Raw genomic sequence first — 561,681 nt, 5'->3', positions numbered from 1 at the left:
ATTGCTCCAAAATGCACCCTGATGCTCTGGATTCTTCTGACTGACCCAACAAGAGGTGGTTCAGCCACAGGGAAGTGTGTTTGATTTACTCCTAAATGTATATACTTCCTCACGGTAATACGGTTGTTCACTAGTAAACGCCTACTCAATGCCAAGCTGATACGAACTGGTTCTGACGCTAACTTGCAAGCAGACGCACGTATTTCCTGTACAAGTGTGCTTCTGGCCATCCTCTTACATCCTGCCGTCCCAGTGCCATTTTAGACAGCTCCCCTTTGCCTGTTCAGAAGTGTCCCCATTTGTACAATAATTGTGTGGTCAGCCGGCACATGCAGGACATGTATCCTGGTGTCCCCTCGTATGACATTTCATGCAGCCCTTCGATATCTAACCAGTTGCACCTGAGCCCACGATGTGGGGTGCACTGTGTTCTGCAAAAAGACATGCACAAGTCCTGACCCTCAGCCCTGTGACTGCAACCTTATTTGGAAACAGAGGTGTTGCAAATGGAATTAGTTACAATGAGGTCCTACTGGAGTAAGGAATGGGGTGGGCCCTTAATCCAACATGACCGTTTGGGGACAGTCCTGTCCCCCAAGAAAGGCAAGCTCCAGTCCCAGCCCCTGGTCCTGTGGGTGTGAGCCCAGCTGTAACCAGGACCTCTGAAGATGCTACTATTAGTCGAGGTGAGTCCAGGCTGAATGAGGGTGGCCCTAATCTGATATGGCTGAAGTCCTCATGAGCAAAGGAAATTGGACATAGAGAGGAAGCCACAGGGATCAGGCATGAGCTGGAAGCCGACAGAACCTGGGAGAGAAAGGAGAAGACACCACCACGTGCATCAACATGGGATGGAAAAGCCAAGGAGCCCCAAAGATTGCCAGCCAGAAGACGCCAACCCAGGAGGAAGCAAGCCTGCTAGCCTCTGAAACCGTGAGCCAGTAAGTTCCTGTTATTAAACCAAGCTATTGTGTGGCGTTTGTTTTAGCAGCTGAGAAACTAATACAACCACTGTCCTTATAAGATGAGATACAGAGACACAGCAAGAGAGACCGAGGGGAGAAGGCTGGGGTGATGCGGCCACAAGCCAAGAGCACCAGGGCTTGCCAGCCCTCACGCGTGTGTCAGAGGCAGGGAAGCATTCTTCCCAGAGCCCTCAGAGTGGCCAGGCCCTTCCGACCGCTTGATTCAGCCTCCAGAACCCCAAGACAAAGCTCTTCTGTGGCTTCAAGCCCCTGTTGGGGTACTTTGCTATGGGAGCCCCATCCTGGGGCCTGGAGGAAAACCCTGCCCCCATTAGACCGCCTCACCCGTGGGTGGGGTAGGGGCACAGAGGATGTGGGCTTTCTTCTCTGCCACCTCCTGAGGCCATATTTTTTACTAGCCCAAACACTAAGTATTCCTAATGGAGAAAGACAAATTAAAAGTAAAAATTAAACATCAAAATTTAAATACAAAGGTTAAAGTAAAAATAAAAGTGAAAAAGAAGTTAAAATAATTAGATCTCAGATCAAGGACATAAAAAGAAATAAAATTAAAAATATGAACAGAAATTAAGAATGAGAATTCTAAAGTAAACTAGGAATAAATATAAATTCTAAAGGACATAAAAGTATCATAATTTTTAAAAGAAATACAATAAAGACCAAGTAAGGAAATAAAGACAAGATAGAGGCAGAAATTAAAGAATAAAAGACAAATAGAAATGGGAAAAATGAAATAAAATGACTGAAATGAGACACAACATGCAAAGCACCTCACAACAGTGAAATGATGCTAAGATGTTTCTCCATGAAACAGAATGTGTCTTTAATAAAATTGGAAAACAAAATGTGGGGGGGAAGTGGGAGGGAGAGTAAGGAGCCCACTGGGAGCAGCCGAGGGTCCTTGGGAAGATTCCCACGGAGGAGCTCTGAAGTTGGGTCCTGGATGGCCGGGAGTGAGGAGGCCAGAGAGCTCAGAGCCTCCTTGCCCTGTGGCCTGGCCCACGTCCCCAGCAACCCTGCACCTCGCTGTGGTGACAATCAGGACCTAGAGCTGTGGCGAGAGCCTCCCCACCAATGACGTCACAGAGCTGGGGTTCAGTGGCTGCACACACGCTCGGCCTCCGACTTCGCTCCGGAAGATCAGGAATCCACAGCGCACTGAAGCTGTGCAGTGCCCCGTGGGAGCACAGCTGCCTCCCCAGGAGCACCCTGCAACAAGAAAGTGGTCCTAGAGTTGAAGGTGGCTCCTGAGCATTCGGAACATCTGTGATGTGACCATACTTCTTCACAAATGCAACTGATACTAAGAATGGATTTTAAAGTAACCCAGAAGTTGAAATATTTAACTCATGTTGAAATAAAGGGCTTTGGAATAAAGCTAGGGAGTGAGAGAGTTCTGGTCAATAAAGAGATGATTCCATCAAGGATGAGGACACAGCTCAAGAGAAGGCAGCCTCAGGGACCCGCACAATAACGCACCACTTGGAAAGACATCAACGGCCCGTGAGGAGTGTGTGTGCTTAGGAGTTGGAGAAAAAGGATAAGCAGCCCATGGTGGTGTTCAATCCAGCAAACAAGCTCCTGGTGTCCCCGGGACCCGCTGTCCAGGCTTCACTTTGGTGGAGCACCGGCTCTAGGGATCCGAGAATCCTTGGTCAGGCTGTACCTGTAGAGTGAGAACTCGGCCTGCAGGTACCTGTGTCCGTGCTGCACCTGTGGTATGGGCACTAGTTCTAGGGGGACTCTTTGTACGTGATACACACGTGCTAGGAGCACCAGTTCTAAGGATAATTCAGTCCTTTGTTCTTCTACAGGGTGGTAGGAGGACTATTTCCAGGGGACTCTAGGGCCCCGTGTCCAGGGGACACACCTGGTATTGACACTGGTTCTGACTGTACTCTAGGGCCCCGTGTCCAGGGGACACACCTGGTATCGACACTGGTTCTGACTGTACTCTAGGGCCCCGTGTCCAGGGGACACACCTGGTATCGACACTGGTTCTGACTGTACTCTAGGGACCCCGTGTCCAGGGGACACACCTGGTATCGACACTAGTTCTAACTGTACTCTAGGACCCCGTGTCCAGGGGACACACCTGGAACGGGCACTGGTTTCACGCTCTGCTATATTCACTTCTGTATTGTTTGAACATAATTCAATTGTCCAACTTCAGTCTGTTTCAGTAAAGATTTCTCCATTCTGAAAAGATAAAGAGAGTAAAAGGTAAGGGTAGAAGTCACACTTCAAGGGGTTCTGGGGGAACACGGGGTAAATGAGGGAGCTGGAAAGTCTGGGCGACCCACTCCAGAGGGAAGACAGGGCTGAGGGAAAGTCGGATGTTAGCGAGAGGGGCAGTAAGATACGCGTGGAAAAAAAATACATGCCCACAAACTCATCACCGATGCTGGATAAACTAACTTTACCAGTAAATGTGTGGTATCTAGAGCTGTGTAAAAATAACAGAAAATGTAGTCATCTAAAACCACCCACATTTATTATACCTCAGAGTCTCCAGGGGTCAGGGATTCGGGAGCCGGGCTGGGTGCTCCCTGCTGATGGCCTCCCGAGGCTGCAGTGAAGATGGCACCAGGGCTGCACCATCTGGAGCTTCTGAGCGTGCATGGAGACCTCAGCCCCTCACTGTGTGGGCAGGGGGCTCAGTCCCCGCACACGGCCCCTCCACAGAGCTGCACATGCGACAGCCGGCTTCCCCCAGAGTGCGCGAGCCAGGCAGAGCCACCGAGATGGAGGTGGCTGCGGCCCTCGAGGTTGCCCACCGTCCCTTCCACTTTATTCCGTTCATTGAGGACGAGTCCCCAGGTCCGGCCCAGCCCCAAGGAGAGGGACTCCGGCTCTGTCTCCGGAAGAGAGGAGCATCAAAGCACTTATGGGCATATTTTTAAAGCACTACAGAATATTGCCACTTAAATAAGCCTGGATTCACAGTGAAGCATAGTTTAAATACAGTGAAACCTTTTCCTGCAAGAAGCATTTCACAAGGCAGCCCCTGGGCATGAAGCCATTTCAGTGTTAAGAAATCCTGGTGTTGTCGTTTATCTCCACTATTGTCGGACACACCAGATGTCCTTGCATGGAGCGTTCCACCTTCGGTTGCGATACCCAAGCAGACACGTGCGGTGCCTTGCAGCTGCCAGCATCTTCTGAACACCTTCTGACGTTTGGGGAATCCCCCCCTTCAAGGCCTCTTAAAGCGGAAGCCAGAGCGTTGCTTCTTGCTCCCCTGGCAGCTGGGCCACAGCTGTGCAACTTCTCTGCCTCTGGAGGAGAGCAGAATGGCCAAGGCCGAGGGTCCCCTTTTCTGGCCAGACCCCCCATCTCAGGGCCCAGGGCTCTGCTTTATCCTCAGAGAGCGTCTCTCCGTGGGGGGGGGCTCCCAGGGCTCCAGCACGGTCACTGCAGACTTTTCACCACCTATTGCCTTATTTAAAACAAAAACGGAAGCAAATTTAGTGGTAAACAATAACCGTTTTCTTATGCCCACAGATCCCATGAGTCGGGGACTGGAGAGGGCGTGGTGGGGCAGCTGGTGATGTCCGGTGCTCAGCTGGGGGCTCGGCAGCCAGGGGCCGAGTCAATGAGGCTCACTCGCTGACACCGTGGGGCACTGTCGCCCGGCCAGCCCTGGGGCTTCCTCATCTCGTGGTGACTGGGTTCCAAGAAGGAGCGTTGCAGGAGGACACGGCGAGGTGAGCAGCTTTTGTGACCTAGCTTTGGAAGTCACATAGCATCACCTGGCCACAGACACGAGCCTTCTGGACTAAACGAGGGAGACCACAGAGCCCCACCTGGAAGGAAGCATGGAGCGAGACGAGCGCGTGGGACGGGGCGTGTTGTGGGCCTCTCTGAAAAGCACAATCGGCCACACAGTGTGGACATCTTCTCTTCCCAATATGCAGAATTACCTGCACCTCCGAGTAGACAAAAGACACCCCCAGGCCATCCTCAAACCGTGGCCGGAGCAGCACGAGGTGGCTGTGTTGTTCAGAACTGGGGCGAAGTCTCGGGTTAATAACAATACCTGCAACAACATGGATGAACCTTGAAGACATTGTGTTGGGTGAAATAAGCCAGACACAAAAGGACAAACGCTGTATGATCTCACTGATAGGAAACAGAATAAGCAAATTCATAGAGACAGAAACTAGAATACAGGTCACCAGGGGCCTGGGCAAGGGTAGGGAATGGGGAGTTAATGCTTAATTGTTACAGAGTTTCTGTTTGGGGTGACGGAAAAGTTTTGGTACTGGATGGTGGGGATGATAGCACAACATTGTGAACATAATTAACAGCACTGAATTATGTGTCTGAATGTGGTTAGAAGAGGAAATGTTAGGTTGCATATATGGTACTAGAATAAAATTTTTTAAAAAATTCACAGAATTGCACAACACACACAGTGAACCCAAAGTTAAGCAGTGGACTATAGTTAACAGAACAATTATAAAAATGTGCTTTCATCAATTATAACAAATGTTCCATACAAATGCAAGGTGCTAATAATAGGGTGCTATATGGGAACCCTGTATTTTATGCAGGAATGCTCTATAAGCCCACAACTTCTCTAATAAAAAAAGAAAAAGAAAAAAATATCATTCCCATAGTCTATCACCATGATTCGTTCAGAAGCTCACGGGGGACCCAGCAGCTGGACTGTTGGTGAATCTGCCTGGGGGAGCAGAGCAAGCCGAGCAGGCCTCTCCATCTTTGAGTAAGATTATAGCTGGGCCTCCACTGCCAAAAATGCAAAACAGGGACAGGAACACCTACCTTTAACTGAGATAACACAGGCAAAGAGCTTAGAGCCAAGCTTGTCACATACAGGGTGCTCAGTAAACGTCTATCATTATTATTGATTATTGCCATTGTCATCATCACTTTAATGTCCTGAATGTCCCATCTGTGAGGTGACAGGCCTCTGACAGTTGGTGCCATGGGTGGGATGTGGGGGGTGACTCTGCTCCATCCCCACCTGGTGCCTCGAGACCCTGCCCAGTCTACACTCCCCTTCTCAGTGTGACAGGGCAAGTCCTCGCGAGCCTTCTCCGTCCCTGCCCGTGTCCCCGGAGGGGCAGCCTCACGCTCACGCAGGAGGGACAGGCGAGGCTGGGACCTGGACCGCGGTGAGGCTCCAGACCCCATGGTGGGGACCCGTGGGAGGTCCTGCACAGCGAGGGGACACATGCAGCCTCGCAGGACAGAAGTGCTCGGGCACCCAGAGCCACCGCAGTGCCCACTCTGTGACAAGGGCAATGCCGGACAGTCCCCGGGGCTGCCAGGTCACGGCTCAGCCCCAAGGCTCCCTGACGTCCAGACTCAGAAACCCTCGGCTCTGTGTCGAGTCGAGGTCCTGGGTGGTGGGAATGGAAGGGAGGTGGCAGAGCGAACTAGATCTGAGGAGCTCAGAGGGAAGGAGAGGAGCTTTGCAGAGCAAGTTAAGACATGAGGACAAGGAGGAGGGCGTCTGCACGTCAGCCCGAGAAGCTCTGCTGACCCGCTCCCCAGGAAACTGAAGCATTTATTAAAAACAACCACCCAAAGCTTCTGGAAATAGTCCTAAGGCCAAAGAGCAAACAAAGAAACATCTATTCAAGAAAGTCTGCAAAGAGTCAGTAGAAAAGGCAAGTCTTTCATTTGAACCAAGACCCCTCCCTCCGTCTCCCCACTCAGTGCAGCCAGGTGAGACCCCACTCCAGCGCACGGGGCACCCTCTGCGCCCAGCTCTCAGCCACAACTTTCTTCCCGGGAGGAGCAGGACATCAGTGTTTCTCATCCTGCCCCCAGCTACCTGCTACGGAGGTTAATTCTGGGCTAGTGCAGGTGAGAGGTGGGGGCCCCCTTCTTCCACTCTGCCCTACTTGTGGAACCGAGGCTCCACCTTGGGTGTGGTGGGCGGTGACTCCTGGGGCTCTAGCAGCCTTTCCCCGGGTTCGTGAGGTGCTGGGTCCACAAGGAGAGGTAACCACGAGGACCTCAGGTTGCCACCCCCCCACATTGAATACTCAGCTCCTAGAGCAGGGGTGTCACTCAGAGAGAAGCTTGCCGTGGTCCCCAGCCCAGTTGCAGGGCCTTGCTCCGAGATTTTACCTGAAGGGAGAAGCAGGTCATAAAGCAGATGGCTCCCAATCCCTTCCCAAAGGAACGTACTTCATTTACACGGAGTGTGGAGAAGTTTGAACCCAAGGGCGCTCTCAAGGACAGTGGAGGTTTTGGTGAAAGGCAATGGAGGGGAGATCCAGGGATGTAATGAAGACACAGCCTAGGCCCCAGGCTGGCTAATTTGCAGAAGATAACCGGAGAATAAGACCACTGGAGAAGCCCTCCAGGGCCCAGAACAAATGTCAAACACTGACCGCAGAAACTCACCTTCAAAGGGGCCACAGTTTGATTAGATTTATTTGTAGAGACATGTACGGCCCAGAGCAACAGAGTAATCTGTCCGCAACTGATGAGGTTTAACAGCTGGGTGTGGTCAGGGATGGAGGAGAAGAGCACCCTGTCAAAACCACTGACCTCTGAGGGTGACTGGGGTGCACCCAAAGCTGCACCTCCCCAAGGAACAACATCAGAGACTTAGCACTGTGGTATGTCTAAAATAATCCAGCCAGTCACTAAGTGAATAAACAAGCAGCTAGTAATCACAGGCCGGGAGCGGGAGGGCCAGCACCTAGAGTCGCTACAATATATTATCTAAACTGCCCAGTTTCCAACACCAAAAAAAAAAAAAAAAAACATATGGGGCAAGCAAAGAAACAAGAAAGTATGACTCATAGACTGGGAAAAGAGCAGGCAACATAAACTGCCTGTGAGAGTGATGAGATGTTGGATTTATCAGAAAAAGACTTCAAAATAACCATTATAAATATGTTCACAGAACTAAAGGAAAGTATGTTTAAAGAAGTAAAGGAGAATTGATGACAGTGCTGTATTATGTATGGGTAAAGAGATAGAAATTATGTAAAAGAACCAAATGGAAATTCTGGAGTTGAAAAGTACAGTAAGTGAAATAAATTCACTAAAGAGAATGCAACAGGTTTCAACTGGCAGAAGAAAGAAGTAGCAAACTTGAAGACGAGACAGAGCAAAACAGATTATGCAAGCTGACGGACAGAAAAAGAAGAATGAAGAGAATTGAACACAGCCTCAGAGAAATAAGGGACATCATTAAATGCACCAAAATATGTGTAATGGGAGTACCAGAAGAGGAGGGAGAGAAAACAGCAGAAAAAGTATTCAAAGAAATAATGGCAGAAAATTTCTAAAATTTACTGAGAAACAATTACCTACATACTCAGGAAATTCAGTGAACTCCAAGTAGGATGAACACAAAGTGATACACAAACAGATTTATCACAGTAGAAACACTGAAATCCAAAGACAAAGGGAAAATCTTGAAAACAGCAAGGGAAACACATATCACTTACAAGGGAACCCCAATATGATCAACAGCTGAGAAACAATGGAAGCCCAAAGGCAGGGGGATAACATTCAAATTGCTGAAAGAAAAAACTGCCAGCCAAGAATCCTGTACTCAGCAAACTAGCTTTCAAAAATGAAGGCAAAATAAAGACTTCCCAGATAAATAAAAACTGAGAGAATTTGTTGTTAGAGACCCACCTTACAAGAAAAACTAAAGGAAGTTCTTAGGCTGAAAGTAAGTGACCCCGGGTAGTAATGCAAGTCCACACAAGCAAACTGTGCTGTAAAGGCAATTATGCAATTAATTGCAAAAGACACTATGAACGAGTATTTTTCTCCTTTTTTTCTCTTACATGCTTTAAAATGCAATTGTATAAAATATGTATGGAATGTACTGCTGGGCCTGTAATATATAGAAGTGTAATATATGTAAATCATATTTTCAAATAACAGCACAAAGCAGGCAGGTGGGGCAAAGTTGTACTGGGTTAAGGAAACGATAAGGTAAAGTAATTATTATAAAAATGCATTTTTGGGTTTATAACATTAAAGATGAAATATGCATAACAATAACACCACAAAAATGGAAAAAGGGAAGAGATCCACACAGGAATAATGTTTCTATGTATCAAAGGAATTAAGCTAATATAAATCTGAAGCTGATTCTGATGTCATGATGTATGTAGTAAACTCTAGAGCTACCACTAAATCATATAGGGAAAAAATCATTAAAGAAATTAAATGTTACAGAAGAACATTTTCACTAAATGCAGAAGAAAGCAGTAAAGGAGGAATAGAGGAACAAAAATGAGGCATGTAGAAAACAATAAGTAAGATAGCAGACATAAATCCAATTCTATCAATAATAACATTAAATGGGGATGGATTAAACAATCTAATCAAATGGCAGGGTTCCTCAGCCTGGATTCAAAAAACAAAATCCAACTCTGTACTGACCACAAGAAACAAACTTTAGTTTAAAGGATATAAACAGATTGAAAGTAAAATGCTGAAAAAGATACATCATGCAAATAGCAACCACAGGAAAGCTGGAGTAGCTGTACTAACACCAGGTAAAATATACTTTAAAACAAACAAACAAACAAATGTTACTAAAGATAAAGAGGGGCAGTTTATAATGATTAAAAGATCAAACCACCAGGAAGACATAACAATTATAAACTTATACGCACTTAATAACAGAGCACCAAAATACATTAAAGCAAAATACATGTGCATGACATTCTCATTTAATGCTTATTCAATAATAAAACTGCTTCTTTTATCTTTCAGCTTTGCAGAGAGGTTTTCCGGGTTGGGAACAGATTTTATAAAATATTTCTCCAAAGAAATGGCTAGAATCAAAATGTCAGATGACAGCAAGCGTTGATGAGGATGCGGAGGAACTGGAACCCCCATGCACTGCTGGCGGGAATGTAAAGTGGTGCAGCAGCTTTGGGAAACAATCTGGCATTTCGTCAAATGATTTAATACAGAGAAACCATGTGACTCAGCAATTCCACCCCAGGTATATACCCGAGAGAAATGTAAATATATGTCCACTGTAAAAACTTGTACGAGATTGTCTGCAGCAGCCTAATTCACAATAGCCAAAAAGTGGAGACAACCCAATGTCTATCTACGGATGAACAGATAAAGAAACATGTTGTAGACATGATATGGAATATTATTGAGTTGTATAAAGGAATGAAATTCTGATATATGCCTCGACATGGATCAACTTGAAAACATTAAATGAAACAACTAGTCACCAAAGATGACACACTGTATGATTCCATTTATATGAAACATCAAGAGCATGCAGGGAAGTCTATCGAGGCAGGAGGTAGATTAGGGGCTGCTGAGGTCTAGGGGCCTGAGGTTTGGGGGGGTGGGAGCTAAGGGTACAGGTTTCTTTTTATGTGATGAAAATGTTCTAAAACTGCTGGTGGTAATGGTTGCACATATATGTGAATGTTCTAAAAACCACTTTATTGAACACTTTAAATTTTACCATATGTGACTCACATCTCAATAAAGCTGTGTTGTGTTTTGTTAAAGATGAGAAGGTAAACTCCTCAGCACACAGTGGGGCTGTGGGAACAAAGAGGCCAGTACAGTGCATGAGTTGGGTACATGGGGCATGTGCCTGCAGCCAGTGTGTGTGTGTGTGTGTGTGTGTGTGTGTGTGTGTGTGTGTGTGTGTGTGTGTGTGTGTGTGTGTGTGTGTGTGTGTGTGTGTGTGTGTGTGTGTGTGTGTGTGTGTGTGTGTGTGTGTGTACACCATGACCCCCTCCACTGCATCACACCGCCAAGGCTAACACAACCTTCCAGGGTGCTTCCTCACACTGTGACTTGTGACATCCAGGGTGACATCCCCAGAACATCCGACCTTGATTTTTTTCATCTGCACCTTCTAAGAACTTTTTGGAGCTGCACAGTAAACAAGAAAAAAGTTAGTTTTCTGCTAGTTCAACCAGAATAACATATATCTACAGTATATTATCTACACGATTTTGCCACATGGTTCTCAAACTTCAGCTAGCATCAGAGTCACCTGAAGGGCTTGTAAAACAAGTTTCTGATTACGGAGGTCTGGGGTAAGGCCAAAGAATGTGCATTTCTAACAAGTTCCCACTTTGAGAATCACTGTTCCAACACATGCTCGGGTCACAGATCAAGTCTGTCCGGTTATAAAATCACTAGCGGTGGAGAGGTTTTATTCAGGCAGGGGCCCCCAGTGGAACCCCGTTAACTATGTGGAAGTTTTCAGGCAGGCCACCCTACTGCCCCAGCGGTGCCAGGCTGGCTCGTGTTCTCCTGGCCTAAAAGCCAACCACACACACCCGATGCCAATCGCGACTGGTAGACTGCAGGCAACTGCTCACTGCGCCACACTGTCAGCACCAGCTGCCTGTGCCGAGCTTCCAGCCAGAAAGTGGGAGACTGCGGTCGCGGTTACTGCTTTTGGGGGGAGTGGCGGCCGGTAGCTGAGCCTTCAGCTTTCAGGGCTGCTTAAAGGGTACCGGCGGCGGGGGCTCTTTCCCGGAGGCGAGGGCGAGGCGGAGGACTTGGCCAGGTCCTCGGCGGGAGGCGTACAAGGTGTGGAGGGCGGCGATAAGGACAAAACACTCTTCATCCAGTAGGAGTATGCGCCAAAGAGAGAGCCTTTATTTAGGGGTGATTACAGGTTATATAGGCTGGTAAGAAGGGCAGGGCTGGAAAGGAGGTGAAGTAGCCTTAAATGGCAATACTGAAGGGAGAGGGGATTGGTTCTGAGAGGACGCAGGAGCCGTTGCAGCGGGCGGGAGTTGTTCCGGCCACGGTGCATGCGCGCTGGCGGTGGCAGGAGTTGCCTTGGCACAGGGGAGTGTGCGGGCAAGATAAGGAAGTGGGGAAAGGGCGGTTGGGAGAAAGGCGGTTTCCTCCGGCAAGCCTCCCCTGCCAGTGGCATTTTGGGTGAGGAAAAGGGAGCTGCCTTGACCTCGCTCCCCAGGCTCGGGGGGGCTGCAGAGGGCACTAACGCCCGTACCCACTACCCTCCCCAGGGGGTGATATCAGGTCCCCTGGCCCAGGCCTGGTAAGCCGAGGTACAAGCTCAGTCACCCGCAGGAGACCAAAGAGATGTCAACCCTCTCCATACAGGGGTGGGGCCACCGGCAAAAGCTCGGCTCACACAGACTCCGATGGAAAGACGTTTACCCACAGAGAAGAGACAGCAAGGACAGCTTCCCTGGTGGGCACCAGACCCCTGGGCCAGCGGGTCCCAATCCACGGGTGGACACCAGGGGCTGCTCGGATGCAGCTTGTGCACCATGGAGGGAACAGCTCCAGCGCCGGAGCTGAGCCCGAGACCGTAAAATGCACATGCCTTAGCCACACTGGCTCCAGCGAATGTCCACATCTGCTGGGACAACGGGGGACAGGGGGTGGCGGCGCACCCCCACCTGCCAGGGGACGTGTTTTATCTGTAGGCGCCCATTGTCACCACCTGTTCTGGGAGCCAGGGGGACAGTCCCAGCACCAGGCTCACCTGTGGGTCCCAGGGAGAGGAGCTCGGCTCTGCTGGGACGTCCCCAACCACACTCCTCCACTGACCGGTAATTTCGCATTCCCAATGTACATGCATTATTCTCCCCCTTACAGGTCAAAAATTAGCCCACGGATTGAGAACATCTTCTTGACCAACAGGGGGATGTGAAATGAAAAGAAATAAAGTTTCAATGGCTGAGAGATTCCAAAGGAGTAGAGAGGTCACTCTGGTGGGCATTCTTATGCCCTATATAGATAACCCTTTTTAGGTTTTAATGCATTGGAAAAGCTAGAAGTAAATACCTGAAACTATCAAACTGCAACCCAGTAGCCTTGACTCTTGAAGACGATTGTTTAGCAATGTAGATTACAGGTGGTGATGGTGTGATTGTGAAAGCCTTGTGGATCACACTCCTTTGTGTGTATGGCTGGATGAGTAGAAAAAGGGGGACAAAAAACTAAATTGGGTGTTTTTACTCTTATTTTTTTACTCTTATTTTCACTTTTTTCTGGTACAAGGAAAATGTTCAAAAAATAGATTGTGGTGATGAATGCACAACTAGATGATGCAATTGTGAACAACTGACTGTACACTTTGGATGATTGGATGGTATGTGAATATGTCTCAATAAAATCGAATTAAAAAAAAATTAACCCACGAGCAGACAACACAGAAGAGTTGGGGATGGGGGAGTGGGATCCAAAACAAACCCCAAACCCCAGCAGACAAGGCCGGGCTGGGGTGCACCGGCCTCGGCGCAGAGGGTGTCAGCGGGGCGCAGGAGCCCGGAGGACGCGCCCAGGGGACCCGCGCGCCGGGGCCACCAGCCTGACCCCCAGGCCCGGCCCCACGCCCCCACAGCGACCCTCTTTCTCCGGAGCCCAAGGGTCCCCCACGTTGGCAGCCCCCACCCCGGCCCGCACCTCCACGCCATCCCCGGGGTCCCCCCACGGCCACCCCCTGCCCACACCACAAGCCCACCCCGGGGTGCCCCAGGCCGCCCCTGCCACATCCTCGCACCCCGAAGCCCCCAGCCCCGCGGTGCCCCAAGGCACCTCCCCGCCGCGCCCCCCACCCCATCCCCGCGGTCTCCCCGGCGGCCCCCTGCCCCGCCCCCCACGCCCCCCGACCCCGGCCCTCGTCTCCCCGCCGCCCCGGGACGCGGACGTGCGGCCCCGAGCGTGTGCCCGGCGCCCGCGCGCCTCGAAACCGAAAGCGGAACCCTCCGCTCGAGGCCTCCCGCTGCGGGTGCAGCGGCGGCCTCGGCGCGCGGGGAGCTGGCCCGCGGGGGTACACGGGGGCGCCCTGGCGGGGAGCACGGGGGGCGTCACTGGGGGCGACCCGGGGACAGCCGTGCTCACGCCCCCGCGGTCCCGGGCCGCGCGCAGAGCCTTGTAGGCGGCGCGGCGGGAGAAAGGCTCGCCGGCACCAGGATGGCCGAGTGGTTAAGGCGTTGGACTTAAGATCCAATGGACATGTGTCCGCGTGGGTTCGAACCCCACTCCTGGTAGATTCCCTCTTTTGCCTCAAATATTTTTCCCTGTGGCTCTCGCCCAGCCGCCCGAGCCCTGGGCTCGAGATCCCCGTCTCGTGGCCGCGGGAGGCGCGACCCCACCCCGCTGGCGCCGCTGCTCGCCGGGGGCCGGGGCGGGGTCGCGCCGGGGGGCGGGGCCTCGTGGGCTGGGGGCGGGGCTCGCCGGGGCGCGGGAGGGCTGGTGACGTGGCAGCGCTGTCGCAAGGGCCTCTGGGGAAAAGCTGCCCCACCTGGCTCCCTCCTTCCCGCCCCCTCTCTCCCGGGCCGCGTCGCTGCGCGCGCCCCTCCTGCAGCCCCGGGGGGCGGAGACCCCGGGCGCCCTGCTCTGGCCTGGGCTCTGGGGGCCGTTTGTTCGCTTGCAATTTTGCATCCTAACAGCTGTGCTCTAGATTTTTTTTTTTTCCTATTTGCAATAGTTTTTTTTTTCAATTGTGTCAAAATGTATGTGTAACATAAAATTTGCCAACAGACATTCTGAAATGGGGACACCCGTGGCGTTACTTACGTTCGCAGTGTGTGCAACCATCGCCCCAGACAGAAGCTCTGTACCTAATATGCGAGGTGGAACACTTCATGTTTGAAAATGAAATCCATTAAAAACCTAGAGGAAAAAAAGTTGTAAGTACAGATGTTCCACCCCAGCTCTTGGAAGGCTTGGGCGGACGCAGCCCAAAGGCCAAGGAACCCACCAGCACAGAGCGAGACGCGGGTTTATCAGGACTCAGGAATGGGAGGGTCCTCGGTGGTGGCAGTGGGGGGAAAATGGAGTTAGCGCTCCGCAAGGGAGGGGCAGGAAGGGCAGCTTATAAAGGTTTAGGGCAAAGACATTCCACAGGGTATAAGGACAGAGTTTCAGCAGAGCCTCGTGACACAGGGGTCTGAAGATTTGTTGTCAATGGTGATCAGGGGAGGGGAGTTTCAATGCTTTGTTTACGATCCCGTCTGTATGTACTTTCTTCCCTGAGGAATTCTGATGACCTTCAGCTTCTGTCCAGGTCACGCAGGCTGCTGCGTGCTGTGGGGCCTCATTCCCCATTAGGGAGGGGGCCCGCGCCCTGGGTCCCCACAATCCACCCCCACAGCAGCCTTCATGGACCATAGCACAGACATTGCACCCATATTCCACAACAGTATAAGACACAACAGAACACTAGGAGCCCCCCACACGGAGATAACAACCCTACAAAGATATTCCGTCATAGCCAAGAGAAGGGAATTAAACCGTTTATACAGGGGTCCACTGGTGATTGATCAATATTATGTATGTGCTCTTGCATATGATCTAAAATGTGAAGCATTGTGTGAATTATCAGGAATACACATGCAGCCCTGCACGTTAATTAAGGCACAAGTGCTGCCCTGAGCTGTACTGAGGATATCTGAGGCCATTCTATTTTGTAAAACTACTTTCCTAAGCTGTGTGGTTTCTTCAGGTAGTACGTATATAGCTTGTTTGAAATCATTAAGTGCTTGGGCACTGTGATTGGCTAAAGCTGCTGCATGGTTTTCAGTAACTATTGACACTCCATCTGGTGCAAGAATGGCTAAAGGATAATACCACCAGGGAATGTGTTTCATTCTGTATCTAGCTTTAACCATTTCCCAATTACTAGGAGTGCTGGGGTGAAGAGTCATATAAGGGAGTGATACAGCCATCCCCACATACAACATCCTGTCTAGTAACAGGGTAAATAGGGCCAACCATATTGCCAACAGGTCCACAGCTATCCCTTAGGGTAAGGATATGCACCATGCTGCTTGTAGATATTTTGCCAGAGGGAAGAGACTATTGTTTTGTAGTTTAACAGAAAGATTACACAATTTGAGGGTCAGCCACCCCACATCATGAATCTCATTGAGCCATCCCATACAGACAGGGGCAACATGATCTACTGTTACAGCTTCTGCCGTCAGCCGCCCTAAACAATCGTAGACAGCAGAACCCACTACAGGTTGGGGCTTGTTCACCTGTTCCCATACAAGGGAGGAGATGTAAGCCCCAGTCTCATTGTAGGATGGTAGCTGGATCTCAGTCTTAAATGAGAAGATTCTTTTCCAGGTTTTCTGCTGTGCTGAATTCTCACAGTCCAGGGAAGGCCGGGAGCTCCCGAAGACGGCAAGTCCGTGCAAACCCAACATTGGGTTCGATTGTGGGTGTGAGTTACCGCTGCAGCCCACTGCACAAGGTGTTTGCTAGGGTTCTGTGGGCAAAAAGAAAGATGTCATGGGGGACAATACGGGGTAATTCCTGCTGATCTAGAAAGATACAAGCTAGAGTTCCATTGGTCGATAACAAGACGCCAGGCAGAGGAACATTATGGGGATGTTTTAAATACCAGACATTCCCCCCTTGCAAATCTTGAGAGGCCTCTACTGCTACATCAGCTGTTAATTTGGGCATAAGAAGGGTCCACACAGTCTGCATAAAGTTCCCGTGGGAATAGAGGCCCCAGATTGGTGATAAAGATTTTAACAGGCATTTTGTTTATAAACTGAGGTCTTATTAAAATATTTTGGGTAAGTCCTATTCCTCAGTGTTCTGGTTTGCTAATGCTGCCAGAATGCAAAACACCAGAAATGGATTGGCTTTTATAAAGGGGTTTATTTGGTTACAAAGTTACAGTCTTAAGGCCATAAAGCATCCAAGGTAACGCATCAACAATCGGGTAACTTCACTGGAGGATGGCCAATGGTGTCCAGAAACCTCTGTTAGCTGGGAAGGCACATGGGTGGCATCTGCTTGCTCCCAGTTCGCGTTTCAAAATGGCATTCTCCAAAATATCTGCATCAGCTTCCAATGGTTGTCTTCCAAATGTCTGTCTCAGCTGCATCTGTGAGCTCCTTATGTCTGAGCTTATATAAGGCTCTAGTAAACTAATCAAGGCCCATGCTGAATGGTCGTGGCCATACCTCCATAGAAATACTGAACCAACAGGTTCCAACCTAATCCACACTAATACATCTGCCCCCACAAGATTGCATTAAAGAATATGGCTTTTTTTTTTTTTTAAATCTTCATTTTATTGAGATATATTCACATACTACACAGTCATACAAAACAGATCGTACATTTGATTCTTCACAGTACCATTACATAGTTGTACATTCATCACCTAAATCAATCCCTGACACCTTCATTAGCACACACACAAAAATAACAAGAATAATAATTAAAGTGAAAAAGAGCAATTAAAGTAAAAAAGAACACTGGGTACCTTTGTCTGTTTGTCTGTTTGTTTCCTTCCCCTATTTTTCTACTCATCCATCCATAAACTAGACAAAGTGGAGTGCGGTCCTTATGGCTTTCCCAATCCCATTGTCATCCCTCATAAGCTACATTTTTATACAACTGTCTTCGAGATTCATGGGTTCTGGGTTGTAGTTTGATAGTTTCAGGTATCTACCACCAGCTACCCCAATTCTTTAGAACCTAAAAAGGGTTGTCTAAATTGTGCGTAAGAGTGCCCACCACAGTGACCTCTCGGCTCCTTTTGGAATCTCTCTGCCACTGAAGCTTATTTCATTTCCTTTCACATCCCCCTTTTGGTCAAGAAGATGTTCTCCATCCCACCATGCTGGGTCTACATTCCTCCACGGGAGTCATATCCACGTTGCCAGGGAGATTCACTCCCTTGGGTGTCTGATCCCACGTAGGGGGGAGGGCAGTGATTTCACCTTTCAAGTCATTCGAATTTTTTTTTTTTTTTTTAACGTTCATAGCAGCTTTAATAATATCCAAAAATTGAAAAGAACTTAAGTATCCATCAGTTGTTGACTGGATAAACAAATGGTGGAATATAATAGACAATTCTCAACAATACAGAAGAAGAATCTATTGATCAATGAAATACTTGGATGAATCTCAAAAGCATCTGATAAAGTAAATGAAACCAAGCACCCCAGACTGCATGTTATTAGAGAACATTCATATAAAATTCTAGAAAATCCAAAACTATAGTGACAGAAAACTCACCAGTGGTTTTCAGGGCCTGGAATGGGGAGGGGAAGACATTCACTGCAAAGGGGCACCAGGAAACATTTTAAGGTAATGGAAATATTTTGAACTATTGTGGTGGTAGTGGCGGTGGCTACACAACTGTATATATTTGTGAAACCTCATTGAATTATATATTTAAAACTATCTAATGTATGTAAATCATACTTCAATTAAATGGGTTTTAAACCATATAAATACATACATATAATCTGTTTGAAGATCAGCTTAAAACTTATTTTAAATACATTACATATTTAAATATTACATATTTACATATTTTCTGGGGGACATAACATACGCAGACCAGCACATTCCACCCCCTGGACCTCAGAAAAACATATTCTTTCCAAATACAAAACATATTCATCCCATCACAATATCACAAAAACTTAAATCATTTCAGTAACAATAGGTAAGTATAAGATCCCATCAAAATCAGTTACAGATGTGGTCTGTCCAAAAGCAAAATTCCCCTCTGGCTGTGGACCTATGAAACTTAGAACAAGTTATCTGCTTCCAATATACAAAGAAGGGACAATCATAGGATAAATATTCCCATTGCCATAAGGAGAAACAGTAAGGAAAGCAGGGTTTAAGGGACCAAAACAGTTCCTAAAACTCACAGGACAAACTCCATTAGATTTCAAAGTCTGATCGTCATTTAGAGAATGGCGTTTTATCCTTGGGGCTTGAGAGAGTGGGAGTCCAACCCTTTCCAAGGGTCTTCATGTTGTAAACAGTCCAGCTCTCAGTACAGACAACACGTCTCCTGGTTCACACACTAGTACCATCCACACTGTTCTTAACTCAGCCCACTGACTGCTTTGCATAGCAACAGTTCCCACCATATAGTGTCAGTACTGGGTTGCACCGCCACAGCTGTCCATGTGGGAGGCTGCCCACTAGCAGACCCATCAGTGTACCAAGCAGACTTGAGAATGGTACCCATGCCTTCTATAGTGGGCATTTCAACAGCTACTCCAGGTGCAGAGACTTTAGCTGTTGAATCTTCTATATAGGACACTGGTCTGAGAATTTTGTGTGTCTCTTCACTCAGAGGACTGGTATTGAACATGCTGCACTGTAGGAGGTAGGCTTTCCATTTAATTAGTGTGCTCAGTTGGGCACTGCCAGAGCATGGCTTGGAAGCTGTGTCAGTTATCCTCCCCTGAATAACAATGGCCATTTTCAAGGTGACTGGGCATCTTTGTGTCAGTCCCTCCCCTTGCAATAAGGCATTAAATGCAATGCACAATTGCTATTCTGGGGGACTGTATCTCAGTTCTACCCCTTTCCATAATTGTGACCAAAGCCAAGGGGCATTTTTTTAGAATGTTGCCTCTGCCCAGACCCCACCCAAACCCAGTATCAGTGCTGGCTGCAACCAGTTCACAGGACAGATCTGGATCTACCTTCCCCCAGTGCTTGTGCCTGTGCTATTGCCCTTTTTTGCCTTTTCAAAAGCAGCCTATTGGAAAGTGTCCCATTCCCAGGGATGGCCTTTCCTAATCAAAACATACAAAGATTTTAACATTTGGCCTAAGTGAGGAACAAAATGTCTCCAATACCCCAACAACCCCAAGAAAGCCATTAGTTTTGGTGTTTGCGACATGAGGAAACATTGCACCTTATCAATTACAGCAGGAATAGTTTTTGTCTTACCCAACCATACAACACCCAAGAATTTGACAGAGCAGCCTTGGCCTTGCAGTTTGTCATGATTGACTGCCCATCCCCAACTTTCAAGGTGAGATAGCAAAGAGCCTGAGGCTTCTTTTAATTCTGAAAGAGAGTTACTGGTTAGCATGACATCATAATGTAGTGAAACGTAATCCCATACTTGTAAGACTTTTACACCAGCCAAATCATTTGCCACAAGACTGAGGGAGATGATAAGTCTACGTACATGGCGTTGGTGAAAGTCCATTGTTGGCCTCCCCAGGATAAGGTGAATGCAGGCTGGCTTGATTTTTCTAGGAAGATACTAAAGAAAGCATTAGCAAGGTCCAATACATAATAATATATAATAAGCCAGCAATGTTTCAGACTGTGGCGTACAATGGTGGTGTCACCTTATTTCACTTCTGATAATCTACTGTCATGCACCGTGTCCCACCAGGCTTTCATACTGGCTGTATAGGACTACCGAAAGGGATATGGGTGGATATTGTTATCCCCACCCACTCCAGCTATTTGATAGTGGCTGAGGTTTCTTGGTGCCCTCCAAGAAGCTTATATTGCTTTTTAGCCGTGACCCTCTGAGGCAGGGGTACTTATACAGAGGGTTATTTTCCCTGCCCCTTTAAGAGTGCTTTGATCACTCTACACTGGAGGTGGAATTCCCCTATAGTGGTCTGTAACGTGGCATCCTGTAGAAGATCAATTCCTAAAATGTAGTCAGTATAGCGGAAATATATACTGTATACACACGGTGGGGGGATCTCCCAATTTGTACAGTTAGACTGTGCCACTTTGTCTGGATCACGTGCCCCCATAGCCATCCATAGCCAGTACTGGCCTGTGGAATCAGGCTAAGTTTCCACAGATGAAGGAACAATCTGCTCCTTGTATACTAGCGCTGACACTTGCTGCTGGTTAATAAGGGACCAGTAAATTGTTACTTCTACATGTGGTCTCTCACCCCAGGGGTCCCCAGCTGTTGTTTGCCCCCGGGGATCATGATCTTGACCTCCCCCATATGGGAGAGGGAAAGGGGCTTGCCAAGCCCCTTCCAGGGGAGCACAGGGCTCCTGGGCTTGGGATTTGAACAGTGGTTTCTTTCCTGACTTCCTCTCCTCCTCAGAGGTTTGGGAGTTCACTTCAGTGAATCTTTGATCCTTAGGCAGTTTTACAAGAACTGCATTAGGCTGCCCATCTATAGTTTTTATTTCTGTGCCTGCAGTGCTTGAGGGGCACCTGATGTGGGCCGTCATGTTCACGGGCAGCCTCTCCCATTGCCCTTACTCCCAACCCCTTTTTCCACAACCTCTCAGACTCTCCCACATTGGCAATAGCCTGAGCAGCAAGGGAAATGGGCTGTCCTACTAGTGGACTTAGGATAGACATGAGAGGCCCATAGTAACGGTTGGGGGCAGTATGCAATATATGTCTTTCATTCCTGTAGTAAAAGTCCCAGTGTCAGGACCTATGAAAGCCAAGACATAAATGGTATGCTCCATTCTTAGCCCCCTTAAAATGCCTTGTAGCTCCTCCATAGTTTGACAATGGGGGTTATTGTGTGGTATATCCCCTTCATTAGGCCATCAAGCCTTACACCCATTTACCAGCCATACCAATAAGGAGGTGGTTTTTGCATTGGCTGAGGTAGCATACAAGTGTTGTTGAAGTGAAGGGTGGATTATAACAGACACCAATTTACTCATCTGCACTCCAGATAGCACTATCCCTTCTGCTCCAGTGTCCCATAACCTCAGAAGCCAATTGTGGAGGGACTCCCTAGTTTTTTAGTCTATACTGCAGCCTTAAATTGTCCAATTCAGCAACAGTATAATCTCTCATAATAACATGTGATTTCTGTTCAGGAGGTTGGAATTGCTGAACCCCAGGGATTTGGTCTTGTGATGCCTTCTGTGCCAGTTTGAGTGTATTGTGTCCCCCAAATGCCATTATCTTTATAGTCTTGTGTGGGGCAGAAGTTTTGGTGATTTGCTTGGAGTGTGCCCCACCCAGCTGTGGGAAATAATTTTGATGAGATGTTCCCATGGAGGCTTGGCCCCACCCATTCGGGGGTGGGCCTTGATCGGTGGAGCTATATAAATGAGCTGACTCAAAGAGGAAAGAGAGTGCAGCTGGGAGTGATGTTTTGAAGAGAAGCAAGCTTGCTAGAAAGGAACGTCCTGGGAGAAAGCCGTTTTGAGGCCGGAGCTTTGGAGCAGATGCCAGCTGCCTTCCTAGCTAACAGAGGTTTTCCGGAGGCCATTGCCCATCCTCCGGTGAGGGTACCCGAGTGCTGATGTGTTACCTTGGATGCTTTGTGGCCTTAAGACTGTAATTGTAAATAAACCCCCATTTTATAAAAGCCTATCCATCTCTGGTGTTTTGCATTCTGCAGCATTAGCAAACTAAAACAGATTTTGGTACCAGAGAAGTGGGGTGCTTTTGCTGCTGAGTTTGCAAATACCAAACATGTTGGAACGGCTTTTTAAATGGATAAGGGGGAATTTCTGGAAGAGTTGTGAGGAGCTTGATAGAAAAGGCCAAAACTGCTTTAAAGAGACTGTTTGTGGAAATATGGACTCTAAAGATACTTCTGATGAGGACTTGAACAGAAATGATGAATGTGTTGTAAACTGGAAGAAAGGCGATCCTTGTTTTAAAGTGGCAGAGAATTTGGCAAAATTGAGTCCTGGTGTCAGATGGAAGGAAGAATCTGGAAGCAACAACTTGGAATACTTAGCTGAGGAGATCTCCAGACTACGTGTGGAGGACATATCCTGGCTTCTCCTTGCAGCTTATAGTAAAATGCGAGCAGAGAGAGATAAACTTAGAACTGAACTCTTGGGTTCAAAGAAACCAGAAGTTGATGGCTTGGAAAATTACGGGCTTCCAGTGGGTAGAATCCCAGAAGCTACAGCCCAACCTGAGGACAAGCCAAGATTGGATAAGGAGTTAAGCAGAAAGGATTTGTGGAAACTCCTATTGTCTGATGGCTTTGACCCCTGCATGCTTCATGCAAAGCCAACAGAATTTTTGCGAGATCTTTATAGACAGAGCCATTGCCGGTCTGGACTGGAGGAGACAGACAAGGAAAAAATTAAAGGAAAAATCTCTTCAAAGACAGAGCCATGGAGGTTGAGGTCTGGAGTCAAGAGGTTTGGGGCTGGGAGAGCGGAGCAGCCCACATGCATGGAAAGGGTGAGTTTGCCCTGGAGGTCGAGGGCGGGCTTTCCGCCTCGATGCTCTGGAAGAGTTTTGCCACCTCAGGTCCCAAAGAGGTTGGAGCACATTCCCAGGGAATTGGGGAGAGCCTGGCTGCCACCACACTGTTCTGAAGGGGTTGAGCGTGTGACCCAGAGATGGAAGGGAATCCGGGAGCTGCCCCGATGTTTGAGGAGGGTGGGGCCGAGAAGGTGGTCTCCCCAATGTGTGGAAATGTTGGAGCACTCACCTAAGTGTTTGGAGAGGAATGGGCTGCTGAAAAGGCCTTTGGGAAGGGTTAGGCTCCCACTCTCTCAAGCCCCAAGGATGCAACATTGTTCTGTAAATGACTCTCGGACTTTGAAATCTAATGGACTTTGTCCTGTGGGTTTTAGGAACTGTTTTGCTCCTGTTAACCCTGTTTTCCTTACTGTTTCTCCTTATGGCAATGGAAATGTTTATCCTATGAATGTCTCTCCTTTGTATATTGGAAGCACATAACTTGTTCTAGGTTCACAGATCCACAGCTAAAGGAAAATTATGCCTTAGAACTGACCAAGCCTAAACTGATTTTGATGGGATTTTGTACTTAACTTTTGTTACTGAAATGATTTAAGTTTTTGTGAAATGAATGTATTTTGTATTTGGAAAGATGATGCCATTTTGGGTTCCAGGGGGTGGAATGTGCCAGTTTGAGTGTATTGTGTCCCCCAAATGCCATTATCTTTATAGTCTTGTGTGGGGCAGAAGTTTTGGTGATTTGCTTGGAGTGTGCCCCACCCAGCTGTGGGAAATAATTTTGATGAGATGTTCCCATGGAGGCTTGGCCCCACCCATTCGGGGTGGGCCTTGATCGGTGGAGCTATATAAATGAGCTGACTCAAAGAGGAAAGAGAGTGCAGCTGGGAGTGATGTTTTGAAGAGAAGCAAGCTTGCTAGAAAGGAACGTCCTGGGAGAAAGCCGTTTTGAGGCCGGAGCTTTGGAGCAGATGCCAGCTGCCTTCCTAGCTAACAGAGGTTTTCCGGAGGCCATTGCCCATCCTCCGGTGAGGGTACCCGAGTGCTGATGTGTTACCTTGGATGCTTTGTGGCCTTAAGACTGTAATTGTAAATAAACCCCCGTTTTATAAAAGCCTATCCATCTCTGGTGTTTTGCATTCTGCAGCATTAGCAAACTAAAACACCTTCCATTTCTGTTGTATAATGGGGTGCACCTGTCAGGGCTCATCTTCCTCCTCTATCTCCCATTATTCCTACCCTTCCTCTTCCAAGGAGGAGTCAATGGGGTCCCATGCTTTGGGGTCTGATCCTGGAGTAGCTAGAATCCTCCAGACTCAAGCCCAAGGCAAGTTATGGCCTTTGACTTGAACATATCTGCATGCCAGGGTCTCTAACTGATCATCAGGGCAGGCGATCAGTCAGAGAGTACTTCACTTCTGGCTGGGCAAGGAACATATCTCTTTCTAATTTTACTTTCTCTTCTAAACAGTGCACAGTAGCTTTCACCACTGGTTCTGCCTTGGTAGCCATCCATAAGTCTCCTAAAAGGGGCCATGCTATGACTGCTGCTATTTGGCGGTCACTTTTCTTCTTACTCAAACTTAGTTGTCCTCTTATCTAACAGTTAGCAGCCCCACCGGAGTTTTCAAGGCCTCTCCATCTTCATGCAGTGGTCCCCACTTGTCCAGGAGGGCAGCCACACCTCCCTACATGGATGACACAGGCCAATTTGGGATCCCCCCCCACCACCACCATGGAGCCTCCCTTCCCAGGACTCATGCCCACTACAGCCAGTGGCTCTTTGGTCTCCTGTCTGGCTCGCCAATTGTTCCAACCCATCTGTTGAAGGGCTTGGATTGATGTAGCCCTTAGACCAAAGAACATGCCAGGCACAGAGTGAGACACGGATTGATCAGGACTTATGAACAGGAGAAGATCCTTCCTGGTGGTGTCTGGCAAGCATTCTGCAAACTGCAGCTTATAACAGTTTAGGACAAAGACATTCCATAAGGTATAAGAACAGATTTTCAGCAAAGTCTCGTGACACAGGGGTCTGGGAGTTTGTTATCAACAGTCATCAGGGGAGGGGAGTTTCAATGCTTTATTTATGATAGCATCTGTACATCCTTTCTTCCCTGAGGAGGTGTGATGACCTTCAACTTCTGTCCCAGTCATGCAGGCTGCTCCATGCTGCGGGGTCTCGTTCCCCAATAGGGAGGGGGAGCCTCGGCCATGGGTCCCCACAACAGAGCAAAGAAGTTTGTTTTTCTTGCACTAACTGAGGTGCTGGGTAGATGTCCAACACCACCATTAAAGTCAGGAACTGACATTGCGCCAGTACCCCTGTCTAATGCTCAGGCCTGCTCTGGTGTTACCAAGTGTCCCAGCAGAGTCCTTCATGATGGGTGGGGGTGGGGCAGATGGGAAAGCCCCTGGACATGTGCCAGGACCAGAAGGGACCTGACAACAGTGCAAGGCTTGTATCAATCAGTGGAAACCCCCTGGGCTGTCTGTAAATGACCAGTAGAGGGGCTTATGGAATTTGACAGAAAATACTGTTTAGGGGAAATTGTTTAATTCAGTCATTGGTGGTTAGACTGAGCTCAGCCTTCTCTTCCTGCTCAGAAGCCTGCAAGGGGGAAGCTGCAGATCTGAAGCCTTTGCAGCCTGAACGTAGGGCTCATGCTGTTAGGTGCAAATATGGGGCGACACTAGCTGGCATGTGCCAGGAATCGGTGGAGATCTGTGTTGTTTTTTTGTTTTGTTTTGTTTTTTTAAATTTTATTTTGAAAGAAATTCAAAGTTATAGGAACAGTTGCAAAAACAATACAAACCCCATACACGGAAGTCCAGCATTCCCTGACCCCCCTCCCCCAATACCCCAATCCACCAACTTTAACATCATGTCACACCACCATTTCTTTCTTTCCCTCCCTCCCTCCCTCCATCCCTATCATCCATCATCTATTGCTCTGTCCTCTGAGCATATGAGAGCAAGCTGCACACATCCTTGAACAAACACTGTAATTCACATATACAATTCCCATGAACAAGAACATTCTTTTATGTGATCCCATTAAGTGCAGCTAAGAAGTTCAAGAAATTCAACATTGATACAAAGCTTACATTCTATATTTCCTTTTTTTTTTTTTTTCTTATGTCTCAACTGTGTCCCTTTGAGCCTCCTGTCCTCCATCCTCAGATCCGATCCAGGATCATCCTTGACATTCAATTGTCATCTATTTAGACTGTCTTTTTTTTTTTTTCAATTGTGGAAACATATATATGGCCTAAAACTTCCCATTCCACCCCCTCCCTAGCATTCCATTAGTGGGATTAATCACTTTTAAAATGTTGTAATATGTTGTAATGTTATCACCTTCCCACCTTCCATTACCAGAAATTTTCCTTCACCTCAAACAGCAACCCTACACCCATTTCTTAACTCCCCATTGCCCCTTCCCCCACTTCTCATAACCCATACTCTACTTTTCATCTCTATGGTCATATTCTCTGATAATTTCTTTGTGTTTACTGTGGGGCTTAAATTTAACCTCTTAAATCCATAACAATCTTGTTTTTCTTTGATACCAACTTAACTTCAATAGGACACGTAAACTGTGTTCCTATACTCCTCCATTCCCCCACCTTTATATAGTCCTTGTCAAAAATTACATATTTTACATTGAGTCCAAAAACACTGATTTGTCATTAGACTTTGTGTATTTTATATCCTGTAGGAAGTAAATAGTGGAGTTACAAATCAAAAATTATTGACTTCTATTTGTATTTCATTGTGGTCAGAGAATGTGCTTTGAATATATTCAATTTTTTTTTTTTTTAATTTATTGAGGCTTGTTTTATGTCCCAGCATATGGTCTGTTCTGGAAAGATCCATGATCACTAGAGAAAAATGAGTGTCCTGGTGATTTGGGATGTAAGGTTCTATACATGTCTGTTTAAATTCTCTATATCTCTCTCTCCTTTCTTTGTTTCTCTGTCAGTAGGGCTCCCTCGAGTATCTCAAGCAGGGCAGGTCTTTTATTAACAAAGTCTCTCGGCATTTGTTTGCCTGTGAAAAATTTAAGCTCTCCCTCAAATTTGAAGGAGAGTTTTGCCGGATAAAGTATTCTTGGTTGGAAATTTTTCTCTCAGAATTTTAAGTACATCATGCCACTGCCTTCTCATCTCCATGGTAGCCACTGAGTAGTCACTACTTAGTCTTATGTTGTTTCCTTTGTATGTGGTGAATTGCTTTTCTCTTGCTGCTTTCAGAACTTGCTCCTTCTTTTCAGTATTTGACAGTCTGATCAGAATACGTCTTGGAGTGGGTTTATGTGGATTTATTCTATTTGGAGTTTGCTGGGCATTTATGCTTTGTGTATTTATATTGTGTAGAAGGTTTGGGAAGTTTTCCCCAACAATTTCTTTGAATACTCTTTCTAGACCTTTACCCTTCTCTTCCCCTTCTGGGACACCAATGAGTCTTAAATTTGGACGTTTTATTGTATCTATTGTATCCCTGAGATCCATTTCAATTTTCTGATTTTTGTCTCCATTCTTTCTTTTGTTCTTTCATTTTCTGTTCTGTGGTCGTCTAGGACACTAAGTCGTTGTTTAACTTCCTCTAATCTTGTATTATGAGTACCCAGAGTCTTTTTAATTTGGCCAACAGTTTCTTTTATTTCCATAAGATCTTCTATTTTTTTATTTACTCTTGCAGTATCTTCTTTATGCTCTTCTAGGGTCTTCTTCATGTCCTTTATATCCTGTGCCATGCTCTCATTCTTTGATTGTAGTCCTTTGATTAATTGCGCCAAGTACTGTGTCTTTTCTGATATTTTGATTTGGGTGTTTGGGATTGGGTTCTCCATATCGTCTGGTTTTATCATATGCTTTAAGATTTTCTGTTGTTTTTGGCCTCTTGGCATTTGCTTTGCTTGATAGGGTTCTTTCAAGTTGTAAAAAATACAACTTGTGGGGCATGGGTCTGGGTGGTTAGGGAGGCAGGGCAGCTTTAATAATCAAACCTCCTAGGTGTTCCCGGAGATTCAAGGCTGTTGAAAGAGTCTAAGACTTCATTTCAGTTTTGCCACGGATTTTCTCGGCCACTGACCCACAAGTTGCCAGCATTGACGCAGCGTCCCTGGGTTTTCCAGGTGGGCCCCCCTTCTCAGCTGTGATCTTCCAGGACCTCTGCTGAGGGAAGGCTGTGCTACGTCACTAGTGTGTGTCATCCCTCAAGGGAAGCCCCGGGCCACAGGCCGTGCAGGGGCGCTCCCAGCCTGAAGCAAAGATGGCTGAATGGGGCATCTCAACCCACCCCTTTTCACACAGCTCCGCCTTCCCAGCTCTGTGGCTCTGGGCTGTGGGTATGGCCCCAGGCAGGAGTGTTTCCAGCCCACTGGGGAGCCAGCTGCAAGCAGCGTGGTTTCTTTCTCCTTTTTGCTCTCCCCTCTGTCCCCTGGCCCTGAGGGAATCAGCAGCTGTCTACCCTCCATGCCAGACACTGAGAGGTTGGCCCAGCCCGGTCCTGCCGTGCTTCACTGTGTGGTTCTCACTGTCGTAACTGCAGGTCGCTCCTGGTTTTTTGTTTGTTTGTTTCGTTTTTCAAAAGAACTAAGTCCATCTCCAAATGCCAACCCCCGGTTTCCCCATACCACAGCGTGGCCGCAGGGCTTTCAGCTGGCTTACTCACCCGTTTCAGAATGCAGGCTCCTGGTTTCACCAAGTGCACGGTCCCTGTGGATTTAGCAGACCTTGTCTGGCTGGTGCATCGCTGGAACTGGTGTTCTGGGTCACTTTCTGGCTTTTATCTAGTATTTTCCACGGAGGTGTTTTTTGCCCTTTCTCACCTAGCCGCCATCTTAGGTTTCCCAGATCTGTGTTTTTACTTCATCCTTTAGAACATTATTTAGATCAAGTTCTCATCAACAGTGACTGGCCACTGTGCTCTAGTAAGCACCAGTAGAACACTGGTGGAACACCAGCTACTGCTGTCCTTGAGGTGGTGGAAATTCAGAGCACCAGAAGGCTGAGACCCAAGAACATCTGGGAACGGAGAACCCACGGCAGGAACCCCGGGGTCATGCATCCCAGGCTTTCCAGTGATCAGTAGGGATGGCCTCCCAAGACACAATCTCAGCTTGCCCCTTCAGATGGAATCTTGAGTGAGATTGTCTAAGTGAATTTTAATTTAATGAGGTGAACTTGAAGCATGTTGATGTGATTTATATATACCTGCCAACAGTAGGGGGACTCAGGCAAAGGAACCCAGGCTTTGGGGTCAGACTTCTTAGACGTGTCAGCCTTCCCAGGGCCCTACCCCTCTTTCCAGATCTGCAAGTAGGAAAGCCTATCTTCACATCCAGGAGTCTTCTCACAAAAGTAGACATTTCACCATCAGTTCTCTTCTCCTTTCTGGAGCCACCTTTGTACTAGGAAGTTCAGTCAAACCAGGCCCCAGTGCACATAAAAACGAGCTTACCCGGCCAGGTAGAACCACTTTGGATTTTTCAGAACACATTTACCTTCTCAATCTACTTTGATGGTACACAGATTGTACACCCACCTTTTTTAGGTGGCCCACTCAAAAATTACATTTATAAACCTAGAAGAATATCAGTAGTTCTTAAAAACTTAAATCTTGTCCTAAAATGTAGTGGAATCTTTACTTTTTCTTAGTACATCTGTTACCATTGGGACTCTGTGTTTTTAAAAATCCTTGAAATCTGGAAGTTACGTTGCAGCTGAATTTGAATCACGAGTGTACATCCAAGTAAACTTATAACGATGTCCTAATTATCATTTTTAAACAATAAGTACGTGAAGTCATTACTTTGAATTATAAATTAAGAGTATGGAATTATATACATCTCTTTACCAGTTTGACCGTGTTGTAAATTATTCAGTTATTTAATTTTTGCTGAACTCTGTAGGACAAGCCGTTGCCAGAGCATTTAAACAGTGACACCTACTGGTTAATTGGAGGCAAAATTATTTGTTTAATTCTGCCTGGTTTATTCTGACTGTAAAATTCGGACAAATTGTGGCAGCCCAGTAACTATGTTTAGGAGCAGATTGAGTCTGTGTGGACTCAGCTTTTGAGCTTCTTTTTTTCTCTTTCAGTTAGCGCTAAATCTGCCATTGAACACAATGTCAGAACACAGACGCGACTCAGGTATGAGTTGTTGTTTTGATCCTTTGTTTTAGGGCCTTTTTCTCACTACAAGATCCATCATCTTTGTTTGTTTCAATACCTTTTCTTCCAGACTCTAGCTGACTGTGAAGTTGAAGGGGGATAAAGATCTGGCCCAGCCATCAGCCTCGAGACGCAGAAGTCAGGCCCAATTTGAAAACTGCCAACGAGAACTTTCCCTCATCTTCAGCCGCAGCCTTAATTATAACCTTTGTGTTTTGTTTTGCTTTCAGATACAATTACACCAATCCGTGAACAAGCTGGATGTGCACTGTGTGCCTCGCAGGTGTACAAGTTGCTCAAATGAAATACAGGGCAATACCCCAAGTTTTAGTGTCTGTTCAGCTTGCCTGCATCTCGTCATCTCCACTGCCCGGCCCAGGGCCACTGCAAACCAGCCTGGCTTCAGGGCCATTTCCATCTGATGGTCAGAGAGGAATCCCAAGCCCAGGAGCCGCACTTGCGAGTGTCGTTACTGTGTCGTCTGAAAGAAACATGGTGGAGGTAGAGCTGGGCTTAGCTTAGTGTTTAGTTAAAACCAAACCCGGTGCCCAGAGGCCCGAGGTAGAAAGGGGTCACCCCAGCGTGAGCCATGAAGGTGACCCAGCCAGGGCCACCCCAGTTGGGGGGCCAGTGCGGGGTCCCCACGAGGGGAAATGGGGACCGGCAGCAGATGCAGGCACTCAGGAGTTACCTGTGGAAAACACGAACCACCTCAGAATCCACTGAGTGGATGCCCCAGAACTTTCCATTGCCGTGTACGTTAGTCCTCCCCTCCTCCCCTTTCCTCCTCCCCCTCCCCCTCCTGCTTTCCCCTCCCCCTTCTTCTTTTCCTCCCCCCCCCCCTTCCTTCTTTGTCAGTCTTCAGCTGGGGGGGCCTGATCTGAGTAGCTGTTGACTCCTATCTGGGGAGGCTGTGCTGTATACTCATGCAATTCAAGTCTGGAAATTACCTGTGGCTCAGGTTACATTTGCAGCCATTTCGCTCACTGCCGTAGTGGGACCCGCAGCTCTGAACAAGGTGGCGGTAACTTGCGTTGGAAAGGCGGGTCATGGGGAAGACCACCGAGTAAGGTCTCAAGCGCACAGTCTCCCGACGTATAAACACAGGAGCGTGTGAGCTTGAGCGGGACAGGATGCGGGTTCCGTGAGGCAGCACTGAACTCGGGCTAAGACTCTGCAGTGTGACGTCGGCCAGCCCAAGGCACGAGGCCAGCCCTTGCCAGCAGGGCGCCTTTGGGCTCGCCATCCCACTTCTCTGAGTCTTCCTCTTCTCTGTGGTAAAAGGGGGTGATGGTAATAGCACCCCCTCAACACTGGGTGCTGCGAGTTGGCTGTGATGTCAGTGCAGGGCTGGGAAAGGCCCTGGCGTGGGGTAGACTCGGTCCCTCACATGGGGTAGACTCAGCCCCTGGCATGGGGTAGACTCGTCCCCTGGCATGGGGTAGACTCGGTCCCTCACATGGGGTAGACTCGTCCCCTGGCATGGGGTAGACTCGTCCCCTGGCATGGGGTAGACTCGGTCCCTCACATGGGGTAGACTCGGCCCCTGGCATGGGGTAGACTCAGTCCCTCACATGGGGTAGACTCGGCCCCTGCCATGGGGTAGACTCGGTCCCCATCGCAGTGGTGTAGACTCGTCCCCCTGGCATGGGGTAGACCTCGGTCCCTCCACATGGGGTAGACTCGGCCCTGGGCATGGGGTAGACTCGGTCCCTCGCATGGGGTAGACTCATCCCCTGGCATGGGGTAGACTCGTCCCCTGGCATGGGGTAGACTCGGTCCCTCACATGGGGTAGACTCGGCCCCTGGCATGGGGTAGACTCGGTCCCTCACATGGGGTAGACTCGGCCCCTGGCATGGGGTAGACTCGGTCCCTCGCATGGGGTAGACTCGTCCCCTGGCATGGGGTAGACTCGTCCCCTGGCATGGGGTAGACTCGGTCCCTCACATGGGGTAGACTCGGCCCCTGGCATGGGGTAGACTCGGTCCCTCGCATGGGGTAGACTCATCCCCTGGCATGGGGTAGACTCGTCCCCTGGCATGGGGTAGACTCGGTCCCTCACATGGGGTAGACTCGGCCCCTGGCATGGGGTAGACTTGGTCCCTCGCATGGGGTAGACTCGATCCCTCACGTGGGGTAGACTCAGCCCCTGGCATGGGGTAGACTCGGTCCCTCACGTGGGGTAGACTCGGCCTCTGGCATGGGGTAGACTCGGTCCCTCACATGGGGTAGACTCAGCCCCTGGCATGGGGTAGACTCGGTCCCTCACATGGGGTAGACTCATCCCCTGGCATGGGGTAGACTCGTCCCCTGGCATGGGGTAGACTCGGTCCCTCACATGGGGTAGACTCGGCCCCTGGCATGGGGTAGACTCAGTCCCTCACATGGGGTAGACTCGGCCCCTGCCATGGGGTAGACTCGGTCCCTCGCATGGGGTAGACTTCTTTCATGGGATAGACTCGGCTCCTGGCATGGGGTAGACTCAGCCCCTGTCATGGGGTAGACTCGCCCCTGTTAGGCTTGCGTGACTCTCACAAAGGGCACAGGAAGGCAGGTTGTGAGCCCAGTTTTGCTGCAAAGGAGAAAGCTCTTCAGGGAATGGATTCTGCCGCTGGATATGTGTTGCATTTGCTATGGCAACTGCAGTGGAGTAAAATGAGATCATTAGCAAGGGACAGAATTTCTAAAGTTCAGAAATCAGGAGGAACATAGCTTGCGTTCTTCTGCTTTGTTCATTCTTACTTTTTTCATTTAGCAGCCTTTAAATGCCTAATTTTTCATTTCAACAACCACTTCTTAAACAAAAATCTGGGTAATTCCTTGAATAAATTTTAGGTTGAAAATAACACAGAGTTCTCCACCCTCACTCTTGAAATGCGCAATAAGTGAAGTTATTGTTTCCCCTGGGTGCTTCACCCACTGGCTCCATCACAAACAGCTCAAAGGAGGATGTTGTTCACATTTTTTAAACACTAGCAATTCTGACCCACCCAGTTCAGCTTCAGCTTCGATTTTAAATGCAATCGGACATTATTTTTTTATTCCACTTAAGAAAAATAATAAACAACTATCAGTTGGAAGATGTGCACAGTAACGGTCAATGTCCTGCTTTTTAGGGCAGTGTGGTTCCTCACGAGGCGTAGCCTGGCAGTGCTGTCCGCTGTCACGCCGAGGGTGCCTTCCCGTCCCAGCCCTGCAGAGAGCCACGGGAAGAGGTACATGTGGCCAAAAGGAACTTGTAAGGTGGCCCCATGAGCTGAGATGACCTCAGGGGTTAGTCGATTTCCTCGGACTGTCCGTCAGACCCCAGGCAAAGGACGCACTTGGGGAACGGTGGGTGCAGCCGTGGGAGGTGCCCATCCCCCTGGGCCTCTCTGGGCTGCTCCTCGTCCTCATGCAGAAGTCGGCCCACAGGACACACAGTGACCACCGCCTGCCTGCGGCCATGTTTCCAAAAGGTCCAGGAAAGCCTCGTGGGGGAATCCCGGTTCCCAGAGCTGGGCACCCCTGGCTCCCGGTGGGCATGCAGCCCACGTGTTCTCTGCAGTTCTCTGTTGGCTGCTGAGATCGGGGAAGAAGTGAGGAGACCATCCTCACCCTCGTAGGCCTTCCGGTTCATGGGGGTGCAGGTACGAAACAACTCATCCTACCACTAGACGTTCCCAGTCCTTGTGGTTCTCTCCTTTACCTGAGGATGCAATGAGGCTATGTTCTGGTTTGCTAAAGCTGCCATTATGCAAAGTACCAGAAATGGATTGGCTTTTTTTATAAAGGGGGTTTATTAGGTTACAGATTTACAGTTCTAAGGCCATAAAAGTGTCCAAAACAAGGCATTAACAAGAGGACACCATCACTGAAGAAAGGCTGATGGCGTCTGGAACACCTCTGTCATCTGGGAAGGCATGTGGCTGGTGTCTGCTGGTCCTCTGCTCCTGCGTTGCATTTCAAAATGGCTTTCTCCAAAATGTCTCTGGGCTTCTGTCTCTCTTAGCTTCTCTCAGCTCTCTGCTTGGTTCTCCTGGGACATTTCTCTTTAAGCATCTGGCAGTCCTCTCTTAGCTTCTCCTGGACAAACTCTGGGCTCCATCTCTTAGCTTAGCATCTCCAAACGTCCTCCTGTCTGCATCTCCCAGCATCTCCATGCATCTAGGTCTGTGTCGGTTCTTAGCTTCTCTCCAAAATGTCTCTCTTGGCTTCTCTGACCTCTTTCTGTCCATGAGCTCTCTTTAAAGGACTCTAGTGATCTAATTAAGACACAACCTGAATGGGTGGGGTCCACACCTCCATGGGAATAATCTAATCAAAAGGTCCCACCCACAGTTGGGTGGGTCACATCTCCATGGAAACATTCAATCAAAAGTTTCCACCCTAATCAAAAGACTAAGAAATCTGCCCCCACAAGATTGCATTAAAGAACATGGCTTTTCTAGGGGGCATAATAGATTCAAACCAGAATGGGGGGAGCAAAGGCCTTTCACAGAGCTGACAAAATGTGGATGGGGTGGCTGGTAGCCATTTGCTTGCCACCGGGAGAGCATCTGCCAGTGTGCAGCCCACAAAAAGGTCCGAGGTGAGAGAAGGGGGGTGGGGATGGGAAGAAAGGGAGAGCGAGTAGGAAGGAAGGAGGGAAGAAGGGTAGAAGGGAGGAATGGGGCCATAAGGAAAGGGAGAGGAAGGGAAGTAAGGAAGAAAGAAAGAGGGTCCCTCAAACCTCACTTGAATCGCTGGATCCAGTCATTTTTTAAATCAGCTCCATGCTTGGATTTCCAAATTAATGGTTCAATAGATTCTTTTTTTGTGTGTGGGCAGACACTAGTTTGAATTGGCTTCTTGTGATTTACAGCTAAAAAGTCCTGGTTAACTTAGATTTTAAGTATCGGTATATAGTTGAGCATCTTCTTGAATATTGAAGGAGTAAAAAAGATTTGTGACGTTTCAAAGGGAACAGGCAGTGGTTCTGGGAGTTTTAATCACAGCCTTGTTGGAGGGGCTGACTCAGAAGAAGCTTCCAGATCAGGCAGGAGTGGCTCGTGGCCACCCCTTGGGAGGTCAGCGGGTCTCCAGACCAGAGGCCCTCCACAGTGGGGTCCCCGCCTCGGGGGGTGGGGGTGGGGTGCATTTGGAAGAGTGTGGGGCACTGTGGCTTGTCAGAATGATTGCGAGTGGCTGCTGACATCGGGGAGGGGGAGGGTGCCGGCCCCCACACAATGAAGAATTGTCGTCCATCCTGCAAGACTGTGGAGTGTCCCGCAGGGTGTTCCTGGGGCTAAAAGCCCGTTTATCTGATCTCACAGCTTAACTCTATTTTTCATATTAAACAGAAAGTTTCGCAAGGTTTCAAAATGCACTGACTCTTCCAAGTACACCAGTGTCACGTAAATCAGGGGAAATTATACTTGGTTTCCTTCCGAATTTCATCAGGAGTTAATTACCTCCTTAGAAACCCGGCCCTCACAGCAAATCAACATTGTGTGCCTCCTAACAGAATGTTCTAAGCAGAACACAACATAATTTTTCATTTTATTCCTATCACCACATCTGCTAATGTTGACTCTTACCCCTTATATAAAATGGTGCAGGTTTCCCCACTCTAAAGTTAATTACTAAGTGTTTTGTACTTTTGCCCCCTAGTTCTAGCATCCATTGATGTTTTTTATCTGAAACAATTATTATAATGATTTTTGCCATTTGGTGATTTTCCAATGCCCACCCTTCCTTCTGAATTTATTAGCTGACATTCTGCTGCACTGGGGCTTTCCCGTCTCTCTCATATATTTGTTTATGTATTTATATTAGTAGGGGCTCATGGATTCCTAATTTTATATATTAATTATAATCCATTGTTATCATTACCTAAAATTTGGTCATTCATATTTTCCCAGATTGGCCAGTGGGGAGCTGCTTCACACTGGCTCCTATGACCTTTTGATGGATCCCATCATTCTCTAAATACTTCTTTTCTTTCTGATACAAGATGTTCTTGTCTCAGCTAGGATACTTCCCAGCATCCACTGTTGAATCATTTATCTCTCTCAGGAGCCATGGTTCCTCTAGGAGGAGAATGGTATCTAGAAACCAAGACCTGGGCACCAGATGTGTTCGCTGCCTTGGGGGTGCTATTGCTTCCAGTCCCCCTCAGCAGACAGAGCTGTGAAATATATGTATGCATGTATACACACACATGGAAATACCGAGACACTGATAGCAATGTCTATGTCTATCTCCATAGCAATGGCTGTACCCACGTATACTTCTATACCTATACTTATCTCTGCATATGCCTATGCTTATGTCTACACCTACACCTTCATCTACACCTACACCTTCATCTACACCTACACCAACACCTTCATCTACATTTACACTGACACCTTCATCTACATCTACACCTTCATCTATACCTACACCTACACCTTCACCTTCATCTACACCTACACCTTCATCTACACCTTCACTGACACCTTCATCTACACCTACACCTTCATCTACACCTACACCAACACCTTCATCTACGTTTACACTGACACCTTCATCTGCATCTACACCTTCATCTACACCTACACTGACACCTTCATCTACACCTACACTGACTTCATCTATACCTACACGGACACCTTCATCTACACCAACACCTTCACCTTCATCTACACCTACACCAACACCTTCACCTTCATCTACACCTACATCTTCATCTACACCTACACTGACAACTTCATCTACACCTATACCTTCATCTACGCCTACACTGACACCTTCATCTACAACTACAACTTCATCTACACCTACACTGACACTTTACATCTACATCTACATCTTCATCTGCATCTACTTCTGTGTCTCTAGATGCCTCCAATTCCACTATGAATCCACAGGGTTAATTATAATTTCCCCCTCTTGTGCCTCCCTTCTCCTCAACATATTCATTTATTTGCACAATGCCCCAGTATGTTACCAGCTCCCCCATCACATGGCCACCCCCTCTTCTCATTCTCCCCACAAATGCCACCCACGGGCCCTGGTCTGCCTGCTCTGAGCAGGTTAGCCTAGCATCCATCCCCAGGTCCAGCCATGCCTGCCTCCCTGCATGATGTGCCAGACACATCCCTTTTAATCGTCTTCCTTTAAGCTGATCTTCAGGTGGCTGAGATCATTTTAAACCTTGATTCTGTCATCCATGCACCAGCTGTCCCTCCTAATTTTGGACTACCCAAGAGTTTCATAAAGTTAAAGTCAAGATGTTCATAAAATTTTGAACACAGCAGTGGTGAGTCCTTCCAGTTATTAGAAATATTCTTTCCAGGTGGACTTGATATGTTAATCCACACTGTTTGTATTTCATTGCTCAACCAGCTCCAAATTTACTTTTTATGGATATCCAGTTTGCATTTATTTGTTGTGACCACAAAAATATCATAAGATGCATTTTCTAATACTGCACTAAAATTAAAATGCATTCCATCTATGTATAGTAACCTTATCAAAAATACAATGGCCTCAGTGTGACCTAACGTGTACTGATGAACCCACACTGCCTTCTACAGCTCACTGCTTTCTTACCAGAGGGGTTGGGTACCTTGCGCAAGGTACAGCTAGGAAGTGAAAACCTGGAATTTTGCCCTGACTGTTCCATTGCTAAAGCTTTCCTCTTTCCACAGTGCCTCTGTCAGTTTGCAAGAGGATGGGGAGAAGATGTCTTCTTTCTGTTCTTACATTATGCTCCTTGTGCTGGTTACTTTCATGCATCAACTTGACTAGTTGGTCAAACACTGGCCTTTTTTTTTTTTAAGTTTAAAGTTGTGAGTTTACTGCACATGTCACAAAATGAACCTGACCTCTGGGTCCAGCCTCCTGCTGTACAATCATTGTTTTGTGTTTCAAGCTGGTTCCAAAACCATGTTAAACAGAACTAGTATTTCTTTAAATACTTGTGATTTTTGACAAAACCAAACATTACTGTACAGTTTTCACAAAATAAATCAGCAATAAAAACAGTGGAAAGAATAGCAAGGATAGCAGCAATACTTAAAAACAAGGCATTACAGGGAGAACCTAAGACGGTGGCTAGGAGAGACAGGGCAAAAAAACACCTCCATGAAAAATACTAGATAAAAGCCAGAAAGTGACCCAGAACACCAGTTCCAGCTATGCACCAGCTGGACAAGGTCTGCTAAAACCACAGGGACCGTGCACTTGGTAAAACCGGGAGTCTGCATTCTGAAACGAGTGTGTGAGCCACTGAATATCCAGCAGCCATGCTGCAGTGTGGGAAACCAAGGGTTGGCATTTGGAGGCGGACTAGTTCTTTTTCAAAAAAACCCAAAAGTGGCTGCAGATTAGGCAGCAAGAACCACACAGTGAAGCGCAGTAGGCACGGGCTGTGCGAACGCCTCAGTATCTGGCATGGAAGATAGTGTTTCGCACACCTGCTGCTAATTGTCTCAGAGCGAGGAAGGCAGAGGTGAGCCAAAAGGGGAAAAAACCATGTCTCTTGCAGCCGTCTTCCTGGTGGACTGGGACCGCTCCTTCCTGGGGCTGGAGCCATACCCCAGAGCTGTGCCAAAAAGCCCAGTGTGACAGGAAGTGTTTCCAACAACATGCACACACGCCACAATATCAGGCATGGACAATAGCCTTTCGTGCACCCACAGCTAACTGTCCCAGAGCTGGGAAGGCAGAGCTGTGTGAAAAGGGGGAAATTAACACACCTCATTCAGCCATCCTTACAGCAGGCTGGGAACACTCCTGCATGGCCTGGTGGCCCAGGGCTTCCCTTGAGGGATGACGCGCACTTGTGACGCAGCATAACCTTCCCTCAGCAGAGGCCCTGGGAGGGCATGGCTTGGAAGAGGGACCCACTCGGAAATCCCAGGGACCCTATGCCATTACCAAGGACTTATGGGTCAGAGGCAGAGACAATCTGTGGCGAGACTGAAATGAAGGTTTAGACTCTTGCGACAGCCTTAAATCTCCAGGAACACCTGGGAGATGTGATTATTAAAGCTGCCCTCCCTCCCTAAGCACTCAGACACATGCCCCACATTCAGGGTGGACAGCACCAACAACACACTCAAACTCGGTGCACCAATTGGACCCCACAAGAATCAGACCTCCACACACCACAAAGACAAAGTTGGGGAGAACTGACTTTAGGGGAATAGGTGACTCTCGGACGCCATCTGCTGGTTAGTTAGAGAAAGTCTACGCCACCAAGCTGTAGATCTGACAAATTAGAGATTCATCCTTGAATAATCCTACATATCCTAAAAGAACCCTATCAAGTAAAGCAAATGCCAAGAGGCCAAAAACAACAGAAAAATTTAAAGCATATGAAAAAACCAGATGATATGGATAACCCAAACCCAAACACCCAAATCAAAAGATCAGAGGAGACACAGTACTTGGAGCAATTAATCAAAGAATTAAAGACAAACAACAAGACTGTGGCAAGGATATAAAGGACATCAAGAAGAGCATGGCACAGGATATAAAGGACATGAAGAAGACCCTGGAAGAGCATAAAGAAGAAATTGCAAGAGTAAATTAAAAAAAAATAGATGATCTTATGGAAATAAAAGAAACTGTTGGCCAAATTAAAAAGATTCTGGACACTCCGTACAAGACTAGAGGAAGCTGAACAATGAATCAGTGACCTTGAGGTCCACAGAACGGAAAAAGAAAGAACAAAAGAAAGAATGGGGAAAAAATTGAAAAAATCGAAATGGACCTCAGGGATATGACAGATAAAATGAAACATCCAAATATAAGACTCATTGGTGTCCCAGAAGGGGAAGAGAAGGGTAAAGGTCTAGAAAGTGTATTCAAAGAAATTGTTGGGGGAAAACTTCCCAAACCTTCTACACAATATAAATACACAAAGCATAAATGCCCAGCAAACCCCAAATAGAATAAATCCAAATAAACCCACTCCAAGACATATTCTGATCAGACTGTCAAATACTGAAGAGAAGGAGCAAGTTCTGAAAGCAGCAAGAGAAAAGCAATTCACCACATACAAAGAAACAACATAAGACTAAGTAGTGACTACTCAGTGGCCACCATGGAGGCGAGAAGGCAGTGGCATGACATATTTAAATTCTGAGATAGAAACATTTCCAACCAAGAATTCTTTATCCAGCAAAGCTCTCCTTCAAATTTGAGGAAGAACTTAAATTTGTTTCAAACAAATGCTGAGAGACTTTGCTAATAAAAGACCTGCTGTACTTGAGATATTCAAGGGAGCCCTACTGACAGAGAAACAAAGAAAGGCGAGAGAGACATGGAGAAAGGTTCAGTAGTAGAGAGATTCAATATTGGTTCATTAAAGGACATTAAGAGAGAGAGGGGAAAAATATATCTGACAAACATAAACCAAAGGATAGGATGGCTGATTCAAGAAATGACTTCACAGTAACAACTCTGAATGTAAATGGATTAAACTCCCCAATTAAAAGACATGGATTGGCAGAATGGATCAAAAAATACGCACCATCGATATGTTGCATACAGGAGACTCATCTTAGACACAAGGACACAAAGAAATTGAAAGTGAATGGGTGGAAAAAATATTTCATGCAAGCTACAGCCAAAAGAAAGCAGGAGGAGCAATATTAATCTCAGATAAAATAGACTTTAAATGCAAGGATGTTAGGAGAGACAAAGAAGGCCACTACATACTAATAAAAGGGACAATTGAACAAGAAGAAATAACAATCCTAAATGTTTATGCACCCAATCATGGTGCTACAAAATACATGAGACAAACACTGGCAAAACTAAAGGAAGCAATGGATGTTTCCACAATAATTGTGGGAGACTTCAAGACATCACTCTCTTCTGTAGATAGATCAACCAGACAGAAGACCAATAAGGAAACTGAAAACCAAAACAATCTGATGAATTTAACAGACATATACAAAACATCACATCCCAAATCACCAGGATACACATTCTTCTCTAGTGATCACAGAACTTTCTCCAGAATAGACCATATGCTGGGACATAAAACAAGCCTCAATAAATTTAAAAAAAAAATGAAATTATTCAAAGCACATTCTCTGACCACAATGGAATACAATTAGAAGTCAATAACTATCAGAGACTTAGAAAATTCACAAATGCCTGGATGTTAAACACACACTCCTAAAATAAATGATTTATAATGTAGAATGTAGGGGAAATAGCGATAGAGAGCAATTAATGAAGGGAGAATGATAACCCAATAAGAACAGATAAGCTATCATGGGTAAATTTAATGTTCTGGGAATGCCCAGGAATGACTATGGTATGTTAATTTCTGATGGGTATGGTAGGAACAAGTTCACAGAAATGTTGCTACATTAGGTTATTTTCTTGGGGTAGAGTAGGAACATGTTGGAAGTAAAGTAGTTATTTTAGGTTAGTTGTCTTTTTCTTACTCCCTTGTTATGGTTTTCTGAAATGTTTTTTTATTGTATATCTTTAAAAAAAATTTTTTTATTATAGTTAATTTAAAAAAAAGAGTTAATTAAGAGTTAATGGCAATCAATGCAATATATGATACTGGAGTGGATCTAAGAATGGAGGAGAAAAGCTCAAAGGGGGCATAAGGAAAAATTGGAATATAGAATTTAAGCTTTATATCCATATCAATTTTCTTGAATTAACTGCAGTTCAGTTAATGACATAAGTGAATATTCTTGTTCATAGGAAATGTACATGGAAGTATTATGAGTTCAAGGAGTATGATATATGCAACCTGCTCTGAAATGTTCAGAAGATGATAAATGGGTAGATAGATAATAGATAGAAAGATAATAGATACAGTTGAAAGAAAGAGGGGGAGGGAGGAAAAGAGGAAGGAAGGAAGGAAGGAAGGAAGGAAAGAGAAAGAAGGTACTGCAAAGGTGGTAAAATGTAAAATTGGTAGATACAGGTATCTAGGGGTGGGGGGATTGGAATTCTCTATATGGGGTTTGTATTGTATTTGCAACTGTCCTATATGTTTGAAATTATTTCAAAATAAAAATTAAAAAACAACCAAAAAAAACCCACAAGGCATTACAAAATAAATTTAAAACTATAATATAAAGTGGTTGAGAAACAAAAATAAAGTGTTTCTCTGGAGGTATTTCAAAGATGGCTTAGCATCCATAATCAGCTGACTTTGAGGGAGATTAGACTCGTACTGGGGTCCCCATCCAATCAGTCAGAGGCCCTGAGAGCAAGGAGCCGAGGGTTCCAGAGAAAAGAAGAAATTCTGCCTCCAGCTCACAGCATCAACTCCTCTCTGTTTCCCGCCTGCCGGTCTCTTTTAGGGATTTCCCACACAAGACGGCAAGTTTACTCTTACAGAACGTCCAGCCTGCTGAGCTGCCCTGCTGAGCTCACACTTGCCAGCCCCTACAGTCAGCAGAGCTAATTCCTTAAAAGGGATCTCTTAATAAACACACACACACACACACACACACACACACACACACACACACACACACACACACACACACACTCTACTGGTCCTGTTTCTCTGGAGAACCCTAACCCTTTAACGAGCTCTCGTTAGGGTGCAAGTTTCGGCCATAGCCTGGTCAAGGGCAGGACAGGGCGGGGAGCATCTGTGGCCCCAGGGGGCCGGGCAGCCCTTCTGGCAGGGAGCCCCTCCCTATAGATCAAAGCCTGAGTTAGAGAAGCCAGCCTGGCTCTCTCTGATAAAGAGCAAAGCGTTTCTAAAACCCAATTGTGCAATCAAATGATTTGTGCATGTGAAACAGCTACCCGATCTTATTTCATCTCTGGCAGTATCAGTGTTTCAAATATGACTTTCAAGGCAGCTTTGTGGTGTAAGGAGAGTTAAGGAATTTTCGTTGTTTCTTCTTTTTTTACCCCTTTAATCTAAAGCCCACAGAGGCTTAGAAATGCCACAAGGCACCAGGAGCCTGTCCACGCACTTGGTAAGGCAGCTGTGCAAGGCTGAGGAAGTCCAGGGAAAACAGACGGGGATCCCCAAGGACCAGGGGCTGCGGGTGCATGTCGCCGCGGGGCTGGGCGGACACTGCGTGCGAAGATCCCACCTCGGGGCTGCCCCGCTGGAGGAGCGCTCCCAGGAGGAGGGAACACTGCACAGAGGGAGGTTGAAGCTGTGCGGGAGCTCAGTGCCCGCGGAGGCATCTGCAATTCAAGAGGAACGGGAGCACATCGAGGCAAACTGCACAGATGAGGCACGCCTACGGGAGCCCCCTGAGTGGGCAGCACCCTGAAGCCTACCAGCCTGGACTCCGCGTGTCCAGGGGACTAAGACAGGCTGTCCCTCAGGGGCCGCCCCGGGGCTCCGTCTCTGGGCACCAGGGCCTTGGAAGGAACCCTGAGGTATCTCGGATTTAGTCCCCACAGCACATTGTCCTTCAAAAGTCTCCACTGAGAGTAAGATTTCCATCTGCTGGCGCCGTCCATGCGTCCGGATATCTTCCCCTGGTTTCGTGGACCTTTCCGACCAGGTGGCTGGGCTGCCTCGCCGTCTGTTCTCCAGGCGTCCGGGGCCTTGTGGCCACCACCAGGTGGTCAGCACTGATGGTCAGCACCTGGGCAGCTGGGAGTGGCCACCTGGACAGCCTCCCGGACACGCCCCTCCAGACCTGCCGCGCCTCTTCTCTTCCCGGCCTCCATCGTGTCCCGGGAATGTGCAGACAGCGGGGGCACTTCTGCCTCCACAGTGGACCAGGAGGATGGGGCGCTGGCCTCGGGTGGCAAAGAACGGAGTGGGGGCCTCCCCCGAGCTCTGCAGGCGAAGTCCCTCCCAGCTGCAGGGCTGACCCCTCCTTTCACCAAGACCCAAACCAGTGGCTATTTGGGGAGGGGTCTTTCGTCTGCAGCCCCTGCTAGTCCCATCTGACCTTAGCATAAATGCTAGTATTGGTGCAAGAAATGTGAGAAAGACATCCCCGACCATCCTCACCCATGAGTGTGTCTTTTTGCCCCTCTCCACGCGCTCTGAAGCACTTCATCTAGTTCGAGGGAGTTGTTAGATTCTCCACTCGTCTACCTGAACAGAGACCCAGAAAAACAATGCTTGTGTGTTTCTTCTTTATGGCAACTAAGGAAAATACAGCCAGGAACAGCAGCCTCTCAATTTTCCTAAATTTCTTTTGGACACTAAAGGAGCAAGAGTGTCCCAGCCTGAAGGCCCACTTGTGAGTCCCTCTTTTCTGGACACGCCCATTCTCTGCTTCTCCACGGACCCCCTGGTTTATGAACTCACACTCAGGAGAGACTTAAAATGGGAGTCATGGCCCGTGGGTGACAGCGGAGGCAAAGCCCTTCTCATGAAGACAGAGATGGGGGAGAGAGAAGGGGTCTCTGTTGATGATCAGCAAGCGGAATCACTTCCGGTGGTTGGGAAGTGGGATCTGAATCACACTGACCAGCGGTCACTTGAGTCCAGCCACCAGGAGCCCCGGGCGGCCTCGGAAGGGCAGCCGCGGGCAGCAGGGACGGCAGGGGTGAGGCTCGGGCCTTGGCCTTCCGGGCTGCAGCCAAGGCTGTGGCTGGCACAGAAGCCGAGGCCGCTGCGTTTTGTTTGCGTTGATGGCCGTGCCCAGCTGTTGCATCGATTTGACTTTTAAATCCTTCAAAGAAAATTCAGGTCTGTGTGCAGGCCGGGCCCGGGCTAGAGGAAAGAGAAAGCCGGGACAGCCCTTCGTGGAGGGTGAAAGCTGCGTGGCCGGCGCCTGGCCCTGCCTTCCCGGCGTCTGGGAAAGGAGGGGTGTGCGAATGAGCCCCAGCTGAGGGGGCTCGCTGGCCGGACCCCCAGAAGCCCCAGGGAGCTGAGCCGCGGGGAGGGAGGGCGCCAGGCCCGGGGCCGAGACCCCCTGCCGTATGCTGCGGGGTCCTGGACACGTGGAACCCCCCGCCCTGGGCATGTCTCCCGTAATTATTTCCTTTTTGCCAAAACTTGGGATTTGGTAAAATTCTCTAATCACATAAAGACAATTTCTTCCTTTTATCTGTTTCTTGGTGCCTTGCTTTATTGATTGCTAAACATATTTCCCCGTCTTAGTTACTTCAGGTTGAAGTAAATCACATCCAGCTCCAAGCCACACCTTTCAGAGATAAATCACTGTAATTGTTTATTCTCTTGCAGAGGAACAGGGCGTGTAAAAGGCAACTAAGCTGCTCCTTTAGCCCTGGAGTGACACTTTGGAAACTATCGCTGAGAATCTAACTTTGCCTCCGGCTTCCAGATCCCCTAATAAAGTGAGATAAATGGAGGTTTATGCAAAATGTTTGAAAATTTATTTTTCAAAGACCGACCAACCATTGCTATATATTTATAAGATTTATTGCTGAATCCTACAGTCAGGCCTCGGAGTATTTATTCAACAGCCTGAGAAACGAACTGAGAACTAGAGGTTTGGAATTGAGAGTGGGGTTTCAGAGGGAGGGCTGGGGAAATGTTTGTTAGGTGGCTTTTATTTATTTTTAGAAAGCACTTTTTTTCCTCTCTCTAGCAATTTTCTTAGGTAACTTAAAATGCAATCATAATCACAAATTCTAATCCTTTTGCCTTCCTGGTGGCAGAATACGGAGTTTGCTCACAATTATTTCTTATTCCAGTCTGAGATAGAAAGAGGTTTCTGCATTTTTTTTTTTTTTTGCTCAGGTGGCTGGGTGGAAATCGGCCTCCAGAGCGCCTGGAGCTGGCTCTGAAGGGTCGCGGGCCTAAGGCGGTGGCTGTGCACACCCAGGGCACACCCAGTGCCCGGCTTGTGCAGCCTCGCACCCCGCGGTGGCCGAGCAATGTCTAAAAAAGTGTTTGCTTTGCTGCTACACAGATCTCGGGGCTCACTGCTGGGGAGACCCTCCCGGCTCAGGGAAAGCCTCACCCGCCAGAGGTGGCTCAATCTTTAACCCTCTCTGCTCCTTCCCTTTTAATTTAAAACCCTTTCAAAATGCAAGCCCCTCCATGCTGCGAAGGAAATCGTGGTGCACCACAGGAGGGCACAACCTCATTCTCACGTCAGAAAATTTCTCAGATGATAGGAGCTAATCACAAGCAGAATTCAAAGAATTCAGTTTGCTGAATTCCAGTACATTCACGGCTATCCTTCCAAAGCTAATTTATAGAATGAACTGATATATAACATTTATGAGATTTTACTGAATTTACATTAATAATAACATTAAAATTACATTACTTTCACAAAATGTTCAGTTTTTCAAAACTTCAGCCTTTTAAGTGGTAATGCTTCAGTTCATACTTTAAAAAAAAACATACTGGATTGTTTTAGCTAATGCTGATTCCTTTGGATTCTTTTGTAATTAGATTTTCTTTTATTTTAAAATTCTGATTATTTTAGATGACTTTGAATTCAAAATTAAACTTTAAAGCTGACAGAGATGTGAAAATATTCCTGTTAAAGCTAATGAATATAAGTTAGTAAAACTGATGAGTCTGCCCAGGTGGCCACTGGGCAAACGTGGTTGTGCAAGCCGCACAACTCCAGGGGGCGCCCTCACAAAGCACGTTCGGGCCCAGCCCCTGTCTTGGGACCAGGACCCATTTGTTTGTAGGGCTTTGGAAGACACTACTGGGGCCTAAGCTGTTCCCCAGCTTGGGGAGAAAGGGCCTCTGTCAGTCCACTGGAGTCCTCGTAAGGAGAGGAGGGCTGGACGACGAGCGGCCCGTGGTGGAGGGCCGCCACCTCCGAAAGCCTCAGACTTGGAGAAAGCCCTGCCCTGCCCACACCCTGACGTTGGCTGTGGCCTCCAAAACGGAGAGCCGATCATTTCCGGTTGTTTAAGCCACCCATGGGGTGGTGCTCGGCACAGCGGCCCCGGCAGCTAAGACGGCCCCTGGACGTGAGCAACCCAGAGGCCCTGCTCCTGGCCTGGGTCCCAGCCACAGCCACAGGGCATGTCGGGGCTCCACTGGCCACTCCAGCCTTCCCCGGCTGGGCTGGAGCAGAACTCCGGTCCTGGGAGTCCCACCTGAGGGAGCAGGCCCGCGGCACAGCTTCAAGGGCCCGTTAGAATCGTCAGGGGAGACCTTAAAGTCCCAATGGCCGGGCTGTCCCCCAAGCCAACCAACTGACTCTCTCCCTGGGGTCCAGGTGTGGGCATTTATGAAACCTCCCTAGGTGACTGCAGAATGCAGCCGAGTTTGGAAACCGCTGCTCATGGGGTAGGCGGGATGGAAGGTGCTTCATGCTGGGCTCCTGGAGAGGGTCACCTGGGTGGAGGCAGGCGGGGGCAGGCCCAGGGCTGGCCGCGGAGGCCCAGAGGGAAGGGAACAGACATAGAAGTCACGAGCCAGGCCGGCCACGCAGACTGCCCCTGCCCTGGAGCTCTGGGGGTCAGCGTTGCAGCAGACAAGCTCTACCCCCCAGAAGACAGGGTGGGGGTAGGGGGCTGCACTGTGGGGCCACAGACAGGCAGCCCCACCAGCTCCCCCCGGAGCTCTTGGGAGGACACTCCCTACTTAATCAGGATGGTAATTTAAATTGGTCTCTCTCTCTCTCCCTCCCTCTATCTATCTATCTATCTCTATCTTTCCATAGAGACTTCTTAAGTAAAATATGCTGAACATATAATCATCACAGTGTGTTTTGCTGTCTTGGATGCCTTGATCTAGAAGTCTACATGAAAGTCTCCTGTCAAGGTTGGGTTGTCACAGAGAAAGCTGGGCTGACATCTGGGGCCTCACAAGGTGCTGTTTATCCTGACAAACTCACCACAGCCCACAGCCCCTCTCAGCTCTCCTTTTGCTCCATTCTAGAGTTTATTTGACCTGGATAAGCAACTCACATGGACTAAACCTCAGGAGTCTGATGTACATAAACCGGAAGATGTGTTTATTAGTTCACAGCATCCTAACATAACTGAATTTTCTCTGTGACTACTGATGTGGGGGACACCTATGTGATGAGCCAGACTGTAAAAATGCCATGTGGCAGGCGCACAGTCAAAACTAGATGAATCTACTGCACCGCACTTGTATGCCTGAGGGCCCCGAGCTCTGGGTGGTGTGGCGTCGCCCCCCAGCCGTGGCACAGCGCCTGCCCCGTGACAGCCCCCGCCTCCCTGCGTGGTGGGGTCCTGTGACGCGTCTCGCCTGTGGTGGCCCCTCTCCTTTGCTTTACTGATCAACTGCAACACACCATGAGCCCGAATCATCTGGCTCCATCACAGTGACTTCACTGGAGCCTCCAGCCCAGCAGGGAGAGGTTTTGTGTTTGACTCTCAGAGGGCAATTAAAAATTATGTTTATTATTTTCTTCTGATTTGAAAATGCATTTTAACTGGAAAATAGAGAAAAACATAAAGTATGAAAACTACCCGTGTTCCCACCACCTTACTGGGACATGATCCCATTTCTTTTACTCACAAGGTTTGTGTGTTTCCATTTCCCGTCAACGTTTACCAGGAACGTGGCTTCTGCCCACTGAGGCTTCTAGGATTGCCGTGCTTTTGTAAACAGCTTTGTGGAGATATAATTTCCACTGCATAAAATGGATCCATCTTCAGCGTACAACTCAATAACTGTCGGTAAGTTTAGAGAGTTTTGCAGCTGACGTCACAACCTGAGTTGAGAACATTTCCGTCAATCCGGAAGGATCCGAGCCCGTTTGCAGCCACCCCCTGTTCCTGCCTGCAGCTGCCGGGGGCTGTTCTGACTGAGGCTCGTGAATGCATTTCAGAGCAACAGGCCGTCTTTCGTGGCCGGCTGCATTCACTTAGCACAACATTTTTGAGGCTCACCCCTGGGGCGGCGCGTATCAGTTCTTCCTTTATAATTGCAGTGTGGGATTCCATTGTATGGCCAGACCACATTTGTTTATCCATCTGTCAGCTGATACACATTTGGTTTTTTCCATCTTTTGGCTCTTAAGAATAATGCTGCAGTGATCTTCTGTGTGCAAGGCTTGCTCTTTGTGTGGAAAGGTTTCCATTTCTCTTGAGTAAATACCTAGACGTGAGATTGCTGTTAAATGGTAAATGTGGGTTTAACTTTTTAAGAAATTGCCAAATTCTTTTCTAAAGTGGTTGCACCATTTGGCATTCCAATGTATGAGGAATGTCAGCGTATGAGGATTCCAATGTCTCTATATCCTTGTTGATACTTGTTGTTGGCTGTCATTTGTATTATAGCCCTTCTGGTGGGTGGGAAATAGCATTTCATTTTGGTCTAACTTTGCATTTCTAATGACTAACGACGCTGGACATCTTTCCTTGTGCTGATATCTTGTATTCGTGTATCTTCTTTAGTGAAATGTCCATCAAATCTTTTGTCCAATTTTAATTAGGTTGTTTGTCTCCTTATTTTTAAATTGAATGAATTCTTTATATATTTTAGATACTGGTCTGTTATCAGATATACAATTTGCAAAAGTTTCTCCCATGCTGTGATATGCCTTTCATTTTCTTAATGGTGTCTTTTGAAGACCAAAAGGGTTTAATTTTGATAGTCTACTTTATCATTTTTTTCTCTTACGGATTGTGCCTCTCCATCTCAGTCTATGATCTATTTGGACTATACTTTTGCGTACGGTATGAGGTAAGGATCTAAAATGTATTTTTTGTGTGTGGTTATGCAATTGTTCCAGCACCATTTGTTGAAAAGGCAATTCACATCGAATTGCCTTGGCCCCTTTGTAAAAAATCAATTGACCATGAATGAAAGCAGTTACTTCTGCAACCTCAGTTCTGTGGCAAGGATCTGTAGGTCTATTCTGATGTCATTACTTTACAGTCTTGATTAGTATGTAGCTCTATATTAAGTTTGGGAATTGTGAATTTTGTTCATCTTTATAGAGATCCTGCTACTCTGCTTTTTTTTTTTTAATTCAGTTTTATTGAGCTATATTCACATATCATGCAATCATCTGTGGTATACAATCAGCTGTTCACAGTACCATCATATAGTTGTGCATTCATCACACCAATCTATTTTTTGAACATTTTCCTTATACCAGTAAAAGTAAAAATAAGAATAAAAAATAAAAGTAAAAAAGAACATCCAAATCATTCCCCCCACCCTATTTTTCATTTAGTTTTTGTCCCCATTTTTCTACTCATCCATCCATACACAATCTGAGACATTGTTACATTGTTATACAATGTAATGAAGCTAGAAGCTTCATTGTTATACAATCGTCTTCAAGAGTCAGGGCTACTGGGTTGCAGTTTGATAGTTTCCGGTATTTACTTCTAGCTATTCCAATGCATTAAGTCCTAAAAAGGGTTATCTATATAGTATGTAAGAATGTCCACCAGAGTGACCTCTCGGCTCCATTTGGAATCTCTCAGCCACTGAAACTTTATTTTGTTTCATTTCGCATCCCCCTCTTGGTCAAGAAGACGTTCTCAATCCCACGATGTTGGGACGAGATTCATCCCTGGGAGACATATCCTGCGTTGCCAGGGAGATTTGCACCCCTGGGAGTCAGGTCCCACATAGTGGGGAGGGAAGTGAGATCACCCGCTGAGTTGGCTTGGCTAGGGAACTAGGCCACATCTGAGCAACAAAGAGATACTCAGGGGGAGACTCTCAGGCAGAATTTTAAGCAGGTTTAGCATCTCCTTTGCAGTAACGAATTCCATAAGGGCACTGCTACTCTGCTTTAAAAAAAATTTTTTTAGAGAAGTTGTAGGTTTACAGAAAAGTCATGCATAGAATAGGGTTCCCATATTCCACCCTATTACTAAGAACTTGCATTGGTGTGGCACATTTGTTATAATTCATGAAAACATTTTTATAATTGTACTATTAACTATAGTCCCTTGTTTACAATAGGAGTCACTGTTTGTGTTATAACCCTTCTCATTTTGGTAATTCAGTAGTCATGCCCCCTCCTTTTATGTCTGATTTTTGTTTTTTGTGCCCTTTCCATTTTTTTCCTTTGTAGTCTAAATTAAGTTTTGACAATTTGATTAATCTTTTCAAAGAATCAACTTATGATTTTGTTGAGTCTGTCAATTTTTTTTTCTAATCTCTATTTCATTTATCTCCATTCTGATCTTTGTTATTTCCTTCCTTCTGCTTGCTTTGGGTTTAGTTTGCTCTTCTTTTCCTACATCCTCTAGTTGTCTCAGATTTGAGATTTTCTTCTTTTTTAATGTAAGCATTTAGAGCCATAAATTTCCCTCTCAGCACTGCCTTTGCTGCATTTCATAAGTTTTGGCATGTGGTGCTTTCATTTTCATTTGCCTCAAGATATTTATTAATTTCCCTTGTGGTTTCTTCTTTGACCCATTTTTTGTTTAAGAGTACATTGTTTAATTTCTGTGTATTTGTGAGTTTTTCATTTCTCCCTGTATTATTGACTTCTAGCTTCATTCCATTGTGGTCAGAAAAGTTATATTGCATGATTTCAGTATATTTGAGTTTTTTGAGGCTTGTTTCGTGACCTAAGATATGGTCTGTCCAGGAGAATGATTCACATGCGCTTGAGAAGACACGTGCTCTGCTGCTGTGGGGTGAAGTCTCCACGTGTGGCTGGTTTAGGGTTCATTTCAGTTCTTTTGGTCTTCAACTCTGGTATTTCTGTGTGGTTCCTTTTCAAAATTTTATCTCTTTATTGAGATTCTCATATTGCTTATTTATTATTTCCCTGATAACCTTTAATTCTTTCCCTGTGTTTTCCCTTTTCTCCTTGAACATATTGAGGATCTTCTCTTTTTTTTAAATTTTTTGTCCAGTATGTCAAAGTCTGGTCTTCTTCATTGATGGTTTTTGGATTTTATCTTGTGCCTTTGAATGGGTCATCATTTCCTGTTTTTTCATTTGTTTTTTTGTTTGTCCTGTAGTCTTTTGTTGCACATTGTACATTTTTGCATTTAAAAATGTTAATTCTGGAATCTGGTCCCTGAGCTGTCTGTTTCTTATGTTTGTACCCAGCCAGAGATCTGACCAAGGTTCCCTTGAGTGCCAGGAGCTAACAAAACCAAACAAACCAAAGCAAAGAGCATCTTTCACAGTCTTTGCAAATTGGCTCTGCATTGGCCAGTGCTGTCCTCCAGAGAGCTGCTTCTGCCTGCAGGGAAGGTTCTGGAAGGGTGAGTCAGAGCTGCATCTCCTAGGCCAGTCTTTCAGGCCACCACGCAGTGGATTCACACTGATGCAGAGGCACCCCAGAACGTGCACAGGGGTTATTCTGCTCTCTCCAGGACAGGCGCAAGCCCCCCATGGGAGTGCAGGAGGGTAGCAAGCAGAGGGGAGATCAGCGAGGGTGACACAAGCTGCTTCTACCATATTTTAAATCTGTGTTTTCTTGATTCAGCCTCTTCTAGTTACTGCAACCCCGTAAATGTTTGGGGGAATTCTGAGGAAGATGGCTCTGCCAGTTTTGTTAGCTGTTCCAAGATGCTATTGGGGAAAGCACACTGGGGCATCTCATGCCGCCATCTTGGTTGACTGGAAGGAGCTGCTCTGTGCTTTGCATTATCGTAACTACATGGTGTGGCTTTCTTTCTCCTCTGTGGTTGGCAGCTGCCCCATCTGGCGGTCTTCAGTGTACCCAATGCTAGAACTCCCTACCCCTGTTCCTTTTCTCTTTAATAGCCGAATCTCAGTTATCTGGTTTGGTCTGGAAACCAGAGAACAAGGTCTGACATTGATGCAGTGCCTCCTGCTTCCCCTACCACGCAGAGGCCAGCAGCACAAGGAGAAAACACAGGAGTAAGAACCCCTGGTGTAGTTTCCCATGGAGAGGCCTCTCCTCCCCACTCCAGGTTGACGTTTGAAGGTCACCACAAAGAGCAAATTGTCCTGCTCTGTTCCCCAGCCAGACCTCACCCAGGGTGCTGAGTGCATACCTCGAATTCTTGTAAACAGAGCCTGCCCTCCCTCTGGGAACCCAACGCTTTCCTCAGGTGAGGCCGTGTGTTTCCAGCACAGTTGTCTTGAGCCCTGGCTCTGGGCGATTGGAAGACTGCACCCCTCGATGACTGTGACGGTCTCAGGAGAAAGTGTGTGATACAAGCCAGGCCACCCCAATGCAGGGGGTCATTTCCTGGGACTTCCAAGGGCCTTGGAGTTGTGAGGGGGCAGGACTCCTGCCATCCTGAGGGAAAAGCCTACTGGACATGGCCTTTCCTGGAGGAAAAGAGGCTGGGAGGTGAGGCAGACATGGACCCCGGTTCTGAGTCCCAGTGGCAGCCATGCCTTCCGGGAGCTCCCTCTGGAGGCTCTAATTCTGTGAGCTGAGAAGGTCTCCTGTTGTGAAAGATGGCATCGACGGGGTTTCTGCCCCACGCACCCCAAACAGGCTTAACTGAGTCACGTAGTACAGGAGACAGGCCCCGAGAGGCTCGGCCGGGAGCGTGTGTGATCAGAACCGAGTCCAGGGGAGAAACGGAAGGGTGCCGGGGGTGAGGAAGGAAGGATGTGTGTGCACATGTCCCAGGGGAAGGAGGGTGCTGAAGGTTTGAAGAAAGAGCTTCAAATATTGGAGAGATTGGCAGCTTAAAGCGGATTAGATTTGTTCCATTAGGCTCCAGGGAGATAAATTAGGACTCATGATAGGAAGGTCCTGGGAGGCAGAGTTCAACTCGAAGTATTAAAATTGTAAACAATTTAATCCATCTGAATGTGGAAAGAACTGCCTTGAGGAGATGTTTGCTGGCTCTGCAGGTGTTTTAAGGAGCGTATGGAGAACTGCAGAGCTGATTCACGCCGCTCCGTGCTGGAGCGCAGCCATTCGAACAGTGTCTTCACTTCTTTCCCCATATGGCAATGCTGCAAGTTACACCATTGTTTGCTCAGTGTTTTCTCTGCATCAACTCCCCTTTCTGTCTAAATAAGTTTATTTAAAAACAAAACTCTAAATATCTACTATAAATGGAAAACCAGAATCAATTGCTAAAAATAAACAAAATAAAACAAAACAATGTTGCTAAGTTCTGACTTGATGCTGCATGGAGAAGGCTCTTGGCCTGTGATGTGCCCTCTCCTTGCTAAAAGGAAAATTAGTAGTTGAAGATACGGTAACACCAAACTAGTCATTTTTCTTTCTCCAGTCAGAACGATTGAAAGAGAATTGAAGGGGAAATTATCTTCTCACTAAGCCCCTCAGGGTTTTTACTGCCATGCCTACGTGCCATCAAAACTCATCACACATTCAGAAACCCTAGGCATGGGTGGGCCTTGCACGGGGCTTCCCAACTCATCACACTGGGGTAAACTGAGGCAGCTGCTCACCAGGGAGCTTCCTGTAGGGCAGACACCATCCCAGCTCCGGCCAAAGGGATCCATATATGGGCTTATTAGTATCCAGCCTTACCAGCATCCATTAAGAGAGCTTTCTGAGTCTGCAATTTTACACTATTTACTCTTCTAGTTTCTGGAACCCAAACACTCAGCTTGAAGTACTTACTTTCTGTGTGTAGGTTGGTGTGCTCACAGGCTGGCTGAGAACCGTCTGGCACCTTCTGGAGAATTCTCTTGTGGGCTATTTGGAATCTTCTTTCATGCACATGACAAAGGAGTAGCCTGAAATACTATCTTCATTGCTAAGTTACACTGGGAAAACATACCCCTTCCTCCCTGACTGCCAGATGAAACCCAAGACAGCTTCTTTCCCCAGAATTAAGCTCCCCTTTTCTCTTCCAGACACATTGGAAAATTTGACTCAGTAAAAAAGTTCTTAATTTTTTTTTTTTAATTTTAAAGAAGCCTTCTTCATAATCCTAATCTACAAGTATAAATGCACTTTAGTTTTGAGAACAATCCTTTCATGCTAAACCCAACAGACAATCAAGTAACAAGACATTTTGGCTTTAGAGCTGCAGCTTTCAGCTGGGGCGGCCTTATTTGGAAGAATCTGGAATATTGCTCAAGTTTCCCGGCTCTTTAACTGGAGACATCTGAAACCAGTTTACAGACTCCATGGTTCATTAAAGGATTTTGGTCCGCCCCCGCTCTTCTGGGCCCCATCTTTATCCTAAAGTTTTCCCCTCAAACAGACTTCCGGATTTTCCTGGATGGGCAGATTATTTCTGAGTTTCTGTGTGTGTGGTGCCAATGTGTGGTTTTCTCTTCCTCCTTTTTTATTAATAAAATTCTAATTGTGGTGATTGACTGTTGTTGGGGTGGGTCTTTGGAGTTCCTTTCCTGGATAGGAGGACATTTTTGGCTGCAGACTGAGTGTCCCCAAATAACTCCTGTTTAGAGGATGCCTTGTGGGTTGCAATTTTAAGGAGCTCTGGTGAGTGGGGCTGGGCTCTCTCTAGAGGCACAGGCAGAACGGAAGTGTTTCTATCCCTGCTGTCTGCACAAGGGCTCCCGTTGCAGCCAGCTCTCCACTCAAGCCTGGAGGGAGCACGTCAGGGGAGGACGCCCAGGGGTGGCAATAAGAGGGACACCGTTACCTAGTACTCCTCAGTCCCCGGGGGCCTTGGGGAGATGCAGGTTCTGGTTCAGCCAGCCTGGCCCCGCACTGCCCTTAGAACCCCTGGTGCACAGGATTCCCAGACGTGCCGGAAGGAAGACTCACCTGGGGTGGCTGTGCTGGGGCAGAGCAACAAGTCTTCCCTGAGGAATGCCAGTTCCCAGGCCACGTTGGGCCCAGGACTCTGAGCAAAGCCCAGCTGGTCCTGGCTGTCAGGGCCCTGCCCGCACACCCTGCACCCCGACCTGCCATGCTACCAGACTCGGTGGGCAGCCACCCTTTGGGGACCGCAGGGGTACCCCTGCCTGAGTCCCCTGGGGCTGCCGTCACAAACTGGCACACCCCAGGGGCCTCAGCAACAGGGGCTTCTCCTTTCCCGGCTCTGGAGGCCAGAGATCTGAAATCGAGGAGCCGGCGGGCTGGGGGCTCTAGGGATTAGGGGGTTCCTTCCTACCTCTTCAGCCCCAGGCCGCCTTGGCTTGCAGCTGCGCCCTCCACCCCTGCCTCGTCTTCTCGTGTCCGTCTCCTCTCTTCTCACAAGATCACGGGTCATGTCGGCGAAGGGTCCGCCCTGCTCCGCTGTGACGTCACCTTGACCTGAAGACATCTGCAGGGACCCAAATAAGGTCCATTTGCAGGTACCAGTGTCAGGAACTTAGTGTGTCTTTCCAGGGGACACGATTTAACCTGTGACACTTATCTAGTCTGATGTTATTCAACAAACCTGGCCGGTGATATTAATATTTCTGTGTTACAGAAAAAAAGAATGAGCCTGGGGGGAGCCAAGTAACTGCCCCAAGTGACCCCATGAACAAGTTTCCAAAGCAGATCTTAAGCAACAGGGGAGAAGGGACTACTGTGTTTATCTTTGTATCCAAAAAACAAAAAGTCGAATGAACGCCAGCAGTTGTGTAACACAAAGGGGGAAAAATAAAGAAAGAAAAAGAAGAGAAAACAGAACCCCACAGCCAGCTCCATGGCTTGGCTGTGACCACAGAGCTGACAACTGGAGCACAGAACCCGCTGGAGTTGTCCCCTTTGCCCTTTCCGAAAAGCAACACGGCAGAGGGTCCAAACGTCAGTTCAGACATGTTCCACTGGACCAAATCAAGCCTGGTTTTTGCTTTGATCTCCCAGATTCACTCGGGCCCCAGTGTTAGCCGTCCAGAGAAGCAGAGCTCCCAGAACCTGCAGTCCCACCACCCCTCACAAACAGGGAGGCAACAATTGGGCATTGCATGTGATTTGCTTTGCTAAAGCTGCCAGAATGCAATAACCAGAAATGGGTTGGCTTTTATAATGAGGATTTATTAGCTTACAATTCACTGTTCTTAGGCAGTGAAAATGTCCACCTCAAGGCATCAAATGATGATACCTGGACACTGAAGAAAGGCCGCCAGCACCTGGGCTCCTCTGCCACATGGGAAGGCACATGGCCGGCGTCCGCTGGTCCTTCACTCCCGGATTTTGTTGCTTCCAGCTTCTGGCTTCAGGGGCTCCCTCCCTCAGCCTCTCTTGTGCTCTTCTCTGGAAGCTTCTCTCAATTTCACCCCTTAGCTTCTGTATGTGCTTTATCCTTTCATAAAGGACTCCAGTGAGGGGACTAAGACCCACCCTGAATGGGCAGGGCCACGTCTCAACTGAAATAACCTAACCCAAAGGTCCCTCCACAGCAGGTTTGCACCCACAGGGATGGATGGAAAGAGCACTGCCTTTCCTGGGTACGTAACAGCTTTAAGCCAGCACAGCATGGCAGTGGTTTCAAGTTGTTTGTCAAAACTTAAAACATTCAACATTTATTTCAAAATGGGTTTATTTTAGTAAGTTTAGCTGAAACCTACTAAGATCCAGCAGTAAAAGGAAATGAAGTATTATTGACCGGAAATATTCTTATCAAGAAGAAGGAGGGGCTGGATGATTTGGAAAGCCCTACATGGGAAGTGTAATGCAAAAGACAGTGGGGTGGTACAAAGTTCATTTTTTCGTATCAAGTCCAACTGAGCACAAAGTGTAGGGCGTGTAAATGTTAGGAATCATGAAGAAGCCAAGCATGGCTTTTGCTCAATTCATTGCAAATTTCCCGAGGGAAGGGCCTCCCGTCTGCTCATCTCTGTGTCCCCAAGAATGCCTCAGTGCGGGGCCTTCCACCCAACAGGAGGACACATTTAATGAAGTTTTTTAAAGTTGCTTCTCTCTTCACAGAGTCAGGGAGAATTCCAAGTTAATATTGGGAAGTTAAATAAAGTGGGTAAAGTTTTACTGTAAGCCGGGCACTGTTCTCTGAGCAGCCAGGAAGAAGGCAGGTCCAATTGCCTCCATTTGCAAGATAAAGGAACAGAGAGAGGGAGTAGCTGACCAGTTGGGGGGTGTGGGCATGGGGTCCCCCTAGGCTCCTCACTTCCAGTCATCTCCAGCCGTCTGCTGGATGGCGGCAAACGCCCCGCTGAGCCGCCAGAGCTCAGCCTTCAGGCGAGAAGGCATTACCATTGGCCAGTCGCTGTATTTGCTCCCAGGAGAATTCCAGAAATGCAGTGGAGTGGCCAAGGGCTCAGTCTCTGGTATTATGTTAGACCTGAGTTAAAACCTGGCTTTGGCCTAATGTGGCTGCTTAAGTTTCTATATGTTACTTAATGTGCTGATTTGTATGTATTATGTCCCCCAAAAGCCATTATCTTTGATGCTGTCTTGTGTGGGCAGGAAACGTATTAGTGTTGATTGGGTTGGAGAGTTTTGATTGGATGTTTCCATGGAGACGTGATTACTCAATTGAGGGCAAGATCTTTCACTGGATAGTTTCCATGGAGGTGTGGCCCTGTCCATTCAGCATGGACCTTGATTAGTTTCCTAGAGCACTATATAAGCTCAGACAGAAGGAGCCAGCTTGCTATAGCCAAGAGGGACACTTTGAAGAACACACAGTTGTTGAGAGAGGAACTTCAGCTTACAGAGACATTTTGGAGATGGCCTTTGAAAGCAGACTTTTGCTACAGAGAAGCTAAGAGAGAACAAATGCCCCAAAAGCAACTGAGAGTGACATTTTGGAGAGAAACTGCAGCCTAGAGAAGAACATCCTGGGAGAAAGCCATTTTGAAATCAGAACTTGGAGCAGATGCCAGCCACGTGCCTTCCCAGCTAACAGAGGTTTTCTGGACTCCATTGGCCATCCTCCAGTGAAGGTACTGGATTGTTGATGACTTACCTTGGACACTTTATGGCCTTAAGACTGTAACTTTGTAACCAAATAAACCCCCTTTTGTAAAAGCCGATCCATTTCCGGTGTTTTGCTTAACAGCAGCATTAGCAAACTGGAATGCTTAACTTCTCCAAGACTCAGCTTCCCTGTCCATAAAATAAGGCTATTCCCACATCATATTACAGATTTGAAGCATTTGGCACAATGCTCGGTGCATGAAACTGCCCGGTAGATGGTATCTAGAAAGCGACTATCTTCAAGCAATATTCTGTCGAATGGATATGTGCAGTTTGTTTATCTCTTTACTGTTGGTCCACATTGGGGTTGCTTCTAGCTTTTGTCTGTTACAAATAAAGCTGCTATGAACATTCATGTACAAGTCTTTGTACAGACTTATGCTTTAATTTCTCTTAGGTAAATACCCAGAGTGGAACGGTTGGATCACATGGTAGGTGTGTGTTCAACTTCTCAAGAAACTGCCAAACGCTTTTTCTGAGGGGCCGCACCATTTTACATCAGTGCAGTGCAGGGGAGTTCCAGCTCCCCCACATCCTCACCAGCACTTGAAATGGTCAGTTTTCTCATAAAACTTTCAGCCGTCTGGTGGATGAGGGGTAGAAAGACATTGTCCTTTTATTTTACATTTCTCTAGTGACTAAAGATGCTGAACATCTTTTCATGTGCTTCTTTGCCATCCGTATATCTTCTTTGGTGAAGTGTCTTCAAATTCTTAGTCCTTTTTAAAACTGGTTTGCCTATTTATTGAATTGTAAGAATTTTTTATATATTTTAGATAGAAGCCCTTTGTCAGATAAATATTTTGCATTATTTTCTCCCAATCTGTGGCTTTCTTTCCATTTTTTGCAGTATCTTTTGAAGAGCAAAATGTTTTAATGTTGATGAAGTCCAGCTTATGGAATTTATGGTTCGTGCTTTCTGTGTCTTACTTAAAGAACTGAATGGAATAAACTATTGACACACACCAACAAGGATGGGTCTCAAAATGATACTTATTGACCTAAAAGAAAATTTAGGGAAGTATCTTCAGGATCTTATGTTAGGCAATGGTTTCTTAGACTTTCCACCCAAAGCAATAAAAGACATACTTTTATTCAGAAAATTAAGCATAAAAGGAATAAAAGAAAGAGATGGGACTTCATGCATAAAAGGGCTTCGTCATGAAAGTAAAAGACAATCTACAGAATGGGAGAAAATATTTGGAAACCACGTATCTGATTAAAGTTTAATATCCAGAATGTATAAAGAAAGCCTACAACTCAACAACAAAAGACTAACAACTCAATTAAAAAATGGGCCAAAGATTTGAATAGACACTTCTCCAAAGAATAGCCAGAGCCACATGAAAAGATGCCCAACATCATTAATCATCAGGGAAATGCAAATCAAAGCCACAATGAGATACCATTTCACACCCACTAAAATGGCTATTAAGAAATGGAAAATGAGTGTTGGAGAGGATGTGGCAAAATAGAAACACTCATTCATTGTTGACGGTGATGTAAATTGGTGCAGCCACTGTGGAAAATAGTTTGGCAGTTCTTCAGAAAGTTAAGTATATAATTACCATAAGACCCAGCAATCCTGCTTATAAGTATATACCCCCCAGAATTGAAGGCAGGACCTCAAACAGATATCTGCACATCAATATTCATTGCAGTAGTATTTACAACTGCCAAAAGATGGAAGCAACTCAAGTGTCCATCAACCAATGAATGGATAAACAAAATATGGTCTATTCACACAATGGAATATTATTCAGCTGTGACAAGGAACGAAGTTCTGATACATGTGACAACATGGATCAACCTTGAAGACATCAAGGTGAATGAAGTAAGCCAGAAATAAGAGGACAAATATTGCATGATCTCACTGAGTGAAATAATCAGAGTAAGCACATTTGTAGTCAGAAACTATAAACACACAGGGTCAGTTATCAGGAGCTGGGGTGGGGTTAGGGAATGGGGAGTTAATGCTTAATTGATATTGAGTTTCTGTTTGGGGTGATGTAACAGATTTGGTAATGGACGGTGGTGATGGGAGCACAACATTGTGAATGAAATTAACACCGCTGAATTACAGATTTGAAAGTGGTTAAAAGAGGAAGGTTTTGGTTATATATATGTTACTAGAATGAAATACTTTAAAAAACGATGCTGAGTGAAAGAAACCAGACTAAAAGGAGTACGTGCTGTACAAGTCCATTTAGATAAAATTCCAGAAGAGGTGGCCTGCTCTGTGGTGAGGAAGCAAACAGGCTGCCCGAGGCAAGGGGCTGGGGTGAGGGGTTGTAAAGGTCACGAGGAAACTTCTGAGGGTGACGGGTTATCCTGATCAGAGTGGTGGTTTCACAGGTATAGATGTATGTCAGAGCTCCTCAAATTATGCAATTATATGTGTGCCGTTTATTGCATGTCATTTCACCTCAATAAAGTTGCCAAAATATGTATTTTCTGAAAAAACATGTCAAATATTTGTAGTTCCATGCACATGTTATTGCAGAAGATTTGCCTTCTACATGTAGTCTATTCACAGCTTCTTAGCTGAGCAGTCCTTTGCTTGACACGGACACAGCTCTCTGATTTTGATCCCAATCTGCTCGTACAATTCTGAGCCCATAAAAGGAAGCACAAACACAGGACTGAAGTTTGACAAAACCATTTGCTCGCAACCATTTTCAACAAGACTCTTTTGCCTTCTTGTTTCAGACACATACTCTCCCCATTGAAAGAGATTTATCTAGGAAACGATAATGTTCTCTGAAATGTTTCAAGCAGACGCTGTCTGTGACATTTCTGCAGCCCCTCTGCATGCAGCCCCTCTGTATGTTTAAGTTTGGAGATGTACCTTTTGAAAGCTTTATGTACCTGTAATCCAGCCAGCAGTGATGCCATGCCTTAGGACTCAGTGCTTCACATTCCCCAGTTTAAACCGTAGACATGATGACTTTTACACTAGTACTTAAAAAAATCTATAACCCCTCTCTGGTAAAAGAAATGAACATGAATCACTATTCTGTGCCACATAGTAGATAGATGATGATTCGAGACAAGAAGACATTGGTGCAATTTGGTATTTTTCTCTTTAATTCTTGATGATTACCAATATCAGGTTCTGCCCTGTTTCTAAAATAGAAAGCCCCCTCTTTTACTAATTCATTCGATCATGTATGCCACCACCTCATGCCACACAGGATTTCCAGGTCCAGCAGAGCTCCCACTTGCTCTCCAAATCTCAGTGGCTCTGGTTATCCCTGGGGAAAGCCATAGTTTCAACATAGTTTATTCTGCAGTTTACCCAAAAGACATTTACTATCCATCAAACTGTGAATGAAATGCCCACAGTCACTGTCCTGGAACTCACCGCCTAGTTGGGGAGATGGGCAGTCGTAGGAGTGGTGAGTGTTGATAAAGGAAGCCCTGGACGTTTGCTGGGGACATTTCATTTTCTCAGGGCTTTGGGAGTCAAAACCAGCAAGTTAAGAAAAAGACTGTGTCTTCCTTCCAAGTCCTGCTCCAGGCACCCAAAGGAAAGTCTCCACCTAGGGAGTATCCCAATGGAGAAGCAGACGCAAATGCCCACGCTTCATTTCTCCTTCCTTTTTAGGAAAGGAGAAATGTCCTTCTTAGCAATAGGCATATTTCCAGTTTGCGCTGATGGGGCAAGACGGGGTATTTATAAACACTGTCTTCACCTGCTCGGGGGCTGCAGCAGGCCTCCCCGTTTTATGGGTTATCCCCTTGTTTGAAAGGTAGTGGGTGCTGAGCCAGTCTGCAGCGGGTTCCATGAGAACCTTGAAGAGAGCCTCTTGGTCTTAGATTTCCGGAGATACCTGGGAGCTCTTGGAGGAAAGATCCTGCTGACTCAGGCTCTGTTTACGAGCCAGCAGAACAGAAACATATTTGCACCAAAAGCCGCTTGGTAGATCTACAGGTGCGGTCCAGAGAGCAAGTAAATGAACCCCTTGGGTTCTTCTGAAGGGTCATGGGTCCCACCTCAGGCCTGTGGCAACAGCAGCTTAAACAACAGAAAAGGGGTCACGTGAGTAAAATCCAAACGTGAGAGAAGGGCTTTGCCAAAGCAACCAGGGCCACTCCAGACTGAAGACAAATCACTGTGGACTGCTGACAGCATCAGTGTCAGCCCCAGGGTCCAAGCCTGCTTCACAGGCCCCTCTTCCTCCCCATGTGTCTAACCTGGTTCCCAGGAGAGGCGGCAGGGCGGGGGCACTGCCGCTGGGTTTCTGCAGCCCACCATGGCCAGCTCTGTGAGGCCGGGCAGCTTGCTCTGACTGATTGGGCAGCCCTCCAGAGTGAGCAAGTGGGCGCTCCTTGTGCTTCTGGGAGCCCCGAGCTGAAGGCTGCGTTGAGCCCCCACGGCACCTGCGCAATGGCCGCGGGACGCCAGCCACTGTCCGTGACTCATTTTTCTTGTTTGAAGTGGACTCAAGTAGAAGGCTGCCCCTCGGTGTCACTCGGGGTGCTGGTGAGAGCAGAGGCCTCAGGGCTGCCTGCAGGAGCTGATGGTGGCCTGGAGGTGGGGGGCAGGGGTAGGAGTCTGGCGGGGGGGAAGGGGGGTTGTCATCTGCATTCTAGATGAGTCCGGGAATGTCAAGGTTAGGGCAGCAGTGCCCTGAAACACAGGCTCACAGCCCCTGCTGAAAACACAGTGTGTGTCACTCTTTCCCCCTCAATCGCAGAGCCATCTGGTTGACCGCAGCGCTATGACGCGTAGTTTAACAGGCAGAAGGAAAGTTTCTTACACGCCAGGTGCTGTTCCAAACACTTCGTGTCTTAATCCACAGAATTCTCCAGCAACCCTGTGAGGAATGCGTCACTGTCACTCGCCTTTCACAGCTGGAGAAACCGAGGCACAGAGGAGTCACGGAGCTTGCCTAGGGCAGCACAGTCAGCAGAGCCAGCTGGAGGCAGGCCGGCTCACGGGCACTGTCTGTTCTGCAGAAACCCAAGTAGCTCCCAGTCAACACTCCTGGTGAAAAACATGTTCTTCATCTCAGTCCGTTCCTGTGGGTGTGGACCCACGGTAAACAGGACTTTTGGATGAGGATATTTCAGCCAAGGCATGGCCCAGTGACTCAGGATGGGTCTTAATCCTGTTACTAGAGGCCTTATAGGGAGGGAAAGAAAATCAAGGGAACAACCAGAAACTGCAAGACAACAGGACCAGAAGAGAAAGGAGAAGGTGCTGCATGTGCATCACCATGTGATGGAAAAGCCAAGGAGCCCCAAAGATTGCATCAGCCAGAAGAAACCGACCCCGGGAGAAAGGAACCTTCTAGCCCCTGAAACCCTGAGCCAATAAATTCCTTGTTAAACCAACTCATTGTATGGTATTTGTTTTAGCAGGCAGGACACGAAAAGAGCTGACATGAGGATTTTATGGAAAAACCCAGGCCTTGGGGTTAAACACTTTACCAAGCTCTGGGGCAACTGCTCATCAGTTGGGCTTGGGTAACCTTGCCAAGTTCCAGTTTCTTTATCTGCAAAGTATATATCACACCTGTTTGTAAGGTTTGGGAATTAAAGATGAAATCAGTCTTATAATAAAATCAAAAAATTAAGAAGTTTATTGATGCTGTGTCAGGTGCTGTTTGTTGAATGAAATATAAAGCATAATTACCATTTATTGAGCATTACGTTTCAGGAGCTGACTGCGCTCAGGCATTGTGCCCATCCCCTCTTTCTAGCGCCTCTGGGAACTGCTCTTCCACAGATGAGCAAACCAAGGTAGGTTAAATGTGTTCCCAAGCCACTGCGGCTGACGGCAGAGCCCAGGGTAGGACCACAGGGTGCCTGGAGGTGCCCAATCCACCGTTGCCCCTTCTGTTTAGATGTGCGTCTGTGACATTAATTATTTTAAATGTTCATGAAGTGAATCTAAATGATTTTTGCATGTAAGTTCTGATGGTTTACAAGAAATGTTACTCAGGAGGAGATAATTAATTCTTTCTTTACAGTGACCTTATATGCTGATTAAAAATCAGGATCCATGATCCTAGTGTGGGACAAAATGGCCCACATCCAGCGCCGGGTCCCCCCCGTCGCCCTTGCCATCTATGGCTCCCGCTTGCTCAAGCCCAACCCCAGTGAAGAAACGCAGCTTTGAGTCATGTCCCGAGGGCAGTGTTTCTTCCCAGCTCTGGAATTCTTCAGTGTGTGAATCCAGCCCCTTGTTCTCTGCCTCTGCTTAGCGAAAAGGAGGTCGAAAGATTTCTATTTTCTCCTGTGTTGCATGAACAGAGTGAACGTCTCCACCCCTGCTCCAGCCTGCAGCTGAAAATCCTGTTTAAAGAGAGCAAAACTTAGTGTTTAGGGGAACTGTTAAACTAAGTGGGACCCAGTGTCCTTGTTAGGGAAAAATCTATGAATTTCTAAAAATCAGTAGGAGTTTTAGAACTTTAAAATGTGTTGTTTATAAAATTCTTGGAGAAAGTATGAGGTAGTATTGAAGTTTTCTGAACAAACTGTCATGTAATTACAAACTGGAAACAAAAGTGCTCTGACAGAAGCGCCTCTTTCCCAAGGAAACCAGAAGAGCGGATGTGACCGCAGAATCCCTCCCTGGGATCAGGGGTCAAGTGCACGGAGGTGGCAGGAGACGCTGCGTGCCCTTCCAGCCGGCGGACACAGTTCACCCGTCACGGGAGAAGGAACGCGGCCACCTGTTTCAGTTTCCCGGCGGCTCAGGCCAACACCCGTCAGCGGTCGGCTTAAACACTGGGAGTTTATATGGTCACAGTTTGGAGACTAAAACAAAGTCCAAATCAAGGCGTCACTGCGGCCGTGCTTTCCCCCCAAGACTGTGGCGTTCTGGGGCTGCTGCTGGAGATCTTTGGTCCTTAGTTTGTCACTTGGCAAAGCGTGTGGTGGCGTCTCCTGGTCTCTCCCTTCTTTTTTGGTTTCACTGAATTTCACCTTCTTGCTTCTGTGACTTTTTCTTCCTCTGAACTTCATTCCACTTACACAGGACTCCAGTAATAGGACTAAGACCCATCCCGATGGGGCTGGGCCACACCTTAACCAAAGTAACCCTACCTACAATGGGCTCACCCCACAGGAAGGGGCTAAATTTAAGAACATGTTTTTGGGGGTACGTACAGCTCCCAACCACCCTATCACTTAAAGCTAGAATTTAAAGCAGTTAGCTTGAGAATCGTGGCTCCACTGATGCTGTGACCCTCATATTAATATTCGACAAAACACAAGCTTATCTTCATGACCTTTTCCTTAGCCAAGGGAAGGTGAGTGAGACCCCAGACACGGAGGGCCTGGCCCAGCCCAAGGAGCCATTAATGGGGCAGCTCTTGTAGAACCTTCCACAGGATCATCTTGGTAACAAATAGCATTTAGAGATGATTAAGCAAGAATTGCTATCACCAAATTTGTAGCAAAACATATATCAGATATTTTGTGTCTTAACCTTCGTTCTGACCTCATCTTATTTTTCCCACTGATCATTTTTCTTCTGTCCAGCTTTCCCCATCCACTTGGTTGGCATTTTATTTAATCTTTATATAAATAGCCTTGAATCCCACAGAGAAATTGGCAGGTCACTAAATAATTAAATATTTATTAAGGAGACTGGAAGAATGATGACAAGAAATGTCTACTTTTTTCTTTCTCTCCTTTTTTCTTTTTTAATAAACAAAGATTGGTTGGCAGTCAGAGACTTTTATCCAGTCCTCCTGGTAAGCCCTGCTAGGCGAGAGGTCTACACTTAAGATGACAATCCTTTGCCCTCCCCTTCTGTCTCAAGATTTGCATTATAAGTTGGGCTTTTGGGGTTTACGAAGCACTGGCACCCTTAAATAATATTCATATTACTGCCTTTTTGGTTGACAGATTTGGGCTTATTGTTGCAAACCTGAGGGATTTTTGAAAAGTCAAACCTAAACTACTGTTACTTTAAAAACAATGATCTCAGTTTCCATAATTGATTTCAAAGGGCAACCATGTGGAACAGTATTCTTTTGCAAAAAGTAGGAAAATTAAAATTCATATATACATATTGTGCTGGTTTGAATGTATTATGCCCCCCAGAAAAAGCCGTATTCTTTGATGCAATCTTGTGGGGCAGACATATTAGTGGGGATTAAATTGGAACATTTGGATTAGGTTGTTTGCATGGAAATGTACCCCACCCAATTGTAGGTGATAACCCTGAGGAGATAATTTCCATGGAGGTGTGGCCCCACCCGTTCAGGGTGGGCCTTGATCAGTGGAGCCATATAAATGAGCTGACAAACAGAAGGAACTCAGTGCAGCTGTGAGTGACATTTTGAAGAGGAGCTACAGCCAAGAGGGACACTTTGAAGAATGCACAGGAACTGAGAGAGGAGCTTCAGCTTACAGAGACACTTTGGAGACGGCCTTGGGAAGCAGACTTTTGCTCCTGAGAAGCTAAGAGAGGACAAATGCCTCAAGAGCAACTAAGAGTGATATTTTGGAGAGAAGCTGAAGTCTAGAGAGGAACGTCCTGGGAGAAAGCCATTCTGAAACCAGAACTTTGGAGCAGACAGCAGCCACGTGCCTTCCCAGCTAACAGAGGTTTTCCGGACGCCATTGGCCATCCTCCGGTGAAGGTACCTGATTACTGATGTGTTACCTTGGACACTTTATGGCCTTAAGACTGTAACTGTGTAGCCAAATAAACCCCCTTTTTATAAAAGCCAATCCATCTCTGGTGTTTTGCATTCTGCAGCATTAGCAAACTAGGACACCTACGAACAAGACTGTGGTCCTTTCAATTCAGAGGTTTTCTCTGTGGGCAGCTCCTGCTTCAGATGGTCGTGGACTGAGCTCGCTGTCCGTCCTCACACCCTGGGAGCTCCTGGGGAAGCGGCCTCAGTTCCACACAAGGACAGCAGGTGCGGGTGGAATTACAGACACCAGCACCACCTCGGCTGGCAGCTTCTCCGCAGATGCTGGTTGAGGACGTTTATCGGAGAAGGGGGCGTCTGGCATGGTGACTTGAGTTCCTCCTCCTGCAGACAGTTCAAGGTCTGTGGGGACAGTAACTACAGAGAAAAGCCATCGTCCAATTTTCATAAAACAAAACAGTTGGGTTTGTGAAAATAAACAAGATCCAAAATTGCCTGCATGAGACCCGTCGGCTGCCCTGGTGTTTCACCCTCTCACTCTGGCTGAATCCTCAGGGTTTTCCAGGTTCCACAGAGGGAAAGGCCCATAACCAACGCGCAGCCCTTTCCAGCCGTCTCACCGGCTTGTCCCCCGGCCTGGTCCTGCCCTCCAGGCCCTCGGATCACAGGGTGGACAACTGGACCGTCAGTACAGGCAAGCACATGAACGGGTGTGGCACCTACCTGGACACTGAGAGAACTTTCCAGAAGGAACACCTGGTTGACAAAGGGGCCAGTTTGCTCATGTCATCAGCTGGTCAGGCTCGGGCTCACGTCCTGTCCTGGGGCCACCCGTCCGCCACGCAGAGAGCCGATGCCTGGAGGGAGGGCCCCCGGAAAAGGGGCCGGGAGACAGTCTCAGTGACAGTCAGCTGGGCGGCTCAGGGCTCGCCGTCCAATGGGGCAGCAGGAACACCAACTCGCCCCATGGAGCCTACCTGGAGGAGGGGTGCAGGGGAGCAGGGGGCTCACCAGCCCAGAGCCTCAGTGCCAGAGGAGCGGACCCTGTGGATGTGCCCCCCAGGAGTGTCCCGGAGCCTGCACCTGCCCCCTGCAAAGTGGCAACAGAGCCAGGCTGGGGGACTCTCACCAGGCTGTGATGGAGGGCACACACCAGGTCCAGTGCCAAGCCGGAGAGTTGGCGGTCCAGACGGGGGCCCCACCCCTGTCAGGCTAAGGCTGAAGGTGTGTTCCTTATTTGGGTTAGGGGATAGTAGGGAATTGAGGGGATACTCCTGCATCCCATGTTATTTCTCACCTCCCAGACTTCCCTCTTCCTTATTTGTTCTTTATTGTGATAAACCTGGTGAATTTCTGTATTGGATGAGGCACCTGCAGCTCCAGGTGACAGGACACCTACACAAGAAGTGTCCAGCAAAAAGGGAGGGATAGCAAGGGCACTTCCTGCCCATGAACCAGAAAACCAGGGACCCTGATGTGTGTCAGGGTTCCCCAGAGAAACAGAACCATCGGATCTATGCATAGGTGCAGGTACGTATGGATGCATTGCACGTGTGCATAAAGAGATTTATTTTAAGGAACTGGGTCAGGTGATTCCAGGGGCTGGCGAGTCTGAGTCCGTGGGGCAGGCCGGGCTGGGAGCTGGTGGAGGTGATTGCACTCTCGAGTCCAAAATCCTGGGGGAGACTAGCAGGCTGGAAACTCAGAGAGGAGTGGAGGGTGGTCTGGTCTTGAGGCAGAATTCTTTCTTCTGGAAACCTCAGTTCTTGCACTTAAGATTTCCACCCGACTGGCTGAGCCCCCTACACCCCATGGCGGAAGGTAAATTCCTTTACTTAAGGCCAGCTGTTTGAGGATTCTAATCCCATCTTTAAATACCCCATGTCACAACTAGGCCAGTGTCTGAACAAACAATTAAACACCATGAGGTAGTCCAGTTGACACATAAAACTAACCGTCATAACTGGCCTCCTTGAAACTCTATTCCGCCCCCCCCCCTCCTTTTTGGCCCCCTGTGTGTTGATTTCACTTCCTCCTTCTGCAGATGGTCAACTCTGGCTGGTGGTAGGAGCAAGAGAAGGATGTGGGGGGCGCTGAGGATCAGCCTCAAATATATGTAACTCCCGTTGACTAATTCTAAAGGGGAAAAGGGGGACATCCCCACCCCATATCACTGTGACTGGGGCTGGCCTGGATCCCCCCCTTGCAAGCATCACTGCGGCCAGGGTGGGCTCCCTGTGAGGGGCTGTGCCTGCGTGAGCACCCCAAGGCTGGGTGGAGAACTGGTATCGACAGTCCCACGAAACCCCTGGTGGGAGCAGGAGGGGGGCAGTTCCCCAAAGGCGGGGGTGCTGCTCCTTCAAAAGAGGGAAGGGGTGCTGGGTAGAGGGGGCAGCACGAATCCGCTGCAGCTCTGTCACCTGCTCAGCTCTCCTCAGTGTCCCTGCTCTGTGCCCTGGCCTCTGCCCTCCTGTGGGGTTTTGTCCCTCTCCTGGCTGGACTAATGGACCCGTGTGAGTTCATCATCAACTATGGACGTGTCCAGATCTCTCAACAGCCGAGCTCTTGGGGGACAGACATGGGGCCTCGCTCCCCTTTGCACACCCAGCCCCTCAGTGCCCACGGGCATCCCATGGACGCTTGTCAAATAAAAGAACGAACGACGACGAGCACAAAGTTCCTCTCCTGGGTTAAAACGGCAGCTCTCCTCCAGCCCCATCGCCCTAGGCCAGGCCTCGCGCCCCCAGAGCTGCTGAAATTGCCGGGCATTCTCCGGAGGGTCCCCTAATGCCAGTGACCTCAGGAGGCCCGTGTCCGAAGACAGTGCTGGGATTCAAGAGATCGGGCTGAAGGCAGGAGTGTTGAAACTGTGGTGGGTCCGGTGGGGATGTCTTTCTCGTGGGGGCAATTTCTAGACCCCTCGAGCCATCCACGGTGGCCTGTTTGAGCCTCGGCTTCCAGGCTCAAGGTGTGGCCCCAACCTCCCGATCTAAACCCACAGGTTGCTTGTTAAAACCGTAGCTTTGTGGACCCCCAGACCTACTCAATCAGAATTTCTGGGGTCTGGCGGGCAATGTGAATTTTATATATGCTCCCCGGTGACTCTTATGCTCACTAAATTGTGATAAACTCTGCCTCTGTGCAAATTATTCTTTAGAAATTCCATGCATCATTGTTATTTTTGTTTTCTTAACTGTATCACAATGTATTTCATTTATGTGTATTTTCAACTTGCCAATATATACTAGGTGTTTGGCTGAGGAATTCAAGAACTATGTCCAGCTAATACTCTAGTATCTATTGTAGACGAGGAACAGATCTCGACTTCCTTGATATGAATAAGATAAGCAAAGGTAGAACCTTTTCCTTTCTCTTAAATGCTTCTATTTAGGATTTTATTCATCATAACACGGAGGGGAAAGTTGAGGGAGCACTTTGCCTTTCTGTGCATTATGTATTTCTCCACATTTCTATTGTTTAAAGCCAAACCACATTAATAGATGCATGCATGAAGCTTGGCAAAGGAAGTGTTCTTTTTGGTTTATATATTGGGATGCAGTTTCCTGTACAAGAGCAATACCCACATAGAGTCATGTGTATGTAATATAGAGAGACACACATATGTGTTTATCTTTATATATGAATGTAGACATACACTGCTTATGTGTATTTGTCTATTTCAAGAATGTTGTCCCACTGACACCAGTCCCAACCTCGGTGGTTTTTACTGCTCTGTGGTGCCTGCTGGGCCACGCAGACTTTGGGCCGACAGTGGCCCAGAGAGGTCTCAGAGAAGAAACTTTTCTTCCCCGAATGCCTGCAGCTGTGACTGGGGGGTCAGCCTGGGCTGCTCAGGTGGAGGGTCAGCTGCAGGTGCACCAAGGCGGGGCTGTCCTCCTGGCGGCCCGTCCCCCCATCCCACAGTGGGATCCTGGAGCTGGGGAGGAGGTGCCCACCGTCTGCTCTGGAAATGCACCCTCTGCAGTCAAAATATTATAATAAATGTGGCTTCCCCACTTGACAAAGGCTGTGCAGAGCAGGCCCAGTTTGGCCCTTTGGGTCACTCCAGCAACAGGAAGTTCTGTAACCTCTTCCATCCCGCCTTCTCCCTCAGAAAGCGTCTGTCTCTAACTGAGGGGTTGAAGGCTGGAAGCAGTGAGGGCCCAGGAGCCCAGGAGCCAGGTGAGGGGATAAGCCGCTGGGGGTGGGGTGTGTGCGGTCGGCCTGTTTCCCTCATGCCCCTTCCCTTATGGATTTGGGGACGTGTGGCCAAGCATCCTCTCAGAGCTTAAAAACCAAGAAACTATAGGCACCAGGACTTCTATGTTTGCAAAATTTTTGAGTTAAATAAATTAATGGCTGTGTAGCTGTTTTCCACTGTTTTAATGAATGAAATCCTGAAACTCTCCAGTGTGCTGTTATCTACCACAGAGGAGGAGATCTGAGTTTGTGTCCACTCACGCAAGGCTGCCACGCAGGCCCTGTGCCAGTTTGCATGTATTATGTCCCCCTTTATGAAAGGTGATCCATCTCTGGTGTTTTGCATTCCAGCAGCATAAGCAAACCACAACAGATTTTGGTACCAGAGAAGTGGGGTGCTGCTGAGTTTGCAAATACCAAACATGTTGGAACAGCTTTTTAAATGGATAAGGGGAAGATTCTGGAAGAATTGTGAGAAGCTTGATAGAAACAGCCTAGACTGCTTTGAAGAGACTGTTGGTAGAAATATGGACTCTAAAGATACTTCTGATAAGGCCTTGAGCAGAAATGATGAAATGTGTCATTGTAAACTGGAAGAAACGTGATCCTTTTTTAAAAGTGGCAGAGAATTTGGCAAAATTGTGTCCTGGTGTCAGATGGAAGGCAGAATTTGAAAGCGATGAGCTGGAATACTTAGCTGAGGAGATGTCCAGACTACGTGTGAAGGATATAGCCTGGCTTCTACTTACAGCTTATAGTAAAATGTAAGCAGAGAGAGAGAAACTTAGAACTGGACTCTTGGGTACAAAGAAATCAGAAACTGATGGTTTGGAAGATTCTGGGCCTCCAGAAAGTGAGACCCCAGAGGCTACAGCCCCATGTGAGGATTTAACCAAACATGAACCCAATCGCCATTTCAGTACAAGCCAGGATTGGAGATGGAGTTATCCAGAAAGGATTTGTGGAAAGTCCTATTGTCTGATGGTTTTGACCCCTGTAAACTTCATGCCAAGCCTACAGAAGTTTTGCAAAATCTATACAGATGGAACCATTGCTTGTCTGGACTGGAGGAGATGGAAAACAACCAAACTGAAGGAAAAATTTATTCAAAGACAAGCCATGGAGTTTGAGGTCTGGAGTCAAGAGGTCTTGGGCTGGGAGAGCGGAGTGGCCCACACATGTGGAAAGGGTGAGTTTGCCCTGGAGGTCAAAGGTGGGCCTTAGTCTCAATGCTCAGGAAGAGTGTTGCCACCCCAGGCCCCAGAGAGGGTGGAGCGCATTCCCCGGGGATTGGGGAGAGCCTGGCCACCACCCCATTGTTCAGAGAGGGGAGAGCCTTTGCCCTGGAGAGGCACCCGGATGTTTGAGGAGGGTAGGGCCGAGAAGGTGGTCTCCCCAATGTGTGGCTATGTTGGAGCACTCACCCCAGTGTTTGGAGAGAAAAGGGCTGCCACATAAGGCCCTTGGGAAGGGTTGGACTCCTGCTCTCTCAAGCCTGAAGGATACAATAACATTCTATAGATGACTCTCAGACTTTGAAATCTAATGGAGTTTGCCTGTGGGTTTTAGGAACTGTTATGGTCCTGTTAACCCTGTTTTCCTTACTGTTTCTCCTTATGGCAATAGGAATGTTTATCCTACGACTGTCCCTCCTTTCTATACTGGAAGCAGATAGCTTGCTCTAAGTTTCACAGGTCCACAGATGGAGGGGAATTATGCCTTAGGACAAACTATGCCTGTAACTGATTCTGATGGGATCTTGTACTTACGTATTGTTACTGAAGTGATTTAAGTTTTTGTAATATTGTGATGGGATGAATGCATTTTGTATATGGAAAGATCATGTCATTTTGGGGTCCAGGAGGTGGATTGTGCCAGTTTGGATGTATTACGTCCCCCTTTATGAAAGCCAATCCATTTCTGGTATTTTGCATAACGGCAGCATTAGCAAACTGGAACAGGTCCCAAAGCTCTGCGGGTTGCAGGACATCCCGTCCGAGGAGCCTCGCTGTCTGCCGTGGGGCCGGGCCAGGAGGCAGAGCTCAGCTCTGTGCGTGGGGCGTCCCCATGGACCCTGCAGATTCCTGTTGACGTGCCTTGCCTCACCCATGAGATTCTAAGTTCTTTAAGGGAGGATCCTTATTGACTCATAAGGCCAGGTGACCTGGCAGGTCCAGATTGGTCCTTGTTAAATGAATTAATGAATGAAAGTGAATAACTGTAACCATTTCAGCCTAATCCTGTGCATTCTATTTGGCTTCTATGAACAAAATCCTCAAAACCCTGGACGCCAAGCTGGAGACGTAGGAAGGCAGGCTCTCTTGGAGGACCTGCTACCCCTTCTCTAGCTGGGCAGCCCCCATCTCACTGGGGACTAGGGGACATTTCACCTTATATCAAAATGCTATAAAACTCTTTCTGAAAACTAAGGCCCCTGAATTTCTAGTTATACTATTGCTCTGCCCATCTTCCTTTCTTTTAATTTCCAATTGTTCCTTCTCATTGTGTATTGTTCAAAGGTCTGGACAAAACATTACTTTCCACTCAGCTCTGTACATTTTGGGGACTGAAGGTACATTCATTGCTTTGTCCTTACTGCCTGGTAAATTGTTAACTCTCAAACATTAAATCAGTCATAAGCCAGAGTTTGCTCATCCATCTTCCCTTGCTCTTTATACTCACTGGGAACTTAGGTTGTTGGTTGTTTTTTTGTTTGTTTTCTGTTTGTTTTTTTTTTTTCTTTTTCCCTTTTTCTTTTTTTCCTTCTCAAGTGGGCTGGTTGTGTAAGACAATACCCAGAGGATACCGGGAATGAAATATGTAATTTAACAAAATGCACACCGTGCATTTCTACCTGGGTAAACTCTGGCCAACCCCTCAAGCTTGGAACAGCTCTGTCTTAGAAGCCTGTTCGTGGGTGCCTATTAGAAAACGGAAAACAAGGTCAGCGCAAGCATTACCCGAACATGTGACTGAATATACAACGAAATGTCAAGTCTTGGCCTAACAGTAAAAAGGACACCAAGAGTATTGGGTAAAATAAATACACTCTTGGAACTAGGGCCAAGTCAGCAAGGCTCACGCACAGGGACGGGCTGAGAAGGGAGCAGATAGGGATCCATTCCTCAAGCGAAATCAAACCTCCCTAAGTAGGTGCCCCAGCTAGATGGGGGCCTGACTCCACTTCCCGGGATCGGAATGCGGGGCGGCGCGTGGCGGGGCCTCCGTCCCAGCCCCGCTCGGGCACGCACGGGTCACTCCAGGGCCGGCGCCGGCCGTCTGGGCGCGGTCAGGTGACCCGGGCGCCACGTTCCCCGAGCGGATCCCGCGGGGCCGGCGCGGCCGCGCAAAGTTGCTGGGTCGGCGGCTGCAGAGCGGGGGCTTAGGGGGAGACCAGGGGGCGGGGTTCCTGAGCTGCCAGCATTTCTCTCTCAGGGTGCACCCGGTGCCCGGACACCAGTTCCTGCTCGGGGCGGCGCGCGGCCCTGCGCCCACCCTCCCTCGGACACCCCACGTCCACCTTCACCGAAGGGCCCCGCGTCTACCCTTCCGGGACACCCCGGGCCCACCCTCCCCGGGGGTCCCCGCGCCCACCCTGCCAGGACGCCCAACGCCCACCTTCCCCAGGGACCCTCGCGCCCACCCTTCTTGGGTCCCCGCGCCCACCCTCCCAGGGGCCCGCGCCCTCTCCAACAAAGGGCGGTCCGGCGGCAGCAGGAGGCGGAGCCGCCGGGCCCGCGCGCTCTCGCTCCCCGAGTGCGGAGCCGCCTTCCCGGGAGGAGGCGCGGAGGAGCCCGGGGCTCCAGGGGCCGAGCGAGGAGAAGCGGAGGGTGGTCCCCTCCTTCCGGCCACTTGTGCGGCCCGAGGGCTCTGCGGGGGCGGCTACCGGGAGGACGCGAGCGCTGCGTTTCGGCGGAGCCCGGGCAGGAAGCCCGCTCGAGTCGGCGCGCTCCTGGCGCGCGGTGTCAACTTTCTCCTCCGGCGCCGCCCGCGCCCGGCCGGCCGAGCAGGTAGGCGCCTGGGCTCGCGGCCTCGGGGGGCTGGGGCCGGGCGGGGGCGGCCGCCGGGAGGGAAGGCCCGAGCCCCGCGCGGGAGGCTGCGACGCCGCCGACTTTGGGAGCACTTCCCCGGGGCGGGAGGGCCGGCCGGGACTCCTCGGACTCCTCCGCCGCGGGGCCGGGCCGCCTCCTCGCCCCGGTCCCGCCCCGCCGAGTCCCCGGGCGCCCCTGGCGAGCCCGTCCCGCCCCACGACCGGGCCCCGCGGCGGGAGGCTGCAGGAGGGCGGCGGGGGCGTGCCGGCGGGCTGAGGCGGCCCCCAGGGTGGGTCCCCCGGGCCCGGCGCGGCCACCCACTCCTGGCGGCGACTCTGGCCGGGCCGGGGGACCCGGCGCACCCGCCCGGGCCGGGCCCAGGCTCCGCTGCCCGCGGCCACCCGCCAGCCCCGGTGCAGGACGCGCTGCCGGGACAGTGGCAGGAGCCCCGGGTCAGGACCCGGCCCGCGGGGCTTCGGGCCGAGGGGCTGCAGGGGCGAGGCCGGTGCGGTAGCCCATTGGCCCCGGCGGGGTGTCCGCCCGCAGTCAGCGCGCTTGTCCCGGGCACCGCGCGGCGGTCGGGACTGTCCCCGCGGGCTGCCCACCGGGCGCCGCGGCTCTCACGCTCTCGGGCAGGGCCGCCACCGCCGCCTCCTGCGCGTCCTGCCCGCCGCCTCCGGCGCCCCCGGGTCGCGCTCCCGGTGCACGCGAACGGGTCGTTTTTGCCCAAGGCCGGAACTCGCGTTCTCACCAGAAGTGCCCATTCTGGACACGGGCACATGCGCGCATTCGTCTTTTAGATTCTTTGTAATTCCCAAATTATTTTACTGCACTTGCGAACGTTAAGTCTTCCCCCGAGGCCCGTCCCCCCCCCCCCCCGCCCCGTCCCGGGTTGGTTGCCCGCCCTCTTGGCTTGTGGTCCACGAGGACGGAAGGTTCTGAAGGAAGAGCCGGTGACGGTGCAGCCGCCGACGGTTTCAGGGAGAAACAGCGGCCAGACTTCACAGAACTTCTGAGGACGGGAGGGAAGCTGAGGCCGCCCTGACGAGCAGTTGCAGAGGGAGAGTCCTCAGGGTTTCGCAGCGATGCCCCAGTCCCAGGCTGCCACCTGTCCCGGCGAGGTCAGCGGCCCCTCTCCACACAGGTAGCCACGTGGGTCCTGTGGTGGGTGGGTGCTGGGTGCAGCTTTGTCCCTCCAACCCCATAGCCAAGCCAGATGGCTGCGGAGTTAGCCCTGCAGAAGGAGGTGACTGCGCCGTCCGTCTGTCTCTCACGCTGGCGTCCCCTGGCCATCAGTGGCAACAAGTGGCAGTCCCGTTCCCTGACCTTTGGCCGGCCTCCTCCTCCCGAGCCGTCCTTGTCCTGGCATCCCCTTGGCTGCATGTGAGGGGCTTTATTAATCAAGAGGAGAAAATGTGAGACGTGATCTTCAGGAAGGAGAGTGGGGAAATGAAACATTATAATGAAGAAATATTGCTGGCAGTGTTCAATGAAATAAAGTCCTGGGTAAACCGTTTACTTTCCTCTTTTATGGAGGGGAAGAGTCTTCGGGAAGCACTGAAGTGGAAATCCTTGGCTAGCAGCAAACATACAAGAGAGAGTTAGCAACATCTCTCAAACAGAACGGTTGCTTTCCAGGAAAGAGAATTTTTGTAGGGCAAACCTGATTTTCCATAATAAAATTTTATATGCATTCTTCTGAAAGAGTTTTTGGTCCTTGAATATATTAAAATATACTTAAGAATTTAGCAAATCTTTTACAGTTATGTATCCGAAGAAAGGAACTTAATCACGTAATAATCCACAAGGTCTTAACAGCTGTGGAGTAATGTTAAAAAAAGAATTATTATACTCTCATAAAGTCCAGCAGACTGAGGCTTCCGTGCACATAACCCCCTGCCAGAGAGGAAGTGGTTCCTAAAGCTTTAGCAGTGTGTCATGGTTTTCATCTGCTTCAAATGCTAACACCTAAAGCTTTTTCCTAAGGTAATTTTGAGCTTTTTATTAATAGAACAGACCCTTTTCCTGACATGATCAGGGAAATAACACAATGATTATTAAAATAATAATGCCATTAGAAGTGAATTAAAGAATTGACTTGTCAGTCCAGGCTGGCACTAAGCCCTAGTTCTGAGATCTGTTGTAATGTGCAGACTATGCCCTTTATCTGCAAATTCATATTTGGATTTGTTGACTGTTATATTCCCAATTAAATGATTAATTTATTTGGCATTTGGGGTACTCCTAAGGGCAGCCAGCAGGATTGAGCCAGATTGCTGAACTTAAAATCAAATTCTGATTCAGTCTGGGGTGCTGGACAGTGTGATCCGGCTACGCGGTGCTCCAGCTGTTGACAGCTGAGAGGAAAAGATAGCACTGCAAGGTGGAAACCCTACTCTTTACGTTCTAAACCTGCTTTGACGAATTGCTAGAGGTTAAAATTACTTTATTTGAGTGGTACCTGTACTCAGCAGAATTCATATGCTGTACCTTTCAGAATAAATCTATCAGTGGATCTTACAGATAACCATTCAGATTTATATCTCTAATCCAGACCCTATTCCTGCACAACCAGCTGCCTTTCTGTAATCCCCATTTACCCATCTTAGAGGCACCTCAAACCCAGCCAGTGCCCTCTTTGAACCTCACTTGAAAATATTATCACACTTTATTGCTAAATATTTCATCGTGTCTCCTGTGATCAAAGATACTCTCCTGGATAACCACCCCCCATTAACCAGTATTAAAGAAATCTAACATTGATCCAATAATGTTGTCTAATTCTGGTTTTTAAAAAATTATCCCCAAAGTGAGCTGTTTTTTTTTTTTTTTTTTTTTTTTTTTTTTTTTTTTTTTTTTTTTTTATCTAAATTGAATAAAGGATCACACTTGGTGTCATGTCCATTTAGTATCCTTTTCTGCCCAGAGTTCCATCCTCCTGGGCGTTTTTGTTTTCCATTGACCGCCCACCCCCTGCTCCTGTCGAGCTCTACCTTGAACAGGTCGGCGGGGTCTCGCTAGAGGGTGAGGTGTGGTTTCCGTTGTATCACGTTAGCCCGTTAACGTTGGTGTGTGAAGTTCGATCACTTGGTTGAGGTTGGAATTTTCCCCCAATTATTTTATAAAAAATGTTCAAACATAAAGAAGAGTTGGAAGAGTTTCATCCAACGCCCCGTACTCTTCTTCAATCACCTTTTTGCTGTATTCTCGACAGTCTCCGCTGCTCCCCACCTATCACTCTGGCCGGCCTCCAAGCCAGGGCGATCCTTTAAAAGGCGGATCTGATCACATCCTGCTCCTGCTCAAAGCCATCCAGTGGCTCTGGACGCCCTGGCCCGGGGCCTGCAACCTCCCCTGCTCCAAGTTCAAGTTCACAGACGCGTCTCCTCCGCACAAGCATGCCTTCGCCCAGTTCCCTGACCACTCGTGCTTCTGTCTGCCACTCCACCTGGGAGGCTCTTACCCTTTTCTTTCTCTGCCTGCCTTTCTGGCTAATTCAATTCTTGTCATCCTTGAAGACTGGGTCAAATGTCGCTCCGTGACCGAAGCCATCTCCCTTTCCCCAGGGCAGGTCAGGGCCTCTGCTGTGGGCTCCTGTTCCTGTGTCCCCCTTGGCAGCACCCGCGCCATGCCGCACGGCTATGGGTACACTAAACTGTGGGCGACCGAGCTCCCCCAGGTCCGACCACCACCTTACACGTGGGGGGCCCTGAGTAAAGATCCACAGGTATATATATATAGTCTCACCCACGCTTTCCCTTCTCTTTTTAGGTGTTGATGTCAAGTTGGACCATCACAGAAAGTTGGAAATTGTAAAAGGAGGACTTGGTAAAGTCTTTGGATTACACTGAGACTCAGCAAACATGGCCAAGTTTGGAGAACACGAAGCCAGGCCTGAGGATGGGCAGAGCGAGTTCAGTGACATCATTAAGTCCAGATCTGGTAGGTAATGGAAGCATAATGAAACTCTGGATTGTTGCACCTAAACTGCTTAGAAGTAGTGGCCTGGTTTTCTGTCATTCTTGCGAGGCAGATCATTCTTTTTGAGAACCTTAATTCTGACAGATGGATGTTAAATCCTAAAAAGTAATATTAAATTCTGAGATATCCTATCTTAATTTCTCAACCCAGTTTGGTGTCACTGTGTGTTGACTCATCGCTTGGGGAAGCTGCTACTTGTAGCTGAGCCGCTGCTCATTACGACTACCCGTTCAACACAAAAATACTCCCGAGCTTTTTTTTTTCCTTTGCCTTTCCCCTGAAATTGAGGGGATTCTGTGCTTAAAGTAGGAGGCCCTGGTTTTTGTCAGGATGGATCTCGGATCGTCTTCATCTTTGGCCCCTTGGCCACAGGCCTGGGACTTCCTGCCCTGTCTCCCCTTTGTGAAACTTCTCGTGTACCTTTTCAGGATACAGCTTTTACCCAGATAACCCAATAAGCTAGACCAACACATGCATGATTTTCACATGAACGTTTTGATTGGGGACCTCAGGATTCCACCATCTCCCCCAATCTTTATATATGAGTGGGTGCTTTTCAAGGCTGGCTGTACAAACGACCCATCTGGAGAGGTTGTGAAAATTCCGGATGCCTTGGCTGCCCTCCAGATCTAGCGAATAAAAGTTTCTGTGTCTTTAAAAAGCTTCAAATATGCTTCTGAGACAAAGCCAGGAGTAGGAGCTGCTGGTTTCACCCAGTACTGGCTTGGACGGTACTCACTGAAGGTCTGGGCCCTTCTGGAAGGCTCCACTTCCTCACTAGGACTTGCCCCTCCTGCCACACTCCTGTAGGCTCAGGGGGAGACGCTTCTGGCAGGCAGGGCCGTTCTGAGCCCGGAGAGTCGCACAGAGCCCCATTCTGCCTGCGAACACTGTACTTAAGTAACTGCCAGAGCTACTTTGAGGTATAAAATTACATCCAGCGTCACTTTAACAACCCCAAAAAGGAAACCAAGCCTGTTTTTTTTGCTGTGTGAACTGTCTTTGTTTTATGTTGAGAGCTTATTTCTTATTTATTAGAATCTGCAGAAATATGCATGGAAAATAGACCAATAAACTCTAAATTTTAAACTGTCTTAAGATGCATATTTCTGTCTGAGACACTGATGTTGGCTGGTAAAGATGTTGGGAGTTTCAGATTTGGCTCTAAATATGTAGCAATTTTTGTGACGATTGAAGGATCTCTTGGGGGTACAGCTTAAGGTCCTATTTTAAAGTGTGGGATGGTTTTTTCCTTTAAATAAGGTTTAAAGGACGTTTATTCCTCTGCCTTTGAGGATGGTTTATTCCTCTAAAATTCTCTTACTTTTAAATGTTTTAGAAGTATAAAGAACTACACAGATAAAAGGGATTATTAGTATCTTCTTACGAATACAAAATATATATCTAGAAATACGTAAATATAACAAAGAAGCAAAAGGAACAGAGACAGTTTAATGTATCTGTGCTTGCCACTTTCCACAAATTGTGAGGAGGTATATTCTTAATAGTTTTCTGAGTCACCCTCCATCACAGTCAGACCTTTAAAATTTATAACTAGGACTTCAACCATGTCCATAAAAAAGCAATTATATAATTTAAAAAATACTGGGTATATATTATGAGCACATATAACTTATAAATTATTCTTTAAATTTTAAATTATAATTTAAAAAGAATGACAACTCTCATACACTGCTGGGGGACAGTATTGCAAAACTTACCGTACTGTTAAACATATGCATGCCAGTTGGCCCAATAATTTTATTTCTAGAATTTTTTTTCCTAGGGAATACACAAAGATGTCCATACAGGCAGTTAGCCACAGCATTATTTATAATGGAAAAATTGGAGACATCATAGAAATACAATTTTGGGGATTTGTTAAAAGTCATTATTTCCCAAAGTGCTTTGAAGGGTTCACAAGATTTAGGATTGTTAATGAGTCATTCAAGAAAGGATATTATGACCAATAACTTTAGGAAATAGTGGTTTAAATCTACTGTTTCCTTCCTGAAGGGCAAATGAACAGATCATATAGGAACCCAGCAGAGCTAATTAAATTGGGATATATCCATAAAGCAGAAGGTTACACATTCATAAAAGTGATATGGAGTGCATACGTATGATCATGGAAATAGGTTCTTGATAAATTGCTAAGTAAAAAATATGTGTAATACGAGGCCATTTATATGAAAAACCTTTTATAGAACAGCTTCAGCAGGTAAGCACTGGATGTCCATAGTGGACATCTTGTGTGCCGAGGGTGATTATTTACTCTTTTTGCCCATTCCTGGTTTATGAATTTCTTCGATGAACCTGTATTACTTAGTCCTTATGATTTTAAAGACCGTCGAATTGCTTAGGATGTTTTCATGCCCAGGCCATGACGGTTACATTTTTTTGTGAGTGTGTGTCATCCACTTCAAAGCACGCTGAAAACTTAGCTTTGCTGCATATCTGAGATTTGAATCACGTTCTTCTGTCTGGATTGTGTTGCAAAAGACGCTAGATAAATTTTGGATTTGAATGGTCCTGTTAGTCCCGAGCTGGCTTTCTGGAAGGCGCTTTTCTGATTCTTTTAAGGTAAATGGTTAGTGTACGGTGGTCATGTCACCCAGTACTCCAAAGTTTACATGTTGAAGAAGGGTCCTTAGTTCAGTTAGGTCAGATAAATCATCTATGTAATATGCACTTTTAAAGATGCTCCTTGGATGTCTTCTATGCTGAATTTATTGCTTTCTCATTTTTTGAAGAGGAATGTTTTCCTGAAAGAGAATTTTGATTCTAATATGCTTTTCTAGGTTTCTTTGTTTTGGGGGACTTGGTATGGGGGGTAGTGTAGGGTTTGAGGTGGAAAGAAACTAATGTTGAGAGTATTTTGATAAATTTAATTCTCCTGGTTTATGACGGTTCATTTTGCCTCCCTCCTTCTCAAACCCCTGAGCTTGGACAATCTGAAAGCCTAGATAATAAAAACATTGTGCATTTTGTGTTAAATTGTTAGGATTGTTTATATTGCCCTCGTCCAGCATTAACTTGCTTCATGCTCTGTGTGAGGTTTTTTTACTGTGCGCCACGTCCGCCATCCAGCAGAAATGGGAGGTTCCTAAGGACAGGTGATGTGACGGTTCCTGAGGAGGAAAGCCACACAGTTATTTCTGGGTGCGATACATTTGCTTTGGATTTGGGTGAATTTTAGAAAAAGGCTAGAAAGAATGTGACTTTTACTGATGAAGGCAGGGCTTGGATAAAAGTAGACTTTTCTTTCTTTGACTTAAAGACCCAGAGGCTGAGTTTGTCATCAGGGACCTCCTCATGGAGAGCCTTAGTTAGTAAGCCTCAGAGAGCTCAGGGAGTTAGGACATATTTTGAGAGAAGGCCACAAATAAGAATTCTTTTCTTTTTTTAAAGCATATTTTTAATTGAGCACGTGATGTGTAAACTTCTGCTTGAACAGAAATAATAAAATGGTTTGGGATGTGTGTACAATCCAGTTACACCCTCTCTCTTGTTTCATTCTGTCTGTAACTAGCGCAGTCGGCAGCTGGCGATGTCCTTCCCAGGCTGCCTGTGGCCCCTAAAGAGGGGAGACCTTGGGTCTGATGTGAGCGGAGGCTTTGGCAGTTTGGGAGTTGAGTCCTGGGCTCGCTAGGGGAAAGGACCACTGGTGGAGTGAGTTAGTTTGTAGGTTCCACGTTCCTGTGCGATTTTCTGAGCTCTTTAAAAACCGTGGGCTGGGAGCCTGACTGGAACTCCTTTCTCGCTTCACCTCTTCTCTTCTCGACCAGGCCAGCCTTGGAAGCTGCGTGTCTCAGGCTGCCTGGCTGCCATGACAAACAGCACCCAAAGGGCTGGCGCAGCAGCAGGAGCTGATGGGCTCCCATGTTTGAGGCCTGCAGAAGCCCGGAGTCTGGAACTGAGCCAGGCTGGCTTTCTCCGGAGTCTGCAGTGGCTGGCGCTGGCTGCCGAGTCCGGGGCTCCTTGGCTTGTGTCTGCCTCCATCATGTGGCGAGTTCTCACTGTCTCCTGCTGACTTCCAACTTCTTCCTGTGTCACCTTCCAGCTTCTCCTCTTCCATAGGCCTCTGGCAAAATGAGTTCGGGCCAACCCCAGCCACCTGGCCACACCTGGACTAAAGTACCATCTAGAGGTCCTGCTGACAATGGGTTCACGTCCACCAGGATGCAGGTCAAGATTAGGAACATGTGTCTGTTGGGGTACATGAGCCAGTCGACCTCCTGTGTGACCCAGCTCAGCCTCTTGCTCCCCCCAGGGTTGGAACTCCCTGGTGATGATGATGATGGGGATGATGATGATAACTGTAGCACCTTCTATTCTTTGACCAGAGACTGTGAGCAGATATGGGCCCAGGAGTTTAACCCCTGTCGGCGTCTTACAGGTGATAATTCTGAGCCTCACAGAGGTCATTGACCGCACTGGCCGTCTGTCTTTTTCTACAAAGGCCAGTCCCAGCTGCCCCAGGACCTTTGCACGGCCTTCTTGCCTGGCATCATTTAGATCTGGGCTGAAATGTCCTCCTTGGGGAGATCCTCCCTGCTGACTCTAGGAAGTGGCCTCCCCACCCTCTTGATCTCCGCCCCCCGTTTTCAAGCTCCCTGCGTTCTGATCACTAGCTGTTACTTTTTGTGGATTATGTGTCTGTTAATGTCCTGTTGGTGAGAATTTAACCCACCAATCCCAGGGCTGTGCACGGTGCCTCCCTCCTGCTCCTGAGAGAGAAACCTGCATTCAGTGGAGCGGGCGACGGAGCTGGAGGGCGTCACGCTGGGGTTTGTGCCCAGCTGGCCTGACGGGAGCCTGGTGTCTCGACCCCCGTGGTGCCCCGTCTCCTTGTTTGTGGGCGTCTCGCCCCCCGTGGTGCCCCGTCTCCCGGTTTGTGGGCGTCTCGCCCCCCGTGGTGCCCCGTCTCCCGGTTTGTGGGCGTCTCGCCCCCCGTGGTGCCCCGTCTCCCGGTTTGTGGGCGTCTCGCCCCCCGTGGTGCCCCGTCTCCTGGTTTGTGGGCGTCTCGCCCCCCGTGGTACCCCATCTCCCGGGTTGTGGGCATGTTGCCCCCCGTGGTGCCCCGTCTCCCGGGTTTTGGGGGTCTCGCCCCCCGTGGTGCCCCGTCTCCCGGTTTGTGGGCGTCTCGCCCCCCGTGGTGCCCCGTCTCCTGGTTTGTGGGCGTCTCGCCCCCCGTGGTACCCCATCTCCCGGGTTGTGGGCATGTTGCCCCCTGTGGTGCCCCGTCTCCCGGGTTTTGGGGGTCTTGCCCCCATGTGGTGCCCTGTCTCCTGGTTTGTGGGCATCTCAGCCCCTGCGGTGTCCCGTCTCCTGGCTTGTGGGCAGTGTGCTCTGCTGCTGCTTGGTTCCTCTCCATTTTCCTGGTCTGACCCTGTCAGGTTCTGCCCTGGTTGGTTTTATTACTGTCGCTCCTCCTCCCCCTTCCCTGTCCCTAAGGTTGGGGCCCAGCCTGGAGCTGCACCTCCTCTGGCCCCTGGTCAGGGTGGGGGCCCAGCCCGCCCCCCAGCCTGGCCGTCCTCCTCTGGCTCTGCTCTCCGACCGTCTCCGTCGAGAGCTGGCAGGGGGGTGAAGGCTGGGGCGGTTCCCCGGGAGAAGTCGATAAGCCCCTCCTGACATGGTGTCCCTGTTCCCTCTGCCCCTCGCAGCTGCCCAGGACCCTTAGCTGAGAAAAGGTGGTGGCTTTCAGTGCACGAGATTTGGCAGTTTCCGCCCTGGTCGGATGCCCGGATGGGTGTCTGTGGCGATGAAGGCGTAGGTGGAGGTGGCGGGGGAGAAGGGAGGCAGGTGGAGCCAAAGCGAAACGAGTTGTTCATTGCAGACTGTCGCAGCTGGTTACCTTTATAGCCAGCCCCCTAAAGACATGCGGGTTTGGAGTAAAGCAAACCTGCTTAAGGTGATTTAGTTTGATGAAAATCATGAGGACGGCTGTCTTATTTGTCTTTAGAGACTTTTCTTTAAGGAAGAAACTTTAGGAAGTTTACTATTTGTAAATTTCTTTGGGAGAGAAACTTTAGGAAAGTTGTGTTTAGGGAGGCATTGCTTCCTTTTAAAGAAAGATTCATCAGGGGACTTTCCTGAAGGGCCGGAGGGGCTGTGAGGAGCGTCACTTGGCGCTGGAGGAGCTCTCTGAGGGGCCGGGTTGCTCCGGGAGCCCTGGGGATTCGTGGTGATGGGCGGTGGCCCGGATGGAGACCCACCTCGGGCCGAGCAGAGCCGCTGTTCTCCAAAGGAGCACAGAAATATTCTCGGTTTTGTTACCTCGTGACACCAAAGAGGACTCACAGAAACGTTTCTGAATCAGTGTGGCTCTCATGGCTTTCCTCGAGGGTTGTGGACGTTTAAAGATCGGTTCATGACCAGAAGAGGGTTCTAAGCAAAGGAGGAAATACCTCAATTATATAGACAGAATGGGAAACTAGATTTTATTAAGACGTCTTTGAACCCTGGAGTTTGCACCGGAAGCCGATATGATTATCTGGGAACGAGGGACCGTGTGAGGTCGTTGGAGCTGCTGTAAATGGCAGTTAAAATGTAATTTAGGCCATCCGTGGATACTAGCTGGCTTGGATGGGTTGGCTGGAGAGCTTTCCCTTTCAGCGACGTGTGGAGGCCTGGACGTTCACTGTGTCATCGTTTTCAGTTTTTAATGGCTTAAATGCTTAGCAAAGTGAATTCCGTACTTGAGATGTGAGTCACTTGACTGTGTCTCGAGGTGATGACTCGTGGAACGAGCACTTTCACTTTTGCTCCCTTGCCCTGGGTTCCGGGTGCCAGCCCAGGAGACGGGGCTCCCTCCGCCCGCTCCACCACGGCCCGTCCTCCCGCCCCGGGCACCAAGGGGCTGGACAGGGGGGTGGTTGGCATTTGCCCGTCTGGCAGCTCCGGTGAGTGCTGGGGTGGAGCAACTTCATGTGGGTTTGGAGAGCTCGGTTTCTTAGAAAAAACAGAAAGCCAGCCCTGCCTGTCGCAGCTCAGTGGTGTGTGAAGCACAAGGGCCCATCTCACAGGGGAGTGTCTTCAGACACACTCCTTCTGGGGGTGGTCAGCGGCCTGGCTGTTATTATTTGTGCCCGGTTCAATCATTTTAGCATTCAATTATGTAACAGAAGGAATTTTTTCAAAGAGCGAAAAATAATGCATGATGACATTACTGATGTAGAGGAGAAATCTGATACAAAGTGTGACTTTGTATCTTTAAAGTGGTACAACTCTGAAACACGAGTTTAGGGTAGTTTACAAAGTGTTCTTTGTTTAGATCTTCTCTAATTCCATTTTTTAATATTTGCCAGTTTATTCACTCTCATTTTCTGGTTGAGGCTTCAGTAAGGGAAGGGGTCTTTGGGGGAAACAGCCCTGTGAGGCAGAGGCTGGGGTGCTCTGTGGCCCCCGAGGTGGTGTGAGAAGTCGGTTTAGCAGAGCCCCACGCCCGGGTGTGGACTCTGAAGCCGGCCCTGGGCTCGCCACCTGGGCATTGCACACCTGGGCTGTGTGTGGCGCTGGACCCCCGCCGCGTTGCCTGGGAGAAGCCCGTGGGCTACTCTTTCTAGGGTGTTGATTTCCAGGCCAGGAAGGCAGGTTTCAGGGCAGAATGGAGGGCCATCGCCAAATGTCTGGGTTCGTGGCACTCGAAAGGCTTTCCTTTAAACAGCTTAAGAAGGTGGGGGCCCTTCTCCCTCTGCCCTCTGTTCTGACGAGCTTGGGTCATGCTGGGCAAAGGTGAAGCCAAGGAGAGTGGGTCAGGGGAAGGTGAGGTTTGTCGGGGTGTCTCCCTGGGGCCCGGTGAGCCAGAAGCGCACGGCAGGGCCCTGAAACGTTTCCTCCTCGAGTGGCCTGGCCTCCACCTCTGCATCCTGGGCTTCTGCCTGCTGGAGCCCACTCGCCCTGCTCGCGCCCAGGAAACGGGCAGGCAGAGCCCCCAGCCAAGACATCACAAAACATACTCCACTGTCCAAGATGCAACTTCCAAGGTAGCTCGTGTGCTGGACTCGTGGTGGGGAAACCCACGACTGTCCTCTCTGCTTGTTTTCTCCTGGAAGGTTAGAGAAGAGCGTCTTGTGCGTATTTGTCTCCCTGTTTGTGTGATTCCAAATATGTGGCATCTGGCGCTTAAATTGACACGTGAGCTTGTGTTAGCGACCAGCTCCACAGCAGGTGCCCCGCAGACTCCTACTCATAAGGTAAATCCCATTTTAGTAGTGTTTGTTTTAGAAGTGTTTTAACTGACATGTGCTTTTCCGCGTTGTCTGTTGTCCGTTAGGGAAGTGTGGGCCTCTGGGGGCAGCTCTCCGTGCGGGCCCGGGGGGGCCTCCAGGGGGCAGAGCTTGTTCTGGGGGACTTGGCACCAAGGCTGGTGGGTACTGTTCTGCTCAGAGAGGGGAGCTTGTGGCAGGAGTCGGGAGGTCTAGCCCCTGTCCTCGCGGCCCTGCTCCCACCCCGTGAGCTCCAGCCGGGTGGACGGTCCTTTTCCTGCCGCTGGCCGCCTGGTTCTGACAGCGCCGTCCTTCAAGCAGCAGCAGGGTCCAGGAGGCTCTGGGCTCTGACCACCAGCAGCCCCTCTCCCTGTTGCTTGGGCTGGAGCAGCACCCCTGCGCTCCTTCATCAGCTGCAGCTTGTTGGCACCACAGGATGTGCCCGGGCGGCTGCTGGTGGCTGCCCACATCTGACTGGTTCAGTTCTGGTTGCCAGCTGCAGGCCCAGCCGGGCTGCCCTGTCCTTCAGGTGCTCGCAGGCTCCTAGGGAGGAAAGGCCCAGACCTCGGCCCTGCACAGACCGGTGCAGAGTCCCTGGGGCTGTGGGCAGGGGGCTGAGGGAGAGGGGGAAGCTGAGGCCCAGGGGCAGCCGATGGACGGGGAGGACGGGCATCCTGGGTGGAAGATGGGAGTGAGGCGCCAAGCGGCTGGGGTGGTGGGGTGATGGGAGAGGAGGCAGGTGTGGGGGACCAGGCCTGGCGAGCCCTCTGAGGCAGGTGAAGGGGTGCACCTCTCCCTTGGGGACCCTCTACGGGGTTTTCGGGGGTTGAGGCCATCTCAGAGCTTTTCTTCAGAATGGTACCTCGCTGGTGGCAGGAAAGGCGGACTGGAAGGGACAGAGTCTGGGGCAGGGAGCCGGGAAGGGAAGTGGAAGTAGTGAACTCCAGGCTTCGGGCCAAGTGGCACAGGCAGAGGGGGTGGCTGGAGGGATCTCATGGACGGCTGGCACGGGCGCCAACGTCTAGAGAGCCTCCGTGTGACGTTCCCCTGCACGGGGTTTGCTTTATGTTTTCAGTCAGGTGTACAGGTTTTCAAATCGTGGTGGAATTGAAGTTGGCAACATTTTCAGTTATTAGCTCTTCCTCCAAAATTAATTTTCTCTTAAAGTCAGTTCTGCTCCTTATGTAAGTTGACTACTGCTGCTTTCTCATAGTGCCTCATAGTCAGGTTATTTAGGTAGCTTTGAATTAAGTTAAATTTCAGTAACATTTGTTTTTTTTTTTTAAATATTTGTATCATGAAAGAAAGGTCATGCTTCAGGAAAAAATGGATTAATTAAAATGTGGAAAAGAGAAAGTTTGTTCATGTTTACTCAGGGCAATATAAAAAGTCTTTAAAAAATAGCAAAGAAAGGTATTATTCTCAGCTAAATATGAAGATAATGGCCTTGGACAGCTAACAGAAAGTCTATATGTGAAAGAGCCTTTTAAACTATTTTAGAGGAACTTTAATTGAAGGGTAGAATGTTTAATGTGATGCTGTAAAAATAATATCACCCTGTATTTCTAATTTCAGCTTCAATAGATAGAATAGAGTGAATGCAAATTTAAAAATAAATTAAGAGCAGATGTTGAGAAACACTGCTCATTTAGAGAATAATTAGGTGGTAGAAAGGTCATTGGAGTTCTGTCAACAAAGCTGGGATGCTCAGAAATCATAATTATTTGGAGAACAGATGCTTTTCCTAACGTGACCCTCTGCTGGGGAGATTTGGGAATAGAAGAGAGAAGAGTCCATATTACCACACTGTTTTCTTTTCAGTTCCATCTTCCAAATCCTTATATTCAGTAGGCTAACTTTAAATTCTGATTACATAAGCCAGTATTTCAGAAATGGTGGCCTGTTTGTCCATCTGTCTTATCTCACCATCCATCTATCCAACCATCCATCCTTCCTACCATCCATCCAACCATCCATCCAACCATCCATCCATCCTTCCATCCATCCATCCATCCAACCATCCATCCAACCATCCATCCATCCTTCCATCCATCCATCCAACCATCCATCCAACCATCCATCCTTCCATCCATCCATCCATCAATCCATCCTTCCATCCAAGTGTACATCCATCCATCCATCCATCCATCCATCCTTCCATCCATCCATCCATCCATCCATCCATCCATCCTTCCATCCATCCATCCATCCATCCATCCATCCTTCCATCCATCCTTCCTTCCTTCCATCCATCCATCCATCCATCCATTCTTCCTTCCTTCCATCCATCCAACCATCCATCCATCCATCCTTCCATCTTTCTAAGCCAGCCATCCACCTAGCTATTCTCTGTCATCACTTATCTTATCTGTCATATGTTATTGTATCGTATCGTATCATATCATATCATATATCATATCATATCATATCATATCATATCATATCATATCATATAGATATATAATATCTTATATCATCTATCTAATCATCTATATCTATCATCTGTCATCATCTATCTATAATCTATCTGTCCATCTAATCATCTATATCCATCTATCTCATCATCATCTATCCTATATCTCTGTCTAACCACATCCGTCTATCTGTCTGTCTATCTCTCTATCTGAGCTAGCTCTGTAGGGAGCACTTTGAATGGCATTTTGGCACTTGGATGGGCGCAGGGTGAATAGACCAGGTCCAGGTGTCCTGTGGCTCTCCCTTGGAGTGGGCAGCGGGTGGTCCAGCAGTTACACGGTTGTGAACAGTGGGACAGGGCAGCGGTTGGGGAGGGAAGCCTGGGGCTTGGCAGAATGGACATTGAAGTGGAGACCTGGAGGACGGGTCCACACCAGGGAAAGCGGGGAAAGGGCTGTTAAGCCCGGGGGAATACCTGGCCCATGCAAGTTTGGAGGTGAAAGCTGGGAGTCCTTTAGCCTGGTCACTGTGGGTTGCAGGAGGGGATGAGAGTTTGGCTGCAACCAGTTAATGAAGAGTCTGTCCAGCTGTTGTGGGGAGCTTGGCCTGTACCTCAAGGGTGAGGGTGAGCTCCTGCAAGGTTTTAGCCAAGGGCTGACCCCGTCCACCTTGCTGTGTAGCTCCTGCTGCAGCGTCGGGAAGGGAGGCAGGTTGGGAGCGGTGGGTAGGGTCAGGCTGGAGGCTGGGGGCTGCCCGATGCATTGTGGTCAAGGGCGAGAGATCAGGGGGCAGTTGGGATGGAGGAGAGGGGAGGGCTTGGGAGTTTGGGGCAGGAGATCTGGCCATCCTCTAATGCGTGGACTTGCTGGATTCGGGAAGCCTGGTGCTTCAACACATGTCAGGTGGTGCCTTTGGGTTCAGGTTTTGGAGGGAGGGAGGTGGGTAAGGGCATCAGGAGTGAATTTCTAGATTGAATTTGAGGGGAGGGATACAAGAGGCATGTCTATGCAGGAAATCCAAGCCAAGAGACCTCAGGAATGGGGCTGGGGTTGGGGTCACATCCTTAGACTTTGGAAACGGGGGCCTTGACTAATTTCCTCGGTGATTTGGGGAGCTCTTTTTTTTCCTTCAATAATTGTGTGGCCCATTTTATTTCTCTTCTTTTTTTTTTTGCAAATCTAGACATCTTTATTTTGCCCTCACACTTGGTTTACAGTTTGCCTGGACATAGAAGTCTAGGTTAGAAACATTTTCCTTCCGAATTTTCAAGACGTTGCTTCGCTGTTCTGTCTCCTCCAGCAGTGCTTTTACAGAATTCCAAGCAATTCTAACGTCTAGTCCTTTCTGTGTGTCCTGGGATTTTTCCCTCCCTGGAAGCTGCCAGGATTCTCTCTAAAGTTCCCAGGGAGGTGCCTCGATGGGGGTCCCCTGCCGTCCCCACTGCTGTGCACCCACTGGCCCTCAGCCTGGAAACGCCTGTCCCGGGAAACTCTTCCCTTGGTCATCTCTCCGCTGAGGATCCCCCCACCGTGGTCTCTTTCTGGAATTCCTATTTTAGGACATCAGGCACTCTAGACTGGCCCTGGGGCTTTCTTACCTGTTACCTCCTGTTTCCATCTTTATCTTTTCACTCTGCTTTCTGAGAGATTCCTCTCAACTTTAACTCCCAAATCTTCTATTGAGTTTTTTTTTTTAATTTCTGCTGTCATAGTGTTTAATTTCTGATAATTCTTTCTTGTTCTATGAATGTTGCTTATTAGAGAAAAGAAACACTCTGTTCCTACTTCACTGGTGCAATATCAATGATAAAAATTGAAGTGTTATTCTACCTGCATAATCTGTTTCCTACAGATTGTCTTTTTGCTGGCTTTTGGCTTCCGTCTTCTGGGTTAGAAGCTCTGCTAGGAGTTGCTCACGATGAGACAAAAGAGCTGCTTGGAAGCATCGGGGTTGCGGGTGTGGGGCTTATTATGTGGGCTTGACTCCAGGCTGCTCCGAGTGGGCTGTCAGTTGGGAAACCGCCATGTAGTATCTGTGGTCTTTCCTCTTGGGCTGATTGGTTTCCCAGGGAAGAGACTTCCAGGCTGCTGCAGGGAGCCTGCGGGCCTGGCTGTCCTCAAGGTGGGCACCAGCAGGGCGTAGGAGCAGGGTGGGCAGCATTCAGCATGCGGGAGCTGCTCCCCCACCCGAGGCCGCCGTCCTCCAGCCCGAGCCCCTCGGCGCAGGGCAGATGTGTTCAGGCGGCTGGCGTCTGTCCACGGAGCAGCTCCAGTAGTGAGTTACACAGGCGACCAGGTAGGTGAAGGTGGCCACGCTGACTGCGACTGCCCCCTGCTCCCTCCCCAGAGGACAGGTGGGCCCGCTGGCCTTCCTCAGCTGAGGCCGCAGTGCCAGGCAGTGGCCCCGGGCTCCTGTCCTGTGCCCCAGCCCTCCTGGGTCACCCTGTGGACTTTGGGGGCTGGGGAGCCGGCACAAACGCCATGCCGAGACTCTCCTACTGCTTTCTCTGTAGATGATAAAGCCTTTCGTCTCTGACCCAGATGTCTTGTGTCATAAAAGTAGGGTGAAATCTCAGGCCCATCGTGGCTCTTGGCATTTGGGAACACGGACATGGCTTTCTGCAGCTGGCTCCGTTTCCTCTGAAGTCGGCCCGCTTTCTGAGCCCGCTCCGGCTGCAGAGCGGCGCGGACGCCGGCAGGCTCCGGCCTTTTCTCCAGGTAAGGGCCTGGGTCCGCGCCACCCGCGCCCTCGCCCTGCTCCCGGCCCCGGCTCCTTGCGGGGTGCCAGCGCATCCACGCGCGTGCGCGGATCTGGGGCGGGGCCGGGTCCTGGAGGCGGCTCCGGACGGTCACGGCTTCCCGGCGCTCTGTGGCCAGGCGCGGCCCGGGCCCCGCCCCCAGGCTCTCCCTTCATATTTTATGAGATTTGACTGACCCTGGAATGAGTGTCTGGGGAAGGGGGTATTGGAAAGGTGGTCGATTAAAGCAGTGGAGGAAGAGGAATTCAGAGGTGGTCTTTGATTTGTAGTATTTGTAGTATTTTCAGGTACGTGCCCCCTTAGGAGGTAATTCTAATGGTCTCCCGGAGTCTCAGGGAGCAGGTTCGTAGCTGTGGTTCCAGCGAACCCCGCCGACTTGTGTGTGTATATGTGTGTGTGTGTGGGGGGGATCCCCAAGAACTCCTTGTGCCATGTGCACACTTTTTCTCCTATGTGCCTCTGTGCATTTTCTGGGAAAAGCGTCCACACAATTTCTCACCTTCTTGAAGGAGGCCACTGAGCAGCGCAGAGGTTAGGAATTACAGGAGGACAGCTGGCCAGTGAGGGTTGTGCCTTCCGTGGGGCCTCTGTCTTTTCTAGTGGGAATCACATTGGCCGTCCGATTCTCTGCATGAGTTTAGGTCCCACCCTCTTGCTGCACCTTAATTTCTGGGCCTTATTTTGCCTCCATCTCCGAGCTATTCAGACAAAAGCCCTGCTTGCCAGAATTAGCAAGTTGAGGTGCGTAGACACAAAATTTGAAGGGCAAATTTTCTTCTGATAATGTTTGACCCAGTTTTGCATATAATGAATTTGTATTTGTTGATGAATCTTCCCCTTTTGTTGCTAAAAGTGGCAAATAATCAGACATACATCACTAATTAACGGCCTGGTACAGATTTACGGATTTCTTGTTTTAATTAACGGAAGTTATGCTGCATTTGCCCAGGTGGAATGCTTTATTTCTTCTAACCTCAAAGCTAATTTCTTTATCAAAAATGGTGAGATGTCTGTCGCTTCCAACAGGCCAGGCAGACCGTGCTGTAATTGTGGGGGGAGTGGAGCTGTCCCCTGGCCCTTTCGCTCCCCTCCTCTCCTCCGGCCGAGGGTCAGGGGGTGTCCTCCCGGCTACTTCTGTACCCCTGCCACGCTCCCTGTACCAGGGTGAATCGAGTCCCTAAATCAAGTCTACCCGAACCTCAGGACGGGCCGTGCTTGGAAACGGCATCTGCAGGTGGAATCGGTCCAGATGAGGGCTGCGGGACTGGGGTGGTTCCGAATCCGGTGACTGGTGTCCCTGTGAGGAGAGGGGTGCACGGGCGGGGAGAAGACGGTCATGCGCAGAGGCCGGCGGGCTGGAGGGACGCTGCCCACCAGGAGCCCAGGATGGCCGGCCACCACTGCAGCTGGACGGGGCAAGGAAGGGCCTGCCCCAGAGCCCCCCGAGGCAGCTGCCTGCCGACACCCCGGACAGGCTGTCGGCTTCCAGCGCGGCGCTGGCAGCCCCCGGGTGTGGCCATCGGTGTGGCTGTTCCAGGAACTAAGACATCGCCGCCCCCCACGCTCCCTTCTCGAGTCGTAGAATCACCCCCCAAACCCCACTGTGGGGACCTGTGGCTCTCCCCATCCCTGCCCCTCGTTTCTCAGTGGTTTCGTGCTGGCTTCTCTCTCGTTCTCAAAGTTCCCCTTGTTTAGTGATGTCGACGTAGGCACAAGCCCTCCTTCCAGCACGCCACCCTCCTTGACCCTGTTTGCTGGTGGGGGATCGTACCCTGCCCGGGACCACCAGTCACCCGCGACTATGGCTCCTCCATCATCGGAACTTTCGGGGAGGCCCCTTCAGCCCCCACGTCTGGGTCCCTGCCTCACTGCCCCTGCGGCATAGCTCCAGCGCCCTGACTCCATTGGGGTTGCACTCCTGCCCGCCCCCACCTCACGGCCTCTCTCCCCTACTTAGATCCGGCCCGGCCCCAGCCCTCCGTTCCTGCTGCCTCCCACTTGGGGCAGGCCCAGCCCTGGGGGTGAGACCCCCGCCCTCCAAGGGCCGCCCCACTCAGGGGAGCGCTGCAGGGGCAGCTGGGGCCAGTTCCTGCCGCTGAGCAATGCACGGGCACGAGTGGGGCCGCACTGTTGTCAGCCAGCCCCAGGCCCGGGACGATGTCGTCTTACCGATCCCTGAAATGTCCCACCTGACAGCAGTGACCTTGGCTGGTAGGTTCCAAGAACAGGGAGGCAAATCCAGGAGGAGCCCACAGGCTGCAACACCTGTTTCCCCAACTGCACCTGCCAAGGCCACCTCCAGCTGCATTCACGTCCCACCCTCTCCTCAGTCCACCTGCCCGTGTACCTGTCCCCACCCTTTCTGTCACCCCACCCACCTGTGCACACACCCACGCTCTCCTCTTACTCAAGGACTTCTCTTCCTCTCGTGCATCCCCACTGTCTCCCTCTCTGTGGACCCATGCTGTCCGCACATGAACGTGCTGTCATTTTTCCTGTCGTAACAAACCCTCGCCTTGAATGCACCCCTCTCTATGCCTGCCACCGCATCTTTCTGTGCCCTCCTCCAGGACAGCCCCTCAAAAGAGGTCCATGTGCCCATGATTGGGGGACCCTTCCTCTCCTGCTGTGTCCTGGTGCCACTCTGAGCAGACGCAGCCCCTCCTGTCCCTGAAGCTGCCCTCAGAGCGTCCCCTGCACCTGCCTCGCTGCCAGACCCAGTGGCTGATTCCCTGGCTTGACTCCCGGACCTCCTGGCAGCATCGCCCCGCTGGTCCCTCCTGCCTCCCTGGCCTGAAATGCTCTGTCCGCCTGGCCTCACCGTCCCCCCGCTGGTCCTCTCACCCCCTGGCTGCTCCTCCCGACCCTGGCAGGCTCAGGCCACAGCCCTAGACCTGTCCTCATCAGCTCTCCCTCCCTCCGCCATCTCCCCAGCCGCCCCCCACCCCCCGCTCGCTGATCCTCACCTCCTCTCTCTGCACCCCCATTGTGCTGGTTTGGATGTATTATGTCTCCCAAAATGTCATGTTCTTTGATGCAATCCTGTGGGGATGGGGGCAGATGAATTAGTGTTGTTTGGGTTGGAATCCCTTGATTGAGTGTTTCCATGGAGATGCAACTCAATCAACTGTGAGTGAAACACTTGATTGGATGATTTCCATGGAGATATGGACCCGCCCATTCAGAGTGGTCTTGATTTAACTACTGGAGCCCTATAGAAGAGCTCGCAGGCAGAAGGACCTCAGAGCAGCTGAGAGGGACATTTTGGAGATGACTGCTGAAAGCAGACTTTTGCTGATGCTTTGCTCCAGAGAAGCTAAGAGAGGACAAAATGCCCTAAGAGCAACATTTTGAAGAATGCACAGGAGCTGAGAAAGTTGCTGGGACACAACCTGGGATCAGCAGATGCCAGCCACGTGCCTTCCCAGCTGACAGAGGTTTTCCAGATGCCATTGGCCTTCCTTCAGTCAAGGTGTACTCATGTTGACGCCTTAATTTGGACATTTTCACAGCCTTCAGATTGTGAATTTGTAACCAAACAACCCCCCTTTATAAAAGCCAATCCATTTCTGGTGTTTTACATAACAGCAGGACTGGCAAACTGGAACACCCCTCCACTGCATCCCTGTTTTCTGCTGCCCACTTGACACCTCCCGGTGGATGTGCAGACACCCCATCCCAGCTGCTCCCCACACTGTCCTGCTGCGGCCGATAAGGCAATCTCTTCCTTCCTGTTGCTAAAATCTCCGGTCACCCTTGAGGCGTGTCTTTCCTCTTACGCCATCTGGCCCACCGGCAAATCCCATTGGCTCTGTGTTCAGAATACGACTGAGCAGAACCTGGGCATATTCTCCGTCCCCACCTGACCCCTGGTCTAGGGGTCGTTACCCTGGCCGAGGTTTCTTCAGTTGCCGCCTCCTGGCCCCTCCTTCCTGGCCCTTCCTCCCCATCCCTCCTCCCGGCCCTCCTCCATCTCCCCTCCTCCTGGCCCTCCTCCATCTCCCCTCCTCCCCGTCTCTCCTCCATCTCCCCTCCTCCTGGCCCTCCTACATCTCCCCTCCTCCCCGTCTCTCCTCCATCTCCCTTCCTCCCTGTCCCTCCTTCTGTCCCTCCTCCATCTCCCTTCCTCCCCATCCCTCCTCCCGGCCCTCCTCCATCTCCCCTCCTCCTGGCCCTCCTCCATCTCCCCTCCTCCTCGTCTCTCCTCCATCTCCCTTCCTCCCTGTCCCTCCTCCCGGCCCTCCTCCATCTCTCCTCCTCCCGGCCCTCCTCCATCTCCCTTCCTGTGTATACTGAGCACCAGGCGGGTGTCTGTTATGTATAGTGAGCACCTCCTCAGGTTCCCCTCCTCATGGTCTCCCTCCTACCCTCTGTGCTCCAGTAAGGTTGGGTTGGTGTCAACCCTGCAGTAGCATGATCCTTTTGAAAACATAAGGTGATCATGGCACCCTAGATTTACTACTCCCCAGTGACCCCTGTTTTACTTACAACAGAAGCAAAGACCTTACAGTGACCCACAGGGCTGTGGGTAGCCCCACCTGGCTCCATCTTCCATTAGCCAGTGGTACTCACTGTACACAGCAGGCACCACCCAATGCTCACTCTACACATCCAGTGCCTTCCCAGTGCTCACTGTATACAGCAGGCACCACCCAATGCTCACTCTACACATCCGGTGCCTTCCCAGTGCTCACTGTATACAGCAGGCACCACCCAATGCTCTCTCTACACATCCGGTGCCTTCCCGATGCTCACTGTACACAGCAGGCACCCTCCCAATGCTCTCTCTACACATCCGGTGCCTTCCCGATGCTCACTGTATACAGCAGGCACCACCCAATGCTCACTCTACACATCCGGTGCCTTCCCGATGCTCACTGTATACAGCAGGCACCACCCAATGCTCACTGTACACACCTGGTGCCTTCCCAATGCTCAGTGTATACAGCTGGCACCCACCCAATGCTCACGCTACACATCTGGTGCCTTCCCAATGCTCACTGTATACAGCAGGCACCCTCCCAATGCTCACTGTACACAGCTGGTGCCTCCTGACAGTCTACACAGCAGATGCCCTTCTAGTGCTCACTGTACGTAGCTGGCATCCTTGCAGTGTTCAGTACACACAACAGGTGCTTCCTATGGCTCAGTGCATACAACAGGTGCCCTTCCAGTGCTCAGAGTGCATAGCGGGCAACTTCTCAATGCTCACTATGCATACAGACACCCTCCTGGTGCTCAGTGTACACAGCAGGCACCATCCCCCCCCAGTGCTCAGTGTAGTCAGTGTACACAGCAGGCACCTCCCACCCATGCTCAGTGTACACAGCAGGTGCCCTCCCAATGCTCAGTGTACACAGCAGGCACCCCCTGGTCCCCCTGCCTGGATGCCCTTCACCGAGGGACCCACCTGGCCGCCCCCCCCCCCCCCCCACGGACCTTGGTCCACAGCATCCTCCTGGTCCCTCTGCTGGGGCCACAGCCCTCCCAGCCCTCCCTCCACCCACTCCACTGTGGGTGTCTCAGCACCTGGGCTCTGTCCTCCTTGTTTCAAGGCCAGTGGTCTGTCTCCATAGGAATGTCCACTCCACGAGGGCAAGCTCTTTAGTATCTGGACAGTCCCCGGCACTCAGTGCTCAATAAATACAGGTTGAATGTGTAAAGAGCTTGCCTTCAACAAGTGTGGCAGCCAGGGATGGATCTTGGTTTAACCTGTATTGTGCCGGGTGATTGTTCGCTGCAGGTTGGGCTGTGAAGGGTTTCCCACAGCTGGCTGACTGCCCACTCATGTGAAAGGTTTCCCACAGCTGGCTGACTGCTCATGTGAAGGGTTTCCCACAGCTTGCTGACCGCTCATGTGAAGGGTTTCCCACAGCTTGCTGACCGCTCATGTGAAGGGTTTCCCACCACTGGCTGACTGCTCATGTGAAGGGTTTCCCACAGCTGGCTGACCACTCATGTGAAACGTTTCCCACAGCTGGCTGACCACTCATATGAAGGGTTTCCCACTGCTGGCTGACTGCCCACTCAGAGGATGTCTTCTCTGGTCAGACATGGAGTGGGAAGGATGGGGCTGATGTGAGGTGGAGATATCTCACTGTAAGGCAGCCCTTTCCCTTCCCTTGTCCAAGACTCTCCCTGATCTGAAATTACAGTAGTCTTTTTTTGGGGGGACATGAAAATACTGATTTAATGAAATGACGGTGATAATTTTTCCAGAGGTAAACTCTGGGGAAGAAAGCTTTCTTCAGATTATGATCCCAAAAGGCCCAGATATATAGGTACTTTGCTTTGTTAGTGATTCTGATTTTCTCACCTCTCAGAAGGCTTTCCAAAAACAATCTTAAATGGAAGCCCGTTTTTGGACTGTAATGCATAGCTGTTCTCTTTAAAGACAAGCTAAACAGCAGCTGTGGCTTTCTATAAAGTACACATACAGTTGGGAGTGGTGGGGAGCCCACCCCAGGCCTCTAGAAGTCCTTCATGGTTTTTGGAACACTATTTACAGTCACTGCTTTGGCCGATACATTCTAGAAAACTTTGGTGCCCTATTAAAAAAGAGCGAGCTTATCTTCGCATCCAGAGGAGAGCTGGGTTCTAGTTTGCTCTGCAATAACCAGCTCTGTGACCTTGACTACATCGCTCATCTCTGCGCCATTAATTGATTTGTTAGGTAAGGCCGGTGGACTGAACGTCACCTTGAGAGCTTCCAAGTTTCAGAGAAGCACGTTGCCTGTGTTTAATTGTGAAAATTGTGACGTCTGGGGGTGTGTTCTGTCACCTTCTTCCTCCTTACTGCAGTCTCGTTTTTGCCTGCACTGACCTCGTGCACTTCCCCGACATCTTATCCATATGGATTCTTGCAAATGTTCTCACTGTTGGGGTCACAGGAAGAATCACATTTGGGATGAGCATTTTTTTCTACAAATTGGGTAAGGTATTGAGCTATTATTTTAAATATTCAAGAAGTAGAAAAAGAACAGTCGTGCAGGATTTAAGCCTGCGATAACAGCCTGCTGGGAGACGTGGTGGGAATGGATGGGGGTGTGGCCGAGGGCCGGGCGCCTCTGGCTGCGTGAACTTGGGCCGAGCTGCTCTCCCTCCGCGGCCTGACCGACAGAGCCCCCACTTCCTCGTGTGTCAGGAGGCAATGCCCCCACATATGCAAACACTTGGGCACGTGGAAGCCCTGGGCGATGTGAGCTGCAACTACCACACGTGGACTTTCTATAATGTGCGTGTCTGCCCTGCCGGTCTTTTCAGATAAGCTTCTAGTCATATCATACAAGCAGAATTTATGTTTCTATTTCTTGACTATGTCAACATTTTGCTGATTATTTTTTTATTAGAGAAGTTGTGGGTTTAGAGAACAATCATGCATTAGAATACAGGATTCCCATATGCCACCCTATTATTTATTAACACCTTGCATTGGTGTGGAACATTTGTTGCACTTGATGAAAGTCCATTTTTATAATTGTGCCATTAACTATAGTTGATGGTTTAACTCAGGGTTCACTGATTGTGCTATGCAGTTCCATGGATTTTTATTTTTTAATTTTTATTCTAGTACCGTACATTCAACTTAACATTTCGCCTTTCAGCCACTTCCAGATATATATTTCAGTGTCCTTGTTTAATTTCAATAAGATTTCTAGGATAAACTGATCATTTCCGGGTCATTTTATAAGCCTTTGAATGTTATAGTCAACTCATGTTGAGCTCTTTTCCTTCTCTCTTTTTTCTTTGTCTGTTTAGCCATATATTTGATGTATTTTTTCTGGTAGAATTTTGGAAAAAAAATGACTCTCTTCCACCTACGCATGTATATATTTTTCCTTGCTACAGTGTGTTACTAAATTCTTTTGTCTGGGCTCTCCACAGCTGACAATGGGGATGCCTTAGGTAGACCCTATAGTTTATAACTAGTTTATTTAGATGATTTGCAAATGTGTCTGCTGGAGAGAAGCTGAACCTCGCAGCTCTGTGGCCCAGGCTCGCTTCTCTCCGTTTTGGTGGGAGAGGGGTGTGGGGGGGGGGGTATGGGGCACTGCCAGAGCTCCCTGAGGTCGTGCAGGACCCTGGCCCCTTTTTTCTGCTCTTCTGACCCCTTTCCTGGGAGGTGGGTCCAGTGCCAGGGAGAGAGGACGAGGGGCAGAAGACGAGTAATGTCCCGCGGCTGCAGGCAGGACTTCTCCCCACAGCTGCGCTTTTGTCCCCTGTGAGGACGCGGTGTGTGCTGAGGGTCCAGAGCATGGCCCACCCGTGGGGAACGGACACCATTGTCACCAAGACCAGAAGGGGGATGATGACAAGTGCAGCTTTCTAACAGGCCTGGGCCCGAGCATGGTGGTGTCTGCGCCTGCCCCTTGGCACCCGAGCATGGCCAGGGTCTGCCCCATCCCCTCGGTTCCCGTGAGCTGTCCCCTCGGTGCCCGAGCGTGGCGGGGTCTGCCCTGTCCCCTTAGCACCTGAGCATGGTGGAGGAGCTGCCCTGGTCCCTGCTGACTGTCCCCTTGGCCTTTGCCCCTGGGCCCCTCTGTGCTGAGGTCACCTGGCCGAGCACTGGGCCATCCTCCCCGTTCCACCTGCAGACAGACGTGCGGTGCTGCAGGAGGGGCGCAGGGGCTCTGGGGCACAGGTCTCCACCACCCCACAAGCTCCAAGCCCATGGGAGGCCTGAGCTGGAAGAGGCCCATGGGGGTGCTGTGCGAGGACCCCCCATTGAATCAGTTGTTGGAGTCGACGCCTTCCTGAGAGTCTGCCTTGTCACCGCTCACGTTTTGGATGGACACGCCGTGTTGGGGCCGCCTGGCTGTGACCCGCAGTGTCATCTTCACAGGGCTAAGGGTGGCCACGGGCGCCGCCAGCCAGGCCAAAGACCGTTGACGTGTGTGGCCTCACGTTTTCACCAGCTCAGGAAAAGGGGGCTTTCGGGGGTCCTTGTGGCCCAGGCAGCCGGGTGGGGACTGAGAACTGGGCACCCTCTGAAGTCTGGGGAGCAAATGGCTGTGCGGGGCCTCCAGTGTGCTTGGGGCTCGCTCTCCTGGCCAGGGCTGAGGGCTGGGGAGGGGTGCCGCGGGCTTGGCTCTCCCGGCCCCTCGTGCTGCCCCGTCCCTCCTGTGTCCCCTGTGCCCCTCCCATGTCCCCCCATGCCACACACCCTCCGCTGCATGGACCCTCCCCGGCACCCCTGTGGGCCAGGCGGGGACGGGGGGGTAGTGGGGGGACGGCTCAGGGGTGCCGGGAAGGGCAGGGCACGGGGCGTGGGTCCCCTCCAGAAAGGGTTCAAGGCCGCGGCGGCCCCTCTGGGTGAGTGGGGGTCCCGGGCCAAGAGGAAGGCGTGCCCCGGGCCGTGCACGGCTGGCTTCACCCTGTGGGGGCCTCTGCGCGGCAACTTGGGGTGTGCCTCCTGATGCTCACAGAGGGGCCAGCCTGAAGGCACCCAGGGGTCACCTCTGCCCTTGCCTGGGGACAGCACACTGGCTCTGCCAGCTGCCCACATTCCTTGGGTCATGGCTGGGACCCTGCTGCCACCCCGGGGGTCAGCACCGGGCCCCCGTGCACCCCCTCCTCTGACATGGAAGGGGTGGGGGTGGCACAAAGCTGGGTAGGCTGCCTTGGTTCTTCGGGCTCATGTGGGGTGAGCTCTTCCCGACCCCACAGTGCCCTCCGCAGGGTTTGTGTCCGGCGGTGCCACTTGCGTTGGGAAGTACAGTTACGGAAAGATCGCCCGGCAGGCCGGCAGGGCTGGGCGAGTGTGTGAGCTCAGCCCCCCCGGCTGGCACATCCAGATGCCTTCATCTAGAGTTAAACCTGAGCCTTAAACTGCTGCATCCTGCATGTGGGGTCGGGGTGGCCGAAGGCAGGGCGTTCACAGGGAGTGGCTTGATACACATTGACCTCTTAAAATTGCACCCCATTGGCTATGCAGTTAAAGCTAGCACCGTGGGAATGCACTGATCACCTGCTAAATCCAGAGCACGGGAGGAAATTAATTTGGGGCTGGGAAAGTATTTCCTGAAAGTGTGGAGGGGGTTAGGGAGTGCATCGCCTTTTCAAATGCATTATTTCATTTCCTGCCCAGAGGCCCCCCAGGATGGGGACACTCCTGAGTTACTAGGTCTTATCGAGAATTTTTGTATTATTTAAAAGGGTTTACACTGTGTTATTCTGAATGCTTACAGTAAGTCACATAAAAAGTAGGATTCTTAAAACATCAACCGAAAAACAGAGAGTTGATCAGTAAGAGAAGAACGAGAGGAGTTAAGACACAGATTCTGCGGGCTCTGTGTGTCCTGTGGTTGCCACTCGGACGCCCATTTGTCTCTGAGCGTCCTGCAGGCCAAGCGGAGAGGAAAATGGCTAGTTAGGATGTTGGCACTGGCCACCCAGTTCCAAAGAGACATTTGCTAATGTGAAGCACAATTTTGTTTTGTTTTCTTTCTTTCTGGTCCTGAGGGCCCAGAAAACCTTTTCCCCAGAAATCCTAGCTGACGAGCTGTCTCGTCGGCGATCAGGAGTGGCCAGGTGAACACAGCCCTCGCTCCCCACCCCTCACCCGGGACATGCTCTGCTGGGAGCCGGCTGCAGATCCAGACAGTCGTTTTTAGTGTAGGGACGGGAGGACACGCTCTGGTGATTTGCCTTAACCCAGGAGCAAATTTAAATGGTCTGTTTGGGTTTTGGGTAAATGATCAAACTGTTATGGTATGAGAGAGCTCTCAGATGTACCTGCCTTTTCATCAATTTGCTTTTTTAAACTGGACCTCAAACTTCCCACCAAGGAGCCCTTTGATTTCGGGTCCTGTCTCGGGGTGCTTTCCTGAAGTCCTTGGTGGATTTCTGCTTCTGGATTTGATCCTCCCCCCTCTCTTCTGGAAGACGCTTCTGGATGGGACTCACTTCTTTTGACAAACCTCAAGCCCTCCGGCTTGGCCATTTTTTGACCTATGATCTTTTTTCTGAGTTTCAGTTTTGGCTAAGGCCCTGTGCTTTTGGGATATTTTCTTGCTCTGCAGCGTATCCTGAAGACGTCGGCTCCTCTTCCCGATCTGTGTGCTGCATGTGCTGAAGGGCTCTGGACTGAACCGCACCTGGTTCTGGAAGGAAAAACCTTCTTCAGTATTTTCCTTCTGTCTTACTCCTTTAGGCTTATTTGGAGGACAGCAAGAAGCGAGATCTTGCTTAGTTTAATTCCTTTATAAAATCTCTTGAAAAGATAGAAAAAAAAAACCAAATTGTTTATCCATTATTTGAGTTAAAGTATGTTTTTAATACTGTTCAGTTAGGCTTGTCCCTCGTTCCTCTCACATTTTTCTAAATGGAGCCACGTGCATTTCGTCGTCTCCGGGCCCGGCCAGGGGAGTGAGTGTGCTTCTGGCATCTTCCTTGGGCCTGCGGAGCCTCCGTGCTTCTGTGTTGCCATGTGGCACTTCTGACCCCGAGGGATTTGTTGATTAAATGCGTTGAAGCTCCTTGTTTTCGAGGGATTTGCGTGGTGCCAGGACTCTTGCTGGTTGTTTGGTGGCCGGCACCCTGTGCATCCTGCCTTTTCTCCATCGGGTCTGTCAGTGAGGGAGCCCTAGAGGCTTTCCGGTACGAGCTCAGGTAAGATCTATTTACAATGTTTTGTGTCTCTGTCTTCAGATTTTGGTCAAGTTATTTAGGGAAAAATTTAAAAGTGCCAATTCTGGGCAGAAGCGAGATGGTGAGGGCCCCGAGGAGGTTCTGTGGGGACGGCGTGGGTCGAGGTGCAGGTCAAGGTGCTGGCTGCCCCAGAGGCCAGTGTGCTAGGGGGACGTGGTGTCCCCGCCCCTGCCCCTCCCTGGTGCCAGCGTTTGCTCTTGGCTTTCTGCGGCTGCTGATGGGGCCAGGGTGGCCATCTCTGGCCCAGGCCATCTGCTTGGCTGTGTGGATGCTCATCGGCTCCTCCCCGACCCCTGCTCCGACACACACCTGGGCCCTTCCAGGTGGGACAGGTACGGGGAGGCGGTGATGGGAGCCCAGGACCACGCCTCCCGGGCCGGTGACTGCTGCCCAGATGTGAGGGCCTCGGGCCCTTCCTCAGCCACTGTGCGCCGTCCCCATCCAGGCTGACAGTGGACTGGCCCCGGCCCCCTTTGACCGGGAGCGGTGGACTGAGGCAGCCTCCAGGACCTGGAAGGTGCTGGCCCGACTCCCGAGAGTCGATCCGGCTTGATGCCAGCTTCTCTTCCTGTCCTTGGCACTGAGGGGGGTTGGAAGGACTCAGCGGAGTTCCGGCGCTGGGCTGCCGGGCCACAGGCGTTTGCAGCCATCTGACGCCGTGTCTCCAGCTCGTCGTGTTCAAAACCTTTGTGCCGAGTTTTGCATTTGCTCAGCATTAACCCGCACCACCGTGTGAAATCATTTGGAGCCTGCGAAGTGGCACAGGAATAATTCGAGCAGCTCAGGGGTTGTGCATGCTCGTCCTGCTGGCTCTGCTTCCCTGGCACTTGTTTTTCACCGTCGGGACCTGAAGTGGCACAGGCAGTGAGGGCAGAGCCGGAATTAGACATGGGCAGCGGCCACCCTCCTCACCCCACCCTGTGGGATCCCAACCCCCAGCAAAGGGATCGTTGAAGCAAAGAAGCCCAAAGTGATTTATGCCAAGAAAATCAGATAGATCTCTTTGTAAACCTGGACCATGGTTTCTGTTGGTGAAACGTGGCCTTTGTGTGGGACGTGGCTTTCTTGGTTCTTCTATGGAGTGTAGTCACCTGGACGTTTGTGTGGGGAGTGTCCGATTTAGTCATTTTGGGAGGTAAATCCTGTTTAAATGTGGGCAGTGGCACTATCTTGGTTTGCCCAGGCACGTAAGGGCTAACACCCACTCGTAAGGAAAAGGGATGCTTTCAATTGTGAATTACCTTGGTAGTTCTTACATGTGGTGATTGGATTGCATATGCTTGCCACCGTAGGCTACTAAATTGTCATGACCAAAAGGTAAACTGAGGATTAAACTCTATCAGTATTATCTATAAATATTCTAACATCGTTCGTCTCCATCCTTCTTACCAAGACTGATTATTATAACTGACAAAATTATCACTTGAGTGAGAGAAGAACACCTCCCTGTCTCCCAAATTACTGGTGTAATGGGAAAGAGCAAGGAGATAAATTTTGGGATAATCTGTTTGGAATATTAGAGAGTATCAAATACTCCTGGGTCAGAATCCAGAGAGCACAACATTAGGATTTATTTTGCTTTAAAGTTTGAAGTCACTTAGTAGTAACTGCCTTTATTTTTTGCTTCAGTTTTCTCAGAAACAGTAAGGTTTAAAGAAAACAGATGAAAGATCATCTTATTATGTATATAATTATATATATATAGTATATATTTTGCTTTCTTTTTCTCCATTACTTGGTAACTTTTTGCAATACATTAAAAATATATCACAATGTGGTAAAATGTTTTTTTTTTGACCTTTTATGATTTTTAGTGACTTTATCAAACTGGCTCTAGGTGAGTTTCTATACCAACTAATTAGGGTAAAACTTTGCAGTTTTGTGCTTATACTGGAAAACCTTGCATTTATCAACTTGAGAAGTTTGCACCCTTTTATGCAGCCACAGACATTTTCACTAGATTTTGGGGGGGAATCTTGGCATCAGGTTGCGACATTCTTTTTGGTCTCAAAGAAGGTCTTGACAAATTCTTTCTGCATTTCAGCATGTTGCTGTCTGAAACATATGTGTTTCCTTTCTTTTAAGATGTTTTCAAAACATGTTGGCCTGGTAGACAGCTGAGCATTTTATTGTAGGACCCTCCCCCTTGGGTATTTTTTCTTTCATTATTAAAGCTCTAGAGACATCTATAGGTGTTTTCCTTTAGTGAACTAGATGATCTTTGGATTTCTGAGAGTTTATTTTTGCACATTTTCAGCAATAACATTTATTTGAATTACTAATAAATTTAAAATGCAATTCAGGATTTTCAGTACATTCATGTAATTCTTCATTGTGGTCCAAAAATAGCAGCTATAACTTGGCCGTATTGAATTACTAAGTGTACAGTAAAATTCCACATTTGAAGATTAAGAAAAGAAATGTAATTTAATGCTGCAACTGAAACTGATGTATCTACATCACTATGTATAGAGTCCCTGTCTAGCAGGTTGTACATATTGGAGTCAGGGTTGGAATTGGACCTCACTGTGTAGAGAATGATTCAGTGGCGGTTGCAGCTGGTGTTGATAGTTCTGGGCAGTGGGGCATCCACTGGGCGATCTCCCCCAGCTCTCCTGTGGGGTGTGGGCCTGGAGGAGCTGGCCTCATCTTCACCCCGACAGACTGTGAGCCCTGCACCTGGCTCCTGGAGTGTTTCGGAGTCTTTCTCAGGGTAAATGTGGGGAGAGCAGGTCCTGTGCGTCCATTGGGAGTGGGCCTCTTACCACAAAATTCCAGCACAGACACAGGTCACCCCACTTGGGAGCCCAGGCTTGTACAGCGTTGAGTGTTTGCCTCATTTGAAAATGGGAAGGGCCTCCAGGAGCCACCATCTGAAAGCTACACCAAATAAGCAACGGAAAAAGGAACTTGGGGAAAACTGAGGAAAATGATATATAGTGTAGTAAACATCCTCAAGAGGTAGGAAAATCATTGCATCTTTGAAACAAGAACAGAATGACACTTTAAAAAGAGGAATGCTATTAAATTTAAATGCTGTTAAAAGATGCATTTAAAAAAAGAAGGATCTTGTAAATTAAAAGTATGATAGCAGAAACGAAAATCTCAATGGAGGATAGAAAAGTAGATTTAAGAGAGGCAAATCCTTAATTACTGTAAGAAAAAGTCTGTAAATAATTCCTGACTTGTAATTAAGAAATATCAGTATGAAGCTTGTTATTTAGAGTTGTATAAATTAATGTCAAAGAAATGACTGTCAGCCGGAAGGGGCAGCCTCTTAGCAGCCTGGTCGGGCCGGCTGCATTTGCTATGGTCCTATTTGATTTAAAACAAAATAAACAAAAACCCAACTCTGTGCATTTCCCACATTAACAAAAATGAAGAAATACATGATGAGAGATTTACTTTGGACATCATTTTATTGAAAAATTTTACCAGCAGTCTAGAAGATGCTGCACGGTGTTACCTTTTGGCGATCCCCTGCTCCCTGTGGACACCATGGCCCTCTGAGATTTTCTGAGCAACGACTTCTTGCTGCTGTTAGCTACCCCGATGTTTTCTGTAGCTCTGCCTCAACCTTAACTCTAACCATAACCCTTCCCCTTCCAAGCTCTGTTGTTACTGAAGTGACGAAGGTAGTGAGGGTTGGCTGAGTGCAGTATCTCAGGCTGAGGAAGGGGTTACTCTGTTACTCCTGGTGGGGATGTGCACATCACCGAGCTGCTCCGGATACAGGATGGGGTGAATCTCCAATTGGTACATTGCAACTAGAGAACACCTGGTAAAATAGGAGTTGCTACATTTGGCAGCCCTGCCTCTCTCTAGCATCCTTGTTTTAGTTTCCTGGTTGCTAAAACAAACACCATGCAGTGGATTGGCTTAAACTGCAGGAATTTATTGGCTCATGGTTTTTGAGGCCAGGAGAAGTCTAAAATCGAGGTGGAAGTGAGGTGATGCTTTCTCCCAGAAGACCGTGGTGTTCCGGGGCTGGCTGCCAGCGATCCGTGGACCTTGGCTTTCCCATCCTATGGCAGCATCTTCTTTCTCTTCTGGGTTCCGTTGACTTCCAGCTTCTGGCTGCTCCCTGCGGCTTCTGCCTCTGTCTTACTTTTCCTCTGCCCATAGAGGACCCGAGAAATCTGGATTAAAGCCCAACCTGATCCCGGGGGACCACGCCTTAACTGAAGTCACATTTAAAGAGATCTGGTTTCCAAGGGGTCCACACAACCAGAATGCAGGCCAGGCCAACCTGGGGTGCACACTTCAGGCCACCACACTCTTCCCTTTGCAAACTCCAGGGACTCTGTGGCTTGAAGATGAGTCTTCCCAGAAAAAAGTGGGAGAGGTTTCCTCATATCAAGAATATTCTTAGGAAGATGGTAGAGTAGGAGAGGCAGAGCAAGCTTCTGTCTCATGGAATAACTAGAGGAAAGGCAGACGATGACTGGAACAGCGGTTCCAGGGAATGGACAGCCAGAGATGCACCTCTACAGTGTATAGTGTGGGCTTGGTTGAAAGAGCAGAGAAATTACGTCTGAAAGGATGGGGTGAGGTTATTTGAACTGGCTGGCTGGGCAGGGGATGGAGGAGCGCTCCACTCCGACACACCCAGCTCAGCAGTTAGGTGGGGAGCTAAACCTTCTCGGCCCCACGGCCGTGAGCTCCAGCAGAGCTGTGTTGAGAGCACACAGAAAACTTGGTACATTTATTCTTCCTCCATGGCAGCCCGCGGTGCGCACGGGTGAGAGGTGGAGATAAATGAGGGTACCGCATGGAAATACTGGGTGACCCTTCCCCACCCCAGAGGCTCGTGGGAAGAACAAAGTGGGAGAACTTACACTCCCTGACTTTGAAGCCTAATATAAAGCCACAGTAATCAAAACAGCATGGTGCTGGCACAAAGATAGACATACCAATCAATGGAATTGAATCAAGAGTTAAGAGTAGACCCCCAGGCCTGTGGTCTGCTGATCTATGACAAGGCCCTGAAATCCACTGAACTGGGACTTAACAGTCTTTTCAACAAATGGGGCTGGGAGAGCTGGATAGTCATATCCAAAACAATGAAAGAGGACCCCTACCTCACACCCTATACAAAAATTAACTCAAAGTTGATCAAAGAGCTAAATATAAGAACCAGTACCATAAAACTCCTGGAAGATAATTAGGGAAACATCTTCAAGTAGGAGGTAGCTTCTTGGATCTTACATCCATAGCACAAGCAATGAAAGAAAAACTAGATAAATGGGAACTCCTCAAAATCAGAAGCTTCTGTGTCTCAAAGGACTTGGTCAAAAAGGTGAAGATGCAGCCAACTCAATGGGAGAAGATATTTGGGAACCATATATGTGATAAAAGACAGATATCCAGCATATATAAAGAAATCCTACAGCTCAACAACAATAGTACAAACAGCCCGATTATAAAATGGGCAAAAGTTATGAAAAGACATTTTTCCAGAGGAAATACAAATGGCTAAAAAACACATGAAAAAATGTTCATCTTCACTAGCTGTTAGGAAAATGCAAGTCAAAACCACAATGAGATGCCATCTTACACCATAAGAAGGCTGCCATTAAACAAAGAGGGGAGTACAAATTCTGGAGAGGATGTGGAGAAATAGGAACTCTTTTCCAGTGTTGGTGGGAATGTATAATGGTGCAGCCACCATGGAAGACAGTTTGGCAGTTTCTCAGAAAACTAGATATCGAGTTACCCTATGTTCTGGCAATTCCACGTCTCGGTATATACCCAGAAGATGTGAAAGCAGTGACACAAGCAGACATGTGCACACTGATGTTCATAGTGGCATTCTTCACAGTTGTTAAGAGGTGAAAACAATCCAACTGTCCCTCTACAAACGAATGGAAAAACAAAATGTGGTATATGCATACGAGGGAATACTACACAGCTGGAAGAGGGAATGAGATCCTGAAATCTGACAACATGGATGAACCCTGAGGACATAATGTTGAGTGAAAAGAGTCAGACATTACATGTTATCACTAATATAAACTCTCTGAACAATGTGAAATCAGTGTCTTAAAATGTAGACCATAGGGGACCTAGAGATAGACAGCAGCTAGAGAAGGGGGACTGATTACCTAATATGTGCAGACCTATTTATGAGGGTGAGCTTAAGGGAATGGCAATGGATTGGGGTGATGGTTTGTTAATGGAATTAGAAGTATCAATGCCGTGTTGAAGGTGAGCATGATTGAAAGGGATTGTGTAAAGGCATGCATCCCACAGATTAGCATTACGAATATAAATAAGTGCTTGCAGGATCTACTTCTCAGGTATGACACTGGCACAGCAAGTTAACAACAGAGTGGTATATGGGAAAAACTCCCTATTGCATACTATGGACTATATTTAATAGGAATACCTTACTAGTACCACACTAATACTAGGGAGAAATAATTACAGGGGTGATAAGAGCTTTGGGCGTTTTGGGTTATGATAATTGTTTAAAATTGAGAGTGATTATGATTGTACAACTAAGTGAAAATGGTGTGATACATTGATGTTTATCTTTTGACAGAATATATGCTCTGTGAAATTAGGAATCCCCTACTTAATAAGTCAGGCCCTCTGTCTTGAGGCTTGCTCTTGTGAAATTTATGGCTGCAAAGGGGAGGCTGAGCCCACCTGTAATTATACCTGAGAGTCACCTCCTGAGAACCTCTGTTGTTGCTCAGATGTGGCCTTTCTCTCTCTAAGCCCAACTTTGCAAATAAATTCATTATGTTGAACGTGACTCCCAGGGGGAGTGAATCTCCCTGGCAATGTGAGACATGACTCCCAGGAATGAGCCTGGCCTGGCATCGAGGGATTGAAAATGCTTTCTTGACCGAAAGGAGGAAAAGAAAGGTAACAAGATAAGGTTGCATTGGCTAAGCAGTTTCAAATAGAGTCGAGAGGCTATCCTGGATGTTACTCTTATGCAGGCTTCAGCTAGATATTCCAAATGGCCACAGTATGCCAAGCCCTAACCAACAGTAGTCCTGAAAATACTAAAGAATATTAGCTCCCTATTGGAGATTCTATAAAAGTTTCACTCACTAAGTTTATTTCTCAGAGGCTTAAATCCTCCAGAGTGTTCCTTTTCCAGATAAGTCCCAAAACCCAGAGGCAACAGCTTCTTCCAAAACATCAACCAGATGCAGCCCCCTTCACCATAACGTTGCCACCCCTTTCCAATATGGTTGTATTATGTTCCCCCAAACACATATTCTTTAATTAAATCTTGTGGGGGCAGATGTAGTTACTCTTGAATTTGTTGGAACCTTTGGATTAGGTTGTTTCCATGGAAATGCACCCCACCCAACTGTGGGTGATAACTCTGATTGGATAATTTCCATGGAGGTGTGGCCCCACCCATTCAGCGTGGGCCTTGATTAGTTTATTGAGCCCTATAAAGGCTCAGACAGAAGGGGCTCAGTGCTGCTGCAGCTTAGAGAGACATTGTGGGATGGCCATTGAAAGCAGACTTTTGCTGACACTTAGCTCCGGAGAAGCTAAGAGAGGAAAAAATGCCCCAAGAGCAACATTTTGAAGAACACACAGGAACTGAGAAAAGAGCTGGCTTAGCTCACAGATGCTTGAAGTTGTGGACCCCTGACAGTGGCTGACGCTTAGATATTTTGGAGACTGCCATTTTGAAACACAACCTGGGAGCAAACAGATGCCAGCCATGTGCCATCCCAGCTGACAGGGGTTTTGTGGATGCCACAGGCCTTTCTCCATGAAGGTATAGTTATGCTTATGTCTTGGTTTGGACACTTTTATGGCTGTAGAAATGTAAATCTGTAACCAAATAAAACCCCTTTATAAAAGCCAATCCGTTTCTGGTATTTTACATAACGGCAGCGTTAGCAAACTGGAACAGGTGGTCACTGCCCTGACACCCCTGAAGATTGAGAAAATGAACAAATGAGAGAGAGGGGTAGCAACTGACAAGATAGGATTTAACAAGGGATTATGAATACTGAATCTTTATATAAATATTTCTATTTTCTAGTCTTGAGGGTATTAGAACAGCTAGAAGGAAATAACTGAAATGGTGGGACCGTAACCCATAACTTCTCTGAAATTTGTTCTATAGCTACTTGTTAAATCATCCTTTGAAAGTTATCACTTTTCTGTATATTTGTTATATTTCACAATAAAAAATGTTAAAAAATATTCTTAGGCACGTCAGGGATACTTAAGAGTTGAACTGTTTAGTAGTTGTTAAACTTGTTAATGTCCCTTGAAAATTTATTCATTTTTAGTTCTGTTTTGTATTGAAACCGATGAAATAAAAATTTTTATTTATTGTAAAATAACTTCTTAATTTAATAACTACAGCCATTTATGTTGAATCATCTTTCTCTTAGAAATTTTTTATTCCTTTTCCCAGTAAATGAAAAAATGTTCCATCCATTGAAGTGTATATATATTGTGATAATCATACAGATTAGGGTTTCTATTTTTTATCCTCATTTTTTTTTCTACTGACCTTTTTGGCAATTTGGTAAATCCAGACAGAGGTTTTTAAATGCACAACATAAAATACATGGCATTGCAAAGGAAACCAATTATATTGAAATACAGTTATCAGAATACTTAAAAAGCCTGTGGTGGGAATAGTGTTTCCTTGTTATCAGCGCATTGAATGACCAGCTCTAACTTGTCTGGTAATTGCGGTACAGTGTGTCATTCTGTAACTTCTGACAGGGCCGGGGCCAGAGGATGCTTCCAGCTGGGATGAGGTGTGGAAAAGCTGTGGGTTTTGTTGGTGAGCAGGTCAAAGGTTGGGTAAACCAGGTGTTTTCTAACCTCCTTTCACAATGGATGGAAGGAAGTGCAAGGATCTGTTGAAGCTAACGGAAGTAAGTCAGTTTTCCCCATCCAGGCTCATCCACCCCCTGCACTGAAACAACCCTGATGAAGGTGATGGTTTAAAATGCTTCTGTGGAGCTGGGCAGGGACTGTGCTCCACGGGCATCTGAGCTGAGATGATGAAGTTAAGTGGACGCAGCCCAGTGGGGAGGCCGTTACCCCAGGTCCTGAGCTGTCCACGGCAGCCGTGCGCACAGTCCTGGGCCCCCCGGGCTTGCGGATGAGTGGAAGAAACGGATGTCACGTCCCAGAGCACACAGATACGCCTCCCCTAGGAGCTGAGGGCCTGCCAAGCTGCGGCCCTGGCTGGGATGGGCACGGAGGTCAGAGAAGGCCGCTTAGGGCATCACCTGGAGAGGGTGGGGGTGTTGGCTGGGGCAGGGTCTGTGTGCTGCTGAGGTGGCCCACATGGCCCAGGGAAATGTGCAAGCAGGGCTAGTGGGGAGCAGCAGGTAGTGGATGAATGGGCAGGTGGGCAGGGGGCTGGGTGGTGAGGTGGGTGGAGAGCTGGGTGGGCAGGGGGCCGGGTGGGCAGGGGGCCGGGTGGTGAGGTGGAGGGCTGGGTGGGCAGGGGGCCGGGTGGTGAGGCGGGTGGAGGGCTGGATGGGCAGGGGGCCAGGTGGGCAGGGGGCCGGGTGGTGAGGCGGGTGGAGGGCTGGGTGGGCAGGGGGCCGGGTGGTGAGGCGGGTGGAGGGCTGGATGGGCAGGGGGCCAGGTGGGCAGGGGGCCGGGTGGTGAGGCGGGTGGAGGGCTGGGTGGGTAGGGGGCCGGGTGGTGAGGTGGGTGGAGGGCTGGGTGGGCAGGGGGCCAGGTGGGCAGGGGGCCGGGTGGTGAGGCGGGTGGAGGGCTGGGTGGGCAGGGGGCCAGGTGGTGAGGTGGGTGGAGGGCTGGGTGGGTAGGGGGCTGGGTGGTGAGGCGGGTGGAGGGCTGGGTGGGCAGGGTCTGGGTGGTGAGGTGGGTGGAGGGCTGGGTGGGCAGGGGGCCAGGTGGGCAGGGGGCCGGATGGTGAGGCGGGTGGAGGGCTGGGTGGGCAGGGGGCCAGGTGGGCAGGGGGCCGGGTGGTGAGGTGGGTAGAGGGCTGGGTGGGCAGGGGGCTGGGTGGTGAGGTGGGTGGAGGGCTGGATGGGTGGGGGCCAGGTGGGCAGGGGGCCGTGTGGTGAGGCGGGTGGAGGGCTGGGTGGGCAGGGGGCCGGGTGGTGAGGTGGGTGGAGGGCTGGGTGGGCAGGGGGCCGGGTGGTGAGGCGGGTGGAGGGCTGGGTGGGCAGGGGGCCGGGTGGTGAGGCGGGTGGAGGCTGCCATCTGCACTTCATCAGTCATCCTGTCAACCCTGGTTGAAGAGGCTTCATTTACCTTTCAGTTTGATGACATTTATTGTTGAGTGTATTTGTGGGTGAATCCCGTAAAGCTTTAGGGTCCAGTTTGGAGTTCATAGGTGGAAAGATAATTTGTAAAATTTATGGGAATAAGCTTTCTTGTAAGAGCTAGGAATAAAAAAAAAAAAAAACCCACCACTTTTTTAGTTGTTGAATTCCTGACATTTTTCCTCACCTGCCTTTCCCTTTGGCTGGAAGTGCAGAGGCCGGCGGGCGGGAGGGGTTGCCGGCTCTCACCTCGGGAGCTGGGGGCCCAGGGCCCAGCCGGGCTGGGAGGGAGGCCGGGCCCAGCCGGCAGGAATGTCGCCCTTCTGGTCGGGGCAGTCGGGAGGGACGCGCCGTCCCAGGTTCCCCCACTCTCAGTCCGACCCGTCAAGGCGCTTTCACTTTCCGGCCCGGCAGGTACAGGGCCCCCGTGGCTGCGGAAACGCGCCGGCCCTTGGACCGGGAGCCTGAGCGAGAGTGGGGACATGCTGAGCCCGGGAGGGACGGGCGCAGCCGCGGACGGGGCCGGCCAGGAGCCCCGGGCAGGTAAAGGAGGCGGCCTCGGGTGTCGGGGTGCGGACGCTCGTGTCCATCTGCACCGAGAAGGGGACCCGGCTGGACTCGGGGGGCCGGGAAAGAGTGTGAGCAGCAGATTCGAGTACTGTGTCTCCGGGGTGACCTTGCGCTTTTGTTTTAAACATTTCTCTTAATAATATTGTGAAATATGTTAGCTATGTGAAGAATCCTACAAGGTGGGCCATTAAAAACATTTTGGCAGGGGGAGGGGGGTGGGGAAGGAGGAGTGGTTGCTTGGCAGGTATAGGGATTTTGCAGCTTTTGGAGATTTTTAAATAAAAGGAGAGACCATAAGAAAAATGGGTAGACAGCCCATGAACTGGGAGAAATAATTCATGCCACATTAAAAGCAAAAAAAAACCAAACTGTCATTTTGGACGCACGATTTGCTGTGCTTCTGGGCTCAGTGACTCCCAGGCAGGGTCCCTGGGCGCCCCGTGGAGACCCCAGCCCACCTGTTGAGTGGGGGGCTGGGCCCCCTGCGCCCTGAGCACGATCCTGGCCCCCGTCTGCGATGGAGAAGGGCTGCCCCGCAGTGTCTGGGCCTGTTTTGGGGAGCGGTAGCCCAGGCCTCCCGCACCTCCCACATGAGGGGTGGGTTCGGTGGGGGACCCCGCGTTCCCTGACTTTGCCCTGCTCTCCTGCACTGCCCCGCCTTGTCCTTTATTCCACGTGGGGGGCCCCATGAGGGGGCGGCTGGGATGCCAGGGAGAGGACCACGGCCCTCCTGCTGCCCGCCGAGCGGCACAGTGGGGTGGCTGATGAGGCAGGAGGTGGCCTGCGGTGCATCCGGGGTGCTGGGGGCCTTTGGTGGCTCCAGAAGGGTGGATGCCTGCAGCTCTGCCCCCCTCAAGGGGCCGGGGTGCTTCCCACAGAGGGGGCCGCGGGGGGGTGGGGAGGGTGGGGGTCCCCACGGGTGACGCGCTGCTAGGAGAAGGGCCTTCCCTCCCGGCCCACGGCCGCACTGTCAGCTCTGGGGCAGCCTCTCAACCGGCTCCTCCACTGCCCGGAACCCCCTCCCCAGCCGTCCCCGTCCCTCTCCGTCTCCTGGGGCTCCCCACCGGATACCCATCCTGACGCCCGGGTCAGCTGGCCTCTCCTGTCCCCACGGCCTGGCCACCGAGTGGACATGTGGTCACTGCCTTGGTCGTGGGTCACCGAAGGGGCCTCTGGAGGGGCAGGACCAGCGGCGTTGTGGTCACCCCAGGGCTGGCCGGAGGGACACCTGCATGAATGAATGAAGGGTTGAGTGAGTGAATGGAAGGGCAGCCGCTCCTGCTAGACCTGCCCTTCCTGTCTGCGCCTTGACGTTGGCACTTCCTGCAGGTGCCGCAGCTCCCACGAGTTTCGTTCCAGGCCTTGGGAGTGGCCTCCGGGTGTAACAAGGTGGGAGCTGTCATGAACTTGACAAGTCCAGGGGTCCTTTCAGTTGAGTATGTTTAGGGTTGAGAGACATTTTCCTCTCAATAGTTACCAAAAAACAAGAGAAATTCACAAATTTAAAGAAAATTGAATGAAAAGTGTCATCGTCAAGTTACTCTTTATAGGAGTTTTATAAGATTACTTATTACACTGTATTTTTGTTTGCACTGCTCAGTTTCCTGACACATCCTGATAATTCTGATAATTATCCTTATCTGTTCTCTTGAGCACCTTATTGTTATAATTAATGTTATTATTTTAATCTAAGCCCTTTAATGTACTTAAATCAGGATATTCTCAGGCTGATATTATTTTCTCTTATGCATCCCGGGGTTCATGTTGCAGACATTCTCTGTCTGTGGCCTCAACTTGCTTAATTTTCCCCCTCGGCCCCTGTTGGTTCTTGTAGCTCACAAAGTGGCTTCATTTCGGCACCATCTCTCATCATTCTTGTTTTTCTTCTGCATGTCACACCTAGCATGAGGTATTTTCTATAGTATGGAACCTGTTATTTTTATATTTTGGATGGAATTAAACCGCAAATGGATTTTGTTAATAAGTAACGAGAGGTGGGGGAGCTCTGGGAGCGGACAGGCCAGAAGGGAGAATGAGAGGGGCTCGGGACTTGCTCAGGCGGCTGGGGTCTCCCCCGCTTGATCTTCTCCAAACGAGAACCTGCTGCCTTTACCTGTTGACCCCGAGGGTCTGCAGACTGGGCCTGGCCATCAGGGGACCAGCCCGAGGCCGCTGGCCCTGCCTTCTGTTCCCAGCCTTGGTTGTCTTCTTGGGCGAAAGGGGTAAAAATACACTTACAGGCTCTGCTGAAGGTGATTTTCTGGCCGTCTTTGTTGAGAGGAGAGCTGTTTACCTGTTTGTTTCATTCTCTCACTCACTCATTCAGCTGTTTATTCACTCAGTATTTATTGCCCAGCTACTATGTGCCAGGCACTGGGCATTGAACATGTTTTATTTTGACCATTTAAATTGCTTTCGGGTACATATTTTTCGGCGCGGACCATGTGGGAGAAGTTACGTGTCTGTAGAGAAATGCTCTGGGACATGTCTGGTAATTTCTCGCGGAGCGTCCCCAGGCGGGACGTGGTGGCTGCCCTGCGGGCTTCAGGGCTGTGGGGGAGGGAGAGGCGCCCGGGCGGCCTCGGGGGCCCCGGAACCCGGCACCTGCTGCTGTCGCCCGTGAAGGCCCGAGCCCGGGCACCGGCTGTCGTTTCCTTCCCTGCCCCTCTCCGGGCGCCGTGCGCAGTTCCCAGCAACCTCCTGCTCTGCAGGGCTGCAGTCAGGCCCTCCGGCGGGCAGGGCCGGCCCCTTTGCCTTGTCGCCGGACGACCCACCTCCCAGCGGCCCCAGAGCCCCGGCGGGGTTTGTGCCCGAGTGGGGGCAGGCTGGGCAGGACGGCCACCCACAGGCGCGGCTCCCTGGCCGATGTCGCTGCAGGGAACGGGCACTTTCTCTGAGTCTCTCGCTCCTCGGCCGTGACGCGGGAGGAGAGGAAGTGTCGCGTAGCATCCACGACTTTCAGCAAAACAGCTGCCACCTCTGGCCCGGGTGGCGCCGCCGACTGCCAGGGAGCTGCTGTAGAGACACGGACGTGGCGGAGGGAAGGGCGGGCCGGGCTGGACCCGGGAGCTGGAGCTGGCTCTGAGCTCAGGGACACGCAGCAGTGAACCTGTGCTCGCTCGGTGCCCGGGGCCTCCCCTGCCTCCTTGTTCCAAACGTGTAGGAGCGTTGCAGCACCCAGTGGGCACTGGTGTGAGAGCACTCGGAAGCCCACAGGCTCCTGACCGTGGCTCAGTGTCACTGGCCAGTCTGCACCCTGGTGCTCAAGGGGAGACATCCGTCCTTCTGGCGACCTCTGGGGGTTTGCCGGGTCTCCTGAATTGGCTGCACAAGGAAGTTAGGTTGTTTCAAAATCGAGTTTGTTTTCTTTATAGCTTTGCAGGTAGGCAGTTATCACACAGGGAGTGGTCTGAGGGGAGAAGGCTTTGTGTGCGGCGGCCTTCGGGGTCCTGGGGTCCCAGCCTCCATGGGGCTCGCCGTCGGGGCTGCTGGGCGGGAGGGATCAGCCCTGCTTGGACCTCGTTTCAGGGCCCCGTTCCTATCCCTCTTCCTTGTGGCTTCATCACACACACTAATCACAGGTGCTGGAGGTGGGCTGTCTCCTGTTGGGCTCACTCCCACCTCGTTTAGGTGAGCTTTTGTGAGCACAGAGGGTCCCGGACTCGCCTCAAGGGGCCGGTGGTGCCCCAGTCAGCTGTGGCTCTCACCGCACCCCTGTCTGCCCCCCAGGGCCCAGGCTGAGTCTGTGGCTCCGACGCTTGAGTGGTGGCCTGACCTCTTCTCAGTCCCCCCGGCTACTCTGTGGACACTGACTGAGGGTCATCTCGGAAATCCTGGGCAGCTGGGGCCTTCCTGTCCCTCCCTGGACCCTCACTCCGAGCTGAGCTGTCACCAGATGTGGCGCCGCCTCATTCCGCATGGGCAGATGTGGTGGGGGTGTCTGGGTGGGAGCTCCATTCTCCAGGCCCTGTGGCCTCAGCTGCTGGCCAGGGACTCGCATGTGTCTATCTGCTCCCACAACTTCTCCTGAGGGGCTGGTGCACCCCAGATTTGCCCAGGGCCTCGGTGCTCCCAGGGAGGAGATGGGGTCCCATGACCAGTGCCGAGGTGCACTGGGTGCCCTGGGGAGCCAGTGGGGTGAGGGCAGGGGCAGGGTTGGCTGTGGAGGGGCTGGCAGGATGGGGGGTGCTGACTGGGGGTCTTGTGCTCAGAGGCTTGGCCAATGGGCAGGTTGAGGCTGTCCCTGCAGATGATTGAGGGGCAGGTGGCCCCAGATGCTCAGGCGACCCCGGGTCCTCCCTGCTGAGGTCACACGCTCCCGGTGAAGCAGAACGTGGGGGGCTGAAGCACTGCCCCATCTTTCCTTTCCAATAACGTGTACTGATCCGGCTTTCTCCTTTGGGCATTTGTTTTGTTCTGTTCATGTCGTTTGATGTCTTGTCCTACCACGGTCCCCAAAGAACCCTGGGGGCCACTGTCCTTCCTTCCCCAAGATGGGAGGAGGTGTCAGCAGCTGCTCTGCCCCCATGCTGCCCCAGGATGGAGGCTCCACCCCCTGCCAGCCCCCAGGACAGAGGTCCTGCCCCTAGTGTGCCCCCAGACAGAGGCTCCGCCCCCAGCCCCCATGGAGGCCCTGCCCCCAGGACAGAGGCCCCGCCCCCAGGACAGAGGCCCCACCCCCAGCCCCCATGGAGGCCCCCCAGGACAGAGGCCCCACCCCTAGTGTGCCCCAGGACAGAGGTCCCGCCCCCAGCCCCCCCATGGAGGCCCCGCCCCAGGCAGGTGGTTCCTGGCCCAGACAGCAGTGGCCCCGCTGCACCTGGGTAGACCCTTCCTGCATGGAAGGCTGGGACGTTGGGTGGAGGGACGGGGGCTTCTCCCCTCACTTGGTCCCCACCCCCCGTGGCCTGCCCGGGGGACTGTGAGGAAGCCGTGGTCTCCTCCCTAGGGCAACGCCCAGGGGTTGTCCCCATGCATCATCCCAAGCAGGGGTCTCTGCCTGTTTGCATTAGAAAGTAAAGCTAATCATATTAAAAAAAACCCTTCTCTCCTTGGAGCTGGTGCCGCACCCCCCGGGGTTCAGCCTGGGGCCTGGCTTGCCAGGACGTCGGTGGACCCCTCTCTGGCGGGATGAGTGCCCTTACGCTGTCCCTCGCTTGCCTTCGTGCACTAATATGGAAAGAAGGGCTTTCAGATTTTATTTATATCTTTCTTCATGCGTTGGGAAAACAATCTCTTGAGAAATCACTCAGCCCATTAAATAGCATCCTTGACATTACTTTTTTTGGGTGCTTGTTTTTAAAATAAATTTTCCTTGCTTTTGGTTTTTGTGACTGTTTCAGCCAACTGTAGGGTAATGAGTATTTTCAGATACCTGTTGGTAAGGGCATGGGAAAAAGTCTACTTTTCGTGTTTTAGTAGAAAATACTTTTCGTATTTTAGTGATCTTCAGTGCAGTATGAACCGAGCTAGGATTTTCTAGCTGGAAAAACCTGAATTAACCCCATCCTGACATGTTCTTTGACTCCTGGAGTGGTTGTATGCTAAATGGCATCACTCTGATGAAAATGTAAGAGGGATTTGTGAGATGGTGAGAAGCTTGAGGCGGGGAGGGGCCTTCTCCGTGTCTGTGCTCTTAGGGGTGACGCTGTGCGGACAGACAGACAGTCGGAGCTGGTTCCAAGAGTGAGGATATGGGAAACCCTGTGAGGGAGTTAGCTGAGACTGATTCTCTCACGGGAACTGCCTCAGTTTCCCCGCTGCTCTGATGAGCACTGCACAGGGGTTGGCTGAAACAGGGATTTAGTGGCTCACGGCCTCCGAGCCATGTCTTCAAGACCGGGCTTTCCCCCAGGGTCTGCGGCGTTGTTCCAGTGCCGGCTTGCTGCAGTCCTTAGGGCTCCTTGGCTTGCACCTCTGTCCCCATCACACGACGCCATCCTTGGCCTCCTGGGGCCCCTCTGACCTCTGGCTTCTCTCTGTGAGGCCTCCCGTAACGCGGGGTAAGGCCCATCCCTGATCCCTTTGGCCACCGACGGGTTCCCACCTGAACAGATAACGGCATCCTCAGAGGGTCCCATCCACAGAAGGGTCCACACCCGCGGGAATGCCGATTAAGACTAAGAGCAGGTCTTTGCTGGGTACGTAGACTCTGAAAGCTACTGCAAGAAACTTTCAGGGTTTTGCAGCCGGGGGGTAGCAGGAACTTTAGAAAGACGGTGGTGGACGTGGGCTGAGGCCCCTGGAGGCAGAGGCTGGGTGCCGGGGGGCAGCACAGTGGGCTCCGGCAGTGTTCCGGGCGGTGGAGGATGTGGCTGATGGATGAGGCCTTGGTTTTCACAGGGACAGACCCACAACCCACGGCTGCAGCTCCAACATCCAAAGTTGCTCTGAAAACCAAAAAGTTTTTCTTTCTAAGTCATTTGACAGTAAAACCTGATGGGACCTGTGCTAATTGGGTGGAAAATTGACCTGAGCTGTGATAATGCCTTTAAAATCTTGACTTATCCACCCACTGTTCATAAAGCACACACTTGCTGCGGGGCTATGGCTGTGATGGATGAGGAGACATTGCCCGGGATCTTATTTTTGTTTTTACTGTAGTATCTGGCCTGAGTGCTGGGTTACCTTTCTCAGAGGGGAATGCACATGTCCAGCTTTTCGCTCGCGGGCTGGAGATGGTGTCCCTCAACCGCCCCAGAGGGACCGGAGCATTCTGGGGGATGGGGACCCTCGGGGGATGGTGCGTGATGCATTGGAAAGGACGCGTCTTCCAGTTTTATGAAAAATGTCGCTGGTACGTGGGGTCCTGGACTGAATCGTGGACCAGGAAAGGGGACGTGCACGGGGCACTGGTGGGGTCCCAGTCGGGCCTGTAGACGAGGTGACGGGACGCGTCAGCGTGACTTTTCTGTTTCCGGTAACTGTGCTCTGGCTTTGTATGGTGGTAACATTTGGGGATGCTGGCTGAAGGGAATTCAGGAGCTCTGTGCACTATTTTTACAGCTTTTCCCCTAAGACCAAAATAGTTTCAAGATAGAAAGTCAAAAGAAAATGAGAAGAAAGTGGCCTGTCGTATCTGGGAATGGCCTCCTTGGCGCTGTTTGGAGGAGGGCATGTCTGTCTGTGGGAGAATATGACCTAAAAATGAAAGTCAAGTAAAATTCCAAAGCCAGGTCTCCACCTGTTAAGATTTGCTAAAAATGCCAGAATGTGAAATACCAGAAATGGGTTGGCTTTTACAATGGGGTTTATTAGTTCATAAATTTACAGCTCTAAGGCCAAGAAAATGTCCCAATTAAGGCATCAGTAGGTCGATAACTTCACAGAAGAAAAGGCCGATGGCATCTGGGGGTCCTCTGTCACGTGGGAAGGCACGTGGCCGGAGTCTGCTGGGCCTCTCCGGGATTTAGCTTCTGGTTTCCGTTGCTTTCTCCAGAATGTCTCTGGGCTTCTGTCTTAGCTCCTCTCTCTCAGCTCCACTTTGTCCTGGCTTGTTTCTCCCAGGGCATTTCTCTCTAAGTGTCTGGGGGTCCTCTCTTAGCTCCTCCGGGGCAAACTCGGGGTTTTGTCTCTTAGCTTCTCTCCTGGATCTGATTTCAGCAGCTGTCTCCACAATGTCTCTGAGCGTTTTCTCTCTAAGTGTCTCTGAATGTCTCTGCCTTTTATCCTCTCATAGAGGACTCCAGTAAAGACGATTGAGACCCACCCTGAATGGGCAGGGCCACATCTCAATGGGAACAGTCTAATCAGAGGGTCTCACCCACAGTAGGTCTGCACCCACAGGAATGGATCAGATGGAAGAACACAGGTTTTCTGGGGTACATAATAGATTCAAACCCACACACACCCCTCCCCAATTTTTTCTTTTTTTTTCTTAAGCTGACTTTCCCTCTGTCATAAGAAGAGCCATTTAGCATTTCCTCAGCTGAGAAAAATGTCTGACTCCAGCCGAAGTGCTAACAGAAGGGTCCCCGAAGGCAGCCCGCGGGGTGCTGGGTGGTGGGCGGGCGGCTGGGCAGGGTCAGGTGTGGGCTCCGCAGTCGGGACCCACGGGTGCAGGGAGTGTTCAGAGCCGAGAAAGGATGCAGAGGGCACGCGTCTCCTGTGCCCCCTCCGGCTCGCCTGGGTGCGGTCCCCGCGGAGAGGGGCCGCTCTCCCGGGCCTTCCCCCTCTCCTTCCACCCCTGCAGCCCCAGCTGGTTCGTCCTCTGATTCTCTCTCCACTGCGCCCCCTTCTTTCCTCTTTGATGAGACCCTCCGAGCCTGGCAGCCCGGTGCAGTTGAGCTCTAGCAGAGCTGGTGGCATGTACGGAGTTGGTTCCTGCTGTCAAAACCGGATTGAAGAGGAAAGTGCATGCCCCCAGCAAATGCTTGTGGACAAACGGGCTATCGATTCTGCAAGAACTAGAAATGGGACCAGCGTGAGGCGTAGCAGAAGGGGTCTGTCCGTGTTGAGGAAGCGGCAGGTAACTGTATAAACTGCTTCTGATTTTCTTCACCACCGTGTCTCTGCAGAAGGTCTGACGGAGCCTTGGCAGTTGGGTGTTGTTGATGGTTTGCCTTTTCTGCGCAGGAGCTCATGTGGCCGTCCTACTGGTGGATACAGCCCAGGGTTGCTCTTGAGCTGTGATGACGTTTCCACTCAGCCTAATATGAGAGTTTTAGAAGTTTCCCACAGTGGAAGGTTCTATTTGACATCTTAAAGTTCAGCAATCACTTTCCTACTCAGTGCATGCCAAGAAATAATGAAAACAGTGGATTGCAGAGTACAGCCTTGGGGCATGGAAAATTTCTTGGAAGATGGATGAATCGTATTAATATGTGCTTCAAGGCCTGAGGCCTTATGTTGGAAAATAAAGGAAAAAAAGTTTTTTTAAAAAATAACCTTTGGGCGTTTTATGCTTTATTTTATGTAGATTTTATTCTGCTTAGATTTGTTGTAGGGATTTTAAAAAATTTAAATCCTAAAATAGGATGCTGTAAGAAAGTAGTAATTAGCATTATTGCACGTGAATTTGTTCAGAGAGGTAAAGTCTGAAAACATGATAATCCTGTGGATTGTATTTCCTTGAGTAATTCCTTGCCCTCTCCCAGTGTCCCAGCTCTGAGCAGGAGGGGACATTGTTGCCAGTGTCAGATCCTGACTTCTCCCCCTTGACGGCTTTCCAAGTTCGTGAAATTCTTCACCTTTAACTTCAGTCACATCAGCTCTCAAATGTCTTCATATGGATACTCATGACTCTACTTACCAAAGAATGCTGTAATTGAGCCTGTTTCTGTTTGAGAAGAAGAGTCATATGGAGGGAGAGGTGGAAAGAATGAATTTGTAAATGCCTGAGATGTCATATTTATGTTGAGAATTTCACCTCCCTCTAAGCTGTCTTAAGCATCCCCTTGGGGGAGGGAGGTCGCCCAGCTGCTTTAGCCACGTCTCCCTGGTGATCTAAATCCACGGGCAGCAGCAGTCGGCTCCACCCCTAACTCTGCAGTTTGTTGTCCCTCTAGGACATTGCTGCTGAGCGGAATGTATCCCATTGGGTCCCAGCAGCCCATCCCTGTGGCTCTGCCCTGTGGGGGTTTAGCCTTGTCTGTAGGAAGGGAGACATTTGGGGTTACTGATAACTATTTCACATCTTAGATAATGGTTGGGTTTTGATAGCCCTCAGGGAAATGCAAATCAAAACCACAATGAGATACCACTTCACTCCCACTGGGGTGGCTAGAATTAAAACTACAACAGGGGGATGACAAGTGTGGGTGAGGATGTGGAGGGGGTGGAGCCCATGCATGTTGCTAGAGGGAATGTGAAGTGTGCAGCAGCCGTGGAATTGTGGGGCAGTTCCTGAAAAGATTAAACATAATTTCCTCAAAAGATTACACACAGACCCAGATTAAACATTGACCCAGCAGTTCCACTGCTGTTCTCACGCCCAAATGAAAACACGTGGCCACCTAAAAACTTGCACACGATATTAATTGCCACATTATTCGTAATAACTAGGAGGTGGAAGCAACCCGCCTGTCCACTGACTGATGAAAGGGTGAGTAAAATACGGCCTACACGTGTTCTGGAGCGTTATTTGGCCATAGAGAGGAATGAAGTTCTGATTCACCCTAAAACGTGGATGACCCATGAAAATATGATGCTGCGTGAAGGAACCCAGATACGGAAGGATAGATATTGTCTAATTCCATTCATATGAAACTCCAGAACAGGGAAAGCTCTGGAGACAGTAGATTTTAGTGGATTCCAGGGACCGGGGATGGTGGGGGAGGACGACGTAGGCGTTTTAAAATTGCGTTGATGGTTGCACAACTCTGCAAATTTACTAAAAACTACTGACTGGTACCCTCCAAATGGGTGAATCACGTGCTCTGTGAATTGTGCCTTGACACTGAACAGAGACTCAGGCTTGGGCTCACCGTCCCTCCCCGTACAGTTGTCCCAGGATGCAGGGGTTCGCTGCCCCAGCACACATTTGGAGGTGAGGCCTGGAGGGTGGGTTTTGCGAGTGCCACAGCCACTGGCCGAGGGATACTCGAGACGAGGTGTGGATGAGCTGGGCCTGTGCCCAGTTGTTCTCCATGCCGTCCCTCGGCCGTGGCAGGAGCAGAAATGGCTTTTGGTTTAGCCCAGTGTGTGGTCTGGCCAGGATGCATATTTGGTGGAAAACTTTGGTTATGAGCAGGGCGTCTCTACTTCAAATCAGGAAAGAAAAGGCCTAGAGGAGGGAAAAGCCTGCCTGTGAGCTGATACAGGTAGTGTCTTCCTGGCTCAGGATGGGGTCTTCCCAGCTCTTTTGGGGTGTGTGGGGAACAAGCACCCAGGAGGCAGGGAGACTGCAGGAGGTACATAAAACAGAAGAGGCTGGAAAATGCGAGGCCAAATCGTTCTCTCGTAGCTCGTAATTAGGCTTATTTTTTTCGTAATAGCAATTTCTATGGGACTAAGAAGAAATGCTTCCCTACATAGGCAAATTAAGGTGACTGATAAGTCCAGTTTATTCTTCTCCGTGCAGCGAGTGTAGCAGCGCGTCTGGAGCCGGCCGAGCGGCAGGCAGAGCCTGTTCCCAGGCCGGGGGGTGGGCGGGGGGCGGAGGTGCCCCTTCCCAGCCGGCGCTGTCAGAACAGGAAGCCGAGGTCTGATCTCTCGTAGGACACCAGGAACGCTGGGAAGCAGTGAGCTGGGACTATTCAAAGAAAAAGAAAGAAGAAACAGCGACCTCGGAGTTTTCACCAACTGCGCAGCGTGACTTCCTGTCGGCACCGGGGGAGGCCGGGTTAGGGTTAGTCAGATCCTCTCGTGGGAAAGGAGAGCCCCGAGGCAGCCGACACCCCAGTGTGCCGTCCGCAGCCCCCTGCCGCCCGCGCCTCGGCGCCTCCCTGGGCATGAGCGGCTCGGCCCCCACCACGTTTCGCTGGAAGAAGTGCAGATTTGATCTGCCGGGGCGGGCAGCCCTGCAGGCTGGTGGGCGCTTGCCGGGTGAGTTTGTCCTGGGGGTGAGAAGAGGGTGCTGACCTGCCCCTCCGTGTGCCGAGCCTGTTTGTTAGGGGCCAGAGCCGTCCAGAGGGGCCGCGGGGTCGGGCAGCCCCTCCTGACCCACGGGCGGTGGTGACGTGGGCAGCTTTGGGGCACTCCGGGCTTCGGAGAGAGCCCCCGGGGAGCCGTACACTCGCTGTGAAATTGACCTCTGTGTGTTTTCTAATCGTTCACCCCAAATGGAGAGCAAGCCCCGAATGGTGGTACACCTCACCCTTTGTTGTTTTTGAGTCACTGCAATGGCTCAAAAGGCCTTTTACTTTTTGGCTTATACTTTGGAGCTGTGCTTTTGGGGGGGTGTACGAGCGGGGTTCTTGTTTTCCTGCTGCCTGGGCTGGGAGAGAGGTGGGTGCAGAGCTGCCCCGTGTTGCCCCGGGGGCGGGGGACACAGTCAGGCACCTGCCTCTCTGGAGATCCCGCGTGGGCTGCCGTGGCCTTTCTGGCCTGTCGATTGTGAAGCTTCGTGTCCTGGTGTAGGAGCTTTCCAAGAAATTCAAAGCCAGGTGGATGTCGTCTCTGGAAAACCTCAGGCCGGCGACCGTTTCTACAGAATGCTTTCTTTCCTTTGGGATGAACTTTCCCTCTGTGTTTTCCGTCTTTTGAGAGTGAGGTGGTGGACGCTTGTCAGCACTGTGTCTTGGAGCAAACTGAGAGGAGGATGATCTGAGCAGCCTGACTTTCTTTCCTAAGTTTGGCCAAGTGTGAAAGAGACCACTGAGCTGCAGTTCCCTTCCTTGCTTTTTGGAAGACCCATGTGGTCTTAACAGAAAGTTAAAATAGTGTCCGGGGCTGCTTTCACCCCCTGCACGGGGGTGGCCACCGCAGGCCGTGCCGTCCACGGATTCCTCCCGGAGAAGCCCGGCCCTGCCGGCACGGCCCCTGCACGCCGCGTCTTGTTTTGCCACAGAGGGTCCGAGTTGACTGCAGTGGTTAAATCAGAAGACAGTCAGGAGAAAAATGCCGACACAGCTGTAGATAGGTGCACACGCCTTTCCTCAAGTTGACCGCAGTTTTGAATGCGCGTGAATCCCGCGTGGCTGAGGCTGCTCTGTTCAGATCACCATCTTCCCTGCCCTCCACCAGCCCAAAGGCTTTAGGAAAATAGGAAAGTTTTTTTTAAATTAAAAATAGATCTCAGGGCATATTAATTTAATAAAGATAAGAAAACAGTGTGTACAGGATTTGATTCTACCAGGGCAGGCTCTCTCCTCGTCTGTTGTAGAAGGGAATATTTTTCTTGTATCTGCTGGGTGGTTGTGTTAGAAATGAGGATATGAGAAAGTACATTTTTATGACTGTGTAGTCCGCTGGGACACACAGCTTTTTTTGGTCCTCAGAATAAAGTGGTCTGCATAGTAAATGGAGCCTTGGACAGACCTCAAATAAAGTAGAGAAAAACCATTATGTGTTTTGCATTAAACTTTTAACAGTACAGAGGTTGATGTTTTAAATGACTGCTGTGGAGCTTAAAGAGAATAAGAAAACAAATAATAAAATGGAGTAATTAGCCTTTCGGTGTCATTTTAAAAATCACCCATCCTTGCCCATGTTGGCATCTGGAACGTGGAACTCACATTCAGGGTGCTTGCCTCGCGGCTGCCCTGGAGATGGGACGGGGAGAGACAGTAGGCTGCAATCTGTGGGTGAGGTGTATGTATTTTTATATTAAAATATTTACTCTAAACCTTTTAAAAATATTTCCTTTCTTTTCCTGAATTTTGATGTCTGTGTACGAATTACCAAATGTTAAGAATAATGCACTTGAGGGAGGGAGACCAGTGAGAAGACAAACCCACATGGCCTGAGAATGTGAGAGGAAACGCCGTCTGGGGCCTGCGGCAGCCGGATGACGTGTGCCTGGGACGAGCTGCTCAGGAAGCTGGGGTGGCTCTCCTTGGGCCCCTCCTGCTTCCGCGGGCAATGGGCCGTGTCTTCCTGCCCCTCCCGGCCCCGCAGAGCCCCCAGCGTGGCTTTAACCCACGGTGGCTGGAGCCCCACACCCGGGCACTCCCAGGTGGCTGAGGCCTTGGCTCCTGGAGCTTTGCAGAAGCCGTGTGAGGTGCTGGTGTGAGGCCCAGGGCCGCGTGCTCAGCCCCGGGGACTGGGGCCCGAGGAGGGGGCGGGAGAGCGCTTGTCCCCCGTGCCCCAGCACCGCCGCGTGCCGGGTGCTTGTGGAAGGACGGTGTGGACCGCGCCGAGGGACGGGATCCCAGTTGGAGCCGTCCTCATGAAGCAAGGAGGGCCGAGAGGTCCGGGAACAAGGGTGTCCTCGGGGGCTGGTGTGTGCCTGTGGGAGAGTGTGTGAGAGAGTGTGTTTATGGATGTGTGTGCAGATGTGGTTTGCGAGTGTGGGTGTGTTAGACTGTGTGCATGTGAATGAGTGTGTATGTGCACTGGAGTGTGGGTGCAGTGAGCTGTGTGATAGTGTCCACATGTTAGTGTTAGTGTGAGAGTATGTAAAAGAATGTGCGTGCGAGTGTGGTTTGAGTGCGGGTGTGTTAGACTGTAGAAGTGTGGGCGTGAGTGTGCATGTGAATGGGTGTGTGTGAATGGATGTGTGTTCATATGTGGTGTCCATGTGTTTGTGTGTGAGCAAGTGTGATTTTTAAGTGTGGGTGTGTATGCGAATGGGTGTGTGTATGAATGGATGTGAGTGTGCACTTGCGTGTGAGTGCACACGTGGTATGTGATAGTGTCCCTGTTAGTGCATGTGAGAATGAGTGTGTATATGGATGTGTGAGTGTGGTTTGAGTGTGGGTGTGTGTGTATGTGAGTATGCATGCAGATGGGTGAGTGTCCATTTGTATGTCTGCACATGTGTGTGATGGTGTGCATGTTAGTGTGTGTGAGTGGAAGTGTGTGTGTCAGAATGTTTGTGTGTGTGAGCGTGGCTGTGTGAGGGTTTCAGAGTGAGAGTGTGGGTATGCTCAAGTTTGGGTGTGAGCGTGGGCGTGTAACTTAGTGTGAGTATGTGAATGCTTTTGTGAGTGTGGTTTGTGAACGTGTGGGTGTGAGACTGGCTGTGTGCATGTATATGTGTGTGCATGCGTGTGTGCGTGTGCACTTTGTGAGAGTATGTGTGTGTCTGTGACTTGGGTATGTGCATGTGTAGGTGCATGCAGATGTGTAGTGCATGAGTGTGTACCTGTGTGCCTGTTTGCATGTGTGTGTGTGCCCCTGTGCATGTGCATGTTTTCCTGGGGACGGTCTAGGCGGCTGCAGGAGCTTCCCCTCTGGGATGTCCCCGTGTGGGGTCAGTTTGCAGTGCGGGGTCTGTGCAGGAGGGTCAGGCCCCTGGGCTGTTGACCTCGCGCCAGTGTTTCCTTCTTTCCCGCATTTGGACATGTGCGTTAGGCCCTTCTGGGGAGACGCCGGGGAGATGGTGTGGAGGCGAGGGTACTTCTCCCCCAGGGAAGCTGGGGCTGGGGTGGGGTGCAGGGTAGGAGAGCACGGGGAGGGGTGACCATGCCTCCCAGGCCGTAGGGGCTGCCTGCACAGCCCGCGCAGCCCCTTGGCATCAAGGAACCCAGAATAAGGGGCGAGCGCAGTGAGGGTTCCTGGGACGATTTCCAGGCATGTGCATTTCAGCTGATCTGATCGTTTGCAGAGTGAGTTGGTGGCCAGGGGACCGGGTCCGGTGATCACTAAGTCGTGTAAAGAATAGAGTGACTTGTTTGGGGGGATCAGAAAGGTGGTGTCCAGGTCCTGATTGGCGGTAACCATCCCAGCTTGATGAAAGGATTACCAAGTGCTGTAGAAATCTTTAAAACCCAGCCAGTGGACAATGGGCCTTGCCAGCCACTGAGTCTGGGGGTGAGAAATCATGCACTGTGCCCACCGCAGGACTTCAGATGGGTTTGGGCCAGCTGGGTCCCCGCACCCCTTGGCGTTGCTTGAAACCTCGCCCGTGGGTCTGAGCTGGATCTGCCTCATGTATTCATGTGGGTTTTCTAACCCGGGTTGGCGGGAGCCTCTTCTAGCCCCTTGTACATTAGGGATCGGGCGGGGGCCGTGCAGGAATCAGACGGGATCTGGGCCCAGGGCTCTCCAGTCTCGCCCCAGGATTTTGACCTTGATTTGAATGGTTCGGTGAACTGGCAGCTCAAATAGTTTTTTCCCCCGTGAACCAGAAGTTTCATTGTTTTGCAGAGGAAGATGAGTCAGCTCAGCTCTGCCTTTGTGCCAAGTGAAATTTGAGCCCAGGGCTAACGGATCCCACGTCAAACTCGCTGTTGAAACCCGAACGCTGGGGATCGGGGCGCGAGGTGGCCCTTGGAGCAGTCACGTGCAAGTTAAAGGAGAACGTTCTCATACTAAATTTTTGATCCTAAATCTGATGCTTAGTAATATATTTAAAATACCTTTAAAGATACCTAAAATAGTCAGGCTCCTTCTTAAGAAAATTCAGTGAGGAATGAAAATTATACAAAGTGGAAAATTTTTGTGCTTCCTCTATGGCTGTTGTTAATAGCTTTGCTTGCTCTTCCACTTTTTTTCTGTGAATATAGAAATGCGAAGCTTTATACCTGAGTCTCCACAAGCAGTTTTCCTTTTTTCCTGAAAACTGAAAGCAGCACATAGTACTGGCATCTGATTTTAAAACACTATTTAAGATAAATTCCCCTGTGCACATAGCTTAGCTTGCTGGGGAGAATATGCTTTTACTACTAAGTCACCATCTGCAAGGAGGAGGGAGAGGAAAAGTGGGGTGTCATGGTTTGAACTTGCATTTCCTTTTTGTGACATTGAACTTGTATACATAAGTTTATTGGCTCTTTGGTCAAATTCTCCAGTGAATTGTCTTTCCATTCATTCCCTACTTTCCTCTCTTATTTGGATCTCTGACTTTCAAACTCTTAATGTTTCTGAAGGGAACTCCTACAAAATGGCAGCCTTTAAAATGATTTATTTGAATTTTTGCATTTTAAGATGGCTAAGTTCTAACTTGAAAGATCGTTTTCCTGGCTCCCTGGGACATCCTGAGTTCAAGCCTTTGGGTTTGGAGCTTACATTCCCCACTAGGCCAGCGTGGAAGCCACCATCATCCCAAACTGGGCTGAGACTAGTAATTATTCAGCAGCCCTCACTATTTTATTACATTTTTCATATACTGATAAATTATTTCCTTAGGGATGGTAAATCCCTGGAGTCATTTATGGAATAATCTGTATTCCTTTTAATTTATGGAATGCTGGAGTTTGCAGAAGGAGGCTCTGGAGTTGGACATAAAATTGAACCCCAGCTGTGCTGCCTCTGGGCCTCAGTGACCTCATTTGCAAAATGGAGATAAATGGGTTTGTTGTCTTTAAAGGAGTGTGGCTGGAGAATTCCTTGCACATAACTTGGCAAAATAAAGGAAGGAATCCCACAAATGGTGGCTGTTTATGTCGGTGATGGCTTTCAACTTAATACAGGAAAAAATGCTTCTCCTTAACTGAAGACAACCATAAATGTGGCCCCTTGCATGTCAGACTGAGAATTTACCAGCCGGTCCTCATCTTTCCATCTCGAGCTGTTAGTGATTTTCCACGTCGAAGCCTGGAGACTGGAATTCTGCGCTGTGCTTGTTGGACCCCAGGCCAGTATGGGGCAGGAAATGTGCAGCCGTGGGGCATGGCGGACGCCTGCCGTTTTTATCGCTTGTGCGTGTGGAAGGCAAGCAGAGGGCAATAAAGAGTGCTCCTGTGCGGAAGGCCTGTCTGCGTCTTGGTGCCTGACTTAAAAGGCTTTATTTAGTCTGTGGAGAGGTCGTTCCTCCAGAAGGACGGGTGCTGTCAGTGTCGGGAAGCGGTCACTGCCGGCCGATGTGCTGCCCAGAGGCTGGGCGAGGCTGGGGGCCTCAGCTGGGCGCCGGCCCCTGGCAGAGCCTCTTGGTCAGTGGAGACGCGTGGCTGTCTGAGGAGCAGCGCCCGCACTGACCCTTCTCTCCTGGCCCGGCCGGCCCTCCTGGGAGCCCGCTGCCAGAGCCGCCTTGGACCCCGCTTTTGTGCCCTTGGTGTCTGCCTTGGCTTCTTGCTAACCTCCCCCTTCGTGGCGCTCACAGCTCCCCGAGGGTGCCTCGTGGAAGAAATCTGTTCCCCCGGTAGATGCATCCGCTTTCTCCCTCAGTGACTCCAACCCACTCGTGCGATCCGGCATCTGCCCGTACCCCAGAAGCGGCCAGTGGGTCATAGTTAATATTTATCCTAATGCGGAACGATGGATACTTCAGGAGGAAGAGTCTGGCCGTGGCTCATGGGACATTTGGGAAAGAGAGCAGGGAAACACTGTCTTGAAACGAAAATGACAATTACATTTTATCTTTGCCCGTATGAATTCTCCAGAGTAATTATTACATTCTCCGCTCATGTGCAGTAGAAATCACGGTGCATCACCTAGCGGTGGATTTTCACCTGGGAGGTTGTGGATTTTCTCCACATGGGCTGGTGAGACAGTTTTCCTTTCCTTGCCTGCCCTGCGGAGCCCTTGCATCCATCCCTTCCTCTCATTTCCTCTGCTGTAACAAAGAGGCTCTTAGGATGGGACTGTGCTAAGAATGGCTGAATGAAGTGCGTAGTATTAAAAAAAAAAAAAGGAGTCCTTGAGTTGCATTCTGTGCCTTTGCTGCATTAGGTCTAATGCTGCAAACCTTATCCGAGTAGTAAAATCCGAGTAAAAATAAACGGTGTTGAAATTAAAGCTACCTCTTGATTACTGAAATAAAGAATTGATGTTTTCTTTCCAGAATTTGAAAGTCCCTCTGTAAGTTGAGCTTTCCTAGTGTTCCATGACAAACACTTCTCACCAAATGGGGTTTCCGTAAGAAGGCAAAACTTCCTGTTGCTTTCCCTGTAATCTTCTAAGTTTTCCCATCTGTTCATCTGTGTGTTTCTGTCATACTCAACTCTGCCACACGTGGCTACGAATTAGAAGCAAGGAGCCCACTGCAGGTGGTTCGTGGTTTATTCCACGAACATTTATTGAGCACCTGCAGATTTCTGGGTGCAGTGGCAGTGGAGGGAGGTGCTGGGGTGTCTCAGATCCTGTTGCAAACTTGGTGATCTGCTCCCCGCAGCCCAGGGCCCCTGCGGGGGGCGGCAGACAATAGATGATGATGGACATTTGCCCCTGGAGGGTGCGCAGGCCCTTGCTTAGGGGCTGCCGCCTCGTTTCTCCTGCGTCTTCAGTTTCCGGATCTAGAGTGGTAAATTATAAGCAGCTGCCAGGGATGGACATTGACAGCCGCAGGACCTGCCTGTGCAGCTGGTCGAGAAGAGGACTGAAAAGCCAAGAGCAGGCATGGACGTGTCTGAAAGCCCAGCAGCTGGGTCAGCGGCCATGCAGGCTTGGGGAGGGGACGGCTTTCTGGGTGGTGGCCTCCAGGTGGCTTCTCTAGTCCTCTGCACATTTGTCAGACCCAAGTGGTTGACTGCAAAGCCCCTTTCTTGGCCCAGAGTGGCCAGGCTGGCCCCTTTCCTGGGCACCTGCTCCGCCTTGCTTACAGAGGCACTTGCGCCCTGGGTCCCGAGCGGCTCCCAGCTGTGGGCAGGACACGGCCGCCGGGTTCCCCCCACCCCTAGAATCGACGGCCCACTCCTGTTATGGCCAAGTGCATCTTCCCATGAACTCTTTCCTGACCCCCAGGTATGGCTGGGCACCCCTCTTCTCTGTTCCTAAGGCTTCTCTGCCAGGATCCCATCCGTGGGTCCTAGGTGCGTCCGTCTGTCCATCTGTTGCATTTATGACAGATGTTGGGTCATGCTTTTGAACATGTGGTTCTGATTTTGGCAGGGTGTGGCCTGGAAGCCCACACGCTCCCAGCCCACCAGGAGTTATTTGTACCTGGCCTCCGAGAGCCTCTGCTCTGGACTCTGAAGATGGGACCCAGTCTTACTTGGCTTTGAATCCCCAGATCTGCCCCAGCTCCTGGCACGTTTATTTGCTCCACTAATTTCTGTTCAGTGAATGAGAGAGAGCTCCCATCAGAAATTTCTGGAAAGCAGGTGTGCTTGGGGGTGCAGAGTGATCAAAGCCCCCTGCAGGATGCTGCCCGCTTTGCTTTATTGTGTTGTACATCAACAGAATGTGCAGCTCAAAATGTAACTTGCTCAAGAAAATATATGGGAACATTATTATTTGTTCCTTTTTAAAACAATCTTTTATTTTCTAAAATAAAAGTGTTTTCTAAAACACTCTTGCATTTGCAGAAAAGTTGCAAAGATAGTACAGAGGGGTTCCCATACCCTGAGTTAACCCCAAATTTTACTGCCTTGCATTCTGTTACATTTGTTTTCTAATGCCTTATTATTAACTAGTGTTACTATTAAATTTAGTAACATGAATCAGAAACCCCTTGCCAGTTACTGTTAAAAGTTTGTCGATTTATAAATGAAACAATATTTATATCATGTCCAAGTGTTTCCTTAAGTTAGGGTTTTGAATTTGAATTCTCCTGTGCAGTCATTTTTGCACATAAAACCACAAAGCAAGTTGGGCCTATTCCTGTGCTAATTACATAGTGAAAGAAAATTTTCAGATTTCATCTGCCTTCCTAAAGCTGGAAAGGAGGAAGGCAGTTTTCAATGACTAATATTTGGCTACTATATCTGAAGCATCCATCATAAATGAAAAGAATGACTTATCACCGACATCTCAGATTTTGCTGATGATACTTATCTTAATTATTTATGGTATAGTCAGGAAAAGATGATATTCAAAGTATTTACTGCTGTGGCACAGGCCCCACCAGTCAGACGGGCAGGGACAGGCTGGTCAGTGGGTCATGTTTATAAAGTCTTGTGCTGGGGTTCTCCGGAGAAACAGACCTGCTGGGAGAGAGACATGTGTATACATAAATGTGTGTGTGAATACACGTGCATAGCTCTGAAATATGCACAAATAGTTACGAAATGGGAAATAGGAAATATAAAATAAATAAGAAATACGTGGGGGAGGCCAACAGCTGGAGACTTAGGCAGTTGCTGAAGGTACAACCTTGGGCAGAATCTCTTCTTTTCCAGGAAACCTCGGCTTTTGCTCAGAAGGCTGCCACCTGGTTGGATGACACCCCTCTAACCCCCGCCACATTTTGGAGGCTCCTTTCCTTAAAGCCGACTGATGGCAGATGCCAAGCCCTTCTACAAAATAAACTTCACAGTAGCATCTAGGCTAGTATTTGATCAAACACCCGGACACCCAGCCTAGCCAGATGGACACATACAATTAACCATCTCGCTCTTTGAAAACATGCAGCTCGGAGAGCCACACCAAGATCTCTTCCCATAGCTAAATAGCCACATATATTTAAAATAAGGTTACTTTTTTGGAGCTCAGATTTACTCACAGTTTGTCAGGGATGTGCAGAAAGGTTTGGAAGCAACGCTGCCTCCTTCCCGGGAGCTGCCCCCCTCCCTTCCTGAGGTCCCGGTGGTGGGCTGCGGACAGCCGCCCCTGCAGACTCCCAGGCCGGAGCTGCCCCTGCTGGGAAGGGCTCCAGCATGGGAGGCTGCTGTGATGATGGGCTGTTACATCCTGACGCCTGTTGTTAAGTTAATCTGGGTCCAGGGGTCTCAGAAGACCACAGCCTTTTGTTTCTGGGCACTTCCTTTCGCATCTCCAAATAGTGCTTTGCGCTTGCCCTTCCTCTCCATTCCTCCTCTGCTCTCTAGAGGCAGATGCTTTCATTGCTTAAACAGCCCTTCAGCACTTGCTCTAAGGCGTCCGTTTCCTATTAGCAGGACGGAAGCTCCTGTTTTACCCTCAGGCCCCTGAGAACCGAACAGTCAGTTGGCTCTGAGGTGCAGAGTCTGTCCCGCTGGCATCGCTGGGCTCGGGACTTCCCACGGAATCGGACTGCCTTTGCTTCTCTCCTCTGACTCCACTTGGCTGGTTTGCAAACATTTATTTGTCGAAATTCATTAATTTTAAAAATACTTGTTTAAGGTGAGATCCCTCTGGTTGCCTTGTTGTTAAATCTATTGGGACTGACTTGCGAGCTTCCGGGAACAGCTGGGTTTGTGCCTGCCGGGAGGAGCGGGAGGACCTGGAGGACTGAGAGCCTCTGGAGGCCATGGAGGACCTGCACGGTCCTTGCGTCAAGAGAGGAGAGTGGATGGGTACCCCCTTCCCTTCCCGTCGCCCCGAGCACACCGCATACCCACTGTGAGCTAGGGCCCCATACGCCCGGCTCTCCCCCTGGGTGGCCCTTTCCGGCTCGGAAGTCGGGGCATCCACTTTGTGTTGAGTCTGTGGCGTCTGCTGAAAAATGGGGCCAAGGGGTGCACCCTGTCCCTGGGTCCATGTGAGGCTGGAGGACTGGCACACCTCGGGACACTGCGGGCTCGGTTCCGACCCCGCTGTAAAGCCAAGAGCAGGGGAAGTGAACATCCCAGGAAAGCCAGTTACATGCATTTGTTGTTTCCTGGGGCATACGAAAGCTACCCTTACAGGCCGCTGTAGCCCATTAAGTATGTGATAACATTATGTCTTAAAACAATGTGCACACCTTGATTACAATGTGGCACAGGTATGAAGCGAGCACCTGCTGTTGGAGAAATGGCGCTGATAGACTTGCTCTACACGGGGTTGCCACAAACCTTGCATTTGTAAAAAACAGTGTCTGCGAGGCGTGAGGCAGCGAGACACGCCTGTAAACAGCAAGCTTACAGGAAGCCTTCAGCAGATGTCCCTCACAATAGCTGGGAGGACATTATCCCTTCTGCTGCTATGAAGTCAACTACCTTATCCGATAACACAGAGCTAGAAAGTGAATCAGGCTTGGCTGAACTGGAATTTGATTTTTTCACCCACTCTGTACCTGGTGCTGCACCAGGAAATAACTCGACGATGGAGAGACGTGTATATAAAATCAAGTTGTTCAGCCTTACACTGAACAGCTTCTTGCTTTGGAATTTAAAGCACTAATATTTTGGTACTAGCCCATGGAAATTCTTGTTCCTGATATTTAAAAAGGTTTATTCTAGTAACATATACAACCTAAGATTTCTCCTTTAAGCTCATTTCTTGATTTTAACTAATTATCTTCTTAGCCTGTCAACTTCTGTGTTGTTGCTGAAGCTTTATAGTTCTTCCATTTGAAGTGTACGATTGAATGGTTTTTAGTATATATATTCACAAAGTTGTTCTGAAACATTTTTATCACCCCAAAGCCCTATGCTCTTTAGCTATCACCCCTCAGTCCCCCCATACCTACCCACAGTGTAGGTAGTGATTTTAGGGAAATCACCAAAATCTACTTTCTGTCTCCATATTTTTGCCTTTTCTGGACTTTTTATCTAAGTGAAATCAGACAACGTTTGTCCTTTCATGTCTGGCTCCTTTCACTTCACATCACACTTCAAGGTCTGCCTGCATTGCAGCTGCATCGGAGCGTCGTTCTTTTCCACGGCTCGGTGATGTTCCGCGGCGTGGCGGGCACATTCTGTTTCTGCCTCATCTGCTGATGGGCACTGGGCGGGTTTCTCCATGGGCCTGTTGGGAACGCCGGAGTAGAAGTTCCTTCTCCGTGTTTCCGGTTTGTATCTTCCCGCTTAGACACAGTGCGGCTGAGACCCCTGTACGGGGCTGTAAAACGGGGTCGTGCAGGTGCGCCCAGGTGTGCAGGGGTTGCAGGAGGTAGTGGTGAGGAAGCAGGTTGTAGCACTGGCATCCTCTGGGCCAGGCCATCCTGTGCACTCAGGATGTGAGCTGCGTCCACCCCAGAGGCCAGCGGCACCTGCACCCTGGGCCTGACACCGCAGATGTCCCCAGGGGTGGCCAGAGGTCTCCTGGGGAGACTCGCGCGCCCCTGTGAGACAGCACTCCCAGCAGCCTGGCCCTGCCCTGGCAGAGCTGGGTCAGTATTTGTGGTGGCTGCTTGGGCCCCCCCTCCTCTTCAGGTATTGAGGCCGGTAAACCCCCCGACGTGGCTTTCTGGGCAGGGTCTCATTTTAGGGTCCTGCCACATGTCGCTAATGCTTTCCTGCATTAGTTTCTAATTCCATCAGTTGTTTCTGTGTGGGCCAGCATCTCTGAGTCCCAGTGGTAGCCACCTGAGGTGCTGTCTATTGTTTTATTTCCAATTGCTGTCATTACTAGTCAGGGCGAGCGTTTTCCTATGTTTGTGTTATTACACTTAAAGATTCTTGTAATCCTCCTGGCCTACTCGCCTTTCTCTTTTTGAGCTGCTCGGCCACCCAGTGTTTGAAGGTGAAAAGTCACATGCTCGCCACCTCATCCCGAGTCTGTGAAGTGTCTCAACCTTGAACAGCAACCCCGGCTCACCCCGATCCGATCCGATCCGCGTGGTCCCTGAGGATGTTTTCCCCAGAGCTTGGCCATGTCCTGTCTGAGAGCTCTGAGCTTAAAGGGAAGGGGGCCCTGCTTCATGCAGGGTAAGTCTGTGGGAGGGACAGATCCCCTCTGACAGATGCTGAGGTGCCCTGGAGGCAGTCCTGGGGGTGGCTGTAGTGGAGGGCACTGCCCCCTGTTTCCCCTCCACCCCCAGCACTGCCCCCCATGTCCACCCTGCCCCCAGCACCCACCCCCGGCTCTGCCCTCTGTGTCCCCACCTGCCCCCAACACTGCCCCCCGTGTCCCCCCCCAGCATTGCCCCCGTGTTCCCCACCCCAGCACTGCCACACCCGGAGCTCCCTGCTGTCCCCGGGTGCTGGGCTGGGTCTTCTCCCGCTGCCGAGCTCCACCACCACAGGAAGGTGACATTCGACCTGGAGGCCGCGGGGGACCAGATGGGCACTGAGGAGCCTGACAGGGTCTCTGCAGGCCGGTCGGCACCGCGCCCTCTGGGTGGAGACGTGGGTCCCTTCCTGGAGTCTTTGCCTTATGCTGCGTCCTATTGACTCAGATTCAAGAGAATGAGGATAAAAGCTGAAATAATAGCAGCAATATTAGAAAAGGAAACAAAGGGGAAAGAAATGAGTAGAGCTGTAAGTACTTGCTTTGTTAATTGAAAAAAAAAAAAAGAGAAGGACTCCCTGGGGTTGATTCTTAAAAGGGCAGTGGGAGCTGGAGGAGAGTCTCTCAAGGTCTCCCTGTGGGTGGGTTGGGTTGCCTGGACCAGGGGGCCCAGACCAGGCGGGTGGTGGGGAACTTCCCGGAATTACAGAGAGCCCTGCAGGGGGCGAGTGCTGGGCTCCCCACCCAGCCCGGGCACCCATCTCCCTCCCCTCTCCCCACCTCCCCCTGCACTCCCTGCCCCGCGCCCCCTTCCCCCTCCGCCCACTGGCCCTGCCCTTAGGGACCTCTGCAGCCTGGTTCCTGGGGCACTTGCCCTCCGGGGCCGCGGTGTGTCCGGCCTGAGGCCGAGTGTCGCTCTGAGCAGCTGCCGTGGCCCTCACTGGCCTGAGTCCCGAGTGACCCGGAGTGGCCCAGAGGGAGCGCTGGCAGCCCGGGCCCCAGGTTTTCCGTGGGAAAGTCCTTCCTGTGTTTTTGCCTTTGGTGACTGAGCAGCAGAGCCAGCTGACCCCCCGCTGCTCGCAGGCCCCGGGGTCCTGAGACACCCGTGGATGTGACGCTGGGTCCAGATGTGATTTCAGCGGGGCCCCGCACCCTGAGGCTTGGGGCCAGTTCAAGCGAGGGGGAAAGCGCGAGGGTCTCCTTGGGTGCCAGGCCTGTCGGCGGCAGCGTGAGGACTCCTGCATAGGGCCTTTCCGAGGGGCTCGGGGGGCTGAGCTCCCGGCTTAAACGTGGGGTGCCAGGGGCCCACGGGCGGCCGCTGCCCAGAGGGAGGTTGCTGAGCTGAGCTACATGGTGCAGAATCAGCTTTAGGTGCCCTGACCTGTTCAGAGCTCTGCTTTTTAAAAACTTTGTATCATGTTGGTTTACTATTTGCAATATCATTTGGAATTTCGTTTCTTCATACTTACTCCTTTGCATTTTATGTTTTCAAAAGAACTTTATAGTCACGCATAACTGATGGAGGTGCAGTGGTACTTAGAACTTAAAAATAGAGGCTCAGCCCACGGAGCGGCGTCTCACAGGCTGCAGTGTGGGCCCGTCTCCTCCCTTTGCTTCTCCGGGCGTTTGGGTCTGAAGAGGGGACGAGGCTGCCTTCGGGTCCCCCGTCGCTGCTTTTCTGCCTTGAAGAAGGAACGGCCGCAGCTCTCGCCTGTGTGTGTCTATGCACGTGTGAGTCTGTCTGGTGACATCCCACAGGCTCCAACAGCCATAACTTTTAAATCCCAAGGAGAGGTTGATTTTGGAATTGACTCAGCCAACACCTGCGCCCTAGGCCCGGCAGCGAGAGGCTCGACGGGCGGTTCTTTCTGAGCTCCCACTCGCTCGTTTCCAGGTGGGTCCGCGGCCACCTCTCCCCGCACAGCCCCGGGCCCCGCGTTGCCTGGGAGGCGTCTGATAGTGTGGTGGCAACACAGATGGGGGGCGACACAAACGACCCAGCCCTCCAAATTGAACCTTAAAACGTTATCATTTTACCTGAGGTGACTGATTCCTGTGAATAAGAATTTTTCTTACATGAGTAATGGAAATTTCCTCTTTTTCCTAAGGATACATTAGTTTATTTCTTTAGTGATTCAATAAGTATTTATCATACATTTATGATGTATAAGGAACCAGTAAGGGGGGCAGAGAATAAGACGGCTTCTTCCTTCAGGCGTGGGGGCGTCCAGTTAGGGGAGCAGGTCCTAGGGGTGTGGGGACACCTGTGCCCCCGACTCTCTGTCGTCCACCTGTCGTATCCATCGCATCTCTCTCCCTCTGTCATATATCCATATCCTATCCATATCCATGTCCATGTCCATATCCGTATCTATAGCCATGACCATATCCATGTCTATATCCATAGCCATATCTGTATCCATATCTGTGTCCATGTCTGTGTCCGTATCTGTATCGTATCCACATATCCATATTTGTATCCATATCCACATCTATCATCTATTTATATCGTCTATCTAATCATCTGTTGATCTGCATCTGTCTATAGCATCTATCTATTATTATTGGTCTGTTTATTGATCTATCTATCTAAATTAATAATTCCCAGACACACTGAAATATTCGGTGTTATAAGGAAGGTTCCTAAGGTGGTGTTGGGGTGGGGCGAGGGCTGGGGAGAAACTGTTGCTGAAGCCTTCATGGGAGGGGCAGCATTCGACATGGAGGCTGATGGGTGTCCTGGGCTGGGTGGTGGGTGACGGGGGGCCCAGCACCTGCAGGGGAGCCCCGGGAAAGCAGGCCGTGCACCCTGATGTGCTGCACCCCGTGCCATGTAGAGGGAGTTGGGCGTGAGGGGTGGGCCGTGCTGGGAGGTGGGTGGGTGTGTGGTGTCACCACCAGAAGGTAGACTGGAGACTGCAAACTGCAGGGCGGGTGGTATCGGAGTCGCTGCAGGGTATGGAGACCCTCGGCTGGGTCAGTGGGAAGATGGCACATCTTGACTTTGCTGAGGAATCAAATTGAGCGATGGCCCAGCTCACGTCACGGTTTTCATAGATCATGGTCTGCTGCTGAAGCTGAGCTCACACGTCTTTTGGCTGCGACTGTGACTAGAAGAACCCGTGTATGATGTTCTCCCCTTCTGTTGCATTCAGAGCACTCAGGGCCCAGCTGAGAGCTGCAGAAACCGTTTCTGCTCGCGACCTGTTTCTCTTGTATACTCCTCTGGTGTTGTCCACATTGCTGAAACCGAATGTCGCTCTTCCATGTCGTTTTTTGGGGGCTGCCCCTCGGGTGTTCTGTGCGTGCAGGTGCTGATCTGCACGTCCCCCCCTCCCCGGGCTTAGGTGCCTGAACAGCTGTGGCTCACCGCCCTCGCTCAGTGCTTGCTCCTGCAGAGTGCTGCAGATGAGAGCCTGCATCCGTTTCCCGTTGCTGCTGAAACAAATGTCCACAGACTTGGTGGCTTGAGCAACACACATTCATTATCTCCCTGCTCCATAGGTGAGAACTCCAGAACAGTCTAAGAGGTGAAATCTGGTGTCGGCGACCACGTCCCCCCTGGAGGCTCTAGAGGAGACCCCGCTCCTTGCCTTCTGCTTCCAGTACAGCATGTGCTGGTGCCTGGACCCTCCTGCACCCCAAGCCCAGCGTCTGCAGGCTGGGCCCCTCTCCCGCCGCCCATGTCTCTGACCCTCCTCTCCTGCCCCCCTCCTGCTTTTAAGGACCCGTGAGTGCCCTGGGCCCCGGGACATCCAGGGCGCACTGCCTAACTTAGAGCTGGTTGATGAGCTCCCCCATCCCTTCTGCAACCTTCACTCCCCTGGCCCTGGAGCCCAGCACACCCCCCAGTTCTGTGGTGAGGTGCGGACATCTCGGGGGACCACTGCCCTCCCACCACAGGGGTACTTTTGACTTTCATTTCTTTGAGAAAGAACCTCTGTGCAAAGTATGGAGAATGGTGGGTCATTGGCCAGGCCTTCCTGCTGGACTGAAATTCATTCCACCGCTTTCTTTTGATAGCTGACAGTTGTTTTTGTTAATAATGTTAGAAGAAGCTTTTCTGGTGTGTGTGTGTGTGTGTGTGTGTGATGACATGTATGTGTGTCTGACGATGGGGAAATAGGGAGGAAATGACTCAAGTGCACATCAGCAGGAAGAGTTTAGGACTGAAGTTACGGAAGGGGCTGTGCAGAGTAGATTGCTAACTTTGCTGTGATAAAAACACGTAAACCACTTGTGAGTCTCTGCTTTTTACACTTTATTCTGGAACGATATACTTGAGTTAATGTAATTTAATGGATTTAGCAGGGTGTTGTTAAGGAGAAACATCCAGCACGGTGCTCAAGTGTGTTTGGAAAGAAAACAAGGGAGTCGCCAAACTGAAAGTGGAATGGACATGAAAAAGTTCAGAGGCTGGTTGGCAGGTGTTTCTCTGGTTATCTATGGGTGGTTTGGCCACTGGATAGAATTTATTTTTGATAAATTCAGGCAGTATGGAAGATGGTAGAGCTTCTACGTGCATTGCGTTCTGTTTCTGACCTAAACCCTGGACCATGTAATTATCATCTTAATAGAAAAGTTGATGTGTCAAAACGTAACATTTGTGTTAATTTACTTGGAAACTAGGAAAGTATACCTGTGGGAGATGTCACTTCCAAGAAGTTTCTTTGTACATTTTTAAGAAGGGGTCATAAGGGAGTCAAGGATTTAAGTAAATACTTTCCAAGACAGTAAAGTTTAAGCCACTTAGATCCGTACTTCATTGTTAGTTTTATAGATATAATTTTAATTTTATGGATATGATTTTAATTTATGGATATAATTTTAATTTTATGAATGTAATTTTAATTTATGGAGACGATTTCAATTTTGTGGACATGGTTTTTTTCTGAACCCCCCCAACCCCATCATCATTGTATAGCCAATGCAATTGTCATTCGGAATAGTTTATGGAAAGTATGCATATCTGAAATATTCGGGTTAGTGTTGTAATTAGGGCAGGGTTTTGTCATAGGGGTGGTGACAGCATAATGATCTACAAATTTCCAATTGCCTAAATCTTTGGTTTTGATGGGAATGAATTAGATCAGCTTTTGTTTTTCTAGGAGACACTTCACTTCTTCTAGGAGACAGTTATTTATTGGGGGAGAGAAGTCGGGAGAGTCAAAGCCCTGAAGTTTGTGTTTCTGTCCCTAACGGGTAATCCTTGGTGATCTGAAGCTTGAGGTCCTATAGACTTTTTGTTAACCCATAAAGAGCCATCATTTGGGCTGCTGGGTGACTACGTGGACATTTCACACAGCTGACTGCTGGACATTCACCCTTCAGTGTGTAGGAGAGAGAAGGTGAGGTCTGGCCTAGAACCCACCAGAATGAAGTCAACACAGGTGCTTAATTCTAAATTTTCAAAGAAATGAACTGAATAACCTTAGGGTATATGTGGTTGAAGTTTTTACAGGGTGGACTCCTTTTTTGCTTTAGAAAAGGAGTATGTGTTGTATCTAGAGGAAAGAGAAACTTATCTTTAACATGAAGGACTAGAAATCATAAGCTTAAAATACGTTAGGCTTCACATCAGCCTGAGGCTCAAAGAGGAGACTCCGAAAGACCAGTGTGTTTAGAAGATGGTTTAGAATCTCCTTTGTGGTTTAGAAGATGCTGCTCAACTGTGTCTTGCTTAAGACATTTTGTTTTGTTTGTTTGTTTATATTTTCATTTCCATCTTGAATTTTCATAAAGTGAGACCTTGTAGAACTGTTTTCAGAGAGCGTTCTTAAACTTTTTTTCTGGAGCACAGAGGCATTTAAACAATTGATGGCAGCTTTGGAATTTCTCCCCCACTGAAATCCACATTTGCAAGTCCAAGCTTCATTTTTCTCACCACTTCAGGAGATTTGAGAAGTCACTAAAACCTACCCAAATATTGTTCGTTTGTTTCCATGGTTTTTAAGTTTTGTAGAAATGTCAGAGCATGCTACCCTTTAAAAAATGTTATCTGTATATATTTGAAGATCCAAACATTTTGGAAATGTGTCACATAAAACTTACCTCCTGTCCATGGGGGGATGTCTTCATCATTAGATGATCATGTTTGCTTTTGTGCATCATAATATGCATTTATATTGCCTATAATCAGTACTGCAGATCTGGCATATTCTTTTTAACTATTCTGTCCCCCTTTATTGCCGTAGTTGTACAGACACACTAAAAGTATTTGTAGACTGACTTTTATATTTAACATAGTGGCAGAACCGAGAAGGGAAGGAGCGTCAGGCCGGGCGACCTCTCAGCTGCTGAAGCCCTGCTTTGTTCCCCACCTCAGGGTGGGGGCTGGGAGAGGCAGGAATTTTGAATAGAGGGTGTTGTTGGCTAAGAAACAGGCCCCCACCCAACACTCCACCCACTGTGTCGTTTTATTATGTTGGAATCTCAGCAAAAAATACCACTTGTGTTCTGAATTCCTCTGTTTCAATTAGGTAACTCAATAAGAAAGGCAGCTTCCTACAACTGAAAAGAATAGACGCTGTGTGGAGGCCAAGTTTGCCTTTTAGGGCTGAATGTCTGGACTAGGAGCTGCTCTTTCTTCTCGAGTTAGGAGGACTGGTGTCCACAAGAGGAGGGCCCTCTGTGTTTCTATGCAAAGCACCCACAGGGCTGTTGCCCTCCAAGGCACCGATTTTTAACCCTGCCTATTTGTTTCATGCATACTCCTCTAGCTTTCTGCTCCAATGTTCGTTAGCTGTGAAACCTCAGTTAAATTCATGAATTCATCTGTAAAATGGGGGATATTCACAGTACTAGCTCATGTTTGTTTTGAGGATTACAATAAGGCAATGAAAGAGAAATTATAATGCATGAGCTGGAAAAAATATTAGGAAACCATTTATCTGATATTTGTCTGTTTTGGTTTGCTAAAGCTGCTGGAATGCAATATACTGGAAATGGGTTGGCTTTTACAATGAGGATTTATCAGTTTGCAAATTTACAGTTCTAAGGCCATGAAAATGTTCCAGTTAAGGCATCAACAGGATGATACCTTCTCTGAAGACAGGCTGCCGGCATCCGGGGCTTCTCTGTCACATGGGAAGGCAGGCATGTGGCGAAGTCTGCTGGTCCTTCTCTCTGGGTTCTGTTGCTTCAGCTTCCATGTGTCCTTGCTTCTCCAGGCTTTTTGCTCTAAGCTCTTCCTGGGTGCTTCTCTCTGAGCCCTCTGGCTTTTTGTATGTCCTTTATCCTCTCATAAAGGACTCCTGAAGGATTAAGGCCCACCTTAAATGGGGTGGGTTGCATCTCAAATGGAACAACCTAATCAAAAGGTCCCACCCACAGTAGGTCTGCACCCACAGGAATGGATCAAAAGAATGTGGCCTTTTCTGGGTACAAACAGCTTCAAACCAGCACGGGGTCCAATATCCAGAATATAGAAACAGCTCTTACAACTCAACAATAAAACGACAACCAATTGAACAGCAGGTAAAGGACTTGAACAGACCTTTCTCCACAGAAGATATAACAGTGGCCAGGAAGGACATGAAAAGATTCTCAGCATCTTAGTTAATAAAGAGGTGAAATCACACCACAGTGAGATGCCACGTCACACCCACTTGGATGCCCAGAATCAAAGCAAGGGACAATGATAAGTGCTAGCGAGGATGTGGAGGAATTTGAACCCTCACCAATGGCCGGTTGGATTGTGAGACGGTGCGGTGGCTTTGGAAAACAGTTTGGCAGTTCCTCAGAAAGTTAAGCCTTAAGTCATCATGTGACCCAGCAATTCCACTCCTAGGTCTGTACCCAAGAGAACTGAAAACATCCGTCCACACAACAACTCGTACATGAAAGTTCATAGCAGCATTATTCGTAATAGCCGGGAGTGTGGAAACCACCCAAATATCAGTCAGCTGATGAATGGATAAACAAAACGGGCTCTGTGCATACAGTGGAATGTTATCCGGCCATAAAGAGAAATGAAATACTGGTACATGCGACAACATGGAAGAGCTCTGGAGACTTCACGCTGAGCGGAAGCCCCGATACAAAAGGCCACGTGTTGTGTGATTCCCTTTAGATGCAATGTCTAGAATGGGCAGAAAGAAGGAACATAGATGAGCGCTTGCTTGAGGTTGGGGGAGGGGGATGAGTGGTGGCTGCTCCTGCGTGTGGGTTTTCTTTTTGGGGTGATGACAATGTAGTGATGATGCTTCCCTAACTTTGAATCTACTAAAACCCACTGAATTGTAGTCTTTAAATGGGTGAATTTTTTGGCCTATGACCGATATCTCAATTGACAAAAAGTAAGTTAACCCAGGAACCGTGCCTGCCTTTGGTCAGACTTGGCACATGTCCACTGCTGCTACGACTGGGTCATCATCAGCTTTATTGTTACTGGGGGTAATTGCTTTAGTGGTGTTGTGTGATGTTCAGTTCTTTTCTCCACATTACACAAACTGGTGATGTAGAGCTTGCAGCCTCTTTTTGAAGGTCTGCCTCTGTGACCAGGTCCCGAGGTGGGAGGCCTTTGAATTACAGTGGTCACATGCATTTTTTTTCCATTTGCTTGCACTGCATCATCTTAGTATAAAAACAGAGTGCTTCTTGGCAGGTCATGTGACATTGATAGATGTTTCTTTTTTCTTTTGTTCATTTGACTTATCGGATTGGGTACTCTCAATTCCTAGAGAAGGCAAAGAAACCAAGACTGGTGTAATCCTGAGGATGTTCTCGTGAGTGATGGTGACGTTGCACACAGTGAAACAAGGGTTTTTTCGTTTTTCTGCATAATAGCTACAGATACAGACTTAGAGCAGGGCTCTGGGCTGGCAGGACACAGCCATTACAGACACGTCAGAGATGGACTGCTTCCTTTAGTCGGTTCCCTAGAGTAACATTTGGATGATGTTTGCTAAATGAGGTAGCCATGGTCTAAACATGACAATAGCCCAAGGAGATGGGGTATTTCATGCTTTTAAGGATCCAGTGGTATTTATGGCAGCATGTAAACTTTAATAAATTACAATTTACAAGCATGCAGAACGTTTGATCGCACCTAGGGAAACGTAGGCCCAGTGAACAGGGCATTTTGTGGGCAGGGGACCAAGTTCCTGCGTGACTCAGGTGTGAGTTTCTAACGTGTTGGCCCAGTGAAGCCACACAGGTTGCACTACCTGAGGATACTGCGGGCAGTCCGCTGGGAGCGTCTGTCCCCGCCTGGGTGACAGGCCCCACCTGGTGCAGGGGCCTGGCTGAGGCTGAAGTCAGGAATCGACTCTAAGAAGGTCCCTGGGGCGTGCGATGTGGGACTATATCTGGGAATCTGTGCCCCACACTATCCTTTTTGATGATGGGGACAGAGCCTTTCTGTTGATAATTAGCTGTACGGCCCCGGGACATGCTTTGATTATATTATCTTTAATTCTCAAAATGATCATGGAAGGGGTACCTTTTTCTCCCCCTTGGACTAGGAGGGAACTCGGAGGTTGAATGAGTAGTTCAGGGCACAGAGCTCTCTGGAAGCAGCTCAGGCCAGCGGTCGGGAGCCAGGCTCTGCCTTGTGGGGTCCAGAGCAAACGAGCCAACGAGGTGATACGCACAGGGGTCCCTGTGGGCATTTAGTCATCGCGGCTTTACCCTGCGCAAACACGGTTTGTGGATTGAGGCTCTGGCAGCTCCTCAATCCACGGACACCCCCCTCCCCCGCACCGCCCCACCATTCCAGTCCCCTGTCCCCAGAGAGCCTCTTGGATCAGTCACGGGGTGTCCTGGGCTGTTCCGCCTCGGTCTCGGCAGTGCCCCTTTTACAGAGCTTGTAGGGAACCCCGTCTCCCAGAGCAGAGACGGCCCTGGGTTCCCTCTCTCGGACTTACCCCAGCCAGCTGGGATTGAGGTAGCTGCAACTCAAAGAATCACTGAGACTCTGACTTACGTGAGAAAGGAGCACTTCCCTCCAGGAAGCCAGGGCTGGCTCACCTGCTCAGGGAAATGAATCCAGGGCTGGCTCACCTGCTCAGGGAAACCGGCTGCTCTGTCTTCCTGAGAAGGGTGAGGCCAAGGTAAGATGTTTGTGCCAGCTCTGTCTGTTCATTTTTACCAGGGAAATAACAGCCTCCTGGAATTCTGTCCTACTCCACGTTCTTCCACTCACCTCATTGGCCAGTGCTGGGCTAAGTGGTTATTCCTAGTTGCAAGGGTAGGTAAGTACTGGTCACCTTGCTATGAGGAAGAAACAGTGCTTGTGTTTGCAGCAGAAGGGGAGAAAGGGTGACTGGGCAGGTAGGAAGCCAGCTGCATCGACCATGGTGCGTTGGTGCAGGCATCTCTCTCTTCCGTTTCCCTCATGCATGCGCAGGAGCCCCAGGCCCCCAGGTATCTTGAAGCCCGTGCACCCAGCAGTTTGCTTGACCTAGGACAGTAAAGGTTTGACCTACTGTCCTTGTAAAATCAGGTGCTAAATGTAATCTCTACCCAAAACTACCTCCTCCCTGAGACTCCCTGAGATACTGTTACCTACAAGATAATCTATAATCCTCCCCTCCTCCCTGTTGATTACAGTCAGTCCCTCCCTACCTTGCACGACCCCCGCTCCCTGCCTTTGCTTTCGTACCCGCTGGAATGTAGAGCCCTTATAACCAGCTTATTCAGCCCCCCAAAGTGCGGACTGTTTCCACATTGTGCTCTGAACACGCCGCCATTCAGAGAAGCTCCTGATTTCAGGGCCACGTGACTCCACTTCCATTTTTTCCTTCTAAGTAAGCCCTGACTAAAAAGTTCATGCCTCTGGATATGCCTGGCATCTCCTTTGGTCTCTCGGCAGCAAAGGCCCACTTGGGCTGTGACAGTGATAGATGACTTGGGTGGTCATAGTGAAAACAATCCCGATTCTAGAACTCGGGTCACCTGCAGTTATGTTCTAGAAGAATATGTCCAGCGTATGAGTTTTAAAAGATGAGATTGGCACCCAGTGAAATTTCCCCATGAGTCTGGATGGAGGAATGTTTGTGTTGCGACATACTAAGTCTCTCTTCTTTGAAAACCAGTTTGAGAGGGGAATGAAAAATGTGCGCTGCGTGAGCTTCGTAACTCAGACGAGTTCCTCTGTGACGTGACCCTGCTGTTGTCCTCAGGGAAGAGCTAGAGCTTGGAAGAGAGGTGATAGGTCCGCGTCTGCTGTTTGCTCACGCTCTTGCTAACGTCTAAGAAAGAAGTTGTTTTGCCATCATGAATGCTAGCAGTTGGGGAAGGGAGCAGTTGTCACACCCTCAGAAGACACTGGCCGTCGTGTTACTGCGGTGTGAAAGGAACCGAGAGACGATGCTTCTTTGCCGAGCATGTTGACCGTGGGGTTGGGGTGCCATCGGGGTTCCGGTCTCCCACTTGGGGGATGACTCGACGGTGGAGGGTAGGCCAGTGACGACAACCCAGGTCCAGGAGCAAATGCTGTGGGGTTTTCGTGGTCCGAGAACTGACTAAAGTGATTAGAACTCACTCTTTGTTCTAAAAAGATGAAAGTGGAGAGAAGGTATTATTATTGGCTGTAATACCATTTATTTCAGAAGAATGAACGCCCACATGTTCTTCTAATCCTCAGCTAGGTTAATCTGGACCTTTTGGTGCTTAAAAGTGGTACGATTATGTTAAATAAAAGGAAGTCATTTTATACAGAAGATAATTACCAAGTTTGCTACACCCAGAGGTGGTACAGACAGAATTTAGAAATGAGAATGTACAGGCAAATAAATGTCAGACCCACAGTCGATTATTAAAGACGCAGCTTCTCTGAGGCAGGGTCCTAATGGGGCCTGTGGGGTGGGTGGCCTGAATAGTGGGTCTCTCCCGTTTTGGCTCCTACTCTGGTTTTCTCTCTTATCCTCCTGTCCATCCCCACCTGAAGGCTTCTTAATGGAAAAATGTGTTGGTAGCTCAAGGGGATTTTTTACATTGTTATGGAAATTGAAAATGAGGAAGTATTCCTTTTTTCAAAACAGGACTAAGTATTTAAGTATTTTCCTCATTAACTTGCAGTTTGTACACTTTAAGCCAAGAGGGCTGCTTCCGGGGCTGTTTTCCTCAGCGGTGAGGTCCATGGAAGGAAGCGCGGTGTTCCTTTCCGACACGTTCTTCCTGCTTATTATAAATATTTATCTTGGACAAAAGATTGCATCGTAGTAGATTTGCAACTAAAATTTTTTTTGAAAATTTTTTTTTAATTTTTTTTAACTATTCTTTTATGATCTTGGTTTTAAACTTGTCATGCCTGACATTAAAACACAGCACATAAATAGAGAAAAAATGTCAGTATAAAAAAATTCAAACACTGCTTCTGAAATACTCTAATTTTCTTGCTTAAAAATTATATTTATAGTAGGCTGTGTTTCATTAAAGTGTGTGACGAAAGGACAGGGACTCCTTATTTCTCCCCCAGGGTTCCCTTCTTTTTTGGAAAGTGGGAAAAACACTAGGCCCTTGAGAAAGGCCGGGGAGCTTGGCCTGATCTGTGCTAGCCTTTGGTTTTGTAGTCATCTGCTTTCTGTTCTTCCAGTCCTGATACCTGATCGGTACCCTGGTCGTTCTTCCTTGAAATACTTGAATTTGTTGCAGAGGTGTGCTTTAAGTGATGGTAATGAATAGGCTTGAAGATGAAAGGGGAGTGGTGTTCATAAGCTCGATTATTTCATAACCAGCTAGTTATCTCTCCAGACTGAGCTGGAAAACTCACTGGAAATAAACAAGTAAAAGCAACCTGAGCCTGGCGTGTCTGATGTTTTAGACGTTCCCGAGCTTCACTGTCCTCCAGTTTTTTTGCCTCTCTCTTGTCTCCTGGGATTTGCTTCACTGGGGACCCTTTCCTGTTGCCTGCTGGTTTAGGAATCTCTCCCTCCCCACAGATCCCTCCTGCCTGCGTGGGATTCCAGACATGCAGACGTCACCCTGCTTGTCACCATCTTCTGGCCAGAACACGTTGTTCTTTCCTCACTCTGCCCCTTAACTGTTCTTAGCCTCCAAATTCTCTTCCCCTCCTACCTGTCCACATGTCTATAAAGTGGAGAAATCTGTGCCCTTACACAGTGGATGCTTGCTTTAAAAAAAATTATAAATTATTATATAGTTATTATAAAAAATAAGAAAATACAGCTAAGAAACATTTGAAAATGAGAACTGCTTGGAATCTTCTACATTGGAGATTGACAGTGATAACCTTTTGGCCCTTATCTTTCTAGTTGTAGACTCACAAACAAAATATAAATGAAGCATGATATCATATTTAATAACCTGTTTTTTAAAACCTTAATATATTGAGAAAATCGTTCCATGACTTTATATGTTCTTCTTTAGTATCAGGTTTAATATTTGTGTTTATGAATGAAAATATACTTCTGAAACAATCCCCATTGATGGACATTTTGATTGTTTCCAATTTTTTTTTTTTTTTTTACCATTACAAAGAGTGTCTTGAAGAACATCCTTTTAAATACATGTAAAATTTCTGTATTCAGAGGGAGGATTTCATTCATCTGATACTCAGCAGTGGGTAACTAGAATCCTCTCAACCAATGAGTGACCCAAGGCTGTCAGATTTTTATATTCTGCCAGATTTTTATTTTTCATTTTCATCATTATAGTTTTATTAGGAAGGAAGGATTTCTTGAAATGTGTCCATGTGCTTAATTTTTCTCTAAGAATTAAAATGATGAGATCTTTGCTGAACTTCCTATGTATTTTCCCCCTGCAATTTTATTGAGGTATATTCACATACCTTATAGTCATCCAAAGTGTACAATCATTTGTTCACAATTCTGTTATATGGTTGTGCATTCATTACCACAGTTTTTGAATATTTTCATTATTAAAAATAAGAATAAAAATAAAAGTAAAAAAGAACACCCAAAACATCACCCCCCCATTATTCACTTACCTGTTGACCCATTTTTTACTCTGTTCGTACGCTGGCTAAAGGGAGCGTGAGCCACCATCATGCTGTCACTCCGTGTGAGCTGTATCGTTACACAGTTGTCTTCAAGAGTCAAGGATACTGGGCTGAAGTTCAACAGTTTCAGGTGCTTCCTTCCAGCTATTCTAGTGCACTAAACACTAAAAAGGATATCTATATAATACGTAAGAATAACCTCCAGAACGACCTCTCGACTCTATTTGAAATCTCTCAGTCACTGAAACTTTATTTTGTTTCATTTCTCTTCCCCCTTTTGGTCAAAAAGGCTTTCTCAATCCCATGATGCCAGGTCCAGGCTCATCCCTGGGAGTCATGTCCCTGTCCCACGTTGCCAGGGAAATTTACACCCCTGGGAGTCAGGTCCCACAATGGGGGGAGTCTGCCAGATTTTTATATTCTGTTTAATCAAGGTTGGGAAGTTTTATTTATTTTATCTGTAAAATATTTTGGCCAATTCCATGTCCTTGACTAACAGGGGTTCCCCAGTGGGAGACTATGTCTCGCCTCCTTTATGTCAGTTACAGAGCCGCAGTCGGAGCCCGTTTCTCGCAGGCCCTGAGCTAATGAGCAGGGTCCCTGTGTGCTGGTGGTGCCCCCTGAGCCCGGCCTTCCTGACCTGCCCAGGGCTGTTTTCCTGGATTAGGACACGGAGAGCCCCGAAAGGGACGCACAGAGTGGACTGTGGACCTGGTGGGCTGCCACACTTTCCAGGGGTTCAGGAGCCTGGGGAGGCCCCTTAGGTCCTTGGCTTCTCCTTTCCCCTCCTTCCTTTCAGATGCCCTTTCTCCGCTTTGCAAAAGGAAGGTGCATTTCTCCCCCTCCCCAAATCTTGCCTCCTAGGCATTGCTGGGAGGCACCCAACTAGGGGACAATTTAGAATCCAAAGCAAAGAGCACTCCCTTAGGAGTGATTCAAATGGGCACCGCTTTATTTAATCCAGCTCCCGGGTTTTGTGCACATCTCCCCCTCCTCCTCCTCCTCCCCCACCTCTCTATCCTTCCCAGTCTAGGTCTACCCTTTTCTACTCCTCCTCCTCCTTCTACTCCCCTCCTCCCCCTTCTCCCCCCTCCTCCCCTCCCCTGTCCCCCCTCCTCCCTTCCCACCTCCTCCTCCTCCTCCCTGCCCCTCCCTCCCTCTCCCTCTCCCGCCTTCCTTCCATTCATCCATCATGTATCTTACAAGGAAAATTCAGAAGTGAGGTGTCCCCTTGGAGACACCTATAACATGGTTTTTAAGTAGAAAATTGAAGTCAGATTTCTCTTGTCAGAAAGTAAGTTCGATTTGGCTGATGAGTTTGACAGGTCAAGTTTGCCAATTAGGTAGTAGAGGATCCATTTTCTATTAATTGAATGAGCTAAATTTGCAGCTCAATTGCAATATGCTGGAGATTACATCCTTTATAACTCTTTAAACTTATGATAAATATTAGTTGTCAAGTTAAAATATGCAAGGGAATTCTTTTAGAAGGTTCATTAACAACAGTATTTGAAGGCTCTGATTTTGATACAAACATAAAATAGCACTGTGTTGGAATATTTTAGAGCGTATTGCAGATATTGCACAGGAAGTTTTAAGAAGAGAAAGGAAAGATTAAAAAAGACACAGCAGGAGAGAGGTGGCAGAGAGACAGACCCACGTGGCGTTTGGTGCTGGGAGTTCCCAGCTGGGGGCCCAGGCCCAGCCAGGTGTGTGGGGTGCTGTTAGGAAACAGGTCAGGGGGCAGGTCCTGGAAGTGAAAAGCCCCAGGGCCTGCTCCCCTTGACAGGCCTGGGTAAATTCATTCCAGTCTTGAAGGTTGTGTGGACTTTTGGAAGATCTAATCCTGGTGCACCTGGAGGCAGCGCCGCCCCTTGGCGCCACCTGGGGAGTGTACCTGCTCACCTGGGTTGGAAGGCGAGGAGCCCAGCCTGCTGGGTGGTTGTTGTCTGGGTCTTTGTCTGTCTCCAGGTGTGTGTGCGGATCTTGACACACCGAGAACGGCACTGAAGATGCTCTGAGGAGGGGAGTCACACCATGTTGCCACATCTTTGAACTCACCTGAGCTGTTGACTTCCGCATGTTGTCATTGGTCCTTACAATGTTCATTCACTGATTATTCACTGCTCACTGCTTCTCAGTGTAAATATATCTAAATATTTATGAATATTTAATCCCAATGTGATGACCCAGGTCATGATTATAGAAGACATGCAATTAGAGGTTTTCTCTGCCAGCTCTATCAGAAATAATTGTTTTCCTGTGTGTGAAAATAGGAAAATATTTGGGGATCGGAAGTATTCTTTTCTTCTTAGATCTTGATAGATTAATATTTCAAATATTTTTGTAAATTTGTAGCATTTACACTTTGAAGTTATTGTGACTTAAAACTGCATGTAAGTAAGAAAAGAAATAAAAGGTGTTCAATTTGGAAAGAAAATTTAAATTATCTCTATTTACAGATGACATGATCTTGTATCTAGAAAGTTATAAAGAATCCGCAGAACACTATTAGAACTAATAAGCAAGTTCAGTAAGGCTGAGGATAAAATCAATGTACAAAAATCAGTTGTATTTTTTTTTATATACTTGCAACAGACAACCTGAAAAAAATATTTTAAAAAATTCCATTTACAAATAGCCTCAAAAAGAATAAAATATTTAGGAATTAATTTAATAAAAGAAGTGTACTCTGAAAATTGTCAAGCATTATCGAAGGAAATTAAAGAGGATCTAAATAGATGGAAAGATCTCCCCTGTCCCACAGATCGGAAGACCTAACATGAAAATGGCGGTGCTCCCCACATTGATCCACAGATTTAATGCAATCCCCATCAGAACCCCAGCTGGCTTCTCTGCAGAAATTGGTAAGCTGCCCCAAAATTCATGTGGGAATTCAAGGGACCCCAAATAGCTGAAACAATCTTGAAAAAAAGGAGAATAAATTTGGAGGACTTGCACTTCTTGATTTCACCAAAATTCTCTACAAAGCTACACTAATCAAAATGATGCGGTGATGCGGGTTTTTTTTTGAGGTGATGAAAATGTTCTAAAATTGACAGTGGTGATGGTTGCTTAATTCTGTGAAGATTCTGAAAAGCATTGAATTGTAGACTTTAACTGGTGACTTACATGACGTGAATTATAGCTCATAAAGTTGTTGCCCCAAACCTTCACTTAAAACTGACTTTCTCGTTCTTACAGAGATAGGAGTTGAAGGTGTCTTTGGGAAGTGGTGGTGGAGTGAGAAGGACAGGGAATGAACCCCAGCAGGCAAATGAGAAGGGGGTGGTCAAATGAATTGCCCAGTGTCCCCCACGCACCCTAGGGCTGAGCCACGAGCAGAACCCCACAAGCAGATCCAAGTGGGGGACACAAGGACACTGTCAGGGAAAAAAGACTCTTAAATGGCCTCTATCAAAGTTATCAGCAAACAACTAGAGGAGTTACTGCAAAGAATACTTGAAATATTTATTTAAGGACAGATGGGGAAGAAGGTGGCATTCTAGACACAATAATCAATACCCTCTCCATTTCAGGCTCAAACTCAGCTCGTGTCCTAAAAGGGCATGTTCCATAAAAATTTATGTAGCTATAAGAAGACACAGAAGACTAACCTATTGTGATGGCAAAATCATAATCCAAACTTCAGAAGGTTTCAATCCTGAAAATGCCGACTCCCATAAAAAAGAAAAATAGTATAGTATTAGAAATATATGCGCAATAAATATTATTTTAAGAAAACAGACATTCTTTAAAAAACAACCCATTTAAGCAAACCTACTCGCTGCTAGCATGACTCATCTATGTGTCCAAACCCACAGCCATTCAGGAGCCCTCGGGTTCCAGAAGATCCATGCCCAGCCCCACGTGCGTCTGTGTCCTTTTCAATGTGGCGGGAGTGTGATGGTCCCAACCGGAGCCAACCTGACTTGCCACAGCGGCAGCCCAGGGCATTAGAGCAGAAAGGTGGACTCGAGGGCCCCTGACCCCATGCCTTCCTTCCCCTCGTAAGGAAATGAGCCAGGTGTGTCCCAAGCTCATCCCGGACACACGGGTGGTGCCACGAGTCCTGTCGGTATCTGGTCTCAGTACCCCAATATGGTTGCTTAACTCTGTGAACATTCTAAAAAGCATTGAATTGTAGACTTTAACCGGTGACTTCTCTCAATGCTGCCTTTTGACAACGTAAAACCCCCAAAATGCAGACCCCTGAGGACTTTTCCAACCAGCCACCCCAAAGCACCTGGGCTCGCAGGTGGCTCTTTTGCATCGAAGCCACGCAATATTGCAGCATGAACTTATCCTCCAGGAACTGTTCTCACAATTTGATGCAAACATTAATTCCTGACCAACTTCTAATTTTATGCTTCATTCACCTTTTACCCCTCTCCTTCATGATTTGCACCTCCAGTTTTTTACAACAATGAGCAGCTACAGGAGCTGATGTTTTCCCACGTTCAGTTCCTACAGCTGCTACACTTGACCTGAAGGAATGTCTGTAAGATTTATGGACATTATGTGAAACCCTCTCTCTGGAAATACCCTTTGGAAAAAAATCTTAACATCCTAGATATCAACCATATTATATCTGTTGCAAATGCAAAAGAGCAAGGACTTAATTTATGGGTTTGAAATCATGAACCTTACCTACAAACACTTCGCTTTGGATTTTTGTCCTGTGGGAGTTGTCCAGGGGGAGCTGGATGTGTTGCACAGATGATGCGTCAGTCTTGACAGGCCAGTGGAAAATGATTTCTTTTTCAGTGATTGACAGAAGGTTCAACTTATAGAAGAAAATTGCCGTGAAATTAGATTCCTCATTTCATCTCCATTCTTGTTAAGCATCAATCATGTTCTACAAACTGTCTACAAAAATCTCAAGGATGACTGGCTGTTTCGTAGACACGTTTCTCTAGATGTTTGAAAACTCATGCAAATGAAATGGAAAACATTTTTAAAATGTAAAAACATTCCAGTGCTCTGACCCTCAGACTCTGCCATGACAGGTTCTACTTGCCCAAACAGCAGAAAATTCATTTCCTTTCAAGACTGCAAAAATAGTCAAGTAGTAGTTTTCTTATTTTAACTTTATTTCTCTTTGACTGTTTTCCCTATATTATGAGGAATCTTCCAGAAATCCATAAATCTATATGATAAAGACAATAAAAATATCCAAGAAATACTATTTCTTAAATAAACAGACAAAAAATCCTGGAGGAAAAAATCCGAAGACAAAGAAAAGAATACTTCCAGGCCCCAGTGTTTCCCTGTCTTCACATACCAATTTGTCTGCCACATTTCCAGGTTAGGATTTAAATTGAGACTTACTGGTAGGTTCTTCTAAAAGGGTTTTTACGTGCATTTGAAGTGGTGAAGTAAAAAATATTTCAGACCAGCTTCCTTGAAGCTTTATTGAGCATTTTTGTTGCTGCTTCTTGCTTTGCTTCACTTGCCCATCACAGAAAAAAGTTCAAGGCTGGGCAGAAGGCCCTGGGTCTGTGTGAGCATGTCAGAAGCATTTTAAGAAGAGCAAAATATGTGGAAGAAGAATTTGGAAAATCATCCTGAAGGAGTTTAACACATTTTTCTTCTCCTAATTCAGTCCTCTGCTTGTTCTCTTAATGGAGAAAGGTCACTAATGGGTAAGATTTGCTAAGCTAGCAAAAGCTTCGAGAAACTGTGCAGTGTTCTGAAATCTACTTCTAAAGAAAAGACTTGCGTAAGTTTAGAAACTGAAAGAATATATTCAAAAGGTGGATTTATGGGGTAATCATTCTCATTTAGTAATGTGTAAATCATGTAATTTGAAAATTTGTATTGTGTCCTTTTCCATTTTCATTTTGGAGAAATACCAAACTGCCTTGACAGTGGAAATTTGAAATAGCTTCAGACTGTTTGCTGTTCTGTGTGCACTTCTGGGAAGGCAGAGTGATTTGGCAGTGGCTGCTCTTAGATTTGTGACTGTCCTCCTAGGTGTGGCAAGCTTATTTTCAGAGACCCTGGCAGAGTTGTTAATCTTCACGGTGCTGTGATGGTCAGCTCTCTATTAGTAAGTGTTCCAAAATTTGTTGCATTTTTAATCCCATAATTGAAAAGTCTTGAGCTAATTACTGTCCTTTTACCAAATTCCTGTCTGATAGAAAATAAGAGGAATGTGTGTCTGAAAAAAGGGAAATGTGGACCAAAGGCTGACTGAATGAAATAGGAACCTTTTTTTTTTTCCCTCTTTCACTGTATCAAGAAAATGAATACAGAAGAGTGTTTGTAATTTAGCAATATTTTAGAAACAGTTGGATGTTAGGGAACTTATCTTTTGCAAGCAAATACTTTATTTCATCCCAGCTACTTACACTCATATTCAGACCATGATTTGACTCAAAGATTAAAGACTCCTGTAGAAACATTACCTTATTAATTTTTATAAACATCTCAGTGTGGGAAGAATCTATTTTTAAAATGTGATTTTATTGTATCTGTGATAACATTGACAAATGTTGTTTATCTTTTGAGAAGGTCCCAGGCACTCACGTCTTTGTCCACTGTCTATAGAGGAAACCTGATAGTATAAATATTTTAATATGTGCTTGAAGATAAAAAGGTCAAATATTCTGGAAAGAGGTTAGGAAAGAATAAAATGTTATCATGTTTTTCCTTTAGAATTTCCCTCATTTTTTATGGTAGAAACTTCTTAAATTGTATGACTACTGTATTGTGAAATCAAGAGAATTCAATATTTGTGGCCTTTATCTGAATTTTGGTTAATAGGATTTAAGAATAATAAATATGGCAAAATTCACAAAAATAAATCTGTTTAGAGGAGTTGGTACAAATGACAGGATTTTCCAAGTGCCCGCAGTGCTGGTGTTTGGTGTCTCGTTCCTGTCGGGGGGCAGGGGTCCCGCCCTGCGCCGGCCCAGGGCTGTGGCAGTTTGTGTTGTGGCTGTGTGCCCTCCGCTCGGCCCTCCTGGGCCCGGGGGCCGGGGCTGGCAGGTCAGGGTGTGACCCAGGCTGCTGGGCAGCAGGTGGCCGCTGTGTGGCATCGATCGGTGGTCGAGAGCCCGCAGTGGGGCTGGTTCTGTCCACTCTGCCCTCTGGAAGGAAGGTCACCCTGGCACAGGTCACACCGGGAAGTTCCTTGGAGAGCAGTTTTGCTCTGCATCCTGCTGTTCCTTCCCATCTCAGAGAAGTGTCCAGTTCCCCCTGTGGATCTGCCAAAGGGCATGCTCCCAGAGCGGCTGCTATATTTATATTTCCAGGAATGATTTTTAATTACAAACTGTCCTTCCGGAGGAGGGCAAGGCGCAAAGATTCCTGGAGCTCCGTGAGGGACTTGGTGACTGTCTCCTTCCATTCTGAGAGGTGTCAGGCGGTGTGCGCTTTCACATCAAAGGCCGCCCTTTGGGGTGACGCTGCTGGGGGGCTGCTGTCTGCCGGGGGGCTGCTGGGAGCAGGCTGGGCAGGTGGACCCCAGGGGAAGCACAGACGCACCCCAGCGGCTTCTCATGGGCTTGGCTCTGGCTGGCACAGTCCTCCACTGGCTCCACGCCTGCCAGGACCAGTTTTCTGGTTTGAGTAGAGAACTGGGGGGTGGCTGGGCAGGGTGCACGGGCGAGTTCCCTCCCATCTCCTGTCATTACACTCTGTAGCAATGGAAAGTGAAATGGACATCTGTTATCTGCCTTGTTTATGCTTAAACCGTAATAATATTTATGACAACCACCACAAGCGCTAACCACCAGCTCTTTGCCATGCATTTCTCACTTACACTCGCTGGTGCTGACAACAACCTTTCACACAGGTGTGTTCCCTCCCTGTTTACTGGTGAGCGCTGGGACCACCCAAGCCACCTGAGAAGTAGATTGGGGGGCGCTGGACTTGGCCCTGGCACCCGTGGCTGGGTCTCTAGCTCCAGGCGGCCCCACACCAGCTCACATGCCTGTCTTCACAAGGTTCAGGGCTTCGTTGGCATTTGCTGAGCTTGGAAAATGAATCTGTAATCAAAGTGAAGGTTGTCGATTTTTAAAAACTCCCCTGCTTTCTCTCTCTGCAAAACATGCGGGTTGTCTGCATGGATCCAGCTCGCCCGCACTGTGCCTGTCCATCCTCCCACAGGCAGGGGGATGCACAGCTGACTGTCCCTTCTGCGTGGGAGGAGGGCACTCAGGGATCCCTGGGGTTTTGTTGGAAAACTTGGATTTTTGTTTTGGCCATGTTAACATTTTATCAACCCCGTTACCCCCCAGAGCCCTGCGTGGCCGCGGTGGGAGGGCTGCAGACCCCTCGCCCAGGCGCCGGCCACCAGCTTCCCGCCAGCTCCCCGTCAGCTCCCCGCCAGCTCCCCACCGGCTGTGGCTCAGTGTGCCCAGTTCCAACCCCCGGGGTAGAGATCACCTGGTTACTCCCTTCTAAATGTATGAACTCTCATGCCTTTCTCTCTCCTCTTCCTCCCGCAGATGAGCACAACGATGTCCAGAAGAAAACCTTCACCAAATGGATAAATGCTCGATTTTCAAAGGTAACCGAGACTTTTGAAAGCTTTAGATGGTCCAGATGCCTCTTTCTGACTCTGACAGCTCGGTTTGGAAGTGCCACGAGTTTTCCCATGACAGGTGACCTACCAGAAGTCATATGAGAATGCACATACACCTCATTCTAACTTTATTCTCTGCTAAACAAAATTAAAATGGAAATTCTGGTGTGCCCAGTTCATGGGATGCTCTTCATTTTGACCTGGATTTCCCTGGGTATCTTTGCTAATGGTTTGTTGGGTGGAGTCTGAATCCCAGGTGCATTTTGGAAATGAATATATCATTTGGGAAATTTTCATGTGTTCATTTAGCTAAAGAGACAATGATTTAATTTTGCCTGGTTAAGCAGAGATGTCCAGGGCTTTCCATTCTCGTGGACATAGCAAAGGGTGTTTGGCTGCTCTGTGGGGTCTCTTCATGTGTCCTTCCTCATATTTTCCTGAAAGATCGGCCCTGTCTCAGCATTTCTGAGCACTGGGAACATGGCCAACATTTTGATCAATACCTTCTGAGGGACAGAGGATGCTGAAACAAGCAATGGCGGGGCTATTTTCAGACTTGTTCTGATGTGACTTACTTATTGGCTATTGAAGTTGGTGTGTTGCCCACTAAACCTGGGGTGGGAGGACAGTTTTCAGGTTAATGGACTTTGGGCCACATTATGGTAAGATGAGAAATCAGGGTTTCTCGGAGACACACTGTTCGTTGTGCTGAGCCTGGAATCTGCCCCGTTCTGGAGGCTCAGGCAGCAGGCGTGCTTTCAGGGCCTGCCGTTAGGCAACCTTCAGAGGTTTCCATCTGCAGCCCGATTCCGGCAGCCTCACTCGTGCTCAGCGGGGCAAGACCGTCCCTCCGGACAGCGCTGAGGGCCCCAGGCCACGCTGCAGAAAGACCAGGCTGAGCAGACTTGGTTTTTAGCAGCTTCATTTAGTCCTTGGTGAAGAATTGCCTTAGGACTTTGAAACGTTGTCATCTTGGTAAACCTAAGTGTAGAGAGCCCTTGAGATGGAGCGAGTTCCTATTGTGCCTGAGGACAAGAAAGGGGGGCAGTGGGGGTACAAGGAGGTAGGAGTGGCGGGCAGAGTGGAAGAGAGGTGACCCCTGGGAGGGAGAGTGGGGGTCTGGCCTTGTCAGGATGGCCATATATTTGGCATCTGCACCTCGAGGGTGTGTGGCAGCCCTTCCCGGAGCCTGCCTGGTGTAGAGCCGTGATGCACGCGCCTGGGTAGTGGCAGAGCCGGACCCGAACCCCAGACTGCCCTGGTCTCACCCAGGCCCTGGTTGCCTTGGAGCTTTAAGCCTCCGTGCTGGGAACGCTGTCCCGGGGCCTCTTCCCTTTGAGCGTTCTCAGTGTCTCCTGAACCTGAGTTTTCTCAGGAAGTTTCTTAAGATTTATGCTGAGTCCCTGACCCTCAAATAACAGCAAAACCTGCCATGAAATGGGTGTTTCACTGTGTCCCTTTAGGGTGAGTGGGGCTGTTGTAATGTGAAGTGGGAATTTAAGTCCCATGTAGATTATTTGCCCCAGGATGCTTGTAATTCTTGCCAAGACAAGAGAAAAGTCCAGGCAGTTGTATCACTTTTAGTAACATTCACAGTTGCTTAGGCTGACACAAAAGTGAAAGCTTGTCTTGTTGGCAAAAAAGTGTCCAAATAGCGGTGACCCTGGGGACTTTTCCCTTTGGATGGAAAGCGAGGTCTAGAACGAATTTTGGGTGGTCCCGTACACAGTTAACTGAGAAACTGTGAGTGACTCCATCATGATGGAGAGCCGTGGCAGTGGTACTGAGCTACCTTCAGGTTCTCTCTTTCCTCCTCTCAAGGCAGGCTGCTTCCTGCCTGGAAGTTTCTGGGAGATTTCCATAGACACCAGGCGCCAGTTAACCCTTGCTGAGCTGGAGAAAGGCTCGTGTATGTGCCCCGTGTCACTGCTTGCTGGAATGCTTGGTATTCCAGTGGCTTGAGCGAAAGAGCAATGCACCCTGCTGAAGGAAAGGAACTTTGTTTCATTTCCTTTGCCCTTCTTGTGTCATGGTTGAGTTCAAAATGTAATTTTCCAATGGGTCGGGCACGTCCCTGATAGAGCAACCCACACTGACATCTTCTGCCTTTCAGGAGTTTGTTTCCAAACGGGTACTTTCTGGACACTATCTTTGGTGGCCCTGTCCCCACCCCAATGTCCAGTTGAACACTGGGACCCATGGATTCTAAAATCTATATATATTCAGAATTGTCCACTTTGTTCCATGTTTACTACATCTCCCTTTCCCTGGCCACTATTACCTGTGTTAGGAAAATTGTGGAAGACTGAAACTGGGTAAAGAAAGATTCACGGGTGTCCAGTCTGGCTCAGCCCTCGGGCTAGCTCTGCATTTCATTATCTTTGAGCTACTTCACAACTGTAAGTTATAGAAAACTGGTAAAACACATGATTCTTATCCACGAAATGCACATTAATTGGAATACGACTGATCATGACCCCTGATAGACCAGTTTTTGCACCTATTGTAGATTTATTTCAACTTCCCTTCATTTGTTTGGACCCTGTGGTTCCTTGAATTCACCTTTGAACCTGCTGTAGCACCTACTGTTCCCCTAGTAACTAATAATAAGTTAAAGTGTTTGACCCAAAATTGCATCACAGTTTGACCTTTTTGAGAATTATCCTTTAACCCCTGGGCCACTTTAATAAACTGCCAACCGGTTCCTCCTTTCCCTGCTTCACTCTCTTCAACCCCCCTTCTATTTTCTATAGGGCAGTTGGAGTGATCTTAAAAGGTAAACTTGACAACCTCTTTCCCTTCTGTAAACTCTCCCAGTGGCTGCTGTGATGTAATTTCATGCGTCAGCCTGGCTGGGTTAGGTGTCCAGTTGTTTGGTCCGACAAGTGCTGGCCTGTTTGTTATTGCGAGGGTGTTTCGTAGCTGAGTTTAACTCATCGGTCAGCTGATCGCATCCATGGCTGATGTCATCCACAGACTTCCTCCCGCGGTGAAAGAAGGCTCATCCAAGCAGGTGAGGGCCTGCAAGGGAGGACAGAGGGTTTCAGCAGTCGGAAGGGAGAATTTCCATCTCCACTTCAGCCAGCCAGCTTTTCCTGGGAATTTATCATCACCTTCATCAGGATTCCGGCTGGTACCTGCCCTATGGAATTTGGACTTGCCTATCTCCAAATCCTGTAGGAGATCCTGTTGGTTCTGTTTTTCTGGAGAACCCTGTCCGATCCACGGCCCATTGTTCTTGGCTGATTCCATCTGACTTCCCTCTCGCTCCCGCCCTCTGCCCTGTTGTCCCTGTCCCCGCCCTGTGGGCCTTCCGGGCCCTTACTCACACTCCTCCTGCCGTCTTTTCCTGACCATCCCTTCCCTCCTTTCCTCCCCTTCAATGTCAGTTTCTTGAGGTCCTCTTTTCTGATCCCCCGGCCTAGGGTAGACATGTTCTGTACTCTCCAAGTGCTATCCTTGGAAGTGCTTTTTATAATAGTAATTTGAATAATTGCACCTGAGAATATTTGTCTTTCTCCTCCTGGCTGGGGCACGCCCCAGAGGCAGAGGGGCTGTCTTTTCTGACCCCTGGCCTGGCCTCAGGCATTTAGTGAGTGCTCTGTGTGTCATTTATGGGATTGATAAATGAACAGATGACAGTGACACACACACACTCTTCATATACCTAGTACTGTTTATCCACCAACCAGGCAGAGGTGGTTGAATTGGAAAGAGATAGGAGAGTATGGCATTGAGGGCAAAATCACCTAAATTTTATGATTTTGTGGATATGGATACAGTACTACTCGGCTTTTGCTGCCTTAATTCACAAAAATAAGCAAACAAACCCAGCAATGCAAAGCTTCCCTATTTGCCTGGCTCCTTGGAGTTGTACAGGAAAGACTGGTAAATAACCATTTGGATTTGAAGACAGTGTGCAATTCTCTTGTTCACCGAGCAGGCTCTACACTTGGACCCATCTTTACCATGGGAGGGGAGCAGAACAAGAACTTAGAATTGGCCCAGTTCATTCCTGGGAAAGGGATTTGGTAAAGAGCTTCAAAATATCAAATATTATGAGTTTAAGACCATCTTTTGATTTTTAACTATATATGAAAAATCAGCTAAGACAGCATGCACTATAAACACATATTCTTTTGCTGCAAATTCTTGCTACCATTTCATAGAACACACAACACTTTAGAGCTTGGGTTAAAAGCCACAAGGTGCAGAATAACTTGTGGTGGTTGGATTTTGAAAAGTTAGGAAGAGCTCAGTTTTTGTAGGTCCCTGGGTTTTCATTCTGTGCCCAAAAACACACTTGATCATAAATACCTGCCTCATATTGATAAGCAACACTGGAGTGTGATTGTGAAGCATTACAGGAGATTACCATCACTTAGGAACACTAAATACAAACCCAGCACGCCCTGCTGACTGGTGGTGGCCCCGGCTGTGGACAGGACACAGCTGTTTATGAACAGGGGTGAGAGAAAGCCCTCAGGCCCACTCTCCCAGTGCCCGGGGCGTTGCCTCCGGCAGCTTAGGGGGCTGCTCTCCCGAGAGAGGCAGGAAGCTCATCCCTTCAATGCTTGGAAACTTGTTCTGACCTGAGCCTGCATTTTCCTTGGCTGGCATCAGAGCTGTTCATCTGTGGAGCTGGGAATGCAGAAGCTCTTCTATCATTCAGCGAGGCCACCCCCAAAAGATGGCCGGCCAGCGAGTGTCCAGTAGAGATGGCGCCAGCTGGGCTATGGTTTGGGCACAAGTCTGCTTTTCTAAGACCAAAATGTGCCAAGTTTTCCTGTAAGTGACAACTCCAGACTTGAAATTTAAATGGTCAGAACATAAAAGAGGAAATTGGTGAAGCATTTTGTTAGGGTTTTGACTTGGAGGGATGTTCAAATCTGTTCCTTTTGGAGACAGGGGTCATTGCTTTCAGTGTCCTCTTGTTTCTCTACTTTTTCACGGCGCAAGTTGCTGATCACACTAATAAGCTTGGAAAGGTGAGTGGAGACTTGGGAAGGAGTGGTGCAAAAGCAGTCGGGGGCTTTTGCTCACCTGTAGGTATCCAATCCTCAGGACACGCTTCCCTGCCTGGTGACAGCCTCTCCACTGCAGGCTGGAGCTCTGAGAGCTAGGCATGGTCCACTTTTGATTTATTTCCATAATATGTATAACTTTAGCTCAACTAATTATTTTAGGAACCATAACCCTTCAAATGGTTCCTTAACAAGAAGTTTCAGTTGATAACTAGTCACCAGTACCTCAAAAAATCAAACAATAAAATGTACACCACAGTACATAGTACACCAGCTTCCTGTTATGTTCTGGCTGTACTTAAGTTTTTTCTTTTTTTTTTTTTGTCCATTCAATTTGATTGTTTTTGTTGGAGGAGGGTCATAAACATACTAGCAAAATGAATTTCATCTGGTTACTGTGGTTAAAGTGAAAAATTATTTGTATTTAATATTAATATGTTGTATTTTGCACATATTGAATACTTAATAAATGATTTTGATTGAGCTTATTAGTATTTGTAGTTGTTAAATTTGATAAACAAATGGGGTCTTTGTAATTGATGATGGATTTGGGGATTGATCTGCTGAGATGAAATGGCTTCTGTTCCAGTTTGCTGGAATGCAATATACCAGAAAAGGGTTGGCTTTTAACAATGGAGATTTATTAAGTTACAAGTTACAATTCTAAGGCCATGAAAATGTCCAAATTAAGGCATCAACAAGAGGATGCTTTCTCTGAGGAAAGGCAGCTGGCATCTGGGGTTCCTTTGTCACATGGGAAGGCACATGGTGACATTTGTGGTCCTTCTCTCCTGGGCTCTGGTCTCAGTGGCCCTCCAAAGTGTCTCTGAGCTGAACTTCATTTCCTTCATCCTCTCATAAAGGACTCCAGCAAGGGGATTAAGACCCACCTTGAATGGGCGGGGTCACATCTCCATGGAAACAACCTAATGAAAGGGTCCCACCCACAATAGGTCGGTACCCACAGGGATGGATTAAAAGAACATAGTCTTTTCTGGGTACATGACAACTCCAAACCAGCACAGCTTCTCACCCTTCACCAAGAAAGCGGCAAGCAGAGGCCCTGGCTTGTGCTGTCTCTGCAGCCCATGGGACCCCATTGTCCCAGCTCCAAAGATGTCTCCGCTTGGGGCATGGGGTGAGGGGTCAGGCCCAAGCCCGGGGGGGCCAGTGACCTCTAGAGAGAGGACTTGCAGAAGACGGGGTGGTTGTGGGGCAAGCAGCTCTTGCACAAGATGCTGCACCTGCTCTCCAGGTAGACCCTGCCCTCGGAGCTTCCCCCCACCCCGAGGGAGCCGGACGTGGGGTGGAGCCGGCACTGCGGTTATTATTATTACTTGCATAAGAGCTTTTCAGTGCAGTGCACTCAGTCCCAGATAGTCTTCCCCAAGGTAATTACCTGCAGCTCTTCAGAGCAAAGCAAGGTGCAGGTTAGCCCGGCAGCCGCTGGCACCTCCGTCCGCACTCCGCGCACGTTAGAGCACATCTGAGAACCACCCGCATCCGTGCAGACTCGGCCCGAATGCACGGGCTGGGGTTTTTGTTGTTAATATCTGCTGGGGAAAGAAAAATTCCTGCCAGCTTTAAAAAAAGAAAAGACTAAAGAGGACGATGAAATGCAGTATGTGGCCCTGGTCTGGGTCTAATGCTGGAAGAGAAAGGGCCCAAAAGGACATTTTACTGGAACAATCAGAAAATTCAACTGTGGACTTTACATCAATGCAGTTTCTTGAATTTGTTAATTATACTTGATGTGGATGCATAAGGGAATATCCTTGTTCTTAGGAAATACACATGGAAGTATGAAGTGTTTAAGGAATATAATGTATGTAATCTACTCTAAAATGGTTAGAAGATAGATAGAGGGAGTGGTATAACAAATGTGGAAAAATGTTAGAAGTTGCTAAATCTGGGTTTCTGGGTAAGGGTATGTTGGCATTCTCTGTATTATTTTTGTGTTATTTTTGCAAATTTTCTGTAAGTTTGAAATTATTTCATAATAAAAGTTAAAAAAATTAAGGAGATCTGAACAAAAGAAAATCCTGCCGACAAATAGACCCCCCTGCGCCGATAGAGAAAACACGACTTGTTGTAGGGTGTGCCTCTGGCAGGCCGTCGGGAGAGACCCCACAGTGTGGCCCCGACTTACCCACATTTCTATGGTAAAGGAGAAGACGGGCAGCGACGCCCGCCCTCAGCCCCTGGGTTGTCCCCTGTTCTGAGTTCCCTTCCGAGAGACGTGGGGCTCACCCCCCAAGGTCTGGGCTGACCTGGCACCTGAAACCGGAGTCTGGGTTTATCTAATTCCTGACCAAAGTCCTGGCCTGCCTGTGGTTTAGGACGCACCCCGGTGGAGGGCTGGGGTCAGGCAGTGGTACTCCTTGATTTTAAACAGCAACGTTCCATTTCTTCACCCTTCCTTAGCTCTCTGGAGGCCATCCCCTTGCCCTTGCCCCTCACCCCTGCCCCTGCCCCCTGCCCCAGGGTGCTGCCCTTCTCCAGACACCTCCACTGCTCCCTGGTGTGGTTGGGGTGCCTGGGGCATGGAGTCTGTGCACGGCCTGCAGGGTGGGCGAGGGTCCTGCCTCGGGCTGCCAGGTGGCCGAGTCCCCTGGGGCCCCCTGCCAACCCTAGGCCTTACCTGCAGTGCAGCAGTTACTTACCAACATCCAGATAAATAGCCCGTCACACGTTTGCACGACTGGTTACAAGGAAGATCTAATTTGGTTTTGCTTGGGTTTTATGGTATTTTGTGTTTTGTATGGTGAGTGCTCATTCATTGATTTGATTCCAATGCAAATACTCAGCTAAGGATTGCGGGGTGTCTGATTACCTGAGCCTTCTGTGTCTCGGCGCTCTCTCCCCCTGCTCCGCCCCCCCCTTCCAAGCAAGTTTCTACTCGGCATCTTCTCAGTTCCTAGGGACTTGTGCTCACCACTCTGAATCTTTAAAGGGAGTGGCGGGTGGCATCTCTCCCTCATTCTCTAGGTGACTCTAGTACAGCCATGGCTCACCTTGTCCTGGGTGTGTCATATTTTCCCAGCTGCCGAAACAAATGCCATGCAATGGGCTGTCTTAAAAACAGGAATTGATCGGCTCACCGTTGCACAGGCTAGTGGGTTTGCTTCCTCCCAGTCAGTATCTTCTGGCCAACAGTCTCTGGGACGCCTTCGCTTTTCTGTCATGTGGCGATGTCCATGGCAGTGTCTCCTCCTTTCTCTTTGTTATGGTTTCCTAAAGCTGCTGAAAAGCAATATACCAGAAATGGGCTAGCTTTTAACAATGGGGATTATTTAGTTTACAAATTTATAGCTCTAAGGCCATGAAAATGTCCAAATTAAGGCATCAAGACAAAGATACCTTCTCTGAAGAAAGGCTGCTGGCATCTGGGCTTCCTTTGTCAGACAGCAAGGCACATGGCTGGCATCTCCTGGTCCTTCTCTCCTGGGTTTCGTTGCTTCCAGCTCCTGCTTCAGTGGCTGTCTCAGCTCCTCCGGGGCCTTTCCTCCAAGCTTCTTTGGGTGTTTCTCTCTCTGGGTTCTCTTGGCTTTTTTTCCCTGTCTTTTGTTCTCTTCATAGAGGACTCAAGTAAAAGGATTAAGACCCACCTTGAATGGGCTGGATCACATCGCAGCTGAACCAACAGGTCCCACCCGCAAGAGTTCTGCACCCACAGGGATGCATTAAAAAGCACATGGCCTTTTCCGGGGTATGTAATAGCTTCAAACCAGCACATTCTTCCTGGTTCCATTGACTTCCAACTTCTGGCTGCTCCCTGGAGCTTCTCTCTCTGTGGCCTCCCTCTACGGCCTCCAGTAAGAGGATGAAGAACCAGCCTGAGTCACTGGGCCACGCCTGCCGTAGCTGAGTTCCTGTTTACAGAGGTCCACACCCACAGGAATGGGTTCAGATCGTGAACCTGTTTTTTTGGGTGCACAGGTCCACGCCACCACAAGGTGGTTACCGGTGCTCTTCGGTGTTTCAGTCTTCTCAGCCGGAGCTGGTTCCTTGCATTCCTTCTCCATATGCCTTTGGGTTGAGAACCAGATCTTGAGGTTTCCAGTCTTCATTTCATTAATTAAGCTACAGACTCCAAAGTTGTGATGAACCCAGTCTTATCAATTTGCTTAATTTCAACTAGAGATATCACTCTTAAAAAATCTATTCTTGATTTTACACAATAATAAGAGGCATGTAAAATATTAGATAATAGAAGAAATTCAAAGAAAAATTTTTCAATCACTTTTTAAAATTCAATTTTATTGAGATATATTCACATTACCAGTCATCCAAAGTGTACAATCACTTGTTCACAGTACCATTATATAGTTGTGCATTTATCACCACCATCAATTTTTGGACATTTTCATTACCCCCCCCCCCCAATAAAAATAAGAATAAAAATTTAAGTAAAAAAGAGCAACCAAAACATTCCCTACCCCACATCCCTCTCTATTATTCATTTACTTTTTGTCCCCATTTTTCTACTCATCTGTCCATACACTGGGTAAAGGGAGTGTGAGCCACAAGGTTTTCACAATTACATGGTCACACTGTGTAAATTACATAGTTATATGATCTTTTTCAAGAATCAAGGCTACCAGGTTGCAGTTCAAGGGTTTCAGGTATTTCCTTCTAGCTATTCCAATACACTAAAATTTAAAGAGGGATATCTATATGATACATAAGAATAATCTCCAGAATGACGTCTCAATTCTATTTCAGATCTCTCAGCCACTGAAACATTATTTTGTTTCATTTCTCTTCCCCCTTTGGTCCAGAAGGCTTTCTCGATCGCATGGTGCCAGGTCCAGGCTCATCCCTGGTAGTCACATCCCACTTTGTCAGGGAGATTTACACCCCTGGGGTCATGTCCCATGTAGGGTGGAGGGCAGTAAGTTTATCTGCAGAGTTGGTGTAGAGAGAGAGGCCACATCTGAGCAACAAGAGAGGTTCTCTGGGGGACACTCTTAGTCACAATTATAAGTAGGCTTAGTCTCTTCTGTAGTAACAAAGATTGAGGGCTTGGCCTTCTAAATTGCTAGCCCCCAATACTTGTGAGAATATCAGTAATTCCCCAGGTAGGAAGTTTAGTATTTCCACATTTTTCCCCAGTCCCTCAAGGGGACTTTGCAAATACATTTTTATTCTCTGCCCAGACTACTCTGGGATGTATCAGGGCTTCACACTAACCTGTACAAAGCAACCAGATCTCACTCCCTATGCAATGTTCCATATAATTATGGTGTATAAATAAACTGACCATACAAGTTAAATTATATAGTGAGCTACAGAAAATATAGATTTTGCACTGAATAAACATCTCTTCCTTTGGTCTCACACAGAAGTTGAAGTTTTAAAACACCCTCAATATTTTCCTTTACACTTTAGTCTGATTTGCCTTAGTCCTAACCAAGTCCATTTCGTTCATATCTCTAATTGAAGTCTAATCTCTTTTACAGCTTCTTTAACAGTTGCTGTATGGGGTGATACTGACATTAATAGCTGCTGAACTCTGGCTCTGAGTCTCAGGTGTCACATGATACCTGAATTTCCAGGGACCAGTCAGGTTATACACAAGGAACTCAGCATTTCAGAATTTAGAGACAACCGTTACAACTCATGAATGAATGTGACTGCGGTAAGAGCTTACAATCTCAGAAACTTTACTATAAGCCTTCCCCGATAACCTAGGCTCTCAGATTCAATTCTCAGAGTTTGCACATTATAGTTAGTCCATATTAGTGAGGTGCTATAATGTTCATCTTTTCATTTCTGGTTTATTTTGCTCCACATATGGTCCTCAAGGTCCATTCACCTAGTTGCACACCTCACAACTTCATCCCTTCTTGTAGCCACTCAGTATTCCATTGTGTGTACACACCACAGTTCACCATTCCATTCATCAGTCGATGTTCCCTTAGGTCACCTCCATCCATTGCGAATCGTGAATACTGCCACCATAAACCCCACTCTGCAAATGTCCATTTGTGTCCCTGTCTCAGTTCTTTCAAGTATACACCCAATAATGGGGTTGCAGGACCATATGGCAACCCCATAGTTAGCTTCCTGTGGAACCACCACACTGCCCTCCAGATGGGCTGCACCGTTCTACTTCCCCACCAACAGTGAATAGGTATATCTCGCTCCACTTTTTCTCCAGCACTTGTATCCCTCTGTTTATTTTTTATACAGTTTTGTTCACACACCATACATTTCCTCCTAAGTAAACACTCAGTGGTTCCCAGTATAATCACATAGTTATGTATTTACCACCACAATCTATATTAGGACACTTCCATTTCTTCCACAAAGAAAAAGGAAGAGAAGGGGAAAAAAAAAGAAAAAGAAAAACATGATGAATAAAAAGTAAAAGAAAAAATAATATAAAATAAAATACAATAAAAAGTCAAACAACGCCATCAATGCCAAGAATCTCATACCCCTCCTTTATATCCCCCTCTTGTAGACGTTTAGCTATGGTATATTGTCCTTGTTACAATTAATGGAAGTGTATTACAATGTTACTGTTAACTACAGACTCTAGTTTGCATTGATTGCATTTTTTCCCCTGTACCGTCCCATTTTCAGTACCTTGCAATGTTGACATTCATTTGTTCTCCCTCATGTAAAAACATTCTTATATTTGTACATTTAATCACAATCATTGACCAGTCTAGATTTTACTAAGTTTTACAGCCCCAGTCTTTATCTTCTATCTTTCCTTCTGGTGTCCTGCATGCCCCACCCTTCCTCTTTCAACCGTAATCACAATCATCTTTGTTCAGTGTACTTACAATATTGTGTTACCGTCACACACTATTGTGCTGTCCATTTCTGGATTTGTATGGTCAATCCTGTTGAACATTCTGTACTCGTTCAGCATCAAATGCCTGATCTCTACCCTCTCTCTGTCTCCTGATATCTTCATTTCTACACTCTTCTCCAGACTTCTCTCTCCTGTCTTTTCCTATCTGTCTGCAGCACTCCCTTTAGTATTTCTTGTAGACTAGGTCTCCTGTTAAAAAATTCTGTCAGTATCTGTTTTTCTGTAAATATTTAAAACTCTCCCTCATTTTTGAAGGACAGTTTTGCTGGATATAGGATTCTTGGTCGGCAGTTTTTCTCTTTCAGTATCTTGAATATGTCATACTGCCTTCTCACCTCCATGGTTTCTGCTGAGAGATCCACACTTAGTCTTACCAGTCTTCCCCTGTGTGTGATGGATTGCTTTTCTCTTGCTGCTTTCAGAATTCTCTTTTTTTTTTTTTCTAATTTAACAGTGTAATTTAGGAAAAGAAAGCAATAATAATTTGACTCTTCAGGACCCCTTCACTTTGTCTTTGTCAAATTCTCTTATCTCTCCCCTTCAAAGATGGACTAAGGATAAGGGATGAATGATAAAATACAAGTTTTTCAACTGCTAATTGACAAATTTTCATCAGCCACAGTATATCTCTCAAAAAGATCTTTTTTCATTTGCTTTTCCAAGTTTGGAAACAACCTGCTTTACTGATTCATCTGATTATTGTTTTAACCGAGTGGCTATACTAACACTTTTAATTAGTACGCTGAATTGAAGCCCAAATCAGAGAGATTGTGGATTATTTCCAGTGAGTAATCTATGTCCACTCTCTCCTCACGATGGGGAAGAAGGTCACTAACATCTATTGAAAGCCTATGTCCCAGGCATTCTGCTTAGCATTTTCTTAACTTGCTCAAAGTCATAAGCTTAAAAGTTGCAGACGCAAATCCAGAGCTATCTCGCTCTAGAGCTCTCTCTGCTACATTGTCAGTTGCTGAGTGTAGTTCAAAATTTTAGAAATCTTTTGTCACTCTGTAGCTATAAAAGAATTTCATACAAAATGCTAAAAAAAAAAATTTTTTTTTACTTCCAAATGCTTCAAGTTAAAATGTCTTAACAGAATTTGAGGTCATTTTGCTAGTCATTCCACTACCCATTTCTTACTCTCCTCAGCTCTATTACCTTTCACTTATAGTTACTTGATCATCCTTTGCTGTACAACAGATTATTCAACCTTTCAGCTATCCTTCCACTCTTTTGAATGGGTGTGCTCTCAGATATATATACACTTTGGCTTACAGAACAGAAGGAGGCCAGAGGTATGGATGAGCAAGTATGATTCTGTTATTCGTTATAGGTGAATGATAGAAAGAATGCTACTAATATCCATAGGTAAGTTCCTTAAAGCATGTTAAGAAATTGTTATTAAAAGATTGCTTTATTTTTCCATTGAATCAAGCACTAGCTACCAATTACAGTTAGAATTTTTTTTGCCTTCTGAAAGTTAACATCACCTTTTTGGTAACCAAATAAAAAAATCAAACTAGGTCCCAGTGGTTATGTCCGTATCTAGATTGTTCAGGTGACCAGGAACTCTTATTTGTTTGCTTTAGCTTTCAGCTCTTGGTTGTATCTCCAAATACGAAACAGGTGAGAGGTTCCTGCTGCCCCCACAAAAAAATTAACAGCAGACTCCAGTTTTTTTGGAATAATAACAAGTGAGTATCTTGACCAAATAAACTCTGTAGCCGTCAAAACAGCAGATTGAGCTGTGCTGAGTTTTTCTGCAGGTCTGGCCATGTCAGCCAATCCAGCACACACCAATCCCCATTTCATAATTGGAGCCCTCAAAAAACTGTTTTGGGACCTGCCAGGTGGTTGTACAGAGACCTCAATTTCTCAGGCAGCATCAGCTCCACTTTATCGAGGAAACGGTGGTAGATGGCCCGCAGGCCTCGGACGCCGGCGGCCGACATTGCCGCCGTGGGGTGATCGCGGGTAGCCGGTTGGGAGAACTGCGGTGTCCTCTTCCCTGGCTGACAACGAAGGGCAGCGCGTCACTTTCCCCTGCCACAGCGCCTTGCGTCCTCTTCCCTAGCGTGCCCTTCCCCAGAGACCGCCGAGGGGGCGGAGGCTCCTGACCGCCCGCCCCGGGCCCGCCTCCAGCCCTGGAATCGGAAATTCTCTCTCTTTGTCTTTGACATTAAAAAATCTGATTAGTAAGTGTCTTGGAGTAGCTCTGTTTGGGTCAGTTCTGTTTGGGGTACCCTGAGCTGCTTGGACCTGTAATTTTATGTCTTTTTTAAGAGTTGGGAAATTTTCATTGATGATTTCATCTATTATTCTTTCTGCCCCCTTTCCCTTCTCTTCTCTTTCTGGGACACCTATGACACAGGTGTTTTAATTCTGCCATCCTTCCAGAGATGCAGGATAATGTTTTTGCTGAGTGTGTATGCACTTGCATGTGTGTGTGTCCTGTGCACTTGTGTGTGCATGAATGTGTGTGCTGCCTTTCCACGGGGTTTATCAATTCCTTGAGGGACTGGCTGTTGACTCTCTCTGTGTCCCCTTTCTGTGGTTGTGCCCATCAGTCACCCCTGACCTGATGATGTAGACCAGATTTGTCTGGCACTCTGTGTTAGGAAGTTATTCATATTGGGAGATTACACATAGCAATTCAGATTCTGGCTTCTTTTGAAAACCATGACATCCCTGCAGCCTTGGGCCTGTTTCCTGCAGCCCCCCTGGCTGGGCCAGGCTGACTCGCCCTGGGCCTTGGGGCCTTCTCCTCGGCTGTGCCCTTGGGCCTGCTCCATGTGGCCATGCCATTGGTGCGGGCGTCTGCTCCCCCAGTTCTCCTGTGGACCCCGGGTGCACCCCGTGCAGACCAGCTGTTTGCTTCTGTGCTCTGCAGCCTTGGGGCTAGCTGGACGTGGTGTTAGGGCATGTGGACAGGCACAGTGGGGAGAGGTGGAGAGCGGGGATGGTGTGTGGTCACACGCTGTCATGTTGCCTTGTTCTTTAAGGTTCGCTGCCACCCAAGGCTCATCTGCTTCTCGTTCCACTTTGTGCTTTTAGGAGAACTAAGGCTGCCCTCTCTTGTGAATGGGAAGGGCAGCCAGAACCTGGCATTTCTGCTGAGCCAGCCCAAATGGGACGTTTACCCAATGTTTGTACCACATCGAATTATTGAACCCTATTCTCTCCATCAGAGACGTCTCAACAAACATTTAAAACTCTAAAGGAGAGATGACATGTCAGATGAGCAGGTCTTTATTTTTATGAGAAGATGACTGCCATTTGTGTGCCGGCTCCCGGGGCGGCCCGGAGTTCTGTGCCTGGGATGTGACAGCCACAGGCCACTGACAAGCTGTGTGCACCGAAGGGAGAGCCTCACTGGGAGTCTGTGGGGAGCAGAATCCACCCTGGGGCCCTGCGAGGGCAGTCCTCACCCTCCACCCCGGGGTAGATAGCTCCCATGACGCGCCTCAGTCAGGCCCCCAGAGCCCCGGGGTGGTGGTGCCGGCGCTGGGCACGTCGATTCTGAGCCCGCTTCATGGAACCACGTCCTGGTTCTGCATCTTCACTGGTCAAGTTCCCCGTGCCTCAGTTTCCCCTCCTGTAAAACGGGGGTGACGCAGTGTCTACCGCGAATGCTAAATGAAGAAATAGATAACACATCTAACCAATACACCCGTGTCTCTGAATCTCCGGGGTCACCTCACCGCTGGCTGAGTGCTTGCTGACAGCAAGTCTTGGACGTTGCACGGTTCCTCTGCCAGGTTTTGTACAGCTCGCAAGCTGAGAAGGGTTTTTGTATTTTTAGATGATTGAAACAAAATTAAAGGAAGAATCCTATTTTGTGATACGTGAAAATGAGGTGAAATTCAACTTTGAGTGTCCACAGATAAAGTTTTATTGGAACACAGCCGCTCTTGCTCGGGTAACGCCATCTCCAGCCTCTTTCACGCCTCAAGGGCCGTGTGGAGCAGCTGCCACGGAGACCTCTGCCGGCACAGCTGACCCTTCCCACTCTGGTGCCATGGGAGGCCTTTGCTGAGCCCGGCTGGAGGGCACAGAGCCCGTCCCCCGCGCCCTGGGGCCTTCTTGCACCCTTGGCGTGGGCTGGCCCCTGCCGTCCATCTGAGGGATCTTCTGGGCGTATTGTCAGACTCTGCGGGATTTTAGGCCCTGTCCATGTGGCTGCTGACCGTGGGGGTGTGCTCTGTGGTTCCGAGCCTGGTTTTGGATTTATTCTCCGTTTGCTTTGTTTGCTTTTCTGGTGCGGAGGCTCCAGGCGGGGGCTGCCCTCGTCAGCCCCTTCTCAGTGGGTTTGCTGGACGTGCACCCCATAATGGCACTACTGGTGGGCAAAGCGGATTTCTGTCTGATAGTTGTCATAATTAACCAGAAATTGGGACATGAAGAAAGTGAGCTGTTGTTGTAACTGTTTGTCTTTTAAAGGAATTAGGAGCAGTGGTTCCCCAGGTGTGAGGGCTGACTTCTGGCAGCGGCCGTGTGGCTGTCAGCTCTGTGTTTATGAGGACGTCCCCGGGAGCCTTCCTCGGGCTTGTCGTTCAGGGGACACGTGGATGAACTGGCTGGCAGGGAAAGTGCGGCCTGCTCAGAGTGAGGGAGGCCACCTCCGCCAGGTCCTGCCCGGGCAAGGGGCAGCCGATGGGGGAGCCACGAATTGAGTGCCCACTGGCCTCTCGTCCTCCGTGACTGACGTGGGGCACAAGGCTGCTCTGTGTTGCTGGCTGGCTTTGAAGGGGACACAGCCCTCTCTGTCCTCATGTGGGGAAGCCAGGCATTCAAGACGCTCTGTGAATTGAAACTGCTGAGTGCCCCCGTGGCATCTTTGCTTTATCAGTCCTCCCAGACGCTGCCGACACTTTGTGGCTCTTCTATGGCAGGAGAACATTTAAAGAGGTGTTTGTGATATGAGTGACAACATCCACCACCTAGTGAACAGCTGCCATCTCGTTCTTAACAGATGAACAAATAGACACAGAGAGGTCAAGTTCCCTTGCTGTTTCGGTTTGCTAAAGCACCCAGAAGGCAATATGCCAGAAATGGGCTGTCTTTAACAATGGGGTTTTATTAGTTCACAGACATGCAGTTCTAGGGCCATGAAAATGTCCAGGTTAAGGCACCAACAGGATGACACCTTCTCTGAAGAAAAGCTGCTGGTCACTAAATGTGGTCCAGCCACGCAGCGCAGCATTCTTCAGCTATAGAAAAGAGTGAATTCTGATCCGTGAAGCAACAGGGATGAGCCTTGAAAGTACGATGCTGAGTGACACAAAAGGACAACTATTGTATAATTCCCTTACATGAAATATCTAGAATAGACAAATTCATGGAATCAGAATGTAGATTCGTGGTTTCCGAGGGCTGTGGGGAGGAGGGAAGGGGAGGTCTTGCTTAATGGGTGCAGTTTCTGTTTGTGGGATGAAAAAGTTTTGGAAATGGATGGTGGTTGATGGTGTGATATTGGGAATGTAATCAATACCACTGAACTGTTCATGTAAAAGTGGCTAAGATGCCACATTTTATGTTATGTATGTATGTGACGACAATAAAATAAAAGTAAAAACAAAATCCCGGGCATCCTGATGTCCCTTGGGAAGTCCGTTTCATGCTGACTGTCGCTCCGAGCAGGCAGCCGCCCAGCTGTCGAGATGGAGCTGCCCTGACGTCGGGGGTGTGCATCCATGGGGCTGAGCTGTTGGTAAGTCAGGACGAGACGTCAGGGCTCTGTCAGCCTTGCTAGTCACAATCCTGGCCTTGGGATCCCAGAGCCCAAAGATTCCCGTTGTTAAGAAATTAATGGCCAGACCCCGTAGATGCTGCCCCTGGGAGCCAAACTCGAGGAAAATGACCCATCCTGTTGTGGAGATGACAGGGACATTGTCAGTGTGTGGGGACAGGGCAATGACTGAGAATTGTGCCCTCCTGGCCTTGGCGTCTGGGGCTGCCTGCTCGCGGACTCTGAGGGCGCACCCAGCTCTGCAGCGTCTCTCAGGACCCTGCTCTTTTTCTAGGAAAAAATGCAAACCATACTGTTCAGCTTAAAAAGTGTGTCCTGGCTCCCCATCTTCTCTGGATTTGTGCTTGCTCTTTCTGACCTAGGAGGGCTTAAAGAGCTGCTGATCATCCAGAATGCTTTAATAGGAAATAAATAAAATGACCCATTTATCTGCCAGTTACACTTGGGATTTCTGCTGCTGAAGTCACTCATATCTTGCTTTTTCCCCAGAGTGGGAAACCTCCCATCAGCGACCTGTTCACAGACCTCCAGGACGGCAGGAAGCTGCTGGATCTCCTGGAGGGCCTCACGGGATCCTCGCTGGTAAGGGGGCGTCCTGAGGGCTGGGGTGGGCTCTCCTCAGGGCACAGAAGACCCGGTGCGGTCGCAGTTGATTCGTCTGGGGGAGGGTGGCGGCCGGTTGCTAAATCCTAGGCTCCCAGGATTGCTCCGAGGGTACCGGCGGCGGGGGCTCTTTCCCGGAGGCGAGGGCGAGGCGGGGGACTTGGCCAGGTCCCCGGCGGGAGGCGTGCAAGTATGGAGGGCGGCGAAAAAGGAACAGGCGGGACACGTTTCTTTTAGGATGATGAAAACCAAGAGAGTTTATTAGGGGAGAGTACAAGCTTATATTGGGCCGTTTAGAGGGCGGGGTAGCTGTAGGGGTTAAAGGCTTGGATTGGTTCTGAGAGGGCGCGGAGGTTGATTGAAAAGGGGGCGGGAGTTGCTCCGGTAACGGGGAGTGGGTGGGCAAGGTAAAGGGGGCGGTTTTCTCCGGCAAGCCCTCCCCAATGGTTTTTACTTTGGGGTGAGGAAATGGGGCCTGCATTCGGCTCCACTTTCTCAGGCCCGGGGGGCCGTGGAGGGCGCAACCACCCGTGCCCCACTACCTTTCCTAGGGGCTGATCAGTTCCCCTGGCCCAGGCCCGCCAAGTCAGAACTCGATAACAGTGTCCCGCAACCCAGGGCTACTTCTCCCAGTTGGCTGGGGCTGCCCTAGCAAAGTCTCCAACGCAGGAGACTGGAAACCACCGGAATGTGTCGTCTCACCCGTCCAGAGGCCGAGGCCAAAAACTGGGGTTTCGACAGGGTTGTGCCCCCTTTCCAAGGGAGAAGCCCTCCAGGCCTCTCCCCTGGCTCTTGGCGGGGTCCCCAGGCCGTGTCAAACCCAGCTCTGTGTCCGCCCCACGGCCGTCTCCATGTCTCCCTCTCTCCCTCTGTGCCCAAATCTCCTCTTCTTACAAGGCCCCAGTCCCCACTGGGTCAGGCCCCCCTGCACCTGGGCCTCGTTTAACTAATGACATCCTCAGAGATTGTTTACAAGTCAAGTTCACTCCCATGGGGATGTGTCTTTTGGGGGAACACAAGTTGATCCATAATAGAACTTTTTAAAAAAGTTAATTCTTTGATGGAGCAACATTTGTGCTTTCTTCAGGGCCCTATTTTTTTATCAAAGATGAAATTTCCTTAAATATTTATTGCTCCAAGGCAGCCCACATTGAAGATCACACAGACAAATGGATGAGTAAAACAGGCATTCCCAGTAGAGTATGCACACAGACACATTGAGATGTTCTTTTACAAATATTGAAAAATCATTGTTTAAAATGCTGGCATTTATTTTTATTCAGGTTTTATTCTGTGTTATGTGTAAGGTCCCCTGTGCTCACCCAGAAATAAATGCCTGTGCTAACGCAGAGAGAGCATTTTATGGGTGCACACATCAACACCAGGGGAAATGCATTTAGAAGGCAGAGAGGCACTCCTGAGATCAGTTCCTGCCTTGCCACAGCGTGTGTGTTCACGCCTCCTTCTGCCTTCCAGGTGATGGGTGGGCACCTGCTGGGAAGGCTGCTCCCTCCCGGGGCAGATTCCCTTTCCCGGGTGGCAATCCCTGCCTTGCCTGCCCAGCCCCTGGGGACCCTGCCCTGCCCACGCCCGTGCAGGACGGCTGCACCTCCCTGTGTCCGGGCCAACTGAGGCGCGTGGAGCTTTGCTCCTGCAGCATGGACCCCCAAATTGTCTGCACACTGGAGTCACCAGGGAGATCTCTGAAAACCCCCAAAGCCCAGCACACCCCAGGCCCATCAGGTTCCCTTCTCTGGGGCTCGGGTGGGACGTGGGTGTCTGTACCTTCTGAAGCTCCCTGGGAGATTCCATGTGTGGGAAATCAGGGAACCACAATGAGCAGGTGGTGCTGGTGGGGACTCGCACACTGTGGACACTGTCCTCCGAGCAGCCGTGCGTGCCGAGCCGTTACGGTACGTCACAACCCAGTGCCGATCAGGCGGGGGAAGCGAAAATCTGCCTCGCTTGTTTTGTGCTTGCTTTTCCAGCCAAAGGAGCGTGGTTCCACGAGAGTCCACGCTTTAAATAATGTCAACCACGTGCTGCAGGTCTTACACCAGAACAATGTAAGTTTGGGGTGTGAGTGTTGGGGTTTGGGGACCACTGGTGTTATTCTTTGGGAAGCTGTCCACGCAGGCTGTGCACTGGCATCAGCTGATTTTTGGAAGCACTTTTCCTACAGGAAGTACTGAACGTTTTCTTTCAGTGAAAGAATAAACGTGCTTTTTATTATTTCTTTATCAATCTATTATATAAACAATATGTTTTTGAGATTTAGCTTTTCCTAGTTCTCGAAAATGAAATTTATCTTCTAATTCACTTATATTGTCAGCCAAACGTGCCAAAATGAAAACCTGAGCTTCTGTGGAAAAATTGTCTTAGAAGCTCCTTTTTCACATTAACAGGTGGATTTAGTGAATATCGGAGGCACTGATATTGTAGATGGAAATCACAAACTGACACTGGGATTACTGTGGAGCATCATTTTGCACTGGCAGGTGGGGAAAGTTTTAATCACTTTTTAATAAAAATTGAAAATTTATCATTGCTATAGAAATGTCTGACAAGTTGTGCTATTTTCCTGGCATAGGAAAAAAGGCATCTATTTCTTATATTAAATTAAAAGAGATTGACATGATTTCAGACTTGTAGAAAAGTTGCAAGAATAGTTCAAAGAATTCCCAGGTTCCCTCCACTCAGATTCCCCAAATGTTAACAGTTTTCTCTTTTACTGCATTCTTTTTCTCTCTTTCTTGCTTCATTTACATACCTTACTGTGTATTTTCTAGAAGTGAGGAATTCTCCTAAAAAAGAAGGAATTATCTTAATATAGCCACAATATAATAATAATAACATAATGTAGAACAAATAATATATTTGTTAATATGTAATAGTCTTATATAATGCTAATATTATTATCTAAAATATGTTAATATTTTAATATTAATAGTAAGAGTAGTCTTATATAATGCTAATATTAACTATTATCTAAAATGGTTAGCATTGTATTATATAGTAACTGCATATAATTATCAAAATCAGGAAAATAGCGGGAAACAATACAATTGTATAATCTACAGATCTTGCTGAGATTTTGTCAGTTGCCCCAATAAGTATCCTTTACAGCAAAACAGAGCCCAAGACCCTGCCTTGTGTTTGTTTGTTGTGCCTCTTCAGTGTTCTTTATTCTGGAACAGTCTGAGCCTCTCTCTGCGTGTCGTGATACGGATGCTGCTGGAGAGCGCTGGCTGTGGACTGGGTGGACTATCCCTTAGTGGGTCTGGCTGCCGTCTGCCCTGACTAGACTCGGGGCATTCACCTTGGTGGAGCTGCCCCCGAAGCGAGGCCGGGTCCTTCCCTGGCCGTGGAGCGGGGGGCTCAGCCCGTCCCTCAGCCGAGTCGGTGGCGAGAGATGTGACCTTTGGCTCAAGGCGGTGTCTGCCAGGGTCGCCACCCCAAAGCCACTACCCTTTGCTACTAAAATCTCTTGGGGGGAGATACTTTGAGATAGTGTAAATATCTGAGTCTTTTTCAAACTTTCATCTCTTAGTTTTAGCATCCATAGACAATTCTGACCTTGATTGGTTATTATTTTGATGGTTGGCAAATAGTGATTTTCTAATTTGCCTTTCAATAGTGATTTTCTATTTCATCATTCCCTCTACTTCGGCTTTCTACACTTAAGGAAGAGCTTTCCCTGGTCTCTCGTTTATCTGTGTATCTTACCCACCCACCCATTCATTCATTTGTGTGTATGTCAGTGTAGACTTGTGGATTTTTACTTATTCTGTAGGTTTTAATCTTTTACTAAGATTATTTATTTTGATGTCCAAATTGCCCCAGATTTGGCCAGTGGGAGCCCCTTGCGCTGGCCCCTGTGTCCCTCTGATATGTCTCCATCATTCTTTGAGCACTTCCCCAAAACATACTTACTGCTTTTGAAATGTAATAAAAAATGTGTTAGTTCTAGATTTAAGCTGTTATTGCCACCAAGAAAGGTACTTTATTCTTTGATTTTGATGTCCTTCTTTCCTTCTGTCCTCATTTTTGCAGAAAATAAAAATTGGATTCTCTTCCTGTGAAAAGATCTTTGTAAATATATGGCATTAAAATATTACTTTTTTGTGTACTCATTACATTGCAATCAAATGTAATGCAGTATTATTTGAAATATAGAAAATACAGTATTATTTATGAAAGTGGGGTAAAAATCACTTCTAAATCCTAGTACACATAGAAATCACTGTTAAAAATTTACTTATCTTTCCAGATTTTAAAGGAGGATTGTAAAAGGAGTGAAAGGAATGTGGGTTCCCTGACGCGTAACGGTTCACTAATGCAGTTTTCTTTACTCAAGGACGCGAGTCAGGTACTTTTAGGAGGTTACTAGGTGGACGTGTTTCCTCCCCCACAGGTCAAGGACGTCATGAAGGACGTCATGTCCGACCTGCAGCAGACTAACAGCGAGAAGATCCTGCTGAGCTGGGTGCGCCAGGCCACGCGGCCCTACGGCCAGGTCAACGTGCTCAACTTCACCACCAGCTGGGCGGACGGCTTGGCCTTCAACGCCCTGCTCCACCGGCACAGGTGAGCGGCCGGGTCTGCTGGGGGGGCCGTGGTCTGGCTCCCTGGGCTCCCTCACCCCGGCTAACCCCACGGCTCCTCCTTTAAGCCTCTTCCCCAGCACCCCCCCACCCATGTCTCCCAAAAAGGCTAAGGAGAGGAATTCAGAGGCACGCTACCCATTGGGTCTTTGCCCCGTAGGACAGAAACGCCAAGGGCAGTGCCCCTGTCTCCCCCCACTGTCCTGTCACGCACACAGCTGGACCCCACGCATTCAGCATTAGCCGGTGATACTTACAAAGGGTTGGGTCAGCATTCATTCTCATACCGAAGAGTAAAAGAGTATAAGTTCAATGCCATTCCAATTAAAAATAGCCAGTTTTTCATAAAACTTGTAAACAAATTATATAATTGTATATAAGATGAAAGATCAGTAATAAACAGCCAGGACACCCCGAAGGAAAAGCACCAGGCCGAGGGGCTGCCAAACAGAAGTCAGACCAACGAGGAAGCTATAGTAACATGTGAAATGTATGTAGTGCTATAAATAAATGCACCAATGTAATAATAGGTTGAACCACATGAAATTGCCAATACGTGACTGTTTTTGACCCACAAAAAAATGACAATTTTATATAGTTTAACTTAATTGAATAAAGAGCTCAGAAATAGATGTGTCATACAGGGAAATCCAATAGATAACCAAATTAAATTAAGATTAGGAGTAGACAATTCTGAGACATCTGGTCACTGATATGTAAATTAGCAAGTGAGGTCCTTCCCTCACACCTGACACCACACCCCAGAATAAATTACGGATGGATTAAAGATTCAAATGTGGAAGGAAAAATTTTCTATATGTTTTATTGCCACTGTAAATGATTCATTATCTCAAGGTTCACTGCTGTAGGTTCTTGCCGATACATAAAAATCCACGGACTTTTCTATATCTTAAACATCTTAAATCTGGAGACCTGTTAAATTCTTACATATTTTAGTAAATTTGCCTATAGTTTCAGGAATTTGTTTATTAGAGCAGTTGTAAGTTTATAGAAAAATCGTGCAGAAAGTACAGAGTTCCCCTATACCCCACCCACACACAGTTGTCTGTGTTAACACTTTGCATTAGTGCGGTGGCTTTGTTACAATTGATGAAACAATATTATTATAATTAAATTATTAACTGTGGTCCATAGTAGAGTTCACTTTTTGTGTTGTACAGTTCTGTGATTTAAAAAAAAATTCTTACTGTGGCAACATGTATACAACAGCTTCAAATTTCCCAGTTTAACCACTTCCAAGTATAAACTTTGGGACGTTCACCACAGTCACAGTGCTGAGCTCCATCGCCACCATCCATTACCAAAACTTTCCGTCAGTTTTTTTGGGTAGAATGTCCATGAATTGTTAAGATTTTATTTTGTTGTTGCTGTTGTGTTTTTCCTTTCCTTTCATTTTTATTTTTTGTTCCTCATTGTGCCAGTCCTTCAGCACAGTGTTGGTTTAAAGTGGCGATGCACAAACAAAACGTTTTGTTCTTGATAAGGGGGTGCTTTTAATGTTTTACCCTAGTATGATTTTTGCTATAGCTTTTTCAGTATGCTTTTTGTCAGATTAAAGAAAGTCCCCCACCCCCTCTCTTTTATGAGTTTAATCTCCCCTCTGATCCTAGTTAAGAGATTTTATGAGGAAACTATTGAATTTTAGCCAATACTTTTTCCATCTGTTAATGAATTGATTTAGCAAATATTAGTTGAGTGCCTTCTCAGCCTGCACAGCAGAGAACAAAGCAGACATCTCCTGTCATGTGGAGCTCACATGCCAGTAGAGACAGACAATGATAAAATAAACAAGTAAGTTTTAGAATGTCTATAAATGGAAACTACTCCAAGAAAAGTGCATCAGGCAAGAGGGGAAGAGATGTCAGCAGGTGACAGGTGATGGGGGTGTGTTTGTCTTAGGAGATGCAATCACAGAAGGAGCTGGGATGGAGCTGGGGGTGGTGGTGGGGCAAGTCCAGAAGGTCTGTAAGTCTAAGATGCAAGAACGGATAGTGTTCAAAGAAACGACCAATTGGGTAAATCAAAACAACAATAATGTCCAGTTTGTGGGATTAAAAGAAATTCCAGATAGGAAGGCAATGATAGACAATAATGATATGGGGGGAGGGGAGGGGGGCGGTGAATGAGAGAGAAGGCCTCCCAGGGCCTTTTTTAAGGAGTCTCCAGTGAGTAGATGAGAGCTGATTTCTCCCCTCTGCTCCTCTTGGACTTCTAATTGGTGGGTTTAGTCCATCACCTTTGATTGTGTTAACTGCTATATTTAGGTTCATTTTCAAAATCTTATTCTTGCTTGTCATTTCTTTTACTTTTTTATGTTTTGTTTTTCCTTTCTTGATTTTCTTTTGCATTGATAGACTCCCCTCCCTCCCCTGCCTTTCTTTGTCTTTTACCTTTGGGGAAACATTATATGCCATTTTAATCTTTCAGTGGTTACCCTAGAAACTTTAACATGCATGTTTAATCAATCCAAGAACCTTAGAATATGGCACCTGTTGTTTTCCTATTTATAAATTGCTTTCAAATATTATTTATCAGACAAGCCTTTGAGCTACAAATTAAAAGACAAACTCTTATTAAGTTGCAAATAAGACGGTCTAAATACTGAAATGCATTAGACATTAGCGGTGCCTGTCCTGTCTCCGCATTGTTCATCTTTATGGCTTTTTCTTTGCTTGGCAATTTCAGACCCGATCTCTTCAGCTGGGAGAGTGTCGTCAGCATGTCCCCGGCGGAGAGACTGGAGCACGCCTTCGGCAAGGCTCAGCATTATCTGGGCATCGAAAAGCTGTTAGATCCTGAAGGTATTGTTCAATATTTAATTTCCACCTTGATTTTGCTTTTGGATTTTGAACACTTTAAAAGCAGCATTTTGTCTTCCTTTTTAGCATGAATTAGGATAAATGAGGAGAATTTTCCCTTTTGAAGAATAACTGGAAGCTATATTTGTAAACACATAATTAGAACTTTTTTACTTAGCAATCTAAAGGGTCCCTCACGGAGAAATTTAATTATATTATTGGAGAATAGCTAATCTGTATTAAAGCTTTATAAAATACAATTGTTAGATAATTCAATATTCGGTTTAATTCATTAAAATGTGTTTGTGTGAGAATGTCTTCCATATGATGCAACAACTTTAGTTTCCAGTGTTGCAGGGTAGAGTTCTAGACTCAATTTCACAGTTATTAATAAAGTCTGTGTCATCATCTGACATGGTAACAAAGGTACCTTACCTTTGAGCATTTCGTAGATGCTTTTAGGGAAGATTTTTAAGAAATGGGATATGGAACAAAGCTAAATAATCCTCTTTGTCTCATATATTATCATTTGAAATGACAATTTACTGAGTTATGAGATTATCAGAATTTTTTATTGGGTATTGTTTCTGGCTACTGAGTTGTTTTGCATGTGATATTGAGCAGTTCACATATTTTGGGCATCTAACTTCGGCGGGTTCTTACTTTGTTCCACTTTTAGATGTTGCCGTCCAGCTCCCTGACAAGAAGTCCATAATTATGTATTTAACGTCTTTGTTTGAGGTGCTACCTCAGCAAATCACCATGGATGACATTCGGGAAGTGGAGACCCTTCCACGGAAATACAAGAAAGAGTGTGAGGCAGAAATTAGCATACAGGTCAGTTTTGTGGATTCTTAATTAAAATGTGCGATTCATCAACTTTGTTTCCTCGCGGGTACTAGTGACTAGCAAGATAAAAGCCCTTTCAGAGTGTTTTAGTGTGAATGAGAACATCTTGGTTTCTCAGCCGGTGTTAGGCGTGGTTGGGTTTCTCGGTTAGCATGCCTTCACATGGAGTATTAGAAAACCAGAACTCAGCTGACTCAATGAAGAAGGAAGATAGAGTATTTCACATAACAAGGCTGGCGTTGGGTCTGGCCTGTTGATCTCGCTGTGCCTTGACGTGCTTAAGAACATGCATTTTTCTGTCATTCTGATTCGATCCCCCTTTATCACTGTCGGTGTGTGCTGAAGAGACAGGCTTTCTCATTTCAGCCCAATTTATTTCTAAGTACTAGTCCCCACCCCACCCCCCCATCTCTCTCTCCCCCACTTCCTCCCTCACTTCCTTTGTTGCCATTAAAAATGATTCTTCTGATTACGTCTGACAAGCCCTTTCAAATGGCAATCTTCTGATCTTCTTTGTCCCTTTCCTTTAGAAGGAGTGATCTGCAATTGGCTTCTTGTGAGTTTTTCCTTTAAGGGCAGGTGTGAGTTGGTTTCCTAGACTTCCTTCCGGTGGCAACTTGAACTTTTGTCTCTTCTCCTTGGTGGGATGGGGCCAGTGCTGTGCTGGTGTACCAGCTCTCCCCAAACCTCCAAGCCCTGAGTTTTCATATTTGCTGATTTTCTTGGTCTAAACACACGCACCAGGGCCACATTCAAGTGACCAGAGTTAAGGCTCACAGAATTCCTGAGTATCTATGCAGCAGATGGAGCCCATAGGCGCCGGCTCCAGCTTACAGCGGCGAGGGGCGAGGCAGGAGGGTCTTGGTGGGCAGTGGGTCTGGGCCTGTAGCTGGTGAAGGGTGAGAAAGTGCTTGACCACATCATTCCCACTGCTTTGCAAGGGGAGTGGCAATGCTTTGTAAGAAATATTTTAGACAGGCAGGAAGCATGGGATTTGGGGCTTAAATTTCAGTGCCATGACCACTCTCTTTGGGTTGGTTTGTCTCTGAATCACAGTTCTGTGTATAAAATGTGGATATAAAGTGCCTAAAATGATACACTAATAAGCACTCAATAAACAGCAGCACTTGTTATTAAAGTTTTTTCTCTCAATTTTTTTGGCATTTTCATTCATTCTCATTCAACAAGCTCCTTTCTAAAACAACTGTCATTTAATTTCAATGGAAACCATAATGGTCTTGAATTGACAGAGTATCTGTTTTTTTCCTGTGGTTCAGAGAATTTATCTGTTATTGTAGGTTTCCCTTGTGCAGTAGGTACTAATCCCTTTATTTTCTCCATTATCAAAATAGCACGGCCTGGACAGGGAAGAGACGCTGAGAAGTTGGGCGCTGGAGCCTGGTGCTGGGGTCTCCGAAAGCCCCCGATGCTGGGGGGCCTGACCCCTCACTGACCCCGGGGTGCAGCGATCGCCCACCTCAGTGAGGCCCCGTCTCTGTGGCTCCCGTAGCTTTCCACTTTGTCTCTGGGTTTTGGAATCACTTCTTTATTGGCTCTCGGGTTCTTTTCTTAGAATCCCAGAACCATGGACTATTTTACCTCTTATAGTTAAGGACATTTTCTCTTAAAAAGGAAGACTTCGTTTGCCTTTCACGAGGTGTAGACAGAATAGTCGCTTCTGCTTAGGAATCAGGGTAGAACGATAAGAACTGTGGGAACCGCCGGCTGCGTGGTCGAGAGCCAGTGAACCAACGTTCTCCTCTTCTTGGCGCTTTCCTTGGCGCTTTGGGGGTTGCGTTAAGTTCCTGAAGAAGCTGAGTGCGGGCGAGCCTTGCCGTCCTCTCTGACGGGGTCTGCCGCCCACGCTGCTCAGGGACCCCGTGCCTGCCCCACCCCTGCCCTGTCTTCCCGCAGAGCGTCGGGTGGGCAGCAGGTGATCCCCGCGTGTCTCTGTGAGGGCCCCACAGCTGAGAGTCTCCGAACACTTGGCCTGAAGAAGGCCTTTCCCCTCCCTGTGTCCACGGGTCCCAGGTGACCTCCGGCCACTTGGTGTCTTTCCTGCTTCTCCCACGTCCTCCTCTGTGGCCTGGGGTTTGCTACCAAGTGGTCTCCAGGGTTCTTCTGGCTCCAGGGTTTAGCAGGTCCAGGACTTACCTCTCTCCCTTCCTCTGTCTTTGGCACCATCTGTCTTGTGGTTTAATTAGGGTCCATGTCCAGTTCTCGTTTCCGTCTCTGCTTCTGAAGAGTCCATCCATCCTGCAAGGACCGGCCTGTTTGAGCCCCTCCCTGAGGCTCTCCTCTTTCAGCCTCTGGTGAACTCACGTGGCCCCTTTGGTTGGAACCAGAGACTTGATAACTTGTCTATAAGCTGCTAACAGCCATTTTATTTTTGTTCAGAGGTGATTCATGGGGGTTGTCTCCCTCCCCAACTATACTGGACTCTCCTTGAGTACAGAATCCACGAGCACCGGCAGCTTTGGCCCTTTATGTCCCCTTGGTGTGTGTAATGAGGGCTTTCTGACACTCACGGCCTGACCCTGAGACCTGGGGTTGTGCCTGAGCCACACTGGCGCCCGCCTGGGGTCCTCTGTATGGAGTGTGTTGAACCCCTTCCGGTCTTCACGAAGGCCATGGGCTTTCCTTGGCTTTGGTTTTGCAGAGCTCCGCGCCCGAGGGGGAGCGGGGGAGCGCCCGTGCAGAGACGCCCAGTGCCGCCGCCAGGGCGGACGTGGACCTGGATGGCTACCAGGTTGCCCTGGAGGAGGTGCTCACCTGGCTGCTGTCGGCTGAGGACACCTTCCAGGAGCAGGACGACATCTCTGATGACGTGGAAGAAGTCAAAGACCAGTTCGCGACCCACGAGGTAACTGGGTCTGTGCAGGATCTGTCCGCCACGGTGCCGGTCCTCAGCCGGAGGCGCCATGTCTGTCATTTACTAAATTGTGCTCCACGGAAAGGCCGTGGTGGGTTTTAGGTCTTCCGATGGTGAAATAGAGCTTTGTTATAACGTTGGCATGGGTGAGTGACTGCACCGGAATTACACCTAGGATTTTAATCTTATCCTTACCTTATATTTTATAGAGCCGCTGATGAAAATCAACGCACAGTGTGCTCAGTTCTGAAGTGTAGTGTTGTAGCTAAACAAACAAAATGACGGATCAGAACACCAAGTCTCAGAGTTAAGATTCTTAACCAGGAAGTGATTCTTCTTATTTACTATGATTCAACAAATGTTGTACTCAATGTTCCTGTTCCATTTTATATAATGAAAGTTCCCTGCTATTCTGAGGATGTATTTTGTTGCCATGTAGTGAATCTGACTATATAGCAATCTCTTTGGGATTAAGCAGTTTATTGTGTAGGTGTGGTTGACAGATTTTATTTGCTGTTTGGTTTGAAAATAATAGAAAATGGTGATGATCCATCAGTTCTTGGGTGAGTGTTGTGGTGTATGGGTTATGTTTATTCTTAATACGGTGTTCACCACTGCCAGTAGCGAAATCAGCATCTCGCTCGAGACAGCCGCTGGTGTGAGGTGCAGCCCTGCCCTCCTCGGCCTGCCCCCCTCTTACTTATGCCGGGGGCTCATTTCCTATTTCCAGAGCCTAAAAACTGGATCAGAGTCTACTTTCCTCTTACTCTACGAGGCTGCCTTTCCCGGCAGCGTTGGTATTTGGGCCTCGGCAGTGTATCGTGGCTTTCGGCCGAGAGTGGCTCATGAACACGCTGGCCCTGCCTTCTAGGATTTCATGATGGAGCTGACGGCCCACCAGAGCCGGGTGGGCAGCGTGCTGCAGGTGGGGAACCGGCTCATCACGCAGGGGACGCTGACCGAGGAGGAGGAGTTCGAGATTCAGGAGCAGATGGCCCTGCTGAATGCCCGCTGGGAAGCACTGCGTGTGGACAGCATGGACCGCCAGGCCCGGTGAGTGGGGGCCCGGGGCAGGTGCCTGGGATGGCCTGCCCGGCTGTGGAAACTCAGACCATCACCACTCGCCTGCGCCCTTTTCTTTTGAGGATGTTGTTGGAATTTTGTCTGATTCCTCTTTGAAGTTCCAACAAAACCTAAAAGGAAAAGTTGGATTGCAGAATTATCAAAAATGGGAAAGACATTTCATGGAGACAGTTTTCTATTTGCAGTATGAAAGCTGGCTCACCATAGTCAGAGAGAAAACAGGACTATGTGGGATTGGTCTCCAGTCCCATTTTACAACATTTTTTGAAGCAAGCTTTTCCCCTGGTCTGTTTTATGATTTCACGTATCCTGTACAAAGGAGCAAACTGCATTCCAGTGCGGCTTCCAGCTATTTAATAAACAGGAATTCCTGATCAAGAAACAATGATCCTGATAGGAACAGAGGGTGCTGTTTATTTGCATTCCTTGACTGCATTGAATTGACTCCACTTAGGAGGAAAATAAAAGTTTCCCCTGCCCCTACATTTAAAGGCCACGTGCCCCTTTCAGTGGTAGGGCCAGGCGCGTTCCCTTGCCGTGCTCCGGTGGTGTCCGGCATGTGGGTTTCCCTTGCCAGGGGCAGAAGCCGGTGGAGTGACCCCGTGTCTCCCCTTGCAGGCTGCACGACGTGCTCACGGAGCTGCAGAAGCAGCAGCTGCAGCAGCTGTCCGCCTGGCTGGCGTGCACCGAGGAGCGCATCCGGAAGGTGGAGGCGCGGCCCCTGGATGAGGACCCCAATTCCATGCAAACGCTGCTGGAGGAACACAGAGTAAAGCTGCCAAGTATTTCTCTTATGCTGCATCCCGTTTGGAAAAGCCGCACTGTGTGTCTCAGGGCCCACTGGCCGGCCTCCTCCTGGTGCAGGGGTGGGACCATCCCACAGTGTCCCCACAGCTGGGTGTCCTGAAGTGTGACTTTTCTGAGCCTGGGATGGCCCGGCAGGTGGAAATGGATGTGGATTTATGCCGCTTTCTTAGGAAAGCACACAGCTGTCATCAGATTCCTGGTTTCTGGGCCCACGCATGGCCCAGAGCCATGTGCTGTGGTTAAAGCAGGGCTGAGCAGAGAGGCAAGGCTGGGGTTCCCTGCACCCAGTCCTCCAGGGGCAGGGGGTGCGTCTTCTTTGAACCAGGAGAGGGTCAGGCACTGGATGACAAACCAAAATTTGGCAGGCAGTTTAACTTGGTCACCAATGTAGGAGACCACTTTTTTCATGTTCAAGATAGGGAACGTGGAGTAAATATCTTCTTTGTAAATTGTTTGAAGAATTTTATTATCAATGAAGCATCTAGATAACCAATAAATAAAGGTTTAGGGGCACAATTAAAAAGGTATTTGACAATGTGATCAATAGTCTTTAAATAAATTACCCAAACACACACTTCTAATGGCTTCACCTTGCCCTTCCCTTAGAAGCGATGAGAATGGAAGGCGTTTGTGCTCCTCACTTGCTTTCCTGCCCAACAGTCAGAATAGCTCTTGGCCATCATCGGCTCTCCTCTCTCACTTTATACCATCCCACACTAATTAGAATCGTCTCTGACTCTGTATATCCAAACTCTGCACTCTCTTGACTTCATAATTTCAGGTCTCTATCCTTGTGCAGACACTTGACTCCTTTATGATACTTTTTTTTTTTTTTTTGCCAGAACTTGGGGTAAAAGTTGTGACATCCCATTTGCAATCTGCTATAGTGTTGCATTTTCAGACTGCTCTGGTCCATAATGAAATGTAAAGATGGATAAGGGGTGCTTCCACTGGTAGAGCACTTAGGGTAATGACAAGAAATGTGAGCACCATGCCTCGTTAAGTCTTGTTAATGCTGTTGGCAACCAGGTGGATTCTGGACAGGAAGCTGTGGGAGAGTAGAAGTAATGGTGTATCTAATTTTTTTCCTCTAGAGTTTGCAAAATGACCTCGAGTCTGAGCAGGTGAAGGTGAATTCACTAACGCACATGGTGGTGATTGTTGATGAAAACAGCGGTGAGGGCGTGACGGCCGATCTGGAAAATCAGCTGCAGGTAGGGGCTCCGTGAGTGGGGTCCTGCAGGACCTGGGGTTGGAGAGCAGGTAGCAGGCTGCCCTGTTCTCGTGGTTTATCCTGAAGGGTAGGATGACTTACCTTAGGGTGCACTTCCCAGTCGGGCTCCACGAGAGTGGGTTACAAGAGGGCCCAGGTGTTGGTCCCTTCACCTTGGCCCCAGGAGTGGACGGGCTGGACCAGCTGCCCACTGACCTCCTGCTCAGAATCACCCGAGGAGTTTGTTAAAGTGGATTCCTGGGTTCCTGCTCAGACCTCAGCCCCTGGGGTGGGGCTGCTGAACCTGCACTTGAACAAAATTGTGTGTACATTCCGAAGTGTGAGAGCTGCAGCTATGCAGGATTTTACTCTCCCTGTTTCTCTGGGAGATCAGTGTGTGGCTATCATCAACAGCTCTGGGCACCCCAACAGCTTGCTTCTTCTGCGTAGAGGCGATGGTGTATTGTTTTCACGTCTTTTGACAGATCTATTGGCATTGCATTTGAACAATGCCTGGATTGGCTGATAGGATGTTGCCCTTTATGATTTTCAGTAATTTTCAAAGACTATTATTTCAACAGGCAAAATGCCTTTTCTCTTGTAACATTTAAAGCCTGCCAGTGTTTAGCCACTGAGAAGCAGGTGTTGTGTTTTCCTCCTTCCCAGCGAGGAAGCTGAGATGGAGAGCGGTTAGACCCACGAGGTTGCAGAGATGACGCGTCACCTTGCTGTGAGGGAGACTGTCCCTCCTGCTCTGAGCTCTTTCCTCTTCCCACCCAAAAAAGCTCCCTCTGCTACTCAGGACTGCAGTAGTTCAAATGGGAATGATAAAGTTATTGTTCTCATATAAACAATAGAAATAAGACCTAACCCTTGTTAACCATTATTTACAAAGTGGTATAAAATGAGTTTTTGAAACTCATCATGAGGAATGATTTTTAAAAATGAGTTTACCAAATTTGTTTATTTACTATTGATCATATTTATGAATTTCTACAAATTATAAAATAGAAGCAAGAAAAGTTTATTAAGCATGTTTTATTTTACAGAAATTCATATTCCAAATACACTTCTTGTAAGGTTAAAGCTTTTTCATAATTTTGATACCACAAATGAAAATGTTCTTGGCATTTAAAAGGGTAAGGTTAAGAAATAATTGAGGCACTGAATTTATTATTTTTTTTAGATAATTATAGCTTGAAAACTTTGAAGCACAAAAAAGTAGATATATTTGCTCTATTTTGAAGAAATACGTAAAAATGCCTTTTCATATTTAGAAATGAAAAATGACAGTGAAATGGAAAGAGCAGTCATTCGAAGTCAGAAGATGCAGGAGAGGGTTCTAGTTGGTCCACTTTGAGCCCCTGGATGTGAAACAATCGGTCGACTTCTACAGACCTTACTTTTTCCCATCTATAGAGTTATAGGCTTACCCAATATTATTTTAAAGCAAGTTAAAGTATTTTCTGTTAGTTGCTGTTCTGAGCTACAAAACGAGGGCAGTATGGGCTTTCTTTACGGGCTGGGCTCCCTCGGGAGGCCGGATGACAAGGACGGTGTCTCCCCCCCAGAGGCTCGGCGAGCGCTGGTCGGCCGTGTGCCGCTGGGCTGAGCGGCGCTGGACGAGGCTGCAGGAGGTGAGCCTGCTGTGGCACGAGCTGCGGGAAGAACAGGTGGGAGACCCTCATCCAGCGGCGGTCAAACGCGGCCCGTCTGTAACTGAATAAAGTTGCCTTGGTTACTTTTCTCTGGAAGGAACATACACAAATACATCTTTATTCCTTTTAAAGTCATTTTCTTTCCATTTTATCCATTTTATAACTGCTCATGCAGCTTATTCTTTGAGAGCATGCAACACGGCTACACTGTAGTCATACTTAATTTGATCTGTTTTCTTTGGTTGGAATGTTAGTATTTAGAGATGCTCTTTTCTTGATTTGTTTGACCTTATAATTGTTAGATTTATGTTGGGTAATGCATCAACACAATTCCTAGCTTACGGTTTGTGTTCAATATGTATTAATAAGTGAATCTACTCAATATACTGTGAACTTTAAACCATATGGATTTTTCTTGATTTTAACTAGAATAAGTACTGAAATTAATGAGAAATGTTATTTAGCAAAGTCACTGATATAAAAATTTGTTTATAATCTTGTTTTTCCACTGGGGGTCACTACAGCAAGTGAAGCTGGGGTTCAAACTACCATCTTAATTCTCCAGGCAGGGCGGGGGCCCTTTGCTTATCCTTCACTGGTCTAGAAAAGGAATCAGCAAACCAGAACATGAATAAGCAAAACTCCCCTCCCCATCCCCTAGACTCTTAGGGTTTAGAAAATAAGCAGATGCTCTATTTCACATCTTAGAGTACCCACTTTGATTCTTCTAAATGCATTTCAATTCCATCCACAAAAAGGAACCATATTCTTTTCATGGGAAAAAAAAACAAGTGTATGATGCTTTGTGGTTTACTAAGTATGGTGACAGATGGGACTTCTTAAATGTAGGTTGCAAAAATTGTCCAGATAAAAATCGTTACTCACTTTCCCTACTAATTTTTGGTCGGAATTTTCTTATTAGAGTCACATAATGGACTTTGTTCTGATTCCCGAAATATTTACATTGGCATGGAATCTTGTATTCAGACCAAAGAGTCACATATAGAATAGTTAAATTTTATTTCAAAACTGACAACTGGAGACATTGCTTGCTAGAGAAAACCATTGTGTTACTTTTCTACCAAGTAAACTAATTAAAAATATGGAAAGTAATGATTTGGCAATAAAAAAACAACTCACAGGCTAGTATTTTGGTTCCTGGCATCATGTTAGGCTTTAAAGTGGCCTTTGAGTGGATTTTTACTAGTGATATGGAAGAAAGACTCTTGTAAAAATGTAGAAAGAAGCAAACATCGGCACCTAACATATTGATTATTTGCTGTTGCATGGACTGAGACCAAATGAACTATGTGCATTAAAAGAAGTCTTTCTAGGGCTTCTCGTCCACTCAGTTGCAGAAACTTTAAGGTGGTTGGAAATTAGCTCTGGGAATGAGTTCCGGGAATCTGAGCATGTGCCAACTCCATGGTGGGTGTGGCCTACAGGATTTGACATTCAGGACTCACTGTCCTTTCCAAGCCTGCCTTCCCCGTCCTCCCAGGCGCCCGGTGCTCAGACCCCAGCTGCCTGGCTGTGGCGTCCCAGGCGGCAGCCCCAGGAGAGCAGGGCTGGTTCTGCCTTTTTCCTGCTCTCTTCCCAGTGCCTGGAGCTTCACAGGCTCCTCGGAGTTCTGTTTTGGAAAGGGCGAATGTATTTCATTTGTATTCTCGCCTCTGCTTTTCTTAAAGTGTTGCATCTCCAGGGAATGCCTTTTCCCCATCTCTTTATTTTCCGGGATCCTGGAGTCCGCTGGGAAGTCCTTGCCCCAGGCCCGGAGGTCACGTCTCCTCCCTGGGAGTTAACTAACTGTGTCTTTTCTGGTAGCATCTGCCCCTCTGTCCGTGCCAGGCATTTCTGTCCATGTCTTATCAGCCTTACTAGACCGAAGCAGGGTCCATATCGGCATTTTACTATTTAGTCTTCATTTTTTGGTGGAATTTAGAGGCGAGGCTATGTTAGTTGATAGTAAAACGCTCAGAGGAAGAACTGATTCCACGGCAAACGCAGAACCACGATTCCCCAGGTGTTCCGAAACGGTGGGTGGTGGAGACTGCATCTTGGGAAAGGCGATTCCATTGTGGCCGCAGCTGCTTTCCCACTTGGCCTTTTTATGGCTTAATAAACGCGCCTTGTTGGCCAGTGGGGTTTAAATACCTTTTACTGGTGTGGGACGGTCCTCTGACTGTAGGGTGTGTCACCCTGCTGTGGAACCTGGGGCATCAGCCTGGGTTCCCTGCAGGATGCTCTGCAAAGGCCGCTGGCTTTGGGCTCGGGGTCCCGGGCTGCCTCTGCCACTGGCCAGCACGTGGTCTTGGGCATGTAACTTGGCTTCTCTCTCCTTCCTCCTGAAGATGAGGGGCTGTGCTAAGACAACCTCTGAGCACCCTTCTGCCTCTCGAGAGTTATGATGCGATCCTTTTGGAGACTGGCAAGTGGGCATGAGCCTTTTAGGCCTGGTTTCCCAGGTGTGGGGCTACTGTCCGGTTGCTCTGTTCGAATCTGGGAAGGAAAATTCCCTGCAGAAAGCTGCTGGGTCATCCCTGAGGGGTCCTTCTTATCTCCAGGGAAGCCTCCGACCCCGTAAAAGATTTCTGAACTTGATTAAACTGAATTACCAGATGATTCTGCAGATACATTTCCACCTCTGCTTATTGCTTGCAGTGCCTGCTGAAAGCTTGGCTAACTGAAAAAGAAGAGGCTTTGAATAGAGTCCAGACGAGCAACTTCAAAGACCAAAAGGAACTGAGCGTCAGCGTGCGCTGCCTGGCTGTAAGTCCTGCCGTGGTCGGGGTCCGTGCTGGGAGCGTGAGTTTTTGTGGTTTTTATGAATGGTTAGTACACTTCAATTAGCACGGATTATGGCTCGTTACCTAACTAACACCAAAATGCTGCCCTGCAAAGATCCAGAACCAGGAGCTCTGTGTTTTAGTGTTCCTGAGCTGCACGAACGTAAATTTTACTATTAAATGTCCATGTTTACGCTCCTCGGTGGGGATCAGGAAGATGCGCTCCTGTTTGGAGGGAGCATCTAGTAAGTCTCTGATGCGTTAGATTTTGAAGGAGGACATGGAGATGAAGCGTCACGCCTTGGACCAGCTGAGTGAGATTGGCCGGGACGTGGGTCAGCTGCTGGAAGACCCCCGGGCCTCTGAGAAGATGGGCAGCAGCTTGGAGGAGCTGACTCAGAGGTGGGATTCTTTGGTTCAGAGACTAGAAGATTCCTCCGACCAGGTACTTCTGATTTGGGTAGTACGTTGTGCCACTAAGTAGAAATTTAAATTTGAATGTTCAGATTACTTTTTGTTTTCATGAAATAAAAATACTAGGTAAACTCAAAAGTTGATTCCTTGTAGCCTGGTTTCCTATTAAGTTGAAAAATTGACATGTGAACTTTTCTCTTTTAGTTTCTTAAAAAAAGTAATAAATATTTTTAAAAATTGTTAGTATCCAGTAATTTAGTCCTTAGTAACTGATGACACTTAGACATGTATCTGTTTTCTATTAATCTTAAAATATTTTAATGAATTGGTCTAAAATAAAACTGGTTTGTACATGAACGTTCCTAGCAGCATGATTTATAATAGCCAAAAAGTAGAACCATCTGAATGTCTGTCAGCTGATGAAAGGATAAACAAAATGTGGTGTAACCCTATTGTTCAGTCATAAAAAGGAATGAAATACCGATCCATACAACAAGAATGAACCTTGAAAACATTGACGTTATATGAAATATCAGCGTAGGCAAATCCCGGAGGCAGAGAGCAGGCTGATGGTGGCCAGTGGACGGAAGGTGGGGGGCGGGGAGTGAGTGCTCATGGGTGTGGGGTTTCTTTCCGGGGTGAGGAGAGTGTCCTGGAATTAGATGCTGGTGAAGGTTGCACGAGTCTTTGCTGCACTAATAACCACCAAATGGCACACTTTAAAGGAGTGGGCTTTATGGTATGCACATAGTATCTCAACAAAGCCGATACAAAAACACTAAAGCTTGGGGTGATTTCTCTCTCAGGTGACTCAGGCTGTAGCAAAGCTGGGGATGTCCCAGACTCCTCAGAAGGACCCTCTGGAGACTCTTCATGCGAGGGAACAGGTAACTGCAAAAAAGTCTAAGCAAGAGCTGCCTCCCCCACCCCCACCCAAGAAGAGGCAGATCCACGAGGACCTGGAAGCCAAGAAAAGGTGAGAACTGCTCAGTGTCACACACGCTTCATTCTTGGCACTTATGTGGTCTCATCACTGATCACGTGCATCTAGACATAAATACCGCCACCGAAATCCAGCGCCCGAGCTGCTTGCTGCCCTGTCTTCCGCTGGCTGCTTCGCTTTAGCCGGGCACCGACCTGTCCTCTCCCCACGTGGCCCGAGCTCACTTTGGAGAGCTGCGCGATGGAGCCCTCTTGCCTGCTTGCCCTTCGTTCTCCTTGGGACGCATAATCGCCCTTGATGCCTCCCTTATTATTTCTTCACTCTCCACAAAACTGACAGTTCTGCTCTAGAGACTACCTTATACTTTGTGAATCTCCTTCCTCTTCTTGCTATTTAAAACATATATTTAATTTAGGGAAATCCTTCCTTTTTCCTTCCTTCTTTCCTCTCATTCTTTTTTTCATGTTTTCTTTCTTCCTTTCATTCCTTTGTCAGGTTCTTTAGCAGGTGGTTTGTGTTTGGCTTAAAGATCCATGGTTGGCATAAAACACCTGTTGGCCTTACTGAATCAAAAGCAGATGTGGCATCTTTGTAGTAAGGGTAGCAGCGGCTGACGTTCGTTGGGCTTTTGGTGATGTCAGCTGCCCTGCTGAGCCCGTGCCCGTGCCAGGTACTGGGTGCCACACACACTTCAGCAGCTGGTCCCTGAAACAGCCGTGGGTGGTGCTGTCCCTCTCCCCACTTTCCGGTGGATTCCTGGACCCTTCGGTGGTGTGCTGGGAAACCTCGTTCAGCCTGTCTCCTGGTGGATGGCCATGTACTTATGAGCCCTAGGCAGCTCCTCAGCACGGCAGCTCGTCTGTACCATCCGATGATGGGCAGATCCCCTTTCTCTTCTTGCTGGGCAGCTGCCATCAGTACCAGCTCAAGCAACAAGGGGCTGTCACCTCCTGTCACCTGGCGGACTGTCCATGTGACCGAGGTTGGGGCTCTGGGCAGCTGGTCACTCCTGGCCCCTCCAAGTTTGAAGTTGGCTGGTTGTAGGCATGTCAGATGCTCAGTTCTTGGGTGGGGGGGCTCTCCTCTGACAGATGAAGCAGCAGTCCCGGTTAGGGTGATTGGCTCCCGGATATTCACTTTGGCATCTTCGATGTGGCAAATCCCTGACATTACAAGGAAAGTTACCTCAAAGACAATGCCTCACAGTTCACTAGAAATGCCTCCCATGACGTTTCCCTAAAGACCCTGTGCTGCCGTGGGGAGGGCCGTGGCGGCCTCCTGAGGGTCTGTGGCCAGGTGCTGGCTGAGGGGAGACCACCTGGGTTGAATCCCAGCCCTGCTGTGTTTTAGCTTTGAGGGCTGGGCCAGTTATCTAAAACCTAGAAGGGACGTAATTGCACGTGGTTTGTGAGGTGCGGTGGGCAGGCCCCTCTCGCTCCTCTGCCCCACCTCAGCCCATTCACATTATTCGTGGCCACTGCACCACCACAGCCGCTTCTCCTGCCCTGCCTCCTGTGGTCCTTCTCGGTGAGCAATGAGGGGGCGGTGTAGCCATGCCCGGCTGGTGGGGAAAGCCCCTGACCGGCTCCCCTCACCCCTGGCCCCTCGCTGTTGTGCCAAGTCTTGAGACCCCGCAGGACCTTCCAGCCCCAGGTCCACAGGTTCTGGCCATGGCGGTCTGCAAAGTGCCCCCCCAGCCCCGTGAAGCTGCCTTCTAGGGAGCCAGCCCCCCTGCTGGGATTGGGTGTCCTTCCATGGACCCCTGTCCTGGGCACCCAGCCGGTTCCTTGGCCTTCACCTCTTACCTCCTCTTGCCCTTGCTCTACCAGAGGCTCCCCGAGGGCTGGCACTACATCCAGTTCACCTTCCGATCCCGGGCTCAGCAGTTCCATCGAGTGAGAGACAAGTCTGCTTTAGGGATGCCTGTGCTCGTCCTTTCCCATTAGTAGCTGATCAAATCTGGTTTTCATTATCCACAAGAGTTTTATGGAAATGCATATGATTTCTTATAAAGGTTTTAAATTACATAATTATTTATTTTAATTATTGATATTACAGTATTACTCTTTTCCTATTTTTAATTGTAAATGTATGCACTTACTTTGGGTGGCTGCTGTATGGTTGGGCTACCATTTTGGGGAGTGTTTAAACACGCTTGCCTGGTGGGTGCTTGCATCGCGCTCTTTCTTGAGCCAAGTGTATCAGTAAAGAACGTGCAGGGCAGTGGTAATGCAGGATTTTTCCATCAGGTTTGATGCGGTGAGTGCAGAGCTGCTGACCTGGCTTGGGAAGGCGAAGGCGGTCATTCAGTCCATGGAGATAAAGGAGTATAAGAAGATGGGTGAGACTACAGAAGTAAAAAGGGAGTGGAAGGTAAAACGTTAACAAAAATATCCCAGTGAATAAAACACTTTATGAAGTTAGACTTGCTGTTGGCATAAAGATGTGATGGGATCTAAAAGCTTCCTGTAAAATAAGTGTAGCCATAGAGGTAGCTTTTAGAACCTTCTAGCGGATTCTAAATCGATTCAAGCAGGAGGCTCCTGCCATAGGGTCTCCTGTGGGGGAGGCTGTGTTTTTCCCCCTCCACCTAGGAGATGCGCTGGAAGCGTGGGGTGTGTAGAAACACCAAGCGCGCGCGGCATCTCTGATATACTCCTCAGCAGCTGTGCCACGGGATGGGGGAGGCGGGGGTCCCGCGGTCCCCGGAGCAGCGGGGTCCGGGCGGGAAGGCCTGCGCTGGCCCGGGGGAAGACGGTTTGGGAGCTGGGGGGCAGGACCCGCGGCGGGTCCCCGCAGAGGCCGGAGTTGGCCGTGCGCCCTGGGCGCGCTGGAGCCGGGGCTTCCTTTGTTTTCCTGCGAGGTGCGTGTAGACGGAGCCGAGCGAAGGTGGGAGCGGGTTGGGGTCAGAAGCTGCCCTCCGCGCGGTCTCTACCGCCTTCCGCCTCCAAATCCACACGCACCCTGCAGCCCTCGCCCCCGCCTGCCCCGCTCGCCCAGGCAGCCCCCAGCCCCGGCCTCCCCGGCCCAGCCCGGAGATCTTTCTGGAACGCAGAAGCGAGGCTGCGGGGTAGGGGCTGAGCCCCCGGGCCCTGCGGCGGGGCCCCCGCGTCGGGCTGCGGCTGGGGTGACGGGGCCAAGGAGGAGGGGAGCGGCCGGGCGCGTCCCAGGGGGCCGAGCCCTCTTCTCCAGTTCCGAGAATCCGCTGGTGACTTTCACCATCACTTAACTACCAGGGAATGGGGAGGTTAGAGGGCGCTTTGGGGAGCAAGCCCCAGAAAAGAGACATAAGTTCCATTCTATCGGGAGAACCGGGAACTATTTTCTGGGTAGAAATTCTTGCAGCATTTGGGGAGGCAGGTAACCGCTGTACAAGTTTTTTCACTCGGTGTTTCCCTACACGTTCATTTATTTCGTGGCCCCACGCCGGTAGTAATAGGTGCCAAAGGAGTGGAAAAAAATGTAAAATGAAGACAATTTAATCCTTGTCCTAACTTTTCTTGCAAATTGGGAAAAGAGTCGCTTCATTTTGTCTTAGTGAAAGAATATCTTGTTCCAATAATGAATCCCCCGCGAGAAGCCCTTGTCTCCTCCGCCACTACCATGAGAAGTAGCAAAAACTCACCTTGTCAAAAGCACATTGTCGTTTACTTCCAGTTTGGTGGTGATTTTTTCACAGACTTCAGTTTAACAAAATAAATGGTGTTTCTTAGAAGGTCAATATTTCTTGATCTTTGATTATAAAATGGTTGTGTTAGTCATGTTCAAGTTTGTGTGGGCCGGAACACGAGAGTTCAATTTATTTGGTAATGCCAACCTTTGCATTTTTTTCTTTTAATGCAATTTTATAAGCTGTAGTCACACACCATACAATCTATCAAAAGTGTACAATCAGTGGCTCACAGTGTCATCACCTAGTTGTGCATTCATCAGCATGATCAGTTTTAGAACATTTTCATTCCCCCCCTCAAAAAAAAAAAGAAAAAGAAAACCCAAAAACACCCCTGTATCATTGACCCGTAACCCTGGTGAAGCACATTTCTTACTATTGATGAAAGAATATTAAGATATTACCGTTAACTCCAGTTCATAGATTGCAGCCATGCATTTCTTCCTATATACCGCATGCCTTGCTTAAGCATATTGCCATTATTTAGATGTAATGTATGAAATATGAAGTGCTTGAAGGGTCCATTAGTCCCTAGACTTAATATAACACCCACAAACTATTTCTGTCTCTTTTCCTTTTTAATTAATTTTCGCTTCCCTGACTCTGTCATAGCACATTCAGTTCTTCTGACTCAAACAATTACTTTTATGGTGTGGATTGTACTTAGGCTGTGTATGTCAATGGATATCCTGGATTTAAAACACTCATTTTAATTACTTCCTCTTGATAGGAAGTCATAGTTACAGCACAGAATGATTTTTCTTATAAAAAAGCCCACGTTTATAGTTGCTAGGGGTTTTTGATCATGGTTTGTTCGACTTTACCTTTTCAGATTTATTTAGCTCTGAGGGGCTGGTGGGTAGATTGGGATTGTATAGTTTTGTGTTGGATTCTCCTAGATAAACATTGACTGAACTATGTAAAGAGAATGTGGAAGGGACATTAAGCATCTAAGCCTAAAATACCATCAACATCATAACGAGAAGGAGTTTGCCATCATCTCATATTGGGACTTTATTTTCAGGGATTAGAAAAAGAAAAGACAGAAAGAAGCCCCAAACTGGATGAATTAAACCGAACCGGAAAAATACTTCTGGAGCAAATGGGAAAAGGTGAGATAATTGCCATTTTAAAAATATTTAGATGGTGGCATTGAAGAGTATTTAAAGCTTGACAAATCAACATATATTTTAACACTCTAACATTGTTTTTGCTGAAAAATGGTTCTGAAAACTTTATTAGGCAGCAGAATCTTCTTTCAAATGAACTCTAATGCAGAAGGTGATTATATAAAACAGATAAAAGCAAAGGTTTCTCCTTTTCTGTGGAGATTGGAAAAACTAAATCTTTGATACTCATCAGAAGAGTTAAAATCTGCTGGTGTAAAAAGATTTTAAATTCTCATCCTTTGGGGTTCTCATCTACTGGGAATTGTTTTGGAGGGGGTTGGCATAAGAAAACTTTATGTTGGCAGCATTTGGCAAGCAAAGTCACTTAAGGTAAATTGATTAAGGTTATTTTTTTTTTATTGGAGAAGTTACAGGTTTACAGAAGAATCCTGTACAGAGTCTCCATCTCCCACCCTCTTATTAGTACTTTGCATTAATGTGGTGCATTTATTGCAATTGATGAAAGAACATTTTTATAATTGTACTATTAACTCTAGTCCTCAGTTTATATTAGGGGTCTCTGTGTTGTACTGTCCTATGTTTTTTTTTTTTTTTAATTTTTTTATTCTAGTAACATATACACAACTTAAAATTTCCCCTTTAAATCACTTTAAATCACTTTAAATCACTTTAAAATATATAATTCAGCACTGTTAATTACATTCACAGTGTTGTCCTACCATCGCCACCATCCATCAGTTAAATTTTTCCATCAACCCAAATAGAAACTCTACAATTTGATCATTAACTTCCCATGCCCTGTCCCCACCCTGACACCCTGGTGAACTGTGTTCTAGTTTCTGACTATGAATTTGCTTATTCTAATTATTTCATATCAGTGGAATCGTGCAATAGTTGTCTTTTTGTATCTGGCTTATTTCACTCAACATGATGACTTCAGGGTTCATCCATGGTGTTATATGTCATCAGAACTTCATTCCTTTTCAGAACTGAATAGTATGCCATTGTATGCATATATCACATTTTATTTATTCTTCTGTTGATGGACACTTGCCTAACTTCATCTTTTGCTAATTTTGAGTAATGTTGCTATGGACGTTGGTGTGCAAAAGTCCCTGCTTTCATTTCTTTTAGATATATAACTAGAGGTAGGATTTCTGGGTTTTATGGTAATTCTATACTTAACTTTCTGAGGAACTGTCAAACTATCTTCCACAGTTACATTTTACATTCCCACCAGCAGTGAAAGTGTTCTTATTTTTCCACATTCTCTCCAACACTTATTTTCCATTTTTTAATAGTAGTCATTCTAGTGGGTGTAAAATGGTATCTCATTGTGGTTTTGATTTGTATTTCCCTAATAGCTAATGATGTTAAGCATCTTTTCATGTGCTTTTTGGTTATTTGCATATCTTCTTTGGAAAAATGTCTATCAAGTCTTTGGTTCATTTTTAAAAATTTCATTTTTTGCTTTTTGTTGTTGAGTTGTAGAATTTCTTTATATATTGCAGATATTAAACCCTTATTGTATATGTGGTTTCCAAATATTTTCTCCCATTGTGTAGGTTGTCCTTTTACTTTCATGATAGTCTTTTGACTCAGAAAAAGATTTTAATTTTGATGAGGTCCCAGTTATCTAATTTTTCTTTTGTTGCTTGTATTTTGGATGTAATGTGTTAGAAACCATTGCCTAACACAAGGTCCTGACAAAGGAAGATGTTTCCAAATGTTTTCTTCTAGGAGTTTTATAGTTCTGATTCATATATTTAGGTCTTTGATCCCTTTTGAGTTGTTTTTTGTATGTGGTGTGAGGCCACCTTAGTTCTTCTGTGTATGGAGATCTGGTTTTCCCAGTACCATTTGTTGGAGAGACTCTTCTTTCTCAGTTGAGTAGACTTGGCACCCTTGTCAAAAACCAGTTGGCCATAAATGAGAGGGGTGATTTCTGAATTCTCAGTTCAGCTCCATTGGTCTATATGTCTGTCCTTTTGCCATTACTATGCAGTTTTGATTACTGTTGCTTTGTAATAAGTTTTAAGATCAGAAAGTGTGAGTCCTCCGATGTCATTCTTCATTTTCAAGATGGTTTTAACTATTCTGTGCCCCCTTGCCCTTCCATATAAATATGATGATTGGCTTTTCCATTTCTGCAAGGAAGACTGTTGGAATTTTTATTGGGATTGCATTGAATTTGTATATTGCTTTGGGTAGAATTGCGTCTTAACAATATTTAGTCTTCCGATCCACGAACATGGACTGTCCTTCCATTTATTTAGCAATTTATTTAGAAATTCTTTCATTTTTTAGCAGTGTTTTTTAGTTTTCTGTGTACAAATCCTTTACGTCCCTGGTTAAATTTATTCATAGGTATTCTTCCTATGAAGTTTTCTTCCATTACTAGTTTTCTAAGTTTATCAAGAAAGGGTCCTGGATTTTGTGAAATGCCTTTTCTGCATCAATTGAAATTATCATGTGCTTTTTTTCCCTTTGTTGTGTTAATGTGGAGTATTACAAATGAATTGATTTTCGTAGGTTGAACCACTCTTGCTTACCTGGGACAAATCACACTTGGCCATGGTGTATAATTCTTTTAATGTGCTGTTGATTTGGTTTGCGAGTATTTGTTGAGGATTTTTTGCATCTGTATTTGTAAGAGAAATTGGTCTGTAATTTTATATTCTTGTAATATCTTTTAATTGGCTTTGATATTATGGTGGTGTTGGCTTCATAGAATGAATTAAGTAGTGTTGCCTCTTCAGTTTTTTTGGAGAGTTTGAGCAAGTTTGGTATTAATTCTTTTTGGAATGATTGGTAGAAGTCACCTGTGAAACCATGTGGTCCTGGACTTTTCCTTGTTGGAAGTTTTTTGATTATTAATTCGATTACTAGTTATTGATTTGTTGAGATCTTCTATTTCTTCTTGAGTCATGGTAGGTAGTGTGTGTATTTCTAGGACTTGTCCATTTCATCTGAGTTATCTAATTTGTTCGCATACAGTCCCTTTTATTTCTGTATGGTCAGTAGTAATGGCCTCCCTTTCCATTTCTGATTTTAGTTATTTGTGTCTTCTCTTTTACTTTGTCATCCTAGCCAAAGTTTTGTCTATTTTACTGATTTTGTCAAAAAACCAACTTTCAGTTTTGTTGATTGTCTCTATTGTTATTTTATTTTCTATTTCATTTATTACCACTCTACTCATTCTTATTTCTTTTACTAACTTTGGGTTTCATTTGCTCTTCTTTTTTTGGTATCCTTCCATTTTGAAGTTTGGCTTCTGATTTGAGAGTTTTCTTCTTTTTTAATGCAAGCATTTAAGCTATAAAGTTCCCTCTGAGCACTGCCTTTGCTGCATCCCATTAGTTTTGTTATGTCTTGTTTTCATTTTCATTCACCTTAAGATACTTCCTAATTTCCCTTGTGATTTCTTCTTTGACCCATTGCTTGTTTAAGAGTATGTTGTTTAATTTCCACATATTTGTGAATTTTCCATTTCTGCCTCTGTTATTGATTTCTAGCTTCATTCCATTGTGTTCAGAGAAGACATGTTATATGATTTCAGCACTTTTGAATTTATTGGGACTTGTTTTGTTACCTAAGATATGTTCTGTCTTGTAGAAGTGAATTGTTCTGTATGTCTGTTAGGTTTAGTTTGTTTCGAGTATTGTTCAAGTCTGGTATTTCCTTATTAATCTGCTGACTAAGTGTTCTATCCATTATTGGAAGTGGTGTATTGAAATCTCCTACTATTAATGTAGAACTATCAATTTCTCCTTTCAAACCTGTTAATATTTACTTTATATATTTTAGGGCTCTGCTGTTAGGTGAATATGTATTCAGAATTGTTATGTCTTCTTGTTGAATTGACCCCTTGATCCATGTACAGTGACCTTCTTTCTTCCTTATAACTGTTTTTGACCTAAAGTCTGTTTTATCTGATGTCAGTTAAGGTAACCCAGCTCTTGCATGATATATTTTTTTCCAATCCTTTCATTTTCAACCTACTTATGTCTTTGAATGTAAGATAAGTTTCTTGTAAACAGCAGATGGTTGAGTCTTACTGTTTTATCCATTCTGCCAATCGTTGCCTTTTGACTGAAGAGTTCAAAGTAACTACTGATAATACAGGACTTTCTTACACTATTTTACTATTTTGTCTTTGGAAATCTTATGCCTTTTTGATTCTCATTTTTTCTGTTAATACCTACTTCCATGTTTATTTGGTCTTTTGTATTGTACCATTTTTTGTCCCTTCTCATTTCTTTTTTAATTTATTTTTCATGTTTTTTTTTTGGGCTTGCCATGGTATTAAAAATTAACATCCTGTTAACAATTTCATTTGATACCAACTTATCTTCAATAGCATGCACATACTCTGTTCTTATGCCTCTCTTCCCTCCACTTTTTCTTACTTGTTACAAATTATATCCTTGTAGCTGTACATCTAAAACCATTGATTTATCATTACCATTTTAGCACCTGTAAGAAGTAAGAAGTGGAGTTACATACCAAAAAATACAATTCAATAGTACTGAAATTTACAGTGAGCCATATGGTTACCGTTACTGGAGTTCTTTATTTCTGCCTGCTGGTTCAGTCCACTGTCTAGTGTCCTTTCCTTGCAGTCTGAGGACTCCCTTCAGCACTGCTTGTGGGGCAGGGCTAGTGGTAATGACCTCCCTCAGCTTTTGTTTATTTTGGCATGTCTTAATATCTCCCTTTTTTTTTGAAAAGTCTAGCCAGATAAAAAATTCTTGGTTGCCAGTTGTTTTCTTTCAGCACTTTAAATATTTTGTTCCCCTGCCTTTTTGTCTCTATGGTTTTTGATGAGAAATCAGAACTTAATCTTACTGAGACTCCCTTGTTCATGACACATTGTTTTTCTCTTGTAGCTTGCAGAATTTTCTCTTTGACTTTGGCATTGGATAGTTTGACTTTAATGTCTCTGGTATGATTCTCTTAAAGTTTTTCCTGTTTGCGGTTTGTTGGTATTCTTGAATGTATAGTCAGATCTTTCCTTAACTTTGGGAAGTATTCTGCTTTTATTTCTTGGAACATTTCTTCTGCCCCTTTCTCTCTTTCTTTTCCTTCTGGGATTCCCTTAAAGCCTGTAGTGGTAGGTTTGATGGTGTCCCACAGGTCTCTTAAGATCTGTTCATTCTTTTTCATTCTTTTGCTTTCTGCCCCTCAGTCTGGCTCATTTCGATTGTCTTTTCTTTGAGATCACTGATTCTTTTTCCTGCCCCCTCCAGTCTGCTGTTAAAACCATCCAGGGAATTTTTCATTTCAGTTACTGTGCTCTTCAAGTCCAGTATTTCTGTTTAGTTTGTACTGGGAATCTCAAAGATATTTCCATGTTGTTCATTCATTCTTTTCCTCGTATGCCTTAGTTCTTTCTTCCTGTTTTCCTTTCTCTCCTTGGGCATATTGAGAATTATTTTTTTAACTTGTCTGTTTGGTAATTCCAAAGTCTGGTCCTCTTCACTGATGGTTTCTGGATTTTTATCTTGTTCCTTTGAAGATACCCAGAGACTCAGAAATTCTGTAATTTCACTTGAGATACTGAGTCTTTTGGTACTAGTAGTAAATTGCATGTTGGATTCATGCTGGTTACAATTGTGGATTCTTTATTTGGACCTCAGCATTTCAGAGGACCCTGTAACTCAGACCTTGTCTGGAGTGCATGTGAGTAACTTCACAAGGCCGTGTGCCAACCGTCCCTCCCCCCTGCCAGCGTTCAGTAGATGCGGCAGAATTAGTGCACCGAGTGTGGTGGGGAAGCCTTTACCGGAAGAGAAGCTGGTGAGAGTGATGTGTTGGTGAGAAGAGCAGCGGATGGGAGACTGGAGGCCTTGGGGTCTTGAGCCCTTGGGGAGGACACATCACTTCTGTTTCTGGAGCCCTTGGGGAGGACACATCACCTCTCCCTTTCTTTGCCTCCTCGTCTGGAAACTGAGGGAGTGCACTGGCTGAGTATGGCTTTAGCCCCACAGAATCTCCCTGTGAATAGTCAGGCCCTAAAATGTTTCCAGGAAATGATTAATTGCAACGATGGGAAATTTGTGATGTTGTTTTAGAAGGTGGGACTAAAGGAAGGACTTTTGTGATCTCATGTGTGCTTGTCTCATTTCATAGGAAACTTGCATCACCAGTTTTTGATATCATTAGAGAATTCTGATTCTGTTTACTCAACATATTGTATAAAAATTTATGCAATAAGTGATTCTGTTTACTCAACAAAAGATATCTGTTATTTAAAAATTTATACAATAAGGGTGGGAAACAAGGAATGGGGGATTTGATCTGAATAGAGTCTATATATTCCGAGTTTAACTTGCTCCTTTTGGGAGAATGTCTGACTTCTTGTTAGTGAGGGAATATAAGTAACGTTTTCTCTACCGCTGACTGTCTTCCCTTTTTTTCCATTATTCTGAGTTTACAGTATTGCCTTTTACCACCCTGTGTGTGGTGAGAGCTGTTACTACTACTGCTGCTAAACATCAGAAATGTGGAAAAGAAATGGAAACGTACTTGGGCTGATTCCACTCCCCACTCCCCACCCCGCAACATTTGAAATAAATCCTGGAGCCCTGATAATGAAGGTAGAGGGAAGTTTTTCTAGAGCATAATTTGGCGAGTCTTGCTTGGTAATGATGCATAGGTGATTTGGCTCAGTTAGAAAGGCATAGAAATTCCTCAGTAAAACAGACGCTCAATAACCGTGTCACTGTTTCCCTCAGACTAGTGCCATCCAAGCCACCACAGCCAAGTCTGATAGCACTTTCCCGCCTGATGCATTTGAATTAGGTTTTGTGATGCCTTGTATGGCATAAATGTTGCTTTTTAAACAATGAAATACTTTGTTTCATTTGACTTTCATGGCTGCTGCTATCTGGTTTTCTAGGTTAAGCTCGTCGTTTTCCTAGAGACCCCCAGTGGAAAAGAGCAGCTGGACCTCTGGTTAATGGGGCCTTATGAGCTGACCCAGTCGGGGCTGTCCGAGTCCCGAAGCCCGCGGGATGATGGGCCTGCGTTCTGTAGACATTTCCCTTGAGTCCAGTAATAATTAATATATTCAAAAGTGTGACGTCAAGTGGAGCGTGTGCAGGAATGTTATGCTGTGTCTGTTTTAGATAATAAAATGATGTGCCATTGATATTGGCTTCTGACTTGTCATTTTGTAAGAGTTGGGTATTCCACAGAAAGGGAAAATTTGTAACTCCAGATCTCTGAGAACAGAACTATCATTTAAAAAGACAATGTACGGTTTTCCCAAGTTGCAAATTGTGCGTGGATCATTACCTGACGTCACGCCCGCCTACAGTATCCCAGCTTGGAACAGGGGAGAGTAAATTCTGAAAGTTGGTCTGAAGGGGCAGTGTGGATGAATCATGAAACACTGTGACTACACAAACTGTGAAAGGGGAGAACAAAAAGGAGTTTCTCCAGCTTCCCACCTAATATAAAATGAGTACCTTTTGCCTGTTTTCTAGATAAGTGCAATAATTTTCCACCTCAAACATTTTATTTATCCGCTTCATTGTCTCACTTGTTTCTCCCAAATTGCCCTGCCATGTAAATGGAGTGGCTGCTGGCAAGGCCGGTCTGTTCGTTTGCCCACGCAGAGTGGACAGGACTTGGCGGGAGCTAATTCTCTCTCTGCACTGCTGGGAGAGTTTGCTGGGAAGTGGGGCTTTGCTTTGTTTGTGACCCACTGAGGGTGACTGGCTGTGCACGCTGGTTTTGATGTTTTGCCCAGGTCTGATATTCTATCTCTGTCTGAATGTGGGTGGTGAGTTCTAGCAACTGGCGTGAGGGATACATTCAAATTATGCAGTCATGTGTGCATTTCTAATTTTCAATGGATGCAGTGTGTTATAGAAATTTTTTAAGTTGTGCAGTCAGAGGATCCTAGGTGACCTTTTGTTTTACATGCTATTTTTTTCTTAGTGGTCCCATTACCCCGCATTTAAATCGCCTGTGTTTACAAAGCAGAATTGTTTTTCCACCCTCCTACTCAAATAGTAGAAATGTTTAGCCCATCCTGCCCATATGCATTTTCTCCTCAGAATATAAAGATTCTTTTGCAGATTTCCCAAATCCTTTCGTAGTAATTTTAAAAAATCTTACACTATGGGAAGGACCATAAATACAACTTATTGTCATATATAACTTTGTTTCTGAGAATATTCTCTACTGAAAATATGAGATGCATTTATAAGATGCCAGTTGTAAAAATCATGGCTGTTTTTGAATGCGCTTTCTGAAGTTACTATTTTGTGTATCTGCTTGTCTGTGCTCAAATCCGAGAACTCGCCAGGTGGCTTCCTGGCAGTGAAAATTCTTGTTGTTCGTTTTGCGATTCGTGCGACACTCTGGGTGGCCACCAAAGGCTCGAGCTGCCCCCAGTGGTCTAGCCGGCTGTCTTCTCTCCGGGGCGGAGGCCCTGCCTTCTGGGCTGCAGCCCTGACAGGTCTCGGCTGTGCATTTTATTTTCTGGCTCAGACTGGAGCTGGCAGAGTGTAGGACTCCAGGGACAGCGTCTTGGTTTGCCGGTTCTGCCACAAGTGTCATGGGGCTGGTTGGCCCAGGCGGCAGGAATGTGTTGTCTCTGGAGTTCTGGAAGCTGTAGGATGGAAGAGAAGGCGTCGGCAGGCTCCGGCTCTGTCGGACGTCTGGGCGTCCTGGTGGAGGCTTGTGGACTTCCCATAACCCGTCTGTTCCTCTGTCACGTGGCTGTCTGTCCCCCCATCTGTCTCCTCCTGCTGCATCCTGTTTCCTCTGAAAGGCCTGCAGCCACGCTGGATGAAGGCCGTCCTCCCTCACTCTGGCATCATGTGAAACAACAGTGTCTCCAAGGTCCTCGTCACGCCTGCAGGGCCGGGGCTGGGGCCTGAGCATGCCTTGGAGAGGGACAGGATTCAATTTGTAACAGACAGAAAAGGCTCAGCTCTTCTGAATGTGCCTTTTGAGATGGCCGCAGCAGTCCTGAGCCACTGAGTAAACCCCCGCCCCTGCTTGGCTCAGGAATTTAAAACACCATTAATTTTGACTGTATCAGTATCATTTTTTGCTACTGTGTTAAGAGGGATTTTCAGGGGTGATTGTTATATCTGATGCTGCCTTCTTATTTGGAATGCATTGGGGCATTTATAACAAATTCAAAATAAATTTTTTTTTTGTTATGCATGAAGTGTCTGCTTATTTTTTGTGTCTGTACAGAAGGTCTTCCTACCGAAGAATTGAAAAGTGTTCTGGAGAAGGTTGCATCCGAATGGAAGGATGTATCTCAGCATTTGGAAGATCTGGCAAGAAAGATTCAGCTGCAGGAAGAGATAAACGTTTACTTTAAGCAGCTTGACGAGCTTGAAAGGACCATACAGAAAACGGAGGAGTGGGTAAAACGCACCGCCTCTCTGGATCCTTCCCAGCAGACTCTGCCGGGTTTGAAGGACTCCTGCCAGGTAAGAGCCACCCGGAACTGAGTGAACTCCCCACCTGGCCCTGTCTTCACGGAGGGTCCTCCTTGTGTCTTGAACCCTGCAGGCTCTCAGCATTTTCTCTTCCCTAGCGGGAGCTGACCCACCTCCTTGGCCTCTGCCCCACCATCGAAATGGTGCGTTCCAGCTGCTCGGCCCTGAAGACTCGGCCTGCGGCTCCGGAGTTCATCCAGGAGGCCCTGGACAGCGTCCTGGGCCACTACCGAGCCGTGCACCAGGATCTGGAGGGTTGTCAGCAACAGCTAGAGAACGGTAAACCCATTCTCTCCTTTTCTCGTTCGAGAACTCAGTCCCTCCTCTCTCTTCTCGGTTTGCCTGAGTTGAAAAATTACTCCCCGTGCAGACTTGCTTGTTTTGCCCCAAGTACATTCTAGTTTTGGGGTTCACATTTGTTTCTGAAAATACAAACAGCTTTCCCATGTTCTGAAATCAAGTTCGTAGGAACTGATGTGTTTGCAGTAGTTACACAGGAGCTTTTTCTCTCTCTGCTTGAAGAGGGCCATCTGTACCATCACCAGTAAAGTAACTGAGCACTTACTTCTGTCTACTCAGTATGGTGCAACTTTTAGCCCCACCTTCTGTTCTTTTAAAAGAAATCACCTTCCTCTTTCAGAATCTGAAAAATTTTTGGAGATTTCTTGCTTTTGGAATAAACCTGTTTTTGGAAAGTTAACTGTTGAAGGTTTTGAAAGCTCATCGCTCTGACACTACATTCTTTTCTCCTTAGCTACTGGAATCGTGTTGTATTATGCAGCATTATGGGTTGTGTGTGTGATGCAATGTTAGGGATTGCGTGTGCTGAAAAGTGGCAAATTCACCCGTACTTGCTTGCAGCAGAGTTGCACTGTGTGATAATCGGAAGTATCTGTGTGAACACGTTAGATAAGTGAATCCTGGAACATTGTTTGAGCACCATGCTCTTTGCTCACTGGATTTAGATAAACTGAAAAGTGAGATGCGTGGTTGAAACTACCTCTCTCAACTTACTGTTACAAAACATACTTTCATTTCTGACAGATCCTAGGCGGGTTATACAGTGTCTCAGCTTGTTGCTGGTTGGTTTCACCCTTTGTGCTTCAGATGAACCAGCTTCCTTCCCAGCCAGTGTTGCTTGGGTGAGGTTTTCCCACTAAGGGCTGAAGTAGGTGCCGCCGAGACAGGCTTTGATGGTCCCCATATCTGGATTTCTGGGGTGCCTGATCCTTGGCGAGCACCTGGCCGCTGTGTTCCGGTACAGTGTCCTCCTCATAGATGGCTGTCCATCTTCGCACCTGTGCCTAGTGAGACAAAAGGCACGTTGCTCAGCACCGTCTTCAGAGATGCTTCCTCTTGATGAAACAGAAAAATGACAGTGGGCTAGTTACTGTCTCAAGCAGCGGTATCGACAGGAGTGAACTCACGATTCTCGGAAATGCCCACAGAATGATCTGTTTTATTAACTGGAACTCTTTTTACTTTTAATTGTGGAGTCTTGGGTGTTATGTATTAGAATTCACCTGTTATATACAGACGATGAATGGTATAGAAAATGATAGTAGGGTCCAAACATTATTTTCTCAAATTAAATGTTTTTAACAAACAGAGCTGAAGAGTCAACCTGGACAGGCCTATTTGGAAACACTGAAAACGCTGCAAGATTTGCTAACTGATTTGGAAAATAAGGCCCAGACATCCCTGGATGTCTTCAGTGATCTTGCGAATGTGGAAAAGGCCCTGCAAGAAAGAAAGGTAATGTTTGTGTTCGGTATCAGAATTCTGGGCCGTCTCTGATATCTTGCATTGCATGATGTTTTGAAAAGCTTTTTCAGCTTTTTAATTTTTTAAATGTTATTTGTTCTTATAATTTGAAGGTTAGTTACTATAATGTAGGACCTGGGCTAAAATAAAAGCAAGTTAATGAATATCTTTTTCTTCTTTTTTATTTAGAGAAGTTGTAGGTTTACAGAAAAATCATGGAGAAAGTACAGAGTTCCCATATTCCACCCCCAACACAGTGCAGTTTTTCCTATTAACGTTTCGCACTTGTGTGGTGTGTTTGTTACAATTGATCAAACAATCTTATTTTAATTATACTGTTAACCTTGGTCCATATTGTACATTAGTGTTCACTGTTTGTGTTGTACAGTCCTATATTATTTCAAAAATTTTTATTCTGGTAGCATATATTCAACGTAAAATTTCCCATTTAATCTGTTTCAAATGTACATGTTAGTGCTATTAATTGCATTCTTGATCCTGCGCTGCCAGCACCACCATCATCACCCTGAACTGGAGCTCCGAACCAGTTAAGCAGTAGCTCCCCATTCCCTACCCCACCCCAGCCCCAGTAACCTCAGGTCAAGTTTCTGGTCCTATGAATTTGCATATTTTAATTATTCACATCAGTGACATCATGATATCCTCAAGTTTCATCCATTTTGTCACATATCAGAAGTTTATTCCTTTTTAAGGCTGAATAATATTCCATTGTGCATTTTGTTTATCCATCCATCTGTTGATGGGATTGGGTTGCTTCCATCTTTTGCACTTGTGATTAATGCCAACATGAACATTGGTGTGCAAATGTATGTTTGATTCCCTGTTTTCCCTGAATATACCTTTTGGGTATATACCTAGATGTGGGATTATCGGGTCATATGGTAATTCTGTTCTTAACTTTCTAAACACCTAGCTGTCTTCCACAGTGGTTGTGCCCCTTTACATTCCCACCAACAATGACTGAGTGTCCCTGTTTCTCCGCATCCTCTCCAATGCTTATTTTCCGTTTCTTAATAGCCCATTTAGTGGATGTGAAATGGTATGTCATTGTGGTTTTGATTTGCATTTCCCTGGTGGCTGTTGATGTTGAACATCTTTTCATGTGCTTTTTGGCCATTTGCATATATTTTTTGGAGAAATATTCAATTCTTTGGCCCATTTTTTATGGGGTTGGTTTTTTTTTTTTGTTGCTGAATTGTAGGATTTCTTTATGTATTCTGTATGTGAAACCGTTATTGGATATTTCCAAATATTTTATCCCATTGTGTAGGGTGTTTTTTATTTTTAAGATGAAGTCTTTTGGTATACTAAAGTTTGTAATTTTTATGAAGTCCCATTACCTATTTTTTCCATTGTTGCTTGTTACTTTGGTGTGAAGTCTAAGGAACCCTTGCCTGACGTGAGGTTCTGAGCGTGCTTCCTTATGTTTTCTTCTAAGAAATTTTATAGTTCTGGTTCTTATATTTAAGTCTGTGATCCATTTTGAGTTAGTTTTTCTATGTGGTGTGAGGTAGGGGTCCACCTACATACTTTTGCATATGGATATCTGGTTTTCCAGCACTGTTTGTTGAGGACTGTTCTTTTCCAATTGATTGATTGGATTTGGCACCCTTGTCAAAAACTGTGCCCTAGATGTGATGGTCTATTTCTGAACTTTCAGTTCTATTCCATTGGTCTATATGTCTGTCCTCATGCCAGGATCACACTGTTTTGTTAACCGTAGCTTTGCAATAAGTTTTAATATCAGGAAGTGGGAGTTCTTCTACTTCCTTTTTCATGACGATTTTGGCTATTTGGGGCTCCTTAGCCTTCCTTATAAATTTATGATTGGCTTTTTTATTTCTGCAAAGAAGGCTGTTAGAATTTTGATTGGTATTGTGTTGAATCTGTTAATAACTTTGTGTGGAATTGGCATTGTAAAAATATTTATTTCCAGTCCTTGAGCATGAAATGTCCTTCTATTTATTTAGGTCTTCTTTGATTTCAGCAGTGTTTCGTAGTTTTGCATGTGCAAGTCCTTTACATCCTTGGTAGAATTTATTCCTAGATATTTGACTCTTTTAGTTGCTTTTAATGAATATCTTTTTAATGGAAGAAAGATCTTCTATTGTAATGAGCCCCAAATTCTCAAACTGTTAAAATATCTTTAATACAGTGAAGATTATAGTCTATTTCCCTTGCCATTTAGATGAGTAGTTTTGTGGCTCTGCATGCTTTCACTGGAGAAAACAAATCAACCATGGCCCACCATGGTCTTTGCTCTGTGACTTTTAGGGCACAGAGTGTATTATGTATGGCCCACAGTTAAATCATGAAGGGAGAGCTTTAACTTTTTTATTATACTTATTTTTTTCATGTTCTTCACATTTCTTTTTTGGTAAAAGAGTTTTGAAAAAGTGAATTTTGCCTGCTTTATTGCCCATATTGTTTCACCTGTACAGATGAATTGTGTGTATTTTTAATCTTTTAACACTTTTTCCAGGCTCTTGATGAAACCCTTGAGCATCAAAAACCTACATTAGATAAACTTGCAGAAGAAATGAAGGCTTTGGAGAAAAATGCCCCTCCTCACATAGAGAAGAAGTACAAGCAAGAATGTGATGCTGTCCAAGGAAAGTGGAACAAACTAAAACTCGAGGTTTCCAAAGATGCACATCTGCTTGAAGAAATTATCCCCAAGCTCCAAACTTTTGAGGTATATCCAGAGGCCACTGGGAGTTCTAGTCTCTTACGGTGTGAAATCGAAATTTTCATGTCCAAATCTTTCAGTTAAAATAGACATTTGAGAGTTGGACATTCTTTTTAAGACCCATGTTTCTTAAGTACTTAAGGAGAAGTTTATTACTTACCTACCACAGAAATAATTTAAATGTGCTGGGGAGTGCTTTTACTTCACTATGTCTTGCAGAAAAGGCTTCTTGCTACAGGTAAATTGGGCCTTGAGAATAAGAGAAAGTTGCTTGAAGATGGTCAGAATAGTATGTAGGGATGAGCCTCGTATCGTTACCTTGTGGCAGTAACTTGGTCCGGGTTGTCGAAGTTGCCCAGGCAGGAGCCGGGAGCTGAGTCTTTGAACCTCTTTCTGTTAAGCTCCTGGACATTTAGAGTTGAAAATGTGAACGAAGCCAGGGACAAATAGGGCCAGATTGGGAAAGCAAGTCGTTCGAGAGACGTGAACATTCCGAGGCAGGATGCTTTGCTATATCTGAAAACGTCAACAGGTGAAGAATGATAAAGCCCGTCAGGAAAGTCAACTGGAGGACAGATAAAGAGGGTGTGGCAAAGGTGACTGTCAGGTAACGGGATGGTAGGAGCTTTCCCTGGAGGAAGACGAGATGCAGAGGGTCCGTGTCAGTCTGCCTCTGCCAGGAGAGCGTGGATGGGGATGCCACCGCTGCCTTCTGACCCGGGTCTGCCTTCTTTAGTCCGTCACTCAGGGAGCTTGGACATTTTTTTGTTTATACTGATGTATCTCAGGATACACGTCTAGAAGAGCGCCTGGCTCTGAAAAGGCATTCAGTAAATATTTTTGGTGCCTGTGAAGTGATATTGGTAATGGAGGTTTAGATTTGGAATCCAGGTTATATGTATGTATGTTTATGCATGTGTGCATGGAAATGTGTATATGTACGTGTATGTGCACATGTATGTATATGTATGTGTGTACATGTGTCTGTAAGTGTGTATGTTTGTGTGTGCGTGTGTGTGCATGCATGTGTATACACGTGTGTGTGACATATGCACCCGATCCCATGAGGGTTATGTTTATGTGTGCGTGCATGTGTGTGCATGCATGTGCATACATATGTATGTGCATGTATGTATATGTGTGTGTGCATATGTAACATGTTTGTGTGTGCATGCATGTGTATACATATGTGTATATGTATGTATATGTGTGCATGCATATGTAACGTGTATGTGTGCATGTGTGTGCATGCATGTGCATACATATGTATGTGTATGTATGTATCCACTTCTATCTGGAACTTTTTTTTTTTCCCCATTCCAGGGAACAGTTTTGCTCCTTTATTTGCTTTGAAGGACTTGCTTCTTAATTAGCCACTTAGAAGCCACTTGGAAAAACTTTTGATTAATTTTGATTAATTTCCCCCCAAGGATTTGAGATAATTGTGGTGGGTATTTACAGGTGATAATTTCAGTGCCTGTCTAGGTAATATTTTAGATTTTGAAGTTCTGTAGTTTTAGGCCCAATGCCGATTTATGATGGTATTTCTTAAGAACAGAAGAGACTGATTCCTTTTAAAAATGCATCTTTTAATTCTGTAAGTAATACCTGAAAGTTGCTCATTATGAAGAAATTGAATAATAGAGAAGTCAAATGGATTGACAGAATTCCCCGTCCTCCCCAGTACATCTCTGTTCCTGGAGGCGGCTGCTCTGACCAGTGGATTTGGCTGGAGGTTAAGACATTCGAAGTCTGCAGGAAAAGCCCACGAGTGTTACGCCTGCTGCCCATGTTCCCCCACCCCAGGAGAAACAGACACCACGGGAACACACTGAGGACCATTACGTAGGAAGTAGTGAGTGGGCTTCAAGTCAACCCCTGGAGGGAAATCAGAGTGTCTTTCACTGACACAGCAGACTTAGGCTTCGAAAGTGTCTTCTTAGCTCCGCACTTGCTTCTTTTCTGGGCACCATTTTCTGGTTCTGGCAGGGAGCTCTCGTTGTTGCACATTTGGGTTTTCTGTTACTGCTGGCTTGGTGGTGCTTTCCTCGTTGATTCCACTTCGTCTACACTGCAGGTCCTTTTGTGCGAGTAGAGGTTGGGCCACATGGTCTTACTGTCATGTCAGGGGCAAATAAGATCTTATGATCTTCAGTTATTCTTTTTGTCTGATCCTTGCCAGTGTAGTGACCTCAATTCCTGTACTTAAGAATTAAGATGTTAATTGGTGTTTTCAAAAACTACCTCACAGAAAGTTCTCTCACTCCTTCTTAGCTGCAAAACATTACAAAAAGGCATAACACAGGTAACTTTTTTCATTGTACTTTTTTTTTTTTTTTTAAAATGCAATTTTATTGAGATATACTCACATACCATATAATCCATCCAAAGTATATAATCAATGGCATACAGTATCATCACAAGTTGTGCAATCATTGGAAGTACTGGCTTGTAATTTAAGGTGGAAAAAAATAAAACAACTGCTTAGCTTTTTTGTTTTTAAATCATTGTCTTCAAGGCAAAAATTCAAATGCCGTAGCATATACATTTATGTATTTTTTTTTTTTAATCATCATTTTATTGAGATATATTCACATACCACGCAGTCATACAAAACAAATTGTACTTTCGATTGTTTACAGTACCATTACATAGTTGTACATTCATCACCTAAATCAATCCCTGACACCTTCATTAGCACACACACAAAAATAACAAGAATAATAATTAGAGTGAAAAAGAGCAATTGAAGTAAAAAAGAACACTGGGTACCTTTGTCTGTTTGTTTGCTTCCCCTACTTTTCTACACATCCATCCATAAACTAGACAAAGTGGAGTTTGGTCCTTATGGCATTCCCAATCCCACTGTCACCCCTCATAAGCTACATTTTTATACAACTGTCTTCGAGATTCATGGGTTCTGGGTTGTAGTTTAATAGTTTCAGGTATCCACCACCAGCTACCCCAATTCTTTAGAACCTAAAAAAGGTTGTCTAAAGTGTGCGTAAGAGTGCCCACCAGAGTGATCTCTCGGCTCGTTTTGGAATCTCTCTGCCACTGAAGCTTATTTCATTTCCTTTCACATCCCCCTTTTGGTCAAGAAGATGTTCTCCATCCCACGATGCCGGGTCTACATTCCTCCCCGGGAGTCATATTCCACGTTGCCAGGGAGATTCACTTCCCTGGGTGTCTGATCCCACGTAGGGGGGAGGGCAGTGATTTCACCTTTCAAGTTGGCTTAGCCAGAGAGAGAGGGCCACATCTGAGCAACAAAGAGGCATTCAGGAGGAGACTCTTAGGCACAAATACAGGGAGGCCTAGCCTCTCCTTTGCAGCAACCGTCTTCCCAAGGGTAAAACTTATGGTAGAGGGCTCAACCCATCAAACCACCAGTCCCCTATGTCTGTGGTCATGTTAGCAACCATGGAGGTGGGGTAGGCGAATACCCCTGCATTCTCCACAGGCTCCTCAAGGGGGCACTACATCTTTTTTTTTTTTTTTTCCTTGTTTGTCTTTTTTCTTTTTTTTTTTTTTTTAACTTTCCCTTCTTTTTTAAATCAACTGTATGAAAAAAAAAGTTAAAAAGAAAACAAACATACAATAAAAGAACATTTCAAAGAGACCATAACAAGGGAGTAAGAAAAAGACAACTAACCTAAGATAACTGCTTAACTTCCAACATGTTCCTACTTTACCCCAAGAAAGTTACATAATATAGCAACATTTCAGTGAACTTGTTCCTACTACATCCATCAGAAATTAACAGACCATAGTCATTTCTGGGCATCCCCAGAACGTTAAATAGCTTATCTGTTCTTCTTGGATTATTGTTCCCCCTTCCTTAATTGCTCTCTACTGCTAGTTCCCCTACATTCTACATTATAAACCATTTGTTTTACATTTTTCAAAGTTCACATTAGTGGTAGCATATAATATTTCTCTTTTTGTGCCTGGCTTATTTCGCTCAGCATTATGTCTTCAAGGTTCATCCATGTTGTCATATGTTTCACCAGATCGTTCCTTCTTACTGCCGCGTAGTATTCCATCGTGTGTATATACCACATTTTATTTATCCACTCATCTGTTGAAGGACATTTGGGTTGTTTCCATCTCTTGGCAATTGTGAATAATGCTGCTATGAACATTGGCGTGCAGATATCTGTTCGTGTCACTGCTTTCCGATCTTCCGGGTATATACCGAGAAGTGCAATCACTGGATCGAATGGTAGCTCTATATCTAGTTTTCTAAGGAACTGCCAGACTGACTTCCAGAGTGGCTGAACCATTATACAGTCCCACCAACAATGAATAAGAGTTCCAATTTCTCCACATCCCCTCCAGCATTTGTAGTTTCCTGTTTGTTTAATGGCAGCCATTCTAACCGGTGTTAGATGGTATCTCATTGTGGTCTTAATTTGCATCTCTCTAATAGCTAGTGAAGCTGAACATTTTTTCATGTGTTTCTTGGCCATTTGTATTTCCTCTTCAGAGAACTGTCTTTTCATATCTTTTGCCCATTTTATACTTGGGCTGTCTGTACTATTGTCATTGAGTTGTAGGATTTCTTTGTATATGCAAGATATCAGTCTTTTGTCAGATACATGGTTTCCAAAAATTTTTTCCCATTGAGTTGGCTGCCTCTTTACCTTTTTGAGAAATTCCTTTGAGGTGCAGAAACTTCTAAGCTTGAGGAGTTCCCATTTATCTATTTTCTCTTTTGTTGCTTGTGCTTTGGGTTGTAAAGTCTAGGAAGTGGCCTCCTAATACAAGGTCTTGAAGATGTTTTCCTACATTATCTTCTAGGAGTTTTATGGTACTTTCTTTTATATTGAGATCTTTGGTCCATTTTGAGTTAATTTTTGTGTAGGGGGTGAGGTAGGGGTCCTCTTTCATTCTTTTGGATATGGATATCCGACTCTCCCAGCCCCATTTGTTGAAAAGACCATTATGGCTCAGTTCGGTGACTTTGGGGGCCTTATCAAAGATCAGTCGGCCATAGATCTGAGGGTCTATCTCTGAATTCTCAATTCGATTCCATTGATCTATATGTCTATCTTTGTGCCAGTACCATGCTGTTTTGGCAACTGTGGCTTTATAATAAGCTTCAAAGTCAGGGAGTGTAAGTCCTCCCACTTCGTTTTTCTTTTTTAGAGTGTCTTTAGCAATTCGAGGCATCTTCCCTTTCCAAATAAATTTGATAACTAGCTTTTCCAAGTCTGCAAAGTAGGTTGTTGGAATTTTGATTGGGATTGCATTGAATCTGTAGATGAGTTTGGGTAGAATTGACATCTTAATGACATTTAGCCTTCCTATCCATGAACATGGAATATTTTTCCATCTTTTAAGGTCCCCTTCTATTTCTTTTAGTAGAGTTATGTAGTTTTCTTTGTATAGGTCTTTTACATCTTTGGTTAAGTTGATTCCTAGGTACTTGATTTTTTTAGTTGCTATTGAAAATGGTATCTTTTTCTTGAGTGTCTCTTCAGTTTGTTCATTTCTAGCATATAGAAACATTACTGACTTATGTGCATTAATCTTGTATCCCGCTACTTTGCTAAATTTGTTTATTAGCTCTAGTAGGTGTATCGTTGATTTCTCAGGGTTTTCTAGATATAAGATCATATCATCTGCAAACAATGACAGTTTTACTTCTTCTTTTCCAATTTGGATGCCTTTTATTTCTTTGTCTTGCCGGATTGCCCTGGCTAGCACTTCCAGCACAATGTTGAATAACAGTGGTGACAGCGTGCATCCTTGTCTTGTTCCTGATCTTAGAGGGAAGGCTTTCAGTCTCTCACCATTGAGTACTATGCTGGCTGTGGGTTTTTCATATATGCTCTTTATCATGTTGAGGAAGTTTCCTTCAATTCCTACCTTTTGAAGTGTTTTTATCAAAAAGGGATGTTGGATTTTGTCAAATGCTTTTTCAGCATCTATTGAGATGATCAATTGATTTTTCCCTTTCGAGTTTTTAATGTGTTGTAATACATTGATTGTTTTTCTTATGTTGAACCATCCTTGCATGCCTGGAATGAACCCCACTTGGTCATGGTGTATGATTTTTTTAATGTGTCTTTGGATTCGATTTGCAAGTATTTTGTTGAGGATTTTTGCATCTATATTCATTAGGGAGATTGGCCGGTAGTTTTCCTTTTTTGTAGCATCTTTGCCTGGTTTTGGTATTAGATTGATGTTAGCTTCATAAAATGAGTTAGGTAGTGTTCCATTTTTTTCAATGTTTTGAAAGAGTTTGAGTAAGATTGGTGTCAGTTCTTTCTGGAAAGTTTGGTAGAATTCCCCTGTGAAGCCATCTGGCCCTGGGCATTTATTTGTGGGAAGATTTTTGATGACTGATTGGATCTCTTTGCTTGTGATGGGTTGGTTGAGGTCTTCTATTTCTTCTCTGGTCAGTCTAGGTTGTTCATATGTTTCCAGGAAATTGTCCATTTCTTCTACATTATCCAGTTTGTTGCCATACAGTTGTTCATAATATCCTCTTATAATTTTTTTAATTTCTTCAGGATCTGCAGTTATGTCACCTTTTTCATTCATTATTTTGTTTATATGGGTCTTCTCTCTTTTTGATTTTGTCAGTCTAGCTAGGGGCTTGTCAATCTTGTTGATCTTCTCAAAGAACCAACTTTTGGTGATATTTATCCTTTCTATTGTTTTTTTGTTCTCTATGTCATTTATTTCTGCTTTAATCCTTGTTATTTCTTTTCTTCTACTTGGTTTAGGATTGGTTTGCTGTTCATTTTCTAGCTTCTTCAGTTGATCCATTAGTTCTTTGATTTTGGCTCTTTCTTCCTTTTTAATATATGCGTTTAGTGCTATAAATTTCCCCCTTAGCACTGCTTTTGCTGCATCCCATAGGTTTTGGTATGTTGTGTTCTCATTTTCATTCGTCTCTATATATTTAGCAATTTCTCTTGCTATTTCTTCTTTAACCCACTGATTGTTTAGGAGTGTGTTGTTTAACCTCCAGGTATTTGTGAATTTTCTAAGTCTCTGATGGTAATTGACTTCTAATTGTATTCCATTGTGGTCAGAGAATGTGCTTTGAATAATTTCAATCTTTTTAAATTTATTGAGGCTTGTTTTATGTCCCAGCATATGATCTATTCTGGAGAAAGTTCCGTGAGCACTAGAAAAGTATGTGTATCCTGGTGATTTGGGATGTAATGTCCTGTATATGTCTGTTAAATCTAATTCATTTATCAGATTGTTTAGGTTTTCAATTTCCTTATTGGTCTTCTGTCTGGTTGATCTATCTATAGGAGAGAGTGATGTGTTGAAGTCTCCCACAATTATTGTGGAAACATCAATTGCTTCCTTTAGTTTTGCCAGTGTTTCTCTCATGTATTTTGTGGCACCTTGATTGGGTGCATAGACATTTACGATTGTTATTTCTTCTTGCTGAATTGCCCCTTTTATTAGTATGTAGTGGCCTTCTTTGTCTCTCAAAACATCCCTGCATTTGAAGTCTATTTTATCTGAGATTAATATTGCTACACCTGCTTTCTTTTGGCTGTAGCTTGCATGAAATATTTTTTTCCATCCTTTCACTTTCAGTTTCTTTGTGTCCCTGTGTCTAAGATGAGTCTCTTGTATGCAACATATTGATGGTTCATTTTTTTTGATCCATTCTGCGAATCTATATCTTTTAATTGGGGAGTTTAATCCATTTACATTCAACGTTAAAACCGTGAAGGAATTTCTTGAATCGGCCATCTTATCCTTTGGATTATGTTTGCCATATTTTTCCCTCTCTCTATTAATATCCTTTATTGTACCCATACCGAATCTCTTTAGTACTGAACCTTTCTCCAGGTCTCTCTGTCCTGTCTTTGTTTCTCTGTCTGTAGGGCTCCCTTTAGTATCTCCAGTAGGGCAGGTCTCTTGTTAGCAAATTCTCTCAGCATTTCTTTGTCTGTGAAAAATTTAAGCTCTCCCTCAAATTTGAAGGAGAGCTTTGCTGGATAAAGTATTCTTGGCTGGAAATTTTTCTCACTCAGAATTTTAAATATATCGTGCCACTGCCTTCTTGCTTCCATGGTGGCTGCTGAGTAGTCACTACTTAGTCTTATGCTGTTTCCTTTGTATGTGGTGAATTGCTTTTCTCTTGCTGCTTTCAGAACTTGCTCCTTCTCTTCTATGTTTTGACAGTGTGATCAGTATATGTCTCGGAGTGGGTTTTTTTGGATTTATTCTATTTGGAGATCGCTGAGCATTTATGATTTGTGTATTTATGTTGTTTAGAAGATTTGGGAAGTTTTCCCCAACAATTTCTTTGAATACTCTTCCTAGACCTTTACCCTTTTCTTCCCCTTCTGGGACACCAATGAGTCTTATATTCGGACGTTTCATATTATCTATCATATCCCTGAGGTCCATTTCGAGTTTTTCAATTTTTTTCCCCATTCTTTCTTTTATGCTTTCATTTTCCATTCTGTCATCTTCCAGGTCACTGATTCGTTGTTCAACTTCCTCTAGTCTTGTACTATGAGTGTCCAGAATCTTTTTAATTTGGTCAACAGTTTCTTTAATTTCCATAAGATCATCCATTTTTTTATTTAGTCTTGCAATGTCTTCTTTATGCTCTTCTAGGGTCTTCTTGATTTCCTTCATATCCCGTACTATGGTCTCATTGTTCATCTTTAGTTCTTTGAGTAGCTGCTCTAGGTGCTGTGTCTCTTCTGGTCTTTTGATTTGGGTGCTTGGGCTTGGGTTATCCATATCGTCTGGTTTTTTTCATATGCTTTATAATTTTCTGTTGTTTTTGGCCTCGTGGCATTTGCTGAACTTGATAGGGTTCTTTTAGGGTTTGTAGACCAGTTGAAGTCCTTATCTCTAATTTATCAGATCTACAGCTTCGTGGAGTACACTTTCTCTAACTAACCAGCAGGTGGCGTCCACGAGCCACCTGTTCTCCACAAGCCAGATCTCCCCTGCTTAGCCTTTTTGGTGAGTGGGGGAGTGAGTCTTGTGGGGCCCAATTGGTGTACCAAGCTTGCGTGTGTAGTTGGTGTTGCCTGCCCTGTATGTGGGGCGTGTTTCTGGGCAGTCGGGGAGGGGGGGTGGCCCTAACAATCAAATCTCCCTGATGATCCTAGAGTTTTTAAAGCTACTGCAATAGTCTAATCCTTCAGTTCAGTCCTGCCACAGTTTGTCTCTGCCACTGACCCACAAGTCTTTGGTATTGGCGTATGGCTCCTGAGACTTGCAAGTGGGCCCCTCTTCCAGGCTGTGCACCCCGGGTCCTCTGTTGAGGGATGACTGTGCTATGTCACAGGTGAGTGCCGTCCCCCCAGGGCAGTTCTGGGCTGCTGGGCTGTGTTGGGAGGCTCCCAGTCTGCTCAAATGATGGCTGAATGGGGCTCTGTTTGATTCACACTGCTCCCCCTTCCCAGCTCTGGGACATTCAGCTGAGGTTGCAGGGAAGGCTAATGTCCACGCCCAGTTTTGTGGTGTGTGCCTGTTATTTGAAGCACTTCCGTCACACTGGGTTGTCTGGGGCAGCTCTGGGCTATGGGGCTGGCGATGGGCAGGAGTGTTTCCTGTCCACCAGGATGGTGGCTGTGAGCGGACACCCCCCCTTTTCTTGGGAAGTTGTGTTGTTTAGTGAATTTTCTCAGCCACTGGATTTTTGCCTTTTGTCTCAGAGCTCTCTTAGTTCTGCTCTTGACTTGACGTGCCCAAATTTCAATTCTTTGAAGCTTTCTGTATTGAGCTTCTTAGAGTAATTGTTTTAGAAAAAGCAAAAAGGATTTAAAAAAAAAAAAAAAAAAAAAACGGCCCTCCTCAGAGATCTAATGGGTTATTGAAATGCTAATAGACAAAGCAACCAGGGCCATTAAGGAAAGGTGCACAGGGCAGAGAGATCAGCTTTGCTTCGGGATTTGCATATGCGCCTCAAGGCCTGATCTCCGCCCTTCCCCTTTCTGTGTTCACCAGAACTCCAAAAATCCTCTGCTTTTATTTTGGAGTTTTTCGTGTTGTTTTTTTTCTATGCCTGTCTCCTCTCTGCCGGGCTGGCTGCTCTCAGAGTCTCTGGTGTCTGGTCTCAGTCTATCTATGGTTGGAGTTTGAATCAGTAGAATGAGTTTCCGATAAGAGCAGCCACTGCAATTCTCCCTTCTCCTTCCCGGAGCTGACAGCCCCTCCTCCCCCGGGACTGAGCCTGGCAGGGAGGGGCGCGGGTCCCCTGGCCGCAAAAACTTACAGATTTCGCTGATCTCAGCAGTTCCACGTTTTCATGAGTGTTGTATGAAGTATGCCCAAAGACAGATTGCTCTGTGGTGTCCAGTCCACGCAGTTCCTGGCTTTTTACCTACTTTCCTGGAGGAGTAACTAAAACATACAGCTCACCAGTCTGCCATCTTGCCCCGCCTCTTCATTGTACTTTTAATATTAATTTTACTGACGTTTTCTTGTGAATCATGGGGATAAAATGTAAAGTCCTCTGAGGCTGCTTGTATATCTCTTATTATAATTTGCAGCAGTATTATCTTTGGATTCAGGGTTGCAAGATGTTCTGTAGTTACTTCCTTGGTCCTGCTGAAAATCTCCTCCATGTGGTCCAGCTGGGAAACCAGACACCTGTCTCCTAGCACACACAAAACTCTTGGACTTCCTGCCCCTCTGGTCTCTTGGGATCCTCCATAGCCCCCCTGTGGGTGCAGACCCCACTCTCATCATTGCCCTGGAGATCCTGTCACCCTCAAGTCCACCTCCCCACATCTCTTCTCTTCCCTCTCTAGTTCACGCCCCACTATGATGTCAGGCATCCTTCTGGAAAGGACCACATGTCCTCACCCTGGTAATTGAGCCTATCCCACAGTCACCTCAGCAGCCCCTGCCCTTCCCTTGCCGACAAGCTCTGCTCCCCCCGACCCCTGAGCCGAGTTGGGGAAGAGAGTGGGAGGGTCACAAAGGACCACGGTGGACAAACTGCCAGTCTCCAGAAGTGTCACGGCCTCCTCTTGTCTGCTCATCCTTAAGAATGCGTACGCTCTGCAGGTGATCGTCAGTCTCGCCCCCTCCACACCCACAGCTCGAATGGATTGTCCCTTCCCTGGGACCCTCCTGTGCGCTGTTCAGGCCAGTTCTTGTGATCTTCGGACCTGGGTGTGAGCTCTTGGTGGATGGGAACCTCGTCTAGCGTTCCCAAGGGAAGGAGATGAGGGTGTCATTGCTTTGTGGTTGTCATCCCTACCTGCTGGATGAGGTTGGATCTGTAAAATCCTAAACGGGGCACAGCGGTACTAACAGCTGTGTTGTTCAAAGGCTCATGGCGGGGACGGGACGGGATCTGAGTGAGGAGGGTTCTGGAGCCCCGAGAGTGCAGAACCGAGCTTGGAGTTTACTATGGCAAGTGTTTTAGGGTAGAAATGCAATGATAAATACTTTCTAAGACTAAAATGAAATCTGGTTGATTTAATTACTTCTGTATAATGTGCAACTGATAGAATTATATCATAAAGTTTCCCCCTCATTTTGTATACATTTTATTTTATTAAATAGAATGCTGGTTAGTTTCAGATAATAAGTATAGCGTTGATGTCATTGTCTGTTTTCCCTACTAAGCGAGAGAACTCTTCTCTAAGATAGTTTGTTTGAGGCCAGTGAACATTATAAAAAGAAACAAAATGGGAACCCCACCACAACTTACTGTTTTCACTCGTTTCAGACTTTGTCTTCTCTGTTTCCTGGGTTAGAAATTGCCTGCTCAAACTGTGGGCATTCCAAAGGTGGGGGAGCAGCACGGGAAAATGCCAGGAATTCAGCTGGACACAGGTCTAGGGACGTGTAGTGGGCCTTGGGCTCCCTTTGTCGTAAACCCTGCATCACCAGGCTTCAGATCTCCTCCCTCCCAGGCTCGGGAGGGGAGCGGCTGGTGAGTGGGGCTTCAGGAATTGTTCCGATAACCTTACTTCCCTCTTTTAGGACAAAAAGTCGGCTCATCCAAAGTGCCTGGAAGCTTTGATTTTGGCATTGTCAGTGTAGTCCGTTTAACCTTCCAAAGTAGAATATTTCATATTTTGTCTTTCAGAAATTCCATATTTATAATTTTAAAGTTATTTGGACATTTATGGGTATTAACAGGAATGAGACATAGTTGCTCTAGATCAGCACTTACTGTTTATTTTTTGCCTGTGAATTCATGAGACATTTATTTTTTAAATTTACTGGTAGTTTTTATTTCTTTGTGTATTGCTTTACAAGAACTGAAGCTCCCCACACAAAGTATTCTCTGTGTATGTTTGCATCTTCATCCTGCAAGTGAATGAATTTAAAAAATTAAAAACTCACCATTGTAGATTAGAAACTGGTAAGTGCATCACCAGGCGATTTTTATGTGGACAGAGAAGTGTGATTTTTACGTGGCCTGGTTGTTACTGTTCAAAAGCAGTGGGTTCTCTGCCCGATGTGCTCAATGACCGATTCCTGAGACACCAGGTTTCAAAGACAGGAGTTTATTGCTAGCTGCAAAGCAGGAGAACAGATGGTCTGTCAGCTCCCAAATCTGTCTCCCTAAACTGCAGTAATTCTGATAGTTGTATAGTATCAAAAGATGGTCAGGTTTTAGGATAATGAGCACAATGGCCCAGATGATGTAATTAGAGGTGATCTAATTGTTGAGCATGCACAGATTAATAATGTGCTTAGTCAGAGAATGTATGGAAGAAAATGGCAGCCTTAATATCATGATGGGCATGATTTTTAGTATTATAATGAGGTAGAGGTGATTTGTAGGTTAAAGTCGAAGCTATTACGCAAGCCAGATGGGCCCATTTTGTTAGGTCCAGCCTCGGTTATCAAGATAACTTTGGACTTGGGGTGGGTTAGTTCTGGGCTGACCCAAGACCCTTCATTAATAAACATTAGGGGCTGTCTCTAGTGATCATAAGACTCAGAAGTAGAAAAACTGGATAAATGGCTACAAGTGAAGGTGAGTCACAAGGATTTACAATCACAAGGGCACAAGATGAAGGCTCTACAATCATTATCAGAGATCAAGGCAGCTGGATTACAGTTCGGGTTTCAGATATTTCCCTCGAATATACCAGAAAGTAAAGAGGAATATCTATATAACAATTCAGTCATCGTAATCACCCCCTAAATCCTAACTTCTGGGTTACAATATATTTTGTATTCTCTCTGCTGCAGAGATGACTTGGAGATGAGCAGACTTGGAGTGTTTGTAGAGAAAGTGCAGGAGAGCTCTGCTCCGTGGTTTGAGGTGGGATTTCCCTTCCAGGCAAAGAGGGGGGACAGAGGGGCGGGGGTGCAGCAGAGCCGGGCTCCCTCTCTGCCTGCAGGGGTGGGAGCTGGGGTGCACGGCAGGGGCTGGGGAAGCGGCCGGTCCCACAGCTGTGTGGTGCAACAAGCATCGCTGGAGGCAGCAGTTAAAGGACTTCAGCTGCTGCTTCTGCCAAGAGGCAGCCCCCGGCGGCTCGGTCCTGTGGGGCGTTGACAGGGAACAGACGGGCTTGGGAGGGGAGGCTTTCGTGGAGGACACCGGTTTATGGAGCTCTGACTAGCGATCTCGGCCACCTGCTCTGTGCCTGGATGTGCCAGCGCCTGCCTGTGCACCCATCTGTTTCCAGAAGGACCGGGGGAGGTGGTCGCGACCCTCCTGCTCTCCAGGGACTCTCCCAAGGCTCCGCGAGAACTCAGGTTCCCCAGGCCGCGTGGCCGCAAGATGCCGCGTCTGTCTTCCCAGGGGCTCCTGGCTTTCTTAGAACCAGGTGGTCAGGATGAGCGAGGTGGGAGTTTTGCAGTGAGAGCAGCGTGGCCGCTCAGGTCCTGCCATCCCTTGCAGCCCTGCAGGGATGGCCATGGGGCCGAGGTGCCCCGTCTGTGCCCCTGGCTTCCCTCCTCCTTTCTTCTCGCAGCACAGTGAAGGACAGAAGGAGCAGGTGCGTGGGATAGCATGTGCTGGCCTGTGCCCCCTGCGGGAGGGCGGGAGAGCAGGAGGGACGAGTCAGGGGCTTTGGATGGCCCTCCAGCCAGGATGCCGGAGTGGGCGGCTAAGGCTCTGGGCTTCCATCCTGGCCGAGGGCGATGCTTCCGTGAACATCCTGGAGATCCTTGGCCAGAGACTAGCAGTTTTCCTTATTCAAAGCTAGATGTAATGAGTGGCCCAGTTACGCAGTAGCTGTACTTCAGGATTCTTGCAGAATTCAGTATGGCGAAGGAGAGCGCAGGCCCCTGTGGCCGGGTAGAAGTCCTTTGGTTTGTTCCCTTCCGTGGTCGTGCTCGTGTTCTTTCTCTCTGCTCCAGACGGCGTCTCCCTTTCTCCTCTGGGGAAGGGCCCCTGTGACCCAGGGGTGTCCAGGGGCGAGGGAGAGCTTGGCCCGGAGTGATAAATATCAGTAGAGGAGACGGAAAGGCCTTGGCTGGACGAGCCCTGTCCACGTCCAGCCTCCACCTGAGAACGGGCCTCCTGATGTGTTTCCGTGGCTGCGTCACCTGGGACCGCCATCCTCAGGGCTTGACGCAGCGGACACTTATCCTCGCTCAGCTCTGGGGCCGGCAGTCTGAAATCGAGGGGTCGGGGGCTGCGCTTCCTCTGGAACCTTCCTTGCCTCTTCCGTCCCCGGGCGGAGCCCAAGTCCTCGGGGCTCCAGGGCTCCCGGCTGCCTCCGTCCCCCTGCGGCCTCCCCGGGCGTCTGCTTCCGCGTGTGCTCTCCCTCCTGCTCTAGGTGCCTGCGCTGCTCCGGCGAGTACCACGCACGGGTCAGGGTAAACGAGGAATTTAGCAACGCGTGGTTTTGAGGCTAAAAGAAAGTCCACGTCAGGGGGTCCTGACAGCGCCGTGTTCTCCCCGAGGACTGGGGCAATGTGGGCTGGCTGCCGGCAGCCCTGGGCTCTTCTGTCATGTTAACAATGTAGAATTTAGTATTTTTGAAAGTCGAGTCTTGAACTTGTTGCAGATGTCCATTAAGTAATGTGGAATTGGAGAAATATGATATTCAGGCAGCTAATGGAAATACTGGGATTTTAGTTACATGTGAATCTAACAATTAAAATTAAAAAAACAAATAAAAAACAAAGGAAACAAAAACCAATCCCACAAGAAGGAAAGAAAGCCCCTCAAAATCAATTTCCGATGGCTTTACATGAGTGTAGTATCTGCGTGTGACATACCAGCTAGGATCCATCTTTGGGATTCGTTCTGACATTACTTGGAGAAGAGCAGTGCTTCTGTGTGGCAAATCGTAAGGACCTTAACAAATCACTGCCATTTCCAGAGCGTATTGGCAAGAAGAGTGAGCGCGACCCCTGGATAGCACATCCTGTGGGATCTCCCGGGAGGAATTGGGGATTTCCACCGCGAGGAGACACGAGACAGGGGCAGGCCACAGGTGGTAAATTTGCCTCCTTTCCTGGGGACGAACTCGAAGCAAAGACTAGAAGGTGGTGCAGGGAAGCAAACTCAGCCCTGCCGGGGAAATTCACATGCCAGCCTGGCCAGGGGTGGGTGGGAGGCCTTGGGAGAAAGGGCTCTGCCTTCCTCGGGGTCGGGGCCCCAGTTGGACCACGTCCTCGCGTTCTTCATGGGCCCGTTCCAGTGTCCCCTTCCCTCCGAAGCCTCTGTCTCTCTGCAGAGTGACTCCTTTCTCGTTCACGTCTGCACCCCTGCCCCGAGCACGGTGGCTGGATTACAGAGGGTGCCCAGGGGAAGCGGGCGAGAGAGCACGGAGCTGGGCCATGGAGTGCCGCCTCTCCAAGGCGCTATTTATTATTTATTCCTGCTTTGAGTGGTTAGCTTGGAAGAAAATTTGTTTTGGATTACATGAGAACAAACAATTTTTTTAGCTGATTAGACCCAGAAAAGCCTTTCCCCTGTAATTTGAATTTTTATCATAGACATGGCTTGCATTTGAGCAAAGTTGCTGGGTTCACTGGAGAATGTTTTGAAACTTTTGAAATGATGACTAAGCCATTATCTCTTGAAGATTGCAGTCAAGAATGGAGGAAATAATTATTTTCAAAGTTCAAAGCTTTAAGATAGAAGTGAAATAAATGAAAATGATGCTGTCAAACTTTTGAAAAGTTGCCTTTTTCCCAGTGGCATTAGACTTGAGATGCAGCAGGTTGAATGTCACTGAGTAAGGACCCCCTTTGTTGCTGTGTTCGATTTAGGCTGATTCGAAAGTCCTTGAGAAGTGGGCGGAAGGTGTGCAGAGCTTCTTGGTGAAGGAGCAGGTGGCCCAGGGGGACGCGGAGGGGCTGCAGAGGCAGCTGGCCCAGTGCGCGGTAAGTCCCAGATCGGCCCCAGGACCGGCTCTGATGAACGGCATTTCCTTCTTTCTCTTCGATATTTTCTGTTAGTATTAAAATTGGAAGAATGTGACAGGACAATAAACCCAGATAAAGTATCTTTCGTCATAAAACATTTTTGACTTTGCAGCTAATAAAAAAGACTGATTCTTCATATTTTTGATTTTGACCATGATTATGAATTTGGGTAGCGAGAGCCAGAAAAAATTTTCCTTCCTCTGGAGCTTACACTTTTATGCTACGATGACAATCTTAGTGGAATAACCACCAACTGTAAATTGCTCTTATTGTGCCATATGGAGAGGCCTTAAGAGAAGCACATTTGTGAAATGAAATGTTGGATAATACTGTGTGCAGTTTATATTAGGTGAAATCATTAGACTTCCCTGAACTAATTAAAAGTGCTCTCCCCTGCTGAGCATCTAGTATTTCCAATCTAATTTGGCAAATGGCTGCCTGGAGCACTGAGGTGAAAGGAGTTTGTCAAGGTGTAGTATGCATTTAGCTGTTAAAAGTCCTAACTCCCAAGCAGTCTGTTCTTAAAATATTTGCAGGGATGCAAGCAAACTATAATTATACAGGAGACAAATTCAACATGGGCTTGTTTTTGTGTCTAGGCGTTTGTCAATGAAATAGAAACAATTGAATTATCTCTGAAAGACATGAAGGAAATCGAGGCTGACCTTCAAAGCTGCCCAGTCGCCACAATCAAAACCTGGCTGCAGACAAGACTAGCTGACCAGCAAACCCAAGTGGAGAAATTCAGCAAGGAGGTGAGTTTTCCCGACTGCGTGGTTGGTGGTTTTCAAGAGGAGTAGACAATGGCTTGTCTTGACCAACTAAGTTGATCTTATTAGCCATCCAGTTGGAGAATAGTGACTTCAGCCTGGGTGTCAAGAAGTCCAGTTTGGCCCAGGACCTCCCCCTTGCTATTGTCCTAAGTCCAGTTTGACACACACTTCTATGACGCGTCCCTTCCCACTAGGACATCAGAGTTGGCCACCCAGTGGTCACAGCCATCGGTCATTTATTAAGTCAGCTGGTGTTTCTTGAGCAGCCGCCACATGCAGGCTCTGCTCTCGGCGCTGGGGTTACAGCATCGAGCAAGGCAAGAAAGTGCCTCCTCTCCAAGGAGTTCCATTCCAGTGGGGCAGACCAGTGGTGAAAAAATCATAGTGTAACATTAGGTAGGGATAGCGGGGGTCAGGGCTCGCGGGGTTATTTCGGTGGAGGGAAGGGACGGGCTTTCTGAGCCAGGACGTTGGAACAGAGAGCTGCGGGGAGTGAGGGAGCAGCCGAGTCAGGCTCAGGGAGGGACATTTGTGGAGGAAGAGCCAGTTGGAGGCTCTGCCAGGTGACTGAACGTAGCCTGTTGGACGTGAGTGTGGGGGACTGGGCTCAAGACGAGAGGATCAGGGGGTGGAGAAGGGAGGAGGTGAGCTTAGGAGGTAGCGGGGTGGGTTCCACATGGTTCCTCACAAAGAGAGGGCTGTAAGGGATTTGGGCAGGGGAGGGACGTGTCATAGATCTTTGAAAATCATTCTGGCTTCCATGTGGATATCTGGACAGGTAATTTTGAGAGACTTACCAGGCACCCAAATGAGGCTCATCAACACTTGTGGCCTTGGTGCAGTGGGGATAGATGCAGTTGTCTCTTTGATTGCTTCTATTTTCTTAGAGAAGTGAGAGTGAGGTGGTTAGCTGAAGTGAGTGATGGTGTGAAAATGAGAGGAGAAATGTGAAATACAGGCAGACCCCTCAGAAGGTCCAGGAGAAAACAGCCTCCTGGTTTCCTTTTTAATACCAGGATGGTTCATACCTCTTAATACGATGTTTTGTGTGTGTGTTTATATAGGAAAAAAAGTATATGTGCAGCCCTGAATGTTTTGTTTTGTTTCGTTGTGCCTCCTTTCCCCCAACTTCCTTGTTTTGAAATTGTTCAAGCTTAAAGAAAAGTTGAAGGGATTGGATAGTGAACCCCCATATTCCCCATCCAAGATTTGATGTCGTGGATGTTTGGCCACATTCGCTGTCCCTCTCACTCCCTCACTCTTTACTGGACAGATACACACTCATTCATTTTATTTTATTTTATTCTATTCTATTTTATTTTATTTTATTCTATTTTATTTTATTTTATTCTGTTTATTCTATTCTATTTTATTTTATTTTTTATTTTTTTACTAAAGATGTGCTTTCACTAGGAACCCGACAGTATCGTGACACTTCACCCCTGAGTCCTCTGCATGCTTCTCCCAAGAAAAAGGAGGTTCTCCTACAAAGCCATAATTATCTCAAAACCATTATCGCACTTAAGAAAATATCTGTAATTTTATAATCTCTTCTAATATCCTGGCCTGACTCAGATGTCTTTATGTCATCTAATCTGATGCATGTGCTTGAAGGAGCTGCAGTTTTTGAGGAAAAAAATAGGGAAACTGGTTTGGAAGTAGAAACGAGGATCGAGGAAGGAGGTTTTATATATATACATATATACACATATACACACACATTTATTATTATTGATTCAAAGTATGGGAATAAGGTGTGGGAAATCTTCAAGTGTCCCCAGCAAGGAGGCGACCCCATGTCACCTGAGTAATGATCTGAAGCAGTTCTTGGTTATTGTATTGCATTGACTAGCAAAAATGTTGAAAAATTTTTGGACAAGCATAATGTTGCCAAATTTTTATTTTGCTAAGAAAGGACATATAAAAGCAATCAACAGACCAGAACAGTCTACGCTGTCTATGGTAACCGTCATGTCAGGAAAGAAAGAACATTTTAATCCCCTCACCCCCCCAAATGGAGAGGAATCCATCTCAGAATAATTGACTCTAATTTTGAGCATTTTGGAAAGTCCACTACGTGGTCCTCGTTCTTCTCGTTTCTCTGCAGATCCATGAAAATTGCATCCTTGACTAGTGTGCAGAAACTACTAGTGTCCAAAGAGAATTTTCTGGAAGTAGGGCCCAGAAATCTGTGTTTATATTAAAAACCAGCCCAAACCCAGACCGCTGCAGGGTTTTGTGAACTTCAGTAGCAGAACCCTCACCCTCCAACCCCCACCTGTTAAAGGTGAAATCTTAATAGGGAATCATATGAAAAGGGGAAAATGGACATTTTAGTTGCTTCCAGGATATTTCCATAATAAACAATGTTACAGTAAATTTCCTTGATATATATTTTTATTACTGTAGGTTATATTCCTCCATGTGGGTTACTCTGTCAGAGGTTATGTATTTTCAGCACCGAATAGATATTTCCTGATTAATATCCAAAATGTGGCATGGAATCCAGATACAGTTATTGTCTGCACTCATAGCATCCGCACAAAGCGTATAAAGGATTTTGTTTGAAGTCTTAAAACATGGGACTCTGTGGAAAGTTATTAGTACAACTATTGAAAACTTGCACTTGACATTTAATATATTAAAATTTGTTTATTTGAGGGAATGACCTTTTCCTTGTAGATTGCTATTCAAAAAAATAGGTTGTGTGAAAGTCAGGAGAGGGCGGCGAACCTGAAGAAAGACTTGGCCGAGATGCAGGAGTGGATGGTCCAGGCCGAGGAGGAGTATCTGGAGAGGGATTTCGAGTACAAGTCCCCGGAGGAGCTAGAGGGTGCGGTGGAAGAGATGAAGGTGAGGCTGCGCCAGCCGGCGCCCGTGGGTTTATGCCTCCCCTCCTCCGTTCAAATCCGTCCGTCTGTCTCTCTCTCATCTCTCTCTCTCTGCATCGTCATCATCTAACCATCTCTCACTCTCTCTCTCTGCATTGTCTGGCATCTCTCTGCCGACCGACCCACTGGCTGCTAACGCACGGCATGTCCACGTTCTCGCTTAGAGAAAGGCGTTAACTGTTTTCGGAACCGAAGGGTGGCTGCTAGGGTTCGGGGGAAGGGGGCCCAGCACCCTCTTGCTCAGCCTGCCCTGTGAGCTGAGTCCATGAGGGCCTGAGCCAGCCTCTTGGGTTGGGACGTTGGGGAGCCACAGAGGGTGACTTACAAACCTCTGGTGTGAGGTGTGAGGAAGGACTAGTTTTGTAAGGAACATGGAGTCCCTCGAGATTTCTCTTCACTTTCTCAGGTAGCAGGTGGGTCACCAAGAATGTACGAAATCTTATTCCCAGGTGCCCGTGGGGCTGCAGTAGGAACACCAAGGCATTTGCTATTAGTCGGAGCCACTGGGATTGTTTCCTGTGAACTTATGTGTCCTTTGTCACCATTAGTCTTGAACACTTTTTTTATATATATATATTAAAAGAACGGGCACTGCTCCCAAATCCCAGGCACTGTTGCAAGCGTTCTTGAGTGTCAAGTCGAAGTAGAAACCGTTTTACGGTTGCCTTTATTTCTATAAGGTGCAGCAACTCAGTGAGTGTTTTTAACCCAAAGTTAACTTGCCTGAGAGTGAAATTCAACCAAAAATCTCTGTGCAGATATGAGAAAAGGACTATGCAACATTAGTGTGTTATTGATATGAGTCAAAGTAAATATGACCACTGACCTTATTGACGTTGTATTGTTTTCACTGAAACCTCTTTTTTCTGTAGTTCTTTTTAGAGCATCCCATGTTTAAGGTATTTTAAGATAGCTTATCATGTCGAGTCATCTTAATTTGATTTATTCTGTTCTTAAACGGTTGGCATTTTTCTGTGATTTTTTTATCATATTTTTTGTTGTGGAATATAACATATATACATAGAAATTATAACTTTCCAAGTGCAATTTAACAAGTAGTTAGCAAATTTCAGAGAACGTTAGGGGTTGCAGTTCCACTTTTTCAGTTATTTCCTTATTGTGAAATATAACATATGTATAAAAAAGTGATAATTTTCAAATTACAGTTTAACAATAGCTATAGAGCAAATTTCAAAGAATGTTATCAGCTACAGTTCCAGCGTTTCAGGCATTTCCTTCCAGCTATTCTAATACCCTAGCAACTAAGAAAAAGAAAATTATAGACTCAGTATTCATAATCCTTTTGTTCTGTGATTTTTAAAGTCCTGACAGATGAGAGTTTGGAAGAGTGGGGACTGGAGGACGCCTGTCTTGAGGAGTCCTCGAACCAGGGCACGTGATTGCTTTCCCCACCTAGGGAAGTGGGAAGTCAGGCAGCCGTAAGGGAAGCCGAAAGAGGCCTGTGAGGTTGGTTTTCCTGCAGGTGAAGCTGTTAGTCCTGAGCCGGGAGGGGGTCAGGGAAGGAGCTCTTTCTGGGTCTTCCCGGTGGAGCTTCACAAATCTTTGAAATGTTAAAATCAGAAGGCTCGAGGCCCTGTGTTCTCTACGCTGGAGTCGTTTGGGGAGCTTTCCGGGATGCCTCTGCCATGGTGTCCTGCCAATTTTGGTGAAAATTCCTTTATTTTGGTTGAAAATGCTTAGACTAACTCCAGGGGTCAATTAAAACAATTGACTTGGGTTTGTATCCTGGACCCCAGGCTTGAAAATACTCTGTGCACCAAACATGATTAAGGTGACGTGGGTGACAGCAGGGCTGTTCCCAAAGGAGAACTTGGCGTGTGAACGTGGACACTGGGACGTGCGATGAGAGAAGCTTTATTCCTGGTGTTCTGACTTCCGAAACACTCACCGTGGAGGTTTCCTAAATAATGCCAAACTAGGCGGCTGGCATAATCTAGAAATTTTAATTGTGATGGAGTTATTAAAATGAAAAGGAAACGTCTTCTGGGAGAGACCCCTTCCAATCCATCCTTTCTCGGACAGAGGGCGCAGGAGGACGTGCTGCAGAAGGAGGTGCGGGTGAAGATCCTCAGGGACAACATCCGGGCCCTGGCGGCCAGCGCGCCCTGCGGCGGCCAGGAGCTGGCGAGCGCGCTGCACGCGGTGCTGGAGAGCTACCAGCTGCTGTGCAATCGCATCCGAGGGAAGTGCCACACGCTGGAGGTAGGGCCCCTTCCAGCGCGTTCCCAGGTGCAAGCTCTGCAGGGGACTGTCCTGCAAGGTGTAACTGGTGTAACAAGGTGTAACAGCAAAGAGCGAGCTAAGGAAAAAAAAAGATGGGACTAGGGGCTGCCCCAGCTAGCAGCTTGGGCAAGTTGTTGAGTATCTTCAGGCTTAGCTTTTTTCATAAGTGACACCACAGTTTTTAGACAGATGACTTGTAGGGTCTGCTCCAGTCCAAAAGCCCAGAGCTGTAGACCGGGAACACCGACTTTGTTTTTTTTTGTTTGTTTGTTTTGTGTGTGTACTTTTTTTTTTCCTTTTTTTTTTTGACTTAGTTGAACATGCAGAGATGAATTGAGATTTGATTTTGCTTCCTTGTTTGTTTAGAGAGGTGTCTAAGGTTAGAGACCCACCTGAAGAAATGAGGGACTGAAATATGCTGATCTTTTGTGGGACCTAACGTATAAACATTTTTTTCCCTGGAATAGGACATAGACAACTCTATGAAATTTTTTTCTTAATTTCTTTCTTGTTTATTTTTAGTTTAGTATGATTTTGTTAAATTTTATTGAAAAGATTTAAGGAATTTCAGTGTGTAATAAAATTTCATCACATTAAAACAATTAAGTTGATCCTAAAATAGTGAAAAATCATAACTTCAGTATTTGAAATAATCTAACCCATTACTCATTTGTTCTGAATCTATTTTGTGCTAAGATAAAAATGTAGAATTCAGAGTAGTGAGAAAGCTACATTTCACACAAAGCCTCATTCTTGATTACTAACATATTCTGTAACATAAAACACCTGAGGCTGTTCATGTAAGAATTTAAAGTTCTGTAAGCATCATATGCAATACTGTGTGTGAATAATGTTGTCTCAACAAATGATCTTGGCTTTGGACTTCAGTACACTTCACCCTGTTTTCCTCCTGGCAGAACCTCCCTTGATTCTGCTCTGTTTCGTTTCTCCTATTCATTTATAGCCAAAATAATAGTCCCTAATATCTTTATATAAGGGATGGAGTCTCCAGGTTAACCCCAAGCTAACGAAAGTCGCTGTCTAATCTGTGTCACTTTTCAAGATGTATTTGGGACCCAAAGTTGCCCAATGAGGAATGATAACTACTTTGGTGGCTTGGGATCACGTTGAGATGGTTACTTGAAGAGAAGAACAGGAAAAGTGCAAGAATGATAGAGAGAAAAAAAGTTGAGGACTTGATGTCCTTTAAAGGAGGAAAAAAAAAGAAAAACTAAATTAAAAAATGGAGATGCACTTAAAATCATATCAGGGGTAACCAAGAGTTTCTGGGCAGAAACACCTGAAATTTCTGAAATGAAGTAAGTGCCTTTCTTAGGAAGAGTCCAGTGTTTTACTTTGACTATTTATAGATCCCTTTAATTTTTTAAAAAAATCTCAAATATTTCAAACTTATAGAAGAGCACACACAAAATACTACACCTGTATGCCCATCCTCAGATAGAACTCTGTTCACATTTTGTCAAATATACAATGCAATACAATAAAGTAGCATTGTAGAGCCTGCTTGCTTCCCTTCTGCCCCTTCTTCCTTTCCACAGCCCCTCCCTCGTAGCTGTTATCCAGAAATTGGTGTAGCGTTTTTATTTTTACTTTATACTCTTATGCTTCATTTATCTTTTGCTTGGTAACACACCTTGCTGTTTCTCGTGATGTGGGGGGCTGATTTGGCTCGGCCGGGGTCCCCTGTGCTCCGCGTAGGACAGGGCAGGTGGGAGCTCGGCTGGAAGGGTCAGGCCAGCCCCTGGCCCTGAGGGCCTCGGTCACGTCCACTGGCCTTGCGTCTTGAGGGTGTCCTTACAGCCTTGGTCCTAAAGGCGCAGTCTGAAATCCGGCCCTGGGCTGCTCCTGGCGTGCTCTTTTGGTTTAAGTGATTCCCAGAGCCAGCCGGGTCCTAGGGAGGAGACGATGGCTCCCTCTTGGTGGGCGTGCGGCCACCTTTAATTCCCACAGCCCTCCCTGGCCGCTGACTACTTTCCTCCACAGGGAAGATGCATTCAGCCCCTCTCAGAGACCCCAGATTCTCATCCAGTACAGCCTCGAGCTGGAAACCCAGTCCCCTGCCGTCTGTGTCGGCCCAAATGCAATCGGGGCTCTGTGGAGCAGTTCCTTCTGCTGCAGCCGATTTGCTGGAGCCCCTCGCGATCCAGGAGGCGACTTGTCCATACCACTCACCTGCATGCAGTCTCCACACCGCGTGCCCAGCATGCAGGGGGAGGCCGTGTCGGGGGCTCCGGGGCCTCCCCATCCAGGAGGGCCGGGTGTGTGGCAGGAGTGAGGACGCACTGGCCCCTGGTGATTCTAGAGTGAGGTGGGCACGTGTGGCCAGGCCGCTGGAGGGGCAGGTGCTGCCTGAGGGGGCAGCCCTGTTCCTTGCGAGTGGCCGCTGTGTGTCAGGATTTCTTCCCCAGAGGAACTGGGGCTGTGCCGGCGGCTGAGTAGGTTTCCAAATTAGGGGGAACAGAAGCTTCCCTCCATCCCCTTTAGTCTAAGCCAGGCCAGAAAACTGTAGCCTGAGGGCCAAATCTGACTATGGCCTGTTTTTGTACAGCCTTGTACTTGGAATTTATATTTTTATAGAGCTGTAAAAAAACAGAACAAAGTAAGAAAACCCACAAAGGAGAATGTGCTATAGAGACAGAGTGTAGCCATAAAACCTGTAATGTTGACTCTCTGATCCTATATAGAAAAAATTTCCGGCCCCTGCTCTGGTGAGCACAGAGCACAGACTGGAGTGGGCCCTTCCTCAGACGCAGACACGAAGGGAGCAGACCCGGGAGGCTCGGAGCTGAGGGGTTTCTCCCCAGTTCACCAAATAGTTTCCTCCCGCGTGGGGGAAGGGGTGGAAGGAGGTGGGTGGGCACCCTATGATTTTGCCCCATGCAGTGCAGTGTCCGTTTATCCCCACCTCACGGAAACCTCAGGGTGGAGAGTAAGTGATCACAGATAACCCAGCAAGGACCGCCTGGCTCCGATTGGGGCAGAGCGTGGCTCCCTCGGTGTGCAGACAAGACCACGTGAGTTTACAGAAAAGTCTAGAAGGCCCCTCAGCCAACCGCTTACACCGTTAGCTCCAGCTGGATCTGGGGCGGCCGCGGGGCGCACCCACTTCCTTTATAGAAGTGTCGCCATTAGGAGGAGCGTCTCCCCTTTCTCTCTTCACCTTTCTGTATTTTCTGTACTTGTTCAGCTTTTGACAGTCAAGCTGGAAATGCTTCCCTGCTGTTTGTTCTGCTAATTATAACCCTTGGAAGTTATTTTAGTGTGAGGAGTGGGCAGCCTCTTGCTTGGTGGTCTAGCAATGTGCTGATAGCTTCAATTTTATTTCGTTGATGGGAAGTTCCCGCTCCTCGGCCTCCTGCTCCCCGTTCCCTCCCCCGAGCGTGTGGTTCTCACTGAGAGGCTGTGGCCCGGGCCCGCTGACCCCGCTCTCTCCGCCAGGAGGTGTGGTCGTGCTGGATGGAGCTGCTGCACTACCTGGACCTGGAGACGGCCTGGCTGAACGCCCTGGAGGACCGCGTGCGGAGCGCCGAGACGCTGCCCGAGAGCGCGGGGGCGCTTGGCGAGGCCCTGGAGGTGGGCAGCGGGGCGGACGGTGCTGGGCGGACAGACGGATGCCCCAGCCAGTGCCTGGGCTTCCCTGGTGGTTTTCAGTGGAGCCCGTCTGTCCTTCAGCAGCCTGGGGCCTTTACATGATCGAGTGTGTTTCGATTCCCTCGAGATATGTGTGTATATCTGTATCACTCTCTATATACTTACATATATATATCCCTTGAAATATATATACGTTTGTGTGTGTGTGTGTGTGTGTGTGTGTGTGTGTGTGTGTATGTGTATTTCAGTGGCCTCAGTCCACGTTCTGACCCTTGGAGCCTTTCAGAGCTGCTGGGGCACGGCTGGTTTCCAGCTTGTTCCACCAGCCCTGGGATGGGACTCGGCCGCAGGCCACGTGGACACCTGCTGTCTCTCTCTCAAGCTGTTTTTTCCACTAAATGCCATGATGGCTGTGCTCCCCTGACTCCCAGGCTGTGGTCTTCAGCTGCCACAGGCTGGAGGGCAGGCGGGGCGGGCGGGCCGGAGGCTGGGGCCCTTCCCGGAGCTGGGTGCCACCGCCCGAGGCCAAGCATCGCGTCCGATGATTCCCGCCTCTCGGCCCGCGGCCCAGTGAGTGGCGTCCGAAGACTTAGTGGTTTAACAGTTAAAAGAATTAAGAGGGACAGAGGGTGCATCTCCCTAAAAAAAGGCAGGGGGAGCAGGGCAGATACACTGTAGGAACGTGGTGAAGTGACGTGGTGGCCGGTGAGGATTGCTGAGGGTCACCTGCACCTGTGTCTGAGGAGCAGGTGCTCTGCTGGGGAGAACGTCAGTGTCCAGCAACACGTGAGAGCGAGCGACCGAGAACACAAAGCAGGCACAGCTTCCACTGAGAGGAAACATGTTTCCCTAATATGACAGATGCATGCGCATTCTAGAAATACGGAAAATAGAGAAAAGTGTAAAGCAAACTCTACGATAAACACATTTAGATATTTTGGTGGATTTCTTCCTGACTATTTTTTTAAATGTTTGCACACTGGAAGGTAGCTCTGCAGTCACAGGTGGGTGCTGGGACCGTGACTGTTTCCTGCCAGTGGGTGTGTGGGCGAGTTACCCTCCCCAGCCTCAGCTCTCCCGTCTGTAAAGTGACAGGCCTTTACCCGTGGGGTTCATTAGACTTAGGTATGTAAAAGGTGGATATGCAAAAGTGTGCCTTGTACTCATGTTACAGAAAATGAGCACCTGATTTTTGTTTTAAATTAATAAGGACAGGCAATTTTGTTTGTATGTATTTTGTTCTGCTTTTAAGCTTTGCACCATGCCATGGTCATCTCCCCATGGAATGAATAATTATTGATAACTCACTTTTGTGGATTTGTATCCTCATGTATCGCAATTTTTGTTGAGATTCTCAATTTTATGTATTTATGAACATCATGATGAACATTTTTAGGAAGTAATCATTTACCTGATTTCTGATCTGGTTCTTGATGGCAGACCTAAAAAGAGGCAGTTATTTGTCAAACAGATATGAGCATGTTTAAGGCCCCTGGCATGTTTGTCCCAGCAGTGCCTTCTCTTTCCCTGCTCAGGCCCTGGAGTCACTTTTGCGTCACCCAGCAGACAATCGCACCCAGATCCGGGAGCTCGGCCAGACGCTGATTGATGGGGGCGTCCTCGATGACATCATCAGCGAGAAGCTGGAGGCTTTCAATGGCCGGTGTGAAGCCCTCAGGCACCTGGTGAGCTCGGGGTGACCCCGAGAGAGGGGACAGCTGGGGACCCACGCTGGGGAGCATGAGTGGGCCCATCAGGTAGGGGGTGGGAGGGATTGGATGGCTGCAGATCTATCTTTGAGGTTGTTTCTTCTTGGGATCCCCTTGGTTTCCGTTGAAGATCACGATAGAGCTGCATGTGACAAGGACCTGTGTCCTCCTGGGGAAGCACTAGGGCTTTCAGAGCCTGCTCTGCAGTGTCGTGATCCCACAGCCCTACATCCAGGGGCATCACCACGTGCCTCATGGCATCAGTAATTGCAGGAAGGAGACCGTTCTTCTCTGGGATGGGTGCTTGGATATTTGAAGCTCTCAGACACACGCTGTCCCAGTTTCGCGGTGCTATGACAAATACCACACGATGGGTCGGCGTAAATAGCAGGAATCTGTTGGCCTTGTTCTGTCCGTCCGTCTGTCGTTGGGTTCCCTGGCTCTCCCATCACATGGCGACGCCTTCTCCTTTCTCTTCCCGGTTCCCTCTGGCTTCTGGTTTCTGGCTCCTGCCCATGGCTTTCTCTCCATACAGCCTCCAGGAATAGGCTCACCCTGGTTTGTTGGCCACACCTTAACCCAAAATAATGTCTTCCAAAGGTCCTGTTTACAACGAATCCACCCCACAGGATGTGGGCTAAGATTCAGAATGTGCTTTCTTTTTTTCTGGGGTATGTAACTTGATCTTCCACAATACTAAATAATAGTAACTGTTCATATTTAGGGTATAGAGAGCATAAAGCTTAATCCAGATATGCAGCAAATAGCAGCTCAACCCACAGGTGTGTGTCTAGAATTTGTTTTAGAATCTGGAATGAAGAGATTTGGAGGCTCACTCCTTTAGGAGACATTCTATTGTAGTTGACATCATTGATAGACTTACCGCTGATTCCTGAAAATGTCCCCTAAGTTTATAATAAATGGCAGGTCTCTATCCTCAGTTGAATCTGTTGTGCAGGAAATCTTTACACGTTGGTGTACGTACAAAGAAGGAAAAGCTAGTAGCTCACTGCGGGGTGCCTCAGCTCCTCACAGGGCATTTCTTTCTTGTCGCTGCTGGTTGTTATGTATTTATGAGGAAGCCCTGAGTCTTCAGCTTGTGCCTTTATGGGCTGTTTCGTTTCTCAGCAGGCAGCTCAGAGGGTGTCTCGTATTCAGCTGTCTTTGTGCCGAGCGACTGATGATGGGGTTTCTCCCCGTGCAGGCCGAGAGCAAGCAGATTTCCTTGGAAAGGCGCCTGCAGGCCCTGCGGGAAGCGGACCAGGTGCTCCAGGTCCTGCAGGAGAGCTTGGCCGAGCTGGACGAGCAGCTGACAGCGTACCTGACCGACAGGGTGGATGCCCTCCAGGTGCCACAGGAGGCTCAGGTATTCCGTGGGCTTCAGGACCCTTTAGCTGTGGGAGAGCAAGGGCTTCACCTGCGAGCACCTCCTGCTGTCAAAGCCGAGGGCTTGGGAGAGGGATTGAGCCGACCGAGGGGGCTTCGGGGTCTCTCACTGTCCGTGGGAGACCCTGGCAGATGAACAGCATCTTTAAAGGAGTTTTCCTAGCTGTGAGATGGAATGGTTCCTTCTTGAGGAATATGTTCTGAGCATGGGAAATGGCCAAGCCGCCAATCCAGGCTAGGCTCAGTGTCCTCTGCCACCAGCTGCCCTTGTGGTGGTCAGTGGGTGGACTCGTTGCTCGCACAGGGGTCCGAGCACTCCAAAGTACCCTATGACCTTGTAGAACATCCATTTTGTTTCTCTTATGCTTTAAAAAAGACACGTTCTCCCTTTCTAATCTCTCTGTAGAAAATCCAGGCGGAGATCTCGGCACATGAGCTGACTCTGGAAGAACTGAGAAGAAATGCGTGTCCCCAGCCCCCCAGCTCCCCCGAGGGCAGGACAGCAAGGGGAGGGGGCAGGACGGATGTGCTGCAGGTGGGCAGCGTCCCGGGGCCTCTCCGTGGGCCGGACGTTAGAGTGTGTGGATTATCTGCATGCCTTTGGTGTGAGCTGCGGGATGGGGGAGGCACTCGGGGATCTTGTAGCTCAGGGCAGCAGGGACAGGTGTCCTCATGGGAGGAACTGGATTCCCAAGTGAGCTTTAGGTGGACTTTCCTGGAAGAAGGAGCACCCCCAGAAGAAGGAGCACCCCCAGGGCTGGCATGCCCGAGGCCTGGGCGGGTTGACACGGGGACGGGGTGTCACTTACCCGCTCAGGGGTCCCTGCAAGCCAGACCCCCTCTCTGAGCTGCGTCAAAGGTCACGTTGAGTTCTAGGATCTGCACAATAATTGCAGTGAGGCCAGCATAGCCTTTTTTTCTCCCTAAGATGGGCTAAATTTGCACGCAGGGCTGTGTGGTTCATTTAGGGGATCATGTAACTTGCCACATTCCTTTAGGGTTTTCTTTCTGTTTTTTAAATTGTCATGAGACTGAATGCTTTCATGGGTGCCCCATTTTACAGCTCTTTAGCAGGCTGTGTTTCACTCATTTTGTCTGTTGAGGGAGATGGCCATTCTCATGTGATTTGCTTGTTGTTTTCCTTTCTGCAAACAGAGGAAGCTGCGAGAGGTATCCACGAAGTTCCAGCTTTTCCAGAAGCCGGCCAACTTCGAGCAGCGCATGCTGGACTGCAGGCGCGTGCTGGAGGGGGTGCAGGCTGAGCTCCCCGTTCTGGTCGTGCGGGATGTGGACCCTGACGTCATCCAGACCCACCTGGACCAGTGCATGGTGAGGCTGCAGGCGGCGAGCACGCCGGGTGGGAGCCAAGCAGCTGCAGCGGTGCAGCTGAGCACCTGCGTGCGTGGCTGGTGGGCGAGTTAGTGTACGTGAGCTGACGACAGCCATCACCCCGGGAAGGCAGGCTTACAAAACGGGTGGTCCTTCCCCCAAGAGGAGCTTCAAGGAGGTAGAAGGGACGGATGAGTAAAACCCGTGATTGCAGTGTGCTGAGATCAGGGAGCTGGCAGAGCCATGCATGCGGCGTGATTAAAATCAAATGATCCTGAGAACCATGAAGGCATTTGGATGACACCTGGTTGTGTGTTCCATCAGGGCAGAGCAGCCTGGGAAGGGCGCTTCATGGTTTCCAAAACTGCAAATTTCACGTGTCCGTAACTTTGACACCGAAGGCCCTTTGATTACCTGAAAGCTGGAGTGGGTGGAAAGCCGCGCAGAGGGGATAAATGTTGAGGACATGTGTGCCTGCGTGTGCGTGCGTTTCTGGGATGCAGTGGTGATAGAGCACACACCATCCTTGGCTTCCTGTTACTTGGCCACGTGAGAAGCCGCAGGTGCCTGCAGACAACAAACCTGCCCAGGATAAAGCTCTTGGCTCCAAGGTGACTTGGAGGAGGCAGCCGAGTCTGACCCGAAGAACTCTGTTTTCTTAGAGTCATTTACATCTTGATCTATTGGGTTTTCACATACATTTTCATTATATAAGTAATATTTACTCATCATAGGAGACTTGGGACTTTAGAGAAATAGAAGAAGAAAATGAACCTTAATAATTCAGTGTTCTGACAGCCAAAAATAGCTACTGTTGGCTTTTTTCCTAGCTATCAGAGTTAGGATTTTTTTTAATGTAATTTTAAACATGACAGACACTCAATTCCTAGTCTAATATTTTTCTACTTTAAGGCAGGAAAAATACTTATATTATCAAGTACTTTCATAAGCATCTAAAATACACTCCTAAGTTTGTTTTTTTAAAACAAGCATAATCTCTACTAGTCTATTCTTTTCTTATCTGGCATTAAAAAATGATTACAGCCTTGATTTCATTTGACTCAACCTCTGAGGCCAACGGGAGGAAGACGGTGCACCTTGGCCTCCACGGCTAGCTCCCAGTGGCTGGTCTGTGTCCGCTGTGCTCCGAAACGAGCCCCTGGGGAAGTTTTCACGGCAATGTGGGATTTGTCTTATTTTATTTTTAAGAAACTGTATAAAACTTTGAGTGAAGTCAAACTTGAAGTGGAGACTGTCATCAAAACAGGAAGGCACATTGTCCAGAAGCAGCAAACCGACAACCCCCAGGGGATGGACGAGCAGCTGACCTCTCTGAAGGTGCTCTACAACGACCTGGGCGCCCAGGTGAGGGACCCCCACCCCGCTCACCTCCTCCGTGCGTGCGCTCGCTAACTCCGTGCTGTCTCTGTGTGTCTCTTTTCTTTGGTATTAGTATATGTTTTAAATTAGTCTAATATTTTTATAATATTTCTTTAAACGTGTTACTATTATTAGTAGTTATATGAGAATTTATGTTTAATGTTTAATTTGGATTAATTTTTGTATTTTTCAATGGATACTGACAAGTTGGTCTAAGAAAACTGCAAACAATAATTCCCGTATAGATGCAAGTTATCAGTCCTTGAATTTCTAAATTGAATGGTCTCCCGAGAAACGTTAAAACTCCGGGACTCCAATGGATACTAATGCACAGGAAGCTCATGTTGATCTGCCAGGATTTAAAATCCTTCAGCGAAGCGTCTGTGATTTGGGTTTTTCAGCCGACCCGAGGGGGGGTGCTGGGCTGTTTGCTGTGCGTGACTGAGGGTGTCCGATGTCTTCTCTCACTGGGGATCTTCATCCTGAATCCAGGGAAGCAAAAGGATGCACAGACGGGAACCCTCTCGGCACAATCGGAGGGCTGCGCTGGGTCACGTTTTGGTTTCCTGTTGGGTTGTTAAATACCATCTCCTTCCAGGTGAAGTAAAGGTGAAGGTTCTATATAAGCCCAGGAAACGAGCTGAGGTGTTATTGTTTGCAATTTAGTGTGTTAGGAAGAGTGAACCGTCTGCACGTTTTCCAGGCAGTTTTGACCTCACACCTCCAAGGTTAGGTTGTTGGGGTGACACATGTTGATGCCCTGCTCCTCTGGAACACACACAGCTTCTTCTGGGTGTTACACAGCTGATGCTATTTATTAAATATTATTGTATTTATTCACTGATGGGTAGGAGTGGTAAATTCTCTGGTTATGACTATAGTTTTAGAGTTAATTAACTTTCTCATCCCACACACTTTAGACTTTACCATGTGCCAGGAGCTATACCAGACAGCAGCAAAACATAAATTATCTCTTTGCCTAGTGGACTTACAGTCAGGAAAGGGAAAACTATTACTAGAGTTACCACACCAAGTCATGTCAACGTGTAAGTGTGAGGGTTAGACGGCAAGGATGTGGTGCTTTCAGAGTGTGCACGAGAGAGGGTTGCCCCAGGCTGGGTTGGGAGGATTTCCCTAGGAGGTGGTGCTTCAGCCCAGAGCTGGAAGGTGAGTACGAGCAGCCTGGGTGAAACCAGAGGAGGGCCTCTTGGGGCTGCTGGAAAAGCACGGGAAGGCCCCGGGGTGGGGGGACAGGGTGCGAAGGCCCCGTGGTCCGAGGCAGCCTGCTGCATCATGTGGTGAGAGCAGAGTGAGCAAGTGTGGGGAACGTGGTGTTGGAGAGGTGGGTGACACAAGACCCTGGCAGGCCGAAGTTTATTTTACAGCTTTTTATCTCAGCAGTAAGCAGTTATTGCCGGGTGTTAGCAGGGAGATGACATGCTGAGGTGTGTTCCGGAAGGGTCCCTCTCACAGTCTGGAGGTTGGACGGGGAGAGGCAGGGGTGGATGTGAGCACACGGGTGAGGACGTTGTTGCTGACTCTTGGTGAAAGAGGATGGAGGTGTGAGCCGGAGGGGCGGGGGCTGGAGTGGAATGGGCGGATGGAGGCGTGTCTGGGAAGTGACCTTGGTGGGGCATGGTGAAGGACTGGATATGGGGGTGCAGGGGAGGGGGAGGTCAGGGCTGACCCCTGTGTTTCTGGCTGGCTGGCCAGGGAGGGTGTGATGTCACCCTGGGATGGGGCATGGGAAGGAAGGGCTGGGACGTGGAGAACTCAGCGCGGTGCTGGGCATGCTGGGGCTTGGGAGCCTTTGAGAGGGTGGGTTGGCGATGCCAGGCCCTGCCCCGGTCGTTCAGGGCTAGAGACTATGTCTCAGCCGAAGATCTGAATTTTAGGGGTTCCCTGCATGGGGGGTGTGACGTACGGGCCCGTGTTGGTGAGATTTCCTGGGAAAAGGATACAGTGAAAGAGAAGAGGGCTTGGCCCAAGTCTGGAGGGATTACATCATTTACGAGAAAATTTGAGGAAGATGTGTTGGAAATAAAGCTAAAGTAAGAGCAGTGAGAAGCAGTGGGAGAACCAGGGTGGCTGGGTCCGGGCGGCCGGGAAAGGGCCGGTGTAGGCCCCGGTTCACATGTCGCCGAGAGGTAAACTACACTCATAACGATGGGGTGAGGGGAGCGACCAAAAAATGATTTTTTTGGAAAGAGAGATCTGAGTAGATTTAAGGACTGATGGGAATGATCCAATTGGGACAAAGAGGTTGAATACCTGAGAGGAAGGAGGGATCAGTGGCAACCAGGCCAAAGTGAAGAACCTGATACTGGCTGATTCCTTGTGAGTTCATCATAAAAGGTAGTGGTTAGACTGAGAAAGGTGTAAATTGTTAGAACTTGGACTGTGAATTATTTTCTTCTGGATAGAGCCACATCTTTGATAGCAGAGTTTTATGATGACTGTGGCTGCCTGGGCATGTCATTCAGACACATAGAATCTTGGGCATGTCATTCAGACACATAGAATCTTTTAGTATAAGATTCAGATGCAGAATCATTCCGACACATAGGATCTTTTAATATAATTCAGTTGTTTGTCACCTAAAGTTGGCACCGAGGTGCTGTTAATTTAGAGTTATGAATTTTAGTTGAACTCTGCAGGAAAAAAATAGTTCACTTTTAAAGACTTTAATAAAAATTAGTCCTTGAGGTATAAAAGAGTAAAATTGAACCTGGGGGAACAGAAAAAAAGGAGTGCAATCGATATTACTTATTAACAAAATTCAATCTTTGTAGCCCTGTATATGTCTGAGAGAATCTCATCCCGTATGTGGTTACGGCTCTGATTTGTAGCTGACGGTGTTGTCTGCACCTGGGTGCACGGAGGAGAGCTCCTGTTTCTTCCTGCATTGTGTCGTGAGGCCCTTTATCACCTTCTCACGGCTTCCCGGGCTGTGGATGCCTTTTCCCAGGCACACCTGGAAATGTCCGGTCAGGCCGTGCTCTACCCAGGCCATGACCCTCCTGGCTTCCCTGTCCTGATCCCTAAAGTAGAAAGGAGGGTGAGTGCCCAGCCCCGGTGGCCGTGGGCTGCATGGCAGAGCGTTCGTGAGACTCTGTAGCACAGTGCGGGAAAGTGTTAGCTTGGTTCATTTTACTTCTCTGTGAACCACAGCAAGAACAAAGTAACAGTTAAAGTTTATGTTTCACAGTCACTTACTGCGTCCTACGGTAAGTGATTAAATGTCAAGGACGTCACTGTGCAAACATTGCCATTTCTGCCTCGGTTGCTGGAATGTGGTGTGCAGGTTGTGTGTTGGGCACACTCCTCGATGGGAAGGATTCCCAGGTGCCTTCTGCTCAAAATAACGCAGCTCCCCCCATGGACCCCACATTGTCCCGGGCACCCGCCTGCCTGGGGCTCTCCTCTCGCTCCCTCAGGAGCCTGCGAGGGTGCCTCTTCCAGGTGGAGCCAACACTAAAACCCAGGGTCCCCCGACTTGACCACTGCGGTGGGGTGAGCCCACAGTGCTGGCGATGATGGTCAGGTCTGTGCTGGGGGTTGAATGGAACCAGTTGGGAACTTTAGTTACTCTTCTGATCCATTCCCGTCTGCGTTCCCACTCCCCCTGCTCTCTGCTCGGCTCCCTCTCTCCATCTCTCCTTTTCCTCTCTCACTCTCTCTCCATCTCCCCCTCTCTCTGTCTCACACTCCCCCCTCCCTGGCTGCCCCCCACCTGCCCGTCCCTCTCTCCTCAGGTGACACAAGGAAAGCAGGATCTGGAGAGAGCATCGCAGTTGGCCCGGAAAATGAAGAAAGAGGCTGCTTCTCTCTCCGAGTGGCTTTCTGTTACGGAGGCTGAGTTGGTGCAGAAATCCACTTCCGAAAGTTTGCTCTGCGACCTGGACATGGAAATTGCCTGGGCTAAGGTAGGCTGCTGTTCAGGTGAGCCTCCGAGCTTACGCCAGTGTGGCCGGGGCGTCATTCGGGGAAATCTGGGGTGTCCTTTCTCTCCATTTCATATTGGGTAGTCTTTTCATTTCTCCGTTATTTTCCCACTCCTCTGGTAGTCAGGTGACCCTCCCTGGGTGCCTTTGTGGGCGTGAAGCCCCCGCAGAGACCACCTTCAAAATCAGTGGTCTTTGTGGAGCTTTCAGTCCTTACACAGTAGTGGGCGAAATTTAATTCTCCACTAATAACTTTTGTTTCAGTAACCGGTTTTTCAATTGCAAACTAACTGATGGAAAGGATAGAAAAAAATCAATAAACAGTACAAGAACTTCTTTAGCCCTGTCCTTATTCTGAAATCACATACAAAGATTAGAGACTTAGTTGGTTTGCCAGTTCTCTCCTCGGAGGTGGATGGAGAATTGAAGGGAACACAGAGTAGATCTTTGATCAAGGCATGCTCCCTTCCTAAATTTATTGGAGAAAGAAGCGTGCATACCAGAGATAAGTGCTGAAAGGAGATGATCAATACTGGGCCAGAAACAGCCACAGAGCCACAAGCACCAGCTTCGGCCTTCTCCCCAGATGTTTCTGGTGGCCGTGAGGAGAAGGTGCTGTGAGGGAGGGAGAGGGGCTGCTCGCTGTGTGCAGAGAACATCGGAGAAAGCCAAGGAGTCAGGCTCTGGGAAGACTGTCTCAGGTTAGAAAATGGCTCGTGAAAGTACGATTCTGCCACGAGCTGTGAGGGGGAGGCGGCTGAGGGAGGGACCCGGGGGCAGACGGAGAGGCTCGGAAGTCAGGGGCGAAGAGCGGTGATGGCAAAACGAAGGCAAAAACTTCGTTTTAGTTAAACTTATGTTTTTCAAGGAAGTATCATCTGCTTTGTACAAAACACTTTTGAAACACTATTTTCTCATTAGTAGCATCAGTTACATAATGAATTGAATGAAGTTTGTGTAGTAGAATACAAAGTAGATAGGAGCAAATATCACCTATAATCAAAGATTACCCTGTTATCTCTTCAGTTGTTACAGACAGATATATGTATTTAATATATATTTAAATATATATTTACAATGTTCACCTTTACCGTTTTCCTTTTGTTTATAACATTCTTGTGCCTCATTCATTGTGTGGTTTTTATTTTTTATTGCCCCCTTCCTCCATTCATGTCCATTTAAGTTTTTGCCTGTTTTCACTATTGTAAATAATGCTATGATGGATGTAATTTTAGCTCAGTCACGGCACACATTCATGCTTATTTCCTGAGGATGAATTATTTACCTTAAAGTTGTTGGGCCAAGGGACCTGCCTATTTTAACGTCTCACCCACCTTGTGGACTCGTCCTTCAGAAGATCATGCCCATCAGCTGTGATTGAGAACCTCCCAGGCCAAGATGTCTTGCCCCTCACTGGACAGGGCTGGCAGACATGGTTTCTGGCTGTGTAATGAGAGCAGCCTCAGCCACGGAGAGAGGCTTTTGTGGTGCTCTTGTTACAATCGCCTTTTCCCATAATTCTGCCCATTTTTCCAGCCCTTGTGTGGTCTTTGAACTTTGGAGCTGCTTCTCTGCTGCAGCTAGTAATGCTTAGTGCATGATGTGTTGTTGCAAATGTTTTGTTTCCTTTCTGTTCTGCGTGTTTTTTTTTTTATCCTGAAACGCTGTCATTGTGCATTTTTTAAAGGAATAAGGTGCATGCTTTTGCTCATTATTTCTGCCTTTAATGTTTAGAAATGCCAATTTTACTTCAAGGTTATGTAATTATTTACTTATATTTTCTTCTAGCTCTTTTATAGTTTCATCTTTTTACCTTTAATGCTTTATAATCCTTCTGGAATTTATTTTGGTGTATGTCATGAGGTAAGGCTCTAACCTTTTTTCCAAATAGTTAACCAGTGTCTCAGCACTTTATTTATTGAGTAAGCAATCCTTTCTCTATGATTTGATATGCTAAATTCATAAATTTATATTTGCCTGCCACTTTTCTTTGTTTTCTGTTCCACTGATGTATCCCTCTAAAATGTACCAGTACTTCTTCAACTGTTTGATTAATGTGACTCTAGAATGTCTTTTAACTAGTAGTTATTGGGTTCCCTTTCTTTATTGCATATATTCTTACATGAACTATAGAATTATTATTCTCAAGTTCTTTAAACAGTTCTGTCAGAAACTTTGATTGGACTTGCATTAAATTTATAGATTTGTTTTGAGGGATATTGATATCTTTATTATATCAAGTGTTTTTAGTAACATGGCATGCTTCTTTTTTTCCTCCCCGATTCTTTTATATCCGTACCAGTGTTTTTTCTCTTCCTAAACATTATACAAATATGCAAAGATGTTTACTCCTACATATTTATTTTGCTTTAATTGTTATGTGAAAAGTATCTTTTTCTCTTTTGCTAATTGCTTATAGCTGGCACATAAGTGATATTGATTTTTCTATAATTAATTTTTAATCTGTCATCTTTTTGTACATTTAAGAATTCAATTAGTTTTTCAGTTGATTCTCATAATTTTACCAGATAAAATAAGTAATAAGTCTAATTCTTTTGGAAAGATACACTCTTCAATTTCTATTTAATCTCAATTCAGACTTGAAATGATGAGGATGATAGATAAAAATCACTCACTCACAACACACTCTTCCCACTCTAATAAATCAAATGAAACATCAGCATATAGTGTCATCACCCATCTTTTCAGCTTCATGTATTCTGATTTAAGGAATGTACATATTTCACATTTGAAAGTATTAGCAGCTAGAAACTATATAAAGTTATTTTCAGTGCAAAACTTAAATAACATTTTCTTTCTGCAACTTAACTAACACTTTTATTCCATAGATTAAATATAATTATTTTCAATGCAGTCATTTTCTTTACAATAAAATGTATGTGTAGTGTTTAAACTTAATTACTTGTAATTAGTTATTTCTTACAGTACCTAAAGGCTACCCTCGTCAGTCAGTAAATAGCCACTGAGGGATGGTAGGAAGTTGAAGAGCTTAGTTACAGGTATCATAATTATAATAATAATAATAGTTACTATTATTATGTTACTCCCTGCTGGAGAGTAATGCTTGAAAGAAATACTTGGGCCCTTTCATAGCTGCATCACTAATAGTAGCCAAGTGAGTGTGTAACTCTTGGCTCACTTGTGGATTTGCCATTTTTATGCCTTCCAGAATGTGACTTAATGATGTGAGATCTTTGGAATTACTGGTGTAAATGTAGTTTAAAAGGTGCAGCAGCCGTGGGGTGGGTGTGCAACTGTTGCTTTTGGATTGGAAGAGCCCAGTGGCTCTAGCTGTGGAGCCTGCTGTCTGACCCTGGGCCTCCCCTCTGCCTGGTGGGACGTGGGAAGGTCTGAGCCGAGGGTTCCCCACGCCATTCAGCCTTGTCTCTTTGCATATGGTGGCGACTGTAAGACCAACACTTAGAGCTGCTAGTTCTCCTCTGATTTATGCTAGATGAAATATTTTATGTGTTTATACAACAGATTAAAAGTTAAGTCACCTACTCACAGGATGTAACCCTTGTAAGAAGACACAGTGGACACCAATAGTTTGCTCTTGTCATCTAAGAGATCAATTCATTTTGAGTTTTTCAGAATCATGAGTTCCATGATACTTCTGTTTGGCCAACTCATAGTTACTGACAATGAAATTGATTTGTTGTGTCCAGAGCAGTGATGAAGATAATTGGGGTGTGTGTGATAATCGGAATTTATATTTAAAATAAATGAAATAGTTACATTTTCTACATTTGAATTTATTACACTCTTTGGCATTTGCATAAACATTTTAATTTTCTTTGGGAACTAAGAACTCTCATCATGTTAAGTTGTGGAGTTTTGTAAACCTTGGGCAGGCTGTAAACTCTCTAGGGAGTCGTGTGTGTCACAGAAAGCATAGGGTCACAAGATACAGTCACAGGATACATAGGGTCACGGGATGGATAGGGTTATGGTATGCACAGGGTCACGGAACCACAGGGTCACGGGAAGCACAGAGTCATGGGACGCGTGTAACCAGGCTGTCACACGTGTGGAGGGAGAGTTTACAAAGTAAAGGTTGCATCAGCTTTACAAAGCTCCGGAGATCGAGCGGGGCTGTGTTTGTCTTCTAGAACGTCCTGAAGGAGCTGGAGAAGCGAAGGGAGGATCTGCGGGCCGTGACGGAGAGCAGCGCTGCACTGCAGGGCCTGGTGGAGGGCGGCGCGGCAGCCCTGCAGGAGCGGCTGGACGTGCTGGGCGCCGGCTGCGGCCGCGTGCGCACCTGGACAGAGGACTGGTGCAGTGCACTGATGGTGAGTGGCCGGCGCTGCCAAGGCCGTGCTCCCCTTTCCCCTGTTTATGCCAAAATTCCAGATCCTAGTCTCTGCCTGTCGGGAGGACTTCTTGCTCGTGAATAGCATCATGAGACGACATTTTATTCTTCTTTTAAAAAGATGATCACTAGAAAAAGGTTGCAGTGTCTCCACTAAGGAATGAAATATTTCCAATGTGCATAGCATGTTGGCAGGTGTGCCTTATTGTTTCATTTTAAGGATTGCACAGCGCATTTGATGTTCCTGCTCCACAAGCTGTCCGAGCATGCAGTGTTTCCATTGTTCCAATAACAGCACATCGCTGAGAGCAAGCAGCCACACCCAAATAAAACGTTGACTTCCCGTTTCTTTACCTGCGTGACATCAGTTCGGTTACTTAGACTCTCTCCAAGCCTCATTTTTCTCATCTGTAAAATGGGCTTTGTTAGAATTTCTACCGCTTAGGTTTTTTGATAATTGCATGACATAAAATACGGCGTGCTCTTCTGAACACATGCTTGAAACCTCCCATTTTAGAAATTACTGGTAAGATTATGATAAGCGTTCCTTGTTACATGTGTGTTAGACTTTCATTGTACCGCTACACTGTTGATTGTTTCTTGGAAAGGGTGTCCATTTAATTTTAATAGTGGTTTTCTGTCCCTCTTATGCTAACAATGAATAAATGGCAATGTCGCCGTCTCCCACTGCAGAGGGAGTTTTCTTTGAAAACTTCCATTTCTTTTTTCTGACATCTCTGAGATGCCTTTGATCAAAGTCATAGAACTTCCAGGTGATGGGGACAGATTCAAAGATGAGCATTTATTCCAGTCAGTCAGAATGTGCAAGGGGGTGAGGACCCTGGGCTTCAGTTTTGTTAGATTTACCTCCAGACTCTATTATGACTTACCGTCTATGTAACCTTGGGTATGCTACTGAGTTCTCCCTATAAAATGGGAGTAAAATGCATATCTAACAGAATTTTTAAACATTGAATATAAATATGTATGTGAGATTCTTGGCTCATAGAACATGTTCCTTATGTATTTTATATAGTTGTTTTTTGTTATTTCTAGCTTAATTCCACATTCTATGGCTTTTACATCTACATTCTTCAGTCTGTTCTATACGTTCCAAGTTCTCCTTTCAAGTCATATCTTTCTAGCTCTATCAGAACATTGGAGTTACCTGCCCTATAGGGGTAAAGTAATTCTTCATACGTGGAGTCCAGGTCGTCAAAACTGTTCTAGCATTTATTAGTTCACATTTACTTTTTTTCCTTTACTCTTTTTCCATACTATAGATTTGCTGTTATTTTTCCTCTCTCTCTAACGCTTTTCTCCTGTCCCCCCCACCAGTTTCTTTTAGCCTATATATATATAATTCCTAAAAATTGTTAATTTCTTTATCCCTCTCCCACCTTTTTTTGGGTCAAGTTCCTACTCCTTGCTTTAGTCGCAACAACTCTGCCAGTTTTAATCTGCTTAACTGCCTGCCTCTGTTTTCAGACTGATTCTCTCGATCACATTTTATTCCTGCTTTGGGAAACATTACTGCGTCTTTGCTGCATGCACGGCGAAGTGCTGGCAGTGCTGAGGGGGAGATGGAGGCCCTGCCCTCTGCCCACTTGTGGGCTGTGAACCTGGCAGGGTCTCGCCCAAACCATATTTAGTGACTTTCATATCATTACTTCCTGTAGTGGAATTTTAAAAATATGACCAAAGGGTGGTGTGGGGGCCCAAATGGGGGTTCATTTGAAAATAAAACTGAGCAATAGGGGAACAGACTTGAAATGAAATTGAAAAAAAAAAAAATTTTGCCTTTTATTATTATTAAGATTTTTATTATACCTTGGTCTGACTCAAATAAATTTGAGAAGTGTTTAACCACAGCTGTGCATTTTTAAGGATGCACTTCCTCCACTGGGGAAGAGCTTTGCAAGAAGGTGGAAGCCCTTCTTTAAACTCAGCATCCAGCGCTGCTCTTTGCAGGCATTTTGAGTCCCTTAGATTATCGTCTTAAATATTTCATGGGACTGAATCAGCGTTTTATCAATTCCTTTGCAGAACCACCAGAAGCAGCTGGAAATATTTGATGGAAACGTGGCTCACATAAGTACCTGGCTTTATCAAGCGGAAGCGCTGCTGGACGAGATCGAGAAGAAGCCAGCACGGAAACGGGAGGGCATCGTGCAGGTAGCCGGCAGGGCACGGGAGCTGGCGGGCCGTCCCCGGAGTGTCCACCTGTGGATGTGTCCTGCGCACGCCGCAGATGCCTGCCCCCGGGTGGGTGGGGGGCACTGAGGTGAGGGCGAATCTCACACTTGAGATGAAGGTGCTGAAGTCAGATGTTTCCTTAAACTGCCTGGAATTCCGAGGGAGCGTCGGTCCATGTGGGGCTCGGATGCCCCCCGTGACGACGCTGTGTTTCCTCACGTCCAGCGTCTGCTGTCGGAGCTGGATGACGCTGGCCTGCAGGTGGAGAAGGTCCGTGGCCAAGCCCTGGTTTTGATGACTGCCCGTGGGGGCTCCAGCAGGGACCTGGTCGAACCCAAACTGGCTGAACTCAACAGAAACTTCGAGAAGGTGTCTCAGCACATTGAGAGTGCCAAGGTGAGCAGCCTTTTCCTATGAAACTGTTTTTCCTGTGTGTGTGTATCTAAATGACACATGATGATATAGTATGTACATCAGATTTTTAAAAAGTGAGGTGATGACTCTGTTACACTTTTCTTGAATTTGTCCTCATTTTTGTGATTGTGCAGATAAAGGAGAGAAACGGAATCAGTAGTGATGAAAATAACCCACTTGAGAAAAGGTTTCAAAGACTCAATTGAATGTTAAAATTGACTATGAAATAACGAATGATTCCCAAGCTAGATGTTATTATCAGTCCCATTATCCCATTAGTTTATAGTCACATGTTATTTTTATGCTCACATAGCACAAACCAAAAAACTTGGCCTTACTTTTCCTGTTTGTATGTGTTGAAAAATCTAAAAATTAAAATTAAGTGCACAATTTGGACTTGATGCATAAAGGGCCTTTCTGACTTATAAATTTACAATTGAGCTTTATAAACTTAAATAAGAGGGTAATAAATAAGGAGCAATAATATAACAAATAAGTCCACTTTCCACTCTTAACTGTGCTTTTATAAATGTTGCTTCATTAAAATTCTTTTAGCTTCATGCTCATCTCCTAATTGGACAAATTCATAGATTCTTTGAAGTCTTGGCAGAAGTTGGTTTTGAATAGCAGGTAAATAGATATTGCAAACAGCCCTCCGGAAAGTGGGTGTTGCTTACACTCTGTAACAGCTGTGCAGGGGTGTAGTTTCCACGCTCAGCTGATACTGGATATTACTTTTCTGTGTTTAGTTTTATTAAGTGTCATCTTCCCTCTGTGGCCAGGGCCCAGCGCCCTGTGGATCTCGGCCGCATTTCCCACTGTTTCCCACGTGGTCTCGGACCCGCCCCAGCAGGTGGCCCCGGGCAGGGTGCACGCCGTCATGTCCCTGCCCGGGTGGTTGAGAGAACCCCAGACTGAGAAGTAATGGCTAGCGGAGTGAAGGAAGTGACACCAGTCAGGTCCCTGCTCTGCCCCGACACCCCGCCCCTCTGGTGGACGAGGGGAGCCCGGCTGAGTGCTTCTGTCCTTCTCCAGCTGCTGCTTGACCAGGAGCCCGCGGCGCGCCCAGGCGTGGTCAGCGCTGAGACGCTGGAGGCATGTGTACCTTCCTCTGACTTGGACGACTTAGACGGCGACATACAGCACATGCTGAAAGTCGTGGAGAGGCACTCGGAGCGCGGCGACGACGATGGGAAGGTTGGTTCAGGGAGGTTTCCAGAGCCGTGGGGTCCTGGCTTTTCTGTTAGTTGTAGTCTTCCGTCAGTGATGTTTACCTGATGGTCAAGCATGACAGAACAGAAACAATTGTGGGTTTTTGAGTGTTGATGTGTGATTTGCCAGGTGGTTTATGAAATATTTAAAAAAAACTTGACACACTCCCGGGCTGAAGGTGAAACTTAGTATCATCTCACTTCCTTATGTTTTAACTTAAACAGTGAGAGATTTAAGGACAACACAATTGTTTGTTGTGTATTATGATGTTACACGTTAACATCTCTTGGCTTATGCCACGTGCTGTAGGTCATCCTCCTAGTTGGGGGTGGGTACGTAAGCGACCTTGTGCGTTTTTCTTCTGAGTCACTTTTGTCTTTAAATGTCCAGATGGAAGAGGAGAGAGCCCGGGTGGAGCAGGTCCTACACAGAGGGGAGCGGGTGCTCCTGCAGCCCATGGAGGATCACAGGAAAGAGAAGCTCCGCCTGCAGCTCTTACTTCTGCGCACGCGGCACGACGCCGTCAAGGTATCGTCCCGGGAGGGTCTTGGTGGCGTCCAGGTGTGTGACTGTTACACACGACGGACCTCAACCCAAACCTGCTGGACGCATGTCTCCTCCTTTCTAGTGTGTAGGGCTGAGACGGAGGGGGCGGGCTCAAAATGGAAATGTGAATCCTATGGGTCTCTGTTCACGTATTAACCTCAGAGGGGCCTGTCTCTTTCCGAAGTGCCTTCCTCCTGCAGGGCCGTGCTCTTATTGTGAAGGTGGCGGCCACTTCAAAAAATGTCTGGTTTACAAACAACTAAACTTGTGAACCTGGTAGACTGGGATTTTTATTCTAGAAGTGGGTTCGCTGCCAGCTGCCTTTTAAATGTTGCTGTTGGACGTCTGTCTTTTATGTGCTGCAGATTTGAGACATGTCCCAAACTGAATGTGACATCTCCTCACCCCTCCAACCTGGGTCCCCTGTTTTATTCCCTGTCTTAGTTAATTACTTTAAAAAATGACTCATTCTCTCAAGAGGGAAACCTCAAAGTAATTCTTGGTCCTCACTCCACATTGAGTAGGGATTAAAGCCGTCGAGTTGAACGAGGCTAGATAGTGCTCTACCGCCTGCTTCCTGGGTGACCGCGGGAGGGGCCTCCCTTCTCCGTGTTCTCTCTCCTTTCCTCAGTTCACACTCATGGTGTGCTCCATTTGTTTTTGCAATTGGTCCCAAACTTGCTTTTTTATTTCCTGTTTCTCTTGCTCTAGCCCACTCCCCATATTTTCCTCGGAGTTACTGCCCCCAAAGTCACGGCTGATCATGCAATTCCTTGACCTAAGAAAGTCTTTGGGAAAATACTGGAAAATACAGAAAAGGCTTAAAGTGCAGGTTTATCGACACAGCGGTGTAGTGAGTCTTATTTGGCCTTGGTGGCCTCTTCTCTGATGTGCTCTCGTGCCCCATTTGGTGGAGCTGTCTGTTCTCTTTACAATTTCCCATACACTTGGTGTATCTTACCACCTCTGGGATCTTGCTAATTTTGTTCCCATTCCTGGGACTCTTCTTATTTTACTCCCCCCCCCCCCCCAAAAAAAAAGTGTTATCTATGAGTTGGCTGCATTTTTATTTCTAACATCTGTCAGGTTATATTATAGTTCTTTGCCTTATTATTACTTTTTAAAGTTTCTTTCTTTCCTAGTACTTCTTGAAGTGTTGAGACCGTATCTTATTCCTTTTTGGTCCCAAATCAGAAGTTATTACTGGCCCAGAATAGAAATATTCAGTAGGCTTTTAATACCTACACTAATACTTTAATACCTGTATCCTACTTCATATGCAGAAGTCCTGGGGTGCACCATCCCAGGCTCACCAGGGTGCACTGTCACAGGCTCACTGGGGTGCACCATCACAGGCTCACTGGGGTGCACTGTCACAGTCTTACTGGGGGGCACCATCCCGGGCTCACGGGTACACCATCCCGGGCTGACTGAGGGGCACCATCCTGGACTTGCTTTCACAGGCTGACTGGGGTGCACTGTCACAGGCTGACTGGGGTGCACCGTCCTGGGCTCACTGGGGTACAACATCACAGGCTCACTGGGGGGGCACCGTCCTGGGCTCACCGGGGGGGCACCATCTCAGGCTTACCAGGGGGCACTCTCCCAGGCTCACTGGGGTGCGCTGTCACAGGCTCACTGGGGGGCTCTGTTCCAGGCTCACTGGGGGGCACTGTCACAGGCTCACCAGGATGCACCGTCCCAGCTCACTGGGGTGCACTGTCACAGGCTCACCAGGGGGGGCACCATCTCAGGCTTACCGGGGGCACTCTCCCAGGCTCGATGGGGTACACTGTCATAGGCTCACTGGGGGGCTCCGTTCCAGGCTCACTGGGGGGCACTGTCACAGGCTCACCGGGGGGGCACTGTCTCAGGCTCACTGGGGTGCACTGTCACAGTCTTACTGGGGGGCACCATCCCGGGCTCACAGGGGTGCACCATCCCAGGCTCACTGTCACAGGCTGACTGGGATGCACCATCACAGGCTGACCAGGGTGCACTGACACAGGCTCACCAGGGTACTCCGTCCCAGGCTCACTGTCACAGGCTCACCAGGGTGCACCGTCACAGGCTCACCGGGGGCACCGTCACTGGCTCACTGGGGGGCACCGTCACTGGCTCACTAGGGGGCAGTATCATAGGCTCAATTCATCTGGTTTTCGCCAGCATTAGTTATTGTAATTAAAATGCTTTTGTGCTTATTGCATTGGGCCAAATAAAACTTCTTGAAATCTGTAGTTCTCAAAACCTGTTGCCTTAGTAGTCCCCTGGGGCTGCCATAAAAAGTACCACAAACTGGGGGTTTAAAACAGCAGGTGCTAGCCAGAAGTCTGAAATCGGGGTGTCAGCCAGGCCTGCACCCTCCAGGGCTCTCGGGGAGGTTCCTCCCTGCCCCCCTTGTGGCCTCGGCCACCTGTGATTCGTGGCTGGTGGCAGCGCCACTCGCCTCCACCCGTCTTCTCTGGGAGTCTTCCTTCAAGTCCGTCTCTTTCCCTCATATGAGGCCCCCAGTCGTGTAAGATTGGGGCCTCCCCACACCTATGTGACCCCATCTCATTCCTTCTGCAGGGACCCTCTTTCCAGATGAGGCCCCAGTCCGAGGTGCTGGGGGTCAGGACTCCAGTGTATCACTTTTCGGGACACTTGAGTTATTCTCAACTGTGTGCATTAGAATCATGTGGAAAGGTTTTAAAAAACTAACTGTGTCTCAGTCTACCCCACACCTATTCTCAGCACTCTTGGGGAGGGCCCGGGTGTGGGCATTTTTACAAGACACCCCTGAGGTTCCTAATGCCCACTCGATGCTGAGAACTGAGCGTATGTGACCCACCTCCCTATTTGAGGTGAGTGTTAGATGGCCTTTTCCCATCTGTCTGCTAGGGTATTGCTTTTTAAAAATATGTATCATCTCTTTGTAAAATAAATGTATTAACCTGTTGTCATGTGTGCCATAAATAGTATTTTCTTACTGACTTTTATTTTGTAATTGTTTTATGTTTAACGTACAACCATTTTTAATTTTTGTTTAGCCACATGTGATTATGTTTTTCCTCTGTGAGTTTTTTCTCTTTTTCTGGATCTAGAAAATCCTTCCCCCTCCAGAGACACATAAATATTTAGTTCTGTTCAATTACAGTTTTATCCCCTATGATTTGATGAACACAAAACTTAGAAAATTTTATATTCTTTTTTTATTCAATTTTATTGAGATATATTCACATACCATGCAGTCATCTATGGTGTACAGTTGTTCATAGTACTATTACATAGTTGTGTATTCATCACCACAATCAATTTTTTAATTTAATTTTATTGAGATTGTTCACATACCATACAATTATCCAAAGATCCCAAGTGCACTATCAGTTGCCCATGATACCATCATACAGCTGTGCATCCATCACAATTATTTTTTCAGTTTTTAGAACATTTTCATTACTCCAGAAAAGACATAAAGACAAAAAAAAGAAAACTCAAATCCTCCCATACCCTTAGCCCCCCCCCCCTCCATTATTGACTCATGGTATTGGTATAGTACATTTGTTACTGTTGATAAAAGAATGTTAAAATGCTATTAACTAGAGTACGTAGTTTGCAATAGGTATATTTTTCCCCTATATGCCCCTCTATTATTCACTCCTAGTTATAGTGTCAAACATTTGTTCTAGTTCATGATAGAGATTTCTAATATTTGTACAGTTAGTCATGGTCATTGTCCACCACAAGATTCACTGTTTTATACATTCCCATCTTTTAACCTCCAGCTTTCCTTCTGGTGACATGTGTGACTCTAAGCTTTCCCTTTCCACACCATTCAGCACTGTTAGTTATTCTCACAATAATGTGCCATTGTCACCTCTGTCCATTTCCAAACACAAGTTCAACCTAATTATCCTAAGTAAACAATCAATGGTTTCCTGTGTAGTCATGTATTCATCACCACCACTGCTATCTATATAAGGAGTCTCCATTTCTCCCACAAAGAAGGAGGAAGAGTCACAGAAGTAGAGAGACAAAAGAAAAAGAAAAAAGAAAGAGAAAAAAAAAAAACCATGACAGCTAGGAAGCAACAAAAGGATAGAATTAAACTAAAGTAGAATAAAGAGTCAGACAACATCACCAATGCCACGAGTCCCATACCCCTCCCTTATGTCCCCGTCCTATAGGCATATAACTTTGGTATATTGCCCCTGCTATATTAAAGGAAGCATAATACAGTGTTTCTGTTAACTATAGTCTCTAGTTTGCACTGGTTGTATTTTTCCCCCCAATACCACCCTATTTTCAGCACCCTGCAAGGTTGACATTCATTTGTTCTCCCTCATGTAAAAACATATTTGTACATTTTATCACAATTGTTGAGCACTCTAGGTTTCACTGAGTTATACAGTCCCAGTCTTTATCTTTCCTCTTTCCTTCTGGTATCCCACATGCTCCTAACTTTCTTCTTTCAACCATACTCACAGTTATCTTTGTTCAGTGGACTTACATTACTGTGCTACCATCACCCAAAATTGTGTTCCAGACCTCTCACTCCTGTCTTTTCCTAACTGTCTGTAGTGCTCCCTTTAGTATTTCCTGTAGAACAGGTATCTTGTTGACAAACTCTCTCATTGTCTGTTTGTCAGAGAATATTTTAAACTCTCCCTCATATTTGAAGGACAGTTTTGCTGGATATAGGATTCTTGGTTGGTGGCTTTTCTCTTTCAGTATCTTAAATATATCACACCACTTCCTTCCTGCCTCCATGGTTTCTACTGAGAAATACGCACATAGTCTTATCAAGCTTCCTTTGTATGTGATGGATCACTTTTCTCTTGCTGCTTTCAGGATTCTCTCTTTATCTTTGACGCTTGATAATCTAATTATTAAGTGTCGTGGCATAGGCCTATTCAGGTGTGTTCTGTTTGGAGTACGCTGCACTTCTTGGATCTGTAATTTTATGTCTTTCATAAGAGATGGGAAATTTTCATTGATTATTTCCTCTATTATTGTTTCTGCCCCTTTTCTCTTCTCTTCTTCTTCTGGGACACCAGTGACATGTACATTCATGCCTTTCATGTTGTCATTCAGTTCCCTGAGACCTTGCCATATTTTTCCATTCTTTTCCCTATCTGTTCTTTTGTGTGTAGGCTTTCAGGTGTCTTGTTCTCCAGTTCCTGAGTGTTTTCTTCTGCCTCTTGAGATCTGCTGTTGTATGTTTCCATTGTGTGTTTCATCTCTTGTGTTGTGCCTTTCATTTCCATAGATTCTGTCAGTTGTTTTTTCAAACTTTAGATTTCTACCTTATGTTCCCCCAGTGTTTTCTTTATAGCCTTTGTCTATTTGTTATATCTTCCCTGAACTTGTTGATTTGGTTTTTGATTTGATTTAGCGTATCTCTTTGAAAATCTTTAATAGATTGTTTCATTAAAGTGAAACAATATCTCAACTCATTCTTGATTGAGGTGTATCTTTGTTTGGGCTTTATCTTTGTTTTTCCTAGTGTAGATTGTAGTTTTCTCTTGTCTAGGCATCTGGTTTCCTTGGTTACCCCAGTCAGATTTTCCCAGACCCAAGTTCTGGTCTCAGAATGGGGTTATATTCAGGGTGTATCTTAGAGGAATGACAGACTTTCCTGTGAGGTCTCTAGCCACTGTGCTTTTCCTAACCTGCCCAGCAGGTGGGGCCTGTCAGCCTGTCGCTCTGGACTGGTGTAAGGAGATATGGGTGCTTCAGTTTCTGTTTTGGCTGTTTTCCCCCAGGCTCTGAGTTCTGGTTCTAAAGGGAAAGCTGGCCCCACCTCCTTACTCTTAGGGAAGATAAACCCTCTAGAAAGTTATCTTCTGCATTTGAATGGCCTCTCTGACTCTGTTATATCCACCCCTGTCTGGGTCAGAGCTCTGCGAACTGAAAATTGCTGAGGCTCTCTCCTCTGAGCCCCTCAGGTTGAGAGAGAGGAAAAGGGACAGAAAGCTCCCTTTTAGAGCCAGTACATGGCCCCCCAGTTTCACTCGTCAGCCAGAGGTAACACCTGTTCTTCTGGGCTCCCCCTGCTGGGACAGATGAGTCTTCTGGTTCTTTAAGGTCAGTCATCACTGAAAGCCTTTTTTTTTCGCTTGTTGGGGGTTGTAGTTTGTACTCAGCAGCCCACATTTGTTAATTAAAACCCCAGTTGGAGCTTGGTTGAGCTATATACGCTTGCTGGGAGAGTACTGCTTTCTACCACAGTGAGGTTTTGCAGTTTAGCCTGCTGTTGGGGAGGGGGGGGTGTTCCCGGCACAGTTCTGCAGTTTTTACTTACAGATTTTATGCTGTGATCTCATGCATTCCTCCCAATCCAGGTTGGTGTACAATGTGTGGACAGTCACGGTTGTCCCCCAGCAGTTATTCCAAATTATTTACCAGTTGTTCCTGGTTGTTCATTAGTTGTTCCAGGGGACTAACTAAATTTCATTCTTCTCTTTGATGCCATCTTGCCCCCTCCCCCTGACAATCAATTTTTGAACATTTTCATTATCACACAAAAAAAGAATAAGAATAAAAGTTAAAGTAAAAAAGAACACCCAAAACATCCCATACTCCCATCCCCCCCTTTTATTCATTTACTTTTTTGTCCTTACTTTTCTACTCATCTGTCCATACGTTGTATATAGAAGTGGCAGCCACCAGGTTTTCACAATCACACAGTCACATCATATAAGTGGTATAGCTATATACTTGTCTTCAAGAATTAAGGCATGCGGTTCAAAATTTTCAGGTATATCCTTCTAGCTACTAAAATGGTCTTTTAAAACAAACTTTAATCTATCTGGAATTGATGTCTGACTTAGCTGCATCACATAATCCTTGCTGTCTAACTTTAGCACCAACCTGTAGTGATTATCACATTTCTGTGCCCTAGTGGCGTGCTTGAAAAATAAAATTATCCAGAAGTGAAGTCTGGATCAGGTCTCGAGGACGTTTTTTCCTCTGAGGACATTTTGATTGATCACCCTCTTGGGAAGGACTCTATTTTGGGAATACAGAGAGCAGATGTTTAAATCTTGACCTGCCTGGCTGCTTCTGCAGGTCTGGGGAGGCTCGGAAAAATCCCAGCTTGTCCTTGTAGTCTGAATAGGGAGCTGGAACTTTCCATTTGGAATACCTTTTGCCACCTGTTCACCCCAGAGCCCCAGGCAAACAGAGACTTGCTGTTCGAATGAAGGATTCCTGGTCGGGCTAAAGTCCCAAAGTGCCTGTCACCAATTATCCAGCAGAGCAGATGTTACCACACACCTGGCACATGATGGCTAAATGAGGAAAGTCCTTCACACACACACCATGGAGCTGGGTGTAGGGAGCCCTTCTCGTCACTGGACAGCCGAAGACCTCTTAGCGGGGTCCTCAGTAATATGTGGGAAAGCCAAGTCAGAGAACTGCCCCCGATTTTCATTGCCTATTTTGGCTTCATGACCCAAACTAGAAATACCTTCACCGGGGTCTTTTTCTTTTTCCTTAAAGTTAAGAGGAGGGAAAGTTGGGCCTAATTTTGTGATATTCCAAAAAATTGGTAAAACTAAAATTAAAATCTGAAAAAGTTCTTTCTCATTTTTTTTATTTTGAAAGTTATTTGCCAATATTTTATTTCAAATTTGTCCCTGGGTAGACACATTATTGAGTTCAGCATTCTTTTGTATTTGCTTTAAAATGTAATTTGCCTTAGACATATGGATAAAGGTCTAGAAGTGCTTTTGGATTAATATTTGAATATTTGCACAAAACATATAAAAAACTTCAGTAACATTCTGCAAAAGTAATGAAGTGTTTGATGCTAGACAATAAAATTAATATTAGGATTCATGTATAATTATGCCTGTGGGTGAAGTCAGGAAACCCGTAGGCCTGCTTCCAACCCGGCCATCTTGGAGCACCATTAATTTCTGAAAACATTTGGTTTAATCGGGTAACAGGAGGCAAATCTGGGTGGACCCATCTCTAGCTTCAAGGCCACGCCGCTGATGGTGCCAGTCTTGAGTCTTGGTTTCATTTAGGGATTATAACTGTTTCCAGGATCACTGTTCAACTCAGTGAACAGGCTCTGAGATCGTTTTCATCACCATTTTGAAATTACAGAGGACTCTCGTTCTGTAGAAGTTCAGTAGAGAAGTGGACGTGTCCCGGCAGCTCTGTAAATGCTGAGTGGCTGTGTGGGGGCCTTTCCGACATGGGAGGTGGTCTGCATGAGTCTGCACCTGGGGGTGAGGCACTGCACGTGTGGGGGGCTGGCGGCCATCCTGGGGAGCGCCGTACGGCTGGAGCTCTGACCGAAGGTTGGAAGATGCTGAGTGAGGGCAGTGTGGCCTCGGGTCTGCTGAGTGTGGCCCTCGAGGTCTGTGGCCCTTGGAGGGTGGCCGTCCCCTGTGGCGCGGTTCTCACAGGTGAAGCTTACAGATGGAGTTACCTGGACATTTTAATCAAACTCCCTGTTGCATTTCTTGTGATATGTATTCTATGTTATGTTATGTTATGTTATGTTATGTTATGAACGTGTTTAACTTATTTACATTTTCTGCAGTGAGGTCAAGAAGTGTTTAATCCTACTGGGATTGTTAAGAAATGGGTGGAATAATAATGACATTCAAATGTTTTGTTTTCATCGAGAACTTCATGATTTGTAAAACATTCTCACAACTCAGGAAAGAGGTTATATTTCTCCATTTGCTGAATGAGTTCAGCAGGAATAGATCTTAAAGAAAAGCCTCTCAAGCATTAACTTATTATTTATGATAGCTAATTTTCATAGTAGCAGGCTGCTGATAAACATAGGGAAAGAGGTTGTTAAGGGTTTCTTTAGCAATGTGGATTTAAAATATAGAAATTTAAAACTTAGTTTTCTGATTCAGGTTCATGGTATTGAATTCTTCTGTGATACAGTGTTGTACTTTTTTCAGTTTGCTGTGCTTTGTGGAGATACTTTAAAATGTGTCTTATTTTTATGTTTTATGTTTCTACAGGCAATCCCTACTCAGCAGAGGAGAACAGGTCAACTTGCTTCTGGAATTAGATCATCTCCTTTCCCCACAGAGTATCTGGCTGAAATTAACAAAGTTTTGCTTTCCGTGGATGACGTTGAATTATTGCTTAATACTCCAGAGCTAGACACTGTGTGTGATGACTTCTCTTTTCAGGAAGACTCCCTGAAGGTAAATCCCCAGACACTGCGTTAGAATAGCTGCAGCTGACAAGGAAACAAATGAAGGGATTTGTTATTGTGCTGCTTAGGTCATCTGTAACTTTTTAAATTTGTGCCAAGGAATTAGTAATGTGTATGAATAACTAACCTTTTTCAGGTCCATAAATGAAGTATTATCAACAATTTTAATGTTTTTAAAACAAGTAATTTTAAATGTGCACAGTTATTAATTCTTTGCAAAATCAGAAACATTTTGTATCAAAGTGTACACAAGCCATATTCCTGTCTTATACATTTGTTTGTCAGCTGATGGACTGTCAGCATTTGTCATACTGTCTGCAGTGACTTAGGAGACTTGAGATGGGGTGGGGAAAGGTGTATTGATTGTCAGCTAATTAAGGGCTGCAAGTTTAATTCACAAAACTAATAAATTCCATCCAGATTTTTTCACAAAATGTGATTACCTTTATGACTAGGTGCTACATTTAAAATATTACAATTATGGTAAGTAATGAATTGACAATATAAAGTCGTAATAAAATTACTGATAGATTTAATAGGTTTGATTACTCACTTCTGTCATTTGCGCTAGTATTGTTAGAATTTGCAAATATAAATAATTCTAGCATCAAGCCCTTCATTCCTTTTGCAGAGTGTTATTGAAGCTTTTTATATGTTTGTGCAAATGTTACCTGGACTGTGGGAGTATTTTTTTTTTCTGCCATTAGTATATTATGTAGCGTTTCTCAAACTTTAGGGGTATCCCAATACAGGTATTATTTTAAAAAGTTTCCAGTTTTGCTGAGCAAAATTATTTTACAGCCTTGTTATCTTAAATGAGTGTTAGGCAATATAGATTTTTGTTCACTGGAGATTTGCTTGATGGACTCCTTTGCTTGATTTTGTTAATGTGTGACGTATGACAATATATTTTTAGAATATCAAAGACCAGCTGGACAAGCTCGGAGAGCAGGTTGCAGTCATTCATGAGAAGCAACCCGATGTCATCCTCGGGGCTTCCGGACCCGAAGCTGTTGAGATCGGGGACACGCTGACCCGGTTGAATGCAAAATGGGACCGAGTTAATAGAATTTTCAGTGATCGGAAAGGGTAAGCGTAAGTTCAATCACAGTTCCGTGTCTTTTAAAAGAAGGCCAGTAAGTTCATGGGCCTTGAAAAGGGTCAGGTGTGTGTAATGGTGAATGTGACTGTGTTTCAAACGCTTGTGATAATATATGTCCTGTTTCGTAATTTAGTGAGTGTAATTTCCTAAAGAAAGAGAACTCTGATGGCACGTAGATGAACGCTTACCGCCTGGCGTCTCAGTCAAGTGGGAGCACCTTTAGTTTTTAATATCTAAGTAATGTCAGTTCTCTTTAACAATATTTTAAAAGCATTTTAATTAATGTTCAATTTCTTCACACTCTTGTTGATCAATGCAAGTGAAGAGCAGAGTGTGCCAGAACCTTGGAATCCATGTAACTTTGGTTTGAGAGAATGCTTTTGACCTTCTTTACTCAGTTTTGTCTGTGCCCACCAACAGGCAGAAATCAAAGCTGGTAAGATTTTTGCCAATGGCTGTGTATGTAGTGGGAAGGCAAATAAGACGTAACCTAGTGCAGTGTAAGTTAGTGTATAAGAAGAAAGGGGATACAGAAAAGTACACTGGGACATTTTAGAGATGCGAAAAACTAGGCATCATGTTTTATACAGTTATGGTTTTTTGTTACACCTTTTTCATGTGATTAAACAATCTTTGAAAATTTACTTTTCTGGCCTTATCATATGTTCCCTTGCATAGATAATGTCTATTTTGTAGCCATCTCTATACTTGTAGAGAATATCCTTGTACTTGCATCTTTATCCATATGTCTCAGTGTACCATTAGGCCTAACTAATGGATGAAGACTAATTTGTTAATGAATAATGACATTTTAAAGCTCTTGATTGCATCACCAAAGTGGTTATCACAGCCCTGCAGTAGTAGATGTGAAGTGTCCCTTATCTTGAGCCCTTGCTAAGATTGACATGTTTCTTTAGATCATTGCCAATTTTATAGTGATTGATTGCATCTCAATTTTATTTTCAGTTATTATATTTCCACTGAGATTTGGATGTTCTTACATATGTTTATTGCCTTCAGTCTTATTTCTTCTGTTGATTATTTGCTCACATTCTTTGCCCATTTTTCTAGTGTGCTATTGCTACTTACTTATTAATTTGTAAAAGCTTTTTTCTGTATTGAGTATTTTAGCCATATGAATTTTTTCTACATTGTTTAATTATTCACAGCTTTTGCTGTGCCCTTTAATTTTGTTAGTGGTGTCTTTGGACATATTGAAATGTTACTTTTACATAGTTTAATCTGATAGTCTTTTCCTTTGTGGTTTCTTCATTGTTTGTATATATATGTATAAACACACACACACACACACACATATATATTTCTTTTCATTTTCAGACTAAATATGTATATATATTTTTAAAAGCAATTTTTTAGTTTGATTTAAAAATTTACGTTTAATAATTTAATCCTTCTGGATTACTTTCGGTGTGTTTTAAGGGTTAGGGCTCCATTTTGGTGGTTCTGAGCATATTCTGCACCAGCTCCCCAGTGGCAAGGCAGGCTCTCTGCGTCTCTGGCTCAGCTATTTTTACTTTATTTTTCTTAAGTAAACCACCAATTTTCTCAATATTTTTAACTGAATAATTTCTTCCTTAATGTTGGAGAAACCTCCTTTATGATAATTTAAAATACATTTCTATTTCCTATTTAATTCTTCTGATTCTTTCTTATTAAATTATGAGTCTTAGTCTAATAATATAATGTTTTCATTTTTAATGCATTATAGTTGTTTTTTTTTTCCCCCAATCTGGTACAGGAAGTTTTCCCTAAATATCTTAAGTTTAAAATCTTACTCTTTGTCTAGATTTATACTTCCGGTAAAATTTTAAAATCATTTTGAAAAATGTTCTCCTAAAATCCTCTTGGGGGGTTGATTGCATTGCATTAAACCTATACATAACTAAGAGGAAATTATCAATTTGGAGTTTAGTCTTTCATTATTTGGGCCCTTTTCGGTGTCCTTGGAAATGTTTTGAAGGTTTGTCTGGACCTTTCTCAACGAGACCGTAACTAGGGGGCTGTGGGCTTTCCTTTAGGTGTTGTGTACATTTCTTTTGTATAATCTTATGTGTGTGCACGTGTGTATTCAAGTGCGTGCGAGTGTGCACTTGTGGGTGAAAACTTCATTGCTGGTGTAGAAGAAAACAATTGTTTGACTACTTCCTAAACTTTCTAATTTACCCCTCTAGTCTTAGAGCTGATTTTCTTGGACTTTTTCATTATATGGGCACATCATTTGTGTCCAGTGATAACTTTGTCTTCGTTTTATCATTTATTCTGTTTGCATCTATGCATCCAACTACCGTGCTAGAACTTTGAGAACAAAGTTGAATAGTAATTTTGTTGGCTGACCTTCATGTCATTTCTTGATTACCTTTTAAGTTTCCTTTTAGGAAATAGTTTTTTCCATGGGACTTTCAAACATATTCCCTTATGTTATAAAAGTCCTCTCCATTATATCTTTCATTTCATTAGTTTTCTCTGTCTTATTTTATTTGTCCCAGCACTTGGATTTATTCATTATATTTTATTCTTATTCTTTTTTTCTAATTTTCATGTTTAATAGTAAAGAGATGATTTTAGAAATATTTTCTGTAAAAATATTAGTATTTGGCTGCGAACGAGAGCCCATGTGATACATGTACAGCTTCCCCACTATCCCTACCTTTTTAATTTTCAGAAACTTAAGAAAGTAGCACAAACAATGGAATAGATACCTGTTCTAGTTTGCTAATGCTGCTGGAATGCAAAACACCAGAAATGGATTGGCTTTTATAAAGGGGGTTTATTTGGTTACAAAGTTACAGTCTTAAGGCCATAAAGTGTCCAAGGTAACACATCAGCAGTCAGGTACCTTCACTGGAGGATGGCCAGTGGTGTCCAGAAAACCTCTGTTAGCTGGGAAGGCATGTGGCTGGCGTCTGCTCCGAAGTTCTGGTTTCAAAATGGCTTTCTCCCAGGACGTTCATCTCTAGGCTGCAGTTCCTCAAAAATGTCACTCTTAGTTGCTCTTGGGGTGTTTGTCCTCTCTTAGCTTCTCTAGAGCAAGAGTCTGCTTTCAACGGCCATCTTCAAACTGTCGCTCATCTGCAGCTACTCTCTCAGTTTGTGTGCATTCTTCAAAGTGTCCCTCTTGGCTGTACCGGCTTCCTCCTTCTGTCTGATCTTATATAGTGCTCCAGTAGTTTAATTCAGAGCCACCCTGAATGGGCGGGCCAACACCTCCATGGAAATTATCCAATCAGAGTCATCACCCATAGTTGGGTGGGGCACATCTCCATGAAAACACTCAAAGAATTATAATCTAATTAACACTGATAGGTCTGCCCACACAAGATTACATCAAAGATAATGGCATTTGGGGGGACATAATACATTCAAACTGGACATTCCACCCCCTGGACCCCAAAATGACATTATCTTTCCATATACAAAATACATTCATCCCACAACAATATCACAGAAACTTTAATCATTTCAGTAACAATAAGATCCCCTCAAAATCATTTATAGACATGGTCAGTCCTAAGGCATAATTCTCCTTTAGCTGTGGATCTGTGAACTTAGAACAAGTTATGTGCTTCCAATATACAAAGGAGGGACATTCAAAGGATAAACATTCCTATTGCCATAAGGAGAAACTGAAAGGAAAACAGGGTTAACAGGACCAAAACAGTTCCTGAAACCTGCAGGACAAACTCCATTGGATTTCAAAGTCTGACAGTCATTAACAGAACGATGTTGCATCCTTGGGGCTTGAGAGAGCAGGAGTCTAACCCTTCCTAAGGGCCTTTTTGGCAGTCTTTTCCTCTCCAAATGCTGGGGTGAGTTCTCCAACATATCCACACATTGGGGAGACTACCTTCTCAGCCCCACCCTCCTCAAACATCAGGGCAGCACCCGGAGTCCCTTCCATCTCCGGGGCACATGCTCAGCCCCTTCAGAACAGTGGGGTGGCAGCTAGGCTCTCCCCAGTTCCCTGACAATGAGCTCCACCCTCTTTGGGACCTGGGGTGGCAAAACTCTTCCTGAGCATTGAGGCAGAATGCCCACCCTTGACCTCCGGGGCAAACTCACCCTTTCCATGCATGTGGGCCACTCTGCTCTCCCAGCCTGAGACCTCTTGACTCCAGACATCAACCACTATGGCTCTGTCCTTGAAGAAATTTTTCCTTCAATTTGTTCCTTGTCTGTCTCCTCCAGTCCAGACCGGCAATGGCTCTGTCTATAAAGATCTCGCAAAAATTCTGTTGGCTTTGCATGAAGCACGCAGGGGTCAAAGCCGTCAAACAATAGGACTTTCCACAAATCCTTTCTGCTTAACTCCTTTTCCAATCTTGGCTTGCACTGAAATGGCAGCTGGGTTCCATGTTTGGTTACATCCTCATGTTGGGCTGTAGCTTCTGGGATACCACCCCCTGGAATCCGTAATTTTCCAAGCCATCAGCTTCTGGTTTCTTTGAACCCAAGAGCTCAGTTCTAAGTTTATCTCTCTCCGCTCTCATTTTACTATAAGCTGCAAGGAGAAGCCAGGATATATCCTCCATATGTAGTCTGGAGATCTCCTCAGCTAGGTATTACAGGTTGTTGCTTTCAAATTCTTGCTTCCATTTGACACCATGACTCAATTTTGCCAAATTCTCTGCCACTTTAAAACAAAGATTGCCTTTCTTCCCGTTCGCAACAACACATTGATCATTTCTGTTCAAGGCCTCATCAGAAGTATCTTTAGAGTCCATACTTCCACAAACAGTCTCTTCAATCAGTTTAGGCCTTTTCTATCACGCTCCTCACAGTTCTTCCAGAATCTCCCCCTTATCCATTTAAAAAGCCATTCCAACATGTTTGGTATTTGCAAACACAGCAGCACCAGCAGTCTACTTCTGGTACCAAAATCTGTTCTAGTTTGCTAATGCTGCTGGAATGCAAAACACCAGAAATGGATCGGCTTTTATAAAGGGGGTTTATTTGGTTACAAAGTTACAGTCTTAAGGCCATAAAGTGTCCAAGGTAAGTCATCAACAGTTGGGTACCTTCACTGGAGGATGGCCAATGGTGTCCAGAAAGCCTCTGTTAGCTGGGAAGGCACGTGGCCGGCGTCTGCTCCAAAGTACTGGTTTCAAAATGGCTTTCTCCCAGGATGTTCCTCTTTAGGCTGCAGTTCCTCAAAAATGTCACTCTTAGCTGCTCTTGGGGTGTTTGTTTTCTCTTAGCTACTCTGGATCAAGAGTCTGCTTTCAACAGCTGTCTTCAAACTGTCTCTCATCTACAGCTACTATCTCAGCTCCTGTGTATTCCTCAAAGTGTCCCTCTTGGCTGTGTCAGCTTGCTCCTTCTGTCTGATCTTATATAGTGCTCCAGTAATTTAATTCAAACCCAGCCTGATTGGGTGGGCTAACACCTCCATGAAAATTATCCAATCAGAGTCATCACCCACAGGTGGGTGGGGCACATCCCTATGGAAACACTCAAAGAATTACAATCTAATTAACACTGATAGTCTGCTCACACAAGATTACATCAAAGATAATGGCGTTTGGGGGGACATAATACATTCAGACTGGCACTGTACCTGTATTACCTCAACCCAGAATTAATCAACATTTTGTTTTGTTATTTGGAATCTGATATTTAGATCCAGTATTCTTCATCTACCTTGCTTGGTCCTATTTCCTGTCCCTCTCCTCTTCCTAGGGGAAACTACTTTTGGGCTGTATATATCCTTCTGGTCTATTCTTTATGCTTTTACATGAAACTGTTTCTCCGTACCAGCACTTAGTACTTGGTTAGTGTTGTCTTTCCTCAAGTTCTTATAAGTATAATATATTCATTATTTTGTCTTCATTTTTCCACTCGACATGATTTTTCAGATCTTCTTTTCATAGATTTAATTAGATGTACTTAACTGCTAGAAAATATTCTACTGTGTGACTATCACATTTTATTCATCCATTTCACAAGTGATAGGCATTTGTATCCAATTTTGTGGCTACTATAATTCATGCTGCAATGAATTCTGGGTACATGTGTCAGTTTCTTGGATTTGTGTATCCATACTCAAAGAGTGGAAACTCTGGGTGTTCAGAAATCTATTTTAGAAATTCTTTCCTACCTCAAGGTTTTAAAGACATTCTCCTGTAAAATACTAAAATTATTTTTAAGTTTTGCTTTTTGCCTTCTAGTCTTCAATACCTTTTGAATTCATAAAAAATGTTCTAATATATGATAGCAGACAATTATTTTTCCATATGAAATGCTAATTACTCTGAGATTGTTTTTTGAATCACCCATGATTTCCGTACTCATTTGTGATGCCACCAGTATCAGTTTCCCCTAATTGTATGCCTATCTTTCTGGACTCAATATTCTGTTCCTATGTCTGTTATTTACAACTGCCTCAAGAGCAAATAATTTTGATTATAGCTTTACAGTCGCGTACATAGCAAATCATATGGTTTAAAAAAAATAATTTTGTCTCTTAATTTCAAATCCTTACACATTTATCTTTGTCTTATTGCATCAGGTAGGCCTTCCAGGACCGTGTTTATTCATAGCAGGAAAGCAGTGTCCATGACTGGATCCTGACTCTAATGGGAATGCTCCTAAAGTAAAGCATTAACAGTATTTGTTGTGGGAGTTCTGGGAGCACAAGTTTTCATTATACTATGGTATTTCTTCTTATTAAAAAATCTCAGTATTTTCAGTTTTGAGTTGCTGCTGAAGGATTTCCCCCATTCATATCACTTGGCTGTAAAATGAATTTTTTTTCATTGTGCTATTAAGTATGAATTCTGAAGTTTTCCTAAATTCAAGACATTCATAGAATTTTAATGAGTATGAATTCTATGGTGTCTGATGTGGTGTGACTTCTTGCTAAAAGCTTTCCCACATTCACTATGTTGATATGGTTTTTCACCTGTATAGATTCTCCTGTATGGAGCAAGGGTTGAGAACAGAGGGAAGGCTTTCCCACATTCATTACAACCATAGCACTTCTTGCCCATGTGACTTCTCATATACACAGTAAGAGATGAGCTTTGGCAGAAGGCTTTCCCACATATTTTACATTCATAAGGTTTATCACTTGTATGAATTCTCACATGTACGGTAAGTGATGTGATTTGAGAGAAGGCTTTCCCACACTTGTTACGTTCATAGGATTTCTCTCTTGTATGGATATTGTGATATTTAATGAGGTATTGCTTCTGCCTGAAGATTGTTCCACATTCATTACATTTATAGGGTTTCTCTCCAATATGAATTTTCTCATGCTCAGTGAGATTTTGTTTGCCACTATAGGTTTCCCACGTTCCTTACATGTATAGGGTTTCTCCCCAGTGTGACATCTCTGGTGCCTAATGAGGCTTGACTTCTGAATGAAATTGTTCCCACATCTTTCACATTCATAAGATTTCTCTCCAGTATGGATTCATTCATGGATAATGAGATTTTCCTTCTAGCTAAAGACTTTTACACATTAATTATATTGAAAGGATTTCTTTCCACTATGAATGTTCTGATGTTCAATGAGGTATTGCTTCTGGCTGAAGGCTCTTCCACACTGATGACATTCAAATGGCTTCTCTCCAGTATGAATTTTTTCATGCTCAGTGAAATATGATTTGCCACAGAAGGCTTTCCCACAGTGCTTACAAGCATAGCATTTCTTTCCAGTATGATTTTTACGATGTCTAATGAGGATTGACATCTAAATAGAAGCTTTCCCATATTCGTAAAGTTTCTCTCCAGTATGATGTTTCTGGTGCAAAAGGAAGTTTCCCTTCTGGCTGAAGACTTTTCCACATTTATTACATTTATATGGTTTCTTCTCTGTATGACTTCTCAAGTGTAGAGTAGGGGATGAGATTCAAGAGGACACTTTACCACATTCAGAACATTCATGTGACTTCTCTCCAGTATGTATTTTCTCATTCTCTATGAAGTTTTGCTTCAGGGTAAAGGTTTTTCCACATTTATTACATTCATAAGCTTTCTCTCCAGTATGAATTTGTTCATGCTGAAGAAGATCTGATTCAGGCTAAAGTCTTTCCAACATTTCTGTAACATTCAGTGTTTTCTCCTACAACTTTCCTTGTATTTATTAAGATGAGACAAGGATGAAAAACTCCAGTGTCTATGGGAGCTGAATTTATGATGGAAGACTTTTCTTACATCAATTCCCCTAATACGAGATGATTACAAAAATGAATGAAATATTCTCTCATTCATAATGGTCCTTTCTTACACAGCTTCTCTCATATTTAAGTATAAATTATATTCCAGTTGCTTTCAAACTGAGTCATATACATAGAGGTGTAGTCTTGAAGAATAGGTATCTGTGCCCAGAGGAAACTTTTCTGTTTCTTAGGTTTTCTGACTTTTTTGCCAGTCTATGTTTTAATGGAGAAGGCTCAAATTTCACTTACAAGTCTTTCATGGTGCATCTTTATCTGTTTATAAAATTTCCCTGTCTTCGTCTGGAGAGTGTCTCCTTGTTCTAGTTTGCTAATGCTGCCGGAATGCAAAACACCAGAGATGGATTGGCTTTTATAAAAGGGGGTTTATTTGGTTACACAGTTACAGTCTTAAGGCCATAAAGCGTCCAAGGTAACACATCAACAATCTGGTACCTTCACTGGAGGATGGCCAATGGTGTCCGGAAATCCTCTGTTAGCTGGGAAGGCATGTGGCTGGCATCTGCTCCGAAGTTCTGGTTTCAGAATGGCTTTCTCCCAGGACGTTCCTCTCTAGGCTGCAGTTCCTCAAAAATGTCACTCTTAGTTGCACTTGGGATATTTGTCCTCTCTCAACTTCTCCGGAACAAGAGTCTGCTTTCAACGGCTGTCTTCAAGATGTGTCTCATCTGCAGCTTCTGTGCTTTCTTCAAAGTGTCCCTCTTGGCTGTAGCCCCTCTTCAAAATGTCACTCGCAGCTGCACTGAGTTCCCTCTGCCTGTCAGCTCATTTATATGGCTCCACTGATCAAGGCCCACCCAATGGGTGGGCCAACACTCTGTGGAAATTATCCAATTAGAGTCATCACCCACAGTTGGGTGGGGCCCATCTCCACAGGAACACTCAAAGGATTCCAGTCTAATCATCACTGATAACATCTGCCCACACAAGATGACATCAAAGATAATGGTGTTTGGGGGGCACAGTGTATTCAAACTGGCACAGTCCCTTACAGTTCTTCTTCAGTCATCCATTGCTCTTGTTTGATCTGGTGACCTTAAACTTGTAAACAGAAAGTGACACAGAATTTAGAAGTTACTGTTGGCAGTCAAAGCAGCATCCCAGAATTCAGGCTGAAACCTTAGGGTCCTCAGGGGTTTTGAAGGATATGGAAGGTTAAGATCTGCACAAGGAAGCTGACTCGTGAATCTGCGTGTTTCCTTCTGCACCCTCCCGTGCAGCCTCACAGACTCTGAGCATCACCACGTCACAGGAGGCAATTCCTCCCCTTCTACCTCAGCCACGTTGCAGCCTGACGGAGTCCTTCCCTTCAGTCTTCCTTGCCCGGTTGGGGACCCAGAAGCCCAACACCTACATCCAGCCCCACAATGCAAGGAGTCGAAACAAAACTCCTATCCTTATTCTTAATTTTTGCTTGGTTTTTCTCCTTCCTACCTTGATAAATTAACCTAAATATTTAGTTTTTCTTTATCTCTATTTACCCATCTCTCAGAAGCAGTAAGTGAGAGCTCCATTCTTATGCTCTTATTCTTTTGACAAAATACCAGGAGATTGGCAAATGTCCTGTGCTTTTCAGGTTTGCTCAAAATCGTGTGACCAGCATAGCTGTCTCAGGACTCTGCTGCTTTAGCTATAAAACTTTTCAGCTGTTTGTGGCCTGTGGTAAAAGATCAAAACTTTGAGAAGGAAACATCATCCTCTTTCAGAATTGCCTTTTGCTCACTCTGCAGTGGCCCCTGGCATCGGCATTCATTTTTTCCAAATATGTGACTTTAGAGCCACCTCGGACCCAACCAGGGGGCTCCTTTTCCTGATGTATCTCATCCTTCCATGGGGCCAGGTGTGTCTCCCTCCTCACCTGGGTGCCCGGGTCCCTGTATTGGGCCTTTTCTGTCCTAATCTGGTCCTCTCTGTGGCTTCAGTGGTGCTTACAGCACAGTGGACCATGCCCGGTGTTCTAGTTTGCTAATGCTGCTGGGATGCAAAACACCAGAGATGGATTGGCTTTTATAAAGGGGGTTTATTTGGTTACACAGTTAAGTCTTAAGGCCATAAAGTGTCCAAGGTAACACATCAGCAATCGGGTACCTTCACTGGAGGATGGCCAATTGTGTCCAGAAAACCTCTGTTAGCTGGGAAGGCACGTGGCTGGCGTCTGCTCCAAAGTTCTGGTTTCAAAATGGCTTTCTACCAGGATGTTCCTCTCTAGGTTGCAAATACCCCAAAAATGTCACTCTTAGTTGCTCTTGGGGTATTTGTCCTCTCTCAACTTCTCCGGAGCAAGAGTCTGCTTTCAATGGCCCTCTTCAAACTGTCTCTCTTCTGCAGCTCCTGTGTGAGGATTTTCACAGACCACGTGGTGATGGTCTTTGGGCCCTCTCAGTGAGTTTTGCTCCAGGAACTCTTACTGTTGGCACATTGCTAGGGTTTCAGCATGTGCTAACTGAATGTAAGGACTGATTTTCATGAAAGAAGATAATAGATAAATATATTCTATAGAGTTCGTGATGTCAGGGACCATTTAATTATTATTTTAAACCATAGTATTACTTTTATTATGTAAAATTATTGTTATTATTATTTTCTGAAGTTGTAGAGATTTATTTTAAACCTCTCCTGGCTGCACTACACTTAACAGAAAGGGAGAAGAAAAGTCTTTAGGTTCCTAATCCAATAAAGCTTTTCCTTTCTGTATTAGTTTTGCGTGCTCCACATGTGGCAGGCACCGGAGCTCTTGCTTCATCTGGCAGAGGGCTCAGTCACACACAGTCCTGGGAGGCCTGTGTCTCCTTGCCCTGCTCTGGGCCCCGCCCTCCTCTGCACACGTGTCCACACGGGGCTGTGTCCGGGGAGGGCACACGGAACCTCCGCACCCCGAGATCACGGACGGCATGCAAGAGGCTGCTGCAGCCTCCTCGCCTTTCACTTTGTCTTAGCTGCGAACCAGGTGTTCTGCAGGAAAAGACCATAATTACTTTCTGGGTAGGGAGAGTAGGGTAATTCATCACGTTTTCCTTTTCACTATCTTTGCAACATTAAGTGCTTGAAGTTGGGTGGGTTAACATGCCTGCAGGTAATCAATCTTGATTTTCCAAGCTGGAGAAGTGCTCATTGTGTGTGTGCACACATTTGTGTGTGTGTGTGTGCACATGAGTGTGTGGTGTGTGTGCATGGGTGTGTGCACACGTGCTTGTGAGTATACTGTGCATGTGTGTGAGTGTACTCTGCATGTGTGTGCGTGCACATGTGAGGGGGGAGGGAGAGGGAGCGCAGGGGCTGTAGCTGGGGGCAGGTAGCCTTCCCTTCCCTCGGAGACGTGGGGAGCTGTGACCCATAGGGGAAATTGGTCTTGCAAAGTTCTGAGGTGTGAGTTAAGCCACTTGGGGGATTTCAGCTTGCAATGGGATTTGGATCTCCTTTTTAGAAAACTTGCTTGTAGGCCTGGCTGGAAAGCCTGGACACGGATTTTCCTGTGTTCTCCTGCAGCCACCTCGCCCGGGCAGTGGAAAGGAGGCGACAGCTCCATGGCGACCTGCACGACCTCACCCAGTGGGTGGCAGAGGCGGAGCAGGTGCTGGAGGACACCCGGGCCCCGGACGGCAGCCTGGACGTGGAGAAGGCCCGGGCCCACCAGCGGGTGAGTGTCGCCCCCGAGGCGGGGCGTCTGCTGGGAGGCTGCATGTACATTTAGCTCCTGGCTCACACGATTTCAGAAGTGGGGCAGCCAATATGCTTATACTTCGGAAGTGTGCAGACAATTTGAAATTTGTATTTTTAATCAGAATTTTATAAGGAAATTTAAATAACCTCTTTAGTGGCTTATGGGAGAAAGAAATTAATTTTATTTATTTCTCTCTCTTTCCTTGTTTTTATTATTTTTTTTATCTTGGGGGTCAGGGCCGGGATGGAGGAGGCACAGGCAGAGGGGTTGGGGCCAAATTTATTTTCAATATTTCGTGTTCAGAATAAAATTTGTGAAATGTTGTATCCAAGACTGGATCAAGGGCAGGTTTTTTAAGTATATGCGTGTCATTGCTGTTTCCTGTTCTTAAACACTTCCATAATGCATTTTCCTTTGCATCAATGATAATTATCATAAAAGTGAATTATTTTTGTGTGCTAGCAGCTCCTCACACAGGCACCGCCTGATTCCGCCTTGGGAAAATATAACACAAGATCCAAGTCCGTTCTGCTGAAACAGGTCTTTAAAAATAATGGCAGAGCACAAACAATTTCAGTTTTACCCTCGTTAAGAATATTTCCCCTGTCATTAAATTTTTAAAATATATTTTGTGTAGAAGGGCCATTAGGAGTTAAAGAGGATACTCTTGTTTTTCTTGTAAGTATGCTGATGTGTTATTCCTGGTTTTGGAGTTACACATAAGGCTTAAATCTCACCTTTAAAGTGTTCCTTTCCTCTAGTGATGCTGAAACCTGCAGAACAGTGAGGCAGGGTCTCCAGGAGATGCACGCTGAGACTCCTCACCCTTGGAGGCCTGGGGTGGGTGTCCTGGGTGCAGTTTTCCGAGGGGTGCTTTCCAGCCGCACCTGATTGGGCTGAGCGTAGTGGAAACAGCTGCCGTTTGCTCTGGGCTCACGGCTTGTCCTTCCTCTTAAGTATTTCACCTGATGACTTTCACCAGAGTGGGCTGAACTTCAGAAGAGATCTCGGGGAGGGGGGAGCTTTCTTGCAGGGTGATTATGTTGCTTTAAATGCTGTTTCCACAAATGCGGAATATATTCCACAAATATCCTTCCGGGCTCATTTCTAATGCTCACCTTGGCACCCCGACACCTGGTGGATTCGTTGCACCCGCACGGCTGCTTCTGCAGGGGGAGTGAGCCCGGGTTGTTCTCTTCCAGGAACTCGAAGAGGGGGTGAGCAGCCACCAGCCCCGGCTGGCGGCTCTCAACACAGCTGGGGACAGGATGCTGCAGAGCCTGCCGCCTGCAGAAGGAAGCTTCCTGAAGGATCAGCTGGCGGCCTTAAACCAGCGCTGGCGAGCCGTTGTCACCGAAGTGAGGGGGAGGCCGCGGAGGTGAGTCAGCCAGGTGCCCTGCTGGTGCCGGAGCCCCCGGCGGGTTCAGGTCTCTTGTGTGGCCACAGTGGGGATTTTACCGATGTGCAAGCCTCCCGCTGCCCCTTGCTCCAGTACTGCGTTTTCCAGCTGTCCATTAGGCGAGGGTCTTAGAAATAGGTTTCAGTTTTTTCAGAAAGGGAATGGTTTTGTTAGCTGCCTGGGTCTCGTTTGTAACAGCCAGTTTCAGGGTTTCAGGGGTGGTGGGATGCCTTTTGCAAAATACCAGAAGTGGATTGGCTTTTATAAAGGGGATTTATTAGGTCAAAATTTACAGTTCTAAGGCCATGAAAGTGTCCAAACTAAGGCATCAACAAGAGGACACCTTCACTGAAGAAAGGCTGATGGTGTCCAGAACACCTCTGTCAGCTGGGAAGGCACGTGGCTGGCGTCTGCTGGTCCTTTGCTCCCAGGTTGTGTTTCAAAATGGCTTTCTCTAGAATGTTTCTGGGTCTCTCTTAGCTTCTTCAGCTCCTATGCATCTAAGCATCGGGGGTCCTCTCTTAGTTTCTCTGGAGCAAACTCTGGGCTAGCATCTCTGAAGTGTTAGCAAAAGTCTGCTTTCAATGGCCGTCTCCAAAATGTCTCTCTAAGCTTCAGCAGCGAGCTCCTTCTGTTTGTGAGCTCTTTTATAGGACTCCAGTGATTAAATCAAGACCCACCCTGAGTGGGCAGGGTCCAATCTCCATGGAAATAATTTAATCAAACTTTTCACCCAAACGTTGATTGACTCACATCTCCATGGAAACACTCAATCAAAAGATTCCAACCTGATCAACACTAATACGTCTGTCCCCACAAGATTGCATTAAAGAATATGGCTATTTGGGGGGACATAATATATCCAAACTGACACACTACTTTATACCATTTTTCTTTCACATACACATTATTTTATACAATGTTTAAAACTGTGTGTAATTATTGTCCAAGATGATCAAGATTTAATGGTCATTCTTTACTTGGTCTAATATACTTCATCCCATGGATGATCTTTGCATAGATAATGGTAGGTTTGGGTGCCATTTTAAAAGTCAGAGAGATATTTTTTTCCCCTGCTAATTTTAACTCTGTGGATGATATATTATTTTAGTGATAAGCTATTATTTTGTTAAGGGCCAGTCCAATACTTTAATAAGTCCAGTATTATTGTGTGATATTCAATATTCCACATGACATGTGGCCCCTGGCTGCTTTTTACTCTCTAACTTCAGTCAGCCTTCTGCATGTGGGCGTCTAGGTTTCCCAACACCCATTTGTTGAAGTGACTATTCTTGCCCCTTTGCATGTGTTTAGCACCCGCCTCAAAAATCAATTGGCCATAGATGTATGAGTCTATTGGTGCAATGATCTGTTTGTCTATCTTTGTGCCAGTACCACACTGTTTTGATTTATTATCACTTTGTATAGAGTTTTAAATTGGGAAGTATGAGTCCTCCAAACAGTTCTTCTTTTTCAAGATCAGTTATTCAAGGCTCTTTGAAGTTCCATATTAATTTGATGATCGGTTTTTCCTTTTCTGATAAAAAGGCTGCTGGAATTTTAATAGGGATTGCTTTGAATTTGCTCATTGTTTTGGTTAAATTGACCTATTAACAATGTTAACTCCTCCAATCCATGAATATGGGATATCTTGCCATTTATTTAGGTCTTTTTTTATTTCTTTCAGCAGTTGTTATGTAGTTTTCAGTATACAAGTCTTTTGTATCTTTAGTTATGTTAGTTAAGTTTACTTCTAGATGTTTTATTATGTAGATGCTATTGTAAGTGAAATTTCCTCTTCGAACTGTTTATAACTAGTGTATAGGAACACAATGGCTTTTTGTGTGTTGATCTTATACCCTGTCACTTCAGTGAATTCATTTATTAGCTCTAATAGTTTCCTTGTGGATTCCTTTGGGGTTTCTTTATATAAGGTCATATCATCTGCAAATAGAGATAGTTTTACGTCTTCCTTTCCAATGAGGATACCTTTTATTACAATGTCTTGTCTAACTGCTCAGGCAAGAACTTCTAGTACAGTATTGAATATCGTGGTGAAAATGGGCATCCTTTTCTTGTTCCTGATCTTAGGGGGAAAGCTTTAAGTCTTTCACCAATGAGTATGATGTTAACTGTGGGTTTTTTCATAAACAGCCTTTATCATGCTAAAGAAGTTCCAAACCTTCTATTCCTGTTTTTCTTGGAGTTTTTATCAAAAAAGAGTACTGAATTTTGACAAAAGTCTTTTCTGTGTCTATTGAGATAATCAAGTGTGGTTTCTTCCCTTCATTTTATCTATGGAGTTATTGCATTGCTGATTTTCGCATGTTGAACCACCCTTGCATTTCAGGGATGAATCCCACTTGGTCATGATATATAATCTTTTGAATATGCCTTTGGATTTGGTTTGCTAGTACTTTGGTAGGGATTTGTGCATCTATATTCATAAGGGAAATTGGTCTGTAATTTTCTTTTCTTGTGATGTCTTTACCAGGTGAGCAATGCTGCCCCATAGAATGTATTAGGATGTGCTGCCTCCTCTTTAATTCTTTGGAAGAGTTTGAGAAGGATTGGGACTGATTCTTCCTTAAATGTTTGGTGGAATTCATCAGTGAAGCTATCTGATCCTGGACTTTTCTTTGGTGGAATTTTTTGATTGTTGATTCGATCTCTGTACTTGTTATAGGTTTGTTTCTGTTTTCTATTTCTTCTTGAGTCAATTTAGGTAACTGATATATTTCTGGGAATTTTTCCTTTTCTCCTAGATTATCTAGTTTTTTGGTAGAAAATTTTTCATAATGTTCTCTTATAATCCCTTTTTTATCTCTGTAAGGGCGTTAGTGATATCATCATTTTCATTTCTGGTTTTAGTTATTTGCGTCCTTTCTCTTTTTTTCTTGGTCAGTCTAGCTAAAGCTTTGTCAATTTTTTTCAAAAGAACTTTGAATTTTTTCAAAGAACAACTTCATTGTTTTGTTTATTCTCTCAATTGTTTTTCTATTCTGTATTTCATTTATCTCCATTTTAATCATAATTATTTCCTTTCTTCTTCCAACTTTGGGTTATTTTGCTATTGTTTTTTTAACTAAAAAATCTTCTCAATTTTTAGTTAATTGAGAAGTAAAGTTAGACTATTCAATTGAGTTCGTCCTTCTTTTTTTAACATAGGCTTTCATAGCTATAGCTATTCCTCTAGCACTGCCTTCACTGCATTCCATAAGTTTTGGTGTGTTGCGTCTTTGTTTTAATTTGTCTTTAGGTGCTTCTAACTTCCCTGGTAATTTCTTCTTTAACCATTGGTTAAGAGTGTGCTGTTCAATTTCCACATATTTGTAAATATCCAGTTTTCCTTCTGTTGATGATTTCTAGCTTCACTCCATTTTGGTCAAAGAGGTTACTTTTTATGATAGCAATATTTTAAAATTTATTTAGACTTCTTTTGGGCCCTAACATCTAGGTCTGTCCTAAAGAAAATAATCAGTGTGCATTTGAAAAGAATAGATTTTCTGCTGTTGTTGGGTGAAGTCTTCTATATGTGTCGGTTAGATCTAGTTGGTTTGTGGTATTTTTCATGTCCTCTATTTCCTTATTGATCTCCTGCATCAGAAATCCAGTGTTGAAAATTGTGTATTGAAATCTCCAAATATTATTCTACAACTGTCTATTTTTCCCTTCAGTACTGCCATTTTTTGCTTCATATTTGGTGCCCTGCTGTTGGGTACAGATGTGTTTAAGATTGTTAAATTTTCCTGTTGAATTGACCCTTTTTTGTCTCTTGTAACAGTTTTGACCTCCAGTCTATTTTATTTGATATTAACCTGGTCATCCTCACTCTTTTTATTACGATTTGCCTGAAATATTTTTCCATCCTTTCAGTGTCAAATTATCCGTGGATCTGAGATGGGTCTTTTGTAAGCAGCATACAATTGAGTCATATTTCTTTTTCCAGTCTACCAATTTCTGCCTTTTATTGGAGAGTTTAATCCATTTACATTTAGGGAATTACTAAGGCAAGTTTTACTTCTGCCATTTTACGAATTGTATTTGTATATCTTATACCTTTTTTGTCCCTCTTTTCCTCCATTACTGCCTTCCTTTTTGCCTAGATTGTCTTTTGTAATGAGCATTTTTATTTATCTATCCTTTCCCTTTGTGTCGATCTGTTAGAGAATTTCTTAATTGTTATCATGGGAATTACATTAAGATACTAAGTCTATTACAATTTGGTTTGTGTTGATTTTAACTTGACTTCCATAGCCTACATATACACTGTATCTGTATGCCTTTCTCCCTCCCTTTTATGTTGTTCATGTCACAAATTACCTTTTTATGTATTATGTGCACAGTAACAGATTTACGCTTGTTTTTTATTTATGCATTTGAATTTTCAGCCTTGTAAGAAGCAAAAGCATTACAAATGAAAAATAAAACAATTCTAGCATATGTATTTTCACGTATTTTTACTTACACTGGAGATCTTTATCTCTTCATACAGCATTGCGATACTGTCTAGTGTCCCATCCTTTCAGCATGGAAGTCTCCCTTCAGCATTTCCTGTAAGGCAGGTCTAATGTGATGAACTCCCTCAGTTTTTGTTTGTCGAGAAATGTCTTAGGTTTTCCCTCATTTTGAAGGACATCTTTGCTGGGTGTATTATTCAGCACTTTATGTCCTCTCACTGCCTTCTGTCCTCCATTGTTTTTATTGAGAAACTGGATGTTGGTCTTTTTAAGGATCCCTTATATGTGACACGTCACTTCTCTCTTGCTGTTTTGGAGATTCTTTCTTTGTTCTTGGCATTGGACAGTTTGACTGTAATGCGTCTTGGTGTAGGGCTGAGTTCATCTTGCTTGGCATTCATTGAGCATCTTGGGTTTGTATATTTATATCTTTCATCAGATTGGGAAGTTTTATGCCGTTATGTCTTCTTTCTTCTCCTTCTGAGACTCTTAGGATGCATATATTGGTACATTTGATGGTGTCCCTTAGGTTCTTCAGACTCTGTTCATTAATTTATTTTTCATTCTTTTTTTTTTCTGCTCCTCAACCTGATCAACTTCATTTTTTTTTTTGACTTCAAGTTGGCTGATCCTTTTTATGCCTCCTCCACTCTGCTCTTGAACCCTTCTATTGAATTTTTCACTTCAGTTATTGTACTTTTGAGTTCCATAATTTCCATTTGGTTCTTCTTTATAATTTCACTTTCATTCTTGAAATTCTCATTTTGTTCATATATTTTGCTTATTTCCTTTGGTTCTTTATCCATGTATTATCTTAGTTTATTGATCCTATTTATGAGACTTGTTTTAAGATCTTTGATTAGTTATACCAGAGACTGTGCTTCCTGTGGAATAGTTTCTGTTGAATTCTTTTTCTCCTATGACTGGCCATACATTCCTGTCTCCTTTGCATGATTTGTTTTTTGTTGAAAACTGGAAATTCGGAGAATTATGTTGCGGTCACTCTGGCAATATAGTTTTCTCATCCTTCAGTCTGCCAGACTATGAGCAAGAAGGAAAAAAAAAAGAAAAAAGAAAGAAAAAAGAACATAAAAAAGAAGAAAAGAAAGAGGGAAAAAAGGAAAAAAATACTAACAGACAAGACACCTATAAAAAAAATAACAGGGAAAAAAAATAACAAGGAAATACAAATAATGAACTGCACTGCCTCCCCAGGTCTCTTGTTATGTGCTGGTGGGAAGCCAAAGTTGCTGCTTTTGAGGCTGAAACCTAGGCCGACCTCCCTGCTTATCCATCAGTGATCCACCAGATCCAAAACATTAAAACAGAGAATGAAAAAAACCAAACAACCAAAAAATAAAATAAATAAATAAATAAAAAAAGAGAAGCTAAAAGGAGGAGCTCTGGCTCTTTATGTCCCTGTAGGTTTGGCATAAGGCCGGGAGACACTACAGCTGAGAGAAACTGAGGCCAGCAGCTGTCCTGGGCTCTCAGGGGCGCACCACTAAGCAACTCAGGAGAGAGAAGGGAGAAAGCCGACCAAAGACAAAGTGCACTGGGCAGTGGTGGTGGGGAGGGGAGGGCTGGAGCCACGGCCGGAGTCTATGCTGGGCCCCCCAGGGTCCGCCAGAGCAGGAAACGCCCACACACAGAAAGAAGGAGGGAAGGAAGCAAGAAAGGCACAAGACTTGCCCTCCACATCCCGGAGGGTGCAGTGGGAGGCTGGAAGGTCTGCTGCCCCTCCTTCACACCGCTCCCTCAGGGGTTCCCCAGACCCCAGCGTTCAACCCCTGCTGCAGCACCTCGAGCCTGGGAGAGGGTTCTTAAGCTGAGTGCCGAAGCATTTGGAGAAGTCCCCACGTACTCCTTCTTGGTGGGGCCTTCTGGGGAACAGAAGTGGAACAGACACTCAGGAGGTGGCTCAGAAGTTGGCCCAGGTGCAGCTGGAGAGCAGGGGCAGGGCAGGCCGAGGCTGAGAGGGGCGGACACGCCGAGCTGAGAGTCTGCCAGGGGAGGTCCCGGCTTGGAAATGCTCTCCCCCGGGGCCTTCTAAGGACATGGATGTTCCTACCGGCAGGTGGAGACAGTTGGTGCAGAACTGCTTCTGAGGAGTTTTGCTTTCAGAAAGGGGTTATTGCTTTCTGAAACAGCAAGGTGAAGCCAGTACACGTTTTACTTACTATTTTAGATGAGGAACTATGAATAACAAAAGCTCGCCTCTGGACAGCTTGTATTTTGACTAAAGCCATATTTATTTTCGTAAACTGCTTTAGGCTTCCCTGCAGGCTGGTAAACTGTCTTAGAGGGTCCAGCTTGACCCCGTAGGAGCATCCGTGTGTCTGTGGACTGTTACGGGTCTCGGAGAATTAGCACGTAGTTTCGATTTTTTCTCTTTCAAGCGCTCGGGGGTAAATATTTGCACAATTTAGGAACAATGGTGTTACTCCTTAATGAGCAAGTGTTAGCTGCTGTTTCAACATGAATTTATAACTTGTTTTTACTCTTTGGGATAACACTTAAAATGTGGATTATATTTAGGTAGTTTGCAGATGAAAATTTTATGAGCCTAAAATATGTCTTATTGAAACTTCTTGATATTGTTAATTTCTTTCATAGATGTATTTTCAAAGTACTAAATTATTCATGATTACAAAATACTGGAAAATTGTTCCAACATTTCTTTGGAAAGCAAATGGTGCATAATAGTATTTTGTGTGCTTCCAAAGCTGTTCTATATGTTAAATATTCTGCCATATGGTGGATATATTACCTGTTCTCATATTGGTAGTCATAATAGTACTAATGCTTAGGTTTTTTTTTTTTTTTTTGACTCTTGAAGCAGTGTTCTCTCCTGATGTAGACGTAAAAATGAGAACTTATGACTTTGCAGTGATTTTCATCAGTGTTTTTAAACACTAAAATATTCTCCTTCAAAGACTATTGACTTTCTATTCAATATATACATATTTATTGAGCATTTTATTATGTATATTGCATCATTATGTTAGGTCTTTTTGTGATTAAAATGAAAAAGCCATATTCCTAAAAATGTAAGTTATTATTAGAGGTGAGACAATATATAATTCATTAAAAAGTCCATTTGGTTTTTAAACAGTCAACTAGCAGCAGGCATAATAACACCTTAAATTTGTCTAGCTCTTAAGAGCTTTGAACCCTTTTATAAAAATACATGATCATATTTGTCATGTGAGATCTAATCATATTTTCATCTTCTGACAGATGGTTTCTATTCTTATATATGTTATTCTTATAATATTTAAAAAGATCTAATTGAGGCAGTTCCTTTTTTATATTCATCTGATTTTGTTCTCATTATATTACTTTAAAACTTTTGATTTGTTTTTCCTGGTATATCTTTTTATACTTTGGTGCTATATTCAAATATAATATTTTAAGGAGCAAATGAAATTTCCATTTTCCCCAACTTTTCTATTGCTTGTAAATTTTTTCCAATTCTCAGTACCTTGCCTTGGTCTTTCTTTTTCTCTCCTATGGATACAGAAATAGCTGCCACTAATGTGAATGATATGTTATATAATGATGCATTTTTATCACCACAGCATCCTCAGACACTTACATGTTTTTCCTTATTATTTTAGATGTGGATAATTTTCATTTTATAATGCTTCTATTATGTTGTACAGAAATACCTAACTTTAAAAAGTCCTTTGTATCAAGGTTTCATATTTTTTTCCATGGTGAGAAAAGGTAACATTATTTAGTCACAATATTTTTGAACTTAAGAGAAAATTCTTCTATTCTTCTTGTATTATTAAATAATCTTTGGCACTGCAGAATGCACACCTAATCATTAACACTCATTAAAAGTACTTATTAAAATAATAATTAGGAATTATTTCTTTTGGGAGCTATTAAGTCAGGATATCCGAGGCAAGATGTACAATGCTCTGTTTAGTTGGTTAAACATTCTCAGCATTTTCCACTAATGCATTGTTTTAGGCTAAAGGGAGAAAGCAAACAGGTGATGGAGTATAGACAGACGCTCGACGAGCTTGCCGGCTGGTTGGCACAGGCCGAGGAGGCCGTGCAGGGGTCCGTCCCCACACGGGGGGAGCACCGGCAGGAATTGACGGTAAGTGACCCGCTCGTCCCGGGGCCTCCAGGGCCATTTTTTTTTTTTTTTTTTAAAGCAAAGGGAGAATTTGTTGACTCATGTAGTTGACAAGTCCCAGGTGGAACTTCAAGTAAACTGAAAGCCAAGTGCTCGATGTCATCGGGCGTGAGCCCCCGTCTCTTGTCTTTCTTCTCTGTCAGTTCCCTTAATGGTGACCGTGATGACGGCAGTCCAGGCTTATTTATTCAGCAGTTGCTGCTGAAGGATGATCCACTCCAGGTTGCCAGGAACTTTGCTAGGTTTAGCACTGAGAGTTCTGTGCCCCGGGAAACCGGCCGTTCTGGGCAAATTGGGACGGCTGGGCCCTCGGAGTCCACCTTGGAGGCGAGGGGGCTCGTGGGCAGCCTCTGGGTGCGCCACGTCCACGCTCGAACCAGGGCCCGGCTGGAGAGAAAAGGGCAAGGAACTTTGTACTTTGGGAAATGTGATGAGCTTGAACGAGGAATTGATTTTTAATAGCAGCTATGATTTTGGTCTTTCAGAGTGGCAAGGCGTGGTGGGCTTAGTGTGCAAAGGAAGGTTTGGGGGATTTTTTCACGTCGACATTATTCTCTTAGAATATAGTAATGCTGGGAAGCATAGTTTTTTGCTTTAGATTTCAAAGATAATTACTGTTTATTTTTTATGAAATTGACTGTTACCAGAGAATTCAAAGTGATTGAGTGACTATGGCAGCTTGGTATCCTGGTTGCATTAATCAACTTTCCTGTTAGTGTGCACCCAGCAAGAATTGTTGATTGTTGTGTATGCAGACAATCCATGACAAGACAGATATGTTAATATCTAAATATATTCAAGATCCATAAATTTTTACTTCCATACACGATTTAATTTTTGTTAAAAATTAAAATACTTGTTGCAGAGCAATGTGTGTTATGTACTCACATTAAAAAATGTATGCATAAGTGCATGTGTGTGACTGTGTGAGTGTGTAAGCTTGTGTGCATGTGTGCATGTATGTGTGTTTGTGAGTGCACATGCAAATAGGCCTGAAAGTATACCCAAAAATAAGAAATTTTTGTTATTTTATTGTTTTATGCAGTGCAATGCTATTTGAATTATTTTTATAATGAGTGTGTTCCATTAAGAAATTTAAGAAAATTAATTTAATTTTAATTAATTTTAAATTTTAATTCTAATTTAAGAAAAAAATAAAAAATAAAGTAAAACTCTAAAATTACAGGTATTTATTAAATTTTGGAAAGCATTTATTAAATTCTTTTTCAAAATGTGAAAAATATCTAGTAAATTTATTCCTTTTATTTCTCTAAATACCTCAGTGGTTTTCTTGGAACATCCCTTTTGGAAACCATTGCTGTGTGATGAAGGGTGGGACGGTCTGGTAGAGTGGGGAGGTCAGAGCAGGTGGGAGGTCAGACGCGTGCCGTACTGGTGCCGCCGTTTCAAAGCTTTTCCTTGGCACAGTCTTTGTGCTCATAATCCAAGAGCAGAACGCCCAAGCAGCGATGGAAATGGAATTTAGTGTGACCCCATTCAGGGAGAGAGAGTGTGTTGGTATGCACCTGCTCACACCTGCAGACACTTGCTCACACCTGCACATGCCTGCACACACCCATGTGTGCCTGCACACTCCTACTCACACCGTGTACACCTGCACATGCCTACACACTCCTGCACATGCTTGCCCATGCGTGCACACACCTGCATACACCTGCCCGTGTCTGCACACACCTGCATACTGCTGCCCATGCTTGCACACACCCATGTGTGCCTGCACACTCCTACTCACACAGTTTACCCCTGCAGATGCCTACACACTCCTGCACATGCTTGCCCATGCCTGCACACACCTGCAGACTCCTGCACATGCCTGCACACACCCATGTATGCCTGCACACTCCTACTTACACTGTGTACCCCTGCAGATGCCTACACACTCCTGCACATGCTTGCCCATGTCTGCACACACCTGCAGACTCCTGCACATGCCTGCACACACCCATGTGTGCCTGCACACTCCTGCTCACACCGTGTACACCTGCACATGTCTGCACACTCCTGCACATGCTTGTTCATGCCTGCACATGCCTGTGTACACTTGCACACATCTTCTCAAGTCTTCTCATACCTGCACACACCTGTACACACCATACACACCTGCACACTCTTGCATGTATCCTGAAGGTGTGTGTTCTCTCCTCTGTCAGTTACAGTTTATCAGCATGAATTCAGTCTCTTGCGAGTTTGTTTCCATCTAAGAAATGGAAAGCCCCCATTTACAGCACACTTGCCACAGAGCCTCCAGTGCAGGTCTTGGGCTTTGCCCAGCATGACAGCCTCTGGCCTCCCCTCTCTTCTGACCCTCCAGGACTTAACCCAGGAGACGGAAATGCAGGCGGAGAAGCTCCGATGGCTGAACAGAACGGAATTGGAGGTGCTTTCAGACAAAAGTCTGAGCTCACAAGAAAGAGAGAACATTTCAGAAAGCTTGAGAGCTGTGAATACGGCGTGGAGTAAGGTGTGTGCGCAGTGTTACGGGGCTCCTTTCTTGGTGGGTTTATCGACTGCCTTGGCAAACATCGGAGGCCACGTGGCTTTTCCTTTTACATGCACCCAGACGGCACCTCTCGCTGCTGCTTGCTGAGACCCCTGGGGCTGCCAAACCCAAGCACCACTAGCGGAGAGGCCTCAACAGCAGGCGTTTATTCTCTCGCAGTTGGAGGCCAGACATCCAAAATCGTGGTGATGGCAGGGCTGTGTCCGTCCAGGGGCTCCAGGGGAGATCCTCCCAGCATCTTCTGGCACCTCATGCTGGGCTTCCCTGGGGTCCCTCCTCTTCTTACAGGGCCCCGGGCCTTTTGGCTCAGGGACTCACCCTGCTCCAGTGGGATCTCATCTTCACTAAGTACATCTGCCGTGACCCTCCTTCCAAATGAGGCTGGTTCATGGGGGTCCCACAGGTGAGACCTGAACATCCATTTCCAGGGACATGACTTATCCCATAGCCCTGACTAATCACACTTCTGTTTTTTCCTCTGTCATGGGAGCACACATTCTCAAAGAACACTTTTTAACTTCCATGTCATTTTTTGGCCTGGGGAATCTATATGTTAATACAACATCAAATAATGAATACATACTGGAACTCGGCAATGGAATGCCAATAATTATTTTCCAAAAATGATCTTAAAATAGCTATCTGATGTCACATGTGACTTTTCACCTATGTAAGTTTATTTTTAATGCTTTTATTCATTCAACAAGCATTTGTCTGCTAGGTCCTGGGTGGAATGTAGTGGCTTGTAGCTAGAACATCATCAAGCTGTTCGTCTCCCTCACACTGTTGCACTTCTGAGGTTGGAGCTTAGCTGAGGGACAGGAGGCCACAGGTCTCTGAGTCCTCAGCCTGTACAGACCACGTCGGGGGTGAGATCCGCTGGGGCCTTGGGGTGGGTCTGGCTCTGCCCCTGCTTTGGATGGCCCCGCGTCGGTCATCTCTCCTCTCCAGTGTCCTCGTCAAACGAGGCAGGTGCCTTGCTGAGAACCTCTCCCTCAATGGAGGCAGGACCTCGTGCCTCATCCTGCACACCTGCACACACACACCTGCTCACACGCGCACCTGCTCACGTACACCTGTTCACGCATACCTGCTGATGCACACCTGCGTCTCCAGCCTGGGCCTCGCCCCACTCTCTAGACCTGTGTGTGCAGCTGTGGCTTCATGGCTACCTAAGGTCTAACAGGAGTCCCAGCCCTACATGCCCCACCCAGCTCCCCACAGCCGCCGCCCCAGGTGTCCCCTGTCAGCAGTTACAGCCTGCGATTGCTTCAGTCCAAACCTTAGAGCCAATTTATGCTGCGTGCATTTATCTCAATAAAGACATCAAACTGGGATATCATCAGCTCCTCCTTCAGACTACGTATCTCCTTGATGGATGGGCTGACGGGCGATGGATGGTGAGGCATAAATCAGGCACGTGTAGCAAGGTGTTCCCCGTCGTGGATGGGGGCTGTTGCACGGGTGTTTTTGGACGAGTCCTTGAACGTTCCTTAGTTTGAAGCACTCCCTTGGTTTGACGCCTTCTCCCACCCGTTGCCTCTACCCCCCGTTGTGCCTGCTGTGGTCTCCCGTACCCTCACCCCCACTCAGCCTCCTCTGCTCACAGCCCCAAAGCGGTTTCATTAAAACACAGTTCGCATTGAGCTGCTGCCCTGACCAGAGCCCGAGTGGTTTTCCGTCTCACTGAGAGGAAATGCCCGGACCTGACGGACACGCCCGCAGCCTCCCCCTCCTCCAGACGCTTCCCGGACACGCTGGCGCCTCCCGGACATGCCAGTTCCCTGGGCCAATCTACTCCACTTGGAATGCGTTGGCGTGTGGGGTGTGTGGAGTTGGGTTCAGGGAGAGGTCAGAGGGCAGGAGGCGTGAGATGCTGGGGGGGTCGGCTCTTAGGAGCGTGTCAGCGTGGGGGACGGGAGCAGGGTTTCGTGGGGAGCACGGGTATGGCTGGGGCCGGAGCTCCGGTGCTGGGGAAGAAGGGGGCTGTGCCCAAGAGAAGGGGAGCACCTCATTCACACGGTGTCCTCTTTGTTCTCTTTCTCTGGCTGCTGTCACAGATAAGCAGAGAAGTGCCGAGCTCGCCGCGGGGACACCCCCGGGACCCCTGTGCTGCTCCGCAGAGGCCTGCTGGTGAGACTTCTTAACATAAATTCTTGTGATGAGGAGCATCATATACAAATTAGAAGAAATCTTAGAAACTCGCTTGCGCTGCATTATTCTGCATTCCGTTATTTGTAAAGAACACTGCCTTTCCGGGCTGGGCGGAGACCCCAGGCCCTGACCTTCCCTGGCACCGTGGGTCCCGCTACAGGCAGGCGAGATGGCTGGGCACAGGCCGCCTCTTGGGACATCGGCTGTGACCCCGTGGGTAGCCTGCCCTTGTGGCATGTAATTAGAACCTGGCGGCATCCCCGAAGCCCTTAACGACGTCCGCTGCTCTTTGCAGTCTGCACTGCCTTGGCAAGGCCCAGGCTGAGCCTCCTCACGCACTGGGGCCTGAGGGTGGGTGCTCCTGGGCTGGGTGCTCCTGGGCTGGGTGCTCCTAGACTGGGTGCTTCCTGGGCCGGGTCCCCTCTGACTCTCCTACGCTCAGAGCCGGGGCCCAGGTCTCCAGGGGGCCCCGCTGCACATTCTCCCGCCCCAGATGGACATTGCTCAGCGCCCACCTCCGCCCTCTGACGCCCCAGCTACCATCTATCCAGCACACCTGTCAATTTGTGGGGAAACATTAATTAATGAATTAATTTCCTGTGAACCCAGGACTCTCCCTTCCCCTTCCCCCTCCCCCTGGTGAGCGCTCATCTGCTTTCTATCTCTGCAGATTTGCTATTTCTGGTCATCTCTTATAAGCAGTATTGCACAATTTTTGTCCTTGTGTGTCTTGCTTATTTCTCTGAGCAGGATGTTTCCAGGGCTCTTCCCTATTGCAGCAGGACCAGAACTTCCTTTTTTTTTTTATGACCGGATAATGTTCCATTGTGTGTAGGAACCACATTTTCTTTATCCATTCGTTCGTTGAAGGACACTTAGGTTGCTTCCACTTTTTGTGAATTGTGAAAAATGCTGCTATAAGAATTGGTCTACAAGTGTCTACTTGTAACCTTGTTTTCACTCTTTGGGTATTTTCCTAGAAGTGGGATTGCCCGGTCTTATGGTAGTTCTATATTTAACTTTTTGAAGAACTTCCATGTGGCTTTCCATAGCCAAATGATGGCTGCATCATTTTCCATTTCCAAGAATGTACTAAAATTCCAATGTCTCTCCATCCTTTCCAGCACTTGTTATTTTCTGTGTGTTTCTGTGTTTTTCATAATAATCATCCACATTGGCGTGAAGTGGTATCTCACTGTGGTTTTAAATTGAATTTCTCTATTTACTAATGATGTTGAGCATCTTTCCATGTGTTTTTTGGCCATTTGTTTATCTTCTTTGGAAAAATGTCTATCCAAGTCCTTTGCCCGTTTTTAAGTTGGATTGTTTGTCTTTTTGATGTTGAGTGTGGTAGGAGTTCATTATATATTCTGGGTATTAAATCCTTATTCGATATATGGTTTGAAACCATTTTCTCCCATTGTGTAGGTTGTCTTTTCACTTTCTGGATAATTCCCTGCAACGCACGAAGGTTTTAAGTTTTGATGAAATCAAATTCATCTATTTGTTCATTTTGTTGTTCAGGGTTGGGTGTCATGTCTAAGAAAGCTTTGCTGAATCCCAGGTCATGAAGGTTTGCCCCTATGCTGTCTTCTAAGAGTGTTTCTAAAAAGAGTTTTAGCTCTTCAGGTCCCTGAACCATTTTGGGTTGATTTTGTGTATGGCATGAAGTAGGGTCTAACTTCATTCTCCTGCACATGGATATCCAGTTTTCCTAACACCATTTGTTAAAGAGACTGCTTTCCCGTGTGAAAAATCAATTGCTATCTCAGTTTTAAGATAGGATGTGTGCCGTCAGACACGAGCTCCCTTTCCCACTGCAGAACCCACCAGCCTGCCTGCGTCTGCCCAGTTGCTGTTCAGCAGGAGAGTTTCTCTTCCTAAGGCTGACCCCAACGCTTGGCTTCAGAGCTCCTCTTCTCTCCATGGTTTGCTTACCCCTTCTCCCCTACTCTGTGGGATAGCCCCCCTTGGCGTGCATTTTGGTTTGTGAAGCTCTTGTTCGTCTCCTACTCCACTGCAGGAGTGCACTGCAATCCCCGAAATTCTCTTCTCCAGCTACGCTGACCAGTCTGTAACTTTGGACACCGTCTATATGCACCAGTTTTCAGCCATCGAGCTTGACTCCTCTCTTGACGTGTCCGTTATCCAGTTGAGGACCCCAGCTCCTACACCCTCTTCTCCGTCCCATCCCTAGGATATTCCCCTAGCTCCGCTCCTAATGCCAGGCTGGCCTCGCCACACCTCCACACTCCTCTGCCCTCTGGACACCAGGAGAAGGCCGATGGTGCAGCCCTGACTCCCAGTCCTGGGATCTCTCCCCTCCCGCCCCCATGACGCCTGAGGCCCTCCCTGGCTCTGCTTCTTTCTCACTCTCCCTGCTTTGGTTACTCTGCCTCCAACACGCCGAGACTGGTTCCATTTCTGCCCCTGTGCTGCTCGCCCTCCTTCCCCTCTGCCCTCCCCCGATGCTTGCACCCTTTGTACACGCACCGCGTTCCGCTCCTTCCCGGATGCCGCCTTCTCAGGTAGGCCTTTCCCAGGCACCCCATCTGCACCCGCCTCACCATCGGCCCACTTGGTTTCCTTCCTGGTGTAGGGACCCCCTGAAGGCTCTTCCTAGTGTAGGGACCCCCCAAGCCCCCGCGAGGGAGGGCAGGGCTTAGACTTCTTTCTCCAGCACCTGGGTCAGCACTTTGCTCCAGGTAGGGCCTTAATAGACACTGGTTGCATCACAAGAATGAATATTTAGGCTGTTTTCTATTTTTTAAAACTACTAAGCAAGTGGGAGTGAAGGTGCCACGAAGAGGGGGCAGGCTGAGCGGAGGCCTCCTCGGGCGTCTCCTGGTGTTGGAGCCACTGGGTCAGGGGGTGAGGCGCCTCCAGCCCCGGCTGTCACCCAGGGGCTGCGTGGACGTGTTTCCGGTCTCCACGCCTCCAAAAAAGTTTTCATTTATGTGGACTGTATCTACCATATTTATTGTAATTAGAAAGCAAAACCAGAATTTAAAAATGATTTAATTGGTTTAAGTATAACACTAATACACCCATTACATGTTGACACAACCTATTTTTATCACATATTAACATAAATAACCATGTTTTCCAAAATAAAATGAATTAGAAGAGTGGCCTTGGCTTGCATTTATGGAGCTCTCTCTAATGCCTGGCTTGGTGGAAGCTGGCGGCCTCTGGGCCTGCGATGGCCGCGATGATCTGGTCCCCTCATGAGGGGAGGAGAGGAAGGGCCAGGCAGACTGGGTGACGGGTGGGGCCTGGCCTCAGACCCCCAGAGCGGCTCAGGAACCTCAGGGAACCTCGGGGGCCCTGGGGCGAGGACGTGGACTCCCCTCGCAGCTCAGACTTCCTCATCCCCACGGGGGCGAGCGTTTCTTGAGGGGCTTCCCGCCCTCCTCTGTGAATTGCCTGTCGGTGTTTTTGTAGTGTTTAGAATAGTGTCTGCTCACTCGCTGTCTGTCTGGGATGTGCATTCAAACGCCTTTGCCCTCAGTGTGTGGGTCTTGGAATCTTTGTCTGTGGTGTCCTTACAGACCCTTGGACGTGAGGCTCTTCCCGAGTCAGGAGGATGTTCTTCTGTATTTTCAGCCAATGGTTTTACAGTTTTGGTTTTCACATTCAGTCCTTAGTCCGCCCAGAGCCGCTGCTCTTAGGTGGGAGGGGGCACGCCCCCTGCCCCTCCCCCACCTGCCCCCTCCAGCCCCCTCCTCCTGGCCCCTCCCCGCCCTCCCCCAGCCCCGCTGCACCTCTCTCCAGGCATCATTTCTTGGGCAGCGAATTTTTCAATATTTCAGTGAATTTCAGTGAATTTGCCAAGTCATGCACGTGCAGGTGTTTTGCAATGTTGATTAGAATTACGCTGATTTTATACATTGGCTGTATTTTTTCAGAAAATTATTTAAGGCTCATCTGATAGACCATATGTCAAATTAGATTCTGGATGGATCTAATTAATTCAACTACCTCTAGAATCAAAACCAAAGAAAAATAACAAACTGCCTCTCCTGGTTAAAAACACACACACACACACACACACACAAACACTGAGGGCTAAAGAAAATATTTAGCAAATCATGGAGAAGACAAGTTTTTAACTTTAAAAGTCCTGACAAAACTATCCCCCCAAAACAGATTTATGGACTCTATGTCCCCTAGTTTGGTTTTAAAAACAAAACTAAAAAACATATTTAAAAATTCCCAAATAGAAACACTGTGTTCAGCCAGATGATAAGGGTGCGTCTTTCTGATATAAAGAGTTCTTCCAAATTAATAAGTAAGCAGGTAAGGAACACAGACAGGTGAAAATAATGCCATATTTGGTTCACAGAACATGGAAAATATTCACCCTTACTAGTAATCAAAGAAACATTAAATGAAAACAGGGAAGGTTTTTTTTTTTTTATTTTTAAATTCATTGAGGTTGAGTATTGATCAAGACACAGGTCAGTCTAAATTGGTACATCTTTCAGGGAAAGCAGTTTATTTGGCAGTGAGTATTAAGAGCATTCGTATTGTCATATTTTCTCTCTGTGCCATTCTACTTTGAGAAATCTGTACTGAGTTGGTGATCAGAAAGGTAGAAAAGACTCTTTACAAAAAGGTGATCCTTGAAAGTTTTTAAAAAATTTTTAAGTAAAATTTCAGGTGCAATGTAAATATCTGGCTGTAGGAAAAAAGGGTTAAATAAAAGTTAATAAATATATACGTAGATATTACTTGCATATTCATCATGATCCTCACTAAGAATGGATAATCTTATATAGTAACGTTAAAAGTGAAAAGGATTCAAAATTATTAGTAATTTGGTTTTATAGTGAAGTTAACAACTTATGATAATGAAATAGTATTCCTGTTTTCTCGTGATGATGTATTTTTTATTTTATTTTTATTTTTCTTGGTATTACTGTTAGTTGCTTCTGAATTACTGCTGCTTTATGACTGCCAAAGAAATGTAGATGTTACGGACAAACCAAGGCCATTCCAGTGTGAAAAAATACGGGCCTCTTAGCTTTTAATTAAACTGGCTTTCGTGAACATGCACACGCTCTGCCCGTGGTTGCCATTCCTGCTGATCTGCTGACGTTTGCTGGGTTCTTCATTTCAGCTCACCCTGCTGTCCAGAAGGTGGTGCTGGTGTCGTCCACGTCGGAGCCTCCTGTTCCGTCCCCACGGGCCTCGGAGATGGCCATCCCTGCCGACCTGGACAAGACCATAACGGAGCTCGCCGACTGGCTGGGGCTGGTCGACCAGATGCTCAAGTCCAACATCGTCACCGTGGGCGACGTGGAGGAGATCAACCGGACAGTGTCCCGCATGAAGGTAGGGGTACGGCGCGCACCCCTGCTGTGGGGACCCGCAAGGCAGAGGGGAAGGGGTCTGCGTGCCTCCCTGTGGGGTCCCTAAGAGCAGAGATGGGGGCTAAGGCCGTCTCTAACTGTCAGTCAGCCACCTAGGAGACTCCAGAATAGAGCTTACCTGGCGTTTGTGCCAATGTGGGAAGGTCCGGCTCGCCAGCTGGATCTGTGCGTGCAGCGCATCCTAAAATCCAAAACCGATGCCCCAGGCCAGGCATCGGGTATAAGGGTGGCTGGTGGTACGTCTATTCCAAGTGTGATAGCACATTAGTGTAAGTGTGAGCTGGTGGTACATTGGACCTGAGTGTGATGGCAAAATAGTGTAAGTGTGAGCCAGTGGTACATCTAATCTGAGTGTGGTGTAGGGTGATTTCCTGGAGTGGCTTCTTCAAGCTCCATTTCATAACGTGCTTACACGTTTACTTACTGAATTTGTGAGACTCTCCTGACCATCCTTTTATTTCTAGCCTCCTATCCCCTAATACCTGTTTGTAAACTTCCTGGTGCGAGCTCAGTGTGTGCTGGGATCTGGCGGTGTGCTCTTTGGGGAGACTGAGAAGAACATACTGGACGGAAACTGCGGGTGCAGTTAGGTGGCAGGGACGACTCTCGCTAGTTTTATTCGGTGCTTCACGGGTGGCAGGCGTTCTTGTAATTGTTTTACAGGCATCAGCTCACTCGCTTCCTTAGCGATCTTGTGAGGTGGCTGCTGTTTACACCCAGATGCAAATAAGCAAAGCTGAGGCAGGGGCCTGAGTGCCATAAGGCGGGTGGGGGGCAGGCACTGACCGAGCAGCCCGGGGTGGAAGCAATGTGGCCGTGGTCGGGGCGAGCGACGGGGGCGGCTCCGTGGGGCCTGGGTGTGGGCGCTGCAGAGGCGGCCGTCCCGGTTCCTGGGCAGGGGTGGGGAGGGGGTCGCTGTCGCCCCTGATCTGCCCACAGTTGGCAGCGTCTTCTGGAGAACAGTGGCTGGAGACTGACGGTAGCAGCGAGTGGGTCGGATGGATTGGGGTGGGAGTGCCTTAAAGCAGGGGGCCCCTTCTGGGTGACTGAGGGGGAGCTCTTGCCTGGAACAGAACCGGGAGAGGGGAACAGGGTGTGGACGAGGGTCAGGTGATTCTGTGGTGGGGGCATCGTGTCCAGGGCCCCTCGTGCCGGGTGCAAGGAGGAGATTGGCATTCCTGCAAACGCAGCTGGGACTCGGCTCTAGAAGTTAGGAATAATCAATCCCTTTGGAAATAATATTTAAAAGTACAGGAGTGGCTGAAGATGACCAAATTCATGAATCCGTAAAGAAGAAGGGCAGGGAAGAGAATCCTGGCGACCCTGTTCTACTTATTGTAAATTGTGTTTTCCAGTTTTAATGGCCATTTAAAACACATCATTTTCCCCATATTGTTAACTTTTCTCCCATCTTTATCAATACTAGGAGATATAAAACATTGAGGGCAGCAGATTTGCACGTTGTCAGATTAATCGATAACTTCCTAGTTAGCATTTTTTCCATACCTTCCATCCGTCCCGAGACGTGCCGTTTGTTTGTGTTCATATCAGATATACAAGACTACTGTTTTCTTTGTTTCCAAAGTGATTTTCTTTATACATTTTCCCCAGACTTGATGCAGCCAAGCCGTCAGCATTGAATTACACTATTCATTTTGTGAGAGCCCAGGCACAGAGATGGAGCCCCTTGCCTGGCGTCCCCGGGGGTACTAGGGTTTGAACTCAGCACCCCTCACTCCAGCTCACTCACATGTCTGGCCGCATGGCTGACACCGCCGTCCCCCGGTGGGAGGATGTCCCAGGGCTGGTGGCGTGGCCTCAGCTGGCGCTCTGTCCCCCCAGATCACAAAGTCTGACCTGGAGCAGCGTCACCCCCAGCTGGACTACGTCTTCACGTTAGCACAGAACCTGAAGAACAAAGCCTCCAGTTCCGACGTGAGGACCGCAATCACAGAAAAATGTGAGCATTGCACGAAAAAGTATCACATCTGCTTTCTGTGAAAATAACGGCACACGTTTTTTATAGATTATTTGATTAAAAATTAATATTAATTGTTTATTACGTTCTTCATGAATGTGGCTTTCTCTTATTTATTTTTATTTTTTGTGTGTGTGAACGTTGTCACAATTCTGTGAATTCCTTAAAGCATCAGTGCCATTACTTTAAGTCTTGAAGTGATTGCTTGTTCTTTGGATTTTATTCTCGTAAGTCAGGATTTCTTTCAAAGGAACCAAAGAAGCAAAGGCTGGAAAAGTCCATGGGAATGGAGAGCGTTTCTCCCAGGATAGTTGAATCACGGAGACGGGGTCCCACCCTGTCTTCTAACTCCATTCTCATGACTTGCTCACTCACCACATGGTGGGCTGGGCTGGGCCCTTATCGGGGACACTTCAGTTAAAATGAAAACAGAACAAAGCAGCAGACAAGCAAACAGCATGGCAGCAGCACCCAGAGGTCCTCCTCGGAGATCGCCTCCTGGCCCGGCAGTGTCTGCCCATCCGAGCAGCGCTCAGCACAGTCGCCTCTGTCAGAAGTGGCCCCTGGGGACGTCCGGATCTGCCCACCCAGCTGTGGCCGCCCCTCTCAGGGCCCCTCGGCCCCGGCTGTCCTTTTGGGACTGTCTGTGCTGGTGCTTCCTGGCCTCTCCCCGGGTCCCACTTCTCCCCACCCAGCACCTCCCCGGTGGCTAACGAGCAGCTCCCACCCAGTCTCTCCTTCCCTGGTCCCTGGCCAGTGGCTTTTCTGTCCATAGCTCCTGTTGTGGCCTCTTTCGTGACCTCCCCATGGATCCCCAGCTGCCTGAACTCCCTGTCCCGTGTGCAGGAGATGGAGAGCCACCTTTCTGTCCACCTGCTCTCTGCCTGGTGCGAATGCCCATGGCGAGGTGAAGAGGGGTGTGTGGGCTCTGCAGAGGGGGTCCCAACCCCTCCGCCCTTGTTGACAGCGTTTCCATTGCAAAATAAACGCGGGGCATCCAGGTGATTTTAGGAGATGAGCTGGAAGAGAACTCTCAGGGGCTGAAACTGCTGCTTAATTTTGCCACGTGACCCAGGCTCCTGTGGGTGAGGGGCCCTGGGGCCACCCCACGTCTCCTCGTGGCCTGGGGGCTCCTGTGGGCTGGCTCGGCCTCGCCATCCCGCCGGCCTCCCGCCTGTCCTCCTGGCTTCTCTCCTCGATTATCCAGGCCCTCTTTGAGGATGTTGTACAGACTCTGCTTCCCCTGAGTGCCTTCCCCTGAGTCCCGCCCCGCTGGGTGTAGAGGCTGCTTCCTCTTAGATACAGCGCACGTTGTGTCCGTGTGCAAATCCTTTCCGTGTTTAGTGTCTACCAAAATTTTCACCTTTTTTGGGCACTTAAAATACTTCAGGAAATTTTCTTCGTTTTTTAAAGAAAAAACTGTGATGTTTGCTGTTGCTTGATGCCTTAGTTTTCTTTGTTCAATATTAAAGGATTCTATTGAGCTCCTACAAGTGGATGGTCATAACTGCTTTATGCGTTTTTTAACTGACAAGTGATCGTTATGATAGATTTGTCCACATTTTCCTGAAGGAATTTATTTAGACAATTAAACACCACAGCATAAAACCGATAATTTCAGTGAATGTTTTTTTAGAATTTTCACACGTAAGTGTAATTTACAGCTTTCTGGACAGTCTTAAATTGATTGCTTTTTTGGCTTGATGTAACCCTGTCTTATTGCAGAAGTTTTCCAGGACGTCCCTGTTGACACTGTTGGGATGTTCCCTGGTGTAAGTTCCTCTTGGACCTCGTCCTGCAGGTCCTGCCCTTGGCTCTGGTGCCCAAAGTGCCTTCTAGCAATTTGGTTTTAACGTCACCCACTTTTTATCAGTGAGTTCTCACAGGGTTCACAATCAGTGTTTACTGATACTTCAGTTCAAGTCTGTTAACAACCCCTGAAGTTGCTCATCAGGAATTTGTTTCCTTAGAGCTCTCCTTCCTTACTTGCATGTTAAAAATAAAGAAAGAGGGGAGGGAAGGAGAGGAAGAGGCTGAGAGAGAGAGAGAGAGAGATAGGGAGGGAGGGAGGGAAGGAGAGAGAGGGAGAGAAAGAGAGAGAGAGAGAGAGAGAGAGAGAGAGAGACAGAGACAGAGACAGAGACAGAGAGAGAGATAACCCAATAGAAAGAGTTTGCCGGAGCTGCTCTCACGACTACAAACTGCTTTTGGCTTAGCAATAGGAACTCATTGGCTTGTGGTCTTGAGTCCAGTAGAGGTCCCAAATCAGGACATCGCCAAGGCTCACTTTCTCCCTAAACGCTGTAGTGTCTGGCGCTGGTGTGCCGCGGTCCTTGGGGTTCCTTGGCTTGCATCTTGCCTCCGACTCGAGGCCATCTGTCTCGCTCTCGGGTCTGTTCTCCCAGTTTCCTCTGCCTTCTGTCTCTTCTGTGTTCTTCTCTGACTCCCGGCTTCCACTTTCTTCCTTTATAGGCCCCCAGTAATGCGACTAAGACCTGCCCTCACTCAGTTCACACCTTAACTAATTGACCGTTTTCAGGAGGTCCGTTTACGATGGGCTCACGCCCACAGGGATGAGGATTAAGATTTAGAACGTGTGTCTATTGGGCAAAACTGTTCAACCTACTTCAGGGGCCAACATGGGATTTTATGATGAGGAGCTGCTGGGTACATACAGCGTGAATCTACTTTGTTTTTAGTGTTTCTCTTCACCCTGAACACCTAAAAATACTTTCTTCTAGAGGTTTCATGCTATGGTAAACAAATGTGAAAAGGAGTCTTACATAGTTTTGTTTTAACAACATTGCCTTAGAAAATCTTTGAAGATGACAAGTGACTGTGTCCATGTCGTAAAAGTTCTGTTGTAAAGCACTGTTAAACTCCACCTGCATCAGATTTTATAAAGACAAAAGTAGGAATTTTTCTCTTTAGAATTACTTTTGCACTGTCGGTTTGCAATGACAGATTAAATGCATTTAAAATACAGTTAAACCCAAAATTTTTTTTCTCAAGAAAGCTTTTGGAAATGTGTCAGTTGTAGAGTATGGCAGATGTATTAACCATCCTTTAAAATGTGTGCGTCAACTCTCCTCTGTTCTCTTTTCTGTGTATAAACCATTCATGGTCATTTGGTTCTTCTTTGGTTGTTTTTCATGACGCTTCTCAGTGGAAAGGGTCAAGAACCAGTGGGACAGCACCCAGCATGGAGTGGAGCTCAGGCAGCAGCAGCTGGAGGATGTGATCCTGGACAGTCTCCAGTGGGGCGACCACAAGGAGGAGACGGAGGAGCTTCTGCGGAAACACGAGGCCCAACTCTACATCTTGCAGCAGGCTCGGAGGGACCCGCTCGCCAAGCAGCTCTCCGACAACCAAGTAAGGCTCGGCCCACGCTTCCTGGCAGCAGCACGGGGATACACTTTTTTACCCGTTGTTAACTGCATTTTTTAACACCCTGGCATGATTTTTCCCAAGTTCTTGGAACACATATTTATAGCTCTGTGAGGAATTTCACCAGGAACGTGATTTTGAAAACAATGTTGAGGTAGACTAGACTGAAACAAGCATCTATTCTGGATGTTCAGCTCTCTCAGTTTTGGGAAACTAACACACCCTGTGGCAGCTTCTGGAAGAGATTGTTCTCAGCTCCCAGGAACCCTCCTTTTGCTCCCTTCCTTCCCTCCCATGTAGGTTGTTTCTATTTGTAAAATTTCATTGGACTACTGTCGTGAGCAAATTGGGTAAAAGGTAGGTTTTGTCGTTTTTAATACCTTGATTACCAAACCATTTCATTCCCTATGGTACTAGTTAGCACCTTTTCCTGTGATCCATTTAATTACAGAGTTGACAATACTGAATGACTGTGGTATTTTAAATTGCTATTCCAAAGACTCCCTACACTCATAGAAAATATTCTTGAATTGGAGGTTTGAGTTGTTAGGTGATATTTTCACAGAACGGTTAGAGACCCTTTAGATAGCCTATGATGAAAGTGTCCATCTGTGAAGAATATATTAAAGAATATTAAAAAAATCTTGGACATGAAAGCGCACTACATGAAAGCTAATTGCCATATTCAGAATGCTCTTTTCTAGCCAGAAGTATAGTTCTTTCCTTCTGAAACTTCAGGATGGATTTTTGTGCCAATTGCTACAAAGAACCCTTATAGGAATATTCATTTGTTACTTTGTTTTCATGGGGGTGTTAGTCAGGGTTCTCTAGGGAAACAAAACCAACAGGAGAGATCTGTAAATATGAGATTTTATAAAAGTATCTCATGCAACTGTGGAGATGCACGAGTCCAAATTCTGTAGGGTAGGATGCATGAGTCCAAATTCCATAGGGCAGGATGCATGAATCAAAATTCCATAGGGCAGGCAGCAAACTGGCGACCCCAGTGAAGGTTTTTGATGAACTCCCCAGGAGAGGCTGGCTGGCTGAAGAAGAAATGAAGGTTCTCTCTCTTCTCCCTTAAAAGTCTTCAACTGATTGGATTAAATCCAGCTGATCGAATTCTCACATTGCAGAAGACACACCCTTCATTGATGTAATCAGCCACAGATATAATCAATTGATGATTTGATAAACCAGCTTTCCAGTTTATTAACCAGCTACAGATGTCCTTGCAATAATGGTTAAGTCAGTGATTGCTTGACCAGACACCTGGGCACCATCCCCTGGCCAAGTTGACATGTGAACCTAATCATCACAGTCCATCCCTTGTCAACTTGGGAGCTATACACATCATCTTAAACCAAACTTAATCACTAAATAGAACACAATAACAGACATATGTTTCACCTAACAGTATTCAGCTGTCCTTTTTACAACCAGAAATGCACTAAACCTCTCCAGAATAGGGTGCAAGTCCTTGGGTGCCATTCACTCATAAACTTGAATATACTATAACTTAAATATATGACAGCTCTCCTTTCTGTAACCAGTCACATTGTTGTAGTTCATATTTATCACGACCTTCTTCCACTACTCATTCTATTTTCCCTTTACCCTCAGCAAGCCCTTCAGCTGGCCGTGGTTCTTTGCCTGGTGGAGTGATCCCAACCTTCATTCCTGAAGTTTCTTGGCCGCTGGTAGTCCTGCCTGGATTGGGTTTTTGCAGTTTTCCATTGACTTGAATCACGGGGCATGGTAGTACTAAGAGACGCCCCAGGGGATCTCCTGTATTCCAGGAAAACTCTTCTTTACTTCCATTGTGTAGTTGCAGTGCTATTTCCCCTTGATAGTCAGGATCAATCACCCCAGCCAGTACAGTAATCCCCTTTCTTACCTGCTGATTCAGAGGCATGAGAAGCCCAAAGTGGCCAGGTGGCAGCCTTAACTTCCAGTTCAATGGGATTATTGTTGTGTCTCCTGGTGGAAGCACTCCTCCTTTTGGAACTAAGACTTGTAGACCAGCAGAGCTTAAAGTTTCAAGGACAGAAAGCAAAAATTTTCCTAGTGAATTACTAGGGGTGATAGTGAGTGGTGCTACTCCTGTTTCCACCCCTTGATTCCTGGACCCATGAATCCTGGCTATGGGAGAAACAGCACCATAGAGTGGACGCTGATTCAGAGCATGCACAGCCTCCTGGAGAACACTGCCCCAGCCCTGCAAGGTATTGCCACCTAGTTGGCACCATAATTGAGTCTTCAACAGGCCATTCCTCTTTTCTATCAACCCAGCTGCTTCTGGATGATGGGGAACATGGTAAGACCACAGAATTCCATGAGCAAGTGCCCATTCCCTCACTTCATTTGCTGTGAAGTGGGTTCCTTGGTCAGAAGCAATGCTGTGTGGAATACCATGACGGTGGATGAGGCATTCTATAAGTCCATGGATGGTAGTTTTGGCAGAAGCATTTCTTGCAGGGAAGGCAAACCCATGTCCAGAGTATGTGTCTATTCCAGCAAGAACAAATTGCTGCCCCTTTCATGATGGAAGTGGTCCAATGTAATCAACCTGCCAACAGGTAGCAGGCGGATCACCCCGAGGAATGGTGCCATATCGGGGACTGAGTGTGGGTCTCTGCTGCTGGCAGATTGGACACTCAGCAGTGGCTGTGGCCAGGTCAGCCTTGGTGAGTGGAAGTCCATGTTGCTGAGCCCATGCATAACCTCCATCCCTACCACCATGACCACTTTGTTCATGAGCCCATTGGGCAATGACAGGAGTTGCTGGGGAAAGAGGCTGATTGATATCCACCAAACTGGTCATTTTATCCACTTGGTTGTTAAAATCTTCTGCTGAAGTCACCCTCTTGTGAGCATTCACATGAGACACAAATATCTTCAAGTTTTTTGACCACTCAGAAAGGTCTGTCCTCATGCCCCTTCCCCAGACTTGTCACCAATTTTCCAATCATGTACCTTCCAAGTATCTGACCATCCAGCCAAACTGTTAGCAACAGCCCAGGAATCAGTATACAAATGCACCTCTGGCCAGTTCTCCTTCCAAGCAAAGTGAACAACCAGGTGCACTGCACGAAGTTCTGCCCAATGGGAGGATTTCCCCTCACCACTGTCCTTCAGGGACATCCCAGAAAGGGGCTGCAGTGCTGCAGCTGTCCACTTTCGGGTGGTGCCTGCATATCGTGCAGAACCATCTATAAACCAGGCCCGAGTCTTCTCTTCCTCAGTCAACTGATTGTAAGGAACTCCCAAGAGGCCATAGCTGTGGGCTGGGAAAGAGAAGGTAAGGTGGAAGGAGTGGGGACCATGGGCATTTGGGCCACTTCCTCATGTAACTTACTTGTGCCTTCAGGACCTTCTCAAGCTCTAACTTGTATATACCATTTCCATTTTATGATGGAGTGCTGCTGTGCACGCCCAACTTTATGGCTTTGTGTGTTGGACAACACCATGCTCATGATAGGTAACTCAGGTCTCATGGTAACTTGGTGGCCCATGGTTAAGCGTTCTGTCTCTACTAAGGCCCAGTAGCAGGCCAACAGCTGTTTCTCAAATGAAGAGTAGCTATCTGCGGAGGATGGTAAAGCTTTACTCCAAAATCCTAAGGACCTGCATTGCAATTCTCCTATAGGAGCCTGCCAGAAGCTCCAAACAGCATCTCTGTTTGCCACTGACACTTCCAGCACCATTGGGTCAGCTGGATCATAGGGTCCAAGTGGCAGACCACCTTGCACAGCAGCCTGGACCTGTCGCAGAGCCTCATCTTGCTCCGGTCCCCACTCAAAACTAGAAGCTTTTCTGGTTGCTCGGTAAATGGGCCAGAGTAGCACACCCAAATGAGGAATATGTTGTCTCCAAAATCCAAAGAGGCCAACTAAGCATTGTGCCTCTTTTTTGGTCATAGGAGGGGCCAGATGCAACAGCTTATCCTTCACCTTAGAAGGGATATCTCGACAGGCCACACACTACTGGACACCTAGAAATTTTACTGAGGTGGAAGGTTTTGTTGTATTTATCTCCCTTCCTCTGCCATGCAAATACCTTACCAACAAATCTAGAGTAGTTGCTACTTCTTGCTCACTAGGTCCAATCAACATGAGATCATCAATATAATGGACCAGTGTGATGTCTTGTGGGAGGGAGAAACAATCAAGATCCCTATTATGACATAGGGCTAGAGAGTTGACATAACCCTGAGGTAGCATAGTGAACGTAAACTGCTGGCCTTATCAGCTGAATGCAAACTGTTTCTGGTGGTCCTTACTAATAGCTATTGAGAAAAAAGCATTTGCCAGATCAATAGCTGCATACCATGTACCAGGGAATGTGTTGATTTGCTCAAGCTATGATACCACATCTGGAACAGCAGCTGCAATTGGAGTCACTACCTGGTTAAGCTTACAGTAATCTACTGTCATCCTCCAAGACCCATCTGTTTTTTGCACAGGCCAAATAGGAGAGTTGAATGGGGATGTGGTGGTAATCACCACCCCTGCATCCTTCAAGTCCTTAAGAGTGGTGTTAATCTCTGCAGTCCCTCCAGGAATCTGGTATTGCTTCTGGTTTACTATTTTGCCGGGGAGGGGCAGTTCTAGTGGCTTCCACTTGGCCTTTCCCACCATAATAGCCCTCACTCCATGAGTCAGGGAACCAATGTGAGGATTCTGCCGGTTGCTGAGCATGTCTATTCCAATTATGCGTTCCGGCACTGGGGAAATAACCACAGAATGGGTCTGGGGACCCACTGGACCCACTGTGAGATGGACCTGAGCTAAAACTCCATCAATCACCTGACCTCCATAAGCCCCAACTCTGAATAGTGGACCAGAGTGATGTTTTGGGTCTCCTGGAATTAATGTCACTTCTGACCCAGTGTCTAATAATCCACGAAATATCTGATCATTTCCTTTTCCCTAGTGCACAGTCACCCTGGTAAAAGGCCGTAGGTCCCCCTGGGGAAGGCTGGGAGGAAGATTAACAGAATAAATTTTGGGCAGTGAAATGGGGTCCTTCCCCAAGGGTTCCTGGTGTCCCCTCTTTTAAGGGGCTCTGGATCTGTAAACTGTCTCAAGTCAGGGAATTGATTAAGGGGCCGTGACTCTCTGTTTGTGTAATTCAAGGGAGACTTATGTTCACTTGACCTAGAATTCTGCTTATATAGTTCAAACAAGAATTGAGTCGATTGCCCATCTGTTTTACTACTTGGTACTCCATGATCCACTAGCCAACGCCGTAAGTCTCTGCGAGTCATATTATTTTGATTGCTGGTTTGAGCCTGTTTTCCATTATGGTAGCCATGCCCACCTTGTCTGTGGCGATTAACTGCAGCCACTTGGCTTCTGCTGACTCGGGACCTGATTATCCCCATTGTGTTTAAAGGATTCCAGCTCAGTGAACGCAGTTCCTACAGTAATATCTGACCTACGGAGAAGGGTGACTATAGAGCTCTTCAGGGATGATGGAGCTAGTCTCACAAATTTATTCCTCACAGTCCTGGTAAAAGGTGTGTCCTCTGGATATTCCAGGGCTGTGTGAGCGGGTCTTCCATGATAAATCCCCCCTAACATTCCAATCTCTTTAAGCCTTTGAATCCCCTCCTCCACATTGTACCAGGGCAGTTCTGGCATTTCTACCTCCGGTAATGCTGGCCACCTTTTGATCCGTGTTTCAGCCAGCCACCCAAACAAACTGTTAACACCCTTTCTAACCCCTCGAGCTATAACATTGAATGCAGAATCTCTGCTTAGTGGGCCCAAATCAGTAAATTCAGCCTGATCCAACTGTATATTCCTTCCACCATTATCCCACACCCTTAATATCCATTCCCACACATATTCCCCTGTATATATAAATTAAATATATATTATTATCTATTTCTGTCTATATAAATTGGAAAACTCTTGCAGTTCTTTTGGAGTACAGCATACTTCCTTATGGTCACAGTTTGTACCTCACCTTTCTGGGTCTCTTGGGACTTTAGTTATAGGTCTTAAAGAAAAGAGTGATGGTTGGGGTGGGTCATGAAAAGATTTAGAAGTATCCTTCAAGCCAGTTACCTCAGGGCATTCCATGGCAGCTTCATCTGGTGAAACAGGATTAATCTCTTCAGACAGAGGAGTGAGGACTGTTTCCCCGGGGGAGGTGATTACAGGTTTAGCAAGCACTGAAGGGTTAATCTCTTGATATGGAGGTTGGATGGCAGGCTCCTCAGGGCAGGCTGGAGGTTGGCTATCTGTCTTCTCAGGGCAGGGTGGAGGTGGGGAGCTGTTTCCTCAGGACAGACCATTACATATATATCTAGCAAAGACTCAGCAGAATCCAAGGTTCCAATGTCCCCACTGCCATTATTATCAACCCATATGTCCCCATCCCAGTTTTCAAGATGATTCCTTTCCAATCAATGCCTTTACTTTAACAGCAGACACCTGCAAGTTTGAGATTTTAGTTTACGTTGTAAATCTGCTACTCATACAATGAGACTCTGGTCTGGTTTCAGAGATCTCAAGTCTAAAACCATGAGAAATAGCAGTTTCTTTTTGGACACACATAGAAACCTTTACATCTGCCATATGGCATTTAATTGTCAAATTGGAAGCCTTCAATTCATCCCTGTCTCTTACAGCTTGATCCAGCATACTTAAGAAGAGCCAGCCAATATCATTATGCCTTTTAACTCCACAAAACTCTGTTAAGATGTCAAAAACGCTGTCACCCAGAGCCTTGCCTCATACAAGAGTATGATTAAGAGAATCAAATGGTGATATTTTGCATATCTCCATTGCCAACTCATGCCATGGACTGTCAGTTGCATCTTGATTATTGGAAATACAGTCTTCAGTGCCTTTGAATCTAATCAGAGTTGAAAATCAGTTATAAAAGCCCATTTTAAAATTCTGTTTCTCAAGAACCACTCCTGGTACCAAGCTGTATTAGTTAGGGATCTCTAGGGAAACAGAATCCACAGAAGGTATTTGTAAATACGAGATTTTATTAAAGTATCTCACGCAGCTGTGGGGATGCGTGAGTCCAGATTCCCTTGGGCAGGCAGTGAGGTGGCACCTCTGATTAATGTCTTCAGTGAACTCCCCAGGAGAGGCTGGCTGGCTGAAGAAGTAAAGTCTCTCTCTTATCCCTTAAAAGTCTCAACTGATTGGATTAAACCCAGATGATTGAATCCTCTCTTTGTGGAAGACATGCCTTTTGTGACACAATCAGCCACAGGTGCAGTCCATTGACTGATGATTCAATAAACCAGCCTTCTGGTTTATTAACCAGCCACAGATGTCCTTGAAGTGAAGGTGAGGCTGTGCTTGCTTGATCAGACACCTGGGCACCATCACCTGGCCAAGCCGACACATGAACCTAACCATCACAACGGGGGTGTTTTGAGTTAGCGGCTCTCAGGTTGAAAAAGTGTGTAAAGCAGCACTGCCTGTCCCCCAGCGGTCACCTCCTCCCATGGTCTGTCAGGGATTCCCCCCCCCCCCCCCACTGAGCCTCCTTACCCATCCACTGTCTCACCTGTAAACACGGACCCTTCTGTGGTGGCCCTTCCTCTAGGCACTATTCGAGGGCCTCCATAGCAAGTTCATTCCTATTTGGACACGTGTTCCCGCAAGGAACAGAGGTGCAGCAGAAAGAGGGAAAAGACAAGTAATTCGAGGAGGTAAAATATTGCAAAGAGGAAGGGATTATCTTTTTTTAATGCAATTGTATTGAGATATATTCACATACCATAAAATAATCCAAAGTGTGCAGTCAGTTGTTCACAGTATCATCATATAGTTGTGCGTTCGTCACCACGATCAATTTTCTTTAACATTTTTATTACTCCAAGAAATAAAAATAAAATAATAAAATAATAAATAAAATAATAAAAAATAAATAAAATAATAAATAAATATTTACATTACACTAATTTAATTTAAATTAAATTAAATTTAAATTAAAGATTTAAATAAACAATTTTGTTTATTTTTATTTATTAAAAATAAATAAATATTATGAATAAAATAAAAAATAAAATAAAAAAATAAAAATAAAAGTAAAAAAGAACACCCCAAACATCTCATACTCCTTTTCCCTTCCTATTATTCATTTAATTTTTGTCCCCCTTTTATCTACTCATCTGTCCATACACTGGATAAAGGGAGTGTGGGCCATCAGGTTTTCACAATCACATCATCCCATATAAGCCATATAGTTATATGATCATCTTCAAGAATCAAGGATACTGAATTGCAGTTTAAAAGTTTCAGGTATTTATTTTTAGCTGTTCTAATACACTAAAAATGAAAAAGAGATACGTAAATAATGCATAAGAATAACCTCCAGAATGACCTCTCAACTCCATTTGAAATCTCTCAGCCACTGAAACTTCATTTTGTTTCATTTCTCTTCCCCCTTTTGGTCCAGAAGGCTTTCTCAATCCCCATGATGCCAGGTCCAGACTCATCCCCCGGAGTCAAGTCCCACGTTGCCAGGGAGATTTACACCCCTGGGAGTCACGTCCCACGTAGGAGGGAGGGCAGTGAGTTCACCTGCAGCACTGGCTTAGAGAGAGGCCGCATCTGAGTAATGAAAGTGATTCTCTGGGGGTGACTCTTAGGCCCGATTATTAGTAGGCTTAGCCTCTCCTCTGCAGTAACAAGCTTCCTGAGGGCAAGCCCCAGGTCGAGTGATTGGCCTACGACAATGGTAGTCCCCAACTACCATTGCAAGAATATCAGGAATTCCCCAGATGGGGAAGTTTAATATTTCCAGTTTTTCCCCAGTCCCTCAAGGGGGCTTTACAATTACTTTTTATTTTCTGCCCAGATTTCTCTGGGATGTATTGGGGTTTTGTGCTAAGCTGTATAAAATAACCGGATCTTGCTCCTTATTCGAGGTTCCTTGTAATTTTGGTGTTTGAATAAACTGATCATATAGGTTAAATTATGTAGCATGAGGTTATATAGCCTGCTATAGAAAATACCGATTTTCCACCAAATAAACCTCTCTTCCTTTGGTCTTGCAGAGGTCAAAGTTTTAAAACACAAGTCAATATCATCCTGTTCCCTTTAGTCTGATTTACTTTAGTCCTAACCAAGTCCCTTTTGTTCGTATCTCTAATTAAGGTCTGATTTCTTTTTCAGCTTCTTTAACATTTGTTGTATGTGGGTAATGCTGACATTCATAGCTAACGAATTCTGGCTCTGAGTCTCAGGTGCCAGACAGATACCTGATATTTTGGGGATCAACCAGGTTATACACAAACAGCTCATCATCTCAGAATCTAGAAATAACCGTTACAGCTCATGAATAGACGTTGACTGCTGTAAGAGCTTACAATCTAGGAACCTTTACCATAAGCCTTCGCTTGATAACCTAGGCTCTCAGATACAATCCTCTGCGTTTTCCCATTATAGTTAGTCCATATTAGTGAGGTGCTGTAATGTTCATCTTTCTGATTCTGGCTTATTTCACTCAACATACTGTTCTCAAGGTCCATTCACCTAGTTGCATGCCTCAGAACTTCATTTCTTCTTGCCGCTGCTCAGTATTCCATTGTGTGTGTACACCGCAGTTCACCATTCTGTTTATTGGTTGATGCACTCTTAAGTCACCCTCATCCGTTGCAAATCATGAATACTGCCACCCTGAACACCAGGGTGCAATGTCCATTCATGTCCCTGCTCTCAGCTCTTCCAGTATACACCCAATAATGGGATTGCAGGACCATATGGCAAGCCCATGGTTAGCTTCCTGTGGAACCACCACACTGTCCTCCAGCTGGGCTGCCCCATTCTACTTCCCCACCAACAGTGCATGGGTACATCCCTCTCTCCACATTTTCTCCAGCACTTGTATCCCTCTGTTTATTTTTTAAACAGTTTCATTCAAACACCATACAATCCATTCAAAGTAAACAATCACCAGTTCCCTGTGTGATTACATAATAATGCATTCACCAGCGTAGTCTACATGAGGATATTTCCGTTTTTTCAGCAAAGAAAGAGGGAAAGGAGGAAAAAAAGAATAAAAATGTAAAAGATAGAAGAAAAATAAAAATCAAATAAAATACAATGAAAAGGTCAGACAATATCACCACCACCAAGAATCCTGTGTCACTCCCTTATATCCCCCTCTTATAGACATTTAGCTTTGGTATGTTGTCTTCATTTTAATTAATGGAAGCATCTTTCAATGTTACCATTAGCTATAGACTCTAGTTTGCATTGATTGTATTTTTCCCCTATACCATCCAATTTTCAACACCTTGCAATGTTGGCATTCATTTGTTCTTCTTTTAAAAACATTCTTATGTTTGTACATTAATCACCACAAGTGACCACTCTAGGTTTTGCTAGATTATACAATCCCAGTCTTTATCTTCTGTCTTTCCTTCTGATGTCATACATGCCCCTAACTTTCCACTGTCAACCATACTCACACTCATCTTTGTTCAGTACATACAGTAGTGTGCTAGCATCACACAGTATTATGCTATTCAATTCTGGATCTATACAATCAATGCTGTAAAACCTTATGTACCCCTTCAGCATCAATTGCCCATTTTCCAGCTTCTTTCTTTCTCCTGACAACCTGTGTTCTCAACTTTAACTTTCAAAATGTTAGCTCATATTAGCGAGTCCATCGAGTGTCCGTCCTTTTGTGTCTGTCTAATTTCACTCAACGTAGTGTCTACTGTCTACCATTTTTCTTTTGGATTTTAGATATCATATTTTAATTTTCTCTCTCCCTCTTTTTCCTCTTACTGATAGTCTTCATTTCTGCTCTCTTCTCCAAACTTCTCTCTCCTGTCTTTTCCTGTCTTCTGTAGTGCTCCCTTTAGTATTTCTTGTAGAGCAGGTATCTAAACTCTCTCAGTGTTTGTCTGAAAATATTTTAAATTCTCTCTATTTTTGAAGGACAGTTTTATAATTATTGTTTGGCAGTTTTTCTCTTCCAGTATCTTAAATATATCATGCCACTGCCTTCTTGCCTCCGTGGTTTTTTCCAAGAAATCCGCACATATTCTTATTGAGCTTCGTTTGCTGCTGCTCCGGGTTTATCTGCGCTCATAGCTTGTGTTCAGTAGTCCAAACTTGTTAATCAAAATGCAGTTGGAACTTGGTTGAGCTACCTTCCCTTCCTCCTAGCAGACTGTTTCTTTTTCCCACAGGGACGTCCTCCAACTCAGCCTGCCCTGCACTGGGGGAGGGCACCAGCTCCGCAGTTTGAGGGGCTTTATTTACAGTTCTGTGCTGCAATCTCAACTGTCCCACACACTCCAGACTGGTGTACGACATTTGTCCATTCACAGGTGGTCCCCAACAGTTGTTCCAGACTGTTTACTAGTTGTTCCTGGTTATATGCTAGTTGTTCCAGAGGACTAACTAAATTCCACACCTCCCTATGCCACCATTTTGCTATGAACCCGATCACTTTCGTAGCCACTTCCCTTGTCGCATCTAGAATTACTGGATTTAAGCTTATAGGCAAGAGTTTATCCCAGCCTTTTTTTTTTTTTTTAGTTTGATCTCTGTGTCTAAAACTCGTTGAATGCCCCTGGAAGTAGCAGTGTTCTGGTGATGTTAGTTACTGAGGGACCAAGTCTAATAATAACTCCTGAAATTTCCCCTCAGATGTTTCTTCAAGAGCTGGGTCCCGGAGATGCTGTGGTGATGGCGTTCAACAACATCCTGCAGAAGCTGCTGGAAGAGTACAGGAGCGACGACACGAGGAACGTGAAGGAGACCACGGAGTACTTAACAGCATCGTGGGCCAGCCTCAAGCAAAGGTAACCCAAGGCCTGGTGGGTCGGCGTGGACTGTGGAGTGCAGGGTTCATGTGCTTTGGCTTTCTGGTGGAAACCTGCCAAATATGTGACTACTGGAAGCATGTTTTACAGTTTATTTTTATTATTTTTTCTTACTGTGATGTGCTTAGTTGGTATTATGGTTAATCCAGGATGCATATTGTATAGTATCAATTTAAATGGAATTTCTACAATGGAGTTTTTCCTTGATAAGCCCAACCCTTGTCAGTGATCATTTTATATGTTCTGATTTTCTCAGGCCTCTCAGTATTACCTAGAACACTTTTGTTGTCTTCTAGCTGCAGTAGGAGATGTCATCCATGGCTTCAGTTATAATACTCTGCTTTGTTCTGGGACAGCCTCAGCTGGAGACCAGACACACCCGGTCCCAACACCAGACCCCAGAAATATGCTATGTGTGTTTAGGGTTCCAACTAGCTTGTTATTTTTCCTTTCCATTTCTCTGTCTGGTCAGTATGCCCAGAACAATCTGAAACAGCATATATGTTTATAAGAGAGATTTCTCTGTCAATTGAACACCTAGGATTTTAGGAGGTTTGCATATCTTTAAGAATGCTTATTTATATCCATCATCAGGAAGAAACTGTTCACCTCATGCACAGCACTGGGAATGCCTGTGCCTCATTGAAATTATGGTTTCACACACATTTTCATGTATTCAAATGCCACTGCCTAAGAGCTAATTTTATTTCAAAATGCATTTATTTTGCAGTGAGTAAAATATAGTATTAGAAAATCTTTTGATATATGTTACTGGTAATAAAGTATAGCCAAACATTTGATCATGGTTTGACAAGGGGGCATATCGCACATTTTTAGAATGTTATTTTTAGTTAGGATCTCTAAAACAGGGTCTGTGAAAAGTCAAAGAAGTGAATAATGAGAGTAGAATATTCCTGTGAATGTGTTACTATGTATGCCTGGGTGTGTTAGTTTCCCAGACGCTAAAATAAGTACCAGGCAGTGGGTTGGCTTAAACAAGAATTTATTGGCTCATGGTTTTGAGGTTAGGGGAAGTCCGAATCAAGGTGTCAGCAAGGTGATGCTTTCTTCCTGAAGACTGTGGTGTTCCGGGGCTGGCTGCAGGTGACTCTTGGTCCTTGGCTTTTCTGTCAGGACAGTGACGTGCAGCGACTTTGTCCCCTAGGTTCTGTTGACTTCCAGCTCTGGTCCTCCCTCTGACGTTCTTTTCATAAAGCCTCCAGGATAGGATTAAGACACAACCTCAGGCTGTTGGCCACACCTTAACCCAAAATACCAACACCTTCAAAAGGTCCCATTGACAAAGGGTTGACAGCACAGGAATGGATCGAGATTAAGGGCTTGTCTTTTTCTGGGCCACATAATTCAACTGACCACAGTAGCTGCTGGCGGAAATAATGCCGTCATGGTACAAAGCTGAGTGGGTACGACGTGGCTCTTCCCATCATTCCGGCCCCGCTGCTTTCTTTTGTTGAAACGGATTATTTGGATGCAGTCAGGACTCCATAACTAAGGCAGGAAACAGAGTGAATTAAAAACAGCTTTACACCGAGAGATAGTCCTTAACACTCTATTTGCATGTTTCCAAAATGTATAAGAATTATGACTTTGTTGTTGTTGTTATAAACATTGCCAGAAAAATCGATTGCTTAGGATTGTGTGGCCTGCTTTTTGAGCATCCCTAATTTTCTTTTTTTGCTTTTACTTTATAAATATTTTAAGACAGCATACAGCCGTAGTCAGATTAGATGGGAAAGGCAATAAAAAATGAATTATATTCCAAGGTGATCTTTCATTTATCATATTTGGGACAACAACTATGTTCCAAATTTATGGTGGTTACTAGCAGTCATCCTTCTTATTTTTTCTTTCTGCATTTTTTGGGAAATAAGTAATTATATTAGCATTTATCTGTGATTTCCTGGGATAGCTAGATAAATTGTCTGTAAGACAGGGAAAATGACAGACAAACTGCTGCTGACAGAATCCCTGAGTGATTGGCTGCTTGGTTTTTTATGTGTTAAGAAGATTTTCTCTTAAGCAGAATATTTACAATTTTTAACTGTCCTAAATTGAGATTTTTTTTTAATACAGATCTTTCCTTGCTTTCTTAAGCAAAGTGTGTGAGCCCATGTTGAACTTTCCCTGAATTCTTGGGATTACAGTGCAGAGGTGAAATTAAGGGATTTTAAAAGCTGCAAGAGACCTTAGAGTCCCTCCATTCAGAAATCCAGGCTTTCCCAATGCTTCGTCATTAGGCCCCCCACCCTGTGAAGTCCTTATGCCATAGGTGTAGCCCTCTGTATTTCCTTAACTGGATGTTCAGTTGCACTTTGTACGTGAAAGCTTTAGATTTTTGCACCTCCCCAGAACTGCCTCTGTTGAGCACCATCTCTCTGTCAAGCAGTTGACACGATCTCCCACTCAAGCTCACCATTCTGCTCCGTGAGTGGGCTGGAGCTCGCCGGGGCGGTGCGTCGCATGCACGTGCACAGCTCGCGCGGTGGGCCTCGGGCTGGGGTCCCAGCCTTCTTTAAAACATGTGTCGGTTTTCTTCCTTGCTCCCGGAAAGCCAGCGGCCGGTGGGGACTGCTCAGTGGAGCCCCCTCTTGCATCTGTCTGCGATTCCGCTCTCCGGTTCCTGTGTGTGCTGCCTGTAGACACCAAGTCTGACTGAAGATCTGGGGGTGGCTCCAAGTCATGCAACGAGTTACGCGTGGGCACCCTGCCAGGCTTGGCCCCTGGCCCTCCTGTTGTCTCCCAGCTGTCACCTGCAGGGTGAAGGTTATTCACCTGGCATCTGGAATGTCGTGAGGTGCCACGAAGTCTAGCCTCCGCTGTCAAAGGACGTCTTCTTTGCAACTTGTGGAAGCAGTTTGGCCATTCACAGTTACACATTTACAGTCCCGCATCTACAACGCCCAGATGCTGGGAGCTCCCATAACAGGACTTGGAAATGCCAGGACGTTCTCTACTGGAGTCTTTTTTTTTTTTTTTTTTTTTTTTTTTATCTTGCTTACTGTGAATACTTTCCAGAAATATTAGCTGCAGAAATATTAATGTTTTCGATTGCTGCCCCAGACCCCGCTTGGGTTAGGGGTATTATGTAATATAGTTAGGTTGGCAATAGGAGCTTTCTAAAATACAAAAAATCCTCTTAATTCTGAAACACAGCTGCCTCCCCATACAGCAGGCCTGTCTCAGGTGCTTCTAACTGATAAGCATGTCTTGGCCACTATTCATTTTACCTATGAGTTTTTTTTCTTTGCATGTCTTAATCCAATTAACAATTTTTTTGGTACAACTTGAGATAGTGAAAGTTTGAGTACATTAACTTTTGGGGTGTGTGTTGTCAGTGCTGAAATATTGTAAGGGAAACGAGATAACTTTATGCTGTAAGCAGTTTCCTCCAGGCCATTAATCCTTGTGCTTATTTCCCCAGGCCCCCGGGCCCCTGCGGCTGCCCTTTGCCTGTTCCGACCTGTCTGTGGTGAGCACAGGCAGAGCAAAAAGAATGGGTAATAGACTTGTCTACCCTCGGTTAAAATCCACGTCATTCAGTCACCATCTCTGTGAAGCTGTGCAGACCCAGTGTCCTGGGTTCTCTAGGGGAGAGCGTATCTAACTTGTAGGATTAGTGTGAGGATGGAACGTTGTTCATAGAAGCTGCTGGTCCCTGGTCTCACCCAGCAGGAGATTGCCCAGAGGCAGTGGTCCACCCAGGGGTGGTGGTCCACCCAGGCTGGTGGTCTGCCCAGAGGAGGTGGTCCGCCCAGGCTGGTGGTCTGCCCAGGGGAGGTGGCTCGCCCTGGGGTGGTGGTCCGCCCAGAGGAGGTGGTCCACCCAGAAGTTTAACCATCCTGAGAAGAAAGGTTATAGAATTGAGAGAGAAATGACTTTTTCATGTGAAGACCACAAATATAGATTTATCTAATGTGACTTTATTTTCTTCTATTGAAATGAGTCTGTCATCTTCAGGAATTTTTCTTAACATGCCAGTGATGGCCAGCGGCATGTGCAATACTATATAATGTCAGGGATTATAGAAACATCGTGTGTGTTGAAGACTGCATTTATGAATCCCTTGATTATTTTGGAAAAAGGTTAAGCTCACAGAATTTGAATTTAGCTTTGATTGCTTTCCCAATTTGTTGTATAGCTTGACACTTGTTTTATTTCTGTTATTAATTTCTCAGCAGCAGTTGCTTATTGTCCCTACTGGTTGACGTAAGTGCAGCCTTCTTCAGCTTTTGTCCACAGTTCAATTTGGGCAATTCCTTTAACAATGACCAGTGGAGGATACTCATCATGGAACGGGATGTTATGGCCTGACCTCAGGCAGGCTCAGCCTCTGAGCTTTTAGATTCAGTGCTGCAGCACCTGTCATCCCTGTCGCTGAGCCCAGGCGAGGGCAGGTGCCTCACTGCTGCACCTGTTGTTCCTAAGTCCCTGGGCCCAGGTGAGGGCAGGTGCCTCATCCTCTGGCTGTGCTCTGCCGATGGGAGGCTCAGAGATTCATCTCAGCCAAGTTGATGTATCTTCTTGAAGGCCTCCTTCTTTCCCTGAAAGTCACCTTTATTTTTCAGCCTCTTTCTTTTTTTTGTTTTTTTTTTTTTTAATTCCTGCACTTTATTTTTAGTTCTCTTGTCTGAATTGGGAAGGAAATTGACAAAGAAAAAAAGTGTAAACATTATGGTCTTCTGTACTTGTTTTAATGTTCAGGGATTATTGTTATTGCTGTGGTTGTTTTTTTTTTTTTTTTAATCCCCAGCCCTGGCTCTGTGGGACATGCTTGGGAAGGCAAAAGTTCTCTCTTTTAAGGCTCTGGCTCCAGCATCCACATCTCTTCCTGGTATAGATAGCGCCAAATCAGACCAACTAAAGGGCCAGCATCCCTAGTCTTTGCTTTTGTTACATCTGTTCCTTTTTTCATTAATTGATTAATGAAACAAACAAGTATTTATGTAGCTTCCTAGTTGCACAGCCCTATGATCAGCACTAAATATTCATCCATAAACTAGACCTGTGGCTGCCCGCAGGGAGCTGATGCTGTCTCGGGGAGCCACGGAGTAAACATGTAAATAAAACGTCAGAGAACCACGGGGCTGTTGGGAGGGAAGATGGTGAAGGAGGTGCAGGGAGGGAGTTACTGCTCCTGCACAGCCTGAGAAAGCGGAAGTGAGAAGGTGGCATCTGAGCTGGCTCTGGGTGAAGAAGGAATCCTCTCCCTAAGGCTTGAAGTGTGCAGGGCTCCTGTCTGGAGTGATGGAAATGTTTAGGTAATGGATGGTGGTGATCACCGCACGACATCGTGAATGCATTTAACGGCACTGAAGTGTATATCTGAATGTGGTTAAAAGGGGAAATGTTAGGCTGTATATATGGTGACAGAATGAAACAAAAAAATCCATGGAACTGCACTGTGAACAGTGAACCCTCAGGTAAACGTGGGCTGTAGCTAATAGCACAGTTATAAAAATGTGCTTTCCTCAACTGTAGCAAAGTTCCACACCAATGCAAGGTGTTAGAGGAGGGTGGAGAAAGGGAATCCTGTATTTTAAGCGTGATTGTTCTGGAAACCCACAACTTCTCTAACAAAGAAAAATGAAAAGGAACTGTGCCGGTTTGAGTGTATTGTGTCCCCCAAATGCCATTATCTTTGTAGTCTTGTGTGGGGCAGAAGTTTTGGTGTTGGTTAGATTTGCTTGGAGTGTGCCCCACCCAGCTGTGGGAGATGATTCTGATGAGATGTTCCCATGGAGGTGTGGCCCCGCCCATTCGGGGTGGGCCTTGATCGGTGGAGCTATATAAATGAGCTGACTCAGAGAGAGAAAAGAGAGTGCAGCTGGGAGTGGCGTTTTGAAGAGGAGCAAGCTTGCTAGAGAGGAACGTCCTGGGAGAAAACTGTTTTGAGGCCGGAGCTTTGGAGCAGACGCCAGCTGCCTTCCCAGCTAACAGAGGTTTTCCGGACACCACTGGCTGTCCTCCGGTGAAGGTACCCGATTGCTGAGGTGTTACCTTGGATGCTTTGTGGCCTTAAGACTGTAACTGTGTAGTGAAATAAACCCCCGTTTTATAAAAGCCTGTCCATCTCTGGTGTTTTGCATTCTGCAGCATTAGCAAACTAGAACAGGAACCATCTGAAGAAACTTCTGGGGTGAAGGGCAGACATAAAGGCCATGCAGCGGAGGGTTGAAATCCTAGGAAAAGGGGGTGCGGGTTGGGGTGTGGCCGGAGAGGAGGCCGAGCGGCTGGGCCTGCGGGACGCGGGGGGAGTTGGGGACATCCTCAAGTACAGGGGAAGCCGGGGGAAGTTGAAGCAAGGGAGGGACCCTGTCGGGTGTCTCGGATTAAAAAGCCGTCCCTTTGGGTCTTGGTGGAGCGTGGCTTGCAGAGCTCGGGGGACACCTGCGGAGGCCGTGGGGAAGCCCTCCCTGCCATTGGTGGGAGGTGGTGGTGGGGCGGGCCGGGGTGGGCTGGGATGGGGTGCGGGGGTCCGAGGCGGCCGCCTGCCCGGGGTCACCAGGGAAGACCGGGCGTCTGCTCCGGGCTCGGCGGAGGGGCGTGGGAGAGAAGGCCTCCCAGGGGAGAGCTTGGGGTCTTCAGTGTTGTCCTGCTGGTCGTGGAGCGTCGGGGGAGCCTGTCCTTTCGGTTACATACAGGGGGGGCACCTTGAGGGGGCTTCCAGGAGGGGCGGCATGAGCAGCTTAGGGCCCACAGAGTTCATTTGTGGAGGTCTTGAGGTGGCTCCCCTCCATGTCACCACGAGACCACAGATCCCGGGGAATGACCGCCCTGCCTAAGTCTTCCTTAAACCAACTGCTTTGCCCCCAAAGCTTGCTTTAAATGTCATTTGTGTCTTCAAAGGAACACGATAACCTGGTGAAAGTTCCTATTTAAAAGCCTGAAGAATCATTTCATTGTTAAGTTTTCTACAAGCCACACAAACTATGGAGGCAGCCATTTTCCTCTCTAAATGAGAAACAAGATATTTAAATCCCCTGTCAGGGTAAAGGTCACCTTTTAAGAACAGCACAACTCAGCAACACATGCCCGAGGCTTTCCTAAGATTCTCTTTCCATAAAGGCCCCCCCACCAAAATAAAAGACCAACCAGACAAACCCAAGTCAGTGACCAACTGAGACCTGTCTGTGTTCAAACTCTCCTTTATCAATAATGCACACACACATTCCTGATTAAAAAGAATATACTGTCTTGTAGCTGAAAATGTAAACCATTATTTAATATTTTTTAAATGATGTGTGATAAAGCCTGCGGTGCTGGTGGTTGTGGCCAGAGGCTACTTTGTAGTGCATCGCAGTGGATATTGTACTAGAAACCTCTTTAAAAGCCACGAGTTTACATTTTAAAAATCCCAGTTGCTTTTAATATAAACTTTTATAAGTCTGTGGCTCCTGGATGTCCTTACGCCTTTGATGGGAAGCTTGTATTTTCCGCCTGCCCCATTTCTTGCATTAAAGAATCCTTCAGTCTGTTACTTCTGTTTGAAGTAAAAAAATACATATATATTCCTGTTAAAGTTATTCTTCTTAGACTTCAAATAGTGTGTCTGTTAGGTTTTCAGCCCATCTTTATTCTTTCTGATTTTATAGGTTAAAAAAGATTTAAAAGATCTCAGCTGCCCTTTCTCTAGCCACAAAGCCCTCAACTTGGCAGGATTTCTTTCCCTCCGCGCCCCTTGCATTTCTCAGACTCAGACTCCCCCCAGCGCCCCTGCACCTCCTGGAGAAGCTGCAGGTGGAGCTGTCTGGGGCACCCCTGCACCCAGCCCCCACGGGGAGGGCCGTGTCCTGCCAGGGGAGCCCCTACACTGAACTCTACATGAGGAGGGCCATGTCCTGCCGGGGCGCCCCTGCACCGAGCCCCCCGTGTCGAGGGGTGAGTCCTGCCAGCTGGTCTAGGGTCTTCCTCTAATGCCCCATTTCTGCTATCTCCGCACTGCCCGATGACCCCCTCGGTAACATTCATTTACGTGCAGTGGATTCTTGGTGGAGCTGAATTTGAAGTTCGGGGTGAGGGGTGGGAATGAAGGAACTTTTCTATCAGGTTTTATTATCTCTGTGATGGATTGTGTAGTTTTACAAGGACCCCTGAACATTATAATGCTTCACTAATATGGACTGTTATGTGCAAACTCTGAGAATTGATCTGGGAGCCTAGGTTATCATGGGAAGGCTTATGGTAAAGGTTCCTAGTTTGTAAGCTCTTACAGCAGTCACATCCATTCATGAGTTGTAGTGGTTATTTCTAGATTCTGAGATGCTGAGCTGTTTGTGTATAACCTGGTTGGTCCCTGGAACATCAGATTCTGTGTGACGCCTGAAATGCAGAGCCAGAATCCAGCAGCTATGAATGTCAGCATTACCCCATGCAGCAACTGTTAAAGAGATCAGACTTCAATTAGAGATATGAACGAAATGGACTTGGTTAGGACTAAGGTAAATCAGACTAAAGGGAAAAGGACAATATTGACAGTGTTTTTAAAACTTCAACTTCTGTGTGAGACCAAAGGAAGAGATGTTTATTTGGTATAAAATCTGTATTTTCTGTAGGGCACTAAGTAATTTAACTTGTATAGTCAGTTTATTCAAACACCATAATGACATGGAACTTTGAATGAGGTGGGGGGGGAAGGATCCTGGAGATTCAGAAAAGGCCTCTTACTAATCCAACCCAAGCTCCTTAGGTTAAGTGTGAAAAAAAATGGAGAATTAAAATGATTTACACCCCCTGACCCCCATTTACACTATCCAGGCAGGAGAACCGTGAGGAAGTATAAGGGTTTCCTAATTCCTCTTAGCATTTAATCTGCTTTTTTTGGAGGATCAATGCTGTACTCCGAATTAGAGTACAGCATTGATCCTCCAAGATAATTTTCAATCAGTGAAACCAAAATTAAAACATATTAGTGTCAGAGGTGGTGGCATTAGATCATTTTCTTCTGAGAATTGTGTGCAAATGGCAGTAAAGGTGATTTATTAACCTTTGTAGTAAAGTGTGCATACAGATCCCAGAACCTCTAATTTTAGGGCTTTTCATTTTTTGGTCTTATTGTATTTTGATAAATCATGTGAAATTCCTTGCAAATGGGTCAAGCAGCTAATTAACAACACCAAAATGGGAGGTGAGGATTAATATATTTGAGTTATATTCTATTGGAAATGTCACATGAAATTATATTAATTTCAAAATTCGTCCTACAAAACAGCATCAGCATACACTGACCATGGACATTTTTATGTGTATTCATTACAGTAACAGGATGACAATTTGGACCAATGTAAGTAGAGTTTAGTTTTCAGCTTATTCATTATTTTTAATACTTTATTAAGTTCATGATAAATAGTTTAATACCAAATGTATGTGCATTAAGAAAAAATTTCCACAATATTTATTATTAAATTGCACATTTGCATGCTTCAAGCAAAGTTAATTTCACCAAATTCAAATACAAGGTTGGGGGCATATTATTTATTGAGTGTGTACTGTGTCTTGATGCATTTATATGTCTTTACCTTTTTTCTCCTTAAAATATTCCTGCAAGGGAGGTGGTGTTTCTATTTTGTGTTAGTTTATTCTGTAGATACATGTTGAGTTGCTGCTGTCTGCAGGCCTTGGGGCTACCGGGGACCCTTACAGCAGACGGGAAAACCGTTCGGTCCAGCTAGATAGGAAACGTGGGACGGAAGGGGGCATCCTGGCTGGCAAGGACGCCTGGGTCCTGCTAGAGCCTGCGACTGTGTCGGGTCGCCTGGTGGAAGGATGCGCAGGTGCGGCTGAGTTGAGGACCTCGAGATGGGAGACCCTCCTGGTGGGCCCAGCGTCATCACAGGGTCCCACCAAGTGGAGGAGGGGGCAGAGGGCCAAGAGCTGCCCCGAGGACCGCACTAGCTCTGGCTGCTTTGGAGACGGACAAGGGCAAGAGCCAGGACACTGGAACAGGCCAGGAGTGGGGTGCTCCCCAGAACCCCCCGAAAGGAGGCTGCCATCCTGGTGCTAGCCTGGGAGGCCCCAGTGGGGCTCTGTCCTCCAGGGCCTTGAGGTGACCCATTTGTGCTGCTTCAAGCTGCTGGGTCTGTGGCTGTTTGCTGCAGCTGTAACAGAAAGCTAATGCCCGTGGGGGGCTGAGGGGTGCGTTGGGGTGCAGCGGCCTAGTGAGGGTGTCTGCACAGCTACCTGGAGGGTGAGCAGGTTACCCAGGCAGGCGGGGGCAGGGGAAGCACATTGGGGTGAAAGAAGGAAAAGCAAAGCTCTGGATTAGAGAGAGAGACAGGGACCCCCTGAGAATTTGTAACAGGTCCATTTTTCCAGGTAAATAAAGAGAGACTTGGCAGGATGAGATGCTTCTTGGGGAGGTAAACGAGAGTTGTGCCGTGGTAAAGCTGTGCCCGGTGTGGCATTTAGGGGTGGTGATGGGGATGCTCAGTAAGAAAGTGCCTGCTCAAGCTTCCACGGTTTGTGGGGGGCCTCGCATCTGGATCCAAAACTCCTACTGCTTTTTGTTTTCATGCTTTATTTTGAAATAATTTATTTTGAAAAATGAGTGTTCTTATATTAAAATTCACTGGTTCCTGGTCAATTCATTGTGTGTGCACCCTCCTTTTAACACTGCTCTCCTGTTCCTTTTTGGCACAGCCTTTATTTGGATAATCTTAATATTTTTGTCTATTGTTTGAAAAAAATATATGAGAAGGGTTTCAGGGAAATTAAGACAATCACAACAGTGACGCAAAACTTCTAAGTTTTAAGGATTAACTAAATATATGCATAAAATTAAAATCAATTCCAAAGAACTGAAAGGTTTCCAGGCTCTTGGCCCCTTATCTCTGACCCAGAGAGGCTGTGAGCTGCCACCCACCCACCCTGACCCGAGTAGGCGGCCCCCTGGGGAGCAGCCAAGATGCAGAAAAGAGGAGCTCAGAGAAATAAGTAATTTGCTCAAGGTCACACACAAGACTGATGGTTTCCTTCCTCCTGGGGTGCCCCAGGCCTGATTCCACCCCCGAATCACCTCCCACCCCATCGCCTGCCGGATGAGACCACCGTGAAGTTCTGCTGATGCAGCACAGATGGGAACAGAGGACATGGACGATAGTTTTGAACCAGTTGTTTTTTCTGCCCAGTGAAACGAATACTCAGTTATCCCAGTAGTGAGCCGCAGTTGGGGACTCTCACGAGGTGGGACGGGCAGGACGATGTGCTCTCTCAGGTACCTGCCCTCCCTGGGAGTCTGGCATTTCTCTGCATCGAAGAGCGTACGGCACCACTGTGACATGAACTCTTCAGTCCCCAAGAGACCCGGGGCGGGAGAGCTGAGGCAGCCTCTCCAGGAGAGAGGAGAGACTAGAAACACCAGAGCAGCAGACAGTCGCACTGTCAACCAAGTGTCGCCGTGCCCACATGGGAACCTGAGCCGCCCGTATAGGAGGGAGAGCTAGAAATCAAGCTCAAACTACTGGTGAGTCCTTTTTGGACGACTTGTTCCGAAAGTTCCATTCCGTCTCCTGGTGTGGCCCGGAGACTGGAGAGGCCGAGAAGCAGGTGCTCCCAGCCCTGGCGGATGAGGCTCTCCCCATGAAGGATCATAGCAGCTCCCGAGATGATTTAAGGAGCTCTCCGACACATACAGTATGTAAAGCTGAACAGCCCATTGTCAGGCGTGTCGTAGGTTTCCAGTGGCTGTGACACAATGTATCCTTGTTAACGAGCTCACTGTGTGGAGGAGCCTTCACTGTGCGCACCTCGGGAACACAGTGAAATGTAAAGGCACGGCCCTCACTCCAAAGTTGGTATGGAATTAATTAAACTCACTTGACCTTAAACGTTTTAAGAAGAGGTTTCTTTGAATTGGCGTGTTAACTTAGAAGTAGCTCTGAGCCTGGAAACCCCGGGTGTTGCCATTTTCCTGTGCATTCAGGAGGAGGAGGAAGTGAATCATTAGGAGTCACTGTGTTAACCTAAAGGAGAACCGAGCAGTTGAAAATGTTCGAGTTGGATAACCGGTCACTGGAAAGGAAGAGGCCTGCTGGAACAGCCTTTGCTTGCATCTCTTTGCTCTTCCCGCTCTGTTTTGTATTGTTTAGAAGGAAAGGAAGGTGGCTTAGCCTTGTTGGGTGAGCTAGAGAGAAATAACTTCGCAGTATGCCGAGCCCTGGCCCAGGAGCTCTCATTCTGTGTGCAGCATTTGAGAAAGCTGCTTCTCTGGGGGCTTGCTGGAGAGAGAAACAATCGAATTGATCTCCTCTCGTCTACAGCCAAGAGGCACACAACCTGCTCAGACACTGGAGGCAGGCGGGCGGGACCTGAGCTGGAACAGCCTCGGCCCGTGGCTCGTGCGGGGTGAGGGCCTGGCGCCTGGTCACGGACCCTGTGCTCTTTGGCGGGTGATTTAATCTCTCTGCGCCTCAGTTTATCTGTATAATGGGGATAGTACGTGGTTGCTACAAAAATTAAAGTGCTTTGAACACTACGTGGGACCTTGTAAAAACTATATGTTTGTTATTATACAAAGTAATATTAAAATTACTGTTGTTAATAAAATAAATTACTGTTATTAAGTAAACATATAAAAAATTGCTGTTAAAAACCATGAAGGATATGCAAGGTTTACTTTCTAATCCACAACTCAGAGCTAATTGATTAGTTGTGGTTCACTGTTAGGTTGTTAATGAACTGTTTCCTAGTTAACTCTTAGGAGAGGTAAAATGAAATAGGGGGAGAGAGAGATCCAGCACCTGAGCTTACGTTAGGACCCTGTCATCCGCACGTCAGGCAGAAGCCCTGCTCTCCTCCCCCAGGCCCCATCTTCTCCCGGGGACCCTCTTTCGGTGACGTGCTCTGGAGTCCGTTGTGGGCCTCCCCTGCTCACCCACTTGGGACCCTGACTCTTAACCGTCTCCGCTACCACCAACTCACCTGGGCTTTTGCAGTCACCTCCATTCCAGAGCTCAGCTCCCCAGGCATCAGATCTTCCACTGCAGGGTTCATCTTCCTAGAGCGCTCTTCCTTAGGATTTTATGTCTCCCGTTTGGCAACCTTCTGTGGATCATTTTTTTAATCTAATGAAGTCAAGTTTCCTTTGCAGGGAAGCTTTCCATAATGTGAGCTCAGCCGAACTCTCCAGCTCTGTTACTTACTTTGTTGACACAGCCAATGAAGCCAGATCCACCTCCAGCTCACACGCCTTTTTGACTCTCTCCATCTCCCCAGCCTCCACTGCCCAGTTCTAAATTTGTCCATTCTGAAGTTTTAGCTCCTGTCTCTGATTTTCCAAGCTCTTAAGAGCCTTTGAGATCCTGTATACTTTCTAGTGGATCTTATAACGGTATTATAGTTATGTGGGCAAATGTTGGATCTCTCCTCCTGGTGTATGAATCTTTATAGGGCTGGGCAAGGCCTTTACCATCTTTAGGTTCTTCACATCCTTAGGTAGGCACTTGACTATGTGAGGACTAAAACTGAATGAATGAATGAATGAATGACCGGTATGACCCAGGGCAGCCTCACTGTGGCTTGGATTTTCTTATTTATAAAATGATGAGCTTGGTGGACAATCTTGATGCTCTCCTTGTTTCCCTCCAGTTTATAGAATTTATGATTCTAAATTGTCCCTTGTCATCATATAAGGAGAAAGTGTATTATGTTTGAAATTAAGTATAAAAAACTCTTTAAATATAATTATTAGTTTGGTTCCCCCTGCGTCACACCTCTGTTATTTTTAATTCCCTGCTAATGATAGCAAATTAAGCACAATGCTATGATAGTACAAAAAGTAATTAATTTTTTTTTCTCAAATAAAGGAGTGCATAATGGAAAAAAAATATGGTAGCTTCCTCTCCACTGGCCACAATTGCCCTTCCTCAGAGCAGCTGGGGTCTCCTCTTATGTCGTTTTTACACTTCCATATTCTAAATAAAGTGGACAAAGTTCATCAATATTCGACATTGTGAAGTCTTATTTTGGTAAATGAGGATACAGCTTTCATGTGCCACCCACTCCTCCTCTCCTTCCTCAGTGTTACATTTTTAGATAAGTAGATGTTCAGTGTTGACATGATTTTTCTTGCCCAAGCATCGTTAACCACCAAGCCGTGAGGTTCACTATAATTTCGTTTCCTCTTTATTTGTTTGACCTGAGTTAACAATGGCTTGTTTTTTATTCTTGGTTTTCTTTGCACCTATTGCTAATTTTCCTTACATTCCCAGTGGCCCGACAGTACAATTTCCCGTCAAGTAGGGCATAGTAAGCCATCCGTCTCCGCTCAGATTCTTCCTTGGGGACGTGCTTTCTAGACCTGTTGTGCAGCCGCTGTCCTGGGTGTTCTCTGTGTTTTTCTACTCATTTGGATTCCTCATTTCCTGGATATAATGCTTTGGGTTTTTTGTTTTGTTGTGGTTTTGGTTTATTTCCTCATTGTGTCTGAGTGCACCCTTCAGTAGCTTTTTCGAGTTAAGACAAGAAGGCCAGGCTGGCATGGGGGGACCAGCCAACTTCTCCGATTCGATTCTCTGACTCTTCTCTGGGGTCGCCTCTCCCCCTTTGCCCGAGAGCCGTCTACTTCCCCCTGTGTTGGGGCTGGTATAGTCATGCTTCTCCTACCTTCCTCTTTATGAATTACACATTGAATTTTGTGGAGGACAACTCCCAGCAGCTTCTTGAAAACTGTGTGTGGGAGGTAATTTTAAAGGCATATTATGAATAGATTGTCATTGTTCTGCAAATACTCATTGCCATACTTTAATAAGGACTCGGGAACATGAAGATACGAAGGCTGTTTCTGCCCACGGTGAGTTATGGAATAGGTGGACAGACCAGAAATCTTAATGTGATATAAAGTGAAATCTGAGAGGGAAACCAGATTTCACTCCTTGGGCTTTTCCAGCACACATGTGTTTAATGTCTGTATAGATGGAGTCCTGAGCTTTTATGAACCCGTAGCAAGGGGACCCAATTGAACTGGGATGGTCTGGAGGAAGTGGTCCTGAGCTTTCAAAGGATGGACCGGATTTTGGTACATGGAGATGATTGGAAGGACATTTTTACCTGGATACAACCAAACATTAAGTATGCTCCAGAGAAAAAGGAGCATGCTGCTTTGAGTGGATGGAGAATTGGCGATAAGTTAGGGATAAAGTGGGAAAGTATATTGGCGGTCAGTTATGGAGGATGTTGTATTCCAGGCTGAGGAGTTTGAAGTTAATCTGTGGCAATCAGACACAATTGGAGGTTTTTTATAATAAACTCTAGGACAAGGCTGATGCCATTCCAGAACGCCACATAAACAGAATTGTGGAATGTAGTAGTTTTTGCCTGGCTTCTCTCACCTTTGAGACCCATCCAAGTTGTTGAGTGTGTCGGTGGTTGGTTTATTTTAATTACCAATGGTGCCCATTGTATGGACACACCACAGTTTGTGTGTTTATCAGTTGATGGCATTTGGCTTGTCTCCAGTTTTGGGCTACCATGAATAAATCTGCTGTTAACAATATGTACAGGTTTGGTGTGAACGAATTCCATTTTTCTTATTAATTACCTGGGAGTGGGATTGCTGGGTTGTATCATAAGCTCATGTTTCAGTTTATAACAATTTGCCAAACTCTTTTCAATGGTCTTTCGCATTTTAGGTTCCTGCCTGCCATGCACGAGCATCCCAACGGCTCCACATCCTCAGAACCACTTAGAGTTGCCAGCTTTTTAAGTCATTTTAACATGCAGTGACATCTCAGTGGGGTTGTAGTTTGTATTTTTTCAGTGACTAATGATGCTGAGCATCTTCACATGGGCTTGTTGCCCATCCATGTAGCTGCTATAGTGAAGAGTCATTTAAATCTCTTACCTATTTGGTAAAGAATGTGATTCTTGATTTTTTTTACATAGACACATGCTCATTATAAATTCAGAAAATACCAAAAATACAAATAACAAAGTAAATCACCATAAATCCTACTGCCCAGAAATAACTATTTCTGGAACATACAGATAGAAGGGCAGATAAATGGATGCATGAGTAGTTGGAAAGAGAGAAAAATATATATATAAGTAAATGTGATCATATAATACAAGCTGATTTATTGAAATATGTACCATGAAATTCAACCTTTTCAACTGTACAATTCAGCAGTTTTTAATATAGTCACAATGTGTGCAACTTTCACCCCTCTTAATGTTAGAACATTTTTCATCAACCCCTCCCCTGAAACAAACCCGTAGTTCTCCTCACCCCCTTGGCCTCTGACAACCACCAATTGACTTTCTGCCCCTATGGGTTTGTGTTTTCTGGACATTTCATGGACATTACCGTGTGGTCTTCTGTGTCCGGCTTCTTTCACTCAGCACCATGTTTTCAAGGTTCATCCATGTTGTAACATATCTTGGAACTTTGTTCCTTTTTATACCTGGAAAATATTCCATTGTACGATGTTCCTCATTTTGTTTATCCATTTATCAGCTGATGGCCATTTGGGTCGCTTCCACTTTTGGCTATTATGAGTAATGCTGCTAAGAACACTTGTGTGCACATTTTGTGTGGATGGATTTTTCAGTTTTCTTGGGTTTAAATATCTTGGGTGGCATTGCTGGTGCCCATTGTTTTAATTGATTTTTTTCTTATGGAATTCTGAGGTGTATGTTTTCAATGTTGAATTAACAGCAGGTGTATCTTTAAAATCAGTTATCTCCAGGATAGTTCTCTCTTCAAAGGACCCAATTTTGATGTAGTTTAATGAAGGGTTTGTAAAAGCTTGATTGTCTAATGTCTTTCAAATACAACATCACTACATCAGCCTAAAGAACCAGCTGCTATGGAGCTGAACTGTTAAAACTAAGTTGCCCCTCCAAGTTTTTATTTTATCTTAAATCTTTCTTCAGATTTCCCTTCTTCCTAGAATTCATTTAGTTGCTCATTGTAAATATTTATTGATACAGCCTTTGAAGTGTCAGGCGTTCTGTCCACTGAGGAACTGGACTAAAGTGTTCCGGGGAGTGATTCACCTGCAGTTGTGATTTGTAAACTGGAGGCGTGATGACTTTGTAATATGCGTGGCTGTGATTTTGTTCGTGTTTGCCGTCTCTCCCTCATCTCACAGTTCCTGTGACCCCTCCATGAGGGAGCAGTCAGGATGCAGCCTCGGTGAACCTGCCGCTTGCTGGGGTGCCGGCCATCACCGACAGTCCCTGCGGCTGCCGCCTTGGTGGAGGTGGGCGTGCAGCCCGGCCTAGAGCTGACGCCGCCACCTGTCGCTTGTACTTTCAGCGTCACCGATAGGCAGAGGGCCTTGGAGGCAGAGATGAGGGCAGCACAGGCCTCCCGCCGGGACCTGGAAAACTTCCTCAAGTGGATCCAGGAGGCCGAAACCACGCTGAACGTGCTGGCCGACGCCTCTCAGCGGGAGGACGCCCTCCAGGAGGGCCCCCGGGCCGGGGAGCTCGGGCAGCAGGTGCAGGTGAGTGTGTGGGGGTGGGGCGGGGGGAGGGGAGCGCGGCACCTACGCATCCTCACCTGGCCGTGCCCAGGCTGTTGGAACAGAAGCTGCGCTGTCACCTCGCTCTGCTCTGGAATCCGTGCTCCCCGCGGCCTGTTTGTAAGTAAGGTCTCTAAAATTCGTTTATTTTGTTGTAGAGGCAGAACACCCTGTTTTATGGAAGTAATCTTGTTTATTTAGACTTATGGGCTCTTGAATGTTCTGTGTCCATCATTTTCAGCCCTCTTCCAAATATGCCCATTGAATCCTAAATTATAAGGGCCTTTTCCCTTAACATGAAGCTGTTTCTTCCCCTTTTATCATAACCACTTAACATAAAAACCGCAATGACTCTGTGGCTTGGTTTACAACCAAGGATACGGGTTTGGACGTGTTCATTGTATGTCTTTAGCTTGATAATTATGACTGTATGGACAGCCGAGGTTCAGATTTTTCTTTACACGAAATGTGATAATACAAAATCTCTTCTCTAAAAGAATCTATGAGGACCCTTATGGAGCGTGCTGGAAGCTTCCCTCTGCCCCTCAGCACCCTCAAAGCCCCCCTCTCTGTGCCGAACGAGCCACTTTTGCAGCCACGTGGACCCTCTCTCCTGAAACTTGGCTCGGGGCCCTCTTGGTGGAGAGGCCTCTGCCGGCCGCGGCTGCACCGCTGCTTGCTCCTTAGGCCACGCCGGTCTCTGGGGTCCAGCAGGGACCCTCCCTGTGGGCTGGACGGTGTTCCCTCGTCCCCTCTCCCAGGGACCATGCGCTTCTGCAGGGCGGCCGGATCTGACTCTGGCTGTGGCCTGTATAGTACCCCGGGTGCGTCTCGAGAACACGCCACCAGCCACCCTCACGCTACCGTCGCAGAATGCGGCTCCATGACCCTCTCCAGACCCCTTCCGGGGACCTTTTCACAAAATGTCCCCAATATGTGGGTCTGGATCAAGGGTGGAGAGACTTCTGTCAAATAGTTCTCACTCTTATAAATTTTCTCTGAGATTGTCTTCATTAAGACGATACAAAATTAGAGGGGGCATTTTTGGATAGACTATTCTAACTTGTTCCTTGCATAACGGTGATGGAGTTTTCCTGCTGCGTTCTCCAGGTTAGTTAGAAAGTCCTTGCCCACTGTTGCTGTTACTGATCGCATGATGCTTCTATCCTCCTACTATTTACACAGCGTCCTCGTGACATGTGACGAGGGTGCCTCAGCGAGTGTGGGGTGAAATCTGCTCTTTTGCCTCCTGCTCTGGAATGCGTGGGGCCACCCTGGATGGTCACATGGACGCCCGTGGGGAGCCTTGGCTTTAGGGGTTCTAGGGGGCTCTACAGGTGCGTAGGTCCCTGAACATCTTGTTCTTTGTGCTCACTCTGTTGGATTCACGTAATGGCCTTACATCCCCAGGCCCCTGGGCCGTGCACTTGATGGGGGGCACTGATGGACAAAGAGCAGCGAGACAGGCTGCTCGAGGACTTTCGGGGCTCCCTTGCACACATCATGTCTTGGTTATGTTCCTGCCGTAGCCAAAACTCTTCTCAATATTTAATGAATATTCAAAGTGGGGAAGAAATATAAGTAAATAGAAACACTTAGAGTATTTCTAAATAAAAAATAATTAAACACAGGATGACTTGTCTTACAGGACATGGCACGAAAGCAAAAGGTTGATGAAAATACAAAAATACATCAAAACATTTAGAGTAGTTGCTTCTCAAAATAATTTAGTGTGGCTAAACTAGTCTGTTTTGCCTCATAGGAAGCGTTAAAGAGGGCATTTATTAAGAGCCTATTAAAATCTCCTTGTTTAGCTAAGGATAAACACACTCATTTGTTTCCATTTAGGATATTTCCCAGGGGGTTAGAGTAATTTCGTTGCTTCCCACCTTCCTCCTCCTTTGCTAAATGCTCTTTATTCTAAAATATCCATTTTGCTAGACAGCAGCTCTGTGATTTCCTGTGGGTGCCTTAGAGGTTGTGACTGTGAGGGACTTGGTTTCTTTGGCTGAGAATCTCCGAGGCTCGGGAATTTTAGTTTTCCTGCAGGCTTTTGTATGGAAGGCTCTCCAGATCTGCAAGTGACAGACATCTAAAATGGAAACCCGGAAAGGTGTCTGTGGGAGGAAAATGAATGGGAAAGTCCTCTGAAATCACAGAATCTGTTCTCGGTGGTGGAATCTGTTCTCGGTGTCGGTGGTGGGGCCGTATGGGGGTTCCCCAGGGGTGGGAGGAGGACCTTTTGCACAGGGGCGGGTGGGGCTGCTCCCCCCCTACGTCACAGGTGTGTGGCTCATGGCTGTGACCCTCTGCCCAGGGCACGGGAGGACCTCACAGAGATGAGCTTGTTGGCGCTCCTTTGGAAGCCCCGTGGGAGAGGCCCCTGCCACTTTATCATGGAAGGGCTGTCTCCTGGGTGTGTGCCCCTGTCTTCCATTGCCCGATGCGAGTTGGGGCCTTCATGCCCAGCTGTTCCAGTTTGCTGATGCTACCGTTAAGCAAAATACCACAAATGGATTGGTTCTATGAAGGGGGTTTATTTGGTTACACAGTTACAGTCTTAAGGCCATAAAGTGTCCAAGGTAATAATCAGCAATCGGGTACCTTCACTGGAGGATGGCCAATGGTGTGCGGAAAACCTCTGTTAGCTGGGAAGGCACGTGGCTGGTGTCTGCTCCGGAGTTCTGGTTTCAAAATGGCTTTCTCCCAGGACGTTCCTCTCTAGACTTCAGCTTCTCTCCAAAATGTCACTCTTAGTTGCTCTTGCGGCATTTTTCCTCTCTTAGCTTCTCAGGGGCAAAAGACTACTTTCAAAGGCCATCTCCAAAATGTCTCTGTAAGCTGCAGCTCCTCTCTCAGCTCCTGTGCTTTCTTCAAAGTGTCCCTCTTGTGTGTAGTAGGCTCGCTCCTTCTGTCTGAGCTTATATAGGGCTCCAGTAAACGAATCAAGGCCCATGGTGAATGGGCGGGGCCACACCGCCATGGAAACTATCCAATCAGAGTCATCACCCACAGTTGGGTGGGGCGCATCTCCATGGAAACACTCAAAGAATTACAATCTAATCAACACTAATACGTCTGCCCCCACAAGATTGCACCAAAGATAATGGCATTTTAGGGGACAATACATCTAAACTGGCACACCAGCAGATGCCCTTGGCAAGAGGAAACCTGATCCTTTGGCGACCTGCAGGAGAGAGGCTCCTGGGGAGCGGAGCCCAACGATGGTGGCAGGTCCTGCTTGCCATGTGTCCTGGTGGCCACGGGGAGAGCTCAGTAAGGCACATAGAGCAGAGGGGGGCCGCGAGATTTCGCCTCTGTGGGCGCCCAGCTGCTGTGTTGTGGAGAAGGGAGGGAGCTGGTGCCACTGGGTATGCTGGTGGCTGTCAGGCCAGGGGAGGTGACAGCTAGCAGGAGGCTGTGGCAGGAGGGCTGGCTGGCTGCCAGTGCAGGGGCCAGAGAGGGGAGGGACGGAGAGGAGGGGCTCCCGGCAGCCTCAGAACCACACCTGGGGGAGACGGCAGGGGCGTCCGGGGGCATTGGGTGGCTGCCTCCATCCCGTGCATGCTGGGAGGGCCATTGAGTGACGGCTCCTTGGAGGGGAGAACTCAGCTGTGGCGCAGAACTTTGTCTTTTTTCATTTTGAATGAAAACCTAAGATTGGCTTCCCAATCAGTTTCTCTCCTAATACAGATGAATTTATTCTTAAGTCATGGCCATGTTCTAGGATTCTGTTACTTTAGCTCTATTCCTTAGCCGAAGCTTTGCATTCAGCAGCACTGCTTAACTAGGAGGCTCAGATCCCTTCCCGAGAAAAACCCTGCTGTCCAGCGGCCTTTCTGGGCTCATAGGACAGCAGGTGGCTGTTTTCATTCTCTTTGAATTTGCAGTTGGGAATTATTATAAGTTCATCTCCTTCCTTCCCTTTTGGTCCAGTGTCATCCCCCAGAAGCTGTGGACTGTTTCAGCTGGCCCCCGCCCAGCTCCACAAGTGCTGTGTTTGGGTGACACGCGCCTTGTCGTGGGAGCCTCACCTGGTTCAGGGAGATGAACCGCAGCTTCATGTTCTGTAACAGGTGATGAGATTAATTCACGTGGCATCACCCCGCCCATGTCGAGTGGACAGTGCATTGGTTGTGTATATTCACAAGGGCAGTGTGATCACTGCCACCACCAGTTTTAGGAGGTTTCCATTGCCCCAAACAAAGGAAGCCGGGTACCCCCAGCCCTCCAGCCCCAGGCGGCTGCCCGCCTGCGCCCTCCCTGCATATTTGCCTGGTGGCCCCTAATTTGGTCGCTTTCCTCGCCTGCCTGCGGCTGGCACAGCTACGCTGACTTTGTGAGCCTGGCCAGAGGGAGGCAGTGTGGGCTCGGGAGAGACCTGCGGGAGCAGACAGACAGATGGAAGCCAGAGGGCTGCTGGAGGCTGGCAGCTCCCAGACCCAGGGCGGCACTTGAAGTTCTGCCCCGGGGGCAGGTGAAGCCAAAGCAGAGCCTCAGATAGCGTGAAAGCCTCCGCGGTGCGCTCAGGGGGGCTCGGGGCTCGAGCGTCTCGCCAGCACCTGAATCACAGCCCCCGGGATGGGTCGCGTCCCCTGCAGCGTCTTGTGGCGAATCCCAGCCATGGTGCGGGGACGGGGCTGCGGCCCACCCAGGACGCTGTGGGGGGGCGGCTCCGGCCCCTCTTTCGGGCTGTGCCCCTCGGCCCAGCCGCGTAACCGCTCCCGGGTCTTGTGTGCAGGTTTGAAAGGGGGTTGAAGCCCCCAGCGCCTGGCGCGGCTGCCGTCCGTGAGGAAGCCCCCAGCCCCCATATGTGCTGCCCACTACGCGATTCCGTCACGGTCTTCAATTTCTTACAAAAAATTAAAGTAGCTTTATGCAAATGAAAGGCGACCAGGGAGAAGCTGGGGCTGCGTGGTCACCACTTAGAGACGTTATTGTTGTTAAGTTTGCTTTTCAGTGAGGCGGGGGCGCCCAACAGCTTTCCTCCTGGGTCACTGTGACCCCGCTTCAGGGTGTCGTGCACAAGGCCTGTGTCGTCGGCACCCCGTGCCTGGCACCCTGGGGCGGCCCCTCCTGCTCCCGGGAGCTGATGGCAGCGGGGTCCCCCTGCGCCCCGCCGCGCCCCGCAGTGGGAGCAGCTGCCCAGGCCCCAATCGGCCCCCGCGGGCTGGCGGCGCGGACACGCGGGCGGCCCGGGGACGTGCAGGAGGCCGCGGCCGGGGCTCCGCTCCCCGCCCCCGCTGCCAGGCGCCCCTCCCCGGCGGCTCCCTCCCCTCCGCTCCCCTCCCCTCCGCTCGCCTCTCCCCGCCCGCGGAGCCAGCGCGGTGCGGGCAGCTGCGGGGCTTGCCGGGCTGCGTCTGCGTCTGGGTTTTTCGGGTTTTTGTTTTTTTTTAATTGGGAAGAAGTTGGAGGAAGACCCGCCTTCTGCTCCCTGGAACCTGAATTTCCAAATGCACCCCTGGAAATGGGCAGGTTGCGGTCCAGCGACCCTGAGGGCATGAGCCCCGCTCTTCGTGGATGATGCGCATCCCGCGGTGTCTCCACAAGTGTGGTAAACTTAAGATGATGGCTGTGGTGCGGACGTCGCTGCAGAAAGTTGTGGTGCTGTTGCATCGTTTGCAGCGGATGGCGGTGTCCTCGCCCCGGTATCAGAAGCTCTGTAAGGTAAGGGCGGCCGGGATCTCGGGGCGGCCGGGCTCCGGGCGCGCAGCCTCTGGAAACTAACCGCGCTGAGTTCTTGGAGAAAGGCTGCCTTTCTCAGGAGCTGTAAGAGCGGTTCCGGGGACTTGCTCGGTGGCATTTGATTTAAGAATCTGCAATAAGTACTGCTTCAGTGCATATTTTATTTTGCAACGGACAAAACCTTGCCTTCGGAGATGAGCTAGTGAACTGTTGGGAGAGAAATATGTGAGCAGCTCATCCATCGAGACCTGTTACCCCTGGGTGCTTTGCAGCTTCTCCATGGAGAATGCCACCTTAATCCTATGCAGATTTCAGTAGATTTAAATTCAGTAAATTTAAAAGTAATCTTTCAGTGGATTACTTAAAAGCTGCTCATCTTTTTGTAAGCTCATTGTTCTTCATTAAAAATATTAAAGCACCTTTTTGAAACTAACATTCTTACATTATCATAAAACATCCTTTGTATTCTTGAACCTCTGTGTGATAAACTTGAAGAACTTAATTTCATTAGAGCAGGTGGATTCAGTAGACTTCCAGAAGGCAACTTGTTTGATAGGTACAAATTTCAAAAACTACGTCATCTTAAACAGGAATCATGGAATCAACCTCTGCACCTTTAAAAAAGTTAGCTGTAATATTTTTGTTCATAATTTTGTTTTATTTAAACTATGATTTTACCATCTCATTGCTTTTGTCAAAACTTGGAAGGGATTTGATATAAAAGGGAGGAAGGGATTGTTAGAGGAACATTAAAGCAATTTATACATCTCCCGGGTGGCAGTTCTTTTCTGTCATATTCTTGCTGCCACTATCTTCACATGCCCATGAAGGTTCCCTGTGCTTTGTCAGCTGCCCAGACGCATTTATAACGGCCCTGACCCTGCCAGGTAGTGTTGTTGTTCTGATGATGTCAAATATCACATGACCAAGCACCTAAAATACACTTAGATGGCGGCAGATTGGGGGAGGAATGTTCTGTTAATTTGATGGTATCGTATTGTTACTGCTCACAATTTGGACAATTACATGTATTTCTGTCTGGAAACTTTTTTATTTTGAGAAGTTTTAGAAAATAGATTAAGGTAGTGGGGCATTCTTTGCAGGAATACTTAGAAGTGCTTTCATTTGTATAAGATGTTAACTAAAACGTAATCTAATTTAATAATTGATCCATTTGTAAAAATTTATCAACCTGATTATCTCAATGTGTGGTGTTTTGGTCAGTTTCAAAGAACCAATTTATCTGATAAAACATTTTTTTTTTTTCATGAAAAGGAAGTTTTTAATAGAGAAGAAAAACTCATTCAGTTATCTTTTTTCTTAAAAAAATTATTTTAACTACAACTAGTTAAAAATAGTTGTAGTTATATAGTCAAGTAGTTTTATGTAGACTAAGACTATAAGACTATATAAAACAAGACTACGTAAAGCATCTACTTTTCCTTTTCTTTTCTTTTCTTTTTTTTTCCCCCTACAAAGCCAGATTTTTATCTCAAGTCAAGTGCCCAGGTATGAAAGTTAGTCTGAGGTGGGGAGTGGAAGGCTGTTTTTATACCCCCAAATAAGCAGAAATTAAGTTACTGAACTCACTGGGTACATTAACTGTAATCTGAAGTACTCCTTGGGCAGACATCTTGAGGTTTATAATTTCCTAACAAACCCATCAAAATAAATGTTTAGAATAAATGTTACTTTTTTCTCTTTTAGAAAGTTGACATTTGCATGATTTGCAATTGAAATGTTCTCTTCCACATATTCTTTTCACATATGCAAAATTAACAACTGCCCATGTAATGAAATGAGAAATAGACAATTCCAGCACTTCCCAGCAGGTGTCAATATAAGGCAGTGGTGATACAGGAGATTTTGGAAAGAACTGGGAATCCAGATTAGGACGTGGCACAAATAATATGAAATAAATAAGCTAGTATCAGGTATATTTTATTTCTTGATTATATTTTGAAAACTGATCTTAGTTGTTGAAGTATTTAAATTCACATGGGAAAATTAGAAGTTTTAGTTCCTTTATTAAATATTAATCAACAGTTGCAGTGACGTTGCACTTTATCTCTGAAAAATTCTTTTTGGGTGAAACATTTATCCTAGGTGTCTGTATCAACTGAAAATACTTAATTGGGTTTTAGCTATCACTTGTTTCTGTGTGTGGTCCTTTAAAGTTTAAATAGGTTTGGTACTTATTAGCTTTAAGACTCTATAAATTCTCTTTCCACCAAAGCATAAAATGCTAACATGACTTTCTCTCTCTCTCTGTCTCCTGCATTCTTTAAATTCAATTTCTTTGAAAGGAAATGCTGCAGTTTTCAGTGTTTTTCCATAAAAATAGAGAGGCAGTCTGTCTCTTTACAGACTGAAATGAATGAGGAAAAAAATGTTGCATAATTGAAGGGGAAATTCGGCTATTTTGAATTCATATTGGCACTTTGAAATCCAGTGTCTGTTAGTATTTTCTCTGCTTTCTTCCTCTTCAGAGTCTCTCTTTTGACGTATTGTTTGGAGCTTCAGGCTTTTAGCAGAGTTTTTGCTCCGTGACACTTCACTGTTCTGCTTATGTCATGCTTGGTTGTCAGAACATAGTTGGTGCTACACACTTGGGAATTTGTGCAGAATGTTCATGTTCTGCAGTTCATTTGTTCCTGTATGTTTTGGGGAGCCAGGAGGTAGGAAAAGAGGTGCTTGTGGAATTTACAGCTCTCAGAGTTAAATGTGCTTGTCCCTCTGTCATGTTATTTGCCCACTCATTTGTAATTTTTGCCTGTAAAAACATTTCTTCTTGGTTATACGTCCCATAAAATTTGGGCAATAAACTGCAGCCTAAGTGCTGTTACTTGGAGATAGAATTAGAGCCACTGAAATTGCCCTGAGAACATAGAATCACCTTTCACTGGCTGTGAATTTTTCCAGATTTGATTTTGACTACTTAGTTACTTTGAAATATTTTTTCTTAAAATACTTAAAAATATTTTTTCTTGAAGAGAATGCAGTAAAAGCAGAGCTGAATATAAATGACTTAAAAAATGATATTAACTAATTTGTTTTCATTGATCTGTGATTACTTTGGGATATTTTATCATTAAATCTTAATTTTTTTTTTATTAGAGAAGTTGCAGGCTTACTTATCATTAAATCTTTGTATGAAAAGTTGGTTGCATATATGTTGAATAAGAAAGGAATTTCATTAGTCCTTTTTACAGAATGCCAATTTTCATAAAATATTTAATAATTGAAAACATGGTAGAAGCAGCTTTCTAAAAATGGATTGGGATATGAACCATATAGAAAAATGAAAAAGACCTAGAAGTAATTAGTATTATAAATTGAGTTTATGACTTCAGCATTTTTTAAATTTTGATTTAATAGTATAACTTCTGTTTGCCTGCATATATATATAAATCATTTTAGCTTAAATGGTTTTAATCATCTCTCAACTTTTTTGATGAAGTCCTATGGGTAAAAATATTTTAAACATTTAGCTATCTATACGTATAATTTAGGGATTATACACACAGGATGTGGTGATGGCATATGTATTAGATATTAGTAGAGCACAATCCACTCTTGCTCTCTGCTCTCCTTGCACCCCAGTGAAGGGTCTCCTTCCCTCTGGGAGGCATGCACACCCATGCATACGTGTGCAGACACCTACCCACACCTCTCGGTGACCATGGTTTGAGCACACAGAGAAAACCTGGCTGTCCCTAGCCCAGCCTTCTGGAGCTCTCCGGCTTCTGGGATGGTGCTGACCTCAGCAGGCATCCCTGGAAAACCATGTCTTCTGTGGGGTCAGAGGAGCTGCGCTGCTCTGGACAGAGTTCAGAAGATTCCACTCTGTGAGTCTGGGTTGTGTGGAGATGTCTACAAAAGGCCTGCTGTACATGTGTGCATGTGTGTGAGTGTGTGAGCATGTGAGAGTATGTGCATGTGTATGTGGGTGTGATCACGTGTGGTTGTGTGCATGCATGTGTGTTAGTGTAAGGGTGTGTATGAATGTGTGTGCGTGTGAGGATGTACACACATGATGGTATGCTCATATATATGAGAGTGTGCATGCATGTATGTGAGGGCGTGCACACATGAGCACATGTAAGGGTGTGTGCACACGTGGAGTATGAGGCTTGCACATGCGAGGGTGTGCACTGTATGTGTAAAGGTGTGTATACAAGTGTGAGTCTGAGGGTGTGCATGTGTGAGTGTTCACATGTAACTGAGTGCTCACACCTGTGATACGAGGGTGTGCATATGGTGAGTGTATTTGTGAAGGTGTGTGCATGTGTGAGTTTGAGGGCGTGTATGAGTGTGTGAGGTTTATGCACGTGTGCGTGATGGTGTGTGTGTGATGGTGTGCATGTGAGGGTGAGGGTGTGTGTGATGTGCATGTGCATAAGTATGAGGTGTACATGAACATGCATATATGTGTGAGCATTGGCGTGTATTGAGTGTGTGTGTATACACACGTGTTTTCACCATGGGTGACGTAGAACTCTGGGGGTGCTTGTAGTCCCTAGGGTCAGTGTGTGACCACACAGGGCACGTCTGTTGAACACACTGTCAGATTCACTGAGGGCAGGAGTTCACACCCCATTTTCATCACCATGTGCGGCTCCCTTAGGGAGAGGTAGTTCATGTTGAGTGTGTGTTTGAAGAAGATGCGGACTGGGTGGTGTAATATATATCCCATACTGTTCAATTTTATGCTTCTTGTTCCCAAGCCCTCTCCCCGCCCTTTTTCGGGTGGAAAATTGCTCTCCCTGGATAATGAAATCCCCGAGTGTCCTGGGAGATGGAGCTTTGCTGTGCTGTGATCGGGGTGCTGGTGGGTAGATGGGTTGGGTGGGTGCTCACTCACCCTCGGTTCCTCTCCATAGCCAAATCGCACGTGCGCTGTTTGAGTCAAAGTCGAGGTCCAGGCCTGGCGTCTGGCCTGGCAGCGGAGCTCCCCTTGGGCCCGTCCTGGTGTCCTGGTGTGGCCAGTCCAGGAAATCCCCGAGACGGAGGTCCAGGAGACCCAAGCCATACGCGGTGGATGGGCACCCTGAAGCTCCCCTCGCACTCTATCTGCACCCCTGACCGGGTGGAGATGGTGGATGAAAATGGGGGCACCGAGGGCGGGACACGGTGAGCCCACCTGCTGAGTCCCTTGTGGGTTCCCACAGCAGCAGAGCCATTTAGGGTGGCTTCTGGGCCCCCCAAGAATTATTTTAGAAAGTTCTCCCACTGACCTTCTGTTAAGCGGAGAGCTTGTGCTGTGAATGGCTTTGGGCAAAAATCCGTGTAAGTAGATCTGATGAAATGCCTTGTCATTTAAACTAAAAACTAATCACTCACACCCTGCAAGACTATTTGCGGTAGTCCTCCGACAGCCGAGAGAGCCCTGATGGTTGGCCCCAGCCCAAGCTCGGGACAAACGGAGGGTGGTTCTGACACAGAGTTGGGATTGGGTTTTCACTGTGGATGAAAGTCCCCTTTTATTTTTAGGGAAATGTCTGGTCATTGTGACTAAAATGCTGGTAGTGTGTGGTCTTGGGGGAAGGTGACTCGATTGCAAGTGGAAATGTCTGCGCTGCCTGTACTGCGAGAGTTTCAATGGACAGACAGACACTCGGCCCTCTTACTCTTGACCCCCAGCTCTGCCGGCTTCTCTTGGTATATTGGGCGGTTTATTTTTAGCTCTGAAAGAAGCAATAGTAAAACTCCTACCATAAAGACGGAAGAGTAACATGCTAAGGGAGCTTTCTCAGTTTCACGAAGTTTATTCATTTCAGAGCAAAGTAAATGAGTCCAAATAATTGGAAAAAGGGTATGAAGTGCATCATAGGGTTTCTTTCCATTTTTCTTCCTTTCATTTGTTCAGTTGTATAGAGTTGTAAAGGATTAATTTATAGCAAAGCTCACTTCTAAAAGCAGACAGCACCTTTTAATGCTCTATAAATAACAAGCTGAGGAAAGCTTAAGCGAGAATTTCGGAAAAACATCTAATGGAAGAAGGTGTTGTGCTGTTTTCACAATAGGCTATTATTTTGCTTTTACTTTAAGAAAGTTGAGAGAAAAGTGGCAGACTGCAGCAATAAAACATCTGTGAGCTTTTACCGAAAAGTCTTGTTAGTCCTAAGATTCCCTCATATTTTTAGTGTTTTAGAGTTCACAAAGTATTTTCTCATATATCGCCAATCAATAGCATATTGATTAATGTAAGTATGCTGTTAGTTATCCTTAAGTGATAGGTAAGAAATAAATGGTCATTATTCCCATTCACAAGTGGAAGTTTTTGTAAGTTGTCAGCCAAGGAACCCACCATAGTCCTCAGCTACTGCCCAAGACAAAGGTTTTCTGATTCCAGTCCCAGGGTCTCTCCTCAAGTAATTTCAGAGGGTTTTAGGGATTATCCTGGACTAAAACGAGCCAGGAGCCCTAGAAGGTATCCCGAGAGGCCGTGCCCACAGAACAGTAGCTGGTGCATGATCTCCACGTGCATTTCATTGTCTGAAGAAACTTACCCCACACTCGAAGGCGTAACCCACCAAGTCCCGGAGCAGAGATGTTGGGAAGCACTCGATTCACCCTCTTCATTTTATGGATGAAGGAACAGAGCATGTCTGTTGGATATTTTATTGATGCCAGTTTTGGGAGGGGTGAATGTACTTGTTTTCTCTTTGAAGTTTAAACAAAATGAAATATGTTCTTTTCAAAACTATTTTGGTATTTGAGTTCTGGCGATAGCATTTTAAGACAGCAAAGATTGTGTGCTAGATTAAATGTGCATTGGATGCTTTTTTAATGGGCTCATTTTGCAGTTTTGAAAAAAAGATGGATTGGTTCATTTTAATGCAAATTAATATACTTGGTTCTTGTTTTTGATTCATAATTCAGTTTGGTTTGAGTCTTGGTATGACACCTATTGAATTATGCCTTCACTGAACGTAAGTCTCCATATCCAAATGTAGTTTTCTAGTGTTATGTTTAAAACGGTATAATAACTCCTTAAAAAATAAATTGAAAAAAAAGGTCAAATAATTCTCCAGACTGAATATTTTTTTTTAAATAAGGAATGGGTCTTTTTCTATATAATTCAATTCAGAGAACACGCACTGAATACCTGTCATATGCCGAGGATGTGTAGGCAGCATAGACAGAACTTGCAATGTCACATTTTCCATGTAAGACCAGGATGCTGGGACCGCTGTTCCGGAAGGGTGCGAGTGGTGCTGAGTCCACGTGTGTGTGCCAGTGTGAATGTATTGTGTCCCCCAAACGCCATTATCTTTGATGTAGTCTTGTGTGGGCAGACCTATCAGTGTTGATTAGATTGTAATTCTTTGAGTGTTTCTTTGGAATGTGCCCCACCCAACTGTGGGTGATGACTCTGATTGGATGATTTCCATGGAGGTGTTGCTCCGCCCATTCAGGGTGGGTCTAAGTTGAGTCACTGGAGCCATATAAATGAGCTGATGGATAGAGGGAACTCAGTGCAGCTGAGAGTGATGTTTTGAAGAGGAGCTACAGCCAAGAGGGACACTTTGAAGAAAGCACAGGAGCTGCAGATGAGAGACAGTTTGAAAACGGCCATTGAAAGCAGACTCTTGCTCCGGAGAAGCTGAAAGAGGACAAATATCCCAAGTGCAACTAAGAGCGACATTTTTGAGGAACTGCAGCCTAGAGAGGAATGTCCTGGGAGAAAGCCATTTTGAACCCAGAACTTTGGAGCAAATGCCAGCCACGTGCCTTCCTAGCTAACAGAGGTTTTCCAGACACCATTGGCCATCCTCCAGTGAAGGTACCCGATTGCTGATGTGTTACCTTGGATGCTTTATGGCCTTAAGACTGTAACTGTGTAACCAAATAAACCCCCTTTTATAAAAGCCAATCCATCTCTGGTGTTTTGCATTCCAGTAGCATTAGCAAACTAGAACAGCGTGTCTCTAGCAGCCTGAGTGCCCCCTGTCTTGGCCTGCCACTTGCAGGCGTGTCACTCTGGGCCTGGCATTTAGCATCTCTGGGTCTCAGCTCCCTTCCCGAAGATGAGGCTGGAACTTGTGTGTCCCACCAGGCTGAGGTGAACCAAATAGGCTAATGCATACGCTGCGGACAGCAGGGACGGCGCATGAGGGATGCCCTATGGTTGCCTGCATTGCTTGTCCCCGTTTTACTCGGTCTGTGATTATCCTCACGCAGCTGCTGCCTGGCTCAGCACTGGGCACAGGGGCGAGAACAGAGCATGTCCACTGCCTCCATTGCAGAAGGAACCTCTGAGTCATAACAAGAGCAGCTCAGGGGTTTTCAGAAAGATTCGTGCCCCGCTGATGCACTGACTCCGAGAGTGCCATCCCTGGTTATGAAGCTGGCTTTCCACGTGAGGTACCAGACGGTCGGTGGAGTTCCCTCCAGGCTGCGATGCCGTCTGGGCGAGACTCAGAGGGAGGCGGAGGAGAAGGTTTCCCTCGTCCATGCAGCTCGTGGCGGATGGGCTTGTGGTTGGTGTTCCAGTTTGCTACAGCTGCCAGAAGGCAGTATCAGAAATGGATTGTCTTTTACAGTGGGGGGTTATTAGTTCACAAATGTACAGTTCTGAGGCCATGAAAATGTCCCATTTAAGGTGTGAACAGGGCGATGCAGTCTCTGAAGAAAGGCCCATGGCATCTGGGGGTTCCTCTGTCACATGGGAAGGCACATGGTTGGCTCTGCTGAACCTTCTCTCCTGGGTTTAGCTTCTGGTTTTCTGTGGCCTTCTCCAGAATGTCTCTGGGCTTCTGTTTCAGCTTCTCTCTGCTCTCTCCAAAATGTCTCTGCCTTTTATCCTCTCCTAGAGGGCTCCAGCAAGGGGATTAAGACCCACCTTGAATGGGTGGGGTCACATCTTCATGGAAACAACCTAATCAAAAGGTCCCACCCACAATAGGTCTGATTAGATTAAAAGAACATGGTCTTTTCTGGGGGTACATGATAGATCCAAACCAGCACACACCACCCTCTGGACCCCAAAAAGACTTGTTCTTTCCATATGCAAAATACATTCATAACATCACCGTATCACAAATGCCTTAAATCATTTCAGTAACAATATTAGGTACAAAGTCTTTAACAAAATCAGTTACAGGTGTGGTCTGTCCAAAAGCAAAATTCCCCTCTGGCTGTGGATCTGTGAAACTTAGAACAAGTTATCTGCTTCCAGTATACAAAGGAGGGATAGTCGTAGGATAAACATTCCCATTGCCATAGGGAGAAATTGGAAGGAAAATGGGTCACTGGATCCAAACAGTTCTGAGTACCTTCAGGGCATACTTCATTAGGTTTCAAAGTCTGAGAGTCATTTGTAGAATGACGTTTTGTCCTCAGGGCTGGAGAGAGTGGCTGTCCCACCCTTTCCAAAGGCTTACACGGCAGTCCTGCTCTCTCCAAACACTGGGATGAGGGTTTTAACATTTCTACTCATTGGGGAGACCACCTTGTCCTCAGCCCCACCCTCCTCAAGCATCGGGGTGGCACCCACACTCTTTGCCATCTCCGGGGCACATGCTCAACCCCTTCAGAACAGTGGGGTGGCAGCCAGGCTCTCCCCAATCCCCGGGGAATGTGCTCCACCCTCTCTGGGTCCTGGGATGGCAGCACTCTTCCTGTGCATCGAGGCAGAAGGCCCACTCTCGACCTCCGGGGCAAACTCACCCTTTCCATGCATGTGGGCTGCTCCGCTCTCCCAGCCCAAGGCCTCTTGACTCCAGACCTCAACTTACATGGTTCTGTCCTTGAAGAAATGTTTCCATCGATTTGTTACTTCTCTGTCCCCTCCAGTCCAGACCAGCAGTGACTCTCTATACAGATCTCACAAAATATTTGTTGGCTTCGCATGCAGCATTCAGGGGTCAAAACCATCAGACAACAGGACTTTCTACAGATCTTTACTGGATAACTCCATCTCCAATCCTGGCCTATCCTGAGGGGGCTGGCTGGTTCCAGGTTTTGTTAAATCCTCATGTGGGGCACTATTCTCTGGGGTCTCATTTTCCAAAGGTTCAGAATTTTCCAGACTATCAGTTTCTGGTTTCTTTGAATCAAAGAGTTCAGTGCTCAGCTTATTCCTTTCCTCTCATATTTTACTATAAGCTGCAAGGAGAAGGCAGGCTGTGTTTTCCACATTTAGTTTGGAAATTTCCTCAGCTAGATATCTGAGCTTGTCACTTTCGAATTCTGCCTTCCATTCTGACCCCCAGAGCTCAATTTTGCCAAATTCTTTGCCACTTTAAAACAAGGATCACCTTTTCTTATGGTTTGCAATGATAAAATCAACATTTCTGTTCAAGGCCTCATCAGAACTTTCTTCAGAGTCCATAGTTCTACCAACAGTCTCTTCAAAGCCATCTAAGCCATTTCTATCAAGCTCCTCACAATTCTTCCTGAATCTTCCCCTTATCCATTTATAAGGCCAATCCAGCATTTCTGGTATTTGCAAATTGCAGCACCCCCACTTTTCTGGTACCAAAATCTGTTCCAGTTTGCTAAAGCTGCTAGAATGTAATATACCAGAAATGTATAGGCTTTTATAGTGGAGGTTTATTAGTTCACAAATTTACAGTTCTAAGGCCATGAAAATGTCTCAATTAAGGCATCAACAGGACGATACCTTCTCTGAAGAAAGGCCAATGGCATCAGGTTCCTCTGTCACATGGGAAGGCACATGGCTGAAGTCTGCTGGTCTTCTCTCTGGTGTTTAGCTTCTGGTTTTCCATGGCTTTCTCCAGAATGTCTCTGGGCTTCTCTCTCAGCTTCTCTCTGCTCTTTCCAAAATACCTCTGCCTTTTATCCTCTCATAGAGGACTCCAGGAAGGGGATTAAGTCCTACCTTGAGTAGGCGGGGGTCACATCTCCATTTGAAACAACCTAACTCAAAAGGTCTCACCCACAATAGGTCCGCCCCCACGAGAATTCGACTGAAAGAACATGGCCTTTCCCTGGGGTACGTAACAGCTCCAAACTAGCACAGGTGTGGATCCCGTACCTGGGGAGGTGAGGCTGTCTGGGTTGTTGATTAGCTCCCGAGAGGTCCTAAAGCTCCAGTGGGCCCACCTTGAAGCTGACTTACATATAAATATCATTCCAGCGAAGTCCTGTTCCACTACCAGGAGCAACGGAGCAGGAAGAGGAGGGAGTAGGGAACGTTGTGTGCACAGAAGAGAAGGACGGGGGTTGTACTTCTCCACATTTCTGGAGCTGTGCTTTTTGATGTCCTCAGTTTCTAAGTTCACCCCCCAAACATCTGGATTTACTCTTCTTTGGTCCAGTCTATTATAGGCTTTTTGAAAGCTCTTAATTTCTGCCTTGAGTGGTTATAGAATTGAGAGTCTAACTTTTATGGGAGTAAAGTTCTCAAGAGGTTGAATGAGACAGAGGAAGAGGGAGCACTTTTGCTGAAGTCTTCATCGGAGGCAGCACTTCTTATGGGTTCAGGATTTCAGGTGACCGCGGCGGGCGCGAGCCCACGGGGGCTGGCTGCCAGTGTGAGTCTCCGGCCTGGGCGGTTGTAAATTGGAAGTGGGCAGAGGCCCTGTTTGCCATTTAGCTTTCTTCTGAGACGTTTATAAGCCCTCCTTTTTAAACTTTTGCACACTGTTTTTCCATGTCATTAAAACATTTCTTAAGTTGTGATTTTTTTAATAGTGTAGATAAAGTTCTGTTGAATGGTTCTGTTGCCAGGTGCCCACTTGAAAAGTTGTTCCTCTCTAAGAGTCCCCTAGTAGCTCAAAGGCCTCGTGTCCTGTACCCTCGCGGACAATAGATAACAATTAAAAACACTTTATGAAATTGTCAGAGGGAAAATGTAACCATTTCATAGAATATGAACTGAAACCTGCTGAGGTCAAGTTGTTTGCCCAAGGTCACACAGCTGGTATGTGCGGGAGCTAATACCTTTTCCCAGAGCCGTTTGAATTCTGGGTGCTGGAATTCATGAGAGGTAACTGGTAACCTTGTAGGGACAGCAGGGGTTGTGAGAACACAGAGGGCTTGTAACCTCAGCCATGGGGAGGTCAGGGCAGTGTCTGCAGAAAAGGAGGTACCCCGAGTGGCTCGTGAGGCGTGCGTCGAGTTAAACGGAGGGCAGACAGCGGGTGAGCAAATGGGTCGGGCACGGAGGTTCGCAGCCTGCCCCGGAGGACACGGGGCACTTACTCATCAGAAACGGCTCCGAAGGTCACTCATTGCCATTCCCATCTAAAAAATATACATTACTCTTGGGATTGCCAGCTCTGTGTGCCAGCTCCCTTGGCTTTTGACTCTAAAAATTTAAGTCCATTTGTAAAGGAAAAAAATTTGTGAATATTAGAGATATTCAAACACAGGGCACATTTCCAAAAGGAAATTTTTAAAAACACAATATTTCCAAGTTTGAAATAAAGGTATAGTTCTTTCAAAATATGCCCTTGTAGAGCGCAGCTTCCCTTAAGTATTAAGTCATTTAGCTGTGGGAATGGCAAAAAAAAAATTATGCTTTTATATTATGATCGAGTAAATGACAGAAAGACATTATTTCAAGCAAAAATGAAAAATAATTCACATTGGTATTTTGCTATCTAATATTAAATTGTAGACTCATGGAACTGTAGAGTTTACAGAAATCAGTTGATGTGTTCCCTCATTTTATCTGTGCGGAAACAAAGCTTTGACATTTATGTGGAGCTTTGCTTTTAAAGTGCTCTTAAATATATTGTCATTTCCTGCCCAAGGTCACGGCACAGGTGGATTCCTGTTTAAGCTTCCAACAGATGGCTCTACTGTATCTTGCCACTTTTTAGATGCATGTATTTTATAGACTTTTGTTGAACTTTGCCTGGGCTTTTCAGCAGCTACTCGTTTGTCTGCTTCCCCTTCTGAACTGGCAAGTTCTTGAATTCGGGGACCTTCTTTCAGAAGAGTCGTTTGAACAGAGGAAGCATTTGTAAGTGTTGACTAAATAGCCCATTTCAGTTTTTCCTTGGATTTACAGTGCTGATGTAACACAGCAGAAACACTGTACTTTGACTCCATGTTTCTTCTTTCGTAACTTTATTGTGATACAATTCATGTACAATACAGTTCACCTTTTAAAACTGCAATTCAGTGGTTTTAGTATATTCACAGGGTTGTGCAACCATTATCATGATGTAATTTTCCACAGTTTTGCCCCGAAAAGAAACCCCGTCTCTGTCATCGGTCACCCCTACTTTCCCCACTCCACCTCCAGCCCTGGGCAGCCACTTCCCTGGTGCTCTTTTTCCCTTTTCAACATTCAAGTGGGACTAAAGAGTTTGACATCCTCAGTGTTAGGTAAAAGGGATAGAAAATAATTCTAATTTTTTATGATAGATTTACTGTTTAGTCTTAGAGAATCTGGTAGTCTTTGAGTTTGTAATTATTAATAATCATTAAATATGAAAACATGTTGGATGATTTGTCAGCCTCATAGAGCACTATGAAATACGTACTTTTTCACGTTAATTATCTAGATGACAGTAAAGTAAAGGATAGTGGGCAAATGCTTAATTTGGAACTCGGAGCCGGACTTGCCCACTTGCTGGCCGTCTGGCTCTGTGATTTGCCCAGTCGGGCCTCCGTGCCCAGTTTCTTCGTTGGGGCACTGGGGAACCACGGGCTTCCCATTTCCTTAGACAGGTGCTGTGGGGCGATGAGCTCAGGTTTGTGGCTTTGCTCCTTAGAGACAGAGTATTGTTGAAATTGGAGTAGTGGATCTCCTGGATTTTCTTGCACGGTAAACTACAACAGGAAGGAATATCTGTCTGTGCACGTTCTCCCCACGGCTCCAGCTGAGTACGTGGACTTGCTCACGGCTTCTGCGCGTCTCGGCCCGCACGGCCCGATGGACCGGCCTGGAACCCCACCACCTCCCGTCTCTCGCTGCTCGGGCTCCGGGCATTTCCCTCCTCTCCCAGGGGAGAGCCAGCTTCCATGTGAGGGAGCTTTCTCTGCCAGCACAATCAGACCCTTCCCAAACAGCTTAGAATCGAGTAACGGCCATGTGGGTGAGGCTGTGGCATCGGAGCAGCCTCGTCACCCTGGCAGCATCAGCCGAGAGAAAGGCTCTGAAGTTTTTATTCATTCTAAAACTGGGGCAGACATAGTTTTTAAAATTTCCATATTATCTTAGATGCTGGTGGCACATGTAAAACTTGGAAGGTTTGAGGAAGGTCTTTCTTGAATTTCAGAAATAATTACACATCTGGTCATTCTCAGATGACTTTGGCGTAATCTTTGTTTGGAGAATGAGGTTCTGGCAGGTGCTGAGTCACCAGAATTAATGGCCATCACGCCTGGGCACTTTTTGGCATTAGTTCTTAAAACACATCCTACACTGCTTCCTGACCTAGCCCCGTTGTGGGAGAGCCTTACACAGCTCAGTGGCAAAGACAGGAAAACATTTGCTCTTTCTGCAGCAGTTGCTCCTAATGGATGCCTAATGGTTGACTGTGCTCATTTCTAAAAGCTGAGCAGCGAAGCTTGGGAGAGAGCTAGCGGAAGATTGGAGAAATTGCCGTGCAAGCCGGCGTCTCAGGAAGCTGTACAGGGTTGCAAATCAGTATGTCATTAGCCATGTGGATAGTTCTATAATTTACTTGTGCCAGATGTCATCTCAACTTTAAAAACGGGTGCTTTCTAGGAACGTGCCCACAGCAGGAGTGTCTGGGAGGTTCTCTGTCCCCCATGTGCTAGTTGAACAGGAGGGGTGTGGGTCTGAGATCCCTTGGCGGTGTTGATGGGATAAAATTTATCAACCCACAGCTACTTCAGGTGTTCTCAAGTTTAGCTCCCTCTGGTCTTGATGGTGAGGAGCCCGAGGCTGCAGGGCCTTAAGTGATCTGCCCCAGGACACAGGCAGTGCTGGGACTGCCACGATGAGGATGTATTCTATTTGAGGTTTTATGTGGCTAGATTATGAAGGTATATTTCATAGGTTTCTGCGGTGGGCTGTTGACACCAGGTGAACCAAGGGGTTGGTGTAAACGATTAGATTGTGCGGGGTTATCACTGTGGATGTGACTACGCAGCTTTAGAGTGGTCGTGCTCCCAGCCCTTCTTCTGCGGAGCAGGAGCTGGAGAGCTGAAGTGAAAAGGCTTTGGCATAGAAATGGGGCTCGGTCACGGCCCTGCCTCATTCAGCCGTTGATCCGGCCACACAGTGCCGCCGCTGCCCGCCTGAGAGGCTCCAGGGGCACCTCGCCGCGGCTGCCACTGTAGAGAAGCCTTAGAGCATCGAGGAGCCAAGTACGTGGCTGCGTCTGATGTGGTTTTCAAGAGGTCCAAATGTGGTTTGAATACATGTACACACCGTCCCGTTCTCAAGACCACCTGAGGTTTAACGTCAAAACCCAGGGTTGACATTAAAAGAAGGCATGCTCATGTTGTCAGAGCATAAGCAAAGTTAAGAGTTTTGAATAGTTTGGTGCCTGGAAAGAATATAAATATAGGTTAGAAATTGTAAAGCTTAGAGCAAATTATGTCATGAGTAGTCCAGTGCCTGAGATATCTAATGTGCAAATTCTATTTTTCCCAGAATTTTTTCTGTTTTAGGGATTCATCTGAGGACAGTGATGAGCACGTGAGGCAGGTACAGTTGGCCTCGCCTCAGATTCTTAATTTCAGAACTTGATGTTGGGATGCGGCTCCGTGGGCTGTCCTCCTGCGTGCACATGTCGGTGTCAACACCAGCTCTCTCTCTCTGTTCAGCCCTCAGACAGGATGTCTAAGGAGTGGGCTTCCCATGGAACTTAATCCCAGTGGGCTCTCATGGATAAAAATCACCCATGCTGGCCTGAGGCATTAGTGCAGCCTGTACCCAAAGACACAGATGAAAAAGCTACAGTACTCCTTGAAACTTGATCTAAAGCTGTAAAATTGGAGACGACTTAAATGTCCAACAATGGGAATTTGGCTAAAAAATTTTTATTGCGATCGTGTATGTAACCCAATCTCAGCTGCTATTTTCTAAAGAGCATTTGATGTAAAAATGAGAAGACTGTGTGCTGTTCACAGTGACATCTGGCTATCAAATTTAGGGGCTTTAAATTTTCTTTTGACTGTTTGCTAGCATTTTCTAGTTTTATAGTGAACCCATATTACTTTGATAGAAAAAATGCTTAAAAGCTATTTCTTGAACTAACATTTGGGCTGTGTGAAAAACGTGTCCTTAAAGAAATGTTTGCAATACCATTTCTTTATAGGTTTTTTTTTTTGTTTTTTGTTTTTTTTTTTCCAAAGCAAGGAAACATTAGAAACCTGTAATATTGGTTCTTTGGTAGAAATTAGGTGATTATAGCAATGTCACAAGCTTTTTAATCTTTGCCTCAACCCACAGGTGAATTTTAAGGCTTATTGTGCTTTTGACACATTGTTTTAATCTTATTCAAATATAGATCCAAATTGTCATCCCACTGCTTTTTTTCTATTGCTGATAATTCAAGCAAAGCAAACCTGCTCCCAGGCCCCTGTGCATGCCTCGCTGCTGGGAGCTGAGGAAGGGCACCCCGTTTTTCATCAGTGCACGAGAGGCTTGCTTTTAAAATAACAGGGGCACAGCACATCTGCCTCAAGGAATAGGGATTCTTTTCACGATGACCAAAATACAATTTCAAAAAGCTGTTTGGTATCCTTACTTAGAAATAAGAAGAGAAACGTGATGATTTACTGTCTGTGCCTAGTGAAACATGATTATTGGCTGTTATGCTGAGTTACATTTACATTACTTGATACAATGTACACACAGCAAACATTCACACATGTACACACATCAACACACCCACCAAAAAAAATAATGGCCAAGCAGAAACCACCATGTGTGATCCACAGACCTTCATTAACCTGATTTGAAAACTTAAAAAAAAAAGCTATCAAGGATAATTTTGGGACTGATGAGGCTGTTTAACTATGGATTAGGTACTGGATGATATGAGGGATTTGTTGTTCATCATTTTAGGTAAGAAATGGAATTTATGTGAGAAAATATTCCTATATAATGAATAATTTAGGGACTCCATCATGACATCCATAATATACTTGGAGATGGTTCAGCAAACAATAAATAAAATTTATCTACAGATAAAACATATATGGTAACATTTTTACAGTTGTGGAACCTGCTTGTTGTTGTATGGGTGTTTATTTTACTATTCTTGCAATGATTCTGTATGTTTGAATATTTTTATACCATAATGTTTGAAAAGTAACAACAGCCCTATTATAATAAAGGTCAGTCAGACTACTGGAAGCATAACAAAGTGACTTGGGAATGATGACACAAACTTTGATTGTCCCCTGGGGTGTCCTTCATGTTATAATTTACCACTATGACAAATGCAAAATAGGTAAAAAGGTTCTTGACTGACCTGGTGATAAGCCTTTACTGAGTCTGTAGCTTCCACTTTCTTACCTCATTTAAATTTCAGTTAAAGATAGTTTAAAACCTTCATTTTTCCTTTTACCAAAGCTCCTCGTGCCGCTGCACAAGTTAGTGACTTTCCAAGTGTGAACTGTGTAGTGTGGGTGCCCTCATTTATTATTGTGAACAAATTTCTGTAGAAATCTGAGGGGATTTGTCCTTTATGAAGCATTCATTCCTTAAAATTCAGTATAATAGGGAAGATTGGTTTGCACCCCATTTAACAAGATTTTCTACATCCTGCTAGGAATCGATAACTTTTGAGAGAGAGGCTTGGGGAGCCTTTCGTTTCTAATGTAGATGTAATACCTTTATCTTTCATACTTGTTAAGGTGAGTAGAAATTGACAGACTCAATTCTTAAACCCTGGGCCCGTTCATGTCTTTACTTAGGAAGGACACACAAGCTCGGCCGAAGCGGTGTTTGAGTCATGATGGGGTCTGCAAACGCCACTTAGAGTTGCGCCATTTTACTTTGCTTCTCTCCTGTCTTCTAAGTTGTTCCTTGAAGCAGCTGCTGAATAATTGGACATAATCACGTTTGAAGTGGCTCTTTCAGGACAAATGCCATTCTCTCTGAACATTTTAAATTGCTATACTTTATACCTCATCACAGGTAGCACTTTTCACCTTGCCCGCTAAACTGGATTTCCCCCTTTTATCTAGTGGAAGAATGACAGAACTCTAACGTTTGAAACATAGAGCTGTTCCTTGTTTGCTGAAAATGAGATGGGACAACACGGTAAATAACCGAGAGTCTTACTGGAGATTGCAAAACGTATTTATTTATTTATAATATGTAGTTTGTGCTCTTGATTAATTGCTCTTGATTAACCTCCCTGCTCTTTCAATTAAGTCACAATTAACGAATACTTATTGAGTGCTTCCAGCAGGCATCCCACCGCCTCGTTCTTGCCGTGGCTGATTCGGAGCTGTGGCCTGCTGGTAGGGGACGGGACATGCAAGGGAACAGAGGCCCCCCTGCGGGATGTGATTTGGGGACCTTCCCCAACCACACACACACACACACACACACACACACACACACACACACACACACACACACACACACACACACACACACACACACACACACACACACACACACACACACACACACACACACACACACACACACACACACACACACACACACACACACACACACACGGTGGCCTTGCAGAGGGGGAAGTCTCAAAGGCTCCGGACACCTTGCAGAGCCCGTGCCTTCTCTCCTCCAGGCCAGGAACTGAGACCAGGGAAGGTGGCTCTCCTTGGGTGGGGCTGCTCAGGGCAGGAGGGTGGTGAGGTGGTGCCTCCTCAGGAGATCTCCTTTGGCAGCTGTCGGGCGTGAAGGTGCTCCTGGGATGGTGGGGTGCGGTGGAGGGGCCTGGGGAGCGGGCAGCCTGTCCTGCCGCATGCGCCTCTGTGTTGGCTGCAGCGGGTGAGCCCCTCACCTAGGCTGAGCCTTGGTCTTTTCATCTCGAAGTTGGTTTCTTTAAGGTCTAAATGTTTGCTTTATAGGAAGATCTGTGAATTATACAGTCAAAGGGGTACAATGACAGCTTTTGAATATGCATAGACAGCAACTCACTTTTAATTTTGTTTGGCAAATCAAAACAGATTTCATTAGTTTTAAAAATAGCATTTACATTTTTACTCTTGGATATATTTTAAAAAGTGCTCGCCTTGTGCAATGCAGAAAGGAAGAAGAAAGCTCATCAGTTAATTCTGCAACTCGGAAGGAGATATTAACCTCTCTGTCCCATTCCACTCTTCTTTACGTATATGTAGCTAAATCATATTTATACAAAATTGAGACCATTTTTATATATTGTTTCTGCTTTTCTTATATATTGTGTTTTACTCCTCCCTCATTGGCATTTTTGCTTTTCTTTGTTTACAAAACTTTGATTTTGTATGGCAAGATTATGAGTTCCATTTTGTGTAAACATCCACTGCTGGTGGACAATTAACTTGTTCTAACTTTGGCCACATATATAATGGTGCATTGGATTCCTCGTGTGTAATCAGTTGACCCTGACTGATTATAATCTTTTGCTGATGTGGGTTCCTGTAGCAGCCCTGCGGGATCAGAGGCTTCCAGAAAGGCCATCCCAGGGTGTCATCCTGGAGTGCAGGAAAAGGTGGATCTTATACTCTTGCTAGTCTTGAATTGTATAATTTAAACATCTTTTTTAATGTGATATTTTTCTCTCTGCCATCATTGATGACTTGTAAGGTCAAAGAATTTTTTTTGATTATTCTTATTGTCTCCTTGATTATGACAAAATTTCAGTTTCCTTTGAGCTGGTGTAATTGGCTTGATGTCTCAGCACCTGCTCAGCATCTATTTGATGTTAGGGAATGCAAATTACTTGGGGTAATTAAACATATAAAAGTGACCTCCCTAGAAAATGTTAATTATTTATAGAATGCTGAGACTGTTCTTGTAACTGCTGCCTTTGTTTTGGAAACTAATGGAAATATCTGTGATAGTACTTTCTTATAAGTCATTTGAAGTTCTCATATTTTTGGCAAGATGTCAAAGTTTTTACTGTATTGACTGAGGCTTGCTACTTTGTTCTCAGATATGTAGGAAGTGATTCCATCATTGAAGTTATAGTAAACTATAGTTTCCTTCCTTCTTTCTACTTCCCAAATTTAATTAGGTTGAATTTTCTCAGAATCACTGAATAAACCTTTAATTACAGTTTCCAGGAAAAGTTGGTTCATTCATACATGGGGCAGGAAATGTTAGAGTAGGAAAGTGTGCAGGTTTGAGAAGGTAATTTATCTTGGTTAAAATATTCATTATTATATACCTTTTCCAAGCAAATAGTTGTAATCCTTGTCCCCTTGAAGTTTTTATTTTACTTCTGTTCAAGAACACTTTTAACCATGTGTGATGTGTAGCTCCCGCCTTGCTAAGCAAGACGGAACGAGGACTGGTCGTGGAGAACCTGTGCGAGTGGACCGTTGGTTTTCAAGGACGGTAGAGTGTCCCTGAGGCTGGAACTACAGGCCTGGGCTTTTGTTTCTGGCTTCCCCTGCCTCCTAGTTTGCAAGGTGTGAGGGTCCGAGGGGCTCGAGCCCACTCTTGACCCAGCAGTGGTGCAATTCATGTGTATTCTCAGGTGATTACACCAGTAAGCGTGTGAAACATATGGCTTTCCATAACGTGAGCACTCCCTCCTTATGCCCCCTTCTCTGTTTCCGGACCGGCCCAGAGCCTTCGGTCTTGGAAGCTGGACGCTGGGCCCAGTTTTCCACACCCGTGTGGCAGGACAGTAGTTCTCAGCTCCCACAGTCGTTGGCAGCCGCCAAGCCACCTGTGAAGACTCCCCAGCGTCCCTGCAGGTGCGGGAGCTGCTCCCTGACCGCCCTGTGGACCCTCCCCCGTGCCCTTTAGAAGGACCGAGCAGGGAGGAGGGGACAGGGAGGTGGGGACCGGGGACTCACCCAGCTGCGAAGAATCTTGTCTAAGTGGTCAGTGAGCTGATTTGGATAGTTTAAGGAATTAAAAACTGCATGGTAATGCAACACTGCATCAAGTTAGACTGATCTTCAAGATGATAACAGATCAGATCTAGGCAAATAAGATTTTTTTAAACTTAGGCCTTTGAGACACGTTACTGCTGTTACTGCACTAGCGGAGTTCTTTGCTCTCTGAGAGCATCTTTCCCAGCGTATGTGCCTACCACAGTGTTGGGGCATCTTGTCACTGTGACACACTTTTGAATATTGGACTTTGGTAGCATGTTTGAGGGCAAAAGTTAAATCACCGAAGTCCGTTTCCTCCGAGCCTCTCCTCTCCTCACACTTCTGGAAGGACCCGCGTGGACCGGGTGTTCCTGGTCCCTCCGCGAGCTCTTGCCCTCGCGTGGAGCTCCTCTGCCCCAACACGGTTCACGCAGAGTCTGCCTTGGACACCGACGTGACATGACTCCTGCTTCTCCGGCTGTGGGACCTGCTCAGTCTGCCATTTCTTCTGTCAGTTATGTCCCAACCGGAAAGTTTGCTCAAAATGTAACAAAATCCATTTTCCAGCCACCAGCATCCGACAGCATGTCTGTTACGGACACAGAGTCACAACCCTGGCGCCTGGCAGTAGCACATAATGGATATACAAGAGTGTCTGATGGAATGATTCACGGTAGAATATAACCGTCAGTTTGCCAGGTTGTGGACAATAGGTCATTAATAATAGAACTTCCCCTGCAATTCCGTTATTAAACGCCACTTCCAGATCTGTCCCTTCTCTTCTTTCTTTATGCCGGAATCACTTTTCCTTATCTTTGGTTTGGCAAGAGATGGCCTGTCGATTACTTGTAGAAAATTGCTTGGAAATGAATCAATATTCCATTTATTGGTTCACCTCTACTTTAAAAGGCTAGAGTCCTATGTTTCTTGCAAGTCATCTCAAAGGTTCTTTACCTTTAGTTGAGTTCACCATTGTTTTCTTCTGGCTTTATGTCTAATGACGTAATACTAAGGAATTTTTAAAGTATAAAGTCAGAAATCTTCATTTTCAGATTTTATTAGTATAAACAGAGGTTAATATTAGTTTCCTAATATCTAAGCTGTCTAGAAATTAAACAGGAAATTATTTTGAGGATTTCAGACAGCTTTTTATTCTCATTCTGAATCTCCCTTATCATTCTTTGCAAATGTTTGCAGTTTTGAGTTGCTAAACAGAACAATTTTCATGCCATATACCTGTATGAGTGGTATTTAAGTTCACCCTGCAATGACCTTTTTGGAACATTAACATAGAATATAATTTTTGACTTTTTCACATCGTGACATTTTGAGGATATCTGCTGTTAGAAACTTTTGGAATTAAGTTCTGATGGTACCCCACTGACCTGAAATGTGATAGTGACCACAGCTCATAGATGAACTTAGTTTTGTAGGTAGTGAAAATGATATCTGTACATATGGAAAATTCTGCAAGTTATGTCTCTACCTTGGAGCTGATGATACACATTATATATTCAGGGCTCTGAAAAGTCCTGAAGTAAAGAAACGTTTAACTTTGTTCACTCAGCATTTTCCAACCATTTTTTTTTTCTCTGAGCCAGTTTTTATCATGGAAATCAGTTTAGAGAGTGCTGCTCCAGCCATACCAATGTGTTAGCCCTTTAGACCCACTGCTGGCCTGGATTCAACTGCTCTCACCCCCACCAGAAGGGCCACGGGGAGACACTTGCTCCTTCTCTGGGGCAAGTGTAATTCATTCTGACTCGGAGGCCGATGTTCCTGGGGGCTCCTCCTTTGTCACAGCATGACACCGAGTGTCCACCCAAGCGAAGGGAGCCAGGTTTTGCCTACAGGGAAGGTTTGTGGGATTTAGTTGTTGCAGAGCCTCGCTCCAGGGGACAGCTCACGACTCACAAGGTCCTTATTCTTGTAAAGAAGGAGAATGGGAGATTGTGGTATTTGTTTTGAACGATGCTCAGGGAGAAAGATTCTGCGGCCCTTTGGGTGGGGCTGCTCTAGCATTTGATCCTTCTCACTCTCAAACCTTTTCTCTTTGTCCGAAACCAAGCTATCTGGTAATTAAACTCATTATTTTCACTTCAGCTTTAAAGACCCCTTTTCATTTTGTAAGAAATGAGCCTAAATGTCCTTGACAGTGCATTTCTGAGGAACATAAAGGTGAAAAGAGCAGTTACCCCACGCACAGAGGGCAGGGCCTGCCAGGATGCCAGGCTGCACTCGATCTAGCAGGTTGAAGTAGATTCCTGGACTATTTTAAGAAAATGAAGTTCGGTGTGATGAGATAGTAGAAACTCATTATGTTTTGCTCAGTTCTGCTGAAGGGAGTCCCTAGAACATAGTGTATGTGAGAGGGAGGTTTCTAGAAACGTTTGACTTCTGCCAGTGCCCTCTGCGGTGGGCTGAAGGCAGAGGAGGCCAACGCTGCCTCCTCGGTGAGTCCCAATCCTATCATCCCCTCAGCCAAGGGCGGGAACACGGTTGCGTTTCTGAAGCAATGTTCCGGGCTTCCCTGCCCCCTAGAAAAGATACACACACTCACACGTGAGTACTTTTGAGGGGAGCAGAGAATTTGAGGATGGTCTTGTCACTGGGGTCCCTGGAGGTGGCTCCCGAGAGGCGCCGGCCAGTGCGGAGGGTCATTTATAGGGAAATGGGGTAAAAGTGGCGCTGGGAGGCTCGCACCAGTGGCCAGCCCTCACCCGTAAAGCGTCTGCCCTGAGCCACGGCAGGTGCAGGTGCCCAGGCAGCCTCTCCATTTTCTGACCCAGTGTTCTAGTTTGCTAATGCTGCGGAATGCAAAACACCAGAGATGGATTGGCTTTTATAAAGGGGGTTTATTTGGCTATACAGTTACAGTCTTAAGGCCATAAAGTGTCCAAGGTAACACATCAGCAATCAGGTACCTTCACTGGAGGATGGCAAATGGCGTCTGGAAAACCTCTGTTAGCTGGGAAGGCACGTGGCTGGCGTCTGCTCCAAAGTTCTGGTTTCAAAATGGCTTTCTCCCAGGACATTCCTCTCTAGCAAGCTTGCTCTTCTTCAAAACGTCACTCACAGCTGCACTCCATCCCATCTCTGAGTCAGCACGTTTATCTGGCTCCACTGATCAAGGCCCACCCTCAGTGGGTGGGGCCACACCTCCATGGAAATATCCCATCGGTTATCATCCACAGTTGGGTGGGGCGCATCTCCATGCAAACAGCCTAATTCAAAGGTTCCAACTTAATCCCTACTATTCTGTCTGCCCCACAAGATTGCATCAAAGAATATGGCTTTTTCTGGGGGACATAATACATTCAAACTGGCACACCGAGCCACGCACAGATCCACATGTCCACGAAGGACACCTGCCCAGAGCTGTGCAGTGGGCTGGGGTCCTGCCAGGACCACCCGCCCTTCCAGAGCCCATGTCAGGCGAACGAGAAAGGTGAGGTGTGGGAGCGTGTTGCCGTGTCTTAGATTTCTGGCTGCTCAAGCAAGTACCGTGCAGCTTGAGCACTGGGGATTCATTGGCTCACGGTTTTGAGTCCAGAAGTCCGAACTCAAGGCATCGTCAGGGCTGTGCTTTCCCCCAGAAGACCGTGGTGTTCTGGGGCTGACTGCCGGTGATCCTTGGCCTTTGGCTTTTCTGTCACATGGCAGTGCACATGGCAGTGTCTTCTCCTTTCTCTCCTGGGTCCCGTTGACTTCTGGCTGCTCCCTGGGGCTTTCTCTCTCTCTCTGGCTTCCCACTAAGGCCTCTGATAATAGGATTAGGACCCCTCCCGAGTCAGCTGGGCCACCCCTTAGCTGAAGTCACCGCTTTCAAAGGTCCTATTCACAGTGGGTTCACACCCACAGGAGTGGACTGAGTTTAAGGACATGTCTCTCCGGGGTGCTGAGCTCCAGGCCAGCACAGGGTGTTGCCCGGGGAGGCTGTGGCGGGAGGCACAGCTCAGAGCGGGCAGCTCTCGGGCCCTCAGCTGTGTCTGGGGAGTCTCAGAGGCTGCCTTGGAAAGTCCGTCCTGCCCGGGGCAGCTTTCCTGTGAAGCGGGGGCTGGCGGGGAACGTCCGTCAGAGAACCATGGAACCTCACAGGAAATTCATAAAATGAGAATCCTTTTAAAGCCATAAGTGCTAGAAGAGAAATGCTGCAGTCTTAAAATAATTGTCCAGAAATGGCATTTTCATAGTGAAAATAATCCAGGAGTGGCTTCCATAAAGGATTAAAGATTCTCTGTGGAGAGCACTGAATTTAATTGAAAAAATAACAGTAGTGCCATTGACATTTTAAAAGTTTTAATGAACAAGGAAGGATACCAAAATATATTTTTCAACAGTTAGGTCCATAAGTTGTGTTCTTCTCACCTAAATATCATGAGCTCTAGATTGGCATAGTGTGAACTGTAGCTTGGGGGTTAATTTTGAGCCTGGTGTCCTCGGTGGAGCACAGGAGGCAGAAAACTTGGAAAGGAACATAAGGAAAAAAAAAACTCAGTGGAAAGATTTAATCATATTTTGTAAAATAATATATATACACATATACAGACATGCATGTTAAAATATATACATGTATTTATTTACTTAAAAACTGCTCTTTTCTTTATCTGCCTGTCACCCCTGCATGTACCTGTCAGGTTGTCACTTATCTCCCCAGACCTCATCCTGGCTTCAGTGGTGAGGAGACGGTTCTCCCTGGTTGTGACCAGAGCCTTTTGATGTCTCAGCGCTGTGAGCATTCTCAGCAGCCTGGCTTGCCCATCGTTAATTTGTTAGGTAGATGTGGGTGTGGCGTGAATGCATAGATATAATTTTGATACTTTCTGCCTGCTTCCAAATGAGACTCTTGGGGGTAAATACATAAATTCAAATATTATCTTAAAACAGGAGCATAGAGCATGGAGAAAAGATCTAGGAGGATCAAGGAGGAACAAATGAAGGAGAAAAATGAGCAAAAAATTACAGGAAAAGATCCCCTAACAGATTCCTGAGAGGGTTTCCGATGAATTGCTGACCCTCTAACCATTAAGTTAAATACATCATCTTCGTCTTACCCAGTCTTCCCAATTAGGTAGAAATTCTAAAACAAGGATCTTTCCTCAGATATATAATATATATTGCATATCATTGCACGTTCCTCAGGCAGAATGAATGAGTGAGTGAATGAACGAGTGGATGAGCCTGGAATCCTGAACGTCCTACGTGAGCTCAGGTTTTTGGCCCTTGGTGCTTCCAATTCCAGAGCCCTGGGGCAGGATGGATCTACCAATTAACTTATAAATGAAGTCGTTTAAGGAGATAAATAATGACTGATCGGTTCCGTTCAGTACTTTGGGATTCGGAGTCCGTGTCAGGTTAGAAGTGTGCACTTTCCTGAAGCTTTCCCCTCCCAAGGAAGTTATTACATAAAAATTTCAGGTGTTTAGAGGCACTTGATAGGAAACAAAGGTACCTTGTAGTTTTCAGTAAGTGAGTCTTAAGAAGCCCAGAACATTCCAAGGTGCGATAGGGCCCTGGGTCTCCTCTCCTCTTAGCCCAGGGTCACCGTGGGTAGGAAGTAGCTGACCCTCCTTCCGGCTTCGCTTACAGGACGCTCAGTCCTTGACAGGAGCTGGGACACAGCAGAGCTGGTGCCAGTGTGCTTGGAATGGTCACCAATCCGTCCTGTCTCAGCTTATGACAAAGCAGCTGATTTAGAACTGTTGGAGAAACTTACGCTGGTGGGTTACAGTGTCGAGAGCAGCCAGGATGTGTGTTTTATGAAGTCGCCCACTTGTGAGTGGAAAGAGTTCCCCAGAGCCACCCTGTGCCCCTCACCACCATCCGTACAGTCTGGTCTCATCTGTCCCCTCGGAGTCCTCCCCAGTGCTCTTTCCTCTGAGCGGAGTGCTCCCCTCAGGAGTCTGCCTGTCACACCTGCCAGCTGCTGATCCTTTGGTGGAAGGCAAAGCCCCCTCCTCCTGTCCTCACCCCCCTCTCTCCGCCCCTTTTGGCCTTGGCAAGCATGGTGGCCTGCACCTGCAGGGGCTTCCCAGGCCCCTGCTCCCCATCACTGCAGTGAGCAGAGCAGAGCGTGTGGGGCTGGACACGCCGTGGCCACCTCATTGTTCTTGCTGTGACACTGCTGCCGGCAGCCCAGGGCTCCTGTAGAAACAGCTCATCCTGCCGCTCCCCTGCTGTCAAATGCCACACACGGTGGGCTTCAGTTGGGAACCAGTGCTCTCATGGGCTGGGGGCAGGGGTCAGTGGCGTCCAGGCAGCCCCTGTCACAGGGCCACCTCTGTCCCCATCTCCTTTTCGGCTCTCCCTAGCCTCGCTCCTCAGGGTCATGCCGGGTAAAGTCCCCTTGCGCTCTGGCCTCACCATCACTAGTGACGGCTTCGTGCTCGTTTCACGCATGGGGCCACAGCCACAGGGTAGGGGTTGGGTGCTGGACATGTCTTTCGTGGGGGGCAGGGTTCAGTCCCCAGCACCTTCCAGCCCCTTCACTCCCACTGGATAGGGACATAAGCGTCGCTGCGGAGGGATCGGAGCCCATGCATGGTCAGTGGGAGGGAAGAGGCGCAGCCGCTGGGGGGGACAGTGAGGGCCCAGAGTTTCCATGTGGGGGAGAAAGCTCAGAAACGGGGGTGACGATGGAAGGACAGCAGCACGAGTGTCACTTCAGTGCCACTGAATTGCACACTTAAAAATGGTTAAAATGGGAAATCTTGTGATATCTGTATCTGTATCTATCTATCTATCTTCACAAACAAACAAACAAAACAAACCCAAGGCTTCCTGTCACGTTCCTAGTAAAATCCAAGGTCCTCGTTGTGTTCTCCCTGCTCAGGCCCCCACTCCTGTCCTAACCTCTTTCTTCTTTTAGTCCCTGCTGCCTCCTGCCCACGACGTAGAGCCATGTGGCCTTTCCTCTCTTCTGTGCACACACCGGCCTTGTTCCCACTTCAGGACCTAGCGTGACGGTCCCCTTACGCAGGCCAGTCTCCACGTGGTCACTCTTGGGGCCCTCAGGATGCATGACCTTGTGTCCTGCGTTGGATTCCGTCCCTCTGAGCTGGAGAAGCTAATGCTGTGGGCCACACCTCGAGGAAATCTGGAGCCACTTAGGAGATGTGAACTGGGACCAGTGCCTAAAGAATTCTCACAGTTCACTTTTATAATGAGCAGCGTTTCCTAAGAACCACTTAATAAGCAAGATTTGGGGCTAGAATTTAAAGACAAGTTATTGGGTATCTTCAAATTAATAAAAATGAGTGCTGGGGATGAGAGGAATAACTGGCTGCAAACCCTTTGGATTAAGCTGTAAGCCATCGTCAGCAGCAGCAGCAGCAGCACTGCCAGGGGAATCACAATCCTGAACCCGTTTTGTTTGTTTCTTGTCCAATCATGGATGAGAGGTTGCTTTGGAAGTTTGCCTTTTCTCTGACAGGTTTCTTTTTGGTCATCTCTCTGCTTTGATTTTCAGGAGAGTTATTTAATCTCCTTCTCTGATAAGACCCAGAATAGAGTCTGTGCAGGGTTTAAAGAGAATTAAGTCTCCCAAACTCGTATGCCCACGGCCTCGTTGGAGGGTCTCTCTGAAATCGATGCCCGCGGGTTGGCTCACCCTGGGCCAGTTCTCCAGGCGCAGGTGGGCTCGGGCGAGGCCAGGATCCCCCACCTCTGAGGGACCTGCCAGCCCTGCGGAAGCTGCGTGGGGCTTTCATTGACTGTCCCCTGGCCTCTGAATCTGTGAACAGAAATTCACTATAGAATCAAGCACGGTGAATTCAGTTCTGCGTCCGCGTTACTGATTTTCAGGCAGAGCTTGTGCTGTAAACTGCTCTGCTGCTGGTTACAATCGGAGTCAACGGGGAAAGTCTCTCAGGAGCTCAGAGGATAATTTTCGTTGGGGTTAGGCAGGAGTGTGCGCTGCCTCCCCCCAGTCCACAAATTCTCAGTTCTTCATGATTTGCTTTGATGAACCGGCCCCACTCTCCCCCCACACCGTGACCAGAAGGGGAAGTGTTTGCCAGCCTGCAGGTGACATGCTTAGTAACACAAACTGAGGCTGATTTTAAGAGCCCATTGGCCAAACCCTCCTGGTGATTTCACTTGCCGTGCCCCGTAAACTGGCATCACCGGAAGTGGGAATCAGCGGGTCACCTCAGCCAGGTACCCAGGTTTGTGTCTGGCAGGTGATTCCTCCTGGCATCGTTGGCAAGTTGCACGTCTCAAAGCTGGACCTGCCCCGGTGATGCTCATGCAGGTGGAGGCCACGAGTGTTGGGTGGTCTCTGCTTTGAACAGCTCCGGTCTGCAGTCGTCGTGGCCACGCGTTGCGGTGACTGTAGGAGTTGGGTGGCCCCTGGGTCTGTACAGTGAGCTCAGCCCCTGTCCTCCTCCAGCTCCCTCGGGAGAGCTGAGGCAGATGTCTCCGTAGAAACGGGCCCCTTTTACTCGGCTCCTCACAGCATCCCTCGGTGGCCCGCGTGGCCCGCGTGCTGGAGCAAAATCACTTTGCATCTAATGGGCAGCCTGGCATTGCCGTCTCCTGGCAGGGTCCCTGCGGGGACATGGCCTCCTTTCCTGGGACCCACTCAGTGCCTCTCAGAAGCTTGCCTGAGTTTAGGAACGATTGTCTGAAATTTGCATCCATGTGTTTCTCCAGATAGTCAAAAATCTGTCCCTGGATTTAGCAGACCATTAGACAGCTCCCTGCTCGGCTGCATCGTATTGTTTCTCTCTGAGCTTGCTTTGATTAAATTGCACCTTGGTGTTTTAAAAAGGGATGCACAGATTGTTAAGGCACTTGCTTTGTAATTCAGAAGGTGGATATTTTTGCAAAGCAAATTAAAAGGTACAGAGACCATTCAGCAAAACCATCTGTCACTATTTGAAAGTTATAATTAGTGTCATAATTTTTAATATACTTTGGTAAAGAGAAGCTTTGGGACATCAACTGGAGGTTTTCCTCTCCTCTGTAATGCCGTGCTACTTCTAAATTTGGACAGCTATTCAGCTGAATTTTTGTCTTTCACATTAAAAAAAAAATTATATCCATTTTTTGTTGTTGGCACTGCTAGGCTCAATGTCCTCTTGCCCGTGATATTCCTTAATCAGGAATATTTCCTCGGTTTCTATGGATGCTTTCTGCCACAAGTGAATCTTCAGCTTGGACGTTGGATTTATGCTTCTGTGCATTACTTAGGCAAGTCCAAAGCACAGGAAATTAATAACTGCACTTTAGTAAAAACTACAAGGCTTTAGTGTTGATTTTCAAAATCCATTTCTTTAAGTAATTTTAGTGCTCAATAGTTAGCCAAGGCATTTTTTTTAAATGAACCTATTTCAGTTTTATTCATGTGTCCGTCTATTCATTCATTCATCTGATAAATGTTTATTTTTGTGCCTTCTTAGTCCTTGGCCCTGATACTGATAACCTTTGTTCTGCTCTTTGCTTCCATCATAATTATTTAATGTTTGGAAACTGAAATACTTTATACTCACATGCTGTATTTGCTACACTAGAGCTAAGTGTGCTGCTCAGTTACCCAACGGCATCAGTAACAGCGAAAAACAGAAATCATGATGAAACAAATATGTTTTCTTTACACCTAAATATTTAAAATGGAGTATTTACATGTAATGCTTATTACATTTCATGTTCCCTGTATCACAATGTATGTTTTCTCAAAAAAGAACCTCTTTTGAAAATGAGGATTAAATGGGCCACACATAACTCTGGATGAAATTAAACCATCCAATCTTTTGAAATAGAACCATTTGATTTTGCTGACACTTAGCACATATCAACTTGTGTTAATGCGCCATAATCATAGTCGGGTTAAAGGAAAACACGGCTTCCTCAAAGTCTTAGTAACATGTTACAAATTTGCTATCTTTGTGACTAAATAAGCCCAACAAATTCATATCAAACTGGTCAATATGTATGTTGTGTTATTGTGCCAGTCAAGTACTCAGCTTTTGGGTTGATATCATTACTAATTTTTAGATCAGCAGGTGGTGGCTGGCCACACTCTCCCTTCCTTAGTGACGTGCACCTGCTCTCGGGGCTCTGGGGTCCTCTGGCATTGGAGCCTTGCCCTCTACTGTAAACGGTGCCATTATGATTATAATTTGAGGACTCTGCCTATCAATTTGGTGAGTCTAGAAATGCATCCCATTATAGGATGCAGTAAAATAACTGCTTAATGAGGCAGACAACGACTTTGCAACCTCTTCATCCAGAATTCAGGGAAAGTCCGGTTTACCTCTGGAGCTCTTGGTTGGCTGTGTTAGTGTTCCTTGGGAAATTTCTCAAGAAGTACACAAAGGTGAATGCGTTTCTTTTCTCCTTCATTTATTTCTGGAGAGGTCCTTAATCTACATGAAGTTGCCCTGGAATTTGCTCGAGTTTACCAAAGTGTGCCAAAAACGTGAAAGTATCCAGCCTCTCCTACTTCTAGCTCGTTATCTGGCGAAGACAAGGTTAGATTGACCCTGTGCAAGAGAAGAGGACTTAAGTGACATCCCGTGACCCCACAGAGCTCTCCCAGTTCCAAGCGTGACTCTGTGAATCCGTATGGACCTGACGTTTGAGTTAGAAATAATAGAGCGCTTTACAGCCAGGTGGTGACGAAGCACTAGGCCATGAGGAAGGGCGCCTGTCTATAATGCCGGCCGCGCTCGAGCCTCCAGGAGCTCCCACCGGTACTGCCAAGGACCCACTGTCCTTGAGCGGCTCAAAGCCCCCGTCCAAAGTGCTGGGGTGGAAGCACTTTCTTGGTGGTAAAAATGCAGAAGGAGTGCCGTGTATTGGCGTGCTTTAGACACCTGCTGGTGCCAAGCTTGGCTTATTTGGGGCTGGCTTGTGAATTTAATGAGATCATAACACATTGTCATGGCTGCGAATGCAAAATGGGACATGTCACCATTACGTGCCATGTGTTTCCATCATTTCTCAGCACCCACCTGTGCTGTTAAAGCCTCCATTTGAGTTTTATGGGCTAATCTGTTTCTGCTCCAATTTCGGTTCCTTTAACTCTCATGCCTGGGAGATTCATGTGTGCTTACCGCTGCCCTTAGGCTCTGCTCCTGTTCTGATAGAGGTGCCATCTGCTTAACTGGCCGACGGGTGGGCCTCTCATTTTAAAATCATTTGGAAAAACAGTTTCTAAAGAGCGAGCAGTTCCCTAACGCTCTAAGATGTCCTCCTTGGGAACTGTTGTGTTTCCACCATCGCGCTGAAACGTGACGAAGGGGAACGCGCATCCAGGGCAACCCCGGGTTCCTGGGGACTGCGTCCGTCTCGTCGCCTGCGGTGACTTTCCCTGCGTCGTGCATGGAAACCCGCCCTCTCTGGGAGAAGCCGGCTCAGCTGGGGTCAGCTGTCCCAGACCCTGTCCTGCTTCCTTTCAGCCCTGCTCCCGCCGGTGATGTGTCATGCAGAGGGGAGAGGGGCTGGGGGACAGCGAAGGGGCGGCCGAGTCTGGAGCAGAGAGAGGAAGGGAAGGCAAAGGAGTGGGAAGGATTCTGGTGGGGAGGTGGCGGGGGCTCTGCCCACAGGTCCCTGGGGTTGGCGGCCTCAAGGGTGAGAGCTGCCCGCAGCAGTGTGAAGGGTGAGACGGGGCTGACGGTCAGCGTGGGGCAGGGGCTGGCCCTGACTCAGCCACTTCCAGGCTGAGGCACCTGGCTGGGCCTCAGTTTCTCCACGTGTGTAGCAATAGTGATACTTACCTCTTAGGTACGGATTGCTTGTAAAGCACTTGAAAAATGCCTCTGATTATAATTTATCTTTGATGATAATAATAATTATTATTAGGAATACCAATTCAAATGAGTTAAAAAGCAAGCCACATGGATTCTGAAGCATTTCAGGGAGAAAGGGTGGTTTTATTGCTAAGGTGGACAGAGCACCCTGGGTAGGAAACATCTCTTGGTTTCCACAAGAAAACTTGTGCCATTCTGACTTGGGGCCTCCCTGGCCAGAGTGCCTTTCCCCTGGAAGGCCGCCTTCTGGAAAGTTCCCCTGGTGCTGCAGGCGCTCCCCGGGGTGGAATGAGCTCACCCCTGCCCCAGCTCCTGCGGGACATTCCTGCGCCTCTGATGGGTGCCCGTCTCCTGGCAGCGAGGCTTCCCAGGTGTGCCCAGGTGTGCTCAGGTACGCCCAGGTGTGCATCTCCTCCACGGCCGAGGTGGAGCCTTCATGTCGTTCAGAGAAGCAGGTGTTGTCTGCGTCTGTGACATGGCAGGTGTCACTGACATTGGATGAAGAAAAGTCCAGGATTCTCACAAATGAAATTCCTCTAAGGTTCTGGATCTTGCACTCCGTGCATGAGGGCCCATTTTGCGAGTGGAAGGAGCATCTGCTTCGTCTCCGAGAACATGCTCTGGGGACCAGGTGCGCCATCTTGGGGCTCACGGAAGAGAGAACTTTCTTTCTCATCCTCTTCTCCCTCCTCCTTTTCCTTTCCCTCCTCCTCCTCTTTTGTGTGCTGTGGTTCATTTAAAACCCCTGCTTGTTTTTTGTTCATTCATTCAGAGATTTACTTCATCTTAATATAAGTTGACTTTCATTATGATCATGAGGCATTTCATCATATTTTTCATGAAATTTTAATAGATAACTCGTTGAACATTTCTAGTTTTAAACCATTTATCCAGAATGGATAGTATTCTTGAAGTTATTATCACTGTTCCCCTGCCCCCACAAAAGTCTAGTGTTTTATCTTAAATAGATGGTGTCCTATAATCAAGGAAAAAATACCAATATTATTATGAAACCCAATTTAAGAGTAACAGCATGTGCAACTTTGTGGGATCAGCTGATAAGAAATATATGTTGTTTTATTATTCTTAAATGGTCTAACAATATGTGTTTTGCTCTGATATCTCTGTGGGCATATTAGCAAACATTTGTGTCATAATGCTGTTATCACCTAATCGTATGGGAAATAAAGCACGAATCTTTATAGGCTTTTATTTATAAATGAATCTTTTAAATATGTTTCCTCACAAAGAGGAAGTGGGACTCCAGCAAACAGGAAAGGGCTGTGGAACCTCCCGTCTGCCTTGGAAAGAGGCTTCTGCCCCACACGTGGCCAGTGCTTGTTGAGGATGGCCGCCGTTTCATGCGGGGCCACTTCTCCTTAAAACAAGATAAACCAGTTAATACTTCAGGTTATTGATGGCCACACAGTATAAAGACGGTGCTGGTGACTTTGGAATGCCAAGTCTACTTTTAACAAAGTAGTGACGTGGCCCCCATCCGACCAGGTTTCCTTCAGAAAACCACCAAGGAGCCTTCTGTATACATGTACTTCTTTCCCGCCTCGACTCCGGGCCGTGCTGGGTGGAGGGGTGGACGCTCCTCGCCCTTCCTGGCTGTGTGAGTGGGTCCAGTCGCTGAAGTTCTCTGAGCCGCAGTTTCTTCGTCTCTGAGGTGGAAGGGTTGGCATCGTCAATTCAGCACTACGTGTCATCAGTCTTGGTAGAAACCTTAATGTGTCAGTGAAGCTTGAGCCTGTGAAGTCATTATTTCAACCATTGAACTTGAGAGTAAAATGCACCTTTAATGCACCTTCGAAATTTGTCATTTGAAGATGACAGTGGTGGCAAGATTTAATATTTAAGGCAAATTTGTGACTGTCATTAAATGGTTCTAATTATTCATTCCTCACACTATTTCATTCACAGATTGAGCTCTATCCCTGTGGGACACTGAGAAGGTTCCTTTTAATTTCACTGTGGCACAGAGAACTCAGGGAAGGAGAAGGTATTCTCGCTGGGGGTAGGCTAATGAGTCAGCTGTTTGAAATGCTTGATGTAAAAGTGTCCTACTGCCTTCTGATCTGTTGAAATTGGAAATAAATTTGCTTTCAGTATTCTCAATTCATTCCTTGCTTTGTCAGTGTTTTACAGATTCCAAGATAAAAATGTGCTTATCTGTGGAATTTGTTCTCGTCATTCGACAACAGGTGATAGTGCATGTCTTGAGGATTTTATCCTGTATTGGTAGGGAAGAAAAAAGATGAAGATGAAACAAGTCCGGTGCCTTTTGGAACCTCTGGAGTTTTGGAGGGCAGACAAAATTGTATATAGCAATAACAGAAAACAGGCTGATCTCTTGTCAAAGACTTTGAGCTTGGTTCTTTCTCGATTGGGGAAGTTCCTCAAAATTTTTGAGAGCATCAGTTCCAGATTTTAGAAAGGCTGATTGGGCTGCAGGTGACCTGGTGCGACGCAGCTAGAGGCGGCAGGTGTAGGAAGGAGCAGGCATGATGACCGGCTGCAGGAAGTGAGCACCTGAAGAACGGGAGTGCAGGGAAAATGGAAACACTGGGTGGATCCGGGCGATTAGGGTCGGCAGGAAGCAGCCACTGGTCTCTGGCTAGAAGGGTGGGGGCGGGGGGCCCATGGAGATGCTTTCCTCCCGCGGCCTGGAGGCTGGGGGGCAGCCGGGACCCTCAGCAGACACAGAGGAGGGGCTCCTGGGTGGGCTGGGCCAGGCGGGAGAGGAGGGGAGGGGAGGGGGTTGAGCTCTGTGGAAGGGAGTGTGGCTCGGGGGCCTTGTCATGGATTCCAGGAGCTTGGACTAAGAGTGGGTGCTTGATGAGGCCCTGAGGGTGCTTGGGGCCTGAGGGTGAGCAGAAGGTAAATGGAGGGCATCACGGGGCTGGGAGATTTCCCTTTAGGAGAGGAAGGCTGGAGGGGGCTCTGCTCAGAGGGGAGGGAGCCGGGGAGAGGACGAGCTGAAAGGTGAAAGAGAGGGGCTGTGCTTCTCCAATTCCCCCTCGTTCCCGGCTTGCTCTGGTTGGACGGAAACGAGGCCCACAGGTGTTTCCCGGAGTGAGGCTCTGGATGGATCCAGCCCCGAAAGAAAGGATGCGGGATTGTACCCCGTCGGGGATAAACACGGCAGAGGGGCGAGACCCCGCCGGAGGGAGCCCCCGGCATAAATGAGCTTGAGCACGGAGGACGCGAGGGTCAAATATAGAGCAGGCCCAGGGGCCTCCGTGTCTCCGGGACACCGGTGAGCCGATAGCATGGCGGGTTTCTCGGGGAATCTCCCTTTCGCCTTCCTCAGATGTGGCAGGTGGACCCCCAGGCGCCCGGCAAATGGAAACCTATGTCAGTAGGCTCTTCCAGCTGGTTTTTTGTTTGTTTTTGTAGTTTATGCTTTCCATGGAGACATTTGATAGGATAATTCGTTTGTGGGGTGTTTTTATTGGTATATTTGATTCCTTAGCCTGCCTGTTACGGGTTCATTTTGTTAATTTTCAAATTAAAAACCTGATCATTAAGAAAGCATTTTTCGGTTTATTTTTGGTTTGTAAATAATACCTGATCTAAAATCACTGCCATTAGAAGTCACTTAGATTTTTCAAAGGAGGCAACTGAAAAGCTTAGAGACTCAAGGAAAGAAATTGGTTCAGTGAAACGCTGCCAAATTCATGAAGGGAAGTAATAATAAAAGTACTGAGGAACTGATTTTCCTGAACATTTTCCCTGGTGTCCCCGAGTCCTCGTCACCTGCTAGAATCGATCCCACGCAGCCCGGAGCAGAAGCTGGAGGTGCAGCTTCACTGACGAGATCTCCGCTGTCTCCAGATCCAGTGGACACGGTCCACCTCCTCTACTTTGTCTGCTCATATCTGTGGCAGAGTCAGTGAGAAACATTGAATGGTGCCTAATTATTTTGAAAATATAATCAACACTGGACACTTTATAAAGCCTAGTTCTAAAACTGAACTGGAAAAACATCAACTCTTGGCTGAAAAACTTTCTGCAAACGCTTGCAGAAATGAGAGACCATCAGTGATTTCATTTCATTGACTCAAACTTTCCAATAAAGCAAATTGGAAAACTATTAATTAAAATATGTTAAGAGAGGGTGGATGCCTATTTTAAGAATTAATCGGAAGCCTGATTTGCATTTCTAGACTAGTTTCTATCATCTCTCACCTTTTCGGTTTGTTTTGGGGGCACAACAAAAATCATTTCATCTATCTGAGCCCTCGTCCTGGGGACTCCTGCTGGCTTTCTGCCCACGGAGGGCCCCCCAGATTCTCTGGGGAGGGGCCCCTTCCCTCCCCTCTGAACCAGGGTCTCCGTAATAACCCCCAGCCCCAGCCCCAGCTTCCGGGAGCCTTGAGAGTGTCCCCTGCTCTGGGCCCCCAGGCTTTATGGGTTTCCCCCACTCCTCTCCACCTTCCAGACCTGACCAAGGGCTGCATTGAAGAGAAACTTCCTTTCCTTTGTGCAGAGTAATTCCTCTGAAAACCTGGTGCGTTTGGCACCTCTGGCTTCATCCATGGCAGGACGTGCACAGAAGGTTCCCAAGCTCCGCTGCGCTGCCGGGTCACTCCGGCCGCTGTGCCCCATCGCCGAGCCCTGGGCTGTGTGACATCGGTGCTCTGCGGCTCCTGCACTCGTGTCTGCGGTCTCTGCGGGCCCGGCCTGGTCTGCGTCTCCTGCCTGAGTAGATCCCAGGGCGTGAGGTTTGCTTCCCACGCACCGGCCGCCGGCTCGGGTCCCGGCCCTGTGTGTGCCCGGCGAGGAGGTGAGGCTGGCGGGGGTCTCCAGCTGTGCTTTGTGCTAGGACAGCAAAACCAAGCAGGGCCGTTCCCATGGGAGACCCCAAGATTTGTTGAGGGCACGGACGGCCGGTGCTGGAATTCACCCACTTACTTCCTGTTTTTCTGCCTGCTCTCAAGTAAGCATAAGACTGGTAGCCCCTGCCCACGCTGAGTTCACTGAGGCGCCTGGGGGGCTTCCCCCGACAATAAGTGGGACACCTTACTCCTCTCTCCGGCTCTTGCCCCAAGTGCACTCCTTCGCATTCCCCGTGGAGGGAGCTTGCTTCCAGCGGGGCGCTCCTCTCTCGGAAGGGCAAGCAGGGCGCCAGTGCTTGAGCCGCCACCTGGAACGCCCTTGCCCCCCAAGGTGGTCCCCCCGCGCCTCCGCCCGTCAGAGGCTCTGCTTGCTGTTCAGACTGCACCCCTTGGGTAGAACTGCCAGGGTCCTGAGCTCTCCATGGCTTTTCCTGGTGGACATGAGTAGGTCCAGCCCTTTCATTTACCAGCCGCTGGCTGAACTGGGCCTCCTGGCTCACCCACCCGTGTCTACCTGGAGTTATCTAAAGGGACAACTGGGGACGGTCCCCGGACCGGAGCTTCTGGGTGTGTTGAGAGCGAGGCTGCTGGCTCTGCAGGGAGCCAAGAGTCCAGGAGGGAACCATCGGAGCCCTCCTCTCCTCTCGGGGTGCATCAGGCCTGGGGTGGGGGCGGGGCCGGGTGAGGGGAGGTCCTGGCCTTGGGAGGGGGTTTCCTGGTGGGGGTGGGGCCTGGTCGGGGGTTGGGGAGGCCCTGGGGGGTGGGGCCAGGCCTGGTGGGGAGGTCCTGGGCCGAGGGCTGATCTAACTCACCAGCAAGCTTCATCTCTTGGACATTCTAGCTGTAAAGTATTGTGAGCCTCTGAGCTGCAGAAGTAAGTCCTGCCACTTTTAAATTGGGTTAGCGATTCCCATGTGTGTGGAAAATTAGTTCCTACGTTTGTAGCTCTGATTTTGAAATGGTTTTTTATGCTGACTGGGCTCGGACGACACTTGCTGCTACTTTGAAGCTCTTTTCCTTTAAGTGTGGAGCACAGACCTTCATTTTAATGCTCTGTATGAGCTGGGTTCTAACATTTTTGTTTGCTTTTCTTTATTTTTCTAAGAGGGATACACATTTTAGTTTTAAAAAACTGGAAAGCTTGTGTCCTGAAGTCTTCCATGCTGACCTCCCTAGAGGCAGCGCTGGTTCCCGGGTGTCCTTCCAGACACGCTGCTGCGTTGCTCTTCACTGCAAAGCGCAAGGAACGTGGCCTCTGTGGGCAAACAGACCCTTCTCCAGGGCAGCCCTGGGCCTCGCCTGTGCCGCTGGCCCTTAGCAGCTGCCGGGCCTCCCCCCATCATCGTGCCTCTGCATCCCGGGTGGCTGCAACCCCTGACCCCTGAGCCACCCACTCCGGGTGCCCTGAGTGCACGCAGGGCTGAGATGCGGGGCTGATTCTTCCCAGCCCCGGTCAGCTGCTCCTGGTGTTTTCTCGGCTGTGTTCCAGATGTTTCGTGGAAACCCGGAGCACTGCGTCCGAGCTGGGCCCTTGCTGCCCCTTTGGCCGCCACACAGCTGAGGCCCTGATGGCTACTTCTGCTGTGGGTGCGCCTTGAAACGCAGCTCAGTCTAGTCAGGTCGTCTCGGGGCACGTCGCACACCTGCCAAGGTATCCGAACGTAGGGTGAAGATTTGGAAAATGGAGGATGACTTTTAAAATCTTAGAGCGATCACAAATGGCATTCTGATGGGGGGGTCATTGAATTTAAGTATTACGGGGAGGGATAACACCCAGAAAGAGCGGTCAGTCCTGCTCGTCCTCGGCTTTGCAGGGAGCCTGGCGCGTGGCGGTCACTGAGCAGTATTTGCTGGTCGCGTGCACGGTCAGGGCTGCGTGTCCCTCTGCTCGCGGCCGGCCTGGGGGCTGACCCTCTGTCCGCTGCTCCCGCCCTGGCCTCACTCCGCTCCCCCCGCACAGTCAGCTGCCCAAGGAGACTTCTCTCGCGTTTCTTTTCCTGTGTGTGAAGAGAAAGAAAAGGTGCTTTTGCTGCTCCGCTCTTCTCCCTCCCCTCCTCTGGCCTCGCCTCCCTGCCGGTGGTTCCACGCAGGGGACGCCTTCTGGGGGCTGGCGTGAGGCGTGGGGTCGGCCCGGCCGCCGTGGGGAGGCCCCGCTCGGGCCTGCGCTGCTGCGGAACCGAGAACCGACCCCTTCCCACCGCCCCGGGCGCGGACGGAGGACAGGCTTCTGAGGTTGCTTCGCTCAGAACAAAAGGGTGTGTGTGTGAGAGTGTGTGTGTGTGTGTGTGAGTTTACAACTCGTCCTTTCAGGATGACGTGGGATTACTCCTTTCTGAAACAAGCCCACCTCCGCGGACCCTAGGACAGCTTACCCTGGAACCCGTGCTACAAATATTGGAGCTGCGGGACCTGAGAAATGTGGGTGCCTCGTCACTCCTCCCGTCCCAGTTGTGGGAATGAGTGATGAAGGACAGGAAGGTTCACGATGGACGGGAGGAGCGGGGAGACAGGGCGGCCCGGCGAGCGGGCGGGAGCCCCGGTGGCCTGGCAGTGGGGGGCCTTGGGCGAGGCCTGCCCGGCCCACGGGGAGCGCGGGACGTTTGCTTTCACGGTGTCCGTGCCCGTTTCCCGTTGGCAAAGGCTCTGGGCTTTTCCTTTTATTTAAAAAAGCCTTTTTTAAAGATTCAGTCCTGGTGGCATTTAGGGAGCTCGGGCTGAATTTGCACGGTGAGGTGACCTGAACTCGTGACTCTGGAGGATGGGCGCTCCTTTCCACCCTGGTTCACAGACAGTCCTCCCCTACCTTGGCTTCGAGGGGCCCGGGGAGCCCCAGGCTACAGCCAGACAGGAAGAGTCTTATTAGGGTCGCACATCGGGCACGCTGCTGAGCTCCCTGGGGACCCCCAGCCTGCAGTGCCCCTTGAGAGAGCAAAGCTGGTGAGAAGGGCCACTGCCCTCAGCTCGGTCGATTGACAGCACTTGAAGTCTCAGTGGCTCTGAATGAAGGAAGTGAAGAAGAATCTCACTTTATTTATCTTTAGTTTTTTTTTTTTTGCATATTGCCTGTATTCTGTATTATAATCATATCCAACTGTTGGGCAAATCCGGTATAAAAACATACAAAGACTGAAATGGAAATCAAGAGCTCAGTAAGAGGGGAGACATCTCCCCAAATTTAGGATCTCAGAAGTAAAAACTTGGGGACAGATTAAGACACAATGTTTTTTAAAGCACTTCCTTGGAAACCCCAAGATTCAGGCCCCCCCTACTGACCCCACTGGTGGGGAGAGACCCTGCCTGCCCTGGGGTCATGGGATGGGTGACACGGGATCCTCAGCACTAGACAGATGGGTGGACAGATGGGACAGACAGCTGCTCCCAGGTCACACGGACCCACGGCCGGGGCAGGAGAACACGTGCCACACAGGCCCCCGAGGCTGCCCTCAGAGCAGAGGGGCCCTCGGGCCGGGGGAGGTGGGTTTGCAGTGGCTGGAGGGTGACAGCCCCGGGAGCCCGAGGAGAAGGTGCTCAGCTGGGTACAGCGATTCTGCCGGCCGGAGCTGGAGCAGCCGCTCCGCCCCGAGATCGGGAGGGTGGCTGGCCAGGCCCCTCGTCGGCGGGAGGCCCCCCACTTTCCCCCACATGTCAGGGCAGCACACTGTTGGGCCTCAGCGTTAGAGATACGAGGAGTGGAGTGACAGCAAGCCTGGGTCCCACATCTCCGCAGCAGAAATGCACAATTTCGTAAAATGCTGCTCTTGACATTGAGCCATGGACACTCCTCTGACGGCTGCAAATTTTACTCTCCTTTAATTTTAACCCCTTCAATAATGGAAGCGTATCGTTGCCTAGTTTTCACAAGTGCTTGAGATGCTGTGTAAGAATATAGTTCATTTTATATTCTAAATTTTACCTTATGTTTGTTTTCAAACAACCCATATATGGCGTAGTTTAGTACTTTACCATGACCTCTTGCAAATAATGAGGCATTCAGCAAAGTGCATTGGAAGGGCCTCTTGATAATTCTCTCACCTATGAGCCAGATAATGTACATTTTAAGGAGGAAAGAAACTTGAAATATAACCTGCTGCTTCTCCACATCAGTCACAAAAATATACTCTCCTCAGAAGCGTGGCATTGGATCAGCCGCTGTTTTGTAATGAGGACGTTATCTCAGTGAAGCACGAGTTCCTTTTGATTCTCCAGGGTCATCTTCAAGACGAAAATGGTGGGAACTACTCTCACACTCCTGAGAGTTGCATTTGATGAATGGACTGGATATTTCCAGTGATCTGTTAGAATTGTTCTCATTCTTTTTCTTCCCTGCAGTATGATAAATTCTTTTAAAATGTTTCTATTTAACTCAATCCTAGGAAACTGAAAATACTTGGAAAAAATCATATTCTATGGTAGTCAGAAAATATCTCATCAGTACCTGGTTGCCTTGTAATTCAGGCTCTGTCATCGTAGGGTCTGCTCGTGAAGCAACAGGTTCCTGAGGTGGAGAGGCGGGCACAGGTGTTCTGTGCTTGACTGGGCCTCCGGGGTCCCCCTGGCCACCAGAACAGTTTGTCCCAGGGGACCCCGTTGTCCAGCCACGTGCAGGCCATTACGGGATCATGGTGCAGTAGCGCAGTGGCCAGGCAGGTGGGCAGGATGCCAGGAGGACGCGCCCGGGCTGGCATGTGTGGGCGTGCAGGTGCAGAGCTCGAGGAGTGCCACACTGGAAGCAAGCTCCCTCCATGGGGCCTGCAAAGGAGTGCACTTGGGAGAAGAGCCTGAGAACTTGGGTCTGGGGGCTGTGGGGGCCAGGGCACCTGGAGTCCTTGGAGTCAGGCCCAGAGGCCCTGCTCCCAGTTGTGGGCAGTTCAGGTGGGCCCTTGGCCGGCCTGGGAGTGTGGCCACCTGGGGGACGCAGGTGGACTGTGCACTGACCCCTGAGGGATGTGTGCCTAGCTTGAGTTGGATTCTTCCGGGCCCTGGCAGCAGCGGCTCAGGAATACGGTTCACAGGCTGACATCAGGGAACTCAGGGCAGGGGGCACGTGACTTGTGAATATGCTTTATAATTCATTTTTTAACTTTATTGGAACGTAATTCACATGCTATGCAGTTCATCCATTTAAATGTACAATCCAGTAGTCTTTTGTGATTTCCCAGGATTGGGCAACCATCACCACAGTCCATTTCAGAAAGCTTCATCACCCCGTAAAGAAACCTGTACCCCTTCGCCATCACCCCCAATCCCCCATCAGCATCAGTGCATGGAAACTGCTGATCTCCTTGATCTCTGTTTGCCTGTTCTGATCTTTCATGTAAGTGGACTCATACCATATGGGGCCTTTGTGACCAGTTTCTTTACTTAGCATCATATTTGCAAGGTTCATCCATGTTGCAGCCTAATATTATTGCCAAATAATATTCCACTGTGTGGATACACCACATTTTATTCATCCGTCCTTCAGTTGATGGGCCTCTGGGTTGGTTCCACTTTTTGGCTTCTATGAATAATTCTGCTGTGAACATTTCCATACGATTTTTTGGGTGGACATATGTTTCATTTCCCTTCAGCATTCCACTTAGGAGTAAAATAACTGAGTCTGTTATATGGTTTTACTCTTTTGTGTATATTTGGAAACATTGTCACTTAGCGTGAAATGTACTTAAATACAAACAATAGTCTAAAACCTTCCAGTTATTTGTGATCACCATTAAAAAGCTTTTTATGTTTTTCCACAAGATCAAGATAATTTTCTGAATTGACAGATTACTCACAATTATCAACAGCTAGCTCTTCTTTTCAACCCAAATTATTAAGATATTTAAGGCTGGTTCTGTTTCTCTGGCTTGTGACTATTAGACAAGTATTTCCTCACATTTTTATAAGAATATGGTGACTTCGGACCCATATGCTGATTTATTTGTAATTTATATGTATGCATTTAAATACCTGAAAAATGATAATATGGATGAAAGTACATTTAAAAATACAAAATGCTGAGATATATATGTTGTACGTAATTAATAAATGCATCCATTTATGGGCAAGCTCTTATGATTTGTTTTGTGAGTTTATCACTCTGTTGGAAGACTGATGGTTTTTAACTGAATTCTCTTAAGAAAGTTTACCTTCAATGATGAAGATAGTAAAGAAGATAGAGTTCTGCACAAAAATATTCTTCCCTTCTTATTACCAGACATGCTCCTAGTCATCTTTATAGCTTACTCTCATCCCATAACTTGGGATTGAATTGCTTGCAGGATAGAATTTTATATTCTGGGATTTTCAGTTGCTTCTTATGAGTCATTCTGAAAATAACTCTCCCGCCTCCCTTTCTGTTTATTCTCATTCTCTCTGTGTCTGTCCTGGTCTCTTTCTCTCACTTTTTCTCTCTCCTTGGTCTTGTGAAACAGCATGATTGGATTTCTGCTTTGAGCTATCTTTTAAGTTTGAATCCAAACAATAATAGAGAAACACTGAATTTTTGCTGATAACTGTTTCTCCATGGTGTGGTTGAATCCTGCTTCTTTGTTTTTATCCTATTGTCGTGTTTGGAATCTAAAGCAGTTGCTTGGCCCTTAGGCTATATTGCCCTCCAGTATCTTCTTCAATGTTTTGTGTTTAATTAAATTGGATATAATTTAAATGATAAAGTAATGCATGTTCGTTGTAATAAAAACATGGAAATAGTGTAAAATGGTGTAAAGTGAAATGTCTCCTGCCCAGTGATTTCCCCCCTCCCAAGTCTCACAAGCCCAAACTGACCACTGTTGCCCACTGGCCTTCCGGAAAAGTTGTACACACACACACACACACACACACACACACACACACACACACTTATATTCACATGTGTGCCTTCAAAAACAAGAAGAAATGGTATCGTTCGATGCGCTACACACTCTTCAACTCTCGCCTTCTTATTCCACTTGAAGTCGGCTTTGGACACTGAGTGACCAGCCCTCGTCTTCGTTCGCTGTGGCAGCCGGGAGCTCGATGCTCAGTTAGAGTCCAGGTTTCCTGGGGTGATTTTTCTTCTTTTTTCCTTATCCTCTTTCTCATATATTACTTTGGTTGTGTCATTATTCTTTACCTTTTTGGTCTTCTTATGCACACTTGAGCCATTTAAACCATTTTTCCGAGTGGGAGGACCGAGCAGTTACGGCTGCTGGGGTGCTGTCCTCATGCTCCGCGCTGCTCGGTGCTCCCGTGTGTCTGTGTCGTTCCGTATTTTGGACGCACTATTGAGGTTATATTGAGGAAACTGCTCATTCCGCCTGGTTTGTGGGACTGATGCAGTCCAAAGGGTTGCTGGAGTCCACGAACTCAGGAAAGCTTTTGTTCACAAGAGCACTAATAAAATAAAGCACAAGTAGTTTTCTATGGAGCATTTTAAACCTGTGAGGTGTAGGGAGATTTTCCTTCATGACAGTGGCCGCCTCCCCTTAGAGAGGCTCTTCACGCACCAGGATCGTCTTTATTGATGTGATTGCACTTGTCTTATTTTCACTTTCCTTGTTCCCTCAGACTGCAGCGTTTTGTTTTTGGATGTGGTAAATATTGATTTTTCTTGCCCTTGGAACTGCTTGATCCTGGCTGATGTCCTTAAACGTGGGTTCACAGGGGACAAGCCACTGGAATTTTTGTTGAACAGAAGACGTCATTTAGCGTGGGCCTGCCTCTGCAGTTGCGTGGGGAATCTCCTGGAGCACAGCATCCGCTTTCTTAGGAAAGGTATTAGGTCTGGGATATTGGAAAATTATATTAGAATTGATTTGCTATTAATAAAAGTTACCACGTAGAGTACCCTGGGTTACCGATGGTAATTTTGGAAGTTGTATGTGTATTTTGCTCATGTTTTTACTTTTTTCACCTACATAGCGCTCTGTATAAGCTTGTGGCTCTGGTTTGGGACCATTTGGAAAGCAATGGGATGAGCTGGGCCGGTGACCACTACCAAGGAGCCATAGTTATTTAGTTAGAGGAGCTAGAACTGGAATTTCATTCAGTTTCTGTGCCCTTGCATTTGTTAGGAATGAACTTAGCCCGGTGAGTATTTCTGGGTTTGGTGGATGGGTCAGGGTCAGCTGCTTGGTGACAGTCATCCATTCGTCTTTCTTCTGCAGTCAAGCTTTGGAATGGTCTCTGCACTCGCTGTCCCCTTCGTCCTTGACGCACAGCCCCTGAGGGACCCCTGGACCTCCTGCTCACCTCCCCCGGGGCCTGTGCGCCCGCCTCGCCCGGCCATTTCCCGTGGACAGCGCTCCTCCGCGTCCCCAGCCTCCTCCTTGTACCGCCACACTCAGCCGTTTCTCCGCTGCTCTTTGTTGCTCTCCTTCCTTGCTCAGCACTTCACTAAGTTTTCAAGGACTCTGTCCTCAAACCTCATCCGTTCTCGCTTGATGCCTTCCTCCCTGGCTTTTGTTTCTCTTTGCTGACTCCAAAATCATTCTCCTCCAGCCCCCACGCTCTCCTGAACTCTAAATTCTACATCCACCTGCTCACTGGATAGTCTGGTTGGCGATTCCACACATCCTTTAAGACCCAAACCCGTTTCTATCACTGTATTCCCTTTTTGTGGTTACTCTTGCCCAGTCACCGAAGCCAGCACATCAGTTATTCTCCTGAATTCCGCCTCCCATCCCGCCCACATCCTGTCAATCCAACAGCGAGTCCTGTGGCTTTCACTGCCCGTGGTTCTTGAATCGGGAACCGCGAGTGCCGACCGGGCTGTGGCGGCTGCCTCGGGGTTGCGTGCAGGCTGCTGGCTGGGGGAGGACTCGCCAAGCCTCCAGGGCCCCAGGCAGAGTCTTGCGGACAAGGTCATCTGCGGACAAGGTCATCTGCAGACGGCGCTGAAGAATGAGGGGCGCAACCTGGCCGAGGGGGCCGTAGGCATTCGAGGGGCAGAGGGAGAGGGGCTGGTCCCAGGAAAGGCTCCTGCGTGTGCCATCGGCTTGGGGACCTCTAAGATAAAGCTGTAAAGGCTGGCACAGAAAAGGAGCATGGCACAAACGGCTCAGTGAGTGAAAGTGGTAGAGACGAAGCAAGAGGAACCAAGGGATCATGGAAACCACATTCAAATAGACCATGTGCACGTGTGGTTGAGTTTACTGGTGCTCTCAGCAGAAGGGGAAACCAAGATACTCATGGAGGCACTTTTCCCCCTAAATATAAAGAAGAAAATGTTGAAGTCTGATGTATCAAGAAATCATCCCCCATCTTGGTGGACAGTCACACAGAAGCTGGAAAGTCCTTGCCAAGTCTATATAGACAGCATAGAATCATTACGTAAAAGTACACTGGGGACCTTCTAAAGTCCACTCCAAACCCGACACATCAGGCATACCCCTCCGCACAAAAGAGCCGCCACAACATTACAGGTTTTCCTGCAGAGCTTGAAAAGGCCAGCACGTGTACACAATTTAATAGACGCGCTCTAAGCTCTCCTTAGATCGATTTTCTCAACAAGTTTCATAGATATAGTCCATGTATTTATTCGCTACTGAGATACTAGCTTATTATTTCTTAAGAAACTGCCGGCAGTAAATGTCTTATTTAGTTGTTCTGTCCCTTAAATAGCATCTTGCAATATACACATTGAAGCCAGGGAGGTGTGTAATCATGTGTGTAGTTTAGATTTATTTGTTCAACGCCCTGCCCTCATGAAAACTGCTACATAAATACTGGTTTGAACAACAGTTATTATTGGGGGCTTCTGGGGGAGTCTGCCAATAAGTTCCCAGTGTTTATACTGTAGATCAAAACGTTTCTCAACTGTGATCTCTGCTGTTTTTTGAAATCCAAAATATACTAGCGTTATTTTCAGTTATTGCAGTTAAAATAGTTTCTATTACCAGTCTTTTTTTTTTTTTTCCCTCTTTTATTTAAAGATCAGTTCTTGGACAAAGAATATACTTTTCATGTTAATAAGTAAATAAAGAGAAATATGAGAATTTTGTTTTCTGGGACTGAGGAAGGTGAGTCAATTTCAATTATGGACTTAAATGTTAGTGTTCTATCCATCCAGAACCAATGATGCTAACCCATTGTTGAAATTATTCCCCGGCCATAAGATAATTGTAGATTCTGCCTACTGTGCTTGTAGTAAGTGATAGAACAAAATGCTAATTTTAGCATTGGAGTTTGTCTTCTGCTTTCAGTAAATTCAATTGAGCAGAACTCAGTTATTTAAAAAGAAAATATACTCAAAACCTGAATAACATTTCCATAAATGAGGTAATCAGTGTGTGATTGGCTGATGTTGTGCTTTGGGCCCACAGACCCCTTATTTCTCAGGAATCGGGACACAGGCAGCACAGGTGTTTGGAGACTATAAAATTAGAGCTATATTTAGCTGTAATTACAGTCTGGTGTGGTGCGTAAAACCTGTTTGTCTTCGACAGGAACTTATTCCGAGTTAATGAGCGCTCAGGCAAGGCCCCGCGTGTGGTCCCCTTTGGATCCCCTTTGGAATGATGGTGATATTTTCCTCGTGGCTGCGTGTTGTGGTCAACTCAGTATTGACTCACTTTCAGGGCTGGAAAAGCATGGTGCAGGCTTCTTTTTTTTCTTCTTCGTGGCCAGTTTTCCTTTGAATCCACACTGCCTGTCTCCTGGGCTGGGGCATCTCTCGGGGGTGGGTGCCCCACATTTGCTCTTGTTGGCCTGGCCTTATTCAGGTCTTTTCACTGGAATTTCTTCTTAATTTTCTGCTCCCAGCATCCCTGTCACTATAATGATCTTCTTTTCCTGTGTTATACTAAGAGGCGAGTGGGCGTGTCCTGAGGGGCTTGGGGGCGGGTCTTCCTTGGAGCCTGGGTTTGCCCCTCCCTCACCTGGCAGGTGCGCCCCAGTGGCCCAATCCCGGGGTTCCCTGCGCTGGCAGGGGAGAAACGTCCCCACCTCCTCCACCCTCTCAGAGAACAGCGCAGCTTCCCACTTTGCCTTTTTAACTGGAAATTCTTCACGGCTCTGGGAAATTAAAAGCAGGGATCTTGCCCAAGTTGGAGATTTTTCCAGCAGGGTGGTCATTTTATCTGCGTATGAAGAGTAGTGACTCTTAGAATTAGGGAATAAAAATTGGTCAGGTTTTATTACACTGTCCTGGAAGGATTATATTTACAGTGGTGCAATGTAGAATGGGTGATGCTTCTTAAATAGGTTTTATAGTTGCAGGATAATTTTGGCCCTGAGCCAAATGTTTTTTGCTTCTGGACTGACCTAAGCATACTTTAATTTTTTCATAGTGTCCGTCAGAATTCAAAGCCCTCTGTTCCAGCCTTCCCTCCAACGTGGTTATAAAAGTTTAGGGAAAATAATAGATTTTCCTAAAAATCCTGGAAGTAAAGTACAAAGCAACACTTAAAAGCATGTTGTGGTCAAGGACTGGCAAACAGAGAGCTGTGGGGTCTCAAAGGGAAACACATGAAAAGTCACCACGTTGGGGAAAGTTTCACAGGATAAGTCGGAAAGGGGTTTTAAAAGAGGAAATATGGGTTTTCATTTATCAGAGAAGACTGGAAAATATATTTTAAGGGAACTACAAATATCCAAATCTTGGTTAAGTCTGAAGTGTGGTCAGTGGGTGAAACAGAAAGGAAAGAGTTTAACTTTCTCCTATGAGATAGGAGGTTGGATGCAGAATTGTTTTGATGGAAATATACAGATTTGATTTTATAAATAATGGGGTTTTGTTAAAAATTTGTGTTAATTTTGCTGAAGAGGCCCTGAGATGGGATCAGAAACCCTAGTGCTCTGTTTTTATCTTTTATATTTCTGCACAAGGGGGCATGTGCACATCTTAAAATTATGTTCTACAAATCTGGTTGAGTCTTTGCTGTCTGTGGCTTGAAATACCAGTGGTTTTGTTGTTCTAGTTTCATCAGCTACCTGAAAAGGACACAAGCAGTGGACAAATGTTTACTTCTTAACATTATTCGTATGACTCATTTGTCTTCATATTCGCAAGGCAGGGGAAATACTTGAATAAAAGATATGGATTCTAATGCAATTGTTATTACAAAAACAAAAACAAACAAAAAAAAAAAAAAAACAAAAAAACACACCTGGATTCCACATCGCTAAAGCAAATCAATACATGCCAAAGTAAGGCAAAAACCTATGGAACCATGTGGAAAACCAAATACATGTTAGATAAAAATTCCTAATCTTCATCCTCTTAGGCCATTTAAACCCACTACTCTGCCTGACTAGCTCACATGGTATTGAACCCACTGTCCTCCAGAGATCCAAGATTGAGAGTTTGATACATCGGTACAATAATTTATAAACTGAATTAAGCTCTCGATATAAAATACCAGGGTATTTAAAATTAACAGTCGTTTGTCTCACTGACTGGATTTTTGAATATTTTGTAACACCTCTGATATTGTTTATAGATATTAAAAATATTTTATAACACATCTGATATTGTTTATAGATTTTGCAAACTGTTAATATCTTAATAATAATCCAGAGAAGCTCTAAAAATGAAGACAGAATTTTGATGGCCAGATGTATGTTTAATTATGTATTAGATTATGTATTAGACATTTATTTTTAGAAGTCTAATTTATATCTTCTGGGAGTTTGTTATATTTTTCCATAATGTTTCAATTCTTAAATAACTGTATAACTTCATACTTCTTAATTTATCAGAGAAACCAACTCTGTCTCTATTTCAGTAAATGCTGAGATTAAATTTAACACCAATTGGCCCAGAATTCGCTAAAACCCTGGAAATATATCTCAGCTGTTGACAGAACTGAATCCTTACTTTCCATATGGTTTTTTTTTTCCCTTAAGGATATTACAGTTTAAAGAATTATTTTTATCTGTCCTAATTACTATGCATAATTTATTTAGTGTAGTAGTTGTTTATTTAGTGTAATAGTTGCATTTTAACTTTCTTTGATAGTCATAGATCTTAGATACTGTTTATAAAATATTTGGTTTTGAAAATTTCTTTAAACGTAAAGGCTTCAAACACAACTTCTGTGTTCCTCCTTGAGCGGAGGGGGAGTTTGATTTGGAAATAACAGGGAAAAACTTTTAGGTAAAGCATGGAAACTTGACAGGTTGGCAGGTGGCGGTTGTGCATCTCCAGGGGTAGCGGAAACAGAAGAAGTTGGGAAAATGGACAGTGAGCCAAGAAAGGCAAGTGGGGCTGATGTGCAGAGTGAAACCGGGACTTGCAGAAAGCTGGGCTGGTGGTGACTATTATGGGCTGCTCCGAGCCGAGGGCGGGGGAGGGGAGAGAGCACCTCTTGGAAACACGTTGAGTCCGAGTGGTTCTGAGCATCCTCGCATTTGATCAGCGCACCTGGCTGCAGGCTTCTTGCTGGGCACAGGCTGGGGCTGTGCCCCTTTCTCTGAACTTGGAAACCTTTCTTGTTGATCTTCAGCAGGGGTCACCGAACAGATTCTGTTTTGCCTGATTAGTTGGCTGGGAACAAGGCCGGGCCATTTCTTCCATTTTGCTGTAGTTACTTGACAGTTCACCTTGGGTAACTCTAATCCCTCTAGAGACTGAGGAGCCCTTTCAGATCTACTCAGTTCCAAAAGTTACTGAGGTGTATGTTTTCCGCCTTCATTTATTTGTTAAAAACATTCCTTCAGGGCCTGGTGAGTCCAGGTTTCCTTTGCCCGAATCCCATGAAGTTGTATCGTTATTTAATTTAGAACGTTATAAATCACGTGCATGCTAATTTGCTTGCCGTTTAGTGGGAGACGTTTTTCTCAGTTACTCCCCAACTCGGTGCTCGGCTCCTCGGTGGCTGGCTGCTGTTTGAACAGAGCAGCGACTTACGGGAATAGCAGAACAGGTCTCCTTCCTACATTTTATAGATTTTTAAACAGGGATATTTTTAGGAAGCTGTTCCAAAAATGTATTATATTAACTAAATATAAGGAACACAGTCTCTCTTAAGTCCCTTTTATTACCTTACCACCCCCATACCCACACTCTTTTATTCCCTACCGCAATAGGAAATGTGATGTTTTCCCTGAGTTAAGAAAACCTTTCATGCATAAAAATCCAAACTGGGAAAATAAATATATCAGGGGGTGGCTTTTAATTTGACAAAAGATCTTTACATTACAAAGAATTTACTGAAGATTGCTTTAAATAGACAACTCCCTTATCATACCAAGAAGCAAATCAAAGAATGCTCTAAATTTAAACACCTTTTTTTATGGGCACACCTGTTTCTGATATTCATATGTAAATGAATCTGTTTACATGTGAGTCCCAACCTGGTGGGTGAATGAAAACTGGGTTGTGAATCACTGACGTTTGCTACTGCTAGAGAAACAGTCAAGCTGGCTTCCCCCTCTCAGCTTGGTTAGCCAGACAGCCCTCAGCCAGGCACCCCGGGGCCAGAGGAGCGCGTGGGAGGGAAACCAAAGTCTCATTCTAAGAAGGAAAGGCTCTTGGATAACTGCGTTTGGGGATCTTTTTCTGTCCTAGATCTTAGTACCCTGAGAATGGAGATAATCTGTCATGAGTCACTCATGTAGGTGGTGAGTAAATGGCTGCATTTCAGTGGGCTGCTCAGAGTCCCCAGGAGGTAGGGGAGTTGTTTCTGAGAATTGTGAGTCTGCTCATACTTGTAATTTAAGAAGTCCTGGAATGGTTGCCCGAGTATTTTCACAGATAATTCGAAATGGAAGCTCCTCAACTAACATGTTGATGTCTTGTTTTCATGGCACCTGGTACTGTGTCACATGACGCCCAAATAAAGGACACGATCCCGCTCCGTGTCAGTTGCGGGACCTCTGCTCAGGGCCAGTAGATTTCAAATGCCTGATGTCAGCACAACCTCATTAATGGCCTGTCGGTGCTAAAGGGGCAGGAACGTCTAATCAGCACTTAGCCCGTGTTTTACCTGCCCTTGCTCACTTACTGTCAACACAACTCTCTGCAATTTGGGGCATTACTAAAATACTCACTTTACAAGTAACCGAAGAGTTAAGAAGATACAGTGAATTAATCTCAAAGCAAACCCAGTTTTTCATGAGGTGCTGCAGGGAGGTAGAATCCACCAGCGTCACATTAGGTCACTTTTATTTCTCCCTGAGAAGAGTCATACTGTCTGAGAAAAATGGTAGAAATTGGAAAGCTTGGTTAATAATTTTTTTTTTTCCCCACATGATGAGGCATTTGAAGGTGCCAAGCTCAAAAGGTGGCAGCGTCTCCGGGGGGTGCTTGGAAGGTTAAGGCACCACTTCTGAGTCGTAAATAATGAGAGCTGACTTAAACCTCCGTGCTCCACCCAGTTCTTTCTAAATAATGATGTTCTACTTGAGCTATTTTACAACTTTCTAGTTGTAACAGGAGGCACTTCTTAAGAGTTCCAGGATCCTAGATCTTTCCTTAACATCTTGAAACATTAATTTTATGGATTCATTTTTAAATGAAGGCTTTGGTTTCTGTTTGTTTATTTTGTACAATTGTTATCAGAGCCACAAAAATTTTTTTTAAAATGGCCATTCTACTTGAATCCCTGAGAAATTAAATTTTCATCAGATATTTTTTCCCTTAGGTTATAAAAACTTGTTGAATTAAAAGAAATTGAATCCCAAGGAACGGCTGAACACGGGGCTGGACAGTGATTGAGAAATAGTAGCTACCTGAACGTTGTCAGGTGTGTTCTCCACCTCCATCTATCCATCTCCTTCCTTCTAAAACTGATTTAAAATACATAGTAACAGTTTTCAGGGGTAAATGATTAAATGTCAGTATTTTATGACAGAAGTATGGAAATGTAAAGGCACCTATTCTTGTGATGACCACAAGAAATAAAATAATGAAACCCAGCATCTCTGAGATATTTCTGCTTTTGTAGCATGGCCAGTAATTAATTACCAAATTAGGATGAGAAACAGGATCAGAAGAAATGCGTCAGAATTTTAGCAGTGATGACCTTTGTTTCGTGGGAATGTTGGAGATTTTTAAATTTCCTCTTTCCTGTACATGGAATGATCATGTATGACTTTTAAATCAGAAAAAAAAAAAACAAACAAAAAAAACTGCACACGATGGAAATAGTCTCAGAAAGAGAAAAGTAATCTGCACGTGTAAAGCTAAGATTATGTATCCTACTGGTTTCCAAAGGTGCGTTCCAGGCAGCAAAGCTTAGCTGTGAGAGCGCACAGATCTGCTCCGTGCATCCGTGGGGGTTGCGTCCTGGAAGACTGCAGAGGCCGTGGCCACCGGGCCCTCCGGGTCCTCGAGGTCACGGGTGGCCCTGGCGGAGACCCCTGCAAGCCGGTGTGCGGGGTGTGTGTGCGGGAGGGGAGGGGAGACCCCAGGCAGCTTTCCAAGCAGAGAGAACACGCTCCAGGCGCAAGGAGAAGCCGCCTCTTCCCCAGATAGCAGGGACCGCGCGGGATGGACGTTGCTCGGGCCCTGGGGTGCGGTAGTGGGAGGGTCCAAGTCCAGCTTTGTTTTAGGTTCGGGCTGATGTGTCCTAGAAGGCCCTAGAAAAGGGAGAAGGACCACAGGCTTTGCATGTCCTGGAGCCTGAGGCCTCTGTTTCCGTGACTCGCTCCCTATCCCCTCCTGGCGATTAGACATAAATCACCACCAGCTTCATTCCTGCCGCGGCGGGAGGGTGGTGCTCAGCGCTGTGTTTCAGGGACGGTTCAGCTGTGAGCAGGTCGCCCTTCTGCTCCGCTCCTGCTGGGTTGCAAAATTAACCAAGAGCTGGACGCAGAGACTTAGGGAAACACATTCGAGATAAACTCTTTTTTGTTTTAATGTTAAATTTTAACTTTTAATCCCTTTGCAATATTTACCCAACTGTCAAGGAAATGATGAATCTTCTGTCTCATTTCACAAGAGGGCAGCACTTTCTTTTAAAATTAAACTATGACTCAAAAAAATACAGTCAAATTAACTTTTTCAATCATTAAGTTAAGCTTGAGTAGCTTACAGAAGAACTGGAGCCTCTTTTTCTCTGCAGAGATTTATGAGCAAGATAAGCACAGATCTTTAGAGTAACTTGGGATCCTTTGGGAAAGGGAAAGATGGATTAAAATCAACCCCTGAGATTTCTGTATTTAAAGTTGAATTTAATTAGCTATTTTGGTAATTTTGTAAATCTATAAGACTCTCCCGAGATCTTGGCTTTCTTTTCAATTATAAAATATTCCAGGTGTTTAGTTTTAGTAAATTCTAAATGTTTTACTTTTGTCAGTTAACAAGTATTTATTCAACAACGCTCATCTGTTCAGCATTCTAGTACACTTGAGGGACAAATAAATATAATTTTTTTTCTCCTCTCAAAGCACTTCTTACTGAGACTGGGGGGAGGGTAAAGCAAATTGGTAAAGAACTTGGCGATGAAGCGAGGCAGCGTGTAAGTAAAGTGTAACCTATTGCAGAAGACCTATCTGGATAGGAAATTGTTGAATTGAAGCCATCATGCAGGGCTGTGAGCAGAAAATGGACAAGCAATTGAACATCAAAGGCTGGATAAAACTTGAGTGGAGAGAAGAAACAGGAGGCTACTATTTAGGTGACAAGCATGCTGTCAACTGACAAAAATAGTGTGTTGGGAAAAATTAGGAACGTGTACATACTGTTGAGAATATTGGGAGGAAACAAGCTTGGTTCAGATAATGAAGCTAGGAATTAAAACACATCCAGAACTGTAGCCACTAGCCCAGGGGACTATCTAAATCTGAATTTAAATTCGTGAAAATTAAGGGAGTGGGTAATTAGGTATATTTATTGGCGATTCCAAGTTGCCTAGGAATTTTACCATTTTATGAGCCTTTGGATGGATGGTGCTATGATGTGACTGCAGTTATTCAACAGTGATTTGGTTGTTTACTGTGTGCCCCAGACTGCTTTAAGCTCCAAGGACATATCAGTGAAAATCGAAAGGGTACTGACATTTCAGAAACGGCAAGGTCTTCACCAATGTGATGAATATCATTTGGTTTTGCTTTTTACTAATTAGTGATCAGTGATGAACTGTATTTATAATGATTTTTAAAAATTTTGTTGCCAACAATGGCTGCTTTAGTTTTCCAGTTGCTAAAGCAAATACAAGGGGCTGGCTCACCAACAAGACTTTCCTGGCTCCCTGGGAGGCTGGGAGGGTCCCTTCCTCCTGGGGCTGTATCTTCTGGCTGGCCGGCAATCTTTGGGGTTCCGTGGCTTTTCCGACACATAGCGATGCATATGGCGGCCTTGTCTCCTTTCTCTTCCGGGTTCTGTGGACTTCTGGCTTCTGCCTGTTCCCCACGGCTTTTCCCTCCATCTGACCTTCACATTCGAGCACAGCCTGATTCTGTGGGCCACACCTTAGCCGAGGTCACTTCTTGAAGAGGTTTTATTTATACTGAGTTCACCCCCACCTGAAGCAGACCAGAGCATGTCCAAGCTGGGCACACGCTTCAGTCCACCACAGTGGCCAAGGGGCATCCTTAACATGGTTTGCACATCGTGGCCAAAATATGTGGTGATATAAAAGATCACATACTTGCTTCTCAAAATAACACGTTGCAATAATACATATTTCAGTTCTTGTTCCTTGTTTTGAAATATGTGACAATTTAGCAGACACCCTACCCCGATCCTTCAAAAACCCAACGTAGGCTGGCACTCCTGGTGTTGCATTCAATTGTAGGCCAGTCTTATCTGTCTTTTAAGCAAAATTATCCAACTATCAATGAGGTTTTGTGGAAACTAATGACTTATGCAGTGCTAGTGAGTGTCTTTCCTAATTATCTGTTGAACTGGCAGAGAGGTTCATTTTACAATGAAAAATCAAGATCCTGCTGAAAGTTCTAGAACCTTTTCCCAGGGCCAAAGAGCTACATGAGTGTCAGGGAGAAAAATCTCAAGCCCAGGGTCTTTTTACTCCAAGAAACCTACTGTTTATTGTTTATCCCACAAAAGACATAATGCCAGAGGGCTGGAATGAAATTGCACAGACAGGTAAACCGGCAGGTGTACAGCATCACTTCTTACTTCCTCACGTAATTAGAAAGGTTTGGTATTATTTTTCAGACTGTCATAGTAGTAGAACTACTTGATTCATACTTTTGAATGGAACGGTTATGTTCTAATGATTTAAGTTCTTGTCATTCTGAGCTATCTTTCCTGTAATTACGGCTGTGTAATGTTGACCGATGAGGTAATTTAAGAGGCATTCTTTTTAAAATAAAACAAATATGCCACAGATAAAATGTACCCAACCAACAGCTTTAGGTGTGGGGAGAGGCGGGTGGCATCACACACTGAGTCAAGAGAGGTGACATTCCTCAGGACATTGCAGGGCAACGTCCAGGTTGCCTGCAAGCTTCCTAAAGTGGGCTCAGGTTTTAGTGCTGTGTGGCCTTGTGGCTTCTTTTGCTACATGCTCAGTGTTTGACTCAAGTAGCTGATGACAGACCTTGGAGTTCTGAGGCTGTATTTGTTTTTTGCACATGACCAAGAGTCATGAGTTAAGTCTAGTGATAAAGATGGGTGTTACCATTTTGTAAAAGGAGCAATATGATTGGAAAATTAAGAGCGGTTTTATCATACGGACTCTTACCGATTATTCAGGCATCTCGCAGTAAGACTCCAGAGCTGTTCTGCACAGTAGCAGCGTCGCCTGGGTCCTGTTTAGCCTTCCAGGTCATGACTCCGGTGCCAGGACTCATTGTATACACATAAATACTAGACCCAGGAATGTGCTTTGGAAGCAGCATGACTTTACAGTCTTTCCGTATTTTTATTTTAAAGGTAAAACAGCCTCCAGACCCAATTCTGGACTGAAATTGTGCTTTAAATTCATTGGCGTGACGATTTTAATGCAGTGCTGGAGGCAGGAGCGCACTGCCCGGCCCTCCACCTGCTCAGTGGTGCTTGCCCGTGTCCGAGGGCCGGGCGGCCTGGGGTGCTTTCCTCAGGTCCTCGTCAGCCTCCCTTCGCACGCAGGACTCCCCTTCCCCGCGGCACCGTCCGGCTCATCGCCGAGCTGGGTGCACGGATGCAGCTGCGCTCTGCAGTCTCCACGCGCTGGGGCTCCGCTCCCCACCTCGCCCGACGGGGTGGGATGGGGTGCTCGGCCGAATATGAAAGGTGAGATGAAGTTTCGCTTGCCCAGAACAAATCAGGACCAATGTTCCTTTTGGTTTACGTCAACCAACTTTATAAACATTTCCCTAAGTTTTATACCATAGACTGTCACAGGCTGAGATGCCAGGATACTGGCTCTCCTGGAAAGACACTAGCTTGAATTATATCATGCCTATTTAGACCCAAAGTTATTATCTAAGTAAACTACAGCTACCTGTTATAGAGTAACTTAGGAGAACAAAAAGGCTTTGTCCACGTCCCCTTTTGGAAAGTTTACCATTGACCCAGCCCTGTCACTGAAGGCCCTCTCCCAGTGAGGGCTGATTGGCTCGACTGTCACACCCTCTGGCCCCTGGAAACTTCTGAAAGTCTCAGAGACAAAGAGGAGGCCTCTGGGGGCACTTACCTTCAAATCTAATAATGCCACCATTTGGGGAACATACCGTCTACCCAGGAAGATACATCTGTTATACTTGGGAATTTTCCATCTGTTGATTGATTTAATTTTGTATGGAAAGAAGCAACACGTGCTCCTAGTGAAAATTTCACATAGCGTCAAAGGCTTACAATTCAAGTAAGACTCCCTCCCGCTCCAGACCCCCTCAGAGGCGGCCGTTACCGCTAGCCTCGTATAATTCTTTCCAGAAACAGTCTCTGTGTTTCATAGATTGCGCCTATCCATAGCTGTCTCTCCCCCCTTGTATTTGTGTGTACATGTATATCCTATATTCAGGCATAGAGACGAGAGATGATTCCTGTCAGCAGCTGGAAACCCCCTCACTCACCTCTGCACAGTGTCCGCTGTGGAATCCACTGTAACTTATCCACACAGTTGTCTGCTGATGACAGTTTGGTGGTTCTCAGCTGTGTGCCACCAAGTAGAGCTCTTGTTCACGTGTCTTTACGCACGTGTTTGCAAGTTAAATTCCTAGGAACAGAATTTCTGAGTCAAGGGTATATGCATTTAATGTTTGATGGGCTTACTAAACTGTCCCCTCCCCCGTCCAAAATTTGACAGCTTTTTAAAAGTCAGCTCTGCTGCTTCTAATAATCTCCAGGAAATGCAATGGCTTAACCTAATTCCATCAAATAGAGGAATTCTACATTCTGTAATCAGCCCACTGATTTTATTATGAGCGGCATAATTCATTCTCTGGGTTCCCTGTCTGTAGAGTCCTTTGTTGGGAATTTTAGGGGAAGAAACAAAGAAATAAGCTAGAAGACACACTCATGGCCCAGAGAAAATATGTGGAGGAAGTGAGAGAAAGGTGCATAAGTATATATAAGGGTGCCAGTCCACGACTTTTTGGGGTGAAGGCAGGCTCGGAGGGTAGCGCACCCCAGCTCTGCAGGGATTTGCCTGCACCCACCAGCAAGCCCTGCGCCGTGGACTGGGCAGAGGAGACGTGCTGCTCTCACCAGCTCCTGGGGCCTCCACCCGGGCCCCCCAGTGTCCGCTCCTGACCTGCGTATTCTGTCCTGGGGAGAACGCTGCTGGAAAGAGGACCGTTTTTCTTTCTGTTTTTTCACTTGTGAGCAACAATGCACCTTCAATTTTTATTTATCTTGGAATTTTGTTTGCAGTTATTAAAACCTGTTGGTTTTAATTTTCTCAACACAGATAGCTGGACAGAACTCTGCTAAGTGTTTAGAAAACGTTGAAGGGCCATCTTCCCAGGGTTCCGTGGAGTTTTCTGCACCTGCCCAGGCTTGGCTGCCAGGACCTTCTGGAAGGCTGAGGCACTGCCCACCAGAGACTGTCCCCCTCTTGTCTAGTGCCGCTTGCTTTTTAGGAAGGATCCGACTTTGCAGCATTAGCTTGTCTGGCGTTATTTTCAGTCTCCTAATAAAGTGCTCTCTGAATCTCTGAGGGTTTTCAGGGTTGCTGGCGGCTGTCCCCTGCTCCAGCTGGTGCTTCTCTCTCCCAGCCCCACCCCAGCCACCCACACCCCGTCAGAAGAAAGAGCTCTCTGAGCCTTTTAAAATGTCCGCTTTCCAGAATCTTTTGGCTATAGTTTATGAAAATAGATATAAGTATTGAATCTTGTCTCATGAATTATTATAATTTTTATTTCCCAACTACCATCTGTATAATTATCAAAATAGACATTATTCAAGAGGTGAACATTAAAAATAAGTCTCTGTGTACATAATATACTGCCTGAACTTCCCGGGATAAAAGGAGAGTTCCGCTTTCATCGGGGATCAGGCCTCCGTCTTTGGACTGAACCGTCTGCCCTTTGGGGCTGTGTCTGATTCCAACAGCTGCCGGCTAGAAGGCCGGCTCCTGGCTGGGGTGCACGCTGGAAGGATGGCTGCTGGTTGGGGTGCCCTCTGGAAGGCCGGCTCCCGGCTGGGGTGCCCTCTGGAAGGCCGGCTCCCGGCTGGGGTGCCCTCTGGAAGGCCGGCTCCCGGCTGGGGTGCCCTCTGGGAGGATGGCTCCTGGCTGGGGTGCCCTCTGGAAGGACGGCTCCCGGTTGGGGTGCCCTCTGGGAGGAAGGCTCCCGGCTGGGGTGCCCTCTGGAAGGACGGCTCCTGGCTGGGGTGCCCTCTGGAAGGACGGCTCCCGGTTGGGGTGCCCTCTGGAAAGCTGGCTCCTGGCTGGGGTGGCCTCTGGGAGGACGGCTCCCAGCTGGGGTGCCCTCTGGAAGGCCGGCTCCCGGCTGGGGTGGCCTGGAGTGCTGGGGCACACTGAGTGGCCTCCCTTTGGTGGGACTCTGGTAGCAGGAAATGATTTGGAATTCCAAGTAACGATTAGGGTCTTAGAGCTATTTTTTTGAATTATAAAGCCCGAATTAGAAGGGTTATGAAAAGAAGGATGGTGCATATTTCCCAAGGCATAACCGACTGGATTTCTCCTTGAGCCAGAGTGGGTTTTTGACAAGTAAATGTTACCGCCGCTCCCGAGCTCTTCGTTTTGAGTGAAGCCTGGATGCACAGTTTATTTGTCACCACCACTGACCTTGATCAACGTTTCACTTTTGAGGCTCCCATGAAGCCTTTTCTCTTCTCTCTCCTTTTTGCTCTTTGTTTTGGCCAATATAAAGAGAAACCTGATAGGTTTTGCATGGAAAATATTCTATTCTTTATCTTTACAACTTTCAAAAATTTGACCTTTGTTGTTTAGTGGGAAGAGTTCTTTAAGATTCACTATAAGTGTTTAAGATATAAATCATTTTTCAGCAAAGCATGTAGATGGCTACTTTTGCTTATATTTGATCGACCCCTAAAGAATGTCATATCACTTGATGAAGTTACTACAAAATGATCTTTTTAAAAAACTGTATAAAACTATATAAAATGTAGTCTTTAAGCTAAAAATTTCTACATCAGCCTAACATTTGAAAGTTTTTACCAAAGCCGTTAGACATTTGGTTCTCTTCATTTCGGCAGTGGAAAGTGGTTTTGATTAAGTAACTTAGATTTAGCTAGTATCAATTCCATCGATCGGTCTTCCTTCGCTCCCCCTGGCTCTGCAACCTTCACTTTCTCGTGGCACCAGGTCTGGTCTGTGTTTGCGACACGGCCTGATTAGCGAGGGTCTCCTGGGTGCTGGGTGGGCCTGTTGGAGGCTGTGGTAGCATTTGGTTTATTCCACCTCTTGAGGATTTGTGCACAATTTATTTGCACACTATTAGTTGGCAAAACATCAACTACTTCACATTTCACATTTCGTCATCCAATTTACGAAGTCTCTGGTGATGTGCACACTGTCACTGGAGGCCCTATCGATTGTTGTAACAATCCCAGGATTACAGGAGGTGCCGTCTCACACCGTGCTCAGGGCACAGGAAGGGGCCATGGGAACGTGAGACGTGTTACCAGGATGATACTGTGTGCTCTGGTTTAAACCGAGAAAGTGTAATTTACATATATATCAAACACAGTTTCACGGCAAAATGTGCTTGCTGGTGTAATTTACAAGTCTTCTAATATTGCCATTCAGTTATGAAAGTATATTATTTTTGAATACTATATTAAATATTTAGCTATTTGGATTTTATAGAATATCTTTGGAGTTTTACATAAGTGATTAATCTACTTGTCTTTAGCACTTGAAAAATAACATATTTTTTAGTTGCTTTCCAGTATTTTAGGGAGAGTGTGGTTACCTGTTATTAAAATTCAGTGATGGTTTTAAAATTTTCTTTCGAACAGTTGCACAGGGATCCGTTGAGGCTCTCTTTGCTTGGCGCTTCTCCTGTTCCTTCTGTAGAGGGTACCCCCACAGCCAGGTCTGCCTGTGCCTCAGATCCCCGTCTCCGGATTATGACGAAGGGAGCTGTGTGTAATGCCCCTTTCGCTGACCGTAGAGGAGGTGCGTTCTGAGACATTATGGGAGCTGCAGGGGCTCAGAGACCCCGACTTCTGCGCGTCCGGCCCGGACCCCCACGTGCAGACAAACGCGAGCTCCCTTCCTCAGGCCATGCTGATGGAAGTGCCCTTGTTGTGTCTTTGGGGAAGGTGGCCCGATGGGCAGAGGCAGTTTCCCTTCTCTCCTGTAACGGGGGCTCACGTGAAGAACAAGCCGTCTTCCTGGGGGTGCGAGGGCCCTGCCACCAGGAGAGGTGGCTTTTTCTGTTGTCCCCAGAGTACACTGAACGGGCGCCTCTGCTACGCGCGCGGGGACGGTGTATTTGCTCGGTGGTTCTGGAGCCGCCCAGCACCCTGGGTGGTGGTAGAAGTTTGCCCAGCTGACAAGGACTGTTTTTTAGCTCACTGGCTTTTATTTATTGTTTACTTAGTTTTTATTTATTATTTATTTATTTTTGGTGGTTCTTTCCGTCTTGTATTGATGGGAAGGGTTCACTTGTGGCTGCTGAGAGCCCTCTCCCTGCAGCCCCCGGGCCCCCCAGGCCAGGCTGGGCTCAGGGTCCTCAGCCCGTTTCCAGTGGTTTGTCTTCATGCTCATTCTGATGCTTTTTTCGACCCAACTGCACAGGTGATTTTTAGTTATATATTTCTGAATAGCCCTTAGGTCTCCACATTGGCTTTGGAAATCAGTAGTATCTGTGTCTAAATCTGAGGTGGGCGCTTCGACGTGGAGCACGTTCTGTTAGGAATCTTATAAAGTTACTTTACCCCTGGGAACAAGTAGGTTTTTATGAATATATAATGAAAATATTTGAAAAGTTTGTTAAATTTTGCATAGATGGGCATATGCAAAACACATGGCATTTGAATGCTTATGTGAAAATATGTTGAGAATGAAGTGGAAAGAAATATGGTTTGCAAATCCAAAAAATAATAACCACATTGTGTACTATTTCCTGATAGGTTTTGGATTTTTTTTTCTGGTATTAAATGGAGTTTCTTTTTACATGTGATTAAATGATTACTAACAATCTTGCTCTTTACATAGTTCAGATAGCTCTATGGTTTAGTTTCAGTTTTTTTTCCCTTTGCTCTATGCCATGATGTAAAAAGTAAACTTGATTATATTAAAATTAACTCCATTCTATGTGTGGTAGTGTCACCTTTGAAAGCTTTATATATTTATAATGAAATTCTGCACACAGCTAAGGAAAGAGAAGGATGTTTCATATGGACGTATCTGTCACCCTCAACGTTTATTGATACAGTAACTGTAATGCAAAAGCAAAGTCACATTTTTTGCCTTGGAATGATGCCAGTTATAGCAGCACAAAGAATATGTCATTTGGATTGAACTTTTTCCTTTAAAGTGATTTCACTTCCTTATAACTTTGTAGAAAATCGTGTCTTCCTGACTGCTAGTAATAATGTAACATCCAAATAGAGGATACATCCAAAGTTGCTGGCTGCTGTTACTCACACTCTAAGTAGTTTTTCTTGTTAGGTTTATGTCAGAAACAAACTCCGCACATGAAAACACTGATGGATTTTCTGTGGGATCGGTGAGATCAAAGAACTTTCCTTTAAAAGCATTTCCCACCATCGTTTTCCTGTTAAAACCTTTTGGGAAATGATGGGAGCAATCAGGCTCCTGGCATCCACCCCTTCGATGATCCTGGGTGGGCTCCACGGGGAAGGGGTGGAGGCAGTTCTCAGGGAGCCCCTGAGCGAGGGGCAGGGGCCTCCAGGAAGTGGGAGTGAGCCTGGCTGCAGGCTGGGCGAGGACTGGTGGAAGGGGGGTGCTGATTAAAATAATCAACAAGTGCTGGAAGAGCAGAGCCCCCAGGCCGCTGTCAGCTCCGCGGGGGCCGGCGGGGCAGAGGCTGCGTCCCCGCGCCCCAGCCCCGAGCCTGCCGCCGGGAGGGCTGCTGCTGCTGGAACCTTCTTGGACCTCTGAGTCCTGTTGCCCCCCAGCTCCCCTCAGGGCGACCGCAGAGAGGGACCCGCTAGCGTGGGCGTTGCCATGGCGACCGAGCCGCTGTCCCGGACAGGAGGTGGCCCTGCAGCCTCGGGTGCGCCCCTCGCAGCCGAGGACGCTCCGCCGAAGCCATGAGCCTCGGAAACTGGCTGCGGCCTCGGGAGTTTTTTCTGCTTCCTTCTGGAACCAGGCTGGGTGGAGAAAGTGGGTAATACTTGGCTCCTTCTTCCTCCTCTCGTGCAAGTTGCCAGAACACAGCTTTTTCGACTGGGTGTAATTGAGACCAAACTCGGGGCGCGCGGCCCAGGAGGGAGCAGTGGGGCCCGCAGGTGGCCGGGGCGGTGAGCCGAGGGGTTCCGGGGCTCCCACGGCCCTGAGGACGCGGCCCGCGGGGACCAACATGCCCCGGCGCGAGCGGCGGCCGCGTGGGGACCGGCGCTCCGGGGCCAGGCTGGGCGAGGACCTCGCGCGGGACCCCGCAGGACGGCTGGACAGGACGCGGGCCGCGCCCGGGACGCGCCGTCGCCTGCGGGCCGCGCGCGGGAGGATGTAGGCGCCCGGGATGCTGGGCCTGCGCCTCGGCCTCCGCGCGCTGCTGCGAGACTTCGAGAAGGTACGCGCCGCGCCGGGCCTGGCCCTGGCCTCGCCTTGGCGGGTTTTGACCGTGCACTTAGATGGCAGATGCTCTGCTGGCTCTGGCTATTTAGTATCATTCAGAAAGCATGTGGTTTTGATGTTCTCTTTTAAAAGATCTTGCAAAAACAGAGCGAATGAGCGATTCCGGTCTTGGGCAGGGGGCTCCCTGAGGCTGTCTGCCCCTTGGGGATTTCCACGGCAGGGGACAGCCTCCCCTGCGCCAGCCCGCCCGCCCCGGAACCGAGAAACACCCACAGGGACAGACCCTGGCTCCCGGGCCCAGGCGTGTGTCCGGCCCGCGGCCCGGGCTGACCTCTGGGAGACGAGAGGGTGCCTCTGATGGCCCGGCACCTCTGCCCCGGGGCTTTCCATTTCCGTCTGTTTTCAACAGGGAGCGCTTGCCGGCACCGAGGGGTCGCTCCCTGCAGGCTTAGTTCTGCATTTAGTTCTCTTTCTGCAGGAAGGCGCAGGGCCCCACACGCCCATTGTCTACGGTGAGCCTGGGGAAACAGCTCGCCCTGGGGCCCCGCTCTCTCCTGTCTTTGGAGGCCGGCTCCAACCTTCTTCCAGCCTCCAGCCTTTAAAGAAAATAAAAGAAAGGAAGAAAGAGCAAGTGTACATCAGTTGGTTATCGCTTGTTAGAGACTGGCCCCATGGGTGGTTTATTACACGTGCAGATACAAGCTAGGCTGCACTGAATCACGGCTGCTTCCAACCCTAGTTGCCAGAGGAGAAGGTTGTAAAACCATGCCAGTTGGCCACGCCCGTTGAAAAGTTTGAAAGCTTTTCCAAAACAATTGCAGCCATCCCTGTGTCTTGATGATGGAAAGTCGTAATGGGAGGGCCCTCCCCTCGCTGGATGCTTGCTCCTGGCATTCACCACCCCCAGCTCTCCCCAGCCCCCCCCCCCAGCTCTTCCCCAGCTCTCCCCGCCTCCCAGCTTCACCCACCTCCCCATCAGCTTCCCCAGTCCCCCAGCTCTCCCCTGCCCCCAGCTCTTCTCCAGCTCCCTTCAGCTCCCCACAGCTTCTCCCAGCCCCCCAGCACTCTCCAATTCTCCCCAGCTCCCCCTAGCTTCTCATCAGCTTACACAGCTCCCCCCATCACCCCCATACCCCGGTCCCCCAGCTCTCTCCCAGCTCCCTCAGCTTCCCAAGCTTCTTCAAATGCCCTAGCTCTCCCCAGCTCTCCCCCAGTTCCCCATCAGCTCTGCCAGCTTCCCCAGTACCCCAGCTCCCCCAAGCCCCCTAGCACCCCTACCTCTCCACAGCTCTCCCCACCCCCCAGCTCTCCCCCAGCTTCACTCCAGTCCCCAAGTTCTCCTTCAGCTTTACCTCAGCTCCCCATCTCCCCCCAGCACCCCAGCTACCCCCAATCCCCTCCATTTCCCCACCCCACCCCCAGCTCTCTCCCTGTAGAGCCCCCCAGGCTGAGCAGTGAGGAGCCTGCCTGGAACTTGGAGGGAACTTTGACCTTTGCTTTTACCCAAGTTCTGGGAGTAGAAGAGGTTTCAGCAGGGCCTAGGGGCGGAAGGAGAATCTCCCTGGTGGCAGCTGGCAATGGCAGGTGACAAATTTAGGACCAAAAAGAGGCCTGTTGGCTTGTTGTGCATAGACCTGCTTTCTCCTCCCTAAGAAGCTATAGGGCACGTGTCGGCTGAATGCTCCCGACCCCGACCCCCCCAGGGTTGGCCATCCTGGGTAGGCGCACGCCCAGCAGTACAAGTCCAGGGCAGGCTGTGTGCTTCTCGCCCGCGTGCTCTCATGCTGTTATTTTATTTCAGTCATTGACTGGATGGGAGGAGTCGGCTGGCTTATTCCTGTCAAAGCACTTGATTTGGGATTTCTTTTTTGGTACAAAGGGCAAATTTAGAGAAACAATCCTGCCATGATTCACAGTCTGAAGTTCCCCATTTATGTTTATTTTTGTGTTAGACTCCTTTATATTAATCTATGTGAAAGTTAATCTTTTTGCCATATTTCATTTGTAGGAAGTTGTCGCTGTATTTTTTTCCTCAACTCAGTTTACCAAAACAACTTTTGTGTGTTTCTCTAAAGGCCGCCTCCTGTGTGTAGCCTATGCCACGTTGACTTGTTGCCAGGAAAGCTGGTTTTATGGAAATGTATGGCTATCTCCCTCCTCGCCAGTGCAGCTGAGTGCCTTGCCCAGGTCCGAAAGCGGGAAGAGCCCAGGGCCCCCCAAATGCAGACGCCGGCGGCTGCCTTTCCATTTGCAGAGATAGAGCCCCTTCCCTTGGCTCCGCTGGTGCCGCTGGGCTCTCCTCATCACCGATCCCTTCTGGGGAGAATCCGTCCTTAGCGATGGAAGGCGTTTATCTTCCCTTCAGCTGCTCTGCTTGTTCATTCGGGTGCTTATTGGGTGATCACTGCATAAAGGAGGTGTGCTGGGTTCCTGAAGCCACTTCAGGCTTTAAGGAGACTGAAGGCAGGTCGGGGTTCACGCAGGCTGCGGGGTGGTCCCCAGCGACAGTGAATCCAGATCCCCGAGTGAAAGCACGCCCCGCCGGACTTCAGGGCTGCGTTTGTTCCCAGAGGCAAATGGGGAAGGAGACTCTGGCTGATGATTTTGAATTTGAGAGCAGTCCGGTGGCTGCTGACTTGTACTGGGTGTCCCTCTGCCACACTCCTGGCGCCTGATCCGGCCGCACAGCCCCTGGGCGTGGGGAGCCTGGGGTCTTCCAGGGTGGGCCTCTCATTGCCAGCACCTGGGGCCCAGCTGGACGGTACTCCCCACGCTCCTCCAGGCGAAGCTCCCCAAGTGTCAGGTGCCCCAGTGGGCACAGGGCACCTAGAGAGGGGCGAGGCCAGGCCTCCCTGCAGGGACATGTCCTCATGCCAAGAGGATGCTGTTCCCAGCAGGTCCCGAGCAGGTCCAAGCACCCAGCACGCCCAAGGCACGGGCTGTGGACCACCTATCGCCGCCCAACTTTAATGAATTTCCTCCTTGAAATTCTTCACATGATAGTTCTTTAAGGGCTGTGTGTGTGGAAGTGTGAGTGTGGGTGTGTGTGTGAGTGCAGGTGTGTGAGTGGGTGTATGAATGGGTGCATGTGAGAGGTGAGTGTGTATGTGAGTGGGATTGTGTGTCTGTGTGGATGTGTCTGTATGGGGGTGATGCATGTATGTGTGTATACACACAGTGTATATGCATGCATGTGAGGGGTGGATGTGTGTGAGGATTTGTGCATGTGTGCAGGTGTATGCACATGTGTGTGCGAGGATACATGGTGTGTGCACGTGTGTGCATGTGTGTGAGAGGGTGCGTGCATGTGTGCATGTGCGGCATGCATGTGTGAGGATATGTGCATGTGTGTGCATGTGGGGGGAGTGGACATGCATCAGGGAGGATCTCTGGAACTTTCCGGGCAATGGGAACTGTTTTTACCCAGGCCAGGAGCTGAGGAGGAGCTGTGTGCCCAGGATTGTGGTTTTGGACATTTAAAATCCATCATCTTGGCTGACCTTTCAAACCTGTTCCATTTCTACTACACTATCTGATTTGCACAATTAAGGTAAAGCAGTAGTTTAGACACATGAAACATTTAAGAACTGCTCTTCGGAAACCTGTGTTCCTGAGTAGCTGAGATCTGAATGCATAAGCGCCCCCCCGGAAGGAAGCCACGTTGTTTAACTCCCTAGGAGTTTTGTGTGCTTTAGCGATAATTGGTCTGGAGGAGAGGATTTGGATTTTTTGTTGTAGTTCTGAAAGATACCTTTGTTTATAGCAGAGTTTGCTATGTTGGGATTTAAAATATAGTTTGTTTCTTGTTTCTTTACCCATTTCAACTCGAATTGTTCAAATTATCTTGAGGGTTCCGTTAATTGTGCGCTCCTTACCTTTTTCCTTCTCTATTGCCTTGCATATGTTTATAATCATAGAAAATAGGAAAAGAGCATTCCTGGCCTTGGGTTCCTAACTTACAAGTGCTGTTATAGGTCAGGTGATTCCACTTCCTATTGTCCGTCAAAATTTGATTCCATAGTGGTCAATATGGAATAAAATCTGTGAGATTAGTTGCTGAAAGAAAATGCATTTTATGAAATAATTAATTGAATACTTGATTGAAATCAGTACATTGATTAGAATAATTAATTGTGATTATTCACTATTCCAGGAGCCCCTCAGGATTATAAACATTTACATGTGACAAAAATCAAGGCTCAGTGGCCTTTTATGATGCTGTCTGCTTATTGGATTTTTTTTTTAGGTGATATCTGGCTCCTATTTAAAAAATTATGATTCATCATTTTCAGATCCTAAGGCTCTGGCAGTAATCTTAATGAGCTCCTATAATCAATCTTAACTGTCCCTGAATCCCAGTGTGACTTCTGAAAGGAGCAGTGGATTTATTTCCCCTGACGGTCCACTCTGTTTGCTCAGCCTGCGCCGAGGGGCCCTGGGAGACAAGTTGGTTCTGCCTTCACTTCTTCACCATCAGGAAGGGGTCAGAGCTCCTTCAGAGCAAACACTGCTGCGGCCGTATCGGGTCAGGTAAACACGCCAGGCAAAAATAAACTGAAATGATGGCAATAAGCACTGAAGACAATCCTCTCCCCAGTTTAGCTGTGGAGAGCTTCCAGGCGTTCTGTGCATGCGAAATCTCTGTTCTCTAGCAGAGGGTCCAAACCATTCTGTTTATCAGACTCTGAGGAAACGTTTTTGATTTCATAAAGGCACTGCTTGATTATAGGACATTGAAAAGAAATCAAATGTGAGCCTTGAGATGGGGGAGGCTGATGCTCCAGGGCTAGGCTATGAGCAACCAGCAAGAACCTGCAGAAACTTCTTTCTCAAGGCTCCAGAAAACAGCTAAAGGACGCAGCAACAGGGCGAGCGCAGAATCAAGAAAGAGGCCTCTGGAAAGCGGTGGGATCTCCCAGCGCCCGGGCTGGCCCCTCGCCCACCCCTCACTGGCGCAGCGCAGCGCTGGACCAGGACCCGGTGTGGATCCCTGGTCCCGGTTCTGGGGGAGCAGAGTCACCCTCGTGTGCTTCCTGGGAGCACGTTTGGCCCATTCTTTGCGGGGGTGGCCCGTGGGACTCGTCATCCCAGAACTTGCCTTGTGTGCAGAAGGCAGTTCACAGGGGTCTCCAGAGAATGCTGGGGGAGAGCAGACAGTGGCTGCCTGGGGCAAGGGGCAAGGGATGGCCCTAGGACACACAGCGCAGTGGCGGGACCAGAGGAAATGGTTTCCTAGGGAAGAGGGGGCGTTTGTAGTCACGTAGTGGGGGGGATTCCTAGGTTCCCTTTGGATGCCCCAGATGAGATTCATGGGCATAAAGGGCCAAGCAGGTCCCTTGGCTTTGCCCTTGAGCTGTTTTCTAAACACATTGTATAGATACGCCCTGAAGGAGAGCACACACACAGGCAATCTGCAAAGACTGGGAGAGGTGTTTTGTTTCCCCCTCTTCCTCCTCTTTCTCTTCCTCCTCCTCCTCCTCCTTTTTTATTTGTTAGCTCCTGGCAATCAAGGAAAGCTCTGTCATTAAACTAGCTGGATACAAGCTTAAGGAACAGTTGCCTCAGACTCTAAATTCCAGTGATAACATGCTAAAATATAAAAATGTCCAGGTTTCAACAAAAGATCACAAAACATACAAAGAAACACGAAGAGATGGCCCAGCCAAGGAGAAGATTAAAGCATTAGAAATCATCAGCCAAGAGTACAAGACCTGGACATACCAAAGACTTAAAAAAAAAACTAAATATGCTCAAAGAGCTATAGGAAAACATGGGGAAAGAACCAAAGGAAATCAGGAAAACAATAGGTGAACACAAAGAGATTATCAATAGAGAGATAATCTCTCTATTGGATTAAAGGAAACAAATAGAGCTGAAGACTATAGTAACAAATTGAAATTCCCTAGAGGGGTTCAACAGCAGATTGGAGCTGGCAGAAGGAAGAATTGGTGAAGTCGAAGTAAAACAATTGAAATCATTCAGTCTGAGGAGCAGAAGAAAGATAAAGTGAAGAAAAGTGGAAAGAGCCTGAGGAAACTGTAGAAAACCTTCAAGCACCAAAATACACATTGTGGGAATCCTGGAGGGAGAAGATGAAAATGTGCAGAGAGAATATCCAAAGAAATAGTGACCCAAAACTTCCTAAACAGGAACTCCAAACAGGAAATATCTGAATAGACCTACCACACTATACCATGTTATAACTAAACTGTTGAATACCGAGACAGAGAGAAAATTCTGAAAGCTACAAGAGAGAAGCAGTGTGTCACACACAAGGGAGCCTCAGTAAGACCAAGTGCCAATTTCTCATCAGAAACCATGGTGGCCAGAAGGCAGTGGGGAGATATATTTAATGCTGAGAGGAAAAAATCACCACCCAAGAATTCTGTATCCTACAAAACTGTCTTTCAAAAATGAGAAAGATCTTGGAATAGAATAAATATTAAGTGGAATTAGGAGCCCACTACTTAATAAATCAAGCCCTCAACTTGAGGCTTGCTCTTGTGACATTTAGGGTTGTAAATAGGCTGAGCCTTCCTATAATTATGCCTAAGAGTCACCTCCAGGGAGCCTCTTTTGTTGCTCAGATGCGGCCTTTCTCTCTGGAAGCCCAACTCAGCAAATAAATTCATTACCCTCCCCCCCATAGGGACATGACTCCCAGGGGAATGACTCTTCCTGGAGACATGGGACATGACTCCCAGGAATGAGCCAGACCCTAGCATTGAGGGATTGAAAATGCCTACTTGACCAAAAGGGGAAAAAAAGAAAGGTAACAAGCTGAGGTCACAGTGGCTGAGAGATTCCAAATAGAGTCAAGAGACGATCCTGGAGGTTTCTTTTATGCAAGCTCCAGCTGGACATCCCAAATGGCCACAGTATGCCATGCCCTTACCAAAAGTTGTCCCCAAATACCTAGGTCCCTACCTGAGATTCTATAAAAGATTCACTCACTAAGGTTTATCTTTCAGAAATTTAAATCCACCAGAGTGTTCCTATGCCAGACAAGTTCTAAAAGCCAGAGGCAACAGCCTCTTTAGGAACAACAGTCAGATGCAGCCCCTTCCCCATACTGTCGACACCCCCTTTCAATATGAACAAGTTAGTGTGCTCCCTGCCTAGACACCCTGAAGATAGAGAGAGAGATTAAGTGAGAGGGAGGGATAGTAACAAACAAGTTAAGATTTAACAAAGGTTTATGAATACTAAAACTTTGTATAAAAATATATATATATTTGGAGGCTGGAGTGTTGGAATAGCTGGAAGGAGGTGAATGACATGGTGGGACTGTACTCTGTAACATCCTTTGAAATTTGCTTTATAGCTCCTTGTTGAATTGTGCTTTCAAGGTCTTCACCTTTCTGTATATACCCTATATTGCATACTAGGAAAGAACTGAAACTGTGGGACTGTAGCCTATAACAATTTTTGAAATTACCTATATAACTGCTTGTTGAGCTGTACATTGGAAGATGACACATTTCTGTACGTATATTTTGTAATAATGGAAATGGCTGAAGTTGTGGAACTGTAACCCATGACATTTTTGAAGTTTGTTCTCTAACTACTTGTTGAATCGTACCCTTGAAAGGTATCACTGTTATGTATATGTGTTAAAGTTCATCAATAAAAAAATGCATTAAAAAAAGTAAAAAAAAAAAAAAAGGATGAGATTAAAACATGTCCAGATGAACACAACTGAAGGAGTTCCTCTCCATAGCGTGGCCCTAAGGAGATGCTACAGTGTCTGTGGGTTGAAATGAAAGGAGAGGACAATATACAGAAGCCACAGGAATCTCTGGTGAGGGTAACGACGGGTAAATGCAGATGCCAGTGCTGTTTGATTTTTGGTTTCTAACTCCACTTTTTCCTTCCTGCAGCATCTGAGAGGCAAATGCATAAAGTGTAGTGATAATCAGTGGTTTTGGATTCATAATGAATAAACGTGTACTTTGTGACAAGAACTGCATAAAGGTGGGGGGATGGAGGAGCGTAGGAATGTAATTTGTGTATGCCATTGAAGTTGAGTTGGTAGCAAAGCAAATGAAGTTATTGTAGATTTAGAATGTTAAATTTAAGCCACATGGTACCTACAGAGAAAACATTGGAGGATATACAAGCTCCTAGGGACAGAAATTAGAATATGGGTTGCCGGATTCAGGGGACGGGGGTGGGGGAGGTGGCGAGGGGGAGGATGGGGAATTAACCCACAGTGAGCTGGGAGCTCTGTCTGCAGAGACGGGAAAATTCTAGTCATGGAAGGTGGTGAAGGCACCACGATATTGTGGATGTGATTAATCCCACTGGAGGGTGTGCCCGGGAGAGGGTCAGATGGGAACGTTTATGTTGTATACATGTTCCCACAATTTAAAAAAGAAGAGTAAACAGAACAACTAAAGGGACAATGACAGTTAAAGCCAAAACATTATCCTGGATGGGCTCTAGCAAGGGAGGAGAAAAAGCTCAAAGGGACAACATTGGTACATATAAAACAGTAAGTTTTGTATCAATATTAAATTTCTTGAACTTGATAACTGCACTTAGCATGGTTACATAGTTGAATATTTTTGTTCTTAGGAAATGTATCTGGAAGTATTAAGAGTTCAGGGAGCATAATGTATACAACCTACACTCAAGTGTTCAGAAAATGGATTGACAGACGGGTAGGTAGATAGGTAGACAGACAGACAGACAGATGGATCTATAGATACTGTGATACAGCAAATGTGGCAGATTGTTTAAAATTGGTGGATCTGGGTATCTGGGGATAGGGGGGTATAGGGGAGTTCTCTGTATGGCATTGTATTATTTTTTTAACTGTCCTGTAAGTTTGAAAGTATTTCAAAATAAAAAGTTTAAAAAATTGTGTGTGATACATATTATAAAGTATTTGCATTTAATATCTCAATGAGTTATTTCATTAAAGAAATACCTAAAGGCAGAATGGGTATTTTTGAAGGGCCTTAAAATAACTAAATAAGTGTATATTTTCTACTATTTGTAAAGTCTACTTTGATCTGGATAGTGGGTATTGTTTATAAAAAGATAAACTAAGCGGCCCGCAGTGTGAGTTCTTGCAGGCATCTTCTGGAAGGCTGTTCTGGAAGTTTCCATCCCGTGCTTTTGATGGTGTTCTGCTTTTGGACTGATGGGTCATCGTCTTCTGACCCCTGGTTTGTCTTGACCTTCCTCGGTGTGTACACTGTGTGGAGGTGTGTCTCGACGCGTTCACCTGTTGCCTCCGCCCTGGTTCACACTCGGCTCAGCTGCCCGAGCACCGTCCTGGGGCCCTCCCCGCACAAGCCCTGCCTAGGGACGGTGGGGGGAGCTTCGCTTTGCCCTTTGGATGGATTCCCCTCCCGTGGCTCACGTGGCCATTTGCCGGTTAACATTCGGGGGCCTGCAGGGGCCAAGGTGAGCGGTCGGATCCGATCTCCCAGTCACCTGCTCCCTGGAGCTCTCACTTCTCGCAGCATCTGATGCTACCTGGGGGCCTCAGCTGACAGCCCCATGCTGGCTCTTGACCACGTTGAACCCTCAAGTTCCCGTGAAAACCTTTGCCAGGCCTTTGCAGTACAGGCTTCCAGAGGATGTTAAGCTCCCCATGTTAAAAATTTTTTTTAAATGAAGAGATTGAGCAAAATGATTGCTACATTCCCTTCTAATTCTTCAGTTCTCTCATTTTTCCTGGCACTATTGTAGCTAATACACCAATTAAGATGAACTTATTCAGACATTCTCTATCAATCATCTATCTATGTATCACTTATCTATTTTATATTTGGCTCATTCTATGTAACAGGGACTACAGATGATACAGGAGAAATACAGGATTATTTTTTCTCTACAGGATTTCTTGTTCTATTTGTCAAAATAAATAGGCTTCCAAATGTTAAAATAAAACAAAATAATATATGCTGATTTCCTTTGCTTTGTTCACTTTCTGGTTGTTGATTTTCTCCCTACCTTTTGATGTTGTTCATGCCTGGAAGGGTTTTCCTTATATTGAAAGTTATATTCTGACCTGAATATATAACCACTGGTACTGTCTTAAACTCTAGAGAAATACTCACTGACTGGCCAGAATATGCAGCTCTGTTTTTCTTCACGGTTGGATCAGGCATCCCTTATTGGACAGGAGGAGGCAAATTTGCCTCATGCTCTTGGTATTCAAATCAGCTGGTGTTGTTGAAAGCATTCATGAACTTAGAAACTTATTTATGGAACCTCGTGCACTTCTTTTTCTACTTCTCTTACATGAAAGGAGGCAGCTTCTTCAAGAGGCCTGGTTTGACGTTGCCTGGTCATCTCCGATGTGGCACACTGAGGTCGATAAAGAGCACACAGGCCTTGCTCACATGTCACCGAGCTTCTTGAGAGACTCGGGTAGCCTACACCCCAGTACAAGATCAAAAACACTGCAAACATGGGCTGCATCCCTTGAGATCTCTTAAATGCATTTCAGGACACAAATGTAGGACAGCTCCATCCTAAAGAATAGAATTGTGTTGTCCCAGGGATGACACTAGAGACATCTGGCAGAACTTTTCGTTTTCCTTTTCACTGAGAATTTCAATTTGAAGCATCCCAGGGTGAGCTTAGAAGAAGAGTGCTATTTCCAAGCATATGTTTGCCCAACCTGAGACTCTGAGCCAGCATCTGGCTGTGTCCTTTGCTGCCCCGAGGTGTCTCCCCAGGGAGATGTGGGAAGCTGAGTTCTCTGTCGGTGGAAACCCTCATTCTGGGGCAGGAGGTCACACTCTGCAGTGGGTCTGATCTGGCTTTCTCCCCAGGCTCAAGTTACCTCCGGCTTGCAGACACGGAGCCTGGGTTCTGAAGGAGCTGTCCGTCAAGCTCTGTGTTCGTCTCCTTCTTCCCCGATCTGACCCCCTTAGTGTGATGTTAGATGTCGCGAATGCCACGGAAATTCTAATGTAGCAGTCCTGCCCCTGGAGCTCATGAAGTTGCCCCTTGCCACACGCTGATTGGAGTTGTGAGGTGCAACTCAGATTCCATTTGCGTGATTGAGTGATTGAGTTATATATCCCAGCAAGCACGTGTTCTTGTGCTTAATCCTAATCTGCATTCCTGTGGGTGTGAGAACACTGTCAAGACATCTCCTGAAGATGTTATTTTAAGATAAGGTGTGGCCTGACTGGATGAGGTTGGGTTTTAAGAGGGCAGAGAGGCTCTCTTGCACAGTAAGCACACTGCAGTTGTGTGGGGACACGAGTCATGTAGAATTTCAAAGACGGCTCCTTGATTCTGAAATACTGACATCTACCAAGCTAACGCATGGAATACAGATTATAATACACTCTGCTTTGAAGAATTAGCAGTTGAGGTATTGACCTTTTAAAGACTATTGTTTTTAATGTAAAAATTGTGGAAATGCTTGGATTTTTTTCCATTTAAGGTGACATCAGTAACTCTGCTTGAAACCCACTCACCTGGGGACTGTGCAACAACGAAGCTCTGCATAGACATCCGACGCAGTGCTGGCCGCTCTCTAACCGATGCGCTGTCTCCTGGCTTCTCGTTTCAGGACATCCAGGCGGAAATCGATGCCCACAATGACATATTTAAGAGCATTGACGGAAACAGGCAGAAGATGGTGAAGGCCCTGGGTGGCTCAGAAGAGGCCGCCATGCTGCAGCACCGGCTGGATGACATGAACCAGAGATGGAACGACCTGAAGGCGAAGTCTGCCAGCATCAGGTCAGACTAGTCGAGACCAAGATGGAAATAATGGGGGTATGGGGGAGGATTTTATATATAAGAAAGAGAAAGACTTGGGACAGGACCCCACCCAAGACGAATGAGTCTTCCTGGTGATGTGGGACACGGATTCCAGGAAGTAGTCTGATCTTGACATCGAGGGATTGAGAATGCCTTTTTGACCAAAAGGGGGAAAAAAAAGGCAACAAAACAAGGTTTCAGTGGCTAAGAGAATTTGAATAGTCAAGAGGCTATCCTAGAGGTTACTCTTACATAATAAAAAAATAATAATTAATTTAAAAAAGAAAGAGAAAGAGGAGCTTTTTGGTGAAATAGTTTAAGGTTCACATGCAGAAACAATTTTTAAAGTTATAGTTTTAACTCATTTATGTTCAACATTCTCTTCCAGCTGTTGTTTACTATTCACAGATTTGCGTGTCATTATTTTCAACCTAATAACAATAATAAGAACTTTGCCAACACCTGCTAGTTACTGGGCTTTGATCTTGACCAAGTACTGCATTAGGATCTTTGCATGCATTACTTTATTTGGTACTCAGCGAATCCTAGCAGAGTGGGTGGTAAAATCCTTTTCTTATGGGAATACACAGAGGCTTAATGAAGATAAGCAGTTTCCCAAATTTGTGAGCTGTCGAGTACCAAAGCCCTGGATTTGAATTTAGGTCTTTTTGACTATTTACAATGAAGCTCAACGTGTTTTGCTTCATCATACTGTTTTATATCCAATTTGAAGATGCATATGTAGAAATCAAATATCTCTTGTGGGCACTACAACTGAAAATTGACAGTTCCTGTCTGCATTTGGAGAGGAGAATTAAGACTAAATGAGGATGATCCTGAGGGCAGAGAGCCGAGCAGGAAAGGACCTTGACCACTTACCCAGAGTGACAGATACTTATGCTCTTGGGCGTCAAGAATATTTGGAGATCATTTTTAATAGCTGGTGGACAGTTCCTGATTGGATATAAGTTTAGGGCTGTCGAGCAGAGATCCGAAAGAGTAATGCTGGTAGGAAGGTCCAGAGCTTGTAGTTGGAAGGAAGACTCGGGCCTTGTACCTTGAGATGTTTCACTTGAGGTCCAGAAGCTGTGTGACGTACAGCCTGAATCACGGTCAATCCTAAGCCTCAGTCTTAGGTTTTGTATTTTCAAAATCAGTATAAAATATTTATTCACAAGGTATTAGTGGGGATGGTATGGGATAATTTATTTTTCCTCCGTCTTTGTAGAGCTCATCCAGTGGAGCATCTAGTTTGTTTTTAATATATAAAGGGGCTCAGTGGACCTGCTTCAGCTGGTTTCTGGATTTCATAGAACAACTTCATAGAGAACTGAAACCTTCAATGATCATGTATTTTAAATGATTTAAAAAAAATTCATTCTATTGAGAGGTCTTAAAAGCTCTTTATCCTTCTGAGTTGCACAGAGGGGTTTGCTCCTACCCTTGGGGATTGGGATGACATAGCATGGGTCTGGCAACATCTGAATTAAAACCCTGTTGGGAATTATTTCAGCATTGGCCAACTTCTCTAATTATGAGAGAGGAAAACCAGAGAGTATTGTGCAGTGAGAGAATACACTTATACTTGTTTAAGGGTTGAACTTTCAAGTGGCCCAATCCCATTGGTTTGCAATTTTTTGTTCCACATAAACTTAAAAAAATAAAAATATTTAAAATGTTAACACAGAAAAAACTGAGGATCTACAAAGCTGACATCTGGGCTAATGAGCTAAAAGCTACAGAATTGTACGTGTGATGTTTGAGCTTTGTGAATTTGGATGATGAATTTTTTAAGGAAGTAGAATTTACTGAAAGCCTACATCATAAATAGATCATTCCAGGTGGAAAGGTATAGAAAAAAATTGGCCCTTTTGGTAATTATTGCCTAGGCCAGAAAGTTACATTTTTTTTAAACCTGGAAAGGAAGAATGGATAACCTACAGTAGGAATATGATCTAGTAAATAAATTATTATTTTAGGAGTTGACAGAATAAGCTTGTGCCACTGGGCTACTACATTGAGGTATCTCCTTTCAAACCATTCCAGTAAAAATTGATGATAAATAAAATAATTTATAGCCTCATTACCCACCTCATGAGCTTCAGGCATTTATTCAACATTTAATGAGAATGTACTTCTGTATTTCTGGCATTGCTAATTTTGCTGGTTTGGACATATTACGTGCCCCCAAAAGCCATATTCTTTAATGTAATCTTCTGGGGGCACATTTATTCATCTTTTTGATTAGGGTGTGACCTCTTGGTTGAATGTTTCCATGGAGATTTCCATTCAGGGTAGTCTTGCTTAGTTTACTGGGTCTTTTAAAGAGAGCTCCCAGAGAGCAGGGAGATGAAAAACGCCTGGGGGATATGCTAAGCCAAGACCCAGGCGCTTGCTGATGCTTTGAGATGCTAGCCCAGAGTTTGCTCCAGAGAAGCTGAGAGAGGACAAAACTCCCCAAGAGCAGCTGAGAGAGACTTTTGGAGAGATGCTTGGAGTTGCGGACAGGACTCTTGGAGACACTGAGCTAAGGACACCCAGGAGCTGAGAGAGGAGCTGAAACACAAGCTGCAAGCCACGTGCCTTCCCATCTGACAGAGGTGTTCCGGACACCATTAGCCATTCTTCAGTGAAGGTAGCTGTTCTAGTTTGCTAATGCTGCTGGAATGCAAAACACCAGAGATGTTTGGCCTTTATAAAAGGGGTTTATTTGGTTACACAGTTACAGTCTTAAGGCCATGAAGTGTCCAAGGTAACACATCAGCAGTCGAGCACCTTCACTGGAGGATGGCCAGTGGTGTCCAGAAAACCTCTGTTAGCTGGGAAGGCACGTGGCTGGTGTCTGCTCCAGAGCTCTGGTTTCAAAATGGCTGTCCCCTAGGACGTTCCTCTCTAGGCCACAATTCCTCAAAAATGTCACTCTTAGTTGCACTTGGGGTATTTGTTCTCTCTTAGCTTCTCTGGAGCAAGAGTGTGCTTTCAACGGCCGTCTTCAAACTGTCTCTCATCTGCAGCTCCTGTGCTTTCTTCAAAGTGTCCCTCTTGGCTGTAGCTCTGCTTCAAAATGTCACTCACAGCTGCACTGAGTTCCTTCTGTTTGTCAGCTCATTTATATGGCTCCACTGATCAAGGCCCATGCTGAATGGGTGGGGCCATGCCTGCATGGAAATTATCTCATCAGAATTATCACCTACAGTTGGATGGGGTGCATTTCCACGCAAACAACCTAATCCAAACTTTCCAACTTAATCCCCACTAATATGTCTGCCCCACAAGATTGCATCAAAGAATATAGCTTTTTCTGGGGGACATAATACATTCAAACCAGCACAGTAGCCTATTGTTGATGCCTTAGTTTCAACCCTTTTGTGGCCTTGGGACTGTAGCTTCGTAGTTGAATAACCCCCCTTTATGAAAGCCAATCCATTTCTGATATTTTGCATATTGGGACACTAATCATGTAAGATGGACATGGCAGGGACTGGAGCAGGGCACCTAAGCAGGAGGCTTGAAGGAGCTCTGTGTGTTCAGGGAACAGGTGAGAAGCCCCATCTGGCTGGGGATCGAATTTGCTGGGATGAGGAGAGGGGTAAAGCTGTGGCTGGAGGAAAGGTGGAGACAGAGTTCAGAGGCAGGTCCTGGCACACCTGTGCTGGGCCCCCTCCCGCTGGTGATGGAGGGACTTCTGGAACATTTCAGGTGAGGTGATTAGCTCTGAGCTTCGGGAAGATGGCCTCCCACGGAGCTCTGGCAGATACATGGCCCCATTGCAGTTCTGAGGGGACCCTCCCCATACCTGGGAAAGGGAAGAGGTTGCATGTTAGTGCACTTTGCTGAGGTGCTGGGGAGATCCCAGGAGCCACTCCCCAGTGGCCATGGGGTGGACACTGGCTCTTTGGAGGAGGCTGAGGGCCAACTAGAGGGGCAGGGAGGAAAACCCAGATGGAGAAGAGCAGGCCGAAGTGCTGCGAGGGGCAAAGCCGGGCGTCCCGGGAGGCCCTGATCTGCGACGAAAAGGAAGACAGCAAAGGTGCCTGAGGTATGGAGGAGACTGGAGGGGCTGCCGTCCGGGGTCAGGGAGGAGGGGCACAGCTCGCACGTGGAGAGAGTCTCAGTGTCGCTCATCATCAGGGAGACGCAAACCAAACCACAGTATGAGGCCACTTCCTGAAGTTAGGAAAAAGGAAAATAAGTGTTGGTGGCAAAGATGCAGAAACCTGGAGTCCTCATCCACTATGGGTGGGAATTTAAATTGGTGCCACCACAGTTTGGCATTTCCTCAGAAAGTTAAATATAGAGTTAACACATGACCCAGCAATTCCACTCCTACGTTTACCCAAAAGGAGTGGAAAAATTATGTCCATGTAAAATCTTACACATAGATGTTCATAGCAGGATTATTTACAATAGCATGGAAGTGTACGCTTTAAAATGGCAGCAATGGTAAGCTTGGTTGTATTTATTTTATGACAATAAAAGAAAGAAAAAAGAAAGGTATAGTTAATAGTGATGGCTATTGTGAAGAAGCAGGTAAGACCAGGGCTTTTGTTTAAGGCAGAAATTGAAGGAATGGAGTGAGAAATGAGTAAGTGGAAATAGAATGAATCTACAGTGCAGTTTTCTCCAGAAACTCTGTGTGAAGGGAAGGGGAGAAATAGAACACGATTGCTTTGTGGATCATCATGCAGCACAGTATCCTAAGTTGATGATGGCTGGAGGGCTTTGTCTGCCTAGGTGTTGACCGTCCGCCATGTTTTCATCTAGTGTGGCTGTGTTTCACTGAAGAAGTGAATGCTGCGTTCTTCCTTTTCTAGAGGCAAAGCATATTGTCCCGGTTTGCTAATGCTGCCATTATGCAAAATACCAGAAATGGATTGGCTTTTATAAAGGGGGTTGATTTGATTACAGAATTGCAGTCCTAAGGCCACGAAAGTGTCCATACTAAAGCATCAAGAGGATACCTTCACTGAAGAATGGCCAATGGCATCTGTCAGCTGGGAAGGCACATGGCTGGTGTCTGCTGGTCCTTTGCTCCCAGGCTGTGTTTCAAACTGGCCTTTTCCAAAATGTCTCTAGGGTCTGTCTTATCTTCTCTGAGCTCTCTGCTTGGTTCTCCTGGGGCAAACTCTGGGCTTCATCTCTTAGCTTAGCATCTCCAAACAACCTTCTGTCTGCATCTCCAACTCTCAGCAAGCATCTGGGTCTGCGCTGGCTCTTAGCTTCTTTCTTAAATACTCCAGTGAACTAATCAAGACCCACCCTGAATGTGCAGGGCCACACCTCCCTGGAAATAATCTAATCAAAAGTATCACCTACACTTGGGTGAGTCACATCTCCATGGAAACACTCAATCGAAAGGTCCCAGCCTAATCAAAAGACTAATAAATCTGCCCCCACAAGATTGCATTAGAGAACATGGCTTTTGGAGGTCATAATATATCCAAACCAGGACACACGTTACACTAAATTACTAGTTATTCAGATATTTATAATGCACGAAACGGCCTATGGTTTCTTGGTGGCAGCCCATGTAGTGGGTGACAGAGGTTCCGATGAGGCAGCTTGCCTGGCTCCAGCCCTGATGACTGAGCCCTGGGTGGGTTCCTCAACCTGCGTGTGCCTCAGTTTCCTCACATTTAGACCAGGGAAGAGCAGTGACTGCCTCATGTTGTTGTGACTTTTTCATTGAATTAGCCCGTGTGGATCCTGAGAAGAGAGCACATGGTCGACACTCGGTAATTGTCGGCACTCTTCTTCCCGTTAGTCGCCGTTCTGTTTGGCTCGAGACCTACCCAGTACCGTACCCCATTTTCATCTAGTGGAGTCACGGATGGTGGTGGGAGTCTGGGGGAGTCCTCTTCCCAGCTGGATTCCGAACATGCATGAAGCCAAAGTGTGTCCAATGAGAAGCGCCATGTCCTGTCAGTTTGGACGGGACCCAGGTGGAGCAGGTGGCTGAGAGTGAGAGCCGAGGGGCTGTCGCCAACCCCGGGAGGCAGAGGTCAGGGCGGCCCCGCAGTGTGGGCAGGCCTGCTCCCAGGAGGGAAGGGGGAGCTGAGCTGAGCACACTGGCCCTGCTCCTCGGCTTTACTCGTTAGCTCCTCTCTCCAGCCATCCAGGAGGGGAGGCAGTCAGGGGCCTTAGAAGAGGCAGGGGTGTGCTCCAGAACATCCCCCAGGGAGCGGGAAGGTGTGCTCCCTCTAGGCCACCCCCTGCCCCCCCAGGCGTCCGGAGCGCCAGGCCTGCACAGCGGGTCCCTGACCCCCACCCTGGACTGCTTCCTGGTCCCTTAAAGCCCAGGGTGCCCCACTGTGGCTTCCCTTGTGAACAGGTCCTCCTCCTCCATCTTTCCTAGTTCCCTAAACTCTTTGACCGTTCTTCTCTAGTATCGAAACCAGGTTTTCCTTTGTTGCTCTCTTCCTTGAAACTCTTTAATAGAGATCGATTTTCCCATTTTATTTGCCTAATGGCCACTGGAAATCTGGAGAATATTTAATCAGTGATGTGGGCACCGCCCAATCAGAGCTTCAGCCCGGACGGCGCCCACCGCATTCTGGCTTCCCCTCGGGGACGGTTGGGCGGCCGGGGGCAAGGCTGCAGCTCTCCGCAGCTCCTTGGAAGTGAGTGCAGGTGTGCGCCTGTAGCCCTGCTCCTCCTCGTGTGGCAGGTGTGTGCCTGTAGCCCTGCTCCTCCTCGTGTGGCAGGTGTGCGCCTGCAGCCCTGCTCCTCCTCGTGTGGCAGGTGTGTGCCTGTAGCCCTGCTCCTCCTCGTGTGGCAGGTGTGTGCCTGTAGCCCTGCTCCTCCTCGTGTGGCAGGTGTGCGCCTGCAGCCCTGCTCCTCCTCGTGTGGCAGGTGTGCGCCTGCAGCCCTGCTCCTCCTCGTGTGGCAGGTGTGTGCTTGTAGCCCTGCTCCTCCTCGTGTGGCAGGTGTGCGCCTGCAGCCCTGCTCCTCCTCGTGTGGCAGGTGTGCGCCTGCAGCCCTGCTCCTCCTCGTGTGGCAGGTGTGCGCCTGCAGCCCTGCTCCTCCTCGTGTGGAGGGTGCCCTTCTCCTGGGCTCATCGACTGGGGCATCTCTGTCCTTTCCTCAGCAAGCATCCTTGGTGTCGATATCCGTATTGATAACTTCCGAGTTATCTGTAAAAGCCTTTATCCCTACTGAGTCCCATCAACCCGGCCCCAGCTGGGACTCAGCTGGCATTCGCCGTCCTTTAGCCTCCCTGAGACGGTCAGTCTCCAGGAGCCCGAGGGCAGACTGTCCCCTGCAGCACCCGTCTCATTTCCCACGTGCCGCCTGACCACGGCACCGGCCACGTCAGTCGGAGTGCATCCAGTCAGGATTGTTCAGGACGTCATCAGGAAAGCAGCGCTCCTTCTCATTAAGGTCTGGACTTACACACAGGGGATCTTCCTTCACGTGATTATACCAGGACCTTCTGTATTCTATTTTCTGACCTTATAGTGTCATCCAGTGTATATAATTTTTCTACCATAGTCCAGCTAGGTTGCTAAACACTGCACATCCTCTAATATTTTTAGCTGTGGGATTCTTAGCTTTCTCCTCATTTTTCCTTCTTCCTGAATCTTGCCATCTGACTCCTCATCCTTAGTTGCTTAAACTTCCTGATTCAGACTCCATCAACCCCTTCTCCCCAGCTTGGAGACCACTGTAAGCCACTTCCGTCATGCCGTGACCTTGAATTTCCTCTCCGCCTGCACTTGCGCTGTCCTCTCCTCCCATCTCCGACATCTGATGACTGACTGGTGCTGTCCTAGAGAGAAATGGTGACATTTCTTGTACTGTACCTTGGCACTTTCTGCAATCCGTTGGGATTGTGGTTCCGAATGGTTTTCTCCCATATTCTCCAGCATGCCTATTTCAAAATATTTCTAGTTCTCTTTGGTCCCCAAATCTTTCCCAAACCTCCTTCTCTGCAGGTGACCTAGGTTTATTTTTTTCTGAAAATGAGGCCATTTGATGGATGGGCTTCTGCTACTTGGAATATACAGTATACGTGGGTTCTGTATTCCAAGTTGTGCTTTAATTGCACTCAAGTCAGTATCGTCATGGCAGGGAGGAGTTGCTCTAATTTATCATCATTTTTAGAAGAGAGAATGGCTGCCAAAAATTGTGGTAACATCTGGTATTTCTTGAGCATCCCCACGTGAGACCTGCCCTGGGTGTGTGACAGGCATCCCTGCGTTTGGCATGGAGTAGGCTTATGGTGTGCGGCTCGGGACCTTGGGCTGTCGTCTTAATTGTGGCTTTGGAATCTGCTTGGATAATCATGATGAAACCTTTTTAATGCTGAAATCTAACATATCACTTATTCCTCTGCAATCTAAAAACAATACGTACAGTTATAGTTCACTTACAGTGTGAGAGAAGACAGCCAGCAATTGAAAGCTTCATCAGAAGACAGACTATCTTGGGAACTTTGGTATTTTATACTCCCTGGAAGAATATGAACTGGGAATCTAATAAATTCAGTGCTGTGAATGGCATGGCTTAGATTCTTATATTAAATTTATTTAATTCCGATTATATCAATTAAATATCCAGTTAGCAGCTTACTGATGTCTAATAGAGGTCCTTGTAACATAGGGTTTCATAGACCAGTGGAATTGTCAAAGCTAATGAACACACAGTTCAAAGATAAAATTCTGTCTTCCCTTTCTTTTATGAGTCTCTTAAATAATCAAGACGCCTTTTTAAAAGCCCTTAGAGAAGATTAACCTTCAACATCTTCATTTACATCTGGTTCTCACATTGGCCATGTCATTGACACCCCTTTAACCTCAGCTGGTTGATTTTTCTAAGGCTGTTGTAAAACTACTAAAACTCCCCTTTCCGCTAACGGAGGAAGGCTCTCCTCTCCTTCTCTGGTGCAGTGCTTTCCATAAAGCTTTCGGCAGTGAGAACGTTCTAGACCTGCGCTGTCCAGCCCAGCAGCTGCAGGCGGCCGATGGCCCTTGAAGTGTGGCTGGTGAGAAGGGGGCTCTGGGAGCCCAGCTCCGGGGTTCCTTCTGCGGTCAGGTCCGAGCCCGACGGCCTGACTTGTTGCTCTCAGGACCTCGTTCCCTTTCTGGGAGCAGGGAAATTCCCTTTTAATATCTCCTGCTATTCTTGCACCAGTTTACATACTTGCTTTCATTATGACCTAATATATTATCTGCGGGTTTTACCATAAACCAGAAATAAATTACATTTGTAGTTAGAACACCAAAGTGGTCTTTTTCTGAGCAGTCCTCACAGGAAACAGCTCCTGCGTCTCTGCTCTCACTTGGGGCCTGTGTATCCTTTGGTAGAGCCACCACCCAAATGTGCCTTCACATGCCCACCCGCATGTCTGCGCAGCCCGCACCTGCCCCCCGACGTGCTGCCCACTGGAAAGAGCTTGTGCTGGGGTCGGCCCGGCGTCTCACTGCAGTGCCCGCTCAGGCTGGACGTCCTCAGAGCGCAGCTCCCTGGGCGAGCCTTGTCCGCTCCCTCGGCCGGGGCGGCTGCCGCCTGCTTGTAGCTGACCCTGCGCTGCTGACCCCGTGTGTGTCTGTCTCTGAAACACGCGTCAGGGAGCGTGTTCCGTAAATGTTTGTATTGAATAAACTAAAAAGTGCATCTTATTTTAATAGATGGCCCCTCTCCTTCACGACTTTTCCTCTCTTCTTCACATCTCTACCCTGGGAGAAGGAATTTCTATAAGAAAACTTGTCTGCAGAAACATTTTCCCTGAAAGTTACAGGCTCTTGGTGACTTAAAACATATTAATACAAAATTTCCTCCTTGCTTTTCTACCATCTTTAAAGGATGAGGTGCTATTTTTAAGTGTTTTTAGATTCTATCAAGGAGCTAAAGCTTATTCTGTAGATATCATTTTAGGTTGACCGCACATTTAGGGAAAGGACCCCTTGCTTTGCACATAGCTAAGTACCCACTGAATGAACTAGAGCATCTGAGAATTTAGGAGAGGAGGTGCGTGAGTCCTCACAGGTGTGTTAGATAAGGATGTGTTTTAAGTGAAGATTCTGAAAACATGATTGATGACTGGTTGTTTATCAGTAGTCTTGGGGAAATTTATGCTTTAAAATGTTTAAAGTAAAATTGAGAAAGTACAACTATACCACATGCAAATTCAAGGTTTCTTACAAAAGCTTTAACCCGTTGCCCAAGAAAATGCTTTCATCATGAAAGATGAAAGAATTCACTGGAAACTAGAATACTGGGGCTACATGGAAGTGTATGTTTATTTGGGCAGATGGTAGTAATCCACTAAGCACGTGGTTATCATCTCTTGGAGAATATCCAGGACAGATTTGCCAGGCAAGCCTTCACCGGATCAGCCTGCTTTTTATTACAAAAAAGGAAAGGCACGGGAGGCACATGCATCGATGTCATTGTTTGTATTTCAGAGTCACTTCCGAGTCTCTTGGAAAGCGCAGCCCTCATCTTCATGGATAGTCCCCTGATTTCTCCATGACACTTGTACCTTAATGCCTAAGTTTAAATGCTCAGTTTCATTGTTTCTGTGCACTCAGAGAGTTAATGGCATTGGATTTTCAGCACAAGTGTGTATAACTGGATCTCAAAAGAATCCAATGCATGGTTTGGTTATTGATTGAAGAGTTAACCTGCAGGCATTTTAGAAGCAGGATCAAATCACCTGGGCCACACTGTCAGGAAGTTTGCATTGGTGTTCTGCACACAGACACACTCAAGCTCTGTTGAATTGAGGGCCGCTGAATTCCAGCTGTCATTTTCTTTTGCATTTAAACTATTGGAAAGAAATTGCAACAGCCCAGTTTTATGGACTTGTTGAAAAATGGCTTGTCACTGCAGAGAGAGTTTTCAGTTAATATCATTGAAATTGATTGGTTCTGCTCTGTGACAAGTGAAATTATTGTTTATCAGGGAAAGGTAATTACATATTTGGCCTAAAATTAATCGATATCAACAGAAAGGCTGGAGCTCAGCCCAAGTGGGGACCTTGCTAAGATGCGGGTTTGTAAAGTGATGTCGGGGGTCTGTGGCTCGATAGAGAAGGCCAGAGGATAAAATAAATGTTTTAATCATACAACCCTCTGAGAATCATAAAACGCTGTGAGCTGCTTTCTGTATTTATGAACTGCTTTTTATTATTTTTGCATCTTGTGTTTTTGAATGAGAATTGAATTTAGGGTTTGAGCCATTGGTTTTATGTTTCCGGCTGGCAATGGAACTGTGACGACTTTGCCTTTTGTGTGTGACCGTGAGCTCTGGCTCACGCTATTTTAAAGATATGCACAGCTCCAGTTTTGTTTTGTTTTTTCTTTTAGCCAAGAATATTTGTTGACAAGTTATGGTTATTTTATGAATTAGAAATGAACAGATTTTTAACTGTTCTTCCAAAAACCTTATGAACTTTTAAGCAAAAGCTCACGATATGGTTGAAATAAATGGCTGGGGGTAGCGCCTAATGCATCGCTTTGGGGGTATTTGTCTGAATTAACCATCCCTGAGCCGTCAGCGTTGAGAGAGAGGCCGAGCAGGTCCGGTGCCCAAGAGGAGGTGAGCGGATAAGGAGAGTGGCGGCCGGCCCACGCTGTCCCTGCCGCCAGGTAGTGGCTCAGGGGGTAAGGTCTGTGGCGGTTGGGGTCCTGGCTCTCAGAGGCGTCTCGCACCTGGGGCGCCCCACAGAGCCACCGTTGGCTGCCATCAGCCCCGACCCCGTGGAAACTGTCGGGCAGCAGGGCCCGGGACCGTCAGTCTTGCCCCTCTACACTGGCAGGGCACAGACCCTCAAGGGAATGGCCACCACCCAGGTTGGCACGAAAGTCCCCAAGCACAGTCCATGCCAGGGCAGATCCAGGACCGAGCAGGGGCAACGCGCTGGGTCCATCTTTTCCAGCCAGCCACGGGGAGGCTGAGGCTGGACCCGGGCCTTTCTCCAGCGTCCTAACAAGAGAAACGAGCAGGCTGGTGTTTTTATGTATCCCCCAATTCTCAAGAGCTTTTGCTTTTATTGGAAAGTTAAAGTTAACCACATCAAAATGTGTTTCCTCAACATTGTTCCTGGATTATGAAGCTCATAATTTAAGAACCATGATGGCACTTTTCTGTACTAAACACAGAAATTATTATTGAAACTGAGATTCCCCCAAAATCAGGATATAAAGTCCTACAAGCAGTGATTTTTCACCCAGTTGTTCTTTGATCCTAATGGACGTTTGTCACTAGACATCAATTGACTTTTTGCTAAATAGTCTTCTGTCCCAGCAGTGCTTTGTTTTTCCACCTTGCTGAGGTAAAAGTTGGTGTTCTGCTTCTGTAATTTATCTGGTTACAAGAGAAGCAAGACATTAATTAGTCTTTCCTTTTCCTAAAACATTATTATTATTATTATTCTGGTTAAAAAAAGCAATAGAGACCAATGGTAAATACTCAAGTAGTATAAAAATATAAAAATTAAGTATTCAATCTCACTGGTAACCACATGTCATACTTACCTTTGTAAACTTTTTACATGCATATAATTTCTTTTCCATTTTCTGTCTTTCTCTCCATATATGTAGATGAAATGAGAAAAACTTATATTTAGATGTGTGTCTACTCAATACATAAACTACTGTGACTTTCTTTTATAATTTTGCATTATATCCTGACCATCCTGCTTGCAAGCCTGATGCCTCTGAGGGGTGGAGATGTGTCCTCTGAATGTTCTGGGTCACTCAGAGTAACCGTTTCTTAAATATAGGGAATGTTTAAACAGGTTGTCAGCATCTTGCTTGGTCATGGCACGAGTTGGTTGCACGGGAGCGTGAGGCCGCGGGAAGGCATGGGGTTTTGTGAGTGCAGCTCCGGCCTCTGCATGTCGCCCGTCTGTCTGCACAGGGTGCACCTGGAGGCCAGCGCGGAGAAGTGGAGCAGGCTGCTGGCGTCTCTGGAGGAGCTGGTCAGGTGGCTGAGCGTGAAGGACGAGGAGCTCAGGAAGCAGATGCCCATCGGGGGGGACGTGCCGGCCCTGCAGCTGCAGCACGACCACTGCAAAGTAAGTGCACCCCGGGGGGGGCCTCTTCATGGTTTTCACTTTGGCTTTGATGAAGTGAGTGCTCTGAAATAAAATTCCCAACAGTATCTAAGTGGAACCAGTTACAGTAGGCTTTTATTTGCTTGTTTTTAATTGTCAGCGTTTAGGCATTTTATTGCCATGCTTTTCATTTTTTTCCCTCCAAATTAACTTCTCTCTTCATATTTAACTTAACTTTTTCTGAACATACAGGTATCTAAAGCTTGATATTTCCTCTAAGCTCTCATAAAGTTTGCCTAACTTTCCAAAAGATTTAAAAATGTTAATATATTTTAATGGGGGATTTTTATTACTACAGGTTAAATTCAGAAGTCATAAAGTCACAGAAAATTGCAAACTGTCCTGTTTATATTAAGTTAATGTGAAAAAGTAAGGAATCACGGTACTGAAAAAATAGAATAAAATTATGTTAAAGCAAATAAAAATGTTAGTATTTAAGATCATTTTATATAATCAATTTTTCTGAACTTACACCTTTTTTTGAATTACATTTTTGACTCTGCTCAAATTCCTATCCCTATGCAAATTTGTACTTTTTATCTGATAAGCGAACAGATATACTGAAATGTTATGCCAGTATTTTGATTGTTAGATCCTTGCATTATTTAAATTCTTTCCTGTATTCACTTTCCATTCATTCAAGATCCCTTCATATTTTCTGTACATCACACTGCCACCTGTTCTGTTTTTACTTTTCACATGCCATGCAAGTTCTCATTCTAAATATACCCAGTTTAATGTGATATTAGAATTTTAATTCCATATTTAAAATGACCCACACTTTTCTGAAGGAAGATATCATCTATGGAATGAGTTGCTTCATTGCAAAATGATAAGACCTGAAATTGATTTTATTTTGAATCTTTGTGACTAAGTTATTAAAACTTACCATGTGGGTAAAATTTCTCTCTCCACATGCAGAGAGACTGTGATAGGGAAATAGCTGTAAGAAAGAAAAAGGAAGAAATGGAGGGTGCATGATAAACAAACAAAGAATAGAAGATTTAAAATCACCAATTTCAGAAAAGCTTCTTTCCTCCTCCTTTTCCTGTTTTCCCTGCTATTAACTGTCCACATGCCCCTTCTCCGTGGGTGCAGGCATTGGTGATGGAGCAGAACGGTGAGCAGCTCTGCAAGGCGAGACCCGGGTGACTGTGGCTGCTGGGTTAAGCACCCCGAGCTCGTGGAGAGGGGGGTCCTTGGTTGGGGCTGCTGGTCTGGGGCTCCAGGAGGGGAGTGGGTGGGAGGCGTGGGGGTCTCATCCAGTGTGCATGCTTTGGTGAGAGGGGGCTGTAGAAGTGGGAGGAGGACAACGTCTTTACGGGGGCAGGTCAAGGAGCTGAGATGTGGGGCAGTGGGATGGTCACTACCTGGGTGATGAAGTGACTGTCAACCGGAGAGAGCTGGGGGCCAGGACGAGGATTGGGGGTGTGGGGTGCACAGCCTGGGGCTGGCATGGAACTGGTGTTTTCAGGCACCTTTATCCTGTGAGCCTCACAGCCGTGGGGGTCCCTTGGTGGGTGGGCAGGGAGCCGCAGGCAGCCTGGACCTAGGGTGCCACCACCTTTCTCCACGAGGAGGTGGTGTCAGAGGCACCCCCAAGGTCAGCGTGGGCCCAACGTGAAATTTCTTAGTGCCTGGTTCTGGATTTTTCTGGACTCACTGTCATCCTATCACAATCGTCATGACTTGGCGTGCCCGCATGACCAGTCCACTGGGGTGGACGTTCCTTGTCAGTGAGACGGTACACAGAACTTTCCATCCAACAGTCTGCAGTTCTCCAGCTTCGTGAGTTGCCTGTTAGACGATTGCATGAAAGGCACTCGTTGAGTTTCTGGGTATGGGACTGGGTGGTTTCCCACCTGCTTGTCATATCCCCACTGAAAATGATGCTTTCTACAAGTCCACGTGGACACCAGGGTCTAAATTATGATGCATTATTGTGTCGTACAATCTGCCTGTCAATTTTTCAAGGACCCCAGACTACAGGCTTTCTTCATATAACATATAGTTAATGTTTGGACAAAAGCTTCATACTTAACTCTGACAATTAAGCAGGCTAGCATGCTGGCAGAAAAAAAGCCATGGAATAGATTTTAGAGTAAACTTTTTCGGGGTGAATAACGCTAATATTTTAATATCATAGTAATTCCTGTTTTAAGCTGTTACGATGACCCAGGCACGTCGGTAAGTATTGCATTGTCTCGTCTTGCCTTCTAAATATCCTCTGGTTCAGACATCTGCTGTTTACTTTTAAGGACACTGCTCTTTATAGACTTCGAGCAATTTACCCACCACTTTGACTCAAGCGGGCAGTTGTCAGGGCCAGGACTGAACCAGGTGTCTGACTCTAAATGTACCAAGCGTCACTCAGACGTGTTTGCTGAACAGTTGCATGAGCCAGTGCTTATCTAACTCTGAGGATACACGCCCAAGTTGTCGTCCTGGCGGTATGTTTGTTAACTGCAGTCAAGGCTTAGTGGAGGAACGGTCTTGATTTGAAGGAGTACAATGAAGTGTCTACTGAAAGTACCTAATGTTTTGTCTCTTTACTGTCACCATAACTCCACTCATCAGCAAGGCAGCATGTAGATTTAGCAGCATTTGTCTCCTCTTCTTTGCTCTCAGGTGACTCTGTCCTGGCTTAGTTTAAGCAAAAATTTGAAGCCCTCTTACTCACCCTGTATTTCTCTTTATGTGCATTTTGAGAATGAACAGAAAATGAACATTCAAAAATTATCCTCAACTCCTAACATTTTAGTATATAGTGCTAACTTTGCACTAACTTAGCACTCTGCATGCATTTGTTGCATAAATTAACTCACAGGGTTTGTGGAGAAGTATCACTGGGTAACTATTTCCAACCCCGTCAGCGCGGAGATGTGTGCATGTGTTTTGGGACACACGTCCCTGGAGGGCCTGGTGACACCGTGGCCTTCCAGGGCAGCCCCCACGCGTCAGGGAGCTTCTCCACTGGCTTCTGACGTCTGTCTGAATTGTCCAGAAAGCACAAACTCAAGGGGAGACCCGAAAGCTTGGAGCGTGATATCTTCCCGTATTTTCCTTTTAGGCGGTGCTTGTTGTTTGCTGTGACTTCGTGGGTAAGGCTGGAACTCCAGGGTTCTCGAGTCCTTGCTCTGTGAGGAACGAGAGCTCTCGTGGCCAGACGTGGCCGAGAGGGTGGGGGCGCGGCCGGCGGCTCCCGTGCGGGCGATGATTTGCTGCAAAGATGCTGTGAGCCTTTTCCCGGGGGCACCATAGCAGAAAAGGCACTGGATGGGAAGGAGAATCCTTTAATTCGGGAGCCGGCTCTTTCCCCCTGAGAAGCGGCCTGGCCAACCCCCCTGTGTTCTCCCCACCTGTAAACTGGGGATGACGCACAGCCGCAGCTGCCCACACAGGGTCCTTTGGAGAAGCAAATGAAATAAGGTAAATGAAAGTAGTTGAGAAAAAATGAACTGCCGTTGAGCAATGGATTATTTTACTCAGTTATGCATGTTCCATCAAAAGCAGCTTTCTTTCCCAAGGCCAAGAGGCATATTTCCCAATTGTTAATTACAGTACTTTAATATGATTAGGGCACTTTGGTTTAAGGCAGTGAGTGCCCACCTGTAACACTGACCTTTCTTACCAAGTGTGGCCAGACCTGTCACCACATAGCTGCCCGGCGTTTAGCCTGAGTCTTGGGCCCAGCCGTTCCCTTTCTGCGAGTTTAATCCATAGTCTCTGGCCAGTGTCCTGAACCTAAAAATAGTTCTCTAATTTATCCTGAATCTTTCATTCAAGCCCGAACCTCTCTGGGCGTGCACGTGGCCGCTCTGTGTGTCGGGGAGCTGCTTCCCCACGTCCTTGGTGATGTCCTCCTCTGCCTCCGGATTCCTTCTAGCAGGACAGGGCTTTATTAGCAATCACAGAGCGGAGGGAGCCTGAGACATCACTTAGGATTCTCTTGGTCACAGTGGCAGCAAATGGGAACCGTGTGGTTTAGGGGAGCCTGAGATGGGGCCACCACCCCCTCCTGTGAGCCTGGGGGTCCCTACAGGAAGCCTCCCCCGCCGCAGCCTCCAGCCCCTGCTCCACATCTGGGTTTGGAGCAGGCAGAAGGGCTGGTCACTGCACCGCCCCCTGGGCCCTGGGCGTCCCCGCCCGGACATCCCTGCCTCTCCCCCAGTCCTGCCTGGCGTAGCTCATACATGCTCCACGTCACACGCACGTTGCTGCTGTTTCTCCTTTAAGGAATCCTAGAACCCTTTTCAAGGATAACATTAGGATGTAGCTTTAAACAGAATATAAAGAAATTTTTAAATTAATTTTCTGCATATGTCTTTTTAGCATACTGGAAAAGGTTACTATTTTTTCTTTTCTTTTAGTTTTGTCTATTATTTGAATTCTGTAAGTAATATTTTTTTCTGATTTTCTGCTACTTTAGATTCTTACTTGTCATAATAGTTAAAAAAATGTTTTTTAACTTCAAGGAACTCTTGCCTTCTGTCTTAAATGTACATAGAATCAATCAAAATCAACCCTAATGGCTCAATACTGATATTACACAGAAGTTTTTAGTCCCTAAAATTCCCCCCATAGAAGAGGGGGGGATCTGTTACTCAGTTTCTAACTCACCTCATCTTACAGAGCAGTCTGAGTTACTTATCTTCAACCACAAGGTACTGTTTAGGGAAGTTGAGTTAACTTGACCCTACCCCTCAATGCTAATTCAGGATGTATAGCAATTACCAGTTGGAATTGTTCCTCATTTTAAAAATGGAGGCAAAGAAATTTAACGTGATTTATTAACTATTCCCAGAGATAAGATCCTGAGGGGTGGACGTCTGAGCGCCTCGCCCCATCCCTGACAGAGCCTGTGCTCCAGGCGAGTGGAAGCTGGTGGGCCCCTCCCTCAGGATGGGCGACTGTCTGTCCCTGAGGCCTCTCACACTCCGCACGGACAGACAGCCAGTTCCTGATGCAGTGCCCCCCACGTGGGCCCCTCAGGCCTCTGTCTGCCCTCGGTATACAGCAAGCACTTAGCATTGTCTGGGTAGTGAGGGCCCAACAAGCAATAGCTGTTAAGGGTTTTCTCTAAACCAGGACTTGGATTTCCTAGAATATTTCTGATTTTGGTTGTACCACGCCTGCATTTTATATTTTTCTTAAAATGCATTATGTTTAGGCACTGTGAATATGAATGCCATAAGTTATATTTTTTATTTCCGCTTATTGATGGCTTAGAAGATAACTCAGAGCCGTCTGGGAATTGGGTGAAGTTGTTGAAGCAACACTATTTTTGAGAATTTATAGAGGATAAGACGTGAGACCATAGGCTGGAAGCAGGTGATTTATTTCTTGATGTAATAAAAGAAAACAGCTTATGGTGGAAGGGCTGAACCCACAAGCAGTATCTGCAGCCCTGCCGTTAGATCGGAGGTTCATGGGCAATTAGAAATGCTTCACCATGAGTCTCATTACAGTAGACTGTCAATATGGGAATGCTCCATAACTGAAAAACAAAGGAATAAAATTAATATACCTTCTGTTACACTTGTATTTGCATGACTATTCTGGGTTCACTTGGCGTTCACGGCCCCACATAACTTTGCTAAGAGGACCCGGGCTTCAAGCTCACAGGCACCCCGGATTCTTAAGGGTTGACTTAGGGGAACTCACATATTCTCAGAGTCTTCTGATTCCCCCTATAATTCTCTAGTCTAGTCCTTCATATGGGTGTCAGGGATTTAATGACACCCTTTCATGACTGTTTTTGATAATGGTGGTGCCATCACTTCATTCATTCACTCCTTCACTCACTCGTCCGCCCTAGCTGATGAGTGCCTCCTCTGCGCCAAGCATTGGAGTTGATGCTGAAGCACGAAGAGCAGGAAGGCGCAGCCTCTGCCCTCGGTGGCGTGTTTAAAGTTCTTGCTCTCCAGAGCTCTGTGCTGGTGATTTGTTGTGCATCCAAGTGTTTTAGGTGATCACTGAGACTTCCAGTTAGAACTATATGGTAAGGTCATCATTCAGAACCCAAGGTCATGCTTCAGAACTCAAGGTCATGATTCAGAACCCCCCAAGGTCACGCTTCAGAATCCCCCCAAGGTAATGCCTCAGGACCTCCCCAACGACACACTTCAGAATCCCCAAGGTCGTACTTCAGAACCCCCCAAAGTCATACTTCAGAATCCCCCCAAGATCATGCTTCAGGATTCCCTGTCACCTCAAACACCTGGCAATTATAGGTTTTGAAAAACACAGCAGAAAGCCAAGCAGGGCCCAGTCGCACCCCCAAACAAGACCAACATTTGATAGCCCAGAAACAAAGTGGGTAGTGTGGCTGGTCCCGGGCCTCTGTGCTGAGCCCCTCGCAGACCCTCAGCCGCGGCACGCACCTGCCCCTGACTTATAGTACGGAGCTCAGTCGCAGTGAGGAAAGCCTCTTCAAGGTTGCCTTGAGCTGCTGAGCTGGCCGCCCATCCCTGCTGGCCGAGTTTGGGCCAGTGGTCAAGTCTCTGTCCTCATTTTTCCTGAGGACGCACTGACCCCCTCGTCACAGGCTCTTGGCATGGCCATGAGGACCCCACACGCTCCTAATTTACTTTGCACCTCACCCGCCAGAGGCTCCTTCAGAGTCTCCTTTGGTCTTTGCTCCTTCTCACCCCAATCTCTCAAAATTGGGGTGTCCCAGAGGTCGTGTCATATCAGCTTCTCCACCCTTGACCTTGGTGGCATCGTCCATCAGTGGCCAACCCCCCCCCCCCCGGATTTGTGTCTGTTCCCTTGCCCTCTCTACTTGACATCTCAGACTTCACATCACCTGGTCAGAATTCCTGAGCTCGCCCCTCAAGCACTTTCTCCCAGGTCCCCCACTGGATGGGTAGGAGTCCTGTCCCAGCTTGGGTGACAGCCCGTCTTTCTTTCCTATCCAGTCCGTTAGGAAATCCCACTGGTTCTACGTTCAAAACGTGGGCGTCGCGCCTCCCCCGCCCCCCTGTCGGGAGCCACCGTCCCTGTCCCGGTTACTTTCAGCAGGTGGCCGGAGGGTCCCAAATGTAATCCAGTGACCCCCTCCCTGCTGGAGCTCGGCCGCTGCACCTGCCGCAGCCGGAGTCCTTTGATCTGACCCGCCCCAGCACCCACCCCCCACCCCTCACCCCCCACCCCCCACGCACACCTTTCTCGTGGCCACCCTAGTCGTCCCCCCCACCTCCACCGCCCTCTGCTGTTGGCCTCACCGGACCCCCCTGGCTGTGCCTCTATCACAGAGCAGACGGTGTCCTTGAAGCCTAGAAGGTTCTGGTCCTGGAAATCCTCACGCTTAGCCCCTTCCCAGCATGTGTTTGCTCACTCGCCCCGCCCCCCACCCCCCACCACGAGACCACGCAGGCCCTGCGTTCCCTGGAGACCCTGCCCAGCTCTGCTTTCTCTCCTTCTGTAGCATCTGCCGTCTCCTAACTGATGCACTTTTTTCTCTGTGTCTTTGTTTCTTCCTGACCCTCTAGAAGCTCAGTAAATATTTGTCAAGTGTTGAATGAACAACATTTGTTCCCAAAGATGCAGAAGGCCACAAACCGAAGGTGTTTGTTATAACACTATTTATAAGAGATGATAGCCACCTAAGTACCCGACTTCAGGACAAATGCCCCTTTTCTCTCTTTCCCCCTCTGTGATCCGTTTCCACTCATTCATGTTCTGACAAGCATTAAATCTTGAACATAACTCTACTCTTAACTGGGTGGGTCTTTGGTAAAGATAATAGCTGACAGAAATATTGGCAAGTCTTTTCTCAAGAGATAGAATAGAAATAATTTCACTTACATGGAATAATTTAAGTTGTAAGAAAATTAATCAACACAATTATACTTTGTGCTTTAGTATGGTGTTCAGTTAAGAGGTTACCTTTTTCCTATCTTAATAATTATGCCCTAATTATTCAAATCAAGAGTTGGAAATATCTTTGTATGAGGGGAAAATGAATTACATATCTTTGATTATGATGGCAGCTTTTTAAAAATAGTTTATTATTTTACCCTTATCTGCTGAACACTGCCAGGTTCTCCCAGTTTCTGCCTCAAGTTGAAATTCAGTGCCTTTGAAAGCTGGCGGAGTTAAGATTCCAAACAAATATAAGGAAAAGCTTAAACATACAGACCTTCTCGTTCAGTAATTGTTTTCATATAGTAAATTTTACAAACAGATCCAGCCTCAGAGAGGTCTTTGAAGCAAAAGATAATGGAAAAGTTTTATGATTACTACAGAGATTAAAAAATGTGCTTCTAAAACATATTTGTAATTCTCCAAGATGCTCTTCTTTAAATATAGCCATTTGTTCCGTGATTAATGAGCTTGATTCTATTAGGCATTCCTTTCTTTCAAGTATAATTTTTAATTATGAAAATAACATTATGGATTTTGTAAAATAAAGAAAACAAAACTTGGCCATAATTTCACCACTGTTACACAGCCATTTCTATGTTGCATTACTTCTTTTTGCAAATTTTCCTTTCACACAGTTTTAATAGGGCGTGTAGTTTTTATCCTTTCTATTCTGCTTAGCCATATGTCATGGCTGTTTCCTCACGTTGCTATGTGGCTGTTATCACAGTAATTTTCCAAGGCTACATAATGGTCCCAGTGGGGCTGGACTAGAGAGTACCTAAATCTTTTCCAGGTGTTGAGTACCTAGGTTATTATTGATTTTTTTATTATAAATAATGTTATAATAAACACCTTGTTGTTTGTAGCCTTCTCCATCTTTTGGATCATTTTCTTAGGATGTATTCCCAAAGGTGTAATTCTCATTCCACACGTATGAACATGGTAATTACTCTTGATACATTGCCAGCCTGCTTTCCCCAAAGAGCACCCCAATTTCCCGCCTCCAACAAAGTAAAAGGGAAGTTCCCAGCAGCCCTGCCTGTGGCTTTTTATTTGCTTTCCTCTATTTTGCCAACCTTGTCCTAATAGCACCTGTGTCAGGTGGGGATTTAGAGAGCAGTTTTAGAACATCCAATGTCTGAATTGAGTTCCTTGTCCAAAGAGAAGGGGGAAAGAACTAACTGGCTGGGTGGGTTTGATCAGATCCTGCCAAACCAGAGGGGCAGGAGCCGCCCGTTTTTGAACTGTGGGCTGAAGAAGTTTGTTTTTTATATGAATTTGTGGATGGGAAGCCACTGGGGTCACTATTTTTACCACCACAGGCCAATGCTTTGCTATTTTATTCTGGAACAAAGTGGTGCACAAAAAGAAACTTTGTATATTCGTTTTCCTTCTAAGAATCTAAAGTGACTCGGGAATCTTGCAACACAAGTTTACTGCTCAGCAAAGCGTTTGGCTTAATCGTGGAGATTCACATGATTCCGTTTTCTCATAATGAAGCCGTGTATCCCTGAGAAGAGTTAAATTGATTAACTTCACTTGCTCCTGCTCACGGAGGGTTGACTGTTGGTGTCCATCATCCGAAGCTGAAGATAGAATGGCTGGAACTTCCCTCAGTAAGTGGCAGTAGCCAGAGGCCGGGACGCTACGTCCAGGCCGGAGAGGAGCTGAGCGTGGCGGTGGGACGCGATCAGAGGCATCTTCAGAGGAATCAGCTCCCTGGCACGGGGCGGTTTCGCCGTGTTCACCCCCGCGGTCCTCTGTGTGGAGCTAGCGGGGTGGGAGAACTTACTGTGGCGTGCGAGGGGTGAGGGGCGGGCCCGGGGCCTGTGTGTGCGAGGCCGTCCTGGGGGCTGAGGCGGGCTCCGGGCTGCCCCTCTCGGGCGTCCCTCTGCCCCTCGGGGCGGGCCTGCTGGGGGCCGGGCCAGGAGGCTGTGGGCAGAGCTGCAGCAGGGGGGCCGGAGACGGGGGCCCGGGGAGGGGCACGGAGGGAGGGCGGGATAGAGGGAAGGAGGCGCCGCGGGGGCTGGGGAGGGGGCTCACAGGGGAGCAGGTGCCTTGGGGGCTGGGGAGGGGGCTCACAGGGGAGCAGGCGCCGCGGGGGCTGGGGAGGGGGCTCACAGGGGAGCAGGCGCCGCGGGGGCTGGGGAGGGGGCTCACAGGGGAGCAGGTGCCTTGGGGGCTGGGGAGGGGGCTCACGGGAGCAGGTGCCGCGGGGGCTGGGGAGGGGGCTCACAGGGGAGCAGGCGCCGCGGGGGCTGGGGAGGGGGCTCACAGGGGAGCAGGTGCCGCGGGAGCTGGGGAGGGGGCTCACAGGGGAGCAGGTGCCTTGGGGGCTGGGGAGGGGGCTCACAGGGGAGCAGGTGCCTTGGGGGCTGGGGAGGGGGCTCACGGGAGCAGGTGCCGCGGGGGCTGGGGAGGGGGCTCACAGGGGAGCAGGCGCCGCGGGGGCTGGGGAGGGGGCTCACAGGGGAGCAGGTGCCGCGGGGGCTGGGGAGGGGGCTCACAGGGGAGCAGGTGCCGCGGGGCCTGGGGAGGGGGCTCACAGGGGAGCAGGTGCCGCGGGGCCTGGGGAGGGGGCTCACAGGGGAGCAGGTGCCTTGGGGGCTGGGGAGGGGGCTCACAGGGGAGCAGGCGCCACAGCGAGGGAGGCGCCTGGTGGGCTGTAGGCTGAGGGGCCGGCTGCGTGGGTCCCAGCTTCTCTGAGGTTCTCCCCGAGGCTGAGGGGCTGGCAGGTGTCCTGTCTTGAGAAGACCTTCTCCGTGAAGGGCTGCGAGGGGCAGAGCGGTCATCCTCTGCTCTGGAAGCTTCTCCAGGCTGCTCTGTCCCCTCACCGGCTTGTGCGAGCTGCTCCCGTTCCCCAGGGAGGCAGCCTGGGGTCCCCTTGGGTCCCTCCTCCGGCTCCTGAGGAGAAGCCGTCATTGCAGGGTTGGCGCTAAAGGAAGGCCACGAGGAGGGGACGTGGGTCACACTCCAGGGCCAGGAGAGCAGGGCGGCCAGAATAGAGGGGGTGTCGGGAGGAGACGGGGAGCAGGTAGGATGGGACCTGGGCGGGGAGCTTGGGTTCCCTTCTCACCCCTGGGGGCCCCTGCAGGACCCACGTGGGGAGTGACAGGAGCTGATGGGTGATGGTTTCACGGTGTCGTCTTTCAGGGAGACGCTGGAGCTTGTGCACAGCTTGGTGAGGCCTTTAGACAGAACCAGGAGGGAGGGCTGTGCTGCAGAGAACAGGGGAGCCCCGGCCCTGGCTCCCCCCACGTTCTGCTCCCGACCTCTCCTGGCCTCCTCCGGCAGGATGGATGGCCAGTTCTGGGCAGCAGGGGCCGTGGGGATGTCCCCGCCCTCCCAGCCGCTCCCAGTCCCGTGGCTGAGCCAGCAGTGTCCTTCCATGTGGATAGCACTGGGGGTGACCGGCACTGCCCCCCCGACACGGTGAGCCATCTGACACCACTCGTGGTAAAAGTGGGGGGCAGCTGCCTGGCCTGTTGGGGTCTCTGATTTTCCCAGGGGGTCGGAGCAGGTGTAGGGGGGCAGCATTCCCGAGGACGATGGAGAGTCTCCCTCTAGGCTCTCCCGCAGGGCCTTCCCCTGCCCCCGGCTGGAGGGCCCTGGAGGTGCGGGTGGGCTGGGGAGACAGTTCCCAGGGGCATGCGGGGCCCTCAGAGCTGCTGAGAATAAACCTCTGGGGTTTAGCAGCCGCCTCGGGTGCTGAGAATCAGGTCTTCATCCACCTGACATTGCCGGGCTCTGCTGAGTTTGAGTGAGCCCAGAGGGGCCACATCCAGGGGAACCGAGGAGAGGCGGCTTGCGGGGCCTCGATGTGTTCTGCCCCTGGTGGCCTCTCCCCTCATTGCCTTTAATCTGGTTTGTTTTCAATACCTGTTCTGTTGTTTGAGGCCATTGCCACCCCCTCCTCCTCTGTTTCCTTGGCGCCCCTTTGCACCCTCTTAAAGATTTGGGGCGCTCGCTGCAGTCTGGCAAGTTAGGGTGCTGTGTTCTCTCCCCATTGGACCGTGGGTTCCTTGAGGGTTGGGGCCATGGTTGATGAATTGTCTCCTGCATCTAGCATATTTCTTTACGGTGGTATGGGTTTAATGTGTGTGAAAACTTTCATCTTGGAGGATATCTTTGTTGGAAAGGCTGTTACACTTTCTGGATAGAGAGGATGTGTTCTCCATTTATTCCTTTGGACTTGTGGGGTGTCTGGAGTTGTACCCACTTATTCTAAACATCTCAGGGCATGGAACTTCTGAGATGTGATTGCAGGTTGCTCCTTCCCCCTCGTTACAGGTGATGCAGGTCTTTCCCTACGAGGTAAAGCCTTTTCCCACATTTGTCTGGAAGGGCCTGGGGAGCCCCCACTTCTCGCTGGAAAGGAAGATGTGCGCTCTGACTCAGGCTGCTGCGCGGGGCGCTTCAGACGCAAGGCCGGCCGAGGCACGGGGCTGCCGGGGGCCACAGTCTGCAGGAGTGGGTGTCAGCCACCAAGAGGGCTTGCCCCTGACTCCCCCAACATAAAATATTTGTAGAAAAGCAGCCGCCCCAGCCTCCCCTCTCCAGCGGGGACCTCACCAGTCTGCAGACTGTTTGAACTGCCAGGCAGCTCCTTTCCGTGACCTCTGCCCCGCGTTGCCCTTTTGCCAGATATTCCCATGGCTGGTTCCGTCTTTCTTCCTACCTGTCGTCAGACGTCACTGTCTCTGAGGTGCCCCCCTGTCTGCCCTCCCTGTCTGCCCCCGCTGTGGTCGATGGTTGTGATTATGAACCCCACCTCCTTGGCCCCGTCCCTGTGCAGAGACTTGCCACCCCTCTGTCAAGGGCTGAGGTCTCCATCCCCACACGCTTGAATCAGTGCCGGCGTCATATCTTGTTTGAGCAGTATGCCGTGCCAGAAGTGACATGTGAGTTCTAGAACCGAGCTGTCTAATGGGGCAGCTCCCAGCCACTTGTGACTTTCTTGAGTGGCTTCTTTTATGTGGCATAATGCTTTCGAGGTTCATCCACATCATAGTGTGTCGGTGCGTCATTCCTTTTCATGGCTGAATAGTATTCCCGTCAGGGTATACTGATGCACCTCATGTTCTTTCTTCATTCACCAGTTGGTGGACATTTGGGTTGTTTCCACTCTTCGGATATTGTGAATAATGCTGCCATGAACGTTTGTGTGCAAGTGTTTTGCATGGACATATGTTTATAATTTTCTTGAGTATAGATCTAGGAGTCAAATTGCTGGATCATATGGTAACTCCATGTTTAGCTTTTTGAGGAGCTGCCAGATGGTTTTCCAAGGCGCCTGCACCTTTTTACATTCCCAGCAGCAGTGTTTGAGGGTTCCAGTTTCTCTAAATCCTTGCCAATGCTTGTTATTGTCTGGGAACAGGATTGTTTTGACTGAAAATATAAAGTCATTAAAACAGAAAAATTCCAATTAGACTATATTATGCTCATTAACGGTGGCCCATATATGAGTCACGTGACATTGGAACCCAAGCAGAGCACCACTTAGCAGCTCTGTGTACTAAACAGCGCACTTGGAGTTTGATTATCTTGCCATTAAAGTTTGCTGGGTGGTTTGGGAATATTGGCTTTCTTTTATGTCTCATTGAGAGGTAAAGGATGGTGAAGTGATTATATGGTTAATGTTGTTGAAAGTTACATCCATTTCTGACATGCAATTAAATGCAATTGAAATAGAACAAATTGAATAACAAAATCGCAGTTGTGAAACAGAGTATGAACGGACATTATGGAATGAATGTGTGCTGTTCCCGAGGATGTTTGGTTGGTGTTTGGGCCTGAGCACGATGTCTCGGCTCACCTGGCCTGGCTCCCACCTGCCCACACCTGCCTCCTCCGCCCCCAAAGTCGTTGTGTCCACAGGTCCCTGAGACCGTCCCCAGGAAGGAGTTTTCACGAGTGCCAGAATTTAGTGTGGTCAGAAGGAAAACAGTCTCTCCAGTCCTGTGGGGCTTTATCAGACTCAGACTTGATTTTATGCATCTGGTAGATCTGATGATGATGTTGTAAAATCAGAAATGTGCCCCTGGAGCCCCTCCTGGGTCCCACTCCTCCGGGCTGCTGGTCACTGCACTGTGATATCTTGGATGCTCGGGCGCCAGCCCGGGCCCCTGGGACCTGCCCTCTGTCCCCTCGCCTGCCTCAGGGGCTGCAGTCCAACCATCCGGAGGGCCTGCAGTTCCCTCATTCCTCCCTGAGGACCCCGTTCCCGCTGTTGGGGTGCCCTTTTCTCCCTGCCGTCCTCCCCTCGGGCACCCCCTCCACCAGGAAGCCCTCCAGAGCTGCAGGCCCCACTCCACACCAGCCTCGGCCTGCTCTGGGGGCTCTTGACTTCAGTGAGTAAAACAGGCGATCCCTGGGCTCAGGGAGCTTATGTTTTATCTGAGAGACAGAAAATTTAGAAAAACAACATAATAATGAAGAGATGTCTGCCTTGCATGGAAGAAGGGCTGGGAAGCGTGAAAAGGGTCGTGGCAGGATAAATGTTCCATGGGGCAGCAAGGAGGGCCCTCCCAGGCCACAGCGGCCCCCACCAGCGGACGTCAAGGGGGTGGGGGCCTTCCTGGCAGAGGGGAAGCCCCGGGACAAGCCTCTGGGAGAGCACCCAGGAGGCCAGTGCAGGACGGGCGAGGGGGGCCGCACACGGGCAGCGTTGCCGGCTGCCGTCCGGCTGGAGCCCTGGCCCTGGGCGAACCGGCGGGGGCTGTCCTGGTCTGACCGTCCGCACCCAAGACCTGCTCTGGCCACGCCGGGTGCAGCTGGGGGGAGGGGCTGGAAGCCGGAACCCCTGGGAAGCCGTGTCCGCAGCCTGGGAGATGAAAGGCAGGGATTCCCACACACTTCGTCCAGAACTGCCGGCCAGGAATCCCTGACACTGCGGAGTGCGGGTGAGAGGCGGGAACCGTCAGAAGAGGGCCCCCGCCCTCTGGCGTCTCGGGGGAGGGCGCAGCCGTCACCCTCGGGGGGAGTCTGAGGACGGAGCAGCCTGGGGACACTGGGCGTTCCTGCTGGACTCGGGAGGCTTGAGAGCGTTTAGGAATCTAAGTGTTGACGGCAAGTACACAGCTGAATGTTTGTGGCGGATTTAGGAAAATTTCTGCATTGGAGACATAAATTCAGGAATTGTAGACATGTAGGTGGTACTTAAAACCAAAAGATGGGGTGACAACACCTAGAACATGGGTGTAGACGAGGAAGGAAAAGGAGAGGAAGGGAGGAGGGGACGAGTGAGTAAGAAGTAATCATTGGGCTCTGGAACACTCGAATGCCGAGAGCTCTGAAGATGGGGAAAGCCGTTGGAGAAGATTGAGAAGGTGGGACAGGAGAAGGAGAAGTGGAAAACCAAGAGGTGCTATCCTGGAATATTTCAGTAGCATTCGTGTCTCCCGTGGACTGTGAACTCGTCGAGGGCAGGTGTCTTACATCTTCAGCATCCAGCATCCTGCCTGCTAAAGGACGTGCTCAATAAGTGTTTATTTGTCTAAATTAGCATGTTTGAATTTCTAGCCGAGCTGAACTGGAAGGACACTGTGTTCTGCAAAACTGTTCTGTGGGTGTCTTTCTACTCCCACATCAGGCATCCAGTTAAAAATGTGTTTTCCTCCCTTTCTGATTTTAGGAATTTGCCTGTATTTGTTTTCCTGGCTAAAGCATTTGCCAGTTACATGGACTGTGAATGTGAGTTGGTTTTCCCACCAGAGGAGAAAATGAAAGGATTTAAGGAAGCCTCTCTACTATTAGAAGTTGCGGAATTTCTTAAAAATTGCAGAAAAAAATAGTCCATGAAAAGAATCCAAAATATAAAAACTCAAGGTGTTGTAATGGAAGCAAACCCGACTGCACTGTTTCATGGGAAGAACTTGATGGGGAGGCCAAGGAAGAAAGAAAGTGCTGTCAAGTCGTCTCCAGGAGCAGACCGTGCTCTCGGCGAGCTTGCACCCGGCCCGGTGGGATGATGCGGCAGCTCCAGCCTGGGACCGTGGCCAGCCGAGGCCGTGCTTAGTGGCTCCTGGTGCACCTTGGACTTCGAGGTGTCCACTGATGATGCTGGGTTCCGAGGTGGCCGTTAGGGTGGTCTCACCAGCCCAGTTCTGGGTACTGCCTCCTGCCTAAAGTTTTGATTGACTCCCTTATTGTTAAGTTAGCTTCTTTAAGCATTGGCCCCAACGTTAGGCAGTAAATTCTACACTCAAATAGCGTATCCTTTATGTCAGAGCCTGCGGCTGCACTCCCTAAACCCTTTTTCTTGACCTCATTTGCATGCTGTCCTCTCTGCAAAGTCGAAGACACATTATAGATACCAATTATGTGGAGTGTTTCATTGCTGCCAAAACAGGAGTTTTCATGTCTCCAGTGGGAATTGACAACAGTGAGAGAGTCAGGTAAACCTGGTGGCTCCCTGTCGCGTTCCAGAAGGGTCCCCACAAAGCCAGCACACCCTCCCTGGGACCCTGCCGGTCTTCCTTCTCATCTCTGTACCTTCCCTCCGCTGTGACTTGAGTCGACATGGATTCCTCCGAGAGAGTAACGGTGACCTCATCCCCACTCCGGGTGCAGGGACTTCAGGCGCAGCGCTGGGACCTCGATTAGTTCAGCCAAGTTCCCTGGGCTTCATTTTCCAATCTCTCTCTCTCCCTCTGTCCCTCGCTCCCTCTGTCCCTCTCCCTCTCTCTCTTTGTCCCTCTCTCTCCCTCTCTCTCTCTCCCTCTGTCTCTCCCCACCCCCTCACCACACACACACACACACACACACACACACACACACACAGCCAGTCAGAGCTTCTAGTTACCTTGGATGACCATGCACTACCTTGCTAAATGGATAAAATTTCCAGCTGCCATAAAGGAACTTGATAAGTTTGTTGACCCAAGTGTCCTTACTGCAGACAAAAGTACATTTCCATTTGGATTTTTGAGGTTCTAAAAAGAGCTACACAGACCTCCCCTCTGTGCCCTGCTCTCCTCTCCCCTGTTCCCCTCAGGAGCCCCTTTCCCCTTGGCCTTGGGGTCCTGGCCTTCTTCTTTCTGCTCCCTAAGATCTGCCTTCACCCTGTTGTGTTTCCAGGGCTACAGCTGCCCTCCCTGAGGCACCTGCCTCCACTCTGCCCTGTCTCCGCGTTCACTCCCTTCCATGTCTCTCACTCCCTTCCAGGTCTCTCTGGAGAAGGCTCTGAGCAGCTTCTGCAGATTCTCCTCCTATTGGGCAAACCAGGGGGGAGGGCTCCTTCCCGCCCCCTGGTCTTCCCTTCAGCTACGTGCCTTCAGCAGGTGCGTTCCTGGCTCTTGTTGCCGTTACAGAGAGGAAATCCAGCACAGCCCTCACGCACTGTTCTGAAGACCCTTTCCACTCCCACGCTGACGGGTTAGATCTGGGTGTGGGAGATGCAAAGTCTTAGCTGCTAGGATTTTTAAATTCTGTTGCTTTACTCACTGCTGTTCACTGATAGCTTTTAAGCAACATGGTTTCTCATGGTATTTTATGTATTTCCAGATGGTTCTGAAGGTAAATACTAGTACTTTCATTCCTCTGGAGCTTCTTGCTCTAACAACACAACAATCTAAAAAAAGAATAGTCTCAAGACCTGTATTGTGTGTATATATACATTTCTGGATTAAAATGACTTTTTTTCTGTTTCCTTTATATCTCTTTTATTTCCACGTATCAGGAGCTTCAAATGTCAGAACAGAATTATTTTTCCTGGAATGGAGCACGTGAAACGTCTTCACAAGCTGCGTTTCTTAGATATGGGGGGAGGGTTTCGCTGTAACCCCCCAGCTCTTGGGTGCAAATGTACCTGGATGTTCTGCTGACGTGCGGTCGCTTCAGGCTTAGGTAGCTGCCAGGAAGGACTCGTAGATGTACCTGTGGATTTTAGAGAAAGTTTTATTTCATCCTGTATCCTATACTTCATTGCTGTATTTTAATTGCATTTTTGTGTTTTGTGTTTATTTTAACTGAAATTAAATCAAAGTAATTATTTAATTAAATTAATTATTTTAATCAAAGCAATAATTATCTGACCACTTAAAGGTCAGATAATTTTTACAGAGCATAGAACAAAACCCAGCCTTCTCTCCTGGTCTCTCCCTGCCCCGCCCGCAGCTCCTCGCAGCCCTCCCGACAGGGGCTGAGCTTATGACCACAGTTTTTCTGGTGTTTAGCTCCATATTTTTAAATAATATGATTATTCTGGTGGTTCTAGATTTTTAATTTTATGTTGTCTTCTGTGGAATATGAGGGTTTAGCCCACAAATACCCTATCATCCCAAGATATTCATATCAGATACTATTGTTTAAAAAATGTTATGTTCAGAAGAAAAGATTTTCTTGATTCTAAAATGCTGTTAGATGCAGTAAATTAGAAAATTAAAAAATACAGACCATTCTTATAATCCAGAGAACTATACAAAGTGCACAGTGAGAGCCAGTGGGGTTTGGTATATATGCATAATTTTAAGAGGCTAACAGAAAATTAATGATATTTGATTTTGCTACAGTGTTACTCTAGCACCTGAGAAAATCCTCATGCATCCTTCTCTGGCAGCAGTCACTGAAAAAGTTCTGCGGCTTTTAAACCCTGGGCAATTAAGAGTCTTAATCACCAAACGTTTTATAAGGGCAGGGGTGAAAGTTTAGCCCTGCTTAAAAGAACAAATGTGCTGAAGAAACTGTTCAGAGAATCATGGATTTGCAGGGAAAAAACCTCACAAGGAAAAAAAAAGTAATTGCCTCAGCATGAAAGATGGAACGTATTTTAAGATAATTGGAGACTCTTGTGTGTGTTCTCTTTGGTTTAGTTTTGATTTCATGTACTTTCATTTGTTTCTATCTCTTATTTTTTTCTTACTTCTTTTTCTTAGTATATTCTAAAGAATGTAAAGCACTTCTGAGGATCTTATTACCACTTGTGAAATTGCTTTCTTCTGTGCTGCTGGATGTAATTTGTCTATTTTTTAAGAAAAATATGAGAACAGGCTTTTATATTTTAGCAATCTCACAGTAGTAAAAACCCTAAAAGTGCATTTTGTGTTAGTTCAAATGCACTGCGACAGTTTCCCTTGGCTGTCTATTTTACAGACATTTCTCTTTTGCATATTTAACTTCTACAGGAATCGTCTTTTGGCTTATATTCACGTTTTTGGTCCATGTTGTAGAATGTACCTTTGCTCTTTTAACCCAGCTAAGCCCTGGTTATCAGCCGTTCCCTCGAGGAGCGCGGTCGGAAGTGGCCCCTCGGAGGAGGTGCAGCTGCCTGGTGGGAGCATGGTGGGTCTCACCGACCTGTGCTTCTCTTTGCAAAGGCCCTGCGGCGGGAGCTGAAGGAGAAGGCGCCGTCGGTGCTGAGCGCCGTGGAGCAGGCGCGCGGGTTCCTGGCCGACCAGCCCATCGAGGCCCCCGAGGAGCCCGGGAGGGGCCCGCAGTCCAGAGCAGGTGAGCCGGGGTCTGTGCAGTCCAGAGCAGGTGAGCCGGGGTCTGTGCAGTCCAGAGCAGGAGAGCCGGGGTCTGTAGCGCGGGAAGACACGATAGGGGACCGGAAAAGCAAAACCCAGCGGGGGATTTCCTCACCGCCTTTCAGGATCTGATATCAATGTTTTGTAAGTGTACTTTAATCAAATGTCATTAATTAACAAATGTCTAGGCTCATAATTACAAAAAGAAACTGCTGTACTTCAAAAATTACAAAAAAATTACGAAAAGTTAACTGCAGGAAAAAGGGATTTATCTAAAAAGCATAGCATAGCCGTAATACTCATATGTTTAAGACATTAAATGTTGCATTTCTTGTTTTTAAATAGATTATGTATTAAATGATGGCAAGTAGAAGAATGGTATTAAGATACAAAAGTAAATATATAAAATAATTAAATATGTATAAAGTAATATTTTTTAAACTTCTGCTTTTTTAAGATTATGGTTTAAATTAAGACATCAAAGTACCTTTCTCTAATAAGTAATCAACTGAATTTCTTTAATTTAAAAATAATCTCAAATGGCATTCATGCACTTTGCTTTAAAATGGAAGCAATAACTCAATAGCAGAAAAGCAAACCTCACCTAGTAAGTGTAAAGGTGACTTTTGGGACCAACACACAGCTTGATTGTGATCTCTCACTGCTGACAATAAAAGCCTCCACGGTGCGGTTTTGAAATAAACATGCCATTTGGGATATCTTCCCTTGGTTGTGTCCGCGGTGAAAGCAGACGAGCCCCGCACGGGGCCCACAGTGCAGCTCGGGAGCGTGTTCCTGGCGGGGGCTCCGGGGGTGGTGCGTTCCCTGGCCAGGGCGGCAGCCCCCGGACACTCAGACACTCGGCAGGCCGCCCTCTTCCCGCAGAGCCTTCTCCAGGAGAACCCGTCCGCAGGCTGCACCACTGTCCCGTCAAGGCCTTGATTTCCTTGCACTGTTTGAGCTGCGTGTTGCACGCACGTGTGTACAGCACAGCCACATCGTGCTCTCTGGGCCCTGCAGCCGGCCGCTCTTTTCTGCCGAGGCACCCTGCTGCCCACCTGGAGCCAGGTCCCCGCTCTGTCTTCCAGCTCTCCCCCAAACCCTGCGTCCGCGGAGCACTCAGCAGTATCTGTCCTGAAGAATGGATCCTCCTGAGGACCCCTTGGTGTGTGCGTGTAGACACACACATGTGTGCACTTACCTGCGGCACTCCACACACACCTACGGGCTCTGGGGCTGTGTGCGGAGCTGTGAGTAGCTTTGGTGGAGTCTGTCGTGACCCTTCGCTTGTGCGCGGCGTGTGTGCCCTTATTCTCTCCCCCACCTTGGCCCGTTCCGGATCAGTTCGTCTTACCAGATCCCACAGTGCTCCACCCCGATCAGATCAGACACCTGTCGTGTCTTTCCTTGGCTGCCTGAGAACACCCTGACTCGTGCTGACATTTGACAGCCCTTGTCGATTTCTCCGCCTCCTCCCTCTGCCTGTTTTCCTTGTCTGTAGGGGACCCAGGGCCCCCTCCCTGGGTGCTGCTTCTCCTCCGCCGTCTTTGGGCACCTCACGTGAAAGACCTGCTTAGGGTCTCAGGCTGTTGAAGTGGTGAAGAGCCGTGGATGACCCGGCCACAGCCCCCACCCCACAGGTGGGGAGAGGGAGGCCGCGGAATGGCCTGCCGGGCCCCACCCAGTCCTCCTGGGCGCCCACAGATCCTGCCTTTTTTGAAGTCGCTTTGCTTTCAGACCCCAAATGCCCTTCCTTGTCCTGGGTCGGGGAATCCAGTTCTCATCACGCTGTATATCCTACAAGGCGTTGCTTGCATCAGGCAGTAAAAGTCTGATGAAGAATCAATGACAGGCTGTGAAATGAGTGGCACGAAGAGATTATTTTATCCTGTATTCTGAGTTTACATTGAGTTTATCACACAAAAACGTTTATGAGCTAGACGGTTACCAATGATTCTCTGCCCTGCCACGTTTAAAAACAAACACAATGAAACCAAATTCTAGAGCGTTCTTTGGATGGGTTGAACTCGTGCCTTGCCCTTCCTCCCCATCTGAAGTCATAAAGAGTAACTTAGACGAGGGAAACGGGGCTCAGCAGGAGAGATGGCCAACTGGATGACTGATTTCAGGATGAGATGGAAACACCCCCAGATTTCTAGAATGAGCCAGTAGCATGTGTGGAGCTCCTTGCCTGGGTGTGTAGACAAACGCCGGCCCTCCTGCCTCCAGACCCCTCCTCTGCCATCCCTGCCATCCCTGCCTCTTCTTTATGCAAAATCATTCAAAGTCCTGGGGCCACTGTTGGCTCTTTCCTTCTTTTATGGCTAAAATCTGTTTCATCAGCAAATCCCTGTCGTGGCTGCATCTAGCATGTGGCCAGAGCTGGGTCCCGTGTCACCATTTCCACCAGAGCCTCCGCCCACGGCCACCCTCACGGGCTCCTGGACGGCCGTGGTGCCTCCACACCACCCCTCGACTCTGCCCGGCCCCAGAAGGTGCTCCTGCCCAGCAGCCGGGAGGAGCATCTTCTCGTGCAAGCCTCCCTCGCCTCTCCGCCCCAGACCTCCACACCTCCTCCAGCCCCGCCTTGGAGCCCAGACCCCTGACCAGGGCTTCCAGGCACGATGCCGTGGCCCTGTCCCATCCCTGCCTCGGCTGTGCCCCTCTCCCACCGCTCAGGGTGCCCTCCACGCTGACCGCTCGCTGGCCTGGACCTCACGAGCTTGCTGTCCCCCTTCACCTCCTTGCTTGCTCTACCCAGGTGGAATCTCATATATTTTGTGCTAAAACAAGAGGTGGTAAATGGCATTTTTTATCCACTTTGCAGGATGGCAAACTTGTGCAAGCAGAATTTCACGTTCATTAATTGAGTGAAGATGTGAAATTATAGTGCAATTTAGTAGAAGTTAGTTTTATGTTGATTTTTGGTAAATTTAATGGTACAGCATAGTTTCCTTGCATCTACTAAAATGAGGTCAAATTATACACTACCTAACCCAAGTATTTCGGTGGGTAAAACTCATGGGTGATTTTTCCTAGGGCCTTTCCTTTTTCCAAATAGCAGCTTTCTTCCCTGGCAGTCCATCCACTACAGGGGACAAACACCTGCCCTCCGTAGGCACGGACAGGGAGGACACCTCAGCTTCCACAGCCAAGCCACGGTGGGCAGGGGCACAGCCACCGGGGGCCAGGCTGCCAGCAGGGAGCTTTTCCTCCATTTCCTTCTCTCTGCCTCTCTTGTGGCCTCAGTCTCTTAGCTTCCTTTTGACCTTACACATTACAACCTTGTACCAGAGAATAGCCCTCTTTAGGTCCAGAACATCCCAAGCGAGGGCTCTGGAGGAGTCTTCTAGAGCATTCCGGGAGAGGGTTCCAGTGGACTCATCTAAAACATTCTAGGAGAAGACGCTGATGGATTGATCTAGAACATTCTAGGAGAGGGCTCTGGTGGACTGATCTAGAACATTCCAAGAGAGGGCTCTGGTGGACTGATATAGAACATTCTAGGAGAGGGCTCTGGTAGACTGATCTAGAAAATTCCAGGAGAGGGCTCTGGTGGACTCATCTAGAACATTCTAGGAGAGGCTTGTGATAGAACATTCCAGGAGAGGGTTCTGGTGGACTCATCTAAAACATTCTAGGAGAAGTCTCTGATGGATTGATCGAGAACATTCCAGGAGAGGGCTCTGATGGGCTCATCTAGAACATTCCAGGAGAAGTGCTCTGTTGGGCTCAGCTTGAGGAGCATGGGCTCAGAGCCCCCTGGGATTGGCAGTCCCTGTATACATGTGATGCTCAATTCTCGAAGAGGGAGAGGGAGGTGAGCATTGTGAGTTGGCAAGCCCAGGTGCACGCAACAAGCAGACATTGATAGGGTTTTCCAGGGTGCCAGGCCCCGGACCAGGTACCTCTTCCGTGCTTTGTCGCAGTGAATTCCCATCAGGGCTCTCCGAGGGTGGGTGCTGCCGCCGTGCCACTGGCAGACAAGGAAGCAGGACGTGGGGAGGTTTAAGTGCCGTGTCACCGGTAGGGGAGAGTGGGAGAGCAGAGCTCAGGTTTATGCCTTCCAGCTGGGTGCTTGCCCTCCCTACAGTACACCGTCAAAATGCCCCAGCAGCCACAAGGGCTTCTAGAGGCTCCGGAGAAATGAGCTTTTATGTCCTACACTCTCCCACTGTTTAACAAGCTTCATATGATTATTAAATGTGTCTATGACTCTTTGCTTTCCCCTTGGGTTGCTTTTCTCCTTGAAATACCAGCTGCTTAATCGAATGACGCACCAACTCGCTGATTTCCTACCACCTGGGGAGAAGATTACAGGCAATATTAGACTTTGTCTTTTTAATTTTTATATGAAAACTTGAAGCATAAATAGTTTCTTTCCTATAGACCAAGGCAATAATTTAATTAGCTTCTCAAGTCCGGATTAGTTTTGTGGAATTGTAGTGCATAAAAAAGCATGGAAAAATATAATGTTACTTTCTTTCCGAGTTCTTAACTACAGAGCAACACATGATCCTTCCCAAATTACAGTTCCATTAATACGTGTATGGATGTAATGAATCTGGTCTCCAACTTTTATAAATGTATGTGTTGGCTGAGGAATCCCATTGGTTACATAAAAAATTCAAATACTCTTCTGCTCGCTAGTGCCTACCATGGTAATGAAATCCCGTTTAAGTAAACAGATCAATGCCCTTGATGAAGAGCTATATGATAACAAAGGTTGTGTGATGGACACAGCATTTACATTAATTGTTCACCATCGAGCTTGCTCTGTAATCACTGTCACAGCCATCCATAAATCACATGTGTCTCATAAAAAATGGCACTAATTTGCATGGCTGTGTTTTGTTGTAGTCAGCATCTGGGATGTTAAGTTTCTGATTGAAACATAAAGGATAGGATAGTCAACTCTTTTAACGTGGTGAAACACTTATTTTGTTGTCGTCGTTCTACCTAGAAAGCTGGAGGCTCTGACAGTGAATTAGAGATTTTGCCATTTTTTAAATGTTCTTTCCTTTGGCTCAAGTCTTCACTCCCCGGGCGGTGCATAAGCAGCAACCCTAGCTTGCCTTGTGATGGGGTGCCCAAGCTGTGGGAAAAGCCCAGGACCCCTTTCCTGCCTGGGTGGGCAGCAGGGTGGCGAGAAGTGGAAGGCTGTGAGCCCGAGACCCCTCCCTGGCTCGTGAGGGAGAAGTGGAGGGGGTTTTTGGTCAGCGATGCTGGGCAGATATCTGTGCATTCATCAGCAGGACGTGGTGACACCCGCCACGGGCCAGCGGAGTTCTGGGTCCTGGGGGCTGTTGGGAGCAAAGCAGACACCATCCCCCCTGGAACATCCACGCCACTCCGGGACGGTGCCCGCGCCCCCGCGGCCTGCCTGCTGCCGTGTGTGCCGTGTGTCCAGACATGTAACCGGCTGAGCACATCCTGGAGCGGCCAGCAGGCACAGGGAGTTCTGGAATGTCCAGTTGCAGAAAGTCGACATCTGGGCTCGGGTGCTTGGCGAGGCCCTGGTGGCTCTCCGGGCCTCGGCTGTCCCTGCTCCTGTCCCGGGAGCGTGTCCGGCTTCTTCCTCAGCTCCACAGGTCTGTCTCGGTGGCCCGGACAGGGGGCGGGGAAGCGGACGAGGCACAGGCTCTAGGGCCAACCCCACTCTCTCCTGGGCCGTTCGGCTCCCCACGGTCGAGGCCATTCTCTCCCCTCCCTTACTACCCTGCTTTTGGGAATTTGTGGAAGATGTTCCTTATTCTCCTTACTTTGGAGTTGGTTCTTGGCTTTCCTTAAATGTTTCTCTGTTCTCTTTCTTTCTTTTTTATTTTAGTTTCTGACAGGTCCCTTGGCAATAAGTCCTCTTTCTCTTGTCCCCGCTGAAGGATTTAGGCTCCACATTGGCAGGTTAATCTACTCTGAGTCGCCTTGTGCTATTGCCAGCCTCACAGTTTATTAGATGAGTGAACATAATTAGTGATTAGCTGATGGCACTAGATGATGGGGCTGTAACCTGGTTCACATGAATTCTTGTCACCAGGATCGTAGTGAGGAGGAAAGCGGGGCAGGGGGAGGTGGTTAGTAGAGGGGTCCTCTTAGACACGGACTGAGCACTTCAGGGGGATTAAGTTGATCTTAAGCATTTAATCAGAGAAGTTGGGAAGAATGTGCTTCCCATTATTTTAATCAGAAGCAGCTTTGGGCCATGAATTGTTAGAAAGTATGAGAGAGAGAGAGAGAGAGAGAGAGAGAGAGAGGGATGTGAGAGAGAGGGATGTGCTCCTTGGCCAATCGACTTGGTTTGCTTTTGTGAAAATCTCTGGAAACTTCTAAACTTCCCAGACTTAGTAATAAAATGATTGAGGAAATGGAAGAAATGAGCTTTTGTTGTCAGCCCAGCGAGTACCAGATGTTGACTGAGGTTCAAGGAGATGAGGGGCACCTCAGAACGCACAGCCTGTCACTCAGGCACTGCCGTCCATCTCTTGAGTTTTCCTTGCACCAAACTGCCCAGGAATGAAAACTGCTCCTCTGGAGAACGTCTCTATTTGTTGGTCTTGATATTTCCTTTTCATCTCTGGGTGAAATATAACAATATGAGTATAGATACATGCACAAAAACAGAGAGTACAATACAGTATTTGGAATTACCACTCTTGAGATGTTTTGTCCTTCTCATAGCAATAAGAAGCCTTTCATAAACGCTTTTCATGGGTGTGGGGAGGACAAAGACAAAGTGGAAAGAATGCCACCTAGAATTATGAAATTGAATATTCTCAATTAAAAGTCAAACTAAAAATTCTATTCAGCCCAACTCAATTCAGTAATCATTAATTAAGGACCCACCAGTCACTAGGCTGGGTCCTACAGAACCAAAATGGAAAGAGGTAAAGCGTACGTGACATAAGACATTAGACTCCAAGAGTAAAAGTCATAAGGTTATAATTGTCAGTGCAACAACTGAGAAAGAAACAAACATGGGAACTCTTTGTTAAAAACAACACCAGGCTGATTCTAATAGATTGCATCATCATTTCATGCAAGAAAGATATACTTTCATTTTTTATTTTGCGTAAGCACAAAGACAGAATGATTTTTTTTTCCTTCGCTAGGATTTCTTTGGGACATGTTGAGGCTTTGCCTTTCTTATAAATTGAATTGGAGAAGCAGAATGGATGCATGGGGTGAAATGTTTTCCCAGGGTAAGAAAGCAAGATTCCCAGATGATAGAACCAGATCCCCAGGCTTGGCCGGGAGAAAGGGAGGATGGGAGCAGGACTTCCCCGAGCCACACGTTTAAAAGAGCAGGTGGTAGAAACACCACGAAATTAACTTGCATTTTGAAGAAGCAAAGATAACAGACACAGAGAAAACTTCAGGATTGATCTTTCTGTTCTCTTCCTCTCCTTTCTACCTCTTCCTCTTCTCCTTTCTTCAGGAAAGACAGTTATCTGTGCTTCCTTAAATATATTTATAACACAATAAAGAAATTGCTATTTCAAATAATAAAAGTAAAATATAATTCCAAACTCGAAGTTTGGCCAGTTCAAGGGAGGGACTCTGGTGGGGGGAGGAGATGGGGAGGTGAAAAAGCCGACTCCATTTTCCGCCCAAAAACCCACGGACACACGTGCATATGCACACGCACAGACACGCACACATCACACACATGCACGCACACACACGCACACATGCATACACACGTCACTAGGGCTCAGGGAGGCCTCCCAGGAAAGCACTTCTGGTCTGGGACGCGTTAGTGAATTCCTTTGGTTGTACCCAGCCGTGTCCCCTGCCTCCAGGACTGGACTCTATTACCGGTTTCTTGAGTTCAAATTAGATTATCCTTTCATCGCTGAGCTCCCTGGGCTCCCTTTATTACTTTCATCTTTTCTGCCTTTTGTTATTTTTTGTTGTTTGTTTGTCTGTTTTCTTAGCCCAAATTTGTCATACCTTGATACTTCACTCTGTTTATTTTTGCATGTTTCATGAACACCAAGGGAAGTTGTTGCTTTTTTGGGGACGTCATTCAGCTCTGGCCAAGCACTGGGGGTGAGCAGGTGCCGACACTGGGGCGAGCGGGTAGGTTTCCTTTCTGGCAGACGGATGGCGAATCGGACATAGAGCTTTCCCTTTCTCCTGAGTAGCTGCTCGAGCGGGAATTACGGAAGAAACACTGCAAAAGGACCCTCAATCGAGAGACTTCGCTAATGGGAGGACGAGAAGGCACAGCCCGCAGTGGTGTCTTGTGGGACAAGGCTCTGTCTCGAGCCGGGTTATTTAGTGGTGGTCTCCTGAAGCAGGTTTTACCCAGTTCAAGGAAAGCCATCATGATTAAGTTGTCTGTTCTCAAATTGGTGCTGTTTTGTCTTTTACAACAGTCAGTGAACCCTGAGGGCTTAAAATGTTCCTTCCAAAAAGCCAGGTGACTTATCAACAGATACAGTTGTCTCCATCCTGAAAGCGATCAGCTCCGTCCCTCGAGAGGCTAGGAATGACTTTTCCATCTCTCACGTGGCAAGTGCCCTTTCATAAATATCTTGAAGGTAGACGGATTTAAAGAAAGTGTGCCTTTCTTGTGAAAGACTTTGCGTGGCAGTTGTTTCCCGGGAGCCGTGGGACCCTGGCATGTCCTGGGGCCTTGAAAGCCTTGTCGGATGTTGAGGGACTTTTCTCTCAGCTTCTCCACTCCCTCCCCAAAGCATAGGCACTGCTCAAAGCTGTGTCTCCAACTCCCTTATTCTCCCCTCATTTACCTTTTCTGGTGCCCCCAGCCTCTACCAATTATGATGCTCTCTCTCCTAATCAACACAGTTGCCAGATTCCAACATTTCTTTGGCCTCCTGGCATTCCAGCAGAGCAGCTGAACTTGGTGGTTGCTAAACTCTTCAGTCCATCTGATGCCTGCAGATTCTTTTTTTTTCCCATTAAGCCACTTTTAACTCTACATTTGATGTCAGAATTTTCTGGAAGTTTAGGTAGACAAAAATATTGTGTGCCTGTCCCCTTTAATTTGATTTTAAATAATATTCAAGTAAAGACAAGCAGGCAGACAAACTTACATTGCGTGTGAAAGTTTCACTTATTTTTAGGAGAACTGATTTCAGTTCATCACTCTTTTAAGGAATGATTTGGAACATTTTCAGATGCAGTGGAAATTGCTAATGCAATTGATACCAAAAGCTGGGGTGTCATCGCAACAGAGCACGTGCGTTTCTATCTTAAGTTAATCAGTCTACAGTTTACCTGCCTGCCTGTCTCTGACCCACCCTCTGTTTGCCGTGGACCAGCAGGACGACGCTGTCCAGTGGGGAGAAGGGGCACCTCCGTGTCCGGGAGAGGAGGCTCCCGCGGCCCGTCCCGCTGCCAGCCCCTGCCTCGTGTCGGCCCTGACTGCAATTCCTTCTGCATCCTTTTCTTCTCGTCCTTCCCCAGGCTGTGTCCTGGCCTTCAGTGGTTCCTGCCTTGTGTGTCTGCGAGTCTGTGTTCCGGTTTGCTAATGCTGCCAGAGTGCCAAACACCAGAAATGGATTGGCTTTTATAAAGGGGGTTTATTTGGTTACAAAGTTACAGTCTGAAGGCCATGAAAATGCCCAAACTAAGGTATCGACATGAGTATACCTTCACTGGAGAAAGGCCAATAGCGTCTGGAAAACCTGTTAGCTGGGAAGGCACGTGGCTGGCGTCTGCTTACTCCCAGCTTGCGTTTCAAAATGGCATTCTCCAAAATGTTCCTCTTGGAGCGTTTTGTTCTCTCTTAGCTTCTTTGGTGCAAAGTGTCAGCAAAAGACTGCTTTCAACGCCGTCTCCAAAATGTCTCTCTAAGCTGCAGCAATGAGCTCTTCTGTCTGAGCTCTTTTATTTGCCTCTATGATTAAATCAAGACCCACACTGCATGGGCGGGGCCACACCTCCATGGAAATTACCCAATCACAGTTATCACCCACAGTTGGGTGGGTCACATCTCCATGGAAACAACCTAATCCAAAGATTCCAACCTAATCAACACTAATACATCTGCCCACACAAGATTGCATTAAAGAACATGGCATTTTGGGGAACATAAAACATCCAACCCAGCACAGTCTGACTTTGTTTCAGCCCTCGAAATACTGAGCTCCTCGGAGCCACCACCCTGTCGAAATCTTTGCGGCTGTGCCACGCTTCTGACTCTGCAGAGCACGCCCTCATGGGCTACGCACTGCCAGGCAGATTCAGAGATGATGAGGTACCCACGATAGGTGGCCTGCCTGTGCTTATTGTTTTTGACGTACACAATAAATTAATCTTATTTTCTGAGAGTTTTCTTCATCACTTACAGCTCCTCTCTGGTGATTATACTTCCCGTTTCTCTTGAGGAAATGTAAACATGTCTGTGGATTTTATATAACTAAGTGTTAAAGAAAATGGTTTTATTTCTTGAGTTATCTTGTTGCATTGCAGGGTTTGGAAACATATTAAAATTCAAAAGTCCCAAAGACTTTGTGCGGCTTGTAAATCTAAGTACCTATGTTTGTCTCCTGAGTAAACATGTAGATACAGTGGGGAATTTGGGAAGGAATTTTGGAAGTGTAGCTCACCCCCAGGGACCCAGGCATCGAGGCTTTGGAGGGTGGTATTCCCGCCGGGCTGTAAGGAATGTAGAGTTGATCGACGGCCAAACTCTTCTCCCTCTTCCTTTTTTTAACCACAGAACTGACCCCTGAGGAGAGAGCCCAGAAGATCGCCAAAGCCATGCGCAAACAGTCTTCCGAAGTCAAGGAGAAGTGGGAAAGTCTGAATGCCGCCACCAGCGGTTGGCAGAAGCAGGTGGACAGGGCGCTGGAGAAGCTGAGGGACCTGCAGGCCGCGATGGACGACCTGGACACTGACCTGAGGGAGGCGGAGGCCGTGCGCCACGGCTGGAAGCCGCTGGGGGACCTGCTCGTGGACGCGCTGCAGGACCACGTCGAGAAGACCCTGGTCAGTGCCGTCCCTCGAGAGAGGCCTTTCAGGTCGTTTGTTGTTAAGTATCACACGAGAAAACCTCAAGTAGAAATGCACAGCACCAGGGACTGTTCTGAGCCGGCTCCCTTGCAGCCACCGTCCGAGTCAGGGGGATGCCTGCACCTGCCCCTCAGCTCAGAGCCCCCCGCGGTAACCACGGTGATGGCTTCTGTGTGATTTACTTTCATTTCTCTTTATACACTTTTCACCCAGCTGTGCATCCCTAAACTATATAGATTAGTTTACTGGTTTCTTAAAAATATTTTCAAGTTCCTTTTGAGCTATAGATTTCCCCGTCTCTTTTTTTTGTTTCATCACAGTGAAAAAGAAGCAGCTGACGTGTTTGTTTTGCAGTGTTTCCCACAGTCTGAATTTTGCAGGATTGCACCCACGTGGCGGGGACTAGCTGGCCCCTCTCTACTCTGTGTTTCTTGTGAATTCATAGTTGGATTTAGAATTGTGATCAAAAGCAAACTCTTTGTGCTGGGAATTTTCATCAACACACATTATCTTGTTGTCTGAATATCCTAATGGAGTATTAGTGTAGCTATAAATCCTGTTCAGAGTCAGGAACTGTCCTAAGTAAGGATGTTAGACTCGTCTAGACACCCTTCGGCTCCCATATTCTGGATACTATCCAGTAAAAAGTTAATGGAATTTGGGTGATAAAGACACAAATAACAGATTTGTTTGTGGGGTCTATAGTCAAATAGTAAACTACATACTAGGTAGTGGTGAATCAAATCAAAGAAGAAACCAGTGAAAAAATCAGAAGATATTAGACTGGCAATATTTGTCATGAATGGGGATTTTCTTTGGAAAAAGACATAACATGATTTGTGCACAGAGTTGTGTTACTCTTTGTGGCCAAAGAGGACAGAGAAAGAAGGACCTTCCTGGGAAATTGAGTACTTATGCAAATTACGTAAGTGAATTTAGATATATAGACAGGAAAATGAGAACGAGCATTTGTTTAGAACATGCCAAGAGCTCTTCTCAGCCCCTCTACATGGATCTCTCTCTTAACCCTGACACCCTATACGACAGGAACGGTTGTTTTGTTATTTTTGTGCCCACTTTGCAAATGAGAAACTCCAAGTGTTGCCCAAACCGACGCAGCCAATGTGTAGTGGAATGTTCGTGACTTTCCCTCCCATTCTTTTCTTTCATTCCAAAACCTGTCACACTGCTGTGATTAAAGCACAACCTTGATCAACTATTTGAATTCAAAGTTTAAAAAATTAAATATCAAATTTTAAACTCTGAAAATAATTTTATTAATAAAGGATTGTTGGCATCTGCCATTTTTCAATGTAAATGTACATAACTTTCCAGCTATACTGTGAATTAAATAGGCCTTTTCCTACAACCTTGGTATCCTGAGGGAAAAAAAGAAAAAAGTTTCCCTGAGTTTATCTGAATTTAAAATGACCAGTAGAAAACCAAGCCTTTAGCACAGCACATTGCTGATGTTGCAGAGAATGGCGTTTAAACTCTGAAAATCTTTACGTCGGCGGTTTACTAAAGGTGTGGCCTGGCCTTCTTGGACTGTCAAAGTGCCTTAGTTGGAGCAGGCATTTACCCATTTGAGTTTGAAAATGTCAGTTTATAACACAGGATGACTAGTGTTGGGAGGAAAATGAAATATTGCACCTGGGGTTGTGGAAGGCATAAAAGTCTGGGAGTTGTTAGTCTCCATTTTCTTAAAGGAACTACCCTCCTCTGCATCCAAATCCTTTTGTTTAAATCTTTAAGTAGAAAGCTGGGGAAAAGATAATTAGTATTTTAAGAGAAAGGATTAAACTGTCGATTAGAATATTTTGACATTTTATTAGGAAAAAAGAAAATAAAAACCCAAGTCTCAGTAAACCAAATAAAATAGAGTCTGTGTCTGGGGAGCTGCCTCAGACCCCATTGAAGGTGTTGGCAGATGGACATAAATACCGATTATCACTAAATATTATTGCATGTGCCAAAGCAACTGGGAAACAGAATCATTGGGGGTCATCAGATAATTTCAACTCCCCTAACATTTTCCTTGATCGCTCTTATTTGCAGAGCAGACACCTCCGGGCAGAGGAAGGGCCTGGGACCCCGGTCTGCCGACGGGCTGTGACCCGCCCCTGCCTGCAAGCAGTCGGCTCTGTTTATTTGCGTCCGGAAAGCGGTGCAGACTCTCACTCTCCCACAGGAAAGCGCAGCCCAAACAGGACGAGCTGATGCCTTGTACCAGAGCACATGGCAGTTCAGAAACCATTCTAAAACCAGCTGTGTGTCCATCCCCTTAGTTCAGAAGCTCTGAAGAAAGCAGATAAACACCCTTGATAGAAAGATTCCTCGTAAAACACGAGGGCACAAAACAGAGACAAGGCACCTTGTCCATCCGAGGTCTCTGCGTGCTTTGGCCCCTGACTTGTAATTGCAAAACCTTCTGTTTATAGGAGGAAACTTAAAACTCCTGTACGGTTCCTTATGACTTTTTAAATCTATCCTGAAGATATAATCAAATTAAAAAGCACTTTTACCATCTTTTGAAATAAAACTGGTTATTATTTAAAACTATATAAATCTCAGAACATTTTCTAGCATTTAAGTTTTAATCCTTCACACTGAAAATTACAAGATGTTGATTTTAGAAGCTAATTAAAATCAAGAGCACTCTGAGATGCCATGGAGAGAATAGTAATGTGAGACATTTGCAAATGCAGAAACTTTGAGGGGCTTGAGTTCCGTAATTCTCAGACTGAACCTGAGGGAAGCCAGGCCCTTCCAGGTCCACACCGAGAGGTCCGCTCTCTTCCCCTGCTCCCCACTTCTCTCTGTCCCATCCTTACATGCTGATTGTCTGCTCCCTGGACCGCTAGTGCCTCCGTTGTCACACACAGCGTTCCTCGCTTTCCTTTCTGGCCTGTCTTCGGACAAAGCCCAGTACCTTCTAAAAAGAAAAGTCACCGTTCTCCCTGCCTCCTCCGTTCTCCGCGAGCGACCTTGGGCTTTTCTTTGACTCTTGGCCCTGGGGACTAGGGTGAGGTGTCCTCACAGGCTTCAGTCCCCCGTCCTCTGTGTGCTGTCACTTGGGCACGGCTTCCGCCAGCTTCCTTGTCTCCCGCTCAGACCCCGGAGCCCCCCGTGTGGCTTCCGGCCGGGGCCAAGGGTTTGAAACACCAGATCATCACATTCTCATCAGCTTCCTTTTTGCAAAGTTATATGCTTCATATTTAGAGTTCGTCCACCGTAATGAGATTGCTTTAGCTTGCCCGTGGAATGTAGAAGGACAGAAAAGAGGTCTTCCAGGGGAACTGGCAAAGTGTGGGAAGAGAGAAGGAAGGAGACGGGCTAACGAGGCTTTCTGCGGATGTGCCTAGGAAAGAGGCTGTGTTAATACTGCCGAGGTTATAATAAAGCTCCACGGTCTTTGAAGCACGCTGGCTTCTGTTAACTCAACTTGGAGTGGAAAAAGAGGAGAAGAGAAGTGGCTTACAGAGGCCCCGTGAGGGGGAGTGTGGGAAAGACGAAGCCGAGGACTGACGGTGAGAGGACAGACGTGGCACCTGGCGCCTGCGCGTTAGCTTTGGTACATGACTAGCGGTGATTTTGTGCCATACCAGAGAGTTAAATTCATATTGTTATTTTATAGCATCTGAATTCTGTTCCCAATTCTATATTGGCTTACTCTTGCCTCGCTGACCCTTTTTGTGGTCATTCATCTGTAGAAATGAATTCTGCCCCCTTCTCTGAGTACCGGGCACTGGCTGTTGTCAAGAAGCTTGCATCTTGCGTGGGAGGCGTCGGGGAAATAGTTTTAATCCTGAGCAACGCGTGCGGTGATGAGGACTGATACCTAGAGGGTGTAACAGCTGGCACGTCAGCACAAACAGTCCCAGCGCCCCCGTGAAGGCCCCGGGTGTTGGAAGTGTGGGACGGAGGTCCTGTGGTGGCAAGAGCAGAGCCCACCCAGAGCAGGGCTCGGCCAAGGCTGGTGGGGAGAGGGCCCGGAAATCTCCCCGATGGGTGGGGCCTGAGTTGGGCCTTTTAGGGGATTAACAGGAGGAAGGCAAAGACCTGGCCAGGAAAAAGGGACCAAGAGCGCAGGGTTGAGTGTCACTGCCAAAGGGCTGCACACACCCCACCCCACCCCACCTCTGTCCCCGAGGGCAGGGGCGTTGTCAGTTCTGAGCGTCACCTGCCTCTTTTCTGAGACCCCGCTCTTCCTGCACCCCCAGACCCCCAGACGTGGTCGTAAATGATTTTGAAAGGGACAAGTGCTGCTCGTCAGGTGTATAGCAGAATTGGCTTTGTGTTAGGAAAACAGTGTTTACCAGCCACTTTCTAACTCAATTTTGAGTGGAAACACACTCAAATCAAGTTGTTGCACCAGCTGAAAACATATGAAGGCAGTGATTTTTGTTTGTTTCCATTAATTTTTTAATACTGTTTTATTGAGATATATTCACATACTCTTACCATCATCCACACAGTGTACAATTGTTCACAGTTCCATCACATAGTTGTACATTCATCACCACAATTTTTGAACATTTTCCTTACTTCAAAAAAATTAAAAATAAAAATAGAGCACCTAAAACATTCCATCCCAGCCACCCTATTTTTCATTTAGTTTTTGTCCCCATTTTTCTACTTATCTGTCCATACACTGGATAAACGAAGGGTGAGCCGCAAGATTTTCACAATCACACAATCACCCCATGTAAGCTACATAGTTATACAGTTGTCTTCAAGAATCAAGGCTATTGGGTTGCAGTTTGACAGTTTCAGGTATTTTCTCCAGCTACTCCAATACACTAAAAACTAAAAAGGGATATCTATATAGCACAAAAGAATGCCCTCCAGAATGACCTCTCGACTCAATTTGACATCTCTTAGCCACTGAAACCTTATTTTATTTCACATCCCCTTTTTGGTCAAGAAGGCTTTGTCAGTCCCACAATGTCAGGACCAGAATCATCCCCGGGGGTTATATCCTGCCTTGCCAGGGAGATTTACATCCCTGGGGGTCATGTCCCACGTAGCCGGGAGGGCAGTGAGTTCACCTGGAAGGCAGTGATATTAAAACAGAAAAACGAAGGTATGGAAGAAAATTAAAAATAGAATCAAGATTAGAAGTTAGAAGTGTGGATAATAATGGTAAAAAATTTTCAGATTAAATTGCATACAGTGAAACATTTGAAGGGAATCCATAGTCGTGTAAGGGCTCGTGCGTGGTAATTTTCTCTTCGTGCACGTAGTCAGTTTTCAGGGGTGGGGAGTGGCTCCTCGGCGAGTCACCTGAGCTCCTGCAGACCCCGTCCGGTCTATCCATTGTGGAGGAGGCCCCTCCGCCGGCCCTGCCATTTCCTTGGAAGGATTGTTGGAGCTCGAGCTTTCGTTATAGTCTTTTCTGATGACATAATTTTTGTCCTGTCCTTCCAGGCATTCAGAGAAGAAATTGCGCCCATCCACTTGAAAGTGAAGGCCGTGAATGACCTGTCCAGCCAGCTGTCCCCGCTCGACCTGCACCCGTCCCTGAGGATGTCGCGCCAGCTGGACGACCTGAACGTGCGGTGGAAGCTGCTGCAGGTGGGGCTGGGGGTGCCCCGCGGACCCCCCCGTCACCCACGTCAGCCTTTCTTTCTGGGTTGTGCTGGATGTGGGCTTAGCGTGTGGCCATATCAGGTGTTCGTCTTTCAGGATCTTGGGCCCAAGCGCCACATTCACGTATTCATAAAGAATTTAGTGTGATTTTTGAAGCACTGTTCATGTGTATTTGCAGAAAATGGCAGAAGATCAAGTAAATCACAGTAATTGAAACCTGGAGTGGCCACAGAGAGCATTTTTCTCCTGGTGGCTTGCAGGAGTCATTGTTCTCACCTTACTCATGTATTTTTTTTTTTTTTCTTCTGAAAAATTAAGACAGTCTCCATCCTCTCGTTTCCCACTGGTTGCTCCTTGGGCCACTCACTCCGTTTGGCACGTTTATGCCATGGGGGCCTGCCTTCGGCTCTTGGATCTTGGCTGCTCCAATTCTGAGTCACCGGCCTCCTCTGACTTGACTTGCTCTCCCGACTTCGCGGAGCTGAGCCGGGGGATGCCCTTGGGAGTGGAGCGAGGTGTTGGCATGTGCAGCCCACGTCACTCGCCAGACGAGCACTTTGGGCCCAGGCTTTGTGGGACCTTGTTCCATTCAGGGGCCAGTTCCTGGGACTGTATTCATCATTTTTTTCCTCAAAACTAACGGGATCATTTCAGTGGAAGAGTGAACAATGAATTCTTACACATGTCTCTCTTTTGGGCCTAAAATGTGGAACTTAAGGAGATAAACATGTAATTTTTTGCTGTGGCACGTGGACACCTATTATCTTAGATATGGCCCTTTACAGCACAGCAGCTCTCCTGAGTTAATTCCGACATTGCCCACCCACAGACCCTGGTGTCCTAACGTAATTGAAGAGGGCGGCGGGCGCTGCCGTGTCTTTGAAAAGCGGTCCGTGTGAGGCGTGGCGGACGAGTGCCAAGCCGGGAGGGCTGGGCCTTTGTTCTTTCCCCTCTGCTCCATTTCTCTGACCAGTCACCTCTGGTGGGTGTTTCTGCAGACCCCCTTGACCCACGTGCCGTTCTGCTTCTGCTTCTACAGCGCAAGGATCAGCAAGCAGCCGGGCGGGTGGTGAGCGAGGCCTGTGCTCTGCCACCCGCGAAGCACGTGTTGTTGCGGGTTGAATGAGGGGAAAATCTGAGCTGGGGGCTGCAATGTGAGGGTTCAGGAGCAGCGTCTTCTTTCCTTGCCTTGGACATAACGTGTGGCATCTGAATGTGTCCTGGCCCAGCAGCGCTGCGTGCGCGTGCAAGCCCAGCAGCCGGCCGGGAGAAAGCAGAGCTGCCCGGGGAGCCACAGGGTCACACAGCTCATTTACAGGCAGCTGGACATCAGATCAGCAGTCCAAGTCGGCCCGCTGGCCCACCCGCAGACGCCGGGGAAGGAGGGGGCCGGCAGCAGGCTATGTGCCCGTGTCACCCATGTGCCCTGGCTTCTCAGGAGAGCTGCTCTGCGGTGTCGTTGCACAGGCACCAGCTGAGAAACGCGCATAAACAAACATCTCAAGCTTATCCATCTGCTGACAGACCCCGAATACCCCCAAGTAGAGATAAGCAGACACAGACCTGGAGGAAAATAAGATGTTCCACACACATGTCTTGTCACACTCCACCCAACGGAAACAGGGAGGAAGGGGCTCTGTGTGCACGCACGGTAGCTGGCAAATATCTGTCTGTCTCTATCAATCCGTCATTCTGCCTACTCTGTCTATCATCTCTCTCTTTCTCCGTCCATCCATCCATCTATCATCTCTATCATCTATCTATGCATCTATCTATCATCTATAGCTATCATCTGTGTACTGTCTATTATCGACATCTATCATCTGTCCATACATCTATGTCTGTCTGTCTAGCTATCAATCTTTCTGCCTATCTCTATCATCTCTCTCTTTCTCTACCCATCTATCCATCAGCTACCTAGCCATCCACCCATCCATCTTTCTCTTTTCTTTCTTTTTCTTTCCTTCCTTCCTTCCTTCCTTCTTACTTCCTTGCTTCCTTTCCTTCCTTTCTTTCATCTGTCCATCTATTTGCCATCTATCTAATCTATCATCTATATTTATCATCTATTTATCTATGCATCCATCTCTAATCAATCTACCATCTTTCTGTGTACCTATGTATCTCTCTACTATCTCTAATCTGTCATCTATGTCTATCATCTGTCTATCTATATCATCTATCATCTGTCATCTCTGTCTGTCCATCCATCCATCCACCCATCCATCTATCATCTATCTATGCCTCTACCTCTCTAATCTATCATCGATATCTATCGTCTATCTATGTATCTATCATGTATCTATCTATCTATCCATTCATCTATTTATCATCCATCTATACCTCTATCTCTGTAATCTGTCATCTGTATCTATCATCTATGTATCTGTCTATCCATCTGTCTGTCTATCTATGCCTCTAGTTCTCTGACTGATCTTCCATCTTTCCACGTATCTGTGTACTCTCGACCACCCGTCTCTCTACTCACCACTCCCCTGGAGTATTTTAGGCTCCCTTTTCCTTTGCTCCCTGCAGCATTTTTCGCCACTTTCCTCACTGGAGAGGAAGAGGAGCCCTGGCTCCTGCGTCCCCTTGGGCTTTAGAGGCAGTCGAGGCAGAGTGTGTGGTGGTCAGGACTTACCTGCTGGCCACTGGCCATGAGGACCGGTGACCCGGCGGTGAAGCCCAGCGCTGCCGCTTTCTAGCCGTGAGGACTGCGTGTCCCCTTCTTCATCTGTAACACGGTGATGACAAGGGCGCTAACCTCCTAGGGTGCTGAGAAGGTTAGAAGAGCAGATTCGTATAAATCACCTAGAGGAGCACCTGGTGCCAGAGGGATCTGCTTCCGCCCATCACTGTGGCCCAGGGACAGAGCGGGAGTCCGAGAGGGCTCCCCTACCCCAGGAGCAGCCTTAGGTCCAGGGTATTTTAAGGGCTCTCTTTTGAAATGAAATCATCTCATCCGTCCTCTGTGTGTACTGCAGGTTTCGGTGGACGATCGCCTTAAACAGCTTCAGGAAGCCCACCGAGACTTCGGACCCTCGTCTCAGCATTTCCTCGCTGGTAAGTGCTGTTGCCCTCGATGAGCTCACGAACCGCGCAAATGAAGGTGCTCCTTCCCTCTCGCTCAGGAAGCCCGCTCTTCCCCACCAGTCTGTTTTTCAAGTTAGATAGAATGTGTAAAAAGAAGTAATAGCATTGATGACGATATTTTTAATTACTTATTTGTAATGTTATAATGGCATTTGATGAATCCTTATGGATGAGAAGTGAATTCATTTTCTGCTCTGTTCTTTAGCTGGAAGTGTGGAGCACCTTTTCATCACTGCTATGCCCTAGGTGAAGGTTATGAACTCTCTCGTGATGAAGACATTGCTTTCTGTTGTTAATTTTTAGATTCACTTTTCTCCTGGTAAACTGTGTATTAGTTAAAAGTGCACAGTGAGTTTTAAGAGTAGAAGCAGCCACCCCTCCCACACACACGCCTTTAAATGAGAAGATCCGGTCATCGGGTTCTCTGGGTTTAACCTTTCTTCTGGTCGGGGCCTGAGGCGGAGCTGAGCTGCACAGGAGGGAGGACTTTGACTTAATATTCTCCAGCTGGAAACTTAAATTCTGTGGACTGCCCGTGAGATCTTGAGTGAATAATTTTAGGTCCCATTTTATTTATCAAACTGCTGAAGATACTGAAGACTGTGGGATTTAGAGTCACACAGATAGAGTTAAAATATTAATTCTGCCTTTTCTCAGACCAGTGAATTCCTTGCAGTTATTCATTTTAAAAAAATGCCACAATAATACCTACTTCCTGTAACCGCCTTGCAATTAAACAAGAAAACATACCAAGTTGCACAAAGCATCCAGCTCAATTCTCAGCACAAACACTTTCAGTAAATGTTAATTACTTTCTTTTCCTTCTCTGGGAACATATGTAAGAAAGCAGTTAATTCAATTTAATTTAATTCCTTTTAAGTAAGGATTAAAACTTGGGGCAAATGGACTTCCCAGTGATGATCACTTCTTTTCATCTCTATCCATAGAGAAAGCTGAATGCCAATTAAATTGATTGCATTTGTATTTTCTCTTAATCTTTTTGCCACTGCTGATAATCTGCTTTATCTCAATTAAAGTTCAGGCTTCTCTTTCACAATTTCAAGAGTCCCAATCAGCCACCTCCTGCCTTGTCCGCCCCCATTCGCCTCTCCCTCACGCACAGTCACACAGAATTTTCCGTCTCATTAACCTGAGCACTTAGAATAGCTGATGTCTGGGTAATGTCAGTCCCTCCCGAAATGTAGAGTCTACCTGGGGGTCAGGACACATTGCTGAAGTGTGGGTGCCCTCAGTGTTGACAAAATAAATTGGCTTCTGGTATACTCATTAGGTACTAATTACTCCAGATTCCTTAAACTTAAATACATAGAATGTAAAGACCAAGTTAAAGAGGAATTTAAAAAACATTGAGGCCCCATTGCCAGCTTTGTTGTAAGGATCCATCCTCTGTTTGTACTGATGACACCCTCCACTTGTACCTGGCAGCCGTTCTCTAATAATAGAATCAAGCTCCCATTCTTTAGAAAATGAGATATTGTGGCGCTCCAGCACGTGACATGGAGGTCAGGGCTCATCAAATCAGAACGATTATTAAAACGAGCAGAGAAGCGTAAACAAAACCCCAGTTAGTAAACATGGGAAGGGAGCGCTCGCGGTGTCTCGGGAGGGGAGGAATTGTTGCGCAGGGGAGCTGCGACAGGGTGTCCGGGATCCCGAGGGGCCCCAGCCGGTCCCCGAGTCCTTTGGCCCCTCAGTCAGGTCCTCGGCTGTCAGCAGCAAGTGCGTGCTGCATCGCTGGCTTCCTGCACAACACGTGGATCTGAAAATGCTCTGCAAAGCTGCGAATGCCATGTGTTTGCAAGATATTAATATGATAACCTGAAATTCCCAGAAACTCACTGGTGAAAACTGGCTGTATGAGGGTCCAGTAATATTTACAGAATTTGCATTTTTGTATTATTTGTTCCTTCCTTGAGCAAAATTCTTTAATAGCTCCAGAGTCTCACAAGTCACTGTTCTTAATAAGGCTTCAAATCATTGGTTTAATGAAGAATAATAGATTCTTATAAATAAGGACTAACTGGAATTTTCAAAAGTAAGTAAATGTCTAGTGGCAGAACTTCTTCAGTGTAACTGGGGAAAATAAGTGCATGGATCCTCTGTCTTGATAATTGCCCTGGTTATTTACAACTATTTAAAATACAAATTGCCTATTTTCATTTATTTTTTATTTAATTTTCTCTTTTTTGTTTCGTGTCCTTGCATTTGCTGAATGCCATCTCTACTAAATAGCTATTCCTATGAATATGACACAAAGTAAAGAATATTATTAGTGGTCTGGAAAATTCAGTCTTGGGAAATCTAGTTGTTATCTGTATATACTAGGCAAAATTAATTTTGGTTATAGCTGTTTCAAAAAATATATACGGAGTCCAGTTTCCAGATGCCACGAATTTGAATTGTAGTGGTGTACACAATAAGCCTGAGGTTGGACAGTCTCATCAGCAGGTTCTGCCAGGCAGCATTGGCAGTGGAGACAGAACCCTGGCGTCCAGCTCCCAGGCTGAGCAGCTCGCTGCAGGGGCGGTGGAGGGGGCGGTTGCTTTGCTTTAGGGTAGACAGTTTGGGGTGAGCAGGATCTGGGTAACCTTCCTTTGTCTCCCCAGCTTCCGTCCAGATGCCATGGCAAAGATCCGTTTCACACAATAAAGTGCCGTACTACATCAAGTAAGTTCATTTCAATCTCATGATTCCAGGAAAGTAATGTTGGTGACGTCAGAGGCTTTCCCCCATAACTTTTAAAACTGGAATTCATTCCCAGTATCCAAAGGAAACTACATATGTACATTTAATATTTGAGAGAAATTGGGTTAAAAATCAGGGTGGTCTTTGTCGTTTATCATGTTAGGGGTGTAGATATATTTAGCCAATGTTTTTTAAAACAGAGATTAAAATAGTTGGCAGAAAATGACAATTTCTAAATGTTCTCAACATCATGTTTCTCAAACTTTACTGATTCTAAAATGCTTTTTATTTTGCTCAAAAAGTTCACATAAAATTGCTTGTACTCTTCTCATTTTAATCCACAAAAAAGAAGCACAATATTTATTAAATATTTTTACTGGGAAAACATGACATATTTGACTTGCAGGAATTCTCCACAGTATCGGCTCAGGCTCCTCACTCCCTGTTTTTGTTGTCAGTTGTGGAGAGTTCCTCCTTTTTGCCGCAATCTCTCATTGCGAATGACATTTTATACGCCGTGTCTGGGTGGGATTTGAACCTCGGCTGGGTCTGGGCATCGCCATAGGGCAGCCCCCTTTGCAGGTGGGAGGGGAGAGAGGGCAGTTGGCTCATCCCTCTGCGTGGCCCAGGGACATCTGCCCATTACCGTCAGGACGCAGCTCGTTGGTCCCTGGAGCCCTGGGCATGAGTTTCCTGTACGCCCTTCCTAGACCACAGCCACAGCATTGCCAGCCTCCGTGCCAGTGCCAGTTACCCACGCCGCTAACATCTCTCTTCCCGAAAAACTCCCGCGTGAAGTTAGGTCTGTGAAACGGTATTTTCTTAAGAAGTTTTTTAGAATTATAGTCTGAGATGTGTCCTTGGGGTAAAACAAAAATAATTTTGCCATAACATAAAAAACATACATGCAAAGATACAAATATATGCAACATCAACAGAATGCGTTACATTCTCTTAGGAAATTTAGTTTTTGTATCTGTACAATCTACGATGTAACAAATAGCGATAAACTTCAGAACAAGGCAGTGAAGTTGAAAGGTCAAATCCGTGCAAGCCTGAGAGAAAGAGGCCGGGGCACAGGCAAATGAGGGGCCTTTATCCAAAGATGTGGTGCTCTGTTCCAAATTTAGCACCTTCCTTCATTTTGTTCTGCACTATGGTGATGGCGATAGTGTTAGGGAATGCCTGTTTGCTGGGTGACCATTGCCTCAAGCGGAATAGTCCGTGCTTGGGTATAAGTCTGTGCACCAGGATGAGCAAGATAGTGACCCCCAGTGATGCAGTCTTCCCCAGACCCCATGAATATATCCTGTGACGTGGAGGGGGTCACGGCTGCAGGTGGGAGGAAAACTGCCGCTCACCGGACCTCAGATGCGGGCGAGCATCCAGGAGCACCCGGGGCCCAGTGTAGTCACAGGGTCCGTAAGCGGAAGAGGGAGCTGAGGACACTGCGTTGTTGCCGGGTTCGAAGGTGGAGGAAGGGGCCGCGAGCCAAAGAAAGTAGGCGGCCTCCAGGTGGAAAAGAGAGGGAACAAATTTCCCCGGAGCCTCCAGAGAGGAACATGCCTCGCTGACACCTCGATGTTAGCCACAGAGAGCCGAAAGTTCCAGGACTGCAAGCTCATGAGTGCGTGTTGTTGTAACCACCGAGCATGTGGTCATTTATTACAGCATCTGCGGGCAACTAATCCGTGCGTGGTACAAAATCTATGCAAGCTCGTTACAATTCATTTTAATTTACTGGCTTAACCTAGAATCCTGTGTCTCCTGATTTTTTTTTAATGCAAACTTTTAACTGGATCCAATAAGGCAGATTTTTGTTTTGTTTTCTAATAAGTAAAATATTAACCTGTTTTTTGATTATGTTTATGCAATGGTTATGGTTTTGATGTGGCACCTTTTAAGTCTGTCCTTCATTTAGCTCTACCATTGAAAGGGATTTCTCTTTGTCCAGGTTGGTTCCATACAACTGAGAATTTCTTAATTTGGACGCCCAAGTCAGAATTTCCTAATTCAGAATTTTAGTAATTTAGGTAGGAGCTGTCAGCACTGGGACCTTGCTCAGCCTGCCAGTTCTTAGGGTACAGAATTAACTGTAGGGTAAAAGGCAGTTTATCTGGTGTCCTGTTGGTGAAAGAACGGCAGCCACTGCTTCAAAATACAAGCAGGACATAGCAACGGCCTTCAGCACTGCAGAAGCTGCAGCACCTGCTACATTATTCAGGAAAGATCACATTACCTAGTTTTAGTGCTAAATGTCTTTTATGACTTTCAGACATTCAGAAACTTGCTTATTCACATAGAACGAATTTTCCTATTTAGAAAACTTGTTTAACCAGAATTCTTTGTTGCTTGCTGTGTTGTGTAACAAGTTTATTTCCTCATAAAGAAGGAACATTTGACTCTGGGGGTAGAGTTTTCAGACAGTGTTTCCAGACAAAGAATTGCTATGAAAACAAAATTTGATTCCCAAACAAATTAATAGCAAGTAAATGGTGGATGAAAAGGTTTTTAATATACACTTCCCTTTGCATGACTGCACAAGTGGCAGAAAATGTTAAGAACAAATTTAAGCATGATTGGCAGTTTCCTGGGGCATATTAGAATGTATTAATTTGGCCAATAAGGAAATAATTTTCAGGTAGAAATACTAGAGGTAGTCAGTATTTAAGTATATAATTTCATATACTCTAATGCTAGAATACAGCAAGAAAACTGAAAAGAGAATGAGAAGAACAGATTATTTCTATTTCATGTTTTAATTTTATAGATTAGTTCAGACACTTGATGGCTTCCCAGTGTGTTTCTGTCTCTCTCGGCAATTCTTGATTAATATTCTGAAGTGTGCTGCGGGGCTCCGGGACGCATTTGTTCCTAGAAAATGAAGGTTTTAACTGTGAGAGTGTAAACGTGGAAAGCCTTCTCACACACTACCACACGTCACACCACACACGACCACACGCCACCACACACGAGCACACGCGGCCAGATGCCACCACACACGTCATCACACAATACCACACACACATCACACACGCCACACCCACACACATCACACACCACACACGACCACACACCACACACGCTACCACACAATACCACACACACCCACATACCACACATGCCACACCTACACACATCACACAACTCACACGCAGCCAGATACCACCACAGATGCCATCACACGCCACCAAATACACCACACACGCCACACCCACACACACAGCCACACCCGTCACACAGCGCCCTCCCCACACAGCCCTGCACTGCACCACCCCCGCCATGCCCACCACGCACCCCGCGTGAACACGGTGTTTTCCGGCCTGGCTCGTGCCCTGCACCTCCACTCTTCATGCTGCGCCCACAGTGCCACCCTGTGTTCACCTGGGGAGGCCTCTCCGTGCTACAGACACCTGCGCCCACCTTCCGCTCGTGCTGAGCCCTCCTGGCGGGCCCAGTCAGGACCTGTCATCTGACCACAGCCCCCGGCTTTCTCCTTCCATCTCCCGTGTCTGCGATGGGTGACCCGCGGCTCCCTGCAGATCCCTCCTCACCTCCCGGAGCCCCTTGGCCACCCTCACCATCGGGGTCGAGAGAGGGTGAAGCTCCTGTTGTCGAGTCAGCGAGCCGTGGCCGGGCAGCGGACCCTTGGCATGGCCGGACACGTCCCCACAGCATGGCTGATCTTCTGGGGAGGGGTCTGTCCAGCCGGGGGCAGGTGGAGGTGCCGTCCCTGGGAACGGGGAGTGGAGGGCAGACCCCAGCCCCACAGGGAGGCAGGGCTGGAGGGGCAGGTGCAGGGCACCAACGCAGAGGAGGTTCCATGAGGCGTTTTGTCTTCAAAGGCCTGGAAAGCTCAGCCCAGCAGGTGCCACGAGCAGCGGGAGGTGAACAGGTTCCCGCACGGTTTCCAGTGGCCGTGTCACTTTCCCTTCCTGCCTGGTCAGCAGGAAGGAAGGTTTCTTCTCAGTTCCGGATTTTTAAGCATGAACTCTCGGGACAGGCTGTGAGTCTCCTTCCAGAAGTGGAGACTTCTGTGTTTTTTTGGTTTTAATGGTAAAGAAATGAAGTAGAAGCATAAGAAAATGTACTGGAGTCTACCTTTTTTCCAAAAAACTGTCTGTGACTCTATTTTTATTGAAAGTAAATATTTAAAGCCCAGCGTGGTCAGCCCTGCTGATACGGAGGTGAGAGCTAAGTGGCTCCGAGGCCGTGGACAGATGCACCCGCCCTGCTCGGTGCCCAGGAAGGGGTCAGCAGCCTGCCCGGGCACCGGGGCACGGTGGGCCCTTCCCGAGAGCAGAGCAGCGCCCATCAGTGGGGGCCATGCCCCAGCGTAAGGAGAGTCCGTGCTTCCTGCCTCCAGCTGTACATTGGTGGCCGGGGCCGGAGTTCTTTCCATGGGGGGATTTTTGCTGGAATCTTCTGAATTCCTCAGCTGGGTTGCATTTATGAGAGTGCTGCAGCCGTACCGTACCATGATTTTTAGGGTCGGGCACAGCTGTGGGGTGCACCCCAGGACAGACAGGCTGCTCTGGGGCTGCCGTAGGGAGAGGAAAACCGTCCGCACTGCCGTTTGTGAAGACAGTTACTAAAATTAGCAGAAGTACAGAAGTAATAATGATTAAATACAGTGTGGAATACATAGAATATCTTTTTCTGTACTGATTAGAAAGTGAAACTATACAGAAAAGACTTAATACAACCAGATGAAAAAAATTAGCAGTAATTCCTGTTGTGTACATATATACATATATATATATATATATATGAAAGAGATAAAGTAAAAAAGTTAAAAACAAATCACCTGAGTCATCTAAGTCACCTTCAAAAAGGAAACGCAACCGACACAGTGAGGGACCCAGCAGGGTGGGGGCTGGGTGCTGGGTCAGCAGCTCCCACAGGGGCTGAGGCCGTGGCAAGGGCCACGGTGGGGCCGGGCGAGTGTCTGTCTCCCCGGTGTCTCCAGAGGCTGGGGGTCAGGGTCAGTTGGGTTCCTAGGGATTCTGGGCCCAGCAAGATCTCAGCAGAGCCCCTAGCCAGGATCCCCAGACCCCACCCCCCCCACTCCCACCGGTCTGATCCTTGACTCTACTATTTCATTTAAAAAACGAGCGAACGCAGACAAACCTTGCCTTGTGGGCTGGTAGCATGTCCTACCAGCCACACTGTGCCAGTGTGAATGTATTGTGTCCCCTAAATGCCATTATCTTTGATGCAGTCTTGTGGGGCAGACGTTTTGGTGCTGATTAGATTTGCTTGGAATGTGCCCCACCCAGCTGTGGGTGATGACTCTGATGAGATATCCCCATGGAGGCATGGCCCCGCCCATTCAGGGTGGGCCTTGATTAGTGGAGCCATATAAATGAGCTGACTCAGAGAGAAGGAACTCAGTGCAGCTGTGAGTGACGTTTTGAAGAGGAGCAAGCTTGCTAGAGAGGAACGTCCTGGGAGAAAGCCATTTTGGAACCAGAACTTTGGAGCAGACGCCAGCCACGTGCCTTCCCAGCTAACAGAGGTTTTCCGGACACCACTGACCATCCTCCAGTGAAGGTACCTGATTGCTGATGTGTTACCTTGGACACTTTATGGCCTTAAGACTGTAACTGTGTAACCAAATAAACCCCCTTTTATAAAAGCCAATCCGTCTGTGGTGTTTTGCATTCCACAGCATTAGCAAACCAGAACACACACCCAGCAGGTGGACGTGGATTTTGGGGAGTTCCTGACAGGAGCAGTTTGGAGCCAAACTGACGTGGGTCGAATTCTGAGTAGGACCCCAGGATGTGGGTGCAGACGCCGCTCATTGGAGAAAGTGGCCTGGGAAGGAGAGTGATGGTGGCCTGCGGGAAATGTAGCTTCACGGTGGGGGTGAGTGAATGTGAGAGGGTGTGAGTGTGAGTGCACGTGTGTGAGGGTGTGTGTATGTGTGTGCAGGCACAGGTGAGTGGCTGAGCACGCTTGTGTGCTGTGTGCGACTGTGGATCTGTGTGAGTGGGTGTGTGGGCAGGTGTTTGCATGATAGTGTGTGTGCTTTGTGTAATGGAGTATGTGTGAGGGTGTGTGTGCGTGTAGGCATGAGTGAGTGGCTGAGCACACTTGTGTGCTGTGTGGCTGTGGATCTTTGTGAGTGGGTGTGCATCTGTGGATGTGAGTGTGTGAGCAGGTGTTTGCATAGTTGTGTGTGTTCACGTCATGCAGTGGAGTGAGTGTGCATGAGTTTCTGTGAGTGTGTGCGAGTGTGTGTGTGTTGCGTGTGTGTATTTGCATCAGAAATGGCAGGTGCCTGAACACGTCCCTGAAGGAAGAGTCTCACCGAGGGCGTGGCGGGCGGTGCACCAGCAGAGATCTTAGGGATCATCGCGGGGAGGGACTGGCTTCCACGGAGGGGCGGCGCCTCTGCTGGAGGAGAGAGGAGGAGGGTCTGTGGCAGAGGGAGGGGCTTTATTGGCCTGGGAGTTGGGGGGTCAGGGACTTCCAATCCGCTGGTTTTCAGTTTTTCAGTGAAGTGTGAGATCAAGTCACATCACACTCAAGTGGGAGGGGACTTACCTAGGTGAGTGGAAAAGTGAGTTTATCAGGGCCTGCGGCACAGTGGCCACAGTTGGATGTTTGAGGTTTGGAATCAAATGTTGGATGTAAAATCAGCCCGCGGGTTGGGTGACGATCTCCAGCCGAGTTCCCCCACAGCCCCTCAGGTGGGAGACGGCAAAGCGCCGAGCAGCCTGGGCTTGGGCTCTGCCGGGCGAGGGTGGCAGAGCAGGGTGGGAGGTTGTCCCGCATAGCTGGCAGTGCCCGGGCCCGGTGGACAGCTCGCCTGCCCGGGAGCCTCACAGCCCCTCAAACCCGCCGTTCCTCCTGCTGTCCCTGCGGCCTTGGATGGGCCAGCAGGCGCCTCTGTCCCAGCCCCTTCTCGTTTAAAGTGGGGATATGCTCCGTGCCCACCCCCTCCGGGAACTGGCAGGCGGACTTGCTGGGCTGTCCCCGCGGGGAGCCTCGGGCATCCCGAGCCTGCGGTGTCTTCAACCCCGCGCAGCCAGAGGCACTTCTCTTCTGTGACTACAGGTCTTGCCCCAGAGCAAAGGCCTGCACTTCCTTCCCCACATTTGTATTTTTAATTTGTCCACTCACTTGTTTTCCTTTTATGATGCCTTTACAATCATTGGAGCCAAATAAAGATCCAGAAAGGTAAGTAACAAGTAAGTGTATTTGGCTAAGGGTCAGTTTTTGGACAAGCCGGATGCCTTCTGATCATCTTCTCAGGTCTTATGGAAAAACGAGACTCCTCTAATGAGGGCAAATGGGTTAAAAAGTGACCTTCCCTGGAGCAGCCGTGTGCCCAGAAATTAGTGTTTGACTTTACTTCAGGCGATTGGAATCGCAGGCACTCTGATGTCGTCCCGTGGTCTCGCGTTTTAGGCAGTCTGCGTTTTAATTTCCTCGTGGACTTGCTGGAAGATTTATGGGTCACTTTCTGTGGCTTACGGGAGCACATTGTCGTGACTCACAGTGAGAGGCAGCCGTTGCTTGTTAATAGTATTGGTTTAATGTCTCATTAAAGTCCACACATGGAGGGACCCTGTGCCACCCCCCACACACCCCCACCCCCGGTCACGTACAAGTACAGGGCTCCATGGTAATTGCCCCGCGGTGGAAACCAGGGTGGTTTTCCAAAAATAGATAAGATCATGACTCATGCAAATATAAAAGCAGGTGCCAAGATTTCATCAAAGTCATTAATTAGTAAAGGGTCCCATGAGCTACAAAAGGTTCCCAGGGGAATACAGAGTACCCCATCTTCCTAGTCAGATGCGGGGTGCTGAAAAGAACTCACGGGTTGAGGCAGAGCTGTCAGTGTGGACCCTAATCCATTGCATTCCAGGGGACCAAATCTGCATTTCTATGGACAAAAGTCATTTGCATCTATCGGTTTTCTTCCATTTGCAGAGTTTAAAATAGCTCGAAGACAGTCAGTGGTGGAGGTCAATATCCCAGATTTGTGAGCGTCCTAGGAAAGCTCCCACTTGTCCCCCGGCATCAGAGGCTTTCACAGTTGCCCCCACGAGTAAACTGGGGTGCCTGGCACGCTCATTATAGCACAGCCTCGCACTATGGTTTGCTTCCTGCGATTTTGGACTTCTTGCTAATTGCTGCTTTGTTGGATTTTTAATTTTTCATTTTATTCTTAGGCAGATTCTCCTGTATGGCCTTTAAAAACAGGATTTTATTAACAACTTTGCCATTTTATTTTAGAGTTTATCAAGGAGAACAATGTTAAGTCTCACTTCCCTTTTGTATCTGAGATTGGCCCGAACCTAAGCTGCAGCTATTTTGGAGGAAAAAATGTTCCTTCTGTTTAGGAACCTCCCGGAGAGGGCTGGGGCTGCTGGGCCTGGGCCACGCACACAGCCTCGAATCGGCAGCTGTTCAAACACGCTGAGCTCTGAGCTTGACAGGGTTTGCCTTCCCTTCCCACACTTTAAAAACAAACAAACAGAAAATCCCACCCCTTGGGAACGAAAGGGTCCTGCATTCGCAAAGGGGGAGCGCGGCCTTCCCTCCCTGCCCCCTGCCCCAGGGGTGTCCACCGAGAGCCGGGCCACCGAGCGCTGCCCCTCATGGCCTCATCCACTACCGCGTGGACGGCAGCGATCCCCTCGTGTTTCTAGGGTGCCACTGGCGGTGCAGTCGTCTGAGGGTGCGGCCCAGCCAGATGCGGTCTGGCTGGGCGTGGTGTGGCCGTGGGGTTGAAATGACCCAGAGGAGTCAAGGGGATCTGGGAGGGCCGCAGCCGGGAGCCCCGTGATGAGTTTATTTGAACTTCTCGGTTTGCTTTTTGGTGGTAGGGAGGGCATTCTCTTATTAGCAAAATGTGGAGGCAACGTTTTGTTGTTAACTTTGACTCGTGTGTCGGGAGCCTTTGAGGTGCGACTGCTCACACCTTACTTAGCAGGCAGTGGCTCGCTGGGGACGAGGCCGCGCTGCAGATGCTGAGACCGGGGCAGGGCCGAGGAGCCGTCCCGCCGGGAGCTCTGCAGCAGCTGGCAGGAGCCGGACGTCCGGCCCATCGGCCTCGGGGCTCTCTCCGTGGTCCTTGAGCAGATGCAGACCCTCGGCGGGCAGGCAGGCTCTGCTGGTGCTCGCTCTTGGCAGTAAGGCCTGAGGGTTAGCCCTGCCACGGGGTCAGGGCCCGGCCTGGGGAGTCGAACCCCCAGCTCCTTCCCGGTCAGATCCTCCTCACTTTTCAGTTTGGGGAATTTCTGGGACATTTTACATACCCAACTTCAAATATTAACTTTAACCGTTTTTCAAAACAAATTACAAGTTCCTTGGAGGTTTTTTAATCTGTGTGTATGAAACAGCGATTATGTTCTTCTCCTAGTGTCACACCCATAGGTTTTATTTATATATATATCCCATAGGTTTTTTTAATATATCCCATAAGTTTATTGATATATATAAATAATATATCCCATAGGGTTTTTAATAAAAAACATTTCTCTTGAATTTGGTTCTATGAATATTTTCATATCACTCTCTTGTGCACTGTGCCATTTAGCTTAGCTGACCCGACAGTTCCGTGTGACCGAGTGCATCCAGGAAGTCTTCGGAGTCCTGTTAGGGGTATCGCTCTATTCCGACCTAGAAAAAGGACTGGGGACTATTGTTATCATAGACCCCCACCCATCGAAGCTATGAGCTGTTCACCTCCCTCAACACAGTAAAGAATCTCATTTAAGCAGACACATCTCTCACTGATACGTGAATTAGTCATTTACTAAGAAAGAGAAAATATAAAGCTTGTTCTGTAAGTGACGACCAAGAATCACAAGAAAAGGAGTTTGGTGCAGAGAAGCCATACCAGGAGCTGACACCGGGGAGCTGAAGAGAGGGGCGTGCGAGACGTGCCCACCTAAGGGGCAAGTCCAGAAGGAGATGCAGGGGCGAGGCAGGGTCACGCCTGGGGGAGACTGGTCTTGGAAAGGGGCGAGAGCTTCTGGAGTTCAGCAGCCATCAGTGCTCGTCCATGGCAGAGGGTGGTTCTGGGTGAGCGGATCTACCTGCCTGTCGGGGCTGGAGTCATTCTGCATCCACGTGGGACCCGCCACACGGCCAAGGGCCAGAGAGCCGGTGACCGCCACGCTTTATGTCTAGGCTTTATATTTTCGTTACAATTATTTTTGAAAGGGATAAAGCAAATTTTTCCATCCTTGTTTTCACAATATAGTTGCTCCAATAAAATTGCTTATTGAGGGTGCAGATGTGAAGTAGTAACTGGGCAGCAGATTTCTGAGTGATCCGAGATGGAGATATTTTGCATGCTGTTTTTAAAAATTGAAAAAGAACTACATTCTATTTGGGTATTTTCCTGTGTGGCCTATGTTGTTTTATAGGTTGTTTTGCTTATTTTTAAAACATCTCCCTTTTCTTCAGCCACCAGACGCAGACGACCTGTTGGGACCACCCCAAGATGACGGAGCTCTTCCACTCCCTAGGTGAGCCGGCGGAGTTTAGGGGACGAATTGACGGAGTGATCCTCGCCTTTGCACCCTCCCCGCCAGCCTGAAGGAACCTGTGCTCCGCATTTAAAAGCAGTTCAGCTTCTAAGGGCAACATAGTAAACAGGTTTTACCTTTTTTTCTTCAGAAAATGTGTGGTTTGAAACAGCCTGAACCAGAGAGAATTGACATGAAAGGTGGGGTACAGTTGTTACCTGCCTCCCCCACTGAGTCATCTGAAACCTCAGTTTTGTGTGCAAAAAAAAAAAAAAAAAAAACAATGAAACAGCAGCCTCCAACCCACTGCTTTAAATTTGCTTTCAGTTCACTCTTATTCGGTGAATCTTATTAAATTGGTGTATCTCATTTCACTTTGTCTAAGTAGTCATTCAGAGCCAAATTCTTTTCAATATAAAATGCAAGGAAACACGTTAGGTGAGGATTCTGATCTCGGCTTGACTTCTGGTGAAAAACCGGCCTCGAGCAGTGGTTTGGCCTGTTCCGGGGCTGGGTCGTGGCGTTGAAGGAGTGTTCTCTGGGGTAGCTCGGGGGCGCCGGAGGGGGTGACGGCATCATGGAGCAGCCCCCTCCTCTCCCACTTTTCAGCTCTTCAGATATCGGGCTTCTGCACAAGCTTCCATTTGGGGGGTGAGGGGTCTGCAAAGGTTAAACAAGCCCACTGGTTTGCCTAGTTTGTAAAGTGAGAGGAGAACGTGGATGATTTCAGTTTTTTTCCAACTCGACTAGTCTCTGGTACCCTGTTGTTAGGGCTTAGAGAAAGAAATGGCAAGGACCAAAGTCTCCGAAGATTTGGGTAGTGATTATGGGTGATTTTAGCCAGACCTGTAAGAAGAAACTGGAAAACGAGTACCGGAAGGGACCTAGAGTAGACGGCTTTCTGGGAGGTGAGACAGGCTTTGTCCCCGGGACGTGCCCCTGGGGGACACAGCTTAGCAGAAGGATGTGTGACCGAGGCAGCCCAGCCAGGGGCCACGCCTCCTTGTCCTCTTCTCTGTCCTTTTCCTGCCTTGACATACACCCCACGTGGTTTTCATGACCATTGCATTATTTTCTTAAATAAAACCTGGAGTTTGGGGGAATAGTTTTTAATGCTGGGTGGGCAGACTGTTTGCTCCACTGAAGTCGTCAGACACATGCTCAGCACTCAGCAGGCACTGAATTAAAAGCTTCTGAATTGTCCCCTTCCCTTTCAGCCGACCTGAACAATGTCCGCTTCTCAGCCTACCGCACAGCCATCAAAATCCGGAGACTGCAGAAGGCCCTCTGCCGTGAGTCGCCCTTCCCCAGCCCACCGCCCTGCTCCCGGAGGGCCTCGGATTGCTTAACAGCAGAGACAGATGAGGAGGGTGGAGTGTTTGCGGAGCTGCTCCGCTGTGTCTGCCCCTCACTCGGGAGCGGGCAGGTTTCCGTAAATGCCTGATGGCTTGTCCCGTCACCTCAAGGAGGGAACATCAAATCAGGCTCCGCTCTCAGTTGGGGAACATAATTACTCCCACAAAGGAGTGATGTAAAACACTTTCCAAAATTAAGCTCATGCCTGACTGAGGATTAAATCAGGGAGCAGAGTTGGAGGCCAGGGCCTTTTTTAGCATTTTGTTTGCACTTGGAAGGGCCAGATTCCAAACAGTTTCCCTCAGTTCAGTCAAATAATCAAGAAACCCTAAAACTTACTTTCCTGATCCAAATTTGAACTGACACCTTGGAAAGTTAGAGATGGGGCTCCGTGTTCCACCAGGTGTGTCTCCAGACATTTAATGTCATTAATATGAACTTTTGCAGCTCCGAGCTGTTCAGAGTATTCAGAGTAGTGAGAGATGGTCATTATTACCAAGACTATCCCCCCCCCCCCACAAAAAAAACCTAAAAACAAATTCAGAAATGAGTGCTTGTAATAGAGTGTAGATTTACGCTACCTGGATTCTGTTTATGTTTATAGTTTCAAGGCCGGGTCTACCCAAAGGACATTCCCGGCAGCCAGAACCTTGACGGGTGGAAAGTGGTATTTGCCTATACTTTTAAGATTAGGGTAATTTGAATAATTCCAACAAGTATTCTTGTTTGCTACCTTTTGTTAACAGTTGTTATGTATCTAATCAGTTCAGTGAAACTTGAGAATTACCCTTGGAAAAATGGGATGTTAGAATTGAATATCTGTTCCTTAAACCTTTAGAATTAAGAGCACTGAATTATACATATGAATGTGGCTAAAAGGGGGGAATTTTGGGTGGTATATATGTTGCTAGAATAAAGATTAATAACAAAAACACAACCCAGCTATAGGACATACAAACAGTAAACCCTAATATGAACTATGGACTATAGTTAATAGTAAAATTATAATAATATTCTCTTATCGGTAGTAACAAAGTTTCATACTAATGCAAAATTTTAAAACTGGGGGCTGGTATTTTCTCCATGCTCTTTCTGTGAAACTATAACTTCTCTAAACAGAATTATATTAAACTGGTAAAGCAATTAAAACGTCAGTAGAAGTTAGCAATGCATTCTAAGTGACTGCCTGGGAGAGCTGACCAAAGAGAAGTGGAGAATCATTCCGAGAAAACAGCAATGAAAAGCTTTAAATAAGAAAAATCCCAACTCTACGTGAAAGAGAAGGGTGGAAATCTCCAGAACTGGCAGCTGCGGAGGGAGCCGGGCAGTTGGTGGGTTTGGGGTGGGGGTGGGGGTCTCAGCAAGGGCTGCAGGGAGGCAGGACGCGCGGCTGGTGGTCGGCCCGCCTGGGGGGCCCAGAGAGTCCATGGCACCGTGAGCCCGGGAAGGTGGCCGGCAGCTGGAGGGAGGCCCAGTGCGTGGCCGGTGGCCGGCCGGGTCCGGAGCCTGCTCGGGTCCGTGAACTGTGCAGCGAGGACCCCGACTCAGCCTCAAGCGTCTGTCGGCCAATGCCGGCCTCACCCCATCCCCGCAAGGCCCCGGAGCTCGTGACTCCTCTGGATGCAGGAGCTGATGAATGCGTTTGCTGGTTCCTGCCTTTGGTTCTTCGCACCCAAAGAGAAAACCAACCCCTCAGTCATCCCCTCGGACCGGAGGGGGCAGAAGGGGGCCCTGACGGCAGAGAGCGCCAGCGGAGGTGTGGGATCGGGCTGGGTCGTCGGCCTCCGCCTCGGGGTCGGCACCCTGCACCCGCCCCGCCCGTCCCTCCCGGTGATGGAGACGCCGGCCCCCGTCCACTCTGTTCCTCCCAAATGCTGTTAAAATTGACCTTTGGAAACACTGATGAGCTGACCCACCTGCCTCCAATCCTTCCAAGCTTTACAGCTGCCCGCAGGGACACTTTGTCCCGTGAGGGTCTCGTCACACCAGGGAACACCCCATCCCCAGCGGGGACGGCCTCAGGCCTGTCCCGTATTTTGTGGAGGTCCCCGCCGGGCACACGACCCAAGAGCTCGCTCTGCAGAGAGGTGGCGGGGACAGACAGCTGCACTGGACACGGAGCCCTCTGCTGACAGCACCACCCGTCACCCGAGAATGAAGCGGCCTCTGCCTTCGTCCGTCTGTCCGTCCTCTGTCCAGCTCACGCCCTCCCCGCTCCCTGGGATGCTCTGACCACCGGGAGCTGAGCTGGGGGGCAGCATGTGCACTGTGTTCTGTCCCCCCGCCCGGAGAGCTTGTGGCTTGTCCTCTCCAGCTGCCGTCGCCCTTGTCCCCCGCCGTGGACAGGCCCCTCTGGGCTCCGCTCTCCAGCAGCTGCTGCGTACTCCGTCTCCTGCTCCTCCTTTCCTTACACGACACCCACACTTTTACCGTTAAATTTACTTGCTTGTTTGTTGTCTGTCTCCCCAAGAGGACTCGGCTTTCGTGGGAGGGACATGCCCTTCCCTTCCCCACTTTGGCCTCGTGCAACTCCCACCTCAGGGGAGTCCCTCAGGAGGGATTTGAGGCCGAAGCTTAGAGCAGCGTTTTTCACAGTGAAAGTTCTTTAACTTTGGCACATCCTTGGATGGGTTATGATGCAGCAGCAGAAAGAAATGAGCCAGCAGCCAGCCTCCGTGTGAGGAATCTGAAACTGCCAAGTCAAGTGAAGAAATCAAGAGGAGAAGAAACGTGTGCAGATCAGTTCAACTTACACACGGCTCAAAAACATGTAAACTAGGTGCTGTTTCGGGGATATGGGGATATTTTCTAAATGAAAAGTTAGCAGGTTAGGGCTCCACCTGTGATCACAGGGGGAGACTCGGGCTTTCCGGGGGGCTGCAGAGGTGGGTGTGGGCAGTGCTCTGCTGCTCTCAGCCCTGCAGTGGGGCGAGGGCTGCCCCGTTTCTTCACTCGGCGTGTCGCACACTTGCCTCTGTTTCGGTTTAAATCCTCCGTGGGAGAGGAAGGAGGAGCTGAAGCGACAGCTGTCACAGGAGTGGGGGGGCCCTGCCAGGCCCCACAAGGCACACGGGGGCTTGTGGCTCCCCATCCGGGGCGGGACGGGAGTTCCATCCCGAGTCCAGGCGGCACGGGGCACCGGACGTCCGTGTGGAGCCGCTGGGGATCTGTCTGTCCGTACCCGAGGACCACAGAGGCCCGGCCCAGCCAAGGGCCACTGCTCTCACCGGGCCTTTTCTGACTCCCCAGGGCTCTGCCCCTAAGCTCTCGGAGTGTGCGTTTAAAGTGGCTGTCTCTCTACAAGGCTGTGGAACCGTTTTCCATTTTGTGGGCGTTTGGAGCTGGAGGCCTAGGGGACAGCGGGCAGGAAGTGTTCTGTCGAAGGCCTTCAGGGCTGAGCTGGGCCATGGTGGCCGGAGGGGCAGCGAGGGGTGGTGTGGGGAGAACTGACGTTGCTGGGGTTTGGTGGCTGGGCACTTGTGGAGAGAGGGGGCACAGGTGCTCGGAACAGGAGCTGACAGGTGCTGGGGGAGGGGCTGACGGGTGCTGGGGGAGGGGCGGCGGGTGCTGGGGGAGGGGCGGCGGGTGCTGGGGGAGGGGAGGCGGGTGCTGGGGGAGGGGCTGACGGGTGCTGGGGGAGGGGCGGCGGGTGCTGGGGGAGGGGCAGCAGGTGCCGGGGGGCCCGGCTAAGTGGACAGAGCCAGGGGACCGTGGCGGAAGTGCAGGGTCGGAGGAGAATGGGGTGCTTCTGTACCCTACTCTGCGGCCTCCTACGCGGGGTTAAAGACGGTGCCCAACGTGGGCTGGAGCCCAGTTCTGCCCTTTTCCTTTACCGCAGGGGCTGTGGTTTGTCTCCTCCTGAGAGGAGAGGATCCCGGTGCTCCGGGGCTCCGTAAAGGCCTCTCCCTGGAGCACTTCGGGGCTGCGGGCTCAGGCCGAGGGCAGGCGCGGGGACTCGGGGCGTGGGGCGCACGCACCCCCAGGGCGGGCCTTGGAGAGGCTCTGCGTGTCGGGGGCTGCGGGTGTGTGGGGAGCCCCTGCCGCGAGAGGCGGCCTGGGAAGGACACGGGAAACCCCGGGCGCTGCTCCGAGCCCCTGGCCCCGGCCCCGACCCCCGCGCGGCCCCGGCGCTGGCCTGAGTGTTTTCCAGGTGCCTCTGACCCCTGACGGAAAAGAATTGGCCTGTTCTCCAGACTCACACCTTTTACACTGGTCTCTTTCTCTTTGTCTTTTTAAAATCATCTTGTCTGTGGAGTTGCTTTACAAATCACTTTAATCTGTATAATTTTAAAGCAGTTCTTTTCCATTGTAGATGATTTGAAAAAAATTTCTTTGCCCTTTAAGCAGCTAGGATGGACTCATTTCACAAACGTTTTTATGAATTCAAAATTAGTGGTTATTCAATGGTTAAAAATAGATAAATACAAAGGAAGCTATTTACTCATTTTATTTAGCTGTCAAAATAAGTCATTGTATTTTTTTAGGAAACAGTTTTGTATCAAAGAAGAAATAGTTATACTGAAAAAAAAATTCCCACAGCTTATTTCTTTTAATGTTAAAAAATTAGATATGGATGTGGGAGGACTGTAGGAAGCAGTCCTCTCCGTGGGCAGATCTCCAAGGGGTGGGTCTGCTGTAACTTCTCATTCCCATGCATTTTGATGGAGGAGGCTTAGCGCCACAGCCACAAGATATAGCGACACTGATGCTTTGACAATCTGCTTTGTTTCCCCCCTTTTTTGTGAGCCAATGAATGGCTCAAAGTTGATTAATAAATAATAATAACACAGGCCTGTGTTGGTCTCCCAGGGCTGCCCTAAGGGGGCCAGAAACTGGGCAGGGGTCTGAAGTTGAGGCATTGGCCTGGCCTGCTGCCTCTGGAGCAGGGGGGGGTTCCCTGGGGTCCCCCGGCACCTGGCGGTGGCGGCCCCCTTAGCCCCCCCCCCTTGGCACCACGGTGCCAAGCGCCTCCCGTGAGTTTTCTCATGCATGCTCCCCTCACAGCAGCCCTGTACAGGCGCCCACAACCTCCCCATGGGGACCGAGGCCTGTGGGATGGGGCACCATGTCTAAGGTGGCGTAGGTGGAGCTGGAAGGGGGCAGGTGGGTGAATAGGCCAAACTGTGGGACACATTCAGCCGTAAATATGATTCCATAGACTGATATTTTTAAAATAGTCCGTAAGTAGAGTGTACTGGTTTGTATGTATTATGACCCCCAGAAAAAGCCATGTTCTTTGATGTGATCTTGTGGGGACAGACGCATTAGTGGGGATTAAGTTGGTACGTTTGGATTAGGTTGTTTCCATGGAAATGTACCCCACCCAACTGTGGGTGATGACTCTGATTAGATAGTTTCCATGGAGGTGTGACCCCACCCATTCAGCATGGGCCTTCATTAGTTTACTGGAGCCCTATGTAAGCTCAGACAGGAGGAGCGAGCCTGCTACAGCCAAGAGGGACACTTTGAAGAAAGCACAGGAGCTGCAGATGAGAGACGGTTTGAAGACGGCAGTTGAAAGCAGACTCTTGCTCTAGAGAAGCTGAGAGAGGACAAATACCCCAAGTGCAACTGAGAGTGACATTTTTGAGGAACTGCAGCCTAGAGAGGAACGTCCTGGGAGAAAGCCATTTTGAAACCAGAACTTTGGAGCAGACTCCAGCCACGTGCCTTCCCAGCTAACAGAGGTTTTCCAGACACCACTGGCATCCCGTGAAGGTACCCCCTTATCTTGGACACTTTATGGCCTTAAGAGTATAACTTTGTAACCAAATAAACTCCCTTTATAAAAGCCAATCCATTTCTGTTGTTTCGCAAAAAGATAGCATTAGCAAACTGGAACATAGAGGAAAAAGTAATTCCTCTGATTAGTAGAAGCAAAGTGCTTCCTGGAAAACGTGGCAGCCACGTCGGGCCCCCAAGCGTGCGGCAGATGTCTCTTTTCCGTCTGCGCCCCTCTTCTGCCTGCCCCACACGCCCCCTTGCATGACCCCCGCCGCCCCCAACTTGCTGTGGTTTGCGTCTTCTCCTCAGTGCCTTCTCCTGGGATCCTTTCCCCCGGGACCGCAGGGGTCTTAACTGCTCCCAAGGCCCGTTTCAAAGGCACCCACATTGGGCCTCCATGCCACAATGCCCCCTGAGAAGTGGGCCATTCCCTCGGAAGCCCCCTGCCCATCCTCCGGGGAGGCCATCGGCGCCGTGCCCCGTCCCTGGGACCAGCCATGTTGAGAGCAGAACTTCTGCCTCCCTCGTGGCACCCCAGGCCCACAGGTTTGTCCCGCCCATGGGGGTGAGGAGGGAGCGAGCCCCTGTCGGCCAGTGGATGTGCGTCCTCGGAGGGGAGCTTTCCCACCCCAGCCACACACCAGCTTGCGGCCAGACAGCCACGGCGCGACCCAGCAGGCAGGGGCTCTGGTCTTTCTGCCCAGCCTGAAGCATCTTGGGGAACTTTCTGTCACGTGCCTCACACTTTAGAACCTGCATAAGCACAGTCTATGGGGCAGCGAGGTGAAGGGTGAATGAGGGTGGCGAGCAGCTGGTTCTGAGGGTCGGGATGCAGCGGCAGTGGGACGTGGGAGATGTTGTGCGTTGGGAGCAGACTTAGGGAAGATCACCCTCTGTGTTTGGAAGGAGAAGCAGCCTGGGGATGGGGATGCCAGAGAAGGGAAGTAGGAAAAATGGCTATTCCGAAGAGCAAAAAAAAAACAAATGGGATAAAACTGAAAAGCAAGTTCAGAGTTTGAAGCATGGAAATGTGCATAAAAGAAGAGGCTCTATAATTTTTTAAAAAAATTGAAATTAACTACAAAGGACAGATTCTTAAATTGAAGGATAAAGCTAAATTGTCGAAACCAGAGTGGTGTTTGTAACATAATGACGTGTGTATTCCCTCTCTCACCGGGGCAGTGGACCTCCTGGAGCTGAGCACGACGAATGACGTTTTCCAGCAGCACCAGCTGACCCAGAACGACCAGCTGCTGGGGGTCCCCGACGTCGTCAGCTGCCTGACCACGGCCTACGAGGGCCTCGGGCAGCTGCACAAGGACCTGGTCAGGGTCCCACTCTGCGTGGACATGTGCCTCAACTGGCTGCTCAACGTCTACGACACGTGAGTGTGCACCCGGCCCCTGACGTGCGCCTGGCACGAGGCGTGTGTCGGTATAGAAAGCCCCTGGCATTTTTAAGTGAATTTAAAGAAAAATTGGGTGTTTACTTTTAAATAGTTTTCCCTGTGGATATATTTACGTTCCTTTTGGAAGTGAATGACTTTCCAAGTCATTGGGCTTCTAACCAACAATAGAACCAAAAAGAATGTACCTCATCATTTTAAGATTTTGCCTCAGTTTATTTAGACTCTTATTATTTGTTGCATTTTTATTCCTCTCATTTGTAAATGGTGATATATCAGAATATCAGACTTTCAGTATTCTTCAGCGAGAAGCTATGGGGAACCTCACCTAGCGGAGTCTATTTCTTTGTCTTCCGTAATGCTGTGTAGGACCCCTTCCTCCAAAAGATAAAATCTTGTATTTCTTGTTATGGATTAAAATCATCCATTGGCTCATAATAATCTGCTCTGCAACATTTGAATAACAACTTAATAGTGACTTTGAATTTGTATTTATACTTGAATTTGTATTTATTATAAAATTAGCTTTATTATTTATTATAAAATAGGCTTTATGGCAACAGTATATAATTTTAAAAAATAATTTGTGCCATAGGACGCTCTAAAACTGGAACTTAACTAGGAATTCACTGTTACCTAAGGAGCCTTCTCAACTCTGTTAATTTGGCTCTCTCGAGTAAGTCAGTGCATTTGTGAAATAATCAATTCAGAAAGGTCTGCTGGGGCTCCCACTTCTGCAGCCTTTGGAATGATTTCATTTTTCTAGCAGGGACTTAAACTATGCCAAGGCAAAATAAGAAATTTAAAACCGTCATTTTCCGCTCAGGCCCTAAAAGTCATTTTCCTTTAATTAGCTCTATGAAACTTTGTGTTTGTCAGCTTTTATTTGATTTAGAGAGAAAGAAGATGTGCTAGTTCATGAATCACACGTGCTTGACAGCCTGTGGACTCTGCAAGAAGTCAATGATGACAATTGCTTTAGAGATGATCGAACTAAAATTTTGCTTATTTTTAATTAGAAAAACCGTTTATTTTTCCACTTTCAAAAATATCATGACAGCGTATTTTTTAAAAAATCAAATAGCCATTGTGTGCCGAAGGCTCTTAAAAATCTCTCTGAAGAGCAGACGGCTGCCAGGCAGTCTCCATGGTGAATGGGGTGCCCTGTGTCTGGTGTGCTGTGTTTTAATACAGTTTATTTTAATGCAGATCTTGACCGTCCTGGGTAAAATACTACCACTAGCATTAATCCATGATTAAGTTGCTCTTCAATATTTTTAAATCCCGAAAAGAGATGTTTTCTATAGTAAATTCACTGAAAAGCTGGTAGTTTGGTGTTTGAACTGCAACTGAATTTACTGTCCCAGGGAGCGTGGCAGGTTCAGAGGGTGCTTGCGTGGAATATGGCGGAGACGGAGCCTTGAGTCCTGTTCTGGGGATCTGGGCACAGGCTGGGCAGCCCGCGGGATGGATGGCCGCCGCGTGTGAAGTTCTGCACCTCCTGTTCTAGGGCCTTCCGTGTCGGCAGTTTCCATTTCCCGCTGTCACGCGTGAACACGTGGGGAACGCCACTGTAAGGGACCAGTTCTTGTTAGAAAGCCAGTGTCTCGACATTTCTCATTTTCCATCTTCTTTCCATGTCAGAGGACTGTAGTGGAGATGAGGCTGGGTTGGAAGATGCCTGTCCGTCCAGCTGTCTGTCTAGACAGGAGGACATGGATCAACCCCCCACGGGGGTCTCTCAGTGGCCAGAGGTGATCGCCCAACTGTTAGCATCCCCTAAAAACTGTGGCTTGTCCATCAAGCCCTAGTTCCCTTGGAAAATGTGATGGAAACCCCCTCTGAGTACCAGGACAGGTAGAGATTCCCGAGAAGCCTGAACCTCGGGAACGATGCTGGGATCTAACCCTCCCTTCCTGCAGCCATTCTGATTTTTGTTCACGAGCCGTGCGTTGGCGGCTGCCTTACTTGGTGCTGTAAGATGCAGCTGGGACTGACCTTTTCAGCCTCACCCAGCTCTTCACGTAATGAATGATGCACTTCCCCTAAGGCACGGAATTCTGGAGCTAGAAGGACTTGGGAGATTGTCTGTTCTGCTCTCTCCATTTTCCTTATCGAGAAACTGACCCAGTGAGGCAGATGATTTATCCACAGCCACCCACCTCAGTAGATGGTAGAGCTGGGATCCCGGTGTTTTGATAGTCATGGGATTATTCGTCCCACATTGCCGTATCTAGAAAAAACAGTGTTTTAAAAATCATTTTAAGTAAACTCTTGGTTTCAAATTTTACACGTACCCAGCTCCTCCAAATACTCTGAATTTTGTGGGGAAAGTGCTCTATTTTCTTCTGCTGTGGATGAAAAGAACCCAAAGTCCTGAATCTCATTGCTGTGTGACTTAGCAGCCACTTAACTTTTGACATCTCAATTTCTCATCTGAAAAACTGAGATAAAAATATCCGCTCTGCTTACCACACGTAATAAGGTGACTGTGGGGGCAACCGAGCTAATAAATGTAAGTGGACTTTATAAACTACAAAGTTAAAATTGATTCCGTTTATGATTCACAGCCTCGCCTCCATCTTCATCTTCCCGGGTTAAAAAGTCCTAATTTCTCAACTGTCCTTCTCAATTTAATGGAGATCAAATTTAAATGAGGATTTAAAGCAATAGTCTGGAACACTTGGTTTCAATGTATCCGTCCCTCCAGAAACTATTAACCTTCCGTGCTGAACTCCGTCATTGCAGTTCACTATTCCAAGGTGGATATAATTTTAACTTTATGGGTAGACGCCCTCCCAGGTGAGCTAACTTGGGGACTTGCTTGGGAAAGCTGCCGGGGAATCAGCCTGCGTGCGCTCGCCGTGTGGCCTCCCGGGCTCCCGAGACCAAGCAGCACGGAGCGGGGGGCTTCAAGCGACAGGAACGCAGTGTCCCTCAGCCGTGGCGCGGGAAGCCCCTTGGAAGGCCCCCAGGGAGCTCCCCCCACCTCTCCCGGCTCGGGGCTGCTTGGGGATCCGTGGCCTCTGCCTGACTGCACTGCTGCCCCATCTGCACGTGTCCATCTTGTCTAGTGTCTGTCTGTCTGTCTTCCCTTCTTCTCACAAGGACCCAGTCACGGGATTCGGACCCCCTGCTCCAGTATTGCCTGGTTTACATTTCAGTGCCCCTCTCTCGGAAAGAGGCCGCCTCCCAGGGTAGGGGCTGGAATGTCACCGTGTCCTGGAGCCCGGCTCGACCGCAGTCTCTCTAGGAAACGTCCGGCCACCTCTTGCCGCTGAGCTCGGGCATCTCTGGAACCAGACCCTTCTCTCCTCTGGTCCTGGCATCTGGGCCGCGTCCCTGTCCCGGCCCCACCCAGTGTGCCCAGCCCTGGGTGCTCAGGGCCTCCGTCCTCGCGTCAGGCCTGGCCTGTGACACGTGGCTTTCTGGGTGGCCCAGCCGTGCCTCCAGGTCAGACCCGTGGCCTCCAGCCCACGCGGTGAGACAGTGCGGCTCGGCTGGCCGCTGACCCCTGACGACCGCGACGCGTCGGCCTCCACGGTCTGGCACTGAATTCCTTATGTCTGCACCCCGAGGCCAGCACGTGTCTACCTGTGAGGCCCTGGGTGTCCTGCTCACCTGCCCAGCGGCTCGTAAGCGCATCAGGGGCAGGAATCACGTGGCTTTGCTTTGTGCTTTGGTCCGTTGGGTGGATGGGGTGATTCCAGGGTCACGGCTGGCCCTCGTGGAGGTTCCCGTCCTGACAGCCGGGCTGTCCTCTGCGGGGCCTGCGGGCCACCCCAACGCGCTCCATTCCCTTCAGGGACTGCCCCATCCGCAGCCGCGAGCCTGGCCCAGCCTGTTCATGCCCTCAGCACCGTCTCCCCATTGGCCTCTGACTGCATCCAGGAAACATCCAGGAGACACACGGTTCTCTATTTCTGAAGGGAAAAAGGCAGCTGTTGCCTATTTCCATGTGATAATCAGGAAACTCCTAAAAAATATGAAATAGAAACACAATTTATAGCAAAGCTCAGTATGGGATTAATTTGAAATTAGTTCTTCTATAATTGTGAAAAACTGGGATGACTACATTATCTTAGAAATCCTTGCGATAATGGCTATATTTATTTTAAAATTTGGGAATGAATCATTTCACAGGTAAATTTGAACGTTGTATACCCACACAGTAAGGACTGAATAAGTGTGTTGGGTGTGATTTAATAGAGTATGGTCAGCTGAGAAATCAGGAACCAAGCTGCCACGCAACAAAGGCGTTTACTTGGGGTCTTAGAGGTGCAATTTGGGGAATACAACAGAGTCAGGCAGTAGCACAAATCATGTCCCGCCTTGGCATTTCCAGGCAAGGGTTTTAAAGGAAAAGAAGATTAGACTGGTTGTGACTGGTGGATATTTGGGGAACTACAGTTGTCCTTCAGGTTAGTTAACTGACTTCTTCATCTTGTGGTTTGTTTTATGGTCCGAATGTCCTTGGGCCTTTGAGAATTGTGCGCTCGAGGCTTTTTAGTTCGGCGGTTGGTGATCTCTGCCTGGATCTGCCTAAGAGTCGCCTCCAGCAGGACCTCCCGGCTCCACTTCAAGTCTCTTAGCCACAGAAACTCTATTTTGTTTTATTTCTTGTAACAGTATAAACTCTACACTATTGATGGGCTATTTTAAAAGTATATTTCATCAGTCCCTAAGCCGGTTTTCTTTTTCTGTTTAATTTATATTTTATATGTCACTGTATCTATACAGAAATGTGTGAGTATTTATAATTTGAGAATGGAAGAATTTCAATTAGTATTAATAGTAAAAATGTCAATAAAACCAATATTCAAATAGATTGCAATAAGACTACCTAAAATTAAAACATGATACCACATACTCATCTGTTTTTTAAACATGTATGACTAAATTTTATGTATTCATTTAATTATGTAACCATTTAGTAATAGACTTTAAGTGTACTCTGCTTAGAAATTGAAAAAAAAAGTCATGAGAAAACAACAGTGAAAATCTGAACTGGAAACTGAAGAGACCCTGAAGTGAGGGATAGCAGTGAAGGCTTCCACTCTGGACCGCGTGCTCTGGACCGCGTGCTCTGGACCGCGTGCTCCGCCGGGGCAAGGACGGATGTTCTTGATTTATCCAGCTCCTGCGTCTTCCCCTGCCTACCCCGGGACCTAATCCAGGGCTCGCATTTGGTCAACAGCTCAGCAATTCTTTGAGACAAGATGGAATAAAAACAGCTCTCTGCTTATAAAGATGAAACAGAGGTTTTCTTCTGTCCATCTTAGAAGTGAAAATGAAATGGTTTTTCACTGGCACCGTGTGCAACTCTTCCTGCTGTTGATCAGTTTATACAGTTTGTATTTAATTATCATGTGATGCTGCTCAGGTAGAGATTCTGCACCTGTCAAGCCCGTTGAATGTTATCATCACACTTGTGATTTATAAAAACGGCATTGAAAAAGATCAACATAAAGGAAGGCAATTAGTTTTATGTTTTCTTTTCAGCAAGTTACAATAGATGGCTAACCTTCTAGTCAGTTCCCGTACATTTCTTTTTAGATATATCGTAGCCCTTTCTTGCCGTGCCGAGTGACATGCATATTCTGTATAGTACTAGCTATTCATTTTGGGTCTTTCATTTTCAGTATTAACAGATACCTTTTAATTCATAGCATTTATGAGAAGAACCTAGTTTCAGCTTTGCCATTACCGTTTTCCCTTTGCTTTGGTTCACTCTTCTCAGTTCACGTATTGTGCATACACAGGCTTCAGGCTGCCAGTTCTTCTGGGGTAATTTAAACATATTAAAATATATCATCAATCTACAGCACTGGGTTAGCAGTAATTGGTTATGAAATGCATAGATAAGGTAGAATCGAAAAAAGAAGTTTTTCTTCCAGATGCAATTCTTTTTTAATGGCTTACCCTCAAGAAAATAGGTACTTAGAAAAAAATTAATACAGTGTACACAGTTTTAAGTGCATCTGACTCACTGAGACCCTTGTAATTTCAGAGGTCGGACGGGGAAAATCAGAGTGCAGAGTCTGAAGATTGGATTGCTGTCTCTCTCCAAAGGTCTCCTGGAGGAAAAATACAGATGTGCGTACAGCCTTTTCCACTCCCAGCAGTGCTCTTAGTAATGACTATAGTGGTAACAGCAACTTATTGGGGACCTACTTCATACAATCTACTAATATTAATAGTCCCCCTGTTTTTAACCCTTCTGCACATGAACCAGGGAGATGGAGGGAGCCGGTGCCAAGGGGCCTGGACCTGTGTGAGAGGAGAGCTGATGATGGCTTGGGAGGCCAGCTGCCGACTGCAGCTGTAGCTCATTTAATTCTAGAACTCTCTCCCCTTATGATGTCCATTTTCCGCAAGAAAATTAATGCCGAGGTGGGTTCAGAAACTGGTCCCAGGCTGCACAGCAGTGAGCAGTGGGGCTAGGATTTGATCCTAGATATTTCTCACTCCAAAGCCCAAGTTCTTTAACATTTCTGTATCCTTTCTTCCAATGCTAAAAAATATGTTAAGATGGACTAGAAGTTTTATAGACATAGATAATAATCCTAAATAATTATATTTTGAAGTTGTGACAAAGTAAAAAGTGAAACCTTTATTGTTTTGTCACACTTGTTTATATCCCCCACATGAGTCAGCGTTGCCCCTTTGGCTGCTGCTAATGAAGGGTCTCTGGGCATCGGGGAAGGGCCTGGGGAGCCTGCCTTCCAGGCTGAGCTGCCCCCCTCAGTGGCTGAGGGTCTCAGGCTACAAGACCCTCCCTTTGTCCCAGTCGAGAGGTGATGTTACTCCCGTTTTAGTTTAGGAAGCTGAAATTTAGCACATTTTCTTCAACTGTAAAAGGAAGCTAGCACCTTCTGTTTTGTAAGGACTTAGAGGTTGTGCATTGAAAGTGTCTAGAGATAGCGTAGAAATTGCTGAATGTCCTCAAACACTTCTCTACTATAAAACAGCTTTGATTTAAATTTGCCCATAAAGTAGGGGTCATTGGATTCTGCTGTGCCTAGTCCCAGATAATTGTTTACAGATACTTCCACATCTGGGGAGAGAGTTAGGGCTAATTCATGAATGAAGAGAGATGGAAAACAAGGGGGCACTTGATCCCGTGCCTGTAAACTTAGCACTTTCTGCGGTGTATATGAACGTGTGTATGTAAATTGTATCCCAGGATTGACTTTGAATTTCAGGTCTAGAACCTGGCGGCTCCCGTTTCTTGTATGTTACAAGATTGCTAGTGGAAAGGGGTATAGGTTTTTGTGCAGTGAAAAGCTGATTGCAGGGTCCTGGGACCACGTGCCTGGAAGGGGTCAGAGCCCCTCAAGCCAGGCAGAAAAGCTTTGCACAGGGGCTTGTGTTTTGTGGCACTTGATCCAGAATTTAATTTACCTGGATTATTTATCCTGATTTTAAATAATCTTCAGTGACATAATGGTCAAAAGATACGGTTTCCAAAGTGAAAAACGTTCTCATGTCTACAGTGAGTGGGGGAGGGTCTGCACTGGGTTAGAAAGGGCAGGTGTGGAGAGCATCTGCACTGGGTTAGAAGGGGAGGGTGTGGAGAGGGTCTGCACTGGGTTAGAAGGGGAGGGTGTGGAGAGGGTCTGCACTGGGTTAGAAGGGGAGGGTGTGGAGAGGGTCTACACTGGGTTAGAAGGGGCAGGTGTGGAGAGCATCTGCACTGGGTTAGAAGGGGAGGGTGTGGAGAGAGTCTGCACTGGGTTAGAAGGGGAGGGTGTGGAGAGCGTCTACACTGGGTTAGAATGGGAGGGTGTGGAGAGGGTCTGCACTGGGTTAGAAGGGGAGGGTGTGGAGAGGGTCTACACTGGGTTAGAAGGGGCGGGTGTGGAGAGCATCTGCACTGGGTTAGAAGGGGAGGGTGTGGAGAGCGTCTACACTGGGTTAGAATGGGAGGGTGTGGAGAGGGTCTGCACTGGGTTAGAAGGGGAGGGTGTGGAGAGGGTCTACACTGGGTTAGAAGGGGCAGGTGTGGAGAGCATCTGCACTGGGTTAGAAGGGGAGGGTGTGGAGAGAGTCTGCACTGGGTTAGAAGGGAGGGTGTGGAGAGGGTCTACACTGGGTTAGAAGGGGCGGGTGTGGAGAGCATCTGCACTGGGTTAGAAGGGGAGGGTGTGGAGAGCGTCTGCACTGGGTTAGAATGGGAGGGTGTGGAGAGGGTCTGCACTGGGTTAGAAGGGGAGGGTGTGGAAAGGGTCTGCACTGGGTTAGAAACTGGGTTAGAAGGGGAGGGTGTGGAGAGCGTCTACACTGGGTTAGAAGGGGCGAGCGTGTTCTGTGACCTAGGCCTGCTCCCGCCCGCGTGTGGAAGCAGCGTTCTGAAAGGACTGCGATAGCAGAGGACTGAGCTTTCTCGGAACCAATGCAAACCCAGCCCCAAAGCTTGTCATGAATCTGAAAAATGTGCACTTGGTCTGATTTCCCAGCCCAGCGATCCCTTCCTTTTCTTTTCAAGCTGATTATCAGAGAGTGACCTGAGAGCAGAAGTGATACCACATGGTGGCTGCAGAAATAGAGCGATAAACAAGTTCTTCAAAATACACCATATAAAAGACAGCCTGTCCTTCGTCTACACATGTGCTCAAACATATCTGCACTGCCTTATCTTTCAAATGATGACTGTATCTCCGCGTACATTATCACACACACTCCCTGTGCTATAGTGGACATGCTTTCTGCAAATGCCAGTAAACCTTCCTATAATTCCACATGAAATTTAAAAATTATGGGAAGGGAAGCAGAAGCCCCTGTAATGAAAATGTGTGCTATTTAATTTAATCCATGAAGTATGCCATTTTAGGACTTAATTAAATAAGAAACCTCTTGGGTTGGAATCCTTAATCTAAATCTTTACCGGGAGTATTGAGACTGGAAATGTTGTAGGGTTTTATTTTTTTACTTTGCAGTCCTTAACAATTCTGATTTCCCCAGTGATAACAGAGCACGTCCTCATTATTTCCTTGGTTAAAATTAACATTCAAGACGGTTTGCTCTTTAAGCTCCGTGGCAGAGGTCCCTACCAGGTCAGCTGGAATCCATCGGGAACTGATTTTGCAATGGCCACGTCGGGTTCCCCCCACCCCTCCCTTGCTTCCGGAACTTTCCCGAGAGCCTTGGCGAGGGTCTAGCCTGTCCTTTGGGCTTATGCCTGGGGTCTCGTCTCTATAAAACCACGTTCTCACATCACCCTCCGAATACCCATCTGCCTCTCTTGGGTGCAGATTTATTGGAATTTTTGGGTCTCACATTGGAACTTCCCTCTGCCGCAGTCCCCACATCTGCTTTTTGCCTCTGACTGTAATATCAAAATAGGGGCCTTGACAAGAATTTAGAAATATGACAAAATCTTTAAGGAATCTTTTTTCTCCCTGTGTTTTGTTGAGTATTTTGCCCAGTGATGTATTTCTTGTAAAAGGCACTAAAGGGGTCCTCAAAAACTTGAACAGAGTTACCAAATGACCCAGAAGCTCAACTGTTAGGGATATACCCAAGAAGTGAGAACAGGGGCTCAGACAGACGGCCACACGCCAAGGGGCTCAGACAGACAGACGGCCACATGCCAGCACTCACAGCAGCCTTCTCAGGTGATCCGGAAGGCAGAGCAGCCCAAGTGCCCATCAGCAGCTGAGCAGATAAACAGAACGTGGTCTGCCCATGCCGTGGAGTTGGATTCAGCCACGAACAGGAATAAAGTTCTGAGACCTGAGACAACGTGGCTGGAGCTGAGTGAAAGAAGCAGACACAAAGGAACACGTGTGGCCTTGTTCCACCAGTATGAAACAGCTGGAATAAGTAGATGGCAGTGAAAGTAGACTAGCGAGTACCGGGGCACGAGGAGAGGATGGGTGTCAGTGCTTAATGGAGTTTCTGTTTGTGGGGATGGCAGGGCTCTGCAAACGCACGGTGGTGCAGAGAGCACAGCTTCGTGGATGTGATGGATACACTTAAACATGGCGCAAACGGCCAGCTTTTAGTGCCCCCATTTCCTGCGCTGTAATTTGCAGGACGGGGCGGCCTCGAGCTGCCCGCCTGACCCGGCCTCCCCTCGCAGGTCTCTTCAGGGAAGTGGCCGGGCCAGCCGAGATGTGTGACCAGAGGCAGCTGGGCCTCCTGCTCCACGACGCCATCCAGATCCCCCGGCAGCTCGGGGAGGTGGCAGCCTTTGGCGGCAGCAACATTGAGCCGAGCGTCCGCAGCTGCTTCCAGCAGGTGGGCATGGGGCCGGGCACCCGGGGGGGCCGGGGGCGACTCAGGACATAGTCACTAAAAAAATGAATAACAAATGCCCTGAGTTCCTCAGGGGTGACAATGTGCATATATAAGTTATAGGTGTATTATTGAAATAACAGTATTTTCTTTGAGAATGTGCCTATGAAAGGAAAATTATGTACAAAGCTCTATGCTGTTGTAACTAATTAATTTTAAATTGGAAAGGTGCTTAAGTTTCTTTTTAACGTTTGCTGTCCATAAAGACATTTTAGGAATGTTACTGCTGACATTATACCTATGCATTAAGTACAAGATTACAGATATTTTGCCAAAACTTATCCAATGAATTATCATTGCTGAGGAAAAATATGCTCCCACCACATCTTTAGGTAGGATAAATGTCGTGGGTGATTACGTTTTAGAATGGCCCTTTCTCTAGTTTTAGAGGTACAAAAAATGCCAAATGAAGATTGTGGCTATGATTTAGTTGTGTTTTGGTTCATAGAGTGATTTCAGCAGCGGAAGAGTAAGCTGACTCCACTTTAACCCCACACGCAGGAAACTGCTGAGTATTCGGGTTTAGAGGGGCTGAGGGTTTCACACCGTCCTTCGTGAGTAGCTTGGAAGGTGCCGAGTAAGCTGGTGTAACACGTGCCCAGTGCAGGGATTTACTGAGACTATGGCGGAACACAGAAATAACAGTTCCTAGTTAGCGTTTACAAGAGGCCACTCACCTGCTGGGTTTTAAGTGAGTCTTTATTTTCATAAATTTCTATTTTCTTAGAAGAATAGGTTTTATAGGATTAAAATATTTAAGTGAAACTGTTACCTAGAATTGTGTGTTTTTTTAAACAAAGAAATCTGAGTATTATAAGCTCTGAGGACTTTTTTTCTTCTTCTATATAATCATTTCTGCTTTCCCTATTTTTATATTCTAGAGTATTCTCGCTTGATGAAACTTAAAGATTTTTTAACTTAGCTGACCTGCAAGAATTATATAACACTCCTTTTACTTCTGCACAGACTTTTGGACGGCTGTAATGCCACACCGTTTGCTGCAGTTTAAAAGAAGGCATTTTCTTCACTTGTAACACGTCCATTTCCCCAGCAGAACAACAACAAGCCGGAGATCAGCGTGAAGGAGTTCATAGACTGGATGCATCTGGAGCCACAGTCCATGGTGTGGCTTCCCGTCCTGCATCGCGTGGCCGCAGCTGAGACGGCGAAGCATCAGGCCAAGTGCAACATCTGCAAGGAGTGCCCCATCGTGGGGTTCAGGTGAGGCGCCCGGGGGGGGTCAGGTGCTCTGCCCCGCTGCCCCACGCCTGCCCGCATGGGCTGCCCTCTGGACAGGCTGGATGCCCGGTGTCCTCATCTCCACGTGCATCTTCCCACAGCCTGCCTCAAGGTTGTGTAGCATCACTATTATCATCACTTTCTGCTCCTCTGCTCCAGAACCAGGGATTTCTGTGGGTTTCTGTTTACACCCCACAGGAGTGTGCATGCCTGGTGATTGCACGGCTGACTGTAGGTACATGGCCCTGGGGAATTTAGGGGATGCTGAGGCCTTTGGGGTGAGACTCTGAGCAGAAGCAACACTGAAATGCTAACTGAGAGGCGACCAGACCACTTCTCGCTGCTTCTGCCAACTTCCCGGGGAGGGAGCCGGCCCTCTGCCCCTTCTCGGGGAGCGGAGCTGTGCCCAGCTGCAGGCAACGGGCGTCGGACTCACCGTGGGCCCCAGCGCAGGCTGGCCGCGGGCCCGAGACTGGTCCCCCGCCGTCGCTTCTTGGCCGTCCTGGGCCTTCCACCTCGTCTCTGGGATCGTGGGCAGCACCCCTCAGCAGACTCTCTGTTTTGGAGGAATCCGGGGACCACTGGGTGAATTTGGGGATCTGCTCCGCCACGGGCCGAGGCTTCATGTGTTCTTGGTGGTCCCACCTGGGGAGGACTCGGTGCAGGGGTGGCCCTTGACGGCATTTGTCGTCGCTGTTGATAGACGCAGCGTCTTGCAGGGCTTCAGCTGCCCGGCACGGCCGGATGCTCCGCGGCCGCCCTGGGACCTGCAGCAGGGCTGGGGGCCGTCAAAAGGCTGTGGCTGCGGGTTGGGGGCAGGTGGGACGGCAGGCAGGGAGGAGGTGGAAAGGTCAGCAGGAGCCTGGAGCCGAGGACAGGGAGCCCGGGACGTGGAGCGAGCGCTGGGAGAGCGGATGGGAGAGGCGGCACTCATGGGCGGCTGCGGGGGGCCTCGCTTGAAGCCCTGGGGGGGCGGCGATGGCAGCGGGAAGAGGGAATGGCCGGGATGGGGCCAGCCCGGGCCCTGGTGGGAACACAGCCCGGGGGAGACCATCATCAGAGCCGAGGACAGCTGCCGCTTGCTGAGCACCTGCTGTATGCCAGGCACTGAGCGCTCGTTATCTCGCTTGCTCTCCCTATAACCCTGCAAGACCGATAGTCTCTCTGCTTCACCCGCGACGAAACCAAGACCTGCAGACACGACAACTCGCCCAGGGCCGCCGGCACGTGGAAACACGCCAGGAGTCGTATCTAGATCTTTTTATTCTGGAGTCATGTTTCTAATCAATATGGTTTAAAAAAGGAGGATAAATTCTCAGAAGAGACTCAATATTAGAATGTGATAGGATGATACTGAACAGAGCAATTGACTTAGGATATTGATTATTAGACAAAATGTATTACTCTGTAGGCAAAATGTAATGCGAAACCACAGGAAACGTGAGGTTGATCAATGTGGGAAGAGTTGGGAAGAGATGGGCTTGTATAAAGCCATCACCTCTGGCCCTTAACTTCTTCCCAGAGACGCACCCAGGACCCAGGTCAAAGCACAATTCGTCTTTGATTGCTCCTTTACAGCTTCATTTCTTAAAACGCTTTTTACCTGAAGCTACTGTTGCTAAGCATGAAGATTTCGTGAAGCTGGGCTGTGGGTATGTGGTTGTGCATTATATTCCTCGCTCGTCTTGAATGAGCTGGAGCTGCTACCTCACGGGGAAACACTCGCGAGCAGTCATGGAGGGTGAGCGGTGTCCATGCTGAGTTGGCCGTGTTACATTTCCGGGGCTAACCTGGAACTCACCGTGGATGTCGCCGGGATAAAGGCACAGGGTGGACCACGGCCGGGTCCAGGCTGCAGGGGCCTCACCAGGGGGCAAGGCCGGGGCTGCCGTCCGTATCTGCTCCTGGGCCTTCCTGAAGCTGAGTCTGCTCATCCCGAAACCCCCAGCGGTTAACGCGTGGGCAGGGCTGGCTTAGTCCTCTGCACGGGCGGCGGGCAGTCGGCAGGTCACCAACAGCACTGTCAGAATGCCGCTCATCGCCGGACTCTCCCATCAGGTGGCAATTGCAGAGGTTTTAGGCCTGAACAGGATGGAGCAGGTAAAGGGGCACTCCTCTGCAGCCATAAGAAGTAAACAGCAGATGCAGAAAGGAAGACAGAGGTGCCTGTGCCCCCAGACACCCTGAGCTTCGCCCAGCTGTCTCCGTAGCAAGCCGCCTCTTTAGACGTGTTTATTTTCTCTGAACTTTTATAAATACTGGGAGAGCTTTTCTCTAATTGCTTCCAAATTAAATTTAAATGAAAGCCCGGCCTTACGGAATGTTCCCTGAGCTGGGAATGCTTTCAGCCTGGATCACTTCCAGCTGCCGGATAGTGGAGTGAACAAGCCGGAGGTGCACCTTTCCTCCAGGTGAGAGAAACCCAGAGGAAGCAGCGCCGGGCGGCCTGGGCTCTCTGTGCCTACCTGGGTCCCGGGTTCCTGCTTTCTTCCTGCTCCCAAACTCATGAGCTCCGTCTTCAAGGTCCCCTCATGCTGGCAAGAAAGCCCATCTGGCTCTCGGGTCCGCACTCCAGGAAGGAGCAGTAGGGAGCCTACTTCTTCCACATGACCACCTTGGGAACCCCAACAATCCACCCCTCTGCCCCAAGACTCAGCCTCGTGTTGCTTTGCTCCCCTCTGTCCCCAAGAGAGGCGAGAAGCGTATTACAGCAGACACTGCCCAGTGGCCACAGGGAGGACCGAGGAGGACGGCAGGTGGCTGCGAGCCACAGGGACGCCAGCAGGACCAAGCCTCTCCAGAAGGGAGCACGCCAGACGGGCCCTGGTCAAGAAATGCCGGGAATGTGGGGGCCAGCGTCACCCCAGGGGCTTCCCTGCCAGAGCAGGTTGACTTTCTGCAGATCAGTTTGTAAGTGCTTTGGCAGGTGACTTTAGAAGGTACTCACCATTGGATAGTTTACGATGTTAAACTCATTGAATCTTATGCTTTGTTTCTGTTTTCATCCCTAGTCCTTTATTTTTCAATATTGTTTTCAGAATGTTTGCCTGATTTACGTTCTTGGTGAACACAGAGGCTCCAGAGAAGATGATTTCTGCTCAGACCCCTGGACACTTAACTTCTAGAGCTTCACTCCCCTAAATAAGATTCCACAAATGAAAGTTGATGTTCAACGTCAATCTTATGCAAGAGAGTTAAAAACCCTATTTCTGTTCATGAACGAATTGTGATCCAGGTTTTATTTAGTTTGTTTCTTTATTCCTGGGTATTTCTTACTTTAATCTTTTTTCTGATGACCAATTTAAGCAAAATATGAAAATGCCTTCATAAAATATAATGCCTTTTGAGGGAATTTGGAGTTCCTTCCTTTTTGATGATATAATTGATATTCTAACATTTGATGTCAAGGTAATAAACGCAACTCTCTTTTTTTCTCTTCCCATAACATCTTTGTCTTCCCACTGTGTTGAAACATACAGAAACATGTTTTAAAAACTTGAGCTCCCCAAATTTTTCTTTTTCTTACCTGGGAGTTGGTTTCATTAACTTCCCCTGTGAAATTCAAGATGCTCTGTGTCCTAATTTGGATCAAAGCTAAGCAAATCCTGCAATTTGGGGAAATTTACCTTTTATTTCCGTAGTGATTTGAGTGAATGAGATTGCCCACCACAGTTGATGTGCTGGTGCAAAGTCCTGCGCCCGCAAGCCGGTGACCCTTCCCCTCTGCCCTCCAGGTACCGGAGCCTGAAGCATTTCAACTACGACGTCTGCCAGAGCTGCTTCTTCTCTGGGCGAACAGCCAAGGGCCACAAGCTGCACTACCCGATGGTGGAGTACTGTGTCCCCGTGAGTACCCACCACTGGCGCTTGCACCTGATTTCTGGTCGTTGGTCATTGACTGCGCTGCTTTTGAATTAACTAGTATCTAAACTTTCTTAAGTTTTCTGGAAGAAAAATATCACTTACAAGATTGCTTAGCCATATTTTTGTTTTTGTTTTGTTTTCTTTTAAGTAAATACATCCAGGTTGAATTATCTGGCCCTTACAGAATAATTACAATTTTTCAGAAAGATTTATTTATTAAACTGTTGTCTGTGTTCTGATTTTAAACTTAACTTTCTTGGTAGCAAACTCTTCAAGAGCTCACAACGACCTACTTTGAAAATGATTGTTTGATGAGAAATCACATTTTTTCTGGACATATTTAAGAAGTTTTCATGGTTCAATATTATATTCACATTAGTAAAAATGTGAAAAATGGAGAAATTAAAAGTATCCATAAATCTAGCTCCCAAATAAACCACCTTCCAATATTTTCCATGTGTCTGATTTTAAGATTTTTATTTATTTTGTATTTATGTCATTTTGATCCTAAAATCCAAATTTTAATTTGACCCAGAATGTTCACTAAACATTTTGAATCACAAATGTTCCTCCAAGTTTTCATCCAGTATAATTTCCTTGGTTATAAACTGTTTAATTGAGTGGATTACTATAATTTACCTAACCATTCCCTTAAATTTGGGCATTTAGCTTTTTTTCAATTATCTGATGTGACATAAACAACACTGTTATAAATATCTGTGTGAAGATAGCTCTTCTCACGTATTGTATAGGCTACATTTCCATAGGATGAAGCACTACAAGTAGATGATCTGTGTCAATGAATATGAGTATTTTTATGGCCAAAATGCGTGATGCCAAGTTACTCTCCTGCGGAGCTGTGCACCACCCTACGTCCTCATCACTCTGCTCGTGTGTCAGTTCTCCTCCACCCCCTGGCATCGCAGCCTGGTTCTTGCCTCTCAAGTTTTACGTTATGTAGTTTTCAGTAGCGGCAGTCTCGAGTCCTGTGAGGTATCTGGTGGGTCTTGTGTAACTGGGTTCCTCAGCTCTGTGAGTTTAGAATCTTGACTTTTTTTAAAATTTCTATATGTCGTGGGTTTGCAGAACAATCAGGCATAAAATACAGGATTCCCATATGTCACCCTATAATTGGTGGGGTGTGTTTGTGACAACTGATGAAAGCACATTTCTGTAATTGTACCATTAACTATGTCCATTGTTTAGGGTTCACTGGGTTCACTGTTGGCAGTTCCATGAATTTTTTTTTAATTTTCATTTTATTACCATACATATAACCTAACATCTCCCGTTCTAACCGCATTCAGATATATGTTTCATTGCTGCTAATTAGGTTCATTATCTCTTGCTTCCATCATCCTAACTTTTAAGTTCACCCGGGGCAGTCAACTCTGAGGACAAATGAACATTATCCCAAACCCCAAAACGCTCATCACAGGAACCCAAAGGCCAGTTTATCACTTTGCACTGAGGAATATAATTGCTAAGTGTCCACAGTGTTTGCATCCATTCCAATATCTTCTTTTTTCTATGAGGAAACTGAACCGGTATCACAAAGGTTTTAGGGTAAAGAAATTAACTGAGCTTCGTGGAAAATGTCATCAAATCTCCCATCTCTGCTTCTGGAATCATCCTGGCTGCCATGAACTCTTTTCATTGGTGTTCATGTCACACTTAGAATCACTGATACCCTTAATGTCTCTCTCCAGCTTCCATTTTAAAATAAAATCTGTAAATTACCCCAAACTCCCCTTGTTACCCAGTGCCCGCAGGGTGGCTGTCGTGCTTTGTAGGGTTCCATTTTATCCGTCATACGGGGATGACTTCCTCTTTGGCCCTATCTGGTAATCTTCTCAGCAGCTGACTGATAAACCATCTCTATGGCAGGTTATTTCCTTTATTTGACCTTACAGCTTTTTGTAAAATGGCTAGAGAGATGTGCACACCGAGTCTTTAAAGGGTACACTCTTGCATTTGCTAGTAGTGAATTCCTTGATTTAACCACTTTCCAACATGGCTGCCTTTCTTTGTAGCCACATTCTTTGAATGTTTGCTGTCCTCTTTTAAGTAATCTTCATTTCTGGTTCATCCAGCTTCTACCCAGTGTTCCTCAGCTCATTGAGATCTGCCTGCAAAATGAGCTCGAATGTGGACTTGTTCAGGGCAGAGATAATTGGCATCAGCACCGCGTGAGTGTCTGGTGGCCCAGCCTTTCCCGCGTGGCTCTCGATGCTTGTGTTTCCCGTGGTGTTTCACGACTGATTCTGAAAGGGCTCCCGCCGCTTCCCGGACTTAGTCTCCTTCCTCTTTAACTTCTGTACCTGAGCCAGCTCTCTGCGGTTTATAAGCCTTGTTTCGAACCTTCAAACTCATTTCCTATCCCCAAATCCTTCACCAAACGTATTACCTTTTACCGTATTATCTGTGACAATGTTTGTCTGCAGATGCAGGGAACTAATGGAGTATGCTGAGCTATCGTGATTTATGAGGCATTTTACGATATTTATAAGAAAGCATTTAGATGAGGAAATGAAGTGGAAATTTTCTTTTCACTAGGAAATGATTTTTCTTTTTAAACTCTTACCCCCTGCATACCACCCCACCCCCCGGCCATTGCAATATTCCAAATTGGCACATACCAGAATTCTTTCATGGGGCGCTGCATGAGTTCATCTTCAAGAAACAACATGACGTACCCTGAATATGGTGCCCTTCACCTTTCTCTCTCCTTTCATCCAAACTCCACCTTTCCACAATTGCAGCAGAGTCTGACTCTGTGTTTGAAATCTCCTCGAGCTCTCTGGCTTCCCGTCAACCGCACACTTCTATGTGTCTCAAATTCAACCTGTTGAAATCAATGAAATGTAAATAAAAACTAAGAGGTTATTTTGCAATTTAGAGGAAAATGACTATTGAGAGAGTCTTTGAGATGAGTCCTATGATATTGAGATGTGCTGCTCAGAAGTGCACGTGAACCATTTAGGAACCCCAACTCGTATATTTAAAAGATAAATCTTGTGCAGGCTCAAGCGATGGTGTTTAATCACTGCTCATGTGCCAGATACCTGTGTTGTTTCTTGTATAACATTGATTTTCCTCTTGTACTTGTTTGTTTTCCTCTGGGTAGCTTATTCGTATTGGTATTTAACGGTTAAAAGTACGTCAGGAGGATTTGTTAGGAAATTAGATAAGAATATCATCCCACGTGAATTGATCCCGCAGACAAGTTGTTGGTTCATTAAAAACTAACATGGTTTTATTTGTTTCTTTTTGTGTTTTGTTAAGAGTCCAGTGATTAAAGTCGGGTGTTTGGGCCTCTCAGTTATTTGGCATCTTTGGGAGTAGTCCTGTCGGAGCTGCTTTCTGGAGCTTTGCTCTTCGTGTGCGTGGTTTCCGAGCTGTGTGGGTTCTGTCCTGAGCTCCAGGTTCTCCTGCATCTCGCCTCGCTGCTCTTTGTGATTCACATCCAGGAATCAAGAGACTTCAGGCACATTCCAATGTTTCTCAGTAGTGTGTAGGTGTCAGCAATGTAAGATAAGAAAGTGCAGCTGGACGTGTGAGTGGGGACAGAATCACGCTTGCAGCTGTGCAGCTGTTCAGACACAAGCAAAGGACGGAGGAGCTCGGAGTCACTCTCCGTGTGAAGTGGGCATTTCTCCACCAAGGAATACAACGAAGGAAAGTTTAAAATTCTCCTGTCATCCTCATTTTGGTTGGCAGTGGAGAATCTCGAGTGAAAATTCATCTGTTTCCAGCTTATATGAGGTGTTGTTAGGGTTTGGTAGAGGGGTGCTCTGATTTATGCCAGCGTGGATTTTATAATTCGGCGACACTCTCTCCTATCTGTTCGTCTGTGTGAGTGGTGGGGTTGCTAACTCACTATCACGGCCCGTGAAGGGACTGGGGGCCACTTTTCTGAGGTGGAGGGTTTCAGGGCTTAGGTCTTTGGATGAGGATGGAGCACACTGCCCTTCCACGTGGGGCTCTACCCCCACCCCCAGCACCGGTCACTTCCCCTGAAAATGGGACAGTGCCAAGGTTTCTAAGAGAAACAATCCACAGCCGTCAACTAAATGTCTCTAATTCATTCTGAACCTTCCCTTCTTTGTAAATGAAGTACCGCTAAGTTTCCACATGACTTGTTTTCTAATAATGTATACTGAAATATCGCTTTTGTAACTTTTAAATTACTTATATAAAACATGTTTCTTGTTAGAAAAAATTAGAAAAACATTTATGAAAGAGTAAAAACAAAAAAATTGAAATTGCCAGATAGTCAGTCACCCAGAGGTAACTGCTCTAAAAATTTGGCAACTGGACTGATTTACTTTTTAGTCCTTTTTGTTGTAAACTGCAAGACAGATACATATAACCACACAAAACAGATACATAGCTTAATGGAATATCAGGTGAGAACCTCCCAGGTGAGGAACAGGGCTTTGCCAGACATTCTAGAGGCCCCTTTTCTGTACTCCATTCCAGGCAGAACCCCCTTGATTTTTATAAATAACTAAATTTATAAATACCCACTATCTTGGTTTTTATAAATAACATACAAATTGCATTTTTAAATTACTTTCATCACTCAGCTGTCTATCCCATTTAAAAATATCAGCTTTTTAATCTCCAGGTTCCTCCTCCATGACCTGACGATCTATCTTAACATTTCCTTATAGTTTATCTGTTGAAAAGCTCAGGAAGTTTGACTGTGGCTGCATCTGTCTGGTGCAGCCCAGCGTGCCCCCTCCCTGCTCCCGGACATCCTTAGATCGGCAGCCGGGCCCAGAAACTGCCCAGCCTCAGTGTGATCCTTTGGCGAGTCCCTTGGGAGTGTCCAGATGGTTAGAGGAGGCCATGATGACTTGTCATCTCTCAAAAATGAGCTTGGGGGAGGCGGGGCAAGATGGCGGCATAGAGAGGAGTGGAAGTTAAGTAGTCCCCCTGGAACAACTACAAAAAACCAGAAACAACTAGTAAATAATCCAGAATAACTGCGGGCGGACAAACGAGACCATCCACTCATCATACACCAACCTGAATTGGGAGGAATGCCCGAGAACACAGCATAAAATCTGTAAGTAAAACCTGCGGATCCAAGTCGTGAGACCCCCTCCCCCATAGCCCGAGCTGCGGAGTCGCGTGGTGCCACAGAGAAGCTCTCTCCCAGCAAGCGAATATAGCTCAGCTGAGCTCCAACTGGGGTTTTAAGTAGCGAGTGTGAACTGCTCACTACAGGTACGCAGCCCCAAAAAACAGAGGCTTTGGGTGACAACTGACCTGGGAGAGCCGGAGGGTCGCCTTGGACTGGGTCTGAAGGGGACTATCTGTTTCTTTTCTGGCTCAGTGGAGAAAGCCCCAGTCATTTTCAGTTTCCAGGGCTGTGACTCTGGGAAGGGTGGAGACAGCACAAGCAGAGAGAGAGACCATTGAAATGCTGATGACCTCCACCTGAGGGGTCTGTCTTCTCTAAGAGGAAAGGGGTGGGGCCCTTTCCATTCAGAACCAGACCCCAGAGCCTGGGGGAACATGGCCATACCGCCTCACACCAGTCAAGAATTATAGGCTAACAGGCATCACCTGCTGGGCAGAAAAGCACAGTGACCCGAGGCATCAAAGGCTGGAGCAATTTTCTAAGACACACCCGCAGGGAAACCAGATACTGAATATTTCTTCCCTCTGGGACCTGAGCCTGTTCTGGTCTGGGAAAACCTGATTTGGATAACCAAGGAAACCATGCCTAGACAACAGAAAATTACAACCTACACTAAGAAAAACGAAGTTATGGCCCAGTCAAAGGAATAAATGTACACTTCAACTGAGATACAGGAATTTAAACTAATGCTAAATCAACTCAAAAAGTTTAGAGAAGATATTGCAAAAGAGATAGAGGCTGTAAAGGAAGCACTGGACATGTATACGGCAGAAATCAAAAGTTCAAAAAAACAACCAGTAGAGTATATGGAAATGAAAGGCACAACACAAGAGATGAAAGACACAATGGAAACATACAACAGCAGATCTCAAGAGGCAGAAGAAAACACTCAGGAACTGGAGAACAAAACACCTGAAAGCCTACACGCAAAGGAACAGATGGAGAAAAGAATGAAAAAATACGAGCAGTGTTTCCGGGAACTCAAGGATGAAACAAAGTACAATAATGTACGTATCATTGGTGTCCCAGAAGGAGAAGAGAAGGGGAAGGGGGCAGAAGCAATAATAGAGGAAATAATTAATGAAAATTTCCCATCTCTTATGAAAGACATAAAATTACAGATCCAAGAAGCGCAGCGTACTCCAAACAGAAGAGATATGAATAGGCCTACGCCAAGACACTTAATAATCAGATTATCAAATGTCAAAGACAAAGAGAGAATCCTGAAAGCAGCAAGAGAAAAGCGATCCATTACATACAAAGGAAGCTTAATAAGATTATGTGTCGGATCTCTCAGCAGAAACCATGGAGGCAAGAAGGAAGTGGTGTGATATATTTAAGATACTGAAAGAGAAAAACCACCAACCAAGAATCCTGTATCCAGCAAAGCTGTCCTTCAAATATGAGGGAGAGCTCAAAATATTTTCTGACAAACAGACAATGAGAGACTTTGTGAACAAGACACCCGCCCTACAGGAAATACTAAAGGGAGCACTACAGGGTGATAGAAGACAGGAGTGTGTGGTTTGGAACACAATTTTGGGAGATGGTAGCACAACAATGTAAGTACACTGAACAAAGGTAACTATGAATACGGTTGAGAGAGGAAGGTGGGGAGCATGTGAGACACCAGAAGAAAGGAGGAAAGATAAAGATTGGAACTATGTAACTTGGTGAACTATAGAGTATTCAACAATTGTGATAAAATGTACAAATATGTTGTTTTATGAGGGAGAACAAGCAAATGTCAACCTTGCAAGGTGTTAAAAATGGGGAGGCATTGGGGGAGGGATGCAATCAGCATAAACTAGAGACTATAACTAACAGAATCATTGTATTATGCTTCCTTTAATGTAACAAAGGTGATATACCAAGGTGAATGCAGATAAGAGGGGGGGATAGGGGAGGCATGTTAGACACTTGACATTGGTGGTATTGTCTGATTCTTTATTCTACTTTGATTTAAGGTTATTTTTCCTTTTGCTACTTCCTAGCTGTCATTTCTTTTTCCTCTTTCTTTTGCCTCTCTACCTTCTTTGACTCTTCCTCCTGCCTTGTGGAAGAAATGTAGATACCCTTATATAGATAGTGGTGAAGGTGGTGAACACATAAATGTATGACCATGCAGAGAACCATCTATTATTTACTTAGGATGGAGTATGGTGAGTGAACAAAACCATATTAAAAAAAAATGGGTTGATGACAAAACCTTGAGGGCAATATACTGAGTGAAATAAGCCAGACAGATAAGGACAATTATGTCAGGGTCTCACTGATAGGAATTAATTGTAATATGTAAACTCATAGACATGAAATATAAGGTGCCAAGATATAGGACGAGGTTTAAGAATGGGGAGTGGTTGCTTAGTATGAGCAGAATGTTCAACTAGGATGAACTTAAATGTTTGGAAATGAACAGGGGTGTTGGTAGCAAGATGTGAGAATAACTAACAGTGCCGAATGGTGCATGAATGAGGTGGAAAGGGGAAGCTCAGAGTCATATATGTTACCAGAAGGAAAGTTGGAGGTCAAAAGATGGGAATGTATAAAACTGAATCCTATGGTGGGCAATGTCCATGATCAACTGTACAAATACTAGAAATCACTTCCATGAACCAGAACAAACGTATGACAATACAATTAGAGGTTAATAGTAGAGGGGCATATAGGGAAGAAATATATACCTATTACAAACTATATACTACAGTTAGTAGTATTTCAACATTTTTTCATGAACAGTAACAAATGTACTATATCAATACTAGGAGTCAACAATTGAGGGGGGGTGGTTAGGGATAGGGGAGGATTAGAGTTTCCTTTTCTTTTTTTCTTTTTTCATCTTTCACTTTATTTCTTGTCTGGAGTAATGAAAAGTTTCTAAAAATTGAACAAAAATTAAGTGTGATGGATGCACAGCTGTATGAAGGTACCCAGGGGCAAGTGATTGTACACTTTGGATCTATGGATAATTGTATGGTATCTGAACAATCCCAAGAAAAATGAAAAAAAAAAAAAAATGAGCTTGGCACTGTTCACACAAAGTGCCATGGCCTGTGCACTCACTAGGGTGGCAAAACAGCAAAGTTCTAGTTGTGTAGTTCATTTTAGTTGAAATGCTTGACCAGAAACACATCTGCTCATCTACTGTGGGGTTGCCCAGTGGTACAGTTCAATCAGGAAAGGCCGGATAGAGGTTTGTTTTCCCCTTTTTCGACCTGTTTTCAATAGAAAGAATTGGTTTCCTGTCGTCCCCTGAAAATGATCAGTTCTTTTGTTTTTGCATATCATTGTGAGCTCACAGATTTTTTCATATTTGATGGGTTCAAACCTACTGAGATTGCAGGAAAGTACCTTGTAAGGTGCAAAGTTCTTTGTTAATAAATTTTTCCCTCATTTCTTCAATGGGATCTACAAAATCTTCTGGCATCCTTTTTGTTCTTATAGCAATAAATGAAAACTTAGATTTTCAAGAAATGCATGAATAATTAAAAATATTGGATAATTTATTTAGTGATGAATTTTCCCTTCAATTTCATCTTCAGATCACAATAGTAATAGTTATTTATTTAAAAAAATAAAGTATTATACCTAGCATGATGTTAGAGTTGAGTTTGATTACATTCATTACACGTTTGATTACGTTCATTACGCTATTTTCTTTTTTACCAAACCATATCACTGATGCTATAAAATAAAGAAGTATTAGCTACTGTCATTAGATAGTAAACTTAACGAAATATGTAAAAAATCCTTTAACATTATTAGTGAGAAAATGGGCTTAATTCATAATCTTGGCCCTATCCCAACTCAGGAACCACATTCTGCTAAACTGAATATAATCCTTGGTTCCTGTGGGGTGAATTACTTTTCACCTTTTAATATTGCATAAACTTCATGGCTCTAGTAAGTTTAGTGCCCTTAGATGACAACTTTTGATGGTAGTTCTTTTTTTTACTTTTTATGAAAATTGATGAGGAAATTAAAAGATGCTATTTCTGTATGAGAGAACACTGTCTTTGTTTTCCAAATATCAAATTTGAGATTTATCAGAAACTCAGATTTTATTTCAGGTCCCACTGTAACTCTGGGGGAGGCAGGTAGGATTTTTTGGGAGGGGGGGTGCGGGGTTTGATTCTTGACTGGATTTTTTTTATTTTCACATGTGTGGACTGTATTGGGCAGAATAATAAAGTGGTCTGGAATTGGCCTTACACTTTTAGTTTTGAGGCATTTTTCCCCCGAGCAAGTGTTCATGCTGGGAGGAGAGAAGCTGGGATGAGGCAGGGAAGTGGGGGGCTACCCCTGCCCCCCGCCGGCCTCCCCTCCCACCCGCCCCGCTCAGGGCTGTCTGTTCTCAACCATTTAGGGAAACAGTTGAGACTGTGAAGCCGATGGCAAAGCTGCCGGAAACATGGGGCTGTCCTGGCTGGACTTTTTTTTTTTTTTTTTAATAAAGTGAAAATTGCTGAGTTGGGGGCCATGAATCCGCGGACATCTCCAGCCTCCTCTCTGCTCTGCGAGTCTGGAGAACGACGCGTCCCCTCATTGTTTCCGAGAAGCAGACATTTCCGTAGGATGGTGGCAATTGTAAGGAGCACAACTATTTAGTGGTTGACTCAGAACTTAGTGATTTTCAAAACTAATTACATTTTTTTTAGTTTCTCTTTGCAAAACAAGTCTGTGTGAGTCCTGAACAAGCAAATGATGATGGAAAAGACCAGGCGTAGGAGGCAGCAGGGAAGCAAATTGTTTAGCCCTCGGTTTGTGTTGTTATAGAACTGTCCTCCGATTTTATTTTGTAAAGAGCTGGGAGTGAGGTCTGTCCAGCTGCATATTGGGCAGGCACCTAGGAGTCGAGAAGGAATTCATTCTAGGCAGATTCGTCAACACTGCTTTAACCAAGTTGACACCAGTGTAACATATTGGGATAAACACTCGAGTCAGTGACAGCGTGGGGAGCTCGGGCACCGAGAAGGTTCACAGCCAGCGTGAGGGGGGCGCTGGGGGCGGTCGCAGCCCCTCTCATCCTAAATGACAGTAGTGCTCACCATCAGGCACTCTTAAGGAAACACTAGGTCAAATGGTTACATGGTGGATGGTTGGGAGAGAACAGAGAAACGGGCAGCACTGCTTGCACATGCACCCCCATAGCAGAGCATATCCTGGCCGTGTGGAAGCCGGAGCCTGCGTGGCTGCTCCCCCTTCATTCATATATTATCCAGAATACTTGGTCACCCCGAAATTTTCAGTAGCCAAATGCACATTTTTTTAGTGATTGGTACCAATCAATATCATTTCCAAAACTAATTTTGTTTTTTGATCCAACTTTTAAAACCTTGGAGAAAAAGTTAGTTATGGCTTATTTTCCAGGAAAATAAAAACTAATCTCTGGGTGTATTTCGTGCGGACACCCAGTGGCCATATGCTTTCATGATATTGCAAGTTATTCCAGAAATGCATAAAATGCCAAATATGTGGGCATTTCATTGCAGCCCTTTACACCTGCTCTGATTGTATTGGAAATAGTGACGTCCTTCCATTTTACTGAGAGAAGTGTGCTTTTGTCCACCTTACAGACAACGTCCGGGGAAGACGTTCGAGACTTCACGAAGGTGCTAAAGAACAAATTCAGGTCGAAGAAGTACTTTGCCAAACACCCTCGGCTGGGCTACCTGCCCGTCCAGACGGTCCTGGAAGGTGACAACTTAGAGACGTGAGTGTGGTTTTAGCGTTAAATCTGTGAACACTTAGAGCTGGTGTTGTCTGTTTTCATGGGAGCAACACGAGACAAATTGTTTAATACCAGTAAGATTTATGTGCGGTAAACCATTTCCGTCTGAAAGTGGGAAGCTGAACTTGGAATCAGTCTTCACAAAGTGTATTTTTACTGTTTGTTTTTGACAAGGTCACAGCCAGAATTCCACGTTCAGCCTTGCCTGTGTTCCTGGACGTCACGCACAGGTAGCAGAGCCTCACAGTGTACCTCGGCTCTCTCTGGTCCTCTCAAAAACACTTACAGCAAATCGTGCTTTCATTCCTTCATTTACTTTCTGTTTTTCTTCTTTTGGGGGTGTTTTACTTTTCTCGTAGTACTCTTGACATGTATTTTTTGCATCTGTTTAGTATAAATTTATGAATAAAAATTAATCTCTTGCTTCAAATATTTATCAATGTTAAAATCTCATCAGAATCTCACATTACATTTCTAATATCTTTTTTCTTGAAGATGAAGACAGCAACTAAGGTAGTTTTATACATTATATGAAATAGACATTTCTTAAACATATATAATTTGAGTTGACAAGCATAAAACAAGCAAAATTTCAAGGTAGCACATTTTCTGAGATTATAACTATAAAGGAAAGAAAAATAAGAATTTACAGCCTGGAAAGAAAAGAAAAATAATATTTAAAACAAACCAGGAGAAATGCAAGGGAGTAATTTAAAATTACTGAACAATTGTATGTTGATAAAAATGGATATGATTTCAAATCTTTGAATTGCTTTTTATAATAACAGCATAAATATGCCTACCAGGGAAAGCTTCCCTTGCTTAAATTTTGGAGAAAATGAACTTTTATTGCTCATCATCACCAGAATACCCAGTTTATAGAAAAAAAAAAAATCCCAGTTAGAGAGGGAAGGCCATTCTCTCCGGTGTCAGAAGACAAGCTAAACAATATCAAGAGAAAGGTTTGCTGCTATAAACAACAGAGAAAACTGTAGTAAGAAATACAAAAAATGTGTTGAGGGTATCAGTCAAGCTTTCTTTCTTTAACCTTCAAAACTCATAATTCATTTTATTTTGCGTATGAGAGAGAAGTCATCCGAGAACGGTGATATTCCGTGCCTGTGACAGGGTCTCAGAATGTCAGCATGGAGGGAGAGACTCTTTGGTCTGATTTCCCAATTTATTTCCAAATAAAGCCCTGGAGGCCTGGGGCTGGGCTAAATTTTTCTGTCAATTCACCCCTTTCCTTGGGGAACCATCCAGAAGTTCAAGGAATGCCCTGTGGACGTCTGCATCCTGTGTGGGTCGTGCCGTGTGTGCACAGAGCAGTCCACAGGTAGCACCACCAGAGCAGGAGACGGAATTCAGACTGGGCAGCTTGGCTTGATGTCCAACTGTGGATCGGTTAAATAAATTTCAGTTTAAAGAGAGTGAGTCAAATACTTCCAATCCCAACGGAAGGTCGATTTGGGTCCCCGCTTTGTTTTCTGGGTATATTTTTTAAAAGTCTGTGTGATGATAAGTTCTTATAGGTTCTCATATCCAACATGTAGTTTGACTGTGCTGAGCATCTCATGATGAAGCCCAAATTTTACTCCTCTTCATACCAGAGCTAAAAAACCTCTGCACTGCAGCTGGCACGGAATGATCATGGGGCACTTTAATTTATGGGGAAATCGAGTGGGTTTGGACAAAGTGATGTGCTATGCCTTTCACTCTTTTGATCAACCTTTGGCATTCTGGGCCCCATCTACATCCTTAGTATGAATCATGCAGATATATCTTTCAAACTCATTTTAGGCATTTTTAATAATTTGCTTTCAATGTCAAAATAACCATTGGCATCAATCATTCTATTCTGAGTGACTCTGTTAAAGTAGAGATTGACAGGAAAGCATGCCAAATAATTTGTGCTAGCATGTGTGTGTGTAACTCTGAAAATGCCTCACCTCATTTAAAATGAATATACCAGCATTTTCAGGGAGAGGAAAGCCAGAAAAAGAAGGAAAGGAGTATAAGATTAAATCAGATGCCATAAAGATCCTTACTGGAAAAGATTTATAAGCTACTAGACACAAGACCAGGTTTTCTTCTGTTTTTAATCTGAGAAAGAGCTCTCTTGACTGGTATCTAGTTCATTTTCTGCTAAGCCCTTTCTTGAGGAGGGCCACATAACATCCTGGTGTAACAATTTACGGAGGTGAGTCATGAATTCGATGTCGTCTATTCTCCTATTTGTGGGAGGAGAACATCGGAGAAAAACCAGTGAAGTGGTACATGTGTTGAAGTTATTTATGAAGCTGATTAGAATTTTCTTTGCTGCTTTCTCTTTCTTCCTTGCAAAATACAGTATCTTATCCAATGTCCAGGAATTATGCACACATGTATGGAGGGGACGTAGGAGGAAAATGAGTTATTACTAAAAGGAGGTAAACAAACCCATGCTGAGATTTGCTCCATTAATTTAATACCTATTTATGCAAGATTTTTCACAAATGGAATCAGTATAAATGAAAAGGGCTGGCTTAAAGGATGTGCCATTAAAAATAACCCTGAGAAACAAGCTGAAATAGTGGCCAAAGAAATTTGGAAATTGCTAAAAGACAAGTTGGTTTCCCAGAAGATTTAAAGAAGCAACATAGACACCTTTCCCTGATGTCGGTGAAGGTAGAATAGTTGAGTTTCTTGATTTTAGTAAGTTCTTACCACAGCAGGAACCAACTTGTAGCCGTGTCACTGTGGCGGCTGTGACGGCTGAGCTCAGACCTGAGCCCGAAAAGAGGCTTGAGAGACTGTTGTGGGAGGAGGGCAGGATAGTGTGGAAATAGTGGGAATGGAGAGAGAAGCAGGAGCCAGATAAGGAAGAGCCAGGATGCTCTGAACGGGGTTTGGCATTGACCCTGAGAGAGTAGCAGGGAGCCATCGAAGGTCAAAGGGAGGAGGATCTGGGATGCAGGAAAATGGACCGAGGAAGGCAAACAAATGAAGCACAAGTTACAGTGTGCTGAGAACTTGGCAAGGGGAGCCCCACGTCCCTCCACGAAAGGCTGGGTTACGTTTCCCCTAAGAGTCAACCCATTCTAGAGTCCGACTCTGCCTTAGCAAATCCAGGGCTCCGGAAAGCCCGGACGGAGAGGCACGCTGTGAAGTCCGGGCCGGCCCCCGGTTACTTTTATTTCCCCATCACCTTTAACACGGGTTATAACTGCTGTGAGGACATGGCCTTGATTTTTCCTTCCAGAATTAAAGAAGAAAGCTGGTCACTTAACATCCTTTCCTACAAATGAAATACTTAGAAGTCAGTGAAGCCTGAAGTTTGACTTTTATCTTTATTTCTTGTCTTAGACATTTTGTAAACATATTTAAAAATGTCTTTGGAGCCACTCTTCCGTGCCACTTCTGCCCTGCTCTTATCTCGGCTCCGTGAATCATTTTTGTGCTAACAGGGGCAGTCAAGCCGCTTCACAAAGCTTTTCCAAGCCCAATTAAGATAAAAATTACATGGTTTTCTTCTGTTTAAAGTTCATGGAAAATGTTTAGAAATAATCTCTGAAGAAGTTCCCATTTTTAGAAATTATAAAGCAAGTCATTCACTTGACATGTAACATCTATATGCCAGGGCTGATGGAAGTAGCCATGTAAAAAGAAAGACTGTTGATAATACTGTGCTATGTTATTGTTACGTTGTAGCCACTTTATTCCTGGGTAATGGAGTCTATTTGCTATATAGACACTCTGACACAGGCAGGGCAGGTGAATACCTGCTTTTGAAGGAAGGATGAGGAGCCTTAGTTTTTCATTCCTGTAAGATGGATGATCTTCCAGTGCCTTCCTACTTTTATCGTGCAGACAGCGACGTGTGCTCCGGCAGGGAATAATGAGATCGTTAACCTTTTCTTGAGTGTGTCTGCACAATAGGAATAGGAGAGCCAGCCACGTAGGGCTGGAATAATTTAAGCTTTCCTTCCTCTTTGTTTCAATCACATCAGCTTCTGCAGGAGGCTTTATTTCTTTAGAGAACTTACTTTCTTTGTATTTTCGAATGTTCACATGCACCAATACCTCCCTCCAAAAACAAGTTAGGGTTTGAACTAGCCTTTTAATTATGATCAGTTGGTTTTGAACAATGTTTCTTGGAGCCTTGTGGATTTCGAGGCCCTGCCTGGGCTGGGGCTGCCCTCAGGGCTGGGGGGCTCCTGAAGCGTGGGGTCTCCAGACCAAGGCCCTGACTTAAGCAGAGTAAGTTTCCCTTGATCACTTCCTCATATGGAACCTCCACATCAAGTTTTATTTAAAGAAAGTATATCACGATCTAGAGAAGTTTCCTGAGTTTTTCTGATGGTGGGAAATATTTCTGGGGTACTAGGGGAGGGGATCTAGGTTTCATCATTTTTCAGTGTATCTGTTAGGCTGAGATACTTTGTGTACACATGGGCTGGAATTTTTACATTTAAATTTGAGCAGGGAATCAAAAAAGTTTAATTTTATTGCAACTCTGCCGTCAATATATAATGTGAGATTAGGTGTTTCATGTATTTAACTTTTACCTTTGTCTCTCTGACCAAATTTCTTCTCCAATTAAAAAAAAAAAAAAAAGGATTGTATGTCCACTGGGTTCCTTGTGAACGTTATCTTACAGTGTACCCTACAGTTCCAAGTTATGTGGGAGCATTCTGTTTCGTTTCTCATTGAGGCCATTAGCGAGGTGTCTACGTGTCCTGTGGCGAAGGCCCTGGTGTATCTGGTTAAAGCCCTGCCGAGAGCCGAGTGCCCGGTGCCTCTCTAGAGTACAGTGTGACCCGTTCCTTCTCATTTCCCCACGGGGACCTCGGGGCACCAGACCCCAGGGAGGGCGCTGCCAAGCCCCTACCCCATCGTCTGCAATTGCTCCGAAGTGTGTGTCGCGTGACTTTTGTCTCCTTCTCCCCTCTGCAGTCCTGTCACGCTCATCAGTATGTGGCCAGAGCACTTTGAGTGAGTATGCCCGTCCCCACGCAGGGGGCCCCCATCAGTCCCGCCAGCCTGGGGGTGATGGCCAGACTCTCATTCTAAAGCCAGCTCTGCATCTGGGGACAGTCCTCGTGGCCTCTTTGCATGGCAAGCCCGTTAACGAAGCCGCCATCTGCAGCGGTCCCAGCTGTCGACCCCTGGGCATGAACCGCTGCTCCTTTCTCCCTCCGCAGCCCCTCCCAGTCTCCTCAGCTGTTCCACGACGACACCCACTCAAGGATCGAGCAGTACGCCACACGGTGAGGAAATCGTAGGGTCCCCCACACCCTGCCCGGTTAAACACCTCCGTTCAAGGACAGTGGTTTTGCAGGGGCTGATTCCATTGCATTTGGGCGCTCAGCTTCTCCTGTTGTTATTTGCACTTTCCTGAGCACTTGCTGCACCTTCCGGGCAGAGTCGGTCTCGGTGGGGTGTGATCGTCAAGCCCATGAGATTCCAGACACTGTGCAAGCAGGATCTAGATGACGCAACCCGGTTTCGGTGAATGAAAGCAGGGATTGACGTGTTCTCAGGAGATGGCGCACGTGTGAATTCTGCTGTGTAATTAAATCGATGCTGCTGCTTCATTGTAGGGTTTATTTTTGAGCCCCTGAACAATATGAAAAACAGTCCAGTCTTGATGGTGTGCACAAACTTCCACAAAAGAAGTTTGTAGTACGTCCGTGGGGCTAGGAGCTAGCTATTCCTGAAAAGGTTCAGCAGGGGCCGTAAAAGAGGTAGCATCTAAACTGGGTATCGCCAGGGAGAACTTCTGGGGAGAGGCAGGCTCGGGGATGGAAACACACGCAAGCACCGGGCTGGGGAAGAGTGCGGGACCTGCCTGAGGGAAGAGGAAGGAGGGAGGGCGCGGGAGCTGCTCCTGCGGGGCCGTGTCCTCAGAGGAGGGATGTCACAGATTGGTCATAAACACAGGAAACGTGGTCCCAGAGGTGGCCGGGAGGCTGAAGGGGAGCCTGGGCCTGGGACACCAATTAGGGGTGAGGCCCAGAAGTCAGGGTGCGGGCCAGGAGGCCTGCGGCTGCCCGGGGTGCTGGCGGCAGCGTCACAGCCCACAGTCAGGTGTTGCATTTTGCCATCCTGTTAGACCTGGGCGGGTAGGCGAGGCGGCCTGTGCCCATTTTAAGCCTGCCCCGTTTTCCCCATGCAGACTGGCCCAGATGGAGAGGAGCAACGGGTCCTTCCTCACCGACAGCAGCTCCACCACGGGAAGCGTGTAAGTAACCCCCGGGTCAGCAGCGCTGGGGTGGTTCCGCGGCTGCCGGGAGCAGTTGTCACAATGTTGGGTTTAGCTGTGATCCCAATCAACGTGGATAAGCGTGGTTGCAGAAATGTCAACACGGATTTTGTGCTTTCAAGCCGTGAGAATATAGATGGATGTGTTTACTTCTTCCTATCAGTTAATGAAAAATCCTACCTCTGTCCACCAAACTGCCTCAGGAAAAGCAGGTTGGTTTGTTTCTTTTATATACACACATAATAACAGGTACACACACACAGACACTCAATCCACTCAATAACCGAAGTAATTCCACAGAATCCATGCCCTTTCTGAAGAACCCTCTCTCTTTGGCTCGCCAGCATTTTCTCCATAATCCCTGCATTTAATCCTTTTTCTCTCACGTGTGCTTGGACATAGACCCCCACCCACACTGAAGAGTATTAACTCCCCTGCTGATATTTTATTTTATTAGCAACTACGAAAAACCTCACTGATGTTCAAAGACTTTTGTAAAAATTTTCCAGCCAAATATTTTATTTCTTGCTTCCCCACTGTTGAATGCCATCTTGCTTTCGGAACTTTTCCTTCTTTTTTCCTGAGTTTACTTGATGTGTGTGCAGCTCATTGTGGTTTGCACTGGGTGAGAAGCTGTTGGTAGCTGGGACGACAAAGTGCTCAGGCATCTGTAGGAAGTGGGACCATGGAGGGAGGGAGGTTGGCATCCCGCAAGTGCTCTTTAAATTTTTAAATATTTTAAAAACTTGTTTTGTTTATCATTAAACTTATAAACATTCTCAGGAGGTTATCCAGTTTTAATTTCAAGCCTAGTACATTAATACTTTATAATAACATAGTAGTGATTTATGCATTATTCACAAACTGTGAGTTGGGACAATTCCCAAATCAAGACAGTAAAATCTTCATAAGTACTGCTTCACACTTAACCCACTACTATGTGTTCCTATAAAATAGTTAAATAGTTTGAATAATTCCTAAATCAACATAATTCCCACCAAGGTCAACAATAGCCAAAGAATTAAATGAAACAAAAAATAATAATTAAGGCCCAAATTATGAAATAATTATTAAATTATTAAAATGTTTGTGAACAGATAAGTCATGCTCTACTGCAGTATATCCTATCTTCAAATTAGGATAAACACTATTTATATTTAAAGTTAGCACTGTTCAAGAGAAGAAAAAATCAGATTAGCAGCTGAATACATTTTGATATACTGTCATTAGATATAATAGTTCATTCATTCATCCAACAAATAATAATAGAGTACTTACCATACCATGGAATGCTGGAGCCTGCTCAGGCTGGCTCGTGTAAACCACTGGTTAAATTTTCAGGAAACTTGCGAGCTGGCTGTTAAAGCCAGCCGTTATTAAAAATTAATGTATATACACTTACAATTAAATAAGTAAAAGTAAAGGTGTTCTAGTTTGCTAACGCTGCCAGGATGCAAAACACCAGAGATGGATTGGCTTTTATAAAGGGGGTTTATTTGGTTACACAGTTACAGTCTTAAGGCCATAAAGTGTCCAAGGTAACACATCAACAATCAGGTACCTTCACTGGAGGATGGCCAGTGGTGTCCGGAAAACCTCTGTTAGCTGGGAAGGCACGTGGCTGGAGTCTGCTCCAATATTCTGGTTTCAAAATGGCTTTCTCCCAGGATGTTCCTCTCTAGGCTGCAGTTCCTCAAAAATGTCACTCTTAGTTGCTCTTGGGGTATTTGTCCTCTCTTAGCTTCTCCAAAGCAAAAGTCTGCTTTCAATGGCCATCTTCAAACTGTCTATCATCTACAGCTACTCTCTCATCTTCTATGCATTCTTCAAAGTGTCCCTCTTGGCTGTAGCTCCTCTTCAAAATGTCACTCTCAGCTGTACTGAGTTCCTTCTGTTTGTCAGCTCATTTATATGGCTCCAGTGATTTAATTTAGACCCACCCTGAATGGGTGGGGTAACACCTCCATGGAAATTATCCAATCAGAGTCATCACCCACAGTTGGTGGGGCGCATCTCCACAGAAACGTTCAAAGAATTACAATCTAATCAACAGTGATATGTCTGCCCACACAAGATTACATCAAAGATAATGGTGTTTCGGGGGACATAATACATTCAAACCAGCACATTCCACCCCCTGGACCCCAAAATGACACAATCTTTCCATATACAAAATACATTTATCCCATCACAATATCACAAAAACTTAAAATCATTTCAGTAGCAATAGATAAGTACAAGATCCCATTAAATCAGTTACAAGTGTGGTCTGTCCAAAAGCGAAATTCCCCTCTGACTGTGGACCTGTAAATTTAGAACAAGTTATGTGCTTCCAATATACAAAAGAGGGACATTCATAGGATAAACATTCCCATTGCCGTAAGGAGAAACTGTAAGGAAAACAGGGTTAACAGGACCAAAACAGTTCCTAAAACCCGCAGCACAAACTCCATTAGATTTCAAAGTCTGAGAGTCATTAACAGAATGAGGTTGCATCCTTGGGGCTTGAGGGAGCGAGAGTCTAACCCATCCTAAGGGCCTTTGCGGCAGCCTTTTCTTCTCCAAATGCTGGGGTGAGTTCTCCAACATATCCACACACTGGGGAGACCACCTTCTTGGCCCCACCCTCCTCAAATATCAGGGCAGCACCCAGATTCTGTTCCATCTCTGCGTCACATGCTCAACCCCTTCAGAACAGTGGGGTGGCAGCCAGGCTCTCCCCAGTTCCCTGGGAATGTGCTCCACCCTCTTTGGGGCCTGGGGTGGCAAAACTCTTCTGGAGCATAGTGGAGAAAGGCCCACCCTTGACCTCCAGGGCAAACTCACCCTTTCCATGCATGTGGGCTGCTCCGCTCTCCCAGCCTGAGACCTGTTGACTCCAGACCTCAACCTCCATGGCTCTGTCTTTGAAGAAATTTTTCCTTCAATTTGTTCCTTGTCTGTCCCTTGCAGTCCAGACCGGCAGCGGCTACGTCTATAAAGATCTCGCAAAAATTCTGTTGGCTTCACATGAAGCACGCGGGTCAAAGCTGTTGGACAATAGGACTTTCCACAAATCCTTTCTGCTTAACTCCTCCAATCTTGGCTTGTATTGAAATGGAGGCTGGGTTCCATATTTGGTTGCATCCTTACGTTGGGCTGTAGCTTCTGCAGTTTCACTCCCTGGAAGCCCAGAGTTTTTCAGGGCATCAGTTTCTGGTTTCTTTGAAACCAAGAGTTCATTTCTCAGCTTATCTCTGTCCTCTCACATTTTACTATAAGCTGCAAGTAAAAGCCAGACTACTTCTATATTTTGCTTGGAGATCTCCTCAGCTAAGTATTCCAGGTCGTCACTTTCAAATTCTGCCTTCCATCCAACAACAGGACTCAATTTTGCCAAATTCTCTGCCACTTTAAAACAAGGATCGCCTTTCTTCAAGTTTGCAACAACACATTCATCATTTCTGCTCAAGACCTCATCAGAAGTATCTTTAGAGTCCATATTTCCAAAACAGTCTCTTCAAAGCAGTTTAGGCCTTTTCTATCAAGCTCCTCACAATTCTTCCAGAATCTTCCCCTCATCCATTTAAAAAGCCATTCCAACATGTTTGGTATTTGCAAACTCAGCAGCACCAACACCCTGCTTCTCTGGTATCAAAATCTGTTCTAATTTGCTAATGCTGCTGGAATGCAAAACACCAGAAATGGATTGGCTTTTATAAAAGGGGGTTGATTTGGTTACAAAGTTACAGTCTTAAGGCCATAAAGTGTCCAAGGTAACACATCAGCAATTGAGTACCTTCACTGGAGGATGGCCAGTGGTGTCCGGAAAACCTCTGTTAGCTGGGAAGGCACGTGGCTGGCATTGCTCCAAGTTCTGGTTTCAAAATGGCTTTCTCCCAGGACGTTCCTCTCTAGACTGCAGTTCCTCAAAAATGTCACTCTCAGTTGCAAAAGGTAATGCTCCAACTCGTCACACCCAGTTATCTCACTTTGGGGTCACCTGTGTTCTCGAGTCACCTGTCGTACGTCAGGTGGTAGGTGGCCGAGCCTCTTTTCCCACCCCCACTCAGCAAAGGCGTTAGTTTGACATTGGCCATAACAAGAGTTGTCAGCCAGAGAAGTCAGCAGATGCCTCACGTGGGGCTGTTTCTCCCCTTTCCAAGTCTGTTGTTAATATTTCCCCGCCCTGCATGGGTCAGGTGACCCTGAACCTCACCTCTAGGGCCGAGGTGGGTGGAGCTCCTGATGGGAAAGGATGTGGCCAGGGCTTCTGTGGTTGGAGGGTAACAGCCCCCAGGATGCCCATGTCCCCACCTAGGACGGGTGACCGTGTCACCTCCCGTGGCAACAGGGACTGTGCGGACGTGACTCCGTTGGGGGCCTTGGGATGGTGGGATTATCCTTCATCCTGGGTCATGTGGGCAGGCCCGGCGTCAGAGTCAGAGAGGGAGAGAGGTTTGCAGGTGCTGAGCTGCCGGCCCTGACAGAGGAGGCAGGCACACGGCCTCCAGGATTCAGAAAAGCCAAGTTAACAGTCTCCCCTGGAGCCCCCAGAACGAGCACGATACGTGACCCCTCGATTTTAGGACCTCTGACCCCCAGAACTCTAGGGTGCTGAGTGCGCTGCTTGGGGGCACCACATTTGTGGCGACTTGTTTTGGCAGCTGGAGGAATCGCCTGCCGCCTGCAGCCCGGCGGAGCCAGAGCAGGTTAGATGGATCCGAGAAACACCGCTGGGCACAGAGCAGGAGGCGAGGGGAGTTGGGGAATGAGGCTGGGGTGAACAGGGACCAGACCACAGGGGACGTCGAGGATGTGCGGCTTCACCCTAAGAGCAGGAGGGGCTTGAGGAGTCTAAGGAGGAAAACCCGAGGCCAGAGCTGGGCTTGGAAAGGCCGCTCTGGCTGTGTCTGGATCGAGGCGATGAGTCGGAACAGGTCAAGGCTGGCGCAGGGGCTGGAAGGGACGCGACGGGAGCACAGGTGCGGGAGAGCGGCAGGTTAGCGGTAAACCAGCGGCACCTGGATTAGATGCCGCAGGGAAGGGGAGGGGCCAAGCATGATTGAAACATTAACTTAACACCTGGTGCTCATACACGGCCAGTATTACCCCATTTCCTCAAAGAGGAAATAATAAAAGAAGCAGGCTGCTGTGAGGGGAGGGTGCGGTTAATCTTGTGTCTTAATGCTTAATCTTCTGAACTTAGACCTGTGTTTTTTTATCCTATTGCAAATTTAGACACAAGACTCAACTAGAATTTATACATGAAAACTGAACTAGCTGCATTAAATTGATAGCATGGGAATGTGTAAACCACAAAAGGGAAATGTCTTCCAGCACTGGTGCACTCACATTTTCCTAGAGAACGTGTTACTAGATCTTGTGCCCCAGCCACCCCTGGAGCTCCGTGCTCTTTCATGGTCTGAGTTTGCATGCGTGGGACCCTTTTCCTTTCCCCAGTGGTTCCGTCCTTCAGCTCAGAACCCGACAAGCGGGCCCGAAACCAGCTTGCAGCCTCCGAGTGTCCCGGAGCAGGCAGCTGTGCTCAAGAAATTAGAAAATAATTGAGATACAGAGAAAGACGGAATGGTGGCTTGACTTGGAATGCCCATGTCTTCCACTTAAATGTTCCATATTATTTATTTAAACATTTCCATTTCAACCAGTATCACTGATTTGACAAGGTAAGTATCGCTAAAATAAATCCTGCGGAATTGCAGTAGGCTTCTGACAGTTGCCCAGTGCTGTCCTTTCCTGTCCTGGTGACGGCTCTATGTTTGGTGGCAATCTAGTTCCCTCCCCTTTCTTTCCAACCAAGTGAAGTCACGATTCCGGTTTATTAAAGGCAGAGCCTTGGTTAGCTGTTGGGGACAGAGGCTTTGATTCATGTGGCTAAGTAGCCCTGCCCGACTCCAACCCATCTTCACGTCCAGCCAGAGTGACCTTCCAAAGGGCAGCCCGACCTTGACTGGACCCTGAGAACCCACCAGGATGAGATGTCATCTTTCCTCCCCCCAAGAGGGGGAGGGGGTGGGATCCCATCGCTCTTTCCAGTGGTCTCCATGGCCACAGATCTCTGTGTGGCAACTGATCTCCTGGATCCCATCACCCCTTGGGGGCCCTTCCTGAGGGCAGTGAGGCCCAGGGCCGCCCTCTGTCCCATTTCCACCCTTTAAAGGTAGAAGAATGTTGGAAAGGAGAATATTTGAAACTATTTGCAAAAAAAAAGTATATTTCTGTTTCCCTAGGTGGCATTATATGAGATAAATATGGGTAGGACATTTTTACAAGTTTTTGTAATCATGTGTTTAGTTTAAAATACATAACGAGCACGGCAAACCTGTGCTGTGAGGTTGGATATACTCAGCTAGAATGAAGCAAGTGAAAATTCGGCTGTGCCGATGTGAAGCCAATTTACATCTGGTGAATGGTGGTAGAGAAGGTGGGGGTGGGGGGCAGTGTCACGATCAGGCAGTGCCCATGGCAGGCTGAAGCCCTGGGCGAAGCCAGTCCCTTCTGCACAGATGTTTTTGTCCTCTTTGGGCCCCCAGCTCTGGGAGGTTCCCCTTTTCTACGCTGAGCCTCCGTCCAGGCTCCCTTGGGGACGCTGCCCTCCGGCCGGTGACTAGGCCCAGCTCCCGGGGACTGAGCCTTCTGGCGCAGCTGCAGCGGGGGCGCCTCGGGTGGGGGCGGCCAGCCCTCCTGGGGCCACCACCCGGGACCTGCCCTCTGGCTGCAGGTCCCTGGGGTCTCCCGGCCTGCTCTGGGGTACGGGGCCCAGGCCCGGCGGGGACAGCCCCGAGACCACCCTGGAAGCCGCCGCCCTGGAAGCCCCAGTTCTATTCCTAAGGCGCGGTGTCCCCGAAACACGTCCCGGTTCCAGGGCTGCCGGGACAGGGGTGCCGCCCGCTGAGCGCCGCAAGGAGCGTCCTCCCGGTTCTGGGGGCAGGAGGTCCACGGCCTCCCTCCGAGGGCCCGCGGAGAGGCACCTGCCTGCCTCTTCCGGCTCCGGGTGTGCCCCACTGGCCTCGGGGTGGGTGGGGGGACTCTGCAGACCTTGTGGGGGAGGGGTTAGGGCCCTGGGGTCTTCAGGGGGACTTGGCAGGCCTGGGAGGGCCTCGGGGGTCCTTGGGAGGCCTCAGGGATCCTTAGGGATCCTCCGGGAGTCCTCGGCGGGCTCTGCTTGCAGCTTTGTCACTCCCCTCTGTCCTCTGTCTTTTCCTGCGTCTCCCTGCTGTGTGTCTGTCCCTGTGCCCACATTTCCCTCTTTACGAGGATCCCGTCGTCACCCAGGACCCACCTCACTGGGGCCTCTCCCACCTGGACCTGCCCTGCCCCGGCCCCACGTGCCACCCGCTGCACCCTGGGATTCCCGTGGGCACGAACCGGGGGCACATGGGGCTCCCGGGACGCTGCTGCTTTCATGCTTTTGGACGCTCTCCCTGTAAGCTGCGGGGCCCGTGGTCCACAGACAGGACGGGGCTGAGCTTCACCGCGTGAGGGTCAGGCCACCCCGTGTTCACTCTCTCAGCCGAGCCTGCCGTCTGCTGTGTTCCTTCCCTTTGGCACTTTCCTTGCTGCCTCCTCTTCCTCCTTGCTGAGCGCACGGCCTCTGTCGCCTGTCGGAGTGATGCCTGGCCGGGTTGCCCTGCACTGGCTTTGGACATTTAATATTACGGAAAAGTGGGAGGAAAAGCCTTTCCCTGCTTTGCTTTGTTTTGGTTTCTGCCTGGATGCTTGTGATGCTTTCTTTATCCTTACAATACAAAAATGTCACTGGGATAGGTGCAGATGCTTTTCTTTTGTTACTGCCTTTCGTTTGTGCTCTTTTCTTTTATATGTTATTTGGAGACTCCGGTCTTCGTCAGCCTGGGAACTGTCTACAAAACATTCTACTGTGCTCCTACTTTGCCATGATTTATGTCGCTCTGTCTTCACCCTCTGTTTGTCCTGTTGTCATGTCAGAGCTGCCCTTCACCCTCCCTCTTGCTGCCTCCCTCCTTGTGGAACCGGCGAGCGCAGCCCTGACAATGGGGGTCCCGCCCTAAGTGGAGGCCCCACAGCCTGCGCCTGCCCTTCCCCAGGCCCCAGGCAGGGAGATGTGGGCCCAGGCATTTGTTTCCTATCAGGATATGCACACACACACACACACACACACACACACACACACACACACATTTCTGCACCCCGCAGCCACTGCACACACAGCCCATGCCCCTTCACACACTCACACACACACACACACACATTTCTGCACCCCGCAGCCACTGCACACACAGCCCATGTCCCTTCACACACTCACACACACACACACACACACACACACACACACTTCTGCACCCTGCAGCCACTGCACACACAGCCCATGCCCCTTCACACACTCACTCACACACACACACACACACACACAGCCCTCCCCACGCATGCACAGCCCCCCTCCCAGGTTTCTGCCCCCTCTGCCTCGGGGCCAGCCTGGCGGCACCCGTAGCCTCTCAGGCTGCTGACCCACGGGCTCTGGGCCCTTCTCTCCTTCTCGACTGCGGACGAGCCTGGTCTCTGCCAGAGGCACCTCAGTGGATGGATACAAGGGGGGCTGTGGCTTCAGGCCCCGTCCCTCCCCGGAGCCCCGTGACCAGTTCCTTTGCTGCCAGGGCCCCTTCCTACCCACTTCTCTTACTCACTTGTTGGAGGCAGGAAGAAGTTAAATGGAAGAGAAGGAGAGGGAGGAGGGAGAGGGAAGGAGGAGGATGAGAGAGAGAAGGGAGGTGCGCTGATGAAGGAGGCACATGGACTGACAAGTGGTCCACTTGGGCCCCCTGGTTGGCAGTTTGACCAGCATCACGCTCACTTTCCTCATTTCCATCGGCTTTGTCATGAGTCTCTGCTCTCTGAGCTCAGGAACCTTCCCTAGGAATTCACCAATCCACAGATGCAATGCCAAGACCCTTCTTTATTGGGGTAAATTTTGATAACATGGGATCCTTTTCAAATCAGACTCTTAGGAAGCAGAGTTCCCACCTAGTCCAGAGGAGGATGGGGGGCAGGGGGAGGATGGGGGAGGCAGAGGGGCCCAGACACAGCACCCGTGGCTGGGTGCTCCCCTGCCTCAGGAAGACACCCTCTGGCCCAGTCCAGCAGCCCCTCAGGGCCCTGTGTGGCCCATCACCCTCTCAGCTGGGAGCTGGCACCCTCCTTGGTTCCCTGGTAGCCAGGTCACTGCCACGGCATGGTTTGGGGTCCCATCCTACAGATTTGTAGACCCAGCTTGGGTTTTCCAAGGCCATTGATGCTGCATAGGTGTGGTCTGCCAGGAGCCGGGATGCCCCGTCCCCGTCCTGGCCTGTTTGCAAGGAGCTCTGCCCAGATCTCCCCCGGAAAGGAGAGCAGAGTTTCCCACGTGCACCTGCTGCCTTTGTCTGCCGTGTTACCCTTCTCCCGTGTCGACCCCATTATTGCTAAGTTTAGTTCATTAGACAAGTAGAGGGAGGGAGCTTCTTGTTCTAGTGCAGTGTGGCTGATCCTAGAAATAGCCTGCTGGTAGCAGCAAGTAAGATCCTCATAGATAGCTGACGAGTATCTACAACTATACTCGGTGCTGGGTTGTTTAAATAAAGGAACGTAAGTGTTATCAGCCCCATCCCAAGCATCACCAGTTTCTTCAACCTAATACCCTAATCTACTCTTAATGCCCTAAATCTACTCCTAGGGCGTTCGGTGACTGGTTTTGCCTATGATACCTTTACATTAACTCTTTAAGTGCTGTGCCTTGTTTTTATTTCCTCTGCTGAATAAAACGTCCGTTCTGAGGTCTGTGCGCTGTGTGTGTCAGAGAAGACAAACGATGAGATGTTGCGTGTCTGTCCCTGGAGTTTCCGAGGGGTGGCCGTGGGCAGGCGGCGCCCGGGGCTCCGGGCCAGGCTCGTCCCGCCAGCTCCTCCTCGTCCCCTGGCCAGAGACGCGGCCGACCCTGCGTGTGCTTTGTCCCCAGGGAGGACGAGCACGCCCTCATCCAGCAGTACTGCCAGACGCTCGGGGCCGAGTCCCCGGCCAGCCAGCCCCAGAGCCCCGCGCAGATCCTGAAGTCGGTGGAGAGGGAGGAGCGCGGAGAGCTGGAGCGGGTCATCGCCGAGCTGGAGGAGGAGCAGAGGTGCTGGCCCTGTCCCCGCGCCGCGTCCTCGCGGGGTGTCTCCCGTGTGGACCCACATGCCCCCCCACTCTGTGTGAGGGGTGCTCGGAGCCTGAGCAGGGGCCCCGGGGTTTGTCCCACTTGCTCGCCCACCAGGACCCGTGTTCGTGCCGGGAGGGATGAGTCCCAAGAGACAGTGGGGGCCCAGAGACACACTTGGGGGGAGACCCGGGCACCGCGTGAGTCTGTGTCTCCCTTTGGGTATCAGGAGTCTGCAGGTGGAGTACGAGCAGCTGAAGGAGCAGCACCTGCGACGGGGACTCCCCGTTGGCTCTCCCCCGGACTCTGTCGTGTCCCCCCACCACACGTCCGAGGACTCGGAGCTGATCGCGGAAGCAAAGCTGCTCCGTCAGCACAAAGGGCGGCTGGAGGCCAGGATGCAGATTCTGGAAGATCACAATAAGCAGCTGGAGTCGCAGCTCCACCGCCTGAGGCAGCTGCTGGAGCAGGTGGGTGCACGGTGACAGGCCACTTCCCGTCCCACCCTCCCCCAGGTGTGCAGCGTGCCGTTACCCTCCCAGGTGTGCGGTGTGCCACCATCCCCCCAGGTGTGCAGTGTGCCATCCCCCCCAGGTGTGCAGCATGCCATCCTCCCCCCAGGTGTGCAGTGTGCCATCCTCCCCCCAGGTGTGCAGTGTGCCATCCCCCCCAGGTGTGCAGCGTGCCACCATCCCCTAGGTGTACAGCATGCCATTCCCCCCAGGTGTGCAGCATGCCATTACCCTCCCAGGTGTGTAGTGTGCCACCCTCCCCCAGGTATACAGTGTGCCACCATCCCCCCCCAGGTGTGCAGTGTGCCATCCTCCCCCCAGGTGTGCAGCATGCCACCATCCCCCTCCCCCAGGTGAGCAGTGGACTCCTGGCCTCTTGCGCAGCCTCCCAGGGCTGGAGGCTGCCAGGACAGAGGACCGACAGCCACACCTATGGGTGATGCAGATGGGCTTAGAAACCCCTTTGAACATGACCGCTTACCTAAATGGCACAAAATGTATCTGTCCAGCTTATTACGGATAAGTACATTTTAAGATTAGGCTTCGCCATCCTTCTTTAACACTCCAATCTATCTTACCTGAGTAGTCCAAGGATAAAGCTCCTCTAGCACATACCGGCTAAATCACATACAGGAAACACCTGTGATCTCTATTCTGAAGCCTCTTCAAGTGAGTTAGCACAAGGTGTGGAACTCTGTTTTTGAGAGACCAAGCAGTGGATGATTGACTTGAGGTGGCTCTCGCTAGTGCCTGCGCTGGGCCATGCTTGTGGCAGTTGTTCTCAAACTCTCATGATAATATGTAAAATGTACATTGTGATGCTTAAATACGTGAGGTTAACACAAAGTGATGCCTGCCCTGACAGAGGGAGGCCCTCTCATATTCTATTCTTTCTCTTCTTTCTCCCCTCTCTCCCTCTTTCCTTCCTTTCTTCTCCCTGGTGCATCTACTGCATCACGTACACTGTAGCCCACAGATGACCTGTCCGAGTGCACCCACACCTTTCTCTGAAACTCTTTAGGGTTTGCACACTCACCTGTGTCACACCGTAGAGTTTGCAACACATGTTTCTCTGTCACCTCTTAGAATTTCCACCATATGTTTCTCTGTGACCCCTTAGAGTTTGCCCTCTCACCTTTCTCTGACACCCCTTTATAATTTGCACCACACCTTTCTCTCTCACCCCTTAGAATTTGCACTCATACCTTTCTCTATCGTTATTGGGGAAGGGTGCTTCAGGACCTCCAAACACTGCACCATGAGAAAACCGCAATTCTCCAGTTGTAGCCTGAGAGCTGGTTTTCTAGAAGTTCTTGGCGTGTGTGACCTCAGGGCCAGACACGTGCATTGGGAAACATCGTCATTTGTCTCATGGACTTGAAGTTTCCTAATAGTGCCTGTGTGAGGACTCAATTTTCTTTAGAAGTAGCTTATTTAGAATATGAAGTATCAGTGTCGACAACCCCAGTGCATCGTTAGGCTCACTGAGGAAGAATATTCTGGAAGCCGTTACTCGGCTGCCCCTCTCTCCATCCCATTGGCCAGTTGCCCAGTGGCTCCTGTGCCTTTGGAATTGCACAGCGACGCTTATAAAGACAGTTGATCTCTAAAGGTTCTGGATATCCCAGACAGCACTTTTGTGTCTTCTTGATGATTTAGCATGGATGCCAGAAGCAGATGGCATCCATCCTAATTGATGGACAGTCAAATTAGAGACCCCTTTGAACCCAAATCCTAATTTAACCATCTGTCCATCAGTGTATTGTCACCATTTTGAAGGTTTGTGCAGAGCACAGTAAAGATTTGTGCATTTGCAGAGTGAGCCTTTAGGATTTGTGCATTTAGGAAGAGTTTACTAGGTATCAAGCTCTATTTTAACTGCTTCAGAAATTAATTCATGTCACAAAAGGCTTCGTCCCCATTTTATAGATAAGGAAGCCGACACACGGAAGGTCTGGAATTTGCCCAGAATTACTCAGCTCCTGAGTGACAGAGCTGGAATCCCAACCCAAGCAGCCTGAGTCCAAAATCATGCTATTAACCACTTTCCAGTGTTGCCCTTGAATACGGGCTGTGATGTTGGGATTGGGTGAGCCTCCTGTATTAGAAGCAGTGCTAATTTCTTAAAGGTGAATGGCATGTTCCTAACTTCACTTGGTTGGCAGAGAAATAACGAGAGAAAACTCAGGGAGGAAGCGGCCTCTACAAACGACCAGACGGGAGGGGGTCCCCTGGGTGCGCCCCCCAAGTGCTGGGCGTCCAGCCACTGGCGGGAGATGCGTTTGAAATATCTGAAGGCAGAGAACGCCCCGAGACTCCGCCGGGCAGCGTGGACGAGGGAGCGGAGAGGAGCTGCTTTTCCGAATCGTTCCTTGATCAGTTTCTCCCCTTTCTCCCCCGAATGTGATTCCAGCCCGAGGCCGAGTCCCGAACCAACGGCGTGTCGCCCTGGGCCTCCCCCCAGCACCTCGCGCCGGGCTGCCCGCTGGACCCCGCCCTGCGCCCCCACTGCCACCCGCCAGGTGGGTATCCGGCGCAGCGCCAGCCCACCCGGGCTCCTCGGGGCCGCCTCCTGCCCCTTCCGAGTCTCACAGCACGCCCGGCGCCGTCCAGCCCGTGCCCGCTGTTCACTGGCCTTCTGGATGCTCTTGTCTTAGTGATTGATTTTCTGTCTCTAAAGCTTCACATTTGGCCTCTTCAGAATGTGGGACTCTGCCTGACTTTATGGTCTCTGCGCACACACTGCTCCACGTTCTCACCCCTCAGCCCCCACGGTGCCGTCCCCTCCGGGCCTGGTGGCCCAGGACCTCCAGCCTCTGTGCGCTGGGGGGCTCGGGGGAGGGAAACGGTCAGAAGCGGCATTTCGTGACTGATGAGACTCCAGTTCTGAAATTCTACTGAGGACCACTTTCTTTCACCAGATTAATTTGTTTGTAGGATATTTTTATGTACAGCAATCAGAGGAAGAACTCAAATATTATTTCAATCATTTTTAAAATAAGAGAATTATTTTAATTGTTCATTATCGGGAAAAAAACTCGATTAAAATTTTTCTTCTATTTCTACTTTAGTGGCAGGTTCAACTAGCCTAGGCTGAGGACAACAAAAAGAAAGAGAAAGGGGGGCGTGCGGGCGATGGGGGAGAGGAGGGAGGGAGGGAGGGTAGAAAGAAGGAATTGGTAAAATATTTCTCTCATACGAAAAATTATTTGAAATGCAAAATAATAGCTTTCCGGCTGGTACATCGAAATAATGTGACTCAGTTTTCACTCCTGTATTTTCCCCTGATATGTGGATCCCTCCTGCACAAATGCCAGCACGTTTTAATTGCGTGAGTGCTGTCGACAAGTTAATTTTTCCCCCGCATGTGGAGGGTGGTGGCGTGACCGCTGCAGGGGTCCCCTGGAGGCTGGCCCTGACCCCGGCCTCTCCCCTTCCCCCGGCAGCAGCCGAGGACCTGCTGCCCCCGACTCCGGACGGCGCGGGCATGGCGGGGGTGATGGAGCACCCAGAGGGCACCTTCCCCGCGGGCGGCCGTGAGTACCGGGCCCCGGGCGCCGGCCCCGGCCCTCTCTTTCTCTTTGCTGCGCTTTGTCCTCTTGGATAAGATAACAAAAGCCGACCTCAGAAGCAGGGTGGGCATTGTTTGAAAATAAGTCGAACGTTACACGTGTTGGCCTGGTCCCGTCCACTGGGACGCAGTGACGACGCGGCCCCAGGAGACAGTGAGGGCACAGAGATCAGTAGAGTGTCCCCCTCGGGGCGGCTGCGCTGGGGACGGGTACTCGTTCCAGGAGCTCTCGGGCTCACCGCGCGGCAGGAGACGCCTCTGTTCTGGTGTAACTCCCTCTCTTTCCACATCGTTCTCTGATGTCATCAGATTCAAGTGCAGAAGGGATGATTTTCAGATTGCCTCTTTTCTCCCCCTGCTGATTGCCTTTCTCATAGAATAAAAATAGTCATTGTTTAACGGCCAACAATTCAGGGCATCACAGGTTATGACCCTGTGTATTTTCCTTATGAACAAGCAAGAGCCAAAAGATACCCAAACAAAACAGCGCATACCCAGGGGGAATTGACATGATTCTTATTTATTAGTTTTTACCCCGATCCTCTTGTCTCTAGCATCTTCCCACCTTGCAGTTTCTGCTGAGTTTCCACTAAAACATTTCTGCTCGTTGAAACAGGAGCAGTTTACTTTTATGTGCGTACATACCAGGAAATGCTGCAATGAAATTTTAAGTACTCTTTTAAAGAATATAGATATATTATTGATAATTGTAGGGTGATTTTCTCTTAAATTGATTTTAAATTTAGGCAGCCACTGAACGAAGATTTTAGTAGCTGCATTTACTCATATACGTCTTAGCTTGCTGAGCGGCTGTCACAGATACGGCACGTGGGTTGGCTTAAACACTGTAATTTATTGGCTCTCAGCTTTGAGGCAGAGAAGTCCCTAATTCAGATGTCGGCAAGGCGGGTGTCCTCCCTGGAGACGGTGGTGTTCGGAGCCGCTGCCGGCCGGCCTCGGGCTCCTTGGCTTTCCTGTGACTTGCCACTGTCCTCTCCCTTCTCCTCTGGGTGTCCGTGGGGCGTCTCCTCACGAGCCCTCCAGGAAGCGGGGCCAAGGACACCCTCGTTCCGGCCGCGCCATAACTAAAAATAGCATCTTCCCAAGGGCCTGTTTGCAGTGGTCGGACTAAAACATCTGGTTGGGCACAGAACTCATCCTACCACTGTGTATGCACAGCTCTCATCCCACTGTTTTCTATCCTCTCCTCAGAAAATACCATTCTATGTGAGGAAACAGTGTTATCAGGAGATAGACAATTATTTCCATTCAAAACTATTTTCCATTTTATACTTCTGTACAGTTTACAAAATGCCATCATTAGCAAGAAGGGAAAGCAAATAAATTCTTTTCTGAATTTTCTGTAATATTGGCCTTAGGAATCTGTTATAATATCTACAAGCTCATTAATATGTTTATTTTTATATTTGCAAATGTGCCATCTCCCAGGTTTGTGTTTGCCATCCTGCTAGTCTGCTTCTCAAAGCTGGTTGAATCTTATTTACTATCAATCCCCATCCTCACCCCCCCACAAAGAGAGAGTGCATGCACACGTGCGCACACTTGCACATACAATCCACACCTGTGCGCACACATGTGTGCACACATTCACACAGCTTCCTGCCATCACTGGTAGCCTGGTTCTCCCCCAAATCCTGGGGCACCCCCTTTCCCTGCAGGCCTCATTTCACACCTTTTCTTCCTTTCTCCCAGAGCTCTGGGCAGCCAGGTCACTGGGGCCTTTTTTGTTTCCTTCTCAGCATAGAAAGGCAGATGATTAGGATGTTTGTGTGTGACCAGAACAGAGGTTACATTATTGGGGGGAAGTGCCAGGTGGTAGTTTTGGGGTGCACAGGGAAGGGAGGTAGGGGTTAGTTCCTGGCCTTGGCGGGGTCGGCTCCGCTCTGCCCGCACCCAGGGAGGAACGGGGCCACACTGGGGCCGCACTGCCCGCTCTGACCTCCAGACTGGACCCTGCAGGGCCACGTTACTCGCCCTTGTGCCCCGAAGGCTGCCTGGGGTCGGCAAGTCCAGGGCACGTCACCCCAGGCCCCTTCCCTCCCCGGCGCCCTGGTCAGGCTCGTCCTGATCAGCAGACCGGGCGGGACTCGCTCTCCTCGGACGCCTGGGCCTGGTCCGTGGGGTAATTTAAATGGGGTGTTTGAAATTCTTGTGCACAACCAAGTGCTAGCCCAGCATGTTTCTGTGAACTTTGACAAAGCCAGCTTGTGTTTTGCCTATTTGGTGGAATTTTGGCATCTTAAAGCACATGAGATTATGAGGCTCCAAGCAGGGAGAGGTTGCCTTTGTGAAGCAGGTTGCCAGACAGCAAACCCGGTCCTTCTTGGCTTCCACCCCCCACGGGGCTCTCATCCCCGGCGGTGCATTCACCGAGCTCCCTGCCCTCAGCGGCGCCCGCAAAGCTGCAGCCAGCGCCTCGTGCCTCCTGCCACTGATGGCTTCTGTTTTCTCTTTCAGCGAATCTCCCCAGCAGGCCGCAGGTAAGAGCCAACGGGAGGTGAGATATGGTGAAACTTTTATTTTTGATAGTTGTATATTTATTTTAATATGTCTGTTAGGAACAATAAATTAGCCCCTCAAAGAAAGAAAAGAGTGACTGGGTGCGGTGGCTCGGGGTGGCTGAGCGTGACCGAGCGCCGGCAGTCAAGTGCCCTGGGTTCTGGGGGTTCCAGGGGTTCCGGGGCTGCTCTGCTCTCTGTGCCCCGGGGGAGCCGCCACAGCCAGCTCTTCCCGATGCCCCAGTGGCCGTGCGCTGGGCTGTGCTTCTGGGAGCTTGTAGGGACCCCGCAAGTACCCTGCAGAGTCGCCCTGGGGTAGCGTGGCCAGCCTCGGTTCTCCCAGATCCCTGAACATGATTAAAACTGCTGCACAAGGGCGGCCTTGGTACCGAGCTGAGGGCCTCCTTGCTCGGGGACCCCCCCTTGTGGGGCTAGGCAGGGGGCCTCTGGGGAGCAGGCTGCCTCCTGGGCGCCCCGTTTTGGGCTGGGGAACCTCCTGAGCAAGAGGCCCCCGGGCCCGGGGCTGAGGACTTGGCTGGCAGCACCCACAGCTCCTCTTCAGCCCGAGGGGGAAGGACATGCAGAAGGCGGCCGGGCCGCTGGTGGGAGCACGGGGCAGGGCGGAGGGGCCTACAGCGGGCAGAGCCGGGGGCCCGGGGCTCGGGGAGAGGCGGGGGCTTCTGGGCAGCAGCGGAAGGAGTGGTGGCCTCGGCCTCAGCCCCCAGGGCCAGGCGGCGGTGACCGGGGAAGGAGGGAGCGGGTCCGATGGTGGCCGCTGCGTCAGGCTGGGGAAGTGGGGGTGTGCGGGGCCCGAGGGGCAGAACAAGGGCCGGGGGCTCAGTGGACAGCGGTGGCGGAAACAAGCTGCAGAGGTAGAGGCGACATTGGGGGGTGGGACCCTGGAACGGAAGGGTGCAGGTTGCAGTTCTGGGTGATGGTCCTTATTGGGGGCTGGGGGTCCGGGTCCTTGGTGGAGGGGGTTCCAGGACCGAGAGACCAGCGTGCGCGAGAATCTCCATTTGGGGACGGAAGTTGCTCAGAGCCTGAAGGCCTTCGCGTGGCTGGCAGTGGGGGGCGGAGAGCCACGTCCTCCTCACGAGTGCGGGAGTGGGGTCGGTGGGTGCCGGCCTCCAGGAGGGGAGGTAGAGTCTGAGGACGTGAGGCTCAAAGCGGGTGTCCTACCTAGGGAGGAGAGAGAGAGAATGTTCCGGAAGTCATGCAGAGGCCTAGTTTTGGAGGGAGTGCACGCATTTTCTTGGCGCGCCGACAGGTCTCTGCGGTGTGGCAGCCAGCGTCGCCCTGACGGTGTGTCCACTCCCACAGGCGATGTGACGAGCTCCGGGCCACCAGCCTGCCCTGGCTCCCGGGCTGCCCTTCCCAGCAGACGCCGACCCCCAGCTCCATCTCGTCAGATGCCGCCTGGCTCCCGAGGCGCCGTGGCGAGCAAGGACTGTGATCCGCTGATGGGGGGAGAACTGACGACCCAAAGAGAAGAGGATGTTTCGTTTTATAATGACCACGTGTTATTGTTTCCTTCCTCCCTCCTATGCAACCGTAAATGGGGGAGCAGGGTGGGGTTTGGGGTGGTGAGAGTTTGTCGCTGATTTGTATGATGCGTCCAGCGTTGGGAAAGTGGGTGGGGCTTTCTAAAACGATACCTCCTTTTTAATAACCACAAAAAAAAAATCACTTACAAATTAGAAGAAAGTGTTACATTTTCACATTCCTTCTGCTTGTTCATATTTAACTTGCACAATAACTTCATTTATTTCTTTGACTCTTTACCGTTATGTTTTTATTATTTATAATTCATCAGCTATTTGACCAAATAGATTTCCTGTATTTGTTTTCGTGATTTGGCCCAACTAATAAGTTCCCGTATTCCAGTCCAGTATGGTAGATGGACAGATGGAGGGATGGAGAGATGGGAGATGGTGGATCCAGCTCTGCCTCTTGCTTCCTGTTTAGCTTCACTGACATCAGCTGCTGGCTTCTTTAGTGACTGTTTGGGTAAATACCCTTGGCCTAGGTGGCTTTTCTATTCAGATTTTTTTCAGAATTTTATTTCCCATCTCTCTATAAGTGACTTGATTTCTGTATATGTCTCATGAACCAATCTCTATGTCCAAGGAGACTTAATGCAGAATTACAGTCTCAAAGATCATTTGCCAAAGGTGGCTCCATCAGGCATATTTTCGTTTTGACACAAACCTCATGCCACCTTCAGGTCCTGGATTCCGTCGTTCAGAGGGCAGCAGAGCCTCACAGGACTGGGGTTTCAGGACACACCGTCATCTTCAGGTCCCCGTGGACTGGTTTCTTATTGTCGTTCATGTATTTTGAAGTCCTCTATAATACTTGAAGCCCCCAGCTGTTTTCTTGATGAAAGCAGAAGTCCACCAGTCCCACACTGAATGCACATCACATCCCACCTCTGTGAGGGAACGAGCAGACGCTTTATGGCCCTGTATCGGTCCATCCGTTCATGGGGAAGGGGGTTCCCCAAAGCCACTGTCACCGTCTCTGAAAGAAGGAAGTCGAGGGTGAGACGGCGGCACCTGCCGGTACCTTGAGGGCAGTAAATCAGGTATTTGGTTCAACTTCTGATTTAGTATATACTCAATTCAGTTTAAACATGTTATTTAATTACCAAATGTAGAGAAACCAAAAAAAAAAAAAAGTCACAATCATGTGTTTTGATTTCAGCATATGTGCTTTTAAAACATCAGGACTTACTTTGAGTTCTCTTCAACTGGGCTTTGGCCAAAAGGAGGCTTGAAGTTACAAATTGCTATTCTTTTAGAATAGGTTGGGTGGGTTGGGGACTAGGGTGCCTATTTGCAGCATAGATATTTTGAGCAGAAGAAAGTTGTTTTATATAAGAGGGAGGCCGTGGCCACCTTTCTACCTCAGACCCACCCGCCCGCGCTGGAGACGGCATTAGCAGCGTTTCATGCGGCTGCGGATGGCAAGTGTAGAGCTTTGCCCAGGCCGTTTCATACCCAGGAGCAGCACCTATTTAAAGAAAAAAACTTCCCCGAACTCTGTAGATTTGGTGTTCTTGTTCTTATTTTAAAAAGTTGTATGTCAATTTTTTCTGCCTGTGTTTGTACGCAAAATATCCTCTCTTCTGCTGTTATGGAAAAGCTAAGTAAAACACTACATTATAACCTTCTAAGTAACAATAAATGAAACAATATATGCTACAGTAACAACAAGGGGAAATGAATATGTAGTTCTTAGACCATCGTCTAATCTGGTCCCATGCTGTATTTTTCATCCAGAATAAAAGTAATTTTAACACAAGATGACTTTGTTTCCCTCAGCCGTGTTCACTGACGGAACGTAAGCTCTGAATGGACATTTATCAAAATAAAATTATAGAGAGCCTCTATCTTGATACACCTGCATATTTTCCTGCAATTTCTCTCATACACACCCAACAGCCCTTCTCTTGCCTTCTGCCTCACTTTCTCTCCTCTTCTCTCTTCCTTCTCACGCGTATGTATAATCACATAATTCTTAATTTCCATTACAGACAGAAGGCTTATTTGCAGAGAAATAATCATGATGGGTTAAAAAAAAGTTTGTGAAGCCTATTGAGCTTTTGTTTTAATGCACTGGTGCTACTGACATTTCAAAAACACTTTTAGTCTCATGCTCTTAAATAATGTGCCTTTTATGTGCACTGGATTTTCACCACTCTGCTAGTAGGTTTAATCTGTTTTTGAAGCCACCCAGGGATTTCAGAATAATGTGACTTGATTTTAAAGTTAAGAGCCATGAAATAGAAAACTTCAAAGAATGATATTTGTTAGAATAAGGGAAACAGATACATTCTGATGAAGATACATTTGCAACATCTAAATAATTTTCACATTAAGCATTCTCAAGGAGATTATTGGTTTCTGTCAACTTCTTCAGTAGGTAGTTGAAAATGGAAGTGGGAATAAATAAAAAGTTTTATTTTTATACTAGGCCTTCATCTGGTTACTTCTCTATGTAATTGAGAGTATATATTTTTAAGAATGTATTTGTTTTTGGGTATCCCCAAGTCACTGTTGTAGTAGAAAAACTTTTTCAGAAGCCTTTCTAAATGTGTTAGCTGAGAACTGAATGTAGACAGACACCACTAGCACCACACCCCTGACTCTCGGAGCCATCGGTGACACCCGATTCCGGCCTGTGTTGCCGCAAGGGGCACCGAGTGGCCGGGGAGCCTACCGTGGCAGCCGGGGGCAGATGACAGCTGCGTCGGAGCGAGATATCGGTGCTGTGGGTTGTGTGCAGAAAGCCATAAACCCCACCATGAGCATCCAGGGGCTCCTGGGCCTGGGGTCCAGCTGGCCTGGGCAGGCCCTGTGGACGGGGGCTTGCGCCGTGTTGGGTTGGTGCCGGCGGCTGAGCCAGGATGACCGGGCGGGGCGGTGGGGACGGTCCGCTGGGTCCTCCACTCCTCGCAGGCTGGCCTGGCTGGGTTCTCCCACCACAGAGAAGAGTCACCTCCACGTCTGTGCCCCCCTGCCAGTCACCTTACAGGGCCGGGGAGGGGGGCGAGTCTACCTCAGCGGGAGACACTGCAGCCGCAGGACAAACAGCATTTGTACAGAGAAGACGAGTTGGGCCCATCAGGTTTCACCACATAAGCGCTGAGGACAGAACACAGGTGTGTCCATTTCCCCGCAGTGCATGTCCGTGCTCACCTCGATGGAGGAGAGGCAGCGTTCCCACAGGGGGCAAGGGGGCCCAGCCCCTGGTCTGACACTCCAATTTCATTAAAAACAAAATATATATATATATATATATATATATATATATATATATATATATATATATATATGTATGTATGTGTATGTATATATGCTGTAGCATGTCTGTGCTCAAGTCCTAAGAGAAGAAGCAAACAAAAGCTGGATGGAAGTGGCAGGAAAGGGCATCAGGATAAGCGGCTTGTTCAGCCCCATTGCTGGGGTGGAGGGCAGGGGTGAGGTCGTGCCCCCCACGCGTGCGTCTGGACACGTGGTATGTCTGCACTTCGATGCACACACTTGGCACTCACCTCTCATTTCCAGGGCGTTTAGTTTGGGGAAATAGTTTTCGTAGTTGAGAATAATTGCAGCTGACACACATGCTTGGGTTCAGGGACTCTTTTACAGCCAGCTGAGTTTTTGGTGTTGTTTTGAATTTTATATGAGAGTAATTAGGAAAAATGAACTGAGAATTTGCCCTCATCCTAGCTCTGTCCTCAGTCCAGAAATCACAAATGTTGAATTTGTAATTAAACGAAGAGAGTTCCCAAGCTGCTGTGGGGTGTAATTATAATTACTTCCTTGAAATTACTTTTTTAAGAATGTTTTTCTGAAGTATTAAAATACCAATTTTTCTTCATTTTTACTTCAAATCAATTATTTTTGCATCCTTTCTTGTAATTTAGAGAAAATAAGATGAAATCACACTACCCAAACTGTTGTGAAGAATTCACTCGTTCTAGTGCACATCTGGCCCGAGCGAGCCCGTCAAATTCCAGAAGGGTCCCTCTCATTGCACTCCATGGGCCTCACGTGGAGCCACGTTCTCCCCCGTGAAACCCTGTGCTCCTGCCCCTCGGGGTACCTGAGGGTGCAGTCTGGAAAGTCCCACCCTGCTCAGACGGTGCCCACGTGCCCTTCCCCTTTCCTCGCCTCGCACCTCCGCTGAGCAGGTTGAGATTGTCCGTGACCTCTCCCCGGAGAAGCTGCTCAGGACAGAACGAGACACACGCTGAGCACAATGTCCCCAAACATTCACAAATTAATAAGATAAAAAAGGTAGGAGTTTTATGATTAACTGGACGGTGTTAACAATGGGTCAAAATTCTGCATTGACTTCAAAGTTAGCGGCTCTTACTCCCTGAAAAAGGAACCTGGGTTTCTGGGAAATGGCCAAAACTAGAGGCAGAACTAAGCCCTCCCTCATGCAGTCCATAATCCGAGGGTTACAGGATAATCAGGCGACAACAATCAACAGTGACAGGAGCCAGGAGCTCCCCAGGGAATGTACAGCACACGCTAGACCCCATGGGGTGGGTTTCCAAATATGGTGATACAGGTTAAGGAAAAATGTATGGAATCAAACCCTGGAATCGTGTGCTAATAACTCGGCCTTCACTGAGACGTCCCAAGTGCTTATTAGTGACGTTATGGTACTAAAAAGACATCACAACAGTGTTTTTGTGGAGACAGGAACCAACTTTTCTAGGTTGATGTGGTAGGGGCTTTTGGTTTATAATTGTAATGTTTGCCATCTGAAAAGTCACCTAATTGGTGAATCCAAGTTGCCCAGGAAATCAAGTGATTGATTACAAAGAAATGATACAAAGAGTAGCTGGTGTCCCCCAAAGGAAAATGTGCACAAAACCAACGTCCATTGGGCTGCTTGCCTGGGTCAATAGTAGCTAAGAACTGGACTCACACCTGGGGTGACCACAGATGCAGACAACGTTAAAAATAGAGAACATGGGTAACACGGTTAAGGTAGCGCTTTCTCAGACTTCCAACTGACTGTTCTCAAAAAAGTTGTGCTTCCACCCCAGGAAAACACGGAGAAGTCAATGAAACCTGTATTCAAGTTATTTTTCTGATCTATGTAACATACTGCTTTTGCAGACTTCCAAGTGACTGCTTTCAAAAAACATGTTTTTCAGCCCAGGGAAAACACATGGAATTGAATGAAAGCTGTATTCATCTTAGTTTGCAGAGTTGTGTTCAATACTGCTTTTGCAAAGTTCCAAGTGACTGCTTTCAGAAAAGTTGTTTTTCAGCCCAGGGGAAACACATAGAAGTGAATGAAAGCTGTATTCAAATTATTTTTCACAACTGTGTAACATACTGCTTCCGCAGATTTCCACGTGCCTGCTTTCAAAAAAGCTGATATTCAGGCCAGGGAAAAGACATAGAAGTCAATGAAAGCTGTATTCAACTTAGTTTCCAGAACTGTGTAACGTAATGCTTTCACAGAGTTCGAAGAGACTGCTTTCATAAAGTTGTATTCCAACCCAGGGAAAACAGACAGAAGTCAATGAAAGTTGTATTCTACTTAATTTTCAGAACTGCATAACATACTGCTTTTGCAGATTGGCAAGTGACTGCTTTCAAAAAAGTCATTTTTCATCCCAGGGAAAACACACAGAAGTCAATGAAAGCTGTATTCAACTTAGTTTTCAGAACTGTGTAACATACTGCTTTCGCAGAGTTCCAAGTGACTGCTTTCAAAAAGCTGCTTTCAGCATAGGGAAAACACACAGAAGTCAGCAAAAGCTGTATTCAACTTTGTTTTCAGAACTGTGTAACATAGTGCTTTCGCAGAGTTCAAACTGACTGCTCTGAAAAAAGTTGTTTTCAGCCCAGGGGAAACACATAGATGTCATTGAAACCTGTATTCAACTTAATTTTCTGAATTGTGTAACATACTGCTTTCACAGAGTTCCAAGTGACTGCTTTCTGAAAAGTAGTTTTTCAGCCTAGAGAAAACACATAGAAGTCAAAGTATGCTGTATTCAACTTAGTTTTCAGAACTCTGTAACATACTGCTTTCGCAGATTTCCAAGTTACTGCTTTCAAAAAAGTTATTATTCAGCCCAGGGAAAACAAAGAGAAATCAATGAAAGCTGTGTTCAAGTTAGTATTGAGAACTGTGTAACATAGTGCGTTCACAGAGTTCTAAGTGACTGCTTTCAAAAAAGTTGTTTTTCACCCTAGGGAAAAGACATAGCTGTAAATGAAAGCTATATTCCACTTTGTTTTCAGAACTGTGTAACATACTGCGTTCACAGAGGCCCAAGTGACTGTTTTCAAAAAAGTTGTTTTTCAACCCAGGGGAAACACATAGCAGTCAATGAAAGCTGTATTCCACTTAGCTTTCAGAACTGTCTAACATACTGCTTTCGCAGATTTCCAAGTGATTGCTTTCAAAAAAGTTGTTTTTCATCACAGGGAAACACATATAAGTCAATGAAACCTGTATCCAAATTAGTTTTCAGAACTGTGTAACATACTGCTTTCGCAGAGTTCCAAGTGACTGCTTTCTATAAAGTTGTTTTTCAGACCAGGGAAAACACATAGATGTCAATGAAAGCTGTATTCAACTTAGTATTCAGAACTGCGTAACATACTGCTTTTGCAGATTTTGAAGTCACTGCATTCAAAGAGTTGTTTTTCAGCCCAGGGAAAACACATAGAATTCAATGAAAACTGTGTTTAACTTAATTTTCAGAACTGCATAACATACTGCTTTCGCAGAGTGGCAAGTGACTGCTGTCAATAAAGTTGTTTTTCATTCCAGGGAAAACACACATAAGTCAATGAAAGCTGTATGCAACTTAGTTTTCAGAAGTGTGTAGCATACTGCTTTCACAGAGTTCAAAGTGACTGCTCTCAAAAAAGTTGTTTTTCAGCCCTGGGAGAATACATAGATGTCAATGAAAGCTGTATTCAACTTAGTTTTCCGAACTGTGTAACATAGTGTTTTTGCAGAATTCCAAGTGACTGCTTTCAAAAAAGTTGTTTTTCAGCCCACAGAAAACACATAGATGTGAATGAAAGCTGTATTCAACTTAGTTTTCAGAACTGTGTAAGATACTGTTTTCGAAGTATCTTAAACGGCAAAAGAAGAAAGAAGACTTGAAAATAAGGAAAGAGTGCAGATGAGAACATGGCTGTCTGTGGCCTTCCGTCACGGGGTCTAGGTGGATCCGGAAGTGTTGGATGGAGCCTCTTCCTTTCCTAAGTCCATGTGCTCAGGAGGGCACCTGGGGACGCTCAACTGGAGATTTCAAAGGGTGGTTTAAGCCTCTTTAACTGAGTCACGACTTCAAGGACAGGACCCGTGGAGCGCCCTTTGCATCAGGGTTGGGGTGTCTTTCTCTGATGTCTTTTCCAGAAGACCAGGCCTCTGGGTTTTAGGGGAATGTTGTTTAGGGGAACATTGAGGGAAGGCAGCGTCCACCTGCTGATGATGGGGCCAAGGGTACGTCATGAATCCCCACTGAGGTGCGGAGCATCTGCTTGACAGAGGGTGGGCATATCCCTAAACCCACAGGCCATCCTGGTGCTACCACAGCAGAGGAGGGTCCAGTCACTGGCAGTGAACCCCAGAGGCAGTGGAGCCCCTTGTCATTAATGCCAAACAGGCAACAGGCAGGCCCCCACGTCCCTGAGAGTTTGCTGACTTGAGTTTCAGAATTCCTGAAGATGAAGGAGATAACAGGAAAAAATGCTTCCACACTGAGTAAGTGGCAGAGCTCTGCAAAGCTCCTCAGTAACAGTCCCAGTGAGATGGGAGCTGGAGAACCAGGTAAGGACTTCCCAAGTCTAGGGGGATAAAATCAAGTGATTGTGTGTGTGGTGGGGGGTGCTACCGTTAGAGCTGTAGCCCTCTGGTGAGGAAGGGCTTCATCCCAACTATGAATTAGTCAGTTTTAACCAGGACATTTTCAAAACCCGTTATGGATATAGCAGTAGGGTCTGAGGATTGGACCTCTGTCCACGTCCACTTTTACGGTTCTACCAGGATTATTCTGTTGACAGATGAGATTACATCAGAGACATCCTTGGCCATTTGGGAATAGTTTCTACACTGATGTTGATTGAGGACAGGGGCAAACATCCTCAGAAGGCTGCAAACAGGTTAGACAGCCCTAAGTTCCTCCTTCTTAAGGCAGAGGGAGGAGAGTAGCAGGAGTCAAAGCTTAACAATGATAACAGAAATATGTGAGGGAAAAAGGAATGGGATTCCCTAAAAGGCAAGCCAGCTTGCTGAAAAATGTTGTTTATTTGCAGTGAGCAACAAAGAATGGCAACTTGAGGGACCTTTGAGTTTAAAAGAGGCCCTGAAAACTCAGTCACCAGAGCCTCCATCCGTTCTCTGCTCTGGCATTGCCCTTGGCAAGGTGAGTAGGCTTTTCCCACTGGGCCAAGAGAGAGAGTAGTCAGCTACCAGTCTCTGATGATTCCAGGAAGTTGAGTCAGAACATCAAAGGCTGGTTTGGATCCCCCATGTATAAATAAATAGACAAGTTCATGACAATTAGAAGATCCAGAATGGGAGGTTGTGGTGTATTATGTGTTGAATTATTTTACCAACAAAGACATGTTCAAGTCCTCATCCATGATCCCTCGGAGGTAAACCCATTTGTAAACAGGATCTTTGAAAATGTTATTCATTAAGATGAGGCCACAATAAATCAGGGCATGACTTATCCAATATGACTGGAGTTCTTGTAAGCAGAGGAAATTTGGACACAGTAGGAGGAGACAGACGGGGAGAGGGACAGCCACGTAACGGAGGCAAGCAGTGAGTTATGCATCACCAGCCAGCCTCGACCAGACCGCTGCAGACTTCAGAAAGCACGATCCTACTGACACCTTTATTTTCTACTTCCAGCCTCCAAAACAGTGGGACAATAAATTCCCATTGTTTAAGCCAACCAAGGCAAGGAGCTAATTTTAACTTGTGCCGGTTTGAATGTATTGTATCCCCCAAATGCCATTATCTTTGTGGTCTTGTGGGACAGACGTTTCGGTGCTGGTTAGATTTGCTTGGAATGTGCCCCACCCAGCTGTGGGTGGTGACTCTGGTGGGATATTCCCATGGAGGCGTGACCCCACCCATTCAGGGTGGGCCTTGATCAGTGGAGCCATATAAAACATGCTGACTCAAAGAGACTGGACGGAGTGCAGCTGTGAGTGACGTTTTGAACAGCAAGCTTGCTAGAGAGGAACGTCCTGGGAGAAAGCCATTTTGAAACCAGAACTTTGGAGCAGACACCAGCCACGTGCCTTCCCAGCTAACAGAGGTTTTCCAGACGCCATTGGCCATCTTCCGGTGAAGGTACCCGATTGCTGATGTGTTACCTTGGACGTTTTGTGGCCTTAAGACTGTAATTGTGTAGTGAAATAAACCCCCGTTTTATAAAAGCCTATCCATCTCTGGTGTTTTGCATTCTGCAGCATTAGCAAACTAGGACATAACTCATAAAAAGACTTTTCATTCTCAGGTTCCCAGAGAAGAGGTTACTGAGGCTTTGGTGATGCACACGGCAATGTGGTAATGTCAAAAAAATTGTAAACTGCAGTAGCCAGAGAGATCAGGAATCCTCTTAATTGTCTCTTTGTTACTGACCTGTCTTGAATGTTTTCCATGGCCACATCATTTAAGAGAAGGGATTTACCTCCCTGGGATTAATCATGTTCTAGGTAATGAACTTTACTTTGACAAAATTGTATCTTCTCTTTGGAAACCATGTGCCCTTTCTGAGCTGAAGCAGTAAGTGGACGGATGGACTGTGTGTGAGAGCTCATTCGTCCTTAGAACACAGATTGCAGAAGGGTAACCGAGGGCCCTGAGGTCGCGGCCCAAGCCTGGTGGGAGGTGGGAAGGTACCACAATGCTGCCCCGTGGCCATCAGAGCCAGGCTGTTGTCGATGTGTTCTGGAAAAGGCAAGCAAGTTTTGATTATTTTGACCTAAAAGAGCCCCCAAACAAACAGAACAGCCAACAAGAAAATAGCCGTTGGGTTTGGTTCTACAAGGGGCAAGGAGGGGCTTCCCTGGTGTCCTGAACAATCTATATTCATGTTTCCTGCGCATGGGACCAGGATTAGAGGATGGGTGTAAGGAAGGGCACAAGGTTTGATGAGACCGTTCTTGAATACTTACGAGTCTTGGTTTTAGTCCTTCTTTAGGTTCTGGGTAAGAGGGTGCTGTGCAAGTTTGAGCTGAGGTTTCGAGGAACACTGAAGGATGCCTCTACAAAATCCTGCCTGTGTCTGTAGGATGTTTTGTCCACAAGCTCCTTGAGATCAGTATTTGGTCTTAGTTAGACACGGTATTGGTGAGTCAATATCCAAATTACCTAGGACCCCAATGTGAGGAGGAGCCCCCCAGGGTCTTTTCTCAAGAAAGGGACCGTAGGAGGGCATTTTGTCTGGCAGTTCAGTTTGCACGTAAGCCACTCCCTGTGAAGTCGGCAGGGGCACTTTCCATCAGGGAGCAGGCACAGTCCTTGGTTAACAAGCTCAGGAAGACATTTCTGGACTGGGACAAGGGGACAGTCGGGGGATTATTGAGATCGTATTCCCCAAATAGTCTGCTGACTCCTAGAAGAGGTGTATAACAGTGGCAGGGTTTACGTTTGGTTGATAATGTAGCACCTGCATTGATAAAAATTTACAAGATTTCCCTTTAATATTTAGAGAAATTTCTTCTTATGACTTTAAGGTACAACCCAAAGTTGGGTGCTTGATCCCTCCAGGGAGCTCTTTCATTGATGACTTGCTTTGTTTTTTCCTGTAGTTCCTTGGGTAATGAAGGACAGCTCTTTTCCCAATGACTTTCTGTTTACAGCAGCGACACACTCTTCAATGAAAGACGCCCTTCCCGAGGACTGTGGGAAGACGGCTGAGCCGGAAGTGCCTGGAATCAGCCCCTCCATCAAAACGACGATTGAACAGGCAGGAACAGTCTGAATCAACTGTTTTGGAACTCTGGAGTCTAGTGGAGCACCGTGCAGCATCAAGGTAAAAGTGGGAGGAAGAAGCTTCTAAGTAGTGTAAATACCAGTGAGCCTCACCCTCCAGGCAGCGGCGACCATCCCCTGTCCCCCAGCTGCATGGCAGGCAGCAGTGGGAATGCGGGCCGGCCCCTGGTGCAGCGCTCTGCTCTCCGAGTGGGCCACAAGGACCTGTTCCTCCAAAATGCCAGGGGGTGAGGGTGTGTGGTCTGAGTACTGATCCCTGCTTTGGATCAGCTGTTTCACAATGCTGGGGCCAGCTCTGAGGGGACCATTGTTTCAACCCCCTCAGGCAAAAGCAGCAGAGGGGTCTAAAGAGGTAGTGCCCCCCACTTTTTTTTCTTCAATTTTCTCTTTCCATTCACCCTTTGGGAGGAAAAATAATTTGGAAAAGTCACAAATTGATGTCTCCAGCCCTCAACAAAAACAACAACCACAATATACACCTAACGATACCAGAGGAATAAGAGAACTAGATTTCCAGAGTTATCACAAGATAATACTTAGAATGTCCAAGTATCAACAAAATATTACAAAACACACTGTGCTGGTTTGGATGTATTATGTCCCCCCAAACGCCATGTTCTTTAATGCAATCTTGTGGGGACAGATGTATTAGTGTTGATTAGGTTGGAATCCTTTGAGTGTTCCCATGGGGATGTGACTCAATCAACCATGAGTGAAACATTTGATTAATTTTTCCGTGGAGCTGTGGACCACACCCATTCAGGGTGAGTCTTGATTTAATCACTGGAGTCCTATAAAAGAGCTCACAGACAGAGGGACCTCAGAGCATCTGAGAGTGACATTTTGGAGAGATGCTGCAGCTAAGAGACATTTTGGAGACAGCCATTGAAAGTAGACTTATGCTAGTCCAGAGTTTGCCTGGGAGAAACTAAGAGAACACCCCCAGATGCCTAGAGAGAAATGTCCTGGGAGAAAGCCATTTTGAAACACAGCCTGGGTGCAAGCAGATGCCAGCTACGTGCCTTCTGCACTAACAGAGGTTTTCTGGGTGCCACTGGCTTTCCTTTGGTGAAGGTAAACTCATGTTGATGCCTTAATTTGGACATTTCCATGGTCTTCAGACTGTAAATTTGCAACCAAATAAGACCTCTCGATAAAGGCCAGTCCATTTCTGGTATTTTTCATAATGGCAGCATTAGCAAACCAGAACACACACTAAGAAACAGGAAAGTATGGCCCATTCACAGGAAAGAAAAGAGTCTGTCAGAAACCATCCCTGAAGAAGTTCATACTGGGAATATTAGTCAAGACTTTAACTCAACTGTCTTAAATATGTTCATGAGCAAAAGGAATCCATATAAAAAGAACTAAAGGAAATTAGGAAAATGTTTGAACAAAATAAAGGGATGGAAATTATAAAAACAAACCAAATTTTGGAGTTGCAAACTATATAATTGAAATGAAAAAACTCACTAGATGGATTCAACAGCAGATTTGAATAGTCAGAAGAAAAGGTCAGTGAATTCAAAGACAAAATAATTGAAAGTATTCAGTGAGAGGAGCAGAAAGAAAAAATAATGAATAAAAATGAACAGAGCCTAAGGGAACTATGGGACACCACCAAGCAAACCAATATACACGTTATTGGAGTCCCAGAAGGACAAGAGAGAGAGAAAGGGGCAGAAAAAGTATAATGGTCAAGAGCTTCCCAAACCTGATGAAAAACATAAATGTACACATCCAGGAAGCTCAACAAACTCCAAGATGGACAGATTCTAAGAGACCTACACCAAGACCTGTTGTAACAAAACTGTCAAAATCCAAAAACAAAGAGAGTATTTTAAAAACAGCAAGAGAGAAGCAACTTGTCACATACAAGGGATCCCCAGTAAGATTAACAGTGGATTTATCCTCAGAAGTCATGAAGGCCAGAAGACAGTGGGATGACATATTTAAAGTACTAGAAGGAAAAACTATCAACCAAGAATTCTATGTCTGGCAAAATTATCCTTCAAAAATGAAGCAGAAATGAAGACATTTACAGGTAAACAAAAGCTGAAAGAGTTCATTACCTGCCCTGCAAGAAATGCTGAATGGAGTCCTTCAAGCTGAAATAAAAGGGCTCTGGACAGTAACTTGAAGCCGTCAGGAGAAATAACATTGGTAAGGTAACTCCGTAAGTAAATATAAAATCCTGTATTGTGATTTTGGATTGTAACTGCTTCACCTCACCCCCATCTGACTTAAAAGGCAAATATATAAAAAATACTTAAAATTTGTGTTAATGGGCATGCAATATATAAAGATATGCTTTGATACCAATAACAATATAAAGGGGAAGGAACAGAGATCTATAGGAGAGAGTTTGTATAGTACTGAAACTAGGTTAGTACTAGTTGGACAGGGTTGTTATTAGTTTAAGATGTTAATGGTAATTACCAATGTAACCACTAAGAAAATAGCTAAAAAATATAGAGAAAAGGAAGAGGGGGAATAAAAATGGTGCACTACAAAAAAGCAACGAAATACAAGATGAGGTGGTAATGGAGTAGTTGAAGAACACGTAAGAACCAGAAAACAAATAGCTAAATGGCAGAAATCAATCCTTCCTTCTTAGTTGTTATGTTAAATGTCAATGGATTAAATCCCCCTATTAAAAGATAGAGATTACCAGATTGGATAAAAAAGTATGATCCATCTACATGCATCTACAAGAGACTCAATTTATGTACAAAGACACAAAGAGGTTGAAAATAAAAGTGCAGAAAAAGATATTCCCTGCAAACAGTAATCAAAAGAGAGCTGGAGTATCTGTATCCTTGTCAGACAAAATAGACTTAAAGTAAAAAAAAAAAGGCCAAAGAAGGAAATTATATATTGATAAAAAGCTCAATTCAGAAGATAGATGATTATAAACATATGTGCGTCTCACAACAGAGCCCCAAAAAATATGAAGCAAATATTGACAGAATTGAAGGGAGAAATACATAGTGCTGCAGTAATAATTGGAGTCTTCAATACACCACATTCAATAACTGATAGAACATCTAAACAGAAGATCAGTAAAGAAATAGAGGACTTGAACAACGCTATTAGCCATCAGACCTGATGGACACATGTAGAACACTCCACCCAACAGCAGAACACACATTCTTCTCAAGTGCACATGGTACATTTTCCAGGGTAGACTATATGTTAGGTCATAATCAAATCTTAATAATTTTTGTCATATAAAATATCTTCTCAAATCACAATGAAATAAAGCTAGAAACCAATAACAGAGGGGAAAATGGAAAATTTACAAATACATGAAAATAAAACAGCACACTCTTAAACAACTAATAGGTCAAAGCAGAAATCATAAGGGAAATTAGGAAATATCTTCAGAAAAATGAAAATGAAAACACGGCATACAGAAACTTACAGGATGTAGCAAAGGCAGTGCTCAGAGAGAAATTTATAGCTCTGGTTGCCTTTATTATAAAAGAAGAGAGGTCACAAATCAATAACCAAACTTGACACCTAAAGAAACTAGAACAAGAAGAGCAAAATAAATAAGAAGTTAGTAGAAGGAAAGAAATAATGAGGATTAGAGCAGATATAAATGAAATCGAGAGTAGAAAAACAACAGAGAGAATTTAAAAAATCAAAAGTTTTTTTTAAAGATCAATAAAATTGACAAACAGCCAAAATGACAAAGAAAAAGAGAGATAACAGAAATAACTAAAATCAGGATAAAAGTAGAAATGTTACTACAGACCTTATAGACATAAAAAAGATTATAATAGGATACTTATGAACAATTATATGCCAAAATTAGAAAACCTAGATGAAATTGACAAATTCCTAGAAACACACAAATTACCTAATCTGATGTAAGAAGAAATAGAAAATATCAACATATAATAAGTAAAGAGAATTAATCAGTCATGAAAATAACTACAACAAAGAAAAACCAAGGAACAAATGATTTCACTGCTGAATTGCACCAAACATTTAAAGATTTGGCACCAAAACTTTTCAAATTGTTCCAAAAAAAATAGAAGTTGAGGGATTACAAGTTAAGACATTCTATGAGGCCAGCATTACCCGAATACCAAAGCCAGCTGAAGACTGCACAAGTAAAGAAAATTACAGACAAATATTCTGTGTGAATATGGATTCAAAAATATTCAACAAAATACCGGCAAACTGAATCCAAAAGTAAATTAAAAGGATTATCCTCCATGACCAAGTGAGATTTATTCCAGGAATGCAAGAGTGTTGCAACATAAGAAAATCAAAGTGATACACCACAATAACAGTATGAAGGGAAAAAAACACACATAATTATCTCAACTGAGGCAGAAAAGGAATGTGACATCTCCCACA

At 47.0% G+C, this 561,681-nt stretch overlaps 2 protein-coding genes, 1 long non-coding RNA gene, 1 other non-coding gene and 1 pseudogene across 17 annotated transcripts; 3 read left to right on the top strand and 2 right to left on the bottom strand.

Annotated features, from left to right (window-relative positions):
* Nucleotides 1–3,774: 3,774 nt before the first annotated feature.
* Nucleotides 3,775–12,823, bottom strand: LOC119539377. 2 transcript variants are annotated; one of them, XR_005217860.1, is made up of 3 exons: nt 12,759–12,823; nt 4,910–5,025; nt 3,775–4,425 (listed from the first exon to the last, which is right to left on the bottom strand). It is a non-coding gene; the product is annotated as an uncharacterized LOC119539377 (long non-coding RNA). The 2 variants fall into 2 exon arrangements; XR_005217859.1 differs by lacking the exon at nt 12,759–12,823 and adding an exon at nt 5,775–5,802.
* Nucleotides 12,824–13,140: 317 nt separating this feature from the next.
* On the top strand, nt 13,141–13,854 carry LOC119539678 (translation initiation factor IF-2-like). The gene has a single exon (XM_037843375.1). It carries the CDS (start codon nt 13,141–13,143, stop codon nt 13,852–13,854), a length of 714 nt encoding a protein of 237 aa, XP_037699303.1.
* Nucleotides 13,855–13,883: 29 nt separating this feature from the next.
* On the top strand, nt 13,884–13,966 carry TRNAL-UAA. Its single transcript has one exon. It is a non-coding gene; the product is annotated as a tRNA-Leu (tRNA).
* Nucleotides 13,967–75,004: 61,038 nt separating this feature from the next.
* UTRN (utrophin) lies at nt 75,005–548,105 on the top strand. Of its 13 annotated transcripts, none has more exons than XM_037844841.1 (75): nt 75,005–75,466; nt 79,259–79,429; nt 161,632–161,693; nt 179,800–179,892; nt 181,902–181,979; nt 182,319–182,411; nt 184,328–184,500; nt 187,224–187,339; nt 188,016–188,173; nt 190,845–191,048; nt 191,929–192,110; nt 192,759–192,909; nt 194,042–194,161; nt 195,732–195,833; nt 198,480–198,587; nt 198,870–199,049; nt 199,825–199,994; nt 202,211–202,334; nt 204,656–204,743; nt 213,981–214,222; nt 214,330–214,510; nt 215,841–215,986; nt 218,499–218,711; nt 234,858–234,971; nt 235,613–235,768; nt 238,469–238,639; nt 240,721–240,900; nt 244,381–244,515; nt 246,069–246,218; nt 247,447–247,608; nt 248,035–248,163; nt 248,784–248,957; nt 250,167–250,322; nt 254,093–254,263; nt 258,415–258,594; nt 260,661–260,789; nt 261,036–261,206; nt 262,260–262,421; nt 262,827–262,964; nt 271,958–272,146; nt 273,074–273,246; nt 284,944–285,094; nt 286,321–286,496; nt 294,959–295,091; nt 297,463–297,612; nt 299,712–299,784; nt 304,928–305,142; nt 307,023–307,140; nt 310,325–310,530; nt 322,191–322,345; nt 339,639–339,828; nt 421,577–421,749; nt 434,635–434,791; nt 454,018–454,147; nt 464,855–465,123; nt 470,578–470,724; nt 473,724–473,802; nt 476,460–476,520; nt 486,973–487,034; nt 488,252–488,326; nt 495,297–495,498; nt 501,530–501,615; nt 505,604–505,761; nt 506,873–507,039; nt 510,792–510,903; nt 521,650–521,786; nt 526,740–526,778; nt 526,988–527,053; nt 527,962–528,027; nt 538,019–538,177; nt 538,425–538,665; nt 541,121–541,229; nt 542,154–542,243; nt 544,757–544,779; nt 546,121–548,105. In XM_037844841.1, the coding sequence occupies exons 2-75, from the start codon at nt 79,351–79,353 to the stop codon at nt 546,127–546,129; spliced, it is 10,287 nt and encodes a 3,428-aa protein (XP_037700769.1). In that variant the 5' UTR covers nt 75,005–75,466; nt 79,259–79,350; the 3' UTR covers nt 546,130–548,105. The 13 variants fall into 13 exon arrangements, with proteins under 13 accessions (XP_037700769.1, XP_037700770.1, XP_037700766.1 ...); XM_037844842.1 differs by lacking the exon at nt 75,005–75,466 and adding an exon at nt 76,399–76,631; XM_037844838.1 differs by lacking the exon at nt 75,005–75,466 and adding an exon at nt 155,943–156,042 and having other exon boundaries at nt 79,262–79,429; nt 195,732–195,797.
* Nucleotides 174,973–175,652, bottom strand: LOC119540942 (annotated as a pseudogene).
* Nucleotides 548,106–561,681: the final 13,576 nt, after the last annotated feature.

Source organism: Choloepus didactylus, chromosome 7, assembly GCF_015220235.1.
Source record: "Choloepus didactylus isolate mChoDid1 chromosome 7, mChoDid1.pri, whole genome shotgun sequence".
Classification (NCBI taxonomy): Eukaryota; Metazoa; Chordata; class Mammalia; order Pilosa; family Megalonychidae; genus Choloepus; species Choloepus didactylus.
This window is presented reverse-complemented; position numbering and strand designations above follow the sequence as displayed.

Coding starts and splice junctions, on each gene's coding strand:
- LOC119539678 (XM_037843375.1), top strand. CDS start 13,141: ATGGGGGAGTGGGATCCAAAACAAACCCCAAACCCCAGCAGACAAGGC.
- UTRN (XM_037844836.1), top strand. CDS start 79,388: ATGGGCAGAGCGAGTTCAGTGACATCATTAAGTCCAGATCTG. Junction 79,430..155,942: donor CATCATTAAGTCCAGATCTG/GTAGGTAATGGA, acceptor CCTGTCCCACAG/ATCGGAAGACCTAACATGAA. Junction 262,422..262,826: donor GCGGCGACGACGATGGGAAG/GTTGGTTCAGGG, acceptor TTAAATGTCCAG/ATGGAAGAGGAGAGAGCCCG.